Genomic DNA, 534,157 nt, shown 5'->3' with positions numbered 1-534,157 from the left:
TTCTCAAGCTTTTGCTCAAGATGGAAATAACCAGAGAAGATTGACATCGGATGTTTCTCTGACGTTAGTCGATCCTTCGTATAATAAGCAAGTGCTATCATACAGTCAAACCCTTGTTAAGGTGATGGGCGTGGGTAGATTCTTCCGTGTTTAAAGGTTCACCTTGCACAGTCACGAACATTAGCTCATATGAACTGAAAACTGTTTTCATTTCTGTGATACAGACAAGCCATGATGTGGAGATGCCGGCGTTGGACTGGGGTAAACACAGTAAGAAGTCTCACAACACCAGGTTAAAGTCCAACAGGTTTATTTGGTAGCAAAACCCATCAGCTGGTGGCTTTTGCTACCAAATAAACCTATTGGACTTTAACCTGGTATTGTGAGGTTTCTTACAGCTTTTTGCCCGCCCTGCCCCACATTTTGATCTTGGGCGCACAGGCCATCCTGGAACTGACCATGTCACCTGGCTTGTTCATCTCAACCTGGCTAAGAGATTCCATTCTCTTTGGCTTTCCATCCGACTGATTGCCAGTGTGATGCTATAGATAAGTACATATACATAGCGCACCAACGCATCTACTTTCTCAGAAGACTAATGAAATTTGACATGTCAGCTACAACTCTCACTAACTTTTACAGGTGCACCATAGAAAGCATTCTTTCTGGTTGTGTCACAGCTTGGTATGGCTCCTGCTCTGCCCAAGACTGCAAGGAACTATAAAAGGTCATGAATGTAGACAAATCTGTCACGCAAACCAGCCTCCCATTCATTGATGTCTACACTGTCTACTCTTCCGCTGCCTCGGCAAAGCAGCCAGCATAATTAAGGACCACACGCACCCCAGACATTTTCTCTTCCACCTTCTTCCTTTGGGAAAAAGATCCAAAAGTCTGAGGTCAGGTACTAACTGACTCAAGAACAGCTTCTTCCCTGCTGCTGTCAGACTTTTGAGTGGACCTACCTTGTATTAAGTTGATTTGTCTCTACACCCTATCTATGACTGTAACACTACATTGTGCACACTCTCTCGTTTCCTTCTCTATGAACGGTATGTTTTGTCTGTATCGCAGACAAGAAACAATATTTTTCACTGTGTGTTAATACATGTGACAATAATCAAATCAAATTAATGCATATATAATATACAATTTTGTTTTCTTTCGTGCTTAAGGGGAATGCTTAAAATTCAGCCTTATGCTGCAGGCAGTCAGTATGTCTGGTGGGAATACAGCTCAGATGCTGGGAGAGCTGGCTAATACTTGTTTTAGCCATGTAGTGTTTACTTTGGAGAGATTTTTGTTTATAGATGAAACTTGACAGGACTTTTGAATAGGCTGATGGACGGGATCATGTGATTAGGTGATAAGTGAGAGGAGCTGGGTATGTTGTCAAGAAAAAGAACAGCTTTCAGTTCTGGGTGGGGTTTGTTTAAAGACAGAGGTCTGCAAGCTACTCTCTCCACAAAATCTTTCTGAATATTTCAAGGCTGTTTACACTCATTATAGCAAGTGTACTTATGGTTGCTAACTGTATTTAAAGTTATTTTCCAAGTCTGTAAGAAGAATGTTGCTTATTCAGAACTGAAACAGTGGTAAGTTAGAAATTAAAGTTGCCTCCTTTCATTTTTTAAACTATTGTTCAACTGTCAAGAGTTAGGCTCCTTCAGTTTATTAGAGTTGTACTTAAAGGGCATTATTAAATAAAGTTTGTTTTACTATAAAAGGCCCCTGATTTGTCAGTGGCATTGCTCCTGGAATGAAGCATTCTCTCCTCACATTTATGGCAAAATAGAAAAATTGTAGGGGTCGTGTCTGGCCTGCTGATATAATTTAGGTTCTGGTCCAGGGCGCTAACACTAGTCAAGTAGTAGTGCTGTATCCATTCTGCCGCTCATGCATTAATATTCCCATTGATCATGACTGGATCTTGATGATCTCTCTGCCTTTTAATGTACACGGGAAGGATATTTGTTCTCTTGTGTTTTTTTTTTATTTGTCATACTGCCTCAGGCTGTGAATATAAATGTAACTTCAGTCATGCGGAAAAAACAACTGTCTTTATTCAACGCAAGGCCGCCAGGGTATTATTTTTCCACTTTTGATTAATCTTGACACAAATGAAATTGAAAAAAGTGTGAAATTGATACATTAAAAACAGTTTTGACATCTTATTAAAAAAAAATCTGTTCTTTTCGGAATAAGTGAAGACTTTGAACTCCCTCAGTATACCTTAGGTCTGAGTGTTGTGCTGCCGTTGCTCAGAACTTGAGGAGAATGTTACGTCAATGGGTTTCAGCATAACATTTTTTTTACATCAGTGCCTATGGTCAATTTTGGCCCTGGTCGCTCTCTTGGATCAGAAAGTTGTGAGTGCAAGTCAACGAGCAGGATTTTGTGGCCTCCTTCGTCCCAAAGCTGGATCTTTCCATATTCCACCCCTCCCCCACTCAGATTCCCATGAAAGGGGTGGGGGGGGGGTGCGGTAAAAATTCCAGCCAGCATTTCAGTTCTGAGGGAACGCAGCTCTCGGCAAAGGCCGTCATTCAGACTAGAAGTTAACCTGAGGCGTAGTCTGCTCTTACCCTTCGGGTGACACGGTGATTAGCATTTCTGCCTCACAGTGTCAGCTACCTGGGCTCAGTTCCGGCCTCTGATGATTTTCTGTGTGGAGTCTGCACGTTCTCCCAATGTCTGCGTGGGTTTCCTCTGGGTGCTCCAGTTTCCTCTCACAGTCCAAAGATGCACAGGTAGATTGTATTGGTCATACTAAATTACTTCTTTGTGTCCCAAGATATGTAGTTTAGGGGGATTAGCCATGCTAAATTGCCCTTTGATGTCCAAAGATGTGTAGGTTTGGTTCCGTGATGGGGTAAATATATAGAGCTATAGGGATAGGACCTGGTTAGGGTGCTCCGTTGGAGAACCGGTACCAATCCAATGAGCCAAATAACCTCCTTCTGCACTGTACGGGTTCAATGATACAAATGGATGTAAACAATACCGTGACACTCCCAAATAAACCTGTTGGACTTTAACCTGGTGCTGTGGGACTGTGCTTACCCCAGTCCAACACCAGCATCTCCACATTGTGATTAGTCAAGGAGCAGCTGGAAGGTTTCTCTCATTGTCCTGGCCAATATTCATCCCTCAACCAAAATCTAAACTAAGTTGGCTGGAATTGTCTGACTCCACCATGGGAGATTCAACAGACCAGCCAATAAGTCCATTGGCTTTCGGCAGAACTAGGTTACCAATGTGGCAGGAGGGATCTGAAAAATCCCACACATGTGGGCAATGTTGGTTTACAAATTTGCTCTGATGATTCTTAACAAGATAAGCAGCGGCTAGATTTCAAAATATACTTTACTGGCTGTTAAGTGTGTTGGGATATTCCGATGTTGTGAGAGGCACTATATAAATGCAGGCCTTCGCTTCTCCTCATAGCATTGGGAGTCAAGCAGATTCCATCAAGGGTGGTGAATGAAAACAAGGCATTAAAACCTTCCAGCTGCATTTGTTCTCCCTTCCTCCAGTGTAGAAGAACCTCCTGGCACTATCGCAGATCCTAACAGCCACAATGGGGATGAATGAGTCAAGTTCAACATGCGCAAAGTCCATTGTCGCGTCCAATGGAGGGACCATTTCTGCTTTGGGTCCAGTTGGCATTTTGTGGTCCAACTGTGGCAGTTTCCTGGATGATACAGCTTCTTAAGTTTCCGCCATTTGCTTAACTTTGGTGAACTTAAAATCTCCCATGAAGATTTATTGAAATGAAGAAGAAGTTTGGCGGAGACAGGAAGATATAGATGGGTTGGTCAGATGGGCTGACCAGTGGCAAATGGTACTTAACACTGAAAAGTGTGAAGTGACTATTTTAAAATTCATTCGTGGGACATGGGCATCGCTGGCTAGACCAGCATTTATTGCCCATCCCTATTTGCCCTTGAGAAGGTGGTGGTGAACTGTCTTCTTGAGTCGCTGCATGATGTGGGTTGACCCACAATGCCGTTAGGGAGGGAATTCCAGGCATTTGACCCAGCGACTGCGAAGGAACGGTGATATATTCCCAAGTCAGGACGGCGAGTAGCTTGGAGGGGAACTTGCAGACGGTGGTGATCCCATGTATCTGCTGCCCTTGTACTTCGAGATGGACATGGTTGGGGGTTTGGAAGGTGCTGCCTAAGAATCTTTGGTGAATTGCTGTAGTGTATCTTGTAGATAGTACATTCTGCTGCTACTTTTGAAGACAAGGGAGTGTTTTATGAATGGCAGGACACTGGGGAGCCCAGAGGAACAGATGGATCTTGGAGTGATTACTCGCAGATCCCTGAAGGCAGCAGAACAGGTGAATAGGTTAGTTAAGATGGCGTATGGGACACTTGCTTTCACCAGTCGTAGCACGGAGCATAACATGAAGATGGTTATGTTGGAGGTGTGCGGAATGTCAGTTCGGCCAGAGCTGGAGTACCCGGTCACCTCACTATAGGAAGGATGTGATTGCGCAAAAGGAGATTCAGATTCGAGAAAAAGAGGTCAGCCAGATGGTGGTGGGAATCTGGAATGCACTGCCTGGACAGGAGGACGGAAACCTTACAACCTTGCAAAAATATTCAGGTAAGCACTTGAAATATCATGTCAAGGATGTGGGAAAAGTGCTGGAAATTGGGACTAACGCACCTTTTGTGGTAGTTATTGTTGGTGCAGACTCAATGGCTGGAATTTTACTGGCACGCCCACCCCGGAATCGGAGTGGACGAGGCTCGCAGAGCGGAATTCTCCATTGGCCTCGGGCGGGATTTTACTAGCCAAGATCCCAGCCGATGGGCCGAACTGCCTTTTACGCAATGTACGACTCTATGGGCGGGACTTCCCAGCTCTGCTCGCCCCAAGGCTGGAAAAATCCTACCTGAGGTCAATGGACCTTTGAATGATCCGTGTCCTGTCCACTATGATTCCCTTGGCGAGGGGGATGGGAAAATTCCACCCTCTGACTCTTTGGCTAGAATTTTAGCAGCACGCGCACCCCAATTCTAGGGCCGGGCGAGGCTCGGAGAACGGCATTCTCTGTTGGCCTCGGGCGGGATCGTACGAACGTTGGGTGGATGTGCCGGTAAAATTCCACCCTAAGACTCTATGAGTCAGCACAATTGGACAGTGGTTCAGAACATCAGGTTTTTTTTAAATAAGAAATTTGCTTTAAAAGATATCATTCCTTGATGCATCTGAGAGAGAGGACATAGTGCAGGCTTACTAACTCAGCTGAAATGGGTTTAGCCCAAATAAATCATTTTTAATCAGAATGTCTAATCCTGGGCTCACAAGTTACCAAACCGTTACACTAAAAATTATTTTGCATGATATGACAAGGACAGCATTTGGTGCCTGCCCATAATTGCGCTTGAGCTGGATGTCTTCCTGGGTCATTTCAGAGGAGCATTCAAGAGTCAACTGCATTTGCTGGAGGTCTGGATTCACATGTAGGTCAAACTGAGTAAGGGAGATAGATTTCCCTCTCTAAAAGTCATTAAAATCATAGAATTCCTACATCATCAAAGGAGGTCATTCAGGCCATCTAGTCTGCACTGACTCTCCGACAATGCAACTTACCCAGGCCCTATTCCTGCAATCCCACACATTTACCCCGCTCATCCCCCTAACCTATACACCTTGGAGCATCAATGGGCAATTTAGTATGGTCAATCCATCTATTCTGCGCATCTTTGGAGTGTGGGAGGAAACCGGAGCAACCAGAGGAAATCCACGCAGACACAGGGTGAATGTGTAAGTCGACACAGACAGTGACCCAAGGCTGGAGTCGAACCCGGGTCCCTGGCGCTGCGGCAGCTGTGTTACCAATTTTGCCACTGCGCCATCCAGTGAACCAGAAGGGTTTTTATAATGATCAATGATAGCTTCACAGTCACCATTACTGAGACTGGCTTTATATTCTAGATTTAATCATTGTATTTAAATTCCAAAAGCTGTTGTGGTGGAGCTCTGTTCTCAGAACATTAGCCTGGGCCTTTTGATTACTAGTCCAGTAACATTATTACTACACAATGATTTCCCCACTGAAAATTGATATTAAAAAGACTGTACCAGGCTTTTACTCATTTCATTGATGTATACAAGTCATCTTTTTAGTAAAAATATGTATTTAAAATGTACCTACCAGGGCCTCGAGCCTAAAGAATTCTAAATTATAGGAACTTCCCTGAAGAACCACATACTCGGGCAATTAGCAAACACTTGTTATGTGATTTTAAAAAAAATTCATTTGTGGGACACTTATTGCCCATCCCTAGTTGCCCTTGTTCAGAGGGCAGTTAAGAGTCAACCACATTGCTGTGGCTCTGGGGTCACGTGTAGGCCAGACCGGGTAAGGATGGCAGATTTCCTTCCCTAAAGGACATTAGTGAACCAGATGGGTTTTTCCAACGTGGGTTATCAGTAGACTCTTAATTCCAGATTTTTTTTATTGAATTCAAATGAATTCCTAACTGAGGGCATGATCAGGGCTATGGGTGGGGATGGCCACCAACACCACGTCCGATAAGCTAGGGCAAAAAAATAACCAAAACGCCCAATATAATTTGTACTTGAAATGCTTCAACTGCTTCTGGTTAAATTGTGCTAGGCAATTTCAGAATGATCAAGCAGAAAATCTAATTAATATGAAATAACTCCTCAGAGGCCTTGTCCCTTTGCCACGTTTCCTTCATTTACAAAATTATCTCCATTTTCTTAGAGCACTTCAGGTACAAAGTTAGAATCCAGGATGCCAGTAGACCTGAGACTTCCTGTTTGGGCAGGCAATCATTAACTCAATCAGGGAGCTCATACTCCAAGAGGTCAACCTCATAGGCCATGTTGAGATCATTACACATTGACTGCAAGTAAGCTGAGGTGGCCATTTCTCAGTGGAATCCCTGCCAAGTGATACAGAAAGGTTCAAGTTTTTATTAGTCCAGAATGCAATGGACTCAACTTCCATCATCTAAAGCTGCCGAAAGAGGGGGGAACATAGCTTCGGTGTACAACACAGAGCATTCAGTGGCTTTTATCTGGGAAACTCATTGTCAGAGACAGGTTGTGTGCAGGAATGCAGAGATTGCTCTCAATGGCTGAATAGGGTTGCTGGAACAGGCAATAGGGTTGAGAACTCTGTGGCTTGCTCATTTACACAGCAGCACTGCTGTCTATGCATGTTTTTCTCTCTTCCCAGCTACAGCATAAACATAAAACATAGAATCCCTACAGTGCAGAAGGAGGCAATTTGGCTCATCAAGTCTGCACCAAAGGTAACCCCACCTAGGCCCTATCCCCATAACCACACATATTTATCCCTCTCATCCCTCTAACGTATGCATCCCTGGACACTAAGCAGCAATTTAGCACGGCCAATCAATCTAATATCTTTGGCAGTGGGGTCAACTTTTGAGATGTTTGCAAATAGCAGCTTATTGTTATTTACGTCAGACTAAAACAGATCAATGCTTTAAACATTCACTCCCTGGAGGACTGTGGCTACAGTGTGTACTATCTATAAGATGCACTGCAGCAACTCTCCAAGACTCAAGTTTAAGTTTATTCATTAGTTCCACAAGTTGGCTTACATTAACACTGCAATGTGAAAATCCCCTAGTCACCACACTCTGGCACCTGTTTGCCGGAGGGAGAATTTAGCATGGCCAACCCTCCGAAGTAGCACGTCTTTTGGACCGTGGGGAGGAAACCAGAGCAGCCAAAGGAAACCCACACTGACACGGGGAGAACATGCCAACTCCGCACAGACAGTGTCACAAGCCTGGAATCGAACTCTGGTCCCTGGTGCTGTGAGGCAGCAGTGCTAACCACTGTGCCAATTGATCATGGCCAATCAGCCTAACCTGGACACTGGGGGGTGGGTGGAAGCTGGAGCACCCAGAGGAAACCCCACGCAGACGTGCGGGAGGGGGGAGGAACATGCAGACTCTACACAAAGATTCCTTCAGCAGGTGGGGAAATGGTGGCAAGGGGGGAGAGGGAGACAATTCTGAACAGAGAGACACAAGAGAACAATATAATTAATGGGCGGGGAGCAGCCGTGTCTCTGAGCTGATTGACAAAAGGACTGAAGGAAAAAAATTCTTTTTTCTTTGATGCTGTAATTGGAAATTCATTGCCGAAAAGAGAGGTGGAAACAGATCCATGGCAACCTTCAAGAATGAACTAAGTATATGTTTGAAAAGGAAATATTCAACAAGGCGATGGAGAAAGAGCAAGTTGAGCGGGGACTAATTGACTCTCTCTTTCAAACGGGTGTACTGATTTGAATGGTCTCTGGGCTCTTCAATCCTGATATTGGGTCACGTTGAGGGTCTAAAGCTGCTTTGACCAAAATGCCCAGGATTGAAGAAAGTCCATTTGAACATGAATGATTTTGCCCATTATTATCCAGGCTACTGCAGGTTTGCTATTTCCATTTCCAGAGCACAGCTGTGGAGCAGGACGGCAAAAAATAAATCCATACAGTCCAACTAAACCCTTCAGAAATTAAGAAACTATTCAACGTGGAATTGCAGTCATCAACATCACTTCCGCCGTGAACCGAATAGTGCATCCCCTGAACTTATTCTCCTAAGGGAGGTAACACCTGTTGAAACCATCAAGAAGGGAAATTAAAATTATTTTTCCTGGCCTCTGCGGTTAATTAAGTAAAAAAAAACTCGAGTTATTAATCTAATATTGGAATATCAATATCAGATTGAACCCAGAGGCGGTGCGTTGCTCAGATGATATTTCTCCTGTCCCAGAGGTGTTCTTAGGCTACTTTGGCTGGAATTCTCCAGCCGTTTGTGCCCTGCCGCTGCTGCCAGCGAGAGCGGAAAATCGGGCGCTCAGTCAAATCTCCGTTCGCTGCAGCGGGACTGGAAAATCCCAGCTGTGGGCAAGGTCGGAGATTCCCGGCCTTGTACTTAGAGGCGTAGTGGCACAGTGGTTAGTGCTGCTGCCTCACAGTGCCAGGGATCTGGGTTTGATTCCCGGCTTGGGTCGCTGTCTGTGCGGAGTCTGCACATTCTCCCCATGTCTGCATGGGTTTCCTCCAGGTGCTTGGTTTCCTCCCACTGTCCAAAAGATGTGCTGGTTAGGGTGCATTGGTAGTGCTAAATTCTCCCTCAGTGTATCCAAACGGACACCGGAATGTGGCGGCTAGGGGATTTTCACAGTAGCTTCATTGCAGTGTTAATGTAAGCCTAATTGTGACACTAATAAATAAATAAACTTATCTTGATGATCTACCATTCTGTTTTAACCAGTGGTATAACTAAGATTTTTTTTCCAAGCTTCAGCCCTCTCTATCTCTGTTATCTCCTCCAACCCGATAGCCCTCCAAGAGTTCTGTGTTCTTACAGCTCTGGCCTGCTGTGGATCTCCCTCTCTCCTTGGACCACTTCGTTGGTATAGAAGGCAGTGTGTAACGAAAAAGGGTGTGTGGGCTGACCAATGGTTGGAGCGTGAGGGCAACTCATGTGATGAAGCCTCCAGGAATAGATTTAATCAAAGTTGGCAACCCGAATAGTGAGCAATGGAGATACGTTGCATCTTTTAGGGGAAATTTCTGAAGCTGAGGACTTTTGGCAGTGAGCTGGGATTTGTCTTGGTTCATAGACTGGGAGGAGGCCAGTCAACCATTCAAGGTCATTAGATCACGGTTGATATGTATCTTAACTCCGTTGACCTCTCTTGATTCCCTAACTCCTGCTGAACCAGAATCTGCTAGTCTCAATTTTGAAATTTTCAGTTGATCCCAATCGATTGTAGTGTTGACAGAGTTCCCTCAGAGTTCCTGGAGTGTTGGCAACCGCAAAAAGGTTTTATCCTCCAACAGCCCGATGCTGAAGGAGATTCACCTTTGCCTCACTCTAAGGAGACATTAGAGGTGGAACAAACATGAGGAAAACCTGCTACTGAAAGAGGTGCTGTAGGAAGGTAGTGAGTGAGGTTTGGGAGGAGTTCATCAGAGTCCATTTTTGATGGATCAGTGGTGATGTAGGAATGGAGCAACGCTGGAGAAGCCAGTTAATATCTACAGACACACCTCGTGTTCAACAAGCAAGGACTAATAGTAGCTGTTCACCCAGCCACCTCTTGTTGGAGCGGTTGGGTGGAATTAAGTAGGCACTTAGCAGCAGAGGGGAAAGAAATATTGCGGCTCTGCTAATTGCTTTGAGATGTGAATGTTCTCATCATTTACAATGATGCTGAGGTAATTATAAAGAAGTCCTGATGTATTAACATTAAAGTTTATTTATTAGTCACAAGTAAGGCTTACATTAACACTGCAATGAAGTTACTATGAAAATCACGAGTACACTGCAGAGGTCCCAGTCGTGCATCTCATTAAAAACCTGGGGGGGGGGGGGGGTTGCTATTCGCGCCAGAGTCTGATAGTTCTGGAACTCTGCACATGCGCACTGGTCCCGATCTGTCAGTCTCCCCATTTGCTGGCCAGCTCGATCGCTGGCCAATCCGGGACCTCCGCAGTGCCTGCCCTTCTAGCAGCCCCCACCATGACCCAATCACGGACCCCACAACAATTCCCGCACCAGTTCTGCCCCCCCCCATCCTGGAGCATCCCGATGTACGGTCCACCTCCCCCATCAGTGGCGATCACCTCACTTCCCTCATCCTGGAAACCCTCCCCCCTCCCCAGCCCGGCAGACACCCCCTCAGCCTGCACCAATAGCTGATCTCCCTCCATCCCAGACCAATCCCAATGCCAGGTGGCAGCGGGACCCCCACCCTCCACCACCCCCCCCCCCAACGATTGGCCTCTCGGCGTACCCACAATATGCCCCACCCCCTTAGCACTGCCCAATGCCTGATGGGCAGTGCCAAGGTGTCTCCTTGATATGAGCATTTTGCCCCTTGGGCAGTGCTAGGGGACACCACCCTCCAGGTGGCCTGACCCCCCTGGAAAGCCCAGATTGCATCCCCTTCATTCCAGAGGGGCCTCCTGCTAGTTTCCCAAATGTGGGGAGCTAACTCTGAGCCCCATCATAATGAAGTATTCCTGGCAGGGTGGGAGATTCAATTGGGACCTGAAAGATCCCGTTACTTACCTAAAATGCATATTTAAAACATATTTTTTATATGTTTATGTGTGGAGTTTGCACATTCTCCTCATGTCTGCGTGGGTTTCCTCCGGGTGCTCCGGTTTCCTCCCACAGTCCAAAGATGTGTGGCGTAGGTTGATTGGCCATGCTAAATTGCCCGACAGTGTCCTGAGATGCATAGGTTAGAGGGATTATTGGGCAAATATGTAGGGAAATGGGGGTAGGGCCTGGGTGGGATTGTGGTTGGTGCAGACTCGATGGGCCGAAGGGCCTCTTTCTGCACTGTGGGGTTCTATGATTCTTTAAGAAGATTAAAATTACTTACCTGCCAGTTTCCAGCCTGGTCTAACTGGTGACTATTCTCTGGCTCCGGGAGATGCATTCCCGGTGCATCCACAAATCCCTGTTCAAGGCCGGAAACGCACGTTTCCTACTGCGACCTGCCAGAAAAATTGCGGGTCATAATGGGAGAATCGAGGCCAATGTTTCAAGTCTGCATATTGATGCTGGTCCCATTATGGTCAGCATTTTTTCAGCTATATTTTAAAATATCGCTGATAAAAGAGGCATGTCAAAGTTTTTCATCTTGCACTCATCAGGACGTTTGCAAGAATATTGAGTGGTTGGCAAATCTCAATCCCAGCAGTGCTCTCTTCTCATGAAATTTAAATTTTTGCTCCCTTTACATTTTGCACTATTGCAAATACCCTGATGAGTGCAGAATGAAAAATTTCAACATGCCTTCAATGCCAGGGACCCGGGTTCGATGACCAACTTGGGTCACTGTGCAGAGTCTGCACGTTCTCCACTTGTCTCCGTGGGCTTCCTCCGGCTGCTCCCACAGTCGGGAGGACGTGCTGGTTAGATGCCTTGGCCGTGCTAAATTTTCCCTCAGAGTACCCAAACAGGTGCTGCAGCGTGGAGACTGAGGGATTTTCACAGCAACTTCATTGCAGTGTTAACGTAAGCCTATTTGTGACACTAATAAATAAACTTTAACTTTAAAATTCTCTACGACCAATCAACTATTTTTAAAATATGCTTAAACTCCCCCAAGGACGTGTAGGCACCAGACAGTGTAATCTCAAACCATACGGAACAGACAATTGTATATTAGTTGACCATTTTCGTGCCAAATGATGCAGCAACTTATGAAGCACCACAATGTAATAAATTTCCCAAGGCACTGTCAAAAACACTTCACCAAGCTATGTAAAGAGGCAGGTCACCAAATGCATGGGCAAAGAGGTAAATTTTGACAACAACAATTAGCGTGACTATAACAACTTTTAATGTAGTAAAGCATCCCAAGGCATTTTATGTTTTTTAAAATTCTTTTATTTATTCATTTATGGAACATGGGCACATTTAACAAATTGTCCCTAAATTAGTCTTCCCTCAATGTGGAATGCCATAAGCATAGACAAAGGTCATGGGTGGAGAGGGGACTCATAATGTTATGCTCATTGGGCCAAAGGGCCTGTTTCCCGAGTTGTGTTGTTCTTTGTTCTTTGTATCGTGGATCAGCCAGTATTTATTGCCCATCCCTAGTTGCCCTTGTTCAGAGGGCAGTTGAGAGTCAACCATGTGGCTGTGGCTCTGGAGTCACATGTAGGCCAGACCAGTTAAGGACAGCAGATTTCCTTCCCTAAAGGTCATCAGTCCTATTTCCTCATAGAAATCTACAAGATTCTGAGAGGCATGAAAAGAGTGAATAGTCAGAAGTCTTTTCCCAGGGTGGAAGAGTCAATTACTCAGGGGCACAGGTTTAGGGTGCGAGGGATAAGGTTTAAAGAAGATGTACGAGGCAGATTTTTTACAGAGAGAGTAGTGAGTGCCTGGAATCCATTGCTGGGGGGAAGTAGTGGAAGCGGATACAATAGTGACTTTTAAGGGGAGTCTTGACAAATACATGAATAGGATGGGAATGGAGGGATATGGTTGCCGGAAGGGTAGGGGGTTTTAGTTCAGTCGGGCAGCATGGTCGGTGCAGGCTTGGGGGGCCAAAAGGCCTGTTCCTGCGCTGTAATTTTCTTTGTTCAGTGAACCACATGGGATTTTCTGACAATGGTTTCATGGTCATCAGTAGATTCTTAATTTCAGATTTTTCGTTTATTGAATTCAAATTCCACTGCCTGCCGTGGCGGGATTCGAACCCGGGTCCCCCAGAACATTCGCTGAGTTTCATGGATTAAAAGTCCAGCGATAATACCACGAGGCCATCGCTTCCCCACAAAGGCGAACCTTATCCAACAAAATGTGAACAGTCGAGGGGATACCACATATCGAGGAGCGAGCTAACCAAAGTGTTTGAAAAGATTAAACAGTTTAAGCTGAACAGTTCTCCTCAAGGAATATTTCAAGGGAAATTGGGTGACATTGGTTGCTTTGATCTCACTTCTGGAGAAGGATTGATTGGATGGACTTATCATGTCCCCACAATATGTTTTAAGAGATAATTTTGTGTTTCTTTATCTCCATTATTCATACATTTGTTCAATGGATTGTTCGTCATGTGAACATTTTCAAACATCAGTGCGAAACTTGCACTTCACTCAATTTAACAAGTTCTCTTTCATCTTGCAAACACATTTGAACTCTTAGCTATGTTCCACGCTAGTTATCTTTCCTCTTACACATCCATCTAACTCTGACCAGTCAAATCCCTTCAAACCTGAAAAGCTGAATGTTCTCTGATCGTTCCAAGGATCTGTCTTACTTTCTCTCTTTCAGAGGTGTCAGTCACAGCTCAGTTTATGGTAGAGCTCTCAGGCCTGAGTCTCATCTCTGAGTCAGATATCACTTTAGAGACCTGAGTCCATAATCTAGGCTCATAATCCCAGTGTCATATGTAGAAGAACCAAGGTGGCACAGAGGTTAGCACTGCTCTCCTCCAATGCCATGGGACCTGGGTTCAATTCCAGCCTTGGGTGACTGTGTAGAGTTTGCACATTCTCCACTGGTCTGCATGGGTTTCCTCCATGTGCACCAGCCTCCTAGTGCAGGTTAGACAGATTAACCCTGCTAAATTGCCCCTTTGTGTCCCACAATATATAGGTTAAGCGTATTAATGGGGTAAATCGTAGAGTCATGGAATCCCTACAGTGCAGAAGGAGGCCATTCGGCCCATCAAGCCTGCACCGACCACAATCCCCACCCAGATCCTATCTCTGCTCATCCCCCTGACACTGAGAGATAATTTATCATGGCCAATCAACCTAACCTGCACATTTTTGGAGTGTGGGAGGGAACTGGAGCGCCCAGAGGAAACCCACGCAGACACAGGGAGATTGTGCAAACTGCACACAGAGTGACTCGAGGCTGGAATTGAACCTGGGTTGCTGGTGCTGTGAGGTAGTAGTGCTAACCAGTGTGCCACCCTGCTGGCCGTATGTGGGTTATGCCCTGAGTAAGAGTCAATGCCAACTCGATGGGCCAAATGGTCTCCTCCTGCACTGTAGTGAATCCATAAGTAAACCTGCAGCATTGATGGTTAAACCAGGTCCACCAAAAGTCATAGATCATAGAACCCTACAGCTCAGAAAGAGGCCCTTCGGCCCATCGAGTCCGCACCGAAGACAGTCCCACCCAGGCCCTATGTCCCCACATATTATACCCACTAATCCCTCTAACCCACGCATCCCTGGACACTAAGGGGCAATTTCTTAGTATGGCCTATCAACCTAACCCGCACATCTTTGGACTATAGGAGGAAACTGGAGGACCTGGAGGAAACTCACGCAGACACGAGGAGAATGTGCAAACTCCGCACAGACAGTGACCCGAGCTGGGAATCGAACCCAGGATCCTGGAGATGGGAAGCAGTGGTGCTAACCACTGCGCTACCGTGCCACCCGGTACTGTCTGCCAACCTGATTCCCTCCCATCCCGAATGCCAGTCTGTAAATTTTTGCTTTCAGTCAGAGCTGCTCCTAGCCTTATTTATATTGTTGGCACGTTCTGCTATTTTATCATTAGACAATGTTGACCTTTATTCTGTTATTAATACCTGTTTTAGTATTTAATTCTACATCACCATTCTCTTCGCCCTTTGTTCCAAATCTTTACCACTTAATCTCTCCTGACCTCTAACCTCCCCCTGACCTGGTCCATCTGCCCCTCCCCCCAACTTTTTCAAACAGTTTAAAAGACCGTACATTTCAACACCAACCCTCCCCCACCACCACCACCACCACCACCAATCCCCGCTCCCCATTCTCATCAGGTGCTGTTGGGCCTGTTGGGTTTTTCCAGGACTTCCTGATTCTATTTCCTATTTCCAGCATCTGCAGTACTTTGCTGTTATGTTAAGCCTCGGCCTTGCCTGTGCACTCAGTTGGAAGGTGCCATGGGATTATCTCAGAGGAGATCCCGGGAAAGAGTGCCCCCCCCCCCCGGTGATCTGGCCCATCTCTCGGGCAACATCAGTAAAACAGATTGGGTCTTTGCCCTCAATGTTGCTCATGGGAGGTGACCTTCCCACATTGCAACAGTGATGACCTTTCGAAAGTTGCAGTGAAGGACTTTGGAACGTCCTGAGGTTGTAAAGGGTGCTATATAAATGTTACCCTTCTAATTTTACTGCCATACCCAGTCTATACTTCCCGCTGCCTCAGCAGCATAATTAAGGACCCCACGCACACCAGACATTTTCTCTTCTACCTTCTTCCATCAGGAAAAAGATACAAAAATCTGAGGTCACGTACCAACTGACTCAAGAACAGCCTCTTCCCTGCTGCTGTCAGACTTTTGAATGAACTTACCTTGCATTAAGTTGATCTTTCTCTACACCCTAGCTATGATTGTAACACTACATTCGGCACTCTCTCGTTTCCTTCTCTATGAACGGTATGCTTTGTCTGTATAGCGTGCAAGAAACAATACTTTTCACTGTTTGTTAATGCAAGTGACAATAATAAATCAAATCAAAGGAAATCAAATACCCTTTCCCAAATATATCGATGTGGAACTATATTTTTCGGTGTATGAAATATTGTGCATATGAATACAAAGCTTCATTACAAAGTGGGCTCTGTGCAACACTCACTGCGTCAAGGACCCAGGTTCAATTCTGGCCTGGGGTGGACATGTAGAGCTTACATGTTCTCCCGTGCTTGTATGGGTCTCCTTCGGGTGCTCTGGTTTCTTCCCACAGTCCAAAGATGCGCAGGTTAGGAGGGTGGGCCATGCTAAATTGTCACTTAGTGTCCAAAGATGTGCAGGTCAGGTGATTGGCCATGCTAAATTGCCCCTTGGTGTCCAAAGATGTGCAGGTTAGGAGGATGGGCCATGCTAAATTGCCCCTTGGTGTCCAAAGATGTGCAGGTTAGGAGGATGGGCCATACTGAATTGCCCCTTGGTGTCCAAAGATGTGCAGGTTAGGAGGATGGGCCATACTGAATTGCCCCTTGGTGTCCAAAGATGTGCAGGTTAGGAGGATGGGCCATACTGAATTGCCCCTTGGTGTCCAAAGATGTGCAGGTTAGGAGGATGGGCCATACTGAATTGCCCCTTGGTGTCCAAAGATGTGCAGGGTAGGTGGAATGGCCATGCTAAATTTCTCCTCAGTGTCAGGGGGAATAGCAGGGTAATTGTGTGAGGTTACGTGGATAGGGCCTGGGTGAATTGTGGTCGGTACAGGCTTCATGGGCTGAGTGGCTTCTTTCTGCACTGTAGGGACTCTCTGATTTTCTGATTCTATGAATGATAAACAAGTAGCTGAGCATGGTGAATTAGCATTTAACAGTGGACAACCTTTCATTCTAAGTGACTGTGAGGAACTAGCAATTAAGTGCAACAAAGCTATAATATGTCAGCAATAAAACATTAACATTTGTACCATGATTTGCTATAAATAATTACTAAAGGAGAGGCTGGGCTGCTGCGGTAAAAAAAAACGAATAATCCAGACCTTGCAAAACTGCAGCTAGTTTATAAATGTCTAATACCATTAATTTGTAATGAACGCTGGCTATAAAACATTTAAAAACATGTTGATGATACACAGAACTGAAATAAGCTGCTTAATTTTCTGGCGGAGAATATCCAAACAAAATCTGTGTTGTTTCTTCATATAGAATTCACTGCCCAGAGTCAGGGTGTTCATGCCATTGAGTGTGTCTGTCCCTGTCCACTCTCTTCACCCTGCGTAGACAGGTGTTTCCTCTCTCGAGGCTCTGTATTGCTCGAACTTAAGCTAACACAGAGACTCAAAGTTTTTAAGACGTGACTGTATTTAACCAAACGATCGAATGGGAGAATGATATAAAGCAGCCCTGCACTCAAGGTACAGAATGTGGGTACCCATAGAGACATAGAGGCTTCCAGCATGGAAACAGCCCCTTCGGCTCAACTTGTCCATGGCACCCCTTTTTTTAAACCCCTAAGCTAATCCCAATTGCCTGCATTTGGACCATTTCCCTCCATACCCATCTTACCCATGTAACTGTCTAAATACTTTTTAAAAGACAAAATTGTACCCGCCTCTAATACTACCTCTGGCAGCTTGTTCCAGACACTCACCACCCTCTGTGTGAAAAAATTGCCCCTCTGGACCTTTTTGTATCTCTCCCCTCTCGCCTTAAACCAATGCCCTCTAGTTTTAGATTCACCTACTTTTGGGAAAAGATATTGACTATCTAGTTGATCTACGCCCCTCATTATTTTGTACACCTCTATAAGCCTTCTAAGCTCCAGAGAAAAAAAGTCCCAGTCTATCCAGCCTCTCCTTATAACTCAAACCATCAATCCCGGTAGCATCCTAGTAAATCTTTTCTGCACTCTTTCTAGTTTAATAATATCCTTTCTATAATGGAGTGACCAGAACTGAACGCGGTATTCAAAGCGTGGCCTTACCAATGTCTTGTACAACTTCAACAAAATGTCCCAACTTCTGTATTCAATATTCTGACCAATGAAACCAAGCATGCTAAATGCCTTCTTCACCACTCTGTCCGCCAGTGACTCCACTTTCAAGGAGCTGTGAACCTGTACCCCTAGATCTCTTTGTCCTGTAACTCTCTCCAACGCATTACCATTAATTGAGTAAGTCCTGCTCTGGTTCAACCTGCCAAAATGCACCACCTTGCATTTATTGAAATTAAACTCTATCTGCCATTCAGCAGCCCACTGGCCCAATTGATGAAGCTCCCTTTGATTGTCCCACACTCTGAGCCCAATACCACTCCGTGAAGGCAATTATACATTTACTAAATCACATTGCCCACCTTTCTAGTGGACATAATCCAATAATCATTAATAAAAATCAGTCAATAATCATCCTGTCATTAACTCCAACCAATAACAATTCACATCAAGACCCAATGGGATTTCATTTGTCATTAATTACGGATAATATCCTCCTCCTGTTGTCTCATAACATGAGATGCTGGACTTGAAATGAGAGAATGATTCCCACCAAATTACGTTCCCACAGTCCAAGATCATTCATTCTAAAGTTAGGATTGTGCTAGTGTTCCTAAATCTATGGTTAACCTATAATAAATCTACTTATTAACCTATTCTAGCCCTCTACATCGCCCTGTCAGCATGTCCTTTCCTATTTGCTGATCTAGCTTTCGCCCTCAATACATCTCTGTTACTCGATTCCACTACTGTGCAATGCAGCAAGATTTACATCCTGACCACTTCATCACTTGGTAATAAGTATCTCTACACATTCTGGATGCTGGTTTAGCGAATGGAAGTTGGCGCGCAAGTAAGGTGCTTGACTTAAATTTCTTCAGGAGTGAACAACTTATCTGACATAATGAGGCGCGCACAGAGACAAAATCCAGCTTGGTCCCCACTGACCAAGTGTGCGGGGGCCATTCTCCCGAAACAATTTGAAGTGCCGAATGCTATCCATAATTAATAACAAATGAAATCCCAGTCGATCACGATGTGTATTATGAAAACTGGAGTAACTCCGCTGGTTTTGTTTTAGCGAGATTTTCAAAATGAGACTCCTACACACTGAGCACAGCAGAGCGCACAAGAGTTCAGTCCCGAGCCGGCTAATTGAATGTAAATTGGAAATTATATATGGAAATCGGCATGGACTTAATTACGCGAAAACTTTCATCAGGCCTCCACGTGGTTCCCGGATGAAAGTTTTTCACGAGAGCAGCACAGCGGGCTGGGAGAATTTCACCCCCTCCCCCCCCACCTCCCCCCCCCACCCGGAGTTCTTTTCAATGAGATATAAAACTGAAACCCCATCTACCCTCAAATGAAATGTCCCACGATATTATATTGAAAGACAACAAGAGAGTTCACCCTGGTGTTTAGGTCAATAATGACCCCTCATAAGTTCATAAAATATAGGAGTGGAATTAGGCCATTCAGCCCACTGAGCCTGCTCTTCCATTTGATCATGGCTGATGTGCTCCGCATCCCCATTTTCCTGCCTTCTCCCAATAACCCTTCAGCCCCATTACCAATTAAAAATTTGTCTAACTCCTCCTTAATTTACTCACTTTCCCAGCATCCACCACACTTTAGGGCAGCGAATTCCACAGATTCACAACCCTTTGGGAGAAGTAGTTTCTCCTCAACTCTGTTTTAAATTTGCTACCCCTCATCCTAAGGTAATGACCTCTTGTTCTAGAATGCCCCACAAGAGGAAGTATCCGCTCCATGTCTACTTTATCCATATCTTTTATCATCTCAATTTGACCTCCCCTCATTCTTCTAAATTCCAGAGGGTAAACTGTTCAATCTCTCTTCATACGACAAACCCCTTATCTCTGGAATCAATCTAGTGAACTTCCTCTGAACTGCCTCCAGTGTCACTGCATCTTCCCTCAAACAAGGGGACAAAAACTTTCCACAATGCTCCAGGCGCGGCCTCACCAATGCCTTGTATAGTTGCAACAATATTTCCTTCCCTTTATATTCCATTCCTTGTGCTATAAATCCCTCAGCCAAAATCACTAAAACCAGTGAGGCTCATTCTCTGTGATGATTTCCAGGAGTCTGATGTGCACACATTGATTGCCACATTTTCCAATGTTACAGCAGTGGTATCGACACTTCAAAAGTGGACCTCGCAGAGATTTTATGCTGGGGTTCGCAGGGCCTCGGATAGTAAGCCTGCCCTTGCCCCAGTCGAGGCCCTTAAGTGGCCAATTAATAGACATTTAGAGCTGTTTCTCACCTAGCCTCAATCATTAGGCTGGTGGGCAGATGACAATTAGTGGGGGAATTTCAGAAATTAAGAAAGGTCGATCTTAGAGCAGCACGGTGGCACAGTGGTTAGCACGTCCGCTTCACAGCGCCAGGACGTGGGTTCAATTCCAACCTCTGGTCTCTGTCAAAGTGGACCTTGCATGTTCTCCCCGTGTCTGCATTTCCTTCACATGCCCCGGTTTCCTCCCACACTCCAAAGATGTGCGGGTTAGGTTGATTGGCCATGCTAAATTGCCCCTTAGTGTCAGGTTACAGGAATAGGGCCTGGGTGAACTGTTACAGGAATAGGGCCTGGGTGAGGGGCTGCAGGAATAGGGCCTGGGTGAGGGGCTGCAGGAATAGGGCCTGGGTGAGGGGTCACAGGAATAGGGCCTGTGTGAGGGGTTACAGGAATAGAGCTTGATTTGATTGTAGCCAGTGCAGATTTGACAGGCCAAATGGCCTCCTTCTACACTGTAGGGATTCAATGATCCTATATGGGAAGGTGAGTGGGAGGGTACATCCATTAGAAGCCCCTTTCTGACTGGGGCCACCCTCCCTTTAAGACCACCTGATCTCCCTCCTCCATCCGGCCTATTCCCCATCACCCTGAGCGCAACGCTCACAATCCCCAGGCCTTCCTTACCCTTTGAAAATCCAAAATCCAATTGAGTCCAATCCAAGGCCCCCTCAAGAGAGACAAGCCAGATCCAAGCTGACAAGCTAAGGTATTCTACCCATCTTGGGCTTGAACTGATTAGGATCATAGAACCCCGACAGTACAGATGTAGGCCATTCAGCCCATCAAGCCTGCACTGACAACAATCCCACCCAGGCTCTATCCTTTAACCCCATGTATTTGCCCTGCTAACTCCTCTGACACTGAGGGGCAGCTAAACATGGCCAAACAACCTAACCCGTACATCTTTGCACTGCGGGGGGAAACCGGAGCCCCTGGAGGAAACCCACGCAGACATGGGGACAATGTGCAAACTCCACACAAATAGTGATCCGAGGCTGGAATTGAATTAAGGGGCCTGGCACTGTGAGGCAGCAGTGCTAACCATTGTGGCATCATGCAACCCTAGCTTGGATGCAAACTGGGGCTGGACACAGTGCAGCTCTATAGGGTATCAGGTGCTTTGGGATGTCCGATTATGAAAGTATTTGTATGTTTTGCTGTCTATGCCGGGTAGGGCACCTGTGTGGGATTATTACAGGGTAACTGCTGCTGAACGTGTGTCCGTGAAAATGGTGTGACTCCTGGAATGACTGAGGGCCCTTACAGCAGGTACCACGCTGTCAGGCTGCCCTTGCAATCAAACACCGCGTGTGTCTGAACACCTTCTGGGCAAAGTCACTTCCCGTTCAGCCCAGAGTCATCACAGCAGCAAAACAAAATGTAATTTTGCTAATGCTCTAGTGTAAGTAATTACATACACAGACATGCTGAGGTTTTTAGTTTAAGTGCTGTCGTTTCCATGGTCCCTGCTATACTTGAGTTGCCCTGGTGATGAGGAGCCCAGTTAGAGGAGCATGGTTACCATGGTGAGGACATTTACTCTGTTTGTGAAGCTGGAGTCAGAGCTATGACCTGACCAATAATGTTCAGTATAACAGCCACACTGGTATGTCTCCATTCTCCAGCCACACTGGTATGTCTCCATTCTCCAGCCACACTGGTATGTCTCCATTCTCCAGCCACACTGGTATGTCTCCATTCTCCAGCCACACTGGTATGTCCCCATTCTCCAGCCACACTGGTATGTCCCCATTCTCCAGCCACACTGGTATGTCCCCATTCTCCAGCCACACTGGTATGTCCCCATTCTCCAGCCACACTGGTACATTCCCATTCTCCAGCCACACTGGTACATTCCCATTCTCCAGCCACACTGGTATGTCCTCATTCTCCAGCCACACTGGTATGTCCCCATTCTCCAGCCACACTGGTATGTCTCCATTCTCCAGCCACACTGGTACATTCCCATTCTCCAGCCACACTGGTATGTCCTCATTCTCCAGCCACACTGGTATGTCCCCATTCTCCAGCTACACTGGTATGTCCCCATTCTCCAGCCACACTGGTACATTCCCACTCTCCAGCCACACTGGTATGTCCTCATTCTCCAGCCACACTGGTATGTCCCCATTCTCCAGCCACACTGGTACATTCCCATTCTCCAGCCACACTGGTACATTCCCATTCTCCAGCCACACTGGTATGTCCTCATTCTCCAGCCACACTGGTATGTCCCCATTCTCCAGCCACACTGGTACACCTCCACCTCCAGTGAATTGTAGGAGTTTTCTCATAGAATTGTGCAGTGCAGAAGGAGGCCATTCAGCCCATCAAGTCTGTACCGACCACAATTCCACCCAGAGATATTCAAGGAACAGAGACAACAAAGTCCATGGTTCAATCCTGACGTAAATTTATTAATCTAATTCAGGCTCTGCTGAAGGAAAGTAGCTTTAATAAAAAAATAAACTGGGTCCTGCACCTGATCATACTCCTTAAATTAAGGAGGTGGGGGAGGCGATGGCCCAGTGATATTTACCCTGGACTATTTTCCAGAAACTCAGCTAATGTTGATTTTGATCTGATTTTGATTTGATTTATATTCTTAACTTTTAGTCTGTGGAAGAATGAAGCCTTGGTGACTTTTTGATTTGATTTATTATTATCCCATGTATTAGCATACAGTGAAAATATTGTTTTTTGCATGCTATACAGGCAAAGGATGCCTTTCATAGAGAAGGAAATAAAAGAGTGCAGATTGTTGTGTTACAATGATTGCTAAGGTGTAGAGAAAGATCAATTTACTATAAGGTGGGTCCATTCAAAAGTCTGACAGCAGCAGGGAAGAAGCTGTTCTTGAGTCGGTTGGTATGTGACCTCAGACTTTTGTATCTTTTTCCCAACGGAAGAAAGTGGAAGAGAAAATGTCCGGAGTGTGTGGGGTCCTTAATTATGCTGGCTGCTTTGCCAAGGCAGTGAGAGGGTAGACAGAGTCAATTGATGAGAGGTTGGTTTGTGTGATGGATTGGGCTATGTTCACAACTCTTTGTAGTTTCTTGCATACCAAGCTGTGATAATATTGGTATATTGTGATATGAATTACCTGAATGGTTGCTTTGTGTAATTAATTGTGTAATTGGATTAAGAACCTACTGATAACCATGAAACCATTGGCAATTGTCAGAAAAAATCCATCTGGTTCTCTAATGTCCTTTAGGGAAGGGAATCTGCTGCCCTTACCTGCTCTGGGCTGCATGTGTCTCCAGACCCGCCGCAATGTGGTTGACTCTCATCTGTCCTTGGGCAATTGGCGATGGGTGAAAAATGCTGGCCAGCCAGCGATACCCATGTCCCATGAGTGAATTAAAACTGAATTAAAATTAACTTCAAATGAAGGCAGGATCCAGCTGACCAAATAACCTGCTGAACCTTAATACTCAGAATTTCCTTGGGACTTCCCTCAATTGGTTGCCATCAATTTGTTGAAAGATTGGGGGCTATCCCGGATAGATTTATGAAGGGAATTTTCACTCAGTGCCCACAGTAGCCTTGGCAAAACATCCGGAGAACATTCCAATGAAACTATTCTCTCGGGTAACACACATTGAATGGAAACATGGATAGGGAGCTGGGGAGGGTCAGTTTAGCTTAGTTGGCTGGATAGCTGGTTAGTGGTGCTAATAGTGTGGGTTCAATTCCTGGACTGGTTGAGGTTATTCATGAAAGCCTCACCTTTTCAAACTTGCTCCCCACCTGAGATGTGATGCTACTCAAGTTAAATCACCACCAGTCAAATCCTGTGGTTCTCTGGAACAGTTGGGATTTTACCTTTAACCAGAGGTAAAAACAGTAACAAGTCAGCAAGTTGAGGGGGACAGGTGTATAAATTCTGCTAACTGGGGGGAAAATCTAGGTTTGCGTTATGCCTTCAGAGCTGTTTGATGACAGCTCATTTGGGCCCAGATTCAGGATCTTAGGAGGTATGGTTAATAAGTTTGCTGATGACACCAAGATTAGTGGTATAATGGGCAGTGAAGAAAGTTATCTAGGATTGCGACAGGATCTTGATCAATTGGGCCAGTGAGCTGCTGAATGGCAAATGGAGTTTAATTTAGATAAGTGCGAGGTGATGCATTTTGGTAGATCAAACCAGGGCAGGATTTATTCAGTTAATCATAGAAATCCTACAGTGCAGAAGGAGGCCATTCAGCCCATCCAGTCTACACCAACCACAATCCCACCCAGGCCCTATCTCCATATCCATATATATTTACCGACTAATCTCTCTAAACTACGCATCTCAGGACACTAAGGGACAATTTTTAGCATGGCCAATCAACCTAACCTGCACATCTTTGGACTGTGGGAGGAAACCGGAGCACCCGGAGGAAGCCCACACAGACACGAGGAGAATGTGCAAACTCCACACAGACAGTGACCCAAGCTGGGAGTCAAACCCAGGTCCCTGGAGCTGTGAAGCAACAGTGCTAACCATTGTGTTACTGTGCTGCCCAAATGGTAGGGTGTTGGGGGTAGTTATAGAACAAAAAGATTTAGAGGTATAGGTTCATAGCTCTTGAAAGTGGAGTCACAGGTGACAGAGTGGTGAAGAAGGCATTCAGCATTCTTGCCTTCATTGGTCAGAACATTGAATACAGGAGTTTGGATGTCTTGTTGAAGTTGTACAAGACATTGGTAAGGCCACACTTGGAATACTGTGTTCAGTTCTGGTCACCCTATTATAGAAAGGATATTATTAAACTAGAAAGAGTGTAGAATAAATTTACTAGGATGCTACCAAGTCTTGATGGTTTGAGGTATAAGGAGAGGCTGAAGAGACTAGGACTTTTTTTCCCTGGAGCATAGGAGGTTGAGGGCTGACCTTATAGAGGTCTATAAAATAATGAGGGGCATAGATCAGCTAGATACTCAACATCTTTCCCCAAAGGTAGGAGAGTCTAAAACTAGCGGGCATAGGTTTAAGATGAGAGGGGAGAGATACGAAAGGGTCCAGTGGGGCAATTTTTTCACTCAAAGGGTAGTGAGTGTCTGGAACATGCTGCCAGAGGTAATAGTAGAGGTGGGTACAATTTTGTATTTTAAAAAAGCATTTAGACAGTTACATGGGTAAGATGGGTGTAAAGGGATATGGACCAAACATGGACAAATGGGACGAGCTTAGTGGTTAAAAAAAGGGGCAGCATAGACAAATTGGGCCAAAGGGCCTGTTTCCATGCTATAAACCTCTATGGCTTTAACTGGATCTATTCTGATCTCCTCTTGTTCCTTATATTAACAAAGATCCTTCATTTTTGAGACATCCAGCAGTCATGAAAGACACTATGGAATGCAATTATTTATTGTCCTTTTAGTCAATAGGTGGAGAGAAATCCAAGAGGACGTATCGTGCAGAAGCTCTGGATGAAGTGGATTTGGTCACCTGTATGAGTACCATTTCATTCTGGATCTCCTGAGACTTCCGGCACTGAATGGTAAGCAACACAAGTAATAATCCTCCCAGACATAAAAATTCACCTGGTTTGAAGGTTTATCAATAATGAAGCAATGAAGGAAAGAGTGGCAAAAGTGGCAGTGTAATCAAAGACTGGCGATTATACAGCTATTGAACTGGTATATAAATATGGCTACTGTGTTTCTGACATTAAGAATAAAGAAAGAATAATACAGCACAGGAACAGGCCCTTCGGCCCACCAAGCCTGTGCCAATTATGTTGCCCTATCTAGACCAGCCGCCTGTATCACTTAATTCCCCATCTGTTCATGGGCTATCCAGGTAAGAACAAAGAACAAAAGCAGCCCGGGAAACAGGCCCTTCGGCCCAACGAGCCCGCGCCGCCATTTTAACATTACCAGTCCCCCCTCCACCCACGACCCTTATCTATGCTTATGGCATTCCACATTGAGGGAAACTAATTTAGGGACAATTTATTACCTCCAATCAGCCTAATAGCACATCTTTGGGGTGTGGGAGGAAACCGGAGCACCCGGAGAAAACCCACGCAAGCATGGGGAGAATGCGCAAACTCCCACAGACACTGGCCCAATCCATGTGTCTGCACAGCAAACAGTGATAGTCACTGAGCTGTCGTGGTGCCCAGCATCTGGTCCAGTTTAAGCACACACTAACGACATGAAACACTAGGCTACTTTTGAACATCCAACAGCGGCCCTAGTATGACCCATTGCATGTACGCCCCTAGTTGGACAACAAGGCGGACCGACTTAAAACCTGTGAATTAAAAGAGAAAAACATTAGTATAATTCCACATCCTTATACATTACCAGGGACGTCCCAATGTTAATGAACCTTATTTAAAACAATCTCCTATATCCTCCCATCTCCAACCCACTCATGTGCCTGTCTAAGTAACTCTTAAACAACTCCAGCGTACCTGCCTCCACCACCTTACTTGGCAGAGCATTCCATACCCCCACTACCCTCTGTGTGAAAAACCTCCTTCTAATATCCGTGTTATACCTCTCCCCCCTCACCCTAAGCCCGTGGCCCCTCGTACTGTGTGCGTCTAACATAGGAAATAGCTTACCTCTGTTTACTCTATCTATACCCTTCATAATCTTATATACCTCTATCAGATCCCCCCTCAGTCGCCGTCTTTCAGTCTTAAATGCCAGTAACATATCTCACCAACTACCTCACTTGACAGTGCATTCCAGGCTCCCACTACCCTCTGTGTAAAAAACTTCCTCTGCACATCTCTACTGAACCTCTTGCCTTGAACTTGTTGCCCCTTCTAACACCTAACACTTCCTCCCTTGTAACAATGACTTGCTCTAGAAAGTTTACACACCCTTCCATCAATCAATGAGCCCCTCTCAAAGAACAAAGAAAATTACAGCATAGGAACAGGCCCTTCGGACCTCCAAGCCTACACCGTCCATGCTGCCCCACTGAACTAAAGACCCCTACCCTTCAGGGGAGCATATCCCTCTATTCCCATCTTATTCGTGTATTTGTCAAAGTGCCCCTTAAAAGTCACTATCGCATCTGCTTCCACTCCCTCCCCTGGCAGCAAGTTCCGGGCGTAAAAAACTTGCCTTGTCCAACTCCTTTAAACCTTGCGCCTGGCAAACTTTGCCCCTCTCCTTTGCAAATACTGATGCAAAATACTCATTAAAGATCTCACCTCCTTCCTTTGGTGGGATCCATGTTTGATTATGTGTTGATTATTGATGTTCGCCGTGCTTGATTAGTTAAGCCTGGGTGTGGACTCAGAGTAAAGTAAGCAACGCCATAGAAACAGCTGGGAGCTCGAGACAGAAGCAGGGAGTGGACATTTTAAAACATTAGTGGTCTCGCATAAAATATACAGCAGTAACTGTACTTTTAAAATGGTTGTGAAGCAATCTGGGATGACCTGGGGGTCAGGAGAAGGGTGACGTAAATTACATTCCTTTTTTTTTGACTTCTCCTCCCTGGGCTCTCTTTAAGTGACTACCAATATTAGAGGGAGGAAACAGGATAATGGGTGCAGTGACATCTGTGGTCAAGAGTAAGCAACAGCAAATTGCAGAGCAATCATCAGTAAATAATGGAGACTGAGGGAGGAGGAGGCACAGTAATACTTAACACTCGTAATGTGTGCCAGGGTTTTTTTTTTAGGCAATTGCTGTCTAAGTTCACACCACTTCTGCTAATAGCACGGAGATGCCGGTTCTCTGTGCATTCATTTGGCTCATTAGCTCAATCTATCCCGACGGAGATTTGCACCTTTCCTCTCCATTTGAAATTTGGCAGAGAACATTTTCCATCCAAATTAAGAACAGCCGTTCAGGGGGAGCCTGGGATATAAGAGAAGCTGTGGGGTTTGCAGAGCTGCGGCTGTCTAGTAGACTCTGGGGACGTGCAGCCTTTCAGCTATGTGTCTGCATTTATTAAGAAATAAACTCCTACTTTTGAGAGCATCTTTGATGCCCCAAGGTGTCTCAAAGTGTTTCACGGCTGATTAAGTATTCTCTAAAGTGCAGCCACTTTTCTACTATCAGATTCATGGCAACCAATTTACACATAGCAAGTTCCCCCAAACAGGAACGTGATAATGATCAGGTCGCATTTATTTCGGAGGCGGTGGTTGAGTAATACGTATTTGTCTAACATCTCATCTGACAGATGGCGCTTGCCGTGTCAGCCTAGACATAGTGCTCTCAAGTCTGCGGAGAGGGGTGGGGGGGGGAGGGGTCGAGAAGGTGGGGAGAAGAAAGAGGGGGAGAAATGGGGAGCGGGGGGACAAGAAGGAGAGGCGGGAGAAGAAGGGGAGGGGATGGAAGAAGGAGAGAGGGAACAATGAGAAGGTGGGGGAGGGACAGAGGGAGGAGAAAGGCAGCACGGTGGCACAATGGTTAGCAATGATGTCTCATGGCACCAGGGACACGGGCTCAGCCTTGGCTAACTGTGTGGAGTGCATGTTCTCCTCGTGTCTGCATGGGTTTCCTCCAGGCTCTTTGCTTTCCTCCCACATTCCAATGATGTGCGGGTTAGGTGGATTGGCCATTCTAAATTGCCCCTTAGTGCCCCAGGATGTATAGGGCATTAGTGGGGTAAAGATGTGGGGTTACAGGGATAAGGCTCTGTCAGAAAGTTGGTGCAGGCTCAATGGGTCGGATGGCCTCCTTCTGCACTGTAGGGATTTTATGAATTAAGGATTCTATGATGGAAGGAGAGTAGGAGAAGGTTGATGCCTAAAGTGTGGAGAGAAGGAAAGAAAAGGGAACGAGGGGGTGGAAGGGGAGATGGTGGCCGGAATTTTACTGACACGCCCGCCCGATTCTGAGGGCTGGTGAGGCTCAGAGAATGGCATTCCCCGTTAGCCTTGGACGGGATCGTATGAACCTCGAGAAGACATGCCGGTAAAATTCTGCCTGCTGTTTGCTTCTGACACGGTGTCCAGCTTGGGGCAGCAGTGGCACAATGGTTAGCAGTGGGCCAGGGTTCGATTCTCAGCTTGGGTCACTGCCTGTGCAGTATATGCATGTTCTCCCCATGTCTACATGGGATTCTAGTCACAGTCTGAAAGACATGCTGGTTTGGTGCATTAGCCATGTTAATTTTTTCCTCAATGTTCCTAAACAAGCACCGGACTGTGGCTACTCAGGGATTTTCACAAAAACTTCATTGCAGTGTTAATGTAAGCCTACTTGTGACACTAATAAATGAACTAAACTTTAAAAAGCCGGTTCTCAGTTGCTGGGAGATCTCCAATTCAACTTTGACTGTTCTTCAATTTTCTTAAATTTTAGTCTGAGGAAGAATGAATTTTTGATTTGATTTATTATTGTCATATGTATTGGTATACAGTGAAAACTACTGTTTTTTGCACACTACGCAGACAAAGCATACCATTCATAAAGAAGAAAAGGAGAGAGTGCAGAATGTCAGAGCTAGGGTGTAGAAAAAGATCAGCTTAATGTGAGGTAAGTCCATTCAAAAGTCTGACAGCAGCAGGGAAGAAGCTGTTCTTGAGTTAGTTAGTAAATGACCTCAGGCTTTTATATCTTTTCCCTGATTGAAGAAAATGGAAGAAAAATGTCTGGGGTGCGTGGGGTCCTTAATTATGCTGGCTGCTTTCCCGAGGCAGTGGGAAGTGTAGACAGAGTCAATGGATGGGAGGCTGGTTTGTATGTTGGACTGGGCTTCATTCACGAACATTTGTAGTTTCTTGTGATCTTGGGCAGAGCAGGAGACATTCCAAGCTGTGATACAACCAGAGAGGATGCTTTCTATGGTGCATCTGTAAAGGTTGGTGAGAGACAGAGTGGACATACCGAATTTCCTTGGCCTCCTGAAAAGATAGAGGCGTTGGTGACTTTCTTAACTGTAGCACCATTATGGAGGGACCAGGATAGGTTGTTGGTGATCTGGACACTTCATAACTTATTTATTTATTTATTTGTTACCAATAGGGCTTTCATTAACACTGCAATGAAGTTACTGTGAAATTCCTCTAGTCGCCAGACTCTGACACCTGTTCAGGTGCTCTGAGGGCGAATTTAGCATGGCCAATGCACCTAACCAGCATGCCTTTTAGAATGTGAGAGGAAACCGGAGCACCTGGAGGAAACTGATGCACACACTTGGAGGACATGCAAACTCCACACAGACAATGACCTGAGGCTGGAATCGAACCCGGGTCCCTGGCGTGTGAAGCAGCTGTACTAACCACTGTGTAACCATGCCACCCTGCACTTGAAGCTCTCTACCATTTATATATGAATATTTTAATAACTGGTCTCCAAAATCTGGATACTGTACCCTGTAACTACTTCCTGGAGACTTGTATACTCGCAAATAAGGAAGAGGCTGGAATATTTAAAAATGTTGGACAGAGAATTGTAGCCACTTTGCAGTTGGACAGAAAACACACAGATCTCCAACAGGGTGACAGAAGACCAGGTTCCTTTATTGTTCAGAGCTAACTTTTCACTCCTGGACATTTCTGCTGCAGAATGGCAAAATAATTCCCCAGTAACATCTGGAGCAGTGTTATTACCCACCGATATCAAATAAATTGCTGCAATAGCACAGCATGTGTTGTGGATTTTATTAAGAAAGCTATCACTAAATGGATAATATCCCATCCGTTGATGATAGGCAGTGGGGCTACCAATAAGTTCAATATTGCAGCTGGCAAAGGCAATGAGTACAAAACTACAGTAAAACAAATAATTAGGAGATAAGCGTTGATCACAGTGAGGGCACCCTAGTGGTTAGGTGGCAGTAAGGAGCTCACAATTTGCTAAAGCTTTGCACTCAATGTTGATGGGCCAAGCTGAAACATTTGGTACGGTGCAGGATTCTCTGATCTTGTCTGCTCTGGCAGCAGGAGGGTTTGACAATCAGCCCAAACTCCTTTCACTGCAGCGTCTCTGGAGAATCCCAGCTGACGATGAGGTCGGAGCTTTGTGGCAAAGCTTCTTTTGGCCTTTCTCCTCTTTCTCTGTTATTCTCTCGTGCACAGGGTATAGTGCACTGGGTAGCCACAACAGTGAGCTATCATTCATCAAGCATCAGCGTGGCTCTGTAGGCAGAACTCTTGTCTTGATTCGACAGGTTATGGGTTCAAATCCCACACCAGAAAGGCGAGGACCCAATCTAGACTGAATCTGTAGTGATAAATTGAGAGAGTGCCATGCTGAGTGCAGGACAAAGTGCTAAACCAGGACTCTGTCTTCCCTTACTGACCATCTTAAGAACTCTCACACCACCAGGTTAAAGTCCAACAGGTTTATTCGGAATCACGAGCTTTCGGAGCGCTTCTCCTTCATCAGGTGAGTGGAGAGGTGGATTCACAAATACGGCATATATAGACAGAGGCACAATTGCAAGATAATGGTTGGACCATCATCGGTAGATGGGATATTATCCATTTAGTGATAGCTTTCTTAATAAAGTCCACCACACGTGCACATGCTGTGATATTGCAGCAAGTTAATTGATATTAGTGGGTAATAACACAGCTCTAGACATTATCGGGGATTATTATAAGTGATCCCATGGCACTATATTGAAGAAGAGAATAAGGCCGGAATGTTATGGCCATTCACGAAGGTAGGACTTTCCCATCCCTTTGGCTTGTTGCCAAATTCTCTGATCTCCCTGCAGCGGGAGCTTGGCATGAGCGGCCAGTAAGATCGCACCCAAAGAGTTCCAAACAGTGCCCTAGCCAATCATAGGTAAAGGTAAAGTGGGGTGCGGGGGGAGTGGGGGCAGGGGTGTGGTGACTGTTAAGGAAGACAAATATCAAAATGGTCGCTTGGTGGCCCAGGACCTGAATATTGCTGGAAAAAGAGACGTGTTGCCAAAGCTTTTCATCTTGCACTCATCAGGACGTAAGTGAGGATGCCAAATTTCAAACAACCACGACAGGCAAAAGAGAATGTTGATTGGTTATCAAGTTGACTATGGTAAAATCGGGCAACATGTTCCTCGGGCTGTTTGTATTAGGCGGAGTCTAGACCAGGTCCAACCAGCCTGTGTTTGCAAAATCCAAAACAAGATAGCTACAATTAGATTCTGCAATTGGGCAGCAAGTGTTGTCCAATCCTGAGTGTGTTAAAGCTGCACCAATTTAAGATAATTGGTCAGGTTTATAGCATTTGCTTATTTAATCTTGCTGTGACAACATTCAGACACAGGGACCTGTTGACTGCAAGCAAAAGGAATACGTTCAAGTCTTGCACCTTTTTTGAATTACCCCGAAGCTGTAGTTCCCACCATAGAAACCCATTAGCTAATTAGAATCCAATTACCAACCAATTAGCACCCTTTCTGCTGCAGTATAAATTGTTGATGTGGAGATGCTGGTGTTGGACTGGGGTAAACACAGTAAGAAGTCTCACAATACCAGGTCAAAGTCCAACAGGTTTATTTGGTAGCTAATAAGCCACTAGTGGCTTTTGCTACCAAATAAACCTGTTGGACTTTGACCTGGTGTTGTGAGATTTCTTACTGTATAAATTGTTGCCAGCGTTTGGAATTTGGTGTTCTTGCATTTGTCAGAAAGATTGCAAAACAGAAAGTTTCAGCAATGTCTTCTTCGCTCAACAAAACATCAAAGCAGAGTTGTTAAGTTGAATGACCCCAATCTCTTGCTGTGTAATTCTACATAACTTTCCTCCGAAATAAATTGTATGTCTTTGCTCTGTGATGTCTCTTCTCTCGCTAGTGGGGCTTTGATCAATAATAGAAAATTATTTGTAATTACACGATCTTTACTGCAAAGCTTTAAATCTAAGTTACACTGTGTTTCTTTAAGAGTTGGTAAAATCCAGATAGCAGGTTTAATTTCGGCTGAAGGACAAAGCCATTGTACGTTGAAAATAATTACAAAGATCCCTTCCACTGCTCCAGGGCACAAACCTGGCAGAAATCCAACAGCATCAAGTTCAGCGGGTAACTCAATGGCCGGAGACAGTGATTCAGGCCAGGAATTGAACCCAGGCCCCTGGCGCTGTGAGACAGCAGTGCTAACCACTGTGTTTATATTTACTATGAATTAACCGGTTTAATGCAAGTAGGAGAGTGAGTCTACAGTCTGTCGAGGGATGTGAGATCATCCATACCAACAATCAAGAGCTATGCCCAGACTCCACAGATCCTGGTGGCAGTACAAAGCAACCAGATAAGTTGTGATTCATTGCTGTTGAATGAGGGATGAATGTTGTCCAGGACAAGTTTGCTTGTTCTTCTTTAGAAAGTACCTTTTAGGATCTTTTACTAAGTGGGCAGATTGAGCATCAGTGTAAAATGCCAGTCAAAAGGCAGAATCTCTAACAATGCAATGCCTATCTCAGTGTCTGTCCGGATTATGCGTTCATGTCATTGGAGTGGGACTTGAACCCACCATGTTCTGACACAGGAACAACACTGTTCCCAGTAAGCTTCAGCAGACAGACACCAACGTAAGATCTTCCCAAGGAAAAACGTTAATTTGAACAATAATCCTGCCAGCTCAGTTGTCCTTGCCCTCTATGTTGGCTGTCACAGTTTTAGAATTGGGTTGTCTTCATCATGGACTTAACTTAAAGGGGAAGGAATCTCGTGATACAACCTTGACTTACTTTTAAATTCCGACTTGGAAGGAGGGATAGCAGAATTAGAAGCTGGCTGGCCATTGCTTGAATATACACTTTAGATTCTTTTAACAATGGATTCAGGATTGATTGAAGCATTTTTCCTGGCGCTCTGTCTAAGATTCTCATGTTGACGAGAGGATTCCATCTTCTATCAGAATTACCCTTCTTGCACACACACACACACACACACACACACACACACACACTCACATTCAAACTCACGCATGTGTATGTCTGTGTGTGTGTTTGCGTGAGTGTGTGTATGTGCGTTGTGTTGTGTGCGAGTATGTTGTGTGTGCGTGTGCGTGTGTGTGTTTGTGTGTGTGTGTGCATTGTGTTGTGTGTGTGTGTGTGTGTGTGTGTGTGTGTAAGAAGGTTAATTCTGATAGATGAAATCCTCTCGTCAACATGGGCTCCTGTTTTTATCCTAACACACCCTTCTCCCTGATCGACAGTGACCCCTGGCACATCAGTGTCTGATTTTAAAATTCTCACCCTTGTGTTTAAATTCATCCACAGCCTCAACCCCCAACTCCTTATCTCTGTAAACTCCTCCAGCCCACGGTATTCTGAGATCCCCGTATCCCTCTCATTCTGGTCACTGGCGTGTTCCTGAATTTAACCACTCCACCATTGGTGACCATGTCTTCAGCTATTGGGCCCGAAGTTCTAAAATTCTTTCCCCGGGGCCTTTCTCTTACTTGACCCTTTTAGTGGGAGGGCAGTGGCCTAGTGGTATTATGGCTAGACTATTAATCCAGAAATTCAACTAATGTGTTCAAATACCCCCAAGGCAGATGGTGAAATTTGAACTCACTTGAAAGAAAAAAAATTGGAATTAAGAACCTACTGATGTCCAGGAAACCATTGTCAATTGTTGGAAACACCCATCTGGTTCACTGATGTCCTTTAGGGAAGGAAATCTGCTATCCTTACCTGGTCTGGCCTACATGTGACTCCAGAGCCAAACAGCAATGTAGTTGACCCTCAACTGCCCTCAAGCAACTAGGGATGGACAATAAATGCTGGCCAGCCAGCGACGGCCGTGAAATGAATTAAAAGGAGAAACCTACTTTGATCACCTCTTCACATATCTCCTTGTGTGACTCAGTATGAAACTTGGCTTCACACTTGCATAGAGCCTTAGGATGTTTTACTACATTGAAGGCACAAAATGAATGTAAGTTTGCATTGTTGTCATGAGTGCTCGAGCCAGGTTCAGCATCTCCAAGGGGTGCACAATTTGAGATCCAAAAATGTGGCACCAAATGGGAATGAGATCTGAAACTGTTATGGTCTGTATATCTTAACACTGCGTGGGAGATGCTGGCATTGGACTGGGGTAAACACAGTAAGAAGTCTCACAACACCAGGTTAAAGTCCAACAAGTGGAGACTCACCTGACGAAGGGGCAAACCCCTAAAGCTTGTGGGTTTACTATCAAATAAACTTGTTGGACTTTAACCTTGTGTTGTGAGACTTCTTACTATCTTAACACTGCACCAGGCAATGCCATTGGATAAGAATGCAGACCATGAGAGTTTCAGATCTCATCCTCCTCCTACCCTTGTACCCCTCATATTTACTCTGCTAGTCATCCTGACACTAATGGACAATGTAGCATGGCCAATCCACCTAATCTGCACACCTTTGGACTGTAGGAGGAAACTGGAGCACCCGAAGGAAACCCACGCAGACACGGGGAGAACATGCAGGCTCCACACAGACAATGACCTAAAGCCAGAGTTGAACCCGGGTCCCTGGCACTGTGAGGCAGCAGCGCTAACCACTGTGCCATCGTGCCGTGCTGTTGTCACTATAACACACGCGCCATTCATTATCTCAGAGTGAGGATATTTAGCAGCGATATAAAATGAGAAAGAGGATTTGAGAAGTGAAGAAAAGCAGGAGAGGGTGAAGGAGGGAGAGCGAAAGAGAAAGCAAAAACTGAGAAGGACAAAACAGAATTAGAAAGAGTGGAGTCAAAACAAACAGGATGGAGATTTAATTTAATGCACGCCCTCTCCCCTCTCCTTTCCTGAAGATAATGAAGGATGACTCTTACTAACAATATGCAAGCAAAACAGCAGTGTTTTTATCGAATGCAAGTTTAATCTTTCGTTTCAGCTGACAGTTGACATGTAATTTACTCATTAAGTCTTCCCCAATCACATTTTGTCAGTCTCTGTAGTATTGGCTCTCATTTGTCCAATTACAAGGATTGTTAAGCCATCCATGAACCCTGGGTTTATCTGTTCTGCCAGTCACATGCCGAGCAGTTCTGACTGTAATGAACGGCCTATTTTGTGTAGATAAATACACACCATTGTTTCATGACTAATGTAATCAAGCATCAACAGAAAACCTTCAGTCGCCAGTGCTTCATGTCTCAAGTTGTCAAGCACCTAACTGAAACCAGTTTCGGCGAATAATGGATTACCAGATGCTTAAGCCATCGGTCATCATTACTCCATAGTGGCCTCATCTTCCCTGGTACAAATTAATACTCCATCTTGTCATTGAAAATTTCCAACCACTGTTCCCAATAATGTGTAACGGCATGGCTGATTGGGGCTCAATTTACAACTGGAACTGTATTCATTTGACTGCATTGGTCGTAAACATACTGTTATAGATTAGTCAAGCATAATAGGTCATTTCTCATTTGTGACTCACAATGCATCACCGACTCAACAATACTCACGAATAGAACCAGCGAACAGCCAAAATTACTGCGCCTGATAAGAATTTATTGCATTTGTTTTATGATTTGTGAATATGTTTCCTTTAATGAACACTTTGTAAATACAATGGGAGGCTGGTCGTTCGGGATTGACTTCACTGCCATTGTCGCTCAGTCCTGGCAGGAAGCTGAAAATCGAGAACGATTTGGGCTTGGAATCATGCACATCCACCCTTTAGGTTACAGCACATTGACTGACCACCTGCAGCCCCTACACATCCCATCAATAAAGGCATTTCAGTGTTTACTACAGACTTGGAATGGGAATTGCATTAACATTGAATGGAAGATGGTGGCCTAGTGGTATTATCGCTAGACTATTTAATCCAGAAACTCAGCTAATGTTGTGGGGACTTAGGTTCGAATCCTGCCGCAACAGATTAAAAAGTAAAGTTTTATTTATTAGTCACAAGTAATTCACATTAACACTGCAATGAAGTTACTGTGAAATTCCCCGAGTTGCCACACTCCAGCGCCTGTTCGGATCAATGCATCTGATCAGTAAGCCTTTCAGGCTGTGGGAGGAAACTGGAGCACCTGGAAGAAACCCATGCAGACATGGGGAGAATGTGCAAACTCCACATAGGCAGTGACCCAAGCTGGGAATCGACCCTGGTGCTAACCATTGTGCCACTGTGCCACCTGGGCGGCGATGGTGGAATTTAAATTCAAATTAACAAAAGTCTGGAATTAAGAATCTACTGATGACCATCAAACCATTGTCGATTGTCGGAAAAACCCATCTGGTTCACTAATGTTCTCTGGGGAAGGAAATCTGCCATCCTTACCTGGCCTGGCCTACATGTGACTGCAGAATAACAGCAATGTGGTTGACTCTCAACTGCTCTCTGAACTGGCCTAGCAAGCCACTCAGTTCAAGGGCAACTAGGGATGGGCAATAAATGCTGGTCTAGCCAGCGATGCCCATGTCCCATGAGTGAATTAAAAAAATTATCATTTGGGAACCAATGGGAAGATGACAAGAATCAAACCCATATTGATAACAAGAAGGAGATTTGCATTTGTGTAGCGCCTTTCTTGACTCTACAGTTAATGAAATATTTCAGTGCTGTAATGTAAGAAATAGAGCAGCCTAACTACTGCACAGCAAGCTCCCACAAAAGTTAGAGTGATAATGGCCAGGTAATTTATGTCAATCGTGTTAATGAAAGGATAAATATATAGTTCCACTCAGCTTTGACGAAAATAATTCCATGGGACATTTGACATTTAAAAAAATGATTTCATAGGATGTGGGCAATGCCACCATTTGTTGCTCATCCCAAATTGCCCTTGGACTGGTTCACTCGGCCATTTCAGAGTCAACCGCATTGCTGTGGGTCTGGAGTCACATGAAGGCCAGGCTGGGTAAGGATGGCAGATTTCCTTCCCTAAAGGGGCATCAGTGAAACCAAATGGTGTTTTACAGCAACCACTTCACGGTCCTCATTGGACATTTAATTTCCAGATTTTAAGGGGACAGATTATTCAATTCAAATTTCACCATCAGCTGCAGTGAGATTCAGACCCAGGCCCTCAGAGTATTAGCCTGGGTCTCTGGATTACTAGTCCAGTAATAATACTAACACACCACTGCAAGCAAGAGGTGAGGTGCACTATTAGATAAAAACCTGATCTGAAAGACGGCACGTCCAACAGTTGTTAGCCTATATTTTGGGCTCGGGTCCCTGGGGTGGGATTTCTAACTACAACCCTTTGTGAAATAACTCCTCAAAAGCCAATGTCCCTTCACCAAATTTCTTTTAGTTACAAACTCTATTCCACTCCTAGAATGTTTCACATACAACATCATAATGTGAAGTGCCAGTGGACCTGACACTCCCATATTTATATACAAGCGAGACTCTCTGATTAGGCAGGTAATTAAGGTGTTAGTTAGGGAGCTCATTCTCCAAGAGCCCAACCTCATGTCCCTCGTTCAACTCATTACCTTTTGATTCAGGGGCAAGAGAGCCTCTCTTAGTATCAAGACTGCCACTAAATGGAAAGAATATCTCCTCTCTCAACCAACTTCTTTGAACTGAATAGCAGCAAGTGGTGACATTCCTTATGTAGGTTGCAAGTATAACTGGAAATGGATCTGGTGCAGGATTAAACCATTCTCTCAGACTGTGAAAAAGAAACTTTGCTCCGTTCCTTTATAGGGTTATATGTAGGAGTTCAAAATGGCATTAGGTGAACTATGTTCTGCATCTCAACAGTCCATGTCTGATCATAGAATCCCTATAGTGCAAAAGGAGGCCATCAGCCCATCAAGTCTGCACCAACAACAATCCCACCCAGGTCGTATGCCCATAGCTCTGCATATTTAGCCCACTAACCCCTCTAACCTACACATCCCAGGACACTAAGGGGCAATTCATCATGGCCAATCAACCTAACCTCCACATCTGTGGACAGAAACCAGAGCACCCCACACAGACACGGAGAGAACGTGCAGACTCCACACAGACAGTGACCCAAGCCGGGAATTGAACCCAGGTTCCTGGAGCCGTGAGGTAGCAGTGTTAATCACCGTGCCACCATGCCATCTAGGGGAAGATGTTCTCTCAGACTGTGAAGAAGATCCTTTGCTCCGTATCTCTATAGGGTTATATGTAGGACTGCAAGATGACCTGAGAACTATGTTCCGCATCTCAACAATCTATTTCAGTAATGGTTTGAGTTTTCTTAGACCGTAAGACCATAAGACATCAGAGCAGAATTAGGCCACTTGGCCCACCAAGTCTGCTCCGCCATTCAATCTTGGCTGATTTTTTTCTCATCCCCGTTCTCCTGCCTTTTCCCCATAACCCCTGATCCCCTTGTTAATCAAGGACCTATCTATCTCTGTCTTAAAGACACTCAATGACCCGGCCTCCACAGCCTTCTGCGGCAAAGAGTTCCACAGATTCACCACTCTCCGGCTGAAGAAATGCCTCCTCATCTCTGTTTTAAAGGATCGTCCCTTTAGCCTGGGTTGTGCCCTCTGATTCTAGTCACAAAGGTGGTCCTGTTAAAAGGGGGTCCACAGGGGTGGTAGTGGAGAGAGCCAGGGATGTGCTCCCATGGTAAGCAGAGTCTATGGGTGGGTGAGTGAGAGTGATGGTGAGAGTGGGCGGGGGTGGGTGGGGTGGTGGGGCTGGGGGTGGTCAGCTGTGTAGTAATCCAGGTGTTCGACTATATCTCAATCTGTCTAATATTTCTTTGGTGACCATTCTGGAATGTACCACAAAACAGTCTGAAGATTGAAGTTTATACATTAGTCACACGCTGGCTTACATTAACACTGCAGTGAAGTTACTGTGAAAATCCCCTACAACTCTAACTCAGAGTCAGAGATATTTGAGGTGGTACCTGGTCGCAAGGAAGCAACCCATCAGAAATGGAAACTTCCTGGACAATTCCCAAGTAAATCCATGCATCGGGGTCCTGACACTTATCTTCAGTCTGGTGTCCTACAACACAGGGACTAGGAGGTTTGGCCTCATGACTTGAAAGGCATGTATTGGGACATCCCCTCAGTCTTCCCTCTTCCAGAGAGAGGAGCCCCAGCCTGTTCACTGTTTCCTGAAAGATATAACCCTCTGGTACCACGCTTATCAATTAAACCATTGAAAGTAGATTGCAAATCTACTTTGCATGGTGGCACAGTGGTTAGCGGTCACAGTGCCAGGAACCCGTGTTCATTTCCAGCTTTGGGAGACTGTTATGAGTGGAGTTTGCCCGCTCTCCTCGTGTCCACGTGGATTTCCTCCGGGTGCCCCTGTTTCCTCCCACTCGCCAAAGATGGACGGGTTAGGTTGATTGGCCATGTTCAATTGCCCCTCAGTGTCAGGAGGACTAGTCAAGTAAATATGTGGGGTTACAGGAATTGAGATATGTGGCAAGACACAACAGGGCCAAAGGCAGGTCTTTGGAGTTGTATTGCTGGTTGGGATTGTTGTCGGTGCGGGTTAGATGGGCTGAATGGCCTCATTCTGTGGCTGTTTGGATTCTACGACTCAATGATTCAATGTCCTTGTTTGCAACTAACTCAGCTTCGATTTTTCGAAATGAACTGGTGTTCTGTGACAGCTGAGAAAAATCTGGTTGAGTATCTAACCTGATCTGAGACAGATTGATAATTGAGATTTGTGTGAAAAGCCTTGAAGATAAAAATAATTGACGCTCGTCCAGTTATTAATTGTGACTGTCACCCTCACCAAAATGGCAGGTTCACTTCACTGGCAAATATTCAATTTGCTGCGATATTGACAGTCTTAAATTTAGAAAACCAGTGTACCTGCAGAGGCGGGTGTGGGCAGGGGTCTCGAACAATGGGGGGAGGCTTCCATCATCTGGTAATTACATTTTAAGTCCTACTCTGATAAACTCCACTCAGGCGCGAGAATAAAGAGAGAAGCAGGCACATGGTCAATTAAAAATATAATTAATATTGAGAAGTTTTATAATTAAATACTGCACTCAACAGTGCCAAATTAAAATTCAAATTGCATCTTAAATCCAATTGATTTAAGAGCTTAGATGGTGCTGTGACTGGTACAAGGATTCATTTTCGAGGGAAAATGTTTCCGGTGAGTCAATTCACAGTTTCTGTGACTTTTGATTATTTATTTATTATTTGTATTAATTATTTGATTTATTATTGTCACAGGTACTAACTTACAGTGAAAAGTATTGTTTATTGCACCCTATACAGACAAACATAGAGAAGGAAACGAGAGAGTGCAGAATGTAGTGTTACAGTCATAGCAAGGATGCAGAGAAATGCAAGGACTTAATGCAAGGTAAGTCCATTCAAAAGTCTGACAGCAGCAGGGAAGAAGCTGTTCTTGAATCGGTTGGTACGTGACCTCAGACTTTTGTGTCCTTTTTCCGACGGAAGAAGGTGGAAGAGCGAATGTCCGGGGTGAGTGGCTGCTTTGCTGAGGCAGCGAGAAGTGTAGATAGAGTCAATGGATGGGAGGCTGGTTTGCGTGATGGATTGGGCTACATTCACGACCTTTTGTAGCTCCTTGCGGTCTAGGGCAGAGCAGGAACCACACCAAGCTGTGATACAACCAGAAAGAATGCTTTCTGTGGTGCATTTGTAAAAGTTGGGTCAACCAGGCCTATATTCACTGGAGTTTAGAAGAATGAGAGGGGATCTCATCGAAATGTATCGAATTCTGACAGGGCTGGACAGACTGGATGCAGGTATGTTGTTTTCTCCAGTCGGGGAGGATCTAGAACAAGGGGGGGGGTGTCACAGTCTCAGGATAGAGGGTGGACCATTGAGGACTGAGATAAGGAGAAATTTCTTCAACAAGAGAGTGGCGAACTTGTGGAATTCTCTACCACAAAAGATTGTGGAGGGCAAAACAAAGCATGTACTTATAAGAATGGGAGTAGAAGGGGAATCTCACAGTAACTTCATTGCAGTATTAATGTAAGCCTTACTTGTGATTGCTAAATAAACTTTAAGAAGCTTCCTAACATCACTCCTGAACACTCTGGCCCCAATTTTTCGACTGTGCCCCTTAATTCTAGAACCTCCAACCAGTAGAAACAATTTATCTATCCTGTCTTTTCCCATTAGTATCTTCAAGACTTCATTCTGATCACCCCTTAATCTCCAAGTTCTAGAGGAACCTGGTCTAATTTGTATAATCTCTCCTAATAATTAAACCCCCAAAGTCTTTACGACCCTTATAATCCACGTATTTAACTTGATAAACCGCCTGACAGTAGGATCAATTTAGCATGGCCACTCTACCTAACCTATACATCTTTGGCAGGAGGAAACTGGAGCAACCTGCAGGAAATCCACGCAGACAAATACCACCCAGTCAGTGACCCAAAGCCAGAATTGAACCCAGGCAGTTGTGTTAACCACTGTGCCACCTTGCTGCCCTATTGTGCCTGCTTCTGCCATCTCCTCTGGCAGCGCATTGCAGGCACCCACCGCTGTGAAAATCTTCACCCACACATCTCCCTTAAACTTTCCCCCTCTCACTTTGAGCCTGTGCCCCCTTGTAATTGACAATTCCACCCTGGAAAAAACCTCTGACTATCCACCCTGTCTATGCCTCTCATCATTTTGTCGACCTCTATCAGGTCTCCCCTCAGCCTCCGTCTTTCCAGTGGAAACAATCCTAGTTTATTCAACATCTCCTCATAGCCAACACCCTGGAATCCAGGCAACATCCTGGTGAACCATCATTGCACTCTCTCCAAAGTCTCTATGTTCTTCTGGTAGGGATTAATGTTCTGGATTGAAATGTGTGAGATATGAATGAGAAATCTGACACAAGATTTGGTCTTGTAGTTGATAGCAAGGAGGATAGTTGTTGCCTCCAGAATGATATCAGTGGTTTGGTCGTGTAGATAAAGAAGTGGCAAATGGAATTAATTTCAGAAAAGTGGGAGGAAATGCATTTGGAGAGAGCAAGAAATGCAAGAAAACACACAATAAATGGAAGGATTTTGAGAAGGATTGAGGAAGTGAGAGAGCTTGGCGTGCATGTCTACAAGTCCATGAAGGTGGCAGGACAGGTAGATAAAGTGGTGAAGAAAACATATGGAATGTTTTCCTTCATTGCAAGACTGAAAGAGCTCGATTTTGCAGTCATGCGCCCCAAAAATTGGAAAATCCCATCTGAGGTCAACGGATATTTGCATGGTCCACCCCCCTCACCCCATCCTCACCCCCAGCTACAATTGCCCTGGTGGGTGGGATGGGAGAACTCCGCCCATGGAATACTAACCAGAGGTTAGAAACCTAACCTCTTTAACCTGTGATTATCCCTCTCTGCGCTCACGCTGTCTGTACCTGCAACTAAGCAACCAAGATGGTGTACCTGTGGAGGCTTGATTGCCTGTATAGACTCGCATCTCACATTCCAAACATTATCTTACAACTGTGTCTGTATCTTTATCTGTTATGTTTGTGAAACCTACCTCTCCACTCACCTGAGGAATAAGCAGCGGTCCGAAAGCTCATGACTCCGAATAAACCTGTTGGACTTTAGCCTGGTGTTGTAAGACTTCTTACTGTCTACAACCCAGTCCAATGCTGGCATCTGCACACCTTAGAATACTGAAGCAGAGACATAACACTGAAACTATATAAAATACTGGTTAGGCCACAGTTGGAATTTTGTGTACAGTTCTGGTCACCGCATTATAGAAAAGACACAATTCCTCTGGAGAGAGTGTAAAGGAGATTAAGAAGAATGTTGCCAGGGCTTGAAAATTGCAGTTGTGAGGAAAGATTGGGTACACTTAGGACAGCGGAGGCTGAGGGGTGATTTAATTGAGATGCACAAGATCATGAGGGCCCAACAGAATAGACAAGAAAGATATGTTTTCCCTGCCGGAGAGGTCAGTTACCAGGGAGAGCAATTAAGGTAATTGCTCGAAATATTAGAGGGGAAACAAGGAAAACCTTCAATAAAAGCAAAATAATGCAGATGCTGGAAATCTGAAATAGAAACAGAAAATTCTGTAAAAACTCAGCAGGTCTGGCAGCATCTGTGGAGAGAGAAACAGTTAAAGCTTTGAGTCTGTGTGACTCTTCTTCAGAGCTCTTCACAGATGCTGTCAGACCTGCTGAGTTGTCTCAGCAATTACGGACCAAGTAGTGGAAGGTAGCACTTGAATGGGCGTCTAGTTATTTTAATTTTTATTTTTCGGCTGGTGCTGAGATGCTGGGCTGAGTGGCCTCCTTCTGCATTGTAGGATTCTATAATTCTATGAGCCATAGAAGGGTTATGGAACAGAATGAGGCCATTCAGCCCATCGAGCCTGCACCAACCACAGGCCCTATTCTCATAACCCCTTGCATCTACATTAGCTAGTCCCTCTGACAATAAGGGGCAATTTAGCATGGCCAATCTACCTAACCCACACATCTTTGGACTGTGGGAGGAAACTGGAGCACCCAGAGGAAACCCACTCAGACACAGGGAGAATGTGCAAACTCCACACAGGCAGTGACCCAAGCCGGGAATCGAACTCAGGTCACTGGTGCTGTGAGGCAGCAGTGCTAACCACTGTGCCACTGTGTCGCCCCTACAAAGAGGTATTACAAAGCAGCCAGCATAATTAAGGACCTCATGCACCCCGGACCTTCTCTCTTCCACCTTCTTCCATTGGGAAAAAGATACAAAAGTCTGAGGTCATGTACCAACCGACTCAAGAGCAGCTTCTTCCCTGCTGCTGTCAGGCTTTTGAATAGACCTACCTTGCATTAAGTTGATCTTTCTCTACACCTCAGCAATGATTGTAACAGTACATTCTGCGCTTTCTCCTTTCCTATACCTACATTAACTTGACCTTTCTTTACCCTGTGATTGTAATGCTACATTCTGCATCCTCTCCTTTCCTTGTCTCCTATGTACTCTACAGATGGCGCATTTTGCAAAAGAAACAATGCTTTTCACTGTACCCCAATACATGTGCTAATAATAAATCAAATCAAACTCACAGGCAATGCCAGCTTTTGGTCAGGGTTGCAAGTTGATATTTTTTTAAGCCATCTGTTATCCGTCCCGCAGAATTTCTCGGCAGGCCACGCATCCGCCTCATAGTTGTACTGCCTAGAGAAGGTGATGCCTAGTGGTATTATCGCTGGACTATTAATCCAGAAACTCAACTAATGTTTTGGGGACACAGGTTTGAATCCCGCCATTGCAGCTGGTAGAATTTGAATTCGTTAAAAAATATCTGGAATTAAGAATTTACTGATGACCTTGAAACCATTCTTGGAAAAAAAAACCCATCTGGTTCACTAATGTCCTTCAAGGAGGGAAATCTGCCGTCCTGACCTGGTCTGGCCCACACGTGACTCCAGGGTCACAGCAATGTTGTTGAGTATCAATCGCCCTTGTTCAGAGATTGGGCAATAAACGCTGGCCAGCCAGTGATAGGTCTGACAACACCAGGTTTAAGTTCAGACCTCTTACTGTGTTTACCCCAGTCCAACGCTGGCATCTGCACATCAGGCAGTTACGCCCGTGCCCCACGAATGAATAAAAAAAACATGTTTATTCCACAGCTGTACACTGCCTTAACCAGCAGGGTCGTGGACCAGCCGGGGGTCTTGACCCCGTAGTTGACAGCCAGCTGCGCCCTTGGCTCCTGAACCGCTAATCTCCAACCCTTCTTGAGTCATTCGCATTTAAGAGTTGCGAGTGCACAGTTCCCCTATTATCCACTACACTCGAGGTGCGCCCTGTACATCAGATATCCATTTCAGTGTCCTTATTGTTTCCGGGATATTCAACACGCCGACAAAAAGGAAGGATGAAAAATGTACCACTTGATCCTGGGCTTCCTCTTTCTGTTTGCCAATTCCATTGACACCTCTCTTGTGAAAGGAGTGCCCTTCAGTGAAGTTGTCTAAACATTTGAAGCTCCCAAAACATTTAAATTTTAAATGAGCTCGCTGACTTTGCAGGTTCATTAATAATGAGCCAGGAATCAGTTGCAATTAGCGTCGGAATCTGTGCCAGAGAGAATCGAATGGCTGAAGGAGGGAAACAAAAAGCCTGAGATCAGCTTGCTATTATTCTCTGGGATCTTATTCCAATCTCCACTGAGAGCCTAATAATCCATTAGAGCCACATTGTCGGGAATTCTAACTGAGCTCAGAATTATTCTGTAGGTTGTTAAACTCAACCCAAATTAAAGACAAACACAGAAACACAGAAGATAGGAGCAGGAGAAGGCCATTTGGCCCTTCAAACCTGCTCCACCATTCATCACTATCACAGCTGATCATCCAATTCAATAGCCTAATCCTGCTTTCTCCCCACACACAACCTTTGATCCCATTCGTTATATCCAGCCGCCTCTTGAATACATTCAATGTTTTGGCATCAACTACTTCCCTCTGGTAATGAATTTGCCTCTCTTTGGGTGAAGAAATGTCTCCTCACCTCTGCCCTAAATGGTCTAACCTGAATTCTCAGACCGTGACCCCTGGTTTGGGATGATGCAGCCTGAGTTAGAAGGATGCCTATTAGCTTTGCCTCAATCTGAAGCAGGAACTAACTGAACCCTCTCACATTTCTTGGACAAACGCTCATCAAACTCATTGGCCATCAAGAGTTAGCCCTTAACAACATCAGCCACACACAGAGGCAGGGAATGGGTTCGAGGATAGACATTTGGATGCATGGGATTAAGAAGCAATGTGATTGCTTATGTGCTGGACCTAGAATCCATTAGCCCACAAGGTGGACATTACTATCCAGTAAACCCTGCCCATTGTGACCATATACCATCTCATCAGAACCCCCACTGATATAGAGAATAAAGGAGGGAAGAACCAGTGGGAGGTCAAAGGCGTCCCTGACTGAGGGAGTCCTACCATGGAGATGGGAGGGTGCCTGAACTGTGAGTGAGCAGTGGCCACCAGATAAGTCATGGTAGTGACTGCTTCCAAGTGTGAGAGGCCAATGGTTCAGGGAAGCTCTGATATTATCCGGCTGAAATATCAACCAGACTGTCCCACCGTCTCAGACCTCACAGCTATCTCATGGATGAGAGGGGTGTGGAGGGATATGCAGGTCAGTGGGACTAGGCAAAAAATGGTTCGGCCCAGACAAGAAGGGCCAAATGGCCTGTTTCTGAGCTGTAATTTCCTATGGTTCTATCTGGGTGATATCGGCATGGGGACAATGGAGCTGGCTATTCTGCTTATTACTGTGCTGGAGAAGCACAAATCCCAGTTCCAATGTGCAGTGGGAAGTCCCAGCTCCAGGAAGCCAGGAGCCAAGGGCAGGTTCAGGGGCAGAAAGCTGCACTAGCTGTGCAGGGGGCACAAAGGAGACTCAGGCTACAAGGACTTATAAGATTCATGGACAACATGTGTGGAGCTCACCAGATTGTAGCCTATCTGCAACACTCACCCACCTCGGGGAGTGCCTCAGCAATGGTGGATGGTGCGGGTGATAGCTCTGTTGCTTCACCCATGTCCTCTTCCGAGATCTCTTCAGGAGAGAGGCGGCGGGGATCCACTGGGTAATCCTGGAATTCCCTCCCACAGAATATGGACTGCAGCGGTTCAAGAAGGCAGCTCACCGTCACCTTCTCAATGGCAACTAAGGATGGGCATTAAATAGTGGCCAACGAGTGATGCCCATGTCCCACAAATGAATGAAAAAAAATGCTTGTTTTTTTCAAGTCTGGAGGTTTCCATACAGGAAGTCCTGTGGAATGTGACTGTCATCCATCCTGTGGGATATATCCCAGCCAAAACATTGCTTCAGTTTGATGAGTGCTAACAAACTCAAAACGAATTCTTTGAGAGGACTGCCACATTTGTGATTTTGCCAGTTCTCCGCAGGCAGCGAGAATGGAAATTAATGGTCTTCCTGACCCTTCAACCAATATCCTAGAAAAAGAACAGATTATCTGTTCATTGTCCCATTGCTGTTCATGGGAGTCAACTGTGCAAATTGGCTGTCAAGTTCCCGATCTTACAACAGTGACTATATTTCAACAGAATACTCCATTGACAGCAAAGCAATTTGAACTATAGAATCCTGGCAGTGCAGAAGGAAGCTATTCGGCCCATTGATGCTGCACTGACTCTCATCTTATCCAAGCCCGCCCCTTCCCTGAAACCCAATAATCCCCCCCAACCTACACATCTTTGGACACTGAAGGAGAATTGAGCATGGCCAGTGCAACTAATCAGCAAGTCTTTTGGACTGTGGGAGGAAACCAGAGCACCCGGAGGAAACCGCGGATCTGGGGGGAATGTGCAAAGTCCACACAGTCACCCAAAACTGGAATTGAACCCGGGTCCTACAGTACTGAGGGAGGCCATTCAGCCCATTGAGTCTGCATGGACAATATTCCCACCAAGCTCTAAATTTGCCCTCAACGCGAAGGGACAATTTTTTAGTATGGTCAATCCACCAAACCAGCACGCCTTTCGGACTATGGGAGGAAACCTACGCAGACATGGGAAGAATATGCAAACTCCACACAGACAGTCATCGGACGCTGGAATTGAACCCAGGTCCTACAGTACAGAGAGAGGCCACTCGGCCCTTTGAGTCTGCGTGGACAACATTCCCAACCAGGGTCTATCCTCATATTTACCCTGAATGCTAAGGGACAATTTTTTAGCATGGCCAATCCACCTAACCAGCAGGCCTTTCGGGCTGTGGGAAGAAACCAGAGCACTCGGAGGAAACCCATGCAGACACTGGATGAATGTGCAGACTCCGCACAGAGAGTGACCCAAGCTGGGAATCGAACCCAGATCCCTGGCACTGCGAGGCAGCCGTGCTAACCACTGTGCCACCGTGCAGCCCTAGATGAACAGTTTCTTCATCTTGGAATGTAAGATGTGCCATGGTTGCTATGGTTGCTCACTTAACAACTGTAATTTCACAAGGTAATTTCACTCTTTATAAAGCTCTTTGAGACTTTACAGAGAGACATGACAAGGTACACTATACAGGTGTGACAGACAAAAGGCTAAGCCCTACATTCATGTTGTAAAATGTTTCTGGATATATCTTTCGCTCTGATTTCTTCAATGTGACTAATGGTGTCCCAGATTTTGCTACTACAGTCAGCTCATGAATTATAGCCATCGATAACAAGAACAACCAGATTTATTTAGCACCTTTAAAGTCATAAAGCATCACAAGGTGCTTCACAGGTGCGTGATCAGTCAAAGTTGACACTCCAAGCCACAAAAGGAGAAATTAGGACAGGTGACCCAAATCTTGGTCAGAGAGTGACATTTTAAGGAATTATTTGAAGGAAGTCAGAGATGTTTAGAGGTGGAATTCCAAAGCTTAAATTCTAAGTAACTGAAGACAAGACATAGAATCCTACAGTGCAGAAGGAAGCCATTCAGCCCAACAAGTCTGCACCGACCAGAATCCCACCCAGGCACTATCCCCATAGCCCCATGCATTTACCCTAGCTAGTCCCCCTTGACACCAAGGGGCAATTTAGCATGGCCAAAGCATCTAATCCGCACATCTTGGGAGTGTGGGAGGAAACTGGAGCATTCGGAAGAAACCCACACAGACACAGAGACAATGTGCAAACTCCACACAGACAGTGACCCGAGCTGGGAATTGAACCTGGGTCCCTGCACTGTGAGGCAGCAGTGCTAACCACCTAGCCACCATGATAGACAGATGAAAATGAGAATTTCAACTTTGGTGGAGCCCACAGAACTCAGAAATAGTTCCTCCATATTTCCTGGATTTGATTTTTTGGTTTGATTTGATTTATTATTGTCACATATATTGGGATACAGTGAAAAGTATTGCTTCTTGTGTGCTATACAGACAAAGCATACCGTTCATAGAGTACACAGGGGAGCCTCCCGTCCATTGAGTCTGTCTACACTTCCCGCTGCCTCGGAAAAGCAGCCAGCATAATTATGAACCCCACACACCGAGGACATTTTCTCTTCCACCTTCTTCCATCGGGAAAAAGATACAAAAGTCTGAGGTCATGCACCAACCAACTCAAGAACAGCTTCCTCCCTGCTGCTGTCAGACTTTTGAATGGACTTACCTTGCATTATGTTGATCTTTCACTACACCCTAGCTATGACAGTACATTCTGCAGTCTCTCATTTCCTTCTCTATGACCAGTATGCTTTGTCTGTATAGCAGGCAAGAAACAACACTTTTCACTGTAAGCTAATGCATGTGACAATAATAAATCAAATCAGATCAAATCCATTTCTTAAAAGTAAAAAAAAGTAAAGTTTATTTATTAGTCACAAGTAAGGCTTACATTAACACTGCAATGAAGTTACTGTGATATTCCCCTAGTCGTCACACTTTGGCACTTTTTTGGGTCAATGCACCTAACCATGTAATGAGGATGGTTCATTAAGGGATCTTTAAAAGGGTTAAATGCTTCATCAAAAGAGACTTGGTGATCTATGTAATATTGTTAGAAAGCTTAAATAAATTTCCACAACCAGGATGAAAGAACATGTTGGTTTGGCAAGGATTGCTTACTGGGTTAAGCAGCTGGCAAGTATCAGGAGCTTGCATTCATGGTGACCGCTGCACAACCTCAAAGCCAGTAAGAAGTCTCACAACACCAGGTTAGAGTCCAACATGTGGGTTGGACTCTAACCTGGTTGTGAGCCTTCTTACTGTATTTACCCCAGTCTAACGCCGGCATCTCTACATCACCTCAAAACTGGCAGTGCAAGGCAAAGGCTGGTAGCAACAAGAGACTAAGAGGATAGAGGAGACACCGAATTCCTGGAACAGCAAACACCCTGCCTTGCAAATTGTTTAATGTAAAACCTAAACCAGACAATGTTGGAATGTTTTACCTTACCGATTCCTGGGATGGCAGGACTGACGTTTGAGGAGAGATTGATTCAGTTAGGATTATATTCGCTGGAGTTCAGAAAAATGAAGGGGAAAATATCATAGAAGCCTAAAAATTTCCAACAAGAGTAGACAAGATAGATGAAAGAAGGATGTTCCCAATGGTGGGGGTGTCCAGAACCAGTGGTCACTGACTGAGGAGAAGAGATAGACTGTTTAGAACAGAGATGTGGAGAAATTTCTTCAGCCTGTGAAATTCACTACCACAGAAAGTAGTTGAGGCCAAACATTGGGTGTTTTCAAGAAGCAGCTAGATATAACATTGAGGCAAAATAGATCAAAGGATATGGGGGAATGGCAGGATCAGGCTATTGAGTCATATGCTCAATAATGAATGGTGGAGCAGGCTTGAAGGGCCGAATGGCCTCTTCCTGCTCCAATTTTCTATGTTTCTATGTAAGCCATGTCTTGTCTATGTAACTTCCAACGTATAAATATTACATGGTTCTTCAGCTGGGCAGAGTCTGCTTCAGGGGTATTTTGCTAAAGTAGTACTCTGTCAACACATTGGCTAATAAACGATAGTTCTGTACATGAGTCTCCTGAGACTATTTTGTTTGATAATCCACTCCACAACAACACAAGTAGGGTTAACATGGTACAGTGCTGCCCATGCAGTGGAGTAGAAGAACACATGACCCACACCTAGGGGTCAGTTTAGTGTTCAACAGAACCATACATAAGCAAAGATACAGCTCTATACATAGGTCTGGTTGTTAGTAAATACATACTGTTAACCTACTTAAGATTGACTTCATTAAGATCGACTGAATGGTATCCAATACCCATCAACAAAAACCACTATGTTACCATATACCTAAATTAATGTAAATCTCAGTGAAGATGAACTCTACATATAATAGACCTTTCTGCCTTCAAATCCAACTGGAATTGAACAGAAGCCCACTGGTCTAGTGGGTTGTGGATGCTGCATTAAATTTGCCAGTAAAGTAATATTAAAACAATCTTAACAGAATCAGCGAACCAGCGCAACAGAATTTTAAATACATTTATTTTGTTTAAATCTTTCTGGTGTACATCAAGTGGTATTAAACAACTCAGTGCTGATTTTCAGTGATTTTAAATCGAGTTATTCACAGTTGGTGGGGTTGATAGTCCTTTAAACTGTTTATTTTTTGTATTAAACCCATTTTCCGCTGGAGTAATGAAGCTGCACTTGTATTCCATTCTCAAGCAAAGTGGAAAGGAAGCAAAAATAATTGTTAGGTGGATCGGCCAAGCTAAATTACTCCTTACTATCTCAAGATGTGTAGGTTAGGAGGGTGGACGATGCTAAATTATGCCTTAGTGTCCCAAGATGTATAGGTTAGGAGGACTGACCATGCTAAGTTTGCCCCTTAGTGTCCAAAGATGTGCAGATTAGATGGATTGGCCTTGCTAAATTACCCTTAATGTCCCAAGATGTGTAGGTTAGGTGGATAAGTGGGGTAAATGCATGGAGTTAAGGGAATGGAGTGGGGACAGGGCCGAGATAAGATGCTCTGTTGGAGAGTTGATGCAGACTCGATGGCCAGAATTTTATCGTCCACCCACCATGGGAATCGGAGCGGGCAAGGGGCGGACAATGGGAAGGTCCATTGATCTCGGGCGAGATTTTACGGTTTTGGAGTGAGCGAGGCCGTCAAATCCCACCCAGTGGGCTGAATGGCCTCCTTCTGCACTGTTGGGGTGCTGTGATTCTACGTTGATGTTCTGTTGCACTGCACAATCCCAACAGTCCCTGGAAGGTGCAACATTGGTGATTATGCAAAAAGGATTCTGGTGGAGAGACTTGAAGTCCAATCGACCTGACATTGTCCCTTACGCGCACTTTTGCTGCAATTTCCTGCCTGTGTCCAAAGAGAAAAACTCCTCCATTACATTATATCAATTAATCCCCATGGCTGTAAGCTTGGACTGTGGGCTTGATTGAATCAGTTAATGCAGTCAATGAAGATTACTGCAACTTGAGGAAGAAGGCACTTTCTATCCTGATCAATATCCAGCACTTGCTGCTGGCAACTATATGTAATTAGTTTGGAATCACAAATCTAGTCCATCAAAATCTTCAATCGTTCATATTTAGAGAGAAGTTATTGGGTTGCTGGAGCGCAATAGTCACAATAGTCTGCTCACTCAATCAAAGTCTTCGATGTAAAGCCCAGCGAATTAATTTACTTCTCTGTGATACTTTCGCTGGAATGGTTGTTGCATTTTCAATGGGTTCCTTCTTGTCTATCCTTAACTCCACCTGCACCCCCTGCCCTCCCTCCTCCGCACCATCCTTCCCTCTCACCATCACCACCTCAATGTCTGTTGGCCATGGGCTGAGGTGAGAAACTGGCAGTAGACCGGTTTTACATTCTGGTTTATTCGCAGGCAGTGTTGGCAGGCAAGTTTGAGATCGTCGTCTCCCTCCTTCAGAAGGTCCCACTTTGATCCCCTACGTCCTTGCAAACTGCAACCCCGTCACCAAACTACCTTCCCTCTCCAAAGTCATTGGTAGGATCATGGAAACTCTACAGCGCAGAAGCAAGCCATTCAGCCCATTGAGTCTGTACCGATTCTCCTACAGGGCATCCCACTCAGACCCTATCACTGTAACCCCATGTATTTACGCTGCTAATCCCCCCTCCCAACCTTGAACTACTGTAGTCTCCAAAACCTGCGTCATTTTTTCTACAATTCTATACCCTTGCTATAGAGGGTGTACAGAGAAGGTTTACCAGGCTGATTCCTGGGATGACAGGTCTGTCTTTTTTTTAAAGTTTGAGGTTTATTTATTAGTGTCACAAGGAGGCTTACATTAACACCGCAATGAAGTTACTGTGAAAATCATATGACGAGAGACTAAATTAGTTAGGATTGTATGCATTAGAGTTTAGAAGAGTGAGAGAGGATCTTCTAGACACTTACAAAATTCTAACAGGGTTAGACGGGGGGAGTCAGAAAGAATGTTCCCACGGTGGGGGAGTCCAGAACAAGGGGTCATAGTTTGAGGGTAAGGGGTAAACGTTTTAGAAATGAGGTGAGGAGAAATTTCTTCATCCAGAGGGTGGTGAATGTGTGGAATTCACGACTACAGAATGTGGTTAAGGATAAAATATTGTGTGATTTCAAGAATAAATTAGATCTTGCTCTTGGGGCTAAAGGGATCTGGAAGGAAGGAGGGATCAGTGTATTGAATTTGATGATCAGCCATGACCATAATGAATGGCAGAGCAGGCTCGAAGGGCCAAATGGCTTATTCCTGCTTCTAGTTTCTATGTTTGAATCCCTCCAATCAGGTTTCCAGCATTGCTGCTGTATCCAAATCAACCCTGATCAATATCATCATAACTGTGATAAAATATTCCTTTTCATCTTTCTCAACAGCCCTTCACACAGTTGACCATACCATCATCCTCCAGCACTCTCGCTCTTATCCAGCTGGGTGGAACTGCTCTAAGCTGGCTCCATTCTATTGGATCACAGTCAGAACATCACCTGTAATGGTTCGTCTTTCACTCCCCTAAGGATCTAACCTTTGCCTTCTTCCATTTCTCATCTACATGATGATCCTCAACGATATCATTCAAAACCACATCAGGCTCCACACATAAGCTCCTGCACTCAACTCTACCTCACCACCTTCTCTCTGGATTTCCCTGGATTAGTCAGATTGCTTGACTTGAGATGAGTAGAAACATTTTCCAATTACATATGGGGAAATTTTCCAGCCCTTCCCATTAGAGGCATCTTCCAGTCCCACCAATGGCTACACACCCCTTACCCCCCCAACCATGCTGTGTTTTCCAATTGTTGAGGGTGTATGCAATTCCCCCTAGGTATTGGCAGGACCAGAGGATCCCATCACCAGCCAATGGTGGGCTGCCCCCCCACCCTCTCACCTCACTGCCAAAAAGTACGTCATGGGTGGGGGCAGAAAATCCCACCCACAGTCTTTAGACCCTGCCCAAACTTTTTCCCTGGCCACCCTCCCCCTGGCAACTGTCTGCACCTGAGCTAGACTGTTCGCAGTCTTAATGTGTTTGCAACTGAGGTGAATTCCTGATCACATTCACATTACATCACCAAGATTGGTTACTTTTGTTCTCCGTATCAGAGTGCCTCCCTGCCTCCATTCATTATGAGATCCTCATCTCTGCCCTTGTCAACTCTGGATTTGAGTAATCCAATGATATCCTGACTGGCCTTTGTATTCCAACCAACATAAACTTATGCTCATCTGCTTCTGCCACCCATATCTCCAAGCCTCCTTCACCTCTGTGCTTGCTGGTCTACATTGGTGCCTGGTCCAATAAAGCCTCAGTTTTAAAACACTGACCCTCCTTTTCAAATCTCTCCATGGCCTCACCCCCAACTGACCTCTGTAACAGTCGAGATCTTTGCAATCCTCCAGTTCTTGTACATCCCTGATTTCCATTTCTCCACTATTGATGGCCATGCCTTTAGCTGCCTGGGACTCTAAGCTCTGGAATTCCCTCCCTAAACTTCTCTGTCACTCTACCTCCCTCCAGATGCACCTTAGAACCTACTTCTTTGACCAAACTAACTCCTTCTGATTCAGTCTCCAAGATGCTTTGACGGATATTGCTTTTGTCAAGCTGCGCAGGAGACTCTATGAGATTTGATGCACTCTGTCATTGTTAATTGAGATTGTTGTTCATGTAAAATGAAGGAAAAATCCAATCTGAATAAACTTGAGCAAACTTATTCAGAACTGTCTGCACACTGACACTCATATTAAGTTTTAAGTTTATTTATTAGTGTCGCAAGTAGGCTTACATTAAAACTGCATTGAAGATAATGTGAAAATCCTCGAGTTGCCGCGCTCTGGCGCCTGTTCGGGTACACTGAGGGAGAATTAGCACGACCAATGCATATAACCAGCACGTCTTTGGATTGTGGGAATAAACCAGAGCACCCGGAGGAAACCCACGCAGACACAAGGAGAACATGCAGACAGTAACCCAAGCTGGGAATCAAACCAGATCACTGGCGCTGTGAGGCAACAGTGCAAACCGTTTATTCATTAATATTTTGATCTTTCATGCGAGAGGGTAATGTTTGAAAGTCCAGTAATCTGATGGTTCCTTCCCCACCTTCAGCACTTTGCTGTTATGGCTTCAGTAATTGCAATAAATCTGTTGGACACAGCCTGCCTTTCATAATAAACCCACACTGGCGTGGATTTATTGACTTTCATCTTGCTAAATGTTCCAGCTATTTTCTTTATAACAGACTCCAGTATTTCTCTTACTATAGATGTCAAGCTAAGAGACTTAGTGTTCCCAGGATTGTGGTCCTGACCTTTTCTAAAAGACTGCACTCACATCCACCGTATCTTAGCCCTGCGATACTGCCCCGCACAAATCCATTGAGTTTCGTATCATTATCTCCCCATCAAACGCTCTACAAGTCTTGTTTCCTTCCTCTCACAATAAGAGAGATCCAATTCAGTTCCTTAGAAAGTCTGCTGACGACTAAACGCCAAAGATGAACAGTGTTCCCTCCAATGTAACTCGCGGCTGCTTTACGGCATTAGGACTCTGCTCCGAAATGACTTCTTCCTGAGAAAACATCTTGACCTCAGGGATCAGCCAAGACCAGATCTGCTGGCACTAAAACCGCGTGACGGTTGAACTGATGCAACAGGACAGCACAAGTTGAATGTTGAAAGACGCTTTCACCATTGAGGTTTAACAAAAAGAAATTAAATTGGAGTGAATATTGGAGCAGAGCTCCTTTTGAACCATTGAAGTTGGTGTGCAAAAGACTTACCTCAGATTTCCAATGAAAAATAGAGAGAAAAGAACCAAAGAAATCGCAGGTCTTTTCAGACTTGCTCTGAATGCATAACTGTTAGGTGGTTCACATGTGCACTGATTGAGGTCAATCTTACAAATAGCGCCAATGAGAGAAATCAAAACCCATCAAGAAAGTTGTTAATGCAGAGAAATTCCCAGGAAATGACAAAAGAATGGAGTTCTTGGATCAGTCAAACAATTAACCCACACTTAACAGAAACTTGAACAAGTACTCAGGAGCAGCAACGTGCACTTAAGAAGCACTTAAACGTCCAGAGGTGTTATCAAACAAGACCTACACCAAGCCAAATGTGTTAGGCCAGATGATCAAATATTTGGTTAAAGAGAATCTCAAAGGAGGAAAGACAAAGAATTTTAAGGAATTTTGGACCTAGACAGTGGAAGGCATGAGACCGGCATCCAGGGAAAACCGAGAGAAAGGTGGTTAACATTCAGGAACAAAAGATGATTGCAAAGGACAAAGTGATTTTGGGACGCGACCATAATAACCTGTAAATTGTTAAAACTGGCCCCCAGGATTTGTTCTGATTCTGGATGAGATACCCCCCATATTGTTGGAGTGAGGAGGGATGAACTGGCTTCCCTTCTTTATTCAACCCTCTCAGTCAATCGCAACAAGGTTAATTTAAAAGAAATTCTTGCCTCATGGATTCTTTTTCCCAGTTCACTGGCTTCAAAAGGAACCACTTTAACCAGGACTTTAAGGAGGCACCATGGTGGCACAGTGGTTATCACAGCTGCCTTACAGCTCCAGGGACCTGGGTTCAATTCCTGGCTTGGATCATTGTCTGTGTGGAGCCTGCATATTCTGTCCACATCTGCATGGGTTTCCTCTGGGTGCTCTGGTTTCCTCCCATAGTCTGAAAAATACACTGTTAGATGCATTGGCCATGCTAAATTCTCCTTCAGTGTACCTGAACAGGTGCCAGAGTGTGGTAGCTAGCGGATTTTCACAATAACTTCATTGTAGTGTTGATGTAACCCTACTTCTGATTAATAAATAAACTTTAACTTTTCTACAGTGGGTTTCCTCTGGGTGCTCCAGTTTTCTCCCACAGTCTGAAAGATGTGCTGGTTAGGTGCATTGGCCAAGATAAATTCTCCCACAGCGTACCCAAACAAGCGAAGGAGTGTGGAGACTGGGGGGATTTTCACAGTAATTTCATTGCAGTGTTAATGTAAGCCTACTTGTGGCAAAAATAAATAAATCTAAACTTTAAAAACTTTGAGGAAAGAGTGAATTCATTAGTTACTGAAATGCAAGAGGAAATATTAATTAAAGCAACACACAGACTATAAATGAGAAGTGAGTCCAAAAAATAAAAATTAAAAATGAACTGTGGCTCGACCTTGGCTTGTCTGAGGAGTAGATGGTGAAACTTTGTGGCTGTTAAGTTGGGTGATTCCGGTAATGCTGCCTGTGGCAGTTCAGCAGTTGGTTTGGAGATTCTTAGTTTGACAGGTTAGCTGAAAGGAATTGTTCTATCTCCTTTCGACTGTGGCTTTGCTGGCTTGTGACTGGCTTCCAACAATCAGAGAGAGACATTTTTTTTTAAACTGTAAACGTAGGGATGCTGAGTAGATGTTCTTCAGCTGTGACCTTCACAGCACACAATAGCACAATAAAACAAGAACACCAAACAAGCACCCAGAGACCATTAGTTTTTAACCTCTTTCTCTGTGTATTCCTGGAAGGGGAAAAACACAAACATGTCTTTTGCCCGGAACTGCATTCTTTCCATAAGACCACAAAACATCGGAGCAGAATTAGGCCACTCGGCCCGTTGAGTCTGTTCTACCATTCAATCACGGCTGATATTTTTCCCATCCCCGTTCTCCTGCATTTTCCCCATAACTCCCGATCCCCTTATTAATCAAGGACCTATCTATCTCTGTCTTAAAGACCTGGCCTCCACAGCCTTCTGCGGCAAAGAGTTCCACAGATTCAACTCCCATCGTGTCCATACCTGTGATTACTGGGGCAATGTGGTAACACAGTGGTCAGCACTGTTGCCTTATAGCGCCTGAGACCTGGGTTCAATTCCTGGCTTGGGTCACTGTCTGTGTAAAGTTTGCTCACTCTCCCCATGTCTGCGTGGGTTTCCTTTGGGTGCTCCAGTTTCCTCCCACACTCCAAAGATATGAGGGGGAGGTGAATTGGCCATGCTAAATTCCCCCTTAGTGTCTGGGGTGTTAGCTAAGGTAAATGCATGGGCTTATGGGAATAGGACAAGGATTGGATTGTGGTCAGTGCAGACTTGATGGGCCGACTGGTCTCCTTCTACATTGTAGGGGCAGCCACCACAAAGGCACAATGGGGAAAGGCCACACTGTAAGGCCTTTTAACAGAGGCAGACTGAGGGCCCGGGGACTGCAGAATACCCTCGGTCTGCGTAACTGTGTGCCAATCTGAGAAATAATGGCACACAGTAAATTTTGAGGCATGTAAATAGGTTTAAGTTTTGAAATGTAATAGCTGTAATTTGTATAGGACTGCAAAAATGTTTTTATTCTGCACTGTTTGCAATGTATAGACATGTAGGTTTGCAATGGATTACTTGAGATTTTTATGAATAAAGTATATTTTTGAAATAAAAACAAAAGACTGACCAGAGAAGGTCAGTCGCTTCTCGGCTTTTTGGCTAAGATCAAGTGTAGTACGGACATGCTATGCTTGGTTGAAGTCATTAGGGTACATTTCAGCTTCATTTGAGGCAATTTTTAAAAGCGGCATCTCGGCCTTTTGGCTAAGATGCAAATGAGATCGAGCCTTGGAGAAGGAGCTATGCCAACTCCGATCAGCTTGGATCATGGAGATCAAGCCTAAGACAGGAGGTGAGAGCCCTGTCTTGTCAGCTTGGATCGGGAATGTCTCAACTTGTTGAGACTCAGAATTGAACTTGATTGGATTGAATTGGAACAAAAACAAAGAAAAAAGACTGACCAGAGGAGGAAGGAAGGAAGAAGCTGCCATCGAGATTCACCTTCGTGGCAACAGACCGGAGAGACTCAGAGAATTGAGCCTGTAGTTCAACCAAACCATCTCTGCGGACAATATATTTGAATCTGGGGTTCCCTCTTGTTTTATGGGGGGAATTTAAAGGTTAATAGTGTTATTATTAGTAAACTTGTCGAACTTTTACTCGTACTTGTCCTTTCTCCATCTTGCAAGTACGGGCACCGGGGTAAAACATTAGACTAAGCAAACTGGTGGAAAGTATTTGAGAATTAAAAAGTGCAACATCTCTCCCAGTGCACAGTGGAGGCTGGGCCATTCAATATGTTCAACATTGAGTTAGATTCTTGACTGAAAAAGGGGTCAAAGGTTATGCAGGGAAGGCAAGAATGTGGAGTTAAGACCACAGCCAGATCAGTCACGATTGTTATTGTATTGTGGGGCAGATTCGAGAGGCTGGCTGTGGAAGTTAAAATGTTGAGATTGAAGTTTCATAGTTTGGAAGTTAAATTGTGCGGAAGTTAAAGTGCTCAAGTTAAAATTTCACGCTTTCTCTGTGCAGTAACAGAAATTGTTTATCAGCTTACTGACCTTCAAAAAGGGTCAGCATCTGCTATTCAGCATGAACAGGCTAATCTTCATCTGCGTGGGCCCCAGAACTTGCTGTTTTTCAGCTTTCACCGGATGAGCAAGACCAGATTTTTCCATAACAAGTATCAAAGATGAGATATGGGGATGTGCTACGCAAATGGTGGATTAGCAGAAATCAATTTTTCATCAAATGAGAATTTGGACTTAATTGGTGAATCTGTATGCAAATGAAGGATTAGAAAAATTGTTTGTTTCTGATTTGCTGTAATTGACTATAATTACATCAGAAACACTTGGAGGATAATTGCAAGCTGATTTCTCCCTGGGCACAAGTCATTAAAGGCCTCGCACTAATATGCATGGTGTCTGGTGCTGTTTGTGCTCAAGTTGATGAAGATTGCCTACAGTTGCTGGTACCTGGATCTCTGACAGAATAGCCTAATCCCTAGTCCCATTTCTTATGTTCTTAGGATACAACATGGCTGGCCACTAGTGGAGAAGTGACGGAAATGGATGATCATATGCGACCTGAACTGGGGAAGTGCAGAGATTTCAGAGAATTGTCGATCCGGTAGAGGTTACAGATACAAGGAGTGGGCCAGGCCATGGAGGAGCTTGAACACAAGGATGAGAATTTTTAAATTGAGACATTGTTGGCTGGGGAGTCAAAGCAATGCAGCGAACACAAGTGTAACAGTAGACGGACTTGGCATGAGTTAGGCTGCTGATGATGGCATTACATTCAGACATTTTTGATGTCAAATGAAAGGTTATCAATATTGCTCGAGAGGTGATCTGTCTTTTCCATTCCCTTCGTTCTCGGTTGACTGAATGAGTGTCATCATGTGAGTTTTTGATCATTGAATAAGTGCCTTGTCAGGATGACATGAAACTTTACAGCTGAGAAATGGGAAGTAGGAAAGGAAATCATCCTTCAATTGGTTTATAAATCTTAGTGGGTGTAAAGATAACTCGGAGGCACAATCGACATTGTCAGATAGGAAGGGACATTTAGGATGAGTGATTTTGTTTTAAATTTGAAGTGTGCTCACTCATGAGACGTGGGTGCTGCTGGAAAAGCCAACTCTCACTGCCATTCCCTAATTGCCCTTGTAAAAATGTTTGTGAATGCAGAGATCTCAGACGTTGGTGGAATGATTACCGGGTTGTCAATATTTCTACCTTGTCTCTGAGATACCAGCGCTCCTCTAAGACTGGCCTCTTAAGCATCCAAGATTCAATCGTTCCACCATCAGCAACCAATTGCTTATCTCCGAATCTCTGGAATATCCTCAGATTACCCACGATTCCTTCTTCAAGATGTGGAGCAGACCCAGGGGATCAAATGGCCTAGTCCTGGCCACTTCTTATATTTCACTCAACAATCTGTACTGGAAGGTCCACTCTAAGCACAGGATTAAGCTTGGTGACTTTGCCCCCACAGTGTGATAGCCCATTGACATTTATTGTATAGATTAGCTGAGGAAATATAGGGGTTTTTATGTGTGTCACATCTACCACTGTTCCCTTAGATATAGAATCTAATGTTGCTGGGAAAGAGAGAGAAAGGATTTGGATTTCTCTAACAGCTTTCACAGCCTCAAAATATTATACGGCCAGTGAGATATTTGTGAAGTTGTGTCATTGTTAAAACGCTGGAAACACAACAGCCAATTTGTGCACAGCAAGCTCCAACAAACTGCAATGCGATAATGACAACAGATAATCTGACTGCTGTTCCCACCTTTAAAATGTCTTTGAACCTTGCATTTTGACCAATAAGCAAGTTATCTGCCCTAATATTATCGATGTGTCTGGGTATAAAATTTTATTCCATCTCGCTCCTGTGATGTGCTCTGCAGCGTTTTACTACACTGAAACTACGATATAAATACATGCTGTTAATTGTTTGTGTTGTACCGATGGCCTGCTCTGAGTTTCCAGCACGTTCTATTTTTATTTCGGTTTTGCAGTTTTTCACTTTGGTTTTTTTTCCACACATTTACGTTCTATTAATATCTTCTCATTGCGACACTGCAGGAACATTCGCAGCCGGTTTTCAATTTTTGTCAAACTTTTAGCATCCCACGCATTCCCCTTTCCTTCTCCTGACTCCCTCCCCCACCAGCCCCCGCTCCCCCACTTTAGATTTGTTCAGATTCGATGAATAATTCACTTGTTTTCCAACTCGCAGCTCTGACTCGTGGTTCACCCCCAAAACACTAGCCTCTCCATCCTGCTACGCACAAAGAAAAAGACTTGCACACCTATAACGTTTTTCACAGCCTCTCTCGCCTAAAGTATCGCACCTCCAACGGTGCAGCGCGGTGCTACACTGGAGTGTCAGCCAAGAGCTCGGTTCTCTGAAGTGAAATTTAAGCTAACAACCTCCCAGCTTCAAAACAAGAGCTCTACATGCTGAGAGACAGCTAATACAGAATATGTTTTAATATTCATTAGAATATTTGCAGCTGGGTGCATTGTGCAAAAAATCTAAAGCTTTGTTGGTTTTCTGTCTCAGTCACTGATAATTAATTTCAATTGTTCAAAGTGGCTGTTACTTTCAATGAAGATTTGATGGAGATTTTACAGTGAGGGAATGTAAGACTCTGTTTCAGATGCAAACAGCGGATCCAATGTTAAATTACTGGGTAGCTGATTATACTTAGGGCCAGTGCGAATAAATAGAAACCTTCTAGCTCTGTGCGAACCACAGAAAGTTCTTGCATTTACATAACCTGCAATTTTCAAGCCCCACTCTCTTTCGGGGAGTTGGTGCAGACTTGATGGGCTGAATGGCCTCCATCGAGCCCTTTGGTCCACATTTATCGTCCCTACTTCTTACATTGGTGTGTGTCGACCTCAATCTAATTTGTCCTCTTTGCACTACCGATGCTTTATAAGAACATAAGAACTAGGAGCAAGAGTGGGCAATTCAGCTCCTCGAGCCTGCTCTGTCATTTAATGCGTTCAAGACTGATCTCATCTCGGCCGCGCATCTGCTTTCCTGCCCGTTCTCCGCAACCCTTCAACCCATCACTAAATAAAAATCTGTCTATCTCCACAAATTTACCCAACGCCCCAGCACCCACTGCACTCTGAGGTGGACCTGGTCTTATGGTCTTATATGACAGGGGAGCAGAATTAGGCCACTCGGCCCATCAAGTCTGTTCCACCATTCAATCTCATCTCGGTCACGCGTCCGCTTTCCTGCCCATTCTCCACGACCCTTCAACCCATCACTAAATAAAAATTTGTCTATCTCCTCAAATTTACTCAATGCTCTAGCACCCACTGCACTCTGAGGTAGTGAACTCCACTGATTTATAACCCCTTGAGAGAAGTAGCTTCTCCTCATCTCTATTTTAAATTTGCTACCCTTTATTCTCTTGTTCAAGGTTGTCCCACAAGAGGAAGCATCAGGCCTATGTTTACTTTGTCAACACATTTTATCACCTTAAGTACCTCAATTGTATTCCTCTCGTTTTTCTAAACTTCAGAAAGCACAGACCTAACCTGCACAATCTCTTCTGAAGACAAACCCCTCATCTCTGGAATCAACCTTGTAAACCTCCTTTGAACTGCCTCTAACGCCACTACATCCTTCCTCAAATAAGGGGACCAAAACTGTACGTAGATCTCCCGACGTGGTCTCACCAATGCCTTGTGTAGTTGTAGCAACACGTCTTTACTCTTATTCTCCTTATTCCTTCAGCTATAAAGGCCAAAATTCAATTTCCTTTCCTCATTACCTGCTGTACCTGCAGGCCAGTTTTGTGTGACTCATGCATGAGGACACCCAGATCCCTCTGCACTAAAACACCTCGAAGTCCCTCTCCATCTAGATAATAAATTGTCTTTCCATTTTTCTGACCTCAATGCATGACCTCATATTTATCCACGTTAAATTCTATCTGCCACATTTTGGCCCCCTCTCCTAACCTACCTGTATCCATTTTTAAGTTTCTTATTTCCTCATTGCAACACACAATCCCACCTATTTTAGATGCAAGTTTGGCTATCGAACCTATGATCCCTGCATCCAAGTCATGAATTGTAAATAGTTGGGGCCCAACTACTGAACCCTGTGGCACCCCACTAGAAACACTGCTCATCCAGAAAAAAGGTCCATTTATTCCAACTCTCTGCCTTCTGTTGGCTAGCCAGCCTTCTATCCAAGCTAATAAATTATCCCTAACCCTGTGTGATCTTAAAATCTCAGCAGGCCTGTCAGCAGCTGTGGAGGGAGAATAGAGCTAACATTTCAAATCTGAATGAGGGTCACTAAACCTCAAAATGTTATTCCAGATTCCAACATCTGCAGTAATTTGCTTTTACTCTTGTGATCTGACCTTGTTGTATTAACCTTCTGTGCGGCCCCTTATTAAACACCTTCCTGAAGCCCAGATACATTACATCCACAGCATTCCCCATTATGGACCAGTGTCCCAGCCATCAGACAAACAGCAATGCCTGGGTCACAAGGTGGCACAGTGGTTAGCACTGCTGCTTCACAGCACCAAGGACCCCAGTTTGATTACCAGCTTCGGTCACTGTCTGTGTGGAATTTGCACATTCTTCCTGTGTCTGCATGGGTTCTCTCCCTTCTCTTCCCACATTTTGAAGGACGTACTGATTAGGTGCATTGATCTGAACAGGTGCCGTTCTGTGGTGACTGGGGAAATTTCATAGTAACTGCATTGCAGTGTTAATGTAAACCTTACTTGTGACGAATAAATAAAGTTTACTTACATTAAATTTACTCGCAGGATTTGAGCAGGATTGCTGGCAAGGCCATCATTTGTTGCCCATCCCTAACTGCTCTTGGGAAGGTGGTGGAGAGCTGTCTTTTTGAGTCACTGCGGCCCGCGTTACTCTAACCAGACTTCTTCATGGTGGTTCGATACAGCCAGGGCATTTTCAGAGTGTGTCTGGAGCTAAAAGCAAAATTCTGCAGCTGCTGGGAATCTGAAATAAAAACAATAAGTGCTGGAAAAGCTCAGCAGGTCTGGCAGCCACTGTGGAGAGAGAAACAGATTTAATATTTGGAGTTGGATATGACCCTTTTCAGAACTGAAGCATCGTACTGGAAAACATTACTTCTCCACTGAAGCTGAATATTTCCAGCATGTTCTGTTTTTATTTTGGTCTGGAGTAAGCCAGATTGACTATTGATGGCACATTTGCTTCCTCTAATTACATTAGTGATGCAAGTAGGTAGCCATTAATTAAATGATCGTAATTACTGACACTGGCTTTTTTATTCCCGTTTCAGTTAAATCAACTTAAATAGGCCAGAACACTTGTTTCTGGATTATTAGTTCCAGATGTATGGATTAATTCAGGAGCATGAACTCTATGGGGGTAGGCACAGTGGCATAAGGAGCAGGGAACTGGAATTTTGGCCTTGGGCGACCCTGTGGAGTCTGCATGTTCTCCCTGTGTCTGCATGGGTTTCCTCCAGGTTCTCCGATTGCCTTCCACACTCCAAAGATGTGCAGGTTAGATGGACTAGCCATGCCAAATTGTCCCTTAATGTCCCAAGACATGTAGGTTGGGTGGGATTAGCCACAGGGATGTGCCACAGTGGTTAGCACTGCTGTCCCGCAGCGCCAGGGACCCGAGTTCAATTCCTGGCTTGGGTTCACTCTCTGTGTGGATTCTGTACATTCTCCCCATGTCTGCGTGGGTTTCCTCCGGGTGCTCCAGTTCCCTCCCACGCTCCAGAAATGTGCTGGCCAGGTGGATTGGCCATGCTAAAATTCTCCCTCCGTGTACCCAAACAGGAGCCAGAGAGTGGCAACTAGGGGATTTTCACAGTAACTTCACTGCAGTGTTAATGCAAGCCTACTTGTGCCACTAATAAGTAAAGGCCTGGGTAAGAAACTCTGTCAGATGGTCAGTGCAGACTCAATGGGCCGAATGGCCTCTTCCACATTGTAGAATGCTAAGATTCTATGATTCTACACCACTATTCCTATGGATGATGTATATTTGAGTAGCGGGATCTTCCAATGTTCTCAGTGTGCGCTCTTTACCGTAGAATATTGGTACATTTCTGTATTGCTTTTATTTTCAGTGAAATAAAACAGTGGTGTCAGTAGAATTGGTTTAAATCATGCTCCTGAAAGCCTATCGTTTCTCCTCAGTGAACCTGATAACATTAGAGAAAGATGAATTTCAGGGCCAAGGACATTATGCTACAAAGACAGGAACCAATAAATAAATAAGCAAGGAAGAGAAATATTGAGCTTTAAAGAATTATTAAGATTGAAACATATAAGCTTTTAAAGCTCAAGCTTTTCATCACAAGACGGGTAATGTAAAGGCAGGAGCTTGTTGTGATGTAATAGGTAGAACGCTGCTCTGAAAAGCTGCATCAAAGCGAATTCTCAAAGGGAAAGCCCCAAGAGGCAGTAACAGTGCAGCGTGGAAAGGTGTACATGATGGGGTGGCACGGTGGCACAGTGGTTAGCATTGCTGCCTCACAGCGCCAAGGACCAGGGTTCGATTCCCATCTTGGGTGGCTGTCTGTGTGGAGTCGGCACATTCTCCTCGTGTCCGCGTGGGTTTCCCCCGGGTGCTCCGGTTTCATCCCACAGTCTGGAAGATGTGCAGGTTAGGTGGATTGGCCATGCTAAAATTGCCCCTTAGTGTCGGGGGGTGTGGATGGCAGGGTAGATACCTAGGGTTACAGGGATAGGGTCTGGATGGGATTGTGGTCAGTGCAGACTCGATGGGCCGAACAGCCTCCTTCTGCACTGAAGATTCTATGTCTCTCTCACCCCTATCTAGCAATCAGATCAACCAGTTCTATAATCGTAGAGGTTAACAGCATGGAAACAGGTCCTTCGGCCCAACTTGTTCATGCCAACCTTGCTTTTAACCACTAGGCTAGTCACAATTGCCCACATTTGGCCCGTATCCTTCTATACCCAGCCTGGCTATGTAACTGTCTAAATGCTTATTAAAAGACAAAATTGGAGCCGTCTCTACTACTACCTCTTGTTCCAGACACTCACCACCCTCTGTGTGAAAAAATTGCCCCTCTGGACACTTTTGTATCTCTCCCCTCTCACTACACCCTCTAGTTTTAGACCCTCCTACCTTTGGGGAAAGATGTTGACTATCTAGTTAATATTAACTGGTGTGAGACCTAGCGAGCCAAAGACCACAAAAGAAAATGACAGAAAGAGAGACCCTAATATGACTTAGTTAGCAAGAAGGAGGCAATAGCCTAGTAGCATTAACATCAGACTATTAATGAAGAAACTCAGCTAATGTTCTGGGGAGCCAGGTTCGAATCCCCCCCCAAGGCAGATTTATTAAAAAATATCTGGAATTAAGAATCTACTGATGCCCGTGAAACCATTGTCGATTGTTGGAAAAACCCATCTGATTCACTAATGTCCTTTAGGGAAGGAAATCTGTTGTCTTTACTTGGTCTGGGCTCCAGAGCCACAGCAATGTGATTGCCTCTCAACTGCCCTCTGAACAAGGGAAAGTAGGGATAGGTAATAAATTCTGGCCAGGCAGCAACATCCATCTCTCATGAATGAATAAAAAAGCCAGTTGCTGCCGTCTAAGATTGGTTGTAGGTACAGAGTTAAAGCAGCCATCTTCACAGGTATTTATTAATAGCCTGACACATGTGAGTGTGTGTACTGTTGCATCTTTCATTATTTCTCCTTGAATTTTAAAGCGAATAAACTTTTTTTCCCTTTGATTAATGAAAACCCGGCATGATTGGCTTCTTATTAAAAAGTAAATACATTTTGATTGGAAAAGGCATTTATGGGAAAAATAAATTTAAAAGCTATTGTTGCAACCAGCTGAGAAGGCTGAATAAAAAGGAGCCAGTCTCTCTCTCTCTTCAGACAATCGAAACTGTGTGTGTATGTGTGTGTGTGTGTGTGTGTGTTTATGTATGTGTGAGTGTGTGTTTGTGTGTGTGTGTGTATGCATGTGTGTGTGAGTGCATGTGTGTGTGTATGTGTTTGTGTGTGTGTGCATTCATGTGTATGTGAGTGTGTGTGTGTGCATGTGTTTGTGTGAGTGTGTGACTGTGTGTGTGAGTGGGTGTGTGTGTGTGCATGTGAGTGGATGTGTGAGTGTGTTTGTGTATGTGTGTGTGTATGTGTGTGCATGCGTTTGTGTGCACGTCTGTGAGGGTGTGTGCGTATGTTTGTGTGTGAGTGTGTGTTGTGTGTGTTGTGTGTGTGTGCACGTGTGCATGTGCGTGTGCATGTGTTCATGTGAGTGGGTCTGTGTTTGTGTGTGTGTGTATGTGTGAGTGTGTGTGTGTGCTTGTGTGTGTGTTTATGAATGTGTGTTTGAGTGTGTGTGAGTGTGTGTGTGTGTGCGTGCATGTGTTTATGTGTGTGTGTGTATGTGTTTGTGTGTATGTGTGTTTATGAATGTGTGTTTGAGTGTGTGTCTGTGTGTGTGTGTGCGTGTGAATGTGTTTATATGTGTGTGTGAGTGTGTTTATATGTGTGTGCGTTTTTGTGTGTGTGTGTGCATGTGTTCATGTGCATGCGTGTGTGTGTGTGTGTGTGTGTGTTTGTGTGTGAGTGTGTGTGTGTGTGCGTGCATGTGTTTATGTGTGTGTGTGTGTATGTGTTTGTGTGTATGTGTGTTTATGAATGTGTGTTTGAGTGTGTGTCTGTGTGTGTGTGTGTGCGTGTGAATGTGTTTATATGTGTGTGTGAGTGTGTTTATATGTGTGTGCGTTTTTGTGTGTGTGTGTGCATGTGTTCATGTGCATGCGTGTGTGTGTGTGTGTGTGTGTGTGCGCGTGTGTGTTTGTGTGTGAGTGTGTGTGTGTGTATGTGCGCACCTGTGCATGTCCTTTTCTGGTTTATGTCCAACAACAAGATGAGAGTAATTTTTTTTCTCTTACACACTAAATTGCTTTTCCTTTTATTTGGTGTATAATAAATCATCCCACTGCTCTTTTCACTTTATTTATTATTGCCTCACAGGAGTTGCCTTTTTAAAGTGAAATATCTGGAATGCTTTCCATTAGCCTTTCAAGGATGAAGTACGTTAATGGTTTGGAGCTACATCTGTTACAGGATCTCTCATCATATCTATGATTGATTATCTATTTTTTTATAAATTTCACTTTTCGTCATATCCTTTAGATGCCCGGTTCACTTCTCTTTCTAATTTGCCTGTTTTACCCATTCATTGGTGAAAAAATGGGCTGCTGAGAAGTAGCTGTCAACTTCAGCCCTCTCGTATTCCTCCTTTGAACCCTCACCCCCTTTCTTCTCTCCCACTCTCTTTTCTGGTCTCTTGCCAGTCACCAATTTTAACTGTGGGAGGTGATGGACTCGTGGTATTATCACTTGATCATTGTTTCCAAGAAACTCAGCTAAAGTTCTGGGGACCCGAGTTCAGATCCTGCCACGGCAGATTTGGATTCAATAATAAAAAAATCTGGAATTAAAGGGAGAGATACAAAAGGGCCCAGAGGGGCATCTTTTTCACACAGAGGGTGGTGAGTGTCTGGAACAAGCTGCCAGAGGCAGGTCTTTTAAAAAGCATTCAGACAGTTACATGGGCAGGGTAAAGGGACATGGTATAAAGGGATACGGGCCAAAAGTGGGAATTGGGACAAGCTTAGTGGTAAAAACTGGGTGGCATCGATAAGTTGGGCTGAAGGGCCTATTTCCATGCTCTAAATCTCTATTACTCTATGGCTTTAAGAATTAAGAAACTATCATCGATTGTTGGGAAAACCCATCTGGTTCACTAATGTCTTTTAGGGAAGGAAATCTGCTGTCCCTACCTGGTCTGGCCTTTAAGTGACTCCAGAGACACTGCCCTAATGCAACAAGGGATGGGCAATAAATACTGGCCAGCCAGCGACACCCATGTGCCATGAATGAATAATAAAAAAATCATTCCACCTTTGGAAAGACATGTCTTCAACTTCCTGGATCCTAAGCTCTGGAATTCCGTCCCTAAAGCTATCTAACTCTCTCTCCTTCAAGACACTTGTTTAGCTTAGCTTTGGGCCACCTGTCCTGCTATCTTCCACTATGAATCAGTGTCAGTTTGTGTCCTGTGAAGTGCCTTGGGGTATTTTACTGCGCTATATTAATGTAAGTTATTGTTGTTGTTAATCACCATTATGGCTCATTAGCGAGCAAGGTTTAGCGACTCTGAAGATTTGACTGGGAGAATTAATCACCTGAGGAAGTCTCTGAAGCTCACTGAGGATCTGTGTGTCTGCACCTCAGTGTGAGCAAGCCACCTTAGGTAAACAGAGGAAAAACCGGAGGAAAATTGATTGCCTTGTGCTTATAATGAGGCAAAAAGAGGATAATTACCAGCCGGATGTGCAAACAGCGCTTCCACGGGCTGCAGTCTCATCCCCAAAGGAATGGGCCTACCTTAGCTGTGAATACACCCGCACCTTACTGGATTTTGTATAGTAAAATACAGCAGGAGGAGATTTTCTGATTGGACTGGAATTAGACTAACTAGATGCACGTCAAGCCTGAACAGAAGGCTGCAGTATCCAATTCTGGACTTGAAAGAATTCCAAGAATTGTTCCAGGGATAAGGGATTACAGTCACTTAGAAAAATGGGGAATTTGGCACTGCTCTCCTCAGAGCAGAGAAGGCTAAGTGGGGATTTAAGTGGTTTTTCAAAGAAGTGTTTTGATTGAGTAAGTAATTAGAAGCCATTCCCTGTGGCTCAAGTGTTGATAGACGGAGGGCACAACTCTAAGGTGATTAGTAAGAGATGACATAGAATTATAGAATCCCTACAGTGCAATACAAGGCCATTTGGTCCATCAAGCCTGCATCGACAATAGTCCCATCCAGGTCCTATCTTCATAATCCCACTTATTTACCCGGCTAGCCCCCTGACACTAATTGACAATTCGGCATGGCAAATCAACCCAACCTGCACACTTTCTACTGTGGGAGAAAGGAAGAACATAGAGCAGGAATAGGCCATTTGGCCCCTCAAGATTGCCAGTCAATAAGGCCATGGCTGATCTTTTCATTAACTCAGCTCCACTGACCTGCCAGCTCACCATAATCCTTAATTCCTTTACTGTCCAAAAATTTATCTATTCTTGCCTTAAAAACATTCAATGAGGTAGCCTCAACTGCTTCACTTGTTCACAATACTTTGTGTGGAGAAGTTTCTTTTCAACTCAGTCCTAAATCGGCTCCCCCTTATTTTGAGACCATGCCACCTAGTTCTAGTTTCACCTGCCAGTGGGAACAACTTCCCTGCTTCTATCTTATCTACTTCCTTCATAATCTAATATGTTTCTGTAAGATCTCCCCTCATTATTCCGAATTCCATTGAGCATAGCCCCAGCCTACTCAGTCTCTCCTCATAAGCCAACCCTCTCAACTCCAGAATCAACCCAGCGAATCTCCTGTGCACCCCCTCCAGTGCCAGTACATCCTTTCTCAAATAAGGAAACCAAAATTATACATGGTACTCCAGGTGTGGGAGGAAATTGGAGCATCCGGAGTAATCCCACGCAAACATTTGGAGAATGTGCAACCCTTACACAGACAGTGACCTGAGGCCAGAATTGGACCTGGGTCCCTGGAGCTGGGAGGCAGCAGTGCTAACCATCATGCCACCGTGTCAACATAAGGAAGTATGGTTTTTATGCAGTGATTGTTTAGGAATTCGATTTGGAAAGCACTGCCTAGTAGGATGATGGATTCAAGAGCGGCCTTCAAAAGGGAATTGGATAACTGCTCAAAAAAGGAAAAATGGCTGGGATATGGGGAAAGAGAATGGGATTAACTGGCTTGCTCTCAAAAAGAGACAGCACATTCTCAATGGGCCAAATCGCCTCTATATTTTAGATATATAGTCAGAGTTGTGAGGATCTAGATGACGGTCATCACTAATGCCAACACATTTCAGGTCCTCATATTCTGGGGGAGACACGTAGGCAATCGGCAAGTGTTATGTATGTTGGGGCATGCCCCTTGAAGGGAACAGGTCAAGTAACCTGACACTCAAGCTTCACTTGTGCTAGAGAACAGGCATCTTAATAAACTGTTCCAGTTAGTTCATTTCTATTAACCTTGTGGTCTTTTAGTAGTCTTTATATTGGACCTCAAACACAATAGGAAGCACCTCCAGAAAATAATCAAACTTCATGATGGCAAAGATGCGGACCAGAGACTTTTTATTGATTTGATTTGATTTATTATTGTCACATTAACATACAGTGAAAAGTACTGTTTCTTACGCACCATACCATTCATAGAGAAGGAAAGGAGAGGGTGAAGAATGTAGTGTTACAGCCATAGCTAGGGTGTAGAGAAAGATCAACTTAATGCAAGATAAGTCCATTCAAAAATCTGGCAGCAGCAGGGAAGAAGCTGTTCTTGAGACAGTTGGTACATGACCTCAGATTTTTGTAACTTTTTCCTGACAGAAGAAGGCGGTGCGTGGGGTCCTTAATTACGCTGGCTGCTTTGCCAAGGCAGCAGGAAGTGCAGGCAGAGTCAAAGGATGGGAGGTTGATTTATCTGATGGATTGGGCTACATTCAAGATCTTTTGTAGTTTCTTGTGGTCTTGGACAGAGCAGGAAACATACCAAGCTGTGATACAACCAGAAAGAATGCTTCCTATGGTGCGTCTGTAAAAGTTGATCAGAGTCTTAGCCAAATTTCCGTAGTCTTCTAGAAAGTAGGGGCATTGATGGGCTTTCTTAACAATAGTGTCAGCAAGTGCGCAAGCCAAAGATGTCTGAACATCTGGCACTGGCCTTAAAGCTGCCCAAACATCAGCAGGTGTGTTCGGGGGAGCTGAGTTTGTTTGTTGCTTTTCCAATCAACCCTGAACTGGAAGAAACTTTGCAACCTCTACAGTGAATCTGAGACATAGGGTAGCTCCTTCTTCAGCCTCTGATGACTGGATAATGTATCCTCTGTGCTAAGCCACGACTGTGACCAGCCCTATGCAAGAGGTTGAAGTTCAAGGGTTATTTTCAACCTATGCCAGAAAGAAAAAAAATGATCTTGCGTTTATAAAGTCTTTCACAGTGAGAAGGAGGCACTTTACTGCCAATGAAATATTTTTCTGGTGTAATCACCGTTGTAATGCAAGAAATGGGGTAGTACAGTGGTTAGCACTGCTTCCTCACAGTGCCGGGGAGTTGGGTTCAATTCTAGCCTTGGGTGACTATGTGGAGTCTGCACGTTCTCCCCATGTCTATGTGGATTTCCTCCGCGTGCTCCTGTTTCTTCCCACGTTTCAAAGACATGTAAGTTAGGTTGATTGGCAATGATATACTACCCTTCAGTGTCGCAAGATGTGTAGTCATGATGTGGAGATGCCGGCGTTGGACTGGGATGGGCGCAGTAAGAAATCTCACAACACCAGGTTAAAGTCCAACAGGTTTATTTGAAATCGCAAGCTTTCAGAGCGCTGCTCCTTCATCAGGGAGTACTAATATCACTCACCTGATGAAGGAGCAGCGCTCCAAAAACCCGTAATCTCAAATAAACCTGTTGGATTTTAACTTGGTGTTGTGAGACTTCTTACTGTGCCCAGAGTGTGTAAGTTAGAGGGACTAGCGGGATAAATGTATGGGGTTACGGGGATGGGGTGGGGGAGCAGGCTTGGGTAAGTTACTGTGTCAGAGAGGCAGTATAGACTTGATGGGCCGAATGGCCTCTTCTGCACTGTCGGGATTCTATGAATGTGTGTAATATTTTACAGTTGGCGCACAGCAAGCTCCCACAAGCAGGAATGTGATCATGAGCAGAATATCTGTTTTATTGATGCTGGTTGAGGTACAAACAATAGGCCAATACATCCAGGAGAACCTCCCAACCCCACTCCCCATCTTCACTATAATGGCTTTGGGATCTGGTAAATCCACTTGAATTGTGAGAAAGGCTCGCAGTTCAATGTCTTACCTGGAAGGCAGCACCTCTGACAATGCAGCACTCCCTCTATCGCCCATGGTATCTGGAATCGGACACTCTGGCTAAGCATTCTGCTGAGCTGTGGTACAGGTCCAGCAAGTCGACTTCCAGCCCCAATAGGAAAGTAATTATTTCTTATTCTTTGTCTTCATTAAGCAAGTGGAGTGGGCTTTCCACCCACAACATTCTGGCACAGAGGCACATTACACACTGAGCCAGCAGAACAAGCTTTGAAAGAGAAAATTAACTCTTTATTTGAAAGGGAGAACTTCTTTAAAAAGAAAGGCATATGACAAAGAGGAAACCGCTCTGAATGCAAAACCTGCTCTCAGTCAAGGAAGGAGCAGAGTTTCTGTCGCTGAAAGCCTTTCCGAGGGACAGGAGTTATTGATGGGCAGCAGAGCTCGGTTAAATATAGAAAGCTATCACTCACGCCATTGCTATGCGTACGTCAGCACAGCAATATGAACAGCGCAACATCCGATCTCTGATGAATGGGAATCTGTTTGGATCGAATGAACGATGCGACGTGTGCCCCTGTGGACATGACTACATCGGAATTTCAAAGAGCGTTTTTGAAGATCCCATTCAGTTGCAAATCACACATTTCCCACCTCCCTCAAGAGTCCCTGAAAACAAAGGAAAACAGAATCTCCGCACGCATTGAGTTTGATCAGGACAACATGGTAAGCACTGCTGCCTCACAGCGCCAGGGACCCCAGTTTGACTCCTGTCTTGTGTGGAGTTTGTACATTCGCCCCGTGTCTGTGTGGGTTTCCTCCAGGTGCTCCAGTTTCCTCCCAAAATCTAAAGATGTGCAGGTTAGGTGAATAGGCCATGGCAAGTTCTCCCTCAGTGTACCTCAGGCGCCGGAGTGTGGCAACTAGGGGATTTTCACAATGCAGTGTTAATGTAAGACTATTTGTGACTAATCAGTAAATAAAAATAAGATTGAGTGTACACCACAGAAATAGACTGTTTGATCCAATGCTTCCATGCTGATGCACTCCTCTCACTGCCATCCCTCCTTCACCTAATCCTCTTAGTATCTCTCTCTGTTCCTCTCTCTCTGATTTGTTCATCTATCTTTCCCTGAATAATGCATCAATTCTATTCACTGCTCCCAGGATAAAGAAAATTCTCCTGATTTTCCTCTGGGATTTATTGATGACTATCTTTATTCATAGAGTCATAGAATTCCTACAGTGCAGAAGGAGGCCATTTGGCCCATCGAACCTGTACTAACAAAGATCCCACGCAGGCTGTATTGCTGCAACCTAAGTAATTACCTGCTAGGGCTAAAGGGGAACTTAGCTTGGCCAATCCACCTAACCTGAACACCTTTGGACTGTGGGAGGGAATCGGAGCATCCAGAGGAAACCCACACAGACACGGGAAGAACATGCAAACTCCACACAGACAGTGACCCAAACCATGCCCCCCCACCCCGCCCCACACCCCCCCAACAATATTCTCTTTCCTAGGGAAAACAACTCTAACCTGTTCAACCTTTCCTGAGATAGCCTTCCAGTTTCGGTGCCTTTATAAGCTCTCATCAATCCTTTTATAACCTTTGTGGATCGGAATCACAGAATAGAATCTCTACAGTGCGGAAGGAAGCCATTCGGCCCATCGAGACCACACCGGCTCCCCATCAGAGCATCCCACCTGAGCCCACACTCTCCAATATCCCCCACATTTACCTCGCTAATTCCCGGTGGGATTCTTTGCATCGTTTCCTTTAGTTCATGCAAAACCTTCATTTTAAGATATTTCTGCCCAAGTAACTAACTGTGCTGAGCTTTTAAGCTAACTTGGCCACATTTTAAAACTCAGCAGGCATGCTGGGATTAACTTAAAAATTGACAGCATTCTTTGAAAATGCGATGCAAGCAAGGCTTTTTCACAAACAAAGTCCTTATGGTCACAGCTGCAAATTGTTCATGAAAGTTACTGAGACACAGCTTGGACCAAATAATTTCATAACATAGATAATCCGAAAACTATAATTCTCTGTAAAACTATATGTGGGCAGTGTGTGGGGTTTGAGTCAAATCTGTGTCAGGACAGGCTTTTGCTGGTATCTCTCTCTCTCACACTCTCGCTCTCCAGTAAATCAGTTTTTTTGTTGCTTTCTGTAATGTGTTAATTTTAGAATTCTGCTCAATAAAAGAAATCTAACGTGCAAGTGCTGTCTACGTCTATTCTGAGGAATGAATGGACCCCGTGTCCCGCAAACCTACACATCTTGGAAACTAAGGGGCAATTTAGCATGCCCAATCACCTAACCTGCACATCATTCGGACTTTGGGAGAAAACTGGAGCACCCGGAAGAAACCCAAGCAGACACGAGGAGAACGTGCAAACTCCACACAGACAGTGACCTGAGGCCAGAATTGAATCCAGGTCCCTGGCACCATGAGGCAGCAGTGTTAATCACTGTGCTACCAGCTGCCCCAATGGGAACTGTGCTCAATACTCCAGGTATGGTCGAACCAAGATTTAAGAAAAAGCTTAACACCTCTTTGGCATTCAAGAAATTTCAGCCAGGCTCTGCTCCTAAGGGATAGAGAATGAGTTCAGATTCCTGTCCCGATGCTATCCCAAGAGGATTGGGCACAATTCTCCAAAAAATAATTAAGGGTGGAATTTTCCTGTCCCGCCAACCCTGGGAATCATGGCAGGTGGGTCAGGATCATGCAAAAGTCCATTGACTTTGGAATTTTCTTATCTTGGGATGCGTGTGGCCGGAAAATCCTGCCTTAAGTGTTATCCTCATCACGAACAGCAGTGCCATTCCGTCGGATCAGTTGGCGTGATCTGGATCACAATCCTGCCTCACCTAGTATTGTTTTGGGGGAACGGGGTTTGATTTGCACGGTGAAGGGGAGAGCTGTAGCTTAAAGCTGTCAGCAAGGTCTGAACCTCAGCAATTGAGAGCTATTTTTAAAGGGTCTCAGATGAACCTTCAAGGCTCCCCTCCAATCCCCCCCTCCCATTTGCTGGCATCAAAGGCCTCCCTCTCACCCCACATCAGAGTGATAGAGATTTACAACATGGAAACAGGCTCTTCGGCCTAAACTGTCCATGCTGCCCAGCTTTTATCGCTGACCTAGTCCCAATTACCCTCATTTGACCCATATTCCGCTACACCCATCTTACCCATGTAACTGTCTAAACGCTTTTTAAAAGACAAAATTGTACCCGCCTCCACGACTAGCTCTGACAGCTTGTTCCAGACACTCGGTGTAAAAGAATTGCCCCTCTGGACCTTTTTGTATCTCTCCCCTCTGACCTTAAACCAATGCCCTCTAGTTTTAGATTCTCCTATCTTTGGGACAAGATATTGACCATCTAGCTGATCTGTGTCTCTCATCGTTTCATAAACCTCTACAAGATCACCCCTCAGCCTTCTACGCTCCAGGGAAGAAAAGTCCCAGTCTATCCAGCTTCTCCTTATAACTCAAACCATCAAGCCCCGGTAGCATCCTAGGATGTGTGAAACCTTGCTATGGGATGGCCTATAGGTTCTGCCCCCTTCAATCACAGCTCCTTGGCTGTGCTGACCTGGCAGGATTAAGAGGCAGCAAACTACCCAGCCTTCAGGAGAACAGTGACCACAATACCACACAACCCTGCCACAGCAGCCTCTGCAAGACATGCCGGATCATCAACATGGATACCATCATCACACGTGAGAATACCGTCCACCAGGTACATGGTAAATACTCTTGCAACTCGGCCAACATTGTCTACCTGATACGCTGCAAGAAAGGATGTCCCGAAGCATGGTACATTGGGGAGACCATGCAGACGCTACGACAACGGATGAATGAACATCGCTCGACAGTCACCAGGCAAGACTGTTCCCTTCCTGTTGGCGAACACTTCAGTGGTCACGGGCATTCAGCCTCTGACCTTCGGGTAAGCATTCTCCAAGGTGGCCTTCACGACACACGACAGCGCAGAGTCGCTGAACAGAGACTGATAGCCAAGTTCCGCACACATGAGGACGGTCTCAACAGGGATCTTGGGTTCATGTCGCACTATCTGTAACCCCCGTGACTTGCCTGGGTTTGCAAAACCTCACTTACTGTACTGTCTGGAGACAATACACATCTCTTTAAACTGTGATCAGTGCTCCTTCCACTCACATTATCAGCCACTTCAGGTCTTGAACAGCAGGTTAGGTGTAAGGATTCGCATTCTAATCAGTAATCTCTAAACTGTCTGTGCTTTATATGCTCTGTCTGAGGCCAGAACTCTCCATTCACCTGACGAAGGGGCTAACCCGAAAGCTTGCGAGTATATTATCAAATAAATAGGTTGGACTAAAACCTGGTGTTGTCAGACTTTTTTTTTTCAAAAATATACTTTATTCATAAAAATCTCAAGTAATCTATTACAATGTACAGGGCTTCGAGTAGCAAAACAATGCGGAATCAAAACATTTTTGCAGATCTGTCCAAACTACAGTGACTACATTTCACTACTTAAAAAACTATGTCCATGTCTCAATATTTACATATTTGTACTAATTACCATGATTACATTTCAATACTTAAAAACTATATACATGCCTCAAAAGATTACTGTGTGCCGTTAGTGCTCAGATTGGCACACAGTTCCGCAGGTCGAGGGTATTCTGCAGTTCCTGGGCCCTCGGTCTGCCTCCGTTAAAAGGCCTTACAGTGTGGCCTTTCCCCATTGTGCCTTTGCGGCAGCTGCCCCAAGCTTCAGCCCGTCCCTCAGCACGTAGTCCTGGACCTTGGAATGTGCCAGTCTGCAACACTCGGTCGAGGACAGTTCTTTCAGCTGGAAGATCAGCAAGTTTCGGGCGGACCAAAGTGCGTCCTTCACCGAGTTGATGACCTTCCAGCAGCAGTTGATATTTGTCTCGGTGTGCGTCCCCGAAAACAGCCCGTAGAGCACAGAGTCCTGCGTCACCGAGCTGCTCGGGACGAACCTCGACAAATACCACTGCATCTCGCTCCAGACCTTCTTTGCAAAGGCACATTCCAGAAGGAGGTAAATAAAAGTCAGGCAGAGAAAATAAAAGTCAGGCAGAGAAAATAAAAGTCAGGCTTTGTCAGACTTTTTACTGTGTTTACACCAGTCCAACGCCGGCATACCCACATCAGGATTAAGAGGCACAACCAGGGCCCTGTCTAACCGTATCAGGACCCCCCCACAGCTGCAATGGCCTCTGAAAACCCCAGCGCAGTCATCGCATCTCCATTTCGGTGATTGCCACTGGCTTCAGGTCACACCAGTGGGTGAGGCAAATTAAGACGGCTGCAGAATTCAGCTTAAAGCCAATTTTGAATATTTAAATCAATAATTATGTATGCAAATGTGGTTCCACCATCGTAGGACGTGAACCAGATGATGTCGCTGGCAGGGGTGGGGATAGAATTTCAAAATCAAGTTGCCCCATCATAAATCCCGTTGTTCATAGAATCCCAACAGTGCAGAAGGAGGCCATTCGGCCCATCGAGCCTGCACTGACCACAATCCCACCCAGGCCCTATTCCTGTAACTCCACAAACTTACCTTGCTAATCCCTCCAACACTAGAGCCAACCAACCTAACCTGCACATCTTTGGAGTGTGGGAGGAAACCAGAGCACCCGGAGGAAACCCACGCAGACATGGGGAGAACGTGCAAACAGCGCACAGACAGTGACCCAAGCCAGGAATTGAACTCGGGTCTCTGGCGCTGTGAGGCAGCAGCGCTAACCACTGTGTCACCATTCATTTATATATCCCATCAGCTGGAGTTCAGCTGTGGCACTGTGGTCTCTAATAATCATACATTTTCTCGGATTTGAATCTGTCCACTACCTTTCCAGGCAATACACACAGATTGTAATTCTCATTGACAACTTCTCTGCACACCCCCCCCTTCCAAATTTCCTCTTTGTCTTATATCTGTGTCCCCTGATCATTGCTCCCCTGCCAATGGAAGAAGGTATTCCAAATTTATTGTGTCAAAATCACCAGGATGGAACATTAAAGTTATGAAGAGAGGTTGGATAGGCTTGGGTTGTTTTCATTGGAGCAGAGAGGGTGACCTGATCGAGGTGTACAAGGCATGGGCACAATGGATAGGGAGCCTTAGTGAAGGGTCAGTCACGAGGGGACACAGGTTCAAGGTGAGGGGCAGGAGGTTCTGGGGAGATGTGAGGAAAAACATCTTTACCCAGAGGGTCTGGAGTGCTCTGCCTGGGAGGGTGGTGGAGACGAGATGCCTCACATCCTTTAAAAAGTACCTGGATGAGCGCTTGGCACACCATAACATTCAGGGGTATGGGCCAAGTGCTGGTAAATGGGATTAGTTGGGAGTTCAGGTGTTTCTCGTGTCTTGGAGCAGACACAATGGGCTGAAGGGCCTCTTCTGCCACATCTGATTCTACGAAAATGCTTCAGAATTTTGAAAGCTGGGGCTTTTTTTAATTCTCAGGATGTGGCCATTGCAAGAAAGGTCAGCACTTTCTGTGCCCATCCTCAGTGTTGTGCATTGTAAAACAACGCATCGCTGCGCAATTAGTCACACGATGTGCTACGATGTCACCACAGCCATTCTCAGGTTTTTATCTCTCTTCCGTGTCAAAGCCCTTAAGTAAATCTGTGTTGAGTTAGTTCAAAACTCACGCTATCACACCTTAGCTTTTGCCTCATTAGCACTGTCGGTCAAAATATCCAACATAAAATACTCAGCTGCCTTAATGAATCGCTAAAGCCCATTTGTTAGGCAAGGGCTTATGAGATTTTCACCCAGCATTAGGGTGGCACGATGGCACAGTGGTTAGCAATCTCACGGTGCCAGGGACCCGGGTTTGATTCCCGGCTTCACAGAACACTACAGTGCAGAAGAGACCCTGCCCACCCAATCCCACTTGCCAGCACTTGGCCCATAGCCTTGAATGACAGAAGGTCTGGGTCACTGTCTGTGTGGAGCTTGCACACCCTCGCTGTGTCTGGGTGGGTTTCCCCCAGGTGTTCCAGTTTCCTCCCACAGTTTGAAAGACGTGCTGGTTGATGCATTGGCCATGCTAAATTGTCCCTCAGTGTACCCGAACAGGCACCGGAGTGTGGCAACTAGGGGACTTTCACAGTAACTTCATTGCAATGTTAATGCAAGCCTACTTTTGAGACAAATAAATAAAGTTTGAAACTTTAACATAAGGAACAGGGACATATAAGTGTGTGCAAGTAAGGGTGATTTGATTCTTGTAGGGAAACTTGATGATACCATGCCCCAAAAATTTGCACGCAGTAAAGTTCCAAAGCAGCAAAGTGATAATGATTGATAGTTTGGCTTAGTGATGTAAATTGGGGAATTAACATTGTCCAGAGCCTCACAGCACTGTCCCTTCTCGTTCCCACTTAGTCTACCCAATCCAATCCCATATTGTTCTCGCTCCACACCTCCCTTCAATATTCCTCCTCTCTGAGCCACAGGACCCCTTCTGCAAGAATTTATGATTGATTTTGATTGATTTGATTTATTATTGTCACATGTATTAACATACAATGAAAAGTATTATTTCTTGCGCGCTATACAGACAAAGCATACTGTTCATAGAGAAGGAAAAGAGAGCATGCAGAATGTAGTGTTACAGACATAGCCAGGGTGTAGAGAAAGATCAACTTAATGCAAGGTAAATCCATTCAAAAGTCTGTTGATAGCAGGGAAGAAGCTGCTCTTGAGTTAGTTGGCACTTGACCTCTGACTTTTGTAACTTTTTCCTGACGGAAGAAGGTGGAAGAGAGAATGTCCAGGATGCGTGGGGTTCTTAATTATGCTGGCTGCTTTGCCGAAGCAGTGGGAAGCGTAGACAGAGTCAATGGATGGGAGGCTGGTTTGCGTGATGGATTGGGCTACATTCACGACCTTTTGTAGTTCCTTGTGGTCTTGGGCAGAGCAGGAGCCGTGCCAAGCTGTGATACAACCAGAAAGAATGCTTTCTGTGGTGCATCTATAAAAGTTGATGAGAGTCCTAGCTGACATGCCAAATTTCCTTAGTCTTCTGAGAAAGTAGGTGGGTTTTCTTAATTGCGGTGTTACTATATAACTACAGCTATATAGTAACTATGAGTGGTCTGCTCTAACATTTTGTGGTGGAGAATTTTGCATTCTAATGGCGCTCCATGTGCATTTAGTTTTTCCCCAACCTGGAGTCTGATTCTTCTGTTGATTAAGCTAAAATGAGTGCCTTTCCACACATCAGTCATTAGCCACATGTGGCTCGTTGGGAATCTAGATGAGGCTAATTGCATTTTTGATAAGTAAATGAAAACTGAGTAATAGACTCAGTCGTTGATCATATGCCCTCACTGCTTATTTGCATGGCACTTGTGTGTGAGCTTTCACCTTCCTTGTGTGCTTTCAGACGACAAGATCAGACAAAAAAGCAAAGCGCACAAATGATTTTTATTTATTGCGAGCGCTTTATACCCCCTTGGTGATTGAAGAATGATAGATGTTTGTTAACTAACTGTATGCATGTGTAGCATATTTATTTGCACTCTGCGTGAGACAATCAGGCAAAATCTTGACATCCAACCAAGGAAGGAGATATCACAACTAGTTACTGAACACTTAGCCAAGGAGATTGATTTTGAAAAGATCTGCGAGTTAGGTTGATTCTAAATTGCCCCTTAGAGTCAGAAGGATTACCAGGGTAAATATGTGCAATTACGGAGATAGGGCCTGGATGGGATTGATGTTGATGCAGACTCGATAGGCTGGCTATCCTTCTGCAATATTGGGATTCTATGAAAGTTTAAAGTTAATGTATTAGTGTCACAAGTAGGCTCACATTATCACTGCAATGAAGTTACTGTGAAAATCCCCTAGTCGCCACACTCTGTCACTTGTTCTGAAGGAAGAATTTAACATGGCCAATGTACCTAACCAGCACGTCTTTCTGACTGTGGAAGGAAACTGGAGCACCTGGACGAAACCCACGTGGACACGGGAAGAATGTGCAAGCTTCGCACAGACAGTGACCCCAGAGAGGAATTGAACCCGGATCCCTGGCACTGTGAGGCAGCAGTGCTAACCACTGTGCCACTGTTCAGTCCATTGAAGTGCCTCCTAAAGGGAAAAGGAAATGTAATAGATCAAGAGTGACTCAATATGGCTTGAATCAGTAACAGTCTTTATTGCTGAAGAAAGGATAATATATATATAACAAGATCAGACTAAGTTACAATGCGACCATTGCCTCACAGCGCCAGGGATCTGGGTTCGATTCCAGCCTTGGGTGTCTGTCTGAGTGGAGTTTGCACATTCTCCCCACGTGAGTTTCTTCTGGGTGCTCCGGTTTCCTCCCACAATACAAAGATGTATAGATTAGGGGAATTGATGAGTTAAATACATGGGATTTCATGGTTCAGGTTTGAGTAAGATAGTCTATCGAAGGGTCAGTACAGGCCTGATGGGCCGAATGTCTCCTTCTGCACTGTAGGGATTCTATGTTTTCCCGGCTCCAACTGTGAGCCCTTCCTCAGTCCATCCTCCTGCCTATTGGTTCAGCTTCCCGCCATGATAATCCAATCATGCGACCTTGGGAAACACCACCTCCTTAAAGGGCCACGCAACTACAAAAAAGATGGACAGGTGATGAGGTTTAGGAAAGAGCTACCGGAGCCAGGGACCAGGGCTTTTAAAGGCACGGTTGCAAGTGGCGTAGCGAGGGAGGTGGGGGATTGTCTCAAGAGGTCAAATGGAAATGCAGAGAGATTCAACAATTCTGTGTCAATCTTTGTCCAATCATGCTCGTATGAATCATCTGAAGACTTTACTATTTTAAAGGTGTTACATAAATGCAAGTTGTGCATCAGCTGTTCTTGACTAAAATTACAGCTTAGTTGGTCAGTGATTTTGATTGGGTAACACTGCTCTAAATTTGCTCTCTTCCATTCATACTTTCTGTTTTTCAAATCATTTGTGGGACGTGGGCGTCGCTGGCTGGCCTGCGTTTATTGCCCATCCCCAGTTGTCCTTAAGAAGGTGGCGGTGAGCTGCCTTCTTGAATCGCTGCAGTCCATGTGCTGTAAGAGCCACAATGCCGTTAGGGAGGGAATTCCAGGATTTTGACCCAGTGACTATGAAGGAACAGCGGTATACTTCCAAGTCAGGATGGTGAGTGCCTTGGAGGGGAATTTGCGGGTGGTGGTGCTCCCATGTATCTGCTGCCCTTGACCTTCTAGATGGAAGTAGCTGTGAGTTTGGGAGGTGCTGTCTAAGGATCTTTGTTGAATTTCTAAGCAGTCAAAACAATCTCCAACTATGTAACTTGGCGTAAACTCTTCTAATTATGATGACATCTCTGTTAGTCATCTTGTGACTAAGTGGACAGTATGTTGGCACAGTGATTAGCACTGCTGCCTCACAGCACCAGAGACCCAGCTTCAATTCTGGCCTTGGGTGACTGTCTATGTGGAGTTTGCACGTTCTTCCCATGTCTAGCTGGGTTTCCCCCAGTTGCTCTGGTTTCCTTCCAAAGATGTATAAGTTATGTGGATTGGCCATGGTAAATGACCCCTTAGCATCCCATGATGTGTATGTTAGGTGGATTGGCCATGGTAAATGACCCCTTAGCATCCCATGATGTGTATGTTAGGTGGATTGGCCATGGTAAATGACCCCTTAGCATCCCATGATGTGTACGTTAGGTGGATTGGCCATGGTGAATGCGTGTGGTTCTGGGGATAGAGTGGGGCTGCGTAAGATGCTCTCTCGAAGAGCCAGTGCAATCCTGATGGGCTGAATGGCCTCCTTCTGCAATGTAAGGATTGTATGGATCTATGGTAAATCTCTGGAATTGAACTCCACAGAAAGCATTATTTCTGGTTATTTCACAGTTTTGTATGGCTCCTGCTCTGCCCAAGACAGCAAGAAAATACGAAGGGTCATGAATGAAGCCCAGTCCATCACGCAAACCAGCCTCCCATCTATTGACACTGTCTACTTCCTGCTGCCTTGGAAAATCAAACATAATCAATGACACCACTCTCTTCCACCTTCTTCCGTCTGGAAAAAGATACAAAAGTTTGAGGATACGTACCAACCGACTCAAGAACAGCTTCTTCCCTGCTGCCATCAGACTTTTGAATGGGCCTACCTTATATTAAGTTAATCTTTCTCTACACCCTAGCTATGACTGTAATACTACATTCTGCACCCTCTCTTTTCCTTCTCTATATACAGTGCGCTATGTACACGCAAGAACAATACTTTTCACTATGTGCTAATGCATGTGACAATAACAAATCAAATGTCAGGGCTTTATAACTCAGAATCAAAGATGCTACCAACAGATCTGGGATCTACATCCTGCCTATCCATCACCTTAATTATGGGAAATTCCAAAGACTAAATTATCTCCCAAAAAAAACCCATTACATTTCTGCTGAAATAACTCACAGGGAATCTGTAATGACAAGAAAAAAGAACTAGAAATTGTAGCCTTTAATATCCTGCAACTAGTTGGACTTCATACATTGTGGAAATAATGGGAATTATTAAATCCTGTGGAATTCACAAACAACTTCCCCACATGCGGCCCCATTGATGGAGGAGGTCTCCCAGCAGGGTCCTTGTCTTGCTGTGCACATCTGGAGCAATGTGTAATATACTAAGCAGTTGCCCATTAACACCTCTGGAGAGGGCCAAATCCCACTTGGTGGCAATGAGGTGAGCAGTGATTAATCACACTGCTTGCTTAAGCTATCTCAATTACACAACTCCACAATGCCACTTAATTCTCCCCTTACACCACACCGTCCCTTTGGGGTTACAGCAATCGACAGTCCAGCTACCTGTTTCCTGATGACTTTGCCAAAATTAATTTCCATCAAATGGGTAGACTTGCTTCTTCTGTGTGCATGCCATTGGGCATCTAGGTGGCACAGTGGATTGTATGGAGGCACAGTGGATGGCATGGTGGCACCATGGTTAGCACTGCTGCCTCACAGCACCCAGGACCCAGGTTCCATTCCCCGCTTGGGTTGATGTTTGTGCTGAGTTGGCACATTCTCCCCATGTCTGCGTGGGTTTCCTCCGGGAGCTCCATTTCCCTCCCACAGTCCAAAGACATGCTGGTTAGGCACATTGGCCACGCTAAATTCTCCCTCAGTGCACCCGAACAGACGCCGGAGTGTGGCAACTAGAGGATTTTCACAGTAACTTCATTGCAGTGTTAATGTCAGCCCACTTGTGACACTAATAAATAAACTTTTTTTATCCAATTGAATCACCTCTTTCTTGCAGGTTATGTGTAAGATTTTTTTGCCAATTTCGGAAAGGAATTTTGACGTTGAACCTTTTGGTGAAACGTGTGGGTCCGTTCTTGCCCATCATTGTAAAAAGTCTCGCAACAGCAGGTTAAAATCCAGCAGGTTTATTTGGTAGTAAACACCACTAGCTTTCGGGGTTTGCCCCTTCGTCAGGTGACTCACCCCGAAAGCTAGTGGTGTTTACTACCAAGTAAACCTGTTGGACTTTAACCTGGTGTTGTGAGACTTCTTACAGTGTTTACCTCAGTCCAACCCTGGCATCTCCACATCTTGCCCATCACCGTCAGGGCACCCAGTACGTTTGATGAATTCTGGCACCAGATTTATTTTCTCGGCTGTTCTTTTATAACCATAAAGTGATGAGTATTCAAGCAGTCTCCCAGGCTGGCCCTTTTCACGCCTCCTGATATGACAACCTGGCTTATAAAGGACACCGGGGCTTATTTATTTATTCTTTCCCATGAATTTTTGATGATGCTGAACAGTAATTAAAGGGCTTTCGGTGGCTCCTGTGCTGTGTGCATAAGGCTGTTTGGAAACGTTAGTTATACCCAGTACAGGGGAGCCGTGCGGGGAAATAGCTAATGAGAGACAGCAGGTAAGAGTGAGCCTGTAGGACAAAGGGAGATGAAATGGCTTCAGCGTTCCCTCAAAACGGACGATACCGAAACCAAAAGCCCAGTTTTGCGCCCCAACCGATCTGCAGTCAATCAAAAAGAAACGTGACTAAGTTTGAGTGTACGTGTGAGGGGTATAAGAACGTACACCCATATTCTAGTGTGAGAGTATGTTGGTATCTGTAAGAGTGTAGTGGATCGCACAGTGGTTGGCACTGCCGCCTCACAATTCCAGCGACCCGGTTCAACTCCGGCTTTGGTCACTGTCTGTGTGGAGTTTGCATGTTCTCCCCATCTCTGCGTGGGATTCCTCTGGGGGCTCCAGTTTCCTCCCACAGTCCAAAGGAATTGCAGGTTAGGTGGATTGGCCATGCTAACTTGCCCCCTTGCACTGGGGGGGGTGGTTTCGCAGGGTTACGGGGATCGGGCCTGGGTGGGATTGTTGTCAGTGCAGTTTAGATGGGTTGAATGGCCTCATTCTGCACTGTAGGAATTCTACGATATGCGGATGAGAGATTATTGGCGAGTTGGTTTGGTTGTACCAGAGCGATGCCAACAGCTCGGGTTCAGTTCCCGTGCCAGCTGAGGTTATTCATGAAGGCTCCTCCCTTTCAACCTCACCTGAGGTACAGCACAGGAACAGGCCCTTCAGTGTGGAGATCCTCAGGTTAAATGACCACCAGAGACGCCTACTGTCATCTACGACTGTGGTGACTTTTTAGCTATATGAGTAAATTTAAGAGGGGGGTCTGTGAATGTGTAGGCTGTTACTGTGAGGTTCTGCGTGGATTTTTCAGTGAGAGCCTGGGCGTATAATTGAGTGAGAGTCTGAGTGCAACTTTTAATGTGTCTGGCAGGATATTTGAGTGAAACTGGGAACATATTTAAGATCTCTGGAATGTTCTATCATCAAGGAATATGCGAAAGGTGGGACTGAATTACAGAAAATTATAGTTCAATAAAAATGACAAATAAATTTGAAAAGAAAGATTTGCATTTATGTAATTCCTCTCATGACTTCAGAATGAGGAGGCCATTTGACCCATTGTGTCTGTACTGGCTCTCTAAAGGAGCAAATCATTGAGTGCCCACTCCCCTGTAGCTCGGCACATTCTTCCTACTCGGATAACAATCCAATTCCCCCTTGAATGCCTCGATAGAACCGGCCTCCACCACACTCCAAAACCATTGCATGAGAAAGTCTCACTCAAGTGTTCTTCTCAACTCTCACTCAGATATAGTCACTCAACTTTCCTCATTTAATCTCTCACACACACACAACTCCACAAATACTTGCCTGCTTTCTCAGATACCAACACTTACTCATGCAAGAGTGAGCATCAATGTGCATCCTTATACACTTAAACTTACTCAAAATGTATCCTTCTGCCCCATTGTTCTTTTGCCAATTACCTTAAATCTCCCCACAATGAAAGTATAATCACAAAATCACCTGGTGTTTATAGCAGAAAGCACATATCCCCTGGTCTTCACAATGTTCATGTTTCACATGGGATTCATTGCGTGCCTCTTCATCTAATCAGTGGGGTAGCTGTAATGTCATGGGACTAGTAACCCAGTAGGCCCAAACTAACGCTCTGGGGTCAAGAGTTCAAATCCCCCCTCGGCAGCCGATGGAATTTAAATTCAGCAAATGAAATCTAGAATTAAAAACTAGCCCCAAGTAATGGAGATCAGGAAACTATCACTGACTCACCAGTGCCCTTTAGGGAAGGAAATCTGCCATCCTTACCCTGTCTGACCTAGATGGGTTTCCTCTGGGTGCTCCGGTTTCTTCCCGCACTCCAAAGATGTGCAAGTTTAGGTGTATCGGATATGGCGAATTGCCCCTTAATGTCAGAGGATTTATAGGGTGATTACGAGGATAGGGCCTGGCTGGGATTGTTGTTGGTGCAGGCTTGATGGGCCAAATGGCCTCCTTCTGCACTGTAGGGATTGTATGATTCTATGATGTCTGACTCCAAACCCATAGCAATGTGGTTGACTCTGAAGAGGAGGTGAAAACCTTGTGGTATTATCACTAGAATATTAACCCAAAAACTCAGCTAATGTTATGGAGACATGGGTTTGAACCCCACCACAGCAGACGGTGGAATTTGAATTCAATGAATAAAAAATCTGGAATTAAGAATTGACTGATGACCATGAAACCATTTTGATTGTCGGAAAAACCCACCTGGTTCACTAATGTCCTTTAGAGAAGGAAATCTGCTGTCCTTACCTGGTCTGGCCTACATGACTCCAGAGCCACAGCAATGTGGTTGACTCTCAACTGCCCTCGGGCAACTAGGGATGGGCAATAAGTGCTGGCCAGCCAGCAATGCCCATGTCCCACGAATGAATAATGAAAAATGGCCTAGCACGCCACTCAGTGGGATGAGCCAACAAACTTCGCCAGTGATGCCCGCATACTTTATTTATTTATTAGTGTCCCAAGTAAGGCTTACTTTAACACTGCAATGACGTTACTGTGAAAATTCCCCTAGTCGCCACACTCCAACGCCTGTCCGGGTACACTGAGGGAGAATTTAGCATGGCCAATGCGCCTAACCAGCACGTCTTTCAGACTGTGGGAGGAAACAGGAGCACCCGGAGGAAATGCACGCAGACACAGGGAAGAACTCCAGTGCAGATTCCGCACAGACAGTGACCCAAACTGGGAATCGCACCTGGATCACTGGCACTGTGAGACCGCAGTGCTAACCATTGTGCCACCGTGCCTCCTCGACATTGGGTGGCACGGTAGCACAGTGGTTAGCACTGCTGCTTTACAGCTCCAGGGACCTGGGTTCGGTTCCCGGCTTGGGCCACTGTCTGTGTGGAGTTTGCACATTCTCCTCGTGTCTGCGTGGGTTTCCTCCGGGTGCTCCGGTTTCCTCCCACAGTCCAAAGATGTGCGGGTTAGGTTGATTGGCCATGCTAAGTTGACTGTAGTTGCATAGGTTAGAGAGGATTAGTGGGTAAAATATGTACGGATTGGGGGTAGGGCCTGGGTGGGATTGTGGTCAGTGCAGACTCGATGGGCCGAATGGCCTCTTTCTGTACTGTAGGGTTTCTATGATCCTATGGCATAACCTTCTGTTCTCTTCACTCTTACTTACCCAGCCTCCCTTTGATTCACCTCAATCACTTCACCTGGTAGGGAGTCCCGCTGCTGCAATGTGATGGAAAAATGGAGGGGGCAGCCAACTTGCGCACAGCAAGATCCCACAAGCAGCAGACGATCAGATTATCGGTTTGCCGTTCTGCTGCGTCCGCGACAGCCTCGACGCAGGAATGAGCTCGGTGACCCTGGAAAGTTTAGCAGAGTGGGGGAGCTACAGGACAGAGAGGGAACCTAATCCCCAGAACAATCACTTGATCTCAAAGACAGGCACCAGCTCATCGGGCAGAGGGCACAGCAGTGATACCTGCCCCTGGAATAAAGCGCTGATGTTTGAGGACAATCGCAGCGTGTGCCCGGAAGCCACTTGAACCTCAGGTAGTGCGGCTATTCTCAAAACTGCCACTTTATACAAAACATCCCAGTTTTACAGGCTTCACCTCCACTTCCCCCTGAGGGTCAGGGCACTAGAAGAACTCCAGGTCCGAAAGCAAGCCTGTGTTTCATCCGGCTTGCTGAATGATTCTCCATCCTAATGAAGTTGCACCAAGAAAGAACTCACATTTGTATCACACGCTTGGTGACCTCAGGATGTCCCAAAGCACCTGGCAACTGGTGGAGTAATTCTGAAGAGGAGTTGCCTGTTGTGCAAAATGCAGCGGCCTCTCTCTGCACAGCAAGCTCCCACCAAAAACTATTGATTGGATTGCTATTTGGAATAGAAAAGAATAGAATCCCTACAGTCCAGAAGGAGGCCATTCAGCCCATTGGGTCTGTACTGACACACTCCCAAACAGGCCCTTTTCTCGCTATCCCATGCATTTACCTTACTAATCCCCGCTAACGCTAGGGTCAATTTAGCATGGCTAATCAACTGAACCCGCGCATCTTTGGAGTGTGGGAGGAAACCGGAGTACCCGGAGGAAATGCAAGCAGAGAAGGGGAGAATGTGCAAACTCCACGCAGACAGTGACCCAAGGCCAGTCTTAAACCCGGGTCCCTGGCGCTGTGAGGCAGCAGTGCTAACCACTGTGCCACCGTGCTGCCCCAAGTTCATGTTGGTTAAGGGACAAATATTGGTCAGCAGGTCAGAGAGTCATCCCCTGCCCCTTTTGGAATAATACCACATCGATCTTTTGCATCCACCTGACTAGGTCTAGGACTGGGACTAGATCAATCATGGAATCCCTACAGTGCAGAAGGAGGCCATTCGGCCCATCGAGCCTGCGCCAACAACAATCCCACCCAGGACCTAACCTCATTACCCAGACACATTTACCCTGCTAGTCCCCCTGACACTAAGGGGCAATTTAGCATGGCCAATTCACCTAACCCACACATCTTTGGACTGTGGGAGGAATCCGGAGCACCAGGAGGAAACCCACGCAGGCACGGGGAGAACGTGCAAACTCCACACAGACAGCGACCCAAACCGGGAATTGAACCCGGGTGCCTGGCGCTGGGAGGCAGCAGTGCTAACCACGGTGCCACTGTAATGCCCTAACCCTGACACCACATACCAACTGATCCCTCCACCCCCAACGAAGCACCACCCCCTCTCACATCCTTATTTACCTGCTCGTTTCCCTCCTGCCTGCATTGAGAAACATTTTGTCACACATTTAAATGAGCTTCCCTCAGTCAGGGCGACTGCTTGGTCAGTGCAGTTGACCTCACTCCCTGTGGGATAAAGGTCACTGTTGCGTGCTGGGAAATGGAGATGGTTGGAGGTGGGCTGAGGGCAGGATTGAGCTCAGCTGTGATGCTGCTGCAGTCGAATAGCTTGCTGGTGCTCACTTTGTTTAGTTTACTTATTAGTGTCACGCTGCAATGAAGTTACTGTGAAAATCCCCTAGTTCGCCCACACTCCAGCGCCTGCTCGGGTACAATGAGGGAGAATTTAGCGCAGCCAACGCACCCAACCAGCATGTCTTTCGGACTGTGGGAGGAAACCAGACCACTCAGTGGAAACCCACCCAGACACGGGGAGAACTCCACACAGGCAGCAACCCAGCCTGGGAATCGAACAAGCGTCCCTGGCGCTGTGAGGCAGCAGTGCTAACCACCGTGCCACCGTGCACACAAAGCGATGATTTGACTAAGACGTCTTGAGTTGACATCGTCCACCGCGCTGCAGGGGGACGGACAGGAGGGAGGGAAGGTGCAAAGACGGAAGGAATTAAAATTAAAGCGAAGTGTCTGGAAAACATGGGGCGGATCCACGTACCCCGTCTCACATCATGGGGAGTTTCTGAAACCACAATATGAAGACGCACCAATTGCCCTGGAAAATCACTGCAGCGACTTGCATCACATGACACATTTGCAACTCATTAGGTCGCTCAGTAACAGCTTGTTAGTGACAGGCAAGGAGACTGCAATGCATTGGTGTCACACGCACCTACACTGTGCTGTGACATCTCCTCAGGAGCAGAGCTGTCACTTTGTTTGAGAGCACCAAGCCAGATAAATAAAAGATAATTTGTGGGACTGCGGGGAGAACGTGCGCTGAGGCACAAGAGAGGAACGCTCAGTTGTTATATTTAGAATGATAGCAGCACCGTGGTTAGCACTGCTGCCTCACAGCGCCGGGGACCTGGGTTCGATTCCTGGCTCGGGTCACTGCCTGCGTGGACATTCTCCTCGTGTCTGCGGGGGTTTCCTCCGGGTGCTCCAGTTTCCTCCCACAGTCCAAAGATGTGCAGGTTAGGTTGATTGATCATGCTAGATTGACTCTTAGTGTCCCGGGATGCGTAGGTTAGAGGGGTAAATATGTGGGATTATGGGGATAGGGCTTGAGTGGGATTGTTGTCAGTGCAGGCTCGATGGGCCAAATGGCCTCCTTCTGCACCGTATGATTGATTTCTACGATTCTATGGAGGGATTGGCGAGTGATAATGAATTATTTGTTTTCACGCTTGGCATTGGTGGGAGTCCTGGCCACGTGTGGCCCCTCACATGGGCTTGCATGCTTCAATTCCACCTCAGATCTGTCTCTCCACCTCCTGACACAAGCTACGACCCGACCCCAACTAAACTGGATTCAGATGACGCAAACCCTCTCGCTGCGATCTCTGCTGTCGCTCGAGTAGATGTCGTTACAGCCACCGACTGTGAGAAGTAATGTTGAGAGCTTCCCCACTGGCTAATGACATGGTATGGTACGGCATGGTAGCACAGTGGTTAGCACTGCTGCTTCACAGCCCCAGCGACCTGGGTTCGATTCCCGGTTTGGTCACCGTCTGTATAGAGTCTGCACATTCTCCTCGTGCCTGCGTGGGTTTCCTGTGGGTATTCCAGTTTCCTCCCGCAGTCCAAAGATGTGGGGGTTAGGTTGATTGGCCATACTAAAATTGCCCCTTAGTGTCCTGTGATGCGTAAGTTAGAGGGATTAGTGGGTAAATGTGTAAGGATATGGGAGTAGGGCCTGGGTGGGATTGTGGTCGGTGCAGACTTGATGGGCCAAATGGCCTCTTTCTGCACTGTAAGGTTTCTATGATTCTATGACACATGCAGTGTGGTTCCAGGCTGAGATACCTAGTGCAGTACCGAGGGAGAGCCACACTGTCAGAGATGTTGCCTTTCCAATCAGACATTAAGCTGAGGCCTGCTCGGATGAACGTAAACAATCCCAGCGCCACTCACTAATCAAAGAGGGGGAAGGGAGTTCTCGTTTGTGTCCTGCAACCCAAGCCACACAAATTTATTTTTTAAACTTCAAACATTTCCGTTCGTGACTCACAAGTTGGCTGCTGTGTGTGATTTCTACATTGCTCCTCATTTAGGAACCATGTCCATCAATGATGATGGACTTGTGCGATCGCTCTATAATTACGCTTGACAAAGTACGGCAGTGGTTTGCTGTTGTCCTCTGCAGTGTGGCTATCCCAGGAAACTCTCCCAGTCTTACCGCCTGCTATCAGGCATATTGAAAGGGTTTACAGGCTGGCCTGGTTGGCCAAATTACGGACGCAACTTCCGTGACCATAAAGTCCCGGGGGTGAATTTTCCCACTCCGCCTGCCATGGGAATCGTGGCGGGTGAGGGGTGGACCATAGACTGGTCCGATGATCTTGGGATATTCCGTTTTCAGGGCAAGCGTGGCTGGAAAATCCCACTCATGGAGTGGGGCTTGAACCCAGAGTTCCCAATCCAGAGGTAGGAACGCAACCCACTGCACCACAAGACTTCCTTGTGTCCAACATTACAACAACGATTATAGTTGAAAAAAGTATTCCGTTGGCTAGAGCATTCCTGGACCAGCTGGTGGGACCGTGGGACAATTCCCCTGTTTTCCATTTATTTATAATCTGTAATGTTGTGATGTAGCCACTAAGTGCTTTGCAGGTTCCATCATTGAATAAATGTTCAAATAAGTTAGTAAAATATAACATCTCATAGAATACATTGTATACAGTTCCAACTAACCCCCACTCCCTAATTACAAATTGCCTGCATTGGAGACTCAACGTGGCTCCAATACCAAATCTGCCACTTGGAATTCAGACAAAATAAAGGGGAAAGGAGCTATAAACATGTCAGAGGGACAGAACTTGAATGAACGTTGCAGCTCCACCGAAGGTTCAGAGTCCTGAACCATTAACCATGACTTCTCTTCTCTACAGATGTTGCAAAGGCAGCACGGTGGCACAGTGATTAGCCCTGCTGTCTCACAGCGCCAGGGACCTGAGTATGATTCCCGGCTTGGGTCACTGACTGTGCAGGGCCTACACGTTCTCTGCGTGGCTTTCCTCTGGCTTCCTTCCGCAGTGCGAAAGACGTGCTGGTTAGGGTGCATTGGCCATGCTAAATTCTCCCTCAGTGTGCCCGAACAGGTGCCAGAGTGTAGCAACTGGGGGGATTTTCACAGTAACTACTTTGCAGTGTTAATGTAAGCCTACTTGTGGCACTAATAAATAAACTGCAGAATCATCTCGATCTGCCCAGCACCTTTCTATTTTTAACATTATTCTTTCTGTATTTTACTTGTTTCCAGTTTGTTCCTTTCCTGTTAAGCTTGAGGTGCTGTGCTCAGACTTTATTGCTTTTTGGGTTTGGTTTACTTCAGGTTGTGTGAACAGTGCCCTAAGAAATCAGACAGAACTGTTGCTTAGTGTCTTGTAACAGATAATACAGCAAATTTACCACTAGTCAATGAGTAAAACCAAGCCATTAAAATGGATCAATTATTATTTTTTCAACATAAATATGAAATAATTTATAATTAATAAATATGAAATAATACAAGTGCAGAAATTAAAAGGCAGAAGCTATTTCCTCACATTGGACATTGTCTCGTTTCTGTACCCCAACTCCTTCTCACTCCCCAACCATATCCATTCCCCTCACAATATCAACTACACTTGCAGCAGTGCAGCAACAAGTGAAATTGACTGACAGACTGGCTTTAAAAAAGAAAAACTCTTACTTTTTTTGTAAGCTGGTCTGTCATTCCTGAACTCCGAGATTATACGCTGTTCACGACAAAAGTTATGATGCGGAGTTGTCAGCGTTGGACTGGGGTAGGCACAGTAAGTAGTCTCACAACTCCAGGTTAAAGTCCAACCGGTTTATTTGGTAGCACGAGTTTTCGGAGTGCTGAAGGTGAGCCTGGTGTTGTGAGACTGCATACCTTGACAAAAACTACCTCCCGTCCTGAAGGTCAGAGAAGCAAGGACAGCCTTTTGACCTATGTCCCACCTTCTCCAACACCACGCCAGTTGGTGCTGAGGGACTACCAGATGTATGTTACCTTAAAGGCTACGCGCCTCTTGTCGACACTGACTCATGCAGTTCAGCAACACCTGCCTCGCCAATTACGCATCAGCCAACACAGGAACGCTGTCTTGCCTGGAATCAACGTGAGTCCAACTTCGCCGGCCAAACAATCTATGAAAGGCACTAATGAGAGAGAACTGGCAATATCCATCAGCAGCAAAGCATCGCACAGACTGAGCTGCTTCCCAGGGGCATTAGGAAGCTGGCTCCTTCCCTTGCTGTGCAATCTCCACTGCTGAATTTAGATGTTGGAATATTTAAAGACTGTGCTGTCTGCTTAGATTTAATTTAATTTTTTTATGGTCTTCTGCCCGTGAGCATAACCATTCTTTTCAAACTGTTCATGCGTTCTGGCACAGAATGGCCCAGATAAGAACCGTTGCTTTGTTATGTGTGAGGGAGTGTATGGTCTGAATCATTACAGATGCTCCTTAATAGTCCACTTCCCTCCCAGAGGCATTGACTTTACATTTGATTGATCTCAATGTTGTGCAACTCAACTAGGCTCTATGACAAGAGGATGGGCTGTTCACTAATTATCCCATATGGTGAAGGTCAGAGTTTACACTCTGCTCTATATGCCTGTGTTACCCAGGGTCATTGCTGATCTCATGGTCACTTCGTGGTCTGTACTCCCTTTATATAACAATATCAAGTGTGATCCACTTGTGCACGTGCGGTTTAGAGAATTTTGGTTGACTATTTTAAGCCAAGTCGTTCCTCATCTTGTAACATTGATGTAACAAAGTCTTCCATAAAGTATTTGAGAGTTGTGGGTCAACCTCTAGCATAGGCAGCCCAGTGACACAGTAGTTAGCACTGCTGCCTCACAGTGCCAGAGGTCTGGGTTCCATTCCAGCCTTGGCTGACTGTGTGGAGTCTGCACATTCTCTTTGTGTCTGTGTGGGCTTCCTCCAGGTGCTCTGGTTTTCTCCCACAATCCAAAGATGTGTGGGTTCGGTGGATTGGCCATGCTAAATTGCCCCTTAGTGTCCAAAGCTGTGCAGGTTAGGTAGATTGGCCATGCTAAATTGCCCCTTAGTGTCCAAAGATGTGCAAGTTAGGTAGATTGGCCATGCTAAGTTGGCATTTAGTGTCCAAAGGTGTGCAGGTTAGGTAGATTGGCCAGACTAAATTGGCGTTTAGTGTCCAAAGATTTGCGAATTAGGTGGATTGGCCATGCTAAATTGCCCCTTAGTATCCAAAGATGTGCGAGTTAGACGGATTGACTATTAAATTTGTGCCTTTGTGTCCAAAGATGTGTAGGTTATGCGGATTAGCCATGGTAAATATGCAAGGTTATTGGGGGTGGGGGCTTGGGTAAGATGCTGTTTCGGCAAGTTGGTGCAGAATCAATGGGCTAGATGGCTTCCTCCTGTGCTGTAGAGGTTCTATGGTTCCAGAGGATGGAGGCAACAACTGTCAGTGAAATGGTTAGTTTTGGGGAGGATTATAAATGTTCAGAAGGGGGTTTGGAGTTAGAGTTAAAGGATAAACTTTCAGCACATGTCCAGAGAATGAGGCCAATCAATTAGGGGAGGTGCGATCACAAAGGTGGACACAGACTTTGCCATAACATTAGAGCAGCGGGTTGGAGATGGGAAATAAGTAGGAAGAATGTTGCATAGATACGGGTACAAGAGTACTTGAGGACAAGGATGTGGATTTTGAAGTTAATTGGGATAGGGTTGGGTAACCATTGCAAGTTGGCATGGATTGGCATGAGAGGTGAGAAGGCTCTTGTGTGGGTAGCAAAATTATAGACTGGTTTATGCTAGCAGTTGATCTAATTCATTTTTGTGGCTTAAGAACATTTTATTTTAGTTTTTCATGGACTGTGGGCATCGCTGGCATTTGCTGCCCATCTCTAATTGCTCTTGAACCGAGGGTATCACTCAGCTATCTTCTTTTATATTCATTTGTGGGACATGGGTATCGCTGGCTGGCCAGCATTTATTACCTATCCCTGGATGTCCTTGTCCAGAGGGCAGTTGAGAGTCATTGCTATGGCTCTGGAGTCACATGTAGGCCAGACCGGGTAAGGATGGCAGATTTCCTTCCCTAAAGGACATTAGTGAACCAGATTTTTTTTCTTTCAATGACAATCAATGATTGTCTCATGGTCACTGTTACTGAGGCAAGCTTTTAATTCCAGATTTATCAATTGAATTTAAACTAAAATCTTAATAAATGCTGGGAGCTGATTCTGATTCACAGATTCCAGGCAGTTGGAATTCCTTGAGAGGCAATGGTCTTGATGAAGGAGCTGTAGGTCTCTCTGGGATTACGATTTATAATGGCACCAAACGGCCTTCCTCACCCATCGTTCTCTTGTGACCTTGTGAATTCAGTCTAGCTGCAATGGAACAAAGAACCAGAGAAGGAAGTTCCTTTCACGCAGATCTTGACTCATACATTATGGCCATTAGCACATTGCAGCTTCACAGTACAGGAGTTAATTAACTGGAATAATTATCTCTTCACCCAATGACTATCTGGAGGTCAAGTTGCAGATCTGCAAAATTTAGTCATTCCAATTTGTCTACATTAGCCCGTGATTTGGTGTCACTGTCTCCCTGCGCAGGGTAAAATGCATTGCTAATGAGGAGGGGGGGGATTCATCAGTGATCCTTTCCTCACTCCTGTCTCATTTGTTTTAATCATAGAATGCCTACAGTGCAGAAGAAGGCCATTTGGCTCATCGAGTCTGCGCTGTCAACAGTCCTACCAAGGCCTTATCCCCTGAACCCTGTATATTTACCCTGCTAATCCCTCTACACATCCCAAGACAATTAGGGGCAATTTAGCATGGCCAATGCACCTACCCCGCATATCTTCAGAATCTGGGAGGAAACCACAGCACCCAGAGGAAACCCACGCAGACATGGGCAGAACATGCAAACTCCACACAGACAATGACCCAAGCTGGGAATCGAACCCAGGTCCCTGGAGCTGTGAGGCAGCAGTGCTAATCATATGCAATGAGGATCTTATTCAGGTGCCTCATCCTTCTAGCAGCTAGTTCCTCACCTTGGAGGGGCACTCTTGCTGTTTTTGTTACACATTAAATGTTCCTCAAATGATTCGGAGGAAATAACAAGATTAAAACTCAGGACATGCTTCACTGTTGTAACGTGGGCAATGTGGCAGCCAATTTGTGCACAGCAAGCTCCCACAGGCAACAATGCAATAATGACCGGATTATCTGTTTTTGTTCTTTGTTCAATAGAAGGATAAATGGCCACTGGGATTTGATCTTCTTCTCTCCATTGAAATAATTCCAGAACATCATTTTTAGAATTGTGGAATCATAGAGTGGTTACAGCACAGTGGAGGCTATTCAGCCCATTGCTTCCATGCTGGCTTTCTACTGTAAGAGTTTTCACAACACCAGGTTAAAGTCTAACAGGTTTATTTGGAATCACGTGCTTTTGGCGCACTGCTCCTTCATCGGGTGAGTGGAACTTTCTACAAGAACAACTCAGCTAGTTCCACTCTCCCGCCAATCCCCCATCGCCCTGCAATGATTTTTGATTTGTTTTATTATCCAATCCCCTCTTTGAAGCCAAGGTTGAATCTGCCTCCACCATTCTCTCTTGGAGCACATACTCTGACCCAGTGGAAATAGTACCTCAAATCTCTCCACTTTCTCATTAATTCAGTTCATTCAGTCACTGGCTAAGCCTGTATTTATTGCTCATCCATAACAACATTAAGAGTCAACTACATTGCTGTGGATCTGGAGTCACATGTAGGCCAGACCAGGTAAGGACGGCAGATTTCCTTTGCTAAAGAACATTAGTGAACCTGATGGGTTTTTACAATAACTGACAGTGATTTCATATTCAATTTTAATTCCAAATTTTCACTGAATTCAAATTGCACCATCTGTCAAGGTGGGATTCGAACCTGGGTCCCCAGACCATGACCATGAATCTTTGGATTACTAGTTCAGTGACAAAACACCGCCTCCTCTCATGACAATAGTTTCCCATTAGGGCGGCACGTTAGCACATTGATGCCTCACATCTCCAGGGACCTGGGTTCGATTGCCAGCTTTGGCCACTGTCTGTACAGGATCTGCACGTTCTCCCCGTGTCTGCGTGGGTTTCCTTCGGGTGCTCCGGTTTCCTCCCACAATCCAAAGATGGGCAGATTAGGTGCATTGGCCATGTTAATTCTCCCTCAGTGTCCTGGGATGTGTAGGTTAGAGGGATTAGTATGGCAAATATGAGGGGTTACGGGGATAAGGCCCAGCTGGGGTTGTTGTCGGTGCAGACTCAATGGGCCGAATGGCCTCCTTCTGCACGGTAGGGATCCTATGAATCTTTTCCTATCTCTGGCATCGTGTGGGTGAACCTGTGTTCCCTCCTAAAGTGACGCCAGTGAATCTTAACAAACAGATTGCGTGGTCGTTCCTGTTTCTTTGATCTTGCTGTGCACACACGAGGGAAGAATTGCTTTGTATGCCAGGAAAAGGCAAAATTACAATCAGAGCAGGGACCGTTGCAATGGCAAACCACTCTTCGCTTGTTGATGGAAGGCTGATGGGGATGTTCGACAGGAAGGGGCGCAGAAAAGCAGGACAATGAACGCATGTCGTGAATGTCACATGTTGCAAATAGCTTTTCTCCATCAACACTTGGAAAAGGAAGTGAGCTTAAGTAGCAGAAAATATAAAACAATATCAAGAAAAGTACAGGCAAATGAAGATGTGAATACTGCACCCCTCATGCAAATTTCACCAACTTTTCATCTATAAAAACCAATGGGTTCTCTGCCAATGGACTCCGGGAAGGAATCCCCTTTGTGTAACCAAATGTATCAGATGAGAAGTTGGATGCGCTGGTACAAAGCTTTATTATTAGTTTCCCGATTACAATCTTTTCAAACTGCAACAATAGTCACTGACCCTGAAATATCTGCTCAATTGTCCGTCCAATAAATGGGAAGATTCTGCTCTTAACGCCCTGTAGTGGTCTGCCAATTATTTCCGAATTTGTTTGCTATGACCCTTCAAGAATCCCTCACCTGAAGAGACTTCAGAATCCTACTTGCTGCTAACCAGAGTTAATTCATCTCTCTCTCTCTCTGTTTACTCTCTCTCACCCTCTCTACCCCTCCCTCCCTTCATTTCTGAGTTGAGATTGGAATCTTGCCATTGTAAAGCTTCTCATTCACCAGTGATTGCACTAAATAGGTGCAATCATGTAACAAGTCATAAGGATGAGCAGGAACTGGAACTGGAACTGTCAAGTGTCTTGACGGATGGAATAAATGTATTCTGCATTGGCAGTAAGTCTTCTTCAGGAACAGATTCCCCTGCCCAAAAACTGATGCAACAACAGCAATGATCTATTTGCCTTGAGTGTGAGAGATAATTGGGCGGAATTTTATTGCCTCGCTCGTCCTGAAACCATAAAATCCCATTCTATGTCCACGGACCTTTCTCGGGCTTTGATTCCCCTGGTGGACAGGCCAATAAAATTCTGGCCAATCTGTCAAGACCTCTCAGGATTTTGTGTGTCTAATTAGCTACCTCTACTGAGTACACCATCTTATTGGTCCACGCCTGACAGATGCTGTCCAATCAGAGGGTGAGCAGTGCTGCAGTGCCACCCAGTGTGGTGGCCATTGTGAGGTATGGCAGCAGCTCGGGGGCACAGAATCCACAGAATTCCTGCAGTGCAGAAGAAGGCCATTTGGCCCGTTGAACCTGCACCCACTCTCCAAAGGAGCATCTTATCCAGATGCAGCCGCACCCCCCCTCCCCCCACCCAATCCCCATAATCCCACGCATTTACCACAGCTAATCTGCCTCAAGGCAATTTAGCATGGCCAATCCATCAAACCTGCACCTCTCTGGAGTGTGGGAGGAAACCGAAGCACACGGAGGAAACCCACGCAGGCATGGGGGGAATGACCCAAACTCCACACAAACAGGGACCCGAGGCCAGAACTGAACCTGGGTCCCTGACATGGTGAGGCCTCTCACCACGGCGCACTGAGGAGGTAGGACTGGGAAAAGAAAATATGTGCTCAAGTGATGGAGGGGAAACTCCTCCAAGAAAATCTCTGAGGGCCACGGGGGCCTGTCTTCCCCGCTGATTAACCCCTCCGTCCTTCAAAAATCCTTCCTTTCAACATGGGCTGTCACTTGGAGGCCACGCCCAGTCAGCTGGCACCCTCCTCTCAAACGTGAGGTCAAATTAGCAGGGGCAAGATGCCCAAGTCTGGCAAAATGGCCTCTGTTGCACTTTTCCACCCCCCCCCCCTTCTGCCACCCTCAACTTGTCCTATCTCGTGTGGGTTGCTAAAAGCCTACCTCTGGTCTCCCAAGCACAAGAGGAGGAACGTTCAATTCCCCCCCATCCTTTGACCAATATTATTTGTACATTCTCCCCGTGTCTGTGTGCGTTTCCTCTGGCTTCCACAGTCCAAAGATCTGCAGGTTAGGCGGATTGGCCATGCTGAATTGCCCCGTTAGTGTCCCAAGATGTGCGGGTTAGGCGGATTGGCCATGCTGAATTGCCCCGTTAGTGTCCAAAGATGTGTAGGTTGGGTGGATTGGCCATGATAAATTGTGTCGGGGGAACTAACTAAGGTAAATGCATAGGATTATAAGGATAGGGTTTGGGTGGAATTGTGGTCACTGCAGACTTGATGGGCCGAATGGCCTCCTTCTGCACTGAAGGGATTCTATGATGAAGTCATCACCAAATATGAATTGGTCATTTTCCCCCTCCCCCCACTGTGTGGGTAGGATTTTGCTCTTCAAGAAGCGGCTGCCACAAATGCTCTCATCATCGCACGTTAGATTTGTCATTCTCTAAGGTTAGTGAAGGATCTGGCACTGGTATTCTTGCAGAACAGCTGTCAGTGCACATCAAACACTCATTAATATATGAAGTGCTGAGGTGCTTTGACATGGATGATTGGATTCTGTATAAAATGTAAGTTTTATTCAAATCTGCTTGATAGGCGCTGGTTTTTCAGCCTGCAGTTGGGTAAGTGTCTCGCTGTAGCCCTCAATCACAGAATCCCTACGGTGCAGAAGGAGGCTATATGGTCCATCGAGTCTGCACCAACTACAATCCCACTCAGGCCCTATTGCCGTAACCCACATATTTGCCCTGCTTTTCCCTCCAACCTATGCATCCCAGGACACTAAGGGGCAATTTGGCATGGCCAATCTACCAAATCCGCACATCTTTCGGACTGTGGGAGGAAACTGGAGCACCCGGAGGAAACCTACGCAGACACTGGAAGAACGCACAAACTCCACGCAGACAGTGACCCAAGCCGGGAATCGAACCCAGATCGCTGGCACTGTGAGGCAGCAGTTCTAACCACTGTGCCACCATGCCACCCTCAAACTCCACAAATTAATTTTCTTCTGAGTGTCCCTCTTGACTTCCACTGGAGGAAAGGTGGCTGAAAAATAGGAGGGGGGAGCCAGCCAGTAGCGCACGTCCCTACCCTTTCCTGAAGTTTTACAGTTTAAAGTTTTAAAGTTTATTTATTAGTGTCACAAGTAGGCTTACATTAACACTGCAATGAAGTCACTGTGAAAATCCCCTCTTGGCCACACTCCGGCACCTCCTCGGGTATACTGAGGGAGGATTTAGCATGGCAAATGCACCCAACCAACATGTCTGGGAGGAAACCGGAGCATCCGGAGGAAACCCATGCAGACATGGGGAGAACTTGCAAAGTCCACACAGACAGTGTCTCAAGCTAGGAATCAAACCCTGAACCCTGGCACTGTGAGGCAGCAGTGCTAACCACTGTGCCACCACGCTGCCCCAAGGCGTCATTTAGGTGGGGATGGGGTGGGTCCGCAAAGTCTTTTCCCTTCTCATGTAAGACAAGTGATGCCAGTTGGCCCAAGAATGGTGACCTTCTGTGCTGGGAGTCCTGCTTCTCTGGCCCATTCTATGTTGCATATTTGATATACTTGCTTTGTGTCAAAGCAATGCAAAGATGGCACTGGTTTCTAAATGCACAACAGGTTTATTTGTTAGAGTTTTAAAATATCTTTGCAATCACAAAATGTCTGCACTCATGCGTGTCTTAGCTCAGCTTCCAGCAGCTTCCGTGATGTTATTTTACTTTACTCGGACTCCACACCCAGGCTCAATCAATTGAGCACAGAGAGCATAGACCAGTTGCCAGGCTCACACAATCAAACACAAATCAACTAAAACAATGAACACTACAGTTGAATTCCTGTGTGGTAAGACCATAAGACATAGGAGCAGAATTAGGCCACTTGGCTCTTTGAGTCTGCTCCGCCATTCAATCATGGCTGATATTTTTCTCATCCCCACTCTCCTGCCTTTTCCCCCGATCCCCTTATTGATCAAGAACCTATCTATCTCTGTCTTGAAGACACTCAAAGGCCTCACCTCCACAAACTTCGGTGGCAAAGAGTTCCACAGATTCCCCACTCTCTGGCTGAATAAATTCCTCCTCATCTCTGTTTTAAAGGATCGTCCGTTTAGCCTGAGGTTGTGCCCTCTGATTCTAGTTTTTCCTACGAGTGGGAACATCCTCTCCAAGTCCACTCTATCCAGACCTCGCAGTATTCTGTATCAATAAGATACCCCCCTCTTCCTTCCAAACTCCGACGTGTACAGACCCAGAGCCCTCAACCATTCTTCATACGACAAGCTCCTCATTCCAGGGATCATTCTTGTGACCCTCCTCTGGACCCTTTCTAAGGCCAGCTCATCCTTCCTGAGATACGGGGCCCAAAACTGCTCACAATACTGCAAATGCTATGGTGCTGCTATGTTCAGTCTTCTTGTTGTACCATTCCCCCACTCCTACCCCGATGTTGATCTTTTGAGAAGAAAGTCGAGGGGAGCAGGGGGATCCTTTCAAATGAGAACTGGATAAATACTTAAAGCTAGAAAGATATGCAAGGCTAGGGGGAAAGAGGAGAGGTGTAGGGCTAATTAAATCGCTTTTAAATGCTGTATCATTCCCTGATTCAATGATGAATGGGTACCTATAGTGATGCCCATGTAGCAAAGTGGGCACTCACCAATCCCATGCAGCTTAGATGCCTCTCCCTTGACCTGGTAATATCCAGCAGAGCCTGTGGTGGAGGGCACAGATTTGTCATAAGCTACAGGACATTTCCAACCGAAATATCCTTTTTGCTACAATATCCTGAGGAAAGAAACAACTTACATTTAAATAGCGATCCAGTTAATTAGTTTTGAAGTGTAGTCACTGTTAAAGTAGAGGAAATGTTACAGCCAATTTGTGCACAGGAAGCTCCCACAAACAGCAACACAATAATGCTAAGATAATCTGATTTTGTGATATTGATCAGGACACCAGGGAAAATCCTCAGATCTTTTGCTAAGCAACTTCCATGGGATCTTTTATGTCTAATCTGCAAAATCAGACAGAGCCTGACAGGGTTTAACATGGAATTGTAGAATCCCTACAGTGCAGAAAGAGGCCATTCAGCCCACTGAGTTTGCACCAACTCTCTGAAAGAGCGCCCCACCCACACCCTCCTTTCCACCTTATCCCTGTAACCCTGTGTATTTACCACCTAACCTACACACCTTTTGGACACTAAAAGGCCAACTTAGCATGGCCAATCCACCTAACCCGCACATCTTTGGAGGAAACCGGAGCACCCCGAGGAAACCCACACAGACACGGGGAGAATGTGCAAACTCCACACACACAGTCACCCAAGGTTGGAATCAAACCTGGGTCACTGGTGCTGTGAGGCAGTGGTGCTAACCACTGTGCCACTGTGCTGCCTATATATAGTAAAAAGTCTAACAACACCTGGTTTTAGTCCAACCGATTTATTTGATAGTAAACGCACAAGCTTTCGGGTTAGTCCCTTCGTCAGGTGAATGGAGAGTTCTGGCCTCAGACAGAGCTTATAAAGCACAGACAGTTTAGAGATTACTGATTAGAATGCGAATCTTTACACCTAACCTGCTGTTCAAGTCTTGAAGTGGCCAACAATGTGAGTGGAAGGAGCACTGATCACAGGTTAAAGAGATGTGTATTGTCTCCAGACTGTCTGTGCTTTATATGCTCTGTCTGAGGCCAGAACTCTCCATTCACCTGACGAAGGGGCTAACCCGAAAGCTTGTGTGTTTACTATCAAATAAATTGGTTGGACTAAAACCAGGTGTTGTCAGGCTTTTTACTGTGTTTACCCCAGTCCGACGCCGGCACATCCACATCATGACTGCCTATGTATAACAAACTCCTTCAGGTACATTTTATACCTACAGAGATAACACCACTTTCTATATGTGTAGGAAATTGATTTACAGTGCTCAATGCTTCCAGCTTTTCCTACAGTTTAATCATTTTTCTCTGAGTCCACAGCCAGGCTCAATCAATCAAGCACAGTGATAGTAAACAGACTTACATAATCGAATGTAGAACAGTTGTGCTGTTCTGCTTGTCAGAAGCCCTGTGTTCCTGGCCTGACTTTTACTCATCTCCTGGTGAGTATTGGGTTAATAAGTCCTGGCAATTTATTCCTCAGATCTTGGGTGGAAAAAAAGGTCCTTAAAAACCCTCTGTGAATTCAATTGTTCCGCAGGCCTCTTCTGTCATTTTTCTTTTCTCATCCACACTCGAAGGCTCAGCCCCTACTCCTTTCATTTCCTAATCAAACAAACATTTTCTCTGCCCACTTTTTGTCAAGGGCTTTGCTACTCTTTTCTAAGTGAAAGGCATTATGTAAACTCAAGTTGCTGTTGTTGATTTTAAATCCTCTCTTCAGTGAATTACTCGCCTGGATCATCTCTTTGTCAGCTCTGCCCTTCACCCTGAAGGCTTTGACAAGGTCAAGTCCAAGCATCTGCTCTTCACATGAGAACAGAGTCGCCCTTCTTAACTTTCCCTCAGAACATCAACTCCTCATTCTCTTTGTTACGCGGCTTTATCCTCTCCAGCATCTGGGCAGTAAACAAAAACACATTTACATGTGCGTTGTTATGGTAACATGAGGGAGACACTTCCATTAACAAGCTTTGTTTGGCCACTCTCTTCACACTCGTCCTTGAAACTTTCTTTCACACGTTGTTAATGATTAGAGTCAGGATTCAATAAATGAGAAAGTTAAAGAGTTCTTCATGATTCTTGAGGATTACAATGAGGTAAACACTAATTGATTGATATGTTGCGATTAGCAGGAGGCGGGGAGGAGGGTGAGTGGTGGGGGGTTGCCAGTGGGAAGAGGGCACATATTTAAGGTCATCCCAAAAGGCATCAAACATGAATATTGGAGAAGGTAAGTATCTGGAGCCTCTTTGCTGGTGGACGTGAAGGCCATTCCTTGAGAGATAGGATCTTCCAAAAGTGCCGCGCATGAACCTACCACGTGACAAGTTGTTTTGGTGATGGGGTATCTGTTGCTAAGACACTCTGGCGACTGGTGGTGTACACCAGGCCACAGGAGATGTCACCATTTCCCTCTTCCATAGTCATAGAGGTTTACAACTTGGAAACAGGCATTTCGGTCCAACTTGTCCATGCCACCCTTTTCTTTTAACCACTAAGCTAGTCCCAATTGCCCGCGTTTGGCCCATATCCCTCTACACCCATCTTACCCAGGTAACTGTCTCAATGCTTTTTAAATGACAAAATTGTACCTGCCTCGACTACTGACTCTGGCAGCTCTTCCAAACACTCGCTACCCTCTAATTGAAAAAATTGCCCGTCTGGACCCTTTTGTATCTCTTCCCTCTCACCTTAAACATATACCTTCTAGTTTTAGGCTCCCCTACCTTTGGGAAAAGATGGTGATTGGCTGATCTATGCCCCTCATTAATTTATAGATCTCTGTAAGATCATCCCTAAGCCTCCTATGCTCCAGGGAAAAAAAGTTGTAGTCTATCCAGCCTCTCCTTATAACTCATTTGATTCGATTTGATTTATTATTGTCACGTGTATTAACATACAGTGAAAAGTATTGTTCCTTGCGTGCTATACAGACAAAGCATAGAGAAGGAAAGGAGAAAGAGCAGAATGTAGTGTTACAGTCAGATCTAGGGTGTAGAGAAAGATCAAATTAATGCAAGGTAAATCCACTCAAAAGTCTGATGGCAGCAGGGAAGAAGATGTTCTTGAGTCAGTTGGTACGTGACCTCAGACTTTTGTACCTTTTTCGCAAAGGAAGAAGGTGGGAGAGAGAATGTCCGGGGTGTACAGGGTCCTCAGTTATGCTGGTTGCTTTGCCGAGGTGGCGGGAAGTATAGACAGAGTCAGTGGATGGGAGGCTGGTTTGCCTGATGGATATCAAGTGCCGGTAGCATCCTCATAATTTTTTTTCTGTATGGAATAATTTCTGTCTATTAAAATAGATAAATTGGGGTCAAAAGTTTTTTTTAGCTACATGATGGCTGATCTACACCAAGTATTTGAGCAGTACCTCCTTCATCCTCTTTGCACCCAATTCTTAATTGCAAAGTCACTTTAGCACTCCATTAACATTCTTCACAACCAGCCCGTGAACCCACCAAAGCATTCTGTGGTATGAGAGCAATCAGGGACTGGCAATAAATAATGCCAGCCTCGCCAGTGATACTCACATCTTGAAAGTGAATTCGGAAAAGAGAACGTGAATTAGAACGGCCCCAAGATAAAAGCAGCTGAATGGTAAACACTCAAGAGCTATGGAGACAGATTAACTCCTAATTGCTGTTTGTTGTTTCTAATCTCCCTCCCATTAGATCATTAAAGAAAAACTTCCTGAAGGTAAATATCATGACCATTAGCAGAGAGGGCGGAACTCCAGCCACTAAACATGAACAAGAAGCTGGACCTGTAACCTGGGCAATGGGCAGCGACACTGAGATGTAATTCCTCTTCTGATGAAAAGTGGGAAAATGTTTGTTTTAAATCACCCACAAAGCTTTTCATTTATTTATTAGTAAGGCTTACATTAACACTGCGATGAAGTTACTGTGAGATTCCCCTCGTCGCCACACTCCAGCGCCTGTTCGGGTCAATGCACCTAACCAGTACCTCTTTTGGACTGTGGGAGGAAACCGGAGCACCCAGAGGGATCCCACGCAGACACGGGGAGAATGTGCAAACTCCACACAGTGACCCGAGCCGGGATTCAAACCTGCGTCCTTGGTGCTGTGAGGCAGCAGTGCTAACTACTGTGCCACCATGCCGCCAGCCTGTTGCTGCTTTGATAGATACATTGGAGTTTCTCGAACCTTGAGAGAGTTGCTTTTCAGAGCAGTGAGCAAAGATCATTAACACAGGAAGGCGCCACAAGGAATGTTTCTGGAGACGGACACAGATTGTGTAAGGAGCTACTCGGAGACATGACAGTCAAAGGGGTAGAACATGATTAGAGCATAAGAGCTTTAGGAATAGAAGCTGGAGTAGGCCATAGATCCCGCTGATTCACTGCTGCTCTGCCATTCAATCATATCATGATCTTCGACCTCAACTTTTGATTTGATTTATTACTGTCACATGTATTAGTATACAGTGAAAAGTATTGTTTCTTACATGCTATACAGACAAAGCATGCCATACATAGAGAAGGAAAGGAGAGGGTGCAGAATGTCGTGTTACGGTCATAGCTAGGGTGTAGAGAAAGATCAACTTAGTGCAAGGTAGGTCCATTCAAAAGTCTGATGGCAGCGGGGAAGAAGCTGTTCTTGAGTTGGATGGTACGTGACCTCAAACTTTTGTGTCTTTTTCCCAATGGAAGAAGGATGAAGAACTCTACTTTCCTATCTCGCTCTAATTCTTAGTATCCAACACATTATCCAGCTCTGCCTCGAAGACTCGCAAAAGATGAGCATCCACAATCTCTGCCATGTTGTCCCCTTCAACACCATTTTGTGTTTGCATTACAGCGGCTGAGTGATGCAATCTCAAAACCAATTTTGGTCAATTTGTCTGCCAGATCCTAGAGAGAATGGAGCTCGAACAAAACTTATGAACAAATGAATGTTCTGCTCCTAATTTATATATTTTTTTCAATCTCTATTTTCTCCCAACTTTCAAAAGCAGGTGACAAACTGAGCAAAACTGATCTAGAAATTTGATCGAGAATAGAATGTTCCCTCTTGTGGGGAAGACTGTAACAGTATAAGATAGTCACCAAGAAATCCATGATGTGGAGATGCCAGCGTTGGACTAGGGTGGGCACAGTAAGAAGCCTCACAACACCATTTAGAATCCAACGGGTTTATGTGGAATCATGAGCTTTCAGAGCACTGCTCCTTCATCAGGGGACTGAATTACGTGATGAAGTGCTCCGAAAGCTCGTGATTCCAAATAAACCTGTTGGAATTTTCAAGGGATAGACTTCTTACTGCGAGCAAGAAATCCAACAGGGAATTTGGGTAATTGGTGGTAATGCCAATGGTCTAGTAATCCAGAGGCTCAGGATCATGATCTGGAGTCAAGAGTTCAAATCCCATCATGGCAGCTAATGGAATTTGAATTCAATTTCGATCTGGAATTGAAAACTAGACTTAGCAACATTGGCCATGAAGCGATCACCGATTGTCATCCCACCTGGTTCTAATTTAAGGGAGGAGATCTGCCATCCTTAACTAGCCCACATACGACTCCAGATCCACCCTGAAGTGGTTGACTCTTACCTACCCTCTGAAGCGGCTGGCAAACCACTCTTCAGCTCAAGGGCAATTCAAGGATAGACAACAAATGCTGCCCTTCCTGGTGATCCTTCCCACATCCCCTGAAAGCATAACTTTTTTAAAATTCAGAAGAACCCTCTTTACCCAAAGAGCGGTGAGGATATGGAGTTTACGGACACAGAGAGCAGCTGAAGTGAATCGTGTAGATCAGGACTGTCCAACCTCCTCACCTGGGAGCTAGGGGCGCGGGGAGGACACATTTCCAATTTTTGCTCACTCGGGGGCCTGTGAGCAAAGATAAAATTCAGCGCAACATTACACACAAATTTAGCAAAAAAGTGTTACGAGAAGAAAACAAAGAAGAGGGGTATAGGTAAGCCTAGTAGGTAGAGATATGTTCGGTGCAACTTGTGGGCCGAAGAGCCTGTTTGTGCTGTAGTTTTTCTCTGTTCTACAAAAACAACTCGCTGAGGACAAAAAGGGTAATAAAAAAAAGTGTCAGAATGGAATAAGGTGAGAGTGTGTGTCTGTCTCACTGCCAGTCTCAGAGTGCTCACTCACTCACCCTCACCCCCTGAGAGACTGGATAACAGCACATGATGGTGTGTGTGGGTGAGGGTGAATGAACGGCCTGATACAGAGAGAGAGGCAGATTAATGGACATCCGCGCACTCTCCCTCATTCCTCGCCCGCTCTCTCTTAATCCTCTCCCCGTCTCTCCCAATCCCTCTTACCTTCCCCCGTATATCCTCTTCCTCATTCCCTCCCCCTCTCCCTCTCACACCCTCTACCCCTTCCCCTCACACTCTTTCCCTCTCACCCTCACATTCTCTCCCTCATTCTCTCACCCCTTTCTCCCACACCCGCTCCCCTTCTCCCTCATTCCCCCTCTTTCTTTCCCTCTCCCCCTCACATCCTCTCCCTCATTCTCTCACCCCCTCGTCCACACACCCTTTCTCCCACGCCCATTCCCCCTCTCCCTCATTCCCTCCCCCTTTCCCCCCTCCCCCTCACACCCTCTCCCTCTCCCCCTCACACCCCTTCCCTTTCACCCTCACATCCTCTCCCTCACACCCTTGCCCCCCACACCCACTCCATCTCTCCCCACACACTGTCCTTCATTCCCTCATCCTCTCCCTCTCACACCCTTTCTCACTCCCCATCCCATACTGTCTCACTTTCTCCTTTAAACCCATTCCCCCTTGTACCCTCTCCCTTCACACGCTCTCTCCACCTCACGCTCTTTCTTTCCCTGCTCTCACTCTCCTATCCTCTCTCCCTCTTCCCCCTCACACCCTCTTCCTCCTCACAAATTGTCTCTCATCCTCTCACACGCGCTCACACAGTCTCCATTCACTCACCTTCTCAGATGCTGGCAGGGCCAGCTCCCACTGCCTCTTGGTCCACTCTGGATGCCTGAGATCCACTTCCCAGCACCTCCATTCCTGGGTTCCCCGCTCCACGGGGTGTCCGACCCTCAGCTCCCCAAGGTCTCAGATGCATCATGACTGGTGTTAGCTGCTCATCCAATCACCGATTGTTTCCCTCCCATCACTGAGCCTATCAACATTGGCCATGAGAGAGAAACAGCCTGTCATTGGAGGAGGACAAACTCCACTCAATCTTCCCTGTTGACCAGGAGCCTGGGGACCGCAGAGAGGGACTTTGTGGGTCACATCCGGCCTGCAGGCTGTACGTTGGACTAACCCAGGCTACTAGTACAGATTAATCTACAGGGAACTGGACAGGTATTTGAAGCTAGAAGGGACTCGAGTTACGATGACAAGATGAGGAAAGAAAAGAGAAGGCCCAAGTGGAACATGGGTGTCGCTGGCTGGTCAGCATTTATTGCCCAAGCAGCTGAGAGTGAATCACATTGCTGTGGCTCTGGAGACACATGTAGTCCAGACCAGGTAAGGACGGCAGATTTCCTTCCCTGAAGGACATTAGTGAACCAGATCTCCGACAATGGTTTCATGGTCGTCAGTAGATAGTTAATTCCAGATTGTTTTTTTTACTGAATTCAAATTCCACCATCTCCCATGACAGGATTCGAACCCTGGTCCCCAAAACATTAGCTGAGTTTCTGGATTAATAATCTAGCGATAATACCATGAGGCCATTGTGGGACACGTACACCAGCCGGGACTGGTTAGACTGAATTTCAATGCCCTATATCCTATTGTATTTATCTGTCTGAGTCACTCATCTCAGTCCCCTGAAAGTTTAGCCACGTGGTATATTTTTTTTTGCATGCTTTCCTCATAAGCAAATAAGCTGCCTTGTTAACTCTCCTCCGACACCTCAATCTCTGATTTGTGAGATCTTACTGTGCGCAAATTGGCTGTTACATTGCCTGTATGATGCCAGACACACTTCAGAAGTAGCACCTTGGGTGTGAAATATTTGAGAATGCCTTGAAGGTTCTGAAAAGTGTTATTTAGATGTAAGTTGCTTCATCCTCTCTTCATTAGTACAGCTTTCCACGAAAAGTCCGAAGAGATAGGTAGTTAAAATGCCAAAGCTGCCAAACTTGATGTTGTTTCCCCACAGAATATAAGTAATAAGTGATTCATTAGCTTGTCTCAGCTTTTATCCGATACTTTTTATTGATGCTGAAAGAAAAAGACAGCATTCTACCAACCAGGAGGCGATGTTATTTATGAAGTCTGTGTAGTTCAGTTAGTAGAATATTCTCCACTTTGATTTGTTTTAAAACGAGTGGAAAATAAGAAATGGGTGGCACAGAGATTCATAGAATCCTACAGTGCAGAAAGAGGCCCTTCAGCCCATCAGTTCTGCACTGAACACAATCCCACCCAGGCCCTACCCCCATATCCCTACATATTATACCCACTAATCCCTCTAACCTACATATCTCTGGACACTAAGGGGCAATTTCTCAGCTTGGCCAATCAACCTAACCCACACATCTTTGGACTGTGGGAGGTAACCAGAGTACCCAGAATAAACCCACACAGACATGAGGAGAACGTGCAAACTCCACACAGACAGTGACCCAAGCCAGGAATCGAACCCAGGAGCCTGGAGCTGTGAAGCAGCAGTGCTAACCACTATGCTACCGTGCTGCACTGCTGCTTTACAGCACCAGGAATCTGGGTTCGATTCCCAGCTTGGATCACTCTCTGTGTGGAGTCTGCACATTCTCCCCATGTCTGCGTGGGTTTCCTCCAGGTGCTCCAGTTTCATAGAATCATCTCCAGTGCAGAAGGAGGCCATTTGGCCCATCGAGCCTGCGCCGACCACAGTCCCACCCAAACCCCATCCCCGTAACCCTAGGTTTTTACCCTACTAATCCCCCTACCCTACACATCTGGGGACACAAAGGGGCAATTGAGCATGGCCAATCAACCTAACCCGTACATCTTTGGACGGTGGGAGGAAGCTGGAGCACCCGGAGGAAACCCATGCAGACATGGGGAGATCATGCAAACTCCACACAGACAGTTATCCAACCGGAAAATCAAACCCAAGTCGCTGGAGCTGTAAGGCAGCAGTGCTAATCACTGTGCCACTGTACTGCCCTCAGTCCAAAGATATGTTAGTTATGTAGCTTTTCCATGCTAAATTGCCCCTTACTGGCAGGGTAAATACGGGGATAGGGCCTGGGTGAGATTGTTGTCCATGCAGACTCAATGGGCCAAATGGCCTTCTTCCGTACTGTAGTGATTCTATGATGTTAACACTCGTGCTATTGGGTTTAGAAATTGCTTCTCTCCTACGAGCCAGCCGATCAAAAACAAATGTGGGAGGAAACTGATTGGAGGAGAGGCTGCAATTCAAGGTCCCACACTGGGTCCTGAGAATAAAATCGGAGAAGCATCCCCGATGCTTATGGCAAGCGTTAATCCCTCAATCACCATTGTAAAAGTAGATTCTCTGGTGCATTGCAATGGTGATCACACTTCACAAAGTGCTTTGCGACACCAGATAGGTGTGAAAAGTGCGGCATAAGGACAAGTCTTTCTCTCTTCTAATTACAGGGGATGGACCTTTCCTAACCCGCCCATCATGGGAACCATGGCAGCCAGGGAGGGGGTGGATCATGCCAAGGTCCGTTGACCTCGGGCAGGAATTTTCAGCCTTGAGGCAAGTGTGGCCAGAAAATCCCACCTGGGCAACCTCCACGATGTTTGAGTTACAACGAACGGCATTTACAACGGGACTGATGTATGAGGACAGATTGACCAGGTTAGGATTGTTTTCACTGGAGTTCAGACGAATGAGGGGGGAATCTCATAGAGAGTTAAAAGCAGGACAAGACAGGGTAGACGCTGGGAGGATATTCCCGATGATGGAGGGAATCCGGAACCAGGGGTCACAGGCTGAGGATTCAGGGTTGGCCATTTAGGATGGAGCTGAGGAGACATTTCTTCACCCAAAGAGTGGTGAGCCTGTGGAATTCATTCCCACAAGAAGTAGTTGATGACAAAACATTGAATGTATTCAAGAGGTGGCTGGATATAGCACTGAGGGCGAATGGGATCAAAGGTTATGGGGAGAAAGCAGGATTAGGCTATTGAGATGGAAGATCAGCCATGATCGTAATGAATGGCAGAGCAGGCTCGAAGGGCCAAACGGCCTCCTCCTGCTCCTATCTTCTATGTTTCCAAGTGGAGGAACTTGCACTGAGGCACATAGGTGTCAACAGTTGCTTCAGCCATTTGACAGGGTGAGGGTTTAGAGCAATCCCTTTCTACGTGACAAGCTGCTGTATGGTGAGTTTAAATGTTCAATGTGAATGGGTGAATGGATGAAGAGTGAATGGGTAAATGGGTAATAGATAGGGTGCCAGGTAGATGAGATCTTCGGTGGATGGGGGGGGAGGGGGTTGGTGGAGAGGTGGGGGGTGTTGGTTGGGTCAGGCCGTTGTGGGGGGGAGAGTGAGGAGAAGATAATCATGTTGAGGGCTAGTCAAATCAGGATGGGCGCTAATCATTGGTCGGGTGGGGAGGGGTGGGGGGGTTACTCGTCAGATTGAGTCAGATTTGTCCTGAGTTCAAGGGAGGTTAGCCAGGCGTGGTGGGACACTCAGGTTGAGAGATAGTTGGGGGTCAGCAGGTTTGGTTGGTGGGTTGGGGGCTAGTCAGACTCAGGAGGGCGGGGGGGAGTCGGTGTGAGTGAGTTGGGGGGATGGGCGAGCAGTCAGTTCTGGATTTACCCTGGAAGTTGGACTAGAGCTGTTTGTCTAACATTTCCTGGCTAACTATTCAGATAAGTACTGCAGAACTGTCCAATGGCTCCGACTCAGAGGGAGATTCAGGAGGGTCCTGGGGAGCAGAGGAGTTACCCATTGGAGTGAAAACTTCCTGGGAGATCTCCAGCGGAGGCCTTTGGTTGTGAGTGTGGCACCTGACAATCTGGAGATTGAATGATCTGGGCCCACATTGCTCAAACTAAACTACAAGTTAGTTATAAGACATTTGCAACAGGAACAAATAAGTCAACGGAGTGAAATAGCAACACAGCACTTACTGTTCAAGGTATTGCTGATTTATTTATTAAAGGGTTGTGAGTGTTAGTGACAAGGCCATCCTTTAATGCCCATACCATGAATCACCTTCTTGATTATGACTAACAGCCTTGCTGGGCCATTTCAAAAGGCAATATTGTGTATCTGCAGTTACATGTAGGCCAGATCAGGTAAGGACAACACATTTTCTTCTCTAGCAGACATTAGTAGAAGCATAGAACTCCAATAGCGCAGAAGGAGGCCATTTGGCCCATCAAGTCTGCACTAACAACAATCCCACCCAGGCCCTATCCCCGTAACCTCACATATTTACCCTGCTAATCCCCTCTAACCTACTCATCCCAGGACACTAAGGAGCAATTTAGCATGGCCAAAACACCTGACCCACAGATCTTTGGGAGGAAACCAGACCACCCAGAGGAAACCCACGCAGGCATGGGGAGAATGTGCAAACTTCACACAGACAGTGACCCGAGCTGGGAGTCAAACCTGTGTCCCTGGCGCTGTGAGGCAACAGTGCTAACCACTGTGCCTACACCCCAGTGCCCCCATTAGTGAACCAGATGGGTTTTTACAACATCCAATAGTTTCATAGTCACCATAACCGAGAGTAGCTTTTTAAGTTTAATTTATCGAATTTAGATTCCCCTAGCTGCCTGAGATTTGAACCCTTGTCTCCCAATCATCAATCCCAGTCTGCATTACTAGACCAACAACATATTCACAATGTTACCATGTCTTAAATTTAATCTGGTTCAAAGCAGTGGAAATTCTCATTCTATGAAGTTTTCTCCAACTCCTGCAAACATGAAATCATATTCAAAACCTTTACACAAGATATTAATCTTCACCAAGGTTTTTTATATACTAGCCATTGACTTGCATGAAGACTCAGTGAAACTAGATAACGAAGAACTTGCGTTTAAAAAGCATCTTTCATGAATTCAGAATGGTCTACAGGGCTTTCCAGCCTGGCAAATACCTCCTTAAAAGTAGCCACCATTGTAGTAAATATGGTGTCTATGTATGTACAACAAGGTCTCACTGACCAGCAATGAAATCATCTCATTATTTTTAATTTAGCAATGTTGATTATAGGATGAGTATCGGTCTGGACCTGGGGGAGAGAACTGCCCTACTCTTCTCTGCAAAAAGAATCCTGAGTTCTTTTCTATCCACCTGGGAAGTAGACTCTCAGAGTGGGATTTCCCCTCACCTTAGTTCACAAGACATAGGAGCAGAATTAGGCCATTCAGCCCATCGAATCTGCTCCGCCATTCGATCATGGCTGATATGCTCCTCATTCCCAATTTCTTGCCTTCTCCCCATAACCTTGCAACCCATTACCAATTAAAAATCTGTCTAACTCCTCCCAGCATCCACCGCACTTTGGGGTAGTGAATTCCACAGATTCACAACTCTTTGGCAGAAATAGTTTCTCTTCAACTCTGTTTTAAATTTGCTGCCTCTTATCCCAAGGCTATGACCTCTTGTCCTAGCATGTCCCACAAGAGGAAGCATCCACTCCACGTCTACTTTATTCATACCTTTTATCATCTTGTACACCTCAATTTGATCACTCCTCATTCTTCTAAATTCCAGAGAGCATAGGTCTAAACTGTTCAATCCCTCTTCATACAACAAACCCCTCGTCTGTGGAATCAATCTAGTGAACATCCTCTAAACTGCCTCCAAGGCCACCACATATCCCCCCCTCCACCCCCTCTGGTATGCCGAGCTTTGGCTGGGAGGGAGATTTTCCAGTTCTGCTGGTGACAACAGGGTTTCCAGTTGTTCCCATCTTCCTCCTGCACCATGGGGTTCGCCGTCAGCAGGGCTGGAAAATCCCGCCAGTGAGAACGGCCAGGAAGTCCCACCAGCAACTTGATAGTTCATCCACAAGGCAAGGGCTCTTTTCTTCAGAAAAAGAGATGACCTAAGCGAGATCTGAAAGTGTTCTATAAGATCATCAGCGAGAAGATGCTTCCATTTGCAGAGGACCATGACTCACTGAACCGGAAAGGCATCCTTGAATCCAAGGAACTTTCCAAGAAGGAATACATTCAGCAAAATAGATAGCACTACCAACAGGGCAGCACCCACTCCATACAGCACTGCCTGACAACTGTGGTCCAATCTCCTCAGTGGGACTTGAACCCATAACTTTCTAACTGAGAGGTGAGAAACAAGGCTGGCACTCAAGGATGTTAGCCTCTGTAGTGATTTCTCCCTTTCCTTCAATATTATCCATGGTCTTACTGACTATTGAATCACTACAGTGTAGAAGGAGGCCATTAGGCCCATCAAGTCTGCACTGACCACAATCCCACCAAGATCCTATCCCCATAACCCCACTTATTTACCACTAAGAGTCAATTTAGTATGGCCAATCATGCAGATACCGGGAGAACGTGCAAACTCCACACAGACAGTGACCCGAGGCCAGAATCGAACCCGGGTCCCTGGCACTGTGAGGCAGCAGTGCTAACCGCTGCGCCATGCATGCCACCCTCTATGGAGCAGATTGGAGGACTGGATATTCTGCGTCCTGTTCCTTGTGTTCCGAGCTGGCACAATGGGAGATGAACCCTCTTTAGAACGAGAGAGAAAAAGAAACCTTTCCCACTTAACACAACTTCCCACAGCGACTGAAAGGAACTTGTCAACGCTCACAACTTCAACAGATCCTCACCAAAGAACATTTGACTCAAATAAACCTGAATCAGAGTTAGAGTTGTCTTTTGCTGCAGGCTTAAAAAAAATAGGATAATGGAAATTTCCAGATACAGAAGATTGTCTTTCCCTAGTCTCGCTATGAAATTGTATAAAAGTATACAATCTGGATTAAATTCCTGCACCTTGAAACTGGACAGTTCCTGTCCTCCCACAATCATCTACAGTATTGGTTTTGATGATGTATCAAAGGGTTTATTTTATCAGATACTACAAGCCAGTCGAATAACATCGATGATTTTCACATCAGCAACCATTGAGCTCCCGCTATTCAAAAGCCTGCTCCCCCGAATATAATCCGAGAAAGCCTGAGCTGACACGCCAGCACAAGGATGTTGTGATTCTTCTAAGAACTATATTCTATTTTGTAGAAGCCAAGAAAGCTTTCGACGCTACCAGACATTTTTGTGGATCGAATTCTCTTACCCCTGGGGTGTATCCGCAGGTAACTCAGACTGAGTGAGGTACAACCTGTCATGTGGACCCTGGCTCGACAGCTCGTGAGAGGTCACGTGATCCGGCGGCCATCTTTGCTCTCCGTTAAAGTAGATCACAGAATTCAAAACAGCTTTCGAGAAGAACCCCATCAGTGAGAGGGTTTTTCAGGTAAACCCATCGCGGTGCTGCAGCCAGCTAAGTGGCCAAAAGAATTGCCAAGGGCCTGATCAGAAGCCTTGGTGGGATATCGTGGGGGCCCGGGTTCGAATCCTGCGATGGCAGGGGGTGAAATTTAAATTGAATCCAAATCTGGATTTAAAAGTCTAAGGGTGACTCATTGCGAAAAACCATCTGGCTCACCAATGCCCTTCAGGAGCGGAAATCTGCCACCCTTACTCAATCTGGCCTCAGTGTGACCCCAGGTAGAAACGTGGAGAGTAGAAGCAAGAGCAGGCCATTCAGGCCTTCGAGCCTGCCGCACCACTTATTTTGATCATGGCTGGTCATCAAATTCAATGCCTTTCTCCCACCTCCCCTCCCCATATCCTTGATCCCTTTAGCCCCAAGGGCTATACCTAAGTTCTTCTTGAAATCACAACGTTTTGGCCTCAATTACTTTTCCACACATTCACCACCCTCTGGGTGAAGAAATTTCTCCTCACCTTCGTCTCAAAAGCCCTTATCCTCAAACTATGATCTGGACCCCCCCACCACTGGGGATATTCTGAATCTACCAGATCCATGGCAGGGTGGTTGGCTCTTAAATTAGGTATTGGCAATAGAGTGCGATGCCCATATCCCATAAAAGATTTTAAAAACCTATAGTTCTGTTGTATACTATTGACACAGGAAACATGGCACACTCTGTCCTACTGAAAAGCAACAGTGTGAGAATGGCCAGGTCACTCTTTTTGATGTTAGGTGAGAAGCTACTGTTCACCAAAGCCCCGTGAGATCTTTCACATCCCCTCGAGAGGGGAGATGGGTCTCATCTGATGGAAAGCACCTGCAACAGGGAGGCACTCCCTCAGAGCTGGCAATAGAACTGACTCAGAAGTGAGACTGTGAGAAGGGGAGCTGTATTTCCCGAGCCACGGCTGAGACCAGGTAGAAGCAATGTTCTTATTTTGTGGACAGGATGTAACCTGGAGTGAGTAGGAACGTTTAACTGACCCTGAGTGAGAACATAATTGGGTTTCGAATAATGTAAAGAATCCATACAAGTGCAGAAGGAGGTCATTTGGGCGATTGAACCCACACACACAACAATCCCACCCAGGTCCTCACCCTGTAACCTCGCATCATTCATACATACAACCCCTACAGTGCAGAAGGAGGCCATTTGGCCCATTGAGTCTGTACCGACCACCATCCCACCCAAGCCCTATTCCCGTGACCTGCTTACCCCGCCCTGACACTAGAGTCAATTTAGCATGGCCAATCCACTTTACCCCGCACACCTTTGGACTGGGGGAGTAAACCGGAGCACCCGGAGGAAACCCACACAGACACGGGGAGAACGTGCAACCTCCTCACAGAGGGTCACCCGAGGACAGGATTGGACCCTGGTCCCTGGCACCGTGAGACAACAGTGCTAAACACTGTGCCACCGTGCTGTCATCAATATACTGCGAAACAGGGAGGCACTGTGGAGTTTGGCAAGATGGTTGGGGAAGTGATGGGTAAGGGTGATGTGGCATTAGCTGCAGAAGCAAAATCTGTTAAAAAAAAATGCAGGATAACCTGGATTTTAGACACCCAATGGAAAACTGAACACAGACTCTCAACAACTTAAACATGGAAATAGAATTTCTTACCAAGAATGAGGTGTGCAGGAAATTGTTGCTTCACACCCCTGATTCAACCCTGGCTGTTGTGTTTTTTTATTCATTTCAAAAGCAAAATACTGCAGATGCTGCAAATCTGAAATAAAAACAAACTGACTTGAGGTATGCTGCAAGGCAGACAGCGTAATGACTTCAATCAGGCCATTGAGGTTGGCCTATTGGAGTATGAACTCTCTGATTAAGGATCCAATTGATGGGCCAGTCAGGGAGTCTTTGCCCTGTATTTAACCAGGACTGTCAGTTCCTCTGGCACCCTCAGAGGTAAACTGCTGACTGCTTAGCACTCTGTGTACGGCTGTTACAGTTTGGAAATAAAGGGATTTTGGTGAAGAGCCTTCGACCTCCGCAGACTTATTACAGACAGCGTCCAAGGAAGAAAAAGAGTTTCAATTTCAGGTCAATCCATTCATGGGATGTGGGCATTGTTAATGAAGTCAGCATTTACTGCTCATCCCTAATTGCACTTGAGAAGATGGTGGTGAGATGCCTTCTTGAACTTCTGCAGTCCATGTGGTGTAGGTATACCCGCGGTGCTGTTAGTGAAGGAGTGCCACGAATTTGACCCAGCGCCATTGAAGGAACATAGAACATTACAGCGCAGTACAGGCCCTTCGGCCCTCGATGTTGCACCGGCCAGTGGAACCGATCTAATGACCCTCTAACCTAAACTATTCCAATGTTATCCATATGCCTATCCACTCACTATTTGAATGCCCTTAAAGTTGGCGAGTCTGCAACTGCTGCAGGCAGGGCATTCCACACCCTTACTACCCTCTGAGTAAAGAAACGGCGATATATTTCCATGTCTCCCACCATCACGACTTGGAGAGGAACCTCAAGGTGGTGGTGTTCCTTGTCTCTGCTGCTCTTATCCGTCTAGATGTCAGAGGCTACAGGTTTGGAAAGTGTTGCCAAAGGAGCCTTGGTGAGCTGCTGCAACGCCTTTGGTAGATGATATACACTGTGCATGAGTGGTGGAAGGAGTGAATTTTTAATATCGGGGATAGGGTGACAATCACGGGATCTGTGTTGTCCTGAATTGCATCAGGCTCCTTAAATATTTGGAGCTGCACTCATCCAAGCAAATGGAGAGTATTCCATCACACTCCTGGCCATGTGCACAGGTTTTGGGAGTCAGGGGGTGAGTTGCTCAACACACAATTCCCAGCCTCTGACCTGCTCTTGGGAGGAGCTAATCCCCCAGGGGTCACCTGACCCACACTCTTCAAGGGGCAGTACGCAGTCCAAACCCCAACACACATTATACGCATATATTACACTATCTGGAGACTTCTCAGCCCCCTGACCTGCTCTTGTAGCCACTGTATTAATATGGCTGGTCCAGGTCAATATTTGGTCAATGGTTGATGTTGGGATATTCGATCATAGAACATAGAACATTGAACACTACAGTACAAACAGGCCCTTCGGCCCACAAGTTGCGCCGATCACATCTATACCTACCAAGCCATAGAACTATCTGTAACTCCCAATCCCATTAGATCCCATATACTCATCCAGAAGTCTTTTAAAAGGCCCCAGCGAGTTCGCCTCCACCACTGCTGACGGCAACCGATTCCACTCACTCACCACCCTCTGAGTGAAAAACTTACCCCTAACATCTCCTCTGTACTTGCTCCCCAGCACCTTAAACCTGTGTCCTCTCGTAGCGACTATTTCAGCCCGGGGAAATAGCCTCCGAGAATCCACCCTATCTATTCCTCTCAACATTTTATAAACCTCTATCAGGTCACCTCTCAACCTTCGTCTCTCCAGGGAGAAGAGACCTAGCTCCCTCAACAAGAGACCTAGCTCCCTCAATGGTATTTCTGTTGATGATCAAGGGCCTATACTCTCTGGAATTTAGAAGAATGGGGGCAGATTGAATTGAGATATGTAAGATGATGAAAGGTATGGACTAGGTAGACGTGGAGTGGATGCTTCCTCTCGTGGGCATTCTAGGACAAGAGGTCGTAGTCTTAGGATAAGGGGTAGCAAAGTTACAACAGAGTAGAGGAGGAAATATTTCTACCAAAGAGTTGTGAATCTGAGGAATTGGTGCCCCAAAGTGCGGTGGATGCTGAAACAGTGAGTAAATTTATGGAGGAGTTTTTAATTAGAATCATAGAAACTCTACAGTGCAGAAAGAGGCCCTTCGGCCCATCGGGTCTGCACCAAACACAATCCCACCCAGGCTCTACCCCCATATCTCTACATATTTATCCACTAATCCCTCCAACTTATGCATCTCAGGACACTAAGGGGCAATTTTAGCATGGCCAACCCACCTAACCCGCACATCTCTGGACTGTGGGAGGATGGAGAGTTCTGGCCTCAGACAGAGCATATAAAGCTGAGGCCAGAACTCTCCACTCACCTGACAAAGAGGGAAACCTCGAAAGCTAGTGAGTTTACTATCAAATAAATCGGTTGGACTTAAACCGGGTGTTGTCAGACTTTTTACTGCGTTTACCCCAGTCCAACGCCAGCATCTCCACATCTGTGGGAGGAAACCCAAAGCACCCAAAGGAAACCCACACGGACACGAGGAGAATGTGCAAAGTCCACACAGGCAGTGGCCCGAGCCGGGAATCGAACCCAGCTCCCTGGAGCTGTGAGGCAGCAGTGCTAACCACTGTGCTACCGTGCTGCCCCATTGGTAATGGGTTGAAGGGTTATGGGGAGAAGGCAGGAAAATGGGGATGAGGAGCATACCAGGCATGATCGAATGGCAGAATAGACTCGATGGGCTGAATGGCCTAATTCTGCTCCTATATCTTATGAACTTATGAAAGTGAGTAGACTGCTGCCATTGCAGATAGCCTGTGACTGGCATACATGGGGCATGAATGTTTCTTGCTCCTTATCAGCCCAAACTGATGTGCCTGGAATCACGGGCAAGAACTGCTTCATTTTCTGTATTTGGAGTACAAATGGTGATCGTGAGCAGGATTTTACGACTTTGCTCGTCCTAAAACTGTAAAACCCTGCATGAGGATCACGAACCATTCCATTGTCGGCCCCTCGCCCACTCTGGGGACAATAAAATTCCAGCCACAATGTCAAGCTTCCCACAAACAGCCACCTCCCAACCATCACCCCGTCTCTACCTGTCAGGAGAGCTCGGAAGCTGTCTGTATAAATCTGACAATACTCGTGATGAACAAGTTTTATAAACTCAGAGTCAGTGCTTGCCAACACAGACAGCGAATAATAATGAACTAGTTAGAATTCTATTTAAATGTCAGTGGGAATATTCTGCAATAATCATAAAAGATTTGGTAAATTGAGCATTAGTCAACATCTGGGAATTCAAAGCTGAACTCGTGATCAAAAAGCATTCAAACATTCAAATATTAAACGTTCACAAAGGTGAACAGGGGCAGTCTAACATCTAGAAGATAAACCCCAAAAACATGTCTTCAGCAGCACTTTCCAAAAGCAGGAGCTCTGGCCAGGGCCCCCACCCACCATCAGAAGGATAAGAGCAGCAGATGCTTGGGAACGCCGTCACCCGCAAGCTCCCCTCGACGTGGCGACACAGTGGTGAGCACTGCTGCCTCAAGGTGTCAAAGACCCAGGTTCAATTCCGGTCTTGGGTCTGTGCGGCGTCTGCATGTTCTCCCCGTGTCTGCGTGGGCTCCTCTGGTTTCCTCCCACGGTCTGAAAGACGAGCTCATTAAGTGCATTGGCCGTGCTAAATTTTCCCTCAGTGTACTGAACAGACACCGGACTGTGGTGACTAGGAGATTTTCAAAGTAACTTCATTGTAGTGTTAATGTAAGCCTACTTGCGACGCTGATAAATAAACTTAAACTCTGATATGATGCAACCGACCATGTTCTTATTGAATGGCAGGGCTGGCCCAATGGGCCGAGTGGCCTACTCCTGCTCCCTTGCAATGTTCACGGTTCTGCCCCAGCTAAGAATTCTCAATCCAGCTTCTTCTGAAAGTCTGCAGAGACAGTCATCCTGATTCGATCGAGACCCTGGAATTAATCACACAATACCTTCCCATCCCTACAATCTGTTCCCAGCAGATTGTGTGGAATGGTTACAGGACCCACTTAAATCGTAGTCTCAGAATGGATGTGAGGACGTAAAGGATCCCACACGCTGAACCTCGTACCTTCCGGGAGCCCCAGTGCACTCTCAGCATTATCCGTGTTTCTTTCATAAACCCGTGTTAATCTGAAACACCGCGGAAGCCTTGTTAAAAATGAAGTGAGTTATATGTCTGCTTGCTGGAGTCTTGTAACCCCTGCAGGCTACAGGAGTGCTGAGAGGTAGAGGCTGTGCAAGGATAGCTGACATGCAGTGAGTCATTCATCACACACACACACACACACACACACACACACACACACACACACACACACACACACACACACACACACACACACACACACACACACACACACACACACACACACAATCTCTACAGTTACACCTCTCCCAGGGAGCACGACTACACATGAATTCCAGCTCATCTGTCACAGCCTCGGCTCCCACTGCTCACTGACCCCTCTCTCTGCTCACTCTACAGCTCTTTCTCTTCACGGTGTTCCTGAAGGTTTTAATGACTGCCAGTCAGTGGGGGCTCACTGAGACAGATTCTACCCCACACCCCCCCGCCAAAACATCTCCCCTCCTCCGTTCCCCTCCTTCTCTGCATGTCTTCACTCTCCCACAATTCCCTCCACTCCATGTGTCCCGAGCTCCATCTCCCAAATCTCCGTCCCCCCCATTTCTCCAACCTTTGTCCACATTGCCCCATTCCCCACATCTCCTTCCCTCTCCCCCATGTCTTCTATTCTCTTTCCTGTATTTACTCCCTCAAATCTCCCTCTCTCCCACACATCTCCACATCCCCTGTATCACCCTCTCTCCCACATCTCCCCAATCCTATATCTCCTCTCTCCCCACACCTCCCATCCCCCATATATCCCTCTCTCCCCTCTATCTATCTCTATCTCTCTCTCCCACACTTCTCCATTCCTCTCACTCCCCTGTTATCTTCCTCTCTCTCCCCTATATCTCCCCCTCTCTCCCCCATACCTCCCTCTCTCTCTCTCTCCCCCATATCTGCCTCTCTCTCCCCTACATCTCCCTCTCTCCCCCATACCTCCCTCTCTCTCTCTCCCCCATATCTGCCTCTCTCTCCCCTACATCTCCCTCTCTCTCTCTCCCCCATATCTCCCGCTCTCTCTCTCTCTCCCTATATCTCCCCATCTCCTATATCTCCCTCCCTTCTCCACATACTGCTTCCTCTCCACTTTCCCCATTCCTGGCCTCCTGCTTCCTTCCCTTCACCGCACAGCCTTCTTTCCTCCGCATCTCTCCCTCTCTCCTTGCTCTTCCCCTTCCACCTTCTCCTCCCCAAATCTTTTCTCCACCTCTAATTCAGAGTCTACCTCTGCCAGACGCATGGGCAGTGACCCAGAGCCAGACTGAGTCGCAGACTCAGATGGCCCACGTGGGTGGAATTCTCCCGTGCCCCAGCCAATGGGATAGCAGCAGGTGGGGAGAGAGGAATCCAAAGGACGCCAAAAACTCAGTCTCACTCTGGCGTGAATTTACGGCGGGATTTTCCGACGCTGCCTGCCACAGCGGAACAGGAATCCCCGGGAGGCCGGTGTCAAACCAGTTTTGCATCCCATAGATGGGACCAGAATTCTCTCCCCCACAACCGATTCTCTGTAACGCCAGCGGGAAAAGTCACCAGCCCAGAACATACCTGGACCAACATCTGGTCGCAACATCTGGATCTGTGTGTGGGCTGCGTTTGTGCCTCTAGTACAGGGACAATTAGTCAGTGTGCGTCAGAAACACAGAACCAGACGCACACGGACCCAAACGCAGACAGACTATCCCTAAAAACATAGACCCAAACAAATTGTCTCTGTACTAGAAACACAGACCCAGACACTGACAGACTGTTCCTGTATTTGAAACGCAGAACCAGACGTACACATACCCAAACACAGACAAACTATTCCTAAAAACACAGACCCAAACAAATAGGCTCTGCACTAGAAACACAGGCCCAGACACAAACCCAGCCACTGACAGACTGATCCTGTATTAGAAACACAGGACCAGACAAACACACACACACACCCAAACGCAGACAGACTATTCCTAAAAACACAGACCCAGATAAATTGTCTCTGTATTAGAAACACAGACCCAGACACACACAGACACAGACACAGACAAACTATCCCTGTACTAAAAACACAGACACAGGCAGATTGTCTCTGTACTAGAGGCACAGACCCAGACATACATAGACACAGACCCAGACACAGACACAGCAGCACGGTGGCACAGTGGTTAGCACTGCTGCCTCACAGTGTCAGGGACCCAGATTCAATTCCCAGCTTGGGTCACTGTCTGTGTGAAGTCTGCACGTTCTCCCCGTGTCTGCGTGGGTTTCCTCCAGGTGCTCCGTTTTCCTCCCACTGTCCAAAGATGTGCAGGTTAGATTGATTGGCCGTGCTAAATTACCCTTTAGTGTTGGGGGACTAGTTAGGATAAATGCATGGGGTTATGGGAATAAGGCCTGGGTGGGATTGTGAACGGTGCAGACTTGATGGGCTGAATGGTCTCCTTTGGCATTGTAGGCATTCTTTGACTGTTCCTGGATAAGAAACACAGGCCCAGACAGACTGTCCCTGTACTCGAGGCGCAGACACAGACCCAGAGATGCAAAAATCCAGGTGGATTGTCCCTGTATTAGAAACACAGACTCAGACACACACACAGACCCAGACAGAGACTGTCCCTGTATTAGAGACACACACAGACCCAGGACACTATCTAAGATTGACATCTGTCCTGTAGTCATTGCTGGATGTTGACTCTCGCCTGAGGGTCACTGACCAGGACTGACCACTGTACCCTGGCTACTGGCTGCAGCTGATCTGTGTACCGGTGCAGTGGGCAAGAATGACCACAGTATGGGGCCATTGTGCGAGACTGACCCTCCCTCATCAGGAGGATGGAGAATTAGATCCCCTCCTCATCCATGCACAAACGCATTAAAATATATTAAATCACTGCCCCTCCTTATCCGCCGACATTTTAGAAAGGAAGGCGATAAGGAAACAGCTGCAACCAAATCTAATTAATTCAGTGTGACCGTAATATGAAATTAGCAGTAAATGTGTTGACCAATCAGACACTGACTGTACAAGGGGGTTAGTCACTTAGTTTGGGATTCCGATTAGTTCTGTAAAGATTGGGTCTTTGTGCTGTTGCAGTTTTGGCTTCGGTCTGTATTTGTGTGTTTACATAGTGACCCCTGGATGTGTGAACCAGGTTCTGAGCTACCAGAGTGACTCAGAGCTTCATCTCTGCAGCTAAGCGCGGTGTTCTTAGGACGTCTCTGCCACCTTGTGGAAGCCAGAGGTATGGCTGCCACCGAATGCCATCTGGTGGTCCCCAGAAGTACGTCTCACGCCAAGGTACTGACCCAGAGATAGCTGGTAAATGACACTTGCTGTTAATTTATATGGTTGATTGAACAGCAACTTTATTTTGGGAGGGTGATGAGAGAAATACCCCATGGCATCGATGACATTCCTGCATTAAAAGGACGGCAGAGTGGTTACCAGGGACACTGGTTCGATTCCCGCCTTGGGTCACTATGTGTGGAGTCTGCACATTCTCTCCGTGTCTGCACGGGTTTCCTCCGGGTGCTCCGGTTTCCTCCCACAGTCTGAAAGACGTGCAGGTTACATGCATTGGCCATGTTAAGTTCTCCTTCAGTGTAGGGTTCTAGACAATGGAGTTCTTAGATCAGTCATGATGTTTAACAGAAACTGGAACAAGTAAGTTTACAGGAGCAACAACTTGCACTTATGAAGCTCTTCCAATGCGCTTAAATATCTCAAGGTGTTATCAAACAGCACTGACATCAAGCCACATGTATTAGGCCAGATGACCAAATACTTGGTCAAAGAGCATCTTAAACAAGGGGAGGCAAAGAATTTGAAGGAATTTTGTGTCCAAGATGGTTGAGGACATGAGGAAACCGAGAGAAAGGCGCTGAACATTCAAGAATAAAAGATGATTGCAGAGCACTAATGTTGGGACTTTGTGATGTTGGCGGCATGGTGGCACAGTGGTTAGCACTGCGTCTCACAGTGCCAGGGACCAGGATTTGATTCTCGCCTTGGGTCACTGTCTGTGTGGAGTCTGCACATTCTCTCCGTGTCTGTGTGGGTTTACTCCGGGTGCTCCGGTTTTCTCCCACAGTCTGAAAGATGTGCTGGTTAGGTACATTGACCCAAAAAGGCACCGGAATGTGGCCACTAGGGGAATTTCACAGGAGCTTCATTGCAGTGTTAATGTAAGCTTTCTTTGTGACTAATAAATAAACTTTATAAAATGACTTGACTGTAACAAGCTGTAAACTGTTAAAACCTGTCCCCAGGTGAGAATTTGTTCTGATTCTGGATGAGATACCCCTGTATGGTTAAGAACATAAGAAATAGGAGCAGGAGTAGGCCATCTAGCCCTTCGAGCCTGCCCCGCCATTCAATAAGATCATGGCTGATCTGAAGTGGATCAGTTCCACTTTCCCACTTTCTCCCAAAACCCTTAATTCCCCTGTCTGTCAAAAACCTATCTACCCGTGACTTAAATATATTCAGCGAGGTAGCCTCCACCACTTCAATGGGCAGAGAATTCCAGAGATTCACCACCCTTTGAGTGAAGAAGTTCCTCCTCAACTCCAATCTAAACTGTGCCCCCCCCCCCTTATTTTGAGGTTGTGCCCTCTAGTTCTGCTATCCTTTCTAAGCGGGAAGAATCTTTCTACCTCTATCTACCCTATCTATCCCCTTCTTTATCTTATACATCTCTATAAGATCCCCCCTCAGCCTTCTAAACTCCAAAGAGTACAGACCCAGTCTATTCAATCTCTCCCCATAGGCTAACCCCCTCATCTCCGGTATCAGCCTAGTGAACCTCCTCTGGACTCCCTCCAAGGCCAATATATACTTTCGCAAATGCGGCGACCAAAACTGCGCCCAGTACTCCAGTTGCGGCCTCACCAGTACCCTGTACAGTTGCAGCAAGACCTCCCTGCTTTTATATTCTATCCCCCTCGCAATAAAGGCCAACATTCCATTTGCCTTCCTGACCACCTGCTGGTTGCGGTGAGGAGGGATGAACTGGTTGTCCTTCTTTATGCAACCCTCTCGATCAATCGCAACAAGGTTAATTTGAAAGGAATTCTTCCCTCATGGATTCCTTGTCCCAGTCCACAGGCTTCAAAAGGAACCACTTTAACCAGAGCCTTCTAGAGTGGGTTTCCTCCAGGTGCTCCGGTTTCTTCCCACAGTCTGAAAGATGTGCTGGTTCAGTGGATTGGCCCTGCTAAATTCTCCCTCAGTGTACCCGAACAGGCGCCGGAATGTGGTGACTAGAGGATTTTCACAGTAACTTCATTGCAGGGTTAATGTAAGCCTACTTGGGCAACAAGTAAAAAAAATCTTCATACATTAATTGTCAGGTAAACCTTGGGCAGAAAGTTAGGGCAGGAAATTGAGAGTTTGAAGAGCTTTACTAATGATGAGATTTAAGCTTCTGCAATGACACTCACCCTCTCTGCTAAAGGAACACTCAAAACTGTGGAGGCTCATCCTGCAGGTAGTACATTGCCACTAAAGATTTAAATTTGTAATATTCTCCTACATTTCTTTTGTCTTTTTTTTCACTCACTCAATCAAATCTTTCTTTCCTAGTATCATAGTACATGTCAGCACAGAAGGCCATTTGTCCCATCGAGCCTGTGCTAGGTCATTAAAAGAGCTATCCAATAGTCCTACTCTTTCCCCACGGCTGTGTGAGATACTTTCTATAAGATACCATAGAATCCTGACAGTACAGAAGCAGGTTATTCGGCCCATCGCCAAAAGAATATCCCACCTAGACCCACAGCCCTGTTATATCCCTGTAATCTCACGTATCTTACCATTGCCAATCCACCTAACCTGCACATCTTTGGACTGTGGGGGGAAACTGGAGCACCTGGAGGAAACCCACACAGTCACTGGGTGGATGGTTTGAGTTATAAGGAGAGGCTGGATAGACTGAGACTTTTTCCCCTGGAGCATAGGAGTGATCTCATGGAGGTCTGTAAAATTATGAGGGGCACTGATAAGGTAGATAGTCAACATCTTTTCCAAAAGGTAGGGGACTCTGAAACCAGAGGGCATAGGTTTGAGGTGAGAGGGGAGAGATACCATGGGATCCAGAGGGGCAATTTTCTCACACCAAGGATGGTGAATGTCTGGAATGAGCTGCCAGAGACAGTAGCAGTGGTGGGTACAATTTTGTCTTCTAAAAAGCATTTAAACAATTACATGGGTAAGATGGGCATAGAGGGATATGGGCCAAACATGGACAATTGGGACTAGCTTAGTGGTAAAAACTGGGTGGCATGGACAAGTTGGGCCAAGGGACCTGTTTCCATGGCATAAACCTCTATGACTCTGTGGCCCCATAGCATGCAAACGCCACACAGTCAGTCACCCAAGGCCGGAATCGAACCCAGGTCCCTAGCACTGTGAGATAGCAGTGTTAACCACTGTGTTACCATGGTTAGCACCCAATTATCCAATTCTTTTCTGAAAGCTACTGTTGGATCTGCTTTCCTCCCTTCAGGAGCCACCTTCCAGATCAGAACAAGATGCTGTTTATTAAAGGTGTTTCCTCAAGTTGCCTCAGGTGTTTCTGCCAATTGTTCCGGTGTTTAATGTGAGGACATCCCGAATTCCAGAAAGGGAAACTCGGAACTCCAGTTCTTATTTTCGCAATTTGGAAAATAATGCGTGAAATAAGATGAAACCCGGTGAGGAAAGGGTTCAGACGTCTTGTGAGTTATTCAAACAACAAACATTCATTAATGTCATTAGCACGGTGGCACAGTGATTAGTACTGCTGCCTCACAATGTCAGGAACCCGGGTTCAATTCTGGCCTTGGGTGACTGTCTATGTGGAGTATGCACATTCTCCCCGCGTCTGCATGGGTTTTGTCTAGGTGCTCTGGTTTCCTCACACAGTCTGAAAGACGTGCTGGTTAGGTCCATTGGCCATGCTATGGTAAAGAAATCCCACTAATGCCTCTACGTCCTTGGAAGACAAAGGAAATTTAGCATGTCAGCTACGACTCTCACCAACTTTTACATGTGCACCTTAGAAAGTATCCTTTCTGATTATATCACAGCTTGGTATGGCTCCTGCTCTGCCCAAGACCGCAAGGAACTCCAAAAGGTTGTGAATGTAGCCCAATCCATCACACAAACCAGCCTCCCATCCATTGACGCTGTCTACACTTCCCGCTGCCTTGGCAAAGCAGCCAGCATAATCAAGCTCCCCGGACATTCTCTCTTCCACCTTCTTCCGTTGGGAAAAAGATACAAAAGTCCGATGTCATGTGTCAACTGACTCAAGGACAGCTTCTTCCCTGCTGCTATCAAACTTTTGAATGGGCCTATCTCGCACTAAGTTGATCTTTCTCTACATCCTAGCTATGACTGTAACACTACGTTCTGCACTCTCTTATTTCCTTCTCTGTGAACGGTATGCTTTGTCTGTATAGTGAAACAATTCTTTTCACCGTATGTTAATACGTGTGACAATAATAACTCAAATTAAAATCAAATCAAAATCAAATCAAATTCTTTCTCAATGTATCTGAACAGGTGCCAGAATGTAACGCCTAGGGGATTTTCGCAGTGACTTTATTGCAGTGTGAATGTAAGCTTGTGACGCAAGACACACAAAAAGAATGGCAGTAATGAAGAACAACATCCCGTAGGTTTTAACACTATGGGCCAAGTTCAGCAATTAGTTACCACACAGGACATGTTTTGGGAACTGTTCTTCTAGTTTGAGGTAGAACTTACGGGGTCTCACGGGGACAGACTCCTCTTGCTTTTCTTTTTGTACAGCAGCTTGTTTCCCTGAGAGAATTCTCCTTTCCAATTGAGCCTGACCATGATCTGGGTCTCCAGGCTGCTAGTCCCCACTTTGCTTAACAGAGTATCTGTTTCACCCTGCTTCTGGGCTAATCCGCATCTCACAAGTCCTCAGTGCAGCTAAATCCCTATCATTTCATTTCCATCCAATTCTTTACTTCCCATTTCATTCCAGCTTTCCGAAACTTTAAATCTGAAATTATTCTTTTTAAGTATTTACTTTAGTAAAATAATTCCTCATTTTGAACATCTATTGAATTTCCTCTTAATCTTGCCACCTCTCAGGGGTGCAGTCTCAGCCCCTGAGGTGCCTTCACATAGCTGAAGTGGGCGGCACAGTGGCACAGTGGTTAGCACTGCTGCCTCACAACGCCAGGGACCCAGGTTCGATTCCCGGCGAGGGTCACTGTCTGCGAGGAGTCTGTATGTTTTCCCCGTGTCTGCGTGGGCTTCCTTCAGGTGCCTCAGTTTCAAAGATGTCTGGGCTATGTTGATTGGCTGTGCTAAGTTACGCCTTGGCGTCAGGGGAATTGATGTAGAGATGCCGGCGTTGGACTGGGGTAAACACAGTAAGAAGTCTCACAACACCAGGTTAAAGTCCAACAGGTTTAAACTCGATTTACATGAATAATGTTTGGAATGTGAGCCTTTACAGTTAATCAAGTTTTAAAGGTACAGACAATGTGAGTGGAGAGAGAATGTCCTGAGGCATGGTACATTGGGGAGACCATGCAGACGCTACGACAACGGATGAATGAACATCGCTGGACAGTCACCAGGCAAGACTGTCCCCTTTCTGTTGGGGAACACTTCAGTGGTCACGGGCATTCGGCCTCTGATCTTCGGGTAAGCTTTCTCCAAGGCGGCCTTCAAGACACGCGACAGCGCAGAGTCGCTGAGCAGAGACTGATAGCCAAGTTCCGCACACATGAGGACGGCCTCAACCGGGACCTTGGGTTCATGACACACTATCTGTAATCCCCACAACTTGCCTGGACTTGCAAAATTTCACTAACTTTGCTGTTTGGAAACAATGCATGTCTTTTTAACCTGTGCTTAATCCTCTCTCTACTCACATTGTCTGTACCTTTAAGACTTGATTAGCTGTAAAGACTCACATTCCAATCATTATTCATGTAAATTTGTGTCTTTATATGCCCTGTTTGTGATCAGAACTCCCACCCACCTGATGAAGGAACAGCCAGTTCCAAAAGCGAGTGGTGTTTGCTACAAATAAACCTATTGGACTTCAACCTGGTGTTGTGAGATTTCTTACTGTGTCAGGGGAATTAGCAGAGTAAATGTGTGGGGTTACGAGAACAGGACCTGAGTGGGATTGTGGTCAGTACCGACCCAATGGGCCAAATGGCCTCCTTCTGCGTTGTAGGATTCTATGATGTTCCCGATGGCTGGTACCATTCCAGTAAATCCCCTCGGCATCTGGTTGCAATCCCAGCTGATGTTAATTCTGGATGAGATTGACCTCATAATGAAGACTGGCTAGATAGATCCTAACATTCTTACAGAAATTGCAGGGGAAAGTTACTGAAAAAAATTCAGGAGGGTCGCTGATGAACTTTAATAATAATATTTAATAATTAAGTTTTTATTAAAACAAGAAAAATGAACTCTATTACAACAGACAAAATGGTTGTAAAGATCTCAATACAAACACAAGGAGATGATTCGGTTTTCCAATATTCCTTTACCCCATCTTTACAGACACGTTAAACCAGTGAAGAGTTACCATTCATTTGACACAAAGGTCCTTTGGTTGGGACTGGCTCACATGCAAACAGTGAATTTGCTTGATCCTTCTTGTTGAATGAATATCTCTCCATGAGGCACTCAAAAAAAGCCACACTCTGAATAACCACACTCTGAACACACCATTTCAGTAGCAACATTGTTAAACGGATCATGTTACAGAGTCCTATAACTGACCTGTTAAGTACTGTCCCACTGTAGGCTTTTACATTTCCCAGAGGGCTGAAAAACTGCTGTCTGCACTCTCTGAAACGGAACAATTCCCTGGCTGTCTCAGAGTCTCTGTGTTTTTGTCCACTGTTGCTAGGCAACAGCCTAGTCTTTTTTACTTGTGTATTTTTTCCCCAAAATCACTAATTCCCAAAAAACTCCAAACTATTTCTTAACCCACCTCTTCCATATCGGGGGTTGTAAGACCTTATTGATGTGTCTACATAACCCAGCCTCAGGTTCCCAAAACCTTACAGGTATCAGGGCTCATAAAACAACGAAAATTAATGGGTGGGGGTAGCTTTGGGCTAGGGGGTGGGGTGTAGGGGTGGGCAGAGTAGGAGGACTAAAGTTTAAAAGTTTATTTATTAGTCACAAATAAGCTTGCATTAACACTGCAATGAAGTTTCTGTGAAAATCCCCTAGTCGCCACCCTCCGGCGCCTGTTCAGGTACACCGGGGGAGAGATTAGCATGGCCAGTCCAGTTACTCAGCGCATCTTTCGGGCTGTGGGAGGAAATTGGAGGAAACCCATGCAGACACAAGGAGAACATGCAGACTCTGCGCAGACAGTGACCCCAGCCGGGAATCGAACCCGGGTCCCTGGCGCTGTGAGGCTGCGGCGTGATGGAGTGGGGGGGTGGTGGGTGGGAGGGAAGAGTGGGCATTGGGCATTGAGGGGAGATAGGATGGTGGGGGGGGGTGAGGAGGTAGGGAGCGGGGTTAGGAGGGACAGGTGGTAAGAGGTTGGGGGTTGAGGTTAGGGGGAGGTGAGGGGTTGGGGAATGAGGGGGCATTGGATGTGGGGAATCAGCTGGTTAATGGGGGGAGCTTGTTGCTTTGTCAAAAGTGGATACATTTCTGTGACATTGATGTGCAGAGGCCAGCTCAGAATCACTGTTAGCACTGGCACTTCAACCACACTGCAGGAACTTGGTTACATTTCCAACAACTGCAGAGATGTCTTTATTTCTGTCCGTCTGTGTTTAGACAGCCCCGAGGTACACATTGTGAGCACAGCTGAAGCTGTCTTAAAGCTGATTCAGCATCTTGCCACGTTAATTGAATTATGCCAATTAAACGCTTGCAAGCAAAGAAATGCCCACGACTGGTGTGGTTTGACTTAACACTCAAACAGGCAAAAACATGGTGTGGTATCTGAAATCTGAGAGTCTTGTGGGGGGGAGTTGGGGAAGAGGAAAACTCAACAGGTGAGATTCTCCATCCTCCCATCTGTAAGTTTCCTGCCAGCGGGAGGTGGTGGGTTTGTTCACCAGTGGCGGGAGTCTCTGGTCTCGACACTGTGAGTGGGGATTCCCATTGATGTCACCCCATACCGGTGGGAAACCACGCGGTGCGATGTCGGTGGGACTGGAGAATCCCGGACAATAGGTCCTGGCAGCATCTGGGAGGAGAGAAAACACCTGGGAGAAGTGAGGGTTTTGAGTCTGTTTCACTCTTCATCAGAATTAAAGAGCTGGGAAATGTGCTGGACCTGATAGCGTAGCTGGGAGAGATTGCAATAAGATGTAGCAAATGTAAAGATAAGAGATGGTTGGCCCAGTACAATTTAACACTGTAGTGCACAGAATTCCGTTGCTACTTTTACTGCTGTTTGATCCCAAAAAGGTCCATAGTTTTGCTAAAACATTTACATCAACATGCCAACAAAAAAGGGTTGGGTTTCTATCTGTGTGGATTCTTTGAGTCAGAATCTGGCTCTGCTTTCTCAGTGGAGGGTTCAGCTGGCTAATTACATCTTCTAATATCTTAAGTTTATGTCTTAGTGTCTCAAGTAGGCTTACATTAACACTGTAATGAAGGTACCGTGAAAATCCCCCAGTCCCCATACTCCAGTGCTTGTTTGGGTACACGAGGGAGAATTTAGCGCAGCCAATGCACATCCTTCAGACTGTGGGAGGAAACCAGGGCACCTGGAGGAAACCCATGTAGACATGGGGAGAACGTGCAGGCTCCACACAGACAGTGACCCGAGCCAGGAATCGAACTCGGGTCACTGGCACTGTGAGGCAGCAGTGCTAATCATTGTGCCACCATGCCACACCGTAATTCATCTGATATAATTGCTCTGCGCTTCTAGAGCTGAATTCTAATTCTTTTACACTGATTAATAATGCCGTTTTGAATCCACTTACAGATTAAACACGATCTTTCTCTTCATCCTGTCTGTAAGTGTAACACTATGTTCTTATAAGGGTTATGGGGAGAGGGCAGGAAAGTGGAACTGAGCAGCGACAGATCAGCCATGATCTTATTGAATGGCAGGGCAGGCTCGAAGGGCTGGATGGCCTACTCCTGCTCCTATTTCTTATGTTCTTATGTACATTCTGCACCCTACCCTTTTCCTTCTCCCCTATTTACTCTGTGAGCGGTATGCTTTGTCTGCGTCACCTGTGAGAAACAATATTTTTCACTGTATCCCGGTACCTGTGACAATAATAAATCAAATCAAATATAAAAGGTTGGGAACCAATGCTTTATCCAACTTAAAGCCACCATAAAAACATGTACCACCAGAGGGAGTCTGGAGGAAAATGAAAACCAGATCCACAAAGGATTAGATAATGTAGCTGTGACACAGACAAATGACCGTGAACATACTGAGTGCTCTCTTTTGGACACGGTGATGTTGACAGTTAGCACTGGTTGCTTGCACATCGATGCTGTCACAGATGCAGAGCATCTGTCAATGTTGTGGCAGCCAGAAGTTTCAATAAACTTCAGAATTGGCCCATTCTCTGCAAACCAGAGATTACAAAATCTTTCCCTTTCGTTAGGGACAAACCACTGGGAGTTCTCGAGACTTGTAAAAGGCCAGTGTCATTTAAGGACACTGGAATGATTTCTGTACTGTGTGAGCATTGAGGGCGGCACAGTGGTTAGCACTGCCGCCTCACAGTGCCCGGAACCCGGGTTCGATTGCTGGCTTGATTCACCGTCTGCGTGGAGTCTGCACATTCTCCCCGTGCCTGCGTGGGTTCCCTCCGGGTGCTCCGGTTTCCTCCCACAGTCCGAAAGACCTGCTGGTTAGGGTGCATTGACCCGAAGAGGTGCTGGACATTGGCGGCTAGGGGAATTTCACCGTAACTCCATTGCAGTGTTAATGTAAGCCTTCCTTGTGACTGATAAATAAACTTTACTTTATTGGCCGCAAGGGAGGGGTGGGTGGGGAGAATTGGCTACAAAGCTGGGGGGGGGGGTGGTGGTTTGGATTGGGAGACAAGATGGAAGGCGAGGTTGGAGAAGTGGAAAGAGAGAAGCAAGAATGAAAAGTGACAACAGCGGATATACGAGATGGAAAGAAGAAATAAAATAAATAGAAATGGGGGTGAAGGTGGAGGGGGAGAGTTCACGCTCAGAAATTGTTGAACTCAATCTTCAGCCCAGGAGGCTAATAAGTGTCCAATCGGAAGAATGGATTACTTTTGTGGGAAGCACTTCAAAAAAACTGAATTGCAATTAAAGCTTGACTTCAAAAGGTCACCTCGCTCGGTACGTTTTCTTGAGAATTTTGTGTCTTATCAGAGAGAGAGTGCGCATTTTTCTAATTATCTTAACTCCCCCCCCAACCTCCCCACGTCTATTTATCGATAGTGGGAAGAGGGTTAGATTCTGTGACCTATTTCTCCTCCGGTGCTCTGCTGCAAGTTCCTTTCTTGTGGAGAAAGTAACACGAAAACAGACATTTTGTGACCTCAGCATCTTCCCACGCGCTTGACAACCTTTGTGTGAAAAATGAATTCAAATGAATTTGGATGAAAAGAGAGGGTAAGATTCCTGAAAATGTTTCCTGTTTAATCGTCGCAGACCCCCCCCATCACCTCCAGGGGACACTCTCCTACAGGAAATCACAACGTGCAAGCTTAAATCCCAGTATTCCGACTTGCAGTCCAAATTAAACGGCTGAATTAAAACCAGCAATAAATCTGAACACCTCCGGGGTTTCTGCTCATTTGCCTTTTAATTTTATTTAAATGCCGTCCCTAAATTGGACAGAGGCAGAAGCAACCAGGGCCCAAAGCAACAGGGTGGGATTTAATAGCAGAGGCAGACATACATGTCGCGCTGCCTCACACATGCACGTAAGTTGAACAGATGCAGATGTGCACACACTAAATGATCTCACATAAACATGCACAAGCAAAATGCCTGTGTCCAAAGGTGCCATGGTGGCACAGTGGTTGGCACTGGTGCCATACAACTCTTCACTCAGCTGAAGCACATAGAACATAGAACACTACAGCACAAACAGGCCCTTCGGCCCACAAGTTGCGCCGATCATATCCCTACCTACCAGGCTTATCTCTAACCCTCAATCCCATTAAATCCCATGGACTCATCCAGAAGTCTCTTAAAAGACCCCAGCGAGTTCGCCTCTACCACCACCGACGGCAGCCGATTCCACTCACTCACCACCCTCTGAGTGAAAAACTTACTCCTGACATCTCCTCTGTAATCTGAAGAAGGGGCAAGACTCCAAAGGTTTGTGCGACCAAATAAACCTGTTGAACTTTAACCTGGAGTTGTGATACTTCTTACTGTGCCTCACAGCGCCAAGGACCTGGGTTCAATTCCCGGCCTTGGGCCACTGTCTGTATGGAGTTTGCACGTCCCCCCTCCATGTCTGCGTGGGTTTCCTCCGGGTGCTCCAGTTTCTTCCCACGGTCCAAAGATGTGTGGGTTAGGTTGTTTGGCCATGCTAAATTGCCCCTTTAGTGTCAGGGGGTTAATGGATGAATAAGTAGGGTTATGGGCATTGGGCCTAGGTGGGATTGTGGTCAGCATAGACTCAGTGGGCTGAATGGCTTCCTTCTGCACTGTAGGGATTCTATGCTACGTACATGTGCATCCTCACACACACACACACACACACACACACACACACAAAGTTTTCTTTGCAAAATTGTGCGTAAAGGGTTAATTTATAGAATCATACAGTGCAGGAGAGGCCTTTCGGCCCATTGAGTCTACACCAGCACACCTGAATTTCCCACCTAATCCCATTTACCAGCACTTGGCCCATAGCCCTGAATGTTATGGTGTGCCAAGTGCTCATCCAGGTACTTTTTAAAGAATGTGAGGCGACCTGGCTCCACCACCACCTCCCCCACCCCCCAGGCAGCGCATTCCAGACTGTCACCACCCTCTGGGTAAAAACGCTTTTCTCCACATCCCACCGAAACCTCCTGCCCCCTGCAGGATGATGAGAGATTGCATTAACTCGGATCGTGTTTTTTTACATTTAGAGGATTCAGTGGAGGAGGTTGGGGACGGTGGGGAATCTAAAACAATTCGATAGATAGTTTGACACAGAGAAGTTGTTTTCTTCTGGTACGGATTGCAGGACAAAGAGACAACCATAAAATTACAGCCTTGGTCATTAAGAGCCACAAGTAAACGCATTTCTTCAGAGTATCAAGGAATATAACACAAAGGTGGGGGAAATGGAATGGACATCCAGACTAGCAATAACATAACCAAGGTTTGAAAGATCTACTCCGGTTCATACACTATACACTACAGAAGGAGGCCATTCAGCCCATTGAGATCATGCTGGCACTTTGCAAAAGCTAACCACTTAGTTCTATTTATTTTGCAAGCCAATACAATGTCCATTCCATGGGACGACACAGTGGTACAGTGGTCAGCATTGCTAACTCACAGCGCCAGGGATCCAGGTTCGATTCCCGGCTTGGGTCACTGTCTGTGTGGACTTTGCACGTTCTCTCCGTGTCTCTGTGGGATTCCTCCGGGTGCTCCAGTTTCCTCCCGCAGTCCAAAGATGTGCGGGTTAGGTTGGTTGGCCATGCTAAATTGCCCCTTAGTGTCAGGGGGATTAGCAGGGTAAATATATGGCGTTGGGGGAGCAGTGGCTGGGTGGGATTGTGGTTGGTGCAGACTCGATGGGCCAAATGCTGTGGGGGTTCTATGATTCTTGATAATCTGTTTGGCACATTTGTCAGTAGGATATTATAAGATCATTAGAATAGGAGAAGAAGTAGTCCATTCGGTCAATAAGAACATGAGTGATCTAATTGTGACCTCAACTTCAATATCGTACCTGTTGATTAAACTCGTCTGTTGATTAAGGAACTGTGCAACACAGCCTTGGATATATTCAATATTATATTGTCTATTTGACGATTATTGAAGTGTTGATTTCCCATGTTTTCCAATTGAGTTTTCCATCCAATACCGATTGCTTAGGAATCTCCCAGATATTTTTGGTTATTCCCAGGCTATTCCTGGGAACATCCTGGGGGAAAGATCTGGATTAGTTTGCTTAGCATCTATACTGTTGTATCAAGCTCAGAGTAGCTGGTCCTTTCTGTACCCCTGGCTCTATCATTTGTGTTAAATCATTGAAGTAATGTGGGCTTTGCTGGAAAGGCCAATATTTATTGCACATTCTGAAATGCCCTTGAGAAGGTGATGGTGAACTTCCTCCTTCACCTGCTGCAGCCCATAAGGTGTAGGTATACCCACAGCGCTGTTGGAGAGGGGGTTCCAGGATTTTGACCCAGTGACAGTGAACATAAGAACATAAGAACATAAGAACATAAGAAATAGGAGCAGGAGTAGGCCATCTGGCCCTTCGAGCCTGCCCCGCCATTCAATAAGATCATGGCTGATCTGTCGTGGCTCAGTTCCACTTTCCCGCCCTCTCCCCATAACCCTTAATCCCCTCGCTTATCAAAAACCCATCAACCCGCTTCTTAAAAATATTTAGCGAGGTAGCCTCCACCACTTCAACGGGCAGAGAATTCCAGATATTCACCACCCTTTGAGTGAAGAAGTTCCTCCTCAACTCCGTTCTAAACCGCCCCCCCTTTATCTTGAGGCTGTGCCCCCTAGTCCTACTGTCTTTTTTGAGCGGGAAGAGTCTCTCCACCTCTATCCTATCCATCCCATTCATCATCTTATACGTCTCAATGAGATCTCCCCTCATTCTTCTAAACTCCAACGAGTACAAGCCCAGTCTATTCAGCCTCTCCTCATAGCTCAACCCCCTCAACTCCGGTATCAGCCTAGTAAACCTCCTCTGCACTCCCTCCAAGGCCAAAATATCCTTGCGCAGGTGCGGCGCCCAAAACTGCACACAGTACTCCAGCTGCGGCCTCACCAATGCCCATACAGCTGCAGCAAGACCTCCCTACTTTTATATTCAATCCCCCTCGCTATGAAGGCTAGCATCCCATTCGCCTTCCTGACCACCTGCTGCACCTGCAGGCTGGGTTTTTGCGACTCATGCACAAGGACCCCGTGAGGGAATGACCTCTTATCTGAGGAAGGATGCCCTTGCTACAGAGGGAGGACTGCTAAGGTTTACCAGGCTGATTCCTGCGATGGCAGGTCTGTCATATGAGGAGAGATTAAGTCAGATAGGATTATATTCACTGGAGTTTAGAAGAGTGAGAGGGGATCTCATAGAAATTTATAAAATCCTAACAGGGTGGATTCAGAAAGAATGTTCCCAATGGTGGGGGAGTCCAGAACTAAGTTCTATTTATTAGTCACAAGTAAGACTTACATTAACACTGCAATGTAGTTACTGTGAAATTCCCCTAGTCGCCACAGTCTGGTGCTGTTCAGATCAATGCCCCAAACCAGCACGTCTACCAGATTGTGGGAAAAAAACTGGAGCACCCGGACGAAACCCACTCAGACACAGGGAGAATGTGAAACTCCACATAGGCAGTGACCCAAGCCAGGAATTGAACACAGGTCCTTGGCACTGTGAAGCAGCAGTGCTAACCACTGTGCTACCGTGCCACTCTCGGGGTCATAGTTTGTGGATAAGGTGTAAACCTTTTAGAACTGAGGCGAGGGGAAATTTCTTCACCCAGAGGGGTGGTGAATGTGTGGAATTCATTACCACAGAATGTAGTTGAGGCCAAAATGTTGTTCTGATTTCAAGAAGGAATTAGATATTGTTCTTGGGGCTAAAGGAACCAACGGATATGGGAGGAAAGGGGGGGAATCAGAATATTGAATTCAATGATCAGCCATGATCAAGACGAATGATGGAGCAGGCTCGAAGAGCCGAATGGCCTTCTCTGCTTCGAGTTTCTGTGTTTCTATGATATTGTCTGTCTGGCGATTATTGAAGTGTTTATATTCCCATGTTTTCCAGTTGAATTTTCCATCCAATAATGATTGCTCAGGAGTCTCCTAGGTATTTTTGGTTGTTCCCAGGCTATTCCTGGGAACTGCTTGGAGGAAAGATCTGGATTAGTTTGCTTAGCAACTATCACTGTTGTATCGAGCACAGTGTAACTGATCCTTTCTGTATCCCTAGCTCTATCATTTGTGTTTATTCATTGAAGAAATGTGGGCTTTGTTGGTAAGGCCAGTATTTATTTCACATTCCGAAATGCCCTTGGTGATAGTGAGCTCCTTCCTTTCACCGCTGCAGTCCATGAGGTGTAGGTACACCCACAGTACTTATATATTTCCAAATCAGGATAGTAAGTGACTTGGGGTGGGGGTACTTTCCAGTTAATGGTACTCCCATGTTTCTGTTACTCTTATCCTTCTAAATAATGGTGGCCATTGGTTTGGAAGCTGTTGTCTAAGGAGACTAGATGAATTTCTAAAGTACAACTTGTATCTGGTACACATTGCTGCACTGATGGTAGAGGGAGTGAAGTGGTAATAGTCAAGCAAGCTGCTTTATCCTAGATGGTGTTGAATTCCTTGAGTGTTTTTGGAGCTGTGTTCATCCACATGATGGGGAATATTCCATCACACGTTTAAGAACATAAGAACATAAGAAATAGGAGCAGGAGTAGGCCATCTAGCTCTTCAAGCCTGCCCCGCCATTCTTATTGAATGGTGGGGGAGTCCAGAACTAAGTTTTATTTATCAGTCACAAGTAAGACTTACATTAACACTGCAATGAAGTTACTGTGAAATTCCTGTAGTCGCTACAGTCCGGCCCTGCTTTTATATTCTATCCCCCTCACTATAAAGGCCAGCATACCATTCGCCTTCTTGATCACCTGCTGCACCTGCAGACTGGGTTTTTGTGACTCGTGCACAAGGACCCCCAGGTCCCTCTGCATCGTAGCATGCTGCAGCTTTTCGCCCTTTAAATAGTAATCCCTCCTACTATTATTTCTGCCAAAGTGGATAACCTCACACTTGCTAACATTGTACTCCATCTGCCAGGTCCTCGCCCACTTGCTCAGCCTATCTAGATCCCTCTGCAGACTTTCCACACCCTCCGCACAATTTGCTTTTCCACTCACCTTCGTGTCATCAGCAAATTTCGTCATCCTACACTCAGCCCCCTCCTCCAGATCATCTATATAAATGGTAAATAGCTGAGGCCCCAGCACTGATCCCTGGGGCACTCCACTAGTCACCAACTGCCAATCAGAATAGCACCCATTGATACCAACTCTCTGCCTCCTATTAGACAACCAATCTTGTGCCTTGTAGATGGTGAACAGGCTTTTGGAAGTCAGGAAATGAGTTAGTCACCACAGGATTCCCAGCTTTTGACCTGTCTTTACAGCCATGGTATTTATATGGTTTGTCCAGTTCAGCTTCCCGTCAAGGGTAACCCCCAGGATGTTAATAGTGAGGAATTTGGTGATGGTAATGTCATTGAATGTCAAGGAGTGATGGTTAGATCCTTTCTTGTTAAGAGACAGTCATCTTCTGGCACTTGTGTGATTTGAATATTAGTTCTCACTTGTCAGCTAAGGCCTGGATATTGTCCAGGTCTTGCTGCTTTTAGACATCGACTGATTCAGTAGCTGAGGAGTCACAAATGGTGCCGAACAGTATGCAGTCATCAACGAACATCCCCACTTCTCACCTTATGATGGAGGGAATGTGGTTGATGGAGCAGCTGGAGATGGTGGGGCCTAGGGCACAATGCTGCAGGACTCCTGAAAGCTGAGGTGATAGACCTCTCACCACCACAACCATCTTCCTTTGAGCTCAGCATGACTCCGATGAGTGGAGGGTTTTCCCCTGATTCCCCTTGATCTCAGTTTTGCTAGGGCTCCTTGATGCCACACTCTGTCAAATGTGGCCTTCATGTCAAGGGCAGTCACTCTCACCTCCATCGAGCCTGCACTGCCAACAATGCCAACCATGTCCTCTCCCTGCAATCCCACGCATTTAGCCTTATCCATGTTTGAACCAAGGCCCTTAATGAGGTCAATAGCTGAGTGTTCCTGACAGAACCCAAACTGAGCATCAGCAAGTAGGTTATTACTAAGCAAGTGCCGCTTGATAGAACTGTTGGTGACCCCTTTCATCATTATACTGATGATCAAAGGTAGACTAATGGGGCAGTAATTGCCTGGGTTTGATTTGTCTTGTTTTTTCTGGATACGACATAATTGGGCAATTTTCCACATGACTGGGTAGATGCTGGTGCTGTAATTGTGCTGGAACAGCTTGGCTAGTGTTATGGAAGTTCTGGAGCGCAAGTCTTCAATATCTTTGCCAGAATGTTGTTAACCACATTGCTATAGATCTGGCCACATGTAGGCCAGAGAATATAAGGAAGGCAGATTTCCTTCCCCAAAGGACATTGGTGAACCAGATGGGTTTTTACAACAATCATCGTTCGACTTTCAATTACACGGCCAGGATTCTCCCAAAAAATTCTAAGTGCCGAATTCAATCAAAAGCTGGAGTAAATCCCACTCTTTTTTCCAGCGGGATGTTCAAAATGAATCTCCCACACTCTGTGCATCACAGAGTGTCCCACTGTGAGTCACAATCAAAAGAAGGGGGCAGAGCCTATACCTGTTGGAGAGGCTAGCAGCATTACGCTGAGTGGGCCACTGTGCATGGGCTGATCTGTCAGCGCCGAGATTAGTGCATGCGTAGTAGCCCTACACTGCTGGCCTCCCAATCGCTGGCCAGACCCATAACCCCATAACGAGGGGCATACACACGGTGGGTCGTGCGTGGGCTGCTCTTGGATGTTTCGAGAGTAGCCTAGTACTTTGCGTCGTTTGTGTACGCTTAAAACTGGGCCAGCAGATGGGCACCACGACAGCCCAGTGACTATCACTGCTAGCTGTGCAGATACATGGATTTGGGCCGGTGTCTGTGGGAGTTTGCGCATTTTCCCTGTGGTTGCGTGGGTTTCCTCCGGGTGCTCCGGTTTCCTCCCACACCCCAAAGATGCGCTCTTAGGCTGATTAGTGTAACAAATTGTCCCTAATTTACTAATCTGGATTCCAATGGGGGTACCATAAGCATAAACATGGGTCAAGGGTGGAGGAGGAAAAGCACATTGTTAAGATGGCGGCGCGGGCTCGTTGGGCCGAAGGGCCTGTTTCCCGTGCCGTGTGTGTGTTGTTCTTTGTTACTGCTGACCACATCCCCTGATTGCTGGCCTCCCAGACACGTCGAAGGAACAGTGTTCCGAAAGCTTGTGGCGTTCACTATCAAATAAACCTGTTGGACTTTAACCTGGTGTTGTGAGACTTCCTACTGTGTTTACCCCAGTCCAACACCGGCATCTCCACATCATTAATCCCAGACCTGTCCAGGCAACGTGATCACGACCAGATGATTGGTTTTAATGATCCTGGTTTCCGGGTTTAAATATCAGCCAGGGCGCCATGGAGACTTCCCAAGCTCCTCTTCAAATGAAAGCCACGTCAATTTTTACAGCAACTTGATTGGGCAGACAGAGCCCTGGTTTGATATCTTGTCTCAAAGTGGCATGGTGGCACGGTGACACAGCAGTTAGAACTGCTACCTCACTACACCAGGAACCTGGGTTCGATTCCTGGTTTGGGTCACTATCTGTGTGGAATCTGCATGGTTTCCTCCGGGTGCTCCGGTTTCCTCCCACAGTCTGAAAGATGTGCTGGTTAGAAGCATTGACCCGAACAGGAGTTGGATGTGGCGACTAGGGGAATTTCACAGTAACTTCATTGCGGTGTTAACGTAAGCCTGACTTGTGACACATAAATAAACTTTAAAGACAGCGCCTCAGTGTCAGCCGGAGATTGTGTTTAAGATGACCAACACTGAGACACAGCTAACACTCCTGCTAATCTACATTCCTGATTTACAGATATTTCACACAACATGTCATAGGGTGCAGCTAGTTTATGTTCAGACTTCAGGTTGGCAGTTAAGGTGGTTTGATCTGCACCCTATTACCAACTAAAACCTCTACTCTCTTCAAAGTGAAAGTTAATTTATCAGTCAAAAGTAAGGCTTACATTAAAACAGCAACAAAATTCCCCTAGTCGCCACAGTCCGGCACCTGTCCAGGTCAATGCACCTAGCCAGCAAGTCCTTCAGACTGTGGGAGGAAACTGGAACCCCAGCGCACACAGGGAGAACATGCAAACTCCACACAAACAGTGACCCAAGCCAGAAATTGAACCCGGGTCCCTCGCGCTGTGAGACAGCAGTGCTAACCACTGTGCTGCCGTGATTGTAATCGATGCAGACTCGGTGGCCCGGATGGCCTCCCTCTGCGCTGCAGGGATTTTATGATTCTCAGGGGCTGTAGTGGCAGCACGGTGACACAATGGTTAGCACTGCTGCCTCACAGCGCCAGGGACATGGGTTCAATTCCCGCCTTGGGTCACTGTGTGGAGTTTGCACATTCTCCCCATGTCTGCGTGGGTTTCCTCCGGGTGCTCCGGTTTCCTCCCACAGTCCAAAGATGCGCAGGTTAAGTTGATTGGCTAAGCTAAAAAATTGCCCCTTAGTGTCCTGGGATGCGTAGGTTAGAGGGATTAATGTATGTAGGGATATGGGGGTAGGGCCTGGGTGGGATTGTGTTCGGTGCAGACTCGATGGGCCGAAGGGCCTCTTTCTGCACTGTAGGGTTCTATGATTCTATGAGGTGCCATAGAGGCGGCACTGTGACACAGTGGTTAGCACTGTCGCCTCGCAGCGCCAGGTTCAATTCCTGCCTTGGGTCACCGTGTGGAGTTTGCACAGTCTCCCCGTGTCTGCGTGGGTTTCCTTTGGGTGCTCCAGTTTCCTCCCACAGTGCGAAAGACGTGCTGGTTAGGCGCATTGGCCCTAACAGGCGCCGGAGTGTGGCGACTAGGGGAATTTCACAGTGGCTTCATTGCAGTGTTAATGTAAACCTTACTTGTGACTAATAAATAAAAATGAGGGGGTCTTTTTTCCCCTCCCCATGTTAAAGTTAGTCACTCAACCCCTTCCCATGTGTGCGCCTGTGTCCTCAGGAGCTGGTTTGACCTTGGTGTGGGTGCCAGGGGTAACAGACCAGAAGCAGCTAAGAGGTGCTATGGGTTTGCAATGAAGCTTTCGTTCATTGCATGTTCCTGGGATGGGCGTAGGATGAATGAGAATGGGGGCAATGTCTACACACAGTCCTACTGGAACCTCAAGAGCAATGCTGTTCTCGGGGGCGCGCCCCCTCTCCTCCCACTCTGCGCTGGCTGGGAACAGGGGACGCGCATGGACCACCGGGGCCGCGCGTGGGGCGTCGGGGGCGCGCACGCTGATGTGAGTATGTTCTATGGGGTTTTTTTTGCTGTAATGCGGAGTTCCCCTTCCAGTGAAATGCACCTGAAATAGGAGAGGGAGAAGAAGGAGTGAAGAGGCAGAGAGAGGAACTGCCGGGGAGGGGAGGCTGCAGGTGGAGAAGGATGCAGGTAAGAAGCAGGGAGACAGGGAGAGGGACACACACAGCTCTGCAGGAACGGACCCTGCCTCTCTCTCTCTGCGTGTGTGTGTGTGTGTGTGTCTAACTGCGGGGCTAGCGCTGCGCATCCTGCAGCAGCCGCACCGGGACCCCCCCAGCACTGGGGAGGAGGAGGCTGTCCTGTCCCCCCACCCTCTGCAGCTGGGAAGAGCGAGGGGGCTGGGAGACCCTCTGTATTGGGGGGAGGCTGGAGGGATTGGCACTTCATTCACCCTGAGCTCCTCTGAATGGGCAATGGCAGCAGAGAGGGCCTGGTTTGTACAGGGGAGATAGGGATGGATGTGCAGGGATAGAGACTGCTTCAGAGGGAGAATGGGCAACCCCTGGAACAGGGGACAAGAGATACTTTAACATGGGGAGGGGGGAGATACTCATTTTAATATGGGGGGGCAATTTACCATGGGGGGAGAGACCCAGTTTAACATAGGAAGGGGAAGAAATCCAGTTTAACATGGGGAGGGGGAGAAATCCAGTTTAACATGGGGAGAAAATACACATTTTAACATGGGGAGGGGGAGATACTCATTTTAATATGGGGGGAAATTTGACATGGGGGAGAGACCCAGTTTAACACTGGGAGGGGAGAGATCCAGTTTAACATGGGGAGGAAATATTCATTTTAACACGGGGAGGGGGAGATACTCATTTTAACATGGGGGGGGTAAAAGACCCGCTTTAGCATGGGGAGGAGGAGAGATCTACTTTAAACTGGGGGTAAGAGACCCCTTTTAACGTGGGGAGAGGAAAAAACTTGCTATAACATGGGGAGGGGGAGATACTCATTTTAATATGGGGGGCAATTTAACATGGGGGAGAGATCCACTTTAACATGGTGGGGGGGAAGAGACCCAGTTTAACATGGGGGGATAAGATACCCCCTTTAACATGGGGAGGTGGAAGACATACACTTTAGCATGGGTGGGAGATACTCAAATTAACATGGGGGGGGGGAAAGAGAAAGAGACTCCCTGTTCAACATGGGGATATTCCCCAGCCCCACTTGGGGCTAGAGGAATCCTGGCCTATGTCTGTGCTCCCTGCTTTTATAGGAATCGGGATCCCAATATGATTAGAATTGTTTATACAAAGCAATTGGGATCACTTAACATGGGATTAGGACAGCACCCCCCCCCCCCCCCCCCCCCCACACACACACACACACACACACACAGGTAAAGAGGGACTGGGACATTTTGTCAATGATTCTGTAGCATTTTTAGCGACCTCTTCGCAGAGGTTACAGATTCTCCGATCACCCTTCAGAAAAAAAAGCCTTCATTGAGGTTCCAAGGTATTAATGGAAGTGTAAAGGATATGAACACCCCCCCCCTCCCTTCGCCCCTGATATGGGAATCCTGGACCACTTTGGACCAGTATTGGGGTAAAGACCTCCTCCCCAAGTGGGCGAGGTTAGCTGGGGTGAAAGCGGCTCCTGATGATGAGACCTGTTTAAAGCTGAATCCTTCAGTTGAAGGGGAGGGAGGCGGGTGGGTGGGCCACCCTCTTGTGTGGTCTTTAGTTGCGAGATCAGTACAAACCACAGGACCCCGCCCCCCCACCCATCTGTGCCCAGACCCTCAAACTAGTGAGATAAAAGCTAGTCAGCAACATTCAATGTGCAGAGGCCAGCAGAGAGACGCCAGCAGAGGCAGTGTGCTAACTGCTGCCGAATTACAAATTGGATACAGTGATTTCAACTGCAGTTGAGTGAATCAATGTGGATTTGCAGTTGTGAATGGGACAGTCCTGCAGTTTTTTTCACCCTGTGGTTTTTAATGATTATTACTATTTGCTAAGAGGCAGTTACACCCAGAGGAACAGTGTGTTTGTGTTTGAGTCCTTTTGAGTTTCCACACCGTAGAACAAAAGCAGAAATGACATTCTCTAAAAGTCATGCGAAGTGGTTGAAAATAACAATCGGTATTTACAAAAGTGAAGTATTTGGTTGGTTTGCAACCAGTCAGTCTTTGTGCGTGATAACCGTAGAGAGCATATTATTGAACTAGAAAGAGCACAGAAAAGATTTACTTGGATTCTACCGGGACTTGATGGTTTGAGTTATAAGGAGAGCTGGGATTCTTTTATTTATTTATTTGTGGGACTTGGGCATCGCTGGCTGGGCCAGCATTCATTGCCCATCCCTGGTTGCCTGAGGGCAGTTAAGAGTCAACCACATTGCTGTGGCTCTGGAGTCACACATAGGCCAGACTGGGCAAGGATGGCAGATTTCCTTCCCTAAAGGACATTAGTGAACCAAATAGGTTTTTTCCAACAATGGCTTCATGGTCATCAGTAGATTCTTAATTCCAGATTTTTTTTATTGAATTCAAATTCCACCATCTGCCATGGTGGGATTCGAACCAAGGTCCCCCAGAACATTAGCTGAGTTTCTGGATTAATAGCCTAGCGATAATGCCTCCCCTGGGGCTGGGACTTTTTCTCTGGAGCATAGGGGACTTGGGGTGATTTTTTGGGGTCTGTAGAATAATGAGGGGCATAGATCAGTTAGATAGTCAACATCTTGCCCCAAAGGTGGTGGAGTCTAAAACTAGAGGGGATAGGTTTAAGGGGAGAGATACAAAAGGGTCCAGAGGGACAATTTTTTACACAGAGGGTGGTGAGTGTCTGCAACGAGCTGCCAGAGACAGATACAATTTTGTCTTTTAAAAAGCATTTAGATAGTTACATGGGTAAGACGGGTATAGGGCGATATGGGCCAAACTTGGGCAATTGGGACTAGCTTAGTGGTTTAAAAAAAAAGGCATGGACAAATTGGGCTGAAGGGCCTGTTTCCATGGTGTAAACCTCTATGAATCCCTACAGTACAGAAGGAGGCCATTTGGCCCATTATGTCTGCACCAACTCTCCAAAAGATCATCCTACCCAGACCTCCCATTCTGCACTATCCCATGCATCTCTCATCACCACTTCATCTAACCTGCACATCTTTGGACTGTGGAAGGAAACTAGATTACCTCCCACACGGACATGGGGGCCGAAATTCTCCTGCCTCACTCGTTGCGGAGACTGTAGCGGGCGAGGCAGAAAATTTGGCTGGCCATTTAAAGTTCTGTTGAGCTCGGACGGGAATTCCCAGTCTTGGGGCGCAGGCAGCTGGAGAATCGTGTAAGGTGAGAATGTGCAAACTCCACACTGTCACCCAAGGCCAGAATCGAAGCCTGCTCCGTGGCGCTGTGAGGCAGCAGTACCAGCCACTGTGCCACCATTATATTCATTCAATTTACATTCACACATGCAAAACAAATGAATTTCATGCTTCCATATAAGGAAGGGGTTAATTGGTAAGAGTAAGACGCGGGTTGATGGGTTTTTGATAAGAGAGGGGATTAAGGGTTATGGGGATAGGGCGGGAATGTGGAACTGAGCCACGACAGATCAACCATGATCTTATTGAATGGCGGGGCAGGCTTGAAGGGCTAGATGGCCTACTCCTGCTCCTATTTCTTATGTTCTTATGTGTACTTTAATACAGCTACTTGAACAGTAGAGGTTTAACGGAGTGGGTTAGATTCTTGAATCCACCTGAATCTGGTGCCATAGTGTAAGAGGATTTTGGTGACGATGGACTTCCATTGGATTGGCCTATTATTATAGAACATAGAACATTACAGCGTAGTACAGGGCCTTTGGCCCTCGATGTTGCGCCGACCAGTGGAACCAATCTAATGACCCTCTAACCTAAACTGTTCCAATGTTATCCATATGCCTATCCACTGACCATTTGAACGCCCTTAAAGTTGGCGAGTCCACAACTGCTGCAGGCAGGGCATTCCACGACCTTACTACCCTCTGAGTAAAGAACCTACCTCTGACATCCGTCCTATAATTACCACCCCTTAATTTAAAGCTATGTTAGCCATCACCATCCGAGGTAAAAGGCTCTCACTGTCCACCCTATCCAATCCTTTGATCATCTTGTATGCCTCAATTAGGTCACGTCGTAACCTTCTTCTCTCCAATGAAAATAACCTCAAGTCCCTCAGCCTTTCCTCATAAGACCTTCCCACCATACCAGGCAACATCCTGGTAAATCTCCTCTGCACCCTTTCCTCCACATCTTTCTTATAATGCGGCGACCAGAACTGTTCGCAATACTCCAAGTGCGGCCGCACCAGAGTTTTGTACAGTTGTAACATGACTTCACGGCTCCGAAATTCAATCCCTCTACCAATAAAAGCTAACACACCGTACACCTTCTTAACAACCTTATCAACCTGGGTGCCAACTTTCAGGGAGCTATGCACATGTACCCCGAGATCTCTCTGCTCGTCAACACTACTAAGAGTCCTTCCATTAGCCTTATATTCTGTACTCCTGTTACTCTTATGGTTGTGCTGCAGTGGTTTGCCCTTGCTTTCTGCAGTCTCGCTGCCCAGGAATCTATCCTGCCCTTCATCCATTGCTGTCAGATGTCTTGGAAGGATTTATAGGCCGATAGTCATCTTGTTTGGCCAAGTTATGAATGGAGCTTCCATGGCCATCAAGTCCTGAAGTGGGACTTGGAACCCAGAGCTTTTGGTTAGGGGTTAGGGGTGCTAACCACTGCGCTGCAACTCTCACCTTGCCTCGCTTAGGAAAATGGCTGGGAGAGCCAATTATGCCGGAGGGGGCTGGAGAAACACAGCCTAAAGCAACTCGGGTAGTCATTAGTGTCAACTGACATTGTCGCTGGAATTCTATCACTTCATCTACTGCAGAATTGGAGCAGGTGAGAGGCAGACAACGGAAATGTCCATTCACCTGTGATGGGAAATTTTGGTCTTGCTCGAGAGAAGCCGTAAAATCCTGCTCTGTGTATTTCTTATTCACATTGCCCTCAAATATGAGCAATTTACATGAGCCAAGAAGATGGTTTCATCTTGATCAGTAGATTCTTAATTCCCAGATATCTTTTGTCGAATTCAATTTCCGCATCTGCTGTGGCAGGATTCGAACCCAGGTTCCCCAGAACAGTTTCTGGATTAATATTCTAGCGATAATACCACTAGACCATTGCCTCCCAGTTTCCTCTGAGTGCTCCGATTTCCTCCCACAGTCCAAAGATGTGCAGGAGATTGGCCACGCTAAATTATCCTTTAGTGTTTAAAGATGTGTAGGTTAGGGGCATTAGCAGGATAGATATGTGAGGTTACAGGGAAAGAGCAGCGAATCAGTGCAGACTTAATGGGCCAAAGGATCTCCTTCTGCTCTATAGGAATTACATGAAGACCTTACTATTAGTTCAAGATATTCTCATTTCTATCTGTGGCTTGGGGGGTTGGGGTGGGGATGGTGGTTGGATCTGGTGGGAAAATGACCCTCGATCTTGTCCTTCCCCTGATGTCTACACAGATGGATGCAGGGATACAGCTTAGAGCGCGGGCTACTGGCTGGCAAACAGGAAAGAAACCAAGAACAGAAGAAGTAAGAGCAGAAGGCCATGTGGCCCATGACTCATCTTGTACCCCAACTCAATTTTCTTCCCTCACCTCATATCCTTTGATTCCATTAGTCCCACAAATCCATCCATCTCATTCCTGAACATTCTCAATGTACGTTGGGCCCTTTATCCTATGACGTCTATGTTCTAGCCTCCCATCCTGGGAAAATAATCTTCCAGTAGCAAGTTTGACAATTCATCTCAGAATTCAATGCATTTCAATGAGATTGCAGTGTAAGGGTCTGGCACACATAGGGTTAACCTGGGACTGAGTATAGTACTGCCCACACAGTGATGTAAGAGAACATATAACCCACACCTCGGGGTCAGTTGGACAGAGACATGTGTGCCAGGGTATTGTCACTGGGTTAGTGATCCAGGCACCAGGATAATGTTCTGGGGACCCGGGTTCAAATCCCACCACGACAGATGGTGGAATTTGAATTCAATAAAAATCTGGAATTAAAAGTCTAACCGATAACTATGAAACCACCGGCAATTGTTGTTAAAACCCACCTGGTTCACTAATGTTCTTCAGGGAAGGAAGTCTGCTGTCCATACCTGGTCTGGCCTATGTGTGATTCCAAGGCCACAGCAATGGGGTTGACTTTTAAATGCCCTTCAGAAATATCCCAGCAAACCACCCAGTTTGAGGGCATTTAGGGATGGGCAGTAAGCGCTGCCCCAGCCAGCGACACCCACATCCTACATCCCTTGAATGAATAAAACCCAACAATTAATGAGACAGCTCTGAGCTTGACTCCATTGCTGTATAAAAAAGTGGAGGCAATGGCCTCATGGTATTATCGCTAGATTATTAATCCAGAACCTCAGCTAATGTTCTGGGGACCCGGATTCGAATCCTGCCATAGCAGATGGTGGAATTCTAATTCAATAGAATATATCTGGAATTAAGAATCTACTGGCCACCACTAAGCCATTGCCGACTATTGGAAAAACCCATCTGGTTCACTAATGGTTCTTTAGGGAAGGAAATCTAACATCCTCACCCGGTCTGGCCTACAGGTGACTCCAGAGCCACAGCAATGTGGTTGACACTCAACTGCCTTCTGAAATGGCCTAGCAAGTCACTCAGTTCAAAGGCAACGAGGGATGGGCAATAAATGCTGGCCTATCCAGCAACACCCATGTCCCCATGAATGAATGAAATAAAGCAACTGGACAGTTACCACCTCCACTGTCTGAGATGAATGTTTAGGAGCTCCTGGCAGGTAAACGTGCTGGATATGGAAATACGTCAGTCTGCAGGGATCCCCAGCATGTTTGCTCTCTTGAGACAGCGGCAATTCCAATGGCTAGGTTGAGTGGCCTGAATGGATGATGCCCAAAGGCATACTGTATTGCTGTCACCACAAGTCCAACAGGTCACCCACGTGCGACACAAGGATGCCTGCAAACAAGATCTCAAGTTGAACCAGGAACAGGAGTCGATGCGTGGGAGGTCCTTGCAGAATACAATGTGGGATAAGCAATCAGGAGGAGCGTGGACAAAGCACAAAACATAAGAGATGATCAGAGGAATAGGGAGCCCAAGGGGAAGAAAAAAAATTCAGCCCACCTCGGCCCAACTCTATTCCGCTCTGCCAGCTGCAGATGGCATTGCCACTCACGCGCTGGCCTCTGCAGCCAAAACAGATGATGCTTGTACACCCCAGACACAACCCAGCATCCCCAGAGATAGATGAATGCCTAAAGCTGTCTGACTAAGCTCAGTGTATGGTTCAGGAAGGCTCAATATGCAATGTGCTGTGTGTTTGTGATGCGTCAGTCAACTCATTCCAAAAGATCTAGTTAGCTAACTTCCTGATTTTGATCAAGTTATTTTTAAGTTGAACCTGAATGTGTTCAGGGTAAAGGATATAATGTTATTTCTGCTCTTGGTGCTATCGGTCCCCTTGGAAACAGGGCTAGCATTAGTAACAGGGCTAGCATTTTACACGTTTCATCAACAATACAGCACTGAAGAGGTAGGCCATTCAGTCCAATACACTTGTACTAGCTTCTTTTCAGAGCAATCAAATTAACTTCATTCTTCTGCTCTTTTCTGCCCTTGCACATTTTTTTTCCCTTCGAGTCTCATTTGAAAGATGTTGTTGAATCTGATTTGCATGGCAAATCACTGTTTGTTTGAAACAAAATACTGATTCTTTTTCTAAGCACCATAATTCTGTGTACTTTGCTAACTGATCCTTCTGCCAACAGGAACAGTTTTTCCTTATTTACTTTATTGTGGAGTGGCACGATGACCCAGTGATGAGCACTGCTGCCTTGTAGCGCCACAGACCTGGGTTTGATTCCAGCCTTGGGTCACTATCTGTGTGGAGTTTGCACGTTCTCCCCGTGTCTGCATGGGTTTCCTCTGGGTGCTCCAGTTTCCTCCCACCCTCCAAAGATGGGCAGGGTCAGGTGAATTGGCTGCACTGTAAATGAATGGCCCCTTAGTGACAGGGGATTAGCAGGGTAGATTGAATCATGGAAACCCAACAGTGCAGAAGGAGGCCATTCGGCCCATCAAAGCTGCACTGACAACAACCCCACCCCAGGCCCTATCCCCACAACCCCACTCCGCTAACCCCTCTAACCTACACATCCTGGGACACTAAGGGGCAATTTTGCATTGGTCAGCCAACCTAACCTGCATGTCTTTGGACTTTTGAAGTGTGTGGTGTTGCGGGGATAGAGTGTGGGTGGGATCGTCGGTGCAGGCTCAGTGGGCCGAATGGCCTCCTTCTGCACTGTAGGGTTTCTATCAAATCCCATCTCAAGCTTCTCTCCTCAAAGGAAACCAGCCTCAAATCTGCTTATAACTGAATCCAGTTTAACGTTTGAATGGACAGTCCGAATGCTCATGAGCTATCTCACTGTTTCCAAAACGGAAAAGAGACTTCATCAAGCTTTGGAGTAAAAGTCCATTTCTCCTTTTGTTTCCATGTTTCCCGAACTGCGTGATTATTAAGATTTTCAATGATTCCTCCTCAGCAGCAGAGACATTGTCAGGATTGAAGCTGTGATCCCGTCTCTAGATAACTTCCTGTTTCGCCCTTACACACTCCAGTAAAGCTGGAACGTTCTAGTAATGGTGAGCGGTGCAAACTGCTGGAATGATCAAAGACAATTACAGCCACAGGAACAGGCCCTTCGGCCCTCCAAGCCTTGCTGCCTGATTGAACTAAACCCCCCCCCAACCCTTCTGGGGTCCAGATCCCTCTATTCCCGCCTTCTTCATGTATTTGTCAAGACACCCCTTAAAAGTCACTATCGTATCTGCTTCCACTACCTCTCCCGGCAACGAGTTCCAGGCACTCACCACCCTCTGTGTACAAAACGTGCCTCGTACATCTCCTTTAAACCTTGACCCTCAAACCTTAAACCTGTGCCCCCTAGTAATTGATTCACCCACCCTGGAAAAAAAAGCTTCTGACTATCCACTCTGTCGGCTTCCCTCATAGTCTACTCTTCTATCAGGTCGCCCCTTCCGTAGGGAGACAGCATTCTCCAAATTCTGTGGGGAATAAAGGCTGTTTGACGGTGAAGGATTGTCCAGTTAGGTATTGAGTTTCCGAAGCTTTCTGACCCGTGTTGGGTGGTGGCGCATCATGTGGAGGGAGACAGGGGTGAACATTTCAGGCTGATGATCTTTTATTTCATTCAGTTCTGGTGAAATGTCATCAGGCTGAAACAGGAAGGTTACAGACAATTCTTCAGCCCCACTCACAGAGGTTCAAATCTCACTATGGCCGCAGATACTTGCCTAAGGGACCATAACGTGATTTGCACTGGGGAGAACTAATTTGGTTTATCTTATTGTCACGTGCACTGGGATACGGTGAAAAGTATTGTTTCTTGAGCGCTATAAGGGGCTTCGGGACAAAACATGCCATTTGTAGAGTACATAGGGGAGAAGGAAAGGATAGGCTGGAGAATATAATGTTGCAGTTACAGAAAGGGTGAAGAGGAAGATCAGCTTGATGTATGATAGGACCATTCAAAAGTCTGATGGCAGCAGGGAAGAAGCTGTTCTTGAGTCGGTTGGTACGTGTCCTCAGACTTTTGTATCTTTTTCCCAATGGAAGAAGGCGGAAGAGAGAATGTCCAAGGTGCGTGGGGTCCTTAATTATGTTGGCTGCTTTTCCAAGGCGGTGGGAAGTGTAGACAGTGTAGACAATGCATGGGAGGCTGGTTTGCCTGATGAACTGGGCTACGTTCACAACCTTTTTGTAGTTCCTTGTGGTCTTGGGTAGAGCAGGAACTGTACTTGATATATCCAGAAAGAATGTTTTCAATGGGTGCATCTGTAAACATTGGTGAGAATCGTAGCAGATTCCCAAATTTCCTTAGCCTTCTGAGCCAATAGAGGCGTTGGTGGGCTTTCTTAACTAAACTGTCGGCATGGGGGGCGTGGGTGGAGAGGTTGTTAGTGATCTGGACACCTAAAAACTTTTTGTTCCCATTGATGTAGACAGGGACATATCCTCCACTATGCTCCCTGAAGTCAATGACTATCTCCTTCATTTTGTTGACATTGAGGATTATTGTCGCCACACCAATTCACCAGATTCTCTATCTCATTCTCCATCTTGCCATTGTTTGAGATCTGACCCACTACGGTGGTGTCAACACTTGAAAATTGAATTGGTGGGGAATTTGGCCACACAGTCTTAGGTGTATAAGGGGTATAGTAAGGGGCTTGTGCCCCTTGTGGGGCACTGGTGTTGAAGATGATCATGGAAGAGATGTTGTTGCCTATCCTTACTGATTGCGGTCTGTGGGCTAATGGTTCAGGATCCAGTTGCAGAAGGAGGAGCTGAGGCACAGGACACGAAGTTTGTAGATGGGTTTCATAGGAATAATGAAGCCCACTGTCTCTACCAAAATAAAGGACCATTCCACCATTGGAGAGTCGGTCTGGATTTTTTAATTTTGTTTTATTTTTATTCCAATTCAATCCAATCAGGTCCAATTCAGAGTCCCAACAAGTTGGGACATTCCCGATCCAAACTGACAAGACAGGGCTCTCACCTCCTGTCTTGGGCTTGATCTACATGATCCAAGCTGATTGGAGTAGGCATAGCTCCTCCTCCGAGGCTTGATCTCATTTGTATCTTCGCCAAAGGGCCGAGTTTTGCGAAACACTGTAAACTGACCAGGAGTCGGTCTGGATTTTGCCTCTTGCCGTCTCCGCTGGGTCTTGAACCTAAAGTCAAGAATGCAGCCTGCTGAGCTGAGACTGGCACCATCCTCCTTGACGTTGAACTTGCCAGTCGCGGTGAGCATTTGTCTGACACATGCCCACAAGCCCTGGAAACACTTTAGTCCTGTGGAGGCCTCGACTCAGAACTCGTTACAGCTTGTTTTGTTAAAGCAGACTGAGACCTGGAGGCTAAAATCCCATCATCTTTCCGCACTCTGTCCAAAGAGACAATTTATGAGCATTGAGCAAGAAGGGGAATTTTCCTGTGAAGCTTTAAAAAGCATTGACAGGACATTACCGGGAGCCCTGCTTTCTCCAATCACAACTGGAGGCTTCAGAACAGGATTTAACTAACATATCCGTACAGAGCGCCTTCAGAGCCTCATTCTCCATCTGGCTCCATCTGGCTCCGGGGAGGGTGAATGCAGCATTCACTGAGACGTCCTGATGTACAATCGCACAATGTGCTCAGAAAGCTGGTCTCAGCAGAGGATGAGGTGATGGGGGGACTGCGATTTGCTCTGGGGTGTGAAAGGACAAAGAGAATCAACCAGAACACTCACTCTCAATCATTACGTAGTGACTGCTGCTGTGTGAACTTTGCGCGTGGGTAGATTATGATACCCCCATGGTGCAATAGTCATTAGCTCTCAAGGAAGTTTTGAGGTGCAGTGGGCAGCAGCCCTTGACTTTGAGCCTGAGGCCCCGAGTTTGAGTCCAATCCCACGACTTGATGACCAAGGAAGGTGCGTTCATAATGCGGTCAAACAGATTGAGTAACAATTGGCCGGGTGGAGGGGCAAGGGGAATCTCAAAATTCTATTTCTACATCAATAGGAAATGGTCGAGAGTTTCAAGTTTCTAGGTGTTCAGATCACCAATAATCTGTCTTGGTCCCTCCACGCTGACACTAGAGTTAAAAAATCCCACCACCGCCCCTACTTTCTCAAGAGATGAAGGAAATTCAGCCTATCAGCTCCAACTCTCATCAACTTTTACAGATGCACTATAGAAAGCATTCTTTCTGGTAATATCACTGCTTGGTATGGCTCCTGCTCTGTCCAAGACCGCAAGAAACTACAAAAGATCGTGAACAAAGCCCAATCCATCAGTCAAACCAGCCTCTCATCCATTGACTCTGTCTGTACTTCCCATTGCCTCAGAAAAGCAGCCAGCATAAATGAAGACCCCATGCACCAATTTGTATGCCCCTTCCATGGATCTGATTGCATCTCTAATTCCCATTGTATGCGATGGTTTGGCTAGATTTCCTGTTTCACATTTGTGCCAGATAGGAATGAGCAATTGTTGCAGTTTACCCATGCGCTGTTTGAATGGTTGCCATTGCCTATCCACCGAAATCCCTTTAAGTAATGTTTCCCAGTCTAGCCATCTTGTGCCTCAAGCCATCGTAGTTTCCTTCTCAGAAACAATCACGTCGCTCTCCAGCTTGATGGAGAATCGTGTCATGTTAGGGGTCGCTTATCCCCAAGGAATCTTGCACAACTAGATTACAAATTATCCCTTTCTCATTACACAGTACGTTAACATTGTCATGCATCATTACATTGAGATGATAATAATAAAAACAACAATTTGCATTTATATCGCAACCTTAAGGGGCAGCACGGTGGTTAGCACTGCTGCCTCTTAGCGCCAGGGTCCCACTCCTGACTTGGGTGACTGCGCGGAGTCTGCACATTGTCTGCTTGGGTTTCTTCCAGATGTTCCAGTTTCCTCCCACAGTCCAAAAGATGTGCTGGTTCGGTGCATTGATCCGAACAGGTGCCGGAGTGTGGTGACTAGGGAATTTCCACGGTAACTTCACTGCAGTGTTAATGTAAGCCTTAGTTGTGACACTAATAAATAAACTTGAAAACTTTTAGTAGAACATTCCAAGATGATTTATAAGATTATTACGCAGTCACATAAGGAGTATGAGGAAACGTGACCCAAACCTTGGGCAGATAGGTAAGTTTTAAGAAGGAGAGAGAGCTGGAGCAGTGGGGACATTGACAGGGAAATCCAGACCTCACTAGCTGAAGGAATGGACACCAATGGGTTTGCAGAAGAGACTAGATTGGAGGAGCACAGAGATACTGGGGGGTGATGGGGCTGGAGGAGGGTACAGAGATAGAGAGGCATGAGCATTTTAGCATGGAGGGAATGCTGGAACAGCTGGCCAGTGAGCAGGGGGCTGCAGGATGAATGGGACTTGATCCGAGGTCAGATACGGGCAGCAGAGGATTCAGGTAAGTTTGTAAGACAACAGCGTTTGATAGATTCTATGATTGTATGAATCCTATAGTGCAGAAGGAGGCCATTTGGCCCATTGAGCCTGCACCAACCATAATCCCTCCCGGCCCTTGTTCTATCCCCGTAACTCCACACATTTGCCCTCCTGATCCCCCTGACATTCAGAGGGCAATTTAGCATGGCCAATCAATCCAACCCGCACACCTTTGAACTGAGGAAACCAGAGCACCCGGAGGAAACCCATGCAGACATGGGGAGAACGTGCAAACTCCACACAGACAATTACCTGAGGCCGATATTGAACCTGGGTCCTTGGCGCTGTGAGGTAACAGTGCTAACCACTGTGCCACCCCAAACAGGATTAGACAGGATCTGTGCAGAATGAGACCGAAAGGTTTTTCTGCAAATTTCTCTTGCCCTTTACTGTGTGCATCTGGCTGCTGCCGCGATGGTGGGCAGTGATGAACGATTTTGTTGACAAGGTGTCGTGGTGTGAGGCAGAGATTTGTGATCCAGGGTGGCCGGAATTCGTGTTGTGTGGGTGGAATCAATTCTCCAACTCCCACACTCTGTCCGTATTTATTCCAAGTTATTTTTGTGCATATACGTGCAGTGGACCTGTGCGCCTGAGATCCAGTTAAATGATGTGGGGTGTTAGCTGTGCGGGATGTGAAATATGCAGGAGTGGTACTGCCACAAGAGGGAAATGCGGCAACCAATTTGTGCGTAGCAGGATCTCAGAGCAGCATTGTGCAGAGCAGCAAGGTGGCGCAGTGGTTAACACTGCTGCCTCTCACACCAGGGACCTGGGTTTGATTCCCAGCTTGGGTCACTGTCTTTGTTGAGTCTGCATGTTCCCCCTGTGTCTGTGTAAGTTTCCTCTGGGTGCTCTGGTTTCCTTCCACAGTCCAAAGTTCATAGAATCCTATAGTGTAGAAGGAAGCCATTCGGCCCATCGAGTCTGCACCAACCTCAATCTCACCCAGGCCCTATCCCCATTTATCCTAGCTGGTCTCCCTGACACTAAGTGGCCAATCCACCTAACCTGCACACCTTTAGGTAGAGATGTGTTAGCTAGGTGAATTGGCCATGCTAAATTCTTCCTCAGTGTACCCAAACAGGTGCCGGAGTGTGGCCACTGGGGGATTTTCACAGTAACTTTGTTGCAGTGTTAATATAAGCCTACTTGTGACATTACCCACTCATTTTCAAGTTTATTTATTAATCTGTTTTAGTGATGTTCGTTGGGGGATGAATACTGACCAAAGATCCTGGAGAACTCCTTGCTTCTCTTTTGAAGTAGTGAATTGCGAACTTTTACATCTGCCCAAGAGTACAGGCGGTACAGACAGTGTCAGCTTAATGCATCCTTCAAAAGAGGGTTTATTTTATATTCACTAAGTGTTTAATTGTATTCAGGTGGTGGGCATTCCCTTGCTTAGTAAGAACTGTCAGAACCTGTGTTGATTGGGTTTGGAGGGTGCATGCTTGTAACATGTGTCTCTGTAAGTAAAAGATTGTAAATATATAAAGGTTAAGCTCCAGTTTCCCTACATGGTCTAGCAATCTGGAATAGTGCAGAGAGGACACCTCCAACACGGATGTCAGAGGTAGGTTCTTTACTCAGAGGGTAGTAAGGGCCTGGAATGCCCTGCCTACAGCTGTTGTGGACTTGCCAACTTTAAGGGCGTTCAAATAGTCAGTGGATAGGCATATGGATAACATTGGAATAGTTTAGGTTAGAGGGTCATTAGATTGGTTCCACTGGTCGGCGCAACATCGAGGGCCGAAGGGCCTGTACTGCGCTGTAATGTTCTATGTTCCAACATTTCACTCTCAGTGCTGCAGGGATATGTCAGCTAAGGCTGAGGAACACGGTAGCACAGTGGTTAGAGCACTTCCACCTCGCAGCGCCAGGGACCCAGGTTCAATTCCGGCCTCGGGTGACTGTGTGGAGTTTGCACATTCTCCCCGTGTCTGCATGGGCTTCCTCTGGGTGCTCCCGTTTTCTCCCATTGCATGGCCAATGCACCCAACCAACATGTATTTCAGACTGTGAGAGGAAACCGGAGCACCCGGAGGAAACCCACGCAGACACAGGGAGAATGTGCGGACTCCGCAGACAGTGACCCAACCTGGGAATCGAATCCAGATCTCGCTGTGAGGCAGCAGTGCTAACCACTGTGCCGCCATGAATGTTAACATTCTTGTATGTCGTGAACTGTGGTATAAACCCTCCTGTACGATTATATTTTGAAGTACGTAAGAAAGTTATTTAGCTGTGAAAGCCTTTGAAGAATACCGGTGATTTGAAAGCACAGTATGAATGACAATTTTTATTTGTGTCAAAAAGCGCTGAGTTAAGAGAGGAATACAGCATTCAACGATTACAGGTTACGAGTCTCTGTTGGTTCGATGTTTGTGGATTTCATTTGTTCTGTACTGGGGATGATGCCATTGTTCGACATCCCAGTGGCATCTCAGGTCTGCACCAAATCAGATGGAGGTGTGGGGGGAGAGGTAAGATGGCAAGCCTTGCTGTACCAGACTCCTTTATCTCTGACTCAGGGGGCAATTCCAATGGGGAGCCAAAGACCTCTATTTAGTCCACACCAGCACATTTACTTCATTCTTTACTCTGTCTCAGAAAGTATGTTTATGAACTAAACTCCACCCACCCCACTGATTCTCTTATCCTTGAATTGCTGTTTAACAAAGAACAAAGAAAATTACAGCACAGGAACAGGCCCTTCGGCCCTCCAAGCCTGCACCGACTGAACTAAAACTCCACCCTGGGAAAAAGCTTCTGACTATCCGCTCTGTCCATGCCTCTCATAATCTTGTAGACTTCTGTCAGGTCGCCCCTCAACCTCTGTCGTTCCAGTGAGAATAGACCAAGTTTCTCCAAACTCTCCTCATGGCTAGAGCCCTTCATACGAGGAAATATCTTGGTAAATCTTTTCCGTATCCTCTCCAAAGCCTCTACATTCTTCTGGTGACCAGAATTGAACACTATATTCCCAGTGCGGCCTAACTAAGGTTCTGTAAAGCTGCAATATGACTTGCCAATTTTTAAACTCAATGCCTCGGCCGATGAAGGCAAGCATGCCGTATGCCTTCTTGGCTACCTTCTCCACCTGCGTTGCCACTTTCAGTGACCTGTGTACCTGGACACCCAGATCCCACTGCCTATCAATACTTAAGGGTTCTGCTATTTACTGTATACAAACTAGGGGTTGAACTCCACACCAGGCCAGTGCGATTGAATGACACCAGCCAGCACTAGCATTGCAATCAGACAATAATGTGCTGCATGCACAGTCATGGGTTCCCAATAACTTTATTGTAAAGATTCACAGTTCCAGTTGATTTTGATTTGATGTATTACTGTCATATTTATTAACATAGTGAAAAGAATTGTTTCTTGCATGCTATACTGATAAAGCATACCGTTCATGGAGAAGGAAATGAGAGAGAGCAGAATGTAGTGTTATGGTCATAGCTAGGGTGCAGAGAAAGATCAAGTAACGTGAGGTAGGCCTATTCAAAAGCCTGACAGCAGCAGGGAAGAAGCTGTTCTTGAGTAAGTTAGTACGTGACCTCAGACTTTTGTCTCTTTTTCCCAATGGAAGAAGGTGGAAGAGAGAATGTCCGGGGAGCGGGATTGAACCTGGGTTCAATTCCTGAATGTCCAGGGTGCACATTCCTTCTGTTCTCCAAAACCATTACATCTCGTACCTGCGCTGATTCGATTAAATGCCTATTTCACGAAGAGAAGTTCTAACCGTTTGATGAAAATGAAGTCTCAGTAAATTAATTCTCTGCGTTAGCTTTTGGCATTCTGTCAGTTTGAAATTTGTGATGGCTCATTTGCTTTGATGAAGAGCATGTGACATGGCGGGGGAAGTGAGTGACTGGGTGATGACTCTGTCGCTAAGGAGACAAATGAATCCACACTCAGTAGGAACAGCAATGTTTCTGGGTTGGATCCAGGGCTGTTGCTGAATATTATTTCTCCCGGTTTCCGCCCACTTGACTGAAGGTTTTGACGACTTGATGCTCTGCATTCACAGGTGAAGTTCAAGAATCATGGTGGCAGAGTGGTTAGCACCGCTGCCTCACAGCGCCAGGGACCTGGGTTCGATTCCCAGCTCAGGTCACTGTCTGTTCAGAGTCTGCACAATCTCCCCATGTCTGTGTGGGTTTCCTCCTGTTTCTTCCCACAGTCCAAAGATGTGCAGGTTAGGTGGATTGGCCATGCTGAATTGACCTTTAGTGTCAGGGGACTAGCTAGGGTGAATGCATGGGGGTTATGGGCTTATGGCCTGGGTGGGATTGTGGTTGGTGCAGACTCAATGGTCCGAATGCCCTCCTTCTACACCGTAGCACTCTGTGGTCTTAGTCATTGCATCCAACATCTGGTGGGTGAAAGTGGAGGATAAATGGGCTAGAGTAGCTATATAGTGAAGCTACCCTCCACAGCAACTTACATTTATATAGCACCTTTAACATAACGAAACAACCCAAGATGCACCACAGGTGGAACAAAGTTTGACAATGACCCACACAAGGGGACATTTAGGTAAATGACTAACAGCTTGATCATTGAGGTAGGATTTAAGATGATTTTGGGGAATGGAACTGAAAGTCAAGAATTGTTCAATTGGTTAATTCTGAGCATGTTTGCTTTGTAACTGGTGTGGGAAGGTGATGTGATATGATGTGAATGTTGCATTGGGAGTTATCCGATGGGAACAGGTTGTTAGTGGCGGGAAGCTTATGTGACGATATGTCCAGTTACAGTTGGCAACTCTACCTCTCAATGATGCTTAATTACAGCCATTGGAAAACAAACCCTTAGCTATTCCTTTTGTATAATGGCATTTCTATGTTAATCATAAGATATAGAAGCAGAATTTGGCCCATCAAGTTTGCTCCGCCATGGCTAATAAGTTTCTCAACCCCATTCTCCTGCTTCTTCCCCATAATCTTTGATCCTCTTACCACTCAAGAACCTACCTATCTCTGTCTTAAAAACACTCAATGTCCTGGCCTTAAAAGCCTTCTGTGGCAAAGAGTTCCACAGATACGCCACCCTCTGGCTGAAGAAATTCCTCCTCATTTCGGTTCTAAAGGGTGGTCCCTTTACCCTGAGGCTGTGCCCTCAGATCCTAACCTCTCCCACTAATGGAAACATCTTCCTCAATTTCACTCTATCCAGACCTTCCATTATTCCGTAAGTTTCAATGCAATTTCCACCACCCCCCCCCAATTCCTTCTAAACTCCGAGTTCAGACCCAGAGCCCTCAGGCGCTTGTGGGAATCATTCTAGTGAACCACCTCTGGACCCTCTCCAAGGCCTGCAAATCCTTCCTTAGACATGGGGCCTTAAATTGCTTGCAATATTCCAAATGTGGTCTGACCAGAGCCTTGTAAAGCCTCAGAGGTACATCCATTACTGCTGATGTAATGGATCAGCTCTGGTGGGGAGTGTATCTCTCCGGAAGGACAGTGCTGCCTATTTCTTCGGACAAGAGCAATATTATTTTGTGAGGCCTCTTGCTATTTCAATGTTTATTTTATTTTTGTACTGAGTGTGATTGTCAAATAACAGGGTTCCTGCCGTAGCCTTAATGGCCATTTTTCTCCTTCAGATTTTTCTTTTTTGCCATGTGTGCAGTTTGAAAAGAGCAGGCTATTATTATCAGGACATTCATTATTCCCTTGTCGTTACTGAAAGCTTAAATTGTTCCCTTCTCTGCTATGTTGGTCACAGACCCTGAAAGACTTTTATTTTAAGCATTAATGTAATAACCATAGCCAAGAAATGGATTTGTTATAAGTGAGGATTACAATGGTGACTTGGTGTGAGTGGCATGAGTGTGTGTGTGTGTATGTGCTTGTACCAGTTCAGCAGAAGGCCTAGGGGAAGGGTAGATGTCGTGTGGGCCTGTACAAGTCTCTATTCAGTCACATAGCGTTGACTACCAGTGAATACCGTTATCTGGGCACGTGAAGTTTGCATGACACGGAATTTAACAGCAGCAGAATTCCAGATTCTGTCCTGCGAAGGAACATTTCTGAAGGTGCAGCGTTGGAGGCAGGGTCTGTTTTGGTGGTAGAAGCCACTGGAGGCAATTAACACCAGAAGTGATGCTCAACAGCGAAGCTCATTTGTTTAAGCAACACTGATCTCCCAGAGGGAAAATCACAGCATAAATGCCAGAAATTAAGTTTATGAAGAAAAGGACTCGATGCAAAGGCCTTTCATAACCTCAGGGCACGACAGATTACAGTAAACTTTTGAATTTCAGTCACGTCGTAACTTAGGAAACTGAATGATGTATATTTTGAAATCAGAGCTATGCAGAGATGACACTAGTTTTTTGAGATCAGAGCTAGGATCATTATACGAGCTTTGTGGGTTATCAGTTCAGTGCCCTCCAATACCACTAGGAAGGAACCCAGAACTTAAATTTAACCACCTACTGTGGTGAGATTCGAACCTGGAGCCTCACAGCATTGCTCTAGGTTTGTGGTATAGTAGCTCAGTGACTTAAACACTTGGCCATAGATTCCAGTTTGATAAGCGGACTGAATGAGTGCAGTGACCACACTCTGTCTTGTTAACTGATCCTGGCCCCCTCTCTGAGCTATTTAACTAGGATTATGATACTAGGTTGTGGTTTATCAGTTCAGTGCTCTCCTATATCTCTAGGAAGGAACCCAGAACTTAAATTTAACCACCTACTGTGGTGAGATTTGAACCTGGAGCCCCACAGCATTGCTCTAGGTTTGTGGTTTACTAACTCAGTGACATATAACACTCGGCCATAGATTCCAGTTTGACAAGGACTGAGTGAGTGCAGTGACCACACTCTGCCTTGTTAACTGTTCCTTGCCCCCTCTCTGTGCCTCTGCCTCCGTATGAATGCAATCAGTCAGAGACTGCGAGAATAATTGTCTCATTGTCTTGCTGGATGCTGGGGTGTTCCCCTTCCATTCAGCTCCTGCAGGCACCTGGCAGATGAGGACGGAGTCAGAATTCGAGGAAGTGCAGAGTTAATGTATTGAGGGGGAGAAACAAAATTCCTCATTCTGCCAGGGACGGGCACAAGTTACTGTGTCATTGCGCTGTTACCCAGGTGTCACCCTGCATCAGCGGGTAGCTCCCTTGTTTCTGTATAAGACGGTGCTAGGTTCAAGCTCCATTAAGAGACTAGCATACAAAGTTTAGGTGACACTCTTGCAGTGCTGAGGGAGCGCTGCACTGTCAGAGGTGCTGCTTTCTGGTTGATACAAAAGATCCCATGGACCCTGAACAACATCCGGGAAAAGTGTGTGGGAATGGGGGAGAGAGGGATTCTCCAGAGTTCTGGTCAATATTTATCCATCAACTAACATCACAAAGAGAACTATTTGGTAATTATCACATTGTTGTTCGTAGGACCTTGCTGTATGGAACTTACCTGCCACACTTCCCACGTTACAATGCTTCATCTTTAAAAGCCTGCTTTGGGACTTTCTGAAGCCAAGGGGCGCTATTTAAATTCAAGCCCTTCATTCCTTCACCCTGGGTGCCTGCTGAATTGTCTTTCATAAACTTACTTCAGCTGCCAGGGATTGAAGTCCTGGAACCCCCCTCCTCTAGCCTTTTGAGTTATCTACTTGACTCACATCCTGGAATGAAGAATCTACTGATGATCATGAAACCATCATCAATTGTTGGAAAAACTCATCTGGTTCACTGATGTCCTTTAGCGAAGGAAATCTGTTGGCCTTACCCAGCCTGGCCTACATGTGACTCCAGAATAACAGCAATGTGGTTGACTCTCAACTGCGCTCTGAAATGGCCTTGCAAGCCATTCAGTTCAAGGGCAACTAGGGATGGGCAGTAAATGCTGGCCAGCTAGCGATGCCCATATCTCATGAATGAATAAAGAAAAATTATCACTTGAGAACTAATGGAACGTGAGTTTGCATGTTCTCCTGTGCCTTCATGGGTTTCCTTTCACAGTCAGCGATGTGCAGGTTAGGCTGATTGGCCATGTTAAATTGACCCAAGTGTTAGGGGGATTCGTAGGGTAAGTATGAAGAGTTATGGGAATAGGGCTGAATTGTGGTTGGTACAGACTCAATAGGCTGAATGACCTTCTTTGTACGACAGAGATTCTGTGAAATGGGTTTTTACAATAATTGATTATCATTAAACTTTTATTTCCCAGGTTTATATTTGTTGAATTTCACCATCTGCTGTGTAGGGATTTGAACCCAGGTCCCTAGATGTTGTATCTGGATTAGTAGCCCAGTGACAATACCACTACACCACTGCCTCCCCAGCCTTGATCAATAGTTATCCCTCAGCCAATATCACTATAGCAGATCACCTGGTCATTGTTGCTTGTGGGAACTTGCTGTACACAAATTGACTCTGCTGACTCCTACTTCACAACAGCGATTACATTTCAAAGAAAGTTTATTTCGGACATCCTGAGGTCATGACGGGCACTGTAGGGAAAGCAATTATCTTATAGTTATAATGAGTTATCAGTGAGTATTATCAGTGCTGTATCACAAAATCCTCTCTTCCATTAATGTCCATGTCTGCTGCTCCTGATTATTGCATTAACTTGAAAACAGGGGCCGCAGAATGAGAGTGGATTTCATTAAATGGAAGTGTATGTATTTTGTGAAAGCAACATCCCCCCATCAGCAAATTACACTGAGCCAAGATTAAGACGAGGCTCGAATGGTTTATTACAACTAATATCCAAGTCCAGACCCACCACAATATCAGCTTGTCACTCTGCCCAATGTTAGTGATGGTGATGCATATCATATCACTCAGACTGCTTCCTGCTGCACTGTTTAAAATGATTCTATTGCTCTGTTAGTTCATTATTATGTTGCGTGAGAAGGCCATGCTAACAATACACAAATTTCTAAATCTTGACGGTCTTACAAAGTTCATTGTGTGTGTGTGAGCCATCCCGGGCACTGATGCCTTGTTAACCTTGACACCCAGTTAACCTTGGTGGATCAGGGATCTGATCAAGGCCTTTTGGTCTCGGCCTTTGGTGAACGAGAGTGAATGTTTTGCTGACTTTTTGGAAATTGATTTATTCATTGTACAAAGTCATCAACTTCTCACTATGTGGGTTTGGAGTTGTGTTTGCAGTGTCAGTGATACTTGTCTAGGATTCTAGGGTGGCATGGTGGTTAGCACTGCTGCTTCACAGCTCCCGGGGCCCGGGTTCGATCCCCAGCCTTGGGTCACTGTGTGTGTGGAGTTTGCACATTCTCTCTGTGTCTGCGTACATTTCCTCCGGGTGCTCCGGTTCCCTCCCACAGTCCAAAGATGTGCAGGTTAGGTGCATTGGTCATGCTGAATTGACCCTTAGTGTCCTGGGATACGTAGGTTAGAGGGATTAGTGGGGTGAATATGTGGGGCTACGGTTAGGGCCTGGGTGGGACTGTTGTCGGCGCAGACCATGCAAAGGTCCAAAGAAAATCCCACACGTTAAGTCAAGTGATCAAAAGTTTGGTGAAAGAGCATTTAGGAATTCATAAGAACATAAGAACATAAGAAATAGGAGTAGGCCAACTAGCCCTTCGAGCCTGCCCCGCCATTCAATAAGATCATGGCTGATCTGTCTTGGCTCAGTTCCACATTCCCGCCCTCTCCCCATAACACTTAATCCCCTCTCTTATCAAAAACCCATCAACCCGCGTCTTAAATTCTTAATTCCTTAATTCCACGTCTTAATTCCTTAAAGGAGGAAAGCAAACGAGGTAGGAAGATTCATGGAGGGGGCCCTGGAGATTAGGGTCTGGGTAACTGCATGGCGGAACAGTTCATGTGGGGGATTCAGAGGAGACCAGAATTCGAGGAATGCGTACATCTCCGAGAGTTTTGAAGTTGAAGGAGATGACAGAGATTGAGAAGGATGAGGTCATTTAAAAACAAGCATGAGAATTTGTAAAACAAGATGTTGCTAGATGGGAGCCATGTGTTTTCTCGCTAAGTACCCATTTACCCAATTAGGCAGCAGAAAACAGTCGAATGATTCACAGCTGTTTTTGTGTGATTGTGTGACTCAGGACAGAAACTGCTTTTCACTCTTCCCTTCATAGAACATAGAACATAGAACATTACAGCGCAGAACAGGCCCTTCGGCCCACGATGTTGCGCCGACCAGTTTTTTTAAAAAAAAAACACTGACCCACTAATCTAAACCAATCCCTTTTCGTCCATAAACCTATCCACAGATCTCTTAAACGCCCCCAAACTAGGCGCATTTACAACTGCATGCTCTTTCCATCCAGCCCGTTAGCACAAACTTTAATGACCATCCCTGGCCCTCAATTCACTCTTGAAGCCAAACCTGGTTTACTCTTAAAGGGACCTTACATTTCTAACATTGTCAAATGTGAAAATTTGATGTGGAGTTGTCGGCGTTGGATGAGGTTAGGCACAGTAAGAAGTGTGACAACACCAAGTTAAAGTCCAACAGGTTTATTTGGTAGCCCAAGCTTTCAAAGCATTGTCCCTACAGCAGGTGAGTCAAGATGAAGGGGCAGCGTTCCGAAAGCTCATGCTTTCGGATCAACATCAAGAACCCCATATTATGAAGTCAGATTAGAACACAGCAATTTGCTATTTTGGCGTTAGTCTGAAGATGAGATGTTTTATTCCAGGCATGATTCTACAAACAAGTTTTATCAAAACAAACTTTAGTTAACACGGTTTTAACTACAACAAATGAATAATCTTAACCTTTAACAATTGAACAATACATAAACAAAATACAATCCTTAATTGTTAACCTATCACCACAGGTTCCAATTCAAACAATATTCTTCTTATAGACTTAAACCCCCTCTTTAAAATTAGTTAGTAAAACATGGGCATGCTTGCTTGCCTCGGGTTAATAGTTCTAGAGCTTTCAGAATACCTCGGAGAGAGAGATGCAGAGAGAGACACCTGTTGGCATGGTAGCACAGCGGTTAGTACTGCTGCTTTACTGTGCCAGGGGACCTGGGTTCGATTCCTAGCGTGGGTCAATGTCTGTGCGGAGTTTGCACTCTCTCCCTGTGTTTGTGTGGGTTTTCTCCAGGTGTTCCTGTTTCCTCCCACATTCTAAAAGACATCTGAACAGACACCAGAGTGCGGCGACTAGAGGAATTTCACGTAACTTCATTACAGTTTTAGTGTAAGCCTTACTTGTGACTAATAAATAAACTTTACTTTATTCTGGCTGCCCAAGCAGCAACTGCTTAAATTCTTAAAATGAAACTGAAATAGTACTTCTTCCCTGCAAACTTGGGTTCGCCAATTAACCACATGACTTTATACCTAGGCTGAAGTCCCAGGAGAGCTTAAATAAACAAAGGGTCCATTAACTCTACAAAGAATCATGTCCCTAGCTAAAATCAGTTATTGTCCTGCATTCCCAGTGGTTGAGCTGTGTGTTTTTCTAGATGAATCGACTCCTGTAACAAAGCATTGCCTCTTAAAGCAACCCCACCTTAAACCTAAAATATATCAAAATATCACAATATCATCACAGGCGTTATATTGGAAATTCCAGAATATTTATCCAAGATTGATGAATAGCAATATGTGCCCTAATCAGGATGGTGTGGGACTCTGAGATGGTGATGTCCCCATTATCTGGCTCCTCAGAGATCGCAGGGGAAAGGACTGCTGGTGAACTGAACTTGCAATGCATCCTATAAATCATATAGATTATACTTACTGTCTTTTTCTTATTGTTTTAAGGGATATGTGCGATGCTGGTTTGAGTTATAAGGAGAGGCTGGATAGACTAGGGCTTTTTTCCTTGGAAGGTAGAAGGCTTAGAGATGATCTTATAGAGCTCTATAAAATAATGAAGGGCATAGATTAGCTAGATAGTCAACATCTTTTCCCAGAGGTAGGGGAGTCTAAAACTAGGCCATGCCTAATTCTCCCTCTGTGTAGTCCAACAGGCATCAGAATGTGGTGACTAGGGGATTTTCACAGCGCTGTTAAAGTAAGCCTACTTGTGACGCTACTAAATAAATTTTAACTCCAAAAAAATGGCCAACCGTCATCACCACCACTTTCTCTTGGGCCTTTAGAGATGGGCAATGGATGCAGGCCCATGTTCTGGATGTGAATTTACAAAATAACCTGGCTGTGTTCAGTCAGAGGTGAAGCTTTGCCGACTGCGGTTAATGTTTGAGAGTTCAGTCTGAGTATATTGACCACTCTCAGTCAACATGCCCTACACCATAAATACAAAGCACGTACAAAGTGTGTGAGTCAGCATTTAGCGCCGGGGAATAAAATCTCTGAGTCTGAGTCAGCTTATCTTTTCCGGTTAGTTGACATCAATGCTTAATGTTTTAGCGTTAGTGGCACACTGAAGAGCAGGAAGGATCAAACGCTAAGCTGATCAGAGGCTGCGTACATGTGTGATGGACCAGCAGCCCCAGATGTTGCGAGTTCAGATCCCACTCTGGTAAGGTATGTCATTGAAATTTGCTCAGTGGTGGGCTGGAACCAGGGAAGCAAGCAAGCGTGAAAACTGCTGCAAAGATGTAACTGCTTTAGAGCACAGCCCTCCTGCACTGCTCCAAGCTACTCTGGTCTGCCCTGCTTCAGAGCATGGTCCTCTTACCTTGCTCTGGCCTAGTCTGGTCCGGCCTGCTTCAGAGCATCGCCCCCCTGCCCTGCTCCGGCCTAGTCTGGTCCGGCCTGCTCCAGAGCACGGCCTTCCCGCTCTGCTCCAGCCTGCCCTGCTCTGGCCTGCTCCAGAGCATCAACCTTTTGCCGTATTCCAGCCTAATCTGGTCTGGCCTCTTTGTGACTCTAATTCCACACAATGTGGCTGTCTCCACATGCCCCAGCGAGCTGCTACAAACAAATATCAGCTCAATTAAGGGAAAATCTCACCTCCACCTTGGAATCATAGAGTGATACACTTGAGGAGGAGGCCATCCCATCGTGCTGTTTGGATTGTTCCCATTCATTCCTTGAAACCCTATGAATGGAATTTTACAGCCTCACTTGTTCCAAAACCATAAAATCTTGCCCGAGGTCAATGGATCTTTCCATTGTCTGCTCCTCGCCCACTCCAATTCCCATGGCAGTGGGGCAGTAAAATTCCAGCAAGTATCTCCATGCGATGCAGGCTTGTAAAATAACTACCGATAGAATAATCAGAAGGAGACTGTTCGGCCCTGCACTGACAACAATCCCACCCAGGCACTATTCCCGTAATCCCAATATTACCCTGCTAATCTCCCCGCCAACACTCAGGGTCAATTTAGCATGCCCAATCAACCTAACCCACACATCTTTGGAGTGTGGGAGGAAACCGGAGCACCCGGAGGAAACCCACACAGGCACGGGGAGGATGTGCAAACTCCACACAGGCAGTGACCCGAGCCGGGAATCAAACCCGGGTCTCTGGTGCTGCGAGGCAATACGAGGAGGCAGTGCTAACCACTGTGCCACCCTAAAGCATGAGTACTCTGTTGAGGAGAAAGATTATTTGAATATTGCTGAAAAGAGGTACATGCGGCAGAAACTTTCCATCTGGCACTCATCAGGACAAAACACAAGAATGCCAAATTTCAAATAGTCACAATACTACTGGAGGGAAGGATGCTGATTGGTCAGGAAGAGAACTCTGATTGGCTGAGGTGTTGCCATGGAGAAAACAACTGGGAGCAACTTGCTCCCCCAAAAAAATGTGAAAGCTTGAATATACTCCTTTATTTGTAGAGCCCGGGGTCCCTATGTCTGGTTGTGTGCTTTCTCCCCCGAGTGTAAATGAGCCACGTTACGGACTCGACTGATCACCTTAAATTAGTTATTAGCGTAGCTATTTTTTTGGTGACACAAGGGAAGCTATCAGATACCTGAGGCCCAATACGAGGAGGCAACCGCACATCAGCAAAGTATACTCTAGCGAAAGGAACATCTCGTACCGCTGTGCATATCAGCCAGGCAATCTCACACTGTCAGGGCAAGTAGGGACGGGTAGTGCGCCAGCTGTGAGGCTGAGTTGGTAGCACCCTCCCTTCTGAGTCAGAAGGTTGCGGGTTCGAGTCCTGCTGTAGGATTTGAGCAAAAGGCGAGACTAAGGGAGTACTGCACCATGGGAGGTGCTGTTCAGGTCAAAGTTCAAGGTTATCTCTACTCTCTTATTGATGCGTAAGAGATATCAGTACTGTTTTGAGGAAGAGCCAGAGAGCTAGTTATCAACATGACATGAAGAAATTATCTGATCATCATCACATTGCTGTTTGTGGGAGCTTGCTGTGCACAAATTGGCTTCCACCTTTCTCAGTAAGAAGTCTCATGACACCAGGCCCTCAGGGACCTTTCTCAGTAATTGCCCCTTCAATTAATTCACTGGTTGTAAAGCGCTTTGGGATCTTGTGTGATTTTTGTGATTTTCCTTCCCTCAATCTGTCCACTTCAGTGCAATTCACATTCCCAGAACACACAAGTTTAAAAACAAAAACTTTTCCCTGGCTTTTGAGTTGGCAACAGGAATGAAACCCGTACCAGATGAATTAATTTGTAACATTCAGGTGATACCCTGAGTCTGAATGTGTGTTATCTCCAGCGAGTGTAAAGGAGCCACATTACGGACTAGTCGTCCCATTCCTTCCCCGCCTTTTCCATTGATGAATAATCATAGAATCCTACAGTGCCATACGGCCCATCGAGTCCGCACTGACTGCAATCTCACCCAGGCCCTACCCCCATAAACCCATCCATTTGCTGTAGTTAGTCCCCCTGACATTAAAGGTCAATTTAGCGTGGCCAATCCATCTAACCCGCACATCTTTGGACTGTAGGCTCGTGACTCCATGGTCACACACAAGATAAATGAAACTGTATATCTCAAAAGAAAAAAGGTATGGCGAATGTCAGTGCAGGGCAAGTGGATATGTTATTTTCAGTTCTGAGAATATTAGCATTTATTGTGAATCAGATGTTAATTTGGTTTATCACAGTTACAGTTTGAGGTGAGAAAGAATGAATGATTTCATTCTCTGTTCAGTAAAATTATGTACAGTGACTGAACGTCCCTGTTTAATCCAGAGCACAGTAAGAAATCTCACAACACCAGGTTTAAACTGGAGCACCCAGAGGAAACCTACATAGACACAGGGAGAACATGCAAACTCCAGACAGTGGCCCAAGCTGGGATTCGAACCCAGGTCCTTGCCGCTGTGAGGCGGCAGTGCTAACCACTGTGCCACCCATAATAATGTGGTGACTGTCATAAGTTTGTCACGAAACCATCTTTTAGTGTGGTCTTTCAGTGGAGCGACAGTGTTCTTGGGAGAAGCAAGCTTATTCTCTCTGTTATAACTATTTCATGGGGCATTGGTATCACTGAGTAGACTCTCATTTATATTGCTCAGCCCTAATTGGCCTTGAGAAGGTAATGGTGAGCTGTCTTCTTGAACCGTTGCAGTCTGTGTGGTGCTAGGGAGGGAGCTCCAGCATTTTAAGCCAGCGACTGCAGAGGAACAGTGATATATTTCCATGTCAGGATGGTGTGTGGCTTGGAGGGGAACTCAGAGGTGGTGGTTTTCCCATGCAGCTGCTGCCCTTGTCCTCTCGGTGGAAGCCGTGGGTTTGGAAAGTGCTGTTGAGGGAACCTTATTGAGTTGCTGCAATTCACCTTGTAGGTGATACAAATGGTTGTCACTGTGCACTGGTGGTGGAGGGAGTGAATGTGGATGGGGTGCCAATCAAGTGGGCTGCTTTGTTCTACATGGTTTTGAACTTCTTGAGTATTGTTGGAGCTGCATTCATCCAAGCAAGTTTTTTTTCATTCATTTATGGGATGTGGTGTCACTGGCTGGCCAACAATTTATTGCCCATACCCAACTGCCTTCCAATTCAGAGTGCATTTGAGAGTCAACTACATTGCTGTTGTTCTGGAGTCACATGTAGGCATAAGCCTGGCAGATTTCCTTCCCTAAAGGACATTAGTAAATCAGATGGGTTTTTCCAACAATCGACAATGATTTCATGGTCATTATTGGACTGTTAATTCCAGATATTTTTATTGAATTCACATTTCACCTTCTGCCATGGTGGGATTTGAACCCGGGATCTTGCCCGGGATCTCTGGATTACTAATCCAGTGACACTACCACCGTGCCACTGTCTCGCGACTAGTTGAGACTATTCCATCACACTCCTGACTTGAGCCTTGCTGATGATGGATAGACTTTGGGGAGTCAGAAAGTGAGTTACTCGCCCCAGGATTCCAGCCCCTGACCTGCCTTTGCAACCACAGTGTTTATACAGCTGGTTGAGTACAGTTCCTAGCCAACAGTAACCCACCCTGTTGATAGTAGGGGATTCAGTGATGGGTAATGTCATTGAATCTCAAAGTGAAATTGTTGAATTCTCCCTTGCTGGCAATGGGCATTGCTGTGAATGTGTCAGAAATGTTACTTGTCACTGGTCAGCGCGAGCCTTCATGCGTGGTCTTTGTTGCAAATGGGTATGGAGTGTTTCAGTTTCTGAGAAGTTACAAATGATCCTGAATATTGTGCAGTCATCAGTGAACATTCCCCTTCTGACCTTATGATGGAAGGAAGGTCATTGATGAAGATGATTGGGCCTAGGACACTACTCTGATAATCTCCTTCAGCGATGTCCTGGAGATCATTGATCTTCTGATTGTCAGGAAGACACTAGACCATCATTTTTAACGTGTCATTGTTCCTGAATTGCTTGTAATTTCCTTTGTGAAAGAAAGCGTGCCTCCGTGTAATCTACTCGACTGATCATCTCGCTTCCCCCCCAAATGAAAGCTTCCCAAATGTTACACTTGTACCGAAGAATGGGTTTAATCAATAAATAGATGCCTTCTTATTTTGAGTATGGATAAGTTGGGATAAAAACAACACCATTATGTAAAATGATTGAAGAACTGCAGGGCCAAAGGAGTGTGTTAGGACACTGATTTATGGACATGGACTGTGCTGTCAGATTGAACTAATAACACTGGCCCTTGGAGCCACGGAAGATGCACACATTAGTCAGCTCAATGGCCATTCTCGAGCTGCAGGCTTCTTGATGATCGCAGCCTGACATAAACCATAGCAGAGTTTTCCAGATGAAAGATAGTGATCTTGCAGCGTGTGTTGCTCACCCAGACGGGCCATGCAATCTTTCTCATTTCTGGGTAATTTACAGGATGTTGTCTCATGTTTGATGGTCTGGAGTTTGTTGCTGTTGGCATTATCCCATCGTGTTGCGCTGATGTATCATTTGTTTTGATTTCCACACTACTAACTCTCCTTTCCCTCTTCTGGCAATCGTTTTTTTATATAAAACATGTTCCTTTTAAAGGATTTTCTAATCTATTATTCATTCTTGGGATGTGGGCATCATTGGCAAGGTTGACATTTATTGAACGTTCGAGTTGCCCTTGAGAAGGCCTTGCAGATTTGATTTTCTTTTAACATTCGTTCCTGGAATGTGATCTTCAGTGCCGAGGGCAGCATTTATTGTCCATTCCTAACTGGCCTGAAGAAGGTGATGGAGAGCCGCCTTCTTGACCCGCCGCTGTCCACATAGTGTAGGTACACCTCCAGTGCTGTTAGAGAGGGAATTCCAGGATTTTGACCCAGCGGCAGTGAAGGAACTGCAGTATAGCTACAAGTCAGGGTTGCATTTGATTTGGAGTGGAACTTGCAGGTGGAGGTGTTCCCAAGAATCTGCTGTTTTTGTCTCTCTGGATAGAATTTGTGGGGTTGGAAAGTGCTGTTGTAGGAACCTTGACAAATTGCTGGAGTGTGTCTTATGGATACAAAGTCAGTCCAAGATGGCGACAGAGCAAGGTGACATCTTCCAAGCTGTGCCCAGCATACCTTCTAATTCTATCTTTTACTCTGGTTCTATGCTTCTAAAACTTCATTCTAACTCTCTTCTGTGACTGTAACACTGCATTCTGCACTCTCTCGTTTCCTTCTCCATGAACTGTATGCTTTGTATGGCGCGCAAGAAACAATACTTTTCATTGTATGTTAATAGATGTGTGATAATAATAAATCAAATCAAATCAAGGACACTGCAGCCGTTATGAGTCGGTGTGGAGAGAATGAATGTTTAAGATGATTGATAATTTCTCGATTAAGCGGGATGCTCTCTCTGGGTATTGAGTTTCTTGAGTGTCATTGGAACTCATAGAGAACATTCCATCACACTCATGACTTGTGTCTTGTAGATGGTGGGTAGAGAATCAGGAAGTCTCACAGATTTCCTAGTCTCTAATCGAGATTCATGACTTAATTCAGGGGGCAGTTAAGGATCATCTGCGTTGGTGTGGGACTGTAATCATAGATAGATCAGACTAGGAATGATCCTAAAGAACACAGAGCAAACCAGCCCGCTTTCCCGCTTCCTCGGAAAAGCAGCCAGCATAATTAAGGGCCCCACGCACCCCGGATGTACTCTCTTCCACCTTCTTCCATCGGAAGAAAGATACAAAAGTCTGAGGTCTCGTACCAACTGACTCAAGAACAGCTTCTTCCCTGCTACCATCAGACTTTTGTGTGGACTTACCTCACACTAAGTTGATCTTTCTCTACACCCTAGTTATAAATGTAATACTGCGTTCTCCACTCCTTTCCTTCACTATGAACTGTATGCTTTGTTTGTTTGCACTCAAGAAACAACGCTTTTCACTGTATACTAATAAATGTGACCACAATAAATCAAATCAAATCAGTTGGCTTTTTGCAACAATCTACGCTTACTTTTTACTAATTCTAGCTATTTATTGCCAGCTTTTCCAAAACTGACTTCCAGCTCTCAAATGGCCACGGTAGGATTTGAGTTCACATTCTCTTGATCACTAGTTCAGCACCAGGGACCTGGGTTCGATTCCTGTCTCGGGTCACTGTCTGTGTGGAGTTCGCATACTCTCTCCGTGTCTGCGTGGGTTTCCGCTGGGTGCTCCAATTTCCTCCCACAGTCCAGAGATGTGCAGGTTCAGTGGATTGGCCATGCTGAATTGCCACTTAGTGTCCAAAGGTGTGCAGGCTAGGTACAGTATCCATGATAACTGTGTGGGGTTATGGGGATGGCAGGGATGGGATGGTGGGGGTGCGGTGGAGAGGTGGGGGAGTTGGAGTAAGATGCTGTTACGAAGAGTCAGTGCAGGATCAATGGGCCGAATAGCCTCCTGCACTGCAGGGATTATGTGATTCTATGATTGACAAGGCAGTAGGTGCCTGGGAACACCATCACATGCAAATTCCCCTCCAAGTCACTCATCATCCAGACTTGAAAATATACCACCAGGAGCAGCACGGTGGCACGATGGTTAGCATTGCTACCTCACAGTGGCAGAGACGCAGGTTCAATTCCAGCCTGAGGTGACTGTCGGTATGGAGTTGGGACACTCTCCCCATGTCTGTGTGTCTCTGGTTGCTCCAGTTTCCTCCCACAGTTCAATGACGTGCAGGTTAGGCTGGTTGGCCGTGCTAAATTGACCCTTAGTGTCAGGGGGATTAGCAGGGTAAATGTGTAGGGTTATGGGAATAGGGCTTAGATGGGATCGTGATCGGTGCAGACCCGATGGGCCAAATGGCCTCCTTCTGCACAGTCAGGATTCTAATATTCCTTTACGATTGCTGAGTCAAAGTCCTGGAATTCCCTTCCTTACAGCACTGTGGGTGTACCTACGCCACGTGGACTGCAGGGGTTCAAGAAGGTTGTTCACCAATAAGTTTAAGGACAATTAAGGATGGGCAATAAAAATGCTGGCGATATACATGAACCGTGAAAGAATTTTTAAAAAATCGTGTGGGTGGGAATAGAAGGATATGATACGAGGTTTAGTTGAAGAGGTGTATGAGGGGGTTCATGTGCAACTTCAACACGGGCTGTGGTGTGTTGACACTGTGTGTAATTCCGTATAACAGTAAGAAGTCTCACAGCATCAGGTTGAAGTCCAGCAGGTTTATTTGGTGGCACAAGCTTTCACAGCTTGACTCCTTCATCAGGTGAGTGAGGAGTTGTGTTCACAAACAGGGCATACATAGACACAGACTCAGTTTACAAGATAATGATTGGAATGCGAGTCTTTACAGGTAATCAAATCTTTACAAGTACAGACAATATGAGTGGAGAGAGAGTCAAGCACAGGTTAATCATAGAAACCCTACAGTGCAGGAGGATGCCATTCGGCCCATCGAGTCTGCACCGAACACAATCCCACCGAGGCCCTGACCCCACATATATCTGCTAATCCCTCTAACCTACGCATCTCGGGACTCTAAGGGGCAGTTTTTTTTGGCACGGCCAATCAGACTAACCCGCACATCTTTGGACTGTGGGAGGAAACCGGAGTACCCGGAGGAAACCCTCGCAGACACAAGGAGAATGTGCAAACTCCACGCAGACAGTGACCCGAGCCGGGAATCGAACCCAGGTTCCTGGAGCTGTGAAGTAGCAGTGCTAACCACCGTGCTACTGTGCCACCCAAAGAGGTGTGCATTGTCTCCAGAATTCTGTATAACCCAACTGCCTCTGCTTAGAGAATGCTGTCGCCTCCCACAGGGTTTACACCTTTAGCTAGCAACGATGGATCATTTGGCAGATTTATGTAGCATTTTAGTGTTGGAAGATCTTTCTTCTTGCTTTAGTCTGCAAGCTGCTGTTGATAATTCTCCAGTAAGTTCATTGGTGCAAAACTGGGGAAGATCTGTTCTGGTGACAATAGTCTGCTCTTAATTGTAAAAGTGCTTAATTTGATTTTGAAGTGTGCAGTAATGGCTGTGAGTGCGGTTTTACTAATGCTCAAGCTAATGGATAATCCTGTTTTTTTAAGAAGCTGAGAAAGCACTTCCAATTAAAGGAAGTAGCGTCATCAGTAGCAGCATCATCAATTTCCTGGGATGGCTTTGTTATCATGGAGACAGTGGCGTAGTCTTGCTGCAGGGAGGTCTTGCTGCAACTGTACAGGGCACTGGTGAGGCGGCAGCTGGAGTACTGTGTGCAGTTTTGGTCGCCGCACTTGCGCAAGGATATATTGGCCTTGGAGGGAGTGCAGAGGTTCACTAGGCTGATAACGGAGATGAGGGGGTTGGACTATGAAGAGAGACTAAATAGACTGGGTCTGTACTCGTTGGAGTTTAGAAGGATGACGGGAAATCTTATAGAGACGTATAAGATAATGAAGGGGATGGATAGGGTAGAGGTAGAGAGATTCTTCCCGCTTAGAAAGGATAGCAGGACTAGAGGGCACAGCCTCAAGATAAGGGGGGGCAGTTTAGAACGGAATTGAGGAGGAATTTCTTCACTCAAAGGGTGGTGAATCTCTGGAATTCTCTGCCCGTTGAAGTGGTGGAGGCTACCTCGCTGAATATATTTAAGTCACGGGTAGATAGGTTTCTGATAGACAAGGGAATTAAGGGTTATGGGGAGAAAGCGGGAAAGTGGAACTGATCCACTTCAGATCAGCCATGATCTTATTGAATGGCGGAGCAGGCCCGAAGGACTAGATGGCCTACTCCTGCTCCTATTTCTTATGTTCTTATGTAGTGATATAATCGCTGGAGTAGTAATCCAGTAGACCCAGGCTAATGTTTGGGGACCTGGGTTCAAATCCCACAGTAAGAAGTCTCACAAAACCAGGTTAAAGTCCAACAGGTTTGTTTGGACTTTAACCTGGTGTTGTGAGACTTCTTATTATGTTTACCCCAGTCCAACAGTAGCATCTCCACATCATGACTTCAAATCCCACCACAGCAGACAACGAAATTTGACTGATGATCATGGAGCATTTGTTGATTGTTGTAAAAACCCATCTGGGTCACTAATGTCCTTTAGTGAAGGAAATCTTCCCTCCTTACCTGGTCTGGCCTACATGTGACTCCAGGTCCGTAACAATGTGGTTGACTCCTAACCACCTGCAGGGATGGACAGTAAATGTTGGCCCAGTCAGTGACACCTACATCCCATGAAGGATTTTTAAAAAATGCTGTTGTGTTACACAAAGCCACAAGAGAAACTGCATTTATATGATGCCTTTCGCAACCTCAAGATGTCTTACAGTGCTTTATGGCCAATTTTGAAGTATGGTCACTTAGAAAACTGGGCAATTGATATGCACACAAGAAAATTCAATGAACAGCAGCGTAACCAGGCCAAATAATCCGAATTTTATTCAGTAATGTTGACTGTGGCATAAATAATGGCCAGGTCACCGGGCAGAATTCTCTGCTCTTTTGAAATAGCTTTTATGATTTGATTTATTGTCATACATATTGTGATACAATGAAAAGTATTGTTTCTTGCATGCCATACAGACAAAGCATACCATTCATAGAGTACATGGGAAGAAGGAAAGGAGAGGGTGCAGAATGTAGTGTTATAGTCATAGCTAGGGTGTAGAGAAAGAGCAACTTAACGCAAGGTAAGTCCATTCAAATGTCTGACAGCAGCAGGGAAGAGGCTGTTCTTGAGTCAGTTGGTACGTGCTCTCAGACTTTTGTAACCTTTTCTTGATGGAAGAAGGTGGAAGAGAGAATTTCTGGGGTGTGTGGAGTCCTTGATTATGCTGGCTGCTTTTCCGAGGCAGCAGGAAGTGTGGAGAGAGTTGATGGACGGGAGGTTGGTTTACGCAATGGATTAGATTACGTTCATGACCCTTTGTCGTTTCTTATGGTCTTGGGCAGAGTAGGAGCCATACCAAGCTGTGATACATCCGGAAAGAATGCTTTCTATGGTGCACCTGTAAAAATTAATGAAAGCCGTAGCAGACACGCTGAAGTTCCTTAGCTCCTGAGAAAGTAGAGGCATAGTGCCATGTTACAGCCCCTTCAGAGGCAGATGGAACCTCAGTTTAATATCTCATCAGAAAGACAGCTCCTTTGACAGTGTGGAATCTCTTTGGTGCTGCTCTGAATATCAGCACAGATCTCCTGTTTTAAATTGGTGCAGTGGGACTGAGTCCCTAACTTTCTGACTGTCAGCTGCCATGAGGCAATATGTTTCTAGTGAGACAGTGGGGACAACTATTACTGAATTCACTGGGTTGGGAGAAACTCGCAGGAGTGGGTACGATTCTGAGATTAGGCCCTGTCCAACATTGCTGTTCAATGACTTCCAATCGATCACCTTCCTTCTTAATCGCTGCACACACACATCCAGGCAGATGCATATATACATGCACACGCACACACACATGCACATGTGCACGCACACATTTGCATGTGCAGACACGTGCATATGCATGCACTTGCATGCATGTATACACATGTACACATGCATGCACACACGTGCATACATGCATGCACATACACACATATGAAATAAAGTGAAGTTTATTTATTAGTCACGAGTAAGGCTTACATTAAAGCTGCAATGTGAAATTCCCCTCGTCGCCACATGCCTGTTCGGGTCAATGCCCCTAATAGCACTCCGGAACATCTGGAGGAAACCCACGCAGACACGGGCAGAATGTGCAGACTCTACACAGACAGTGACCCAAACCGGGAATTGAACCCGGGTCCCTGGTACTGTGAAGCAGCAGTGCCATTGTGCTGCCCCATTTGCATGTACACACACTTATATGCATGCACTCGCATCCTCAGGCAAAAGGGACGATCCTTTAAAACAGAGATGAGAAGGAATTCCTTCAGCTAGACAGTGGTGTATCTATGGAATTTTTTGCTGCAGAAGGCTGTGAAGGCCAGGCCATTGAGTGTCTTTAAGACAGAGATAGATAGGCCTTGATTAATGAAGGAATCAGGGGTTATGGGGAAAAGGCAGGAGAATGGGGATGAGAAAAATATCAGCCATGACTGAATGGCGGAGCAGACTCAATGGGCCGAGTGGCCTAATTCTGTTCCCATGTCGTATGGTCTTATATGCAGGTTAGGTTGATTGGCCATGCTAAATTAACCCTAGTGTCTGGGGGATTAGCAGTGTAAATATGAGGGGCTACATGAATAGGGTCTGGATGGAATTGTTTTTGGTGCAGACTCAATGGGCTGAATGGCCTCCTTTTGCACTGTAGGGATTCCATTCTATGAAGATTCAGTTGGCTCTTTCATGGGATGAAGGGATTTGTCTCATCTGGAAAGGTTTGGCAGGTTGGACATATTTTTATTTGAGTTTAGAAGAGTGAAAGATGATCTTATTGAAGATTCTGAAGGGGCTTGGTGGGTGGGGGGGCTGAGGAGATGTTTTCCTTCATGGGGAGAATCTAGAACTAGGAGAAACAGCTTCAAAATGAGGGGTCTCCCTTTTGGGACTTAGATGAGGAAGAACTGCTTTACTCAGAGAGTTGTGAACCCGCGGAATTCTCTCCCACAGAAGGCTGTTGGAACCGGTTCATTAGATATGTTCAAGAGGGAGCTGGATGTGGCCCTTGTGGCCAAAGGGTGAGTGTGGAGGGAAAATGGGAGTGGGATGCTGCAAGTGCATGATCAGCCTTGATCATGCTGGGTGATGGTGTGGGCTCGAAGGGCCAAATGGCCTACTCCTGCACCTGTTTTCTATGTGTACACCAGGACACTATCCTCAAGGCATTAAAGGGGATGGAGAATTAAAATAGTCTTGCTAAAACAGTACAAGGCATTAGTTAGGCCACACCTGGAATATTGTGAACAGTTTTGGTCCCCTTATCTAAGGCAAGATACACTAGCATTGGAGGCAGTCCAGAGAACCTTCACAAAAATCGTCCTTGGTATGGAGGGATTTTCTTAAGAGGAAAGGTTGAGTAGGTTGGGCCTATACTCATAATTTAGAAGAATGAGTGACGACCTTATTGAGACATAGAGGATTCTCAAGGCACTTGACAGGATGGATGCTGCTGGGATGTCTTCTCTTATGAGAGAGTCTAGGACCAGAGGGCATAGTCTCAAAGTAAGGGGTGACCCACTGAAACCAGAGATGAGGAAAAATTTCTTCTGGCAGAGGGTAGTAAATCTGTGGAATTCTTTACCGCAGAGGGCTGGAGAGACTGGGTCATTATGTTCAAGGTTGAGGCGGACAGATTTTTAATCAGTAAGGGAATGAAGGGTTATGGGGACAAGGCAGCAAGTGGGAGTTAAGGGTTACATCAGATCAGCCATGATCTCATTGAATGGTGGAGTAGACTTGAAAGGGAGGAGAGAATGGGAGAGGTGTGAAAGAAGAGGAGGAGAGAGAGAGAAAGAGAGAGAAGGGAGGAAAAGAGAGAAGAAGGAAGAACAGAGAGAGTGAAGGGAGGGGAAGAGAGAGAGAAAAGGGGAAGAGTAAGAGAGAAAGAAAGGGAGGGCAGAGACAACAGAATGGGAGGACTGTGGAAAAAAAGAGAGGAGAGAAAGAGAAAAGGGAGGAAAGAGAGAAAAAGGGCAGAATGAAGGGAAGGGAGAGAGAGAAATTGAGCAGAGAGAGGGAGAGAAAGGGAGGAGTGAGAAAGGGGGAGAAGAGGAGAGAGAGAGAATGCTGAGACATACTCTGCTCCCTGGACAGGAGTTGACTTTTTGAGGACTTATAGTAATATGAATGTTGACCACAGGACAAACAACCTGAGCCTGGCCAGATTTATCTCCTGGATGTGCAGACAGAGTAGATTATTCAGCTTTGGGTCTTGTTTTAATTGGGTTTTGAATCCACCACTTGTCAGGATGGATTTGGTCCTTGTCAGGGTCACACTGCAGCAGTCAGGCATGAGGTCTCAGTTTGCTCTCCAAATGTCAGGATGGTAATGAATTCTGCATCTGTGTTCCAGGCCTTTCAACAGGAGGTCAGCTTAATAAATTCAGCCCTGAGTGAGGAGCTGGGAGGGAATTCATTAACATTGTTTATCATTGTTTCTGCTGACAGCAGTGTGTCTCTCATACGTTGGAAACCTTCACATATTATACATTACGGGAGATTGAAGGCAGTGGGGAGCGCATTCCTTTACATTGAAATTACAACGTGGAATAAGCGTTTATGCTCCACATGGACCTTCTCCCACCCTGATCCTAACACGGTGAGTGAAGAATCCATGCCAGTATAATGTGTACAGTGTTATGTTTGAGGTTTGATATTCATAGAATCACTAGGTTGCAGAAGGTGGCCATTCGGTCCATTGAGTACGGACCTACTCATACCCAGGCCCTATCCCTATAACCCCATGTATTTCAGCCCACTCATCTCCCTAACCCATATCTATCTTGGGACACAGGGACAATTTAGCACGCCAGTCCACCTAACCTGCACATCTTGGGGCAACCCATTGGGTCTGCTCCGCCATTCAATCATGGCTGATATTTCTCTCATCCCCATTCTCCTGCCTTTTCCCCATAACCCCTGACCCCCTTATTAATCAAGAACCTATCTATCCCTGTCTTAAAAATACTCAGTGACCCGGCCTCCACAGCCTTCTGCGGCAAAGAGTTCCACAGATTCACCATTCTCTGGCTGAAGAAATTCCTCCTCATCTCTGTTTTAAAGGAGTGTCCCTTCACTCTGAGGTCGTGCCCTAGTCTCTCCCACCAGTGGGAACATCCTCTCCACGTCCACTCTATCCATGCCTCTCAGTATTCTGTAAGTTTCAATTAGATTCCCCCTCGTTCTTCTAAACTCTTTCGAGTATTGACCCAGACCCCTCAACCGCTCCTCATATGACAAACCCTTCATTCCTGGGATCATTCTTGTGAGGCTCCTCTGGACCCCCTCCAAGGCCAGCACACCCTTCCTTAGATATTCATGTGCATAATGCCAGGAGTGGGTCTTTATCCCACAATTTTCTGCCCCTGAGGCTAGTGTGCTACCAACTGAGCCATGGCTGACCCGGGTTCGGTAACAAGAATGCAAGTTGTTGTGTGTCACTGGTCAGCCTCCAGTTTGATTAATGAAAGGTGCCACTGAAATGGATGCAGTCGGATTGCTAACCTGTGGCCCAGTTTCTTGGGTATTGAATTATCTCTGGTATGTGGCTACAAGCAGTCTCTGTAGCAGCACGGTGATTAAGAATGGTTTACAGATCCCTGCACTCTCAGCCACTGTCACTTGATTCACAGTCTCATGTTTCTCATTGTCCTGTTTATCTGCTTTCTATCTGCGCATCTCTCTTATTCATTCCTGTGCATGTTGATGGTTGACTCATTTCCTCCCTCTCTCTATTTTCTTTCTTTTGACATCATTCCCTCTCTGTCAGTTCTCTGACTCTTGATATTTATATTTCATTGTGTATTTCTCATGGTTATGCATGTTTGTCTGCTTGCATGTGTGTCTGTGTATGTTTGAGTGTGTGTTTTTGTGGCTGTATATTTTGATCTGATTTATTATTGTCATATTAGTATACAGGGAAAAGTATTGTTTCTTGCATGCTATACAGAGAAAGCATACCGTTCATAAAGATGGAAAGGAGAGAGTGCAGAATGTCGTGTTACAGATCAGCTTAATACGAAGTAAGTCCATTCAAAAGTCTGACAGCAGCAGAGAAGAAGCTGTTCTTGATTTGGTTGTTACGTGACCTCAGACGTTTGTACCTTCCTCCCGACAGAAGAAGGTAGAAGAGAGTGTGTCCGGGGTGAGTGAGGTCCTTGATTATGCTGGCTGCTTTTCTGAGACATTGGGAAGTGTAGACAGAGTCAATAGACGGGAGGCTGGTTTGCGTGATGGACTGGGCTGTGTTCACGACCCTTTGTAGTTCCTTGTGGTCTTAGACAGAGCAGGGGTCATACCGAGGTGTGATACAACCAGAAAGGATACTTTCTATGGTACAAGTGTAAAAATTGGTGAGAATTGCAGCGGACATGCCAAATTTCCTTCGACTCCTGAGAACGTAGAGGCATTGGTGGCTCTGTATGTTTGTGTGTATCTGTATATGTGTGCATTTCTGTATATATGTGTGCATGTGTACTTTCTTCTCCATAACCAACCACTACCCCACCCCCATTCCCACTCTCCAATCTCTGGGATAAAACCACAAGACATAGGAGCAGAAGTAGGCTGTTGGGCCCATCGAGACTGCGCCATCATTCAATGAGCTCGTGACTGATCTGATATGACAATCCTCAACTCCACTTTCTTGCCTCATCCCTATAACCCTTGATTTCCTTACTGACTAAGCATCTGTCTATCTTGGCCTTGAACAGCTGTGATCTGTGCGCTATAGCCTCTTGCACATCCCCAGTTTGAATTCCTGGTCTTTGGGAACTGTGCCGTTAGTTGCCTGGGCCCTCAGCTTTGGAATTTCTCCTGAAAACCTCCAGCTCTCTACCTCTCCCTGCTCTTCCTTTAAGGCAATCCTTAAAACCAACCTCTCTGACTAATGTTTTGGTTATCTGCTCTAATATCTCTTTACGTGGCTCAATGTCAGACTACGTTTGACGGCCGTTGCTGTGGAGCTCTTTGGGATTTTTAGAATGTTACAGCAAGTCAGGAACCTGTGACCAAATGAGGAATGACACATAGAGAGATAATTCTAAACATTTACTTAAGACCTAATTATTAAAGTGATATATTTTAATGTAAGGCCACAAAGAGACCTTTTGGTAGTGTGCTGGGTGTCCGCTGCACCTTCCAATGTCTTGTTCCATTGGTTTCTATCTCTGAATGAGTTGGCACATTGGCACAGTGGTTAGCACTGCTGCCTCTCAGCGCCAGAGACCTGGTTCGATTCTTGTCACTGTCTGTGTGCAGTCTGCACATTCTTCCTGTGTCTGCGTGGGTTTCCTCTCGTTTCCTCCCACAGTCCATGTTAAGTGGATTGCCCATGCTAAATTGGCCCTTAGTGGGGACTAACAGGGTTATGGAGAGGGCCTGGTGGGGATTGTTGTCAGTACAGGCTTAATGGGCCGAATGGCCTCCTTCTGCACTATAAGGGACTCTCTGAATCCACCCCTTTATTGTGGAATGAGAGTTAGTTCAGGAGCTGGATCGCCAGGAGGGCTAATGTCCCAGGACGTTCCCCATTCCACTACACCATCTCAGTGAAAACCCTCTTCACACCAGGGTTTCCATCAAAGTTACGGCAACAGGAGGAAATTCATCCCCTTGACATCTCACATTTAGCAAGAATCTCAACATTGACAGGGCTCATGGAATATTCAACACAGGAGGAGACCATTCAGCCCATCAAAACAGCACTGATTCTCCCGCAGAGTGATCCGTAAGACCATGAGAATTAGGCCACTCGGCCCATCAAATCTGGTCTGCCATTCTATCATGGCTGATAATTTTCTCATCCCCATGCTCCTGCCTTTTCCCCATAATCCACCTTATTAATCAAGAACCTATCCATCTCTGTCTTATAGACACTCGATGACCTGGCCTCCACAGCCTTCTGCGGCAAAATCCCTTGAGTTCCACCCTTTGTTCTTCTCCCATAGTCCTCCCTTCAAATAATTATTCAATTCATAGAATCATTAGAATCCCTACAGTACGGAAGGAGGCCGTTCGGTCCATTGAGTCTGTACTGAACTCCATTCGCAGCAGCTTGCCATCCTGAGAATGACCCGCTTGCTCCTACTCTCTGTTTTCTGTCTGTCAGCTGGCCCGGGTATGGTACGTTGGCCTTCAGAGCGAGGGCCCTCGAGTACAGGAGCAAGGATGTCTGGCTGCAAATAAACAGGATCTCGGTGAGGCCGCACCTGGAATATTGTGCACCGTTTTGGCCTCTTTGTCTGAGGAAGCACAGCGAAGGTTCACCAGACTGTATCCTGGGATGGCAGGACTGATATATGAAGAGAGATTGAGTCAGTTGGGATTGTATTTGCTGGAGTTCAGAAGAATGAGCAGGAGCGGCGGGGTGGGGGCGGGGGGGTTGGGGGCATCTCCTCGACACCTATAAAATTCTAACTGGACTAGACAAGATAAATGCAAGAAGGATGATCTCGATGGTGTGGGTGCCCAGAGCCAGGGGTCACAGTCAGAGGGTACAGGGCAGACAGCTTAGGGCTGAGATGAGCAGAAATTTTTTCGCCCAGAGAGTGGTGAGCCTACCACATAAAGTAGTTGAGGCTAAAACATTGTCTGCATTCAAGAAACAGATATAGCTCTTGGGGTGAAGGGGATTAAAGGATATGGGGGGAAGGGGAGGGTCAGGATGTTGAATTGGATGATTAGCCATGATCATAATGAACAGAGCAGGTTTGAAGGGCTGAATGGCCTCCTGCTGCTGCTTGCTATATCTCTAAGCTTCTGTAGGCAAAATACAGTCCAGGAAGCTGTGTGGGGTTTTGTGGCACAGTGGATAACAGCGCTGCCTCTGAGTCAGGAGTTCCTTGGCTAGGATTTGATAACCGAGAAAGTTTTGTTCTTAACGCAGAGAAACAGACTGAGTATCAACCTGTAAATCCTGTCAACGTGATCCTGTGGTGGGCGGGAAGAGTGGGAGAGATTCCTGGTCAGTCCTGTGATGGACAGGACGTTGGAATCTCCACCATCACTATCCAGCTCCAGTCTGCAACACGTGTGTGAAGGAGTGGGTTACCACAGCAACTCAAACACCGAACTGTAACACAGCAACACCATTGGCTGGAATATGCTCTAGGGGTGTGTCTGTGTGTGTGTGTGTATCTGTCTGTGTGTCTGAGAGTGTGTGTATTGTTTGTGTGTGATTGTGTTTGCGAGTGTGTATGTGTGTCTGTGTATCTGTATGTGTGAGTGTGTGTGCATGTGTTTGTGTGTGTGTGTGTCTGTGTGACTCTAAGTGTGTGACTGTAAGTGTCTGACTGTAACTGTGTATCCATGTCAGTGTGTCTCTGTTCGAGTGTGTGTGTTTGTGTGTCTGTGTCTGAGTGTGTGAGTATGTGTATCTGTGTGTGTGTGTGTGTGTGTGTGTGTGCATGCCTGTGCCTGGATCGGTGTGTGCCTGTTTGAGTGTGTTTGTGTGTCTGTGTGTGTGTTTGTGTGTCTGTGTCTGAGTGTGTGAGTATGTGTATCTGTGTGTGTGTGTGTGTGTGTGTGTGTGTGTGTGTGTGTGTGTGTGCATGCATGTGCCTGGGTCGGTGTGTGCCTGTTTGAGTGTGTTTGTGTGTCTGTGTGTGTGTTTGTGTGAGTATGTGTATCTGTGTATATGTGTATGTGTGTGTGTCTGTGTGTGTTTGTGTGAGTGTGTGTATTTGTGTGTGTGTGTGTGTGTGCATCTGTGTGTCTGTATATATGTGTGTGTGTGTGGGTGGTATAATCCTGGATGCTTCATCACATGACTTTCTCCCAGTCAAATCGCCTTTTCCCACCATCTCCAAAATTTTGCCCACTCACAAAATAAAGCATTTGAGCAGTTCTAATTTCCTGACGATTACACTCCCAGCTTTCACTTGCAGCAAATGAATCTTTAAGTTTCCAGGGCCACTCCGGGAAGGTTGGCGTCTCTGGAGCAGTGACTGACAGGACAGGAATCGGAAATCTTGTGATCCACGGAGTTCCCAATTAGTTGCAGGATTGGAACAAATGGCATGTGACACCAGCTGGGCCGTCACAATTTGCATACGTGCGCGAGGACTATTTATCGTCGTCTGAATGTTGTATAATTGAGCTTTTTCTCTCTGGCGTCAGTGATCCGTGTTAACTGGCGTGCTAATGTTGTGTGTAGACGAGTATTGATCCTGAAGCAGGTGTGAATGTAGCGGCGATGCAGATGGGATGCTGCCTGTCAAATTGCCGGCAATCCCCCTCTGCACAATCCAGGCTACCAGCTGGTCCTCATCTCATCAGGGTAACAGCAGACGTGTCACCCCGGAGATGGTATGAGCCCGGGTTGTGGGGGTGTGTGTCTGTGGGTGGGGTTGGCGGGGGTGTGTGTCTGTGGGTGGGGAGGGGGGGATGTGTGTCTGTGGGTGGGGAGGAGGGAATGTGTGTCTGTGGGTGGGGTTGGCGGGGGTGTGTGTCTGTGGGTGGGGAGGAGGGGATGTGTGTCTGTGGGTGGGGAGGAGGGGATGTGTGTCTGTGGGTGGGGTTGGCGGGGGTGTGTGTCTGTGGGTGGGGAGGAGGGGATGTGTGTCTGTGGGTGGGGAGGAGGGGATGTGTGCCTGTGGGTGGGGTTGGTGGGGGGGGATGTGTATCTGTGGGTGGGGAAGGGGGGGGTGGGTGGGATGTTTATAGCAGCGCTGAACTCATGCCTATTCACAAACTGGGACTCTCGGATCTCAGCTTCCTGATCTACACCATGGGTTAATGCGGCATCCGATGGTTGCTCTGTCAGCATTGAGTCAGCAGATCTTAGTTCAGTTCTGTCAGTGAATAGGCCACAGTCTGTTGCAAGCCTGGGGAGACAGAAAAGCCAACATTCTACCTCAGGAAGGGAATACTAGCCTCAGCGACGGTGTAACAGAAGCTCATTGCTCCCTGCGCCCTACGAGGTGCCTATATTCTATGGAGTTCAGAGGAATGGGAGCTGATCTCTGTTGTAGGGTATTGGATTTCATTTGGTAGGTCTTAATGAAGTCAAGTTCACGATACGTGTCTATTAACTACTGGAACTATGTACTTTTTTTGTTCATTCGTGGGACATGGCCACCACTGCTCTAGTTGCCCTCAGAGGGCATTTGAGAGTCAACCACATTGCTGTGGCTCTGTAGTCACATGTAGACCAGACCAGGTAAGGATGGCAGATTTCCTTCCCTAAAGGACATTAGTGATGCAGATGGCTTTTTCCGACATTCGACGATGGTTTCATGGTCATCAGCAGATTCTTAATTCCAGATATACTTTATTAGAATTTCACCCCCTGCCGTGGTGGGATTCGAACCTGGGCTCTCAAAGCATTAGCTGAGTTTCTGGATTAATAGGCTAGCGATAATACCACTCGGCCATCGCCTCCCTGCTTTTTTTTATTTATATATATACAGTAATGGATTCAAGCTCAGAGCTGTCTCATTATTCCCTGGGTTCTATTCATTCAAAGGATGTGAGGGCCAGCACTTACTGCCCATCCCTAATTGCCCACAAACTCAGTGATCTGCTGGGCCACTTCTGAAAAGCATTTAAAAGTCAACCCCATTGCTGTGAGTCTGGAGTCCCATGTAAGCCAGACCAGAAAAGATCAGAAGGTTTCCTTCCCTAGAGAACATTAGTGAACCAGGTGGGTTTTTACAACAATTGCCAGTGGTTTCATAGTTATCGATTAGACTTTTAATTCCAGATTTTTATTGAATTCAAATTCCGCCATCTGTCGTGGTGGGATTTGAACCCGGGTCCCCAGAGCATTGTCCTGGGTGCCTGGATTACTAGCCCAGTGACAATACCCCGGCACACATGTCTCTGTCCAACTGACCCCGAGGTGTGGGTTATATGTTCTCTTACATCACTGTGTGGGCGGTACTATACTCAGTCCCAGGTTAACCCTATGTGTGCCAGACCCTTACACTGCAATCTCACTAAAATGCATTGAATTCTGAGTTGAGTTGGCAGACTAGATACTGGAAGGTAATTTTCCCAGGATGGGAGGCTAGAACATAGACGTCACAGGATAAAGGGCCCAACATACATTGAGAATGTTCAGGAATGAGATGGATGGATTTGTGGGACTAATGGAATCAAAGGATATGAGGTGAGGGAAGAAAATTGAGTTGGAGTACAAGATGAGTCATGGAGCACATGGCCTTCTGCTCTTACTTCTTCTGTTCTTGGTTTCTTTCCTGTTTGCCAGCCAGTAGCCCGCGCTCTAAGCTGTGTCCCTGCATCCATCTGTGTAGACATCAGGGGAAGGACAAGATCGAGAATGATTTTCCCACCAGATCCAACCACCATCCCCACCCCAACCCCCCAAGTCACAGATAGAAACGAGAATATCTTGAACTAACAGTAAGGTCTTCATGTAATTCCTATAGAGCAGAAGGAGATCCTTTGGCCCATCGAGTCTGCACCACCTTGCTGCCCTACCCCTGTTACCCCACACATCTATCCCACTAATCTCCACATCTTTAGACACTAAGGGGCAATTTAGCGTGACCGGTCTCCTGCACATCTTTACACAGTGGGAGGAGCTCGGAGTAGCCGAAGGAAATCTGGAGGCGATGATCTAGGGGTATTATCACTGGACTATTAATCCAGAAGCTGTTCTGAGGAACCTGGGATCGAATCCCACCGTGGCAGATGGTGAAAATTGAACTCAACAAAAAATATCTGGCAATTAAGAATCTATTGATGACGGTGAAACCATTGTCGATTGTCGGAAAGACCCATTTGGTTCACTAATGTCCTTCAGGGAAGGAAATCTGCCATCCTTACCTGGTCTGGTCTACATATTACTCCAGAGCCACACAGCAATATGGTTGACTCTCAACTGCCCTCCAAGGGCAGCTAGAGATGGGCAATAAATGCTGGCTAGCCAGCGACACCCACGTCTCATGAATGAATAAAATAAACTCCACGCAGACACTGGGAGAATGTGCAAACAGATAGTGACCCAAGGCTGGAATCGAGCCCGGGTCCCTTGCACTGTGAGGCAGCAGTGGTAATCACTGTGCAGCCCCACAATGACAGAGCTATCAGGTTTCCTCCCCTCAGAATTCATGACTGAACTAGTTTTTAACATCAATTCAATAGGTTCACGGTCACATTTTTTTTTAAAAAGATACGACTTACGGATCTTTACATTGTCGAAATGCTCAACGCGCGATTTGAACTCTCGTTCTCCAGGTTACTAAACAGGAATATAAACATATTACGTGAAGGGGAAGTGATAACGTCAGACACACACAGTGACTCAGACCTGCTGTGTTAGAGGTGCACTTATTTTTATGAATGGGCAACTTTCAAACCCATTGCCTTTTTCTCAGACGTTGAACAGAATGGAGAGGGTGAGGTGGGGGAGGAGGAGGGGAGGGCGAATGGAGGGGGTGATAGGTTACAACATTGGCATTTTTAATTTGCGGAACCATGGCAACCTTCAGTGAGGTTCCTTTCTCCAGGGCCCTCGGAATTCAATTTGCGATCAGCAGACATAGAGGCAGCTCTATTTATAGGATTACTGCACTGCACATCACTTTGGGACCAAGGAGGACATTGTTGAATTTAAGACCTCACTGCTGTAAGTGTCAATCTCTCCAACACAGCGCAGTACTGTTACCGTGACCCCGATTCTTTTATTCATTCCAAATTGGCCATTTCATCAGCAAGACACTGACAAAAAATTGAGTCTTGACAGCTTTTGTCCGGAACCATCGATCTGGAGTTGATCCTGTAAGGCCTCCAGTCCCAATACCCAATTGATAAGGGGAGTAAGGGCCTTAGGCCAGTCAAACTCACGATGCAATCTTGTTAACTCGTTTACAGTTCTTCAGTCCTGAAGGCTTGCGGCATTACCATTCTTCAACCGTAATGTCCAACTGATGTCTTGTTTGCCCTGGTGGGTCAATGGGAAATGTTACATTGAGCAAGGAAGTTCTCGTCCTCCCTCCACTCCCTTCCCCCTTCCACCACTCCCCACCCCCACCCGGTAACCTGAGCAACGTCACCAAAAATAAACACGGATTACCTGATCATGATCCCAGTTTGTGTGTGAGAAAATTAGAATATCATAGAATCCCCACAATGCGGAAGGAGGCCATTTGGCCCATCAGGCCTATGCCCACAACAATCCCACCCAGACCCTATCCCCTCAAACCCACTTATTTACTCTGTCCTTGCCCTCTGGCACTAATGGTCAGTTTTAGCATGGACAATGAGCCTTACCTACATGTCAATGGAGTGTGGGAGGAAACTGGAGCACCCAGAGGAAACCCACACAGACACAGGGAGACCCACACAGTCAGTCACCCGAGGCCAGAATTGAACACAGGGTCCCTGGCACTGTGAGACAGCTCTGCTCACCACTGTGCCTCCGTGCCACCCTTATCAGAAGAGTCAAATGACACTTCAGCCATTGTACCCTTCACTCCAGCACTCTGTTAACTCCCCATTTGAGCTGGTTGGCAATAGGGATTTGGTAGCTGTCTTGCCTCTTCAGCCTTCCTGCATTTTCCCTGCTCGCCTGCCACCTCTACCCACCCCTCCCATCCCCACCCTCCTCTCTTCCCCACCCAAGACGAAATGCCTTTAACTTCCCTTTCCCTTAAATCCTTACAACTCCAAACCACGGACCCAGACCAGGCTTCCATTGCTTACAAATTCATAGCCTTGAATCATATCCTATGGCTTTGCTGTGATCCAATCCTTCACCCCACTTGAGGTCAGAAAGAATGGAGGGAAAATATCACCGTCTGTGTGTGAGGCCCAATCATTAATAAGTGAGAATTTCTACCTGAATCCTTCCAAAATATTTCAAAGATTTGGGCTTTATTTTTAAGAATTTTACCTCAGACAGGTTCCATTCTACTGTGAGAAGGTGACATTTGTTGACATTGATTGTTGGGCTTAGTGTTTGAGAAGGAATGAAGGGGAGATGGTGCCGCAGTAATGTCATTGCACCAGTAATCCAGAGGCCCAGGGTAATGTTCTGGGGACATGGGTTTAAATCCCACCAAGGCAGCTGAATTTACATTCAGTTAAAAAAGATCATTGGACTGAAAGGTAGTCTCAATAATGGTGACCAAGAAACTACCATCGATTGTTGTAAAAAAAACCCATCTGGTTCACTAGAATCCATAGAATCCCTAAAGTGCAGAAGAACAAGGAACAAAATCAGCCCGGGAAACAGGCCCTTCGGCCCAACGAGCCTGCGCCGCCATCTCAACACCACCAGTCCACCTCTCTACCTATGACCCCTATCTAATGTTTTATGGCCATCCAGATTGAGGGAAACTGATTTAGGGACAATTTATTCCTGCCAATCAGCCTAACAGCACATCTTTGGGGTGTGGGAGGAAACCGGAGCACCATTCAACCCATCGAGTCTGCACCGACCACAATCCCACCCAGGCCCCAGTCCCGTAACCCCACATATTTACCCTGCTAATTCCACAGACACTAGGGTCAATTCAGCGTGGCCAATCAACCTAACCCGCACATCTTTGGACTGGCGGAGGAAACCGGAGCACCCAGAGGAAACCCACGCAGACATGGGGAGAATGTGCAAACTCCGCACAGACAGCGACCCGAGGCTGGAATTGAACCTGGGTCCCTGGCACTGTGAGGCAGCAGTGCTAACCCACTGTGCCACCGTGCCGCCCATTCTTGGGCTAATGTCCTTTTTAGGGAAGGAAATTTGCTGTTCTTATCTAGTCTGGCCTACACGTGACTCCAGAGCCACAGCAATGTGGTTGGCTCTCAAATATCCTCTTAGATGGCTGAGTGAGCTACTCAGTTCAAGGGCAATTAAAACTGGGCAAGAAATGTTGGACTCGCTAGTGACACCCACATTCCAACAAAGAATATATTATAAGAAAATGTAAAGAGTGTGAAGGAGAGTGGGAGAGAGATAGAACAGGATATTTTGACCCTTCCCACAGGTGACATTTTTTGTTATCCATTCATGGGATATGGGCATCACTAGCTGGCCAGCATTTATTACCCATCCCTAGTTGCCCAAGGGCAGTTGAGAGTTAATCACATTGCTGTGGTTCTGGAGTCACGTGTAGGCCAGACTGGGTAAGGACAGCAGATTTCCTTCCCTGAAGGATGTTTTTGAACCAGGTGGGTTTTTCCGGCAATGGTTTCATGGTCATCAGTAGATTCTTAATTCCAGATTTTATTATTGAATTCAAATTCCACCATTTGCCATGGCGGGATTCGAACCTGGGTCATTAGCTGAGTGATTAGCAGATTAATAATCTGGTTGAGGGGATTGAGCTATGAGGAGAGGCTGAATAAACTAGGCTTGTACTCGTTAGAGTTTAGAAGAATGAGGGGAGATCTCATTGAGACGTATAAGATGATGAATGGGATGGATAGGATAGAGGTGGAGAGACTCTTCCCGCTCAAAAAAGACAGTAGGACTAGGGGGGCACAGCCTCAAGATAAAGGGGAGGCGGTTTAGAACGGAGTTGAGGAGGAACTTCTTCACTCAAAGGGTGGTGAATCTCTGGAATTCTCTGCCCGTTGAAGTGGTGGAGGCTGCCTCGCTAAATATTTTTAAGACGCGGGTTGATGGGTTTTTGATAAGCGAGGGGATTAAGGGTTATGGGGAGAGGGCGGGAAAGTGGAACTGAGCCACAACAGATCAGCCATGATCTTATTGAATGGCGGGGCAGGCTCGAAGGGCTAGATGGCCTACTCCTGCTCCTATTTCTTATGTTCTTATACCACTGGGCCACCGCCTCTTGTCCATCAAAGTTGACCCCCTGTGGCGTGTCCCGCAGTGGTGGGGCAGGGAGAACCGTGCAAACACTGGTAAATGTTTGCGGGACTTGAAGATCCCGCCAGCAGCCATCGGCGCATTGCATCTGCTGTTGGAAAACCCACCACTGGCGGGGGCGCCGGCTAATCCCGGTCATCGAGAACAAAGAAAATTACAGCACGGGAACAGACCCTTCAGCTCTCCAAGACCATGCTGTCTGACTGAACTAAAATCCCCCAACCTTCTGGGGACCATATCGCTCTATTCCCATCCTATTCATGTATTTGTCAAGACGCCCCTTAAAACTCACTATCGTATCCGCTTCCACTACCTTCCCCAGCAGCGAGTTCCAGGCACCCACCACCCTCTGCGTAAAAAAACTTGCCTCGTACATCTCTTTTAAACCTTGCCCCTCGCACCTTAAACCTGTGCCACCTCGTAATTGATTCCTCCACCCAGGGAAAAAGCTTCTGACTATCCACCCTGTCCATGCCCCTCATAATCTTGTAGACTTCTATCAGGTCGCCCCTCAACCTCCGTCGTTCCAGTGAGAACAGACCAAGTTTCTCCAATCTCTCCTTATAGTTAATGTCCTCCATGCCAGGCAACATCCTGGTAAATCTTTGCTGAGCCCTCTCCAAAGAGACACTGAGATTAGGGAGAGACAGAGAGCGATGAACTGTGAGAGAGATGTATGTTATAAATAAAGAGAGAAAGAGACAGGCAGAGAAGGCAGTGAGAGTGAGACAGAGAGTGATTGAGAAATAGGCAGTGCCCTTTTGCAGTTTGAGTGCGAAAACTGAAGTCTGAAATGATTTGACCTTGCTGCTGCCAAGTTGGTATTTTCTTATGGAGGGGCTTTGAGTTTATAGGCAGGGTGCTGAGGGACCCGTCGCCCCTTTCTGCTGGGACAGAGAATCCGTGTTGTTTTTTTAAAAAATCAAGCCCACACACCTTACTCACAGGAATGCGTTCTGCCTAAAAAATGAATGAAGTGCCTGTGAAGAACTCCTACATTAACTGGCCTCTCCCTCCCCCATCGCAGCTGCATCATAATAACGGCAATGTGTTTGTGTGTGTGTGAGAAAAGGAGACTATCTGGCGGACTGCAACAAAAATAATGCGCAGTTGTCATTATGAGCGCCGTGCTTTAGCTGGAGATGATTACATGTCCCATCCCTCTCTGTTCCCATACCCCCTCCCCCTCCCCATCCCCCCCCACATCTTGTGCCACTCTGTGCTGCCTCCCATAGTTATTGAGTGACTGGCACCCCTCCGAGCTCTTCCAAAGCGCAATCACCTCTTAGAGCTGCCAGCAAGGAAAGTGCCTTAATCAGGCGTTTTCTCTGTGACTGGTGTACCAACCCATTTTGGTACAAGTATTTGATGGGAGCACATGCGACCGTGTTGTACACGGGCACATGTGAGTGTGTTGTACACAGGGGCACATGCGACTGTGTTGTACACGGGCACATGTGAGTGTGTTGTACACAGGGGCACATGCAAGCATGTTGTATGCAGGGACACATACGGGCATGTTCTACATAGGGGCACATGCGGACGTGTTGTACACAGGGGCACATGCGGGCGTATTGTACACAGGGGCACATGCGGGCGTGTTGTACACAGGGGCACATGCAGGTGTGTTGTACGCTGGGGCATGTGCGAGTGTGTTGTAAACACTGCTTGGTATCTTTTTATAATTCTCCCTGATCAGCATCATTTTCGAATGTGAATGAATTGTTAGCTCACAGTAACCTCTTTGTGTTTCTGTTTTTGATGATGGCAAGGTTTTGTTGTTGTTTTGGGATGGGGAGAGGAGGTGGAGGGGGGCGGTGCTGCAATTTAAGTTCCTGCTTGTATATGTCATTCAACACCGTTAATGGCACAGTGGCTAGCACTGCTGCCTCACAACGCCAGGGACCTCGGTTCGATTCCCAGCTTGGGTCACTGTCTGTGCGGAGTCTGCACATTCTCCCCGTGTCTGCGTGAGTTTCCTCCGGGTGCTCCGGTTTCCTCCCACAGTCCACTGGTTAGGTGGATTGGCCATGCTAAATTCTTCCCCAGTGTACCCGAACAGTGTGGCGACGAGGGGATTTTCACAGTAACTTCATTGCAGTTTTAATACAAGCTGACTTGTGTCTAATAAATAAACTTAAAACTTAAAGGAAAGTCAAAATAGCGTGCACAACCTCTTGGGCACCAGTGAGTTAAACACTAAGCTGCATGTTAATAGGGGAAGCTACACAACAGCACAACCTGCCCACCCAGGCACCATCCCATTTGCCATTGGATACCTCGGGCAGGCCTTAGATGGGACTTGAGTAGAGTTGCCAACCCTCCAGGGTTGGCCTGGAGTCTCCAGAACTCTACGCTGGAGAAAAGCAGTCAGGATATTTAAAAGAAAGTACTTTTCTTTATGGCCCTTCTCTTTGAGCATTTCACTTTACCGTGCGTGAAAAAAACACTGAAAATGAGGCTGCTTGGCTAACGGTCAAACTTCATCCCATTGAGTGAGTCTCTTTTTTGCTTTCCAGTTGGTGTAGGAAGCCAGTGCGTCACAAGAGTGGATGTGTTGGTTGAATAATGGCTGGAATGTGGGGGCATGTCATGTGATTAAACTTCCAGAAGTACACAGTTAGCAACCCTAGACACGCATGGTAGTGAGTTTAAATATTGTCCCAGGTCCTCCTTGCATCTTGGGACACTGAACTCTGACGGAGGGTCATCTGGACTCGAAACACTGGCTCTACTCTCTCTCCACGGACGCTGTCAGACCTGCTGAGATTTTCCAGCATATTTATGTTTTTGTTTCAGATTCCAGCATCCGGGGTATTTTGTGTTTATCTTCTCTGAACTGCTTCTAAGGCACTTACACCTTTCCTTAATGTAATAACTCCACGGAGACGAAAGTCCCGTCACCAAGTTACTTTATTGGCACCGTACGTCTGCACACAGCCAGCTCTCCAGTTGCTCCCTGCTGAATGCAGGCTGAGAGTCTGACACACCTGCTTTAAACAGGGAGCATGAAACTCTGTGATTTAACCATCAATTAGGGCTCATCAGGCAGTTCATACTCTAGCAAGCCCACCTCATTAGCCTGGCTGAAGTCAGCACACTTAAATAAGGTGACCAGTACTGTACACAGTACCCCAGACGTGGTCTCACCAATGTCCTGTACAGCTGAAGCATAACCTCTTTACCTTTTGGGGGTAGAATGCAGAGAAAGGGGAACTGAAATTAATTGAAGAGGAAATTGTAAAAGAATACTTCTTTGGAAAAGAAGTGATGTGAGAGTATTTCACATTTCAGTCAGTGTTGTACACAGGGGCACACGCGGGCGTGTTGTACACGGGCATGTGTACACAGGCTGCCTTTAAAAATCTGCTCACTCGCTTTCTATTCATGAGGCCACACCAGACTGCAAGCTGACAATTGGCCTCATGTAGAACAGCTACCGCAGTGCGCTGTTAATCTGAATGGGGTCAACTGAGTGACTGGCTGGGTTACTGAACGGTGACTGGATCAGTGCCCCGCACGTCTGCTGGGAGAGCAGCCTAGTCTCGGGCTTGTCCACATGCAGGAAGGGCTGGAGTGAGGCCTGGCTGTTTCTCTGTCTCACCTGGACAGAGGCCGTGTGGCGTTGTAGAATCTATTGCAATCTACATTTACGATGTGGAGATGCCAGCACTGGACTGGGGTGGGCACAGTGAGAAGTCTGACATTGTCAGGTTAAAGTCCAACAGGTTTATTTGGTAGCACGAGCTTTCAGAGTGCTGCTCCTTCATCAGGTGAGTGGAGAGTTGTGTTGACGTACGCAGCATATATAGACAAAGCAAAAGAGAAAACGCTGGAAAATCTCAGCGGGAATGGCAGCAGGTATTTATATTTTCATTCCCTTCCCCTGCAGTATAGATACCTCCCAATTTCTGTGCCTTTTCGTTTGATAAAGGCTTATCTGGACTCAAAACGTCAGCTCTTTTCTCTCCTTACAGTTGCTACCAGACCTGCTGACAGTCTGACAGTAACCTCAAATCTGAATTCCAGCTACCCCCAATAATCTAACACCACATAGCTTACCAAGAATCCATCCACCTCTGCTTTAGAAATATTCAAATACTCTGCTTCCACAACCTCTTCAGGAAGAGAGTTCCAAAGATTCACGAGGGAAAGAATTTCACCTCATCTCTGTTTTCAATGAATGACCTCATTTTTAAACAGTGACTCCCTAGTTCCAGCTTCTCCCACAAGAGTTTAAAGTTTATTTACTATGGTCACAAGTAGGTTGACATTAACCCTGCAATGAAGTCGCTGTGAAAAATCCCCTGGCTGCCACACTCCAGCACCAACAGGGGGAATCAATGGGCAGGATTTTCCAGCCTCATTTGCCCTGAAACCGGAAAATCCCCCTCAAGGTCAACGGACCTTTCTATGACTTGCCCTCGCCCACTTCGATTCCCGTAGCGGGCGGGATGGTAAAATTCTGGCCATTGTCTCCACATCATAGAATCATAGAACCCTACAGTGCAGAAACAGGCCCTTCGGCCCATCGAGTCTGCACCGACCACAATCCCAATCCCCACATCCCTACACGTTTACCCACTAATCCCTCTAACATACACATCTCAGGACACTAAGGGGCGATTTTAGCACGGCCAATCAACTAACCCGGACATCCACCCTGTTAAGACCCCTCAGGATCTTACATGTTTCAAGGAAGTCGCGTCTAAATCTTCTAAACACCAACGGATGCAAGCCTAGACTGCCCAAGTTTTAACAAGACCACAGATGTATGGGAATAATATCACTGGATCAAAATCTTGGAACATCCTCCCTAATAGCACTGTGGGTGTACCTACAGCACTGGTTCAAGAAGGCAGCTCACCACCACCTTCTCAAAGGCATTTTGGGTTTTTTTTAGTTTATTTATTATTGTCACAAGTAGGCTTAAGCCGCAATGATATTACTTTGAAGATCCCCCAGTTGCCACGCTCCGGCGCCTGTTTGGGTACACTAAGGGAGAATTTAGCATGGCCAATGCACCAGTCAGTTTTGGACTGAGAGAGGGAACCGGAGCACCCGGAGGAAACCCACGCAGACACTGGGAGAACGTGCAAACTCCACATAGACAGTGACCCAGGCCGGGAATCGAACCCAGGACCCTGGTGCTGCGAGGTAGCAGTGCTAACCACTATGTCACCATGCCGCACTTGGGGCTGGGCACTAAAAATGTTGGACCTGCCAGTGACGCCCATGTCCCGTGACAGCAGAAAAAACTTTCAGAGGAATTGATTCTCTTGAAGATCCAAAGAGGTTTCACACAGAATGACTTTATTTTCTGTGGGTTTATATACAGCAATATGGCGCAATGTCACTGAAGGAAGAATTAGTCATATTTTATATCAGTATTAAAAAATAAAATAGTCTGTTTGTGACTCAAATGCCACACCAACACAGCTGGCTAATAACCCTCTTCTGAAATGGACTGACCAACCACTCAGTTGTATCACCACCTTCTCAAGGGGTATCTGTGTAAGATGTTGTATATCCACGAAGAAATTAAGTATGAAATTCAGAACCAATGGGCAGGATTTTGCACCAAAAGAGAAAATGCTGGAAAATTTCAGGTCTGGCGGCATCTATAAGGAGAGAAAAGAACTGACGTTTTGAGTCCAGATGACCCTTTGTCAAAGCAGGATTTTGGGCAGGATTCCACAGCCTTGCTCAGACAAGATAGTAAAATTCCACCCGAGGCCAATGGAGATTTCCGATCTGGGAACCTCGCCTGCCCGGGTTCCAGGGTGAGGTGGCAGAGTTTCGATCAACATCTTCACCCACAGAGTGGTGAGAATGTGGACCTCATCAGCACAGGGAGAAATCATACAGATACATTTAAAAGGAGGTTAGGTAAGAATTCCGGAGAGAAGATAATAAGAGGATTGTCTTAATAAAACCAGATAAGGGAGGATAGGTGGAGGGTCAACTGGAGCATAAATGCCAGCATGAGTTGGTGGAGCTGAATGGCCTGTTTCAGCACCGTGTATCCTATTGTAATTCTATGCAACCACAGCTGGGCAATGCATCAGCTGACCTCAATTGGAGTATCATGTGGGCAAATGTGAAATTGTCCATTTTGACAAGAAGAATAAAAAAGAAGCTTATTGTCTAAATGGTGAGATGTTACAGAGTTTGATGTAGAAGGATCTGGGTGTCCTAGTGTATGGATCGTGGTATACAGATACAGCAAGTAATTGGGAAAGCTAACAGAATGTTATTGTTCAATGTGAGGGGAATTGATTACAAAAGGTAGAGAGGCGATGCTTCAGTTGTAGAGGGCATTGGTGAGACCACGTCTGGAATATTGTGTACAGTACTGGTCTCCTTACTTAGGGAAAGATGCATTAGAAGCAGCTCAGGGAAGGTTTACCAGACTAATACCAGGTATGTGTAGATTGTCTAATGTGGATAGATTCGGCAAGCGGTTAGAAGAGGAGGAGATGACTTGGTTGAAACCTTAAGACCCTGAAAGGAGTGTTGACAAGGTGGGTGTGGAGAGGATATTTCCTCATGTCAGAGAATCTGGAACAAGGGGTCACCTTTGAAAAAGAAGGGCCACTCATTTAAGATGGCAATGAGGAGAAATGTTTTCTGTCAGAGGTGGTGAGTCTCTGGAACTCTCTTCCTCAAAACGGCATTGGAAGCAGAGTCTGAATATGTTTAAGACAGAACTGGATAGATTCTTGATTAACAAGGGAGTAAAAGGTTGCCGGGGGCAGGCAAGAAAGTTTTGATTTGATTCATTGTTGTCACGTGTATTGAAATACTGTGAAAGGTATTTTCTTGCATGCTATACAAACAAAGCATACCATTCATAGAGTACATAGGGGAGAAGGAAAGGAGACGGTGCAGAATATAGTGTTACACTCATAGCTCGGGTGCAGAGAGAGGTCAAGGTGGAAGAGAGAATGCCCAGGGTTCGTAGGGTTCTTGATTATGCTGGCTGCTTTTCCGAGGCAGCAGGAAGTGTGGACGGAGCCAAGGGACGAGAGGTTGCTTTGCATGACAGACTGAGCAACGTTCATAATCCTTTGTCGTTTCTTGCGGTCTTGGTCAGAGCTGGAGCCATACCAAGGTGTGATACAACCAGAGAGAATGCTTTCTATGGTGCATCTGTAAAATTGGTGAGAGTCGTAGCGGACACGCCGAATGTGGGGTTGAAGTTACAGGCAGATCGGTCATGATCTGATTGAATGGCTGAGCAGGTACGAGGGGCTGAATGGCCTCCTCCTGCTCCCAGTTCGTGTGTCCATAAGTTCCACCTCAGAATCACTGCAGTACAGGTTTACACCGACAACAATCCCTCCCAGGCCCTATCCCCATACCCCCAGGTATTTACCCCACTGATCCCTCTAACCTACGCATCCCGGGACACTAAGGGGCAATTTAGCATGACCGACCTGGACTGTGGGGGGGAAACCGGAGCACCCGGAGGAAACCCATGCAGACACGGGGAGAATGTGCAGACCCTGCACAGGCGGTGACCCAAGCTGGGAATCGAACCCGGCTCTCTGGAGCTGTGAGGCAGCTAACCACTGTTAATTGCTAACCACTGTGCCACCGTGCTGCCCACATGCTGAGAAACAGTCTGAAAGACCCAGATAGCCTGGAGGATCAGTCGCCATGTAAGCGGGATTTGTCTAATACTTCCCATTCGGCTGCCCTTGTTCCCCATTTATTCAGACATTGTATTAATCATGTGTTATCCGCAGATAAACATGTCCACTTGTCAGCTTTGCAGAATGAAGGGAACAATCACAGCAGAAAATCCAGTGAATAATGTGAAGCAGAACGGAGATCGCTCTTGTAATTGGGCAAGGGAATCACAGATTAATTTTAATACTGAACGTGTTAATGATCGACCAATAATGTAACATCTGGCACATTGTGAAGAATAAACGTTCGAGCAGGATAGAATTACACATGAAGGCTTTGAGGGGGTCTGACGAATAATAATAGACTCGTTTACTCCATTGTCTTGTTCAAGGTAGAAGCGAACGTTCGCCTTTTCCCAAAACACCCAAAGGCTTTGGATTTGAGGCGGTTGCTAAAAGTATTGAAATAAATGGAAGTTTTCGCGTCAGGGCTTAACGCTGGAATGTTTGACGTTCCCTCAACACTTTGAAGTGTTCGCATTTGCTTTGGGGCTTCGGTGAGGTGTTACTCTAGATCCCACTTGCAAAAACGTATACACGCCGTCCTCCTGTTAATGGGGGGGGGAGGTGGTGGGAATGTGATGCGGGTAATTGGCAGGCTGGAGTCGGTGGGGTGGGGAGAGGAACTGGGTTGGTGATGAGCAGGCGGATGCTATTAATTGGAGACGAACATAGCTGTTTGACGAGGTGGGATCTGTTAATTAGAGGTGGCCTAATTGGAATGAGCATTTTGATAAACGGGGGCTTTTAATTAGTTTGGAATGTGCTTGGGAGCACTGGGGCTGTTAATTACAATTGGTTGGGGTTCTTTGAGTAGGTGGTTGTGGGGGGCACCTCATTATATTTGGTAGGATCTTTATGGTTGGTGTCAGAGGGCCACTAATTTACTATCAGAGAAAGAGAACGGTTTCCCACATTACCACCATGACGATAGTCCTTTGGAAAAAGCACTTCATTGACTGTAAGGTGTCTTGAGTCCTGAAGTTGTGCAAGTCACTGGATAGGAATAATACTTTTTTCTGCTCCTTTTTTCTTCAGGGTAGCGACTGTCTCCTCTCCCAACTCATGGAAGGTAGTTCCCTCAAAGGTCTGTGCGATAATGACCCGATAAAGTGCTGGAGTGATATTGGTTGAGGGGCAAATGTTGGCCAAGACATTGAGGAGAATTTCCTGGCTCTTCATCAACGTAGTTCCTTCAGATCTTTAGTGTCCATTTGAGAGGGGCAGACAGAGGGCAGCCAGGTTCAGTGGTGGGCGGGAGAAGGGAGGGGAGGAGAGTGGCAGGGCTGTAAGAATTCAGCGGGAGACCCCAAAGTTTAGTTTTATTTTCCGTGGGGTATTCTGCTGGTGCCCACCTGCTGGAGACGGGTGTGAAGCTCAATTGAATCCTACTAACAGGATGTGTGATCACCCACGCCGGATTCTGTGCAAATCTAGAACATAGAACATAGAACATTACAGCGCAGAACAGGCCCTTCGGCCCACGATGTTGTGCCGACCAGTTACAAAAACAATGACCCACTAGCCTATACCAATCCCTTTTCGTCCATAAACCTATCCACAGATCTCTTAAACGCCCCCAAACTAGGCGCATTTACAACTGCAGCAGGCAGGGCATTCCAATCCCTCACCACCCGCTGGGTAAAGAACCTACCCCTGACATCCGTCCTGTAGCTACCCCCCTTAATTTAAAGCCATGCCCCCTCGTGCTAGCTTTCTCCATCCGAGGAAAAAGGCTATCACTATCCACCCTATCTAAACCTCTAATCATCTTATATGTTTCAATAAGATCCCCATAACATGGTGTACCAATCTTAGGGCTCACCGTAGCAATGCCTGGGGCTGCCTCAGGAGTTCAGGATGGAGTCCGCTGGCAACTCTGGAATACCACAATAAGAAGTCTCATAACACCAGGTTTAAGTTCAACAGGTTTTGGAACATGCTGTTCCTTCATCAGGTGAGGCAGTGTGTTCCGAAAGCTTGTGGCATTTACTATCAAATAAACCTGTTGGACTTTAACCTGGTGTTGTGAGACTTCTTACTGTGTTTACCCCAGTCCAACACCGGCATCTCCACATCAATATTTATCTTTCAATCAATGTCACAAAGTCTCACAGCGCTAGAGACCTGGGTTTGATTCTGGTCTTGGGTCACTATCTGTGTGGCGTTTGCATGTTCTCCCCATGTCTGTGTGGGTTTCCTCCAGGTGCTCCTGTTTGCTTCCACAGTCCAAAGAAATGCAAGTTAGGTGGATTGGCCATGCTAAATTGCCTCTTAGTGTCCAAAGGTGTGTGAGTTAGGTGGATTAGTCTTGGTAAAATTCAGAGTACGGGGTTAGGACGGAGAGGAGGGCCTAGGGAGGATGCTCTTTCAGAGAGTTAGTGCAGACCCAATGGGCCAAATGGCCTCTTTCTGCATTCTAGGGATTCAATGGATTTGACATGGTCATCATCACATGTGGGAGTTTGATATGTGAAAATTGACTGCTGTGTTTCCTACACTTGACTACCCTTCACTGTGAGCGGTGAGGCACACTGGGACAGGGTTTAAAGAAGCTTTAACACAAATCCTTTACTTTCCCTTACTTTCTCTGTTCTATCATTCCCCCTTTGTATTTGTTAAGGGGATTGCGAGAGTTTAAACCAGCAGCTGATACAGAGTCAATCTGATAGTTTGTAATTGTCACACTTGGAAAGCCCGCAGCATAAGTATCTGATAAATTATGGGCAGTATGCAATAGGTAAGAATCACTCTGTGGTTGTGTATAGTGGGCAAACCTCTGTGGGTCTTTAACTGCCTAAATAAAATGTACATGAAGTAAAGTTTTATTTATTAGTCACAAGTAAGGCTTACATTAACACTGCAATGAAATCACTGTGAAAATCCCCTAGTTGCCACACTCTGGCATCTGCTCAGGTACATTGAGAGAGAACTTAGCATGGCCAATACACCTAACCAGCACATCTTTCGGAAGACATCATTCAGAACCTTTGATGCTTCAACAAGATCATCTCTCCCTCTTCTAAACGCAAATAAAAATATGTCCAACCTGCCAAACCTTTCTTCATGAGACAAATCCCTTCATCCCATGAAAACAGTCTGGCAAATCTTCATAGAATAGAATCCCTACAGTGCAGAAGGAGGCCATTCAGCCCATCGAGTTTGCACCGAACACAATCCCACCCAGACTCTATCCCTGTAACCCCTCATATCTACACTGCTAATCCCCCTGACACTAGGGTTGATTTAGCATGGCCAATCAACCTAACCTGCATTTCTTGGACTGTGGGAAGAAGCACACAGAGGAAACCCACGCAGACACGGGGAGAATGTGCAAACTCCACACAGACAGTGACCCAAGGCGGGGAATCGAACCAGGGTCACTGGCGCTGTGAGGCAGCAGTGCTTACCGCTGTGCCACCGCGCCACACCCATAAGTCAACACACGATATGAAGAGAGGTGGTGAATTTAGCTGGACGGCGTTTCCAGGCCCCTCCCCCTTGCTGAGATGCACTAATTAGTGGAGGCAAGCTGGCAAATGAAATATTCGGTTGCACAAGATGCCAGCATGTCAGCACGTTACGCTTCTGCTTTGTGAAGTTTGATCATCCCTCATGCCGATTGCCTTAATGAGAGGGGTTATTTCTGGAACTGGTGTCACACCTGCAGGGGCTCAACTGCGCGGTAATCATGTCTTCTTTGTTTTTCTCAGGGTGGAATGATAACCATTTCCCTCGAATCTGTTCCAAAATAGGCTTGGCGAGTAATTAGAGCTGGATTAACTTTTGTGCTCTGGTTCTGTTTGATTTCATCAACGTGTAAAATTTAAAGTTTATAGTGTGCGCAGAGTTTTCAGGCGCGCTCCAGTTTAACCTCCAGTCCAAGTCTTTTTCTTTTGTTTGGGGTCATTGGGATGGGTTGGTGGGGGTGCGAGGGGGGGGGAGTTGGGGTGGGTGAGGGGGTTGGTGACGCTCAACTGTCGCTATCACTTCCTGGAATAAGCAGGATTTCTCCTGGTGTGAACACGGATGGGAAAGTTTGAAAGGGATATGGGCCAAACGCAAGCAAATGGGACTAGTTCAGTTCAGGCTGGCATGAATGATTTGGGCCGAAGGGCCTGTTTCAGTGCTGTATATCTCTGTGACGTTACGGGTGGGATCGCTCGATCCGAGACTGGGAAATCCCACCCGAGGTCAATGGACATTCCCACTGTCCGCCCCTTGCCCACTCCAATCCCCTGGTGGGCGAGGCGGTAGAATTCCAGCCCATGACTCCAATTCATTAACAGTTCTTGCCAACTGCACATCACTCCAACTCCGGCCTTTTGCACATTCCCGAGTTTTTTTGTCCCTCTACTGTTGGCCGTGACTTTGACAGTCTGGATCCTAAACTCTGGAATTCCCTCCCTATTTCTCCTTCTTTCAGATACTCCTTAAAACTTAGCTCTTTGCTGACCTGTCCCAGATCTCCTTTCTTGGGCATGGAGTGACGGTGTGGGGAAAGAGAATCAGCAGCAAAAATGTTAAGGGATCTTTAATAGAGACTCCCTTCCCAATGCCAAGTGCCTTGACCAGGAACTGAGGGTCCCACTACCTGGAGCCCACTAGCAAGCCAACCAGAGTTTGCTTCTTGTACTCCGTACTTGTTGAACCTCCCCTACCCACCCACCATTGGATTAGCTCCATTACTAAGTGACCACTTATTATTTGCGTTAATTGCCTGCTTAAAGGCCCCAATTGGCAGTCGTTCGGTGATGCCATTGGGAACTAATCGGTGTTGGAGATACGGTTCCCACTCTCCATCCTCCCCCTTGCCTCAGTCAACGGACATTTGCATGGTCCATGTCCCGCCCGCTATGATTCCTGTCGTGGGCAGGATATGAAAATTCCGCCCTTTCTATGGGAAGTGAATTATTTCAATCCTGGAGTGTTAACCCTGCGGAATTGTGAGCGTTGTGTCTTGCCTGAACTGGCTGCTTTCAGTCTGGCTGTGTGGTTGGTGACCATCCCAATGATACCTCCCATTCCCTACACCATCATTAAAATTCAGCGTTAAAGGAAGACAGAACCTGCATTTGTATAGTGCCTTTTGTTACTGAAGAATCCCAAAACATTTGATAGCCAATGAAGTCCTTCATTTTTGAATTATAGGGCGGGATTTTACGACCCCACTCGGGCGAGGCTAGTAAAATCCCACCCGAGGCTAACGGAGAATTCCGTTCCGCGAGCTTCGCCCGCCATGGAATGCGGTAAAATTCCGGCCATGGTTTCTGTTACAAAGCAGAAACACAGAAGCCAGTTTGCGTTCACCAGGGTCCCGCACGATAAAGACCAGATTAGCAGTTTTTGGTTGGTTGAAGGCTGAATATTGACCAGAACGCCAGGGGGTTTGAACAGTACGCTGGGCCTCATTAATCAGACAGAGTGGCACTCCATCAGTGTCGTACTGGGAGTCTGGGAATAGAATTATGTTCTCGGATCTGAGGTGAAGCCTTTGACTTCAATCAGTAGCGAGTGTGTTATTCAGTGGGCCACTGCCGACACTGAACAAAGCAGCGTTGCGTTCAAACATGGTTTCATTAAAAACGCATTTTGGATTGTTCTCTGATGCAATCAAAAACTTCATAGCTGATTTGCCAGGAGTTATGAAGAGGTGCATTGTCATAGCGACAAAGACATGCTGTTTTATATTTCACCCTGCTGTTTGATGGTACTCTGTCTTTCCCTTCACTAATTAGTATTGATTACTATGAACGTATCTGTCCAATTAATATCCACAGCGTGCTTTGCAGATTAGTGTGAGATTTATTACTGCTTGAGTGGCAGCAATATTCCTTCTGCAGTTGGTGTGTTGGCTTGCAGTTCATCTTCACGTCTAAAGGCATCCTTTTCTTCATCACGTACCGTTAACCCAGGAGGCTAACAACAACAGCAACTTGCACTCAGCACCTTTAATCGTGAAAACTCCCAAGGCAAGAGAGATGTTCAAACACGTTTTGGCACCAACTTACAGAGGGCAACATTCGGCCAGATGACCAAAAGCTTGGTCGAAGACGGCCGCGATCTTACCGCCTCGATCAAGCCACGTTCCCACTGCAGCGAGGTCGGAGAGTTTGACTCCCAGCCGACTCTCCGTTCACTGCGGCGGGATGGGAAAATCCCACTGGCATGAACGGTTGTCAGATTCCAGCCGTAGATTTTAAGGGGCATTTTAAAGGGTTGGGGGGGATAATGTGGTGGCGAGGTTTCAGGAAGGAGTTCTGGAGTTTGGGGCCCAGGCAAACGGAAGGCACAGCTATCGCTGGTGGAGTGATTCATGATGTGGAGATGCCAGCGTTGGACTGGGGTAGACACAGTAAGAAGTCTCACAACACCAGTTTTAAGTCCAACCGATTTATTTGATAGTAAACTCACAAGCTTTACCATTCACGTTCTAATCAGTAATCTGTAAACTGTCTGTGCTGTTATATGCTCTGTCTGAGGCCAGAACTCTCCATTCACCTGATGAAGAGGGAAACCTCAAAAGCTTGAGCGTTTACTAGCAAATAAATCGGTTGGACTTAAACCTGGTGTTGTCAGACTTCTTATTGTGTTGCTCGAATGTAAGCAGAGCAGTGATGGTGTGAGGTTGGAAGAGACTGTGGAAGGTTTATGTTTCCGTCTTTACCTGACAAAGCACAAGAGTGAAGACCTTGAGAAAAGTCAGGAGTTGGATTAAATATCTGTGCGTCTCCAGGACTAGGGAGTCACTGGCTGAGGATACAGCGTAGACCATTTAGGACAGAGTTGAGGAGAAATTTCTTCACTCAGAGAGTGGTCAGCCTATGGAATTCACTACCACAGAGAGTAGTTGAGGCCAACACATTGAATGTTTTCAAGAAAGTTAGATATAGCACTTGGAGCGAAAGGGATCAAAGGATCTGGGGGAGAAATGGGATCAGGTTATTGAGTTGAATGAGCAGCCATGATCATAATGAATGGTGGAGTTGGCTTGAAGGATCAAATGGACTCATCCCGCTTCTATTTTCAATGTTTCTACAGTTAAGTTATTATTGTCACAACTAGACTTATATTAACACTGCAATGAAGTTACTGTGAAAATCCCCCAGTCACCACACTCTGGCAAGTGTTCAGGTGCAGTAAGAATTTAGCATGACCAATGCACCCAACCAGCACGCCTTTCGGACTGTGGGAGGAAACCAGAGTATCCAGAGGAAACCCATGCAGACACGGGGACAATATGCAAACTCCGCACAGACAGTGATCCAAGCTGGGAATCGAACCCGGGTCTCTGGCGCTGTGAGGCAGCAGTGCTAACCATTGTGCCACCATGCCGCCCCAGTGACATGGGACCCAGGTTGTAGGTATTACAGCAAATTCCTCAGGACATAGGCGCACGCGCGGGACGAAAAAACTACCAGCGCAGAGAGGCGGAGCTGCAAGAGGGAAAAGCTGGAGGGGGCAGAGCATGTCAGTCTGCATCCCAGAGCGATAAGATCAGCCAATATTCCAGATCATAACACAGAGGAGGGTAACGCCTAGTTACCGTGTCACACCAGCCTCCTGGTCAGGATGTCTTTGCTGCATCCTTGCATTTTTACCGTGTACATGCAGAGGGACTCCCGCAAGGAGAAAGGTTGCAGTAATTTGTGTGTGCATGGTGTGTGTGTGTGTGCGCGCGCGGGGGGTAGAGGGGTGGTGTGGGTGCCCATGTCCATGCGCTCATAGTGCAGGCACTCAGAGGTAACAGAGACAAGAAACACGAAGGGTAGTTTTTGATATTAAAATACAATTGGATGCGCATGTGCGTTCCGATTATCTGGGGAACAGGTGATCCCCATTGGTCACATGAGTTGCCATGGATAGCGTTTTGCTCGGAATTATGGGTATACGGTACTCCTACAGTCACTGACCTCCCTCCACCACGTCCCTCCGTGCCTCCCCACTCCTCTCCCAATCCCAGGGGATAATTTTCGTTTGAACAGTAAAACCTTCAGGAAGGGAAGAGCTGGGGGATGGTCGTCTTTCCACGCGAGTTTCAAACCCTCTCCCTTCAGTTACCCACAACTCTTTGAGAAAACGCCATGGTAACCAAGGTGGCCTAAATAAGTGCAGAGAAATTGCCCCCCGATCCGATGAGGAGAGAAAAGAAATGAAGACGTTTGACATAGTAAGTTAATTGCGAGGAGAGTGAGCGGTGAAATCAATTATTTTACTAATGGAGCAATCTGAGCGGTAATCAAAAATAAAGTCAGGCATATAGGTAGGCCAGCAAAATCAAGGACCCCACACACCCCAGGCATTCTCTCTTCCACCTCCTTCCATGGGGAAAAAGATGCAAAGATCTGAGATCACGTGCAAAACAAAACATCGAATGTATTCAAGAGGCGGCTGGCTATAGCACCTGGGGCGAAAGCAGGATTAGGCTATTGTGTTGGACGATCGGCCATGATCGTAATGAATGGTGGAGCGGGCTCAAAGGGCTGAATGGACTCCGCCTGCTGCTATCCTCGATATTTCTATGTACCAACCGACTCAAAAACAGCTTCTTCCCTGCTGCCATCGCTTTTGAATGGACCTACCTTATATCAAACTGATCTTTCTCTACACCCTAGCTATGACTGCAACGCTACATTCTGCACTCTCTCCTTTCCTTCTCTCCTATGTACTCTATGAATAGTGTGTTTTGTCTGCATAGTACTCAGGAAACGATACTTTTCTCTGTATCCTAATACATGTGACAATAATAAATCAAATCAAATCAAATAGACCTTGTGTTAAGATGCAGAGAGTCGTGACTGAGAGTTGAAGACAGGTCCCTGCAGCATTGAGGAACCGATATTTCAGTCATTCTCCAGACTGAAGTCAGAATGTCAATCTCACACACGTCAGTCTCAGGATTTTATAGCTCACGGTTCAGCAGGAAGCTGAGCTTGTGAATAGTCAGGTTTATTCTGAGGGAGTAGCTGAGGAGGGGATGTGAGTCAGTGCCAGGGATGTGGAGGTACAGGTTAGGGTGAAAATCTTCCCAACGTTTAGCTGGAGGGGATAGTGACCCATCAAAGACCGAGGGCGGAATTTTACCGGCACGTCCGCCCGAGATTCGTACGATCCCGCCTGAGAATGCTGTTCTCCGTGCCCTGTTGGCCACCGGAAGCAGGGTGGACGTGCTGGTAAAATTCCAGCCAGAATGTTGGACAAGCAATGGCAAATCACTTGCTCAAATAAAACACTTGGTCCCAACACTAATACCATTGTTAATTCACACAATTGGAAAAATAAATCTTTCCACGGTCTGTCCTGGACTCCTGGTGTCTCAGAGTGTTTTCATAAAATCCCTACAATGCGGAAGAGACCATTCGGCCCATTGAGTCTGCGCCAACTCTCCGACACAGTACCACCCCCAGGCCCTCTGCTCCACCCTATCCCTGTAACACCACGCATCTAGCATTGCTAATCCCACCTAACCTACACGTGTTTGGAGTGTGGGAGGAAACCGGAGCACCCGGAGGAAACCCACACAGACACGGGGAGAACATGCAAACCCCACACTGACAGTTACCAGAGACTGTAATCGAACCTGGGCCTCTGAGGCCGCAGTGCTAACCACTGTAGCACCCGTGCCGCCCTAATTACATTCAATTAAACAACATTGAAGTGGTCATGGTTTTGATGTAGGAAGTGTGACAGCCATTTTACACACAGCAAGATTCCACAACCAGAACCAATATATTGACTAGATTTATTAAAGTTGATGCTGGTTAATGGGTGAATATTGACCCGGACTCTGGGGAGAACCCTTCTGCTCCTCTTCTAAATAATGTTGCAAGATCTTTTATGTCTGCTTGAGGGGGCACAGGGTCTCCTATCAGAACTCAATCGTCTCACCCGCCATTGAATCAGAGTGGGTGAGGGTCTGACAACAGAAATCCCCATTGACCTTTAAGATCTCAACAAGACCTTAAAATTGTGCCCTCAGTTTTTACTTTCCGTTGGAATGACAGCACTCAGTGCCTGGGTTATGTACTCAAGTCTGAACCCTCATTCACCTCACACTCGGAGGCGAGTGTGCTGTCAGCTGAAGTACAACTGGCGTTAAAGTTGTGCTAAAGATTACATGCTGTAGATGTTGGCATTTTGAAACAGATTGTGTGCAATCTGTGTCAGAGAGGAATTCTCAACTGGTGATGATTTATCGAGACGGGAATATAGGGAGAGCCTTTTTTGCATGAGTCAGGAGCTTAGGGAGCCTTGAGCTCCCTATTGCTCTCTCCATAGCCTCAGCAAATTCAATGGGCTGAATGGTATAATTCTGCTCCTACATCTTACAGTCTTATAGATAGGTTCTTGATAAGTAAAGGAATCAAGTGTTATAGGGAAAAAGTGGGAGGAGAGTGTTGAAAATTTTATTTGAATGGCAAAGCAGACTCAATGGGCCGAATGGCCCAATTCTGCTCCTATATCATTTGGTCTTACAGTCAGTCAGAGTCACCCATGAGGGTATGGTGATGTAGTGGTATTGTCTCTGGATTAGTAGTCCAGAGATCCAGAGTGACAGCCTGGGTACCCAGGTTCGAATCCCACCATGGCAGATGATGAGATCTGAAGTCAATAAAAATCTGGAATTAAAAAAAATGTCAAATGATGACTATGGAACAATTGTCAATTGTTGCAAAAACCCAAGTGATTCACTCATGTCTTGTAGGGAAGGAAATCTGCCATCCTTACCCAACCTGGCCTACATGTGACTCCAGACCCACGGCAATGTGGTTGGCTCTTAATTGCCCTCGTGAATGGCTGAATGAGACACTTAGTTCAAGGGCAATTAGGGATGGGCAATAAATGCTGGCCCAGCCAGCGACACCCACATCCCATGAATGAACAAAAACAAAACTTGCCAACCTATCAGCACGCTTTCCTCCTATGGTATAAATTGTTGCGATTATTTGAAACTTGACACTCTTGTGTCTTGTGTCCTGATGAGTACAAGATGAAAAACTTCAGCAACTTGTCTTTCTTTTCAGCAGTGTTTGGCGGGGGGGGGGGAGGTGGTCACCAGTAATTCAACCTATCCAGCCTGCTCAGTCACTTTGTCACTATGTCAGCTCCACCTTTGTATCCCAATTTGTGGCTTTTATTTTACCCTTAATCTCCTTAATTCCCAAGTCAGCACTCCAAACACTTTGTAAAAGACCTCAACTAAACCGATGGCTGCTCGTCTCACACAGCCTGGTGACCGAGCTCAAAATTCTGACCTTTTTAGCCAGTTTATTTCACCCGCCTGACATCTTAACACTCCCTGTTTCTGATTCTCACACCAGATAAAAAGAGTAATTCCAATTTTATTTCTGCCAATCCACTTTATCATTCTGAATTTAATCTCGCGTTGACCTGTAACACACTACCGCATTGAGTAGTATTGGTAATTAGCGCAGATGTATTTGATGGGAAGTTAGGAAGTACGTGAGGGTGAAAGGACTCGAAGTATGTGCAGAAAGGAAGCGAATACCATATGAGAACACTCAGGTGGAGCACAAGCAGCAGTATCGACCCATCTGAGCCAAATAGTCTGTTTCTGCATTGTTAATTCTCCATGATTCCATTTGGCGATTTTAGATTTCCATCTTGTTTGTTTTAATAAGATCTTCCTTATTACTGAAAAAGTGGAAAAGTCCAGAACAGTCATCAATGATTAGTGTTGGCTAGGGGCAGTATACATTCGATTACATTTTTTTGTGTAGTGTGGTGTGTCTGTGTGAATGTGTGTACGTGAATGGTGTGTGTGAGGTGTGAGTAAATGCAATTGTTTATTTGGCAAGGTGTGCATGTGTATGTGTGTGTGTTTTTGTGTGTGCATGTGTATATGTGTTTGTGTTTGTGTGCGTATGTTGTGTACGGTGCCTGTGTGTTTGTGTGCGTGGTACATGTTTATATGCGTATGTTATGGTGTGTGTATGTTTTTTGTGTGTAGTGTGTATGTTGTGTTGTACATGATTATGGTGTGTGTGTGAGCGTGTGTTTATGTTGTGTGTATATTGTGCTGCACGAGTACATGTTATAGTGTGCATGTGTATATTATGTGTGGATGTTTATGTTGGGTGTGTGTATGTTGTGGTTGTGCGTATGTTGTGCTATGTATGTCTGTTGTGTCTGTGTATGTTGTGATGTGTGTGTGCATATTGTGTGTGCATGTTGTATGTTGTGGAGTGTATGTTATGGAATATGTGTATGTTGTGGTATGTGTATGTGAAAGAGAGTGTGTGTATGTTAGGATGTGTGTATGTTATGGTGTGCTTACATGTTATGGTGTGTGTATGTTATGGTGTGTGTGTATGCTATGATGTTTGTATGTTGTGGTGCGTGTTATGATGTGTGTGTATGTTGTATGTGTGCATGCGTGTATTTGCATGTTTGTGTGTCAGTATAAACAACTAGAGATGTGTAACATTGAGAGAAAGGGGAATGTTCTGTCATATCTAACACTGTGATTGTCTGGCTTTGTGCAAAACAGCAGCTGAAACCTGAGACCAGGAGAACAGATTCAGGCTAGAGAGGCCTGAATTCATTTGTACCATGTCCTGGATCCATAAAACATCCGTGTAAATACTGCCCATCTCACTCAGCACTGTTTATCACCATCTCTTTCTTGGGAACACGAACATGTAATCTACATGCTAATCAAAGCCTTTCCAGCTTAGACATGCCGACAGTGAATTCATGCATAAAAACTCGCTGCAAATATCGAAGTGTATCCTCTGCATAATTCTACCTCTCCAAGTGATTCTGGGTTTTCTTCACAATATAAAGGAAAAAGAATGAAAACTTGCATTTGTGTAGCACCTTTCGTGACATTAATGATCCTTAAGTGTTTTACAACCATTGACTTTTGAAGTGCATTAAATGTAGGAATGGTGACCACCAATTTGCACGTAGCAAGGTCCCAAAAACAGCGAGGAGTTAATGACCAGATAATCAGTTTTTGTGGCGTGGGTAAATATTGGCCAGAGTGTGGGATAACTCCCCCTGTTCTTCTTTGAGAGGCAGGTGGGGCCTCACATTATGATCCAGTCGGTAAGGTGGCACTTACACCAGTGCGGCATTCCTTCGGAATGGCACTCAAGAGGGTCAGCGTTGGAGTTTGTGTCTCTGGAGTGGGCACAGCTCAGAATTTGAGGAATGGTGTTGGTTTAACTGCTACTGTAAACAGCTAGGTGGCCATCTCATTCAGCGCACACCAACCAAGGCAGCATAGTGCCACAATGCTTAGCACTGCTGCCTCACTGCACCAGGGACTTGGGTTCGATTCCCGGCTTGGGACATTGTACAAAGTCTGCACATTCCCCCTGTAACTGCGTGGGTTTCCTCTGAGTGCTCTGGTTTCGTCCCAAAGTCAGAAAGGCGTACTGGTTAGGTGCATTGGCTGTGCTAAGTTCTCCTTCGGTGTACCCGAACAGGCACCAGAGTGTGACACCTGGGGGATTTTTAAAATCCCACCCATGAAGCCAAGGGCGTCATAATGGCACAGTGGTTAGCACTGCTGCCTCACAGCGCTGGTGACCCAGGTTCGATACTGGTGTGAGTCACAGTCTGTGCAGAGTCTGCATGATCTCCTCATGTCTGCATGGGTTTCTTCTGGGTGCTCTGGTTCCCTTCCACAGTCCAAATGCATGCACTGGCCATGCTAAATTCTCCCTCAGTGTACCCGACCAGGTGCCAGAGTGTGGTGACTAGGGGATTTTCACAGTAACTTCATTACAGTGTTAATTTAAGCCTACTTGTGACACTAATAAATAAACTTTAAACTCTGTAGAATTACTTGGGAAAGGGTGCAGGGTGAGAGAGTTAGTTGCGACCAGCTGCGTACGCCACTGGGAAGTGCAGCAAGGAGTGGAGTTTACAGAATACCACAGTGCAGAAAAGGCCCTTCGGCCCATCGAGCCTGCCCTGACATGCCCACCTAATCCCACTTGCCAGCACTTGGCCCATTGCCTTGAAAGTTATGGCGTGCCAAGTACTGATCCAGATACTTTTTAAAGGATGTGAGACATCACGCCTCCACTATCCTCCCTGGCAGCGCATTCACGACTGTCATCACATTTGGGCGGCACGGTAGCCCAGTGGTTAGCACTGCTGCTTCACAGCTCCAGGGTCCTGGGTTCGATTCCCGGCTCGGGTCACTGTCTGTGTGGAGTTTACACATTCTCCTCGTGTCTGCGTGGGTTTCCTCCTGGTGCCCCGGTTTCCTCCCACAGTCTAAAGATGTGCGGGTTAGGTTGATTGGCCGTGCTAAGAAGTTGTCCCTTAGTGTCCAGGGATGTGTAGGTTGGAGGGATTAGTGGGTATAATATGCAGGGATATGGGGGTAGGGCCTGGGTGGGATTGTGTTCGGTGCAGACTCGATGGGCCGAAGGGCCTCTTTCTGCACTGTAGGGTTCTATGATTCTATGAATCACCTCTGAGTAAAAAGGGCTTTTCATCACATCCCCCCACCCCCCCAAACCCCTCGCCCCTCACTTTTAACTTGTGTGCCCTCGTAACTGACCCTTCAACTAAGGGGAACCAGCTGCTCCCTGTCCACCCTGTCCATACCCCTCATACACCTCCATCAGGTCGCCCTCTCTGCTCCGATGAAAACAACCCAAGCCTGCCCAACCTCTCTTTTCTAACTTAAATGTTCCATCCCAGGCAGCATCCTGGTAAATCTCCTCTGCACTCCCTCCTGCGTGTTCATGTCCTTCCCATAGTGCGGCGACCAGAACTCTACACACTGCTCCAGCTGTGGCCTCTCCAAAGTTCCATACCACATCCATCATGACCTCCCTGCTTTCAGCCCCGTTCTGGCTCGTCACCGACTCCCTGTTTAAAGGGCTGTGTGTACAGCTGAAGGAGCCCTGTCGCCTTGCACGAGTTCCTTTTGTGCAGAGGATTGCGCCTGATGAATTATTCATGCAGCAGCTGAGAGCGAGAGAGAAAAGAGCGAGCAGGGGGAGGGAGGGACTGAGGGTGTAATCGAGGGGACAGCTGTCAATAAATAAAACATGATATTGTCTATCCCTTACCAGTCGGAGCTGGGATGATAATCTGGAGCAGAGATAGACTTGGTGTGGAGGAAGGAGGCAATCAGGTTCTAACAGGAGGGACACCACAGAGGAAGATTTCACAGGACATTGTTTGAAAGACTCTACTGAGACAAGGCTGTAACTATCAGGTACCGTTCTCCTCTGTTTACTGTTCAAAGCCCGCTGACGGTGGTGCATTAATTTTTAATTAATAATTAGTAAAGAAAAATGTTTCAGCATTGCAGTAAGTATTAGGTATCAGAGACTGGAGTGTGGGCTTAGCACTGGCTTCCCTCAGTGCTGCCTAATCCTTGATTACTTCAAGCACTTTGTGTCGACCGTGCCAGTTCTGTCTAAGAATGAATGAAATGGAGATCATTTTGACAGTGTAAATGGAAGCAAGGCCTATCATCACAATGAAGCAACGTTTAAAATCAAATCTCCTGAGTGTCGGCATTGCAAAAAATGTAGGCTCCAATCCAATATCTAATCCAGGGGTACAGCTATTTTTAATGTATTGGATAATGGATACCTGGGAGTGACCTATGGGCTGGAATCTCACGTAAGTGTTTGGATAGTGATATATGGAACAATAGATAACTGGCAATTAGTTACAGACAGAATCAAATTGAAAGATGTATAGGATAGCGATATCTGGGAGTAAGTAACAGGCTGGAATCTAAACAATCTGTTTGGCTAGTAGTGTGTATATAGAATAAAATTATTGGGCTGAAATTTCCCATCCTCATTCGAAACTGGGATTTTCCACTGTGACTGGAAGAGAATGGAGTTTTGTCTGGAACACCAAATTTTCCATTCTCGCTGGCAATGGATCCCACCACGGACAAGACCGGACAATCCCACCCTAGATATCCGGGAGTTAGTTGCAGGCTGGAATCTGATGGATGTGTTTGGATTGGGTGTATAAAGGCAGGACGGTAGCACAGTAGTTAGCACTGCTGCTTCACAGCACCAGGGACCCGGATTCAATTCCTGGCTTGGGTTACTGTCTGTGTGGAACTTGCACATTCTCCCCGTGTCTGCGTGGGTTTCCTTCAGGTGCTCCGGTTTCCTCCCCCATCCTGAAAAACGTGCTGGTTAGATTCATTGACCGGAACGGGACGCAGATTGTGGCGACTAGGGGAATTTCACAGTAACTTCATTGCAGCGTTAATGCAGGCCTTGTGACAAATAAATTAAAAACTACATCTATAGATATTTTCTGTAGAGTAATAGATATTGCTTGGGAGGGATTTCATGCAGAAATCTGAATAACGGGGTTGGATAGATTTCTATATGGACTGATAGGTACCTGGGACTGGGTTGCATGCTGGAAACTGAAGGAGATATTCAGGCGGTTTACACAGAGATTAATGAGAGCCCAGGAATAGATTACAGGCCAAAAACTAATTGAAGGGTTTGGAAGATTGATGGACAGAATAATGGCTACCCTGAAGTTACAAGCTATAATTGAGGTGCCAAGTGACATCATAAATAGCAGAAGAATAGATTGTGTATTTTACAACCACTGTCTAAGGTGCCTTATTAGATTACTGCCACATTACCCTTCCAGCGTCTGTGGTATTGTTTTGATAACCTGTGCTGCAGAGTTTGTCGGTGGTCTTGTTCAGGCTGATCTTGCGTTGTGGGTGGAAACCAGTGTTACAATGTGTTGCTGCTGGTTTTCCCGTCTGGGCCACAGCCCTCCAGGATTATCCTGGATTTCCAGCAATTAAGGATTAATCTCCGGGTCCCCAGTATGGTTAAAATGCTGCACAAAGGTCATAGGAACATGGGAATAAGAAGCAGAATTAGGCACATTCAGCCCTTCGAGCCTGCTCCACCATTCAATCAGATCGTGGCTGATCTCTGTCTAGTCTCAAATCCACCTCTCCACCAGTTTCCCATATCTTTTTTTCCAATTAGAAATACGCCTATCTCCTTCTTGAAACCATTCAATGATTTTGACTCTACCTCGCTGCGGGGCATTGAGTTCCACAAATCCACCACTCACTGCGAGAAGTAGTCCCCTCTCATCTCACTTCTAAATCTCAACCTGTACCTGTGACCAAAAGAGAAAACGCTGGAAAATCTCAGCAGGTCTGGCAGGATCTGTAAGGAGAGAAAAGAGTTTCGAGTCCAGATGGCTCTTTGTCAAAGCTATACTTGTGACTTCTTGTTCTAGACTGCCCCACAAGGGAGAAACATTTGGTCCACATTTACTTTATCAATTCCTTTTAAAATTTTATATACCTCAATCAGAGGAGGCATTTCTTCACCCCAAAGAGTGGTGAGCCTGTGGAATTCACTGCCACAGGAAGTAGTTGATGTCAAAACATTGAACGTATTCAAGAGATCACTGAATGTAGCACTTGGGGCAGTGGGATCAAAGGTTATGAGGAGAAAGCAGGATTGGGCTATTGAGTTGGATGATCAGTCATGATTGTAATGAATGACAGAACAGGCTCGAAGGGCCAAATGGCCTCCTCCTGCTCCTATCTTCTATATATGTTTCTATCTTGCACTAATCAGGACAAACACCAGACTGCCAAATTTCAAAGGGAACAGCGATATATATTGCACAAGAAAGGGATATTGATTGTTTAGCAAGTTGACTCTGGTCGAAGTGTTGCCATGGCAATTGCACCAGGGACTGATTGTCCCCTCACATTCTTGTTTAATTCATTGATTTGTCCTTTTTCTCATTTTCTGGAAAGTCTATGTTTTGAAAAATATTGGAGATGGGGGAGGAAAAGCTGCTTGACTAATAATCAAGGATCATCCAATTGGCTAATGGAGAGCATGTATCCTTTCTTGACAGTATCCGTGGGCAGAGAATAGAGCCAATGTTTCAAGACTGAATGATAACTTGTCAGCTCTGTCGAAGGGTCATCTAAACTTGAAGCGTTGGCTCTATTCTCTCCCTATAGATGCTGTCAGACCTGCTGAGATTTTCCAGCACTTTCTGTTTTTGGTTCGGATTCCAGCATCCGCAGTATTTTGCTTTTATCTTGGTTGCTTTCCATGGGAAACCGACAGCTATGTGATTGACATGTCAAGCAACCAATGGTAGGAGGAAACGGAAGGGAGACAGAGGCCGGAATTTTGCCGTCCCGCCCATCACAGATATTGTACTGGACAGGACACCGACCATGAAAGGATCAGTCGAGCTGAGGCAGGATTTTCTGGCCACACTCACCCCAAATCCAGAAAATCCTGCCTGAGATTGATGGACCTCTTCATGCTCCATGTGGGATTTTTCGGATTTGGGACGGAAAATCCCGCCCAGACAGTCACATGATGAAACCTCCAAGAATACAACCAATCAGAGTTGGCAACTCCAACTGAAAGATGGATGATTTAGAATCATAGAATAGAATCACCGAATCCCTCCATGACAGAAAAACAGCCATTCAGCCCATCGAACATGTACCGAACACAATCCTACCCAGAAACCCTGCACATTTAGCTTGCTAATCCCCCTGACGCTCGGGTCAGTTTAGCATGACCAATCCACCTAACCCGCGCATCTTTGGACTGTGGAAGGAAACCGGGCCACCCGGAGGAAACCCACGCAGACACAGGAAGAATGCGCAAACTCCACATTGATAGTGACCCAAGGCCGGAATCGAATCCAAATCCCTGGTGTTGTGAGTGCTCACCGTTGTGCCACCGTTCCGCCCCAATTGTATCCTTATTCCTGAGTTTCCCTGAGAAGTCATCTGCCATTGGTTAATGTGTGGTCATGTGATCAGTATGTAATTTGTTTGGCTAAGATCAAGTAGAGTATCTTGTCTTGCATCTGGTCTTAGCCAATGAGATTAAACTAAGACTTCACCTGAAGGAATTTCTTTAAAGCCAGCTGGGTCTTTTGGCTAAGACGGAGCTCGGATCAAGCCTGGGAGGGGGTGGAATGCCTCATTCAGTCAGGTTGGATCTTGAATGATTGGGCCCAAGATGGGGGTTTGGATCTGTTTTGTGTCTCGAGCAGACTCTAGTTGGACCAACTTGCATTTTTGATTGGGAATAGAGTATCAAAAGGCCCAAAAAATAATTTGTTTTTATTCATGAGGGTGCTGTGGGCATCACTGACAAGGCCAACATATATTGCCCATCCTTAATTGCCCTTGATAAGGATGTGGTGATGAGCTGTGATCTTGAACCACTGCAGTCCATGTGATGAAGGCGCATCCACCGTGCTTTTATACATTCTCGGAGCACCGGACAGTCTTTTTTCCACCTTCTTCCTTCGGGAAAAAGATACAAAAGTCTGAGGTCATGTACCGACCATCTCGTGAACGGCTTTTGACTTTTGAATGGACTTACTTGTCTTAAGTTGACCTACACCCGAGCAATGACTGTAACACTACATTCTGCACTCTCATGTTTCCTTCTCTATGAACGGTATGCTTTGTCTGCGTAGTGCGCATGAACAATACTTTTCTCTATGTGTTAATATATGTGACAATAATAAATCAAATCAAATCAAGGATGGGAGTTCCGGGATTTTGACTTGGTGGTTGTGAAGGGAGGATGATATATTTTCAAATCTGGATGGTGTGTGACTTGGAGGGGAACTTCCTGCTGCCTTTGTTCTTCTGGGTGGTAAAGATCTTGGGTGCGACCCTACCAGCCATTCATGCCACGCTGTTACCGCAGCAAGATCGGAGATTTGGGCACCCAGCCTAGTCACCCGTTCAATGCAGTGGGATGGAAAAATCCCACTGGTGGAAACATCCTGGTCCTTGAGTTTGAGGGAGCTCTGAAAGGAATCTTGGTGAGGTGCTGCAGTGTGATGGTGCCCACTATTTCCACGGCGTGCCGATAGTGGGGGGAGTGAACGGTTGAGGTAATGGATGAGGTGCCAACCAAGCATGTATTGTGTTGTGTTGTGGTGCGAAGCTAAAAGATTGGAGGATACCACAGCTTTGTACAAAACGCAAGTTGCAGTCACACAAACCAGTGATTGTGTTGTGTCGGAGGGTCCGTGCACTGCTTTTATAGGGCATGAGACAGACTCATTTTGCTGTCGCTGCTGTGGTCTCCTGACCTTTGGACATTCAATGCCTGTCATCAGTAAAATGTAGTGGAGAATGGATAGCGTAAAATGATGTCGGGGACAAAACTGATTAGCTGTGCACGTGCTCTCGGCCCCGTGACATCTGGCAACCCATTCACAGTTGCTGTAGTTTCCTTTGACCCTGTTAATGTTTTACCTGCCGTGAACGTCGACAGCCTGGCAGGGCAGTGGGGTGCGATATAGAGAGAGGACTTTGCTGAGTCGGCATTTGTTGTGCTCCCTTCCCTCACCAGGTCCGACAGAACGTGGGCTGATTCTCCAGACCCAGAGGGGTGCATCGTTACTTGGATCTGGGCCAATTCCCCTCATGGGGAGCCCCTCCCGTCTGGTGGGGTCATCCCATGGAGGTGGAGCAGGAAAATTCAGCCACCGTTGTTACATTTGGACTCTGGATGCCTGGATTATAGAATCCCTGCAGAAGGAGACCGTTCAGCCCATCGAGTCTGCACCGACCACAATCCCATCCACGCCCTATTCCTGTAACCCCTCATACTTACCCCGACACTAAAGGTCAATTTAGCACAGCCAATCAACCTAACCCGCACATCCTTGGACTGTGGGAGGAAACCGGAGCACAACGGAGGAAACCCACGCAGACACGGGGAGAATGTGCAAACTCCACACAATCAGTGACCTGAGGCTGGAATTGAACCCGGGTCCCTGGCACTGTGAGGCAGCAATGCTAACCACTGCGCCACCGTGCCACCCATGGGAGTTGTGGGAGAACATCGACTGGAAGGCACAGGGTGATGGCTAGTCTGTAGCCCTTAACATCACAAAGAAAGAACATGATCATTGGCTGCTGTCAGAATATAAATTAAGGAGATAAAGGCACAAATTGTGTTTAAATGTTACTGTTCAAAACTTGATCTTAAGTGGAAGATGCCATTAGAAAGCTCTCTAAATGTTGACTGTTCAAGAGCATTTGTACTGACAGAAGGAAACTGTTGCTGGATCCCAATTCAATTTGATTTGATTTGATTTATTATTGTCCCATGTATTAACATACAGTGAAATGTATTGTTTCTTGCGCGCTATACAGACAAAGCATACCATTCATAGAGGAGAAAAGAAGAGAGTGCAGAATGTAGTATTACTGTCAGAGTTAGGGTGTAGAGGAAGATCAACTTAATGCGAGGTAGGTCCATTCAAAAGTCTGACAGCAGCAGGGAAGAAGCTGTTCTTGAGTCGGTTGGTACGTGACCTCAGACTTTTGTATCTTTTTTCCAAATGGAAGAAGGTGAAAGAGAGAAAGTCCAGGGTGCATGAGGTCCTTAATTATGCTGGCTGCTTTGCTGAGGCAACAGGAAGTGTAGACAGAGTCAATGGATGGGAGGCTGGTTTGTGTGATGGACTGGGCTGGATGTTCCCAGGCCCTCCCTGATGATGTAATCGGGGGGATTGCGCCTGCATGGCGATGGATGAAGATGGAAGTTGTTGGAGGGGGGGGGGTTAATGGAACTTGATCACCCTGATGCCTGCTTGGCATAGCTGGGGGTGGGGGGACCCGACCTTGAGTAATGGGTGGGGAGAGATTGGCCTATTGTGAATGAGGGTCGGGGGTGTTCTCCTTGCCTGCCGTGGTCCCAATATTCTTGTGGGGGTGAGAGGTGAGGCCTTTAACTTTTCTTTGAGATCAGGACACCCTTTAAAGTGGTGCCTCTATCCCTGTGGAGCTGCTCTTACTCACTCTATCGGGCCCCGTCCTGCCAGAGTGACGGTGTAAAACACACCCTCCTGCTTGTTCTGACAATGTGTCAGAAGATCTGGGCTGGAGTTCTCTGACCTCACCCACGGCTGGGATTCTCCAGTCCCGCTGCAGTGAATGGAATTTGACTGAGCGTCAAATTCTCCGTACTCTCTGGTAGCGATGGTGGGGCATGTGACTTTGGAAACCTGCAGGAGAAACACACCGAAATTCAGTCAGGAGCTGGCACTTTTGCCAACAAAACGTTGTTTCAGCCACATTTGGAATACTGTGTCCGATTCTGGTCACCACACTACCAGAAGGACGTGGAGGCTTTGGAGAGAGTGCAGGATGTTGCCTGGTATGGAGGGTATTAGCTCTGAGGAGGGATTGAATAAACTGGGATTGTTCTCCCTGGAAAGATGGAGAGTGAGGGGCGATCTGATAAAAGTTTATAAAATTATGAGGGGCACAGATGAGGTGAACAGTTGGAAGTTTTTTCCCAGGACAGAAATGACAATTACAAGGGGGCACAAGTTTAAGCTAAGGGGGGAACGGTTCAGTGGAGATGTGTGGGGGAAGGTTTTTTACACAGAGGGTGGTGGTGGCCTGGAATGTATTGCCAAGTGAGGTGGTTGAGGCAGAGACATTAGCGACATTTAAGACTTATCTGAATGGACACATGGACAGACGGGAATTAGAGGAATACCGGTGGTCAGTCTGATAGGACAATGTGATCGGCGCAGGCTTGGCGGGCCAAAGGGCCTGTTCCTGCCCTGTTCTGCTCTTTGTTCTTTGTTGTTCTTCTGATAAATTTCCACCCTGCCTCTTGCATGTGTTTTGTATTTGTTGCTCTGTGTCTGATGTGAATGTAATCAGGTTACTATTCAAGTGACCTTCACACCAACATTTCCCTGAAGAATGAAAGTGTCTTAGAATCGATTGAAAACTCCTACCCACCCCCTCTACTCTCCTATCAATGGATTGTGCTGATTGCACAATTAAATATCCAATTACTTTCTCATGGCAATAACATTCAGACGGTAATTTCACTATTCATCTTGTGATTGTGCTAATGAAAGAACTCTGAGTCTATTTGAGTCCATACATCTTGCAGATAAAATTCGTCAAAGGTTATCACCTTAAGAAAAGGATCCTATAAATGTTAGTTCCTGCATTCTGGTCCATAGAACCCTAGAAGGAGGCCACTTGGCCTATCCGAGCCAGCTCTGACGAAAGGTCATCCAGACTGCAAATATTGGCTTTATTCTATATTCACAGATGCTGTCAGACCCGCTGAGATTTTCCAGCAATTTCCGTTTTTGTTACTTTTTAAAAGAGTTTAGAGTCTCTGCCTCCAATGCAGGCAATGATTCCAGATGCTAATCACCCTCTACATAAAAATGTACCTCCTCATGTCCCCTCTACACCTACTGATAAACCTTCACTGCACTCCCTCTGTAGCAAGGACATCCTTCCTCAGATAAGGGCACCAAAACTACACACAACACTTCAAGTTTGGCCTCACCAACGCCCAATACAATTGCAGCAAATCTTGATACGAGTTTGTACTATTCACTAAAGCAGTTGTCAGAATTTGAAATCTTCCTTTTTGTTAAACTCACTTAAGACTTGAAAGTGGGCAACACGGTGGCACAGTGGTTAGCACTGCTATCTCATAGCGCCAGGGACCCGGGTTCAATTCCAGCCTCAAGTCACTGTCTGTGTGGATTTTGCATGTTCTCCCCGTGTCGGTGTGGGTTTCCTTTGGGTGCTCCGTTCCAAAGAAGCGCGGGTTAGGTGGATTGGCCATGGTAAATTTACCTTAGTATCAGGGGGATTAGCAGGGTAAATATGTGGGGTTATAGGAATAGGGCCTGGGTGGGATTGTGGTCAGTGAAAACTCGATGGGCTGAATGGCCTCCTTCTGCTCTGTAGGGATTCTATGATTCTATCATAAAGCAATTTCTAAAACTAAAAGTTATTCTTGGGAACTGGAGGCAAGGCTGGCCTTATTAAAGAGCAAAGAATAAAGAAAATTACAGCACAGGAACAAGTCCTACAGCCCTCCAAGCCTGCACTGACCACGCTGCCCGACTGAACTAAAACCCCCTACCTCTGCGGGGACCATATCCATCTATTCCCATCCTATTCATGTATTTCTCCAGACGCCCCTTAAAACTCACTATCGTATTTGCTTCCACTAACTTCCCCAGCAGCGAATTGCAGACACCCACCATCCCCTGTGTAAAAAACTTGCCTCGTACATCTCCTTTAAACCACTCACCTTAAACCTAAGCCCCCTTCTAATTGAGTCTTCCACCCTGGGAGAAAGCTTCTGACTATCCACCCTGTCCATACCTCTCATAATCTTGAGATTTATTGTTGCTCTAGCTTAGTTTAAGACAACAGAGTTTGCTTGCGAGGCCACATCAGAGAGCAGATAAACCAGACCAGATGAAGACAGTTACTTGATTGTGACTTGATTTATTATTGTCACATGTATTGGGATACAGTGAAAAGTGTTGTTTCTTGCACGCGGTACAGACAAAAGGTACCATTCATGGAGTACATAAGGGAAAAGGAAAGGAGAGAGTGCAGAATGTAGTGGTACAGTCATAGCTTGGGTGTAGAGATAGATCAACTTAATGAAAGATAAATCCATTCAAAAGTCTGACAGCAGCAGGGAGGAAGGTGTTCTTGAGTCGGTTGCTACGTGATCTCAGTCTTTTATATCTTTTTCCCGACGGAAGAAGGTGGAAGAGAGAATGTCCAGTTAGTTTCCTTCCCGAAAGGACATTAGTCGACCGGTTAGTATTTAAAAAAATAAATGAACGGTCAGAAATAGAAGTGAATTACTGCAGATGCTGGAATGTGAACCCAAAAGGGAAAACGCTGGAAAATCTCAGCATGTCTGGCAGCATCTGTAAGCAGAGAAAAGAGCTGACATTTCGAGTCCAGATGACCCTTTGTCACACAATTTTATGGTCACCTCTATAGATACTCAAATTTTATTTCAATTCCTGAGTTTTACACTGTTTCTAAATACTGTGATTCTGATTGTGGGCGGGTCCAGAACTAAGGGACACTATTTTAAAATTAGGAGTTGCCCTCACAGGGTCCAGATGAGGAGAGTTTTTTTTCTCTCTCAAGGGTTGGAACTTTGGAACTCTCTGCCTCAGAAGGCACTCGAGGCCAAGGAGTCACTGAACATTTTTAAGGTGGAGGTAGATAGATTCTTGTTAGGCAAAGGAATCAAGAGGTTATTGCGGGTAGATGGGAATGTGGAATTCGAAACACCTCTATTGTAGAAAGGACATTATTAAACTGGAAAGGGCGCAGAAAAGATTTACTAGGATGGTTTGAGTTATAAGGAGAGGCTGGATGGAGTGGGACTGTTTTCTCTGGAGCGTAGAAGGCTGAGGGGTGATCCTACAGAGGTCTATAAAATAATGAGGTCTATAAAATAATCAGCTAGGTAGTCAATATCTTTTCCCAAAGGTAGGGAAGTCTAAAACTAGAGGGCATAGGTTTAACCTGAGAGGAGAGAGATACGAAAGTGTCCAGAAAGGCAATTTTTTCACACAGAGGGTGGTGAGTGTCTGGATCTAGCTGCCAGAGGTAGTAGTAGAGGCAGGTATAATTTGTTTTTAAAAGAATTAAGTGGGTAGGATGGTTATAGAGGGATATGGACCAAATGCGGGCAATTGGGACTAGTATAGGAGTTTAAAAAAAGGGGCGGCATGGACAAGTTGGGCCGAAGGGCCTGTTTCTATACTGTAAACCTCTATGACTCTATGACAAATAGATCAGCCATGATCATATTGAACGGTGGAGCAGGCTTAAAGGGCCGAATGGCCTACTCTGCTCTTATATCTTTTGTCCCGAATGTTCATATGAATATGTGATTTTAGGGCTGACCACTAAGTTACGCATTCAATAGAAAAAACGCTGCACTTTCTCTCCCAACTTTCTCACTGATGTTTTTTAAATTGGGCTGTAAATTGTTAAAAAAATAATTGGGTATTGATTAGGCCAGGAACCAATTCTGTATAGGTTATTGATTGGTATGGTTTGCATTGTATCAGGATTGCACTGAGGCTCAGTTTGGACATTATTGATCAGATTACTGCCCAGGGTTCAATATGATAATGATTTAAACAGGATTCCAACTGCCAAAGAAGAGTGATCCATAGAATGAGAGAGTCATCGAGATTTACAGCTTGGAAACAGGCCCTTCAGCCCAACTTGTCCATGACGCCTTTTTTCTCCTACTAAGCTCGTCCCAATTGCCCTCGTTTGGCCCATATCCCCCTTTACCAACCTTACCCATGTAACTGTCTAAATGCTTTTTAAAAGACAAGATTGTCTTTTAAAAGACATCTCTACCACTATCTCTGGCAGCTTGTTCCAGACACTCACCACCCTCTGTGTGAAACAATTGCCCCTCTGGACCCTTTTGTATCTCTCCCCTCTCACCTTAAACCTATGCCCTCTAGTTTTAGACTCCCCTACCTTTGGGAAAAGGTATTGACTATCTAGCTGATCTGTGCCCCTCATTATTTTATAGACCTCTATAAGACCACCCCTATGCCTCCTGCACCCCAGGGGAAAAAGTCCCAGTCAATCCAGCCTCTCCTTATAACACAAACCATCAAGTCCCAGTAGCATCCTAGTAAATCTTTTCTGCACTCTGTCTAGTTTAATAATATCCTTTCTTGCTGCCTTTGGAAATTCAGCCTATCTTCCTAACCTGGAGCCCAATTATAGGGATCATTTATTCAGAGTACCAGCTTACCCAGATGACCTTGTGACACAGTGGGTTAGCATCCCTACATCTGACCCAAAAGCTCTGGGTCCCACCCCAGGACTTGATGGCCAAGGAAGGTCTGGCAATAATGCGGCCAAACATGTTGAGTGTCAACCTGCAAAATCCTTCCAAAACTTGCCAATGGCAGGCTGTAAGAGTGAGAGAGACTCCTAGTCAGCCACACTTGATATGGAGTGGCGCCACTCAAGCTACAAGACCCTGGCCACAGACAAGTGACCTCATCTGGGAATTACTAGCAATGGAAGCAGACGAAAGTCTGTCTTAGTTCACCACTAAGTGCAGGAAGAGAACTGGAATTAGACAAACTCATCCGACAACCACAAGCTCCCAGCATGATTAAGGCAATCCCCATGTACTAGCTCTGCCCCCCTGCCGGTTACCTGCCAGGGCTGGCCAAATGAACACTGGGGAAGCACAAATATACAGGGACATTGTTGGGAATTGGTGTATCGGTGATCTTAGAAAAGGACATTGAGCGACTGTGAAATAACTACTGGGCATTTGTTCTTAGACTCACTGAATGAACAAAGGCCCATCAGTGGGTATACGTGTTACTGTCGTGAGATGAATCACAGAATTGGTTCAATTCTCTTCGTGATCCCACTTAATGGGTAAAAGCAGTTTCAAAAGAAATTATTTCAAAGTGAAAATTGTCGCTGGAACGTACAAACATACAAAAGGCATGATATTGATCCACTAAACTACACCACATCACTATCTGTTCTCCACCTGCCCTCCAAAACAATAACCCCCTTCCCACGCACCCCACCCCCCCCCCCCCCCCCCCACACCGACACCCCCCCAAATAATTATCATGTCAGTCTGTTATCAGTCAGGACAGCTGCCTTTGAAGTGATGTATCCTCTGCCCCAGTCCCCTTGGAGACAATGCAGAGGGTCAGTACCACTGAACCAGTTGACAGTGTATTCCAGACAGTTCTGTGAAAAACAGAACTATCGAACACAATAAACCTTTCAGCATTCGTCAGTTCATGTACTCCTGTCCTACTGCCAAATGTATCAAGGATGGATAGAAGACTAAGTTGCCCTTAGATTTATGTTATCAGGGAATGTGGGACGACACGGTGGCACAGTGGTTAGCACAGCTGCCTCACAGCGCCAGAGATCCCAGTTCGATTCCCAGTTTGGGTCACTGTCCGTGCGGAATCTGCACCTTCTCCCTGTGTCCGCTTGGGTTTCCTCCGGGTGCTCCAGTTTCCTCCAACAGAATCATAGAATCCCTACAGTACAGAAGGAGGCCATTTGGTCCGTCAAGTCTGTACCACCCACAATCCCACCCAGGCCCTATTCCCGTAACCCCTCAGATTTACCCTGCCAATCTCCCTGACACCATTTAGTATCTCCCTTTTAATCTGGCATGGCCAATCAACCTAACCCACGCATCTTTGGACTGTGGGAGGAAACTGGAGCACCCGGAGGAAACCCACGCAGACATGGGGAGAATGTGCAAACTCTACACAGACTGTGACCCAAGGCCGGAATTGAATCCGAGACCCTGGTGCTAGGAGGCAGCTGTGCTAACCACTGTGTCACCACAGTCCAAAAAGTGTGCTGGTATGTGTACATTGTCCATGATAAATTCACCCTCAGTGTACCTGAATAGGCGCTGGACTGTGGCGACTAGGGCATTTTGACAGTAACTTCATTGCAGTGTTAATGTAAGCCTATTTGTGACACTGATAAGTAAATTTTAAAAATTGTTCAGTCCCCACTGACCAGATAACAGTTACATAGACCAAGGGGAGTTATGTGCCAAAACAGAAAGCACTGGAAAATCTCAGCAGGTCTGACAGCACCTGTTATGGCTCTGTTCTCTCGCCACAGATATTGTCAGACCTGCTGAGATTTTACAGCATTTTCTGTTTTTGTTTTGGATTCCAGCATATGCAGTATTTTGATTTTATCTGAGGGGAATTATGTCACCATTCTCTGCCTGGTCCTGAGTAATTGCAATTTAATGTTTGTGAGATTCTCTTTAAATGGTAGAATTATAGAATGGTATAGCACAGAAGCTGGCCATTCAAACCATTATGGAAACACTTGCAAAAGCCGTTTAATTAATTTTACCCCCCTCATCTTCTCCTGTGACTTTTCAAGTATTTATCTAGTTCTCTGTTGAAAGGTACTGTTACTCCCTTAAAGTTTCAAGTTTATTTACGAGCGTCACAAGTAGGCTTACATTAACACTGCAATGAAGTTACCGTGAAAATCCCCTTGTCGCCGCACTCCGGCGCCAGTTCGGGTACACTGAGAGAGAATTTAGCATGGCCAATGCACCTAACCAGCACGTCTTTTGGATTGTGGAAGGAAATCAGAGCGCCTGGAGGAAACCCACGCAGACACGGGGAGAAACATGCAGTCTCCACATGCATGTGGAGTTGGTGACCCAAGCCGGGAATCGAACCCAGGTTCCCAGCACAGTGAGGCAACAATGCTAACCAGTGTGCCACCATACCACCCAGGTGCCACCATACCACCCAGCGCCTGCACGCACTCCACATTGTAGTAAGTCGCTGTTTAAAAAAATCTTATTCCTCGTGTCGCACTGGATACTTTTGCCCATCATCTTAAATCTGTGTCTTCTGGTTGCCAGTGCTTCTGGAACTGGAAAGAGCTTGTCCTTCTTTGCCCTGTCAAAACTGTTTGTGACTCTGAACACATCTACCAAGTGTCTTGTTAACGTTCTGGACCTTAAGGAGAATAATCCCAGTTTCTCGAGTCTCTCCATATAACTGCAATACCCCATCCTGGTACCACACTGGCAAATCTCCATACTGTGTAAGTCCTTGGATATCCTTCCTAAAAAGTGTGATGCTCCAATTAGAACAGAGTACACCAATTGTCGCCTCACCAGTGTTTGCAAACTATGTCATTGCTATCTGGAGCCCACAAACAGCAGTGTCCAGATAATCTGTGTTTTTTTTTAAATGTTGCTAATTGACTAAATTGGCTAAGAGACTAAATAGTCTGGGTCTGAATTTCTCTGAGTTTAGAAAAGTGATGGGTGACCTTATTCAAACATATAAGATCCTTGGTGGGGGGAGGGCTTGACAGGCTAGATTGTGAGATGTTTCCACTTGTGGGACAGTCTCGAACAAGGGAACGGTGCTACAAGATAAAGGGCTGATCATTTAAAACTGGGATGTGTAAAAATTTATCCTTGCAGTGGGTGGTGAACCTCTGGAACTCTCTGCTCCAAAAGGGTAGTGGGGGCTGGGTCAATAGAAGTATTTAAAGTGGAGGTGGATAAATGTTTGATAGATTGAGGAATAGAGCGCTATGGGGAAATGGCACAGACAAGGAGTTGAGGCCAGCTTAGATCAGCAGTAATCATATTGAATAGCAGGGCAGGCTTGAAGGGTCTAGAAACCTCCTCCTGCTTCTATTTCTTGTGTTCTTGTGAATGACTAAGGAAATTTGGCATGTCAGCTACAACTCTCACCAACTTTTACAGATGCACTGTAGAAAGCATTCTTTCTGGTTGTATCACAGCTTAGTATGGCTCCTGCTCTGCCCAAAACCACAAGGAACTACAAAAGGTCTTGAATGTAGCCCAATCCATCACACAAACCAGCTTCCGATCCATTGACTCTGTCTACACTTGCCACTGCCTCAGCAAAGCAGCCAGCACAATTAAGAGCCCCACACACCCCAGACATTCTGTCTTCCACCTTCTTCCGTCAGGAAAAAGATACAGAAGTCTGAGGTCACGTACCCCAACCAATTCAAAGCAGCTTCTTCCCTGCTGCTGTCAGACTTTTGAATGGACCTGCCTCGCATTAAGTTGATCTTTCTCTACACCTTAGCTATTACTGTAACACTACATTCTACAATCTCTCCTTTCCTTCTCTATGAATGGTGTGCTTCGTCTGCATAGCACTCAAGAAATGATACTTTTCACTGTATCCCAATACATGTGACAATAATAAATCAAATCAAATCAAAGGAAAAATATTGGCCTGGTCACCAGGGATAATCCCACCCTTTCCCTATCAAACAATGATGCAAGGGGCAGGATTTTCCTGTCCCACCTGCCACGGGAATCGTAGCGGGTGGGATACAGATCCTGCAAAGATCTGTTGTCTTTGGGTAGGAATTCCTGGTTTCGGAGCAGGCACAGATGGAAAATCCTGCAAGCAGATGGGTCCTTAACTTCCCATCAGACAGTCGGCACCTCTGGCAGTACAGCACTCCCTCAGTACTGCACTGGCGTATCAGCCTTGATGTGTGGGGTGAACCCAGAACCTTGAGAACTCAAGAGGCCAGAGTGCTACCAACTGTGCCACCGTTGACACCCAGTGCTGGGTAAAAATGCCACTGGCATTAACATACTTTTTAATACAAAGTACATATTGGAAATTCAGATGAACGGGTTTATAAAATTTCATCTGTTATTACCAACGAAATAAGCAGCCAGCCTTCACTCTGTCTATTCACACATGAATAATGGATACCTGGTGGATATGCTGTAGGGGTGTTTGCGTCTGTGGAATCATATTTTAACATTAATCAGTGCCACCAGGGGAAAAGAGGAGGAAATTGGAGCAAAACATAACAATTAGGAGTCATCACAATTTCAGGACCGAGGTGCTTTTTATGCAAATGTTTGTTGTTTTTCTCAAGTGTTTTCTGTTTTCACTCAAACCCCTCCTCTGGGTAATTGTAAGTTAGTTGTGGATTAATTCTTCAGTCTGTTCGACTGGACTGCAATTCTCTTCACATTTTAATGATAATAATCTTCACTCCAGTGATGAATCTTTCGATATTTCTAGTTTTCTCTCTCACACACACTCAACCACTGGCGTTTTCTCTCTCACACTCAATTCCTCTTACATTCATTCTCTCCCACACACTTTTCTGTCATTTCCTTTGTTATTGAAAGGTTTAAGTTTATTTATCAGTTTCACAAGTAGGCTTGCATTAACACTGCAGTGAAGTTAGTGTGAAAATCCCCTTGTCACCACGCTCTGGAGCCTGTTCGGGTGCACTGAGGGAGGATTTAGCATGGCTCAATGCGCCTGCAGTAAGAAGTCTCACCTGATGAAGGAGCAGCGCTCCAAAAGCTTGTGGCTTGTGCTACCAACGAAACCGGTTGGACTTTAGCCTGGTGTTGTGAAACTTCTTATTGTTCTTGCCCTAGTCCAATGCCAGCATCTCCACATCAACGTCTTTTGGACTGTGGGAGGAAACCTGAGCCCCTGGTGGAAACCCACGCAGGCACGGGGAGAATGTGCAGACTCCACACAGGCAGTGACCCAAGCTGGGAATTGAACCCGGGTCCCTGCTGGCTGAGGGGTGACATGGTGGCACAGTGGTTAGCATTGCTGCCTCACGGTGCCACGGACCACGGTTCAATCTCAGGCTCGGGTCACTGTCTGCACATTCTTCCATGTCTGTGTGGGTTTCCTCTGGGTGCTCCGATTTCCTCCTCTACTGCAAAAGATGTGCAGGTTAGGTCGATTGGCCGTGCCAAATTGCCAGGGGGATCAGCAGGGTGAATATGTGGGGTTACGGGAATAGGGTCTGGGTGAGGTTGTGGTTGGTGCAGACTCAATGGGCCAAATGGCCTCCTTCTGCACTGTAGTGATGCCATGGCTTCTATGGATAAATATTGACCAGGACATGAAGGAGATCTTCCTGCTCTACATTGAAATAGCGCAGTAACGTCTCCCTTTAATGCGACAGGCCTGAGAGGGCAGGTGCAGCCTTGGTTTAATGTCACATTAAAGGAGTGATAGTTTGGACACCCCCTCATTACTGCCCATGATTGTGAGCTCAGGGCTGTCCACCCTGAACTGGGACATGGACACATCACTTTCTGAATCAGTCGAGAGTGGGATTGCTGAGGTGCAGCTGTCGAGCGTACAAATTTCGATAAAGGTGCAGGTTTATTGATAGTTTCAGGTAGAGGTGTGGGTTTGACTTCAGGTGTATATTTTCAAATATTTGCAGGTGTTCAATTATTGAGGCAAGTCTGAAGCACGGTGCATTTTTGGATAACTTACATACAAAGTAGGAAAATGATGGCACAGTGCTAAGCACTGATGTCTCATGGCGCCACGGACTTGGGTTTGATTCCAGTCTTGGGTCACTGTCTGTGTGGAGTTTGCACATTCTCCCTGTGTCTGCATGGGTTTCCTCCAAGTGCTCCGGTTTCCTCCCATATTCCACAGATTAGGTTGATTGGCCGTGCTAAATTGTCCCTTCATGTCAGGGGGATTAGCAGAGTAAATATGTGGGGTCACAGGGATAGGGCCTGGGTGGGATTGTTATCAGTGCAGGCTCGATGGGCCGAATGACCTCCTTCTTCACTGTAGGGATTCAGTGATGTAAAAATATCCAGTAATGGTTTACTGGCTGCAATGTAATCAAGATGCTTGTCTGGTTTATAGTTTGCAGAATGAATACTAGTTATTGATTTGTTGGCTTGAATCTACTCAACAGGTTCAGATGGTTTCAGTGTTGAATAGTGAATACTTAAAAATAATTGTATTTGGACAATTTGATTTTGATTTGATTTATTATTTTGTCACATGTATTAACATACAGTGAAAAGTATTGTTTCTTGCACGCCATACAGACAAAGCGTACCGTTCATAGAGAAGGAAAGGAGAGGGTGCAGAATGCAATGTTACAATCATAGCTAGGGTGTAGAGCAACTTAATATAAGTTAGATCCATTCAAAAGCCTGACGGCAGCAGGGAAGAAGCTGCTCTTGAGTCGGTTGGTACGTGACCTCAGACTTTTGCATCTTTTTTCCTGACAGAAGGAGATGGATTACCTCTTATGGGGCAATCTCGAGCAAGAGGTATAGGTTGAGAGGCGGTAGTTTTAAAACTGAGAAGAGGGGGAACTACTTCTCGCAGAGGGAGCCGAACTTGTGGAACTCGCTGCCCTATAGCGCGGTGGAGTCTGAATCGCGCAAATGCATGTGATATTGTTTCTTGCACGCTATGCAAAGAATACCGTACGTAGAGAAGAAAAGGAGAGAGTGCAGAATATTTCCATCGGGGAAAAAGATATAAAAGCCTGAGGTTGCGTACCAACCGACTTAAGAACAGCATCATCCCTGCTACTGTCAGACTTTTGACCTTGCACTGAGTTGATGTTTTTCTGCACCCTAGCTAATACACTACATTCTGCACTCTCTCCTTTCCTTTTCTATGTTCTAAAATCAAATCAAATCAAAATTAAATTCATAGTTTTTTTTCCCATTCAAAGACCAATGGTAAAACTCAAGATGCTTTCTGTCATTTGCACCCACCATGTAATGAGATTCCCACCCAGGAATCACTCCCTTGTGTCTCTTATTTCCCCAACATGTCACATTTCACTTTTTAGCTTCTTTTGTACAGTGCTCTGATGATGGATGTTGTGAGAGTGCTGAACCTAGAGGGACGCGTGGTGCTTTCCACGTATCAAAACTAACGATCGGAGTAGAACCGATGCCAGCCTATCGACCGATTAAAGTGAGTGCTCATGAAGTAATGCTAATAACAATTAATGGCACTCCCCTCACCACTCAAATGGTTATGAACGACATTGTTGCTTTGTGCTTTTAATGATCGGGAAGGAGCGGAATAATAGACTCGGAGGAGAGCCTTTAGCGCTGAAGTGGGTAAGCAGGTGATTAACGGCAGACATTTGGCACTCAGCATCACTGTCCCCCTCCCACAGGCATTGTCTGCTACGTGTACCAGACAAAGAGAGCGCGAGGGTTAATTATCACATGAAAACAATGGGCGAATGTTGCTGGGGGAACATCAGTAATGCTGGTAACAGCAGTGGCAATGGAGGAGGAGGGGAGGAGAGAGGGGAGGGGGTGCGCAAGGTGAGCTCGCATGCTGATTCCCGTGGCTTCATCATAAATCTGTCAGACATCTAATTAAACTTGATCTGGAGGGGGAGAGAGAGAGAGAGAAGGCGGCTGTCACTTTTCCCTGGAATGGCAGGAATAAGCTTTATGACATCTACCTTGGGGATCACCACTTATCAAACTGCTGTAAATCTGTAAGCCAAATCTGCAGTCAGATGTACACAGCTCTGAAAGATTGTCTCTGTGGTGTTCTTGTTTTATTTCTAATCAGAGAAAATCACCATAGAATCCCCACAGTGCAGAAAGAGGCCATTCGGCCTATCGAGTCTGCACTGACCATCCAGGCCCTATTCCCGCAACTCCTCATATTTACCCTGCCAATCCCCCTGACACTAATGGGCAATTTTAGCATGGCCAATCAATCTAATCCGCAGGTCTTTGGACCATGGGAGGAAACCGGAGCACCCGGAGGAAACCCACGCAGACACGGGGAGAATGTGCAAACTCCACACAGACAGTGACCCGAGGCTGGGATTGAACCCTCACGCTAGGAGGCAGCAGTGCTAACCACTGTCCCACTGTGCCACCTGTGGGGTGCTGTCCAGGAGGTGGGTGGGACTTTCCACATGGGAGGGTGCTGTCTCCCATGGAAGATCCCACCGGCTGGAAGGGCTGTAAAATCCCACCCATGTTGTTCAAAGTAAAAGCAAGTCCTGTTCGACTTGGCCTATCTCAATCCTACACCCAAAGTTTTGTCAGTTCTGACCTCAAGGAGTGTCTCTCTTTCTCTCTCTTCCTTGAGCCTGTTTGTACCTCTCTGCATTCTTTTACCTTTTGTTTTAAATATATGTAATTCTCAGGATATGAGAGATATCTGATATAGGTATAGAATCCCTACAATGCAGAAGGAGGCCATTCGACCCATCAAGTCTGCACTGACCGCAATCCCACCCTGGCCCTATTCCTGTAACCCCTCATATTTACCCTGCTAGTCCCCTGACACTGGGGTTAATCTAGCGTGGCCAAGTAACCTAAGCTGCATACTTTTGGATTCTGGGAGGAAACCGAAGCACCCAGAGGAAACACACGCCTTATCTTCTGATAAGATAGATATCCACATATGTATTCAGCCAGAATGGCTTGCTTGACCATTTTGGAAGACAGCTAAAGTCAACCACATTGGTGTGGGACTGGAGTCACGTGTAGGCCAGACAGGTTGAGGTTGGCAGATTTCCTTTCCCAGAATTGACTTTTTGAACAACTTTTCTTTGTCACTTTTTTTTTGTCTTCAGAGTTTTAATATGTTTTGGATTGTCAAATATCCGTGGTGGGGTTTGATCTCGAGTTCTCTAAATTAGTCGCCCAGCTGACTGTAGCTCAACTTGCCCTTTTGAGTTAGAAGATTATGGATTCACGTCCCACTCCAAGATTTGAGAACAGCAATCCAAACCCATGCTCCAGTGAAGCAGTGAGGGCATGCTGCATGGTCAGAGGTACCAACTTTTGGATGAGACATTAAAAGGGGCCATATCTCGGCGGGGGGGGGGATGGGGGGGGGATGGGCGGGGTGCAATTTTACTGTTCCGTCTGCCACAGGAATCAGAACAGGTGAGGGGTGGACCATGAAAAAGTCTGTTGGCTAAGGGCAGGATTTTCCAATTTCAGGGCAAGCGAGGCTGAGAAATGGGAATGCCCCCATTCTCTGGGGGAGACTTAAAGGATCACTTGTACTTGTTTTGAAGAAGACTCCTATTAATGACCTAAGAATGATTTATCTCTCCATCAACATCACAAAAGCAGAGTACCTGGTCATTGCTGTTCGCAGGAGTTTGCCGTGAGAAAATTGGCTGCTGCATTCACAACAATTACGTTCTAGACGGGATGTGAAAAAAACACTGGAACCCCATTCCATTCCCTAATGTCCACAATCAGTATGCTTTTCAAAGGGCAGATGTTTCTAAACCCCTGTATGTGGGCAGTTTCAATAACCAGCAGCAATGGATGGGTTTTAGTCAAGAGGATTACTTATTCACGTGCTCACCCCGAAAACCTAATGCTGTGTCGTCCGCTCACCCAATCATACAGGTGAAAGGAAAATACAGTTAAAGAGAATAGTGCACTGTTGGAGGTTATAGATAAAAGAATTGATTCATCGTTTGTGCGATTGGCTCATCTTAGTAAGCACATGTTGCCGGCCTGTGAGAGATGTTTTCACTCCTGAAATGTGGTCCAGATGAAGTCAGTTACCAAAGTCATGTATCCAAGTGTTTGCAGGGTTCTTTCGAAGGGATGGACTTTGTGTAGATGATGAAAGTAGTTGTATGTCACCTCATTACCAGGAGGGTTTTCATTGTACAGGTGAATTCAAAGTCACAAGCTTAAAGACATTCCAAAATTAGTCTCCAGTTCTTTCTTTATTTGCTGCTCTGCGCCTTTCTGTGCATAGTACTTAAATATTAATTAGGGAGTAATGTGATTACCTTACCATGCAATTTCTCACAGTCCCCTTCCAAATATGGTATTGGATTTAAGTTTATTAGCCACAACCTGGATTATTATTTGCATACATAGAATCATACAGTGCAGATGGAGGCCATTCAGCCCATCGAGTCTGCACCAACCACAATACCACCCAGACCCTATCCCCCTACCCCCACGTATTTACCCTAGCTAGTGCCCCAACATTACGGGGCAATGTAGCACGGCCAATCCACCTAACCTGCACATCTTTGGTCAGAGAGAGGAAACCAGAGCACCTGGAGGGAACCCATGCAGTCATGGGGAGAATGTGCAAAATCCACACAGACTGTAATCCAAACCCAGGATTGATCCCTGGCACTGTGAGGCAGCAGTGCTAACCACTGTGCCACCCTTTGTGCCATCGTGCCACCCTCATGTACTATAGGGGTCTCAGAAGAACCCATCCACGTCAGGAAAGACCTTTTGGATGGTCTCAGGAGGTGAGACCCTAATCTGAGTTATTCCAAGGCATGGATGGAATTTTCCCATCATGCCTGCCACAGGAATCATAGTGGATGGGACAGAACATTTTGCAAATCAATCAAAGGTCCGTTGACCTCAGGCAGGAAGTTCCGGTCTTGGAGTACACATGGCCAAAAAACCCCGCCCAGTGTTACAGTTTTGAAGTCACAGGAGAAGTCAGATGACTTCTGGTGGCCATCTTTTGCAGCCTATCATTGTTAAAAAAAAAGCCCATTCCAGAAGATCCCACAAAGATCCGTGGCTGGGATTCTCCAGTCCCGCTGCTATTAATGGGGATTTGAGTGAATACCAAATCCTCCGTTCTCACTGGCAGTGGTGGTGGGGGCATAGGATGCTGGAGAATTCCAACCCATATTTTCAACATTATCAACAGGCCTTCACCAGACATAACAGTAACCATGTTATGTTGCAGCTGTGTGAGGTGCTGGTGAGGCCATGCCTGGAGTACCGTGTACAGTTCTGGTCTCCTTACTTGAGAAAGGATACACTGGCACTGGAGGGGGTGCAGAGGAGATTCACTAGGTTGATTTCGGAGTTGAGAGGGTTGGCTTCTGAGGAGAGACTGTGTAGACTGAGGCTATACTCATTGGAATTCAGAAGAATGAGAGGAGTTCTTGTAGAAACATATAAGATTATAAAGGGGAATAGATAAGATAGAAGCAGGGAAGTTGTTTCCACTGGCGTGTGAAACTAGAACGAGGAGGCACGACCCCAAAATAAGAAGGAGCAGATTTAGGACTGAGTTGAGGAGGAACTTCTTCATCCAAAGGGTTGTGAATCTGTGGAGTTCCCTGCCCAGTGAAGCAGTTGAGGCTACCTCATTGAATGTTTTTAAGGCAAGGATTGATAAGTTTATGAACAGTAAAGGAATTAAGGATTATGGTGAGTGGATGGGTAAATGGAGCTGAGTCCATGAAAAGATCAGCCATGATCTTATTGAGTGGTGGAACAGGCTGGAGGAGCCAGATGGCCCACTCCTGCTCCTAGTTCTTATGTACACTCAACTGTGACACACTTTTGAACATCTAGTGATTGTGAAAGGCACTGAGTAAATGCATAACTTTCTTTTTTAACATAAAAACCACACTATTAAGTCCATCAAAATGCTGATTGTTGGCTTGTGTCCTTGTTTGTACTGAATGGATCTCCTAGGTGACAGTTTGGGTCCCAAGCGTGTTTCTTCTACCATGGCATCCACCTTGCCTGATTTCTTTGCAAACTGCAGTCTTTCCTTTGTTTACAATCTTGACCTTTTACTCTAACTCAATGACTGGGCCCACAGTGGCACTGCTGCCTCGTAGCGCCAGGGACCCGGGTTCGATTCCCAGCTTGGGCCACTGTCTGTGCAGAGTTTGCACGTTCTCCTCGTGTCTGCGTGGGTTTCCTCCCACGGTCTGAAAGACGCGCTGGTTGGGCGCATTGGCCGTGCTAAATTCTCCCTCAGAGCACCCGAACAAGCACCAGAGTGTGGCGACTAGGGGATTTTCACAGTAACTTCACTGCAGTGTTAATGTAAGCCTACCTGTGACACTAATTAATAAACTTTAAAACTTTATTTCTACGGACCACACAGGACCGGACACTCCCAGCTGCGGATGAGATTAGAGAATCCCGGCCATGGATGTACACTTTGTGGAAACTTCTGGAATTGGCAATGATGGGCTATAAAAGATGGCTGCCAGAAGTCACCTGACCTGTCCTGTGAATTCAAAACTGGAACACTGTGGGATTTTCCGGCCACACGCACTCCAAAATCGGAAATTCCTGCCGGAGGTGAACGGATCTTTGATTGGTCTTAAAATTTCCTGTCCCACCCACTATCATTCCCGTGGCAGGGAGGACAGAATAATTCTGCCCACTGTCTTGAAATAACCAAAGGACACATTTCAGAATAAAGTCTCATCTCCTGAGACAATCCAGAAGGCTCACTTGACCTCTTCAATGTTTCTTTTCTTTCAGCTTTCCTTGGTGGTATGGAGTCACTGACTCTTGGTTGTACCCCTCATGCTTCTCTCGAACTTCTGAATAACTTCCGAATAACTGAAGGGCAAGGTAGCAGATGCATGAGGACACCATCATCACCAAATTCCCCATTAGTTACTTCCCAATCCTGATTTAGAAGCAAATCACCGTTTGCCACCAGCTTGTCAAGGGCCACTAGCAATATGTAATAAATGCAGGCCTTATGTCCACATCCATACAACCATAGAATCCTTATGGTGCAGAAAGAGAGAAAGAGGCCATTTGGCCCATCAAGTCTGCACCGACACTTCGAAAGTCCATCCCGCCCCCCTCCCAGGCCTACCCCCTGTCCTATCCCTACAACCCCACGCAGTTACCATGGCCAAGCCGCTTAACCTGCTCATCATGGTACACTGGCCCCTAAGGGGCAATTTATCGTGGCCGATCCACTTAATTAGCACAGCTTTGGACTGTGGGAGGAAACCCATGCAGATACAGGGAGAATGTGCAAACTCCACACAGACAGTGACCCGAGGCTGGAATTGAACCTGAATCTCTGGCTCTGTGAGGCAGCAGTGCTTACTACTGTGCCACTGTGCCGCCCACCATATATTTGAAGAATGCATTGAAGAAAAGCTAACCACAGTGAATGAACCTTTCCAGTAAACATTCCTCCGAGGGACAAATCATTTTGGCAGCCCTTTACCTTTTCTGCTGAAGCCTCTATACGTACGCCTTGTCTTCAGGAATCCCTGAGGCCTCTCTGTTCCTTCATCATCAAACTTCTTTATTGTTGGTCAATTCTTCAGGGACTCCGATCAGCAGCTGTGACAGTACAACCCCTGGCAGCAAGGTTCTGACTGCCCTATTTTCTCCTGTCTTCTGTTACAGATGGAGAGCTAATATCTCTTTGTTTGTCTGTTTATTTTTTGACTTTGTATTTTCTCAGGGGAGCGAAAGAAATTTGTGATGAAATGTCGTTACAGGGGATGAACTGTAAATTGTTGTGGCCCGGTTTGTTTTAAGTCATGTAGTCTCCCTGTTATATTTGACATATCCGGGAGAGGATTTTGTATCTACTCGTTGCTGGGGGCCGGGTTCAAAGCTGCTGTCATCCAGAGCAAGAACAATCCCCAGAAGATGAGAAGATTTGGGAACCAGGAGGAGTAGATGGGTTTCCCAATCCCCCCACAGGAACAGAGGAATTTGGAGTGAAGTAGGCCATACAGCCCTTTTAGGCTGCTCTGCCATTTAACATGACCATGGATGATCTTGTCCTGGTTTCAACTCTACTTTCCAGCCTGCTCTCCCATAGACCATATGACATAGGAGCAGAATTAGGCCATTTGGCCCATTGAGTCCGCTCTGCCATTCAATCTTGGTTGATCTTATCCTGGCCTCAACTCCACTTTCCTGCCTGCTCCCCATCACCGTTTATCCCATTTTTCATCAGAAACATGTCTATCCCTTTCTTGAACCTGTTGAGTGATTCTGCCTCCACTGCACTCTGAGGCAGTGAGTTCCACAGATTCACAACCCTCTGAGAGAAATAGTTTCTTCTCATCTTAGCTTTCAGTCTTCCTCCTCCCATCCTATGGGCTGGATTTTACAGCCTTGCTCAGGTGAGACTGGAAATTCCCACCAGAGATCAATGGAGATTTCGCACCCTCGCCTGCTCCGATTGGGTGGCGGGCAAGGCAGTGGAGTTCCGACCTATATCTCTGACCTCTTATTCTAAACTATCCCAGAAGGGGGAAGATCTGTTCAACATTCACCTTATAAATTCTCTTTAGCACTTTATGTACCTTGATCAGATCCCCCTCTCATTCTTCTGAACTCCAGCAAGTACAAGCCCAATCTATCCAGCTGCTTCTCGTGCACTCTTTCATCCCTGGAGTCAACCTGGTGAACCTTCTTTGAACTGCCTTCAAATAAAGAGACCAAAACTGGACGCAATACTCCAACTGCAGTCTTACCAATGCCTTATACAATTGTAACATCTCTACTTTGCCTTCCCCTTTCCCATCCGTACTTCCTGTCACCTTCACCTATGGCTAATTCACCTGCCCCATCAAGTCTTCATAATGGATCCCACTACCTTCCTCTGCTCACTCTTCCACCTTTGGCCCCTCTCACCTTTGCACAATCTGTGACTTTCCCCTACTCCAGCTGACCCCTCATCCCCTTCATCTCCTTCCTGAGTCCTTCAATCTATGTGTTGGGGGCTGTCCATGTTGTGTTTGCCATGGTCGTTGTGTTATGCACCTGTCTGCCATTGTGATATAAATGTGCTTGACAGAGCAGGAGTTAATATGAGACTGGAGAATAGCACCATGGTATGATGCATAGAGTCGCATGGTCAGAGACTCGGAGAGAACAGAACTTTATAAGTAAATAGCCGATCTGTCTGTATGGAACATCTCCATGAATAGTCATACCTTGGATCTGTGAATAGTTAGAGTCTTAAACAGTTTAAGTTTAAATATACAAGTCTTAAGATGTCCTGTTTCAAACATCTAAAAAACCTATAATACTATATCCAATGGCAACAGACAACAGCCGTATTACAACACTGGTGAACTCTGAAATCTCCTTTTGAATGACAGCGACTTGCCACCGACTTCCTGCCAATTCTGGCTGGGATGTGAATGAATGTAAGAGCTTGTGATTCTACAGTGAGCTTATCGACCTCAGGATATCTCTGACAAAGAATCTTAGATACTCTGCCAGAGAGTTGGTACAGACTCAATGGGCCGAATGACCTCCTTCTGCACTATAGCGATTCTGTGATCTCAAAGTGCTCCGTAGCCAGTGAGATATTTTTAAAATGTAGTCAGTGTTGTGACATAACAAAAGTGGCAAATTGCTTGCACACGTCAAGCTCAATGTGAGAATAATTAGTTCATCCGTTTCAACGATGTTTGTGGAGGGACAAATGTTAGTCAAGGCACCAAGGAGAATTAATTCTTTAGCAAAATACATTTCATTTATAATGTATCTGAAAGAACATTGCAAATATTTCAAAGTGGCTGTCACACAAAGTGCAATGATATTCAGGTTCTTTACATACATTACGTTACATTCTGAGGGGCTTCAATGCAAAGAAATAATACTTGTCAAAATTGTCATTACAAATGGTGAAAAGGTACTTCCTTTCTCTGCTGTTGTGGTTCAGGTCAGAAACTCCACAGTGTTTTATAGTGCCCGCCTGGATCATAAGTTTTGCCTCTTGAATTTGGCTAGGGTAAACAAGATATGTTTTACTTCAGGTATGGTTCAAATGACCCACTAGGGAGCTTTTATCAAACAAAGTTTATTTAAGAATATAGTCAACATGTAAGGAAATTACCATTAACTTTTTTCAATTTACAAATAAAAGACAAACAATCATGATAGTGTATAACCCTTAACTAAGATACCTCATGTGTTCCAATTAAACCAAAATCTTTACCATAGACAAAGCCCTTTAAACAAGTTCAATGCAGCAAAGTCTATTGCTCATGTAATAATGGAGATTGACTCCTTTGGTTGGAGTTTGCGGTTCTCTGGATTCACCCTGAAAATTTTGAAGGCAAGACAGCTTCCCAAAACACCAGAGAGACTCTGGTCCATCCCCCAACAACAACAGGTTTTCACCCTTCAGTAAAACAGGATCTTGTTCTCAGCTAACCAACAGAATTTTCAAGAGCAACAGGAAGAGAGGGAAAACAGGTCTTTTTAGCTTGCTGTCCCTTCTAAAACTAAAAACTCAAACCAGCCGCTCCAAACTGAAAATGAAAGAAAAAAAACTGTTCAAAAACACGTGAGCATCCTCCTAACAATGCAGGATTGTAAAATTAATCCCAGGGTAAATATAAACTACCTCATTTAAACCATTTATTAGCAATAAAAAGACATTTCCAGCCAAACTGGCAACAATGACATCACTGAAGTTGTGAGAGTTGCAGAAATCATGTTTTAAAAAAACCCTTTCTTAAAGGTACACTAACATCACACTGCATGGATCAGGTTGCACTCTGAGTTGCTTCCGTTTACTTCAGGAGAATTTTTTAAAAAGTTACTTCATCCTACAAGGTACAAAGCCAGTGCACTGAATGGATGGGCAAACCCAAATCTATTCCTCGCTTACTCCAAAAACCAAATCTAAATTCCAATAGAATCCAATTCATGGTCCCTGCAAGAGAGACAAACACGACCCAAGCTGACAAGATGAGGCATTGCATCCCGTCTTGGGCTTGACCTGATGTTTGATCTTAGCCGAAGGACCGAGAAGTTATATAGGAGAATTTTTAAAAATATATTCATTCGTGGAACATTGGCATGGCTGTCTGCCCATCCCTAGTTGCCCTTGTTTAGAGGGCAGTTGAGACTCAACCATATTGCTGTGGTTCTGTAGGCCAGACCAGGTAAGGATGGCAGATTTCCTTCCCTAAAGGATATCAAAGTTTAAATTTTAAAGTTTATTTATTAGTGTCACAAATAGGTTTAAATTAACACTGCAATGAAGTTACTGTGAAAATCCTCCAGTTGCCACCCTCTGGCATCTGTTCAGGTGCACTGAAGGAGAATTTAGCATGGCCAATGCACTTAACTAGCATGTCTTTCGGACTGTGGGAGGAAACTGGAGCCCCCAAAGGAAACCCACACACACACAGGGAGAACGTGAGACTCTGCACAGACAGTGACCCAAGCCAGGTATCGAATCTGGGTCCCTGGCGTTGTGAGGCAGCAGTGCTAACTACTGTGTCACCATGCCACCCTGTCGCGAAACGGTTAGGTTTTTCCCGATAAGCGGCAATGGTTTCGACAGCTGGAATTTCACAGTAACTTCATTGCAGTGTTAATGTAAACATTACTAGCGGCTAATAAATAAACTTTAACGGTCATCAGTAGATTCTTAATTCTAGATTTTTTTATTGAATTCAAATTCCACCATCTGCCGTGGTGGGATTCGAACCCGGGTCCCCAGAACAGTCGCTGACTTTCTGGATTTAGTAATAATCTGTGTGGAGTTTGCACATTCTCCTTGTGTCTGCGTGGGTTTCCTCCAGGTGCTCCTCCCACAGTCCGAAGATGTGTGGGTGAGATTGATTGGCCATGTTGAAATTGCCCCTTAGTGTCCTGGGATGCGTAAATTAGAGGGATTAGCGGGTAAATGTGTAGGGATATGGGGGTAGGGATTATGGTCGGTGCAGATGCGATGGGCTGAAGGGCCTCTTTCTGCACTGTAGGGCTCTATGATTCTATAATAATACCAATAGGCCGTTGTCGCCCCTGCACCTCTTGAAAATAGTAGCATTGAATCTTCCGTATCCAGCTGAGAGGTTGGATGTGGTTTCAGTTCCACGTCCCATTTCAATGATGTTACCTCTGGACATCACCCCTCCAAAAATGCTGCACTGGAATGTCAACCTAGGTTTGATACTCAGGAGTGGGATTTGATCCCTCAGCCTTGTGACTCTCAAGGCAAGCGACTCACTAACTATACTGTTTGAGGGACCCTTAGCATTGCTGAATAAACATCTCTTTGCACAACACGATGATTACACATGTCCTCCTGAATAAGTGATAATCGCTTGCTGTTCCACAGCTCAGTAATGTTCGTCCTGTTGAATAAATGACATTTTTAAATATCTTCCCAGGGGGATGGTCAAAAAAGTGGAATTTTCCACTGCCGCCAGGGACCACAGCTGGAATTCTCCAGTCCCGCCCGCCACTGGAATTTTAATGGGTGGGCTGCGGGCAATGTGAAACCCCATTGACAGTTAGGTGGGATTTTCCGGCTTTTAGATCAGCGCAGCCAGAGAATTCCGCCCCACGTTTCCATTCATTTCCATCTCATGAATGCTGAACGAAAAGCCAGCTCACTGGGACCACACTCCCTCTCCAAATGAAGGTACATAATGAGGTTGGTCTGTTTCCCGACTGTATATAGGTGACATGCACCTGACAAGCTTTACTTTATCAATGGTTTTGAGGTATGGAGAGCATTAACAGCAGAGCAATGATACTTCAACAACCCTCAGAAGCTCGAGACGCAATATAGGGGGGAAGGGGGTAGATGGAGGCATGACTGGGTACAGGAGGGGTATCAAGGAACAGAGTAGTGAAAGATTGTCCTAGGAGGAGAGTGCCCAAGGAGGGAGTCAGTAACCATCCTGGGGCTAAAGCCACTGTGTCGACACGACAATCTTCCTCATCCCCCTCATTCCTGATTACCATCACCAACCACCCTCCCAACTGACCACTCAACCCCCCTCCAAAATGACCGCCCAACCTGACCTGTCCACCCCAACTGATCACCACTCCCACCAAACACGAGTTTCGAACACTGACCACCTGCCCCTCTCCACTGACCAGCCAAATTCCCACCACTGACCACCTGACCTCACCCCCCACTGACCATCCAATCGTTACCCCCCCCGACTCCACTGACTATCTGAATCATCCCCCCACTCCCATCAATGACCTCCAAAATTCCCACTTGTTCTGTAATAGAAAACTGTCCATGATTCACTTTGGCCGTAAGCTAAGAGACACCATACAAATCAGAGATTAACACTGCTGCCTCATTGCTCCAGGCACCCAGGCTCGATTCCAGCCATGAGTCTCTGTGTGGAGTTTGCATGTTCTCCCCATGTCTACATGGGTTTCCTTCGGGTGTTCAGGTTTCCTCCCACAGTCCAAAGATGTGCAGGTTAGGTGGATTGGTCATGGGCAATGTGTGGGGTTACAGGGCTAGGACTGGAGAGAGTGCCTGAGGAAGAAAGTTGGTGCAGACTCGATGGACTGAATGGCCTCTTCTGCACTGTGTAGAGGTTCTATTCTATGACATGTGTGATATTGGCCTTTTGGCTAAAATCAAACATTGGATCAAGCCCAGGATGGGGTGCAATGCCTTATCTTGTCAACTTGGATCTTGTTTGTGTCTCTTGTGGGGACCATGAATTGGATTCACTTTGAATTTGGTTTTGGGGGCAAGCATGGAGATGGATTTGTCTTTGCCTGGTCCACTCTGAATACTGGCTTTGTAATTTTAAGAATGAAGGCAGAATGCTTTACATCCAATTGTTCTATATTTGATTAAGTTAGTCTGATAACTGATCTTACTTGATTGCTTGAGCCTGGGTGTTGACTCAGAGATAAGTAAACAGCCTTTCTTGGCATTAATTTGTGGGACATGGGCATTTATTGCCCATCCCTAGTTGCCCTTGAAACTGAATTAGCATGCTAGGCCATTTCAGAGGACAGTTGAGGGTCAACTGTGGCTCTGGAGTCACATGTAGGCCAGACCAGGTAAGGACGGCAGATTAGACTGAAGCAATCGGAAGTTGAGCTATAAGCATGAGTGAAGACATTTTGCGATTGCAGAGATATCTTAAAGCTCTTGTAAATAAACCAATTGCACACTCAAAAACTAGTGTTATCTGTGCATTGCTCTGGGGTGATTCAAGTCTATCTAATATACAAGTGTTTAAAACACATAAAATATTGCCATCACTGTGTGTGTCTGATGCTAACATCCCTGTACCTTGAGAAGGACAAAATTCTCAAAACACATAATAAAAAGGACATGTCTTTCTAAACCTCCACACATGTTCCCAGCCTTTTGTGAGGGCAGTTGATTTAATTATTCATTCACAGGATGTGGGCACTTATTTCCCACTCCTAATTTCCGCTGGGAAGGTGGTGGTGAGCCGCCATCTCGAACCGCTGCAAAAACACTGCGACTTAGCACCGAGAGCACCCGTCATTGGTGTCGTAGCCTCCCAGATGAAGGATAAGGGGCGCTTCCTGATGGCTGAACCGTCAGATTGAGAGGCTTCCCCACAAATACCAAAGGAATGATAAAGCCCATCATTTCCCAGGGCACACATCAGTGATTCCCGACATTCTCAGAATACAAACTAGAAAAGGTCGTGAATGAAGCCCAATCCATCCTGCAAACCAGCCTCCCATCCATTGACCCTGTCTACACTTCCCGCTGCCTCAGAAAAGCAGCCAGCATAATTAAAGACCTCCGCGCACCCCGGACATTCTCTCTTCCACCTTCTTCCATCGGGAAAAAAGATGCAAAAGTCTGAGGTCACGTGCCAACCAACTCAAGAACAGCTTCTTCCCTGCTGCCGTAGATCTTTTGGAAAGATCTACCTTGCGTTTAGTTGATCTTTCTCTACACCCTAGCTATGACTATAATATTACATTCTGCACTCTCTCCTTTCCTTCACTCTGCCTTGTCTGTCTAGTGCGCAAGAAACTACACTTTTCACTGTACACTGATACACGTGACAGCAATAAATCAAATCAAATCAAAATCTAATCAAGCCAGTATAAAAATGTCGCTCTCCTAATCGGAGCTTGTGGAGTAGCCTTATTAATTACTGAAAGCTTGAAGGTTTGTCCTCCCACATCAGATCATTATTTCTCCTTGTCAAGTTAACAAGAACCAACTATCCAATTAGCCTCTCACTCCGCGACTTTGCAAATTTCTCATTTTAACGAATATACACCCTATGGTTGCCGATAAGTTGCTGTTAAATTTGCTTCCACTGCCCTTTCTGGTGTTGTAAATCATAACAACCTTCTGCGTAAAAAAAAAAATCCTTCCCCTTTACCTCTCTGGATGTTTTGTCAAGGATCTTATTTGAGGATAAGGGGTAAACCTTTTAGAACTGAGGTGAAGAAGGCATATGGCATGCCTGCCTTTATAGGGCGGGATACAGAGTGTAAAAGCTGGAGTCTGATGTTGAAGCTGTATAGAACGCTGGTTAGGCCACATTTGAAATACTGTGTCAAGTTGTGGTCGCCACACTACCAGAGGGACGTGGAGGCTTTGGGGAGAGAGCAGAGAAGGTTTACCAGGATGTTGCCTGGTATGGAGGGTCTTAGCTATGAGGAGAGATTGGGTAGACTGGGGTTGTTTTCCCTGGAAAGACGGAGAATGAGGAGAGACCTAATAGAGGTGTATAAAATTATGAAGGGTATAGATAGGGTGAACAGTGGGAAGCTTTTTCCCAGGTCGGAGGTGACAATCACCAGGGGTCACAGGCTCAAGGTGAGAGGGGTGAGGTATAACTCCGAGCGACGTTTTTTACACAGAGGGCGATGGAGACCTGGAATGCGCCGCCAAGTAGGATGGTGGAGGCAGACACGCTGGCATCGTTTAAGAATTACCTGGATAGACACATGAGCAGCCTGGGAATGGAGGGATACAAACGAATGGTCTAGTTGGACCAATGTGCGGCACAGGCTTGGAGGGCCGAAGGGCCTGTTTCCTGTGCTGAACTGTTCTTTCTTTCTTTCTTGAGGAGAAATTTCTTCACCCAGAGGGTGGTGAATGTATGGAATTCACTACCCCATAGAAAGTAGTTGAGGCCAAAACGTTGTCTGATTTCAAGAAAAAGATAGATATAGCTCTGGGGGCTAAAGAGATCAAGGGATATGGGAGGAAGAGGGATCAGGATATTGGATTCGAAGATCAGCCTTCTCCTGCTTCTAGCTTCTATGTTTCTATGATCTTAAATCCGGGTTCTCTAGTTACTGACACTCCTGCCAATGGAAGCATTTGGCAGAACCTTAGGAGTATCTTAAGACAGAGGGATCTGGGTGTACAGATACGCCGGCCAGTGAAAGTGGCAACGCAGGTGGAGAAGGTAGTCAAGAAGGCATACGGCATGCTTGCCTTCATCGGCCAGGGCATTGAATTTAAAAATTGGCAAGTCATGTTGCAGCTTTATAGGATCTTAGTGAGGCCACGCTTAGAATATAGTGTTCAGTTCTGGTCACCACACTACCAGAAGGATGTGGAGGCTTTGGAGAGGGATGTTGCCTGGTATGGAGGGCATTAGCTATGAGGAGAGGTTGGAGAAACTTGGTTTGTTCTAGAAATAGAATAGAATCCCTACAGTACAGAAAGAGGCCATTTAGCCCATCGAGTCTGTACCAACCTCAGTCCCACCCAGGCCCTACCCCCCTTATCCTTATATATTTTACCCACTCACCCCTCTAACCTACACATCTCAGGATGCTAAGGGCCAATTTTAGCATGACCAATCAACCTAACCTGTACACCTTTGGACTGTTGGAGGAAACCAGAGCATCCGGAGGAAACCCATGCAGACACGAGGAGAAAATGCAAACTCCACACGGACAGTTACCCAAGCCGAGAATCGAACCCAGGCCCCTGGAGCTATGAAGTAACAGTGCAGACCACTGGGCTACCGCCTCTCACTGGAATGACAGAGGTTGAGGGGTGACCTGATTGAAGTCTACAAGATTATGAGGGGCATGGACAGAGTGGATAGTCAGAAGCTTTTTCCTAGGATGGAAGAGTGAATTAAAAGGGGGCATAGGTTCAAGGTGTAAGGGGCAAGGTTTAAAGGAGATGTACAAGGCAAGTTTTTTATACAGAGGGTGATGGGTGCCTGGAGCTTGCTGATGGGGCAGATAGTGGAAGCAGATGCAATAGCGATTTTTAAGGGGCGTCTTGGCAAATTTATGAATAGGATAGGAATGGAGGGATATGGTCCTGGGAAGGGTAGGGGGTTTTAGTTCAAATGGACAGCATGGCCAGTGCAGGCTTGGAGGGCTGAAGGGCCTGTTCCTGTGCTGTAGTTTTCTTTGTTCTGTGAAACCATTTCTCCGTGCGTACAGTATAAAATGCCCCGAGTCCTTTTGAACATCAACATTAATTTGCAAGTCCGTGCACAGTTTTACTTCTTTGGCCTGCTTGGGCCAAAGGGCCTGACTCTGAGCTGTATACATCCCGTGGAATCATGCAGAGAATTGCAGAGGGGAAGGGAACGGTCAGAGGAGCCAAACAGAACTGGTTTTCTGTGCAGCTAAAAATGAAAACAGTGCTTTCCCCATCCCACCCCCCCCACCCCGCCCCCCCCCCCCCCTCGTCCCCCCCACCCCAACCGAATTCTTAGAAAAAACATATTCCAAAGACAGGGTCTCTGTTACGACACTGAACATCAACACAGTAGTAACATGCTGTTCTTGTTCTGATACCAAACAAAGCACCATTGTCCGACAAAGCGGTCATCGGAATGTCAGATGGCACTGCTGTCGCGCAATCAGACCCCATTCAGAGCCACCGTGTGGGTGTCCCCTGCCGGCGTGGCGATGCCGATGGCTAGCGCCTGCACCCGTGTTGCATGCAGGGTCGGAAGCACACCCTTTGTGTAAAAAAAAAACTCCCCCCCGCACGTCTCCACTGAATCTCTCTCTCTCACCCACCACCCCCCCTCCTCCAATCTTGAACTTGTAATTGTCATTTCTGCCCTGGGGAAGTAGTTTCCAACTATTCAGCCTATCCATTCCCCTCATAATTGTATAAACTTCGATCAAGTCGCCTCTCAACCTCCATCTTTCCTGGGAGAGCAATTCCAAGGGCGCGGCAGGTCAGAGCCCCCCGGGGTGCCAACTTTGGGATGCACCTATTCCGGGAGGGCACGTCACATGACCTTCTGCCACCGGCGTCTTGTCATTGGCCACTTGACAAGTTCCTGCAGCCGATCGCAAAGCCAAACAGGCACAACTTAGTTCAGGAGACCCTCAATGCATTTTACTTCTGGATTTTGCTCAAAGTAAAATCGTGGAGATTTATTTTCTCTCGCTGGAATAAAGATTAAGTAGGCAAGATGGAAACGTGCTGCTGAATTAGAGACTTTGACTCGGAGTTTGTATCTGCCTGCTCCTCCCCCGCATTTCCAAAGATCGTTGCTGGCATTCTCCGGCCGTTCACACCAGCCGGATTCTCCAGTCTCGCCGACAGCACCACCTGCCTGCAGATTTCCCGCCAGTATGGGGTGTCGTCAGTGGGGATTCCCTCTGACAGCAGCGAGACGCGAGAATCCCACCACTCGCAAACAATGTGCCACCTCCCATCAGCGGGAAACACAGGACTGGGAGGCCAGAGAACCTCTCCCCTTTAGTTCCTCTGGAGAGGAATGAAGGAAAGAAATTGCGTTTATATTAGCACCGTTCTCAACCTCAGGCTGGCCCAAAATGATTTACAGCTGACAAACAATGTTGTGATGCAGGAAACTGCGCAAGGCCGGGTCCCCTGAAGCAATGAGAGAGCGCGGCTGTGGGATTGGGTTTGAGTCGGAGCAAGTAAAGGTGGGTGGTGATCAGCAGAAGGCAGTGATTCACTCTTGACTGTCCAGCTATCATGATGTGGTGGGTACGCTTCCTGAGCAAGCTGGTTAACATGCTGAGCTCATCTACTTTCGCTGTGTAGCACGAGGATTTAATATGCTTGCAGAGTAACATAGGACCTTTCATATCCACCCAAGAGGCCATTGGTTTAACATCTCATTGAAAAGTTGGTGAACCTCACCCCAAAGCTTATTAAACTTCAAAAGCATTTCATTGCCTGAATTGCAATTGCATTGTCAAGAAAACACTATATAAGTGCAAAATCTTTCTTGGTGCATCTGTGCAGAGTCACTGTTCATTCCGGGCAAGGATCACTCATTGTGTAACTGTACAGAGTCACTGTTTATTCAGCAGGGTAAGGATCACTCACTGTGTAACTGTACAGAGTCACTGTTTATTCAGCAGGGCAAGGATCACTCACTGTATAACTGTACAGAGTCACTGTTTATTCAGCAGGGTAAGGATCACTCACTGTGTAACTGTACAGAGTCACTGTTTATTCAGCAGGGTAAGGATCACTCACTGTGTAACTGTACAGAGTCACTGTTTATTCAGCAGGGTAAGGATCACTCACTGTGTAACTGTACAGAGTCACTGTTTATTCAGCAGGATAAGGATCACTCACTGTGTAACTGTACAGAGTCACTGTTTGTTCAGGGTAAGGATCACTCACTGTGTACAGGATTATTATTCATAATGAAAGATAAGAATTACTCATTGCGCTGCTGTCTATTTGGTCAGGAACAGGTTAAGGCATGAGGGAACAATCTGCGATGAACTCTATGAGATGCCTTCTAACTCAGCCTGGGAAACATTTTTCCAAGGCATCAGGGATCGGAGTCTCTTGCTGTCAAATGTTTGTGTGGGAACCGGCTTGCCTTCACATAATCTGGCTATTGTTTAGACAAAATTCCTGTCACAATCTGTGTGTGTGAGAGCCACTGGAGAATAGATTTATGGCAACTGGATGTTGGTGTTGCAATGTGTGTAGCAGATACCGGTACTGAAGTCAAAGCTTTCCAATGCATCCTCCCACTGTCTATCATGTCTGTTGCAAAAACATCAGCTGTGCTATTGGCTGGTGGTGGTGGAAGGGGGTGTCAGGACTTCAAAACCATTGACTATTAGTTTGCTGATCTCTCAGTCTTGAATCTGTCGCTGTAAGTTCATTGTCTGATCTCTTTATAACTGTGAGATAATTTTCAAATTTATTATTATCATATGTATTAGTATACTGTGAAAAGTACTGTTTCTTGCGCGCTATACAGACAAAGTATACTGTACGTAAGGAAGGAAAGGAGAAAGTGCAGAATGTAGTGTTACAGTCATATCTAGGGTGTAGAAGAAGATCAACTTAATGCAAGGCACTCAAAAGTCTGATGACAGCAGGGAAGAAGCTGTTCTTGAGTCAGTTGGTACGTGACCTCAGACTTTTGTATCTTTTTCCCAGTGGAAGAATGCAGAAGGGAGTATGTCCGTGAGGTCCTTGATTACGCTGGCTGCTTTTCTGTGGCAGCGGAAAGTGTAGAGTCAATGGATGTGAGGCTGGTTTGCGTGATGGACTGGGCTCCATTCATGACCCTTTGTAGTTTCTTGCAATCTTGAGCAGAGCAGGAGCCATACCAAGCTGTGATACAGTCAAAAAGAATGCTTTCAATTGTGTATCTGTGAGAGTTGTAGTGGACATGCCAAATTTCCTTAGTTTTTTGAGAAAGTAGAGGCGTTGGTGGACTTTCTTAACTATCGCATCCACGTGGAGGGACCAGGACAAGTTGTTGTGATCTAGACACCTAAAAACTTGAAGCTCGCGACCCTTTCTACTTTGACCCCATTGATGTAGAAAGGGGCATGATGGGTTGGTGAGATGGTAAGGATGCTACTAAGTTTGATTTTGTTATATTTACATAGCACACACACTGTTACAGGAGTAGAGATTGTACAGTCAGTACTTTGTGTCACCCTGCAGCATGTTTAAGCAGCATAATACACTGAAGATAGCTTAGAATGATATGCAGAAGGAGATGTTTTTGAATTAGGGAGTGGGTCCTGAAGCAACGGGTGCCTGGCAACGGGCAGTGGGGCCATGACTGGGCCGGGGGAGGAGTTCTGTACTGGGGGTGTGGAGGGAAATGGGAATACTCTGCATTGGGGGAGCTGTGATTGGGAGTGGTGGGAATCAACTGGGGTGGTGATTGGGAGGGTCATCGATTGGGGGTGGAGATTGGAAGGTGGGGCAGTGGAGTTGGGGTGATCAGGGGGCAACAATCAGGGGTGGAGATTGGAGGGTGGGACTCTGTCCATGGGGTGAGCAGGGAGTTAGATGTCTGGGGAGGCGGTATAAACTTGTACACAGTGCACTGGGAGATTGGGGCCCCTGCACAATGACACCCCTGAAGCTCAGTGGCTGGAATCCGGCGTGAATAGACTCCGCCCACCCCCCCTACTGGTGAACATCATATTTGGGCTTTTTTTTTCTAAGTACCATATGGATTAGCCTAAAAAATGGATGCACTTCTCTTCTGTTTTTATGCTCATTGGTCATGGTGACACAGTGGTTAGCATCGCTGCCTCACAGCACCAGGAACCCGAGTTCAATTCCGGCTTCGGGCAGCTGTCTGTGTGGAGCTTGCACATTCTGCTCGTGTCTGCCTGGGTTTACTCTAGGAGCTCCGGTGGGAGATATAGGAGGGATGTCCGAGGTAGATTCTTTACTCAGAAAGTGGTTGGGGTGTGGAATGCACTGCCTGCTGTGATAGTGGAGTCGGACGCTTTAGGAACTTTCAAGCGGTTATTGGACAGGCACGTGGAATGATAGGGAGTGGGATAGCTTGATCTTGGATTTGGACATAGCTCGGCACAGCATTGAGGGCTGAAGGGCCTGTACTGTGCTGTACTGTTCTATGTTTCTATGAGAACTCAAGTTAACTCTTCACTGAAGTTAGAGAAGTTTCATGTCCACATTTGATGAGTGAGTCAGAATGTATCCGTGCTGTGGGATCTGAGTGCGAGGCTGGGAATTGGGGAACAAATGGGCCAGAACTCACCAATGGTGCAATCAGCGTGGGCGAGGGTCCGACGATGGAAATCTCTGTTGATCTCGAGCGGAAATTTGCAGTTAATATTCCAAGCAAAACTGTAAAACCGTGCTTGTGATTTTGATTTAAATTACATTTTTGTTTTTTGTTTATTTCCACAGTACATTTGAGGCAGAAGAATATTGCGCAGAATAACACCGATCCTGTAATTAGATTCAGACAAAACATTGGCTTTGATTTTTCCAGTTCGGGTAAGTGAGCGACATCACAATGTGTTCAGTCTTAATCGCCAGGGTTTGTTTTTCATTTATTTCAGAAGAGCCAAGACCCCTTGGCCTGGCCACCACCGAGACTGGGTTGATTTGGAAGGGAAACATACTAATCAGGATTAGTAACAGGGTCATATCCAGTTTGGTAAACATGATCTCCAGCAACAAGTAAATTACTGAGAATTCACATCATTCTTTTCAAGCTCCTCTTTCATAGGGTCATCATAGAATCCCTACAGTGTAGAAGGAGGCCATTTGGCCCATCAAGCCTGCACCTACAGCAATCCCACCCAAGCCCTATCCCGCCTAACCCAATGTATTTATCCAGCTTGTCTCCCGGACACTAAGCAGCGCTTTAGCATGGCCAATCCACCCAACCCGCACATCTTTGGAGCACTTGGAGGAAACTCACTCAGACACAAGGAGAATGTGTAAACTCCGCACAATGACTCGAGGCCAGAATTGAACCTGGACCCTTGGCACTGACGTGTGGTGCATGTAATAAGCCTACAGAGGCAGAAGTCCCTTCACGAAAATACCATTGTTTACAAACTCTTAAGAGCATTACACAGAGTTCTGTCAGTCAGCAGCCTATCTCCAGGGGGTGTCAGAGGAACTGACACTCCCAGTTAAGTACAAGGCAAAGATTGGCCCATTAATTGGATCCTTAGCCAGGGAGATCCTCAATCAGAGCAGCATGGCGGCACAGTGCTTAGCACTGCTGCCTTACAGCTCCAGGGACCCGGGTTCGATCCCTGGCTTGGGTCACTGTCTGTGCGGAGTTTGTACGTTCTCCTGTGATTGCGTGTATTTTATCCAGTGCTCCGGTTTCCTCCTGCAGTCCAAAGATGTGCCGGTTAGGGTGGATTGGCCATGCTAAGTTCTCCCTCAGTGTACCTGAACAGGTGCCACAGTGTGGCGACAAGGGGATTTTCCCAGTAACTTCATTGCAGTGTTAATGTGAGCCTTACTTGTGACAACAATAAATAAACTTGAAACAAACTCGAGGGGCTGAACGCTTTCCTCCTCTTTGTGTTCTTATGATGACTCAATTGAGCTCAGCATTACAGTGCGAATGGAAGCCTACTTGTGACTAATAAATAACTTTCACTTCATATTCCAACAGGCCAACCTCAATGGCCTGATGGAAGCCATCACCGTGCACCTTAGGTGAGAGGTGTTAAGAACTATGTTAGAAGAATTGGGAAAGGAATTGTGTACGTAAGGGGACAATTCCGATCTTAGATTTCAGGTGGATCTGGAACTTGTGTTGGAGAGCTTCCCCCATTGGGAGCAATGTTCCCTCTAAACTGTGTTGCTTGCAGAACCCAAACATTGGCTGCACACGAGATAAGTGACCAAATCTATGCGTGGCAGTGTAATCAAAAAATTAAAGGGACCACACACATAAATGGCTCGTGAACTCTTGGGAAATATTTGGGAGGGACTGCATTGTGAGTGGAATCAGGCTGTGCTATTGGGGAACTGCAGCTTCCATGCGCTCACTTGGAGCACGGGGATCGGGAACCTTATCTTCTATTAAATCATTGCGCTTGGCACTAGCAGACTGCTGTCTCTGAATTCCACTACCCCCCCCTTCGCCAGGTCCCATCAGTTCAAGATGGAAAATCCGACAAGAAATATTTGCATACGTTCTAATTGGAGGGGGGGTGGAATTAAAACCGTTCTGCAGTCTGGAGAATGCTCCAAGCCAGTGACAGATGTCAGCATTTGAGGCGCATTAATAACCCATTCCAGCTCGATTCTTACTGGTTGCGAGATTGTCAGAGTCCCTCCGTGTGCTCCAGGCAGTAACACACTGTGCGGTCTAAGTGTTACCGTCTAGTGAACCAGCAGGGTGTTGGCAGAGTCGAAGCAGTGATTTTGCTGCCAACAGCATTAATTAATAAACGCAACTCCTTTTAAGAGCTCGCCTCTAACCAGTTTCTTTCTCTACTGCACACGCCAGTGCTTTCTCTGTACTCCTTAGCCTTACTTGCCAATTGGACAATCCTGCCTGTCTTACATCCTGAGCCAAGCTGTAACAAATACAATTTGTGCTGAGCTCCTTGATGTGCTCTGAACAGGACCCACTTCAGAGCTTAGTGCGAACTTGTGTCTTTGTTTAATATTAAATAGTATTTAAAGCTCTCTTTCAAATCCCTCCACAGCTTTGTCCCATCCTCCCTGCCAGCTTCCATAGGAACATAGCAATTAGGGGCAGAAGTAGGCAAACTCAGCCCTTCGAGCCTGCTCCGCCATTCAGTCAGTTCACGGCTGATCGCTCCCTGGTCTCAAATCCACCTCCCCCTCCACATCCCTGTTTCAATTAGAAATCTATCAACCTCCCTTTTGAAACCATTCAACGATTCAGACTCCACCGTGCTATTGGGGACAGCGAGTTCCACACATTCACCACCCTCTGCGAGAAGTAGTTCCTCCTCACCTTAGTTTTAAATCTACTGCCTCTCAATCTAAACCTGTGACCCCTTGTTCCGTCCAAAAACTCTGCACCCCTCCTATCCTGGGCTCGTGCACATCCCCCGCTTGGTGGCTATGCCTTGAGCTGCCTAGCCTCTGAAATTCCCTCTCCAAATTCTCTGTCTCTCCATCTCATTTCCTTCCCCCGCCCCCCCAACCCTTTAAGGCACCCTTTAAACCCATCTCTCTGCCAAAGTCACCCGTTCAAATATCTCCTCCAATTTCGATCCAAGTCAATGTTCGTCCGATTGTGATTTTGCTTGGGTGGTTTTGCTGTGTTAAAGTCACTGTGTGAAATGCAGGGTGCTGTTGTTGAGATACAGTCTGAGAATTCTGTTAAGCTTGAGGAAAATAGAGTCAAATCGAGCCCTATTTTACCATTTTCATTCTAAGTGCTGGGCGGACTTGAAACTGGGGATGTTTCAGATCCGACTTTTAGACCCATTCTCTGATGCCTCATAAGAACATAAGAAATAGGAGCAGGAGTAGGCCATCTAGCCCTTCGAGCCTGCCCCGCCATTCAATAAGATCATGGCTGATCTGAAGTGGATCAGTTCCACTTTCCCACTCTCTCCCCATAACCCTTAATTCCCTTGTCTAACAGAAACCTATCTACCCGTGACTTAAATATATTCAGCGAGGTAGCCTCCACCACTTCAACGGGCAGAGAATTCCAGAGACTCACCACCCTTTGAGTGCAGAAGTTCCTCCTCAACTCCGATCTAAACTCCCCCCCACCCCTTATCTTGAGGCTGTGCCCTCTAGTCCTTCTATCCTTTCTAAGTGGGAAGAATCTCTCTACCTCTACCCTATCTATCCCCTTCATTATCTTGTATGTCTCTATAAGATCCCCCCTCATCCTTCTAAACTCCTCCATACACAATCTGCCTGAAAAAATATCAGCAATTCCGAATTGCCTGTGGGCGGGGTTTAACGCGCCCAAAACCCTGCAGCTCTGATCGCCACCTCCAACTGTACATGCGCTTTTTAAAAAATGATAGAATAAAGCTCCCTTGCCACATCCCTCCTAAGTGGGATATTGCCTCCCCCGGCTGCCAAGCCATTGCCCCACTCCCACAACATTACTGACCCCCAAATCCCCCCAGCCACCCAGATCAGGCCCTTCCTCCCCACCGAGCTCAGGCAGAGTGGCAGCAGACCCTCCCCTTTTTCCCCACTGATCTCAGACAGAATGGCAGCGGACCCCCCCTTCCCCTCCACCGATTTCAGGCAGAGTAGCAGCGGGTCCCCCTGTTCCCCCCACCGTCGGACACTCAGCACTTACCCCCTCACTGACTGGAAACAGGTGCAATTTCCTGGTATATTTGGGCCCATAGAGTCATAGAGGTTTACAGCATGGAAACAGGCCCTTCGGCCCAACTTATCCATGCTGCCCTTTTGCCCGCGTTTGGCCCATTTCCCTCTATATCCATCTTACCCTTGTAACTTTCCAAATGCTTTTTAAAAGACAAAATTGTAACCGCCTCTACTACTACCTCTGGCAACTTGTTCCAGACACTCACCACCCTCTGCGTGAAAAAATTGCCCCTCAGGGCCCTTCTGTATCTCTCCCCTCTCCCCTTAAACCTATGCCCTCTAGTTTTAGACTCCCCTACCTTTGGGAAAAGATATTGACTATCTAGCTGATCTGTGCCCCTCATTATTTTATAGACCTCTATAAGATCACCCCTACTCATGTGCTCCAGGGAAAAAAGTCCCAGTCTATTCAACTTTCCCTATAACTCAAACCATCAAGCCCCGATAGCATCCTAGTAAATACTTGCTCCACTCTTTCTAATTTAATAATATGCTTTCTATAATAGAACTGTACACAGTTGTGTACAAGGTGGCACAGTGGTCAGCACTGCTGCCTCACAGCGCTAGGGACCCGAGTTCGATTCCCGGCTTAGGTTGCTGTCTGTGTGGAGTTTGCATGTTCTCCTCATGTCTGCATGGGTTTCCTCCGGACGCTCCTGTTTTCTCCCACAATCTGAAAGACGTGCTGGTTCGGTGCGTTGGCCATGCTAAATTCTCCCTCAGTGCCCTCAAACAGGCGCCGGAGTGTGGCGACTCGGGGATTTTCACCGTAACTTCATTGCCGACTTGTAACTAATAAATAAACTTTTTTTAGGTTTGCGTGCAAGGCTGAGGGACTGATTAAAAATCCAAGATGAGGCTAAGATCAAGAAAATTGGGTATAAGACTGGAGTCAAAAATAGCAAGGAGATAAGAGTAAGAAAAAAATATAATGCAACTGGAATACTCTGACATCCAAGTGAGATTTGTTTGTCTCTGTGAGAGAGACAGCTAACCTCAGAAATCAGTGAAGAAGGAGCCCATGTCCTCTTTGATGGAGCAAGGAGATCTAAGTACAAGTTGGTGGCCTCCAGAACTGAATCCTGTAATAGAAGCACTGACATTTACAGCATGGAAACAGGCCCTTCGGCCCAACTTGTCCATGCTGCCATTTTTTTTTAAAGCCTAAACTAATCCCAATTGCCCGCATTTGGCTCATATCCCTCTATACCCATCGTACCCATGTAACTATGGAAAAACTTTTTAAAAAACAAATTTGTACCTGCTTCTATTACTACCTCTGGTAGCTTGTTCCAGACACTCACCACCCTCTGTGTGAAAAAATTTGCATGTCTCTCCTCTCACCTCAAACCTGTGCCCTCTAATTTTAGACTCTCCTCCCCTTGGGAAAAGATATTGACTATCTAGCTGATCTGTGCCCCTCGTTATTTTATAGACCTCTCTATAAGATCACCCCCTCAGCCTTCTACGCTCCAGAGGAAAAAAGTCCCAGTCTATCCAGCCTCTCCTTACAACTCAAACCATCAAGTCCCGGCAGCATCTTAGTAAGATAAAATCCTAGTAAAATAAAGCAAATAAAATCTGTATAATATACCGTTGACAATTAATATTAGCGTCTCCCTCATGTCCCTTTTGTACCTAAAGCTTGTCAGCCCCACAACATGTGATATTTCTCTGCCTACGGACATTGTCAGTTCCGCTGATTTGTTGGCAACACAACTTCAGATTAATTCTACAGAAAGTGACGTGTCTTTAATTGACTCTGCTGAGTAACTCACCCTTTCGCCTGCAGGAAGTGTGGGGTTTTTTTCTTACTCTGGACAAATGAATGCAAACGATAGTTCAAAGTGTTTGATGACAACCCTTCTTTGTATATTTGTGTTCAACGGCCAAAGCACCTAAGCTACACGTCCCCTTCAGCACTTGGAGCCTGTTCCCTGTCGATCTTCTCCGCTTGCCTGGGGTGAGTTTCCCTGGAAGGAGCAAGGCCTGCAGTTAACCTGGTCACCCCTCACTGGAGACTTGAGTGTCCTTCAGTGTCCAATGATGAAGCTACAATGCTCAATTCTGTAGGAAATGGCCATAAGAAAAAGTAAACACATCTTTAGGATGAATTTAGAAGCAGAGAGCTTGAATAATAGAATGGTTAGAGCACAACTTTTGATTTGAATCGATTTATTATTGTCACGTGTGTTGGGATACAGTGAATTGTTTCTTGCACACTATACAGACAAAGCATGCCGTTCATTGAGAGGGAAACGAGAGAGTGCAGAATGTAGTGTTACAGTCATAGCTAGGGTGTAGCGAAAGATCAACTTAATGCGAGGTAGGTCCATTCAAAAGTCTGATGGCAACAGGGAAGAAGCTGTTCTTGGGTTGGTTGGTACGTGACCTCAGACTTCTGTATCTTTTCCTGATAGAAGAGTTAAAGTTGAAGGTAATTTATTAGTTACAAGTAAGGCTTACGTTAACACTGCAATAAAGTTACTGAAATTTCCATAGTTGCCACAGTCCGCCACCTGTTCGGGTCAATGCATCTAATCAGCGCGTCTTTCAGAATGTGGGAGGAAACCAGTGCAGACCCGGAGGAAACCCACGCAGACACAGGGAGAACATGCCAACTCCACACAGACAGTGACCCAAGCCAAGAATCGAACCTAGGTCCCTGGAGCTATGAAACAGCAGTGCTAACCACTGTGCTATCATGCCACCTGAGAAGAAGGTGGAAGAGACTATGTCTGGGTATGTGGGGTTCTTGATTATGCTGGCTGCTTTACCAACGCAGCAGGAATTGTAGATTATGTCAATGGATGGGAGGCTGGTTTGTATGATGGACTGGGCTTCATTCATGACCCTGTGTAGTTTCTTGTGGTCTTCGGCAGAGCAGGAGCCATACCAAGCTGTGATACATTCAGAAAGAATGCTTTCTATGTGGATCTGTAAAGTTGGTGAGAGTCATAGCTGACATGCCAAATTTCCTTAGTCTTCTGAGAAAGTAGAGGTGTTGGTGGGCTTTCTTAATTATAGTGCCGGAGGAGGGGCCAGGACAGGTTGTTGGTGATTTAATCACCAGAAACTTGAAGCTCTCAAATATTTCCATTTCATCCTCTTTGATGGGGCGCACCCTATACTACGTTTCCTGAAGCCAATGACAATCTCTTTCATTTTGTTGACATTGAGGGAGAGCTTATTGTTGCCTCTCCTGTTCACCAGATTCTCTATCTCATTCCTGTACTCTGCCTCATCATTGTTTGAGATCCGACCCACTATGGTGGCGTTAGCAAACTTGAAAATTGAGTTGGAGGGGAGTTTGGCCACACAGTCATGGGTGTATAAGGAGTATAGTAGGGGGCTGAGAGCACAGCTTTGTGGGGCACTGGTATTGGGGATGATCGTGAAGGAGGTGTTGTTGTCTTCTCCTACTGATTGCGGTCTACGGGTTAGGAAGTTTAGGATCAGTCACAGAGGGAGGAGCCGAGCCCCAGGCCAAGGAGTTTGGAGATGAGATTTGTAGGAATAATGTTGAACTGTAATCAATCAGTAAGGAGATTATTCAGCCCATCGAGTCCTTGCCAACTCTCTATAAAAGCTATTCAGTTTATACCATGCTGCTGCCCTTTCCCTGTAACCTTGAAATTTTATTCTCTTTAAGATAATTTCCCAATTCTCTTTTGAAAAGCCATGGTTGAGTCTGCTACCTCCACACACTGAGATAGCCTATTCCTCGATTTGATTTGATTGATTTGCCACATGTATTAGCATACAGTGAAAAATATTGTTTCTTGTGCACTAGACAGACAAAGCATACTGTTCATAGAGAAGAAACGGAGAGGGTGCAGAAGATAGTGTTATAGTCATAGCTAGGGGGTAGAGAAAGATCAACTTAGTGCGAGGTAAGTCCATTCAAAAGTCTGATGGCAGCGGAGAAGAAGCTGTTCTTGAGTCAGTTGGTATGTGACCAAAGACTTTTGTAACTTCTTCCTGACGGAAAAAAATGGAAGAGAGAATGTCCGGGGTGCGTGGGGTCCTTAATTACGCTGGCTGCTTTTCCAAGGCAATGGGAAGTGTAGACAGAGTCAATGGATGGCTGGTTTGCTTGATGGACTGGGCTTCATTCATGACCCTTTGTAGTTTCTTGCGTTCTTTGGCAGAGCAGGAGCCATACCAAGCTGTGATTCAACCAGAAAGAATGCTCTCTATGGTGCATCTGTAAAAGTTGGTGAGTGTCGTAGCAGACATACCAAATTTCCTTAATTTGCTGAGAAAGTAGAGGTGCCTAGCCTTTGGAAAGAAGTTTCTCCTCATGTCACCTCTGACAATTTTGCCATTCACCTTAAATCAATACCTTCTGGTTCTTGATCCTTGCACCAACAGGAGCAGTTTTGCTCCTGATCTGTCTGGACCCCTCATGATTTTGCACACCTCCATCAGATCTCATCCCAATCTTCCCTAAGGAGAACAGCACCAAATCAAAGAGCAAAAAACAAAGAACAACACAGCACAGGAAACAGGCCCTTCGGCCCAACAAGTCCACGCCACCATTTTAACATTCAGTGAATGCCTCATCTACCTTCTTCTACCTCTGACTTTTCTCTACGCCAGCTCCAACCTGTCCTCATAACCGAAGTCCATCATCCTGAAACTATCCTCATTCTTCACATAATATCCCCCCCCAGGATCCCTCTGCTCTGGACGTATTATTGAAAGTGGTTGCTGGTTAAAGTAAAACATCCATGGGCAACAGAGTGATATAGGTGGGCGACACAGTGGCACAGTGATTAGCACCGCTGCCTCACAGCACCCGGGTTCGATTCCCAGCTTGGATCACTGTCTGTGTGCAGTTTGCACATTCTTCCCTGTGTCTGTGTGGGTTTCCTCTGGGTGCTCCAGTTTCCTCCCACAGTCCAAAGATGTGCGGGATAAGTGGATTGGCCATTCTGAGTGTCAGGGGGACTAGCTAGGGTAAACGCATAGGGTTACGGGGATAGGGCCTGGGTGGGACTGTGGTCGTTGCAGACTCGATGGGCTGAATGGCCTCCTTCTGAACTGTAGAGGTTCCACGATCCTTGTTACCATCTTAACATTCCGACTGGATTCAAATCATCAAAGACAACAAATAACTTATTTGAATCGATGGGTATGTTAACCGTTCAGCATTGTCCTATAAGACAACAACTGGATGATTTAACAGTGATCACTGTGTTGCTTGAGGAAGTCAGTGACCAGAACACTGACTAGAATCCTGCTTGCTTTTACAGAGTACATTAGGACCTTTAACAACTGTCAGAACCAGCAGAGATGGAATTCTAGCCTTCTTTACTCAGAGGGTAGTAAGGACGTGGAATGCCCTGCCTGCAGCAGTTGTGGACTCGCCAACTTTAAGGGCATTCAAATGGTCAGTGGATAGGCATATGGATAACATTGGAATAGTTTAGGTTAGAGGGTCATTAGATTGGTTCCACTGGTCGGCGCAACATCGAGGGCCAAAGGGCCTGTACTGCGCTGTAATGTTCTATGAACTTTGGTGCGTTAGATTGGCTGGGCCAATGGCCTGTGACTAATGGGTCGTCATATTCTGTTTGAGCCGGGGAGTGGTGATGATGAAGTCGCAGCCGTGTTTGCTTGATTGACAGGTGGAGCATATGGCTATCTGTGGGCGGTTGAACAGCTTTGAGGTAGCAATGGCAAGGCGAGACAGATGGACAGCTTTACACCAGCAAGGGCAACAAGGAGCGATCAAAGACCTGTGACATCCTCTCCCTGCTGTGCTGTAGAAGAACACTCCCCCCCACCTCCCCATCCAGCTCCTCCAGTTTACGGCTAGACAAATGGATGTATACTTTCTCCCAACCCAATCTCTGCCCCACCTCAAGTTAAGGTACACAGGGGACCTCCCACTGCCATTGTAGCTGTCCAGAGATGGTGCAAAATTGACCAACAGTGTAGGGTTTTGACTCCCTTTACCTTATCTGTGGTCTGCAACTTTTAAATGTAGAAATGCCACCCTCAGAGGCCGGTGTCCCTTCACCTTTATTTATAAAATTATCTTCACTCCTAAGTGTGCATCTGGTACACAGTCAGTATCTGGAGTGTTAGAATACCTGACACTCCCATTTGTCCATGTAGATGAGGGTCCCTAATTGGACTGGGCTTCATTCACGACCCTTTGTAGTTACTTGCGGTCTTGGGCAGAGCAAGACCCATACCAGGCTGTGAAACAACCAGAAAGAATGCTTTATATGGGTGCATCTGTAAAAGTTGGTGAGAGTCGTAGCAGACATACCAGATTTCCTTAGTCCGCTGAGAAAGTAGAGGTGCCTAACCTAATCGCTTTGGAAGGAAGTTTCTCCTCATGTCACCTCTGACAATTTTGCCATTCACCTTAAATCAATACCTTCTGGTTCTCGATCCTTGCACCAACAGGAACAGTTTTGCTCCTGATCTGTCCGCACCCCTCATGATTTTGCACACCTCCATCAGGGCGCTCATACTCCAAGAGGCCAACCCCTTGGGCCTCACTGAAGTCATTACACAACACAGCGTTTGGTCCTTGAAGACAGAACAGGTTGGCCATGGGAGGTGAAAAATCTAGCCAGTTGTCCCTGATCATAGGGACTTGGACACCTCAGGCTGAAGTTTCCCAACACTATGGAAGGGGCCTTCGAGGTGGGGTTGGAGGAGGGATCCATTGATTGGTGTAGGCCAGGGAGGAAGTGAGATTGGCATTGGGATCGCAGCCCGCTCAGAAAAATACATCCATTTTGTGTAAATATGGAACAAATATAGCATCAGCCTCAGTAGGTGCCCTGATGAATTAGAGATAGTTGTTGATGAAGATGGGAAGAGAGAGCGGGAAGAAATGCCAAGCCAGCATTGAAGAGAACCAAAAGAAATCCGACATGGAGGATTTCGATAAATTCAGGGTCTTCAGTGCAGCGAACGCTGAGTGTAGGCTTAGAGTTTGGTGCGTGCGGGAATTTGAAGTGTTAATCTTCTAAAATCTAACCTTGTCTGCAATTAGCAGTAACTGGATAATACTGTTTAAGCAGATTAAGTTCTTTCTTTGCAGCAGTTAATAAAAGGTAAACTCGCTCTCAGCCATGGGAGCTGGGTAGTTAATTCGCTCGTTAGTTTAATTTGGTTACTGTAGTCCCTGGTCTGTTCTCAGTAAATTCAGGCTCTTCAGTGCAGCCAAAGCAAATGGAGTTCAGCAAAGGAGCAGAGTGCAAGCCTGGAGTTTGGTGAGTGGGGGAGTTTAGTGAGTGGAGGGGTTTGGTGAGTGGGGGAGTTTGGTGAGTGAAGGATTTTGGTGAGTGGGAGAGTTTGGTGAGTGGGAGAGTTTGGTGAGTGGGAGAGTTTGGTGAGTGGGGGAGTTTAGTGAGTGGAGGATTTTGGTGAGTGGAGGGGTTTGGTGAGTGGGAGAGTTTGGTGAGTGGGGGAGTTTGGTGAGTGGGGGAGTTTGGTGATTGGGAGAGTTTGGTGAGTGGGAGAGTTTAGTGAGTGGAGGATTTTGGTGAGTGGGGGAGTTTGGTGAGTGGGGGAGTTTGGTGATTGGGGGAGTTTGGTGATTGGGGGAGTTTGGTGAGTGGGGGAGTTTGGTGAGTGGAGGGGTTTGGTGAGTGGAGGGGTTTGGTGAGTGGAGGGGTTTGGTGAGTGGGAGAATTTGGTGAGTGGGGGAGTTTGGTGAGTGGAGGGGTTTGGTGAGTGGAGGGGTTTGGTGAGTGGGAGAGTTTGGTGAGTGGGAGAGTTTGGTGAGTGGGAGAGTTTGGTGAGTGGAGGGGTTTGGTGAGTGGGGGAGTTTGGTGAGTGGAGGGGTTTGGTGAGTGGGGGAGTTTGGTGAGTGGGAGAGTTTGGTGAGTGGGAGAGTTTGGTGAGTGGGAGAGTTTGGTGAGTGGAGGGGTTTGGTGAGTGGGGGAGTTTGGTGAGTGGGAGAGTTTGGTGAGTGGGGGAGTTTGGTGAGTGGGAGAGTTTGGTGAGTGGGGGAGTTTGGTGAGTGGAGGGGTTTGGTGAGTGGGAGAGTTTGGTGAGTGGGGGAGTTTGGTGAGTGGGGGAGTTTGGTGAGTGGGGGAGTTTGGTGAGTGAGAGAGTTTGGTGATTGGGGGATTTTGGTGAGTGGGGGAGTTTGGTGAGTGGGAGAGTTTGGTGAGTGGGCGAGTTTGGTGATTGGGGGATTTTGGTGAGTGGGGGATTTTGGTGAGTGGGAGAGTTTGGTGAGTGGGGGAGTTTGGTGAGTGGGGGAGTTTGCTGAGTGGGGGACTTGGTGGGTGGGGGAGTTTGGTGATTTGGGGGGGTTTGGTGAGTGGGGCTTTTGTTGAGTGAGGGAGTTTAGTGAGTGGGGGAGATTGGTGATTAGGGGAGTTGGGGTGAATAGGGGAGTTGGGCTGCAATGGGGGAGCTGGGGTGAAGTGAGGGGGTTGGGGTGAGTGGTGGAGTTGGGGTGAGAGGAGTTAGGGTGAAGCAGGGGAGTTGGGGTGAGAGGGGGAGCTCGGGGAGTTCGGGGAAGTGGGTAAGCTCGGGAGAGTGGGGTAGTTCGGGGGATTGGGGGAGTTGGGGTGAGGGGGGAGCTTGGGGGAGTTCAGGGGAGTGGGGGAGCTCGGGGGACTGGGGGGGCTCAGGGGAGTGGGAGAGTTGGGGTGAGGGGGGAGCTCGGGGGATTGGGGTCAGAGGGTGTTTGCTTCCCTCGCTTATTCTACCTGAAAGGGCTGACATTTCCTTCCTAACAGAGTTAGCCCTTTGCTCAGAATCTGGAAAGTGGTAAATTCTATTCTACAGCTAAGATTTAAAACGGTGCACGACTTGGTGGTGGAGTTAATAAAATAAATTAAAAAGCACTATGAAACAGTAAACAATGTAATGAAGTAATTGTTTAAAACACACTCAGATTGCGAGGCAGGTGATGTGTCATTGCTGCAGCGTGTGGCAGGTCCGATGATGCAGGGCAGACATGTTGGCAGGAAGCATTTGTGGCTTGAGAGACCTCGGCTCAGAGTCATTGAGCTGGATGGAGACTGAGCTGCAGACACTGCGACACATCGGGGAGGGGGGAAGGTCCTTGGATGCTTTGTCACAAGTCTTTTGATTTGGTCAGTGGTCAGGGACGGGAGGGTATGACTGCGAGTGAGGCAGACAAGGGGATCCAGAGGGTAGGAGTGTACAAGTGTCAGCCTCTGCGTTTGTCTAACAGATTGAAGCTTCTCCCAGCCTGTTTGGGTAGGAGTGGGGGCTGCAGGGTGGATAAGCTGACTGACCCTGGTGCAGGAAGCTGTGGTCCAAAGTCCAAAGATGTGGGGGTTAGGTTGATTGGCCATGAAAAATTGCCGATTGTGTCCTGGGATGTGTAAGTTAGAGGGATTAGTGGGGCAAATGTGTGGGGTTTAATTTTGTTTCTTAGTGTCACAAGTAAGGCTTACATTAACACTGCAATAAAGTTACTGTGAAATTCCCCTCGTCGCCACACTCCAGTGCCCGTGCAGGTGAATGCATCTAACCAGCACGTATTTCAGATTGTAGGAGGAAACCGGAGCACCCGGAGGAAACCCACGCAGACACGGGGAGAACATGCAAACTCCACACAGCAAGTGACCCTCAGCACTGTACCACTGAGAGTGCAGCACTCCCTTAGTGCTGCACCACTGGTGATTGGGGGAGTTTGGTGATTGGGAGAGTTTGGTGAGTGGGAGAGTTTAGTGAGTGGAGGATTTTGGTGAGTGGGGGAGTTTGGTGAGTGGGGGAGTTTGGTGATTGGGGGAGTTTGGTGATTGGGGGAGTTTGGTGAGTGGGGGAGTTTGGTGAGTGGAGGGGTTTGGTGAGTGGAGGGGTTTGGTGAGTGGAGGGGTTTGGTGAGTGGGAGAATTTGGTGAGTGGGGGAGTTTGGTGAGTGGAGGGGTTTGGTGAGTGGAGGGGTTTGGTGAGTGGGAGAGTTTGGTGAGTGGGGGAGTTTGGTGAGTGGAGGGGTTTGGTGAGTGGGGGAGTTTGGTGAGTGGGAGAGTTTGGTGAGTGGGAGAGTTTGGTGAGTGGGAGAGTTTGGTGAGTGGAGGGGTTTGGTGAGTGGGGGAGTTTGGTGAGTGGGAGAGTTTGGTGAGTGGGGGAGTTTGGTGAGTGGGAGAGTTTGGTGAGTGGGGGAGTTTGGTGAGTGGAGGGGTTTGGTGAGTGGGAGAGTTTGGTGAGTGGGGGAGTTTGGTGAGTGGGGGAGTTTGGTGAGTGGGGGAGTTTGGTGAGTGAGAGAGTTTGGTGATTGGGGGATTTTGGTGAGTGGGGGAGTTTGGTGAGTGGGAGAGTTTGGTGAGTGGGCGAGTTTGGTGATTGGGGGATTTTGGTGAGTGGGGGATTTTGGTGAGTGGGAGAGTTTGGTGAGTGGGGGAGTTTGGTGAGTGGGGGAGTTTGCTGAGTGGGGGACTTGGTGGGTGGGGGAGTTTGGTGATTTGGGGGGGTTTGGTGAGTGGGGCTTTTGTTGAGTGAGGGAGTTTAGTGAGTGGGGGAGATTGGTGATTAGGGGAGTTGGGGTGAATAGGGGAGTTGGGCTGCAATGGGGGAGCTGGGGTGAAGTGAGGGGGTTGGGGTGAGTGGTGGAGTTGGGGTGAGAGGAGTTAGGGTGAAGCAGGGGAGTTGGGGTGAGAGGGGGAGCTCGGGGAGTTCGGGGAAGTGGGTAAGCTCGGGAGAGTGGGGTAGTTCGGGGGATTGGGGGAGTTGGGGTGAGGGGGGAGCTTGGGGGAGTTCAGGGGAGTGGGGGAGCTCGGGGGACTGGGGGGGCTCAGGGGAGTGGGAGAGTTGGGGTGAGGGGGGAGCTCGGGGGATTGGGGTCAGAGGGTGTTTGCTTCCCTCGCTTATTCTACCTGAAAGGGCTGACATTTCCTTCCTAACAGAGTTAGCCCTTTGCTCAGAATCTGGAAAGTGGTAAATTCTATTCTACAGCTAAGATTTAAAACGGTGCACGACTTGGTGGTGGAGTTAATAAAATAAATTAAAAAGCACTATGAAACAGTAAACAATGTAATGAAGTAATTGTTTAAAACACACTCAGATTGCGAGGCAGGTGATGTGTCATTGCTGCAGCGTGTGGCAGGTCCGATGATGCAGGGCAGACATGTTGGCAGGAAGCATTTGTGGCTTGAGAGACCTCGGCTCAGAGTCATTGAGCTGGATGGAGACTGAGCTGCAGACACTGCGACACATCGGGGAGGGGGGAAGGTCCTTGGATGCTTTGTCACAAGTCTTTTGATTTGGTCAGTGGTCAGGGACGGGAGGGTATGACTGCGAGTGAGGCAGACAAGGGGATCCAGAGGGTAGGAGTGTACAAGTGTCAGCCTCTGCGTTTGTCTAACAGATTGAAGCTTCTCCCAGCCTGTTTGGGTAGGAGTGGGGGCTGCAGGGTGGATAAGCTGACTGACCCTGGTGCAGGAAGCTGTGGTCCAAAGTCCAAAGATGTGGGGGTTAGGTTGATTGGCCATGAAAAATTGCCGATTGTGTCCTGGGATGTGTAAGTTAGAGGGATTAGTGGGGCAAATGTGTGGGGTTTAATTTTGTTTCTTAGTGTCACAAGTAAGGCTTACATTAACACTGCAATAAAGTTACTGTGAAATTCCCCTCGTCGCCACACTCCAGTGCCCGTGCAGGTGAATGCATCTAACCAGCACGTATTTCAGATTGTAGGAGGAAACCGGAGCACCCGGAGGAAACCCACGCAGACACGGGGAGAACATGCAAACTCCACACAGCAAGTGACCCTCAGCACTGTACCACTGAGAGTGCAGCACTCCCTTAGTGCTGCACCACTGATAGTGCAATGCACTGAACAGCATCACCAACAGTGCAGCACACCCTCAGCAATGCACTGGAAACCGCCACTGACAGTGCAGCACACCCTCAGCAATGCACTGGACACCCTCACCGACAGTGCAGCACACCCTCAGCAATGCACTGGACACCCTCACTGACAGTGCAGCACTCTCTCAGCAATGCACTGGACACCCTCACTGACAGTGCAGCACTCCCTCAGCAATGCACTGGACACCCTCACTGACAGTGCAGCACTCTCTCAGCCCCGCAGTGGACACTATCACTGACAGTGCAGCACTCTCTCAGCACCGCACTGGACACCCTCACTGACAGTGCAGCACACCCTCAGCATTGCACTGTACACCACCGACAGTGCGGCACCCCCTTGGCACTGCACTGAATGGCACCAGTAACAGTCTAGCGCCCCCTTTGGCACTGCAGTGGAGTGTCAGTTTGATTTTTGTGCTGAAGCCCTGGATTAACGTTGGTTTAGCGTTGCCAACTGAGCCAAAGCTAACAAGGGACCAAGATAGGAAATGTGAAGAACGATTCTTAATGGTGGTATTTGCAGAGTTAACCAGCTGTTCTTTTCTGAATGATAATTGTATTTACCAGAGAAGAATGTCTGACGTGGGGAAGATGTTTATGCTTTGCCTGTTGCCGTGGGAGTGATCTGGCTTTACTCACTAACACGTTGGTGTTGATGTGAAGAATGTCAATGATTCGCATGAATCATTTCCTCCTTCTGCTGCATTCAAAATGCTCTTTGAATCCTGACTGCCTTCCAAGCGTCTGCCTTATCCAGGTTTTTGCCTCAGAATAGTTACCGTGCCATTGGCAAAACCTTGATTCTTCAATGTGCTGACGGACATCTGGCTGAGGGATTGAAGAAGGATCTGGAATATTCCTTTAGCCCTGGTCACAGCTTATCCCTGAACCAATATTCTTAACTATACAACAGAGTATCCAGTCGCTACCACATTACGGACTGTGGGAGCTTCCTGCACACAAATTGACTGCCACATTTCCTCCATTACAACATTTTCTTTTATTAATTCATGGGACTTTGGCATCGCCGGCTGGCCAGCATTTATTGCCCATCCCTAGTTGCACTTGTTCAGAGGGCAGTTGAGAGTCAACCACGTTGCTATGGCTCTGGAGTCACATGTAGGCCAGAACAGGTAAGCACGGCAGATTTCCTTCCCTCAGGAACGTTGGTGAACCTTCCAACAAGTGGTTGTAAAATGTTTTGCCCCTGAGGTTTTGAGAGTCACTATATAAATGTAACTTCATGGAAACGTAAAATCCCCCCAGTATAAAGAGAGGCCATTTGGCCCATTGAATCTGTACCAACTACAGCCCCACCCAGGCCCTATACCCGTGACCCCACATGTTTACCCTGCGAATCCCACTGACACTAGGGTCAATTTAGCGTGACCAATCCACCTAACCTGCACATCTTTGGACTGTGGGAGGAAACCGGAGCAGACACAGGGAGAACGTGTAGACTTCGCACAGGCAGGGATCAAAGCTGGGAATCGAACCTGGGATCCCGGTGCTGTGAGGCAGCTGTGCTAATCACAGTGCCATCATGCCGTGTTCCTTCCTCCCTGGTTTCACAAGGCCAGTTCTCATGTTGACCGGGTTTAGGGGGATTAATCTAGGAACCTGGAAACCATTTACCATCTTGGCCACATGGTTCTCCAAGTTTCTGTCCAGTCTTAGGAATTTCCCACGGCCTTACGTCTAGGAGGTGGCGGGCAGGAGCTCTGCAACCACCCCCGCCCCCTCACTCCTCACTCCCTTCCCCTCAAAAGCCCCATAAATCGAATCCCTTTTTCCTGACAATGATACCCAAGCAAAGAAAATGATGCTGGGCATCAGCCCACCCACTAAAGCTTGTCAGTGCCACTTTCATTGGGTAAGTCGAAGACACAAGCGAGCCAGTGGGTGAGGAATGGCAATCAGGGGTGAGAACCCTGGGTCATTATATTTCTATCTTGTTCAGCATCGGGCAAACGGCAGTATAATGGCAACACTCCCAATATAATTCAGGTTAGTTAGACACGTGGGTGGGATTTTGAAGCCACACTCGCCCCGAAACCGGAAAATCCGACCCGAGGTCAATGGACCTTTCTGTCTCTCCCCACCAAGATTCCCAATGGCGAGCGGAAAGGTAAAATTCTGGTCATACAATCAAACCTGGGTCCCACTGACCCTTGTGGTTTATTACTGCACGCCAGCTTAGTGCTGTGATACACACAACCACCGTAAGAGGGAGCAATTCTTTCTTTGCCTCCTAAAAATATAAATATTTCTCGCATATTTCACATTGCAATGAATATGGTCAGACGCAACCACAGGCACCAGTATTCACAATCACAATCGCACTCATAGAATCCCTACAGTACAGGAGGAGGCCATTCAGCCCATCGAGTCTGCACCGACCACAATCCCAGCCAGGCCCTATTCCCATAACCCCACACATTTACCCTGCTAGTCCCCGTGACACTAAGGGGCAATGTAGCATGGCTAATCAACCAAACCCGCACATCTTTGGACAGTGGGAGGAAACCCACGCAGGCACGGGGAGAACGTGCAGCCTCTGCTCAGGCAACGACCCGAGGTCGGAATCAAACCCGGGTCCCTGGCGCTGTGAGGCAGCAGTGCTAACCACTGTGCCACCGTGCAAATTCAGCCACTGTCATAGCCTGAGTCTCGCTCACAGCGTCAATAACAGTATCAGTTTCAATGACATTTCCACATTCTGAACTGAGTTTGAGTTATAAGGAGAGTTTGGATAGACTGGGACTTTTTTCTCTGGAGTGCAGGAGGCTTTGGGGTGATCTTACAGAGATCTGTAAAATAATGAGAGGCAGAGATCAGCTAGATAGTCCACATCTTTTCCCAAAAATAGGGGAGTCCAAAACTAGAGGGCATAGGTTTAAGGTGAGAGGGGAGAGATGCAAAAGGGCCCAGAGGGGCAATTTGTTCACACAGGGGGTGGTGAGTGTCTGGAATGAGCAGCCAGAGGTAGTAGCAGGCAATTTTGTCTTTTAAAAAGCATTTAGACAGTTACATGGGTAAGACGTGTTTAGAGGGATGCGGGCCAAATGTGGGTAATTGGGATTAATTTAGTGGTTCAAAAAAGGGGCAGCATGGATGGGCGAAGGGCCTGTTTCCATGCTGTAAACCTTTATGACTCCAGGCTCAAGAAACTCAGCGTCGAGTTGAAACTGCTCTCAGTCTAAGGCTGCAGAGAGGAGGCTGTGATCACCTCACAATATCAGTCCAAGTTGGATTACACTAACCTCTTAATTGAAATTCTCTCCTGGATTATTACACTTTCTCCTCAGTGCTTCACTCACTGCGGGGGGGAGGGCAGGGTTCGGAGCAGCTAGTCTTATACAAAGGCAATTAGAAAGATCCTGAGCTGCTACATCCACTTGCACTGGAGCCTGGGCAATTAGATCCTTTGTGCTATAGCTCCCTGCTCTCAAACCCCACTCAACCCAACACATTGTCATTCACATTAGTGCTGGTGAAGATGCACTCTGTCAAATGGAGTTATCCTCCAGTTGGGATAAGGGACAGTGATGGAATAGTGGTATGAGCACTAGATTATTAGTGCTGAAACTCAGCTAATTTTCTGGGACACTAAGAAGTCTCACAACACCAGGTTAAGGTTCAACAGGAGTGTTCCCTTTCTGTCAGGGAACACTTTGGCAGTCATGGGCATTCAGCCTCTGATCTTCGGGTAAACGTCCTCCAAGGCGGCCTTCAAGACACACGACAGCACAGAGTCGCTGAGCAGAGACTGATAGCCAAGTTCCGCACACATGAGGACGGCCTCAACCGGGACCTTGGATTCATGTCACGTTACCTGTAACCCCCACGACTTGCCTGGAACAGTGGGAGCTCTTTATTCAAGGTGTGCACTGATTCACAGCCAGGTCTAAGACTGTTCAACTGGGTGCCACACTGGGAGAAACTAATTACTCTGAGGTCCCCCACACAGAAGGGGCAATCCGCATTCCAAACCCCCAACATAGTATGTATAGATATAATATCATATATCTATACACACACACACGTGCGCATATTTATATTTATGTATAGATATATGCACACACATGTATCACAGCTTCAAGCTAGATGTCTCCATGCTCGCTTGTACACATGGTTCTGTCCAACTTCCATGATGTTTGTGTACATGCATGTATGTGTGTGTTTCATGCATGTGTTGTGTGTGTGTGCGTGTGTGTATCTACAGGAACAGAGTCGTACTTAGTGCTGCCTGGGAGAGAATAACCCAGACAGGAGAGACAGTGTGTGTATGTGTGCATGTATGTGTGTATGTGCATCTGTGCATGTGCGTGTGTGCATTTGTGAGTGAGGGTGTGTGTGTGTATGTGTGCATGCATGCGCGCGCGCGCGCGTGTGTGTGTGCGTGTGTGCGTGAAGCCTTGCCCCCAGCCTGGCCTTCTGTGCCAGCTTCTTGGATTGGCACGTAAGCCTGAGTTGCAGCTGCGACAGCTCATGCGCTCCTGGCCTGAACACAAACGCTTGGCATCAGCGCTCCTAACTCCTGTGGTGCCAATTCAGTCATGATCGTCTGGCTCAGGGCATCGTTTCAGAATGAGCGCTCAGGGCCCAGAGCCAGTTTGTGCGCCCGTCCCCCCTGGCTTTGAGGCACTGTTCAAGGGATGTGGGTGTGACGGCTAGGCCAGCCTTTATTGCCCACCCCTCATTGCCCTTGGGAAAGTTGCACCTTTAACCAGCTGCCCAGCCAACTGAGTTAGTGACGCAGAGCGACACCAACATCACGGGTTCAATTCCCGCTGAGGTTATTCATGTAGGCCCCACCTTCCCTACCTTGCCCCTCGTCTAAGGTGTGGTGATCCTCGGCTTGAATCACCAACTGTCAGCTCGCCCTCTCAAAGGGAAGAGCAGTCTATGGTCATCTGGGATTATGGGGTGGCATGATGGCACATAATTAGCACTGCTCTCTCATAGCGCCAGGGACCCGCGTTCGATTCCCAGCTTGGGTCACTATCAGTGTGGAGTTTGCACATTCTCCCCATGTCTGCGTGGGTTTCCTCCGGGTGCTCCAGTTTCTTCTGTAGTCCAAAAATGTGCGGGCTAGGTTGATTGGCCATGCTAAATTGCCCCTTAGTTTCAGGGGGACTGGCAGGGGAAATATGTGGGTTACAGAAATAGGGCTTGGGTGGGATTGTGGCCGGTCAGACTTGATGGGCTGAATGGCCTCCTTCTGCACTGTAGGGATTGTTTGGCAACTTTGCCTTTTTTATAGGAAGAAATATAGGAACAGGAGGTGGATGCCACTCAGACCCCAGGGCTCATTCATCATTCCATTCGATCATGGCTGATCTAAATCATAGAATGATGTTTATTGCATAGGAAGAGGCCACTCGGCCCATCGTGTTTACGCTGGACAGAAACCGAGCCACCCAGCCTAATCCCGCTTTCCAGCATTTGGACCATATGCAAATGAGGGATGTATCCAGACATATGATTTGAAGGTATCTGTCTCAATTACCCTTTCAGGTAGTGAGTTCCAGACCCTGCCCCCAAGCACTTTGAGTCAAAAAACCTTTTCCTCATCTCCCATAAGACCAGGAGACCATCAGACGTAGGAGCAGAATTAGGCCACTCAGCCCATTGAGTCTGCTCCACCATTCAATCATGGCTGATATTTTTCTCATCCCCATTCTCCTGCCTTTTCCCCATAATCCCTGATCCCCTTATTAATCAAGAACCTATCTATCTATCTCTTAAGGACACTCAATGACCTGACTTCCACAGCCTTCTGCGGCAAAGAGTTCCACAGAACCCCCCAACTCTTACCTTTCTACCAATCATGTTAACTCGGAGCTCCACCTGGCTGCCTTTGTTTCCAAAGCCATTCCTAACAAATGTTCGGCGATCTCAGTTTTGAAATGTTTTATTGCTCCTCAGCCCCATTCGTTTTTGGGAGAGCGAGACTCCTAAATTTCCATTCCGCTTTGTGTGAAGAAGTGCTTCATCGCATCATTCCTGAGTGGCCAAATTTTAATCTCTCTTCATCCACTCGAGCGTCATCTTTAAACTTTTTAAATATCTCAGTTCGATCGCGATCTTCTACACTCAAAGGAATCCAAGTCTGGTAAATGCAAACAGTCTTCATAATTTAACCCTGGCATAGTGGTCAAACCATCCCTCAAAGGGCCAGTGTTGATTATCTGATTTCATTCCATTTATTATCGTCACATGCATTGGGATACAGTGAAAAGTATTGTTTCTTGCGCACTATACAAACAAAGCATACCGTCCATAGAGTACATAAGGGAGGAAGAAAGGAGATGTTGCAGAATGTAGTGTTACAGTCATAGCTAGGGTGTAGAGAAAGATCAACTTAATGCGAGGTCGGTCCCGTTAAAAATCTGATGGCTGCAGGGAAGAAGCTGTTCTTGAGTCAGTTGGTACATGGCCTCAGGCTTTTGTATCTTTTCCCTGAAGGAAGAAAGTGGAAGAGAGAATGCCTGGGGTGAGTAGGGTGCTTAATTATGCCGGTTTTTTTGCCAAGGCAGTAGGAAGTGTAGACAGAGTCAATGGACGGGAGGCTGGTTTGCATGATGGATTAGGCTACATTCACAACCCTTTGTAGTTTCTTGTGATCTTGGGCAGAGCAGGAGCCCATACCAAGCTGTGATACAACCAGAAAGGATGCTTTCTATGGTGCATCTGTAAAAGTTGGTGAGAGTCGCAGCTGACATGCCAAATTTCCTTAGTCTTCTGAAAAAGTAGCGGCGTTAGTGGGCTTTCTTGACTATCTGTTGAATATGGAAGTGGTTTGATGCACATCAAAGAAGTGAGGCAAGTTAACATGTGATTTAATAGTTGGAGCAGTCTTGGTCAGCTGTTCTCTGGCAGCTACCACACTATTTCTCCTACTCTTACCACGTGCCAGAGACACATCAGAAGGATTTGCAGCAGTGATTGGTAAACTAGGCTGGTGAGTGGGCTGCATGAGTGACCCTCCACCACTCCTGTGGGCCGTGAGATTGAAAGCAGGCTTGTTCACTCTCCGTGACCCCGTGAATAAGATTGGATGCTCCTAACACGTTGAATATTTCATAACGAGTTATAGAGAAGATGCTTAATCGTTCATATATTTATAGGACTGTCATCAATCTCAAATGCTAAACACAGGAGCAATATCTGCACATTAATTGGATACAGAGGGAGCTCACGGCTCTTAGTCAATGTTAGGAACATAGAAACAGGATGAGACCACTCAGCCCTTCAAGCCTACTTCTCCAATCATTACGATCATGGCTGATATTCAAATTCACTGTCCTGATTCCCCCCTTTCTCCCACATCCCTAATGCAATCAACAAGCATCCCACTTCACATACCCTTGCTTTGTGTGTGAATATATATCGCAATATTTATATATATTGGAAATATATCGGCGTTCCTTCACTGGGTCAAAATCCTGGAATTCCCTCTCTGACGGCATTGTGGGTCAACCCACAGCACATGGACTGCAGCGACTCAACAAGGCCGCTCACCACCACCTTCTCAAGGGCAACTAGGGATGGACAAGAAATGCGGGCCAGCCAGCGATGCCCATGGTCCCACGAATGAATAAAAAACAAGAATCACTTCAGTCGTATCAGTAGGAAAAAAAACTACACGGATGGAGGCCAGCAGAATGTGGCAATACTGCCCGCAGGGTAATGGTCAACAGAGTATTTCGTGGGTCATACTCAGAGCCCTGGTGGGCCCCATGTGGCCCCTAGTGGCCCATCACTATTGATAATCTCCCTGTGTGACCACATCCCACACGCAACTTTATTACCAAGTGACTTATGAAGCTTGGTGTGGCTCCTGCTCCATGCAAGACCACAAGAAACTATAATAGACCGTGAAAGTAGCCCAATCCATCACGCAAACCAGCCTCCCATCCATTGACTCTGTCTACACTTCCTGCTACCTCGGCAAAGCAGCCAGCATAATCAAGGACACCCGGACATTCTCTCTTCCACCTTCTTCCATCGGGAAAAAGATACAAAAGTCTGAGATCACGTAATAACTGACTCAAGAACAGCTTCTTCCCTGCTGCCATCAGACTTTTGAATGGACCTACCTCGCATTAATTTGATCTCTCTCTGCACCCTGGCTATGACTGTAACACTACATTCTGCACTCTTCTTGTTTCCTTCTCTCTGAGCAGTGTGCTTTGTTTTGCACACAAGAAGCAATACTTTTCACTGTATGTTAATACATGTGACAATAATAAGTCAAATCAAATTCTGGGACTCAATCCCTAGATCTTCTGGGTCAGATTGAGGGAGGGGTGATATCCACCGCACCACAGGGCAGCAAACGTGTCTGAAAAATTGTCCTGGAGTCCTGTTACTCTTCAATATAAAAACCCCATCGCTGTCACAGTGTTTAGTACAATCGTGTTAACACAGCCCATTCGCTGTATTATGATTTCTGTTAGACGTAACATGTAAAGGGTTAAAATGATGTTGTACTTTTACCCCATTCTGTGAGGAATCAATGTTTAATTCAGTGCAAAGCACCTCACCGGCAACTGGTTCAGTTTCATTCTCTCTCTCGGTAACAACCTCTATCTCTCTCTCTCTAACCATTCATGGAGACTCCAGCTGCCAGCTGAGGCTACAGTCCCCTGACCAGACCCTCCGTTTATTTTTAGCTTGTCTTAATGTCAAATGCCCCAACTCATTTCCCACCATTTTAATTATTTTCAAGGACGCAACCCTTCCCTCGGACCGAGACTGCGCCGGTGCATTTAGCACCGGGGGGACGTGTGTTACACATTCCGATCGCGGCGCTGTTTGTGGGATATTACTGTGCAGAAACTGGCTGTTGTATTACAGTAAGTGCTAGTCTGCGATGCCACGCAGACGAGGACTGGCCCTTCCCTTTTCGACGCAGCTGCTAAACAGAAGCATTTATGTTCCACCGACACTGGCGTCTCTTCATTTGACCGATTCCACAGTCGAAAGTTCCGGTAGATATGAACTTACTCGATAAAGAGGGATTTACAATTTGTATAGTGCCTTGCACAGCCTTCTAGAACACACAGACAAAAGCAGACCACTCAGCCCAATTAGTTCATGCTGCTGTCTCTGTTGCTTTTGAGCTTCATCCTATCCTTCTTCCTGGGACGGCACAGCAGTTAGCACTGCTGTCTCATAGCTCCAGGGACATGAGTTCCATTTCGTTCTTGAGTGACTGTTTGTGTGGAGTTTGCACATTTTTCCCGTGTCTGCGTGGGTTTCCTCCGGTTTCCTCCCACAGTCCGAAGATGTGCGGATTAGATGGATTGGCCATGCTAACTTGCCCCTTAGGAATTTTCCCATCTCGCCCACCACCGGAACTGTAGGCACCGGGTGGTGGACCGTGCAAAGGTCCACTGACTTTGGGTGGGATTCCTGGCCTTAGGGGTGAGCATAGCCAGAAATTGAGGAAAATTCCCGTGAAGTTAATGTGAGGGATGGTAAATATTGGTAAGGACACAGCGGAAAAACCCCACCACTGTTCTTCAACATAGGGATGGGATCTTTTTTGCAATCGCTTGAGAGGGCAGACGGAACCTTGGTTTAATGACTTGATCAAAGGCAGCACCACTGACAGTGCAGCACCCCATTGATGGTGCACTGAACTATTGGAACAAATCATATACTCAAATCTTGTGGTGGGACTTGAACCCATAGCTATCTGACTCCCAAGGTAAGAATGTTGTCAGAGAGCCACAGGTGACCTTAATGTTAGGCTCCATTGACGCAGAATTGTTGATATCAGGACTATCTACTTCACCGTAGAATCATACAGTGCAGAAGGAGGCCATTTGGCCCATCGAGTCTGCTCTGACCACAATCCTACCCACGTCCTATCCGCATAACCCCATGCATTTACGCTAGTCAGTCTCCATGACACTAAGAGGTAATTTAGCATGGCCAATCCACCTTTGAAAAGAAAACTGGAGCACCTGGACGAAACCCACGCAGACACGGGGAGAATGTGCAGACTCCACACTGACAGTGACCCGAGGCGGGAATTGAACCCGGGTGCCTGGCGCTATGAGCCAACAGTGCTAACCACTGTGCCGCCCCTCCTTACTGTGCCGTGCCTTCCCAGGTATTGTCAGTGCTTGGCACAACCTCAAGCCCTGATATGCAAGAGCCTCAACTGACACGGGCCTGCAAGGTCACCTAGATGCTAACAGGAGTCTTTCCCAACTGTGCTGAGCCTCTCGCAACTTCTAAATGTTGACCCTGAGACACCTGCCTGCGTTGCCTCCATCTGGCCGTGTTTTGCACTGAGGGCCATGGGCCGTGCTGTGCTCGAGCGATAATAGAGGAAGACAGAGAGAAATGAGGAAACAAAAGCCCAGGCTGCGACCTTTCTGAAGAAGCGGTCACAAGAGCCACAGGTCGAGGGTCAATCTATTCAGAGAATTAATGATCGCAGCACCTGGCTCATGGATTAAGGGCGGATCAACTCCCCCGACGCAGCGATTCTGCTGGCGGCTTTAATCAGGGGCCAGGTCTGAAGAAGATATGGGAAAGTCAGAGATAATTAAAAGCCATTCGAGCTATTGATTGTCTCACACACACGATGACTTTAGCATACAGCTGCACACTGAAACTGCCTCCGCGTCGTTTTGCTAATCTATCATTACTCCCTCTTTTAGTACTGGAGATCACTCGCTGATATCTGTGACTGGCTCGCATCACAGTTACCGCTCAGTCATTTAAACGTATCTTTAATTTATTTGTTTTAGGGATCAGAGCCACGGAATCAAGGCCACATTTTTTGCCATTACTTTGTTGCCCCCTCCCCACCAAGTGGAATTCTACTCAGCTCTCTGTCCCGTCTACCCGCTGGGAACTTTACAATCCTCTGATTCTGATCCCGTACACATCTCCCATGCCCTACTCCCCACCGTTGGTCTTCATGCTTTTAGCCATTTCGCTCCCCCGCGCACCCCCCCCCAACTCCCACCTCTGCTCCCCCCCCCTCCCCCACAACCTCCCCTCACCACCACCCACCAAAGGTAAAAACAGTAAAACAGGGAATAAGAATACTGGTCCGAACAGGTCTTGTATTCTATAAAATATAACGCCAGTAAGATGGGGGAATAAGCATATTGGTGTGGACTGGTCTTTTATACTTTAAAATGAAACATCCATAAAATGGGAAATAAGTGTTATTTGTTCCAGAAACTCCAAAACTCTCCACCTAAGTCTCTCCCTCCTTTCAAACTCTCCTTAAAACCTACCACCGTGACCAAGATGTTCATCACCTCTCCCCATGCTTCAGAGTCCATTTCTGTCAGATTACACCCCTCTCTAACACCTCAGGGCTTTTTACTATGTTTATTGATTTGATTTGATTTAATTTATTATTGTCACATGTACTGGTGTACAGTGAAATGTGTTCTTTCTTGCACGCTATACACATAGATCATACTGTTCATAGGGAAGGAAATGAGAATGTTCAGAATGTAGTGTTACATTCATAACTAGGATGTAGAGAAAGATCAACTTAATATAATGATATGGAGATGCTGGTGTTGGGCTGCTGTGGGCACAGTAACAAGTCTCACAAGGTTAGGTTAAAGTCCCACATATTTGGAATCACAAGCTTTCAGAGTGCTGCCCCTTCACCTAATGAAGGACTCACCTGATGAAGGAGCTGCACTCGTGATTCCAAATAAACCAGTTGGACTTTAACCTGGTGTTTTGGGATTTCTAAATTCATGTAAGGTGGGTCCATTCAAAAGCTCTGATGGCAGCAGTGAAGAAGCTGTTCTTGAGTCGGTTGGTACACGATCTCAAATTTATGTATCTTTTTCCCGATGGAAGAGAGAATGTCCGGGGCGTGTGGGGTCCTTAATTATGCTGGCTGCTTTGGTGAGGCAGCAGGAAGTGTAGACAGAGTCAATGAATCATAGAACCCTTTGGCCCATCGAGTCTGCATGGAACACAATCCCACCCAGGCCCTACCCCCATATCATACCCACTAATCCCTCTAACCTACACATCCCTGGACACTAAGGGGCAATTTCTTCTCATGGCCAATCAACGTAACCCGCACATTTTTGGACTGTGGGAGGAAACCAGAGTACCCAGAGGAAACCCACGCAGACACAAGGAGAATGTGCAAACTCCACACAGATAGTGACCCGAGCCGAGAATCAAACCCAAGACCTTGGAGCTGTGAAGCAGCAGTGCTAACCACTGTGCTACCGTGCCGCCCACTGGATGGGAGGCTGGTTTGCGAGACGCATAGGGCTACATTCACAACCCTTTGTAGTTCCTCGCGGTCTTGGTCAGAGTGGGAGCCAAACCAAACTGTGATGCTGCTGCTAAATGCTCGTTATTGTTGCCGGGACAACGGTAAGATATGGATTGAAGGTTTTACAGGAGGATCATTCAGTTATTGGTTGACTTCCACAAAGCAGACAAATCACTGAGTGTCTTTTGCTCATGTTCCGTGCTGCTTGTAACTCCTGTTACTTGTTTGTCAACAGGTGAGAGAGAGAGAGAGCGAGAGCGAGTACTGTAACCAGGGAACAACTGGATTTGATCAGCAGCAGGGGAGTATTTAACAGCTGGAAATGCTGCTACGGGAGAGGACCTTTCTCCACACTGGATTAGTGTTCATCTTGTCACTGTGTCATCCGATTACATCCATCGAAGTCCCCCTCGACCGTAAGTGTTACAAGGCAGCGAGTGTGTCATTGCGGGGGCGACTGTGACGGGAGTGAGGGTTGGGGTGAGACTGAATGTGGGAAAACTCGGCAGACCAATTGCTCACCCAGATTGACTACCAATATTAATCAGTGTGCCACAATAATCAGGATATGTCAACGAGCTGTTTCTACTAATGAGCAGTTGCTGTTAATAATCAATGTGTTATAATTATCAGGGTTCCTTAACAAGCAGTTTATATTAATAAACAGTGTTTTTAATAATTAGTGTGTGTTAAGAAGTGTGTGTAATATGCAGAGGATATTAAGGGTAGTGTCTGTGCATTAACAAATAGGGTTTATTAACAATGTATATTGACGTGAAGAGAATGTTAATAAAGTGTATTAATAAGCAGCGTGCCTCTGTGTAGACATAGTCATAGCTCTTGTCTCTTTCACTAACCTGTTTATTCCCTCATCTCCTATGTTTCCTCAATTTGCCAACAATGGGATAAAAGCAAGCCTTCAGAGAGAGTGTAAGTTCACCGTTTCTCTTTGTGTGTGTAACTATCGGATGTCCTGTTGAGAGCACTCACTGTCCTGCCTGCAGCTCAGGTGATGAGTGAGTGGTTGGGGTTGGCACAGACGCAGTGCTATTGACTTTGGCTCCAAAGGTTTTGAAGTGTCCATCAGGGGGCTGGCGAAATGTGGGACTCAGTGTTAGAACTGGCCCTGGCAGTGTTAGGACTGGCTGGAGACTAACTGCCCTGGCTGGAGACAATACACATCTCTTTGACCTGTGCTTAACTTACTCTCCGCTGCACCTTTAAGACTTGATTACTGTAAAGACGCGCATTCAGATACTGAAATCCCATTCACCAGATGAAAAGTGGCACTCTGAAAGCTAGTGGCTTGTGCTACCAAATAAACCAATTGGACTTTAACCTGGTGTTGTGAGACTTCTTACTGTGTTTAGCCCAGTCCAACACTGGTATCTCCACATCAGTGTTAGGACTGGCCCTGGCCCCCAGCTGAGTCTTCACGGTGAGGGAATGACTTACAGGTGCTTTGCTCTGACTGAACATGAGGAGGGCCCTTTTGGAGGTGGTACAAGGGGCTAAGTTTCTAAAACAATCACATGTCTGGAGAATGCCATCCAACATGGCCCACCAGCATAGATTCTCCACTTCTGGCCAGGACGTCACAATTGTAAACCGGATATCCCTCTCCCCCAGCTCCAGCTAAAGCTCAGAGTAAGGTTTATTTATTATTTTCACAAGTAGGCCTACATTAACACTGCAATGAAGTTACTTGGAAAATCCCCGAGTCGCCACACTCCGGTGCCTGTCGGGTACACTGAGGGAAAATTTAGCATGGCCCAGTGCATCGAACCAGGACTGTGGGAAGAATCCAGAGCACCCGGAGGAGACCCATGCAATCACGGGGAGAATGTGCAGACTCTGCACAGACAGTGACCCAAGACAGGAATCAAACCCGGGTCCCTGGCGCTGTGAGGCAGCAGTGCTAACCATTGTGTCACCGTGCTGCCCCTCTGACCAAGGGTCAACCTGACTCGAAACGCTGGCTCTATTCTCTCTCCACAGATGCTGAGATTCTCCAGTATTTTCTATTTTTGATCCCTATCACCACTCTCGCCTTCAGTTCCTATCTCCACCGTAATCAGTCATGTCTCTCTCCCTGCTTTATTGATACTATGATTGTAATGTCCTAACAATGTTAGGGCTTGTGGGTTTTAAAAAGAAAGAAACAACCTGCTTTGCCCACGTAGGTTCGAAATAACCACAAGTTTGTTGCCGGAGCTGTTGTCTGTGTGCAAAGTAGGAAATGAATCTAAACAAAAACCTGTGCAACACCCTAATGACATCACCATCAAACCATGTGACCTTCTCTTGAGGCGATCATGCAACTATTTAAATATGTAACAATGATCATTACTCCCCGAAATATCCCTCTCAACTCTCTCCTACCTTTCTAATTCTTTCTCTTCCTCCTTTGCCAAGTGCTGTAAACTGAATGCTGCTTGTGACTTCTGCTATTCTTTTTCTCTTTCCCCCCCAGTGGGTCAAAACTTATCACAGATGTTTGCCATCATCCGATAAAATAAAATTCTAAAATAAGGAGCAATTTCTCGACTCAGAGAATGGTCAGAATGCGTAGCCCCGTATCCAGTAGACCAATAGCTTAGATGCTTTGTGGAAAAACATGGAACAGGAAGTTGTGCTGAAAGGCTGAGACGAGGTAGGTAGAATGAGGGGAGGTTTGTGTGGGGCACAGACACCAGCAGAGACTAATTGGACCAAACGGCTGGTTTCAGTGCTGTGTGTTCGGCACTGTGGGTTAGCACTGCTGCCTCACAGTGCCAGGGACCCAAGTTCAATTCCGGCCTTGAGTCACTGTTTGTATGGAGTTTGCACATTCTCCCCGTGTCTGCATGGGTTTCACAGTAAAAAGTCTGACAACACCAGGTTTTAGTCCAACCTATTTACTTGATAATATACTCACAAGCTTTTGAGGGGACTGCCTCTTCGTCAGGTGAATGGAGAGTTCTGGCCTCAGACAGAGCATATAAAGCACAGACAGTTTAGAGATTACTGATTAGAATGCGAATCCTTACACCTAACCTGCTGTTCAAGACCTGAAGTGGCTGATAATGTGAGTGGAAGGAGCACTGATCACAGTTTAAAGAGATGTGTATTGTCTCCAGACAGTACAGTGAGTGAGGTTTTGCAAACCCAGGCAAGTCACGGGGGTTACAGATAGTGCGACATGAACCCAAGATCCCTGTTGAGACCGTCCTCATGTGTGTGGAACTTGGCTTTCCCCAGGGTGCTCCGGTTTCTTCCCACACTCCATAGATGTGCAGGTTAGGTGGATTGGCCATGTTAAATTGCTCCTTACTATCAGGGGGACTAGCTAGGGTAAATGCATGGGGTTATAGGGATAGGACCTGAGGGACCCAGGGACCCAGGTTCGATTCCCAGCTTGGGTCACTCTCTGTGGGATTGTCTGTATTGAGTTTGCATGTTCTCCCTGTGTCTGCGTGGGTTTCTCCAGGTGCTCCGCTTTTCCCCCACAATCCGAAATATATGCTGATTAGGTGCATTGACCATGCTAAATTCTCCCTTGGTGCACCCGAACAGGCACCGAAGTGTGGCAACAAGGGGATTTTCACAGTAACTCCATTGCAGTGTTAACGTAAGCTGACTTGTGACACTGATAAATAAACTTTAAACTTAGCTTGAAGATCACTGAGAACAGCCACCCTGACTTGATACATTTTGGTGGCGTCAACACTGAGGGTCACGGAGTGACATCGCCTAGTAATTTGGGAACTTTGGCCTTGCTACTGTTTGTTCGTAATATCTTCTAGTTTGTGTTACCTTCACTGATGCCCCATCTCCACACAGTATTACATTTTTAAAAGTTTGTTTTATTGCTGCGAAGATAAAATTGGGTCAGTTGCTTAACATCTGAGATTGTAGTCAGGGGAACTGTCGTAGCTGTGCCCCTTGTGGTTGGTCTTTGTGTTGGGTAAGGATTTAACACTTCTCCCCTGTGACTCTGCTCCTCCCCCTCAGTGTTTAATCGGACCCAGGCTGTTTGATCCATCTTGTCTGCTTTCTCTTGTGCTCCATTAGCACCTCTCTGCCAGGCTTATTGTGATCTGTAGAGGGCTAGTTGACATCTGACTGTGTCTGTCTGTCACCTGGGTCTCCTCTCACTCTGTTATTCCATCCGTCTGCCTGCTTACAGCTGGGCCCCCATTCTCACACACAATTCATCTGCGCAATAACTTCGATCTCCTTTCTCTTCAGCTTGCTCCCTCTCTCTGATATCAAGGCCTGTGCTGTTATGTCTGCTTGGAATGTATATCATATCTGATGGAGTGCTTGATCTGAAAAGTTGCTTGTAAAGCCCAGCCTCAGGACCTGTCTCTCTGCACTGCTGCACACACGCTGCTTGGAGTTGGTCTCATTATTCCTCTCTGTTTAAAACTCAGGTTGAGGAGGTGGAGAATTTAATTCACCCTCCTCGCTTTTTTTAATCTCCCCCCCCATCACTTGCTAGACTCCAATCGCCAAGATCTCCCCTCCCTCATTTTCTTCATCCTCCCATATCCTCCCCTGTACCTCAACATATCCGTCCCGCTGTTATCCTCTCCTATACTCCTGAAGGTGCCTACCCTTGCTGGGATAGTGTTTCAGTGGCTCTAGTCACCTTCTGGCACCTTGCTCAAGTGACCATTTCTAAGGTGCGAACATTGAAGGTCAGCATAGCCCTGCTCAGAGCCAACACCTCATATGTACGTCTGGATGGACCAGTCAAAGGTCCGTTGACTTTGGATGAGAATTTACAGCCACAGACTTGCCACCAGGGGCCAGTGACCATAAGCAGGAACACTGGTAAATACCCATAGTTTGTGAGGAGCATTAACATCTCTCTCTGTGAGAAAGAGACAAGTGGCCATATAGCTTGAGGAACATCACTCCACATTAAGTGAGGTGTAAGGCAAGGAGGCAAGCCTCCATGAACTACCACAGCACGTACAGGGATTGAACCTGTGCAGCGTGGTAGCACAGTGGTCAGCACCACTACCTCACAGCGCCAGGAACCCGGGTTTAATTCCGACCTCAGGTCACTGTCTCCGTGGGGTTTGCTCGTTCTTCCTGTGTCGACGTGGGTTTTACCCCGGGTGCTCCGATTTTCTCCCACAGTCCAGAAATGTGCAGGTTAGGTGGATTGGCCAGAGTAAATTGACCCCCGCATCAGGGGGATTAGCAGGGTAAATGTGTAGTGTTGCAGAAATAGGGCCTGGGTGGGATTGTGGTCGGTGCAGGTTCGATGGGCCGAATGGCTTCTTTCTGTGCTGCAGGGATTCTATGATTCAGTGGTATTCTCCTGCACCATACTCAAGCCAACTGTGCTCAGCAAAACACTGGCCAATTCTTAAGATCCTGCAATGAATGAGGAAAATGCGGAATGATAGAGCTTGGCCTGAAACAAGGTTAGAATGAGACGCAGTATTCTTGTTATTTCTTTTCGCAAGCCGAGTAATGCACAAACAGACTTTCATCTGTTTCCATAGTTAGTAATTCCCAGAACAAGTCACTTGTCTGTCACCAGGGGCGTATAGCTTGAAGGGGGCACCGCTCCACATCAAGCATGACTGACTCAGAGTCGCCCCCGCTCTTACCATCAGCCATTGGTGTATTTGGAAGGGTTTTGCAAGGTGATACTCAAACTTTTTTGGCCACGTTATGAATGCACCTTCCTTGGCCATCAAATACTTGGCATTGTGGCACAGCGGTTGGCACTGCTGCCTCACAGCGCCAGGGACTCAGGTTTGATGACTTTACTCAGAGGGTAGTAAGGGCGTGGAATGCCCTGCCTGCAGCAGTAGTGGACTCGCCAACTTTAAGGACATTCAAATGGTCATATGGATAATAGGCATATGGATAATATTGGAATAGTTTAGGTTAGAGGGTCATTAGATTGGTTCCACTGGTTGGTGCAACATCGAGGGCCGAATGGCCTGTACTGCGCTGTAATGTTCTATGTTCTATGATTCCCGGCTTGGGTCACTGTCTGTGTGGAGCCTGTACATTCTCCGCGTGTCTGCATAGGTTTCCTCCCACAGTCCGAAAAACGTGCAGGTTAGGTGCATTGGCCGTGCTAAATTCTCCCTCAGTGTCCCCGAACAGGCACCAGAGTGTGGCAACTAGGGGATTTTCACAGCAACTTCATTGCAGTGTTAATGTAGGTCTACTTGTGACACTAATAAATAAACTTTAAAAAACACCCCTTTTAAAGTATGTTTATTATTGTCACAAGCAGGCTTACGTTAACACTGCAGTGAAGTTGCTGTGAAAATCCTGGTTTAGGACTTGAACCCAGAGCTTCTACCTCAGTGACAGGGACACTACCCCCTGTGCCACAAGATCTCCATGGGACAGAGTGTAATGAGTCTTAATTTCAACTTAGCGCAGAATATTGACAAAACAGCTGGGTGTGAAGGGATGAGAAAGACGGTGGGCCTGCTATTCTGTCTGTCTGTGCTGCTGTTCAGAATATGCTAATAATCATCATTATTTCTTGCTTTAATTTTTTTTTGCAGTGGCCCAGCCTCCCACCATCACCAAGCAGTCTCCAAAAGATTACATCGTAGACCCACGGGATAACATAGTTATCTACTGCGAAGGGAAGGGGAACCCAACTCCTGCGTATGTAATTTTTTTCTTTGCATTATCAACCAGGACCTCAGCATGATGAGGGATGGGGAGGTGGGGGGGGGTGGTTGGTGGTGGAGGGAGTGGCGGGATGGCAATGGTGTAGAATTGGAAGAAATGCCCTCTGCCCTGTAATGCATGGTATCTCCCACTAGTGGCCACTTGTGAGCAATGTGATATTAGCGACCTCTGGTGTTTAGATCCAAGTACTACAGTGCAGTTGGCTCCCGATCCAGTGGTGACATTCTCCGGCAGTGTTTCCCACTGGCAGGAGGCGGTGTGTTGTTTGCTAGCGGTGGGATTCTCTGGTCCAGCCACTGTCAATGAGATTCCCATTGACGTCACCCCATGCCGGAGAACCCAACCCCCCCGGCATGAACGACCGGAGAATTCAAACCCACATCAGGAGTCATCTTCTGTCAATGATATTGGATCATGTTGGTTGATGGAGGGGACTTTCCCTGGGACCTCTCACACTCTGTGGCCAAAGAAGTGTGGGTTAGGTTGATTGGCCATGCTGAAAAAGTTGCCCTTAGTGTCCTGAGATGTGTAGGTTACAGAGGATTAGTGGGTAAAATGTGTAGGAATATGGGGGTAGGGCCTGGGTGGGATTGTGGTCGGTGCAGACTCGATGGACCGAATGCCCTCTTCCTATACTGTAGGGTTTCTATGAGTCTATGATTCCTATGTGTGGGTTAGCTGGATTGGCCTTGCTAAATTGCCCCTTAGTGCCAGGGGGATTAGCAGGGCAAATAATGGGATTATGGGATGCAGTCTGCATGGGATTATTGTCAGTGCAGACTTGATGGGCACAAAGACCTCCTTCTGCACAGATTCCAGATTCTGTTATTATGGTGGAAACCTCAAACCTAAGTACCGGCGCTGGAGGAGGAGATTTCAAGAAAAAATTGACTCTCCCGAATGTATTCCTAGAATCCCTACAGTGCAGAAGATGACCATTCGGCCCATCAAATCTGCCCTCACTCTCTGACAGAGTATCTTACCCTGGCCCACTCCCCTGCCCTGTCCCTGTAACCCCACACATTTACCATGGCCAATCTACCAACCTACGCATCTTTGGACTGTGGGAGGAAACCCGTGCAGACACGGGAAGAACCTGCACGCTCCACACCGACAGTCACCTGAGGCTGGAATTGAACCTGGGTCTCTGGTGCTGTGAGGCAATAGTGCTAACCACTGTGCCACCGTGTCGCCCCCATCTTCAGATCATCTTTGGTTTCAGGCAGTGCGTTCCAGATAAGAAAACGTTGCTGCGTTAAACATCACCGCATCTCCACAATATCGAACCTTTGCCAATTAAAATCTACGTCATCTGCTTACCGACCCTCCTGCTGATGGGAAACAGTTCCTCCTTACCTATTAGAATGATCTGATCATTTTTTAGCACCTCTATGAAATCCCTCCTTAACCTTCTCTCCTCTAAGAAGAGCAGTTACAGCTCCTCTTGTGGCTTCATGTAGCTGAAGTCCCACTTTCCTGTTGCACTGTAATCCTCTTTGGTGTGGTTCTATCCCTCTCACCTTGTCTAGAACCTCATGAAGATTATTGGACCATGGCTTGGTTTATTTTAGTGGTGTGTCTTTCCAGCTAAGGTCCTGTTCGGTGTGTATTCCCAAGCTGGGCAAGCGATGGATGTCTTTCTCCAGCTACAATCCTGCTGCCTTTTCGTAGAGCTTGGAGTCTAATTGTTTTTGTGATTGAATCCTGGTTACTGTGTTGTTAGCTTTCTCTTGGGTAACAGGAATCCAAAGGCACACTTATTCGACTCTTAACACAAACAGTGCTGGACAACATGCAAGGTCTTTAATTATTTGTGCACAAGGAGAACTCTCTACGGCCAACACGGGATGGCCGGAGCTGTTCTGAGGTTGCAGAGAAACAGCTCAGCAGTTATAGTCAATTAGAACAAGTCAGGAACATGAGATTATTCACTTCTTTCATTGACATACATATTTGCCAATTAAACCCTGGCCTTTCGCCCTTTCTCATTCGATAAAAAAATCGACTTCTGCTAATCTTTCATTTGCATAGCATATCCCCATATCTCACCTTTGGTATTTGTTATGGAAAAAGATCTGGTCTTCTTCACCCTCTGGTGAAGAGGAAAACGTTATAGGGGCTTGTGAAGAAATTGTAGAGACTGACTCCTTTTGAAGGTCAATAAGCTGATAGACATTTTCCACGACTGTACAAAGAGGAAACAGAGACACGAGTTTTTGATTTGAACACTTTAACTTCTGCACAATTTAACTTCCAAACTATACAACTTCAATCGGAACTTTTTAATCTCCGCACTGTCAGTTTGACTCATGAATCCAAATGTCAGGCAAAATGGCCGAGTTGGCAATGTTTATTTTTACTTCTGCTGATTTTCATTCTGCAGACTGGATATCTGTGAAACCAGAACAGGTGATGGCCTCGTGGCATTATCACTGGACTTTTAATCTAGAAACTCAGATAAAGTTCTGGAGACCTGCGTTCGAATCCCACCATGGCAGATGGCGGAATTTGAATTCAATTTTAAAAAAAAATCTGGAATTAAGAACCCACTGATGACCATAAAATGATCGTTGGAAATCTGATTCAGTAATGTCCTTGATCTGGCCTACATGTGATTCCAGAGCCTCAGCAATGTGGCTGACTCTCAACTGCCCTCTGGGGATGGGCAATAAAAGCTAGCCAGCCAGCGATGCCTATGTTCCACGAATGAATAAAAAAGTGGTGGTTGTTTAATCTGCTTAGTTTGCCTTTTGGTCCTTTAATGTTTTTGTACAATTTTTTTTATTCCTGATGCTTGCTTTAGCTCAGTGGAGAACACCCTCACTGCTGAATCAGAAGTTTGTGGTTGCATGTCCCACTCTGGAGGTCTACGCAGAAAAGGAAGATACAAACATTCAAACAAGGAGCAGAAATAGGCCATTCGGCCCCTCGAACCTGCTCCACCATTTGATAAGATCGTGGCTGGTCTGACAGTGACCTCAAATATGCATCCCGACTACCCATAATAACCTATCACCCCCTTGCTTACCAGGAATCTATCTACCTCTGCCATAAACATAGATGCCGCTTCCATCACCTTTTCAGGAATTGAATTCCAAAGACTTAATCTGGGTGGCAGAGTGGCCAGCACTGCTGCCTCACAGCGAGAGGGACCCGGGTTCGATTCCCAGCTTGGGGAACTGTCTATGCAGAGCTTGCACATTCTCCCTGCGTCTCCCTGGGCGCTCCGGTTTCCTCCCACAGTCCAAAGATGTGTGGGTTAGCTGGATTGTCCACGCTAAATTGCCCCTTAGTGTCAGGGGTACTAGCTAGGGTAAATGCATGGGGTTGTGGGGATAGGGCCTGGGTGGGATTGTGGCCGGTGCAGGTTCGATGGGTCTCCTTCTACTCTTTAAGGGATTGTATGATTAATACTCTGAGTGAAAAGAACTAGCTGCACCTCTGTTTTTTTAATGGGCGACTCTTTATTTTAAAACCCTGACCCCCCTTGTTCTGGATTCTCCCACAAGAGGAAACATTTGCGGGTAATTGGGACTAGCTTGGCCGTTTAAAAGAAAGGGGCAGCATGGAAATTTGGGCCGAAGGGCCTGTTTCCATTCTGTAAACCTTTATTCTCTCCACGCCGATCCTGTCAAAATCCCTCAAGACCGTCAGGATTCTATAATCTTATGTTTCAATCAACTTGTCTCTTACCCTTTTAAAATCCAGTCAATACAAGCCCAGCCTGTCCAACCTTTCCTCAGAACACAACCCACCCATTCCAGGTATTAGTCTGGTAAACCTTCTCTGAATTGCTTCCAATGCATTTACATCCTTTTTAAATAGGGATACTGTACACAATACTCCAGATGTGGTCTGACCAATGACCTGTACAACATCTTACTTTTGTATTCAGTTCCCCTTGCAATAAACAAGAACATTCTATTGAGTTTCCAAATTACTTACTGTACCTACATACTAACCTTTTGTGATCATGCTCTAGCTCACCCAGATCCCTCTACACTTCAGAGCTCTGCAATCTCTCACTATTTTGATTAACTGCTTTTTTTTTAATTCTGCCTCTAAATTGGACATTTTTCCACATTGCCTGGTTTTTGCCAACACCCACTTTACCCATCCAGTACAGTCTGCCATTGTTTTTCTAGCTGGTCTCAATGATCTGGAGTGGGGTCAATCGAAAGCTTCTCTGTTTCACTATTCAGACTGAAATCCCAAAGAGACTAGCAATGTGGTGAAATTAGGAATCGCGCTATGGATGAGCATTTTTCCTAAATAGACTTGAGGAAGTAGCGTATGCCCCAGACGGGATACAGGGGCGGCACAATGGTCACAGCACCAGGGACCCGGGTTCAATTCCAGCCTCGGGTCACTGTCTGTGTGGAGCTTGCACATTCTCCCTGTGTCAGCGTGGGTTTCCTCCTGTTTCCTCCCACACTCCAAAGACACAGTAAGAAGTCTCACAACACCAGGTTAAAGTCCAACAGGTTTATTTGGTGACACGGGCTTTTGGAGCATTGTCCCTTCATCAGATGCTCATCTCATCTGCTGAAGGGGCAGTGCTCCAAAAGCTCGTGCTACCAAATAAACCTGTTGGACTTTAACCTAGTGATGTGAGACTTCTTACTGTGCCTACCCAGTCCAACGTCTCCCCATCGCACTCCAAAGATGCGCAGGTTTGGTGGATTTGCCATGCTCAATTACCCCTTAGTAAGGTCAATGCAAGCTCGACGGGCTGAATGGCCTCCTTCTGCACTGCAGGGATTCTATGATTCTGTGTCTTTGTTAGTTACTGGAAAGTGACTGGTTGAACCAACAGGGTGGCTATCTCTCCGCAGATTCTCGTGGACTCGCAATGGAAAGTTCTTCAATGTTGCCAAAGATTCCAGAGTATCGATGAGGTCGCGGTCGGGGACCCTGACAATGGACTTCCGCTACAGTGGCCGCGCGGAGGATTACGAGGGCGAATATCAGTGCTCAGCCAGAAATGACCACGGGACAGCACTCTCCCACAAGATAGTCCTTCGGGTCTCCAGTAAGATGGGGCTGAATCTTATTTAGCTTACAGTCCGAGGTGTCTACTGTGTAGGATATGTCGGTGAAGGATACTCTGTTGGTTATGTGACAGGATCCATAATCCAGGGGCCAGGATTGCTAATCAGACTAATCCAAACCTTGGCAGTTTGGCAATTTGAATTCAGTTGAAAAAATGAAGGAGCATTGGTAACGGTGAGGGGAGATTGGTGGAATGGTGGTGATGCCGTTAGAGCAGTGATTTACTGCACCCACCCCACCCCACCCCCCGGCTAATGCTCTGAGGACAGGGGTTCAAATCCCACCATGGCAGAAGGAATGGTGAGCATGAAGTCTCTGGCTGGTTGTTAAAAGTTCAGTTGTTTCCCTAATATCCTTCAGGGAAGGAAGTCTGTCCCAGGTTTGGCCTACATCTAACCCTAGATCCACCTCAATATGGTTGACTTTTAACTGCCCTTTGAAACTCCCGGAGCAAGCCCCTCAATCCAAGGGCCTATTAGGGATGGGCAATAAATGCTGGCCTTGCCCATCGATGCCCTCATCCAATGCAAGAATCAGTGGGCGGGATCTTCTGTTTTGAGGTGGCCCGCTATTGGCCAGTGGCAGGATCTTCCTGCCCCGCTGTTGCCAATGAGATTTCTGTTGCCGGGGAAACCTGCAGTGAGGGTGGTGGGGGGGGGGGGGCATTAATCAGCCATACGGAGGCTCCTCCAGCATTCCGCCTCCACCCTGATTAAGTCTCTGGCAGGAAGGAAGGCTCGCGAAATGGGCCTCATCTCACAGAAGCTAGCCGTGACCCAGGAAAAGGTGGGTGCCTTGTGATGCGAGAGGGGCTCCCTCTTTCAAACGGGCTCCGTAACTAACCGAGGGACTGGACGTTAGAAAGTCGGGGGGGGGGTCAATGAAAGCAAATCCTTCACCCTTGCAGCCAATCGAATCCCCTCTCCTCCCCCCACCTTCCTCTCCACCCCATCCCAAACCAACAACACAAACCCCCACCCCTCAGCTCCCCACCTGCCGTCTTCACTTGTGGCCTGGAATTTAGTGACCATCCTGGGCCTCAGGTGAGTGCAGTGCCAGCAGCAGCTTCTGCCTCCCTAGGGCACTGCCAGGTAATAGGAATCATAAGACCATAAGACATAGGAGCAGAATTAGGCCATTCAGCCGTAAGCGTCTGCTCCGCCATTCAACCATGGCTGATATTTTCCTCATCTCCATTCTCCTGCCTTTTCCCCATAACCCCTGATCTCCTTATTAATTAAGAACCTATCTACCTCTGTCTTAAAGACACTCAATGACCCGGCCTCCACTGCCTTCTGTGGCAATGAGTTCCACAGATTCTCTAGCTGAAACAATTCCTCCTCATCTCCATTTTAAAGGATCATCCCTTTAGCCTGAGGTTGTGCCTTTTGGTTCTAGTTTTTCTGACTCGTAGAAACATCCTCTCCACATCCACTTTATCCAGGTCTCGCAGAATCCTGTAAGTTTCAATAAGATCCCCCTTCATCCTTCTAAATTCTAACGAGTTCAGACGCAGAGTCCCCACCCGTTCCTCAACCGATCCTCCAGCCTCTGATTGGCTAGCATCTCTCAGTGGGCAGGACTGTCGCCCCCACCCCAACCCTCCCTGGGATCCTTGATCCTGGGGAAGACCCATCGCTGTCCAGTTAAATGCCTCCAATGGGATAGACATTCCTGAAAAGAGGCGTAGTGGGCCAATGGGTGAAAATCTCTGTTGTTCCCATTAGCTCCTGACCAATTTCTCCTTCCCCAAACACTGATAGTCATGAAGTACATCCATTTATCTTGATATCTCTTCTGCCTCAGGGTATAGATTTCCCAGATGTTTCTTGTTTGAACTTTTGCCTTTTAGCGTTTTCGCCTTCTTTCCATTATGCCCACGGATATCTGCATAGAGATGATTCAATCCCAATAGCAGTTTGTTTAAGTGCATTGCTATTTGCCCCTCGTGGGGATGTGTCTGAGCTCCCTGTGATACATTATCTCCCTCTCTCTCTCTCTCTCTCTCTCTCTGTCCCCTGGCCTACAGAGGCCCCCCTGTGGAGGAAGGGGGTCCTGGAGCCCTTTGTGGTTCAAGAAGGAGCACCGCTGATTCTTCCATGCCAACCCCCTGCCGGACTCCCCCCTCCCGTCATCTTCTGGATGGACAGCTGTAAGTTTGCCCATGTCAATCCTTGGGCTTTCATATTCTGTTAACTCATTGCTTGTGCCAAAACCCCAGGTACAGAAAAGATTTTACAGGATGTTGCCGGGTATGGAGGGCATTAGCTACGAGGAGAAGTTGGAGAAACTTGGTTTGTTCTCATTGGAACAACGGAGGTTGAGGGGCGACCTGATCAAAGTCCACAAGATGGTCTACAAGAAGTCAACAAGATTACAAGATCTACAAGAGTCCAAAGATGTGCGGGTTAGATGAATTGACCAAGCTAAGTTGTCCCAGGATGTTAGGTTAGAGGGATTAGCAGGTAAATATGTAGGGATACGGGAATAGGCCTGGGTGGGACTGTTGTTGGTGCAGACTCGATGGGCCGAATGGCCTCTTTCTGCACTGTAGGGTTTCTGTGGTTTCTATTTTGAGGGGCATGGATAGACTGGATAGTCAGAAGCTTTTTTCCCAGAGTGTAAGAGTCAATTACTAGGGGGAATAGGTTTAAGGTTCAAGGGGCAAGGTTTAAAGGAGATGTGTACAAGGCAAGTTTTTTACACAGAGGGTGGTGGGCGCCTGGAGCTCAGTGCCGGGGAAGGTAGTGGAAACAGATACGATAGTGAGTCTTAAGGGGTGCCTTGACAAATACATGAATAGGATGGGAATATGGTATGGTTCCCAGAAGGGTAGGAGATTTTAGTTCGGTCGGGCAGCATGTTTGGTACAGGCTTGGAGGGCCGAAGGGCCTGTTCCTGCGCTGTAATTTTCTTTGTTCTTTATTCTTTATCAGCAGGATGGTCGGTGTAGGTTTACTTGGTTAAGTATTCAGTGTGTGGCGGGTTAGGGCAGCTTTCTTCAGCTCTCTCCGTCTCCTTCTCATTTTCTCTTTTGTCATTTTAGAGGTGAGCTTGATCTTTGCCAGTCGTGTGAAGGGGCCCGTACCAAATCCCCAGCCTCCTTCCACACCAGACCCTAACCTTCACCCCCAGTAACAGCAATGCTGCCAATTCTCTCTGACTATGTTTGACTCCAGTGGCAAAGTTCATTTTTTGCCCATCTTCCTTTTTGCTATCCTTACATCTTTGCCATAGTACGAAAAGAATGCTAGTTAGGTGCATTGGCCATCTGTGTGGAGTTTGCACATTCTCCTCATGCCTGCATGGGTTTCCTCCGGGTACTCCGGTTTCCTCCTGCAGTCCGATGACGTGTGGGTTAGGTTGATTGGCCGTGCTAAGAAATTGTCCCTTAGTGTCCAGGGATGTGTAGGTTAGAGGGATTAGTGGGTATAATATGTAGGGATATGGGGTTAGGGCCTGGGTGGGATTGTGTTTGGTGCAGACTCGATGGGCTGAAGGGCCTCTTTCTGTACTGTAGGGTTCTATGATTCTAAATTCTCCCTCAGTGTACCTGAACAGGCACCAGAGTGTGGCGATGAGGGGATTTTCACAGTAACTTCATGCAAGCCGACTTGTGACTGAGAAATAAACTTTTACTTTACTTTTCGTATAGTTTATATGTCTCTGAAAAATTTCAGAGATGGCATGGCGACACAGTGTTTAGCGCCACCGCTTCACAGCACCAGAGACCTGGGTTCAATTCCCGGTTTGGGTCACTGTTTGTGCATGTTCTCCCCATATCTGCATGGCTTTCCTCCTGGTGCTCCTGTTTCCTCCCACAGTCCAAAGATGTGTGGGTTAGGTGGATTGGCCATACCAAATTGACCCTTAGTGCTCCAAGATGTATAGGTTATGTTAACTGACCATGCTGCCCCTTCTCTCACTCTGCCCCTTCTTTGATCGTTTGCTCATTACTTATTTACCACTTCTTTCTTTCTCCCTGTTTCTCCTTTTCCCTGATTCTTCAGCTTTACTCTCTCTTCTCCTTTTCTCTTCCTCTTTCATCTCTTTATTTCTCTTCCTTTCCCTCCTCCTCCCTCCATCTGTCTGCTTCTTTCCCTCATTCCCCCTGGAATGACTATCTCGACGTGAGTCGGCATTCAAGGAGTGGAAAGGAGAAAAGTGAGGAAAATTGGGAAGAGTCAAGTCTACAGATTCAGGGGATATGAAAGCATGTTTCAAGGGGTGTGATTTGCCTTGTGGCATGGATAACGAACCTATCTCTGATTGAGGGTAGATGTCACCCCAGGCACAAGGCAGGAAATTCAGGGTCAGAGTGAGTTCTCAGCCGAGATCCCAGACTAATTCCAATTTTCCAGGTGGATCATCGAGGAATTCCTCGATTCTTTCCTCCCAGGATGAACTGGGTTCCTATCTGTTTTTTTCATCTCTTCCAGGGTATTACATGGTGTTGACCCAGGTGGAGAGTGTTTGCCTGTTGGTATACACAATGAATCACAATCGGGTGGAGAAGGCCAGATAAGCTCAGGGACCTTGAGCTGCCCATCATGTTCGTGTGTAATTCATAAGCAGTACTGTAGTGAGAATGTCAGAGTCTGTGGTGTGGTGAGGGGCTTGAGATAATACAGTGGGGAACGTTGTATTATTGGGGCACAAGGGATATACGGGACCAGTGGACAAGAGCATAAGGAAGGCAGTACAGTGAACAATGAGGAGTATATCTAATAGTGACTCATGTTTCAGTTTTAAGGAACAAAGAAAATTACAACACAGGAACAGGCCCTTCGGCCCCCCCAAGCCTGCATCGACCACGCTTCCCGACTGAAGTAAAACTTCCCACCCTTCTGGGGACCATATCCCTCTATTCCTATCCTATTCATTACTTGTCAAGATGCCCCTTAAGATTCACTATCATATCTGTTTCCACTACTTCTCCCAGCAGCGAGTTCCAAGCAACCACCTCTCTATGTAAAAAATCTGCCTTATACATCTCCTTTAAACCTTGCCCCTCACACCTTAAACCTATGCCCCCTAGTAATTGACTCTTCCACCCTGAGAAAAAGCTCCTGACTATCCACTCTGTCCATGCCCCTCATAATCTTGTAGACTTCTATCAAGTCGCCTTCAACCTCTGTTGTTCTAGTGAGAACAAACCAAGCTTCTCCAACCTCTCCTCATAGCTAATGCCCTCCATACCAGGCAACATCCTGGTAAATCTTTTCTGTACCCTCTCCAATGCCTCCACATCCTTCTGGTAGTATGGCGACCAGAATTGAACACTATTTTCCAAGTGCAGCCTAACTAAGGTTCTATAAAGCTGCAACATGACTTGCCAATTTTTAGGTTACTGAACATCAGGTCAACTCCATACGATAATATTCCATGGGACTTCCAATGGGAAAGAGAGTTTGGGGCAATAGCTCAATTCATTGGGCAGGATTTTCCACACCACCCCAACTGGTGAGAATGGCCAGACAGTTCCAACCAATATGTTTCCGATGGAAGTGTTTGCCATGATGCAGAAATAATAAACATTTAGAATTAATTGGGTGGCAAAAAAAATAAAGAAAATAACATAGATGTGAGGGCATGAGATGTTCTTTCTTGGAGCTATTGAACATTGAATACAGGAGCTGGGACGTCTTGTTGAAGTTGTGCAAGACATTCATAAGGCCACACTTGAAATATTTTGCAATTCTGGTCATCCTATTAGAGAAAGGATATTATTGAAGGGTGCAAAAAAAAAATTTACTAGGATGCTACTGAGACTTGATGGTTTGAGTTATAAGGAGAGGCTGGATAGACTGAGACTTTTTCCCCTGCAGCATAGGAGGCTTAGGGGTGATCTTATAGAGGTCTATAAAATAACGAGGGTCATAGGTCAGTTAGGTAGTCAATATCCTTTCCTGAACATCGCAGAATCTGAAACTAGAGGTCATAGGTTTAAGGTGAGAAGGGAAAGATGCAAAATGGTCCAGGGGGCAATTTTTTTCACACAGAGGGTGGTGAGTGTCTGGAATCAGCTGCCAGGGGTAGTAGTAGAGGCGGGTACAATTTTGACTTATGAAAAGCAGTTAGACAGTTACATGGGTAAGATGGGTATAGAGGAGTATGGGCCAAACGCGGGCAATTGGGACTAGCTTAATGATAAAAATTGGGCAGCGTTGGACAAGTTGGGCCGAAGGGCCTGTTTCCATGCTGTAAACCTCTGGGTTTGTGTGTTGCGGGGATTGTGTCTCTGGGGGGGGGGGGGAGCTGTGTGAGATCGGCTGTGCGAATGATCTCTTGTCTGTTTTAGTGATGGAGTCGATTCCTCAGGATAAGCGGGTGTCTCAGGGCCTGAATGGGGACCTCTACTTCTCCAATGTGATGCGTAGCGACGCTCGCTTTGATTACATCTGTAACGCTCGGTTCCTCTTCACACGCACCATCCAGCAGAAAAACCCCATCACTATCAAGGTGATGACCAGTAAGTATTGAACCTCACTCTCTAACTTCTCCCTCAACAGATTTCATTCCCAGTGCATGTTCACTGTGCACCAATAGGCAGAGGGCTCTGAGGCAATGTTTTCTGATGGATTGGACACACTTTCAAGGGATCAGTTGGACCTGCAGAATATGGTGCCGAGGACCCCATGCCCACCAGTTCCTTGTGGTATAGAATCAGTGCAACCAGGAGTTTATGGAATGGTCATGGCACAGTGGTTAGCACTGCTGCTGCACAGCGTCAGGAGCCCGATTTGATTCCTGGCTTGGGTCACTGTCTGTGTGGAGCTTGTACATTCTCCCCATGTCTGCATGGGTTTCCTCCTGGGGCTCCAGTTTCCCCCCACATTCTGAAAGACGTGCTGGTTCGGTGCATTGACCCGAACAGGTGCTGGACCCTGGCAACTAGGAGAATTTCACAGTAGCTTCATTGCAGTGTTAATGTAAACCTTACTTGTGACAAATAAGTAAACTTTATTTTACTTGGTTAAGTGCATTGTTAAATTCTCCCTCAATGTACCCAAACAGGCGCCGAGTGTGGCAACTATGGAATTTTCACAGTAACTTCATTGCAGTGTGAATGTAAACCTACTTGTGACGCCAATAAATAAACTTTTTATTCATTTAAGGGATTTGAGTATTGCTGAAATGGCCAGCACTTATTGCCCAACCCTAATTGCCCTCGAGAAGGTGGTGGGGAGCTGCTTTCTTGAACTGCTGCAGTCCGTGTAGTGTCAGTACATCCACAGTGCTGTTAGGGAGGGAGTTCCAGGATTCTCACCCAGTGACAGTGAAGGAACAATTGTATAATTCCACGTTAGGGTAAGGCGTGACTTGGAGGGAACTTGGAGACGGTAGTGTTCCCAAGTGCCTGCTGCCCTTGTCCTTCTGGGTGGCAGAGGGTTGGAGGGTGTTGTCAAAAGAATATCATCAGTGGGCAGGAATCCTGACAGCTTTCCATTCAGCAGTCAGTTGCAGCCTTGCCAGGGAATGAATTGCTGCAATCAGAGCATTCCCCGGAAAAGTGCCCAATTATCCTTGAAGAGGATGAAGCCATGAGAGCTCAGAATCCGGGATTGCGTACCTTAGACTGCTACTGTGCTTTAACCACAGTAAGTAATCTCACAACACCAGGTTAAAGTCCAGCAGGTTTATTTGGTAGCACGAGCTTTCGGAACGCTGCCCCTTCATCTTGCACTCACCCGATGAAGGGTCGGCGCTCCGTAAGCCCGTGCTACCAAATAAACCTGTTGGGCTTTAGCCTGGTGCTTTGAGACTACTTACTGTGCCCACCCCCCCCCCCACCCCCCCAGTCCAATGCCACCGACTCCACATCATGCTTTAACCAGTTCGTGCCATCTGTACAGGTGGCATTTACTAAAGTTCACTGGGTCTTTTCCCATTTGACGAAGGCTCAAAGTGGGGAAATTTTCCCGCCCCACTCGCCATGAGAATTGTCACGGACAGGGGAGGGCGGACCATGCACCATTGACCTCAGAATTTTCTGGTTCTGGGGCAAACAGTTGGAAATCTCACCCATAGTGTCCGATATGGTGGAGAGGGTGCAGGCTGGCATTGCAACACTTTGGTATCGGAATCCAAGGAGGTGTTTCTATCTGAAGCAGCCTTTGAAAGGAGCAGCCATCTCCTCTCACCAGAACGGCAACTTCTGTAAATACTTTTACTCAAATGCGAAGTCAAATTTATTTTCCGATTCCGCTAGGGCACTCCTGATTGCCTCACTCCCTGTCCAGGATTCCTTCCTCTCCAACTTTCCCATTGCTTTCTCCCCACCTGATGATCTTCCCTGGGCTCACCGGAGGGATACCGCGGGTGACGGGACAGGATGGTGGTACGATCAATCGCCTTTAGCAACAATGTGCCGACGCGCTAGTGCTTCATAGAAACAAGACCCGGGGCCCAAAGTGACAGGGCCTCAGGCATGGCAAGGGATCATTCCCTGCAGACCAACGTGAACCACGTTCCAGGACTAGAACACGCTACAAAAATTTACAGCTAAAAATTAACAAGTGAGGGAATAACTGATGAATGCTTTTAACGGGTTCATGGTGAAGGGGCAATCCTTTAAAACAGAGACGAGGAGGAATTTCTTCAGCCAGAGAGTGGTGAATCCGTGGGACTCTTTGCCGCAGAAGGCGGTGGAGGCCAGGTCATTGAGTGTCTTTAAGACGGAGAGAGAAAGGTTCTTGATTCATAAGGGAAGAGGCAGGAGAATGGAGATGAGAAAAAGAATTAACCATGATTGAACGGTGGAGCAAACTCGATGGGCTGAGTGGCCTAATTCTGCTCTTAAGACTCATGGCCTTATCATTATTTTCTTTGTTACGCCAATACACAATTGGCAGGGTTAATGGCTTCACTAAATAGGAGGCAAAGGAATGAAAGACTAAAAGGATCGAGGGATATGGGAGGAAGGGGGGGAATCAGGATATTGAACGATGATCAGCCATGATCAAAATGACCAACAGAGCAGGCTTGAAGGGCCTGTTGCTACGTTTCTACTTAAAATAGAATGTTTAACAGAGGGTGCACAGGCAGTTGACTACCTGGAATGAGCAACATTTGGCGCAAGAGAAAAAAACGAGAGGAATTGGGGTTGTTCTTCGAGTAGAGAAGTTCAGGAGAGATTAGAGATTTTGATAACACAGGTAAGAAGAAGCTCTTTTGACTGGCAGAAAGTTTGATAAGTCGAGGAGCCAGAGAGGGAGCTTAGGAGAAAAGTGTTTCACGCAGTGAGATGGCATTATCTGTAGCGTACTGTCACAAAGACTGGTGGAAGCAAATTCACCTAAAACATTTGAAAGAAAATTGAATGAATGCTTGACGACCTCACCCGCAGTTGAGATTCTCCGGTGCCACTGCAGGGAATGGAGTTTTGGCTGAGCTCCAAATTCTCTGTTCTCATTGGCAGCAGAGGTGGCCACGGACGAGATTGGAGCATCCCGCCCAGGAAATTCGCAGAGCCATTAAAGAAAGATCAGTGGCGTGCAACTAATTGGTGGCTCTTTTCAGGAGCCAGCACGGTGACGACGGGTAGAATAGCCTCCATCTCTAGTTGTATCAATTTATGAGGGTACGAACCAGCTGTCTGCAAATCCTCTTCACAATTTCAGTAATCTGAGAGGTTTGCTGAGGACTAGCAGCACGGTGGCGCAGTGGCTAGCACTCCTGCCTCGCAGCGCCAGGGACCCATGTCCGATTCCCGAATTGGGTCACTGTCTGTGCACGTTCTCCCTGTCTCTGCGTGGGTTTCCTCCGAGCGCTCCAGTTTCCTCCCGCATGTCAAAGATGTGCAGGTTAGGTCGACTGGCTAGACTAAATTGCTCCTTAGTGTCCCAAGATGTATAGATTGGGCAGATCAGCCATGGTAAAGGGGAATAGGGGGGGGGGTGGGTGTAGGTCTGGGTAAGATGTTGGTTCAGAGAGCCATTGTAAACACGATGGGCTGAATGGCCTCCTTCCGCACTGTAGCGATTCTCTGAGAACATTTTGATTGGCTGGCATTGTCAACTGGTGGGCACTAATTATGGAGGCTGATACTCGGAGATGTTTGGCCAGAGTTGCTGGAGAACAGTTTGAACCCATGGACATGTACATGAGGGTAGGGCAGATTTGTCAGGAGTAGGAGAGAGCTGGCAGAAATACTTCAATTTTGAACAAAAATACAAATCTCTACACGGCCATTTCTCACTTGATTGAACCCAGCAACAATGTGTTTGTACATTAACAGCACAAAGAGTCTTCCTGTTTCTGACTGGCTCCCCACCGAGTCCATTCTTAGCTACCCAATCCTCGTCGACCTCAATGCCTGTGACCCCAAGCGTGGCGACCTGATGATGAATCTTCCCTCACTGCCCTCAACCAATCCATTGATTGTTTCAGCTCCAAGAAAATGCCAGCTGTCTCCCCAGTGTTGTAACACGATTGGTCAGAAGGCGCTGTTCCATGACACTCGGCAGATACAGGACAAAGTAAGATGGGCTTGCTTGAGATCCTGAGTAACGCTTATCCAATTTATAGAGGAAAGGGAGGCAGTGTAGGCCTCAGCCCTCTCTGGGAGTGAATGCAGCAACCCAGTGATTGGTGAGGGGTTTGAGTGGATCTGGATTTGCCTGGATCTCGTTGGGAATGCATTTTCAGAAGACTCCCAGATCTCTCGATCGCAGTGACTTATTCCAAAGACAATAACCAGCTTTGGCCAGATGGTTGGACTTATTGCGGCCTGTTTGTGCGTGATGCAGTGTCCCTTGCCGTCAGCCTCCATTTCACAGCCAGCAGTGCAAATATCACTTTCAGAAAGTGTCACCGAGGATGCTTTTAAGCTTTCCTAAAGATTCGGAGCTTGATTGTGAGGTGTCATTTGTGTTTGTGGCTTGATGCATTAGCGACCCACAGCCTACATTGCTATTTCGATCAAATTTGACCCCAAGATGAACGTCTGACCTCTCATTGGTGCCATCTCTGAAGACCACATACTTCCATCTCTGTAACATCGCCCAGCTTCAACCCTGTCACATGAGAAATAGAAACAGAAGTGGCCATTTGGCCCTTCAAGCCTGCCCCGTTATTCAATATGATCATGGCTGATCTATTCCGGCCTCAATTCCTGTTCTGTGCATTTCCCCATCGCCCTCTATTCCTCGATCTATCAAATATTTATCCATCGCCACTTAAAATACTTCTATTGATCCAGTCTCCACTGCCCCTTGAGGCAGAGAATTCCAAATGTTTACCACCCTCTGCAAGAAGAAATCTCTGTGTACCTCAGTTTTAAATGACCAGTCCTTTATCTTGTGACGATGTCCCCTCTTCCACTGATGAAAACATCTCAGCTACCTCAACTCATCTGTTGCTGAGACCCACATTCGTCATTTCTAGACCTGAGTACTTGAACCGCTGTCCTCCCCATTCCACAGTCCATAATCCTGAGATCACCCAGAACTCTGTTACCCATATCTTAACTCACAATAAGTCCTTTCCGTCTGACATCTCCCTGCATTAGCTTCTGATTAAGCCAGACTTTCCTTCTCGCCCCGCCGGTGAATGGGCGGGGCAAACCAATAACATCACGCGAGGGAGGAAAAATCAGGCTCCTCTTTCTTTCTCGCCTCTCGCGATTTTAATGGGCCTGGACTTCCGGCAAGATTAGCCTCGTAGAAAAAAGTGTAGGAAAGGATCACCATAATGCGAAGTAGGTCCATTCAAAAGACTGATGGCAGCAGGGAAGAAGCTGCCCTTGAGTCAGTTGGCACGTGTCCTCAGACTTTTGTATCGTTTTCCCGATGGAAGAAGGCGGAAGAGAGAATGTCCGGGACGCGTGAGGTCCTTAATTATGCTGGCTGCTTTTCCAAGGCAGCAGGAAGTGTAGACAGAGTCAATGGATGGGAGGCTGGTTTGCGTGGTGGATTGGGCTTCCTTCATGGTCCTTTGTAGCTTCTTGTGGTCTTGGGCAAAGCACTTTTAGTTAGACTGAGATCTACGTTTATCCAGAGAAGGCAAGAGCGAGTGGAATATTATTTGTTGCAGCAGTGAGGGGTTCACCATGGCAGCAGTGGAAGGGTTTTCTTCAGGTTTCCTCCCACAATTCCCGTCTCCCTTTAGACCTTCCGAAGATAAAGGATTCACTCCACAATCTCCGCCCTGACAGATTGGGCACGTGTGTTACTCTCCAACATTAGATGATGTTCTGTCTGAGTTCTCTGTGGCAGGGCTGCCTTGCTCGATCATGCTGCTATTTTGAGCTGTTAATCACACTGAGATATTGCTGCTGACATGATTTTGTTTTAATATGACACGTGTTTCAATATTTGATATTCTGCCCACTGACCAGTCATGTATCACCTGGGCAGACGCTTTGCCCGAGGCATGGTTTTTTTTCTGAAACCTTGCACATCTCGACCACCGTGGCTTGCCCCACTCCATTTGCATTTTTTATGTGTCTAAGATGCTTTTATTTCCCTCTCCCTGTGTGATCTCCCGCATTTCTGTCTGCCCCTTGTATATTTTGTATCCCTTCTTTCTGTAACTCTATTCAGGCTCTTGCTATCTATTCTCACAGTCCTGTTTTCCTCCGGTGTAGCCTCCGTATCCTCCATACACACAGTTGTCCCCTCCCTTCCCTTGCTGCCTCCCCCTCCTCTCTCCTTAACTCCACAGTTCTCCGGCCTAGTTTTGCACGCTCATGTTGTTTTATCTGTTACAGTGGATACCAGTTATGCCTCAGTGCCAACCTTTCTGAATGAAACTGGTGGTGAGTTATGGCACCTTCTAGAGAACTTTCTGTTTTAACCCACTAATCCTTGACTAAACCTACCCGTGTCTTAACCTCATGTCCCCGAGTGCAGTGCAACCCCCGTGCGCTGCGTTCAGTGGTGAAGGTGTTACAGCAGAGTGTGAGGTGCTTTTGTGTAACGTTCCCCCCAATCCCTGAGTGGATGTGAACTGTACCTGCCCTTAAAACCTGCACTGGATAAGCCTAACTAGCACTGCTGCCTCACAGCACCAGGGACCCAGGTTCGATTCTGGCCTTCGGTCACTGTCTGTGTGGAGTTTGCACATTCTCCCCATGTCTGCGTGGGCTTCCCCCGGCTCTGGTTTCCTCTCGCAGTCCAGAGATGTGGTAGATTGTGTGAATTGGCCATGCTAAATTGCCCCTTAGTGTCAGGGGGACTAGCAGGGTAAATACATAGGCTGACGGGGATAGGGTCTTGGTGGGATTTTTGTTGGCGCAGGCTCGATGGGCTGAATGGCCTCCTTCTGTAGTGTAGATATCCTATGAATCCAAACTTCACCAATCACAACTGGTATTTATACAACGCTGTGACATAGCTTTCTTCCCCCACTGGATCTGCAGACCAACACCAAGCAGTAACAAGAGCAGCGTTATGGAAAGTGACAAAACAAATTAATGAAGACGTGGCTTTTACGGGTCTTTGTCAGAGGGAGAAAAGGTTTGACTAGAGTTTGGGACCAGGCTCTGCCACTCTGGGCAGCATGGTGGCAGAGTGGTTAGCACTGCTGCCTCACAATGCCGGGGGCACAGGTTCGATTCCCAGCTTGGAAGACTGTCAGTGCAGAGTTTGCACGTTCTCCTCTTGGCTGCGTGGGGTGGGTTTGCTCCAGTTTCCTCCCACACTCCAAGGATGTGCAGGTTAGATGGATTAGCCATGCTAAATTGCCCTTTAGTGTCCCAAAATGTATAGGTTAGGGGGACCGGTGGGTAAATATGTGAGGTTACAGGGATGGAGCCGAGGAAAGTCGGTGCAGACCCGATGGGCCAAATGGCCTCCTTCTGCACTGTAGGGATTCTCTGAGAGTAAACACAGAGTCGGGGATGTGAAGGGAATATGTTGGAAGTAAAGTTCAAGGTGCCGGACTATGAGAAGAGGGCAGGGATAAGTTTGAGGGAACGTGGTTCTGTTTATTCCATTTTTACAATGCGGGCAAAGCAGCAATCCACTCCCCAAACCCCATTTTGTCAAGAGCATTTTGAATGACCAGCGCTGTGGGCATACCGACACGGACTGCAGCCCTTCAAGAAAGTGACCCACCATTCTCTTCTCAAGAGAATTTCGGAGTGGGCAAAAATATTGGCCTTCCCAGCAAGACCCACACCCCGTGAAGAAATAAAAAAGATCACTGTTGCATTTCGGCCTCACCAAGTTGGGGGTAACCAAGCCCTACGCCAAAAGGCATCAATTATTACTAACAAAGAAAAATCTGGAATTAAGAATCTACTCACGAAACCATTGTCGATTGTTCGAAAGCCCTGTCTGGTTCACTAATACCCTTTAGGGAGGGAAATCTGCCTTCCTTACCTGGTCTTGTCATCATATTTCTCAAAGCCACAGCAACGTAGTTGAATCCCAACTACCTTTGGGGAGCTAGGGATGGGCAACAAATGCTGGCCAGCCAGCGACGCCCGCGTACCGCAAATGAATAAAAAAACCTCAACATTCTTGCTCTCCTTTATTTTGCTGCCAGCTCTTAAACCGCCTCTCACAATTTCCCAAGGTGGGATTTGAACTCACAGCTGGCGTAGGTGAGAGTAAAGTACAATTCGAGTGACCCAGTAGGAAGCTTTTATCAAACAAAGTTTATTCCGGAGCACAGTTAGAGTATAACAAAAAGAATTAGCATAATTCCAATACTTACATAACAGTATAATCCTTAACAGCTAGCTATCTCTGTTGTTCCAAGTTAAAGACCACCGCACAGACATACACCTTTCTTTAGACACAGCACAAAAAGTAAGTATGCTCACTTGATACTGGATCTTCAGCTTTGTAACACCGACTGTGACTTGGCCCTTTGATCAATTCTCCAAAGCTTTCCAGGCCTGGATCTTTCAGAAAACCTCTGGAAAGAGTGAGAGACAGAGAGGCATTGCCTTCCTTCACCGGCTTCCAGCAGCAACTGTGAAACAAAGCTAAAACTTGAATGCCTTGTGGAAAAAACTGTCCTCAGTCCCGTGACATAATCCATTGGTCAAACAAGCTTTATTCGGCAAGCCCAGAGGACACATTAAAACCACAAAGCACTGCATTAGCCCAGATTAAAATCAAAATGATATCAATTATACTGCCTCACCAGCAATAAAGGACACCAGCTACAGACAACACTGTACCGACAAATTGCCAGACAAATTGCCACACTACCTCAAGGATGTGAGGCTTTGGAGAGGGGACAGAAAAGATTTACCAGGATGTTGCCTGGTATGGAAGATATTAGCTATGAGGAGAGGTTGGAGAAACTTGGTTTGTTCTCACTGGAACGACGGAGGTTGAGGGGCGACCTGATAGAAGTGTGCAAGATAATGAGGGGCATGGACGATCAAAATGAATGGTGGAGCAGGTTCAAAGACCTACTCCTGCTTCTAGTTTCTATGTTCTATATCGTTTAAGCTGAAATGGTAGATTCTGAAAGTGAGCATTATTTTAATCAAATCTAAAATTAGTCTATCCTGTCACTGTCAGCTGTGGCTCAGTTAGGGATAGTCACTTCTTCGTCAGAAAGCTTGGGTTCCAGAAATCTGAGCACAAAAATCTAGGCTGACAGCCCAGTGCTGTACTGATGGGGTGCAGCACTACTGGAGGTGCCGTCTTTCAGATGAGATGTTAAATAAGCCGGTTGTCTAAGAGGTTTGAGGATGACTGGTGCAGGAAATGGGAAGGTGTGAAAGATGTTCTTCAAAGGTTGGTGCTAAGGGACATTATTGGGGCAGACTGCAGGGGGCTTCCCTCTTCCTCAAGTCAACTGGAAGCTGGAAGAGAGTTTAATACCGACAGTGAACAAATCAATGTGAAAATTGCTTTAGGGGTCGACACTATCTGTTATCTTGGCAGGTGTGGAATAAAAGATTAAGGCAAAATACCGTGGATGCGGGAATCTGAAACAAACACAGGGAATGCTGGAAAATCTCAGCAGGTCTGGCAGCATCTGTGGAGAGAAAATAATGATGTGGAGATGCCGGCGTTGGACTGGGGTAAACACAGTAAGAAGTCTCACAACAGCGGGTTAAAGTCCAGCCAGTTCATTTGATAGTAAACACCACAAGCTTCCGTACCTCGAAAGCTTGTGGGTTTACTATCAAATAAACTCGTTGGACTTTAACCTGCTGTTGTGAGACTTCTTACTAAGAGAAAATAAAGCCAACGTCTCACGTTGGGATGACCCTTCGACAGAGCTCTTTTTTGAGCTCCGATGAAGGTTCACCTCGACTCAAAGCGTTGGCTCTATTCTTTCTCCATAGACGCTGTCAGACCTGCTGAGTTTCTCCAGCGTGGATTAAAAAGATCCACGTACAAAAAATCGGCAGTGTACGTCTAAGGCTGGAGGTAAGGTACATTTCTGGTCCAGCGTAGAAGCAGGAAATCTGTCTTCAACTGGCCCTTACTGTGTTTTACATCCTTGTTGCTCCCTCAGCTGTCATTTTTCCTGACCCCCACCCTCAAAGATCCATCAAATGATCCACCTCAAGGCAGTTACTGTTGGGCAGCAAATTTCGGCCTTGTCAGGGATGCTGACATCCCATGACAGGATTTTAAAATCACACAGGATAAGCAGCCATCTTGTTTGCTGGATTTGAGTTGCGGCCTAGTAGAAAGCTGGAGCCTGCAGGATCGGCAATGGGTAAAGGTGACAGATGGGTAAGATGACATGGCCACAAAATTGACTTGCGTCTATTTGGGGACTGTTTAAAGTTTATCTATTAGTGTCACAAGTAGGCTTACATTAATACTGCAATGAAGTGACTCTGAAAATCCCCTAGTCCCACACTCTTGACACCTGTTCAGGTACACTGAGGGGCAATTTAGCATGGCCAATGCACCTAACCAGTACCTGGAGGAAACCCACGCAGACACAGCAGGCCATGCAAGTTCCACACAGACAATGACCGGAGCCAGGAATCGAACCCGGGTCCCTGACGCAGCGAGGCAGTAATGCTAACCACTGTGCCATTATTGAATGTGCAGTTGCATCTTTCAACAGTTATCAATGTTATTGCATTTTCTTTTAAATGCCCCCCTCCCCAACCCAAGGCAATAATATTCAGTTTTCACTTCACCACACAAGATTACAAGCAATTAAGAAGTAATTGGTTTGAGATTTTCAAGATTGTAAGAGAACTTGAGAGGGTTGCCAGGGAAACATTTTTTTCCCTGATTTGATTTATTATTGTCACATGTATTAACATACAGTGAAAAGCATTGTTTCTTGTGCACTTTTCAGACAAAGCATACCGTTCATAGAGAAGGAAAGGAGAGAGTGCAGATTGCAGTATTACAGTCATAGCTAGGGTGTAGAGAAAGATCAACTCAATGCGAGATAGATCCATTCAGAAGTCTGACAGCAGCAGGGAAGAAGTTGTTCTTGAGTCGGTTGGTACACGACCTCAGACTTTTGTATCTTTTTCTCGACGGAAGAAGGTGGAAGAGAGAATGTCCTCGGGTGAGTGGTGTCCTTAATTATGTTGGCTGCTTTTCCAAGACAGTGGGAAATATGTCTAGGTCAATGAGATATAAGGTTAAAATCAGAGCCTAACCATTCAGAAGAGAAGTTTGCAAATTTTCTTCACGCCAAAGTTGGGTTGGAAGTGTGGAATTCTCCCCACCCCCAGAGAAACCCAATTTGCTAATTTAGTCAATAATTATAAATATGAAGTTGTTTTGCTAGACAAGGATATGGAGACAAGGCGGGTGCATGGATTTCAAATACCAATAAGCCATGATCTCATTGAATGGTGGGAGAGATGTGAGGGGCTGAGTGGCCTCCTATCAGTTTCCTGTGCTGATTGCCTTTCCCTCACCTCAGGTCAACACAGATTGAGAGAGACCTTTGGGATTCCGTGCCAATGGTGTGCCCTTGACTTGTCGGGAAGTGATGAAGGAAGGAACATTCGTGACTTTGGCCCATTGGTCTCTGTGGTTGAGGAATATCAGGCAGTGAATCCTGAACCCGTGTAATGCCCGCCATCTTTGACGCAACTGCTCCTCAAAAACTGGTTAATTCCCTCTGCTCATATTGGCTTAGTGTCACGATGGTTTGAGATGGTCAATCGCCTTCGCAACCAAACCTCCAGCTGGATGATGGGTGGTCAACAGAAATGGGGCAGAATTTTAGTGGTTGTGAATCCCGTCACAAATTCTGCCCATTGCCAGTTCTCTGACTTTCATCTGCCAGAACCTAGACCCCCAAGAGATCAGTCTGCGAGACTCAGAAAGACATCGTTTCCAGCTTTATCCCTGTCACCATTTTGGAAGGACTGGACGGACATTTGACATTTTCCCGATCCTACACTAAATGGTTATCCTTCTCCACAAAATTTTCGAAACCCTATGCTCAGAATCTCCACTGTCTTCTCCCCGGGGAGCCTGGGATGTGAATCGTTAGGTCCCGGTGATCTTTACCTTACATTGGAGCAACTCATTCCATTTACATGGACCCACTCCCTGCTCCACGCTCACTTTGGATCCACCTTTAACCCCGATATCCATCCCCTTTGTGAAAACGGTGGGAAAGTATTTGATTCTTTTTTTTTGTGTTTCCCCACCCGCAATCTCATGGGCCACCACGTAGCCAACCTTGTCAAGATGCAAGAGCCAGGATTTTACCATCCTGCCCACTGCAGGAATCGGAACGGGTGAAGGGGGTGACTGTGGGAAGGGCCATTGACCTCGGGAAAGATTTTATGGTTTCCATACCATAGAACCACAGAACCCTACATTGCAGAAAGAGGCCCTTCGGCCCATCGAGTCTGCACCGAACACAATCCCACCCAGGCCCTACCCCCATATCCCTACATACTATACCCACTAATCCCTCTAACCGACGCATCCCTGGACACTAAGGGGCAATTTCTTAGCACGGCCAATCAACCTAACCCGCACATCTTTGGACTGTGGGAGGAAACTGGAGCCCCTGGAAGAAACCCGCGCAGACATGGGGAGAATGTGCAAACTCCACACAGACAGTGACCGAAGCCGGGAATCGAACCCCGGCGTCCCTGGTGCTGTGAGGCAGCAGTGCTAACCACTGTGCCACTCTGAAGTCACGCCTCCAGAGCGTTAGTCCGGGTCTCTAGGTTACTGGTCAGTAACACAACTGTTGCACTACTTTAGCCCAGAAACGTCCCTGGACTTGTCAGAGACAAGTCAGACACAGAAGTGTGATGGCTAATGTATGAACGGAAGTAAATGTGTCTCTAACAGGAAGTTCTGCATGTAAGATTTCTGATATCAGATGTCTCCATTCTAGAATAAATGAGAACTTTTTCATGTACAGCTGGCTTTAAACATCTGACCTGAAGTTTTGGACAATTAAATAACTTTGTTTCCTTGTCCTCCTTCCAGTTAACCACATGTTTTAACAGCGACCTTACCAATCATGATAATAGTTCGCTTTTTCATTCTAAAGTTGTTTCTTTGGGGTTTTGTGTCCATTAATCCGTTGCTGTGTGTATTTGTTGCAGCTCGCCCAGTGACAGAGCAAATCCCCAGGTTCATGTCACCCGCCGGGACATCGAGCAGCAGAATCATTCTGAGAGGAGAAGATCTTTTACTGGAGTGCATCGCATCCGGGGTGTACGTAAAGCCAGAGACCTAACTCATTGGCTAATCATTCTCTGGGTGTCATTGGCAAAGGGGGGGGGGGGGGGGCATCAGTGCCGTCTTTAGCTGCCCTGAGAAGGAGGTACATCATCTTGTGGTGGGCAAAGAATCGCAGATAACTGAAGGCAAAACACTGCGGATGCTGGAATCTGAAACAGAAACAGAAAATGCTGGAAAATCTCAGCAGGCCTGACAGCATCTGTGGAGAGAGAATAGAACTAACGTTTTGAGTCTGGAAGACATGAAACGTTGGCTCTGTTCTCTCTCCATGATGTAGAGATGCCGGTGTTGGACTGGGGTGGACACAGTAAGAAGTCTCTCAAGGCCAGATCAAAGTCCAACAGGTTTATTTGGAATCACGAGCTTTCGGAGCGCCCGATGAAGGAACAATGCTCCAAAAGCTTGTGATTCCAAGTAAACCTGCTGGACTTTAACCTGGTGTTCTGAGACTTCTTACTGTTCTCTCTCCACACATGCTGAGATTTCCCTGCATTTTCTGTTTGAGTTGCAGGTAACTGGTTGATACAACTGACCATCACTTCAGAGGGCGGTTAAAAATGAACTGCACTGTTGTGGAGACTGAACCACATATTGGCCAGACTGGGTAAGGGCACTGTGTGTGTGGGGGGGTGGGGAGCAGGAGTAGGTCACTCAGTCCCTCGCGCCTTCTCAATTTATTAAGATTATCGCCGATCTGACAGTAACCTTAAATCTGCATCCCACTTACACCCAATTACCTTTCATCGCCTTGCTTAGAAAGAACCTATCCACCTCTCCCTTAAAAATAGTCAAAGACTGATTCAACTGCCTGAGTTCCAAAGACTCAGTACCCTCTGAGAGAAAAATGTTTGCCTTATTTCTGTTATAAATGGGAAACCTCTTATTTTTAAACAGTGACCCCTAGTCCTAGATTCTCCCACTGGAGGAAACATCCTCTCCACATTCACCCTGTCAAGACCCCCCTAGGAACTTATATGTTTCAATCAAGTCACCTCTTACTTTTTGAAACTCTGGTGGATAAACCCTAGCCTGACCAGCACACTCATTCTGAGTACTGGTCTGGTAAACCTTCTCAGAACTATTTCCAACACATTTATATCCTTCCTTAAATAAGGAGAACAATCCTGTGCACAGTACTCCAGATGTGGCCTTACTGGTGCCCTGCACAACTGAAGCATAACCTCCCTCCTTTTGTAATCCATTCCCCTCACAGTAAATGCTGCCATTTTGTAAACTTTATTAATTACTTGCTGCACCTGCATACTAGCCTTTTGTGATTTATGCACTAGGACGCCCAGATCCCTCTGAATCTCAGAGCTCTGCAATTTCACAGCATTTAATAATATGTTTCTGTTTAGTTCTTCCTGTCAAAATGGACAATTTCATATTTTCCACATTGTACTCAATTTGTTGGATCTTTGCCCACCCACTTAACCCATCAAGGGGTGGAATTTTACAGCTTCACTCGTCCCGAAACCGTAAAATCCCATTGAGATCAACGGATCTTTCCTCGCTCCAATCCTCACCAGCTCTGATCCCCAAGGTGGGCGGGATGGTAAAATTCCAGCCTACATCTTTTTGTAGCCTCCTTATGTCCCCTTGACAACTTACATTCCTGCCTAGCTTTGTATCTTTAGCAAATTTGGAAACCAACCCATCCAAACCTTAATCCAAATCATTCAAATAAACTGTAAATAGTTGAGGTCCCATCATTGATCCATGTGGAACACCACTCATTACACCTTGCCGACTGAAGAAAAACAATTTATGCCTACTCTCTGTTTCCTGTTAGCCACCAATCTTTTGTCCATGCCAATGTGTAACCCCCACATTTATTTTCCCCAATAACCTTTGATGTGGCATCTTATCAAATGCCTTCTGGAAATCTAAGTACAGTACATCCACTGGTTCCCCTTTTCCACAGCACCTGTTACTTCCTCAAAGAACTCCAATAAGCTGGTTAAACATGATTTCTCTTTCACAAAACCATGTGGACTTTGCCTGATTGCCCTGAACATATCCAAGTGCCCTGCTATTTCATCTTTAATAATGGCTTCTAACATTTTCCATGTGATAAAAAAAAACTGGCCTGTAGCTTCCTGTCTTCTGTCTTCCCTCTCTTTTTGAATAATGGAGTTACATTTACTTTTTTCTTGAACTATGAGGACTGTCCCCAAACCTAAAGAGTTTGGAAAATTGAAACCAATGCATCAACCATCTCACCAGACACTCATCTAAACCCTTAGGATGAAGTGCCTCATAGAAACTAACAGCAGGAGTAGGCATGTAGGCCCCTTGAGCCTGCTTTGCCATTCATTTTGATCATGGCTGATCATCGAACTCAGTATCCCCCCTTCCTCTCATATCCCTTGATCCCTTTAGCCCAAGAGCTATATCTAATTTCTTCTTGAAATCAGACAATGTTTTGGCCTCAACTACATTCTGCGGTAGTGAATTCCACACATTCACCACCCTCTAGATGAAGAAATTTCTCCTCACCTCAGTCCTAAAAGGTTAACCCCTTTTCCTCAAACTATGACCCCTAGTCCTGGTCCCCCACCATTAGGAACATTCTCTCTGAATCTACCCTGTCTAACCCTGTTAGGATTTTATAAGTTTCTATGACATTCTAAACTCCCCTGAATATAATCCTAACCAAGTTAATCCCTCCTCAGTGTTTAGAACTTCTGTGGGTTTAAATGAGGTCAATCCAACGCTTTTCTATCATGTCTCTGAGATAATTCCTCTCATTTTTAGGCCCACGCCAGATATTATTTGGTACAAGAAAGGCGGGGAACTCCCGTGGCCGAAGGTACGAATCGAAAACTACAACAAGACGCTAAGGATCTCGGACGTCTCCGAAGAAAACTCGGGCGAGTATTTTTGCCTGGCTTCAAACAAAATGGGAAGCATAAGGCACACCATCACAGTGAGAGTGAAAGGTAATGGCTCTACCCGTACATTCACCGCGCATACTCCCATTTCCCCACTCTCTGTGTTCCGTCACATTGAATGTTCCTCTTTCATAATTTCAGCTTGAATCAGGGCCTGGAGGGGGCCATATGGCCCCTCGACCCTTCTCTGTCGATTACTAACGTGGCTGATCTACTCTCCCAATTCCACTTTCCCACCAAATCCCTCATTCCCTGAATGTCCAGACATCCAATGTTCTCACGGGGACCATTCCTGATAACCTCGCCAGCTGACCCGGGGGCCATTGAGGCCCTCCCCAGGAGATTGAGGGCAAGCGTGATTGTGTCCCTTGGGGAGTACCGGGGAGTGAGGCATGTGGAGGTGGAGACTATGAGGGGTTCAAGGCCAGAAGGAGGCAGGGCCAGGCTGTCTTGGGCAGAGAAGGGGGACCCGCTGTGACTCTGTGTCATGATCAGTGGGGGAGGGAGGGGAATGATCAGCCTGGACAGTGTGGAGTGGGGTTCGGGGTTGATATTTCTGGGTGTTTTGGGGCTCGCAATTGACCACAGGTCCCTGCGTTAGCTGGTGCGAGGGGGGTAAATTGGACAAAGCCGGCTGCAGCAGCAGAAGCCTTACAAGTCTCCTTCTCAAGCCTGTCAGGCCCCTGTTGGTTGCCATTGCACATGTGCAGCCACAGAGGTCTGCACATGCGCAATAGCACCCTCTGTTGCCACAGCGGGCTGCCTGGTGATTGAAGCCTGGTGATGGCCAATCCAACGAACCGATATAGTTTTGGACATCAAGGGACAATATACCATGGCCAATCCACCTAACCCACACATCTTTGGAGTGTGGGGAGGCAATGGCTAGACTATTAATCTAGAAACTCAGCTACACTGGGGACCAGATTCGAATCTCACTATGGCAGGTGGTGGAATTTGAGTTAATAAAAAATCTCTGGAATTAAGAATCTATTGATGACCATGAAACCATTATTGATTGTCCTTTAAGGAAAGAAATCTGCCATCCTTACCCGGTCTGGCCTACATGTGACTCCAGAGCCACAGCAATGTGGTTGACTTTCAACTGTTCTCTGAACAATGGCAACAAGCGATGAGCAATAAATGCTGGCCAGCCAGTGGCGTCCATGTCCAATGAATGAATATATTTTAAAAATTACAGCACCTGGAGGAAACCCACGCAGACATGTGGAGAATGTGCAAACTCCACACGGACAGTTACCCAAGGCAAGAATTGAACCCAAGTCCCTGGTGCTGTGAGGCAGCAGTGCTAACCACTGTGCCACCATGCCATCCGCCAAGCATGAAGTTCTGCCCCTGGAGTTACAACAGTTACTGAGGGCGCTATTTGCGTTGAAATCTTTATAATGCATTTGGTCATGGTCTGACGGACCATGCAAACTCAGATAAGCTTTCACCCTGGTAATAAACCCTCAGAATAATCTAGAGATGTTTGCATTGACCAGAAATGCAGATTCCATAATCTCGTCGCACATCACTTTGTGTTTATTTTTAATTCTCTCAGCTTCTCCTTATTGGTTGAACGAGCCGCAGAACTTGGTGCTGGCCCCTGGCGAGTATGGCAGGTTGGTGTGTCAAGCCAATGGGAACCCCAAGCCTGACATTCAGTGGTTGGTCAATGGTGAACCTATAGAAAGTGAGTTCATGATTGGAGCTTTGTGGCTTCTGCGTGTCTTTGTGATCGGACTGTACTCTCCAATTCATTCATGTATCTAGGTGAAGAGTGGGTCTTCTGGAAGGGTCGTCAACCTTTTCTGTAAAATGATGCATAATTATTAGCCTTTTACCCCCACCATAAAAACATGGCTCTGAATAATTTTTTTAATAGTTTTCTTTATTTCTGTGTCTGTGTTCACATTTATAGAGTCATAGAGGTTTATAGCATGGAAACAGGCCCTTCGGCCCAACTTGTCCATTTGCCCTTTTTTTTAAACCCTTAAGTAAATCCCAATTGCCCGCATTAGGCCCATATCCTTCAATATCCATCTTACCCATGGAACTGTCTAAATGCTTTTTAAAAAACAAAATTGTATCCGCCTCTACTACTACCTCTGGCAGCTTGTTCCAGACTCTCACTACCCTTTGTGTGAAGAAATTGCCCCTCTGGACACTTTTGTATCTCTCCCCTCTCACCTTAAACCTATGCCCTCTAGTTTTAGACTCCCCCACCTTTGGGAAAAGATATTGACTATCTAGCTGATCTATGCCCCTCATTATTTTATAGACCTCACCCCTCAGACTCCTGTGCTCCAGAGAAAAAAGTCCCTGTCTATCCAGTCTCTCCTTACAACCCAAACCATCAAGTCTGGTAGCATCCTAGTAAATCTTTTCTGCACTCTTTCTAGTTTAATAACATCCTTTCTATAATAGGGTGACCAGAATTGTACACAGTATTCCAAGTGTGGCCTTACCAATGTCTTGTACAACTTCAACAAGACATTCCAACTCCTGTTTTCAATGTTCTGGCCGATGAAACCAAGCATGCCGAATGCCTTCTTCACCACTCTGCCCACCTCTGTGACTCCACTTTCAAGGAGCTATGAACCTGTACCCCTAGATCTCTTTGTTCTCTAACTCTCCCCAACGCCCTACCATTAACTGAGTAAGTCCTGCCCTTGTTCAATCTACCGAAATGCATCACCTCACATTTCTCTAAATTAAACTCATCTGCCATTCGTCAGCTGCTGGCACAATTGATCAAGATCCCGTTGCAATTGGAGATCACTTTCTTCACTGTCCACTATGCCACCAATCTTAGTGTCATCTGCAAACTTACTAACCATGCCTCTTATATTCTCATCCAAATCATTAATATAAATGACAACTAACAGGGGACCCAGCACTGACTCGCTATACACTTCTGTGTGTTCATGTGTGCATGTGTCTATGCACATTTGTGTCTGTGTTTACATGCACGTGTGTGTACATTTGTCTGTGTGCATGCACATGTGTGTGCTCATGCGTGTGTGTGTGTGTGTGCATGAATGTGTGTCTGTGCATGTATGTGTGTACATTTGTATGTGTGCATGTTAGTGTGCATGTGCAAGTGTGCATGCACACGTGTGTGTGTGCATGTGCATACATGTGTGTTGTGTGTGTGTATGTGTGCATTTTGTTTGTGTGTGTTTGTGCATGTGTATGTGTGTGTGCGCACTTGTGTGCGTTGGTCTGTATGTGTGCATGTGTGTGTGTGCATTTGTGTGTGTGTGTGTGTGTGTGTGTGTGTGTGTTTAAATTAAGCAACACTTCATTAAACATCCTTTTCTTTTTCTGAAGGGGTTCGCCAGAGTCCAGGCCGTGAAATTGACGGCGATACGATCATCTTCCGAGAGGCACAGATTGGAAGCAGTGCTGTGTACCAGTGTAACGCCTCCAATGATCATGGATACCTCCTGGCCAATGCGTTTGTCAGCATCCTCGGTATGTTTAGGGGCTGCTGGGGTCTCTGTGCTGGTTGGTGATGCGCTGAGAATGTGGGCGTCCCAGTGAACCCACAGGTCTCAACTTGGTGGCTTACAACCTTGAGTGTAGGTTTTTGACGAGCAAGGGAATTAAGGGTTATGGGGAGAAAGCGGGAAAGTGGAACTGATCCACTTCAAATCAGCCATGATCTTATTGAATGGCAGGGCAGGCTCGAGGGGCGAGATGGCCTACTCCTGCTCCTATTTCTTATGTTCTTATGGACTGGGAGAGCATTCAAAGAGGCACAACCCAGCTGGTAAATAGGATAGCATACTTGAGAATAGAGGTGCTGAGCATTGTGAAAAAGGAAATTTTTAATGATCTTATTGATATATTTAAAACCCAAATTTGATTTGATTTAAAAGGGTTAGAGAATAGTTTTAAAAGCATAGAGTTAGAGTGCAAAATACAATTGGGGTTACGCTGGGGACAATTCGCAAGAAGTCGTCATGTTGTGGCACCGTCTCAATAGTAGATAGGAACAGATAATCTGAATATCAGAGAGAGAGGAGGAGAGAGAGTGTTCCTGTAGGCCAATACATTGATAAATGGTTGGTTCACAATGTGTTACCATCACAAAATGATACGCTCCCTTAATGTGGACGTTTGCGAGACTTCTTTGCTCCTTCAGTCACGAGCGTTGCCGGACACAGTGAATGAAAACTATTGCAGTACAATCATCAGAGACGCCTCAATCAGACCTTGTTAACTCACCATTAATGTAACGTGTCCGATGCAAATTGTCCGATTCCACGGGCTGTCTGGTGGATTACCTGGGAACCATTCTGTGAACCGAGGTGAGACTTTGATGGAATATTATCCATAATTATCCAACGTTCTCTCATGAATATTCCAAATGTTTGAGGAAATCATTTAGATTTCATACCGAGTGGGTTAAAATGCAAGACCAGGAAATGCTGCTTATAATGCAGAAGAAACATTAGAAATAAGGTGACTGCAGGAAAATCTCACAGAATACAGGATGGAAATGGAGGTATTTCAGGTAAATGTTGTCTTTTCAACTTGCTCGATTGGTTCAGGGAGTCGGAAATATGTCTTATCTAGCGTTGACTCGACCTGGGCACCACGTAGCACAGTGGTTAGCACTGCTGCCTCACAGCTCCAGGGACCCAGGTCCAAATCCTGGCTTGAGTCACTGTCTGTACAGAGTCTGCACATTCTCCCCGTGTCTGCGTGGGTTTCCTCCAAACGCTCAAGTTCCCTCCCACACTTCAAAGATGTGCAGGTTAGGTGGACTGGCCGTGTTAAATTGCATCTTAGTGTCCCAGGATGTGCAGATTAGGGGAATTAGTGGGGCAAATATGTGGGGTTACAGAAATCGGGCCTGGGTAAGATGCTCTGTCAGGGAGTTGGTGCGGATTCAATGGATCAAATGGCCTCCTTCTGCATTGTAGGAAGTCTGTGATTCTATGATTTAGACTCGATGGGCTGAATGGCCTCCTTCTACACCGTATGGAGTTTATGATTTTATGATTAACCAGACGAGTATTTGCCTCTTCCAGTAGTTAATATCAAGTGAGGTTGGAATGGGTGGTGCATATGGAAAAGTTGGTGGATCAGAATGAGGGGACTATAGAAAGGGTTAGAATTGCTGGACTGTCTTTACTCTTGTGCTCAGATGAAGATTACAAGGTTAATGTGCCATGAGGCAGTTCAGTGGAGACCTGTGCAACTATTTTCAGTGTTTATCCTTCGCATCAGTTCATTCCTCAGAAAGAAACATATCAGAAACAATCTGAGAATCATCCACAATGGTCAATTTGTAACAAGAACAAAGATTGTTAATGAGAGGGTGAAAGGTTGTTGGGAGTAGGCAGGGGGAATGTGGGGTTAAAGTTACAAGCAAATCACCCACGATCTTATTCAAGTTTTAAGTTTATTAGTTTCACAAGTAGGTTTACACTAACACTGCAATGAAATTACTGTGAAAATCCCCGAGTCGCCACATTCCGGGAGAACTTAACGTGGCCAATGCTCCTATCCAGCACGTCTTTCGGACTTTGGGAGGAATATGGAGCACCTGGAGGAAACCGGGGAAGATCGTGCAGTCTCCTCACAAGCAGTGACCCAAGCCTGGAATCGAACCCGGGTCCTTGGCGCTGTGAGGCAGCAGTGCCTCAACTAGACCATAAGACATAGGGGCAGAATTAGGCCACTCGGCCCATCGAGTCTGTTCCGCCATTCAATCATGGCTGATATTTTTCTCATCCCCACTCTCCTGCCTTTTCCCCATAACCTCTGATCCCCTTACTAATCAAGAACCGATCTAACTCTGTCTTAAAGACACTCAATGATCTAGCCTCCACAGCCTTCTGTGACAAAGAGTTCCACAGATTCACCACTCTCTGCTGAAGAAATTCCTTCTCATCTCTGTTTTAAAGGATTGCCCCTTTAGCCTGAGGTTGTACCCTCTGGTTCTAGATTTTCCTACTAGTGGAAACATCCTCTGTATGTCCACTCTATCCAGGCCTCACAGTATCTTGTAAGTTAAAACAAGATCCCTCCTTCATCCTTCTAAACTTCAATGAATACAGACCCTTTGAGTGGTGGAGCAGGCTCAGTGGGGTTGACTGCTGCTCCTAATTCCTATATTTGTATTCTATTGCTCACCTTTTAGTTACTCCCCTATATAGTAGCCAAATTCTCCATCTGTTCACACCAGTGGGATTCTCCTGTCCCGCTGCTATGCACAGAGATTTGACTGAAAGCCCAATTCTCCATCCTTGTTGCAGCCAAAGCGGGAAGTGAACGGCCGGAGACTCCCGGTTGACGTGTAGAGTGCTCGCACCTCGACAAGTTAGCAAATCCTGAGTGAAGGGGCAGTGGTGACACCAATGATACCACCCCAGTTAACAGGTTGTGATATCAGCTTGAACTCAGTGTGAGCTCCCTTGCCTCTGAGGTCGAAGATAGTGGCCGGAATATTACCACCGTTCACGCTGGTGGGATTTTCCCATCCCGCTGCAGTGAATGGAGACTTGACTGGGCACCAAATTCTCCGACCTGCCTGCAGTCAGACTGGGGCACGAAGGGCTGGTAAGATTGCGTCCAGTGAGTTCCTGGCCCACTCCAGACACTTCAGCATGTAAACTTGGTAGAAACTTTGGTGAGCGTTTTATTGGCAGAGGAAATGTTAAAACGAGCCTGAGGCTTCAGAAGGATCCCTAAAGCAGGCTTTCCAAAGAAATACAGGAAATTGTCCTGATTACAACCAATTCTCAACCAAATAAACTGACCATTAAACTCATGACTGCTTGTAGGATTTTGCTGTGGGCACTTGCCTGCTAAAGATCATAGAATCCCTACTGCGCAGAAGGAGACCATTCGGCCCATCGAGCCTGCACCGACCATAATCCCACCCAGGCCCTATTCCCATGCATTTACCCTAGCTAGTCCCCCTGACACTAAGGGGCAATATAGCATGGCCAATCAACCTAACCTGCACATCTTTGGACTGTGGGAGGAAACCGGAGCACCCGGAGGAAACCCACGCAGACACGGGGAGAATGTGCAAACTCCACACTGATAGTGAGCCAAGCTGGGAATCGAACCTGAGTCCCTGATGCTGTGAGGCAGCAGTGCTAACCACCGTGACGCCCCGATCAATGGTGATATTTCAAAAAGCGATCCAGTGATTGTATCATTGATATCATTGAATGAAGTTCCTCTTGCCTCAGGCGAAAGGGCGGGATTTTTCTCCCTCTCCCGGGTGTGTTCTGTGGCGGTGGGTATTTGCTGATTTAGGGATCTTGTGGTCCTGCGTTTGTCAACAGGGTTTCCAGTTGAACGCATCCCTCATTGCTGGGAAACCAGCGTCAGGGGTTCGCCATTGGTGGGACGGTAAGATCCGGTCGCCAAGAATGGCAGCGAGTTTTCAGCGATTATCTATTTCTTAGTTCTTTTGCAAAGTTTTGGGGCTGATGGAGCTGTTTCTGTTTATAGACGTTCAGCCTAGAATACTATCCCGATGGAACCAAATCGTCAAAGTGATAGAAAATAACCGGACAAAGCTCGAGTGTCGGTTCTTTGGTTCACCAATCCCCACCCTGCGATGGTAAGTTTCTTCAGTCACTGAAATATCAGTTTGTGTCACGGGAGCAGGTCAGTGGCTGGGAGTTCTGTGGCGAGTAACTCCGTGTTCAAGCTGGCAACCTCTCTCCAGGCTCGGAGGGGAGAGAGGTCGGAGATGATGAGAGCCCTCCTGATTGGGCACAGTAGTGGCCCGCACAGAGCATCCCTCTTACGCACCCCTGCAACAAGGGCTGTCCTATTGAAAGGGCCTCCAACTTTTCATTTCACTCATTCTTGGAATGTGGGCATCACTGACTAGGCCAGCATTTACTGCCCATCCGTCGGTGCCCACGAGATGGTGGTAGTGAGCTGCCTTCTTGAATTGCTGCAGTCCCTGTGGTGTAGGTACACTCACGGCGCTGTTAGGGAGAGAGTTCCAGGATTTTGACTCAGCAACAGTGAAGGAACAGCGATATATTTCCAAGGATGGTGAATGACTTGGAAGGGATTTTCCAGCTGGCGGTGTTCCCAAGTGTCTGTTGCCCTTGTCCTTCTAGATGGTAGTGGTTGTGGATTTGTGAGATGTTGCCTAAAGAAACTTGGTGAGTTCCTGCAGTGCATCTTTTAGATGTTTTACACGGCTGCTACTGTTCATCAATGGTGGAGGGATTACATATTTATGGAAGGGATAGCAATCAAGCTGGCTACTTTGTCCTGGATGGTGTTGAGCTATTTGAATGTTACTGCACTCATCCAGGCAAGCTTGCCTTGTAGATAGTGGACAAGCTTTTGGGAATCTGGAACTGCATCGCTCACCTTTGACCTGCTCTGGAGACCATAATATTTCTATGGCTAGTCCAGTTCAATAACTGGTCAACCGTATCCCCAAGGATGTTAATTGTGGGAGATTCTGCGATGGTAATGCTATTGACTGTCACGGGGCGATGGTTAGATCCTGTGTTGTTGGAGATGGTCATTGCATGGTGCTTGTGTGGGGCAAACGTTACTTGCCGCTTGTCAGCCCAAACCTGACCGTTGTCTTGCTGCATTTGAACCTGAACTGCTTCAGTGTTTGAGGGATTGCAAATGATACTGAACATTGTGCAGTCATGGGCGAACACCCCCACTTCTGACCTTATTATAGAAGGACGGTTATTGATGAAGTAGCTAAAGGTGGTTAGGTCTAGGACACTCACCCCGAGGAACTCCTGCTGAGATGTCCTGGAGCTAAAATGATTGATCCGCAACCACAATGACCATCGTCCTTTGTGCCAGGTATGACTCCAACCAGCAGAGGGTTTTCCCCCGATTCCCGTTGAACCCAGTTTTGCTAGGGCTCCGTGATGCCACACTCTGTCAAATGCGGCCTTGATGTCAAGAGCTGTCACTCTCACCTCACCTCATCTCTTTTGTCCATGTTTGAACCAAGTTTGTAAGGAGGAGCTGAGTGACTCTGGTAAACTGAGCGTCACTGAACAAGTTATTGCCGGGTGTCACTTGATTGCACTGTTGATGACCCCTTCCAGCACTTTACTGATGATCGAGAGCAGGCTGATGGAGCAGTAACTGGTTGGATTGGATTTGAACTGTTTCTTGTGTACAGGAAATTCCTGGGCAATTTTCCCCATTATTGGGTAGATGCCAGTGTTGTAGCTGTACTGGAAGAGCTTGGCTAGGAAATGGCAAGTTCTGAAGCACAACTCTTCAGGAGTATTGCTGGAATGTTGTCAGGGCCCATTCTCTTTGCAGTGTCCAGTACCTTCAGCCATTTCTTGATATCACTTGGAGTGAATCGAATTGGCTGAAGGCAGACATCTGTGATGCTGAGGACCTCCAGAGGAGGCCAACTTGGATCATCCACGTGGCACTTCTGGCTCAAGATTGTTGCTTCAGCCTCATATTTGAGGATAGGGATATTTGTGGAGCTTCCTCCACCAGTGAGTTGTACAATTGTCCACCACTATTCAAGGCTGAATGTGGCACAACTGCAGAATGTAGATCTGATCCATTGCTTGTGCAATCGCTTAGCTGTGTCAACTGCTCGCTGCTTATGCTGTTTGGCACACAAGTACTCCTGTGTTGTGGCTTCACCACATTTGTAGGCATGCCTGGAAAACCCTCCTCCACTCTTCATTACCCTCCACAATGAGCAACCCTCCCTCTCTTACCAGAGCCTGGCTAAGTGGCCCTTCCCCCTCTGACTGGAGTACAGCCCACTTATTCAGGACCTTCTCCATAGTAGCTGCTTGAGCCTCAGCTGCAGTCCCAGCTGTGTCCACTGCCCCAAGTGGCGCTGCTGACATTGAAGGGACCTCTACCCTTAAAGGCACAGAAGTCCTGATGACAGGAAGATAGCTACTAGCTTGGTATTGAATTCAATCAGGGCTTTGGAGAATGGCTGCCGTGGGGTTGCCACCAGTTTTCAGTCAGCAGACGAGGCCCCAGCCATGCCCACTAAGTTCGGCCCATGGAGACAAAGCTGTGCACAGTGCTCCAAAAAGGTCTAACCAAGGTTCTACTCAAACCAAGCGTCCAACTTGATGCTCGGTAAAATGGCTTGACATCCCATCATTTTCTGGTGTTTATTTCTTTGTGTCTTGAGGTTCAAGGATGGGCAAGGTAACAATCTTTACGGAGGAAACTACATCATCCATGACAACGGAACGTTAGAATTGCGGCGAGCTCGGAAGAGCGACGAGGGGACCTACACCTGCGTGGCGACCAACGTACTTGGCAAGGCAGAGAACCGAGTGCGACTGGAGGTCAAAGGTAAGATTTGTTACGCTAAGTGACGAGCTTCTAGCTCTCTGCGGACCATTTCCTGGTAACTGGTAATGGATTTGTTTGCCAGTGGGGTCGATTTCCAAAGATGAAAGCAATCATCGGTTTCTCTGGGTCAAATCCAGCTACTCTGTTTCAATTGGAAAAGCTTTTACCGGGCAAATGCAAAATATTGCAGACACTGATAGTCTGAAATCAAATATAACAGGGGCGATTCTCCCAGCCTGCTTTGTTGCTCCAGCAGTGCAATGGGCCAGGAGGCACCAGCGAAGGCCGTTTAGCCTGCTTCCCATTGCTTCTGCACATCTCCGGGGCCTGGATTTCCGTCTTGCCGGAAATTGGTACGGAGCTGACTTAAATATTAAGATCAGCATTTAAATCCCATCCCCCCCCCAAACCCCGGCAAACGACCAGGAGTGGGCTCACTCATGGGGAATAGTTGGAGTGAAGGGAGGCCATGAAGACCCCCCCCCCCCAGGAGGTCAGGGGGTAAGGTGAGGGTGCGCCCCTCCCAGCCATTGTCAGCCTGGCAGTGCCAGCCTGGCCCCCCGGCACTGCCCACGAGGCGAAGTGGCATTGCCCAAGGGACGCCTTGGCACTGCCCACGAGGCATCGGGCAGTTCCAAGGAGTGGTGCCAGGGTGGGGGGGGGGGGGGGGGGCGTTCGGGAATGGGGCCTATTGGGGAGCAGGGCCTATGGGGGTGATTGGTGGGAGTGGGGGATAGGTATCAGTGACAGAGGGAAGGAAGGGGCTGATGGGGAGGGGTGGGCGTCAGAACTGCAGGGGGTGGGGGAGGGGGGAGTGGGAGGGGAGATAGGGACCGCTGGGGTGTGGGGTCGATGCTAGTCCGGAGACGTGCGGGAACCAGTGGTCGGGGAAGGGGAGCTCTGCAAGCCAGTGATAGGGTGTCACGGGGTTGGCTAGCAATGGGGGTGGCCAGTGATTGGGAGACTGGCGGTACGGGGCTACTGTGCGTGCGCTGACCCCCACTATGACAGATCGGCACGTGCGCAGTGGCCCCCTCAGCACTACAGTGCCAAACTCTCTAGTGGGAACAGGCCCTTCCCCCAGATTTTCAACGTGAATCTCCCTGAGGCGCTCTGCAGTGCGCAGAATGTGGGAGACTCACCTTGAAAATCCCGCTTAAGAGAAACATAATGTGGTGTTGTTAGCGTTGGACTGGAGTAGGCACAGTAAGGCGTCTCACTACACCAGGTAAAGACTTGACTACCTGTAAAGACTCGCATTCCAACCATTATCTTGTAATTGAGTTTGTGTCTATATATGCCCTGTTTGTGAAACAAATCTTGCACTCACCTGATGAAGGAGCAGCGCTCCAAAATCTCGTGCTACCAAATAAACTTGTTGGACTTTAGCTTGGTGTTGTGAGACTACTTACTAAAAAAAAATGAGAGTTACTCCAGTTTTTTACACAAATTTGGCACTTTGAATCTTTTTGGGAGAATCCTGGAGAAACTTCTCGGAGTATAGATCGAGCAGCATCTGCGGGGGGGAGAAACAAGAGTTAAGAGCTGAAAATTTACTGCAACATTAAGAGAAAGTTTGGAGATGATGGTGTAGGGCAGGGAAGAAGAAAGTGTCATAAAATGTGTGGCCAGAGGGTGACCAGCTTTTATGAAATAGAGAACTTCAATGCGGGGGTGGGAGGTAGGGGAGGGGGGGGTGGGGCGAGGGCCGGGGAGGGGTCATTGTGGTTTGGGGTGGGTGTGTCAGTGTGGCAGGGGGTGTGGCGAAGATAACCATCGCAGCAAAGATAGTCGGATGTCGGGCGGGGATGGGGTGGTTGTTCTGCCGATCATTGTGCCTCCTGGTGGCCACTGACCGCAGTATTAACTCATGGGGCATGGGAGTCCCTGGCTAAGCCAGCATTTATTGCCCATCCCCAGTTGCCCCTTGTGAAGGTGGTGTTGAGCTGTATTCTTGAAACGCTGCGGTCCACGGGCGGTGGGTCGACCCACGATGCCAATCGGGAAGGGAATTCTGGGATGCTCAGAAAAGAAAAAATGAGGCCAAAGGCAAGAGGCAACTCCCAGACCCAGCCGCCCATTGGCACTCCTGTCCCGGAAAAATGGGATGAAAGGCTTTCCTTAAGAAACGCCACTTTCAAAATCAGGAACCTTAAAATGCAGGACAGATGGTCATCCTGGCCGGAGATCCAATCACTTTGCATTTTACCACCGATTGCAAGCAGGGAGGATGGACATCAGGGCCGGAATTTTACCAGCATGCTTACCCGGAATCAGGGCGCGTGAGTCTCACAGAACGGAATTGCCCGTTGGCCTCAGGCGGGATTTTACAAGCCTCACCCCCAGCGAAGTCACAAAATCCTGGCCCAGATGCGGAAATGGCATATTAATTCAGCTACTTTTCCCTCGATGACTTTAATGGTAACATGATACTCACTTGTCTTTATTCTCTTTGCCACTTATTAAGATCCCACGCGGATTATAAGGGCCCCGGAATCTATAACAGTTAAGAGATCGCTAGCTGCGAAGTTTGAATGTAAAGTGAGACACGACCCAACAATGAGACTGACGGTCACCTGGCTGAAAGACGACAAAATTCTATCCTTACCGTGGAGGTGAGTTGCCGTTGTGTCCACTGCCTCCTCATCCAGTCACGGTGTTCCCTCCCCTCGCTGGGATTGCTTATTATAGACTCATAGAGGTTTACAGCATGAATACAGGTCCTTCGAACCAACTTGTCCATGCCACCCAATTTTTACCACTAAGTTAGTCCCAATTGCCTGCATTTGGCCCACATCCTTCTGTATCCATCTTACCCGTGTAACTGGACGTGCAGTGGACGAGGTATACATGGACTTCAGCAAGGCGTTTGATAAGGTCCCTCATGCAAGACTTCTTGAGAAGGTGAGAGGGCATGGGATCCAAGGGGCTTTGGCCTTGTGGATCCAGAACTGGCTTGCCTGCAGAAGGCAGAGAGTGGTTGTGGATGGGTCTTTTCCTGCATGGAGGTCAGTCACCAGTGGAGTGCCCCAGGGATCTGTTCTAGGACCTTTGCTGTTTGTCATTTTCATAAATGACCTAGATGAGGAAGTGGAGGGATGGGTTAGTAAGTTCGCCGATGACATGAAGGTCGGTGGTGTTGTGGATGGTCTGGAAGGATGTCAGAAGTTGCAGCAGGACATAAATAGGATGCAGGACTGGGCAGAGAAGTGGCAGATGGACTTCAACGCGGATAAATGTGTAGTCGTCCATTTTGGCAGGACCAATGGGATGAACGAGTACACTATCAAGGGCAGGAGTCTTAGTAGTGTTGAAGAGCAGAAGGATCTTGGGGTCCGGGTCCACAGGACTCTTAAATTGGCCTCGCAGGTGGAGGATGTGGTTAAGAAGGCGTATGGTGTACTGGCCGTCATTAATCGAGGGATTGCGTTTCGGAATCAGGAGGTAATGCTGCAACTTTATAAGACCCTTGTCAGGCCTCACTTGGAGTACCGTGCGCAGTTCTGGTCGCCTCACTATAGAAAGGACGTAGAAGCTATTGAAAGGGTACAGAGGAGATTTACAAGGATGTTGCCTGGACTGGGAGGCATGCCTTATGAAGTTAGGTTGAGGGAGCTGGGACTCTTCTCCCTGGAGAGAGGAAGGTTGAGAGGCGACCTGATAGAAGTTTATAAAATGTTGAGAGGAATAGATAGGGTGGATTCTCAGAGGCTATTTCCCCGGGTTGAAATGGTCGCTACGAGAGGACACAGATTTAAGGTGCGGGGAGGAAAGTACAGAAGTGATGTTAGGGGTAAGTTTTTCACTCAGAGGGTGGTGAGTGAATGGAACCGGCTGCCGTCAGTGGTGGTGGAGGCGAACTCGCTGGGGTCTTTTAAAAGACTTCTGGATGAGTATATGGGATTTAATGGGATTGGGGGTTATAGATGGGTCTATGGATTGGTAGGTGTTGATGTGATCGGCGCAACTCGTGGGCCGAAGGGCCTGTTTGTGCTGTAGTGTTCTATGTTCTATGTTCTATGTAACTGTCTAAATACTTTTTAAAAGACAAAATTGTACCTGCCTCAACTACTATCTCTGGCAGCTCATTCCAGACGCTCACCACCCTCTGAAAAAAATCACCCCTCTGGACCCTTTTGTCTCTCTCCCCTCTCACCTTAAAACTATGCCCTCTAGCTTTAGACTCCCCTACCTTTGGGAAAAGATGTTGACTTTTGAATTTACCATTATTTTCTAGACCTCTGTAAGATCACCTCTAAGCCTCCTACACTCCAGGGAAAAATGTCTCCGTCTGTGACTCTATTTGTCGAGACCGTAACAAACAGGATGCTCACTCGTTGCGTACCTTGCTGTGCTGTACAGGGGAAATCCTTTCAGTTCTGCCCCGTGGTCCAAGCAGACGGCGCAGTTGACTTCCAGCCCATAAGCAGCAAAGTCACATCTCAGGCAGGATTTCCAGCCAATATAGGACTGGCTGAAGACTTTGGCTGGGATTGAAGTGAGAAACACGGTGAGATTCAGTAGAGCAGGTTTTCAGATTGCAAGATAGTGGCCAGAAACCTCGTCCACGAAAAATGATGACCGGAAAATTGTCTCTGCATTTCCTTTGATGGACGGACAATTGGAGACAGTTAGGAAAACCTTGCTGGTACAAATGTCGATTTGGAAAATTCAACACAGTGTTCTACTGACACGAGGATAAATGAGCAATTTATGGGAGGGCAACTAGACCCTGAAAGGTCACGGTCTCACCAACGTGGCTCAATACCTTAGCGAGTCAGTACCTCGCTGACATGGGGTCACCAACATGGGTCATCGACACGGGGGTCACAGACATGAGGCATTGACATGGGTTATTGACATGTGTCACTGACATCGGTCACCGACATGGGTCACTGAAGTGGGTCATTAAAATGGATCGTTGACATGGGTCAGTACCTCACCAACAAGGTCACATCAGCATGGGTAGGTCACACTGAATAATGAAGAGAGGGGGAGCAAAAATATGAGAAAAGGGAAAGATGAAATAGAAGTGACTTCAGCCTGCCTTTAATTTCAGGATGAAGAAGGATGATGATTCTTTAACGATTATCAATGTGTCTGAGCGAGATGAGGGGATCTACACGTGTGTCGCCAGTACAGAGCTGGACAGTGACTCAGCCAAGGCACGTCTCACTGTTCTAGGTAAATATAATGATCTTATTGCTTCTCCATTCCGTACATTATGAAAATAAGTGAATTTAATGTCACCATTTTTCTGATGGGACAGGAATTAAACATTTCTCAATTTCTTCTTAAGGTCTATTTTCGTTGCCCCTGTGAAATTAAATAGCGGAGAGACATTTTTCCCACATATTTCTGATTGGAGCGCAGCTTCTCAGGCCCACCTTCAAATAATCCCCAAAACTAGTGACCCTTTGCTAAGGGTCATGGGCCATCTGGCACTCATGTTTTTGACATATTAGACAGGTAGTGGTGTTCAACCTGCGATGGACTGTCTTACTGGCATGGACTGCTGCTCTGTGGTAGCCAGCTTGTCAACTGAATGTGAAACTGTATGTTTTCAAAGTATTCATTTCAGGAGAGTGCCATAATGCCTGAACACTCAAATCCTTATTTAACTTCCCACGTCTAAAGGTGCATGAGGGAGAGAAGTGCACGCTGGCAACTGTTCTTCTAACTTGGAATGGAACAGATTGCTGATCTGAATTCAAAAGCTATAACATCTGCGGGGCCCCACTCCACATCAAGCCAGGAGTCTCTCCCATTCTTATGGTAGACATATTGGAAGGATTTGCAGGTGGGCAATCGGGCCTGTTTGGCTACATTATGAATGGACCTTCCTTGTCCATCAAGTCCTGGAGGGCGACTTGAACCCAGAACCTTCGGCTCAGAGGCAGGAATGCTACTCCTGCATCGTAAGATCTCAAACTCCCATACTGTGAGGTAAAATTGGAGCGTAAGGAAAATTAAGGATGGGAAAAGACCTTTTGACCCATCATATCTCATCCGTTCAGTGTTAACGAAGAATGTTAGGATGTGTTGATCCCAGTAAGGTTGCCATTGGAGGAAGCAGCAAGAAAAGGAGACAGATAGATATGGAGTTTTGCTGAGTTTCAGAATCAGTAGTCTTCAACCAGTGCCAGACAGATCCTTAAACAGGGCGCCACTGTGGCAGAGTAGCTCGCACTGCTGCCTCATAGCGCTCGGGACGTGGGTTCAATTCCAGTGACTGTGTGGAGTTTGCACGTTCTCCCTCTGTCTGCGTGGATTTCTTCCGCTTTCCTCCCACAGTCCAAAGATGTTCACGTTAGGTAGATTGGCTATGCTAAGTTGCCCCTAGTGCCAGAGGAGTAGCAGAGTAAATATGTGGGGTTACAGGAATAGGGTCTGTGTGGAATTGTGATTGATGCAGACACGATGGGCCGAATGGCCTCCTGTAGGAATTCTATGCACGATACTCCTAATTAATGTAAAGTTTAAAGGTGAAAGAATGCTATTTGTGGCCAGGAGCAGGTCATAAAGAGGAAACAGACATTTGAATGACATATTTAATGTGAATTCTAGACACGGATCATTCCAATGCAACAGCTCTGAGACTGGGAAGAGCAAAGCTGAGTGTCTTCATTGGGTTAGCTCTGGATCCCAGAGCAGCTAAATTTGGGAAATGCAACAGGTTTCACAGCTGAAGAGACCCGTCTTTTTCATTTATCCTTTCATGGGATGTGGACATCGCTGGCAAGTCCAACATTCCTTATCCATCCCTGATTGCTGAGTGGCTTATCCACTGGGATTGCCTATTATAGAGCCATAGAGGTTTACAGCATGGAAGCAGGCCCTTCGGCCCAACCTGCCCATGCCGCCCCGCCATTTCAGAGGGCAGCTAAGAGTTGACCACATTGCTATGGGTCTGGAGTCACGCGTAGGCCTGACCTTCCCTGAAGGGCATTCGTGAACCAGATGGGTTTTTACAACAATCTATGATAGTTTCATGACCACCTTCACTGAGACTAGGGGCAGAATTTTCCTGTCCCACCTGCCACGGGAATCGTAGTGGGCAGGACAGGACCATGCAGAGGTCTATTGACCCCGGGCGGGATTTTCCAATCTTGGGATAAACATGGCTGGAAAATCCCACCCTAGTTCTCAATTCCAGATCTTAATTGAATTTAAATTCCATCAGCTGCCACAGTGGGATTTGAACCCAGAGAGTTAGCCCGGGCCTCTGGATTACTAGGCCAGTGATACTCAGCTCCACCACCATCTTCCCCTGTTGGATGGAAGGGAGGAGCTGGTGTTTGCAAGAACAGTCAATGACCTTAGATATTGAGAAATAGCCTTTGGAACCTGTACACATATCGCATTTTGAAACTCAGTTGGGTCGTCGGTTGGGCCAACATTCATTACCTAACTCTAACTTCCCTTGAGTTGGTTGTGGTGAGCTGAGTGATTGAAGTTTGTGCATAAACCACCATTGGCAGTATGGTGGATGCCAAAATCCAAGAGAGCAACCTGAGAAATATGTCTGATTAGTGACTCCAGTCTCCGTGCAGTTTAATGTTCTGCATTATTTACCTGTCGAGAATGAATATGGGTATCACCGTCAACCTGAAGATTCAGATCCTAGGAAAGGAATAGCATGGATGGCCTAGTGGTATTATCGCTAGACTATTAATCTAGAAACTCAACTAATGTTCTGGGGACCTGTGTTCAAAACCCGCCACGGCAAATGGTGGAATTTGAATTCAATACAATATATCTGGAACTACTGATGACCATGAAACCATTGTCGAATGTTGGAAAAACCCATCTGGTTCATTGATGTCCTTTAGAAAAGAAAATCTGCCGTCCTTAGCTGGTTTGGCCTACATTGCTCCCCAGAGCTGCAGCAATGTGGTTGACTCTCAACTGCGCTCTGAATGGCGGAGCGAGACACTCAGTTCAAAGGCAACTAGCCAGCGATACCTGTGTCCCATAAGTGAACACAAGAAAAAAAGCTCAGGAAAGCCCTGATGGTTAACAATGTGTTCCACCAAATATTGTGGGTGTTTTCCAAGGTGGTGACCCTGTCCAGAAAGTATTGCTGTGAAGATGATTGGAGATTGAACGGTGGCGACCAATACCAAATCTTACAGATCATTGACTGCTCGAAAGAAATTATAAATTCTCCTTGTAAGGTGAAATACTTTGAGGCTGGTGGGGCAGAATGTCTGGCGAGAATGCTCCATTCATAATTAGATTGCGTCGTATCTGGGTGCTGCAATTTGATGGGCCCTTTCAGCTGCATGTTAAAACTGAGGAAGAGGAGACTGTGGGTGGGGGTCTCTGGCCATTCGTGCCCCGCCGCTGCTGCTGCCAGCAAGGATGGAGGATTTGGCACTCAGCCAAAACTTCGTTCACTGCGGCGGGAACGGAGAATCCCACCGGCTTGAACAGCCGGTGAATCTCGCCCCGTGAAACTGCAGAAATTGAAATAATGTTGAAGAAAATGTGAATCTAAACACACTCACTTCTGGATGTGACTGAATACAATGGGGATATGAGTCCTAGGCGCTATAACCAAGGGGATAACTGTAACCACTGCACCTACTTTCCTCTGTTCATGTTCATCTTTTCTCTTTTAACTGTTCCTTTTATAAGTCTTAATGTGAAACTAAACTCTCTCAACCTTCCTCTTACCTCCACAGTTGTCCCTTCCACCCAAATTACCCCGCTTGCTGCTGTACTGAAAGGTAATCCATTTACTAACTACTTCAAACCTATTAATATTCCACCCTGGAAATGAAAAGCACAGCAGGCTCTAGCGATCCCGAGAAGAGACCTGGATGGGAATTACCGCCTAACATCTTAACCCCGGCAACCGCTACGTTCTCTACTTTGAAAGGAAAATTTAACCAGTGTACTATCAAAACGGTACCAGAATTATGCAAACTGTTTTCACGTGATATGCTTGGCATAGTCCAGGGGAAGGTGGGACTGGTTAGATTGAGGATACTTTATTTTTTTTTATTGGGAGGTAGACCACACTGGCATCTATCTCCCATCTTTAGTTGCCTTGTGGCAGTGGAGTTGAGCCTTCTTGTTTATGAAGGTGAGTGACTTGCAAAGCGGAACGGGACAAGCATGCAGTCTGGAAAAACAGCAGAGGGAAGCCACAAGAGCTGGAAAACTTCAGCTGTGTGGCGAGTCTGGAGAAGCTGGAACAGAAACCGGAAATGCTGGAAAATCTCAACAGGTTTGACAGCGTGGAAAAGAGAACGGAGCCACTGTTTCGAGTCTGGATGACTCTTTGTCAGATCATCTGATGAAGACCAGACTTGAAGCATTGGCTCTACTCTCTCTCGATGCGGAGATGCTGGCGTTGGACTGGGGTAAACACAATAAGAAGTCTCACAACACCAGGTTAAAGTCCAACCAGTTTATTTGATAGTAAACACCACAAGGTGTGGCTTTCCGAAATCGTTTCCGAAAGCTTGTGGGTTTACTATCAAATAAACTGGTTGGATTTTAACCTGGTGTTGTGAGACTTCTTACTGTGTCTACTCTCTCTCGACAGATGCTGTCAGACTTGCTGAGATTTTCCAGCATTTTCTTTGAGCTCCCCGCATCCGCAATATTTTCCTTTTAACTGGACAAGCGGGGCTTGTTCTCCTTAGAGCAGAGAAGGTTCAGAGGAGATATGATGAAGGTATTTTTACAAAAAAGATTGAATCGTTGACATGAAGTAAATAAAGAGAAATTTTTTCCAGTGGCAGTGGGGCTGATAACAAAGAAAAGCAAAGATTTAAGGTGATTGGCACCGTGGGTAACATGAAGAAAACAATTCTATACAGCAAATTGTTATCCAGAATGTATTATCTGAAAGGAAGTTGTATGGCAACTGTTTTCACTAGAAAGATGGAGGTTGAGGGGAGACCCAATTCAGGTCTCCAAAATTATGAGGAGCGTAGATAGGATGGATCTTCATACTGTACAGAACTCTTATCGTTAAAGTTAACCATTTCAGGCGCGTGAACCTTTGACATTGAAATTGGGAATGCCAAATGGTATAGACAAAGTAACACTTTTCTGAGATTGGACCCAAAAGGGGCTGGGGGGTGGGGAGGGAGTAAAAGCAATTCCAACCTGCATCCAATCTGTGCCACTCATAGGGTGCAGCTGAAGCTAGATGAAAATTTGGAAAGTGGCCCTTTTCCAATACTGACGTTCCTGACACAAGGTTGATTGATGATCCCATAATCTTGGCTTCAAGATAGAAAGAGCGATCAGTTATTCTATTTACTATCCCTGAACTGATTTCACAGATTCTCACTCGATTTCCTCTTGGTCGCCCTCGGCCTTGCACCAACCAAGGGTTTCCAAGGCTTCTTCCAAGATGCAACTCGATAACTTGTAAATAGGGGACTTGGAATGGAGTTTCCCTTCCCTACGTAAGTCCCACTGTGACACATTTGGATCGACTGTAAGGGGAAATGGAAGGGATAAACGTGGCACTCCAAGGAACTGTGGGTGAGATTCTCCGGCCTCCCCAGCCGTGTGTCTCCTGTCAGCAGGATTCTCTGTCTGCCCGCTGTTGATAAGAATTCCCATTGATGCTGCCCCATGCCAATGGGAAGCCCACGGGAAAGGGTGTGCTGTTGAGAATGCCTGGAGAATTTTGGCCAGTATCACTGCATCTCCAACACCCAACCTGAGCATCAAGAGCAGCACCTTGGCGCAATGGTACAGTCACCTGAAGTATATGAAAGAATCTCCCAACCATTTACTAAAGGTTCATTGAAAAGTAAATGTGATTTTTTTTTCCCCCTTCTGTATATATTTCTTTTAAAAAGGATTATATCATTTAAAAATATTACGTTAAGGGCAGCACGGTGGCACAGTGGTTAGCATCGGTGCCTCACAGCACCAGGGACCCGGGTTCAATTCCCGGCTTGGGTCACTGTCTGTGTAGAGTTTGTACATTCTCCCCGTGTCTATGTGCTTTTCCTCCGGCTGCTCCAGTTCCCTCCCACACTCCAAAGATGTGCGGGTTAGGTGGATTGGCCATGCTAAGTTGCCCCTTAGTGTCAGGGGGACTCGCTAGGATAAATGCACGGGGTTATGGGGATCGAGCTTGAGTTGGACTATGGTTGGTGCAGAGTTGATGGGCCGAATGGCCTCCTTCTGCTCTGTAGGGACTCTATGATTCTCAGAGTGCCAAGTCTAACCCAGTCTCCTCAAGTTCATCATGAGAAATAACAGCATCTTACATCATTGGATACTACCCAGATTGAAGAAGTAATGGGGGCATTGGTTGCCTGATGCAGGAAACCACTTACTATCTCGGAACATGCTCAGTCTCTCTGTAGGTCTCCGATTAACAGTAAACCAGTTACACACTGTGTGTTTCTAATAACCTAACACATACGCTAACCACAATAACATTGCCTGATATACTAAGACCTGTGATATAACGTGGTATAAATGCCCTCCTTTCTAATGGACTGTGCCACATCCTCTTCTCACCAGAATTGTTACTACATAGAATTTTTTTTTAGGGAGAAGAAGGGGTTACTCTACGACTTACTCAACAAAACCACTGCTGAGGTGTTGTACATTTAAGAGGGTACATTGAGGGGGGTTGGTTTGGCTCAGTCGGCTGGACAACTGGTTTATGATGCAAAGCCGTGCCAATAGAACACCCGTGCTTTCTCTCAATGACAGTTCCAAATTCTGCCCAGTGCTTTCCACCTTGGCACTAACTAGGCTCAGTGCTCAACAGGACACTGGGTTCAAGGTCCAAGTGACACATCTACTTGGTACATTCAATACCATCCTCAGATATCACTGACAGAGGATCCTCTGTCTCCTTTGCCTTCATAGGGTGCAGATATTTTCAGTGTCAGAATTAGTTCATGGACGTTGTGCCGTGTAGGGGTAAGCTCATGCCTCAGTTTTGAACAGCACATGCATTTAGTACCTTGTCGGAGTCATGAAGCACCCTCCAGCAAAGCTAGTCACACTCCAGTACAAATCTGGTCAGTCCTAATGCACGTGCTTTGCAATTCAACATTGTTTCTCTTCCTTTCTCTCGCATGTCTTCTTTCAATTCAAAGAACAAAGAAAATTACAGCACAGGAACAGGCCCTTCGGCCCTCCAAGCCTGTACTGACCATGCTGCCCAACTGAACTAAATAGAATAGAGGGATCATATCCCTCTATTCCCATCCTATTCACATATTAGTTCAGACACCCCTTAAAACTCACTATCTCATCTGCTTCTATACCTCCACTAATAGCGAGTTTCAGGCAACCACCATCCTCTGTATAAAAAATCTGCCTCATACATCTCCTTTAAACTTTAGCCTCGCACCTTAAACCTATGTCCCACAGTAATTGACTCTTCCATCCACTCTATCCATGCCCCTCATGATCTTGTAGACTTCTATTAGGTCGCCCCTCAACCTCTGTCGTTCCAATGAGAACAAACCAAGTTTCTCCAATCTCTCCTCATAGCTAATGGCCTCCATACCAGGCAACATCCTGCTAAATCTTTTCTGTACCCTCTCCAAAGCCTCCACATCTTTCTGGTAGTGTGGCAACCAGAATTGAACACTATATTCCAAGTGCGGCCTCACTAAGGTTCTATAAAGCTGCAACATGACTTGCCAATTATTAAACTCAGTGCCCCGGCCGATGAAGGCAAGCATGCCGTGTGCCTTCTTGACTACCTTCTCCACCTGCATTGCCAATTTCAGTGACCTGTGTACCTATACACCCAGATCCCTCTGCCTATCAATATTCTTAAGGTTCCTGCCACTTACTGCATTTTTCCTATCTGTATTAGACCTTCCAAAATGCATTACCTCACATTTGTCCAGATTAAACTTCATCTGCCATCTCTCTGCCCAAGTCTCCAACCGATCTATATCCTGCTGTATCCTCTGATGGTCCTCATCGCTTATCTGCAAATCCACCAACCTTTGTGTCGCCCGCAAACTTACGAATCAAACCAGTCACATTTTCTCCCAAATTTTTTATATATTTTACAAACAGCAAAGGTCCGAGCACTGATCCCTGAGGAACGCCACTTGCCACAGCCCTCCATTCAGAAACACACCCTCCCACTGCTACCCTCTTCCTCTTGCTTTTCTTTCCTCCTTCCCCCTTTTCTCTTCCTTACCTGTAGGAATCAGCTAAGTGTGGTTCTTAAATAATTCATACCCATTTTCAAAGTGATCGCATTACTTAGGCCCTGCTAAATAATGAAAAGCACAGACTGTTTTAGATGGAGCGTGAAGACATAGAGTCATAAAGAAGAAATCTTCATAATTCACTGGTTAGGTCAGTCAGAACGGTTTCCAGTTCCCGGCACAAGGCTTTCGGAAAGCTGTCAAAGTGTTGGAGAAGAATGCAGAGGACACAATGGCACAGTAATTAGCACTGCTGCCTCACAGCGCCAGCGACACGGGTTCGATACCCGGCTTGGGTCATTGTCCGCATGCAGTTTGCACATTTAGCGAGGTGAATACGTGGGGTTAGGGGTTATGCCTGGGTATGAGTCGGTGTGAACTCGATGGGCTGAATGGCCTTCTTCTACACTGTGGGGAGCCGCGAAGGTTTAAGTCTTATTTTGGTTTGGGAAGTTTGATTGACTTGTTTTGGCTTTTGGAGAATCGCATCGGTCTGACTTGGTTTGGCTTCAGAGAGCACCTGATTGGCTTTCGGAAGTTGGGTTGATTTAATTGGGCTGATTTTGTTCGGGTTTAGTTTGGAATATTGACGTTGGTGTTCAGATAGAATTGGGGAGAATCGGTTCTGTTACGTTGGCTAAGCCGTTTGACATGATTCATTGTAGATCGTCCTGAACCACCCCGAGATCTGGAACTGACGGACCCAACAGATCGGAGTATAAGGCTGACCTGGATCCCTGGTGATGACAATAACAGCCCAATCACAGGTACAAACCTGGCATCTGTGCTAAGCAAGGCACAACAGTCACTTGAACATTTCTTCTTGTCATTTTGTACACCCAACACGTGTGGTCAGAAAAATTGTGTTGGAACGTAAAAGATAGGAGCAGGAGGAGGCCATTTGGCCCAGAATCAGGGGTCACAGTCTGACGATTCGGGATAGATCATTTAGGACGGAGGTGAGGAGACATTTCTTCACCCCGAGTGGTGAGCCCGTGGAATTCATTACCACGAGAAGTAGTTGATGCCAGAACATTGAATGTAGTCAAGAGGCAGCTGGATACAGCACTTGGGGTGAACAGGATCAAAGATTATGGGGAGAAAGCAAGATTAGGCTATTGAGTTGGACGATCAGCCATGATTGTGATGAATGGCGGAGCAGGCTCGAAGGGCCAAATGGCCTCCTTCTGCTCCTATCTTCTGTGTTTCTGTCTTGCATTCATCAGGACAAATAATAGTAAGGAAGCTAGGGAGCTTTTCTAATAGTAACCATTCCCCCTCTCAAACGCACTCTTGACCAGATCTTTGATCAATGCTGGGCTATCGCTGGAATCCTTGCCAACTATCGCCAACATTGAATCTACAAGGCCACCATGAGAATGGCATTGGTAGAATTCACAAAATAACCAGGAAATTCCCTCAAACGTGCCCCACATCTCCCTGATGAGGTGAGAGTCATTCCTCCTTACCCTGATGTGTGTTTGGCCGATTTCTTTCATGAGTTGAAATCCCTGCAGTTTCAGGTTTCGGCACCAGGTGGCAGAGTTGTGGGGGGAGAGACGAACCCCTCACTGCACCGTACTCCGAATCCCGAGACCTTGTTGAGCTTTGACACAGTAAGGGTCATCTGGACTTGAAATGTCAGCTCTTTTCTCACCTTACAGATGCTGCCAGACCTGCTGAGATTGGGGCAGCACAGTGGTTAGTGCTGCTGCCTCACAGTGCCAGGTCACTGTATGGAGTTTGCACATTCTCCCCATGTCTGCATGGGTTTCCTCCAGATGCTTCAGTTCCCTCTCACAGTCCATAGATGTGTGGGTTAGGTTGATTGGCCATGCTAAATTGACCCTAGTGGCAGGGGATTAGCAAGGGTAAATGTGTGGGGTTACAGGAATAGGACTGGGGTGGGTTTGTGCAGGCTCGATGGGCTGAATGGCCTCCTTCAGCACTGTAGGGATTCTATGGTTTTCCAGCATTTTCTTTTTTGGTTTCAGATTCCGGCATCTGCAATAATTTGCTTTTATCCGAGAGCTTATTTTCTGTCTCAGGCTATTGACTAAGTTGTGATGTGGCGGGTGGCGTGAGGAAGCAAAAGTGTTGAAGAAGGAGAAAATCGCTGTTAATTGCCTGCACTAATAGAGCCAGTGGACGCAGTGTTTGATATTCCTCCCGGAGTTGAGGGGGTTGAGCTATGAGGAGAGGCTGAATAAACTAGGCTTGTACTCGTTAGAGTTTAGAAGAATGAGGGGAGATCTCATTGAAACATACAAGATGATGAATGGGATGGATAGGATAAAGGTGGAGAGACTCTTCCCGCTCAGAAAGGACAGTAGGACTAGGGGGCACAGCCTCAAGATAAAGGGGGGGCGGTTTAGAACGGAGTTGAGGAGGAACTTCTTCACTCAAAGGGTGGTGAATCTCTGGAATTCTCTGCCCGTTGAAGTGGTGGAGGCTACCTCACTAAATATTTTTAAGAAGCGGGTTGATGGGTTCTTGATAAGCGAGGGGATTAAGGGTTATGGGGAGAGGGCGGGAATGTGGAACTGAGCCACGACAGATCAGCCATGATCTTATTGAATGGCGGGGCAGGCTCGAGGGGCTAGATGGCCTACTCCTGCTCCTATTTCTTATGTTCTTATGTTCTCCCTCTTTACAGCCTTCATCGTGCAGTTTGAAGAAAACAAGTTTGAACCGAGAAAGTGGCACAATCTGACCAGAATCCCAGGCAACATCAACTCTGCGGTGTTACAGCTGTCTCCGTACGTTAACTACCAGTTCCGGGTGATCGCGGTGAATGAAGTGGGCGAAGGTGCCCCCAGTGTACCCTCCGAACGCTACCAGACAACTGGAACAGGTAATGGTCCTATCCTGACCTTTCTCTGTCACGGTGTGTGGCTCTAAGTCATTAAAATGTGATGTGCAACCTGTCTTTATGACCTGGGTTTTGCATTGACCATATCCTGGGTGAATCACCAGGTGCACAGTGGCCCACTGATCTCAGCCTCCCAAGCGGGAATAGGACCCACCGCCTTGATTTGTAATGATATTTACGCTGGTGGCCCTGCGGTGCACAGAGTATGAGAGATCCTAGTCTGAACTCTGTAATGACTTCAGTCAGGGTGTGGAGGTGCTGGCGTTGGACTGGGGTGGGCACAGTAAGAAGTCTCACGATACCAGGTTAAAGTCTAACAGGTTGATTTGCAGCACGAGCTTTCGGAGCACTGCTCCTTCATCAGGTGAGTGCTTGTCACTAACCCGATGAAGGGTCAGTGCTCCAAAAGCTCGTCCCACCCAACAAATCTGCTGGACTTTAATCTGGTGTAGTGAGATTTCTTACTGTAAGCTGATGAAGGGGCAGCGCTCCAAAAGCTCGTGCTACCAAATAAACCTGTTGGACTTTAATCTGGTGTTGCGAGACTTCCTACTGGAGTTCAATCAGGCCATTGAGGCTGGCCTATTGGAGTATGAACTCCCTGATTAAGGATCCAATCAGGGAGTCCTTGCCTTGTACTTAACTGGGAGTGTCAGTTCCTCAGGCGCCCCTGGAAGTAGACTACTGACTGCGGACACTCTGTACGGCTGTTAGATTATAAATAAAGGGATTTTGGTGAAACACCTTCTACCTCTGAGGACTCCTTACAAACTCCCACTGAGAAGAACAGCGTGAATTACTCCAGTTTTCCCGCAAATTCAACACTTAAAATTTTTTGGGGGAGAATTTTGGGGAGCAGTGTGTCATTGCTACAATTCTCCGAGCTGAATGGAGGAAGTTCTGACATCACTTCATGTTTCTCAGCTCCTGAGATGAATCCAACTGACGTCAGAGGCGCAGGAATATCCAGGTCCAGCATGGAGATCAGATGGACGGTAGGAACAGCTCACCCTGTTGTTGTACACGTCTCATTAATAAACCCCCAGCTCAACCAGTGACTCAGGTCGGCTGTGGAGGAGATAGTTGAGCGGTTAATTGGGCAGATCTATGAGGGGTGATGGAGCTGTTAACAGGGACGGGGTGGCAAAGTGGCACAGTGGGGTTAGCACTGCTGCCTCACAGCGCCAGGGACCTGGGTTCAACTCCCAGCTTGGGGTCACTATCTGCGCAGAGTCTGCACGTTCTCCCCGTGTCTGCGTGGGTTTCCTCCGGACGCTCCAGTTCTCTCCCACAGTCCGTGCTGGTTGGGTGCATTGGCCGTGCTAAATTCTCCCTCAGTGTACCCAAACAGGCGCCGGAGTGTGGGCGACCAGGGGATTTTCACAGTAACTTCATTGCAGTGTTAATGGAAGCCTATTTCTGACACGGATAAATATACTTTAAACTGTATAAACTTAAAGATCTATAACTGTCCTAAATACAGGTGAGAAGCCTGTGGATTTTTTAACTGTTTCTAAGGGCAGCACAGTGGCACAGTAGTTAGCACTGCAGCCTCACAGCGCCAGTGATCAGAGTTCGATTCAGGGCTTGGGTAACTGTTAGTGCGGGGCCTGCACATTCTGCCCATGTCTGCGTGGGTTTCCTTCGGGTGCTCCAGTTTCCTCCCATGGTCCAAAGATGTGCAGGTTAGGTGGATTGGCCATGTTAAATTTCCCCTTAGTGTCAGGGAGACTAGCTAGGGTAAATTCTGTGTTTTGGGGATAGGGCCTGGGGGGGGATTGTTGTCAGTGCAGTTTCGATGAGCGGAATGACGTCTCTCTGCACTGTCGGTATTTTACTTGCTCAGTGTTAAGGAGCATTTATGATACAGAGGCTAACTTAAGTTGTGGGGGGAGTAGGAGGAAATAAAATAAGAACTACTATCTGAAGTCCCGTTGTTATGTTTTGTTTGCAGTATCCCATATAAACCATTCTGTCTTTTTATTCTGGGCTTTATTTCCTCGCTTGCAGCCACTGAATGGTACACAGATCAGCGGACCCAATCTGAAGTACATCGTCAGCTGGAGGCAAAGGGATGTGGGCGGGGAGTGGTCGACAGCCACGGTCACCAGGCCCAGCTACGTGGTCTCACCCACCCCCTTCTTCACGCCCTATGAGATCAGAGTGCAGGCCGTCAATGATTTTGGAGTGGGCCCTGAGCCGAGAACTATAATCGGATACTCGGGTGAAGACTGTAAGTATGCTGAGTGACGCAGGCCCGGATCCTCGATGTGCTGCCCCATTAGACCCAGAGCGTACCAAAAATAAACTCCAGTGGCAACGTTCTCATCGTCTGCCTTGGGGGGGGGCGGTGGGGGGGGTCGTGGTTTGGAGGGGGGGAGGGTTTGGGAGGGGCGGTGGTGGTGAAGGGATGGTTTTCTGACTTTGGCGAGGCCTTAGCCTCGGATTTAAGGTCATAAGTACAAGTCCTCACTGGGCTGACTTGATCAACCATGACAAGCCCTGAGTGCTTGCTGCGCTGTCAGAGATCCTCAGCTCCTGACAAGGCATTACTTTAGCCCCTTGGCTCAAAGACCCCAGGGGACTGCTGGAAGAAGTAGAAGGCTTCCCTGACCCTGTCAGTACGTTAACTAAAAGCAGATTATCTGGTCATTAATATTAATGCTGTTTGTGGGTCATTGTGTGCAAATTGGCCACTGCATTTCCTCACTGCGAGTTTACATGTGATCAGAGCATCGATGGTTGTAAAGTGCTTGGGGAGGCCCAGAAGCCATAAAAAGAGTTACAGAAATGAAAACCTTACTCTTCCATATGGGTGGCACGGAGCTTAGCAGTTCTGCCTCACAGGGACCCGGGTTCCATTCCGGCCTCAGGTGACTGTCTGCGCAGAGTTTGCACATTCTCCCCATGTTTGCATGGGTTTCCCCTGGGTGCTCCGGTTTCCTCCCAAACTCCGAAACTGTGTAAGTTGGGTGGATTAGCCATGATAAATTGCCGCTTGCTGAAGGTAGGAGGGTAGGAGTGGGGTAAATACATCTGTTCATGAGGGCAAGCGTGGGTCAGATGCTCTTTTGGAAAGTTAGTGGAGACCCAATGAGTCGAATGGCCTCTTTCCACACTGTAGGGATTCTATGATTCCCATCTCTAAGGAAGGATGTGGAAAAGGTCCAGAGGAGGTTCACAAGAATGATCCCTGGAATGAAGAGCTTGTTTTATGAGGAACAAATGAGGACTCTGGATCTGTATTCATTGGAGTTTAGAAGGATGAAGGAGGATCTCATTGAAGCTTACAGGATACTACAATGTCTGGATAGAGTGGACATGGACAGGATGTTTCCACTAGTAGGAAAAACTAGAACCAGAGGGCACAACCCCAGGCTAAAGGGACGATCCTTTAAAACAGAGATGAGGAGGAATTTCTTCAGCCAGAGAGTGGTGAACCTGTGGAACTCTTTGCCGCAGATGATTGCGGAGGCCAGGTCATTGAGTGTCTTTAAGAGAGAGATCGATAGGTTTTTGATTAATAAGGGTATCAGAGGTTATGGGGAAAAGGCAGGAGTTGTGTTTCTGCTTTTTGCAAAGGATGTTTAGTTGAATTTTTTTTTTAACCTTTTCCTTCATTGGGTCAAATGGATTAAACCCTTAACAGCCTGAATTTTGCACAGAGGTATTCAGTTAATCAGCAAAAGAACCCATAAATATTAAGCTCCTTCAGTAATACAAAGCATTTACTTGGTAAGAGATGTCAGTAAGAAGTCTCACAACACCAGGTTTAAGTCCAACCAGTTTATTTGATAGTAATTCCACATTTCCATTCGGAAATGATGTTCCTTCGTCAGGTGTGTGGAAGGTTCTGACCAGAGAAACATTCAAGAACCTTCCACACATCTGATGAAGGAACACTGTTTCTGAAAGCTTGTGGGTTACTATTGTATAAACTGGTTGGACTTAAACCTGGTGTTATGAGACTTCTTACTATGTTTACCTCAGTCCAACGCCAGCATCTCCACATCAAGACATCTCTTGATGTTAGACCAGGTGACCCAAAAGCTTGGTCAAAGAAGTAGGTTTTAAGGGATGTCCTACAGGAGGAAAGGGAGGGAGAGAGGTAAAGAAGAGGGAATTCCAGAGCTCAGCAACTGAATGCATGACCACCAATGATGGAATAATTGGAATGCAAGTTGCAGAAGTGAAAAGACCAGGAGGAACTCTGAGATTTTGCAGGGTCATGGGGCTGGAGGACACTGAGAGGTAAAGCGAAGCGAGCCTATGGTGGGTTTTAAAAGCAAGGATGAGAATTTTCAGATCAAAGCCTTGTCAGATGGGGAGCTGGATTGTTGCAGATGAGCTTTGGTCTCTGAAGTTGAAGTTATTAATGCATTGCCTTTTGCCCAGTAATGAAAAAATAAATTGCTGCCTTAGACCATTCAGTTCTGTGCCTCGTTGTCTGACACTTACTGATCTTTGAACTTTGTTTTGTGATTCTATTTAGATCCCAGTGCAGCACCCACCAGTATTTCTGGAAGAATTGTTAACAGCACTGCCATTCTACTCCAGTGGAGATCGTTGCCACCGGATACGATTCAGGGATATCTCACCGGCTACAGAGTAAGTAACTGCAGGATCCTTAATTCTATTACTCAACACTGTTGCCTGCAAGTTACAGATGTAAATAAAGTGAACACTGCTGGAGATTTCTTGCTGCAAAGCCTGTGTATCAGTGCATGTGTGTGTCTGTGTGTGTGTGTAACCAAGCATGCATGTGTGAGAGTATGTGTGAGCATGTGTGTGAGAGCATGTGTGTGTTTGTGTGTGTGTGAGCATGTGTATATGTGCACAAGCATGTATGAGTGTATGTGTGAGCATGTATGTGTGTGCTTGAGTATGTGTAAGCATGTGTGCACCTGAGTGTGTGTGTGTGTGTGTGTGTGTGTGTTTGTTTCTATGATCTATTTATGTGTATGTCTGTGTATTTCTGCACTTGAGTGTTTTTCTGTGTTTGTTTAAATTCATGTGGTTTGTGTGTTCATATACAATGATACAATGTCCAGGCAAAGTATGTTTTTTTCATTCAATTGTGGGACGTGGGCATCATTGGCTGGCCAGCATTTATTGCCCATCCCTAGTCGCCCTTGGGAAGGTGGTGGTGAGCTGCCCTCTTGAATTGTTGCAGTTCATGTTCTGTGGGTTGACCCACAATGCCATTAGGGAGGGAATTCCAGGATTTTGACCCAGTGACTGCAGAGGAGGGCGATATATTTCCAAGTCAGGATGGTGAGTGGCTTGAAGGGGAACTTGCAGGCATTGGTGTTCCCATGTATCTGCTGCCCTTGTCCTTCTAGATGGAAGTGGTCGTGGGTTTGGAAGGTGCTGCCCAAGGATCTTTAGTGAATTGCTGCAGTGCATCTTATTGACTAATTCCAGCCTCCTATTATCTACATTAGTGTGATGTGCCTGATGGGCATCAAATCAAGAATGAATGTGACAGACGGTGTTATATTATTCCCATCAGCAGTTCCTCGAGGTTCAGTTCCATCCTCACTGCTCTTCCTCGTTTACTGGAACAAAGGATTGAAGCTTGATCACATTTATCTGCCAACATTGCCATTGGTTATAATTCATAAACCCAAATAAAGCAGCAAAATACCTCCGAAACCAGCTAGTTGGTGTAGGGGACTGTGGGCTTTTATTGAAACACACAACATAACAGAGAATGACATTTTCCAATGGACGCCAGCACAATGAGATGCATTGTGGAACAATAACATAGCAAAGAGAATCAGTTACTGAATACACGGTGGCACAGTGGTTAGCACTGCTGTCTCACAGCACCAGGGACCCAGTTCAATTCCAGCCTCGGGCCACTGTCTGTGTGGAGTTTGCATGTTCTCCCCATGTCTACATGGGTTTCCTCCAGGTGCTCTGGTTTCCTCCCACAGTCCAGAAGATGTGCAGGTTAAGTGGATTAACCATGCTAAATTGCTTCTTAGTGTCAGGGCGATGAGCAAAATAAAATGCATGGGGTTATGGGGATAGGGGATGTGGTAGGTACAGACATGATGGGCTAAATGATCTATTTATGAATTGTAGGTTCATAACCCATAAGTTCATAAAACTTTCCGTAACAAATTTCGAGAGGAAAGTGGTAAATGGGCAGCATCACCAGTTGTGAGTCCTCAGAGGGCTGAGGCAGAAAGTCAGCCGCGGAAGGCAGCACAGTGGCTGGTACTGCTGCCTCACACAGCACCAGGGACCCAAGTTCAACTCCAGCCTCGGCTGACTGTGTGGAGTTTGCAAGTTCTCCCCGTGACTGTGTAGGATTCCTCCAGATGCTTCAATTTCCTCCCACACTGCAAAGATGTGCGGGTTAGGTGGATTGGCCATGCTAAATTGTCCCTTAGTGTCAGGGGGATTAGCTGGGGTAAATGTGTGGGGTTGTGGGGATAGGGCCTGGGTGGGATTGTTGGCGGTGCAGGCTCAATGGGCCAAATGGCCTCCTTCTGCACTGTGGGGATTCTATGGACTTGCCTTAACCCCTAGGGGGAACTTTATAACCTTTGAAAAATTTCAGGTGTTGGGACCATCTCTGAATCCTGACCATGATGGGTCAAAGGTGAGCCAACAGGTGGGATCTTTCAGCTGGTGACTCTTTAGCAGGTTGGCATTGCGTTCGCTGCCCAGTTCAGGATGGCAGACTAGTTCCAGGAGAGAGGAGAGTAGGTCACTGCAGAGGCAGGTAGGAGAGCAAAGGTACTCTACAAAATGGTGACTCCCTTGGCTTCGATGGCCAACTGCTCCGGGATTTCCCTCTGTCACCTCCGTTCAATCTCTGAAAGAGCTTACCAACTGATTGAGACCCTTCCTCTGCATAGATTCAGTACTGGAATGAGGGGAGTCTGCTGGGGACTGGCCGATATAGGTCACGCGTTAAGGTCATGGAGTCCCCTGGACAGCGTCCACGTACCATTGTGTGGGGACTGCAGCCGTATCACATGTATAAGCTGCAAGTGGCAGCGGTCAACGGCAGAGGTCGTGGTCCCTGGAGTGAAGAGTTTGCAATAAACACCACCGAAGGAGGTAAGCAGGGAAATCCATCCCGAACCTCTCCCTCGCTTACATGTGTGGCCATGTCCCAGAGTAGAATCCTGGATCGATAGATTGTTTTTTCTTTGTTTAGAGACCTGTATAAACAGGACTGCTGATTGACTTTTAACAAAAGAGTAAAACCTTTATTAAACAAAAAAGATGAACTGTAATAAACTACTGCTTCACCTCACCTATATCTTCATAGATGCACACAGATTTGTAAGGATATCTCAAGTTACAAAATGTATTCCAATTGTTCCAGTCAGTACATAGTCCATGCAAATCAACGGACCAACTGTGGTCACACACACCCAGCTCTAAAACCAAGTGACAGATGACACCCAATCCACTTCTGTGGATTTCTAACTAAATCTCCCCAGATGCTTGTCACACTGTGAGCCAACTGGTCTCGCTGGAACTCTGACTTCCACACGAATGTTTCCAAGTTCCATTCTCGAAGAACACGCTTGGAATCCCCCTGGAAACAAAATTTTCTCTCGGATGCCTTCATCAAGGATCCACCTCCAGGATTTCAGCCTCCCCTTTTGGTATTCCCCTGCTTTGAATTGCCATGTGTGTTCAAGTTTCCACACAATCTCTCAGCTACCCAGCCATGGCAACAGAATGCTACCACTTCACAGGCTGCATTAAAGTGTCATCAAACTTTTGATTTACCTCGGATGCCTGGCTCCTCACCTTGCCAACTTTAAATCTAGTTCTTTCAGCTGACTCTTTAATTCAGAACATTTTCTCTGCCTGATGAATTTGCCTGAACAGGACCTTGTTCTACTTCTTTGTTCCTTTAATTTGGTGACCTTCCTGAGTCATGCTTTTTGTCCCCACTCCCTGTTTTTCGGGACACCCTTGTTCTTTTGGGAAGTCCGCTCCCTGCAGCTCCATGTCCTGTCCAGCTTCTCCTGCCTCTAGCCTACAACTAACTCAAAAGTTTTTTCTGTGTTAGGACGGCCCCTGGTTGCTAAGCTACAACTTAGATTTCCTTTAAGCATTGTTTGCTTTCACATTGTAAACCCTCGTGACCATGCATGCATCTAAACCAAACTGAAGCCGTTAACCCTTTTAAATACAGGACACAAAATTTAGCTCACTTCAGCTACAATCCAATTCTTATCCCCACGAACACAAATACAGATTATGTTAAAGGTATCTTTATTTCCCGACACCTCAACCCAGCCTGAACAATGTTTGTCATGCTGCAGTGTTAACGCAGCCATTCACCTCTGGTATTGAGCCATATATAAGATTCTGAGGCAATTCAAAAGGGGGGATGTGAGAGGATTTTTTTTCCCTCACAGGGGACCAATTACCTGATGATGGAGCAGTGCTCCAAAAGCTCGTGATTCCAAATAAACCTGTTGGACTTTAACCTGGTGTTGTGAGACTTCTTACTTGCCTCGTAGGGGAAGTTTTGAATTATTATTAGGAAATAATAATTCATTATTATTTCCTAATAATGAATTATTAGGAAACATCTCTCTCTTCACTCCCCTGAGGGTGTTTTGTTTGCTTCTTCAGATTTACTTTGGACGGTAACCTTATGTTTTCAAATAGTTTACTGTGCCGCATTTCAAACTTCCGCACTCGTAGTCAATTGAAAGTTGTAACATTATATTTTCAATAATACATTGGGGCACAACCTCGTGACAATGTGGTAAGGGATGAGTTCCCGTTTTTACAAAGGCAAACTGTCCAGTGATTTGTGCACCATCTTTACCTTGCCACATGTCTCTGGGTTATTTTTTACCCAAATAAGGGTGCTATTCCCCAGCAAGTCTGGGCTATTGTGTTTATGATGTGGCGTTGGACTGGGGTAAACACAGAAGTAAGAAGTCTCACAACACCAGGTTAAAGTCCAACCGGTTTATTTGGTAGCACAAGTCACAAGCTTTCAGAGCACTGTTCCTTCATCACCTGATAAAGGGGCAGCACTCTGAAAGCTTGTGACTCGCGCTACCAAATAAACCTGTTGGACTTTAACCTGGTGTTGTGAGACTTCGTACTATTGTGTTTACCCAGTGGGACAAAAATAGAACCCAGCTCATTTCCATTCTGTAACTTCAGCAGAAAATTCACTCCTGCCAATTGTTGCTCCAGCAATGAAGACAAAACCTTACCCCTGGGTGTTTAGACGCCAGCGTTTTTTTTTAACCAATGAGCAGGAACTTGCTGTAAATTTGAGAGGTGAACATGTAACCTGTGCAACTTTGCACAAACTCTGGAATGACCTTCTGATCTCTCACCCACTATGAATTTAGAAACCATGGCCTGAATTTTACCGCCTTCCCCACCCCAGAATCGGGTGAGGCTGGCAGAGGGGCATTCTCCACTTGTCTTGGGTGGGATCTTACAAGCCTCAGGTGGGCGAGGCAGTAAAATTCCAACCCATCTACCTGATGGGTCCCAGAAATAGAAACCAATTTTAGTTATAACAAGTGGTCACCACTTTTTTTTTTAACTGATTTGAATTGTCCAATCAAGGAGACTTGGGTACATTGATGTGGCGATGCTGGCGTTGGACTAGGGTGGACACAGTAAGTAGTCACACAATACAGGTTCAAGTCCAACAGGTTTATTTGGTAGCACGAGCTTTTGGAGTGTTGCCTCTTCATGAGGCGAGTCACCTGATGAAGGGGCAACGCTCCGAAATCTTGTGCTGCCAAATAAACCTGTCGGACTTTAACCTGGTGTTGTGAGACTTCTTACATGGAAACATTAGAATGAAAATACAAAGATTTGACTGATTTTTGTTGCCAGTGTCCGGGACCTTGCGGTAAAGAATTCCTTTTTATGAGTTCCTTTTCGTCTGCCAGAGCTGATTCCTGATTTCCTCTCAAATTTCTCTCCCAGTGCCCGGAAAACCAGGTTCTCTAAGAATCAGGCAGCCTGATCTGGAAAGCATCATGTTGCGATGGACCCCTCCACGTGATCCAAATGGAATCATCACCGGCTACACGATAATGTACCACCCATGTATGTATCACGATGCCTGCCTGATCTGACAGTCAGTGTGTACAAAACAGAATTAGTGTGCAGGAATATTAAAAATAAAGTTCTCCTTGTATTATGGACAGAGCTTTAACGGAGAATTAATTACAAATGTTGTGCACTCTTGAGCGCGAGATGTTTTGATTTGATTTATTATTGTCACATGTATTAACATACAGTGAAAAATAGTTTCTTGCGCGCTATACAGACAAAACATACCATTCATAGAGAAGGAAATGAGAGAGTGCAGAATGTAGTTCTCCAGTCATAGCTAGGGTGTAGAGAAAAGTCGACTTAATGCAAGGTAAGTCCATTCAAAAATTTGATGTAGTAGGAAGGAAGCTGATCTTGAGTCGTTTGGTACGTAACCTCAGACTTTTGTATCTTTTTCCCGATGGAAGCAGGTGGGAGAGAGATGGTCTGGTGTGCGTGAGGTTCGTAATTATGCTGGCTGTGTTTCTGAGGCAGCGGGAAGTGTAGAATGACTTAATGGATGGGAGGCTGGTTTGTGAGATGGATTGGGCTTCATTCACAACCCTTCGTACTTTCCTGTGGTCATGGAGAGAGCAGGATCCGTACCAAGCTGCGATACAACCAGAAAGAATGCTTTCTATGATGCATCTATAGAAGCTGGTGAGAGTTGTAGTGGACGTGCCAAATTTCTTTAGTCTCCTGAGAAAGTAGAGGCGTTGGTGGGCTTTCTTAACTTTGGCACCAGCATGGAGGGACCAGACAGGTTTTTGGAACCTGGACACCTAAAAACTTGAAGATGTCAGGGTTCTTTGGATAGGATGGGATTTGTGTTCAGTGCAGGCTCGATGGGCCGAGTGGCCTCCTCTGCACTGGATGGATTCCCTAATTCTGGGGTCATTTCACAGATTGCAGTGGTCAGATTGTTGGAAACAATGCAAGACACTGTCCCTAAAATAGAGCCCCTTTCTTCTTTATTCCCACCATTGTTAATGTCAGTTTCTGCTAACTTGGGGCCCTGAGGTGGGTTGGGGAGTTGGGAGAGAAGGGAAAGCAGGGGTGAGAGGGATGGAATCCACGTGCGACTTTTATCAACATTGCAGTTTTCTTCTTGATTTAGATGCCTTTGACCTCATTTTGTCAATTACAATGCAGATGATGGGCAGTGTGGTGCAGTGCGGTTAGTGGAATAGAAATGTTAATGAGCGACGGGGGACAAATTTTCCGGTTCTGTCTGCATGGGAATTGTAGCGGGTGAGGGGCGGACCATGGAAAGGCGACCTCGAGTGGGATTGTCCGGTTTCAGGGCAAACACGGCCAGAAAATTCCACCCTTAGACTACGATGCAGCTCTGATATCAGCAGTTCTTTGCTTGATACTGTATTGCAGACAGGGATGTGCCTCCTCTTAAGGACCAGACCAGAAGCTCCAAGGTATATTATGAAGTTAGCCCAGACCCCAGCTTTTCCTTTCAAATTTGGCATTAGAGTACATACTACACTCCAGCTATAGTAACATAGAAGATAGCAGCAGGAGAAGGCCATTCAGCCCTAAGAGCCTGCACCACCATTCATCACGATCATGGCTGATCATCCAACTCAATAGTCATATCCTGCTTTCTCCCCATAACTTTTGATCCCATTCGCCCCAAGTGCTATATCCAGCTGCCTCTTGAATACATCCAATGTTTCGGCATCAACATTTTAGCATCAATGTTTTGGGTGGCACTGTGGTCAGCACTGCTGCCTCACAGCGCTAGGGAGCAAGGTTTGATTGCCGTCTTTGGTCACCGTCAGTGTGGAGTTTGCACATCCCTTGTAGGTTTCCTCCGGGTGCTCCAGTTTCCCCCCACAGTCCAAAAGACGTGCTGGTTAGGTGCATTGGCCATGCTAGATTCTCCCTCAGTGTACCCGAACAGGCACCGGAGTGTGGCAACTAGGGGATTTTCACACTAACTTCAGTGTTAGTGTAAGTCTACTTGTGACGCTAATAAATAAATAAACTTTAAAATAATACGGGTTGTATATGGTGTAAATAAACTCTCTTGAGCAACTTCCTGACGCAGTGCGCAGTCTCTCTTCATGAGATACGTGACTGGGCAGGGCTGCCAAACAGGCTGTCGTGTCACAGTGTCAGTCAGCAGTGATGGATAATTGAGGGATTGTTTACTTCTTCAGAATAAGCTTGAGCACGACTAGTCCAAAGTAAATATTCTTTTATTTAAGCATCTTTCATAAGCATTTAACAGATAGCGAAATAAGGATTGGGCAGCACTGTAGCGCAGTGGTTAGCACTGCTGCTTCACAGCTCCAGGGTCCTGGGTTTGATTCTCGGCTCGGGTCACTGTCTGTGTGGAGTTTGCACATTCTCCTCGTGTCTGCATGGGCTTCCTCCGGGTACTCCGGTTTCCTCCCACAATCCGAAGATGTGCGGGTTAGATTGATTGGCCGTGCTAAGAAACTGCCCCTTAGTGTCCAGGGCTGTGTAGGTTGGAGGGATTAGTGGGTAAGGGATAGGGGGGTAGGGCCTGGGTGGGATTGTGTTCAGTGCAGACTCGATGGGCCGAAGGGCCTCTTTCTGCTCTGTAGGGTTCAATGAAGCTATGGATTACTTAAGAGAGAGAATGAGAGAGAGGGAGAGAGAGCAGCCAAAAGCCAGCGCTGGATCGAACAACTCAAAACATAGCCTGGATCGGACAAACTAAACATCGATCTGTGTCTACAGTATAACTGAACCCTTTTATTATTGCAACGTTGAGTACAAGCAGTCTACAGCTAACATCAACAACTGGCCTCTGTAGTGGGAGAAAACTTCTGTTAACCTTACATTGTACTTCCAGAACATGCAGCTAAATCTCTAGGCGGGATCAGAATTCCAAGCTGATGTGGCCAAATCGGTTGAAGCTTGTATAACACAATTAGTTACAATCGGCAGGAATCCCTTAAAATGAAGCCTTTTAACTGGGCAAACCATACAGAGGATCCCACAGCATTGATGGAGAGGTAACAGTATTGATTCTGTGACGGTGGTGGCACAAGTGGGTTGGAATTGGCAGAGAGCGGACGCCGTTGCCAAACAGGCCGTAAACGGCGACGTCAGAGTGGGCACGGGTAGATTATTAGTGACGGGATTGCGGGAGCTGGCTGTGTGCCGATTGGCTGCTGCGTTTCAAAAGTAGCAGCAGTTCAAATGTTTCTGATTGGCTGGAAAGCACTTTGGGATGTTCTAAGGTTGTGCAAGGCGCTATAGAAATCCATTTGGGAATGAAATGGTGTCAGCGAGCAGTGCAATGAGTATAAGGTTTCCCTCCTTTCTTGCAGTGTGGGTGTCCCTGGCGAGGTCAGTGGAGGGAATACGAAGCCAATTCACTGTGTCTCAAACAGGAAACATTTGTAATTAACACAATAACTTTATAAAATTAATTTACGGGACATGGGTGTTGTTGGCTGGGCCAGCATTTATTGCCCATCCCTAGTTGCTCTTGAACTGAGCAACTGGGTCACCCACTCACTCATCACTCACTCACTCATCACTCACTCGGTCATTTCGAGGGCAGTTGAGAGTCAACCACATTGCTGTGGTTCTGGAGTCACATGTAGGCCAGACCAGATAAGGACGGCAGATTTCCTTCCCTAAAGGACACTAGTGAATCAGACGGGTTATTCCGACAACTGACAATGGTTTCCTGATCATCAGTGGATTCTTAATTCCAGGTTTTTTTTTATTGAATTCAAATTCCACCATCTGCCGTGGCGGGATTCGAACCAGGGTCCCCAGAACACACACTGAGTTTCTGGATTAAGAGTCCAACAATAATACCACTAGGCCATCACCACCCCCATAATATAATAAATATACAATATATCCCTAATATAATAAATATACAAGACAAGGGTCTGACAGAGTGAATACCTCCTCTTCCTGGTTCCAACTGAGGTGCTTCCCCCAACCCAGGCACACGACCTTGCTCCTGATTGGCTCAGCTACCCGCGCAGCTCTCCATAGGGACTGGTCCAATCACCTGGCCCACAAAGGTTCGCCCCCCCTTAAAGGGACCACGTTACCACAGTCAGCAATTGGTGCCTATCCCCTTAAGCAGCTGGTGGTGTGCCACCTATATGATCTATTGCAGTCTACCTGGCGCAGGTGTACCCACAGCACTGTTCAAAAGGGAATTGCAGGACCCTGACTTGGCAACAATGAAGGAACAGCAATATGGTTTTATGTTGCTCAGAGTGGTGTGTGGCTTGGAGGAGAATTTGCGGGTGTTGGTGTTTTCAAGATAGGGTAATGTCTTGCCCTTGGCAGTGAGATGACCAATGAACTGCATTACAGTAGCGCCAGCGCCAGTGAGTTTGGGTATGAGTTGTCTTTCTGAGGTGGATTTTGTCACTCTGAAACAAACTTTCCTCTCTTCATCTCTTTACTTTCTCAGTGACTGGCTCCCGGGCAAGACGCAATTCCACGATTCCCAGGCTTGGCCCAGACGTGACCTCTTACAAGTTGGAGAGGGTGGATGCAAGCACCAGGTACAGGTTTTACGTCTTTGCTCAGACCCGCCAAGGACTCGGAGAAGCGATCGTATTGGACTCGCCCGACTTTGAGAACGAAGGTAAGAGGGCAGAGGGGGAAGGAAAGACCTCCCGGTTAAATGGGCTCCAGGCTAAAAGAGAGAGAGAAACCTTAACGAATGTACTTCTTCAAGAAATGAAGCGGGCTTTGTGTGAATGACAGCAGACTGTTGGAGGAACAGGAGAGAAGAGGGTGCCATGGATGAAACTGATTCTATAACCTTTAATCCAAAGCGTGATAAGTCCTCAGAGGCGTACATCCCTTCACCAAAATCCCTTTATCTACACTTCTGACAACAGCGTACAGAGTGCTTTCTGTTCGCCCTCTACACTCGGAGTGCCAGAGGAACCGACACACCTGGTTAAATGCAAAGCAACAGGCTCCCTGATTGGCCCATCAATTTGGCCCTTAATCAGGGAGTTCATATTCTAACAGGCCCACCTCAATTGCCTGGTTAAAGTCATTACACAAAGCTTATAGACAAGATAAAAGTAGCATGGGGCATCTGTTAAAAAGAAATTGAAGTTTGCTATACATCTCAAACAATGGAGAATATGAACCTTCCAACCCACCCGCAGGTACACCCACATCTACAACTTATACACACTTTCAAACTTCATCCTTGTATACTCTATGCATGTGCATGGTACCTCTTAATCTATAGTTACTAAGTTACTGCTTTGACACCCTCTAATCAAAGTAACAGGTTTTAGGATCACACCGGATAGTTATTGGACAGCCTTCTCCATTTGCGTTTGAGTCCCACTGGCGTGTGCGCGTCAAACCAAGTCTGAAGGCAACGACAACTGAAATCGACAGAGTCAGTATTTCAAACTCCACTGGCCCCGGTCAGCAGATTGACCACGAGCTGCATGGACACAGTGGGTGGGATTTCACAGCCTCGCTCGAGCGAGACTGAAAATTTCCACCCAAGGTCAACAAACATTTCCACTGTCCATCCCCTCGCCCGCTCCGATTCTGTGGGGGGCAAGGCTGTAGACTTCCAGCGAATGTCTAAACTCCAAAGTGGGTAATCATATCTAAGTGACTGGCTTAGAGAATTCACCCTCAGTCAGTCCTCCACAATCTGCACCTTACTCCATCCCTGCTGTTGTAGATTGGGGTACAACAGGGGTTGCCTCTTACTGTGTACACAAAGGGGAATGTGAGCAATTATAGGAGGACCTTTGTGATCCCAAAATCTGATGCACTTAAACCCTTCCTTTTATCCTGATAAAGGTATCTATCCTGCTTTTATTGAGGATCCAGCCCTAACAATGTTAATAAATGACTTTGTGCCAGTTTAAACAAGGTTAAACAGATTTGCCAAGGTGTGTTGGCTGAGATTTGGAATTCCAGTTCAGTTCCTTTTGGTTTTTTTTTTGTTAATTTGGTTTCTGTGAAGTCAAGTGAACAAGGCCCAATAGGAATGGGGAAAAATATCATGGCGTGAAGTAGCGATTGGTTGACGTCCTCTGAGTTTGGTGCCAGTGACTCATTGCGTTGCAAAACCCGGGATGCCATCAATCACTAGGCCGACTCTCTCATTTCTAACCACATCCTCAGGGCCCCATCAGTCAAAGATTCGGAGATTTGTTGAATTATTTACTGGGGCCCGGGAAAAAATCCAGCAAGCAGCAATCTTGTAATTCCATCAGAAATGTGACCACCACTGCTCACCCTGCCAGAGTAGAAAGGGTTAGAACAAAGAACAAAGAAAATTACAGCACAGGGGCAGGCCCTTCAGCCCTACACTGACCGTGCTGCCCGTCTGAATTAAAACCCCATACAATAATGGACCCACTCAGGGGCCTGCTTTATACAGGAATCAGCATACGAGCTCCACCTGGTTAGTTAATTACCAATACCCAGGGAGCTCATATTTGACAAGTCCCGTAGGGAGGTCAATCAGGGATTACCCATGCAAGTCCTGGGGGTTATGACACAAGGGAATTCCCCATGGAGTCTCCACCCGCTCATTAAGGAGATGGATTTCCCAAGCCCCAGGTCTCAGATGACACCCACCATGCAGTTAGGGAGAATGTGTCTGGAGAAACCAAGTGTACAGGTCAAATCAGAGGGCTTGGGGGAGGATGTGTAGAGGTCTGAATGGAAATGGACTTCAACTTGGGTTGGGAATTGGACACAGTTTTTCTTAGTTATTCCAAAGAAGGCCCTTTGCAGAAGAGACCGTAGGGGTTCCAAGTCCCAGACCTCCCCATAACCTCTGCCCTCTACCCAGCACCGATGTCCTGTTCTAAGGCTTTCACCAAAACATCCAGAAGTGCCAGGGAGAAAGTTCACTCAACTCTGTCTCCCGACCCTGGTCAGTCCTGGATTATATCATTGCTTTGTGGGTTTTCGGGGTCTCACTGTTGTGTTTGAAATTGATTCAGAAAGTCACTCTTATGAAGAGCAGAATACTGCGGATACTGGGAATCTGAAATAAAAACAGAAAATGCTGGAAACGCTCAGGTCCACCATTTCTGCTGAGAGAGAAACAGAGTTGACATTTGTAACCCTGATGGTGGGTCATTGACCTGCAACATTGGCCAGGACTTTCCAGCCCCACCGTGGTGGGTTTTCCCACTGTGGATGTGACAACACATTGGCTCCGGGTGGAATATTCCAGACCCGCCAAAGTCTATGGACTTTTGCTTGCCTCACTCGCTCCATCACTGGGGAATCAGCTGTGAGGAGTCAACCTTGGCGGGACTGGAAGATCCTACCAGCAGAAAGGCCTGGAGAATCCATTAACTCTGTTTCTCTCTTCACAGTTGCTGCCTGGGCTGCTGAGTATTTCCAGCACTTTCTGATTTTATTTCTTCTTAACTCTTGCCCAAAGCACTAATCTTTCAATGTATGTTTTCTTTCTCCGAATATTCTTCGCTCCTTTCCCAAAGACAGACACTGTTGCTTGTTTGAGTGGTGCCATATTTGTCTAAAAGAGAGCTTTCTTCAATAGGCAACTGAGAGAGTTGGGTGTTGGCAGCTGATCTGCCCCAGAGGGGAATCACAGCCAGGGTCAATTGTGATCTCAGCATGTTCAGCAGATGTGGAGATGCTGGTGTTGGACTGTGGTGGGCACTGTAAGATGTCTCACAACACTAGGTTAAAGTCCAACAGGTTCATCTGGTAGCACAAGTTTTGGAAACGTTGCCCCATCATCACCTGATGAAGGAGCAGGCACCAAGAGCTTGTGCTACCAAATAAACCTGTCGGACTTCAATCTGGTGTTGTGAGACTTCTAAGTCTGCAGAATCAGGAGCAGGAGCCCTGACCAAATTTGATGGCCTCTTTGTTCACTCTGGGTACAGTGCCCCAACTCCCCAATGAGTAGAATTGATTATATACCTTCACCTGTTGCAGGGGACTGTGACAATGCACGTTGAAATAACTTAGTAACTGAAAATCCCTGAGTCACAATCTAAACTATTACACCAAGCCAGGGATTGCCAACCCTACTGGAGTTTGAGTGGTGAATGGGATGGAATTTCATTTGCATGGGGTCAGCGGGATCGCATACTGGGACCTCCAACCTCTGGCATTTCTGCTGGGAGTCAGGCCCCCCCCCCAGGAGACCCAATTCTCAGTTGAACCCATTTTCCTGGCCTTATCCCCTCCAGAGCGGGTATTATTTGTACCCTTCTGGGGGTCGCCATGCCAGTCTGACTTGTTGTATTGACCTCCCACCTTTGCCCGGTGAAGGATAGAGAGTCTGAGATGCCTAAAGGGCTGGCAGAGGCCATTCAGTGAGTTCAGCCTGTGTGGGATGGAGCCATTCTCTGAGTAGTTGCTGGAATTCAATAGATCCTTAGCGCCCACAGTTATTCCCGGACCGTCCTGGACTGAAAAGGAATCAGGACTGCCAACGTTGAATTGTGGAAATCTGAAATATCAGGGAATCCCTACAGTGCAGAAGAAGGTCATTCGGCCTATCGAGTCTGCACCGACCACAATCTTACCTAGGCCCTATTCCCATTGGTATCATTTTTTGCTTCCTCAGAGCTGGTAGAGGCTTGAGAAATGTTTGGCTCTTGTGTCTAATGCAAACTGTTTTACGGAAAATGTAATCAATATCTGGGAATAAATGAAAGACTGTAAGTGATTCAAGAAATTCAGATAATTTAAATATAGAACGGCAGACACCTATTAGAATCTAATCTAATTTAGTTCATTCATTAATAGAATAAAGGGAGCCTGGAAATGAGATATTGGCTTCAATCTAATCAAGGTTCTTTGGAAAAGCAAAGTATAAAAGCAAAACTTAATCATGATAAAGTCTCCGTCCAGCATGATAAGATGACCGTATACACAGGTTGTTCCTCTAATACATGTTGTGAAGTTTAATAAAAATATAGGAACTAGGAGCAGGAGTTGGCCATCTGGCCCCTCGAGCCTGCTCCGCCATTCAATAAGATCATGGCTGATCTTTCCGTGGACTCAGTTCCACTTACCCGCCCGCTCACCATCACCCTAAATTCCTTTACTGTCCAAAAATCTATCTATCTTTGCCTTAAAAACATTCAACGAGGTAACCTCAACTGCTTCATTGGGCAGGAAATTCTACAGATTCACAACCCTTTGGGTGAAGAAGTTCCTCCTCAACTCAGTCCTAAATCTGCTCCCTCTTATTTTGAGGTCATGCCCTGTAGTTTAAGGTGCAGGCACCAAGCACAGGTTTGTTGCTTGTCGTGCTACTGAGGATTATTGTTGTCCATGTGCACTAAACACTCGGAAACAAACCCTAAAAATGCACATAATATAAATGAAAATGACTGCGGATGCTGGAATCTGAAACAAAAACAGAAAATGCTGGAAAATCTCAGTAGGTCTGACTCAGCATCTGTGGGGAGAGAATAGAGCCAATGTTTCAAGCCTGGATGATTCTTTGTCAAATGTATTAATCAACATTTTCCAATTGATCATGCGAAATAACAGTGAGTGTGTATGTTATGTGACATAGTGGGTGAGCATCACAGAATTTAGTCAGGGTACATTACAAGGCTAATGAGTATTGAGCTATTAACAAGGTGGCAATTCAATCTTAACCTCTTGTTTCGATGGCTGTGTACCTGTTGTCTTTTTTTAACATTTAGTCTTGTTTATTTTCCTCCTTCTTTCTCCCTCTTTGCCTCTCTATCTGAAGCCACCCCCACTCTTGAGATTGCCAAAACAGAAGGAGGTAACGGGGAGACGGGGTGGGAGGAAAGGGGGAGCTTCTTCTGTGTTCATGACCAGAAAAACAGATACTGGAGAAAATGTATACAACCAAAGGCTCTAATCTGAGGGTGTGGGTTTCAGGATAAGAAAGGCTCAGTCGGACTTGTAAATTGCTGAGCCCTTCGTCTTAGATTAGAGCCTTCATCTCGCCTACGAGTATCTGCTATTTTTCTTATAATATATACTGTTGGCAGTCTTTGCTGCATTAGTAATTGACCACCTTTCTGAATCTTGTTGCGGTCCCTCAGAGAAGCTCAGCTGTAGCAAGTTTGCAAGAGAGCGTTTGACATCCCTTACGCTGTTACTGAGCAAAAGCGGACAGTAAATTCCGGAGATTTGTCTGCACAGTATATACTATAAGTGTGCCACACTGACTTTTTTTGTGCACAAGCTGTGTATGTACATCATCGCCACATGCCCCAGCTTTACTATTTACCCTGTCATCGTAACAAAATCGCCATCATTCATAAAATCAATTCAGTGAAATGTCAACAGTCCCGTGGTGTTCCCACGTGGATTTCAGATGGTAGTTTTGGTCTATTTCCATGAGGAATGGGTATATAGTAATGCGGGGTCATTGGGACACCCCTCCAGCACCACCTCTTTGGATAGTTTTCTCGGCAACACAGGGGCCCGGAGTATTTTGGGATGCCGTTGTCACACCATTTTACTGGTGGCAAAAACTCCCCAGGGAGTAGGGTCCACAGCAATTATCGAATGTGGCCAATTGTCAAATAATGTACAAAGGTGGGGAATGCTTGTGGTGTTAAAGGAAGCTTTAGCGTGTCCAAGAGTCACTCTCAACTCTGCCTCCACAATCTCCCTCATGTCCCACCTTAGAAGAACACCTAGAATCACAGAATAGCAAATGACAGAAGGGAGAGGTCATTCGCACCAACCATCTTATGATGTCTCTGAGTGACATTACCAAACGGGTGGCGCGGCGGCACGGTGGTTAGCACTGCTGCATCACAGCGCCAGGGACTCAGGTTCGATTCCCGGCTTGCGGGGGGTTCACTGGCTGTGTGGAGTTTGCACATTCTCCCCATGACTGCGTGGGTTTCCTCCGGGTACCCCCACCCCGGTTTCCTCCCACAGCCCAAAGATGTGCAGGTTAGATGGATTGGCCATGATAAATTGCCCCTTAGTGTCAGGGGACCTAGCTATGGTCACTCTATGGGGTTATGGGGATAGGGACTGGGTGGTGCAGACTCAGTGGGCCAAATAGCCTCTGTAGGATTCTAAATTACGGCAGTGTTGCCTCCATGCCCACTTGGAATTGATTGGCACTTCCCAATGTTGGAGTCCTCCAGCTAGTGGACAAAGGAGTCCTTTAGCTGACTACTCTTAATTTCTGTTGAACAAAAGCAGCAAGGTGTTTGGTTAATTATTTTATTGATTGCCTCCCATTTTAAGAGTTGGTATTGCACAAAGCTACGCACTGAGTGATCTTAGAATACCTCTTCAGCGCAGGTTAAACACCTGTACTCCCAATGCGGGAGGGAACCTGCCAGATTTAATGAAGTGGAGAGAAAATAAGTATCAGATAGGGGTTTCCCCCAACCTGTCAGGAAGTTTTCAGTATTTTGTTTTCCCTTTCTTTAGTGTTTTGGCAGAGCCAATGATAAGACTGGGTTGTGAGCAAACAAGGTTCCGGATTGTTCCAAAATGAGCTGGCTTCGAGTGGAGCCTCTGGTTTGGGATTTTGCCTCATCGAGTTCCTGTTCAATATTCCGGGACCCCTGGGCTGCCTTTCCCATTTGCTTGTACCGACACACTCATCCCACGAGCTGGGGCACTTGAAGCTGGGGCAGAGCACGGTTCTGCGATTCAGTGTCTTTACAAAGGTTGCAACCACAGTATAAGTCATTGGTTAGGAAACGGTGTACTGGTCTCAGAATGATCTGGTTTCTTGGGCCGTCGGTGAATACAAAAGGAGGACGCACCTCATCCTCTGGCAAGAGACAATACGCCAACCTGCTCTCTCCTTTATCCTTTCATGGGATGTAGGCATCACTGGCAAGACCAGCATTTGTTGCCCATCCCTAATTACCCTTGAACTGATTGACTTGCTGGTCCATTAAGTGTCAACCGCATTGCTGTGGGTCTGGAGTCACATGTAGGCCAGACCTGGTAAGGGCAGCAGATTTCCCTCTCCAAAGGACATTTGTGGACCAGATAGATTTTTACCATTGATGAGAGTTGTCATGGTGACCATTAAACTGGAACGAGTGCAGAAGAGATTCATAAGGAATTTGCCAGAACTCAAGGAACTGAGTTGTAGGGAGATATTGGACAGGCTAGGATTTTTTTTTCTTTAGAGCATAAGAGACTGAGGGGAGGATCTTATAGAGGTGTATAAGGTCATGAGAGGCATGGATAGGGTGGGTACACTCAGTCATATTCCCAGAGTTGGGGAATCGAGGATTAGAGGGCATCAGTTTAAGGTAAGAGAGTGGAATAATGGGCGGTACACATATAGAATGAGCTGCCAATGGAAGTGGTTGAGACAGGAAGATTGACAACATTCAAAAGGCATTTGGACAGATACTTGGATAGGAAAGGTTTGGAAGGATATGGGCCAAGTGCAGGGAAATGGGGTTCACGTGGATGGACAGTTTGGTCTGCGTGGACCAATTTGGGCCGAAGGGCCTGTCTCCATGCAGTAGGACCAGCTTCACATTGGCAATATATACGATAGACGTTATTATCAATCAAATTTAAATTCCACCAGCTGCCATGGTGGGCTTTGAACCTTTGACCCCAGAGCATTAGCCTGGGCCTGTTAGTCCAGTGACATCACTATTATCTCCCCTAAGGGAGACTCCTACCCACCCCCCACCTCCCCATTCACACCGCTATCTTACTGACAACGAGGTGTGCAAACTAAACCTGTTAAGGCGGCTATCGTGACTAAGGAACCTGGAGCTTAGTGGTTCTGAAGTTAAAGGCTAAAGTTAAGGGCATAAACACTCGGCTGCACCATCCAGAATAGGAAGAGGGTGAAAATTAGGACTCATTGGTAATAAGGGCTCAGCTCCTGTTAGTGAACAATAGAAGAACAACATTGTTAATCGCCCATTAATAAAACTATAACTTTGGAACCTTCCTCAATAGACCTGTAACTAAGGAGATAGAAGAAATTTTAGCTACAACTTATCTGACTACTGGTTTTTTGGTTTGATTTATTATTGTCACATCTATCAACATACAGTGAAATGTATTGTTTCTTGCACACTATACCGACAAAGCATACCGTTCATAGAGAAGGAAAAGCGAGAGTACAGAATGTAGTGTTACAATTATAGCTGTTGTTGTTCGTCCATCGTCATCGATGAAGATCTCAACACCATTAGTCATTTTGAGGTTGGTTGCGGTGTGTCCGAAGATGACTGATCAGACCAATTCGGGCACAGAATGTCCTGGCACATATTGGACAGACTTGTGTAGATACTGCAGTTACAGTTATAGCTAGGGTGTAGAGAAAGATCAACTTAATGCACGGTAAGTCCATTCAAAAGTCTGATGGCAGCAGGGAAGAAGCTGTTCTTGAGTCAGTTGGTACGTGAGCTCAGACTTTTGTATCTTTTTCCTGATGAAAGAAGGTGGAAGGGAGAATGTCTGGTGTGTGCGCTGTCCTTAATTATGCTGGCTGCTTTGCCGAGGCAGCGGGAAGTGTAGACAGAGTCAATGGATGGGAGGCGAACTTTTGCAGTTTATTGCAGTCTTAGGCAGAGCAGGAGCCATACCAAGCTGTGATATGGTGCATCTGTAGAAGTTGCTGAGAGTTGTAGTGGAGAGTTTTAGAGAGATTTCCTTAGTCTCCTGAGAAAGTAGAGGTGTTAGTGGGCTTTCTTCTATGTGTCAGCATGGAGGGAAGAGGACAGGTTGTTGGTGATCTGGATATCTTTTAAAAGCTTGAAGAAGTTTGCGAATGCCCCCACCAGCTGGTCCATGCAGGACCATGTGCTTGTCAGGGAACCCATCTGGACCGGTTGCTTTCCATGGGTTGACTTTTGAGAAGGCTGCTCTGACGTCGGCAAGGGTGACCTCAGATACAGGTTCATCTGAGGCTTCCAGGGTGGAGGGTGTAATCTTACTGACCTCTTGCTCAAAACAGGCATTGAATGCATTGAGCTCATCGGGGAGGAGTGCATTGGAGCTGATGATTTTACCTGCCTTCATCTTGTAGCCTGTTATATCTTGAAGTCATTGCCATAACTGGTGAAGGTCGGTGTGGCTAGCCTAGGATTCTAGCTTGACCTGGTACTGTTTTTTGACCTCTTTGGTGGATCTCCACAGATCATATCTGGCTTTCTTGTTCTTATTATACAATGTTCTTATTGTAGTTGATGCCGTGTTTGGGAGGAGAACAGCGATATGGGATTGGGACAACTGTTCATGTGGAGGATACACACGAGGAATAAGACCAGGTTGGGGAGTCAAGGACTTGGGGACATTGGATTTTAGACAATGTTTAGTATTTTAGATATTCAGGAGTGAAATGAAGAAACACTTTGCCACACCAGATGCTGCCTGACCTATTTCAGTATCTGACAAGGTGCTGAACACTGTGCAATCACCAGCAAACATCCCACTCAGACCTTGTGATGGAGGGAAGGTCAGTGATGGAGCAGCTGAAGATGGCTGGGGCCTCGGACACTCACCCTGAGGAGCTCCTGTAGTGATGTCCCAGGACTGAAAGGATCGGCTTTGAGATAATTGGCACATTGGGGGAAAGGTTGAAAAGCAGATGATGTTGATTTAAGAACTCCCACTGACCTGATGAAGGAGCAGCGCTCAGAAAGCTAGTGGCTTGTGCTACCAAATAAACCTGTTGGACTTTAACCTGATGTTGTGAGATGTCTTTCTTGTATAGATCAGGGTCACTTGACTTGAACGCTGCAGACCTGGACTCCAGCAAGCAGTGGATATCCCTGTCCATCCATAATTTCCGGTTGGGAAACACACGGATTTGCTTTTTTGGCACACAGTCTTCTGCACACGTACCAATGAAGTCAATTACTATAGTGGCGTACTTGTTCAGACTGGTCACAGAGTTTTTAAATACTGACCAGTCTACTGACTCTAAGCAGTCCTGGAGGAGATCATCCGATTCCTCAGACCAACACTGCACGACTTTCTTTAACGGATTCTCCCGTTTCAGTTTTTGACTGTAAGCCGGGAGCGGGAGCACAGCCTTGTGGTTTGAATTGCCAAAGTGTGGGTGGGTGATAGAGCAGGAGGCATGTTTGATATTTGTGTAGCAGTGGCCTGGGATGTTTGGGCCTCCGGTGGAACAGGAGACGTGTTGGTAGTACAACTCTTGAGCTTGACCTGATTGAAGTCCCTGGCAGATCCCACTAATATTGTGATAGTTGAGGTGTTTCTCCGCTAAGCATTGTCCAAGGACAGGAGTCAGGTGAATGGATGTGGACTTGTAAACATTACTAATTGCCGCACAAAGCCACACATTCACAGCTAACGCAGAGAGAGAAGACAGGACCAGGTTAACTCACAAAGTAGATCCTTGGAATGAATTCAGACCTTACAACTGACTGACGTAACCATCATTCTCCTCAGGACTGTGATGCAGAGCTCACAACCCACAGATGTGTCAAGGCCAAGAGAAATGTACACGGTACAGAGGAGGTGATGGCCTTGTGGTATTATCACCAGACCATTAATCCAGAAACTCAGCTAATGTTCTGGGGACCCGGATTCGAATCCCGCCATGGCAGACAGTGGAATTTGAATTCAGAAGAAATATCTGGAATTAAGAATCTATGACAACAATAAAACCATTGTTGATTGTCAGAAAAACCCATCTGGTTCACTAATGTCCTTTAGCGAAGGAAACCTGCCATCCTTACCTGGTGAGGCCTACATGTAACTCCAGAGCCACAGTAATGTGGTTGACGTTCAACTGAACAACTAGGGATGGACAGTAAATGGGGGCCAGCCAGCGATGCCCATGTCCCACGAATCAATACAAAAAAGTTCTGGATATCTTGGGATCCCACGGGAAACACCAAGGACCACCTCAACAATGAAAATGAGAGCAAAATGCACAACTTAGAATCAGACTGACAAATCAAGAATGAACTAGATAACTGGGAACCCCTGGAATAGTCAAGAGCAGAATAGAAAATGTAGCACCCACTGGGGCAAGCCAAGTTCAAGGTGGAAAATGGAGACAGTGGGTCAGATCTCTAAGAGCTTTCATAATCACATCAGGACCCCATGGGAACACCAAGAATCATGGAAGATGTGCCAAATATAAGCTTGATAATGCAGATCAAGCTTGGAGGTTTTAAAATACAAGTCTGACAGGGGATCTGTGTCTCGCACAGCCTGCAGCATGTGGGGATTCGTAGACGCAGTGCGCAGTCTAGGGGACCAGTTCGGTGCTGGGTCCCTTGCAGTTTGTGGTGTACGCGAATTATCTAGACGTGAAAGTAGGAGGTAACGATTAGTAAGTGTGCAGGAAGTGCCACTGGCTTGAGGGCCAGGCTTTGGAGTTTGAGTGTCGGCTTGAGACGAGGCCGAGAGGTTCGTGGACGTGGTCAGATGTGGTCACCCCGCAGCTTGAGGAAGTGCAGTGAGAGAGGTGACCACCATGTCTGGGTGGAGGGGGGGGTGGGGCAGGTGGTCAGGAAAGTCCCAGACTGCACCTCTCTCAAGAACAGTGTTGGAAAATGGTTGAGAGTGATGGTTCCTTCGGGGAACAGAGTCAGAGCCAGGTTCATGGCACTGTGGGGGGTGGGGAGATGGGTGGGGTGGGGTGGGGGGCGGGGGAGGTTCACCTGCACAAGGAGGAAACAGTAAGAGTGGAAGAGCAGTAGTGATAGGAGATTCCACAGTGCAGACAGGCGTTTCTGTGAGATGCCTTGGTGCCAGGCTCAAAAGTGTGATTGAGGGCATTCTGAAGGAGGAAAAGTAAAAGTTAAAGTTTATTTGTTAGTCACAAGTCACATCAGTCACATAACACTGCAATGAAGTGACTGTGAAAATGCCCTGTGAACGGTCGGAGATTGTGGTTCTCATTGGTACCAACATTAGAAAGAGGCATAAAGTACTGCAACAGGACATTAGGGAGCTAAGTAGTAGATTGAAAAGCAGGACCTCGGAGGTTGTAATCTCTGGATTACTCCCCGTACCACGTGCTAGTCAGTATGGGAATAGGAGGATTGAGTAGATGAATGCATGACTGACGAGAAGGTGGAGGAGGGAGGATTTCATTTCCTGGATCACTGAGCCAGTTTCTGGGGAAGGTGGGACCTGTACCAGTCGGACAGGTTGCACCTGAACCGGAGTGGGACCAACATCCTTGTAGGGGAGGTGGGCTAGTGCTGCCGGGGGCCGGGGGGGTTAAACTAATTTGCTAGGGGGTTGGGTTACATGGAGGTACAGTAGGGGGTGATGCACAGCCAAATACGGAAGAAAAACCCAGTCAGTCTGGAAGGCAGAGCAAATGCAGACACGATAAGGCACAAGGGAATGCAACAAGGCTGGACTGCATTTATCTTAATGCAAGGAGTCTTGTGGGTAAGGCAGATGAACTGAGGCATTGATTAACTAATGGCAGTATGATATTGCCATCACAGCAACATATTGAGGAAGGGGCAAGACCAGCAGCTCAATATTCTGCAGTATTGAATCTTCCGGGGAGATGGGGCAGTGTAAAAGGGGAGGTGGTGTTGCAATATTGATTATGGAGTCAGGTACTGCAGTGAGGAAGGGTAATACCTTAGGTTGCTCAGTTAAGGCCACATGGGTAGAGCTTAAAAATAAAAAAAGGAGGCAGTCACTTTGTTTGGATTGCATTATAGGCCCCAAAGAGTCAGGGAGAGATAGATATGTAGGCAAACTTCAGAGAAGTGTGAAAATAATAGGATAATAAACTAATTTACTGACCCCCCGCCCCCCCGCAACTGAAGTTAGCCTCTGTATCACAAATTCCTCTTAATGCTAAACAAATAGAATCCCTACAGCGCAGAGGGAGGCCATTCAGCCCCTCGAGACTGTACTGATAACAATCTCAACCAGGCCCTATCCACAAAACCCAACATATTTGCCCCACTGATCCCCCAACACTAAGGGAGAATTTGGCACGGCCAATCCACCTAACCAGCACATCTTTCCGACAGTGGGAGGAAATCGGAGCACCCGGAGGAAACCCACGCAGACGTGGGGAGAACCTGCAGACTCCACACGGACAGTGACCCAAGCCGGGAATCGAACCCACGTCCCTGGCACCGTGAGGTAGCAACGCTAACCACAATGTCACCATGTCGCCCACAAAGTAGGGGATTTCAACTCCCCCAGTATTAATTGAGACAGTGAAAGTGTGAAAGGTTTAGAGGGTGCGGATTTCTTAAAGTGCATCCTGGAGAACTATTTGAGCTGCTCAGGGGGGGTTCCCCAAGAGAGTAGGTAATACTGGATCTAATTTTAGGGGACAAAGCCAAGCAAGTCAGAAGGCCAATAGTGAAGATCAGGCCAAAGTGGTCTAGAACCACCTACCTGTAAGAAAATCCATATCAGTGAGGTAGGAGTCTTCAACAAGGAAATAAAGAGAGTACAAAGCCAACATGTTCTCGTAAAGATAAAGGAAGGCACCAACAAATCCAGAGAACACTCGATGTCAAGGTATATTCAGAATTGGAGAAAAGGGAGGCTATGGGGGCTGTGAACAGTGGATGTCATTAGAAGGGTATAGAAAATGCAAGGGGGAGTGGCCCTGAAAAGAGAAATTAGGAGAGCAAAGAGAAGGCATGATAAACATTGGCAGGTAAAATGAAGGAAAATTGTGTGCGTGTATGCATATTATGTGTGTGTGTGTATGTGTATGAATGTGTGCATGCGTGTGTCTACGTATGTATGTAAATGTGTGTGAGTGTGTGCGCGAGTGTGTGTGTGTGCGTGAGTGTGTGTGTATGTATGTGTGCATGCATGTGTGTATGTATGTGTAAGTTTGTGCGAGTATGTGTGTATGCACGCATGTGTAAGTATGCGTGTGAGCGTGTGCATATGAGTGTGTGTGTGCATGTGTGACTGTGCATGTGTGTGCGTGATTGTGTGTGTGTGCTTGATTGCATATGCGTGTGTCAATGTGTGCATGAATATGTGTGCATGTGCATGTATGTGTGTCAATGTGTATGTGTGTTTAGACACACACAACGTGTGTTACATCCCAGTGTGTTACACACACACATACGCAAACACATACTCACACGCACACATGCACTCACACGCACACACATACGCACACACTGTGTGTGTGTGTTTGTGTGTTTGTGTGTGTGTGCATGTGTGTAACAGGATTGAACGTTGACATTGTCCTGTTGTGACAAATCGCAATTGTACAAAGCCAAGCAGTATTTTTTTCTGGAAAGGTACTGACAGATTGCAGTGACAGTGTGGTCCAGTGAAATCAGAAAAAGCTGTGTTCAGAGACTTGTCAATCTGTGAGACAAGCTGGACTTTGTATCCAACAAGTAGTTGTAAGAATTTATATCTGTTGCAAAAGCGTCACAGCATCCCCAAAATAAAGGTCCAGGCAGAGGAACAGGATTTGGGAACCACAACAAAAACTGGATAGATTTATTCTGCCTGTGTCTGAGAAACCAGAAGCTATGTTTGCTCTGGCTTGTGAAAGGTTTGGCTTCTTTGTGTATGTATGTGATGTGTGCACCTGTGCGTATGTTGTGTGTTGTGTGTGTGCACATGTGTGGTGTGTGTGTGTGTGTGTGTATGGTGTATGCATGTGAGTGTGTGTTGTGTGTGCATGTGTGTCTGTTTATGTGTGTTATGTGTGTGTTTGTGTGTTGTATGTGCATGCATGTGTGTTTGTGCATGTGTGCGCGTGGGTGTGTTTATGTGTGTGTTCATGTGTGCAAGTGTGTGCATGTGAATGCACTTGTGCATGTTTCTGTGTTGTGTGTGCATGTATGTGTGTGTGTTGTGTGTGCATGCACATGAGTGTGCATGTGAGTGTGCTGGGTGTGTGTTGTGCATGTGTTTGTGTGAGTGTGTGTTGTGTGTCTTTTGTGTGTGTGTTGTGTGTCTTTTGTGTGTGTGTTGTGTGTTCTGTGCATGTGTTTGTGTGTTGTGTGCGTGTGTGAATATGTGTTGTGTGCCTGTACATGCACAATGGGTCTTGGCGATAGTGCAGGAGCTGGTTGCAATCTGTCCAGTTTTAAAAGACTAACTGGGTGAAATGGCTTGGAGCTGAAGCATGCGGAAACCTGGCTGTGGAATGACCTGGCGTTTTAGGAAAATCTTTATAAACTTTTGCTTGGTTTGCTCAGTACTGCCTCCCACCCCCTGCCTCTCCTCATTCATGTTTGCCTTGTCAGCTGCATGTTCGCCATTTGTAAATTCAGCCACAATGTTACTGGTGGCTGAAGGATCCTGTTTGTAAAATGTGAACAATGTTCTGATGGGATTTGAATAAATGTTGAAGGGACAGTGCATCCTTTGTAAAAGATCCAGAGAGGTAGGTGATCGTTACAACTTTAAACAGAAATGTTTTCAAAATTTGACCAGAGCGGTTAATTTAAAAAGACATGTCTTAGAAGTTGTAAAGTTGATTCTGAAAACGAGAGAAGGGCTTGCTAAATCTTTACGATTTTTATGATTTAAGGTGATGTTTTTCCTCCACTTTACTACCACTGAAACAAGTTCATTTTATATCAAGGTTGAAGCCACTAAATCATGAGCAATCTAATCTATTTGGAGTTTTGCAAAGGATGCTGTCTCTTTAAAAAAAGACTTTTACAGTCTGTGGTTACAGACCATCTGTTTATGAGAAGTTTGTTGATGCATTGATGGTTCTCGACCATCTGGTTCGGTAAACAAATTGGATGGCATGTTGTTCAGATGGAAGTGCTAACACGATGTTTAGGCCAGCGCACGTATTGTAAAAGTGCCTTGCACGCACTTTGAGGCCTCATCCTGTGAACCGGTTCCAGGTCTCTCCCTTAGTCAATGTTATCGTGTGACCCAGGCCCCTCCTGGTACCAGTTTGATTTGCTTCCCTCGCTCTGCCCACCTCAGAATCCCCACACAGGAACACGCAACCATGGTCGCCATCCCTCCGGAATTGCCCTAGAGCCTCCAGGAATTTAATAGTGTAATCCCCGGAAAAGGTTGTGTGCAAGACCTGAGGAGAATCTGTTAGCAACCTTAACAAAACATATTTATCCAGTAAAGAAGTGTTGGAGATGGTTGCGGAGGTGGGGGGTTAACTGGAAGTCAAGATTCATACCAATTGCAATACAAACCTTTCTAATTGGTTGGGGAAAGACATGCATGGACCAATAGCACCAGGGGATGCTTCGAGGTGGAGAATCCTGATCTGAAACCTCTCGGTAGACACCCGGTCAAAGTTGGCAACTCAAACTTCCAGCTGTCATTCTTGAGGTAAGTGAGGCAAGGGCGGCACGGTAGCACAGTGGTTGGCACTGCTGCTTCACAGCTCCAGGGTCCTGGGTTCGACTCCTGGCTCTGGTCACTGTCTGTGTGGAGTTTGCACGTTCTCCTCGTGTCTGCATGGGTTTCATCCGGGTGCTCTGGTTTCCTCCCACAGTCCAAAGGTGTACGGGTTGGGTTGATTGGCCATGCTAAGAAATTGCACCTTAGTGTCCAGGGATGCGTAGGTTAGAGGGATTAGTGGGTAAAATATGTAGGGATATGGGGGTAGGGCCTGGGTGGGATTGTGTTCAGTGCAGACTCGATGGGCCGAAGGGCCTCTTTCTGCACTGTAGGGTTCTATGATTTCTATGATTCTCAGAGTTTGGCCACCAATGTCCCATCTTCGTTCTTTGTGAGTATTATAAGGGCAGCACGGTGGCACAGTGGTTAGCACTGCTGCCTCACAGCACCAGGGACCCAGGTTCTATTCCGGCCTCGGGTCACTGTCTGTGTGGAGTTTGCACATTCTCCCCATGTCTGCGTGGGTTTCCTCCCACAGTCCAAAGATGTGCAGGTTAGGTGGATTGGCCTTGCTAAGATTGCCCCTTAATGCCCCTAGATGTATAGGTTAGGGGAATTAGTGAGATAAACTGGTGGGGCTACAGCAATAGGGCAGGGGGAGAGGGAGAGTCAAATTCTGTGTCAGAGTTGGGCCACATGGCCTGTTCTGCTCTGTAGGGATTCTGTGGCTTCACATTCTGTTTGTGAAAGGAAGAAAATCACCCCCCTCTCCCCCCACCTTGCTGCCCCCAACAAAAGAACATCGTAGATCGCACCAAACACACTGCAGATATGTGGCAATCTGGTCATGGCACCTGTCCTTACCAAAGGGTGGGATCTTCTGGTCTTCGCCCAACCCAAGACTGAGAAATCCCACCCAAGGACAAGGGACTTTTGCATGATCCGCCACCACCCCCCCCCACCCCGCCCGCTACGATTCCTGTGGCAGGCAGGACGGGGAAATTCCGCCCAAAGTGTCCCCCACGTCACATGCAACCGAGCAGCCGACAGAACCAAGGTGCTACAGTAGGAGTCTGGCAAAGCCCTGGAGTAAACCTGGTGCTTATGGTCTCCAATTAATATCACTACCCCACTCCGCCAACCATTACTCCACCCCACACCACCCCCCCCCCCCACAACTTATTAATCACAAGTAGGCTTACACTAACACTGCAATGAAGTTACTGTGAAAATCCCCCTAGTCGCCACACTCTGGAGCCTGTTCAGGAACACTGAGGGAGAATTTAGCACGGCCAATGCACCCTAACCAGCACGTCTTTCGGATTGTGGGAGGAAACCGAAGACCCGAAGGAAATCCACGCAGACACGGGGTGAATGTGCAAACTCCACACAGACAGTGACCCAAGCCGGGAATCAAACCCAGGTCTCTGGCGCTGTGAGGCAGCAGTGCTGGCCACTGTGCCCCCATGCCTCCCAATTGGCACTCCAATCTATTGCAACGCTGAACTGGACAGGCTCTGGTTAAGCCGTCCATATATCTTTGAAGAGGTTGTTAAGAACCATCAGTGCATTGTCAGGGGAGGGATAGAACACTGCAAAGGTTCAGTAGACGGGATTTTACATCCTCGCTCAGGCAAGATCATAAAATCCAGCCCGAGGCCAACGGACATTCCGTTCTGGGAACCTCGCCTGCCCTGGAATCGGGGCGTGCGAGGGTGGTAGGGATTTCGGCCAATGTCTTGTTGCATCCGCCCGGGTTAGGGTGGTTCATTTGTACTGTCTTTTTCTTCCCTCCTCTTAGTCGTGTCGAGATTTGTACCCGTGATAACCACTCCTGCCGCGACCACCACCACCTCAACTACCACCGAAACCATCACCACCGCAACAACCAGCGCCGCTCCCCCAACCGTCACCATCACCGAGTCCGCCCAACCAGCCGTCACAGGCACCCATGTTTATGGTATCCAATCTTTCCTGGTTCTTCTAAGGTTTCTAACTGTGATGAGCGTAAAGAGTCGCCGAGTTCATGGTGCAAAGCAAAACAAGCTGGCTGTCTCTTTTTATGTTAAAGATTTCCCTTCAGTGATATCTACAACCAACTGAAAGGTTATACAGAGATGGAGCAGCATCTGATAGAGCGTTGTACATTGGACGTAGTTCTCTGCTTCGGAAGGTTTTCTATTTTAATGTTACATCAGTAAACTTCTGGAGAATCCCCTTTACGTGCCATCACCAATTTGCTACCATTATTCCCACCGTAGTAACCAACTGTGCCAACCAGTGGTCACAATATTGTAAACCACACAATCCTCTCTCCGGTACCTAACCCCCATTTGGAAGTCTATATTTGTGCGGGTCAGAGTAGGTTTTTGTTTTGTAATTCATCCTTGGAAAGTAGCCACCATCGGAAATTGGAATATTTTGCCCATTCCCAGTTGCCCCTCAGATGACTTCAGCCACGGGGCTGGTATTGGTCTCACAATGGTTTAAACACGAGGATTTTCACTATCTGGGTAAAAACCTGTGTCAAACATTCTGCTTGGGTGTAATCCTCACAATAACATTGCACCACCAGGACAAGGTGAGGTCAAGGTGAGGTCACTGATCTTTAAGCCTATTAAATCTCCTTATTTGTGATCAGCCGTGATTTTCTAGCTTGTGAACGTTCAATTTCGGCGCTCCTGATCGTCACTGCGGCAACTGGAGTGAACTCTCTGGCGGAGCCAAGGGACGTTTCAGCCTTTCCTGGTCTTTTGACTCTTTGGTGGTCCACTTACCCTCCTCCATCTCCCAGGGAAATGTGTGCTTCTTCAGTTGGAGTCCCAGCTGGCTGGTTCTGTGCCCTCCTGGCACAGAATGCCAGGAGTAAAGTTAAATCCTGGAATCCATTCCGTCATAGCCATGCCAACAGGTGGCCATGCCCATGTACCCAAAAGGGGCAGGTTTGGTTTCCTCCCCCCCCCCCCCCCCCACCCCGGAAATGGAACTCAATGATGGCTTCACCACAATTTGCTGTGTATAGTCGATCTGCACCTCCCTTTGACAGCAGACACACTCCACATAGGAGGAGCAGACAAATTGAAAACCTCCCCAGACTTGGCGGTCACCTCGAGGTGCAGGCAGAATGGCCACAGGGCAAGGGAAATGATTTCACCCTCGGTAACGGAGTCACTAGGCAGTGAGTCCACTGCCATGGAGCAAATGAAGGTCTCTCGAGAACCCAACGTTCACTCGTTATGGGAATGCTGTCAAGGTATTTGGTGAGGGCCGGTGTTGCTAACACAAACGGTGGGTAAGAGGAGGTTTCTGCACCCCAAAATCGACAGCCAATTCCCATGTTTGGCGGTGTTTATTCCTCTGTGATTTGAATGGAAACAAGACCCCAAAATACACTTGAGTCCATCACAACTCTGGACCTCCAAAATATAAGGTTTCATTTTCCCTCAGAAATAGAAGTCTTTACGGTCTGTGAGGGGAGATGCTATGGTTCTTCTGTATCTCCATCTCTGCCCGAGTACCTGTACTGGGCAGAGAGTAGAGTTGAGGTGGGAAACTCTCTTTACCGCCGTGCTGTGTGCTATTGTAAATGGAACAGATTACAGTCTGGGCTTCCCAACTGTTCACACACAGTGAAAGCACAGAGATATACCAGGTTGGGATGGTGGGTATAAGAAGGAGGTGAAATAATGTGGTTTTGTGTCCTGTGTTTTCTTTTCCCCGTTAACAAGTAATTCAGACTGCGGCTCCTTCCACTTAACGTTACTCGAAGTTGTTTCTTAAGTGTTGTCCTTTTGTGCTCCAATATGTTATTTACATTTGATCTTAACAACAATGTCTCTAGGGGATGCAATGATCTGTACCGTTTCTGTCCCAGGTTAACTGGGACTTTTCAGCAAAGTTAATGTGCCTTAATTGGGCAAACTGAGGTCAATTGTGGAATCATTAAAAATTGCAAGCTCAGGAGAGAGTCCGTTTGGCCCACTGAAACTTCCTCCGTGCTAGCCCACCTTCCTCTCTTAGCCCCAGTTAGAAAGTCAATCTCTCTATTGAGCCATTCTGTGCTTCGTCTCGCTCGATCACCGGAATTTTACCACCTCGCCCGCCTGAGGCTCATTAGATCCTGCCCGAGGCCAACGGTGAATGCCGTTCTGCGAGCCTCGCCCGCCCCGATTCTGGTGTGCCGGTAGAATTCTGACCGATGTATTTGTCATTCCGTGTGGCCTCAAAGGGACGGCAGTGAACTGGGAATGCGTGTAGATTAAGGAAAACACCAAATCAATTCTTTAAAAGAATTAATTCCTGGGATAGGGGTATGCTTGGTAAGGTTGGCATTTATTGTGCCCCCTTTTAGTTAGCGTGAGGAATGTGGTGGTGAGCTGATTGTCCTGCAGTTGTTTTGGTACAAATTGACTCACTGAAAAACCTCAAGAGGTCAATTAAGAGTCGAACAACGTTAAGAAGCGAGAATGTATTGTGATTGCATTTCTGAAGGCAAAACCGTTGATGTGGGTTCCATCTATCGGACACAGTGATAGCTCAGTTCTTCTTTATGGTTGGACACAATCTTAAATTTAATATTCTTGGTATATGGTCGGAATTTTACCGTCCGCCCACCACGGGAACTGGAGCAGTCAAGGGGCTGACCATGGAAAAGTCCATTGACCTCACGTGGGATTTTACGGTTTTGGGGCAAGCGAGGCCATATAATCTCACCCCATGGTGCTTTACAACACAGAGAGAAGCCCTTCAGCCCATCAGATCTGCACCAGCCATCAAGTACCTATCTATTTTAACCCTATTTTCCAGCATTTGGTCCGTAGCCTTGTCCGCTATGGCATTTCAAGTGTTCATCTGAATGTTTCTTAAATGTTGTGAGGGATCCCCCGCTTCACCACCCTATCAGTCAGTGAGTTCCGGATTCTCACCACCCTCTGGGCGAAGAGGTTTTTCCTCAAATCCCCTCTAAATCTCCTGCCCCCTACCTTAAATCTCTGCCCCCTGGTTATTGACCCCTCCACTAAGGGAAAAAGTTCCTTCCTATCTACTCGACCTATGTCCCTCATAATTTTGTACACCTCAATTATGTTCCCCCCTCAGCCTCCTCTGCTCCGAGGAAAACAACCCCAGCCTGTCCAGCCTCTCTCAAAGCTGAAACGCTCCAGCCCAGGCAGCATCCTAGAACATCTCCTCTGCACCCTCCCCAGTGCAATCACATCCTTCCTATAGTGTAGTGACAGTACTCTAGCTGTGGCCTAACGAGTGTTTTATACAGTTCCATCACAACCTCCCTGCTCTTATATTCTATGCCTTGGCTAATAATAGCAAGTATCCTATATGCCTTCTTAACCATCTAGTCTACCTCTTCTGCTGCTTTCAGGAATCTTTGGACATGCAACCCAAAGTTCCTCTGGTCCCCTGCACTTCCTAGCGTCCTACCGTTCATTGTGTATTCCCTTGCCTTGTTAGTCTTCCCAAAATACATCACCTCATACTTTTCAGTTGTAAATTCCATTTGCCTCTATTCTGCCCTCTGACCAGCCTGTCCATATCATCCTCAATGTTTAGCACACCACCAATTTTCTTGTCATCTGCAAACTTACTGATCATACTCCCCACCCTCGCATCTAGATATTAATGTGCACTAACAGCAAAGGGACCCTGCACTACTACCCACCGAACTCCACTGGACACAGACTTCCAAAACAGCCTTCAACCATCGCCTTGCCTTCTGCCACTAAGTCGATTTTGGATCCAATTAGTCTGGATCCCTCATGTTCTTACCATCCTGAACAATCTCCCATGCGAGACTTTGTCAGAAGCCTTACTGAAGCCCGTATAGACGGCATCAACTGCACTGCCCTCATCTACACACAAAAGTCATCTTCTAGAAACTCAATCAAATTTATTAGACATGATATACCCTTGACAAAGCCATGCTGACGATCGCTGATTAACCCCTGTTCCTCCAAATGGAGATTGATTCTATCCCTCAGAATTGTTTTCCAATATTTCCCCTGCCACTGATATTAGACTCACTGGCCTGTAATTACTTTGTTTTTTCCCTACTACCTTTGTGAATAATGGTACCACATTAACTACCCTCCAGTCCTCTGGGACCTCTCCTGTGGCCAGATAGGTTTTGAAAGTTAGCGTCAGAGCCCCTTCAATCTCCCCCCTTGCCTCACACAGCAGCCTAGGATACATCTCATCTGGGTCTGGGGACTTGTCCACTTTTAATCCCGCTAAAACCACTCAGGCCTCCTCCCTCTCAGTGCTAATCTATTCAATTATATCCCAATCCCTTTCCCTGCTTTTTATACACACATCGCCCTTCTCTACAGTAAACACAGATGCAAAATATTCACTTAGTATCTCAGCCACATATTTAGGCTCCAGATACACATTGCCGCTCTGGTCCCTAATGGGCCCTAGTCTTTCCTGGTTACCTTCTTGGCCTTAATGTACTTACAAAACACATTGGAATTTCCTTTAATTTACTTGCTATTGTTTTATCATGTCCCCACCCCTCTCCTTCTCCTTATTTTTCTTTTCTGCACTTTCTGCGTTCTTCTAGGGCTCCCCCTATGTCTGCCATCATGTCTGTAGTTGCTCTGCCTTCCAGACTGACTTGGGTTTACTTCTATATTTGGCTGTGCATCACCCCCCACTGTGCTTCCACTGTAACCCACCCCACCCCCAAACCAAATTAGTTCAACCCTCTATTCCTACCCCCCTGCAGCAGCACTGGCCAACCTCCCCGCAAGGATGTTGGTCCCATCCCAGTCAGGTGCAACCTCTCCGATTTGTACAGGTCCCACCTTCCCCAGAAACAGGCCCAGTGATCCAGGAAACTAAACCATTTCTCCTGCACCATCTCTTCAGCCATACACTGATTTGCCCAATCCTCCTATTTCCATAATCACTAGCACGTAACACCGGGAGTAATCTGGAGATTACAACCTCCGAGGTTCTGCTTTTCAATCTGCTACTTAGCTTCCTAATGTCTTGCTGCAACACCTCAAGCTCTTGTGTCTTTGACTAATTTTTTTTTTTAATGAGACAGGAAGAAGGAACTGGCCATTTAAATTCGCAGAAAAGTTTCATAGAATCTCTACAGTGCAGAAGGAGGCCATTTGGCCCATCGAGTCTGCACCGACCACAATCCCACCCAGACGCTATTCCCATAATCCCACATATCGACACTGCCAATCACCTAATACTAAGATCAATTTTAACATGGCCAATCTATCTAACCCGCACATCTTTGGTGTGTGGGAGGAAACCGGAGCACCCGGAGGAAACCCGCACAGACACGGAGAGAAAGTGCAAACTCCAGACAGACAGTGACTCAAGGCTGGATTTGAACCCGGGTCCCTGGCGCTGTGAGGCAGCTGTGCTGACCACTGGGCCACCGTGCCGCCCATTTTACCCCATCCAAATCCCAGTTCTTGTCTCTCGCTCCCACTGAATTACACCTCCTTTCACACCTTCCGTTCTTTATGTGAGTTAAGCTGGAATGTTCTGGAGATTGTTAGCCAATGTTATGCTCTCTGCCTCAAAAGCCACTTTCGAAAAAAGATTGTTCTTGGGATCTGAGTATTACTGGCACGGCTACATTTATTATCCATTCCTGAGGGCATTTAAGAATCAACCACATTGCTGTGTGGCTCTGAAGTCACATGTAGGCCAGACCGGATAAGGATGGCAGATTTCCCTCCCTAAAGGACATTAGTGAACCAGATGGGCTTTTACATAATGGTTTCATGGTCATCATTAGACTTTTAATCCCAGATTTTCATTGAATTGAAATTTCACCATCTGCCGTGGTGGGATTCGAACCCACAGAAAGAAAGGAAAGTGAGAAAAGAAGTATAATTCAGTGGGAATGAGAGACAACAGTTGGGATGTTGCTGAAACCTTTCTGTGATTTTAAACTGCTTGTTCCTTTTCTCTTCCCCGCTTAAAAAAAAATATTAATCGAGGACAAAAGAAGGATGAGGTCCAGCAGCAAGACTTCAGGTAACTAAGTAGCAGATTGAAAAGTAAGACATCAAAGGTTGTAATCTCTGGATTGCTCCCAGTGCCTCGTGCTAGTGAGTATAGGAATAGGGGGATTGGGTGGGTAAATGCATGGTTGAATAGATTCAAACGCGGGTCCCAAGAGCATTGCCCTGGGGCTCTGGATTATTAATCCAACGACAATACCATTACCCAACCATCTCCCTACAACTCCATGGATTGCTTGGCCATTTTAAAGGGCAATTAAGAGACCCATGTAGGCCAGACCAGCTAAAGATGGCAGATTTCCTCCCCTGAAGGACATTGGTGAACCAGATGGGTTTTTATGAGGATCTGGTAGTTTAACGGGAAAGAATGCTGTGGAGACAGCAAAGACCCCAGCCATCATCTGGAGCCTGCAGGGCTCCACGTCATTTCTTTTTTTTTGGGGAAGACAGGCACTTAACAAGACAGTCTCTGGCTTTCCTCGGGATCAAGGACCCCAGGACGGAAGCCACGTCTCCACAGAGCTACCAGCCAATCAGCTTCTCTGTACTCAGTGGTGCCATTGGGGAAGCAGTGGCTGATGCTGGTACAGCAACTACCCAAGGCATCATATTGAGGAGGGGCACAGGTGAGTGGTCAAGGGGAAGGAGGGTGGAGGTGGGAGCGGACGTATCCACCACCTGATTAAATGCTCTCTGTCGCCAAACAAGATTGTGCCCATGATTCCAGATGTATCAATGAATTGAACTTAAATCCCCCCCAGGTGCCATGTTGGGATTTGAACGCGTCTCTCCAGAGCATTAATTCAGCTTTGTTGGATGACAAGTCCAGTAACATAACCACGATGCTACCATTTTCCCCTGAGCAGTTCATGTTTTACTAACTGTTTTGTGGGCACTCTTTTCAACCATCAGATCATGTGCAATTGTGGGTAGCACACTTTATGAAGGGTGTCAAATTCTTGGAGAAGGGTGCAGGGCAGATTTATCAGAGTGATACTGGTTATCTGGAAAGACTGGGGCCAAGGAAGGTGTTGCCAAGCAGATAAACAACTGCAAGTCTTTCCAACACGTGCCAATGGCAGATGATGAGATCAGGAGAGATTTCTGGTTAGCCATGTGATGGAAAGAACCTGACCGTCAGAGGGGGTTTTCTCCGAGTGCTCTGGTTTGCCCCCAGTCTCCAAAGATATGTGGGTTAGGTGGATTGGCCATGCTAAATTGCCGCTTAGTGTCCAAAGATGTGTAGATTAGATGAATTGGACATGCTAAATTGCCCTTTAGTGTCCAAAGATGTGTAGGTTAGATGAATTAGCCATGGTAAGTTGCCCCTTAGTGTCCAAAGATGTATAGGTTGGGTGGATTGGCCATGCTAAATTAACCCTTAGTATTCAATGATGTGTAGGTGAGGTAGATTGGCCGGACTAAATTGCCCCTTAGAATCGGGGGATTAGCGGAGTAAATATGTGGGGTTACGGGGGAATAGGGCCTGGATGGGTTTGTTACTAGTGCAATCTCAATGGGCCAAATGGCCTCCTTCTGCACTTGTAGGGAATCTATTACCCATATGATCCTATCCATAACTCCTGACCACAACATGTGTGTAACAGTACGTGTTTCCAGAGCAACATGGACTCGCTGAGTAAACTATAATACACCATCACTTGATGGCCCTTTTAGCATTGGATATGTTTGAATACTTGGGCATGACGAGGTTGCTGTTAGATTGACGATCGTGCCAGCCTATCTCGTCTTGTGTCTGCACAGTAGAATACAATTGAAAAAAGAGTGTGAGAGGGACAGTGACTGAACGATCGTTGCATCCCCTGTGTCTAAACTGAGCCTCCCACTAACTCTGTCTCTGATGCCTGTCTAATAGAAACTCTCGATAGGATATGGAATCTCTCCACATCAGCAGGCAATGACTCCATCAATGTCACATGGAGTCACACCTTCCCGAGTGAACTGGCTGACTTTACGGTTGAATACATTCACAGTAAGCACCGTGCGATGTGGAGTTCTCAGCAGGTCAGGGGAGGGATGAGCTGGGAGGGAGGTGGTGGGAGTGGGACTGAGGTCAGGGGTCAGACGCCGAATGTCCACACAGGGGCTCTGGGATTGTCCACTTGTGTCCGCACCCACCAGCTTGTTGCATTCGTTGCAGTTATTTGAAGTTTAAGGTTCACTTCGAAATAGTCACTGATCTCCACCGCTGTAAGGGGATACAAGGGTTGCTGGGGAGGGGGGAGCGTTTGTGTCAGGAGTGGGGGGGATGGGGTCTTTGAGGAGGTAACAAGGAAGTTAGATAAAGGAGAACCAGTGGACGTGATTTATTTAGATTTCCAGAAGGCCTTTGACAAGGTGCCGCACAGGAGACGGTTAAATAAGTTAAGTGCCCCTGGTAATAAGGGTAAGACCCTGATATAATAGAGGATTGGCAGAAGGCAGAGAGTGGGGATAAAGGGGTCTTTTTCAGGATGGCAGCCGGTGACCAGTGGTGGGCCTCAGGGGTCAGTGCTGGGACCACAACTTTTCACAATTTACATTAACGATTTGGAGGAAGGAACTGAAGGTACTGTTGCGAAGTGTGCAGATGATTCAAAGATAGGGACAGGTAGTATCAGGGAAGCAAGGACTTTGACAGTGTAGGAGAGTTGGCAAAGAAGTGGCAGATGGAATACAATGTGGAAAAGTGTGAGGTTATGCACTTTGGAAGGAGGAATGGAGGCATGGACTATTTTTGAAATGGGAAAATGCTTAGGAAATCAGAAACACAGAGGGAATTATTGTTCAAGGTTCTCTTAAGGTTATCATGCAGGTTCAGTCAGCAGTTAGGAAGACAAATGCAATGTTAGCATTCATGTTCAGAGAACTAGAATACACGAGCAGGGATGTACTTCTGAGGCTGTATAAGGCTCTGATCAGACCCCATTTGGAGCATTGTGAGCAGTTTTGGGCCCTATATCTAAGGAAGGATGTGCTGGCCTTGCAAAAGGTCCAGAGGAGGTTATCAAGAATGATCCCTGGAATGAAGAGCTTGTCGTATGAGAAACAGTTGAGGACTTTGGGTCTGTACTCGTTGGAGTTTAGAAGGATGAGGGGGGATCTTATTGAAGCTTACAGGACACAGTGTGGCCTGGATAGAGTGGACATGGAGAGGATGTTTCCATTAGTAGGAAAAACTAGAGCCAGAGGGCACAACCTCAGGCTAAAGGGACGATCCTTTAAAACTGAGAGGAGGAGGAATTTCTTTAGCCAGAATGTGGTGAATCTGTGGAACTCTTTGCCACAGAAGGCTGTGGAGGCCGGGTCATTGAGTGTCTTTAAGACAGAGATAGATAGGTTCTTGATTAATAAGGGGATCAGGGGTTATGGGGAAAAGGCAGAAGAATGGGGATGAGAAAAGTTTCAGCCATGATTGAATGGTGGAGCAGACTCGATGGGCAGAGTGGCCTAATCCTGCTCCTACATCTTATCGTCTTATGGTGTAAGGAGCAGGGGGCTTGGTGTCAGGAGGGAGGATGTTGGTGACAGGAGGAAGCATGGGAGGGAAAGAGGGGAACATGGGGACAAGGGAACAACGGAGAAAGGGGATGGAGGGGGGTACAGGAGACACTGGGTGAGAGGGGGAAGATACAGAGGGGAGCTGGGGAAAGGCGACACGGAGAGAGGGTTGTTATGCTGGACAGCGAGGGTAATGCTGAGGCAAGGAAGGTTAGTGGTAAGGGTTATTAAAGGGAGGGAGGCTAGGGGAGGATGAGGGTCTGTAGGGAGGAAGTAATGGGAGGGACACTAGGGGAGGGTATAGTGAGGAGTGCAACAGAGTATTAGAAGGTTCTGAAGCTATCTACAAAGCCAACTGCTCCTCCCATTGCACCCGCAGCATTCCTGACACGGAGCACATGGGCCCAACACTCTACAATCCAAGTCCTCCTCCCAGGGGGGGTAAATGCCCAATTTACTCCCTCCCCCACAGTAGGACTTCCAGGTCCTTCAGCCTCATTTGGAATCCACCACCCAAGTATCTGATGGAAGGTCCACACCGAAATGGTCGGGGTGGGAGACCGAGAGTTGTGATGACCAGCACACAAATCTCTGGCTCACACAGATTTCAGTCAAATAATATCTGCCCAAAGCCTCAGTGTTGTTACGTCTCCCAGGCTGAGAAGGATTCCCCCCCACCCCCACATACTCCCCCCTCCATTTGACCACTAGAAGCAGAGGTGGGCCAACATGGCAGGGGTTAGGGCTATCTCACTCCAAATTCCACTGGGCATGAGTTGCCGCACTAATCCTTCCCTCGCTCGGCCCAAACATGGAGGCATTTCTCACTCCCCAGTGTGGGCAGCAGCCATGTCTATTGGGAGTCTAAATAACCTACCTCCTCTCCCACCCCACCCCAACCCTCTTCCCTGTCCAACTGAGGGCACAGGTACAATCTGCCCTCCAAATGGGCAGTGGGAAGACCACAACATGTCTGGTGTTTGGTAAGTTGAACAATGTCACCCTGGCCCAATAGATGTCACTCTCATGGTTTTGGGGCAGTGTAAAGGGAACTTGGTCCTGTCTCCAATCCATCTTATTCTTGACCTGGGCGGGGGGAACGGTTGACATGATGATTAGAGAGCTGGAACAGGTCTGAAACGTTCTAGATGTCCTGGGACTTGATTATTCAGCTCTGCTTAGACCACCTGAGCTTGTCTCCAAAACGTTGACCCAAGTTTCTTGTCTCCCTCGTGCACTCCCAACAGGTAACGGTACGGTGAAACAGACGCACGTAAAGGCGGGTCAGAGCGCTGTCCAGATCCTGGGTCTAACGCCCGGGACACTGTACAAAGTCAGAGTGTTTTCCACCCTGTTCAAAACAATAAGCAGCAACACTACTACCATTGAGACCAGCCCAGGTGAGGCTGGAGAGAACCTCCAGGCGCATGTCTGTATTCGCACTTCTGTCTCTTACCTGCGTCCGCCATTGAGATATACGTACGGTTGAATAGCCAATCTGGCTCGAGACAAACCAGCCACTAGTTTTCAAAGTGTGCATGTGCTTGCATTCTATTGGCTGTGCATGGCTGGTCAGTATTGCTTCTTACAGAAGGGATTATCTGCTATCTTCCAGCTTGATTTGATCGTCTAAAGTCAGGCTCCACTCAATGGGAGCAATGCAGGGGATCCCGCTCCGAGTTCAGCCCCCCCATTTGTGAATCAGTTAGACTTGTGAGTGGGATATCTACAGAGCAATGAACAAGGGACAATGAACAATGAATCTCTGTTTCAGCATCTCCCCCCCTTCCCCCGGAGTGTGGCTGTTAATTTGACTGTGGTGGTATCCTGACCTCTGTGCTTGAGATTCCTGCACGCCCACCCAGCACCTTAACCTCTGCACCTGGAGAGCCAGTTGCGAGTGTGTCCATGAGAGTAGCTCTTGGCATCTGGGCCACTTCAAGGGCATGTCATCTGCTGATAGCTTACCGAGAGACCCAACTCAAGGTGGAATGGGGCCCACCTTCTTTGCAAAGCTCACAAAGTAGACAGAGTTGGCCTTTCTTGGAAACATAGAATGGTTCAAGACAGCACAGGAGCAAGCCCTTCGTCCCTCCAAGCCTGGCACCGACCATGCTGCCCAACTGAACTAAAACCCCCTACCCTTCCAGGCACCATATCCCTCCATTCCCATCCTATTTATGTATTTGTCAAGATGCCCCTTACAACTCACTTCATATCCGCTTCCACTACCTCCCCGGCAGTGAGTTCCAGGCACCCACACACTCTCTGTTAAAAATTGCCTCGTACATCTCCTTTAAACCTTGCCCCTCACACATTAAACCTATGCCCCCTAGTAATTGACTCTTCCACCCTGGGAAAAAGCTTCTGACTATCCACTCTGTCCACGCTCCTCATAACCTTGTAGACTTCAATCAGGTCGTCCCTCAACTTCCATCATTCCAGCGAGAACAAACCAAGTTTCTCCAACCCCTCCTCATAGCCAATGCCCTCCATACCAGGCAACATCCTGGTAAATCTTTTCTGTACCCTCTCCAAAGCCTCCACGTCCTTCTGGCACTGTGATGACCAGAATTGAACACTATATTCCAAGCGTGGCCTCACGAAGGTTCTATAAAGCTGCAACATGAGTTGCCAATTTTTAAATTCAGTGTCCCAGCCCTTGAAGACAAGGATGCCATATGCCTTCTTGGCTACCTTCTCCACCTGGGTTGCCACTTTCAGTGACCTGTACACCCAGATCCTTCTGCCTATCAGTACTCTTAATGATTCTGCCATTTACTGAATGGAACAGAAGGGGGCCATTTGGCCCATCATGCCTGTGAAGTTCCATTGCCTTAAATTTAAAGTTTTAAATTTTAAGTTTTTTATTAGTGTCACAAGTAGGCTTACATTAACACGGTAATGAAATTACTGTGAAAATCCCCTAGTCACCGCACTCTGGCGCCTGTTCGGGTACACTGAGGGAGAATTTAGCATGACCAATCTGCCTAACCAGCACATCTTTCAGACTGTGGGAGGAAACCGGCACACGCGGAGGAAACCCACGCAGTCACGGGGAGAATGTGCAGACTCCACACAGACAGTGACCCAACCTGGGCTCCCCGGCGCTGTGAGGCAGCCGTGCTAACCACTGTGGAATGTGTCTCTTCAGACAATGATCCAATTCTCGTTTCACAGCTACAGTGGAAGCTGCCTCCATCAAACACTCAGGCAGTACGTTCCAGATCCTAACCATTCGCTGCGTAAGAATATTTTCCCCCCTGTTGACCTTGGTTCTTTTGCCAAACAGCTTAAATCAATGCCCTCTGCTTCCCGACTCTTTCTGCTCTAATGTAAAAGCTTTCTCCCTATCCACTCAGTCCAGAGTCCTCATGAGGTTCAGTTCACAAGTCTGCTTCATACAGACTTCAACTGGAACTAATAATCACCATCTATTCAGACCCAAAACTAGTGCGGTGACTTCACTAACAAACCCCGCAATAAACACTGTAAATATTATCCAAAGAAGCTTGGTTTCAGCCAGTTAAATCTGGATGAATATCTCTGCTTCTCAGTGATTGCACAATAGTAACAAAGCAGTCTGCCCCCCCAGACTGGGTTTGGATCGTTGGTCTGTGATCATTGCTTTATGTGGAGCAATGTTAGCGCTTCATGTTTCGTGTGTTATGCATGCGCTGTGAGATTGTGTGGTTACAGGTGGTATGTGCACATGTGTGTGTGTGTGTGTGTGTATGTGCACATGTGAGTGTATGAGTGCATGTGTGTTGAACATATGTGTGCATGTGTATTTGCATGTGTGCACGTCTGTGTGTGTGTTTGTGAGTGCATGTGTGTGAGCATGAGTGAGTGCATGTATGTAAGTCAGTGTAGATTGCGTGTATGGGTATGAGTGCATGTTTGTGTGTCCACACGTGTGTGCATGGCCGTGTGTGTGCATGCAAGTGAGCAAGTGTGTGTGCATGTTTGAGTGCATGCATGCATAATCTGTGTGTGTGTGTATATGTAAGTATGTAGGTATAGATGTGTGCTTGTATGTGGGTGTGAGTGCATGTTTATGTGTGTGCATATCTGTGTGTGCTTCTGAGCATGTGTGTGTACATGTTTGAGTGCGTGCTTGTGCATGTGCAATCTGTGCGTGTGTGTGTGAGTGCGTATGTGTGAGCGTGAGTGTGTATGTAAGTATATGTGTAGGTGTAGGTGTGTGTGCATGTGTGTGGGTGTAAGTGCATGTTTGTGTATGTACAACCGAGTATGTGTGTGTGCATGTTTGAGTGCGTGCATGTGTGTGTGTGCATTCTGTGTGTGTGTGTTTATGAGTGCGTGTGTGTGAGCATGAGTGAGTGCATATATGTGAGTACGCGTGTAGGTGTAGATGTGTGTATATGTTTGAATGCATGTATGTGTGTGTGTGCAGTCCATGCATATGTATGAGTGTGTGTGTGTGTGCTTAATGCCCCTGGAAACTTTTTTTTGGAGTCTTGAGTACACAGTTGATTTGAGGAGCTAATCCTGGAGGGATTCCTCTTGACTCAGTGTCTCTGGGTGGTTAATTAGCCATTTAGAGGTATTTTGTTTTACGATAAACATCTCCCCCTGATGTTGGATCTTTGTATTGCTGGGGTCAATTGTGTTCTGATTTATATGCTTGTTACCCCCATCTGATGGTTCAGATGGGCACTGCAGTTACGTCTTGCGTTCTGTATGTTATTAGCACTCAAGAGATTGAAGCATTTGTAGCATAATTAGGCTGAATTGAGTTAGTGCCTCAATTCGTTTTTGGCCTCTCACGCTATTTTTCCCGGCTCGTTCCTCTGATCGACGAGCGTGGCGAGGTGGAAGGTCGAGCCATGTATGTTTTCCAGAAGCAGTTGAATATAACACTTGGGACAAAGGGGATCAGAGGATACGGAGGGAAAGGTGGGATCAGGCCATTGAGTTGGATGGTCAGCCATGATCATAATGAATGGTGGTGGAGCAGGCTCGAAGGGCCAAATGGCCTTCTCCTGCTCCTATTAAACAATGTTTCTATGCACCGAGTTTTTGCTCGCGTCTCTGGAGAGGGCGTTGCACCTCCCAGCTCAGAAACCAGGCAGCACTGTACCCACGGCTGGGGAAGGTGCTGCGGAGTTGGCGTTAAGATGTGAGCTGGAGTGCGGAGGGACTGATGAATGGGGTTTTATGAAGGCAGATCAGCTGCTGAGACGCAGCAAAATGATTCTGGAAATGAGTGACACGAGACCGAATGGGAGGCAAAGCCAGTGAGCCATTCTCCAGGGATGCTGAAGCATCCGTCACCTTAGCGAAACCCTGTGAACTTCATCAATGAATTTCTACAGCGTGAATTTCCTCAGGCCCTTCCCAGCTCCTCCCATCATTGTTTCGAAGGAAGTTTTGGGGTAGGCGCAGTTTCCATCGACTGTCTGATCAAGTTAGTCCATGCCTGTGATAGTGTTGGATTTCACGCAAGTGAATTCCCTCAATGCTGTGGCTGCGGAGAGGGCGGAGTCCCACAGGAAACTCCCAACCTTTCTGTTTGAGGATTGTACCAACCACACACACAACTCAAAGCCAATTCGCCAACTCACCAACGGTTAAAAGTTCAATTTCTCTTTCGCAGTGATCTAAACCACTCTGGGCGCCGGTTTTTTTGTGTTATGCAGACTAACTGTGACTTGTAGAGTGGATAAATTATCTCAAAGTTACCATGTACCATGTTATAGAAATGAGTGGAATTCAGGACATGTGATTACAGTTACCAGTTGGGTAAGTGATTAAATATCAGGTTTAACTCGGAACCCTGACATCACAATTAATTTAACCAAAACCTTAATGCGGTAACTAATTTAACCTGAGTACTGATACAGTAATTAATTTAACCAGAACACTGACACAGTGACTAATTTAACCTGAACTGTAAAGCAGTAACTATTAATTTGATTTGGATCCAATTCCAACAACCTGTCCAGCCGAACATCTCAATCCAGGAATTGGGTCAGATTAAATTTCCTCTCAACCTTTATATCTTCTCAGCCAATGCTTCAGATTGATATTTATGATATTTGAGGACCTACTTGTAATTAGTCATCAGTGGCAGAAATCCCTTTGGCAAGATTCCTTTATTTACAATTCCAACAGCAGCAGCACACAGAGTGCTATCAGTCATCTTCGGGGGTGCCAGAGGAACTGACACACCCGGTTAAATACAAGGCAAAGACTCCCTGATTGGCACATTAATTGACTCCTTAACCAGGGAGTTCATACTCCAATAGGCCAGCCTCAATAGTCTGCAGTCATTACACTTTTGATTTTGGAGGACCCTCATGGTGTTGGAAGACCCCAAGTTATAGGAGGCACTCAGGCATTAGAGGACCCCTGTGATCTTGGTGGACCCCATGTTGTTGGAGGACCCCCACGGCATTGGAGAACTCCCATGGTGTTGGAGAACTCCCATGGCATTGGAAAACTCCCATGGCGTTGAAAAACTCCCATGGCGTTGGAGAACTCCCATGGCATTGGAGAACTCCCATGGTGTTGGAGGACCCCAGTCATGTTGGAGGACCTCAATTGTGTTGGAGGATCCCAAGGTGTCAGAGGCCCTCCTGGTGCTGATGCACCTTGTGGTGTTCGAGGACTCCATGATAATGGAACAGCTCTTTGGGATTTTGGAGTACAATATAAGTTATAGAGGAAGTTTATCCGCCTGGCAGCATCTACCATGGCAACGTGATACTGTAGATTGCCATTGTCAATTCCTCATCTCCACTTTGCCATGCTATGGGTTGGGGAGGTGGGGGAGTGCACAGAAGTCCTGAAGGTTTCTGGGACAGCGCCCTTGACCTACGTCTCAACATGTCTGACAACCAATTACAGGTCAGCGTGGGGAGTCAGCTGATCAAAATGGCATGGATTGGGAGTGGCCAGGAGAAACCAAAAGGTAGAATCAAATTAATTACAGAGCGGCAGAATGCAAAAGAGCAACAATTAAATAAATAAAAGGAGTATTTAGGTGGGAATTGAAGGAAACAAGACTTTGAAACTCTTTCAAACTCACCCAAGCATGGGGTTACGGGGATAGGGATTGTGGCTGGTGCAGACTCAATGGGCCAAATGGCCTCCTTCTGCACTGTAAGGATTCTAAAGAACAAAGAAGCTTGAGTTAAAAAGAAGAATGCATGTTAGTCTGTTGTTTCTTCAGGTGTTTAACAATGAAGCAGATTCTCCTTTATAAGGATGTCTCGCTATTATTCTCTTGCAGCTTTCACTAATAGTCACGTAGACATTGCGACGCAGGGCTGGTTCATTGGCCTGATGTGTGCTGTGGCACTGCTGGTACTCATTCTCCTGATCGTCTGTTTTATAAAGAGAAGTCGCGGAGGCAAATACCCAGGTAAGAGCTGAGTTTCAAGCTGGGATTGGGGGTGGGGAGGGTGCTGGCATTCCCAGTGGGAGGGAAGCAGACCCCCACTCAGAGTAACCCAAGTCTCTGTCAGCTCGAGTCCAACCCAGTCAGTCTCCCAAGTTTCAAATTTCCTGGGTTTTTAATTTAATCTCTCATGGGATGCGAGCGTCACTGACTGGGTCAACACTTGTTTTCCATCCCTAATTGCCCTTGAATTGAGTGTTTTGCCCACATTTCAGAGGGGCATTTAAGAGACAACCCCGTAGCTGTGGGTCTGGAGTCACATGTAGGCCAGACCGGGTAAGGACGGCAGATTTCCTTCCCCAAAGGACATTAGTGAACCGGTTGGGTTTTTACAACAATTGATATCACGGTCACCATTGACCAGTTTAATATTCCAGATTTTATTCATTGAATTCCCAGCTACGAGGGGAAAGAATTAATGGGAACCCGATGAGCAACTTTTTTACACAGAGGGTGGTATGTGTGTGGAATGAGCTGTGACGTGGAGATGCCGGTGTTGGACTGGGGTAAGCACATTAAGAAGTCTCACAACACCAGGTTAAAGCCCAACAGGTTTATTTGGTAGAAAACGCCACTAGCTTTCGGAGTACTGCTCCTTCATCAGGTGAGTGGGGAGTTCTGATCACAAACGGGACAGCTTACAGAATACTGATTAGAATGCCAGTCTTTACAGCTAATCAAGCCTTAAAGGTGCAGACAACGTGAGTGGAGATAGCATTAAGCACAGGTTAAAGAGATGTGTGTTGTCTCCAGACAGGACAGTAAGTGAGATGTTGCAAGCCCAGGCAAGTCATGGGGGTTACAGATACTGCAACATGAAGTGTCCCGGGATGTGTATGCTAGAAGGATTAGTATGCTAAATATGTGGGCTTTCGGGGATAGGGCCTGGGTGGGATTGATGTCAGTGCAGACCTGTTGGGCTGAATGGCCTCCTTCTGCACTGTAGGGATTCAATGATTCTATGACCCTCAAGTTAAATTACCGCCAGTCAGCTCTCCCCCCTTCAATGGGGAGAGCAGTCCATGGTCTCCTGGAATGATGGCAACTTTACCTTGTTTTCTGTGATGACCCCCAGCATCTACATGGGGTGAGATTGGGGGTGGGCAGGTTTAACGCCTGGTGCATAGCTGAGAGTTTCAATGGGACTGAGTTAAAGAGAGAGTGACGCCCTAAAACCTTTTACCTCATTTGCTTAGGCCTCCGTTTTGGGATTGGATCTCGGAATGATCAGAGAACAGGCAAGCTACAAATGTAAAGACCCACAGAGTGATTGCAGCACAGAAGGATTCCCTTCAGCCCATCACATCCATACTAACTCTCAGTTGTGCAACTCACAGTTGGTCCCCCTGCCCTGTCTTTTCCCCCATACCCTTGCAGTTAGTTTGCCTTCAGATAACAATCCAATTCCCTTTTGAAAACCATGATTGAATCTATCTCCACCACAGTCTCCAGGATCACTAACTTCCGAACCCAAACAGACCGCAATCAAGTAAAAATAGGCAACAACACCTCCTCCACGATCATCCTCAACACTGGTGCCCCACAAGGCTGTATCCTCAGGCCCTTACTATATTCTTTATACACCTATGACTGTGTGGCTAAATTCCCCTCCAACTCGATTTGCTGATGACACCACCGTAGTGCGTCGGACCTCAAACAATGATGAGACAGAGTACAGGAGTGAGATAGAGAATCTGGTGAACTGGTGCGGCAATAATAATCTCTCCCTCAATGTCAACAAAACGAAGGAGATAGTCATCGACTTCCGGGTGCGTAGTGGAGGACATGGTCCTGCCTACATCAATGGGGACGAAGTAGAAATGGTCGAAAGTTTCAAGTGTTTAGGTGTCCACATCACTAAAACCTATCCTGGTTCCTCCATGCTGACACTACAGTTAAGAAAGCCCACCAATACCGCTACTTACTCAGAAGACTGACTTACTCTAGATAGGCTGGGCGAATGGGCCAGGAAATGGCAAATGGAATTTAATGTTGGCAAGTGTGAGGTGGTCCACTTTGGTAGGAAGAATGGTAGGAAGGACTATTACTTACGGGGCGAAAAACTGCAGCAGGCGACGGTGCAGAGGGACCTCGGGGTCCTTGTGCATGAGTCGCAAAAACCCAGCTTGCAGGTGCAGCAGGTGGTCAGGAAGGCGAATGGGATGCTGGCCTTCATAGCGAAAGGGATTGAATATAAAAGTAGGGAGGTCTTGCTGCAGCTGTATAGGGCATTGGTGAGGCCGCAGCTGGAGTACTGTGTGCAGTTTTGGGCGCCACACCTGCGCAAAGATATTTTGGCCTTGGAGGGAGTGCAGAGGAGGTTTACTAGGCTGATACCGGAGTTGAGGGGGTTGAGCTATGAGGAGAGGCTGAATAAACTGGGCTTGTACTCGTTAGAGTTTAGAAGAATGAGGGGAGATCTCATTGAGACGTATAAGATGATGAATGGGATGGATAGGATAGAGGTGGAGAGACTCTTCCCACTCAAAAAAGACAGTAGGACTAGGGGGCACAGCCTCAAGATAAAAGGGGGGTGGTTTAGAACGGAGTTGAGGAGGAACTTCTTCACTCAAAGGGTGGTGAATCTCTGGAATTCTCTGCCCGTTGAAGTGGTGGAGGCTGCCTCGCTAAATATTTTTAAGACGTGGGTTGATGGGTTTTTGATAGGAGAGGGGATTAAGGGTTATGGGGAGAGGGCGGGAAAGTGGAACTGAGCAGCGACAGATCAGCCATGATCTTATTGAATGGCAGGGCAGGCTCGAAGGGCTGGATGGCCTACTCCTGCTCCTATTTCTTATGTTCTTATGTTCTTATTAAGACTAAGGAAATTTAGCGTGTCCATTACTACTCTCACCAACTTTTACAGATGCACTTAGAAAGCATTCTTTCTGGTTGTATCACAGTTTGGTATGGCTCCTACTCTGCCCAAGACTGCAATACACTACAAAGAGTCGTGCACAAAGCCCAGTCCATCACGCAAACCAGCCTCCCATCCATTGACTCTGTCTGTACTTCCTTGGAAAAGCAACCAGTATAATTATAATCACAGTGCCAGGGACCCCAGTTCGATTCCTGACTTGGGTCACTCTCTGTGCGGAGTCTGCACATTCTCCCTGAGTCTGCATGGGTTTCCTCCGGGGGCTTCGGTTTCCTCCACAGTCCCAAAGATATGCAGGTTGGGTGGATTGGCCATGCTAAATTGCCCCCTAGCATCAGGGGGACTGGCTATGGTAAATACATGGGGGCATGGGGATTGGGCCTGAGTGGGATTGTGGCCGGTGCAGACTCGATGGGCTGAATGACCTCCTTCTGCACTGTGGGGTTCTATGAGATAATGGCGGCGTCCCAAGTCCCACATTAAACAGAGTCGTGCAGAGGCTTTGACCAGGGTCCATTTGCCGAGCCCAATGGGGAGGAGAAGTTTTGGACAGGGATAGGGGTTGTGAGCATGAGATTACATAGTCAACAAACCGGTGCATGAAGGACATTGGACACCGGTGTTGGGATCCAGGTGTTCATGGGCAGCAACATCTGTGACCGAGCACCTCTCTTCAGGAGACCCCCTGCTCACCCCAAATGGGGAAGGGGGTAGAGAAAGAGCTCCATTAATAGGCTGTCCCACTCTCTCCTGACTGAGGAAGCACATTCTGTGGGATGGCAGCCAAAGAAATAAAAACTTTTAATTTTTAATAGGGAGACATCTTGCTGAAGCTTTTCATCTTCAGAGAATCCCTACAGTGCAGGAGAGGCCATTTGGCCCATCGAGCCTGCACCGACATCAGTCTCACTCAAGCTCTATCCCCATAATCCCATGTATTTACCCTGTTAATCCCATAAGACATAGGAGCAGTTTAGGCCACTCGGCCCATCGAGTCCGCTCCACCATTCAATCATGGTTGATATTTTTCTCATCCCCATTCTCCTGCCTTTTCCCCATAGCCCCTGATCAATCAAGAGCCGATCTGTCTCTGTCTTAAAGACACTGACATTAAGGAACAATTTACCATGGCCAGTCCACCTAACCCGCACATCTTTGGAGCGTGGGAGGAAACCGGAGCACCCGGAGGAAACCCACGCAGACATGGGGAGAACATGCAAACTCCACACTGACAGTGACCTGAGGCTGGAATTGAACCCTGGCCCCTGGTGCTGTGAGGCAGCAATGCTAACCGCTGTGCCACCGTGTATTGGGATGTCTTAAGATTGTAAGCAGTGCTGTTGAAATGCAACTTTGCCCTTTTCTTTACTATTCATAACATCGTAACCCCTTTTCCTTTTCTCTTCTTCTCGCAGTTAAGACCACAGAAGAAAATCGACCCTCACAGGATGACAACGGATACTTGTAGGTCCTTTCCTTTATTTAATTGTCTTTGTTTATATTGAAAGACTCTGTGGCCTCCTCCTCCTCCCACCACTTCCAGCAGCCTCCGGCATGGGTCTATCGTGCTACCCGGTACTTGCACCTCCCTCTGCGTGCCATGCATGTATCTCATGCGCACATGACAACACGGTCATCATCAAGGCAGCTTCACCAATCCAAAACAACCAGAGTCCATCCCTGTCGACAGGCACCGACCCCCAAGCTCATTTTGTAGGGTTCATTCCAACCCTGTCTGCCCGATCCTCAGAGACTACTCTGCTCGCTTGTCCCTGTGACCTCAGCGCCTCGAATCTGTGCCTCAAAACAATGGAACGCAGGATAAAGGACTTTGGGTGACAGTTGATTCGAGACATCGTAAATTACAGAAGCTACATTCATGTGTCTATCATTACCTTGTCTTACCACAGTCCATGCGATCCGATATAAAATTATTTACAAGTTTTGGAATGTCTCCATTCTGTTATGAGGGAGAGGTGCAGTGCGTGGGATAGCACGCTGCAGACTCACCCAATCACCCAGTTTTATGGACGGAAGCTTTTGTCCAGTCTCGTTCAGAGGTCCGTCTGCAAGCATTGGGTGGTGATTCAGTCACCTTACTGGCTATATCCTAAATCAGAACAGCGAGATCCATCAGTATCAGCCACTTTGTATATCTGCCACTTAACTAAACGTCATCCTTGTACTCATGGTCACTATAAAATGTCCAGCAAAGCATTTGGCAACTCTGAACTAAAAATAAATGAAGCCCCGTCACATTAACAGGGCGTGTAATCGGATTGTTAAAAGTGCCAATCTGTTCATTCTCAAAAAAGTGAAGTATGAATCTTCAAGCTGTTCTTTTGAAACATATTAGGATGTAATGTTTCAATGGACCTTGGGAATCAAGTCTAAATAGCGAGTCCAAGAGGTGTACAAACCTTCATCACTCTTTTCCCTGTAATTCTAACATGTAGCTTGAAACGGCGTGGCCCAGTCCCACATTGTCCACTGAGGGCTAATCTGTGCCTCGCACCATCTGTGAACCTTGACCCACACAGCATCGCAATCATCATAGGATTGTCACGGGGAAGAGGCATGACAGTCAAATAATGACTAAGATGGCACGGGCACTTTGCCCTCCCCCAGTGCTACAACTCTACGATCATGCTGTGGAGATGCCGGTGTTAGACTGGGGTGGGCACAGTAAGAAGTCTCACAACACCAGGTTAAAGTCCAACAGGTTTATTTGGAATTGCGAGCTGGAATCACCTGACGAAGGAGCGGTGCTCCGAAAGCTCGTGATTCCAAATAAACCTGTTGGACTTTAACCTGGTGCTGTGATACTTCTTACTGTGCCCACCCCAGTCCAACACCGGCATCTCCACATCATGATCGTAGAGTTGTAGCACTGGAGGAGGGCAAAGTGCCCATGCCATCTTAATTATTATTTGAGTATCATGCCTTTCTCCCCCTCCACAAATGTTCTCCTGCCCTTACTGCTGATTAGCCTGAGTCTATGTTTGAGACTAGGCTGAGATTGCTGGCTCCGAGCATCCCAACCTTTAACACATCCTGAGGCCAATCCTCACTCATTTTCACTGCCAGCCCCCCCCAGCCCCTGCCCTTTCCACTGCCACCATTTCCCCCTGTTGCCCCCTCCGATCCCCCCACAGGTCATGAACCCTGTATCAGTCACTGGACCTGTACTTATCCATTCATGTCTTCACATGATGGATTAACCATGTTAAATTGTCCCTTAGTGTCCAAAGATATGTAGGTTAGGTGGGTTGGCCATGCTAAATTGTCCCTTAGTGTCCACAGATGTGTGGATTAGTCATGGTAAATGCTTGGGACTATGGGGATAGAGCAGAGGATGGGTGGGCTACGATAAGATGCTCTTTTGGAGAGTTGGTGCAGACTCGATGGGCTAAATGGCCTCCTTCTGCACTGTAAGGATTGTATGTTCGAGATGCTGGATTTCGAGAATTCAAACATTACAACCATCAGGCAGTAGGAAGTACCATGGAAAATGATATCGTCCATTATTGTCCTTTGCCTCATTCCCCGTCTTGTGTCCTTTCTGATCTTTCTCAGATATTTCTCAAAAACTGGAGCTATAGCCAAGCCCCAAAAAATGATAGGAACAGAAAATTCCGTCTTCAAGCCTCCTTACTGGATTTTTCACCTTAGCGCAAACCTTTCCTGTGTTTGTCTTCTGTTTTCACGGAACCAGACAAGGGCCAGGTTTCTGATTCCGCAATCCCGACTCTGAAGAAAATGCCCTGGATGTTGTTGTTTTTGTTCTGGGGTGTGGTGACCGCAGGGATGGGCGTGCCATTGCCTGAAACAGTTAGGGCATAGCCACAGGGGCTGTCGGGTGCCAAGGAGAGCTCTTTAGAATGTCCAGCTTGGTATTGTGGCACATTACCCCAAGTGTAAAGAAAACAATAAATTCAAGAGCGGCTCTCACTCCTCACGGCCCCTCAGCCTCACAATCTCCTCACGCTCCATCGATGCCAACTCATGACACAATGTCCCCCACCTAATCTCTCATGACCTTTCATGTCCTCCATGCTAACCTATAACCCTCTACTTTATGCCCATGGCCTTGTATGCCAACCTATTGTCAACACATAGCAAACCATGATCCCCACCCACTGCCTTTGTAGCCTTGATACCAAACCTCTCACCATGGGCAGATCTCAGGAGCCATGCCAAAATAAAACAAAGTTCTAAGTGTCTATTGATGATTTCACTGTTTTTTAAAAACAATGCCCATTCGTCCAAAGAAAAGTATGTTTAAATTCCTTCAAGTACATAATTCTGTATGAGAACAAAACTTCATTCAAATATTTAATCCCTTATAAAAACAAACATTTGTATTCATAGCCTCCCATTTAAAACTAAATAACCACCTTGGAGCTGACAATCCAACTGTGAATTTACAGACTCCCCACTATGGCTATGATAGATTGTGGAATGAGTCATGCAGCACTAATCTTATAGTGATTGTCATCAGCTTTATGAAAAGCATCAGTACGGTGGAGAATTATATTGTCCATTATTGCCCATTGCCTCATTCCCCGTCTTGTGTCCTTTCTGACACAGAAAGCCACTGTAATTACAATTATCATTTTTTTTTTCACCTGTAGGCTAATCTTTTGAATTAAAGAGCTTGGGGATTTAAATGCCTTGACAGCTTGACAGTCACACTGGGATTATCCACTTTTTACGCACATCCATGTCTACCTTTAACAATCCAAAATGACACATTGGGTGGAATTTTACCGGCTCGTCTGCCCAAGTTTCGCACGATCCCACCCAAGGCCAACGGGCAATGCCGTTCTCCGAGCCGGGGCTGGCATGCCGGTAAAATTCCGGCCATTATCTCTCCAAATAACTCTTCTCTTCAAATGTCTAAAGCCATAGGAGGGATGTTTCCCATCCTACCCATCGCGGGAATCATAAAAGACCTCGGGCTGGGTTTTCCGGTTTTGGGGGGGTGATCGCAGCTGGAAAATGCCATCCAATGTGTCAAGCTTCGTACATCTCACTAACAAAATTGCATCCGTTTAAAGGAAGCTTCACTTTTACATGTGCAGCTGCCTCCGTAATCCACGGAACCACAAGGTTCCCCCATGGCCCCCACCCACTGATGAAAACGATGGATGCCAGGTTCAGGGATAGGACTTTCAGTATCAGGTCTCTGATGTTGTTTTAGCTAAGACGCTGAGATCTGTTATTGCGAAAATTCAAACTCAAGAATTCTGACGATAAATCAAACCTAAATTTCAACGTTATTTTGTCTCATCCCAATGAGGAATGACTCTAAAGCAGTAAACCTACGGACTAACAACCTTAATATGTATTAAACTGCCATCCAGCAAAGCTCCAAAAATATGAAAAGGGTTTGCAGTTATTAGAATTTAAAATCTTAAAAAAGGGTTGTGCAGTAGGATTGCTGTCGGTGCAAGCTCAGTGGGCCGAATGGCCTCCTTCTGCACTGTACAGTTTCTATGACAGAGGAAGAGATAAGACTGAAGACAAATTAAACTCCTCGTTTCCTCTCTCCTCTCCCAATAATCAGTTTTTGCAATAACAAGGCACTGGGCAGAGGGCAATGGATAGCACCGTCACAGCAGAGGTGGGACCAGGACACGCGGCGAGCTTTCGTAAATCCATTGACTCTGGCAAGACCAGAAGATCCCACAGTAAAATTCCGCCCAATCTACTTATTTTTCCAGAAAGGTACCTTCTGGAAAAGGCTAGAAGCCTAGCCTGGGCGGCACAGTGGCACAGTGCTTAGCACTGTTGCCTCACAGTGCCAGGGACCCGGGTTCGATTCCCGGTTTGGGTCACTGTGTCTGTGGAGTCTGCACCTTCTCCCCATTATCTACATGGGTTTCCTCCGGGTGCTCTAGTTTCCTCCCATAGTCCGAAAGACATGCTGGTTAGGGTGCATTGGCCATGCTAAATTCTCCCTCAGTATACCCAGACAGGCGCCAGAGTATGGTGACTGGGGGATTTTCACAGTAACTTCATTGCAGTGTTAATGGAAGCCTACTTGTGACACTAATAAGTAAACTTTAAATTTTAAAGTTGGGTAATTTTTGGGTAATTAAATTCTTGCAAAGTCCAAGCTCTCAAAATCAGAAACCCACATTCTTAAAGACTGTACTAAAGTATAACAATAAAGTCCAGAGCTTCACCCCCCAGCAGAAATCAGCACTGAGATGCCAAGTTGGTGCATTTCTTCTCCATTCCTACTCCCAAACCTGGGCCAATCTTAATATCGTCCTAATAACATCCCAATGGACTCAGCATAAATCAACAGTTGAATATTGAAACATAGAAACTTGAAGCAGGAAGGGGCCATCTAGCCCTTTGAGCCTGCTCCACTGTTGTTTATGATCATGACTGATCATCAAATTCAATTTCCTGATTTCATCCCTCCTCCCCACTCTATATCCCTTGACCCTTTAGCCCCAAGAGCAAACTCTAATTCCTCCTTGAAATCTCACGACGTTTCAGCCTCAACAACTTTCTGTGGTAGTGAATTCCACACAACCCTCTGAGTGAAGTCACCACCCTTTGGGGAATGCAACTCCTTAAGTGGCTCACTCGGTTCACCTATCCATAGACTTGCCGGCACAGATTGGGCCCAGCGGATGGGATTGTGATAGTGACGTTGACGTCAGTTTAGTTTCTGCTTCCCCTTGCCCATCACCAAAGACAAAGAGCTGGTGAGACTTCCACCCCCCCCAACAACTCTTTCATTCAGTTCCCATTTGCATTCCACTCGATATGTTGTGTTCTAGTTCCTGGCATTCGTAATTCCCCGTGTTATTGTCCCAATCTTGTTCTGTTGTGAAAGTGTCTCTGTGCATGTTAACACTCACCAATGTTATGTTTCTTTATTCACCGCTCCCTAGACCCAGACTGGATAAGAGGTATTACTGTGCTCTTCAGAATTATACAAACCAGTTCACTTTTCTGCTCCTAAGCTCCCAATCAGAGGACTTTCACACACACATGGCATATTGTGTGGGTAGCGGTCAATTAGGAAGCGCTTTCATTCATATGTAGGGTGCTCTAAGCGTAGCGTTTGACATTGAGAATACAAGGCTGCACAGTGTTACAATTTTTATTTCGTTTGTGGGACATGGGCATCACTGGTTGGCCAGCATTTATTGCCCATTGCCACTTACCCAGTTGAGATTCAACCACATTGCTGTGGCTCTGGAGTTACATGCAGGCCAGAGCAGGAAAGGACGATAAATTTCCTTCCCTAAAAGACATTAGTGAACCAGATGGATTTTGCCAACAATCGACGATGGTTTCACGGTCATCAGCAGATTCTCAATTCCAGATTTTTTTATTATTGAATTCAAATTCCACCATCTGCCGTGGCGGGATTCGAACCCTGGTCCCCCAGAACATTAGCTGAATTTCTGGATTAATAGTCTAGCGGTAATACTCGTTAGCTATGAGGAGAGATTGAATAAACTGGGATTGTTGTCCCTGGAAAGGTGAAGGGTGTGGGGCAACCTGATAGAAGTTTATAAAATTATGAGGGGCACAGATGAGGTGGACAGTTGGGAGCTTTTTCCCAGGGCAGGAATGACAATTATGAGGGGGCACAAGTTCAAGGTAAGAGGGAAAGGTTCAGTGGAGATGTGCGGGGGAGGTTTTTTACACAGAGACTGTGGGGACCTGGAACGCACTCTAGGTGAGGTAGTTGAGGCAGACACATTAGCGACATTTTTAAGAAGCGGGTTGATGGGTTCTTGATAAGAGAGGGGATTAAGGGTTATGGGGAGAGGGCGGGAAAGTGGAACTGAGCCACGACAGATCAGCCATGATCTTATTGAATGGCGGGGCAGGCTCGAAGGGCTAGATGGCCTACTCCTGCTCCTATTTCTTATGTTCTTATGTTCTTATGTTCTTAACACTTATCTGGATAGACACATGAACAGATGGGGAATAGAGGGATACAAGTGGTTGTTGTACAAAGAACAAAGAACAACCCAGCGCAGTAAACAGGCCCTTCGGCCCAATGAGCCCGCGCCGCCATCTTGTAGATAGGACAATATGATCGGCGCAAGCTCGGTGGACCGAAGGGCCTGTTCCTGTCCTGCATTGTTCTTTGTTTGTGGAGGAGCTCACGAACAAAGGGAAGAACAATCTTAAAAATAAAGTTTAGGCCATTTAGGAGCAATGATAAGGTGCACTTCTTCACACCAGGGGGGGGATGAAAAAACTTCAAACTTTTTCCCTCAAAAGACTTTTGGAGTTGAGAGTCGATTGATCATTTCAAACCTCAAATTGTTTGGAAAAATATGAATGGATATGAAACCAAGACAGGGGAGGTGGAGTTAAGACACAAGTTAGCCATAATCTGATTAAATGGGTGAATGGGCTTAATGGGCTGAATGGCCTGCTCTTGTTTATATGTAAGGATTAGAAAAGGTTTATTGCAATGTATTGATATGGCCATTTTATTGGCAATCGCTTTATAAACACGCTCAGGTTGAATTCTCTACCTTTTGAGAGTGAGCTGCAAAGTAAGGAAAGGAAGGTCTAACGCCTTATAATGCATCCATAACCATCACGTCATTGCCTGAATGTCCTGAGCTTGGGAAATACAACTATTTTATGAAAAGGGGGCGGCATGGTGGGCTAGCACTGCTGCCTCACAGCGCCAGGGTCCCAGGTTCAATTCTGGCCTTGGGTCACTGTCTGTGTGGAGTTTGCACATTCTCCCCATGTCTGCATGGGTTTCCTCCGGGTGCTCTGGTTTCCTCCCAAAGTCCAAAGATGTGCAAGTAAGGTGAATTGGCCATGCTAAATTGTCTGTTAGTGCAGGGGCATTAGCAGGGCGAATATGTGGGGTGACGGGGATAGGGCCTGGCTGGGATTGCGATCGCTGCAGACTCAATGGGCCGAATGGCCTCCTTCTGCACTATTGATTCTATGATTCTATGAAAGGTATGCTGGTTAAGCACATTGGCCATGCTGAATTCTCCCTCAACGTACCAGAACAGGCACCAGAGTGTGGTGACTAGGGGATTTTTACAGTAACCTCATTGCCATTATCATGTAAGCCTACTTGTGACGCGAATAAATAATAGACTGGATGTGAGAGGGGGAGAGCTATTTACTGGTCAGTAACTTTTAAGCATGGATTCCTGATCATGCTGCCACTCCCTCTCTGGGTGGGGTGTTCTGTATTTAGCCAGGCAGAAACTCATTTTAAATAAACAACCTGAAATAGTCTGAAAATCCAGAGCAATATCACACAAGCAAAGGATTTTTTAAAAATTCATTCATGGGACATGGGCATCGCTGGTGGGCCAGTATTTATTGCCCATCCCTAGTTGCCCTTGTTCAGGGGGCAATTAAGAGTGAATCACATTGACTGTGGCTCTGGAGACACATGTAGGCCAGACCGGGTAAGGATGGCAGATTTCCTTCCCTAAAGAACATTAGTGAACCAGACGGGTTTTTTGAACAATAGTTTCATATTCACCAGTAGATAGTTAATTCCAGATTTCTTTTTTATTGTATTCAAATTCCGCCATCTGCGGAATTCGAACCCTGGTGCCTAGAACTGAGTTTCTGGATTAAAAGTCTAGTGTTGATGCCACGAGGCCATCGGCTCCCCGGCTCACCAGCTATCTACTGATGAGTATGAAACTATTGTCCGAAAAACCCATCTGGTTCACTAATGTCCTTTAGGGAAGGAAATCTGCCGTCCTTACCCAGTCTGGCCTACATGTGACTCCAGAGCCACAGTCAATGTGATTCACTCTTAACTGCCTCCCTGAACAAGGGCAACTAGGGATGGGCAATAAATACAGGCCCACCAGCGATGCCCATGTCCCATGAATAAATTTTTAAAAAATGAGATCAGAAAATGTACCTTGGTGAAACTCAGCCCTGAAGAGACGGGAATGTCACGAATGAAGCCCTTCTCTGATCAATCGCTACCCGCACAATATTCCACTCTTGATCTCAAATTTCAGGAAACAATCAATGGCCACAGCACTACCTAAAAATAAAAGCATGTGCGGTCTCCATGGCATTGATCACAAACTAAACTGATCCGGGCCAATGTAAGCTGTGGTTTGGGTGCCCACGAAGGCCAAATGTGGTCTTGTTCCTAGATGTCAGGCACCTCCTGGTGGTCCCAGGTAGTCTTATTACTGCGGTCCCATTCTGTTTAGCTATTGATCATTCCCAAACATTCACCCTCCTCTCCTCAGCCACCCCCTCCGCCCTGTCCCCCCTCACTCTGTTAATCTGTGTCCCGTGCATGAACCATCCCTCTGTTCTCCAGCAAGTGCATGCCATGCGTTGAAACTATCTCGTTACGGTGATGTGATTGGTTTGGATTTCTGAGGGGGAAGTTTTTGGGCCGGAGAAACCAAGTTGATTGGAAAGAATGGTCAAAGATCTCGGAGCCAATAGTGCGGTAACAAAAAGAAAACACGAGATTTTCGTTCTAAAGTTTGAAGAACATCAAACGATGTCTTTCCCCCATCCCTCTCCCTCAGTGGTTGGGTAATCTATACAAAAAGAAAGCTCAACTCTGGGTATAACAATAAATTATATCCAAAATGCATCGCGGACAAAAATAGCTTAAAGGACTTCTGTCTTTTTCTTAAGCTTTTTACAAACTAGTCAGAATTTGACTGTTTTTGCAACAGGATTATTGATCAGTAAGAGAAATCCAAACTCATTTACATTTTTCTTGGCAACCACCGATCTGGAGATATTCTCTGAGCCAGACTTGGTGCATCAGGTTTCTTGTTACATTGCATGAAAACGTTCGTAGGTACAAGTGTAAACGCTGATGGTCGGGAAGTAAGAATTAAGATGGTCTGGTGCCGCAGAGTGGGCTTTCCAACAGGTGAAGGAGCAATTGCCATATATGTGGGAGGCTTTCAGGATATCGTGCGTATAGTTAGCATCAATTGGAAGTTTTTTTTTGCTGTTTGGGAGTCTAGGATCGGAAGGCAGAAACAAAAAGTCAGCTTCACACCAAAGATGGTAGACTTTTGGAACTCTCTTCCACCAATGGGAACTGATGCTCAATCTGTTGTTAATTTTAAATCTGGGATGGGTAGATATTTGTTAGCCAAAGTTATTAAGGGATGTGAGGCAAAGTTGTGGAGTGGGATTCTCTGGCCAAGCTTGCCTGAAAACTGGAGATTTCCGCCACGTTTCAGTGGATCTTGACATGGTCCGCCCTCCGCCCGCTGGAATTCCAGTGGCGGGCAGAATGGGAGAATTCCGGCCATGGAGTTAGGTCACAGATCAGCCACAATCTCAATGAATGGCAGAACATCGAGGGCTACAAGGTCTCCTCCTGTTCCTATGAACCCAAGTGAGGTGCTTAAAGCGGCTGAGGTTCTTTTGTGGTGGATTCGACTTTGTTTTTGAGATCCGTAACAAAGTTGAGCTTTGGCTTGTGATTTGTCCCGAAGATGGTATTTGTCATTAAGCGCCTGTGCACATTTTTATCTTCATTCTCAATTTCTGTTGCCCGATTGAGATTGAAATGCTTTTGTTGAGGACTGAGATTGGATCAAGGATTTGAAAAAGAATGCAATATCGAAATCCTCATTAAGGGACTGGGGAGAGTTGAGGCCTGGAATGTTTTGAGTCAAACTGAAGCCCAGTCTTTCTCTGTAACAGTTTTTGAACGGAAATCTACTCACTTCTGCTTGGGTTTTGGATCAGGTTTGAATGGTTCATCATTGAAATTGGTACTGAATCTGAAACCATTACAATTTGAGTGGACTCTAACCTTTAATGAGCCAGGATTGTGATCAGTGGCCACAGATCATTCCTCCTTTCCCAACTCTGGTCTTCCAAACACTAAAAGAAGGAATTGACTGTAAAATGGATTCTGTGGGATTGAATATCAAAGTCCTAACCAATCTCTTTCTGTTCCATTTGCCTCGTCCACGTCTCCATCATCCATTCCGTTCCTCATTCATTCCACCACTGGGAAACACAGATCTCTAGAAAGGTAAGGAGACCTTTTCGTTTATCAAGTGTTTTCGGAATGATTAGTTTGGTGTTGTGTGTGACGTTTGACTGGTGGATTGGAAAGCCCCCCTTTCGTTGTAAAGTTCAGGGCTGCGTTGCGGATTTAAGTCATGGTGTGGAGATGCCGGCGTTGGACTGGGGTAAACACAGTAAGGAGTCTGACAACAGTTGTGGCCAGACTTCTTATTGTGGACTTAAGCCAGTGGTCAAAACAGGGGTGAGTGTTGAAGAAGGTCCACCAGCTGCGAGTAGACCCTCTAATGTGTGGACATTTTGTTAAAGGCGGATGTTGGAATCTGAAACAGAAAACGCTGGAAAATCTCAGCAGGCCTGACAGATCTCTGAAGAACGAATAGAGCCAATATTTCGAGTCAGTCCGGGACTCACTAGAAACACTGGATCTAGTGTCCCACCACAGATGCTGTCAGAGCTGCTGAGATTTTTCCAGCGTTCAGTGAGATCTTGGCTGGGATTTTATGGCCTCACTCAATCCGTGACTGGAATTTTCTGCCCCATGTTAACAGATATTCCCATTGTCCGCCTCTTGGCCACTCCAATTCTGTAACGGGAGGGGCAGTAGAGTTATAGAACATCGAACACTACAGCACAGACAGGCCCTTCGGCCCACAAGTTGCGCCGATCATGTCCCTACCTACCAGGCTTATCTCCAACCCCCAATCCCATTAAATCCCATGTACTCATCCGGAAGTCTCTTAAAAGACCCCAGCGAGTTCGCCTCCACCACCACCGACGGCAGCCGATTCCACTCACTCACCACCCTCTGAGTGAAAAACTTACCCCTGACATCTCCTCTGTACCTGCTCCCCAGCACCTTAAACCTGTGTCCTCTCGTAGCGACCATTTCAGCCCTGGGAAATAGTTCCAGTAATTCTGTTCACGAATTTACAGGTGGCACGGTGGTTAGCACTGCTGCCTCACTGTGCCAGAGACCCAGGTTCAATGCCAACCACGGGTGATTGTCTGTGTGGAGTTTGCACAGTCTCCTCGTGTCTGCGTGGGGTTTCCTCCGGGTGCTCCAGTTTCCTCCCACAGTCATAAAAGTGTGCAGGTTAGGTGGATTGGCCATGCTAAATTGGCTATTAGTGTCAGGGAGATTAGCAGGGTAAATGTGTGGGGTTACGGGGATAGGGCCTGGGTGGGACTGTTGTCGGTGTTGGCTCGATGGGATGAGTGGCCTCTTTCTGCACTGTAGGGATTCTGTGATACTTAACCCTGCGTCGGGTAAAGTGCACACTGTATGAAAAATGAGCCAGATAGGGAGACTGAGAGTGGTCCTCTTCAATTAGATTGATATTGATGTTGCTCCCTCTTTTGCCTGCCCAGTGACAATGAAGACAGCAAAAAGCCTCAAGGCAGTCAGTCTTCAGTGGACGGGACGGTGAAGCAAGAGGAGAGCGATGACAGCATAGTCATCTACGGCGACGGTGATGGAAATTCCCGTTTCGGTGAGGACGGTTCCTTCATCGGTCAGTACACGGTCAAAAAGGACAAAGAGGAGACCGAGGGTAACGACAGCTCAGAAGCTACGTCTCCGGTCAACCCCGCCTATTCCTTGGCGCAAATGTGAAAAGATGGACGAAACCCAACCTTTGCAGTGTGTGTGGGCACAGGTGCTACCAAGACAGTAACGACATTTGATTTATCCACCAATATCCGTGCGTATGGAAAAACAAATACAAATTGTGATTGTCCAAACTTGAGAGGCCAAACGGGTGAAGAAGACGAGGTGGTATGAGAAGAAATGAGGGAAAAGAAAGAGGCAATGTTGGACGTTTTGTCAGGCTTTGGAGCAAGGTAACTGGAATCTCCCAACACCACCGTGCATTGCTGATGTGCTCAATAACCTATTTCTCAAGAGTTAAGGAAAAAGTCTGGAAATTGCTATTTTTCTCCCCATCTCATTTTAGATTGCAAGTGACACAACTTCTGGGGTAATTTCTAACACTGTGTATAGACGATGCTAATTAGAGCTTCCTCATACTCCAATTGCAGGCTCTACCCCTGTGCTCTAGATATCTCCAGGCCACAACTCGACACTGGACAAACGTGAATAGAAGGTTTTTATCATTATGCTTTGGTTTTTTTTAATCTAAGGTACGGCTTAAGTGAAGATGATGTCAGGAGGGATGTTGACTGCCGCGTCTCTGACCTCCCTTATTTTAGGTTATATACTTTACATTGAAAGTCGGGACTGGCCAACATTGAAGTAACGTTTGGAGTGGAAATTAGTCAGAGCCAAACGAGCTATGCTGCACATGGAGCCGCTTAAGTGTGTTGCATATCGAAATAGATCACCTCTACAGGCACCGTTTGACAAGATCTGGGCCAAAGGTTTTGTGAAACAAATTGCCCTGAACTCCTGGTCCTCATGATTGTTGCACTATTCCATCTGCTGAATAACTAGTTCCATTTCTTGTCCAAATCTCCAGGGCAAAAATATTCTGGTCTCATCATTAGACAAAGCGATAGAACCTCTCGATCGACTGTCCCGATTCAGAATGAAACACGTAGAACGAGGGAGGGCCACCAAAAACCACACAGACGTCTTATACTTGTGAGTGACGTAACAGTTCAGACAAGTGTGACTCTACTTATAGTGACTGCGTTACTTCCCCTCCAGTTACAATGAGCTTATCTGTAGCAGTTCCAAGCGATTTCCTATTGCTTTCCTCCCCATTTCCTTCCCACTCATACTGACAGAGCCTGTAATAAGTCCTCGGAGGCAGAAGTCCCTTCACCAAAATCCCTTTATTTACAAGTCTGACAACAGCGTACAGAGTGCTTTCAGTTCGCCATCTACACCAGGAGTTCCAGAGGAACTGACACGCCTGGTCAAATACAAAGCAAGAGGCTCCCTGATTGGCCCGTCAGTTTGGCCCTCAATCAGGGACATCTTTTTGTGTCCAATCAAATAAACAAAATCAAATTAACTTCGGGTCAACTCAAAAAGGGGCAGCTCCCTAAAAGGAGGGGAACCACCCGAAACAAAAGATTAAAGAAAGCAAACTTAAAACGTCAAATTAAAGTGTGATTACCGGAGTCAATAATACACCCCTGCAGTGCCCAGCGGGCACGGAAGGTGTCAACAATGCCCTCGGGCACTGCATGCTCCCTCTCCAGGGACACCTGGCCGCGAATGTAGCTGCGGTGGAGCGGCTGACAGCCGAGTTGGACAACCCCCTCGATCGCCCGCTGCCTGGATCTGTAGATGGCACCCTTGCCAAGCCCAGGAGCAGGTTCACAAGGAGGTCCTCTTTCCCCACCTCCCTCTGCACCGGATGCCCGTAGATCAGGAGCAGCTCTTAATCAAGGAGCTCATATTCAACAGGCCCCCCTCAGTGGCCTGATTAAAGTTATTACAGAGCCCCTGGTGGAATCTGCATCCTTTAGCTGTTCTCGTTATGGACCCTCACACCCCATCCACTCTAATTATTAATCCTAAATCTTGTACATGCCCAAATTTGAACAATTAATTTTCTCAAATTAATAAAAAACTTTTGTTCCATATACTAATCACCGCCCTCAGTCTGTTCAGAGACGAGCCCCACCTGCTGTAACTCAAGATCTGTATTTACTTTGGTTCAATTTAAATACAGGTGGGAGCAGAAGCTTAAGTCACACTGTAATTCCAACAACTTCTCAAATGAATGAAGCAATAATCATATCAAGACTTAAATCTTCAGACTGTAGGCTTTGGGGAAGTTCTGAATCTCACTTAATGTGGCACCTTCAGAGATTTCAAGAAAAGAATTGTCTCAGCACCAAAATCAGTTGAAAGGCAAAACTATATTTCCTTTTCACAAAAGTGACAATATTTGTATACATGCCATCCTGGCCAGCTGGATAAAAGCAAATTACTGTGGATGCTGGAATCTGAAACCAAAGGAGCTTTCTCCCCGTGTCTGCATGGGTTTCCTCGGGTGCTCTGGTTTCCTCCCACAGTCCGAAACGAGTGATGGTCAGGTGCCTTGGCCATGCTAAATTCTCTCTCAGTGTACCCGAACTGGTGCCCGACTGTGGCAGCCAGGGGATTTTCACAGTAACTTCATTGCAGTGTTAATGTAAGCCTACTTGTGACACTAATAAAAAAAAAGGAGGTACACACCACCATCACCTGGAGGTTTCCCTCCAAGCCACTCACCATCCTGACTTGGAAATATATTGCCAATCCTTCATAGTCGCTGGGTCAAAATCCTGGAACTCCCTTCCTAACAGCACTCCCTACACGTCCAGGACTGCAGTGGTTCAAGAGGCAGCTCACCACCACCTTCCCAAGGACAATTAGGGATGCACAGTAAATGCAATCCATCCAACGAGGCCCACATCCCATGAACGGATAGATAAAACGATCTAATCTTGAATGACCTGGGCTCTGGGGTTGCTCACATGTAAAGGTCCTCCTCGTGCTTGTGGCTCGGACCTTAAAGTGATATTTTTGGGAAATCAAGGGCCCCAGCCGGAATGTTCCGGCCCTTCTCGCGGGCGGGATTTTCCCATCCCACTGCAGTGAACGGAGATTTGGCTGGGTGTCAGGTTCCTCGGCTGCGCTGCAGTGGGAGCGTGGCGCGATCGATCAGCAAGATCGCACCCCTCAGGTTTAAAGAGAACTTAAACATCTTTGTGATCTGAATTTGCGAAGTGTACACTCTGTGTAATTTTCCTTTCTTCTTCTAAATCAGACTATTTACAAAGTTTACCAAATTCCAATTCTCCTCCTCCATTCAGAATTCCACCTCCAGAATTCACCCAAACAGTTTTGGAATTGGGAAAGTGTGGGTGCTGGGGAGTGGGGGGGAGCAGTATGGGTGCTGGGGAGAGTGTGGCTGCTGGGGCGGAGTGTGGGTGCTGGGGAGAGTGTGGGGGAGTGTGGGTGCTGGGGGGGAAGTGTGGGTGCTGGGGAGAGTGTGGGGGAGTGTGGGTGCTGGGGGGGGAGTGTGGGTGCTGGGAGGGAGTGTGGGTGCTGGGAGGGAGTGTGGGTGCTGGGAGGGAGTGTGGGTGCTGGGGCTTGTGGGTGCTGGGAGGGTGCTGGGGGAGTGTGGGTGTTAGGGGGAGTGTGGGTGTTGGGGGGAGTGTGGGTGCTGGGGAGAGTGTGGGTGTTGGGCGGAGTGTGGGTGTTGGGGGGAGTGTGGGTGCTGGGTGTTGTGGGTGCTGGGGAGCTATGGGTGCTGGGGGTGAGTGTGGGTGCTGGGGGAGTGTGGGTGCTGGGGGAGTGTGGGTGTTGGGGGGAGTGTGGGTGTTGGGCGGAGTGTGGGTGCTGGCGGAGTGTGGGTGTTGGGCGGAGTGTGGGTGTTGGGGGGAGTGTGGGTGTTGGGGGGAGTGTGGATGCTGGGGCTGAGTGTGGGTGCTTGGGGGATGAGGATGCTGGGGCGATGTGGGTGCTGTGGGGGTGTGTGTGCTGGCAGAAGTGTGGGTCTGGGGGCAGTGTAGGTGCTTGGGGGATGAGGATGCTGGGAGGATGTGGGTGCTGTGTGATAGGGGGGTGGTGGGTGCTGTGGAGGTGTGTATACTGGGAGGGTGTGTTGTTGGGGGAGTGTGGGTGCTGGGGGTATGTATGTGCTGGGGCAGTATGGGTGCTGTGGGAGTGTGTGTGCTGGGGGTGTGTGACTGCAGGGGGGGAGGAGTGTGTGGGAGGGTGATTGGAGTGGGGTGGATGCCATGATAAAGAAAGTTGACCTCTCCTGTTGAAGTATTAACCTAACTCATTGGAAAAGAGACGTTTGAGACTGTTGAAATGTTCACTTTTTTCCGTGTCCAATGTTATTCTTCACTGACTTCAGTGGATAATAATATTGTGCGCTCCTGACCTCATCAGTCCTCTATCTGGTGGGTTAGCTTAACATGAAGTGCTGAGGACACTCGAACAGGGTTTGGATCGAATGTGGTTGAGATCAGTGGGACAAACTCAATTGTTTGCATAGACAAACAGACCACTAATAGCCTCCACCTCTGCCCACTGAGAGGTTTCCCAAGAAAAGTTACACAGAATAACTATTAATTTGCCCTCCCTTCAAGGGACAATTACCTCCTTCCATCTTAGGTCAGTTAATTTAACATCAAGCATCTTGCCTGAAACCAACTCCAACACTTCAAGGGACTCGCTCAACATATCTTGCCAAATCCCTCCAACTTGCTTCCACCTTTCCAATTTAACTTTGACCTTTTTCCAGAAGGAAATTATTTGCATTAATCATGAGAGAGTAAAAACCATCACGTTAACAAGCTTCCCCCTCCCGTCCCCCTCCGCTCACCTCACTCCTCAGCTCATCACAAGTTCAGGTGACGGCAGATTAAAAAGAATGAATTGATGTTTGTTATTTCCAGTTATGGGCAGTGAGAGATAACAAGGACATGTCCAGAACTGACTAACTGTGGACCGGAACTCATATCACTCAAAGCCATTTGCATCTTTTATATCCAAAGTGTATGTCCTTTATCTAAGTTTAGTGCCAAAACATGACATTCAACAAGCTAATACTAACTCCTTTGTCACTGGAACTGTATTACTCAATGTCATTAGCTCCACATCAAGCAGTATGATTTACTCTCGTCCCAAATGTCACCTTCTCTATGTTCTGAGACAGTTTATCTCGCGCGCACTGACTGAGCAGTAGATATTTACAAGTTGACTGGTGGAAGATATATCCCACAGTCCGGAGCATGTGCCGATTATGTGCATTGGCCATGCTAAATTCTCCCTCAATGTACCCGAACAGGCACCGGAGTGTGGCGACAAAAGGATTTTCCTTGCAACTTCAGTGCGGTGTTAATGTAAGCCTACTTGTGACACTAATAAATAAACTTTAAATTTTAGATTGTAAGTGCAGTCACAACAGGATGAATTGTACCCCATTTGCCCTTGTCTTCACTCCTTTTGTCCTCATCTCCTCCCGCTCTAAGCCATGAAATGTTCTGTGTCAATGGGATAGCCTGTGCGTACTGCGTCTACAGTGGCTGACAACATTAACAAGTGAGTAAAACCAATAGGAAGCTCATTGTACACCTGCGTCCACGTGTATCCGTCAACCATTTTCAGCCTGAAGAAATCTTCCCTTTTTGTATACATTTCCTCAGAGAACTCTTTCCATATTTAAGCGCACACCTCTTATATTTTTTGGTACAGCCTATTGACGAACGCAGTATAATCTGCTATAAGATGTTCACTCGGCAAGTCAAGGAGAATTTGGGGATGGATTATCCACAGGACTCCCAGTGCTGTTCAGAGGCCGGTGTGCAGGGATGGGGGACAGGTAGAGATGTAGAGGAACTCAGCAGTCATTTGCTCACCAGGTCCGGGTAGGAGGAAGGACTGTGCGGTAAATGACGGTTGCCAGGAATAGCCTTACATCCTGCAGTCTTCCTTTCAATTAATTATTTTTCTGCTTACAATCTCAAAGCAAATACTGCAGTTTTTTGAACGTGTCATCCAGAGTTTTCCAAGTACAATCCAGAGGAGCATCCTGTCCACTTCCGCTCCCTATTTCTTTTTCACGGCTGTTACCAAGGTTGAGGTAAATTCTCATCACCAAAGCAACAGATTCTAGCTTGGAAATTAGATAGATCTTTGCTGGCCAAAGGTACAAGATAGAGTGGGCGGATGGAGTTGAGATACAGATCAGCCATGACAGAACATGTTTGAGGGGCTGAGTGGCCTTCTTCTGTTCCTACCAGCTGCAGGGCAAGCCTCAGACCTTCCACCATAATTCTAACCTCCTGTCCCATCTCTATCTCCCCACATTTCCACACGGCAACCTCACCCTGTATCTTACAGCTGGTGCCTCCAATGCAGTGTTCTGTTAATTTTACGGGCACATTGGTTTTTGTAGCCGGCCCCCAGGTTGTGGCCCTGTAGAGTTTTGCCCACTGTAAGTAGGCACGCTCCCCCCCCCCAACAACAGCTACTTGCATTTGTTTAACACCTTTCTTGCAGTTAAGGCATCCTTCACAGGAATGTTAGTGTTCGAACAGACGACCAAAAGCTTTGCCGAAGTTGCAGGTTTTAAAGAAGGAGGTGAGAGAGGTGGGGGAGGTGGAGAGACCTGGGGCAAGGCCACCTGCGCCTGAGGCTAGGAAGCTGAAAGCACGGCCACCGACGGGGGTGATCAAAATAGTGGATGCACAGGAGGAAAATAATTGCAGGGAGCTGAGAGATCGGGAGATTTGTGCGGCTGGTGGAGATTACAGAGTGAGGCCACGGATGAATTTGGAAACAAAGTTGAGAATTTCAAAATCCCAGCCTTGTGAAGCACATGGTTTGGCTCCTGGAGACAATTGGTGACAGTAATCATGGAATCTCTCAGTGCAGAAGAGAACCTTCGGCCCATCGATTCTGCACCGACACACGAGAAACACCTGAGCTCCCACCTAATCCCATTTACCAGCACTTGGCCCATTGCCTTCAATGTTATGCAATGCCAAGTGCTCACCCAGGTACTTCTTAAAGGATGTGAGGCTTCCTGCCTCCACCACCTTCCCAGATTGACATGAGCTCCATGCTATTGGGCTTAACATCGACTGTGAGGATCTCACTAAGGATTCAGGACAATATACAAGTCTGTAAATGTAAACTTTACCAAGGTGTGAACTTTCACGTTGTAAACATACTGCTGAGGCTGTATAAGGCTCTGGTCAGACCCCATTTGCAGCAGTTTTGGACCCCGTGCCAAAGGAAGGATGTGCCGGCCTTGGAGGGGTCCAAAGGAGGTTCACAAGGATGATCCCAGGAATGAAGAGTTTGTCACGTGAGGAGCAGTTGAGGAGTCTGGGTCTGTACTGGATGGAGTTTAGAAGGATGAGGGGGGAATCTAATTGAAAGTTACAGAATGCTGAGCGGCCTAGATACAGTGGACTTGGAGAAGATGTTTCCACTAGTGGGAGAGACTAGAACTCGAGGGCACAACCTCAGAATGAAGAGACACTCCTTTAAAGCTGAGATGAGGAGGAATTTCTTTAGCCAGAGGGTGGTGAATCTACGGAACTCATTACCACAGAGGGCTGTGGTGGCCAGGTCATTGAGTGTCTTTAAGACAGAGGAAGATTCTTGATCAATAAGGGGATCAAGGGTTATGGCCAGAAGGTGGAAGAATGGGGATGAGACTCATATCAGCCATGATTGCATGACGGAGTAGAATCGGTGGGCCGAATGGTCTAATTCTGCTCCTATATCTTATTGTTTAATGGTCTAAATAAAACCAGGACACAGAGACATTCACTTGGTGATTGATTCGTGAGGTGAGAGCCTCTTGTGTTCTTTCACTCTGTGCTGGGTTCCGAAACAGCAAAACTGATGGAAGTCCTGAGGATAGTAATGATTCTGTCCTTGGCGGGTGACAGCAGATTAATGAAATACTCATTAAAGATTTACAAAGGCAATACACGCAGTCCCTCATTGATATGCATTCGCGCTCAAGCTTGCCATCACTTTAACCTAGATGCGTTCTGCAACCTTGTCCGAAAGGTACAATAACCTTGTGTTAAAAACAAGTCAATATTGCAGCAGCCATCCCAGAGAGATCATCAGCCTTGTTTAAAGTGATCTGGCCATTCACCCAAGAGGTAAAGGTGAATGTTGTTCTGCTAGGCTCATTACAGGACAGGCCGTGGAGTATATGAGCGTTAAATTGTACATTATTGTTGTATCTTCTTTTCGCCCTTCGATAAAATGTTTACTGCACTAAAATCCAGGGAAATGGCAATAAACAACATCTTTTTCTTTCAATGGAAATCTTACTGGAAGAGACAGCATCTCCCCTCCTTTCCACTTTACTGCTGGGCACTGCCTCAACCGTAAGTGTGCATGTCAGTAAAGTTTGGTTCAAAAAAAAACCTACCTCTTTAAACCACAGCCACTTAACACACAAACTGTCCCAGTTTCCCAAGGGACGTCCCATCACACATGTTGATCTTGCTCCTTCAGCTGCTGACAGACCAACTGTGTGTACCCAGCATTTAAAATCTCAATCCACCTCATACCTGCCTTTACTTTGCACTTGGTTCGCCGTACGGGTCCATGGCTTGCGTCGGAGATTCTTGAGTTGGCATCATGGATTCCCAAAAAGTGTTGAGGTGTCCGTTATGGCTGGCTGGAGACAAATCCAGGGAATGATGGAAAGGTGAACTTTGTCCTGCTGGATTCTATAATCACTCACAAGGAACAGAGGGGTTGTGGGGGGTGGTGGGGGGAGACAGGGGTGGATACGGCTACACAATGGTTAGCGTTGCTGCCTCACAGAGCCAGAGGTACAGATTCAATTCTGGCCTCGGGTGACTGTGTGTGTGGAGTTTGCACGTTCTCCCCGTGTCTGCGTGGGTTTCCTCTGGGTGCTCTGGTTTCCTCTCACACTCCAAAGATGGGCAGGTTAGATGGATTGCCAATGCTAAATTGCCCCCTTAGTGTCAATGAGATTAGCGGACTAAATGCGTAGGGTTATGGGGATAGGGCTTGGATGGGATTGTTGCTGGTGCGGACTCGATGGGCCAAATGGCCTCCTTCTGCATTGTAGGGATTCTATGATAATTCTGTTCTATGTATGGAGTATGAAGCATCAGTTAACCCATTGCATAACCTGCCTGACTCTTCATTTTCTGGGAGGGGAGGGTTGAGTTGAATTGATTTATCATTGTCACATGTGTTGGCATACAGTGAGAAGTATTGTCTCTTGCGAGCTATGAAGAAAAAGCATACCATTCATAGAGTACATAGGGGTGAAGGAAAGGAGAGGGTGCAGAATGTAGTTTACAGTCATAGCTAAGGTGTGGAGAAAGATCAACTTAATATAAGGTAGGTCCATTCAAAACCAAAAGAGAAAATGCTGGAAAATCTCAGCAGGCCTGGCAGCATCTGTAAGGAGAGAAAAGAACGGATGTTTCCAGTCCAGATGACCCTTTGTCAAAGCTAACCATTTACCTATCAGTAAAGATGATTGCTTATCTACAAGTAAAAGTTTTGACAAAGGGTCATCTGGACTCAAACCATCAGCTCTTTTCTCTCCTTCCAGATGCTGTCAGACCTGCTGAGATTTTCCAGCATTTTCTCTTTTGGTTTCAGATTCCAGCATTCGCAGTAATTTGCTGTTATTAGGTTCATTCAAAAGTTTGATGGCAGCAGGGAAGAAGCTGTTCTTGAGTTAGTTGGTCCGTGACCTCAGAATTTGGTATTTTTTTCCCGGATAAAATTGGATAAGTGTAGACCTCATCATTTTCCTTTCCTGGCACCTTTGCTGCGGAGAATTTTGAAATCCATGTTTGGCCTCGCACAACTTTGCACGGTCTTACCTGACAAAGAGTCAACCAGACTGGAAACATTGGCTCTGTCCTCTCTCCACAAATACTGACAAAGCTGCTGAGATTTTCCAGCATTTTCTGTTTTTGTTGCATTGCACAGTACTTGCCGCACAGAAAGAAACCATCTGGCCCAGCTGGCCTATTATCAGTGTTTATGCTCTGCAAGAGCAGGCAGCACAGCGACACAGTGGTTAGCATTGCTGCCTCACAGCGCCAGGGACCCGAGTTTGATTCCAGCCTTGCATGACTGTCTGTGTGGAGTTTGCACGTTCTTCCCCGTGTCCGTGTGGGTTTCCTCCGGGTGCTCCGGTTTCCTCCCACATTCAGAAATGTGCTGATTAGGTGCATTGGCCATACTAAATCTCCCCTTAGTGGGATTAGTTGGAGTAGATGCAAGGGGTTATGGGGATAGGGGCTGGGTGGGCTTGTGGTCAATGTAGACTTGATGGACTGAATGGCCTCCTTCTGCACTATAGGATTCTATGAGCCTCTTTCTACCTTTATTCAACTCACTCCATTAGCATAACCTTCTATTCTTTTCTCCCTCATGTGTATCTAGCCCCTTCTTAATTGTATCTATGCTATTTATCTCAACTACTCTGAGTGGTAGCAAATTACACTTTTGAATTGTTCTCTGGGAGAAAAGATTTCTCCTGAATTCCTTTTGTGGATTTATTTTGCACATAGGGTCCCTAGTTTTATAAATAAAAAAAGTCTTCACTTCTGAGTGTATTTCCTCTTTGCTTCTACCTATCTCTTGATGGGTGGCACGGTGGCACTGTGGTTAGCACTGCTGCCTCACAACGCCAGAGCCCCAGGTTCGATCCCCGGCTTGGGTCATTGTCTGTGTGGAGTTTGCACGTTCTCCCCACGTCTGCATGGGTTTCCTCTGGATGCTCCATTTTCCTCCCACAATCCAACGATGTGCGAAGTGTACTGGCCATAGTAAATTGTTCCTTAGTGTCCCAAAATATGTAGGTTAGATGAATTAGCCATGCTAAATTTATGGCATTACTGCGATAGGGCAGGATAGAGGGCCTGGGTATGCTACTCTGTCAGAATGTTAGTGCAAACTCAATGGGTCAAATAGCCACCTTCTGCACTGTAGGGATTCTGTGAAAGCTTCCTTTTCACTCTTTAAAAATAAACACGTCATGAATCTATTTGGAGATGATGAAACAGATTGAACAGCATTGCAACTGTCACGTTCCTCGGTGTTTCTGAGCAAGGTGACAGAGGAAGCTCTCAAAGTGAAGACTAGTGTTAAGCACTTGATGTGTTATGTTGAAAATGAGTTCTGTGTTTTGGCACAGCTATGAATGTTCCCCTTCATAGCCGGGGGGGAATATTTGTTGCGATTTGATGGGGCAGCATGGTGGCACAGTGGTTAGCATTGTTGCCTCACAGTGCCAGGGACCCGAGTTCGATTCCTGGCTTGGGTCAATGTCTATGCGGAGACTGCACATTTTCCCGGTATTTGCATGGGTTTCCCCCGGGTGCTCCAGTGTCCTCCTACAGTCCAAAAATGTGCTGATTAGGAGCATTGGCCATGCTAAATTTCCCCTTATCGTCAGGGAGACTGGCTGGGCTAAATGCATGTGGTTATGGGGATAGAGCCTGGGTGGGATTATGAACGATGCAGAATCAATGGGCTGAATGGCCTCCTCCTGCAGTATAGGATTCTATGAGCCTCCTTCTACCTTTATTCATCTCACCCCATTAGCATAATCTTCTATTCCTTTCTCCCTCATGTGTGTATCTAGCTCCCTCTTAATTGTATCTATCTATTTATCTCAAGTACTCTGGGTGGCAGCAAATTAGACTTTCAAATCGCTCTTGGGAGAGATTTCTCCTGAATTCCTTTCGTGGATTTGTTTTGCAAAATTTTTCACTCCTGAATGTATTTCTTCTTTGCTTCTACCTATCTCTTGATTGGGGCGGCACAGTGGTTAGCACTGCTGCCCCACAACGTCAGAAACCCAGGTTCGATTCCAGCCTTGTGTGACTGTCTGTGTGGAGTTTGCACGTTCTCCCTGTGTCTATGTGGGTTTTCTCCGGGTGCTCCAGTTTCCTCCCATAGTCCAAAGATTTGCGACTTAGGTGTACTTGCCATGGTAAATTGGCCCTTAATGTCCCCAAAATATGTAGGTTAGATGAATTGGCCGTGCTAAATTTTTGGCATTACTGAGATAGGGCAGGGTAGAGGGCCTGCGTAAGCTACTCTGTCAGAGAGTTGGTGCAGATTCAATGGGTCGAATGACCTCCTTCTGCACTGTAGGGATTCTATGAAAGCTTCCTTCTCACTCTTTAAAAAAAACACGTCATGAATCTATCCGGAGATGATGAAACAGATTGAACAGCATTGCAACTGCCACGTTCCTTGGTGTTTCTGAGCAAGGTGACAGAGGAAGCTCTCAAAGTGAAGACTAGTGTTAAGTACTTGATGTGTTATGTTGAAAATGAGTTCTGTGTTTTGGCACAGCTATGAATGTTCCCCTTCACAGGAGGGAGGAATATTTGTTGATATTTGCTGGAGCGGCACTGTGGCACAGTTAACACTACTGCCAGGGACCTAGGTTCAATTCCAGCCTTGGGTGACTGTGTAGAATCTGCACATTCTTCCTGTGTCTGCGTGAGTTTCCTCCAGATGCTCCCATTTACTCTCAGAGTCCAAAGATATGCAGGTTAGGTTGATTGGCCATGCTAAATTGCCTCTTAATATCAGGGGTTCTTAGGATAAATAAGTTCGGTTAGAGAAATAGAGCCTGGGTGGAATTGTGGTCAGTGCAGACTTGATGGGCCAAATGGCCTCCTTCTGCGCTGTTGGGATTCTATGATGAGGAATTCTCCTCTGCAAATACAAGGAGAATCAAAAATGGGAACAAAAAAAATTGGAAACTTGCAGCACAGTTTGGAACATAGGGATTTGGAGGATATTGGTTAGTGTACATCACACAAGGCTTTGGGTTAATGGGTGTTGCAAGTGGTGTAATACAACTAATGGGACTGGAACTCCTGTACTGGAGCATTTACGGATGAGCTGGGATTGGGTACAGTGGATGTGAACCAATTACAAAAGCCTGAGGAGGACTAAAGGCTTCAGGGGGACACATTTGCAGATCAGGCAAGACAAATAATGTTTAATGTGGGGAAGTGTGATATTGGGAATAGGAAAGTCATGAAAGAGTGGAAGTGCAGATGAACAAGCGCATAATTGCCTGAAAGCGTGAGTGTGGATTGGCAAGACTGCATAAAGTCAAAAGCATAGGGAGGGCCTGGGTGCGATATTCTTTCAGAGAGTTTGTGCAGACCTGATAGGCTGAATGCCCTCTTTCTGCACTGCAGGTGTTTCAATGGTTCTAGGTATGGCAGCATCATGGAGCGAGAGAACAGAGTTAACGTTTTGAGTCTGTACGACTCTTCTTCAGAGCTAGAGAGAGGGCGAAAGGTGATGGATGATGTATAACAGGGGGCGGAACAGGTGGAACGAAGTAGGTCAATGAAAGCTGGGAGCCGGGAGAGATTGCAGCAAGGGGTGTAGAGGTCACGAGACAGCGTTAATGACAGGAGATACAAGTAGTTGCACAAAGATAAGATATCAGAATGTGTCAACAGGAGAGAAAAAATCAGTGCTCAGTGAAGCTAAATTAAGGAAGAAGTGACAGATTGCTCAGGGTGAGTGAGTGGGGTGGGGGGGCAGGGCAGTTGTGGGATGGGGGGAGGGCAGTTTTGCATTTGGACAAAAAATAATTGGGATGTTTAAAACAAAAGTCAAGTTGAAGGAGGAAGGTCGCCATCCATGATACGGTGAACCCTGATTTTGGGAACATGGAAACTCCATTTCCCCTGTTTGCGGGGGGGTGGTCAGTGTCAAGAGATTTTTTTTAACTAAAGGAGTGAGAAGAGAGGTTGGGAAAAATATCTTTACGCATCATTGTTGGACCATGTTGGGATGCTTTGCCACAGAGACCGGAGGAAGGAGAGCCGCTGAAGGGGAAAGATGGATAAACCTTTGATTCTGAAGAGTTTAGGAGAATGAGAGGCGATCCTATGGAAATAAATAAGATCTTTAGGTGACTTGATAGGGTAGAAACCGAGACAACACTATTGTTCCTGCTTGTGGGAGAAATGAGAACTAGGGGACACAGTTTAAGAAGAAGACTATTTAAGACGGATGTGACGAGAATCTATTTCTTTCAATTTGTGGGATTCTCTTTTCAGAAAGCACTGAAGACTAGGTCATTGAATTTATTCAGTGCTGTGTTAAGACAGGTTTTTGATAGACAAAAGAGTCCAGGGTTACGGAGAGGGGTGGTCAGACAGCTAAATGGAGCAAAAACCGCCACAAAATTAGCCATCGAATGGCGGAGCAGGCTCAAAGGGGCCACGTACCCTACTCCTGCCCCCAACTCCTGTGTTCCCATGCTTGGCTACAATGTGAAAACAGGGCAGTGACATTGATTTTGGAATGCTCCAGCAATGAGCCGCTGAGGGGCCGAATGGCCTCTTTTCGGTGCGGGTGGCCCACCCTATCCTGAGGGGTCCAGGGAGATGGGAACCACAGCGAGTACCACAGAGAAGACAAAAATCATCAAACGCTAATGGATACCAATGAGTGTCACTTCATATCAGGGATGCTGTCTCTCCCTCAGGAGATTTCTTTCTGTGCATTTGGTTTGACTAACCCACGTACGTTAACCAAAAATGCGGTGTCTCTAATGACTTTGATTTGTGTGGCATTGTGCGAACAGTGTAATATGTGGGTAAGTTTGTATTAAATTGCACAATGTTCTTTTCCTGTTTATAAAGATATTAATATATTCCCTGAATAAGATATACCTATTGCTGAGAAAACTGACATTCCCACAGATTGCATCTAAGACAATAATGTAGAGTTAACACAAGATGGTTGTAGAATGTGTAGATGAGGCTAATAAATATGGTTATTTAAACTGACTGCATGGGAGGTCAAAATAGCCAAGCCATCCAGATATACTGTTTCCTCTGGGAAAACTGTAAAATTAAAACTGACTGTTTTTGTATAGAAACAAACTAAACATAAAATAAAAGCATATTGTTCTTCAAACGCATTGCTGATTCGCTTCTTTTGTTATTGTTTCTGACTCTCCGAAGTTTCAGGTTCCTCTCGATTGTTTGAGTCCTTCCACATGCCTGAAGGTTTTGGGGGCAGCTGGAATATTATTGAGAACAACTTACGTATTTTTTTAATGAGTGCGTACCTTCTATAAGGGGTGGCACGGTGGCATGAGAAATTTGTACTGCATGAGAAAAGAGTGATGATTTGCTGGCAGGCGTTCTCTGATTGGTGGTGCTGTTGCCATGGTGAAAGTCGCGAGCAACAGTTAACCCACCAAATTGATTAGCACTGCTGCCTCACAGCGCCAGAGACCCGGGTTCGGTTCCCAGCCTCGGGTCACTGTCTGTGTGGAGTCTGCACGTTCTCCCCGTGCCCTGCGTGGGTTTCCTCCGGGTGCTCCGGTTTCCTCCCACAGTCCGAAAGACGTGCCTGATCGAACAGGCGCTGGAGTGTGACAACTGGGGAGATTTCACAGTAACTTCATTGCAGTGTTAATGCAAGCCTTACTTGTGACTAATAAATAAACTTTCTAACTACTTTAGTTGTGGTTTCACCCGCCAGTGGAAACAAGCCTACCTCCCTGTTTCTATCTTATCTATTCTCTTCATAATTTTATGTTTCTATGAGATCCCCGTTGTGACATGAATAATAAATTTTTAAAAATGCATTGCAGTTACTCACCGAATCTTCTTTGGCAGCCTCTCGTAAACTCACCACCTCTACCACCATCTAAAAGAACAAGGGCAACTGACTCAAGGAACTCCTCTGAAATCATCTGTTATTAACTTATGTCTGCTGTTTCTCTCCCTAACAGCACTGTGGGTGTGCCTACACTGCACAGATGGTTAAGAAAGGCAACTCACCACTGGTACCTCAAGGGAAATTAGGTATACGCAATAAATGTTGGTCTTGGCAGCGATGCCCACAATTGTCGTTTGACAGTACGGAACTTGAGTATTGTTGAAAAAAAAGAGATGTGCTGTCAAAATTTATAGTCTTGCACTCATCAGGATAGTTCACAAAAATTTTCCAACAGTAACAACAATTTAGACTACATGAGAAGAGAATGATGATTTGTTGGCAGGTGTTCTCTGATTGGTGGTGGCATTGCCATGGTGAATGTAGCGCGCAACAGTTAACCTACCAGCTTTGCTCCATTTCAAACCAGGCAAGTCGACTCTGATTGGTCAAGGCATTGCCCTAAGGAATGTACCGGGGAATGGCTGTTCTCTAAGCTTTTGTTTAGTTGGAAAAGATGCAATGTGTGGACCTGCTCCTTCTGTCTGCAAAGGACATAGGGCTGGGTACAATCGGTAGTTTGTCTGTTGTGAACAGTACATCCCATTGGCTGTTCACAACAGGCAAAATACTGACCTGTCCTTCTCTCTAATACAAACTCCATCATTACTACAACCCAATCCTCTCTCTAATGCTTCAATGTGATTTGGATAAAAGTGGGAAAAATGCCATGTAATGTGGATAAATGTGATGTTATCCACTTTAGTAGCGAAAACGGGAAGGCAGGTTATTGCCTGATTAGCTATAGATTGAGAGAGGAGAATGTGCAACAAGACTTTGGTGTCCTTGTACACCAGTCATTGAAAGTAAGCACGCAGGTGCAGCAGGCAGTAAAGAAGGCAGGTAGTATGTTGACCTTTATAGTGAGAGGATTCGAGTAGAGGAGCAGGGATGTCTTGCTGCGTTTATACAGAGCCTTGACGAGACCACACCTGGAGTTTTGTGTGCAGTTTTGGTCTCCTTATCTGATGAAAGATGTTCTTGCTATAGAGGGAGTGCAGAAAATGTTTACCAGACTGACTCCTGGGATGGTAGGACTGATGTATGAGAACAGATTAACTCAGTTAGGATTAACTAAGGGGGGATCCCCTCGAAACAGGACTAGACAGGATAGATAAAGGAAGGCTGTTCCCAATGGATGGGAGTCTAGAACCAGGGGGTCATAGTCTAAGGATATGGGGTAAAGCTTTTAGAACTGAGATGAGGAGAAATTTCTTCACCCAGTGAGTGGTGAGCCTATGGAATTCAGTACCATGGAAAGCAGTTATGTTTTCAAAAAGAAGGTAGATATAGCTCTTGGAGCTAAGGCTTCTATTGGTACCACTGTGCCAATACATTCACTGTGCTGTGTCGAATTGCTTGGTGCATTGATCATCTGGGCCTCATCATCTGACCATAAAGCTTGGTGGACATTTTGTGAATTTAGTCTTGGTGCAAATTGAAATGAGGGGAGACTTGATAGAGGTCTACCAAATTATGAGAGGCACGGACACAGTGGATAGTCTGAGGCTTTTTTCCAGGGTGGAAGTGTATATTACAAGGGGGCACAGGTTCAAGGTGAGAGGGGGAAAGTTTAAGGGAGATACATGAGGACTTTTTTCATGCAAAGAGTGATGGGTGCCTGGAACACGCTGCCAGAGGAGGCAACGGAAGCTGGCATGTTAGCATCTGGATGGGTACTTGAACAGGGAGGGAACAGGGGGATTCGAGTAAGCGCAGAAGGTAGTAGTTAAAGCATCATGATCAGCACAGGCTTGGAGGGCCGAATGGCCTTTTCCTGTAATGTATTTTTCTTTGATATGGAGATGCCGGCATTGGACTGTGGTGGGCACAATAAGATGTCTCACAACACCAGGTTAAAGTCCAACAAATTTATTTGGAATCACGAGCTTTCTGAGCACTGCTTCTTCATCAGTTCATTCACCTGATAAAGGCGCAATACTCTGAAAGCTCATGATTCCAAGTAAACCTGTTGGACTTTAACCTGATGTTGTGAGACTTCTTGCTGTACTTTTCTTTGTTCTTTTGTGCTTTTTGTTGCTTCAATGCTGCCCCTGTACGGCTCTTGCCCGTATCTTCTCATGATGTTGAACCACTTGTTCCAGCTTCTGCTTTCTGCCTTGGTGCTTCTCATGTCCCCTGGTGCCTTGCATGAAGCTGGGCAATGAAAAGCCCCACAACACCAGGTTAAAGTCTAACAGGTTTATTTGGAATCACGAACTTTTGGAGCGCTGCTCCTTCATCAGATGTTGTGAGACTTCTTACTGCGCGCACCCCTGTCCAACGCCTGCATCTCCACATCATATCTCACAATGGAAACCCTCTTTGTTTATTATTTGAAAACAGGAGGCATGAAAGAGTGGGACCCAGTAGGTGAAATTGTCCCAAAGGCAAATATCTCAAATCCCTCCATTGAACCATAAATTCCCTACAGTGCAGAAGGAGGCCATTTGGCCCATCAAGTCTGCACTGATTCTCCAAAAAAAGCATTTCACCCAGACTCCCCTAATCCACACATTCTTGGATACTAAGGGGAAATTTTGCACAGCCAATCTACCTAAGCTGCATCTTTGGACTGTGGGAGGAAACTGGAGCACCCACCCAAAGGAAACCCATGCAGACATGGGGAGAATGTACAAACTCCACACAGACAGTGACCCAAGCTGGGAATTGAACGCAGGTGCCTAGTGCTATTACGCAGCAGTGCTAACCTCTGTGCTGCCGTGCCTCCAATTAAAGTCTGTAACTCAAAAATACATTTGAGGATTTGGCTCACGTGGGCTGACCACTGCCTTGTGCTGCAAACTGATCTGCCCACAAACCCTGGCAGAGGAACATTACCTGCGACGACTGTCAGTGTTTATACAATGTTTCGGTCCTTGTGAGGTTCCCAAGAGGGTATGGATCACGTAACTCAGTCAACAATGTTAACAGGTTACTGACTTGTTATTTCCAATTCAGATCATTCCCCACAGGGGTAGTAAACAGCTTGAGAAACTTTCTTCAATGTGTTTCCTCCCAGCGCACAGCGTACCTCTGGGAGTTGGTTCCAGTATCACTCCCCACCCATAACCTAGCCACACATTTATAGAGCTGCAACATCTTCTGTGCCAATCACTTGTAAAATGGATTAACCCTGTCTCCCAGGCAGGAATGTTCTTGGTCTACCTGCAAGTCTCTACTATATCAGTCAAAGAGAAAAAATATCCAAGTTGACTACAGTCAAGTTTCCAGACTTTTCAAGTTCATTTTTACATGGAAAGACAGGTTTTAACATCTAACATTAAAACCGTTAGGTTTTAAAAGCAAAGTTTCTGCACACACGTCGCCATAAGACATAGGAGCAGAATTAGGCCATTCTGCCCATTCAATCATGGCTGATAAGTTTCTCAACCCCATTCTCCCGCCTTTTCCCCATAGCCTTTAATCCCCTTACCATTCAAAAGCTATCTATCTCTGAGACCATAGGATAACTAAGATTCTAATGAGCTACTTATTGACATCCCTCATAATCTGAAAATAATACAGAATTATTTGCCTGCCAACAGAAAACATCTCCCAACCATTGAATCAGATATTCTCTGCTTTCTATCTGATGGTCAAAGAGGATAATCCAGCAAAGAGACACAGTGTTCTCACCAATTTCTACAGGTGCACCATAGAAAGCATTCTTTCTGGTTGTATCACAGCTTGGTATGGCTCCTGCTCTGCCCAAGACCGCAAGGAACTACAAAGGATCATGAACAAAGCCCAGTTCATCACACAAACCAGCCTCCCATCCAGTGATTCTGTCTACACTTCCCGCTGCCTCAGCAAAGCATCTAGTCTAATTAAAGACCCCATACACCCCATGTCCATTCTTCCATTGGGAAAAAGATACAAAAGTCTGAGGTCATGTACCAACTGACTCAAGAACAGCTTCTTCCCTGCTGCAATCAGGCCTTTGAATGGATCTACCTTATATTAAGTTTATCTTTCTCTACACCCTAGCTATGACTGTAACACTACATTCTGCATGGTCTCCGTTACTTCTCTATGTACAGTATGCTTTGTTTGTATGGCATGTAAGAAACAATACTTTTCATTGTATACTAGGTGGCACGGTGGCACAGTGATGAGCATTGATGCCTCATAGTGCCAGGGACCCAGGCTTGGATCACTGTCTGTGTTGAGTTTGCACATTCTTTCTGTGTCTGCCTGGGTTTCCTCCGGGTGTTCTGGTTTCCTTCTATAGTCCGAAAGACGTGCATTGGCCGTGTTAAATTCTCCTTCAGTGTACCCAAACAGGAATGTGGTGACTGATAACTTCATTGCAGCGTGAATGTAAGCCTACTTGTGACTAATGAACAAACAAAACATGTGACAATTATAAATCAAAATCAAATCGGGTTTTTGAAATATAAAGCTACATGACACTCGGGGCTCTGCAGTAGTTTAAAGAAAGTTAGATTGTGGGAGAGATTAGTTGGAAATGATTCAGTTGAAGTCAAGCATGCCTGCCCACTAATATGAGAAAAAAGTTACACATTTCTTATGTTGTATTATTATATGAAGACAAGTTACTCCAAGTGGCACCTGATTGTAGTTTGCCTGTGTGTTCACTCACTGTGAAATTACCCAGCCTAATGACTCGCATCTGGCCTCGACTCATCAGGTGTTTGTTTCATAATCTGAGGGAGATTGAAGACACACGGGTGCAAAAGTGATGAATATCCATTGGAAGTTGTGAGGTGGATTTTGTTCTCACCCCACGGGGTTACGCTGTTGTGAAATTAGGTTTCAACGGTATAGGTGGGCAGCGAAGCAATTTCCAAAATGGGGCCAGAGCAAGGCGACTTCTTGCAAGCTGTGCCCAGAATACCTTCTAATTCTATCTTTTCCTCTCATTCCATGCTTCTAACGCTTCATCCTAACTTTTCTAAAACTCTCTACAATGCTTTAATTCCACGATTACATTCTGCACTCTCTTGTTTCCTTCTCTATGAACAGCATGCTTTGTATAGCACGCAAGAAACAATATTTTTCACTGTATGTTAATGCACGTGTCAATAATAAATCAAATCAAATCAAATCAAAACCTAAGGTGCTGTCCCAAATTTTCTTGCAACAAGGCACCTCGTGATCTGCATCGCTGGTCTGACATATCCCTACCCGCTTTAGTTTGAAAACATTTTTCTCTGAAAGGTGCTGGAAGTATAAGCTGAGGACGACAAAGCAAGGAGAATTTATATCTGGAACCTCCATGTCTGATGGAATCAAAAAATCCAGTTCTTTTACCAGAGAGATTAAAGATTAAAAAAGATCGGAGCAACAGAAAATGGGGGTGAATTATCGCAATTTGATTTGATTGACTATTATCATCAAATGTATTTCAACGTAGTGAAAAGTATTGTTTCTTGTGTGCTGTTCAGACAAAGCATACCGTTCATAGGGTACATAGGGAGAAGGAAAGAAGAGAGCGCAGAATGTAGTGTTATAGTCATAGCTGGGATGTAGAGAAAGATCAGCTTAATACATAGTATGTCCATTCAAAAGTCTGATGGCAGCAGCTGTTCTTGAGTCGATTGGTATGTGTTCTCAGATTTTCATATCTTTTTTCCCCAATGGAAAAAGGTGGAAGAATGTGCATGGGGTCCTGGCTGCTTTCCCCGAGGCAACTGGAAGTGTAGACAGAGTCAATGATAAGAGGTTGGTTTGTGAGATGGATTGAGCTACGTTCACACAACAGTAGTTTGTAGTTTCTTGCAGTCTTGGTCAGAGCAGGAGCCATACCAAGCTGTGATACATTCAGAAAGAATGCTTTCTGTGGTGCATCTGTAAAAGTTGGTGAGAGTCGTAGCCAAATTTCCTTAGTCTTCTGAGAAAGTAGAGGCGTTGATGGGCTTTCTTAACTCGGGAGTTGAGGGAATTAATGTCAAATCAGATATAGAAGATAAAATAAAAGAGAGAGAAATAAAGATTGGGTTAAAAGAGACAGAGAAAGAAACAATACAGAAATGAAAAGAAGAAAAAAATCAAAAGTAATTTAATATTTAAGAAATTTAAATCACTAAGAATTTACCATGTGCAGGAATAGGCCTCAATTATTTAGAAAATCCCTTTCTGGGTTGTAGAAGGTTTGACAGCAGCAATAATCCTTCCTTTAAAAGGGTACTTACTCTCTTAAATACCAGTTCTAACTTTCTGCGGTGAGTCTGATTCACACTGAATTTTCAAATCCAGCAAAGAAATGGGGGGGTGTAAACTTGCAATGAGAAGTAGATTGTTCAGGGCTGATGTCAGGAAGCCTTTCCTTCCATGTAGGGACACTAAGGGGTAACTTAGCATGGCCAATCCACCTAACCTACACATCTTGGACGAGACCAGTAACCTTTTTTGACAAGAGGAAATCTGAAATCACAGCTGAAAGACTGAAGCTACACTCACAAGACGGTGGCACAGTTGTCAGCACTGCTGCCTCACAGGACCAAGAGACCTGGGTTCGATTCCCGGCTCGGGTCACTGTCTGTGTGGAGTTTTGCACATTCTCCCCGTGTCTGCATGGGTTTCCTCCCATAGCTCAAAAGATGTGCGGGTTAGGTGGATTGGCCATGTTAAATTGCCCCTTTGTGTTAGGGGGACTGAGGGTAGGGTCGGCGTGGGATTGTAGTTGGTGCAGACTTGATGGGCAGAATGGCCTCCTTCTGCACTGTAGGCTTCTATGATTTTAAAATAGGCTAGTTCAGATCTGAAACAGCTATTGAGGTGGGAGGGGGAGGGGTTTTAGACTGATGGATTTTAGTTAGGCGAAGGTTTTTAAGGGTTGTAGAATCAAGGCAAGTAAGTGGAAGTAAGTCATGCCATCATCCTAGTAAATTCTGGGACTGGATCAAGGAGGTGAATGATGGCCTCCTCCTATTCCTAAATCTGACTCCTCATCCCTATCTCGCTCCGAGTTATACAGAAAGGACTTCTTCAACTATCCACTGCCCAGCATTTTCATAACAGTATTACAGGCAGCGTTTGTTAGTGAGTTCGCTCCGTAACTAGCACAGAAGTATGTGCGTTATTTTTCTTTCACAAACAACAGGCTGAGATAAAGAAGATCCATTTTCATCATATCTGGCAGTGTTGGACAGTTTATGAGTCACTCTGTTACCTCAACAAAACATCTGGCTCTGGAACACTGCATCCTTTCATTGAACCTATTGAGTCACAGGCCAACTCTCTGACTCAAATCAACAATTACAGTGATTACTGATGTTTATTTAGCACCTTCAATTGGCCATTGAAGGTTGGCACTTGGCCATTCTAAATTTCCCCTTAGTGCCACGGGGCCTAGCTAGGGTAAATGCATGGGTTTGTGGGGATAGGGCCTGGGTGGGATTGTGGTCGGCATAGACCCGATGGGCCAAATAGAGTATAAAATAAATAGATACCCTACAATGCAGAAGGAGGCCATTTGGCCCATCGAGTCTGCACCGACCACAATCCCACCCAGGCCACACTCCCACACCCATCCACTAATCCCTCTAACCTGCACATCTCAGGACACTAAGGGGCAATTTTTTACCAATCAACCTAACCCGTACATCTTTGGACTGTGGGAGGAAACTAACACCCAGAGGAAACTCACACAGACACAAGGAGAATGTACAAACTCCACACAGACAGTGACCCAAGCCAGGAATCGAACCCAGGTCCCTGGAGCTGTGAAGCAGCAGTGCTAGCCGCAGTGCTACTGTGCCGCCCTCCTTCTGCACTGTAGGATTCTATGAGTCTATAATTCAATGTAAGGAGATATCGCAAGATATTTCACAGGAGCACTATAAAACAAAATATGCCAACTCACATAAGGAGGTACTGGGTCAAGTAAACAAAGGTTTGGTCACAGAGGGTGGTTGTAATTCATGTCTTAAAGAGGGAGGGGGAGGCACAGAGGTTTAGTGGGGGAATTCTAAAGCTGATGCCCAAGGCATCTGAAGGCACCAGTAGGGGAGCGATCACAATCAGGGATCCACCAGAGGCCAGAATCCGACAGCAAGTAACTCATCTCCTGACTCCCCAAAGCCTGTCCACCATCTACAAGGCACAAGTCAGCTGTGTGATGGAATACTCCCCACTTGCCTGGATGGGTGCAGCTCCAACATCACTCAAGAAGCCCAACACCAACGAAGACCGGGCATCCAGCCTGATTGGCACCACATCCACAAATATCCACTCCCTCCACCACCGATGCTCGGTAGCAGCAGTGCGTACTATCTACAAGATGCACTGCAGAAACTCTCCCAAGCTTCCATAGGCAGCACCTTGCTGACCACTTCCATCTAGAAGGACAAGGGCAGCAGATATTTGGGAATGCCATCATCACCGGCAAGTTCCCCTCCACTCATCATCCTGACTTGGAAATATATCGCCGTTCCTTCGCAGTGTCTGGATCAAAATCCTGGAATTCACTCCCTTATAACATTGTGGGTCAACCCATAGCACATGGACTGCAGCATTTCAATAACAGTAAGAAGTCTCACAACACCAGGTTAAAATGCATCAGGTTTATTTGGAATCACGAGCTTTCAGAGCACTGTTCTTTCATCGGGTGGGTGGAGTGGAGTTATCCATTCATCTGATGAAGGAGCGGCACTCTGAAAACTCATGATTCTAAATAAACCTGTTGGTCTTTAACCCAGTGTGTGAGAACTCTTACCGTGCCCAATGCCGGAATCTCCACATCGTGGCCTTTCAAGAGGGCAGCTCACCACCACCTTCTCAAGGGCAATTAGGGATGGGCAATAAATGCTGGCCAGCCAGTGAAACCCCTGTCCCACAAAAATTGGATGAGTGCAGATCTACAGAGTTTTGAGGACAGACTGCTGAAGTTGATGACGCTTACAATGGAGAAAGGCATGTTTAATCTTTGGACCAGGTAATAAAATGCCCAAAGGTGGGGATAACTCACACCGAACATTTAATTAAACTGCCGTTTCAGGACTCGAGCACACAAGGTTCCATCATTGGGTGATGCTGTGAAGATGTATAGGGAGGGATGATTAATTACATCATGGTGCTCTCACTCCCAGTCTAACTGAGATTGTTGTTCTCTTTTAATCCACAGGTGCCTCAGTCCGCCTTGTTGTCCAACAAGGGGCATACACGTGGTGGGTCGTGCGAGGGCCGCTCTTGGATGTTTCGAGAGTGGCCTAGTGCTTCACGTCGTTAGTGTGTGCTTAAACTGGACCAGCTGATGGGCAACACGACAGCTCAGTGACTATCACTGTTTGCTGCGCAGACACGTGGATTTGGGCCAGTGTCTGTGGGAGTTTGCGCATTCTCCCCGTGCTTGCGTGGGTTTCCTCCGGGTGCTCCGGTTTCCTCCCACACCCCAAAGATGTGCTCTTAGGCTGATTGGTGTAACAAATTGTCCCTAAATTAGTCTCCCCTCAATCTGGTTTCCAATGTGGAGTGCCATAAGCGCAGACAAGGGTCGTGGATGGAAGAGGGGACTCACAATGTTGAAATGGTGGCGTGGGCTCATTGGGCCGAAGGGCCTGTTTCCCTGGGCTGTGTTGTCCTTTGTTCTTTGTTTGTTCTTTGAGATTGGCCTTGGAGGGAGTGCAGAGGAGGTTTACTAGGCTGATGCCGGAGTTGAGGGGGTTGAGCTATGAGGAGAGGCTGAATAAACTAGGCTTGTACTCGTTAGAGTTTAGAAGAATGAGGGGAGATCTCATTGAGATGTATAAGATGATGAATGGGATGGATAGGATAGAGGTGGAAAGACTCTTCCCGCTCAAAAAAGACAGTAGGACTAGGGGGCACAGCCTCAAGATAAAGGGGGGGCAGTTCAGAACGGAGTTGAGGAGGAACTTCTTCACTCAAAGGGTGGTGAATCTCTGGAATTCTCTGCCCGTTGAAGTGGTGGAGGCTGCCTCGCTAAATATTTTTAAGAAGCGGGTTGATGGGTATTTGATAAGAGAGGGGATTAAGGGTTATGGGGAGAGGGCGGGAAAGTGGAACTGAGCCACGACAGATCAGCCATGATCTTATTGAATGGCGGGGCAGGCTCGAAGGGCTAGATGGCCTACTCCTGCTCCTATTTCTTATGTTCTTATGTTCTTATGTTCTTATTGACAGCTTCAGTTTTCTCATAATTGAATCATTTTGGTATCCTCAAACTTCTTTTCATTTGCTTAATTGGCTTTGGGGACGGGGAGTTTTGCTGATTATTTTCTCACCTTGCAAGGAGCGAGCTTTATCAGTCACTCCCTGAACGAGAATAAATAAACAAGGTCAAATCCATCATGGTGCAGATTGTATCTAATCCACTGGAAGGGATAGGGCCCACGGGCCTCTTCCCTCTTCTAATTGTGTATCTTTTCTTGCGTGAGGTTTAGCTTTGTGCTTTTTTAATCCCACGGTTGCGGTGTGGTGTCCCTTCCTAGAACATTTCCTCCACAGCCTTCTTCCCATTGAGTCTCAGTGCACGGTGGGTAGAACGACCAAAACATGATGCTAATCTTTGAGGCAGAAGTTTGCCCACAGATGCCCTCCATCTCAGGACCGGGATTGGGAAAACTTTCTCATGGTGTGGAGATGCCAGCGTTGGACTGGAGTAAACACAGTAAGAAGTCTGACAACACCAGGTTTAAGTCCAGCCGATTTATTTGACAGTAAACTCACAAGCTTTCGGGGTTTGTCCCTTCATCAGGTGAATGGAGAGTTCTGGCCTCAGACAGAGCACACAACAGGACAGGCAGTTTACAGATTACTGATTAGAATGCGAGTCTTTACAATTAACCCACTTTTCAAGTCTTAAAGATGCTGCCAATGTGAGTGGAAGGAGCATTAAGCCCAGGTTACAGAGATGTGTATTGTCTCCAGACAGTACAGTAAGTGAGGCTTTGCAACCCAGGCAAGTCATGGGGGTTACAGATAGTGCGACATGAACCCAAGATCCCTGTTGTTTAAGACTTGAATAGCAGGTTAGTTGTAAAGACTCGCATTCTAATCAGTAATCTGTAAACTGTCTGTGCTGTTATCTGCTCTGTCTGAGGCCAGAACTCTCCATTCACCTGATGAAGGGACAAACCCCAAAAGCTTGTGAGTTTACTATCAAGTAAATCGGTTGGACTTAAACCTGGTGTTGTCAGACTCAAAACTTTCTCAACTAGGGGCTGTTGGAGGACACAGAAATTACCAAAGATGAAGGGTGCGACATGCTGGCAAGAGGGTTAGGTGAGCAGTTCAGGAACTTCCATGCGGACTTGATGGGCTGAAGGGCCTCTTCTGCACTCTAGTATTCTGTGATCTTACCAGCCGTTCAGGCTACAATCTCACTGCAAGAAAGTCAGGCAATTTGGCACCCAGCCAAATCTCCATTCACTGCAGCGGGATGGTGCCCGGTGTGAACTGCGGTTACATTCCAGCCAAAGATGTTGGACAGAATTCCCTGGCCACTCATGCCCACCACTGCTGTAAGCGAGGATGGAGAATTTGGTGCTCAGTGAAATCTCCATTCACTGCAGCGGGACTGGAGAATCCGGCCAGCCTGAATGGCCAGTGCTTTCCTTGATCTATGTTTAAGGCCCAGTGCGCAGGATACAGTTTCCAAATTTCCGGGTGACACAGAACTTGGAAATATCGTGAGCTGTGAGGAGGATAGCAATCGATATGGGGCGGAACGGTGGCACAGTGGTTGGCACTGCTGCCTCGGAGAGCCAGCACTGTGAGGCAGCAGTGCTACTGTTCAATGCCTAGCTTGGGTCACTGTCTGAGTGGAGTTTGCACATTCTCCCTGTGTTTGTGTCCTCCGAGCACTCAGGTTTCCTCCCACAGTCTAAAGACGTGCAGGTTAGATTGATTGGCTGTGTTAAATTGTCCTTTAGTGTCCCAAGATGTATACATTAGGGGAATTAATGGGGTAAATATGTGGGGTTACAGGGATAAAATAAGCTGATTTGATTTGATTTATTGTTGTCACATGTATTAACATACAGTGAAAAGTGTTGTTTCTTGTGTGCTATACAGACAAAGCATACCATTCATAAAATAAATAAAATCGTAAAATCCCTACAGAGCAGAAAGAGACCATTCAGTCCATCAAGTCTGCACCGACCACAATCCCACCCAGGCCCTATTCCTGTAACCCTATATATTTACCCTGTTAATCCTCTAACACTAGGGCCAATTTAGCATGGCCACTCAACCTAACCTGCACATCTTTGGATGTGGGAGGAAACCGGAGCACCCAGGGGAATACGCAGACACGGGGAGAATGTACAAACTCCACACAGTGACCCGAGGCTGGAATCGAACCGGGTACCGGGGGCTGTGAGGCAGCAGTGCTAACCAATGTGCTGCCCTTTGGTGACCAATTTATATTCTGCATCACAGACTGCATTCTTTTCGGACAGGAGATCAGTATTTTCAAGCAGAACGTCTAAGTGCCACTGCAGACATTTAAGAAATCGTTTGGTTTTATTAAAAAGGTAATAAATACACTGATTTAATTTAGAAGAAACACACCTCATAGAGAAGGAATGGAGAGACTGCAGGATGTAGTGTTACGGTCATAGCTAGGGTGTAGAGAAAGATCAACTTAATGCAAGGTAGGTCCATTCAAAAGTCTGATGGCAGCAGGGAAGAAGCTGTTCTTGAGTTGGTTGGTACGTGACCTCAGACATTTGTATCTTTTTCCCGATGGAAGAAGGTGGGGGAGAGAATGTCCAGGGTGGGTGGGATCCTGTCGGAGAATCAGTGCCGACCCAATGGGCCAAATGGTCTCCTTCTGCACTGCAGGGTTTCTATGGTTCTCTGCCATCAAGAGGACATAGACGTGCTGATGCAATGGATGGATAATGGCCAATGAAATGTTGTGCAGAGAAGTGTGAGTGAAACATTTTGGTAGGAAGATAAGGAAAGACAGCATACAATAAGGTGTACAATTCTAAAGGGGTTGCGGGAACAGAGGGATGTGGAGGTATATGTGGAAAAATCATTGAAAATAGCTAGGCAGTTTGAGAAAGTAGTTAATAAAGTTTCAGCATCCTGGATTTTATAACTAGCAGCACTGAGTTCAATGCAAAACGTTATAGTGAAATGAAAACAGGAAGTGCTGGAATTACACAGCCAATTAGGCCACATCCATGCAGAGGAACAGGGTTAACATTTCCGGTAGATGGCCTCATCAGAGCCTTCATTTATACTTTCAACTACCTCTAGACCCTGTTATTATCCTCTCCCAGCTGCTCTCTCTTAACTTGCACCAAGTCATAGAATCTACAGTGCAGAAGGAGGCTTTTGCCTCATTAAGTCTGCACCGATAACAATCCCACCCAGACACTATCCCCATAACCCCACGTAACTATCCTGCTGGTCCCCCTGGCACTAAGGGACAGTTTTTCCATGGCCCAGCCACCTAACTCACACATTTTGGAGAGTGGGAGGAAACCGGGGCACCCGAAGAAAACCCACGCAGACATGGGGAGAATGTGCAAACTCCACTCAGACAGCCACCCGAGGCCGGAATCGAACCTGGGTCTCCGACGGTGTGAGGCAGCAGTGCCAGCCACTGTGCCACCGTGTCGCCCCAGAGTCACGTCTGATTCTGAGAAAAGATGATCGCCTTAAATGTTAACTCTGCTCTGTCTCCACAAACGTCACCCCGTTTCTGTGCTGGAACCTCTCGATATGGTTCGAAACCCAGAGGAAGGAGTACAGCAAATGCGACAGTGTCTGTACAGATACCGGTGACAGAGGAGAGCAGCATCATGGATAAATAACTCCATCATCCTGATAAAGTGCCTAAACATGCGTTATTAAAATGCTGGGAATATATCTGTGTATGTGTAGTGGTGTGAGAGTAATGGGAAACAGCACTAGAGGGTGCTAATGCAATATCTACTGGCCCAAAATGTCATTTAGAGACAGTCAGGAATCAGATCAAAAAAATCAGATTCCCGTCCAGTGTCTGTCCAAATGAAGCTAATTCACCCAAATTGCAAAGTGACTCCATCTCTGCCAGGACATGTCCCACAATATCATCTCAGACCAAAGCCCATCAGGTTTACTCACTCCGATAATGAAAGGAATTAAATTCCTCCATCCCCTCGAGGTGAAGATGCTGCTCATCTTCAGCTAATCTTTTTTATTTGAACTTTCCATAGAAAGCATTCTTTCTGGTTGTATCACAGTTCCTGCTCTGCCCAAGGCCAGAAGGGACTACAAAATGTCATGACTGAAGCCCAGTCCATCAGGCAAACCAGCCTCCCATCCATCAACTCTGTCTACACTTCCCGCTGCCTCGGCAAAGCAGCCAGCATAATCAAGGACCCCACGCACTCCGGACATTCTCTCTTCCACCTTCTTCCGTAGGGAAAAAGATACCAAAGTCTGAGGTCACGTATCAACCGACTCAAGAACAGCTTCTTCCCTGCTGCTGTCAGACTTTTGAATGGATCTACCTCCCATTAAGTTGATCTTTCTCTAGCTATAACTGTAACACCACAGTCCGCACTGTCTCATTTCCTTCTCTATGAAAGGTATGCTTTGACTGTATAATGCGCAAGAAGCAATACTTTTCACTGAACGTTAATACATGTGACAATAATAAATCAAATCAAATCAAATTAAATTAAATCTTTCCCATATTCCTGAAAGTGTGGTTTTTGCTGGAGTGCTGGGTCCAGGTGTGGGGAGCTTTCCGCTTGATCACCCAATCTTCGGAGATGAGCTGAGCCAGTGGGTGCTGTTTGACTATTTTCCAATGAAGGGATCCACAGCTGAGCCTGATCCTGCTCCCAACCAACAGAGATGCATTCAGACAGTGGCACGGTGGCACAGTGGTTAGCACTGCTGCCTCACAGTGCCAGGGACCCAGGTTCGACTCCCGTCTTGGGTCGCTGTCCGTGTGAAGTCTGTATGTTCTCCCCGTGTCTGTGTGGGCTTTCTCCGGATGCTCCAGTTTTCTCTCACAGTTCAAAAGACATGCTGGTTAAATGCATTGTCAGTGCTAAATTCTCCGTCAGTGTACCCAAACAGGTGCCAGAACACAGCAACCAAGGCAATTTCACAGGACTTCATTGCAGTGTTAATGTAAATCTACTTCTGACTAATAAGCAAACTTAAAAAAAACTCATGCACACACACACACACACGCACACCCACATACTCACACACAAACATACATTCACAGTCCGACAAGCTTACCGGCACACAACTATGCACAGACATATATACTCACAGACATATGTGTATTGTTAGACACTTAACATGCACATGTGGGGGGTCACTACAGAGATAGCAGAAAGTAATTAAGAGGAATGGTAAAAGAGAAAGGGCCTGACTTTCCACGGGACCTTCCTTAACTTCAGGATATCCCTCAGCATTTAACAGCCAGTGAAGAACTTCCTGAAATGTCGTCGCTGTAGTAGTGTGGGAAACACAGCAACCATCTCAGACAAGCAAGCTTCCACAGACAGCAAGGAGAGAATGACAACGCAAACTGTTGAAGTGATTATGTTGAAAACAAATATGTAACAGCTTTTAACAAAATAACATATCACAGGAGCTTCACAGGAGCATTATAAAACAAAGCATGGCGACATCAACCATACAAAGGACAAAGAACAAAGAAAAGTACAGCACAGGAACAAGCCCTTCAGCCCTCCAAGCCTGCACCGATCATAATGCCCTAACTAAATTACAAATAACCTTTTGCTGTTACTCAGTCCGTATCCCGCTATTTCCTCCCTATTCATGTACCCATCCAGATGCCTCTTAAATGTTGCTAATGTTCCTGCTTCCGTCACCTCTTCTGGTAGCACGTTCCAGGTACCCACCACTCTCTGTGTGAAAAACTTGCCCCACACATCCCCCTTAAACTTTCCCCCCCTCACCTTGAACCTGTGCCCCCTTGTAATTGACATTTCCACCCCAGGAAAAAGCCTCTAACTATCCACCCAGCCTATGCCTCTTATAATTTTGCAGACCTCTATCAGGTCTCCCCAGATCTTCCGTCTTCCCATTGAAAATAATCTTAGTTTGTTCAACCTCTCCTCATTGCCAACACCGTCAAGACCAGACAACATCCTGGTGAACCTTCTTTGCACTCTCTCCAAATCTTCCGCACCCCTTTGATAATATGCCGACCAGAACTGCACGCAACACTAGTTCAGGTGACCAAATTCTTGGTCGTAGAGGAGGAGTTTAAGGAGAAAAGTGCATGGAGAGGTGGACAGATGTAGGGGAGGGATGCTTCATCCTATAGGCAACTAAACGGATAGCTACCAATCGAGGGATAATTATATCAAGGGTGTTCAATGGATCTGAATTAGATGAAAGGAGGTGTCTTGGAGGGTTGTACGACTCGAGGGGTCTGGACAGATAAAGCCAGGGATGGACCTGAAAACAATAAAGAGAGTTTTAAAATCAAGATATCATAGAATTCCTACAGTGCAGAAGGACACCACTCAGCTGATCACACCAGCACCAACTCATACCCAAGCTTACCCCGTAACCCCACGTTAATTTGCCTAATTTACACATCTAAAGCATATCCAATCCACCTAACTCGCACATAGAATCATAGAGCAGTGAAGAAGGAGGCCATTCGACCCATCAGTTCTGCACCAACGGCAATCCCGCCCAGGCCCGATCCCTGTAACCCCACGCATTCACCCCATTGATCCCCCTGACATCAATTTAGCCAATCCACCTAACCTACACACCTTTGGACTGTAGGAGCAAACCGGAGCACCTGGAGGAAACCCACTCAGACACGGGGAGAACACGCAAACTCCACACAGACAGTGATCCAAGGCTGGAATTGAACCCAGTTGTGAGGCAGCAGTGCTAACCACTGTGCCATCCCGGCCTGTATCATAGAACATAGAAAAACTACAGCACAAACAGGCCCTTCGGCCCACAAGTCGCGCCAATGATATCCATACCTACTAGGCTTACCTATAACCCTCAATTCTATTAAGTTCCATGTACTCATCCAGAAGTCTCTTGAAAGATCCTATTGAATTTGCCTCCACCACCACCGACAGCAGCCGATTTCACTCATCCACCACCCTCTGAGTGAAAAACTTACCCCCATATCTCCTCTGTACCTACTCCCCACCACCTTAAACCTGTGTCCTCTCGTAGCAACCATTCCAGCCCTTGGTAAAAGCCTCTGAGAATCCACCGGATCTATACCTCTCAACATCTTATACACTTCTACCAGGTCACCTCTCATCCTTCGTCTCTCTAAGGAGAAAAGACCGAGCTCCCTCAACCTCTCCTTATAAGGCATGCCACCCAATCCAGGCAACATCCTGGTAAATCTCCTCTGCACCCTTTCAATAGCTTCCACATCCTTCCTGTAATGAGGCGACCAGAACTGAGCACAGTATTCCAAGAGGGGTCCGACTAGGGTCTTATAAAGCTGCAACATTATCTCTCGACAACTAATCTCAATCCCTCGATTGATGAAGGCCAGTACACCATACGCCTTCTTAACCGCATCCTCTACCTGTGAGGCCGATTTAAGAGCCCTATGTACCCGGACCCCAAGGTCCTTCTGATCCCCTACACTGCTAAGAGTCTTACCCTTGCTATTATACTCCTTCATCCCATTTGACCTGCCAAAATGGACCACTACACATTTATCCGCGTTTGAAGTCCATCTGCCACTTCTCCGCCCAGCCTTGCATCCTATCCGAGTCACGCTGCAACCTCTGACATCCCCCCAAACTATCTACAACACCGCCAACCTTCGTGTCGTCAGCAAACTTACCAACTTACCAACCCTCCACTCCCTCATCCAGGTCATTTATGAAAATTATAAACAGCAAGGGTCCCAGAACAGATCCCTGGGGCACTCCATTATATCGGCTTGTAACTTCTGGGCTCCAGCACAGTGAGGCTCCCTGAAGCTGTGCTCTCTGGATAATGGCTAAACGTGAGCTGCGCAGGCTGCATATGGGAGTGACGTCCTCTTCATACTGAATGTGCTACACAGAATGATAATTCTGTGAATGATAATTGTGGAATGGAGGAAGAGGCCAGGAGCGGTTTCTTCATGCAGAGATTCGTTAGAGCAGTGAACATTCCAACAGCGACAGTGGTGTGAGCACAAACAATAGCAACCCTCAACAAGCAAGCGGAAACCTATCTGAAAAATGAGAACTGAAAAGGGTCAGGAGAAAGGACAAGGCTGAATGGATTCTGTTTTTCTGTTTTTATATCCTCTGATTCGGTTAATCTGGATTTTGTTCGAGGGGGCTTACATTTGAAGGTCATATGGAAAGGCACATCTGAGGCAGCACATATAAATTTGACAGTCTCCACCAGGCTCCGGGATATCTCCCCGTGAAGAGGAGGTGACACAGCTGCTTAACTGCAATGCATTATTTATTAACAGAAAAAATCCTGTTCCCTCCAGCTTCAGCACACTTCCATTATCAAAGACTCATAGCAAACAAATCTGTTTTGATTTGATTTGATTTATTATTGTCACATGTATTAACATCCAGTGAAAAGCATTGTTTCTTGCGCGCTATACAGCCAAAGCATACCGTTCATAGAGAAGGAAACGAGAGAGTGCAGAATGTAGTGTTGCGGTCATAGTTAGGGAAAGATCAATTTTACGCGAGGTAGATCCATTCAGAAGTCTGACAGCAGCAGAGAAGAAGCTGTTCTTGAGTTGGTTGGTACGTGACCTCAGACGTTTGTGCCTTTGTCCTGTAGGAAGAAGGTGGAAGAGAGAATGTCCGGCGTGTGTGGGGTCCTTAGTTATGCTGGCTGCTTTTCCGATGCAGCAAGAAGTGTAGACGGTGTCAATGGATGGGAGGCTGGTTTGCGCGATGGATTGGGCTACATTCACAACCCTTTGTAGCTCCTTGCAGTTTTGGGCAGAGCAGGAGCCAAATCAAGCTGTGATACAACCAGAAAGAATGCTTTCTACGGTGCACTGTAAAAGTCAGTGAGAGTTGTAGCGGACATGCCAAAATTCCTATTTCCAAATCTATTTCCGATAGGTCTTTTCATGCCATAGAATCATAGAATTCCTACTGTTCAGAAGGAAGCCAATCAACCCATTGACTCTCCAACAGAGCAACTTACCCCTCCAACCGCCATAACCCCACATATTTACCCCATTAATCCATCTAACCTAAAAACCTTTGGGCGGCATTATGACACAATGATTAGCACTGCTGCCTCACAGCGCCAGGAACCTGGGCCTCCGGCCTCGGGTCACTGTCCGTGTGGAGTTTGCACATTCTCCCCGTGTCTGTGTGGGTTTCCTCCAGGTGCTCTGGTTTCCTCCCACAGTCCAAAGATGTGCGGGTTAGGTTGATTAGATACGCTAAATGAACCTAGTGTCGGGGGATTAACAGGGTAAATGTGTGGGTTACGAGGATAGGACCTGGGTGGGATTGTGATTGGTACAGACTCGATGGATCTCCTTATGTACTGTAGGGACTCTATGAGCTTAAGGGACAATTTAGCATAGCCAATCTACCTAACCCACAAATCTTTGGACGCGAAGGAGCAATTTAGCATGGCCAATCCATCTAACCTACAAATCTGTGGACATAAAAGCATAAAGAATGAAAGCAGGAGTAGACCATTCGGCCATTCAGAACTGCTCTGCCATTCATTACGTTGGCTGTTCATCAAATTTAGTATCCTGATCCCGCCTTCTCTCCATATCCCTTGATCCCTATAGAAACACAGAAAATGTGGGGACACTAAGGGGCAATTTAGCATGGCCAATCCATCTAACCTGCACACTTTTGGACATATGGCACAGGTTTGCTGATGGCTGAAGAGGCCAATTGTTGAGAAGAAGTGTCTGTCACAAGTGCCGCACATCAAGCTACCGAGCGTCACTGTGGGCTATTGTTTTGCTGTCGGCGCCTGTTGCCAAGCTGCAGTCACCATGGTGGCACACGCCAGCCCACGGGAGGAGTCACCATTTTCCCCTGTGTAGCCACTGACTTCCAGATGCAATAATTGATGCTTAGGGCCCTCATGCCATGCTAGTAGGCATCCTATGAGCTAGTTTTGGGTATCTTTCCGATTATCAGGATCCAGCTGCCTCTCCACATAGAACATGAGGTTTGCTGTCATTTTAAACAAAAACAGAAAGAGAAAACGTAATAATCTACTGCACTCGCTGATCCCAATGCGGTCCACATTGGAGAGACCAAACGCAGACTGGGTGACCATTTTACAGACCACCTTCAGTCCGTCCGCAAGTAGAACCCAGACCTTCCTGTCGCAACCCATCGAGTCTGTACCAATCACAATCCCACCCAGGTCCTATTCCGCACCTTCACCGCACCATTCTGCTCTCCTATCCACATGGCCATCCTTGGCCTGTTGCAAAGTTCTGTGGAGGTTAAATTGTTAAAATTAGGGCTCCATAAATCTCTGTCAAGCAATGAAAAATGCTTATCAGCATACAGGTCTTCAATGGCGTTCGTGCTTGGGTATTTAGCCGATGAACGGCTAATCTTCATCTGCATAAGCCCCGTAAATGTTCTGTTTTCAGTCTACACCAGAGGATGAGAATTCCAGAGTTTTCCAGAGCAAAATACCAAAGATAAGAAATGGGGACATGCTGTGTAAATGAAGGATTAGCAGGAGACAGTTCTTCATCAAATAAGAAAGGGCAAAAATCTAGGGTATGATTGGCAAATGTGTATGCAAATGAAGGAATAGAATGATTGTTTTGTTTCACATTTAACTATAATTGCCACGTTGTTTGTATGTAATTTCAGGAAGACTCACTGCAAAGGGCTGCAAGCCTGTTTCCTCTTGTGCGCAAGTCACCAGACTTGTAAATCAATTACACATGGTGCCTAGTGCTGTTTGTTCCCAAGTTGACGTGTAGTACCCACAGCTGCTGGTACCCAGGATCTCCGACAGTTCCAGTGAAACCCAACTTCAGCTGGAAGAACCGCATCTTGTCTTCCGATTGGGCGCTTTACAGCCTTCGGGACTGAACTTTGAGTTCAACAACTCCAGGGCGTGAACTCTCCTTTCCTCCTCCACTCCACCTCCATTCATTTTACTTAATTTCATAGAACATAGAAAACTACAGCACAAACAGGCCCTTCGGCCCACATGTTGCGCTGATCATATCCCTACCTACTAGACCTATCTATAACCCTCAATCCCATTAAATCCCATGTACCCATCCAGAAGTCTCTTAAAAGACCCCGACGAGTTCGCCTCCACCACCACCAAGGGCAGCCGATTCCACTCACCCACCACCCTCTGAGTGACAATCTTACCCCTGACATCTCCTCTGTACCTACTCCATGCATTTCTTTTAATCTTATTAATCCGTCTTTATTACTGTATATTCCTCATAATTATTTTTAATTTTAAGTTCTTCCATCATTTCATTTGTTCACTTGTGAATCTCACTTTCCATCTTGTTTTCCCCTTTTCCCTCCTCACTAGGGACATCTGCCACATGTCTCAGGTTGTCATTTGACACTCTGCACTTTTGTTCTGCACAATCCAATCTCTTAAATGGGCTGCTATTAGCACCATTCCCAGCCTTTATCACCACCGTTTACATTCTCTTTATCATGTTGTCGCTGATATCTTGGTCAATTACAGTGCCCCATCCCTCCCCTTCACCCTCACAGTATAAATATTCTATGTTCTATATTCATCCTACGTTCTTCATCTTCAGTTCTGACGAAGGGCCATCCTGACTTGAAATGTTGGCTCTCATTCTCTCACCACAGATACTGCTGAGATTTTTGTTTCAGATTCCAGCATCCGCAGTATTTTGCTTTTATCACCCAGTAATTTTAGCCTGATAAAGTTGAACTAATAATTGACTCCTTTTCCTGTTCGAGGTCAGTTTGTTTATCGATGATTTGATCCCAATGCTTGTCGTTCCATGTTTTCATTTTGCACTGACGGAAGGTAAGGTTGATGCGACAGGACTAGTGTTGTAATAATGTTCTCGTCCCCTGACACCTAACTGTGTTATAATGAGACTGTGTCCTTAGGTTACAGTTAATTGGTGCTCGTGTTAACATCAGCTTCATTGAGAGCTTGAACAGGTTGAGATATTATTTATGAAATTGGGCAGGTTGATGGGAACTTGAGCATACCTCCCCATCCCACGCCCACGTTGCTTCTCACATTCTCGGGTTAGATCTAATACAGAATTGATACAGAGCAAAGCTTCCTCTAACCTTCCCTAGTGGTGTGGTCAGCTTAACCCTGTTGTCGCATGTACCAGTTCAGCATCCATCTTTGTGTCTCCACTTCTCAAGCGTGAAGAAATGATCGTCAAAGTCAACCCTTCAGGAACCGCTCTGAAATGGACCCCAAAACTAGCTTGCCCTGGGGCTGTTACAGATGGGATAGAGAGAAACCTCTTGCCCCAAAAATCAGATTGAATTCAGTCCCAGTACTAAGGATACAGTGAACAAGGAGGAAGGGAAAGATAAATGTGTAAGATGGAATCTTCCCCCATTTTTCAAAGTGTCAGGTTCAGACTGAAAATTGGCAGGAAGCTCTCCAGCTGCACAGGCCAGTTTTCACTACAGCTTAAAGTTATTTGTTAGTACATTAACTAATGCATTGTCAGATTTTACCTGGAGTATTGTGTGCAGTTTTGGTCTGCTTACTTTATTTATCTATTTATGTACTGGTCACAAATATGCTTACATTAACACTGCAATGAAGTTACTGTGAAAATCCCCAATTCGCCACACTCTGGCGCCTGTTTGGGTACATTGAGGCGGAATTTAGCACGGCCAATGCACCTAACCAACACGTCTTTCAGGAGGAAATCGGAGCACCTGGAGGAAACCCACGCAGACATGGGGAGAACGTGCAGACGCTGCACAGATAGTGACCCAAGCCGGGAATCAAACCGGGGTCCAGGGAGCTGTGAGGCAGCGGTGTTAATCACTGTGCCACATATCTTGGACCTCCCTGCATGAAACAGAGGAGTGGGGGATGGTTACACTGTCACTCTGGTGGGATGGGGCCTGACGGAGTGAGGAGGGGCAGGGCCTGGAAGAGTGACAGCGGCGAAGCCTGATAGAGTCTTCGGGGTGGGACCTGATAGAGCCAGCAGGAGTGGGGCTTACCAGAGACAGGAGGGATGAAGCCTGATGGAGTGACAGGGGTGGGGCCTGATAGAGCAGCAAGGCCAGTTCCATATACTCACTGGAATTCTACCACCCCACCCAGTACAGAATCACAGCAGGCGAGGGTGGACAATGGAAATGTCTGTTGACCTCGGGCAGGATTTTCCGGTCTCAGGTCCAGCCAGGCTGTAAAATCCCGCCCACAGTGTTGGCTTTCTCCAACACACTCCACAGAGATCGGGGTGCCATCTTTAAAGGATGCCCCAATTGGCACTGAAGTGGGACTACCCTCCTCCCCTCAACAAGATTGGGGGAACGGCAAATTGTGCGGAGGGTGGGGAGAGTCTGCAGAAGGATCTAGATAGGCTGGGCGAATGGGCCAGGAAATGGCAAATGGAATTTAATGTTGGCAAGTGTGAGGTGGTCCACTTTGGTAGGAAGAATGGTAGGAAGGACTATTACTTACGGGGCGAAAAACTGCAGCAGGCGACGGTGCAGAGGGACCTCGGGGTCCTTGTGCATGAGTCGCAAAAACCCAGCCTGCAGGTGCAGCAGGTGGTCAGGAAGGCGAATGGGATGCTGGCCTTCATAGCGAGGGGGATTGAATATAAAAGTAGGGAGGTCTTGCTGCAGCTGTATAGGGCTTTGGTGAGGCCGCAGCTGGAGTACTGTGTGCAGTTTTGGGCGCCGTACTTACGCAAGGATATTTTAGCCTTGGAGGGAGTGCAGAGGAGGTTTACTAGGCTGATACCGGAGTTGGGGGGGTTGAGCTATGAGGAGAGGCTGAATAGATTAGGCTTGTACTCGTTAGAGTTTAGAAGAATGAGGGGAGATCTCATTGAGGCGTATAAGATGATGAATGGGATGGATAGGATAGAGGTGGAGAGACTCTTCCCGCTCAGAAAGGACAGTAGGGCTAGGGGGCACAGCCTCAAGATAAAGGGGGGGCGGTTTAGAACGGAGTTGAGGAGGAACTTCTTCACTCAAAGGGTGGTGAGTCTCTGGAATTCTCTGCCCGTTGAAGTGGTGGAGGCTGCCTCGCTAAATATTTTTAAGACGCGGGTTGATGGGTTTTTGATGAGAGAGGGGATTAAGGGTTATGGGGAGAGGGCGGGAGTGTGGAACTGAGCCACGACAGATCAGCCATGATCTTATTGAATGGCGGGGCAGGCTCGAAGGGCTGGATGGCCTACTCCTGCTCCTATTTCTTATGTTCTTATGTAACACAAAGGTATCGGGGTGGGGGTGGTGGGGGGGGGGGGGGTTGGAGGGGTGCTGTCTCCACCCCTCCTACCCCCCAAGTGCAGTTGTCAACAGTGTCCATCCCTGGGTGCCTAAACTTTCCCCTCCACTGCACATAACTGGAAACTGTCCCTCCCCCACCCTAATGGACTCTCACCAGGGCTTCCCCAAGGGGGCACTACCCCCTGCCCCTAGGCAGAGGTCAGTGCTGCCAAGTTAGCGTAGTGCCAACCTGTGCCAGGAGACCATGTCAGGGGGCAGTGCCAGGTTTCTGTTCAGGTATGTTCCCCTCCCCTTGGGGGGGGTTATACTTATCTTTGTGCCCCGGAGGGAATCCCTCGACTGAACCCCTGTCTTACAAACCCTCAGTAAGGTGGGATCAGGTGGTGGAGTGAGGATTAAATAATTGAAACATATTCATATCCATTAAAGTGAGCTTCTTGCCCTTTGTAGATGTGAACTTTGATTTGATTTTGATTTTGATTTGATTAATTATTGTCACACATATTAACACAGTATTGTTTCTTGCGCGCTATACAGACAAAACATACTGTTCATAGAGAAGGAAATGAAAGGGTGCAGAATGTAGTGTTACAGTCAGAGCTAGGGTGTAGAGAAAGATCAATTTAATGCAAGGTAGGTCCATTCAAAAGTCTGACAGCGGCAGGGAAGAAGCCCTTAAGTCAGTTGGTACGTAGCCTCAGACTTTTGTATCTTTTTCCCGATGGAAGAAGGTGGAAGAGAGAATGTCCGGGGTGCGTGGAGTCCTTAATCATGCTGGCTGCTTTACCGAGGCAGCAGGAAGTGTCGACAGAGTCAATGGATGGGAGGCTGGATTGTGTGATGGATTGGGCTACATTCATGACCTATTTTAATTCATTTCTTCCTTGGGCGGAGCAGGAGCCATACCAAGCTGTGACACAACCAGAAAGAATGCTTTCTATGGTGCATCTGTAAGAGTTGGTGAGAGTTGTAGCAGACACGCTGAATTTCCTTAGTCTTCTGAGAAAGACGTGATGTCACCGGCGAAGGGTGCATTTCCCGATTCTCTTTAGATTTTCTGCTAGTGATCCCATGGGCCACTGACATAGGCTCAGAATCACCCTCATAATTTCTTTCCAAAACAGCAGAATTGATGGACTTACTCACCAGGTCAATACAAAGTGAAATTCAATAGCCAAAGCTGAGAGAATTCTGAGAGGACACTGGCTGCAGCCAAGTATTTCTCTGTCCGAGAGTCCCTGAAAGATGGGATCAGCTCTGCGGAGGGAACATCCCATCCTCAGCACTCAACAATACGAAACTACGGACAGAGATTTATTTATTCGTGTCACAAGTAAGGCTTACATTAACACTGCAATGAAATTACTGTGAAAATCCTGTCGTCGCCACACTCCGGCACCTGTTCGGGTGCACGGAGCAAAAATTTGGCATGGCCAATGCATCTAACCAGCGTGCCTTTCGGCCTGTGGAGGGAAACCAGAGTACGCGAAGGAAATTCAGGCAGGCACGGGGCGAACGTGCAGACTCTGCACAGATAGTGACCCGAGCCTGGGAATCGAACCCGGCCCCCCGGGTGCTGTGAGGCAGCAGAGTTTCAGTGCCGGGGGCTGGCCCTCGGGAGAGTTCAATGGGGGCAGGCGGGTGTCCCATTATGTCCAGGGGATGGTGGGAATTTGCCCTGGTGCTCGTGGAGTGGGACGGCCTTCTCTTATTTACTGCGGTGGAAAGCCCCAGCGCTGGTGGGAGTAATTTCCCCTGATCAAGGTGGGCACTTGCCCGTTCCTGTGACGGGGGCTGGGGGGGGGTGGTGGGTGGGGAGATTTTTTATGGCCACTCGCTGATTAGGGGGCGACCTTTAAAAACGGTGGGCCAATTTCTGTGGAGCATGAGTTGCCAGCTCTATGAGGCTCTGTCCATATGCCACCACCCAGCTCCCCCCCCACCTCAACCCAGCAGCATGATGGTGTCAGAGACACCTAAAAATTCTTTGTATTCTACGTGCTTGAATAACTGCCTGTAAAGCACTTTGGGACTATGGAATTGCAAATTCTATTTAAACTCATTCATCGCTGTCTCTGGGAGGCATGGTGACACAGCGGTTATCACTGCTGCCTCACAGCGCCAGGGGCCCAGGTTCAATTCTGGCCTCGGGTCACTGCCTGGGTGGAGTTTGCACATTCTCCCCGTGTCTGCGTGGGTTTCCTCCGGGTGCTCCGGTTTCCTCCCACAGCCCAAGGATGTGCGGGTTAGGGGGATTGGCCACGCTAAAATTGCCCCTTAGTGTCACGGGATGTGTGGGTTAGGGGGATTAGGGAGGTAAATGCAGGAGGATACACGGATAGAACATGGGTAAGGTGCTCTGTTGGAGTGTCAGTGCAGAATTAATGGGCTGTATGGTCTCTTTCTGCAATGCTGGGATTCTACGATTGCAACAGAAATAAGAAATCTTGTAATATGCTAATTAGAATAATTAGGCTGACAGAGTGTCCTCCATCAAGTTCAAATTAATTTAAGTGCCCTCTTTTAGATTGGTTCAAATAAAAGACTGCAAATTATAAGCAAAAAATATTAATTAATTTTCACATTAAATCATTTGGCTGTTCGTGGTATGGAATATCCACTCCAATCTCTCTGGTGCCCAGGGGCCAGAAGTTTACGCTCATGGCGTGCCTCTCCCCAGCAGATCAATGAAATTGCAGTGTGCTTCGGTGGGACCCCAAAGTCCTGGCAGGCGGAAGAGACCATCAGATCCTGGCTATGATCTTGGGAAGCCTCCAGGATACCTTTTCCAGATGCGCCCACGCATAGACAAGCTGAAAAGGGGAAATGGACACCTCAGCCAAGAGATCCCTCTGACTGCCCACTGTCGGGACCTCTGGTCAGTAAGGACCAGACCCACCAGGAGGTCCCCCAACTTGCCTGCTCCTCCTCCACTCTACTAGATGCCAAAAAATCCCTTTGAGTACAAGAATAGTGAGGGCTTTCTCCAATTACGTTGCAGCTTTGTTAGATTGCTAGTTTGCACCTGGCATATTGTGAGCAGTTTTGGTCTCCTTGCTTTAGTTATTGGTCACAAGTAGGCTTACATTCACACTGCAATGAAGTTACTGTGAAAATCCCCTAGTCGCCACCGTCCGGTACCTGTTTGGGTACACTGAGGGAGAATTTAGCACAGCCAATCCACCTAACCAGCACGTCTTTCAGGCTGTAGGAGGAGCACCCAGAGGAAACCCACGTAGATACAGGAAAAGAGGCAGACTCCACACAGACTGTGACCCAAACCGGAGATCGAACACAGGTCCCTGGCGCTGTGAGGCAACAGTACAAACCACTGTGTTGCCGAAGCTAGGCTTCTAGCCTTGTCGCCACACTTCAGCGCTTGTTTGGGTCAATGCACCAAACCAGAACATCTTTCAAATTGTGGGAGGAAACCAGAGCATCTGGAGGAAACCCACGCAGAACGGGGAGAACATGCAGACTCTGCGCAGATAGTGACCCAAGCCGGGAATTGAACCTGGGTCCCTGGCATTACGTGGAAGTAGTGCTAACACTGTGCCACCATGCAAGGGTATCATTGCCATTGAGGGAATACAACAAATGTTCAGCAGACATGTTCTGGGGGTTACAGGGCTATCTTATGAAGAGACAGTGAGCAAATTGGGCCTGTATATTCTAGGGTTTCAAGGAATGAGAAGTGATTTGATTTGATTTGAGTTGATTTGATTTATTATTGTCCCATGTATCAACATACAGTAAAAAGTATAGTTTCTTGCGTGCTGTACAGACAAAGTGTACCGTTCATAGAGAAGGAAAGGCGAGAGCGCAGAATGTAGTGTTACATGCATAGCTAAGGTGCGGAGAAAGATCAACTTAATGCAAGGTAAGTCCATTCAAAAGTCTGATAGCAGAGGGAAGAAGCTTCTCTTGAGTCGGTTGGTACGTGACCTCAGGCTTTTGTATCTTTTCCCGATGGAAGAAGGTGGAAGAGAGAATGTCCGGGGTGGTGGGGTCCTTGATTATGATGGCCACTTTTCCGAGGCAGCAGGAAGTGTAGACGGAGTCAATGGATGGGAGGCTGGTTTGAGTGATGGACTGCAAGGCTGTGATCTCATTGAAACCGATGTTAGGTGTTGTAATAACCTATAGATTGTCTCATGGGTAACAAATGCTGCATCATTCACACTGAACTCAACGCACCTCCCCACCCTCTCCCAAGGGTGCTCAACAACCAAACTTGCTGAGCAACGGTATTTTCACAAAATTGGCACATTGAGGTAGATCGTTGGTTCATTATTGAAACTGTTGGATTCTCACGACCATTGAACATAACCAGGAATGTGAATGGGACAAGTAATTGAGGCATCCTATTCATGACTCCTGTTTTACACTCACCGTCAGATTGCTGCTGGTTGGGAGCTTGCTGTGCACAAATTGGCTGCCGCGGTTCCGACATTGCCAGAGTGAGCGCACTTCCAAAGCACTTTGTTGTGTGTGAAGTGCTTTGGGATGGCCTGAGGTTGTGAAAGATGCGATATCAATACGATTTATTCTTTCTTTCAGATCTGACTGACAGCCGTTGTAATCGTGTGGACAATTCTGGCTTTGTCTCTCCCCGACATTTCGTTCCACACTCCGTCCTTCTTTATTTCTTTTGCTTTCTTCAACATTCTGAATGAAGCAATGCCAAAAAGATTTTCCAGCCAGGAACCCAAAGCCGCAGGATATTTTATGTTCAACATATTATCATGTTATATCTGTCTCATATATATTGTGTGTTTAATCTCCTTCACTGTTGGAAAAATCAAAGCTCCGCAGGAGGACTTATTTATCTATTAGTCTCACAAGCAGGCTTACATTAACACTGCAATGAAGTTACTGTGAAAATCTCCTCCTCACCACACTCTGGAGCCCGGTTCGGGTACAGAACTTAGCACGGCCAATGCACCTAACCAGCACGTCTTTTGGGTTGTGGGGGGAAACCCACACAGGCACGGGGAGAATGTACAAACCTCACACAAACAGTGACCCAAGCTGGGAATCAAACCCAGGTCCCTGACGCTGTAAGGCAGCAGTGCTAATCATTGAGCCATCTCACGGTGCGTTCGCAATTTATGAAATGTAAGGAATAAGGACAGACTAAACTTAATCAGCCATAACAGAATGATGTTTGCCTGCTCTCCCCCCCCAATCCCAACAACCTCCCCCTCCTCCAATCCCCCTACTTTATAATGTTATTTGACCCCTACTTCCATGTAATGCTGTTTATTGACATTCAGCTAGCTGCGATCAAAGATTTTGACCTCTTGGCACTTAGTTACCTAATAGCTGTCCGTATCCCAGTGGGTGATGTCTGCTGAGTATTTAGGACCTCAGATGTCCAGTGAATTTATAATTAACCTTTGACTTGACAGATGTAGCTCTTGCCCTCGAGAGCCCCGGTTGTCAAACAGTCAATCCATTTCCTCATCTCCTTTGGGACCTTTATGTTGTCAAAGCAGGAATCAGAGACGGGCACAAAGACCCATTAGGGGAAGGGTAATGGCCTTCAAAATATGCATTATTGGAAAAACTTTTGAATTTGTTGGCATAGGAGGGGGGTTATGGATTATTTGCATTGTTTCAGAACACTGACCACTGAGCCATAATGAGCCCTTTCCTTAGCCGCATGCTTAAGATTGTAAGATGGTTTTTGCAATGTAATTACTGTGGTCAGCTAAGTGCCATTCAGCAGCAGTACGCAGCTGATCACACACACACACACACACACACACACAAACACACGCACATACATACACAAACACACATACAACTACACACTCTCTCACACACTCACAAACACATAAATCAACACACACTCTGTCTCATACACACGCACACACACACATGCACATGCACACACACATCCATACACACACATGCACACACACACACACACATGCACACACACATCCACATACACACACACATCCACACATACATACACACTCTCATGCACACAAACACACTCTCTCGCTCACACATGCACACAAACACACTCTCTCATAAGTTCATAAGATACAGGAACAGAATTACACACATACACAAACACACACTTTCTCTCTCTCTCACACACGCACACACACACACACACATACATACACAAACACACATACAACTACACACTCTCTCACACACTCACAAACACATAAATCAACACACACTCTGTCTCATACACACGCACACACACACATGCACATGCACACACACACATCCACACACACACACACGCACACACATCCACACACACACACACACATCCACATACACACACACACCTCCACATACACACACACATCCACACATACATACACACTCTCATGCACACAAACACACTCTCTCTCTCATAAGTTCATAAGATATAGGAACAGAATTACACACATACACAAACACACACTTTCTCTCTCTCTCACACACACACACATACGCACACATACACACATACATACACAAACACACATACAAATACACACTCTCTAATACTCACAATCACATAAATCAACATACACTGTATCTCATACACATGCACACGCACACACACACATGCACATGCACACACACACACAAATACACACACACACACAAATACACACACACACACACACACACGTGCAGACACACATACTCTTAATTGAAATCAGTACGAAGAGGATTTGTACCCTCTGTTGTTCAATTGCAAGATTTATATGAGGCCCAGTTTGCCCTTAAAGGCACAGTGTTCCATTATCTTAGCAGTTATACAGGACCCAAGTTGCTGTTAAAGGGGCAGTATGTTCCATTAGCTCCATATTATTTATCACTCAAATTGTTTTTAAAGGGCTCGGATGATCCATTATGCCATTAACTATACTCAACCCAACTTACTACTAAACAGGCAGAATGCTATCCTGATTGTACCCGTATTTGCTCAGGACACCTATTGGTATTTGTCAGAATCTTTTGATCTCACTCTGCTCTGACGCAGTATCAGAGGAAATGTTTTGTGTGGAATTCCCACGGGTATTGAAAAAAAGAGCAAAGCTTACATTTCTTCAGCGACTTTCAGGAGCGGCTGTGCTAAAATACATCACAGTAACTGAATTGTTTCCCTCGAATGGCACAGAGAAAGGTCATTCACAGCCCATCGTGTTGACGCTGGCTCTCAGCAAGCACAACTCAGCTTATGCCACTCCCCTGTGGCTTCCCCGTCACCCTGCAAATTCATTTTCCTCTTTCTGAAAGCCGTGACTGAACCTGCCTCCAGCAGACTCTCTCAGGCAGGGCATTCCAGATTCTAACCATTCGCTGCATAATGAAGCACTTCCCCACATTGTGTTTGGGTGGCAGAGCAGCACAGTTGGGTGGCACAGTGGCACAGCACTGCTGCCTGACAGCACCAGGGACCCGGGTTCAATTCCCAGCTTGGCTCACTGTCTGTGTGGAGTCTGCACATTTCTCCCCATGTCTGTGTGGGTTTCCTCTGGTTTCCTCCCACAGTCCGAAAAACATGCTGCATTGGCCGTGCTAAATTGTCCCTCAGTGTATTCGGAAAGTGCCAGAGTGTGGCGACGAGGGGATTTTCCCAGTAACTTCATTGCAGTGTTAATGTAAGCCTACTTGTGACACTAATAAACTTTCAATTGGTGTTATTTTGCATTAACCTTAAATCAGTGACCTCTCTTTCCCAAGTGGCTGCTTTGAAGCGTAGCCTAGGCACATAGAGAAACCAGTTCGCACACAAGGTCCCCACAACAGCTCTGATGAAGGGTATCCAGACTCGAAACATTGGCTTTATTCTCTCTCCACAGATGCTGAGGTTTTCCAGCATATTCTGTTTTTGTCCCATTAATGTGTGATTCATTTTGGTAGGACAAACTTGAATGCGGATTACAGGGTCAATGGCAGGGTTCTGAGGAATGTGAAGGAACAGAGAGATCTTGGGGTTCATATCCACAGATCTCTGAAGGTTGCCACTCAAGTGGATAGAGCCGTGAGCAACGCTTATAGTGTGTTAGCGTTTATTAACAGTGGGTTTGAGTTTAAGAGCAATGGGGTTATGCTGCAACTATACCAGACGTTGTCGAGACCACATTTGGAATCTAGTGTGCAGTTCTGGTCACCTCATTATAATAAGGATGTGGAAGCATTGGGGAGAATGCAGAGGAGATTTACCGGGATGCTGCCTGTTTTGGAGGGTAGGTCTTATGAGGAAAGGTTGAGGGAGCTGGGGCTTTTCTCTTTAGAATGGAGGAGGATGAGAGGCAACTTAATAGAGGTTTATAAGACGATGAGGGGGGTAGAGTGAAAGTGCAGAGGCTTGGGTGGATGTAGCTGTTAGTAGGGGGCATAACTATAAGGGTCATGATGGGACATATAGGAGGGATGTCCGAGGGAGATTCTTTACTCAGAGAGTGGTTGGGTTGTGGAATGCACTGCCTGCTGTGATAGTGGAGTCAGACACTTTAGGAATTTTCAAGCGGTTATTGGATAGGCACATGGAACAGACCAGAATGATAGGGAGTGGGATAGCTTGATCTTGGGTTCGGACATAGCTCAGCACAACATCGAGGGCCGAAGGGCCTGTACTGTGTTGTACTGTTCTATGTTCTAACAGCGTTGACTAACGGATCTGATTTCTGGCAATGTTGTTGAGAAATAAACATTAACCAGGTGGACAATTCCACTGTTCTTCTTTCAATAGCAACTTGGGATTTGTGACATCGCCCTGAGAGGGGTTCAGCCACAAAGGCAGCACCTATAACAATGAAACCCTCCTTTACTGCTGCACTGGAATGTCAACCTGGGTTTGGTATTCAACTGACACCAAGATGATTCCAATGATGGGCAAAGGCTGTGTTTAGCCTCTTGGTGATGTCACTGGAGTGTAACAATTTGGGACCATACATAACGGAGCGCTGGGTAAAATTTAAACGCCCAGGGTGACTCATTTGCTAAACACACTGCTGAACTGAGCCACACAAAGGAGATTCGATTCTCGTTCTCACTCTGCTTAGACCACCTGGTCTAAGACAGCAAACTGAGCACTGGAAGAGTTGGAGGGCAGGAATGACAGGAGCAGGGATGCAATGGGCGGCACGGTGGCACAGTGGTTAGTACTGCTGCCTCACATCGCCAGCAACCTGGGTTCACTTCTGGCCTCAGGTCACAGACTGTGCGGAGTTTGCACATTCTCTCCATGTCTGCGTGGGTTTCCTCCCACATTCCAAAGATGGCAGGTTAGATGGATTGGCCAAGCTAAATTGCCCCTTAGGGGATTAGCAGGGTAAATTTGTGGGATTATGGGGATAGGGGCTAGGTGGGTTTGTTGTCGGTGCAGGCTTGATGGGCTGACTGGCCTCATCCTGCTTGATAGGGGATCTACGATTATTCAGCTACTTCAGTCTGTTACACCATTCAGGTAGATCATAGCAGATCTAAACTTCAGCTCCATGTATGGTGCTTGGCTTCATATTCTTTATTGCACTGTTAGGATAAATTAATTGGTTCAGTTGAAAGAAGGTTGGAGCTAAGAGTAAAGAGCACATGCTAGTTAACAGCTTACACCCCAGGTAAAACTTACACACCCTCATGGACCTGAAACCAGCAAGAACTCTCCAGCAAGGCTTTGATTGTTTACATCAGAGGAAATAGGAGGGAACCGAGTGTAGGGTGTCGAAATTTGCTGATGACACCAAGATTGGGGGAACGGCAAATTGTGCGGAGGGTGGGGAGAGTCTGCAGAAGGATCTAGATAGGCTGGGCGAATGGGCCAGGAAATGGCAAATGGAATTTAATGTTGGCAAGTGTGAGGTGGTCCACTTTGGTAGGAATAATGGTAGGAAGGACTATTACTTACGTGGCGAAAAACTGCAGCAGGCGACGGTGCAGAGGGACCTAGGGGTCCTTGTGCATGAGTCGCAAAAACCCAGCTTGCAGGTGCAGCAGGTGGTCAGGAAGGCGAATGGGATGCTGGCCTTCATAGCGAGGGGGATTGAATATAAAAGTAGGGAGGTCTTGCTGCAGCTGTATAGGGCATTGGTGAGGCCGCAGCTGGAGTACTGTGTGCAGTTTTGGGCGCCGCACCTGCACAAAGATATTTTGGCCTTGGAGGGAGTGCAGAGGAGGTTTACTAGGCTGATACCGGAGTTGAGGGGGTTGAGCTATGAGGAGAGGCTGAATAAACTAGGCTTGTACTCGTTAGAGTTTAGAAGAATGAGGGGAGATCTCATTGAGACGTATAAGATGATGAATGGGATGGATAGGATAGAGGTGGAGAGACTCTTCCCGCTCAGAAAGGACAGTAGGACTAGGGGGCATAGCCTCAAGATAAAGGGGGGGGTGCGGTTTAGAACGGAGTTGAGGAGGAACTTCTTCACTCAAAGGGTGGTGAATCTCTGGAATTCTCTGCCCGTTGAAGTGGTGGAGGCTGCCTTGCTAAGTATTTTTAAGAAGCGGGTTGATGGGTTTTTGATAAGAGAGGGGATTAAGGGTTATGGGGAGAGGGCAGGAAAGTGGAACTGAGCCACGACAGATCAGCCATGATCTTATTGAATGGCGGGGCAGGCTCGAAGGGCCAGATGGCCTACTCCTGCTCCTATTTCTTATGTTCTTATGTTCTTATGCTAGGAGGAGATAACAGCCATGCTCTGGATGAAGGATTAATAATAAACCTATATGGACAAGATTGGAATTTTAAAAACAATGTTCTGTGTTCTGATTAAAAAGAGTGTATCTGTGCCTTAGAGGATCGAGTGCAATTAGAACTGAGAGAGCTGTATTAGAGGAGAGTGCTACTTCAGAGGTTTCTCTGGGGTAGTGCCCTCCATGCTTGGATCATGAATAAATTATTATAATCTGTCTCTGAGTTTCCTGTGGTTTGTTAGAAGAGGTCCACTCTAACAACACTTTCCTAACAAAAATCGATCATGATTTTGCCTTTTTCTATTGACCTCCCAACAGCCTGTTAGGAGGGTCCCAGGCTTCCTCGATGAAGAGTTGCGAGACCACAAGACCATAAGATATAGAAACAGAATTGGGCATTTGGCCCATTGGGTCTGCTCCGCCATTTGATCGTGGCTGATAAGTTTCTCAACACCATTCTCCTACTTTTCCCCCGTAACCTTTGAGCCACTTACCACCCAAGAACTGCGGCACGGTAGCTCAGTGGTTAGCACTACTGCTTCACAGCACCAGGGACACTGGTTCGATTCCCAGCTTGGATCACGTCCGTGTGGAGTTTGCATGTTCTCCCTGTGTCTGCGTGGGTTTCCTCCGGGTGCTCCAGTTTCCTCCCACATGCTGGTTAGGTACATTGACCCGAACAGGCACCAAAGTGTGGCGACTAAGGGAATTCCATTGCAGCGTTAATGTAAGCCCTACTTGTGAAGAATAAAAATCTTTATAACCTGTCTTAACCCTGTGCGTGATCACCCCAGAATAGTCTCACTCTGATATCAAGGTACTTTCTCTTTTATTCTGTTTTATCTCACCTGAGGAAATATTTATCTCCACCTACCCATTAGATTCTCTTATTCATCTTAAAAGGCAACATAAGGGGAATAAGTTCTTATGATCTGGAATGCATTGCCTGAAGGGGCAGTAAAAGCAGATTCAATTCTATGTTCAATTGTAACTTTCAAACAGGGATTAAATGAATAAATCACACACATAGGCTGACTGGGTGTATAAGACAACCAGGATCTTGGGTTCGTGACACACTATCTGTAACCCCCATGTCTTGCCTGGGTTTACAAAACCTCACTCACTGTACTGTCTGGAGACAATACACATCTCTTAAACCTATGCATAATGCTCTTCCCACTCACATCATCGGCATCTTTAAGACTTGAATAACAGGTTAGTTGTAAAGACTTGCATTCTAATCAGTAATCTGTAAACTGTCTGTGCTGTTATATGCTCTGTCTGAGACCAGAACTCTCCGTTCACCTGGCGAAGGGGCAAACCTCGAAAGCTTGTGAGTTTACTATCAAATAAGTTGGTTGGACTTAAACCTGGTGGTGTCAGACTTCTTACTGTGTATAAGACGATCCCATTTTTCTGACCCTGAAGTCTTGCTTTTCCATACACTCCACATATAAGCCAACACCCCTTTCCACCCCTGACCTGCTGTACTTGCATTAGTGGCCAGGGTCATTTTTCACCATACAACAATGCACGTTTTAGTTACTGGTACCTTACAGTTGGGCGCAAGGTATCAAGCAGGAGACGCAGGCTGTTTTTGGAGAGTGTGTGGGAGATTAAGGCATGACCATTCTGTATCAGGTGCCAATGACGTTCCAAACCGGTAATCACCTACACTCACGCCAACCTCAAGCTGTTTTACCCGGCCAATAAGTTGACTCCTATTTGTGGAAGGATTTTTCCAAGGCTTCAAACATCAACCTCTACAGTGCTTGATATGGAATATTTGCAGGGCTATGCGGAAAGAGCAGAGGGGTGGGATGAATTGGAGAACATTTTCAATGCTCCTTCTGTGCTGTATCACTGTATCATGTAGGGGAGGCAGCAGGGCAGCGGGGCAGCGGTGGTGTTACTGGACGAGTAACCCAAAGCCCCAGAACAACATCTGGAGACCTAGGTTCAGCAGATTTGAATTCAAATAAAAATCTAGCTCAATGCCGACAATGAAACCATTTTGTCGTGGAAGTCCTTTAGCGAAAGAAATCTGCCATTCTTACTCGGACGCGCCTACATGCAGAATAATAGAATCCTACAGTACAGAAGGAGGCCATTCGGCCCATCGAGTTTGCACCGGCCATAATCCCATCCAGGCGCTATCCCCCTAATCCCATGCATTTACCCTAACTAGTCCCCCTGACACTAATGGGCAATTTAGCATGGCCAATCCACCTAACCCACACATCTTTGGTCTGTGGGAGAGAGACTCTGGGACTCGAATTCTCAATCCCACCCAGGGGCTATCCCCACAACCCCATACATCCACCCTGCTAATCCCTCTAACCAGAACACTAAGGGACGACTTAGCATGGCCAACACACCTAACTTACACATATCTTTGGAGAATGGGAAGAAACCGAAACATCCGGAGGAAACTCACACGGACATGGGGACAACGTGCAAATTCCACACAGTCACCCAAGCCGGGAATCGAACCCATGTCCCTAGAGCTGTGAGGCAGGAATGCTAACCACTGTGCCACCATGCCGACCAACTCTAGATCAACAGCAAGGACCCTCTAAAACGTAGGGCAGTTAAGGATGGCCAACAAACATCACTCATGTCCAGCGACACTCACATCCCGTAAAATGAATAAATAAAAATTCAATGAAATGAAATTCAGTAATGTCTCTGTTTTAAAATTCTTGTGTTCAAATCCCTCCATTACCTCACCCCTCTCTACCTCTGTAGCCTTCTCCATCTCCACAGCCCCCTCAGTTCTCCACATCCGGCCCCTTTTGAGCCCCCAGTTATCTTTAAAGTCTATTGACAGCCATACCTTCAGCTGTCTCGGCTCTAAGTTCCAAAATCCTCTCCCTGAACCTCACCATCCCCATCTGCTCCTTTGGGATGCCCCATAAATCCTACCTCTTTCATCAAGCTTTATGGTGCCTATCCTACTGTCTCCTGCTTTGGTACTGCGTCAATCTTTGCCTAATTACTCATGCTGTAAAGTGCTTTGATACATCAAAGACACTAAATTGTAGTTGAATGGGCAGATAAAGATTTAATTTTGTTGCAGAACTTAACAATGTGGGAAAGAGGAGCTGCAGTAGGCCGTTTCTGAGCCTGCCTAATCGCTCAAAAAGATCATGTTTGATCTTCAACCTCCACTGCACCTTCCTGCTTATCCATCTTGATTTCCTCAGGCTGGGGTTTTACAGCCCCAAACTCTGGCAGGATTTTCCAGCCCTGCTGAAGTCATTTGGTTTGCTTGCCACATTTTTCAGCTCCGCCCCCACTGTGGCAGGACGTGGAATATTCTGCTCATAGGGCACGGTTTTCCTTCCTTCACTCTGGCGGGATCTTCTGGTCTCACCAATCCAATCCCCTGCCATAGGCTCCCCAGCAGTGAAGGGTACAAACACTGGGAAACCATCTTGGCAGCGGCGGGACTGGAAAACGCCACCACCGGCCAATGGTGGGCTGTTTCCACTGCCGTGGTTCACACCACGGAGGTGGAGGGGTGGAATGGAAACACTGGGAAACCACCTTGGCAGTGGCGGGACTGGAAAACCCCACCACCGGCCAATGGTGGGCTGCTTTCACTGCTGCAGTTCACACCACAGGGGTGGAGGGGGAGGGTGGAATGGAGAATCCCAGCCTGAGGGGCAAATTTTCCCATTCCGCCCACCACAGGATTCCGAGCAGGCGAGGGGCTGACTATGGAAAGGTTTGTTGACCTCGGGTGGGATTTTCCAGTTTCGGAGTGGACGTGAACAGAAAGTCCCGCTCATTGTATCCAGGTAACTATCAGTCCCTGTCTTCTTCAAAAACATAAGCATCACACCCAGATCAGAGAATTCCAACAACGCACAACTCTTAGAATGCAGATGGAGGCCATTCTGCCCATTCAAGTCTGTACCACCTCTCTGACAGAGTATCCTACCACCCAGGCCACATTCCCAGAAGCTCACACATTTACCCCATCTCCATAACCTACACATCTTGGGACATTAAGGGGTCAATTAGACATCTCTCCTCGGCGCTCACCTAAATTGTGAACCAATAATTCCGAAACCCCTTGTTCTAGATTCTCCAGACAGCAGAAACATCCTCTCAGCATCTACCCTATGAAACTGCTTAACAGATTTATTTGTCGTAATGCAATCTGTTGACAAAGCTTCTATGTTCCTGAGGCAAGCCCCAAGTTGAAAAGGGAATGAATTTGAATGAATTTGATTATCGTATTAGTATACAGTGAAAAGTATTGTTCTTTATGTAGACAAAGCATGCCGTTCATAGAGAAGGAAAGAAGAGAGTGCAGTCATAGCTAGGGTGTAGAGAAAGATCGACTTAATGCGAGGTAAGTCCATTCATAAGTCTGATGGCAGCAGGGAAGAAGCTGCTTTTGAGTCAGTTGGTACGTGATCTCAGACTTTCGTATATTTTTCCCGATGGAGACAGGTGGAAAAGAGAATGTCGGGGGTTGGGGGGGGTGTCCTTAATTATGCTGGCTGCTTTTCCGAGGCAGCGGGAAGTGTAGACAGAGTCAATGAATGGGAGGCTGGTTTGAGTGATGGACTTCATTCACGACCCTTTGTTGTTTCTTGTGGGAAACTGAGAAATGGAACTTGAAGTTAAAAATTTAAAGTTTATTTATTAGTCACAAGTGAGGCGTACATTAACACTGCAATGAAGTTACTGTGAAAATCCTCTAGTCGTCACACCTCGGCGCCTGTCCGTGTCAATGCATCTAAAAAGCACGTCTTTCAGACTCTGGGAGGGAACCGGAGCACCCAGAGTAAACCCACGCAGGCATGGGGAGAACATGCAGACTCCGCACAGTTGAGAACTGAACCCAGGTCCCTGGTGCTGGGTTCCTGGCACTGTGAAGCAGCTGTGCTAACCACTGTGTCACCGTGCCGCCCCTTCCAGCGTCCACAGGAACGAAGACCAAAACTCCGATTGGAAACCAAAACTTCTGGTTAAAAGTATAGAAAAGGAAATAGAGCCACCGAGCTGGAAATGCTGCAGGTAGGTTGAACAAACCAAAGGCCTGATTCAGAAGCTGAGTACGGTTGCTGCAGCTCCTGTTATGGTGGGGAGGTGGTTTTGTACGGGTGATGCACTGAACTAGCTAATACTCTGGGGGCATGGTTCGATAAATCTGCATTTAAAATAAAAGTTGATTTTGGTAATGGTGGCCATAAAACTAATTGCTCATTGTTGTAAATAAAACCCCATCTGGTTCACTCATGCCCAGTTAGCTTTTTTGACAAAAGGAAATCCGAAATCCTAGCTGAAAGATTAGAGCTACACCCACAGCATGGTGGTGGTGCAGCGGTTAGCACTGCTGTCTCACAGCACCAGGGACATGGGTTTAATTCCCGGCTGGGGTCACTGGCTGTGTGAAGTCTGCATGTTCTCCCCATGTCTGCATGGATTTTCCTCCACTGGTAGTCATGATGCGGAGATGCTGGCGTTGGATTGGGGTAAACACAGTAAGAAGTCTCACAGCACCAGGTTAAAGTACGAACAGGTCCAACCTGTTGGACTTTAACCTGGTGTTGTGAGACTTAAGAACATAAGAACATAAGAAATAGGAGCAGGAGTAGGCCATCCAGCCCCTCGAGCCTGCCCCGCCATTCAATAAGATCATGGCTGATCTGTCGCTGCTCAGTTCCACTTTCCCGCCCTCTCCCCATAACCCTTAATCCCCTCTCCTATCAAAAACTTCTTACTGGATTTTCCTCCCACAGTCTGGAGATGTGCAGGTCAGGTGGATTGGCCATGCTAAATTGCCCCTTAATGGTCCAAAATGTGCAGGCTTAGGGAATTAGTGGGTTATGTATGTGGGGTTACGGGGATAAGTTCTGGGAAGATATTTTGTCAGAAGGTTGGTGAAGACCTGATGGGCCAAATGGCCTCCTTCTGCACTGGAGGGATTCTATGATCCTGAGACACTAAGGAGCAATTTAATCAACCTAATCTGTGCATCTTTGGAAGAAACTCACGCAGACACGGGGGACAAGTGCAAACTCCACACAGACAGTTACCCAAGGCTGGGAATCGAACCCGGGTCCCAGGTGCCACGAAGACAGCACTGTGTTGCCGTGCTGCCCTTACCCAGTATGGTCAACATGTGGCTCCAGACCCCGTAGTTGATTATTAACTGCCCTCAAAGGGCAATTCAGGAAGGGCACCAGACGCTGACACCCACATCCCACGCATAAATAAAACATGGGAGTAATTTAACGTTGCTGCATCCATTCTATCCAGCCCAGTGTAAGCAGAGTTGAGGATGTTCTGCATGTGCCATTTTTGATGAAGACCGTACCCGCAGACCTGGGGTTGGTTATGTGCTACAGTTATCCCACTGTTCAAAACCCTCGAAGAAGAGGAGTTGAAATTCTTCATGAGGAAGACAGATTTTTGAAGGGAACTTTATGACTGAGATTAGCTGAGTTGATTGCTGAGCGATTTTGTAAGATCTCTCTCAATTGCATCTTTCATTTAATGCAATTTTACAGTTTATAGTTGACTGCAATTTGCCTTTAACTCACGACTAACATAAAGAGCAAAGAACAAAGAAAATTACAGCACAGGAACAGGCCCTTCGGCCCTCCAAGCCTGCACTGACTATACTGCCCACCTGAACTGCAATCCTCTACCCTCCAATATCCCTCTAGTCCCATCCTGTTCTGGTACTTGTCCAGACACCCTTTAGAAGTCACAGTCATATCTATTCTTCATATCAGCATATTCTGATTCTGGGTTTTAGAGAATAGATTAATTAAAACAGTATTTTGCATTTGCCTTTTTTGATTCTAGTATGGTAAAGGTTCTTTTGTTTTAAAACCGTGGAATTTTGTGGTTCCTTTCTTTCGGCAGAGATTTCAAATTTGATCTTGTAAAAAATGGTTACTGGTCTCATCCAAGGTCACAATAATATTTAAATTACTTCTTGTTCTTCTAAACTCTAGGGATATAGGCCAAGTCAGCTTGATCTTTCCTCATAAGACAAATCTCAGGAAGCAACTCAATGAGTAAGTGTGCCTAAATTCTCTTCTGAAGGATAACATTTTAGTCAGTGCAACACTCCCTTGATGTGGCAAATTAGGAGATAGATTAGCCTCAGGAGTGGAGGGAGAAAAGGGATTGATTCAAGGCAATTCCTCATCGCTATCCAATTAATAGACACAGCTTTGAAACAATCTTAGTTTATTTTTTAGTCACAATTAAGGCTTATATTAACACTGCAATGAAGTTACTGTGAAAATCCCCTAGTCGCCACACTCCGGTGCTTCTTTGGGGGAATGCACCTTGTCTTTCAAACTAAAGGAGGAAACCCAGAGGAAACCCACGCAGACACGAGGAGAATGTGCAAACTTTGCACAGACCAGTGAGCTCAGCCGGGAATTGAACTCGGGTCCCGGGCTCTGTGAGGCCGTGGCGGCCTCCAATCTGGGAAAACCAGCCCTATTTGGGTGAGTGAGCGAGTGAGTGCGTTTCAGGACAACAGAAAAGTAAATTCCCGCTGCTCTAATACTGTCGAAGAATGAAGCCACTTTGAACTTGCTTCCCACTGGCTCTGGATTCATGGAACAAATCTACTCGCAATTTGTCCCACTCAAAGGGCAGGTGATTGCGGCTGATGTGCGAAATGGAGATTTCACGCTGGTGCGGTGAGCTTTTCATCTTTCAGTCAGGGCTCAGTTCAAGCAAAGACATCAAATCCCCCCCTTAAACATGAAATGATATGAGAATGTTTGAACATTACACGGCACCATCTTTGGGATGTCGATCAATGAGGAACATAATTACCCAGAAGATGTTACTCTAACAAAGAGCTTATGCTCAATACCACACGTTACATTAGAACAGACAGCTAACATTGCGGCTGTTATTTTTTCTGCAGAAACTCTTTGCTAACATGATTACAACCACCTGATAAATAGGGCTTTCCCTGATAGCTTTCTTTAAGTAGGTAATCCTGAGATGATTTGTTACAAGCAGGCTTTAATGATCCTGGTTGCATTGATACGCTTAAATGAGTTTCCCACAACCCTGAGATTCACGCTGGAAATAGGAGCAGGACTATCCTGATAAAACCCCCTGGGTCTGCTCCACCATTCCATAAGGCCAAGGCTGAGCATCAAACCCAGCTCCATTTTCTGACTCTATCCTCACTGCCCTTGATGCATCTACCGTCCAAAATTCTATCCATCCCACTCAGCGTTCATCGATCTCTGGAGTTGAGGCGGCACAGTGGTTGGCACTGCTTCCTCACAGCACCAGGGACCCGGGTTCAATTCCTGGCTTGGGTCACTGCCTGTGCAAAGTCTGCACGTTCTCCCCTTGTCTGCGTGGGTTTCTACCGGGTGCTCCGGTTTCCTCCCACAGTCTGAAAGATGTGCTTTTTAGGTGCATTGATCCAAACAGGCAGTGGATTGTGACAACTCGGGGATTTTCACAATAATTTCATTGCAGCGTTAATCTAAATCTTACTTGTGACACTAATAAATAAACATTAAAAACTTTAGGGAATGCTGAACAGTCATAATCTTCTGAGAGAAGGAGTTTCTTCATCCTAAGTGGCGGTCTTTATGGTGGCATGGTGGTTAGCACTGCTGCCTCATAGCGCCAGAGACCCAGGTTTGATTCCTGGCTTGGGTCATTGTCTGCACGGAGTCTGCACATTCTCCCCATGTCTGCGTGGGTTTCTTCCGGGTGCTCCGGTTTCCTCCTACAGTCTGAAATTCTCCCTCAGTGTACCCAAACAGGCACCGGAGTGTGGCGACTAGAAGATTTTCACAATAACTTCATTGCTGTGCACTAATAAATAAACTTTAAACTTTTTAAATGGCCAACTCCCTATACTGAGACTGTCCAGTCAGGGGACACAGTTTGTACTAATTTGCCATAATGCCAATTTCACCTTCTCATAAGTCAAGAGACAAACTCTTAAATATTAACAAGTTTGAGGAGGTGGTGTGGTGGTATTGTATCTGGGCTTGTGATTCAGAGACCCAAGGTGACTGGAGTTTGAATCCTGCAATGGTGGGTGGTGAAATTTGAATTTAATTGTAAGTCTAATGGTGACCATGAAACCATTATTGTAAAAACCCATCTGGTTCGCTAATGTCCTTTCGGGAAGGAAATCTGCCACCCTTACCTGGTCTGGTCTACATGTGATTCCAGAACCACAGCAATGTGACTGACTCTTAACTGCCCTCAGGGTGACCCAGTAATGTCCACATCCAATGAACGAATGAAAAAAAGTATAAAAATCACAAGTTGCTTCTTTTTCCGATGCTAAACCAATCTAGGCTGACAGTTGGTTAATAAAATTAATTTAATCTCTAACAGGTCATGTGAAACTACACTTAGTTCTGCAGTTTCAGTTGGAGTTTAAAGTTTATTCATTAGCATCACAAGTAGACTTACATTAACACTGCAATTAAGTTACGATGCAAATCCCCTATCTGCCACACTCCTACGCCTGTTTGGGTACACAGAGGGAAACTTTGGCACGGCCAATGTACCTAACCAGCACATCTTCCGGACTGTGGAAGGGAACTGGAGCACCTGGAGGAAACCCACGCAGACACGGGGAGAACGTGCACCCTCCACACAGACAGTGACCCAAGCCAGGAATTGAACTCAGGTCCCTGGTGCTGCGAGGCAGCAGTGCTAACCACTGTGCCTCCATGCTGCCCATGGTGTTACCCAAAGGCAGACCCAGAGGGCGGTTGTCGAAGACCTTTGATTGCCATTCACCCTTCTTCCCTGTTAATTTCCTGCATGCTTCCATTCCAAATTAAGGGAGATTAACATACCCGCAAGGAAGGAAATGTAGTTGCTTGTTTACATATTTGTTAGTTCTGCAGACTTAGTCAAGGGAAAGTGGATTCTTGTACATTAGTTCCCGTTGTTAACATTATGAAAACCCTCTCACTTACGCTGTCAGCATTGTATTGTTGGAATTCAGTAGAATTTACTCAGATACAGAGCTCACTCTCCCAGCTTGAGACCCACCATTAACATGTTTAATTGTAAATGGAGGCAGCAACAAAGTTCAGGACAATCAGGTCTCTAGTGGAAGTGGGTCTCCAGACTATTGATCACTTATATGAAAGTGCCATTGATGGCACTCCACCCCCATCAATATAAACCACACGAGTAACAGAAAGCCATATCAGCTGACAGCTCGTCTGCTGCTGGGATTTGCATATCAGGCTTAGCCTTGTGACTGATGCAGCGTAAAATTAGATTATTCCAACATCAAAATCCACAGAAACTCCCACGACAGAGGATATTTGAAGAGTTATGGCCTGTAATATTGACACTGAATTGGGCTAGAAACCCAGAAAGCCCTCGTAAATGCTCCTCACATTTATCATTTTTCCCTGAGTGCCCATTTCCTGTTCTGTATCAGCGAGTGCTCCTTATCTCGACAGTATTGCCTGAAACTGTGAAATGCCTCTACTTTCTCAAGAGAAATTTGGCACCCCTACCACGCCTCTCATCATTTTTACAGATGCACCGTAGAAAGCATCCTTTCCAGCCTGGTATGGCTCATGCTCTGTCCAAAACTACAAAGGATTCTATGATCTACGATCTAAGAACAAGAAGCAATTGAAACATTGTCGTGATCTTGGATGAGACCAGTAACCATCTGAAATCCCAGCTGAAAGAAAGAAGCCACAAACTTCCACGGTTTAAAACAAAAGAACATTTACTATACAAGAATCAAAAAAGGCAACGCTAAATATTACTTTAGTTAATCTATGCTCTAAAACCCAGATTCAAAATAGGTTAATCGTGAGCTAACAGGCGAATTGAAGTCAACTATAAACTGTAAATTGCATTAAATGGAAGATGCAATTAAGAGAGGTTTTACAAAATGGCTCGGTAGTCAACTCCGCTATCAGTCACTAATCTGAGTCATAAAGTTCCCTTCGAACATCTGTCTTCCTCATGAAGAATTTCAGCTCCTCTTCTTCGAGGATTTCGAAGCATGGATCATCAGAAGCCCAGTCCATCATGCAAACCATCCATTGACTCCATCCCCACTTCCCGCTGCCTTGGAAAAGCAGCCAGCATAATTAAGGACCCCATGCACCCTGGACATTCTCTTTTCCACCTTCTTTTGTCAGGAAATGATACAAAAGTCTGAGGACATGTACCAACTGACTCAAGAACAGCTACTTCCCTGCTGCCATCAGACTTTTGAGTAAACATACCTTATATTAAGCTGATCTTTCTCTACATCCGAGATATGACTGCATTCTGCACCTTCTCCTTTCCTTCTCCCCTGCTACTCCATGCACGGTATGTTTTGTCTGTATAGCACGCAAGAAACAATACTTTTCACTGTATCCCAATACATATGTCAATACTAAATCAAATCGAAAGGTGGCTTGATTTTCAAATCAAGTTGAATGCACCTTCACCGCATCCTTCTGTGCTCTCCCACTCCCAACAACAGAGAAACTGATTGGCTCCCTCAGAGAAACGTAACTGCATCCAGCAGTTAAATCTCTTCCAATTGGTGGGATGGGGGCTACCTTTGCTGGCAACCAGATACTATCTTCATATTCAACTCATAAACAGGAAATGCAGGCAAATCTCATAAGGTCTGAAAGCATCTGAGGGGAAAGAATAGAACCAATGTTTTGAGTCTAGATGATCCTTCATCAGAACTCTAACGAAGGGTCATCCAGACAGGAAACATTGGCTCTATTCTCTCAGTAAAAAGTCTGACAACACCAGGTTTTAGTCCAACCTATTTATTTGATAATATTCTCACAAGCTTTCGAGGGGACAGCCTCTTCGTCAGGTGAATGGAGAGTTCTGGCCCCACAGATGCTGGCAGACCTGCTGAGACTATCCAGCATTTTTCTATTTTTGTTTCAGATTCCAGCCTCCACAGTATTTTGCTTTTATCTTGCTGTTATCCTCACATTATCTGACAGAAGGGTACCATGGTGAGCTAGATATATATATATAAGGTTGGGTGTTTGTACCCTGTTGCCATTATGTCTTTTATGTAGAAGTGGGATGGAAGGGACTTTATAAACAATTGAGAAATTGTAACACTGAGCTTGTTTATATGATTAGAATGCGACACGCCTTTAATAATAGAACATAAGAACTAGGAGCAGGAGTAGGCCATCTGGCTCTTCGAGCCTGCTCTGCCATTCAATAAGATCATGGCTGATCTTCTCGTGGGCTCAGCTCCACTTACCCGCCCGCTCACCATAACCCTTATTTCCTTTACTGTTCAAAAATTTCCCTTCACAGGGCAGGGAATTCCACAGATTCACAACCCTTTGTGTGAAGAAGTTCCTCCTCAACTCAGTCCTAAATCGGCTCCCCCTTATTTTGAGGCTATGCCCCCTCGTTCTAGTTTCACCTGCCAGTGGAAACAATTTCCCCGCTTGTATCTTATCTATTCCCTTCCTAATCTTATATGTTCCTATAAGATCTCCCCTCATTCTTCTGAACTCCAATGCGTATAGCTCCAGTCTACTCGGTCTCTCCTCATAAGCCAACCCTCTCAACTCTGGAATTAACCTAGTGAATCTCCTCTGCACCCCCCTCCAGTGCCAGTATATCCTTTCTCAAGTAAGGCTGAGTACTTATAAAATGGTGGGTGCTGCTTTCTCTGATATGGCTGTACTCAGTGAAACTTTCAAAGAAGAAGCCAAAAACAACTTTGCTTAAGATCTTTCTGATCTTAAATTAAAACGATGAAAGGTTTTGATAGCGTGGAGTCAGAAACAATAACGAGAGACTCTCAATATAAGACAGTAAGCAGGAAATCCAATAAAAAATTCAGAAGAGACTTTGTTACCCAAGAGTGGAGAGAATGGGGAACCATCAACCCCAAGATCTGCAACGCAACCCTGATGAAGGGTCATCAATACTGGAAATGTTGGCTCTATTCTCTCCCCACAGATGCTGCCAGACCAGCATTTTCTGATTTTGTTTCTGATTCCAGCGTCTGTAGTATTTTGCCTTTATATCAGCAACCACAGGGGGTGGTTGAAGTAAATAGTTTTGACGCACTCAAGGAGAGGCTGGGCAAGAGTTTGAGGGGGGAGGGAATAGAGTGATGGATTTATATGAGGAAAGATGGAAGGAGGCCCAAGGGAAGCATGAACACCAGCATGGATTAGTTGGGCTGAATGGCCTGTTTCCGTGTTGTATATAGCATGTAATCCTGTATAAGCTGCTTTTTGTAAGCAACTCCCCAAGCCCCAGAGTCAGCAACCCAGTTCCAAAGTTTATTTATTAGTGTCTCAAGTAGGCTTACATTAACACTGCAATGAAGTTACTGTGAAAATCCCCGAGTCGCCACACTCTGCCGCCTGTTCAAGTACACTGAGGGAGAATTTAGCACGGCCAATGTGCTAAAACCAGCGTGTCTTTCAGACTGTAGGAGGAAACCGGAGGAAACCCGTGCAGAAATGGGGCGAATGTGTAGACTCCGCAAGACAGTGACCCAAGCCAGGAATCGAACCCGGGTCCCTAGCACTGTGAGACCGCAGTGCTAACCACCGTACCACCACATTCACTGATGAAAAGAACATCACTGAAAAATGCAGAACTGTTGTTCCTTTTCCTTTCAATCCTAACAGATGTTAAGATTCAGCGAGCTTAGTCTCATATCAACCAAATGGATCAAAGAGTTGACCATTTGTAATGGCTGTAACGTGTTTTCCTGGAGTGTAGGAGGCTTGGAGGTGATCTTATAGATGTCTATAAATTAATAAGGGGCATAGATAAGGTAGATAGTCAACATCTTTTCCCAAAGGTGGTAGAGTCTAAAACTAGAGGGCACAGGTTGAAGGTGAGACGAAAGACATACAAAGGATTCAGAGGGGCATTTTTCTCACACAGAGGGTGGCGAGCATCTGGAACAAGCTGCCAGAGACAGTAGTGGAGGCTGGTACAATTTTGTCTTTTGAAAAGCATTCCGACAGTTACGAGAGTAGGTTGGGTATGGAGGGACGCGGGCAATTGGGACTAGCTTAATGGTAAGAACTGAGCAGCATGGACAAGTCGGGTTGAAGGGCCTGATTCCATGCTGTAAACCTCTATGACTCTATGACCCTATAAGCACGCAGCAGCCTGTGAAAAGTCCCTGGGCTTCCGAACCGTCTCACGAGGTCGAACGTAAGGTTTAATTTTACTGAGCATGTCCAGGCTCAGTATCTGTGTAAAGGTTCACACTGACACCAAACATGCACCAGGTAACACAGGGGTTAAAGGCCACACTGACTCTGAAGTGAAGTCTGACTGGGAACTTAGGCTGCATCACAGTTGCAAACTCGGTGAGAGGTGAAACCACTTTGCAGCAAATTAGAGTTAAAAGGAATTTTAAAAGCGCCTGAGAGTTTATTGATTAGTCATTCTGTGAAGCTACATCACAAAGTATCTCACTGAACCATCATCTCCTTTGTACATTCTTGCAGTACACATCATACAACAGGAGCTTTTACCTGGGTTAATGCCTCTCATCCCCTTATATTGGGAGGCAGGTGTGTGGTCCTAATGTCACTGGCTCAGAGACCCAGGGTAACAGGCTGAGGAAGTGGTTCAAATCCCATCATGGCAGGTAATGGAACTTGAATTCAATTAATAAATATGGAATTGAAATTTGGTCTATTGCAGTATAAAAACATCACTTCTTGGCCTTTTGTCCCAGATTAAGCCCAAGATAGGGGTGCAATGCCTTATCTTGCCAGTTTGGATCTTGTTTGTCTCTCTTGGATTCAACAGGAAATCCATGCAGACACGGGGAGAACATGCATTCTCCATACAGAAAGCGACCCAAGCCTGGAATCGAATCTGAGCCACTGGCGCTGTGAGGCAGCAGTACTAACCACTGTGCCACCGAATGGCCCAATCAGTTTAAATGCTTAGGACGGCACGTTGGCACAGTGGTTAGCACTGCTGCTTCACAGTGCCAGGGACCCAGGTTCGATTCCTGGCTTGGGTCACTGTCTGTGGAGTCTGCACATTCTCCTCGTATCTGCGTGGGTTTCCTCCGGGCGCTTCGGTTTCCTCCCACAGTCTGAAAGACGTGCTGGTTAGGGTGCAGTGACCCAAACAGGTGCCAGAACGTGGCGAGTACGGGGATTTCAGAATAACTTCATTGCAGTGTTAATGTAAGCCTTACTTGTGAGTAGTAAATAATCGTAATGTTTGTGATGCTCTTTGAACGTGGAAGATGTTACGTAAGTGCAAATCTTTCATGTTAATTGTTGATGAAGATATTCAAGTCATGTATTAGTCTCTGTCTTGATTTAAATGGAATTCGAGATGATATTAACTTGCACTGATATTGTTGTTGGACATTTTAAGCTTGATTAACTTTTAATATTCTATGTGTTCTGTCATTAAAGGCAGCCACAGATTATTTCCGAATTCACAGTCACCTTCAAGTGAAATGCAACAAAATGATTTGACCATCATTGCCTGTGGGACCAATGTTCCCTCTTTCAATTACTGTGAGGGAACGTCTGCACAGAAAACAAATTAAAGGGGAACGCACAACAAACATTCGAAGAAATGTAGTACGTGGCCACATTTAATTTGATTTATTATTGCCACATGTATTAACATACAGTGTGTGCTCTACAGACAAAGCATACCGTTCTTAGAGAAGGAAAGGAGAGAGTGCAGAATGAAGTGTTACAGTCATAGCTAGGGCGTAGAGAAAGGGCAACTTAATGGGAGGTAGATCCATTCCAAAGTCTGACAGCAACAGGGAAGAAGCTGTTCTTGAGTCGGTTGATACGTGACCTCAGATTTTTGTATCTTTTACCCGTCGGAAGAAGGTAGAAGAGAGAATGTTGGGGTGCGCGGGGTCCTTGATTATGTTGGCTGCTTTTCCAAGGCGGCAGGAAGTGTAGACAGAGTCAATGGGCAGGCGGCTGGTTTGAGTGATGGATTGGGCTTCGCTCACGACACTTTGTAGTTTCTTACGGTCATGGGTAGACCAGGAGCCATGCCAAGCTGTGGAACAACCAGAAAGAATGCTTTCTATATAAGTTAACCAACGTGTCAGCCTGGGGGGATTCAGGACAGGTTTTTGGTGATCTGGACACCTAAAAACTTGACAATATCTCCATTCGTCCCCATTGATGTAGACAGGGGCATGTTCTCCTCTACGTTTCCTGAAGCCGATGCCTATCTCCTTCGTATTTTTGACATTGAGGGAGAGATTATTGTTGTTGCACCAGTTCACCAGATTCTCTATCTCATTCCTTTACTCCATCTCGTCATTGTTTGAGATCTAACCCACTACCGTGGTGTTGTCAGCGAACTTGAAAATCGAGTTGGAGGGGGCTGCAATTCCATCCTAGGATTTAAAAAGTTGCATTTCTATAGCATCATCATGACCTCAGGTGCTTTGCAGCCAGTTGATACTCTTGAATTTATAGTCATAGAATCATAAAGTTTCATATTTTAGAGCGAAGCCCTCGGGCCCATTATGTCTGCACCAGCCATCAAGCACCTTTCTATTTAATCTGATGTTTCAGCACTTGGTCCATCCCCGTGTATGCGATGATGCTTCAAATGCTCATCTAAATGCTTCTTAAATGTCATAAGGATTCCCACCTTTACCACCCTTTCAGGCAATCCAGTGAGTTCCAGATTCCTCTGGGTGAAAAGGTTTTCCCTCAAATCCCCCCTAAATCTCCTGCCCTTTACTTTAAATCCACGTCCCCTGGTTATTGACCCCTCTACTAAGGGGAAAAGTTTCTCCCGAGCTGCCTATCCTCATTATGCTGTGCACCTCAATCTGGTTCCCCTTTAGCCTGCTCTGCTTTAATGAAAACAACCCCAGCTTAACTAACCTTTCTTCGCAGCTGAAACGCTCCAGCCCAGGCAATACCCCAATGAATCTCCTCTGCACCCTCTCCAGCCACCTCCTCCCTGTAGTGTGGCAACCAGATTGTGGTCGGTATTACAATTTCGGAAATGTGGCGGCCAATTTGTGCTCAGCAAACTCTGACAAACAGCAAGGAGGCAATGGCTAGATAATCTGTTGTAGTTGCTGGTAAGTATTGGTCAGAACTCTCCAACTTGTCTGTGGAATAGTGCCATCAACCCCAAGGTGTGGGCAGGGATTCAGCGTGACATCTTACCCGAAAGATAGCACCTCCAACAATGTAGCACATCATAGGGGGTGTCAGCCCAGAGTTTGTGTTCAATACTCTGGAACAGGAATTATTCCAGATCAAAGCACTAATAGCGAGACCCCAGCTTTAATTCCCAAGTGACCCCCACTAATGTTTCACAACTAAGGTGATAGGGCAACAATCAGAGGCCAATGGCATCGCTTGTCCCTCACTCAAGGACACTAAAGTCCACCCAAGTAGAAGTGAAGTAATAAAAATAAAAACCTTGATGTTCAGAATTTACCAGCAAAGCACTCAAAAGGAAGGCTAGCAGACTTGTACCTCACAAATACAGGTTGAAAAAACATTCACAGGATTGTTAAAATCAACTTCTTACTCTTTGATTCTAAAGAACAAAGTTCTTATATTTACATAGCGCCTGTCACAGCTTTGCTAGCTGTCACAAAGGTTTATATATAAATGGTGCGGCAACAATAATCTGTCCCTCAACAAAAGAAAAGAGATTCTCATCGACTTCATAGAATCCCTACAGTGCATAAAGAGGCCATTTGGACCATTGAGTCTGCACTGACCACAATCCTACCCAGGCCCTACCCCCATATCCACCCTCTATCCTATGCATCTCAGGAAACTAAGGGGCAATTTTAGCATGGCCAATCAACCTAATCTTTGGACTGCCGGGGGAAACTGGAGCACCCAGAGGAAACCCACGCAGACATGAGGAGAATGTGCAAACTCCACACAGAGAGTGACCCAAGCCGGGAAGCGAACCCAAGTCCCTGGAGTTGTGAAGCATCAGTGCTAACCACTGTGCTACTGTGCTGCCCTAGGAAGTATAGTGGAGAACATCCGTCGTCAACATCAATGGGGACAAGGTAGAAATGGTCGAGAGCCTTTTAGGTGTCCAGATCACCAACTACCTGTCCTGGTACCCCCATGTTGACACTATAGTTAAAAAAGCTCACCAATGCCTCTACTTTCTCAGGAAACTAAGGAAATTTGGCATGCCCACTACAACTCTCACCAACTTCTACAGATGGTATTGCAGCTTGGTATGGCTCCTGCTCTGTCTAAGACCACAATAAACTACAAAGGGTGGTGAATGAGGCCCAGTCCATCGCGCAAACCAGCCTCCCATCCATTGACTCTGTCTACACTTCCCGCTGCCTCGGCAAAGCAGCCAGCATTATATAAGGACCCCACACACCCCGGACATTCTCTCTTCCACCATCTTCCAACGGGAAAAAGATACAAAAGCCTGAAGTCACGTAGCAGCCGACTCAAGAACAGCTTCTTCCCTGCTGCTGTCAGACTTTTGAATGGACTTACCTCGCATTAAGTTGATCTTTCTCTACGCCCTCGCTGTGACTGTAACACTGCATTCTGCACAGTCTCTCGTTTCCTTCTCTGTGAACGGTATGCTTTAGAACATAGAACATAGAACATAGAACATTACAGCGCAGAACAGGCCCTTCGGCCCACGATGTGCACAAGAAACACCTTTGACTGTGTGTTAGAGCATGTGAGAACAATAAATTCAATCAAAACGTTTCTGGCAAAGATCTGGGACGCGGCCTATCACAGTCAGATGGATCTGAAGCACCCCCGCGGAGTGTGGCCTTTGAAATATTTCAGTCCACTTACGCATTTCCTTACTGCTCGACGCCTGATCTTTCAAGCCCATTATTCCTCTCTGATTACTTAATTAAAAATTCATCCATGTCAAATCTGCCTTTGTTCGAGAATATTTGTTACGGGGAACGCGATGCGCTCTTGTCACAATAGATTTGCCATAAAGACGTGGGTTGCTCACAGATGTGTGGTGGAGCGTGTAAACAGATGAGCAGGTGTTTTTTTTTGTGTGGGTGGGGGGGGAGGGGTGGTGGGGGGGGGGGGGGGGGGGGGCGTTGCGCAGCGTAGGCTGTCGGAAGATAGTCTGCGAATGAAATCCCAGATGTTGTGGCTCCTTTAACAACCATCCATTAGGAAAAAGCTCTCCAGCGCAATCAGACATTACGTTATGGATCGCCAGACTTGGGTTAATGAGCCTGCGAGTCTGAAATGCAGACGCTGTCTAAGTGATAAGCTCAGTGAAGGCACGAGTCACCCCCTGATTCGATAAACCCTGCCTGTGAGGAGGGGGAGGAGCGGTGATGAAGAAATGTCCCATTTTTTTTCTCCATTAGATTTTCAGTTCCTTTATCTCTTAAGAGTGAATTCAAAGACTGGAAGCCTGCGCAGGGACTGGAATCGGAAGGTGGAGGCATGGATCAGGGACAGGGATATACTACACCCAAATGGGATGCTTTAATTTACTTTCGCATGTAAAGATTATTTCTGAGTGTCACAAGTAGGCTTACACTAACATTGTAATGAAGTTACTGTGAAAATCCCCCATACTCCGGCGCCTGTTCGGGTACACTGAGGAAGAATTTAGCACGGCTAAAGCACCTAACCAGCACATCTTTAGGACTGTGGGAGGAAACCAGAGCACCCGGAGGAAACCCACGCAGGCACAGGGAGAATGTGCAAACTCCACGCAGACAGTGACCCAAGCCGGGAATTGAGCCAGTGTCCCTGGCATTGTGAGTCTGCAGCACTGTGCCACCGTGCGATTAACTCAGGCTGCTATTCCCACTGCAGGCAGGCAGGCTATAGAGGGCAGGGGAAAGAGGCAGACAGAGCAGAGATGGCCCGGGATACAGGTTCAGAGAGTGCAGAGGGAGGTGGCTGTTAGAGTATTGAAGGGGTGTGCAACAAGAGGTGTGCGAGGGGACAACGGGGTTTAGACAGAGAAAAGCTGTTTCCATAGGTCGATGTTACAGTGACTCTCAGGATACAGGTTCCAGGTTTGGGCAAAAGGTGCAGTAGGCATAAGAGGGAGGAACAACATTTTAATTCAACAGTGGTAATGACCTGAAACTCGCTTTCCCTGAGGGAGATGGAAGCAGAAAGGGTTATTGTTTTCACAAGGTAGTTGGATACACACTTGAGAGAAACAAAGCAGGGATACAGATATAGAACAGAATGGTATTCAGTGTGGTATTCAGCGTATATTCAATGCGGTATTCAGTGTATATTCTGTGTATATCCAGTATAGTAATCAGTGTATATTCACTGTGGTATTCAGTGTGCTATTCAGTGTATATTCAGCACGGTATTCACGGTGGTATTCAGTGTGGTATTCAGTGTATACTCAGTGTGGTATTCAGTGTGGTATTCAGTGTATATTCAGTGTGGTATTCAGTGTATATTCAGTGTGGTATTCAGTGTGATATTCAGTTTATATTCAGTGTGATATTCAGTGTTGTATTAAGTCTAGTATTCAGTGCTGTATTCAGTGTGATATTCAGTGTATATTCAGTATGGTATTCAGTGCATATTCAGTGCAGTATTCAGTGTATACTCAGTGTATATCCAGTGTTGTATTCGGTGTGATATTCAGTGTATATTCAATGCAGGTATTCAGTGTATATTCAGTGTGGTACTCAGTGTACACTCAGTGTATATTCAGTGTTGTATTTAGTGTGATATTCAGTGTGGTATTCAGTGTATATTCAGTGTGGTATTCAGTGTATATTCAGTGTGGTATTCAGTGTATATTCAGTGCAGTATTCAGTGTGGCATTCAGTGTGCTATTCGGTGTGGTATTCAGTGTGGTATTCAGTGTATATTCAGTGTGGTATTCAGTCTGGTATTCAGTGTATATTCAGTATATATTCAATGCGGGTATTCATTGAGGTATTCAGTGTGATATTCTGTGCTGTATTCACAGTATATTTTGACTTGGAGGATGGGATTTCCTACTGATGCCTGAAGAATATTTTCCTTTGAGGCAAGTCAGCATGAACAGAGTGGCTGCACATTATCTCATTGCAGTTTGTGGGATCTTGCTGTGTGCAAACTAACACAGTAGCACAGTGGTTAACATTGCTGCTTCACAGCTGCAGGGACCTGGGATCGATTCCCGGCTTGGATCACTGACTGTGTGGAGTTTGCACATTCTCCTCGTGTCTGCGTGGGTTTTCTCTGGATGCTCTGGTTTCCTCCTACAGTCCAAACAAGTGCGGGTTAGGTTGATTGGCCATGCTAAAATTGTCCCTTAGTGTCCTGAGATGCCTAGATTGGCGGGTAAAATATGTAGGGGTATGAGGGTAGGGCCTGGGTGGGATTGTGGTTGGTGCAGACTCAATGGGCCGAATGGCCTCTTTCTGTACTGTAGGTTTCTATGATTAGCTGCTCTCTTTTCCTCTCATTCTAACAGAGGCAAAACATCAAAGGGATCCCATTGGCCTGAAACTGTTTGGGACATCCCAAGGAGGAGTAAGGCATTACACAAATGCAAATTACTTCCTTCTCCCCAGCAGAGAATGAAGAATCTTTTGTTGAAAATCACCATTAGTTTCTCACAGCACAACCTAAGTTCTCAAAACGGTGGGTGTTGTGATTGGAATTCCTTCTCCTGATCCAACTCTCACTTTATCTAGACATTCCCGCTCATCCCTGCATTCTTTCTTCAAAATGAACATTCTGCCATCCATCAACATGCCAACCAACCCCCTCCTGCCCGCTGGACCTCCCAAACCCTCCCCATGCCCGCAAACACCAACAGTGGTTATTTGGACAATGAAAGCTACACAAGTGCCAGAACTTGTCCAAAAACAAAAAAACCATTATGCCTCGACATTCAATGGTGTTACCATCGCTGAGTCCCTCCTGGGGGTTGATCAGAAACTCAACTGGACTCGCCAGATAAACACAAGAGCGAGTCATAGACTAGAAATTCTTCAGTGAGTAACTCACCTCCTGACTCCCCAAAGCTTGTCCACTATCCACAAGACACAAGTCAGGAGTGTGATGGAATATTTGCCACTTGCCTGGAATTGTGCAGCTCCAACAACACTCAAGAAGCTCAACACCATCCAGGACAAAGCTGCCTGCTAGACTGGCATCTTCTGTAGCACGATACTCATCACCAACAGATACATGTACAATCTACAAGATGCACCCAGCAACTCAACAAGCCTTGCAAGACAACACATTAAAAACTTGCCAACTCCACCACCAGAAGAACAAGAGCAGCAAATGCAGGTGAATATCATCAAGTGTAGGTTCCCCTCCGAGCCACGCACCATCCTGACTTGAAGACATATCGTCGTTCCTTCACTGTCGCTGGGTCAAAATTCTGGAACTCCCTCCCTAACAGCACTGTGGGTGTATCTACACCACATGGACTGCGGCAAAAAGCAGCTCACCACCACCTTCTCAAGGGCAATTAGGGGTGGGAAACAAATGCTGGCATAGTCTGCACAGCAACACGCATATCCCAATGTTGGAATGGTGGCACAGTGGTTAGCACTGCTGCCTCACAACATGGGAACCTGGGTTCAATTCCTGGCTTGGGTGACTGTCTGTGTGGAGATTGCATATTCCCCCCTATGTCTGTGTGGGTTGGCTCCAGTTTCCTCCCACGGTCTAAAGATGTACAGATTGGGTGGATTGGCCATGCTAAATTGTCCCTAGTGTGACAGGGAGTAACAGGGTAAATATGTGGGGTTACAGGAATAGAGCCTTGGGTGGGATTGTGGTTGGTGCAAACTCGATGGGCTGAATGGCCTCCTTCTACACTGTAGGGATTCAATGAGAAACCACCAAGATGATGAGTTTTGACAGGCTGCCTCACTGCAGGGAACGCTTCACCAGATCCCATCCTTCCCAGGCATTTTCATTTTGATCTTTGAGGTTAACTGGATAGCAAGAAAGATCTGGGTTCTTTCTAACACAGGATATTGAAACATTATCTTACCTTTGAAAGTGGAGTCACAGGTGGACAGGGTGCGGAAGAAGGTATTCAACATGCTTGGTTTCATTGGTCAGAACATTGAATACAGGAGCTGGGACATCTTGTTGAAGTTGTACAAGACATTGGTAAGGCTACACTTGGAATATTGCGTAATGTTCTGGCCACCCCATTATAGAATGGATATTATTAACCTAGAAAGAGAGCAGAAAAGATTTACTAGGATGCTGCTGGGACTTGATAGTTTGAGTTATAAGGAGAGGCTTGGACAGACTGGGACTTTTCTCTCTGGAGCGTAGAAGATTGAGGGGTGATCTTATAGAAGTCTATAAAATAATGAGGGGCACAGATCAGCTAGATAGTCAATATCTTTTCCCAAAGGTAGAGGAGTCTAAAATTAGAGGGCATAGGTTTAAGGTGAGAGAAGAGGGAAGCAAAAGAGGCAATTTTTTCACACGGAGGGTGGTGAGTGTCTGGAACAAGCTGCCAGAGGTAGTAGTAGAGGTGGGCACAATTTTGTCTTTTATAAAGCATTTAGACAGTTACATCGGTAGGTTGGATATGGGCCAAATGCGAGCAATTGGGATTAGCTTAGGGGTTTAAAGAAAAGGGCAACATGGACAAGTTGGGCCGAAGGGCCTATTTCCATGCTATAAACCTCTGTCACTCTATGACTCTTATCCCAGTGTATGTCCTGTCACACTGGCCAAATGGAGCACGGGTTGGGAACTTTTGCTGCTGCCATCTTAACCCACATGGCTCCATTTCCCAACGAAGATTCTGACTGAATCAAACCTCCGCTGTTTAAGTACTAACCGTTCCTATTGACTGATAACAGTTTTCACATATTAATCAGACCACTGGATTAAAAAAAAAATGAAGCAAAGGCCTTTTAACCTAGTTTATTCCAAAAAATGTATTAATAGTAATTAATTAAAAATGAGGTTCAGAGAGGCAGCTGGATATTTCCTTTCGGAATCCCGATGGGTCTTGCGCGCAGATGGGAAAATATCACAAGGTAGACTTTAGCTGACAACTGCATTTCACAATGAAATCTCGCACCCCCCACACCCCCCCACCCCCGCAGGTCAATCTTTCCAACTACCCTTCCCCACCCCCACCCATTCACCTGCAAATACAATTTGTGGCTAATTTTTAATAAAACTCATTTATCCATTAGTGTCACAAGTAGGCTTACATTAACACTGCCATGAAGTTACTGTGAAAATCCCCTAGTAGCCACACTCAGCACCTGTTCGGGTCCACTGAGGGAGAATTTAGCACGGCCAATGCATCTAACCAGCACGTCTTTCGGACTGTGGGAGGCAACCAGAACACCCGGAGGAAACCCATGCAGACACGAGGAGAATGTGCCAATTTGTGCAGACAATCACTCGAGGCTGGAATTAAACCCGGGTCCCTGGAACTTTGAGGCAGCAGTGCTAAAATTTAAAGTTTATTCATTAATGTCACAAGTCGGCTTACATTGACACTGCAATGAAGTTGTGCAAATCTCCTAGTCGCCACACTCTGGTGCCCATTTGGCTACACCGAGGGAGAATTTAGCACGGCCAATGCATCTAACCAGCATGTCTTTTGGACTGTGGGAGGAAACCGACATGGGGAGAAGGTGCAGACTCTGCACAGACACTGCCGCAAGCTGGGAATCAAACCTGTGTCTCCGACGCTGTGAGGCAGCAGCACTAACCCTGTGCCACTGTTAATTGAATGAATGGAATGAGTTCACTCGAGTTTGGAAAGATGAGGGAAAATGAATGAACGGCATAAGCCAGAAGTCATGCAAGCTTTAACTGGTCCTGCGATGTGTTAAGGCCTCTGTGAATCCACTCTCACTTTACCTCATGAAGGGTAGAATTCAGGACACGGCAACATTGGAGCAATACTTACAAACTTACATTTTGTCATCGTAGACCAAGTGGCAGGGTGACACAACTACAAAAACGGTTGTGTGTTTGGAGTCAGGAATTCTCCCTGGGAGTCCAGACAGAGTACAGGAATGGATTAACTGCCCAGCTAGTGTATAAAATATTATTTATCATATGTCCTTGTTGCCAGTGTTTGGGGACCCAACATTTCTACATGGAGTTAATTGAATGAATGGAATAAGTTCACTCAAAGTTGGAAGTATAGCACGAGGACTTTGCTGAATTGATCATCTTGTCCTTGACAAGAACATTGCATACATTTGGGTAAGGATTAAGAAGGGGCGGCATATTCACTGCAGTGCGGCGTTATCTGACAAGACAAAAAAGGCACAAATTTACACCCTACTAAACTTGGCAATGGTTAACACTGTTGCCTTACAGCACCAGTGAGCTGGGTTCAGCTCCAATCTGTGTGGAGTTTGCACATTCTTCTCGAGTATGCGTGGGTTTCCTCCAGGTGTTCCGGTTTCCTCCCACAATTCAAAGATGTGCAGGTTGGGTGGATCGGCCATGCTAAATTGCCCCTTATTGTTAGGAAGATTAGTTGTGTAAATACTTGGGGTTACGGGGATAGGGCCTGGCTGGGATTGTTGTTAGTGCAGACTCGATGGGCTGAATTACCTCATTCTGTGGGGGTTCTACGATCAGCGGATACCGAGGCCTTCGAGATATTCTAGTCATTAGCTTTCCAAATGGAGGAGGAGAAGGAGGACCTTGAAAACATTCTAAAAAATGTTGAGAATATTTGTCTTCTGGTGAAGAATGCAATACTCAACAGGCACATATTTAATTCAACAAACAAAAATGAGTAGAATCAATACTATCTTATATGGCAACCTTGAAAATCTTAGCAAAGAAAGGTACATTTGAGACCCTTACTAATGAGTTAGTTGGGGATTAAATACTCTGCAGGATCCATAAATATCTTGTCTGGGAGCAGTGATTATGAGAAAGATTTAATGTCACAAATAACCATTAGAATTTGCACGTTAGGTGAACAACCAGAAAAGGCAGAAGAAATTTTAGGAAGAAAACAAAGGTCTTTGAGGTATAGGGCATGCTCTGCTCCCAGATGGGGAGGCAATGGCCTAGTGGTATTATCGCTAGGCTATTAATCCAGGAGCTCAACTAATATTCTGGGAATCTGTGCTCGAATCCCGCTCTGGCAGATGATGGAATTTGAATTCAATTAAAAAAAACATACCTGGAATTAAGAATCTCCTGATGACCATTGTGGATTATTGGAAAAACCCATCTGGTTCACTAATGTCCTTTCCTTGTCAATGTCAAGGTTCGGGCTTCCTCATTAGTATAGAGATTAGTATCCCCACCTGTCACGCGGGAGGTGAGGGATTTTCACAGTAACCTCATTGCAGAATTAATATAAGTTCACTTGTGACAATACAGAAATAAATAATCATTCATTGTCATTTATGAAAACAAAAGCAAAATACATTGGAAACTGGGAATCAGAAACAAAAGGAGAAAATGCTGGAAGTTCTCACTGGTCTTGGCAACGACAACGGAGGAAAAAAAAGAGTTGAGGTTTCAGGTACGTTACCTTCCGTCAAAACTGGGGAAAGTTAGAAATGTAATGTCAGGTTTTGAGCCAGTAAATGGGGGCAGGGGGAGGGGATAAAAAAGAAGGAAAGATTGGTGTGAGGTTGGATGAAAAATGCTTTCATGGTGCAAACTTAAAGTGAGTGGTAACAGGCTGAGTGAAGCAACACAATATTACCGCGGAACGGCATTCTCCGTTGGCCTCGGGCGAGCGAGGTGGTAATATTCCAGCATGTGTGCCTAGAGGAGGTGTGAATGGCAGGATTGGGAATAGCAGCCATCAGAAAGAAAATAAGGGAGAGAAAAAATGAAAATTAAAGAGAGAGCAGAGGTTATGGATCTAAAATTTTTGAATTTGCTTTTGAGCCCAAAAGGTCGTTCATTGTTTGCAAACCCTTCTGTGACCTTTTGTCACACTATCTCCGCAACTTTCCCTAAACTCACATCCTAGTCCTTACATCAGGGCTTGGGTTGCATGGTCATCAGTTGTGGCTGCATTAGGTTCACACTCTTGCTTCCAAGTCCAAAGATTGTGGGTTCAAATCTCACTCTAGAGACTCAGCCGCAACCTCCAGGTTGATACTCCAGCACAATACTGAAGGGAGTGATACAGGTGCCGTGTTGTGAGTGAGATGTTAAGCTGTGGACTGTCCGCCCTTTCCAAGTTGGCATTAGATATCGCAAGGTAGTATCAAAGGAGCAGTAGGGAAATCCGGTATGCTGGCTAATATTTATTTCTCAAACATTTCTCAAACCGGATGACTGGGCTTTTCGCAGGTTGCTGTTTGTGGGATATTGTAAACTGGCTCTTGTATTTTCAACATTAAAACAGTGACTGCACTTCCCAACAGATGGAACACCCTGAAGTGTAAAGCAGGATAGAAATGCCAGCTTTCTTCCGTTATCTGTCATTTGTGCTTCTTTACTTCCTCTGTTCCATCTTCAATCCTAGAATTTTCAGCTGGTTTGACCTAGCTTTCCACAACCTCCTCTCTCATCTTTTGTGTTCTGTCACCTTCCCCCCATCTTCAGTCTTTCGCCGCATTTTCAGTCACCACTCTTAATTCTACAAACCACAGCTTGATACCCATGTTTACATCTGTACAATGGCATCTGCTATTCACTATATTGATCGCTGTATAGCAATGTAGATCATTGGCTAGAATATTGAATGTCTCGTTGCCATCAGTTATGGGAAACACACCACAACATGGGTCAGAAAATCATGACCATTGTATTCAAGCACAAAAGTGACATTTGATTTGATTTGGTTTGATTTATTATTGTCACATGTATTAACATACAGTGAAAAGCATTGTTCCTTGCGCACTATACAAATGGAGCACACCATTCATAGAGAAGGAAAGGAGAGAGTGCAGAATGTAGTGTTAAGGTCATAGCTAGGGTGTAGAGAAAGGTAGGTCCATTCAAAAGTCTGACAGCAGCAGGGAAGAAGTTGTTCTTGAGTCAGTTGGTACATCACCTCAGACTTCTGTATCTTTTTCCCACTGGAAGAAGTTTGGGGGGGGGCAGTAAGAGGGGTCTGAGAGGAGGGGGCTCAGGGCTGGGCCTGGGAGTGATTGGGGGAGGCCAGTGATCGGGCCGTGGAGGAGCAGACAGCCAGCATTACGGGGGTCACGAGGCTGGCCAGCAAATCAGGTGGCCAGCAGTGTGGAGCCACTGAGCATACGCTGATCTTGACACTGGCAGATCGGCACATGCGCAATGGCCCACTCAGCGCACTGGTTTCAGCCTGTGGGAATAGTCCCTGCCCCCTGAAATTTAGTAATATTCACACTGGTGGCCTCTGCAGTGCACAAAGTGTGGGAGATTCTTCTCTGAACCCTCACTGAATAAACCAGTGTGAATTACTCCAGTTTTCACGTGAATTCGACACTTAGATTCCTTTGGGACAATTCGGGCCTCAATCAGCCATGAGCTTATTGAATGGCAGAGCAGGCTCAAAGGTCCAGATGGCCTACCCCACGCACCTAGTTCTTATGTTCTTATCTCTTTCCTGTCTCATCATTGTTTGAGATCTGACCCACCACGGTGGTGTCATCTGCAAACTTGAAAATCAAATTGGAAGGGAATTTGGCCACACAGTCATGGGTGTATAAAGAGTACGGTAGCACAGTGGTTAGCGCTTTGCTACTGTGGGCGGCACGGTAGCACAGTGGTTAGCACTGCTGCTTCACAGCTCCAGGGTCCTGGGTTCGATTCTCGGCTTGGGTCACTGTCTGCGCGGAGTTTGCACGTTCTCCTCGTGTCTGCGTGGGTTTCCTCTGGGTGCTCTGGTTTCCTCCCACAGTCCAAAGATGTGCGGGTTAGGTTGATTGGCCGTGCTAAGAAATTGCCCCTTAGTGTCCAGGGATGTGTAGGTTAGAGGGATTAGTGGGTATAATATGTAGGGATATGGGGGTAGGGCCTGGGTGGGATTGTGTTCGGTGCAGACTCGATGGGCCAAAGGGCCTCTTTCTGTACTGTAGGGTCCTATGACCTATGAGTACACACAGTAAGTAGTCTCACAACACCAGGTTAAAGTCCAACAGGTTTATTTGGTAGCACGAGCTTTCGGAGTGCTGCTCCTTCAATAGGTGAGTGCATGTATAGTTACAAACTCATATAAGGAGTATAGTAGGGGGCTGAAGACACAGCCTTGTGGGGCACTGGTGTTGAGGATGATGGTGCAGGAGGTGTTGTTGCCTATCCTTACTGATTGTGGTCTGTGGGTTAGGAATTTCAGGAATCAGACACAGAGGGAGGAGCTGAGGCCCACGCCTTGGACTTTGGAGATGCGTTTCGTAGAAATAATGGTATTGAAGGCTGAGCTGCAGTCAATAAATAGATGCACTCAAAAAAGAAGATTTCATAAAAGCAGAATCTATATTTCTGTATTAAATTCAGAATGTCTCCAATGAAGGATTTTTTGAAGTGTAGCGACTGTTGTAATGTAGGAAATGCAGCTGCCAAGGTGCGCACAGCAAGCTCCCACAAACAGCAGTGCGATAACAATCAAATAATATGTTAGTGACGCCAGTTGAAGGATTTGAACAGGGCAACAGAATACCTCCCCTGCCCCCCTTTGGAATTGTGCCACAAGATCTTTCACAACCACCCGGGAGGATAGACGGGGACCCAGGTTCACACTTCCTCTGAAAATCAGCACCATTAACAACGCAGCACCTTCCCAGCACTGTACTGGGAGGAGGGGGGGGGTGGGGTTGTGGGCAGGCGGCGGGGCGGGGGTGGGGTGGTGGTCTCAGACTACATGTGCTGAAGAAATGTGTTCCGTGTACGAAATTGTAATGAGGTTAGATATTCCACAAAGTTCCAGTTTCTGGTAATGAACAATAATCTGAGAAACTGGCAATAGGTTGGACCTGAGGCCATTTGATACGTGGTTCAAAATAACCTCGGTTCAAACAGGTTCATTGTGATTCTGAACTTGTATTCCAATGCATTCTAAACTGAGCCAAAAGTGACTTGGAGTCTGCCAGCTCTAACAATATAAACAGCTCCTTATTCAAATATCTGCCATCTCCATTTGTACCAGATTCACCACAGAATCCATAGAATCCCTACAGTGCAGAAAGAGGCCATTCAGGCCATCAGGTCTGCACCAACTGTCTGAAAGAGCACCTCATCTAGGCATATCTCCTGCTCTATCCCTGTAACCCTCTGCATTTTGCCATGGCTAATTCCACTTAACCTGCACATCTTTGGACATCAAGGGGCAATTTACCATGGCAAATCCAACTAACCGACACATCTTTGGACAACAAGGGGCAATTTTTCGTGGTCAGCCCACTAACCTACACATCTTTGGACTGATTTGATTTATTGTCACGTGTGTTAGAGTACAGTGAAAAGCATTGATTCTTGCGCACTATACAGACAAGACCATTCATAGAGAAGGAAAGAAGAGAGTGTAGAATGTATTGTTACAGTCATAGCTAGGGTGTAGAGAAAGATCTATTTAATGTGAGGTCGGTCCATTCAAAAGTCTGGTGACAGCAGGGAAGAAGCTGTTCTTGAGTCAGTTGGTACGTGACCTCAGATTTTTGTACCATTTTCCTGATGGAAGAAGGTGGAAGAGAGAATGTCAGGGTGATTGGGGTCCTTAATTATGCTGGCTACTTTGTCGAGGTGTGGGAAGTGTAGACAGAGTCAATGGATGGGAGGTTGGTTTGCGTGATGGACTGGGCTACATTCATGACATTTGTAGTTCCTTGCGGTCTTGGGCAGAGCAGGAGCCAGACCAAGCTCTGATACAACCAGAAAGAATGCTTTCTATGAGTCATCGGTAAAAGTTGGAAACTGGAGCACCTGAAGGAAACCTATGCAGACATGGGAAGAATGTGCAAACTCCACGCGGACATTCGTCTATTCCATCTGTGATTGGGATGAGGCAGCAGCTTTGGGCAATTCAGACAGTAGGGAATCGGCAACTCATTTCACACTCTGCCCACTTTTATTCACCAAACTATCACCATTCTGTGCTCCAGCTTAAAAATCATCCTCCCCCAACCCAGCACCTCCACCATCTGCCTTTAAATCTAGCTGAAACCAAGCCGCATAGAGGTTGCTAACTGATGTATAAAAGTTTTCACTCTGGTGCCCTCTCCGTTACCCCTGGACTAACCTCCGCCGCCATCTCTACAAACAGGCGGGCCATTGTCCCTCGCTCAGGAGATGACCCCGTTTGAGGATCCGGTCATTTTTGGAGGGGAGGTGGTCGAGGAACAAAGCAGCTCTTCTCCACAGATGGAGATTGTCAGAAACAAACCCCCATCACCCCCCACCTCCCTCCACCCCATCTAACAGTCCTTGAGACTGTATAGAGAAAACAGCTCTGTCATTGTCTCTGGGCAGATGGTGAAAGGCTGCTTAACGATAATGGGCAGGCTGATTGAGCCGATTACAACCTCAAAATGGCTCCAGGCATCGAATAATATCATGTACAGCAGAGCTGTTCATAGTGTTAAGACCTTTGTGAGGATGCAGCAACTTTATTTCATTTCCAAGCTCTCTGCTGGCCCTCGGGCAGTTGCTATCATGTTTCCATTGATATGTCATAAAGACAATGCAATTCATTTAAGAGCTCCAGCTTTTTAGTTGGTCCACTTTCAACATAAATTTCAGAGAAAATCTCCTACTCGCGATCCAGAAAAAAATTGGAATTCACTGGGTAAAATTGCTGGGCAAAGAATTCCTGGTGGGGATAAATTCTTGCTTGAGACTGTGCATTACTGAACAGACAAGTAACATGTTCTTCAATAGCCCTGACCCTGAAATTTCCCTCCCCTCTACCAGCCCCAATGCAAGATGGAATCTGTATGGAGTTTGCACATTGTCCCTGTGACTGCGTGGGTTTCCTCCGGGTGCTCCAGTTTCCTCCAACAGTCCAAAGATATGCAGGTTAGGTGGATTGGCCATGCTAAATTGCCCCTTGGTATCCAAAGGTGTGCAGGCTAGGTGGATTGGCCACGCTAAATTGCCCCTTAGTGTCCAAAAATGTACAGGTTAGGTGGATTAGCCACGCTAAATTGTCCCTTAATGTCCAAAGATGTGCAGGTTAGGGGGATTGACCATGCTAAATTGCCTGTTAGTGTTCCAAAGATGTGCTTGTTAGGTGGATTGGCCATGCTAATTGGCCCTTAATGTCCAAGTTGTGTAGGTTAGGTGGATCAGTGGTGTAAAAATGTGGTGTTACGGGGCTAGGGTCTCAGTAGGATATTCTCTCATGGAGAGTCAGTGCAGAATCGAGGGGTCGAACGGCTTGCTTCTGTATTGTAGGGATTCTATTATTCCATGATTCTGTGTTATGTCGTGTGTTTGTACATTCATTCATACATTCATGGAGCACTGGTTGTATTCAAGGGTGGATCTTGAATATTTTTGGTTGAAGAATGGCTTTTTTGATTTTATTTTTGGAAGTTGCCTCCGGCCAAAAAAACTGCCTTTGTGAATTTGCATGAGTAGCAATCACAGAGATCCCTGTGCTCCCACCGCCCCCCAACTGCCCCCTCCCCATCCCCTCCTAAATTGGAAGTTGATATAATATTCATTAATCCAGGGACTCAGTATCTGGGGTTCAAGGTTCAAATCCCACCATGGCAGATGGTGCAATTTTAATTCAATAAAAATCTGGAATTAAAAGACTAATGATGACCATGAAAGGATACAACAGGATATATATATATTTAGATCAGTTGCAGATATGGGCAGAGGTGTGGCAGATGGAGTTTCATCCAGGCAAGTATGAGGTGCTGCACATTGGGAGATCAAATGTTAAGGGTAAGTATCCAGTACATGGCAGGACTCTGAACAGCATTGACCTACAGAGGAATCTTGGGGTTCAGATCCATAGCTCCCTGAAAGTGGCCGCACAAATAGATAGGGTTGTAAAGAAGGTGTATGGCATGCGTGCCTTTATTGATTGAAACATTGGACACAATGGTGAACTGGTGCGGCAACAACAATCTCTCCCTCAATGTCAACAAAATGAAGGAGATTCTCATCAACTTCAGGAAGCGTAATGGAGAACATGCCCCTGTCTACATCAACAGGGACGAAGTAAAAAGGGTCAAAAGCTTCAAGTTTTTAGGTATCCAGATTACCAACAACCTGTCCTGGTCCCCCAAGCCAACACAATAGTTAAGAAAGCCCACCAACGCCTCTACTTTCTCAGACGACCAAGGAAATTTGGCATGTCAGCTATGACTCTCACCAACTTTACAGATGCACCGTAGAAATTATTCTTTCTGATTATATCACAGCTTGGTATGGCTCCTGTTCTGTCCAAGACCACAAGGAGCTATGAAATGTTGTGAATGTAGCCCAATCCATCACACAAACCAGCCTCCAATCCATTGACTCTGTCTACGCTTCCCACTGCCTCACAAAGCAGCCAGCATAATTAAGGACTCCACATACCCAGACATTCTCTCTTTCACCTTCTTCTGTTGGGAAAAAGATACGAAAGTCTGAGGTCATGTACCAATCGACTCAAGAACAGCGTCTTCCCTGCTCCTGTCAGACCTTTGAATGGACTTACTTTGCATTAATTTGATCTTTCTCTACCCTATAGCTATAACTATAACACTACATTTTGTACTGTCTCGTTTCCTTCTCTATGAATGGTATGCTTTTTCTGTATAGCGCGCAAGAACCAATACTTTTCACTGTATATTAATACATGGGGCAATAATAAATCAAACCAAATCAAATCAAAATGAAATCAAGAGTTAAGATGTCATGTTGCAGCTTTATAAAACTTTGGTTAAGCCGCACTTAAGAGTATTGCATTCAATTCTGGACGCCACATTACAGGAAGGATGTGGAGACTTTGGTGAGGGTGTAGAACAGGTTAACCAGGATGCTGCCTGGATTAGAAGGAATGAGCCATAAGGAGAGGCTAGGCTAACTAGGGTTGTTTTCTCTGGAGCGGCGGAGACTGAGGGAAGACCCGATAGAAATCTGTAAAATTATGAGAGACATAAATAGGGCTGACAGTCAGAATCTTTTTCCCAGAGTTAGAATGTCTAATACACGGGTATATGCACTTAAAATGAGAGGGGGAAAGTTCAAAGGAGATGTGAGGGATAAGTTTTTTTACACAGAGAGTGGTAGGTGTCTGCCAGGGGTGCAGGCAGATATGATAGCGGCGTTTAAAGGGCTTTTAGATCAGCACTTGTATGTGCAAGAAATAGAGGGATATGGACCAAGGGCAGACAGAAGGGATTAGTTTAATTTGGCGTCATGTTCGGCACAACATCGTGCGGTGGAAGGTCTGTTCCTGAGTTGTACTGTTCTACGTTTTATGTTCTATAAAACCATTGGCATTTGTTGTAAAAAACATTTAAGAGAAGGAAATCTGCCATCCTTACCTGGTCTGGCCTACATGTGACTCCAGAGCCACATTAATATGGTTGACTCTTAAATACCTTCTGAAATGGCCTAATAAATCAAGTTCAAGGTCAATTAGGGATGGGCAATAAGTGTTGGCTCAGCCAGCGATGCCCACATCTCCTGAAATTTGAAAGAAGCTGCTTGCAGAAGAAGCGACCATGAAACTATTAGGTTTTTGTAACAAGGAACAAATTGATTCAGGAATGACCCTGATGTATGGAAAACTGCCCTCTTTATCTGGTCAGAGCAGTCACAGTTAATTCTTGGCTTCCATCAGAAGTAAGGTCACACTTGGAATACTGTGGACAGTTCTGGTCACCCTATTATTTAAAGGACATTATTAAACTAGAAAGAGTGCAGAAAAGATTTGCTAGGATGTCACCAAGACTTGATGGCTTGAGTTATAAGGAGAGGTTGGATAGACTGGGGCATTTTTCCTTGGAGCGTAGGAGCCTTACGGATGATCTTATAGAGGCCTATAAAATAATAAGCGGCATAGATAAGGTAGATAGTCAACATCTTTTCCCAAAGTTAGGAGAGTCTAAAACTAGAGGGCATGGGTTTAAGGTGAGAGGAGAGAGATATGATAGGGTCCAGAGGGGCAATTTTTTCACACAGAGGGTGGTGAGTGTCTGGAACGAGCTGCCAGAGGTAATAGTAAAGGTGGGTACAATTTTGTCTTTGAAAAGCGTTTAGACAGTAACGTAGGTAAGATGGGTATCGAGGGAAAAGGGCCAAATGTGGGCAATTGGGATTAGCTTAGTGGTTAAAAAAAAGGGGCGACAGCATGGACAAGTTGGGCTGAAGAGCCTGTTTCCATGCTGTAAACCTCTATGACTCTATAAGACTAAGTGGCCAAGAGAATCTTAGTCAAGGCAACTAAGGAAGGACAAAAGTGTTGGCTAAAATTCCAGAGTTTCAGGTCCAGGCAGCTGAAGACACGACTGTCCATGGTGGAGAGATATAAATCGAGGATGCGCACAAGGTCAGAATGGGAGGAATGTAGAGTTCTTGGAGGATTGTAAGACTGGAGAAAGGTACAGAGATAGGGAATGGTGAGGTCATGGAGGAAATTGAACATTTGAAGAATTAATCTTTAAAAGTTAGTGACAAGTCCCTTCATATGAAATCCCTTTCCCTATTTTAATGAAGCCACAACATCCATTAACCTTACTTTATTATCTCTAGGCAAAGGAACTTGATGCGAGCACACAAACAAATTTGTCACTAATACAAAGTGATGGCAGCCAATGGGGTTATATGTTTTTATTCATTTGTTACATGGGCGTCGCTGCCTTGCCAGCATTTATTGCCCATCCCAAGTTGTCCTTGAAATTAGTGACTTGCTTGGCCACGTCAGAAGATAGTTGAAAGTTGACCACATTTCTGTGGCTCTGGGGTCACATGTCGGCTAGACAAGGTAAGGTCGGCAGATTTCCCTCCCTAAATTGAACCAGATGGGTTTTTCCAACAATCGGCAATGGTTTCATTGTCATCAGTAGATTCTTAATTCCAGGTTTTTTTTGTTGAATTCAAATTCCACCTGTAGCCATGGCAGGTTTCAAACCTGGGTCCACAGAACATTAGCTGAGTTGCTACATTAAAAGTCCAGAATGGATAACACCATTAGGTTATCAACTCTCCAAAAATAAATAGCCTCAATGGATACAGAGATTGAATCCACGCTGTTGGCTCAATAAGCTGTCGGACCAGCTGAGCTAAACCTGGGACAAATACTCTATCCCACTGTGCCACCGTGCCACTGGGCAATAATCAGGCAGAGGAAAAACAAGGAAAATCCTGTGTGATATGTGACAGGGTGAACAGGGAAGGCTGGTGAATATTTTACCCAAATCTTCCCATACCTTTATTTACAGAATTACACATTACAAGCATATACCTCCTAACCCTGCAACCAAGTTTCAGCCTGTGTCTATTTAGATGGAGCTCAGGGGGAGGCTCAGTCAATGTCCACCACTTAAATAAAATTAAACAAACTGAATAAATAATTAACCGTGAAGAGACACACTCCTCCTTGCCGTATTTTCTCTTCAGTATTGACAATCATCATTAGCCATTCTTACGCTTCCTCTCCCTGACGCTCAAAACTGTTCCTTCAATAATGGCCCTCTGAATATAAATCGGAAAGAAAACAGGTTTTTTAAAATTCATTTGTGGGGCGTGGGTATCACTGGCTGGCCAGTATTTATTGCCCATCTCTTGTTGCCTTTGAACTGAGTAGCTTGCAAGGCCATTTTAGGCGGCAGATGAAAATCAACCATCTTGCCTTGGCTTTGGAGTCACCTGTAGGCCAGACCAGGTGAGGACAGCAGATTCCCTTCCCTAAAGGACATTAGTGAATGAGAGGAGTTCTTCCTGACAATTGTTTCATGATCATCAGTAGATTCTTAATTCCAGAGTTTTTTTAAACTGAATTCAAACTTCACCATCTGCCATGGTGGGATTCGAACCCGGGTCCCCAGAACTTCAGTTGAGTTTCTGGACCACTAGTCTAGCAATAATACCACAAGGCCATTGCCTCCCCAGGTTGATGTACTGAGAATTCAGTGCTGAGTTCAAATATCTCCAGCTAATAGCCATGCAATTTTGAACCTCACTGGTCAATCCCACCCAACAGAGCTTGTTTATCTTTCATTGAAATAGGATTCTGAACCCCATTTTCATCCTGCATTGTTTAATCACTTCCACATTCGAAATCCTAACCTGTATAGAGGGTCCAATCAGTACCTCAGTGCAATGCTTCCCATCATGTGTGGGTGGACTGAGTAACTGCAGTGTCCAAATAGATTTTTCCATCATCACTGATCTCTGTATCCAACCTTAACTCTAAAATTCTCATCCTTGTGTTTCTCTGTGGCCTCAACCCCAGCTATCCTCTAACCTCCTCCAGCCCTGCAAGATATCTGCACTCCTCCAATACTATGACAGCAAGTATTTTGAGGTGAATAGATCAGTTTAAGTTTATTTATTAGTGTCACAAGTAGGCTTACATTAACACTGCATTGAAGTTACTGTGAAAATCCCTTAGTCGCCACACTTTGGTGCCTGTTCGGGTACACTGAGGGAGAATTTAGCACGGCCAACGCAACTAACCAGCAGGTCTTTCTGACAGTAGGAGGAAACCGGAGCACCCGGAGGAAACCCACGCAGACCCACACAGTGATCCGAGCCAGGAATCGAACCCGGGCCCCTGGTACTGTGAGGCAGCAGTGCTTACCACTGTGCCACCCTCAGGGAGGTCACCAAAACGTTCCGATAGTCTCTGGGAGCGCTACAGACACAGATCAGAAACAGCAACACAGTTAAATGTGCTCAAAAAAACAGAGTGAACGAGACAAAATAATCAAGGCAAAACGACACAGTGAGAGAAAGAGATAGGCAAATGGATACTGACAGATGGAGATAGATGAAGTGAAAGGCAGACATGCAATCACATTGATGGAGACAGAAGCGACACTGAACATGGATTTTTCTTTACATTTTATCTTTCAAGAGTAACAAAACAACTTCTGTAGAAACTCAGTAGAACATTATAAATAGTCAAGTGCTTCAGATTTCTAGGTGTTCAGATCACCAACAACCTGTCCAGGTCCCCCCATGCCGACACTATAGTTAAGAAAGCCCCAACGCCTCTACTTTCTCAGAAGACTAAGGAAATTTGGCATGTCAACTACGACTCTCACCAACTTTTACAGGTGCACCATAGAAAGCATTCTTTCTGGTTGTATCACAGCTTGGTATGGGCTCCTGCTCTGCCCAAGACCGCAAGAAAAGGGTTGTGAACGAAGCCCAGTTCATCACTCAAACCAACCTCCCATCCATTGATTCCGACTACACTTTCCACAGCCTTGGAAAAGCAACCAGTATAATGAAGGACCCCACACACCCTGGACATTCTCTCTTCCATTTTCTTCCACTGGGAAAAAGATACAAAAGTCTGAAGTCACGTACCAACCGACTCAAGAACAGCTTCTTCCCTGCTGCTGTCAGGTTTTTGAATGGACCTACCTCGCATTAAGCTGATGTTTCTCCATACCGTAGCTATGACTGTAACGCTACATTCTGCACTCTCCTTTCCTTCTCTATGAATGGTATGCTCTACCTGTATAGCGCACAAGAAACATATATTTGTAGACAGATCTACAAATATATGTCTACAAATATGTGACAATAATAAGTCAGATCAAAGCAAAACAACTTACATACATATAACAATTTGAACAGAGGAAAATGTAGCATGGGGTGGGGGTCTAGACCCTGGCTCTGCCTTTGCTTCTCCAGCAGCTGTGGAATGAACATGTCCAGAGGCACAGCCTGAGGCTGGGGCACAGCCATGGCCCGGGATCCATCAAATCTCCAACTTTCAGATCCTCGTCTCCACCTGATGTACATCAGATACAGTGTCGTGCTCACCAGATAGTGACCCAGAAGCCTGCCGACTGCAATTGCCTGTGAATGTGTGTTTCTCTGCATTGGTGGGGGGGCTTTGGGTGATAGCCATCTTCTGTGCCCCCCTTTGACATCTCTTCAGGTCGAGGGTTGGTAGTGAAGCATTGCTGGAGGGCGGGCCAGGCTCCTCGGGCGATTTTGCTCCCGGGGAAGGGACATGGTATGAGTACATGGCCAGGACAGATGTCTAGTACAGACATAATGCCCTCGGATTTGGGCAGCTGGATGAAGAGACGTTCCAATTTTCTCCCTCTGGCCCACCTCGCTCTCCACACAGGCCTGCTCCTCCCCTCCAGGAATGGAGTCAGGGCCCGCAACTCAGCCATGCCACTGCACATCTTCGCTCGCTCACGTTGCGAGCAAGCTTAACGTGCAGGGAGACAAATGGGGATGACGCGAACGGGTCACCTGCCAACAAGATGGTGATGAAACCTGGCATGCCTGGGCACAGCGTGTGGGCAGGAATGGAAGGTGAGAAAGGGAGTACAAGGAGAAATGAGGAAGCCTTGGGAAGTCGGCTAGTGAGGCCCTGCTAGTTGGCAGCACGTGGGGTCTATGATATTAGTATACCTTCAAGGAATTTTTTTTAAATCATGTTCTCTGCAACTCTCATAGCATTTCTCATTGCTGTTGGGCTGTCTGTATGAGGAGTCCTTTTGTTGCTACTCCAATGGCTTAAAAGGGGATTTTGTTCATTTTCATAAAAGCAAATTACTGCCGATGCTAGAATCTGAAACCAAAAGAGAAAATGCTAGAAAATCTCAGCAGGTCTGTAAGGAGAGGAAAGAGCGGACATTTTAAGTCCAGATGATCCTTTGTCAAAGCTAAAAGGTACAGAAAGTAGGAAATATTTATACTGTGCGAGAGGGAATAAAAGATGAGTCATAGCCAAAAATCAAGGGGAAAGGCTGCTAATGGCAGCCCATGGAGAGAATAGAAAGTATGAATAGCCAAACGGCAGAGAAACTGAAATCGGGGGTAAACTGGGGCAGATGAGGATGCAGGAGGAAAGGGGAGATGAGTGGGAGAGAGGTAAAATTGAGAAAAAGGGGGAAAAAGGAAGCAAAGAGGAAGAAAAGGTAAGGAAAGGGAGGATAAAACTCCTCACGAGAAAGTTACCGTGTGAAATTTGACACCAAGCCACAAAAGACCATAAGACATAGGAACAGAATTAGGCCACTCAGCCCATTGAGTCTGCTCCACCATTCAGTCATGGCTGATACTTTTCTCATCCCCATTCTCCTGCCTTTTCCCCATAACCCCCGATCCCATTATTAATCAAGAACCTATCTATCTCTGTCTTAAAGGCTCTCAATGACCCGGCCTCCACAGTCTTCTGGTCAAAACAGCTCACAGACTTGAAATGTTGGCTCTATTCTCCCTCCACAGATGTTGTCAGAGCTGCTAAGATTTTCCAGCATTTTTCTGTTTTACTTTGAATTAGGTCGTCAGGACTGCCTGAAAGCAGGAAGGAGAAACACAGAGAGGTTCAGGGAGGTACTTTTAAACTCCAAGTAATGATGGCATGAGTGCCAATGGCTGTAGAAATTAAAATAGGGATTGCACCAGAGACCAGAATTGGTGGAAGGGCAGAGAACTCGGGAGGTGGGCCACCGAATTCAGGGGATGGACAGAGAATTCAGGGTGTGGTCAGGCTGAGGGAGGTTACAGAGAGATGGAGGAGTTTGGTATTTTTACGGATGATTCAAGTATTTGTCCAATTCTATCAGTCAGAGTCCAGAGGCTTCCTGAATTCTTAACATTTCTTTTTCCACCCTATTTGTGCAGGGTTTGGTGAGAACTTTCCAGAACATTGGCCCAAGGTGCAGAAAGGTTCCGTAACTAAGGGGAAAGTGTGTGGAGGTTTAAAGAGACTTTTTTCTAACTCCATTCATAAAGTTACAAAGCTAATGCTCAGAGTGCACTGGGAAAATCCAAAACCATCTATTTCCTTGCTCCAAAAAACAAATGCAAATTGAATCCAATTCACGGTTTCCACAAGATAAACAAGCAAGATCCAAACTGACAAGATGAGGCATCGCATCCCGTCTTCGGCTTGATCTGATGGTAAATCTTAGCCAAAAGGAAAGAGACAAATCAGATGATAAGTGAAAGATCCGAACATCTCATTGGGTTTGGTGAGGCTACTTAAGGAAGAGGAGTTCACTGAGGCATTGCACATCATACAATGCAGAAGGAGGCCATTTGGCCCATCGAGTCTGCATCAACCACAATCCCACCCAGGCCCTATCCCCATAAACCCATTCATTTACCCCAGCCAGTCCCTTCACACTAAGGGGCAATTTAGTATGGCCAATCCACCTAGCCCGCACATCTTTGGACAGTGGGAGGAAACCAGAGCACCTGGAGGAAACCCATGCAGACATGGGGAGAATGTGCAAACTCCACACAGACAGTGACCGGAGGTTGGAATTGAGCCCAGGTCCTTGGAGCTGTGAGGCAGCATTGCTAATCACTGTGTCACCGCGCTGTGCACGAACATGGGGATAAGAATTTTGAATTTTATGTGCTTGGGATTGATGAACTGTAGTATTGGCAGGGACAAATAGGACTGCGAGGTTTACATCATTCTTTAATCATAGAATCCTTACAGTGCAGAAGAAGCCATTTGGCCCATCAAGTCTGCACTGACTCTCAGACAGAGTAGCTTACTCAGGTCCTATCCCCGTAACCATACAATATTTCCCCGCTAATCCCCCTAACCTACGCATCTTGAGGGACAAAGGGGCAATTTAGCATGGCCAATCCAACCTAACCTGTACACCTTTTGGGCTGTGGGAGGAAACCGGACCACCCAGAGGAAACCGAAGCAGGCACGGGGAGAAGGTGAAAACTCCACGAGACAGTGACTCAAGGCTGGAGTCGAACCGGGTCCCTGTCGCTGTGAGGCAGCAGTGCCAACCACTGTGCTACCATGCCACCCCAGAAAGTGCCCACTGTGTACCATGATCATGGTTTGAATGCAGCGCCCTGAAATTTTAATTGGGTTTCCAAAGAGCAATTTTCTTCTGTATTTATAAAGTGCACTTACCAAACATTACTGATGTTGCAATCTTTCCTAAAATATCACTGATCTTGAACTCACTGAAGTTCCCTCCATGATCTAAAATGTACGATTGCTTAGCAACAGAAGATTGTCATCCTTGGACTGGGTGGATTCTGTGGTTGAACTGAGGATGAATGCTTTTATAAAGGTGTAATTAAGAGGTTTGGTAGGAGCATGGGGAGAGATTAAGTGCTCTCAGACTGGAGTTGCTAGTTCCCATTGATCTTGTAAGGTGCGTTCTATTGCCTTTTAAAACCAAGTGAACTATGAAAGATTAGCAATTAGGTTTTCACTGTAAGTGGGCCACAATTTCATTAGAGCTGGAGAGCTATTCCTTTTAGTGACACAGTCAGTGAATTAGAGCACCGCGTCCAGTCGAGGCACTCCTGCTCGTTCTTCTTCGGGGATTCTGCAAGGTGTACCTGACTCCAGCGCTCCTGTCGCTGCCCTCCATTTTCGCTGCCACGAAGCCAAGTTATTGTTGTAATGTTAGGGCACGGGCATGCTTACCCGCAAAGGAGACTCAGTTGTCCACTGCTCCTCAAGGCAAGGGACTTCCTAAGGCTTCGTTGGAATTAATTTACGTATACAAGATGGGCACGATGGGCATGGTGACACAGTGGTTAGCACCGCTGCCTCACAGAGCCAGGGGCCCGGGTTCGATTCCCGCTTGGGTCACTGTCTGTGTGGAATTTGCACATTCTCCCCGTGTCTGCGTGGGTTTCCTCCAGATGCTTTGGCTTCCTCCCACAGTCCGAAAGATGTGCTGGTTATGTGGATTGTTCGTGCTAAATTCTCCGTCAGTGTACCCAAACAGGTGCCGGAGTGCGGCGACTGGGGGATTTTCACAATAACATCATTGCAATGTTAGTATAAGCCTACTTGTGACACTAATAAACAAAAGGCGTAGATAGTTGACTATAACTCCCCAGTAGTGTCAGTTCTGGTAGCTTTTCTACCCTGATACCATATCCCCCGGTGAGGTTTGCATTTCCATCAGAGTTGCTCCCAACCTTCCTAAGCAGGCTGGAAAAAAGAAAAAATACTGCGGATGTGAACATGGAGAATGCTGGAAATATTCAATAGTCATGATATGAAGATGCCAGCGTTGGACTGGGAATACTCAATAGGTCAGGCAGCCTGTGGAAAGGGCGGGATTCCGACCTCGAGGCGTCCAGTCATAATCCCGCAGACGGTGGCCTCGCATCATTGGCCGCTCAGCCAAGCACACGCACCAAATATCTGAATCTGTGGCTCCTCTCGCACTGAGCAGGATTACGATTGCAACAATGCTTTTTAATCGGTGGAAACAGAGTTAATATCCTCTCATTTTCAGAGCAGGCGTTGGTTCTAATGAAAGGTCTTTGGTCTAAAATGCTAACTCTGACTGATCCGTTAAGTGCTGCCAGCATTTTTGGATTTTATCTTGAGTTAAGAGTCAGTGAAATGATCGGTTTGTGTTTTTTGATATGACCTGTGGCTTACCAAATGGGGAGCTGAACTTTGAACAATACTGGATTGTTATTGGCACCAGCAGGACTTGGAATCAGGGCAGAAAAGCTTCCAGAATTGATACTACTGGGGAGTTATCGTCAACTATCTCTGTATTTTATTCATTATTGTCACAAGTGGGGCAGTAGGGTAGCTCAGTAGTTAGCGCTGCTGCTTCACGGCTCCGGGGACCTGGGTTGGAATCCCAGCTCCGGACACTGTGTGGAGTTGTTTGCCCATTCTCCCTGTGCCTGCGTAGGTTTTCTCCAGGGCTCCCATTTCCTCCCACAGTCCAAGGATGTGCGGGCTAGGTTGCTTGGCCATTCTACTGGCCATCCCTTAGTGTCCCGGGATGCATAGGTTAGAGGGATTAGTGGGTAAGTATGTAGGAATATGGGGATCGGGAATGGGTGGGGTTGTGGTTGGTGCAGACTCGATGGGCCAAATGGCCTCTTTCTGCACTGTAGGATTCTATGATTCTAAGTGGGCTTACATTCACACTGCAGTGACAATGCTTTGAAAAACCCTTAGTCACCACATTCCGGTGCTTGTTAGGGTACACTGCGGGAGAATTTAGCATGGTCAATGCACCTATGCCTTCACATTAACATCTTAATTCAGCGTAGTGGAGTCCTTTTTACTTTATTATATTTGTGTATAACCTGTGATCTCATGTTACCTCAGAACATCGACAATTTTAATCAGGAACTACGCCTGTGGCCGTATTCTTTACGTCAGTCCATCACGCACACCCACCCTATTGACTCCGTCCACACTCCCTGCTCTGCCTTGGGAAAGCAGCCAGCATCATCAAGGACCCCACACACTCTGGACATTCTCTCTTCCACTTTCTTTCCTCTGGACTTCCTCTGGGTGCTCCGGTTTCCTCTCACAGTCCAAAGATGTGCGAGTTAGGCTGAATGAGCGAATTCCACACAGACAGTGACCAAGGGCTGGAATTGAACTCGGGTCCCCGGAGTTGTGAGGCAGCAGTGCGAACAGCTCAGTGTCTTCCCTGCATTGCAGCAATCACTTACCTTAAAAACAAAGTTTTGAGGTTTAGACGGAGCTTTATAAATACCAGTCTCCCTTTGTTTTTATCCGGGCGCATCTAAACACACGGTTAAGATTCATCAAAGGACATCAGGTAGATTTTAATATATGAATAATCAATTGGATTGATAAATAATGTATCTGCATTGAATAATAAATCATTGCATTACTCAGACACCAATGATAAATAAATTATCAATTATATGGACAGATGAGTTCTTCAAGTGCAGTTTGAAATATTACATATTCAATAGTTTTCTTAAATGTTATCACCAAAGAAACACTCTTTCTTACTTAACCTTTGAGTGAATATATGAAGCATTAATTACTCAGTTAAATAATTAACTCAAACACACTATACATTGTTTAATCCTTTATAGTAATTCCGATTCACACAGACCACAGAATTAACCATAGAACCATAGAATCCCGACAATAGAGAAAGTGTTTGAATTCAAGCTTACACCGACCCTCCGAAAGAGCATATCGCACCTCCCATCCCTGCAACACTGTGAATTTAGCATGGCTAATCCACCTAACCTACAGATCTTTGCACACTAAAGGGCAATTTACCATTGCCAATCCACCTAACCTGCACATCCTTGCACAATAAGGGGCAATTTACCATGGCCAATCCACCTAACCTGCACATCTTTAGACTGTGGGAGGAAGCCGGAGCACCCAGAGGAAACCCACGCAGCCACGATGAGAATGTGCAAACTCCACCCAGACAGTGACCCAAGCCGGTAATCAAACCTGGGCCCCTGGCGCTGGTGTTGGACTGGGGTAAACACAGTAAGAAGTCTCACAGCACTAAGTTAAAGTCCAACTGGTTTATTTGGTAACAAAATAAACCTTGCTACCAAATAAACCAGTTGGACTTTAACCTGATGTTGTGAGACTTCTAACTGTAAGGCAGCAGGGCTAACTATTGTACCACCATGCCGGCCAATGGTACCCTGGTACTTTTTTATCTTACATCACTTACTGATGCTCATTTAAATTGATGCACAAGGCGGTGAGGGACAAGTCCCTCCCCAATAACATCCACTGACTGAACACTTTCACCACAGGGACCACAGTGGCTCAAGAAGAGATGCCCCCGCCTACCTTCTCCAAAGACAACTAGACTGGGCAATAGATGCCAGCCCTGCTTGTGACATCCAGACTAACATACAAACATCGGGATCAAGTGCAGGAGCAGACCATTCAGCCCCTCAACCCTGCTCCGCCCCTCAACCCTGCTCCGCCATTCAATAAGATCAAGGCTGATCTAAATGTGGCCTCAGCTCCACGTTCCTGACGACCTTGATTCCCTTTTCAGTCAAGAGTCTATCTAGTTCAGCCTTAATTATATTCAATGACCCTACCTCTGGAGAAGAGCGTGCCACAGACTCACAACCCTCTGAGAATCTCTTAGATATAAATGTGCAAACTGGAGCAGGAGAAGGCCATTCAGCCCTTCAAGCCTATTCCACCATTTGATAGGTTCATGGCTGATCTGATTGTGGCCTCAACTCCACTCTTCTGCTTATCCCCATACTCTTTGATTCCTTTGTTAAGAATCTAGAATTAAGAATTAAGAATCTAGGCAGCCTTATAAATATTTGACGATCCAGCCTCCGCCATCACTGTCTGGGGAGGCGAGTTCCAAAGACTCACAACCCTCTGAGAAAAAAGTGTTTCTCCTCATCTTCATCTGAAATGGGAGACCCTTTATTTTTAATTACTGTCCCCCTAGTTCTAGTCTCTCCAGCCCATCTTCTCAAGATCCCTCAGGATCTTATATATTTTCAGAAGATGGCCTCTCATTCCTCTAATCTCTAATGGACACAGACCCAACCTGTCCAGCTTTTCCTCATTGAATAATCCTCTCAGGCCAGGGCGCAATCAAATAATAAATTACAAAGAAAGGCCTCTTACCATTGAGACACAGGATGCATCGTCAAACACACCAGATATCCTGGGTATACTTGTTGAGGTGAAAAATGTAACTCCTTAATTTGATTTGATTTATTATTGTCACATGTATTAACATACTGTGAAATGTATTGTTTCTTGAGCACTACACAGACAAATCATACCATTCATAGAGAAGGAAAGGAAAGAGTGTCGTGTTACAGTCATAGCTAGGGTTGTAAAGAAAGGTCAACTTAATGCAAGGTAAGTCCATTCAAAAGTCTGACAGCAGTAGGGAAGAAGCTGTTCTTGAGTTGGTTGGTATGTGACCTCAGACTTTTGTACCTTTTTCCTGAAGGAAGAAGGTGGAAGAGAGAATGTCTGGGCTGTGTGGGGTGCTTAATTATGTTGGCTGCTTTGCCGAGGCAGTGGGAAATTTAGACAGAGTCAATGGATGGGAAGCTAGTTTGCGTGATGGATTGGGCTACATTCACGACTTTTTGAAGTTTCTTGCGGTCTTGGGCAGAGCAAGAGCCATACCAAGCTATATGATACATCTACGGTGCATCTGTAAAAGTTGGTGAGATTCTAGGCTGACATGCCAAATTTCCTCAGTCTTCTGAGAAAGTAGAGGTGTTGTTTGGCTTTCTTAACTATCGTGTCGGCATGGTGGGGACCAGGGCAAGTTGTTGATGATCTGGACACCTAACAACTTGAAGCTCGCCACCCTTTCTACTTCATCCCCATTGATGTAAACAGAGGCATGTTCTCCTTTATGCTTCCTGAAGTCAATAACAATTTCCTTCATTTTGTTGACATTAAGGGAGAGATTATTGTTGCCGCACCAGTTCACCAGATTCTCCATCTCATTCCCCTGCACTGCCTCAATAAATGTGAATCCAAATAAATCTCAGATAAGGGATCATTGTTGTGCCTGTGTTATTTTCCTTCATCTATGAGGTTTTCGGTAATAATTATCAATTTGGTGCAAATTAATTCCAAATATTTGGTGCCCATTGGTCTGAGGTCATGTACCAACCGACTCAAGAACAGCTTCTTCCCTGCTGCTGTCAGACTTTTGCATAGACTTACCTTGCATTAAGTTGATCTTTCTCTACACCCTAGCTATGACTGTAACTCTATATTCTGTACCATCTCCTTTCCTTCTCGATGAACGGTATGCTTTGTCTGTATAGTGCACAGGAAACAATATTTTTCACTGTATGTTAATGCATGTGACAATAATAAATCAAATCAAATCAGATTGAGAATACCTAAACACATTCCTTAAAGAACACAACTTCTTGCAAGCTATGCCCAGCATACATTCTAACTTTATCTTTTACGCACATTCAATGTTTCCATGACTTTATTCTAACTCTTTTAAACTTTCCAACAATGACACCCTAGCCATAACTGTAACATTACATTCGACACTTTCTCCTTTCCTTCCCTATGTACAGTATGCTTTGTCTGTATTGCACACAAGAAACAATACTTTTCACTTTATGCTAACTAATACATGTGATAATAATAAATCAAAATCAAATCAAAACCTAACGTGGAGACTATAGATGTTCTCCCAGTATGAATGATGCCAGTGTAAAAAACAGGGTGTAATCATGAGGTTGGCCCTCTGGGATATCTACGCTCTAATCCCAGCCTCTGACACATCCCATATTTTATTCACTCCATCATTGGCAGCCGTACCTTCAGCTCCCGAGGCCTTAATATCTGGAATTCACTTCTCAAACCTCTCTGCATCTCTCTCTTCCTTAAAGATGGTTCTTAAAAGTTACTTCCCTGATTGTGTCTTTGATCACCAGTTTCAATATCTCCGGTTGTAGTTTGGTGTCAACTCTTCGTTCATCAACAATTGTCACCCCTTTGTCGATCTGAAGCTGGGTGCAGACGTTTAAGGGGAAGTCTCCCAAACTGCTACACTGTCCACTGTCCCTATTGCAAGATGAAGCCCTCATCAGCACTTTATTTGGATTCATATCCAAGTTCAGGAGATCTGTAGAATCCCTACAGTGCAGAAGGCCATTTGGCCCATTGTGTCTGCACCAACCCACCCAGGCAACCTCACATTCACCCTACCAAATCCATGACACTAATTTAGCATGGCCAATCAACACAACCCGCACATCTTTGGAGTGTGGGAGAAAACCAGAGCACCCAGAGGAAACCCACTCAGACACGGGGAAAATGTGCAAACTCTGCACAGACAATGACCCAAGCTGGGAATCGAACTCGGATCCCTGGTGCTGAAAGGCAGCCGTGCTAATCGCTGTGCCACCGCGCTGCCCAGTGATCTATCAGACTACCAATCCCTGTGAGTAGGGTGAGACTTGTTGACTTAGTCGGGTGTTTCAATCTTGTTAGCGCTCACTAAGGCTGAGATGCTTGGACAGAGGCCAAAACAAACCTTGTTTAATACTGCAATTAAATGTGTGATTAGCACAACCACAAAAAGTCTACACTTCTCCCAAATTGCTGGAACATACTTTGTCACCAATCAAGCTGCTCTGAGAGAATTTCAGGAGCATTATTGTTCTCACACCTACTTTCTTTATCTGTTCTTGAGACGTGGGCATCAGTTTAAAGTTTATTTATTAGTCACAAGTAGGCTTACATTGACACTGCAATGAAATCTCCACACTCTGATACCTGTTCGGGTACACTGAGGGGGAATTTAGCATGGCCAATGCACTCTCACCAGCACGTCTTTTGGAGTGTGGGAGGAAACTGGAGCATCCAGAGGAAACCCATGCAGACACAAGGAGAATGTGCAACTCCACGCAGACAGCGACCCAAGCCTGGAAATCGAACCTGCAACCATAGCGCTGTAAGACAACCGTGCCAACCAATTTACCACCGTATCATGGTCTAGATCAACATTTGCTGCCCATCCTTAATTGCCTTTGCGAAGGTGAGTTGCCTTTTCACCTGCTGCTGTCCATGTGATGTAGGATTGGGGCTGTTAGGTAGGGAGTTCAGGATTTAATCCAGCGAGAGTGAAGGAACAGCTGATATATTTCCAAGTCAGGATGGTGAATGACTTTGGAAGGGAGCTTGCAGGTGTTGGTGTTCCCAAGCTTCTGCTGCCCGTATCCTTCTGGGTGGTAGTGATCACGGGTTTGAAAGGAGATTTGCTGCAGTGCATCTTGTAGGTGGTATACACTGCTGCCACAGTGCATCAGCAGTGGAGGGAATGAATATTTAATATTATGAATGGGGTGCCCATCATATCTTAGATGGCATCAAGCTTCTTGAGTGTTGTTGGAGTTGTACTCACCCAGGCATGAGGGGAGTATTCCATCACACTGCTGATACTCAGAGGGCACGGTGGCACAGTTGTGAGCACTGCTGCCTTACAATGCCAGGGACTCAGGTTCAATTCCTGGCTTGGGTCACTGTCTGTGTGGAGTCTGCACGTTGTCCCCGTGTCTGCGTGGGTTTCTTCCAGGTGCTCCGGTTTCCTCCCACAGTTTGAAACACGTGCTGGTCAGGTTCATTAACCCGAACAGGTGCCGCAGTGTGGTGACGAGGGGATTTTCATTGCAGTGTTAATGTAAGCCTACTTGTGACACTAATAAATAAACTTAAACTTTAAACATGTGCCTTGTGGACAGGCTTGGGGGCAGGGAGCAGAATCAAGAAGTGAGTTGTACATAAGGAGCAGGAGTCGGCCATCTGGCCCCTCGAGCCTGCTCCGCCATTCAATAAGATCACGGCTGATCTTTTTGGGGACTCAGTTCCACTTACCTGCCTGCTCACCATAATCCTTAATTCCTTTATTGTTCAAAAATTTATCTATCCTTGCCTTAAAAACATTCAAAGAGGTAACCTCAACTGCTTCACAGGGCAGGGAATTCCACAGATTCACAACCCTTTGGGTGAAGGAGTTCCTCCTCAACTCAGTCCTCAATCTGCTGCCCCTTATTTTGAGGCCATTCCCCCCTAGTTCTAGTTTCACCCGCCAGTGGAAACAACTTCCCTGCTTCTATCTTTTCTATTCCCTTCACAATCGAAACATTTTTAAAGTTTATTTATTAGTGTCACAAGTAGGCTTACATTAACACCAACACTGCAGTGATGTTACTGTGAAAATCCCCTAGTTGCCACACTCTGGCACCTGTTCGGGTACACTGAGGATGAATTTAACAGAGCCAATGCATCTAACCTGCACATCTTTTGGTCTGTGGGAGGAAACCAGAGCACTGGAGGAAACCCAAGCCTGGAATCGAACCCATGTCCCTGGAATCTTATATGTTTCTATAAGATCTCCTCTTGTTCTTCTGAATTGCAATAAGTATTCAACGCAGGATTCCCAGCCTCTAACCCACTCTTGTAACTATAGTATTTATATGGTTAGTCCTGTTCAGTTTCTGGTCAATGGTAACCCCCAGGGGTGGGGAATTTAGTGATGGTAATCCCATTGGATGTCAAGGGGAGATGGTTGGATTCTCTCTTGTTGGAGAGAACTCTCACACTTAACAGGGACAATTGCCTGTGCGGAGATCAAGGAGGGACAATGAGAACAGATAATGATTTGCAGGAAAATTATAGTTAGGAAAACAACACAAACCAACTTGTTATTATATAGTTGCCGGAAATTTACCACCCTGTCCGCAACAGGAATCAGAGCGGGCAAAGCCACCCTTGGAAAGGCCTGTTGACCTCAGGTGGGATTTTATGACGAGAACAAGCGAGGTCATTTCAGGACAAGCGAGGTCATAAAATCCCGCCCAGTGTCTGCAATGTAGTAAAATATCGGAAGGCACTTTAAGGCAAGGTTTTCAAACAGAAATTGACACCAAGGTCTGGTGGGATGTATTAGAACAGGTGACCGAAAGCTAGGTCGAGAGGTGACCAAATGGCTTGTTTCTGTGCTGTAAATATATCGTGTTGCTTTGTAAACTTTGCTTTCTATTGTACACTATTTGAATTGGGAACTCTACTTAGAGCAACTTCAGGGATTCAGGGCTGAATTAATGGAGCACAATGAGATAGTAACAGCTGTCTTTCTATTGTATTTTGTATACCACATGATTATACATTGTGGCGTTGTGTTGTGTGCAGTGGCAGCAATCCCTTTGCTGAAAGAACTTTAGCGCGGGGAGAATGATAAAGGATGTCATTCCAGCCATCACTCACTCACTCCTCTTTTATCAACCCCTCAGTTTCTTCGCAATTCCATCTATCTCACCCACCTCCCCCCCTCCCACCCCGCCACTGCCCACTCATCCTTCGCCCATCATGTCTAGACTTTAATTTCCCTTTCCCTCTCCGCTCCTGATTTTCCGATTCAGACAGAAGCGCGCATCGTGCATTTGAAGCAAGTCCATCAATCAAGCTTAAACCTAATCCCGATCCACTGTGTACAGGAGAAGCAGCTAATGTCTTCTTCCCGTAGACCTCAAACATGTCAGGGTAGGGGGGGCAGGGAGATTGCAAAACAGAAATCTGTGTCTATAGCAATAACTCTACAAAATATCTAAGTGATCTTTAATCAAATCTGAAGGAGTCATGTCCTTATAAGTAAGGTGTGCCAGGGATAATGTTATCGAGCAAGTCACTTACAGGTCAGTTTGATAGATGCGACTGATTTATTATGTTCGCATTGTGGAGCATCTTTTCTTGATGGTTTTTAAGCGTGATTTATTTGATTGACCTATTGTACACTGTGGAACCAAGCTGTAACAATGACAACAATTTACTTTTAGAAAGCCTCTTTAATATGGTACAAAATGTCCCAAGGCATTTCATGGGAGCACAAATCAATGAAAATGTAGAAACAAAATTTCATCCGAGGAGATATCAGGACAAACAACCAAAAACCCGGTGAGCTTACGCTCTAAGGAGTGGTGTCAGTGGGGCGGAGATGTATAGGAAGGGAGTTCCAGCACAAAGGGCTTACATAGCTCAAGGCATAACCATCAGTGGTGGGAGTCCAGAGCGAGGGGTCATAGTTTGAGGATTAGGGGTAAACCTTTTGGAACTGAGGTGAGGAGAAACTTTTTCACCCAGAGGGTGGTGAATGTGTGGAATTCACTGCCACAGAATGTAGCTGCGGCCAAAACGTATGATTTCAAGAAGAAATTAGATAAAGCTCTTCGGGCTGAGGTGATCAAGGGATACGGGAGGAAGGGTGGATCACGATATTGAATTTGATGATCAGCCATGATCAAGATGAATGGAGCAGCAAGTTCGAAAGGCCGAGTGGCCTACTCCTGCTTCTAATTTCTATGTTTCTATGGGACAAAGATGTGCAAGAGAGTGCAGAGTTCTCAGAGGGTTCGAGCGCAGCAGTGGGTAAAAAATACCTCTTATTACTAAGAGACATCTGGACCTTTGAAATCAGTCACCAAGTACAATCAAGCACTCGGAATGATTATTATGCAACACTTGGATGCTAATCAGCAGCTTAATCTACTCAAGATAGTTCCAACAGAAATTCAACAAACTCAATTCATGGGCATTGGTATGCTTTTATCAGTCAGTTACTGACCCTGCTGTCCATTAATAATCTGACCTGAATAGCAGCTTTTAAAGGCTAGGCTTCTTTTCAATGACCTTTCTGGATTTAAGGTCACAATTATTTTTCTCCAAATATAGGAACAAGAGTAGAGGCTCGCAACTGCAGTTGGCTACTTCCCTGAACCATCCAAATTTGATGGGAGGCCAATCAATTCACTTCCTTCTGAGAAACGATCTTTTTTTTTAGGAGGAGTTAGAAGACTCACAACACTAGGTTTAAGTCCAACAGGATTACTTGGAATCACGAGCTTTTGGAGCACTACTCCTTCATGGGGTGAGTCACCTGACCCCTGATGAAGGAGCAGCGCTCTGAAAGTTTGTGATTCCAGATAAACCTGTTGGACTTTAACCTGGTGTTGTGAGACTTCTTACTCTGCCCACCCCAGTCCAACACTGGCATCTCTACATCATGATTTAGAAAGGCCATGGAAGAATGTAAGTCAAGAAGGGGCCATTTCGTATATTCCAGGCTGAGATGGATAGATTTCACTAAGGAAATAAATAAATGGATTCAGGTGATCTATAATTGGTGGCCATCCAAATTTGAAACATTGGCTCTATTCTCTCTCCACAGATGCTGTCAGATTTGCTGAGATTTTCCATCATTTTCTGTTCAGATTCCAGCATCCGCAGTATTTTGCTTTTATCTTTGGATTATGGTGATAGTATGGGAATGTGGGATTGGAGTTAGAGATCTTTCTGAGTGATAGAACAGGCTTAAAGGTTGAATGGAACTGGTGGCTTCCTACTCATTTCTTTTATATTCATTCATGGAAAGTGGGCGTCATTTATTGTCCGGTAGGCCAGCGATCTGGATGTTCCAGGAAAGGCCAGTGATTGGGAAATGGCGGGAGGGGAGGGAAGGGGTGGAGTGCTGATGCACCGATCTCCATAATGACAGCTTGGCACACACACAGCAACCTGCTCAGCACTATGCTGCCAGCCTCTCTGCTGCCTGTTCGGGTGCACTGAGGGAAGATTTAGCATGACAAACGCACCTAACCAGCACTTTCAGACTGTGGGAGGAAACCGGAGCACCCGGAGAAAACCCACGCAGAAACGGGGAGGACATTGCAAACTCCACACGGACAAGTGACCCAAACCAGGAATCCAACCCAGGTTCCTGGCATTGTGAGGCAGCAGGAGTATAGAAAGAGGCTGAGGACACAGCCTTGTGGGGCACCAGTGTTGAGGATGGTCATGGAGGAAGTGCTGTTACCTATCTTTACTGATTGTAGATTCGGAAGTTCAGGATCCAGTCGCAGAGGGAGAAGCTGATCCCCAGGCCACTTAGTTTGAAGATGAGTTTTGTTGGAATAATGGTGTTGAAGGCTGAGCTGTCGTCGACAAATAGGAACCTGACATAGGTCATCTCCTCTCCTGGACATGTTGAGCCTGACTCACATATCCATGAGTTTCAGGAAGCCTCAAAGTAAGACCATTCTTCAGGGACGAGGTTATAGTAGGAATGCTGACCAGCTCTTTAAGTGAGTGAGGAACTGAAGGAGTTAAGCTGGATTTTGCTCTCTACAGAATCTGCCACAATTTAGCGTGGATATGCAAAATGGCAATTTACATGCTAGTTTTATTTGTTAGCTTTGGGGCATCAACACTCCTGCCCCAACAGTAACCCCACGTCAAAATTTTGAGAGGCAATTCTAAATTTAAACAGATATTTATAAAATATTCAACATTTGTGATGTTTTACATGTAAGTCACACATGGGACATTTCCAACTCCATAGAAAGCAAAACCAAAAATGAGTGACTTTGAATCTGATGCTCAACTTTGATTGGATATAACCCTGGAGGCTTTACTCATGACCTCCAATTCCCTTTGTCCTTCCCCCGACCCCCGACCCAGACACAAAGGTGTTCTTCCGCTGTTGTACACTGCACTCAGTAAGAGAAACACAAGAGGAGGTGGTGGGGTAATGGTGTTGTCACTGGATTAGTAACCCAGAGACCCAGCGGCTAATGCTCTGGAGACACGGGTTCAAATCCCACCATGGCCGCTGCGAAAAATACATCTGGAATTAAAAGCTGGCCTCAACAATCAAGAGAAACCTCACATTGGACACCACAAGAGTTCTTTGTGAAGACAAAGTCCCATAGAACAAAGAACAGTGCAGCACAGTACAGGTCCTTTGACCATCAATGTGCTATGTCCGAACCCAAGATCAAGCTATCCCACTCCCTATCATTCTGGTGTGCTCCATGTACCTATCCAATAACTGCTTGAAAGTTCCTAAAGTGTCCGACTCCACTATCACAGCAGGCAGTGCATTCCACACCCCAACCACTCTCTGAGTAAAGAATCTACCTCGGACATCCCTCCTATATGTCCCACCATGAACCTTATAGTTATGCCCCCTAGTAACAGCTGCATCCACCCGAGGAAATAGTCTCTACACGTCTACTCTATCTATCCACCTCAACATCTGAGAAACCTCCATTAAGCCGCCTCTCATCCTCCTCCGCTCTAAAGAGAAAAGCCCCAGCTCCCTCAACCTTTCCTCATCAGACCTACCCTCCAAACCAGGCAGCATCCTGGTAAATCTCCTCTGCACTGTCTCCAATGCTTCCACATCCTTCTTATAGTGAGGTGACCAGAACTGCACACAATATTCCAAATGTAATCCAGTTCCAATCTTCACACTGAGGGTACCCTCCATTGGTGTTAATACGTTGGGCCATCAGCAACAGCACCGTTATATTTACCCACAATCTGTAACCTCAAGGCCCAGCATATTCCCCACCCTACCATCACCTTCAAACTGGATATCAAACCTGCTTCAATGAAGAGTGCAAGAGGACGTGTCAGGAGCAGTATCAGGCATATCTGAAAATGAGATGTCCACCTGGTGAAGCCACAGGACTACTTACATGCCAAACAGTGAAAACAGCACGCAATAGGCAGAGCGAACTAGTCCCATGACCAACCATTCAGATTTAAGCTCTGCAGTCCTGCCACATCCAATCCTGAATGGTGTTGGATAATTAAATAACTCACAAGAGGAGGAGGAAGCTTTGCAAATATCCCCATCAGCCCAACACATCAGCGGGAATGTGACAAATTGCACTTGCAACAATCTTCAGCCAGACATGCCAAGTGGATGACCCACCTCAGCCTCCTCCTGAGGAGCTCGGTATGTCACATATGTCAGTCTTCAATCAATTCGATTCACTCTACGTGATATCACCAAACAGCCGGAGGCACTGAATTCTGCAAAGACAATAGGCGCTGACAATATTTTGACAATGTGCTGAAGGCCCTTAGCCACATCCCTAGCCAATACAATACTGGCAACTACCCGGCATTATGGAAAATTGCCCAGGTACGTCCTGTCCACAAGAAACAGGGCAAATCCGATCCAGCAACTACCACTCCATCAGTCTATTCTCGATCATCAGTAAAGTGGTGGAAGTTGTTGTCAAAAGCGCTATCAAGTGGACTCACCCGCTCACTGATGCCCTGTTTGGGGTCTGCCAGGGCCTTTCTAGATGGAAGTTGTCGTGAGTTTGGAAGGTGCTGTCTAAGGATCTTTAGTGAGTTGTTGCAGTGCACCTTGTAGATGGTACACACTGCTGCTTCTGAGCGTTGGTGGTGGAGGGAGCGGATGTTTGTGGATGTGTTGCCAATCAAGCGAGCTACTTTATCCTGGATGGTGTCAAGCTTCTTGAGTGTTGTTGGAACTGCACCCATCCAGGCAAGTGGAGAGTATTCTATCACACTCCTGACTTGTGCTTTGTAGATGGTGATTAGGTTTTGGGGAGTCAGGAGGTGAGTCACTCGTTGCAGTATTCCTAGCCTCCGACCTGCTCTTGTGTTTATGCAGCAGTCCAGTTGGGTTGCTGATTGATGGTAACAATAAGGGTGTTGGCAGTGAGGGAAGTGGAACTCAAATCCCATGAAATAATTTTAGAAAAATATGGTCCACTGTAAGCAGCCATTTTTGAATTAATTGTCTTTACACCTTCCTCGAAGAGCAGGAGGACAATTCTTCAATTAGTGTTTACTCAGCCACTTAAGAAAAACTAAGGAAATTTGGCACGTCAGCTACAACTCTCGCCAACTTCCACAGAGGCACCATTGAAAACATTCTTTCTGGTTGTATCAAAACTTGTTATGGTTCCTGCTCTGCCCAAGACCACAAGGAACTACAAGAAGTTATGAATGTAGCCCAATCCATCACGCAAACCAACCTCTCATCCATTGACTCTGTCTACACTTCCTGCTGCCTCTGCAAAGCAGCCAATATAATTAAGGACTCCACGCACCCCAGGCATTCTCTCTTCCACCTTCTTCTGTCGGGAAAAAGAGACAAAAGTCTGAGGTCAGGTACCAACCAATTCAAGAACAGTTTCTTCCCTGCTGCCGTCAGACTTTTGAATGGACCCACCTTGCAATTATTTGATCTTTCTCTACACACTAGCTATGACTGTAACACTACATCCTGCATTCTCTCGTTTCCTTCTCTATCAACGATATGCTTTGTCTGTATAGCGCACAAGAAACAGTAGTTCTCACTGTATATCAACGTGACAATAATAAATCAAATCAAAGTCAGATCAAAAGCAACTTATATTTACATTAAAATGTAAAATGGTTGTTGTACACAATTTCCCAGAATACAATATGACTAAACTAACATTAAAAATGCATGAAAATTTAACCAGTTACATTTTGTTTTTACTGTAATCACAACAAAACAGATAAGCCCGATATGGCCAGAACAATTTACATGTGTTTTTTTTAACTGTATGTGTCCAATGAAACTATCATAAATTGACAAAAAATAATGAAACAAGCAGCATATTTCTCCTTCCTTGTTACAGACTTTCAATTGATTAACTTGGCTTCTGTCTATTTCTGTCTGGGTATCTTTACCCATTTCCGTTAGCTTGACTCTGTCTCTCAACATCTCTGATTGTGTCAAACCTCTTGTAATTTTACTGGCCTTGATCTGGCGGCGCAATCAACCTCGTACCTGGGGCAGCTATGCGGCAGCAATCGGTTGGGGTTGAGGTGATGTGGGGGAGGGTATTGGGGTGCTTTCCAGAGTTGTTGGGGGGACAGACAGATCTCTCTATTCTGTGCAACTACACATGCGTGATGGTGCAATCTGGTGTGAGAAGCCGGCTTTCCGGCTCGAATATACTCCAGCCACTTCCTCTATTGGCATGAATCACACTTTGCCTCTTTTTTGCACTAAGTGCCATATGATTTTTCCTGAAAACTCACTGACAAAATGGGTGCGATTCTCTCATGTTATCACGCTCATTCGGCATTTAGACTTTTTTTTGGTAAGATCACTCCACCCACCCAGCCCCCAAACTCACTTTGCTCGTCTTTCAAACAAATTACCTGTGTTGTACCAACAGAGTTATTCTCCGATCATGACTCGATCTCTGAATACGCCTGATCTCTCTATAACAGCTTCAAACACTTATCTCCTTGTCACCACTGTGATTTTCGACTTCAACCTTCTGACCAGCAATAACTCTCTAAGTTTCATGCCTCAGCCATCGTGACTCAAGTCCACTTTGCCTTCCTTTTCTCTTACATTTCTATTGATGTCAGCCTTAAGCTAGCCAAACCTTGCATGAGGAATGAGTTTGGATACTAACCCTTCAGGAGAGCAATCTATTGTAGACAATGGGTTATTCTGTAAGAGAAGAGAAAGTTGTCTACTTTATTTATTTATTTATCAGTGTCACAAGAAGGCTTACATTAACACTGCAATGAAGTTACTGTGAAAATCCCCCCAGCTGCCACACTCCAGTGCCTGTTCGGGTACACTTAGGAAGAATTTAATACAGCCAATGCACCTAACCAGCACGTGTTTTGGATTTGATTTGATTTATTGTTGTCACGTGTATTGAAAAGTATTGTTTCTTGCACACCATACTTACAGAGCATGCCATTCATAGAGAAGGAAAGAGTGCAGAATGTAGTGCTACAGTCATAGCTAGGGTGTAGAGAAAGATAAACTTAATGCAAGGTAAGTCCATTCAAAAGTCTGACAGCAGCAGGGAAGAAGCTGTTCTTGAGTTGGTTGGTACATGATCTCATCCGTTTATATCTTTTTCCCGATGGAAGAAGGTGGAAGAGAGAATGTCCAGAGTGTGTAGGGTTCTTAATTATGTTGGCTGCTTTGCCGAGGAAACGGGAAGTGTAGACAGAGTCAATGAATGGGAGGCTGCTTTGCATAATGGATAGGGCTACATTCACGACCTTTTGTGGTTTCTTGCGGCCTTGGGCAGAGCGGGAGCCATACCAAGCTGTGACACAACCAGAAAGAATGCTTTCTAAGGACTGTGGGAGGAAACTGGAGTACCCAAAGGAAACCCACGCAGACATGGGGAGAACGTGTAGATTCCACAAAGACAGTGACCCAAGCTGGGAATCAAACCTGGGTCCCTGGCGCTGTGAGGCAGCAGCGCTAACCACTGTGTCACTGTGGCGCTGACTAACTTATATCAAAGAGAAACATGGGAATTATAGCCCACTTTCTTACCTAGCAAATACTTCTGCAAAAACCTCTTCATAATCTGCATACTTCTTTCCACAGCACTATTCGATACTGGGTGCTATGGTGGTACCTATAGTGTGGTAATACCTGGATAGTAGCATGGTGGCACAATGGTTAGCACTGCTGCCTCACAGCACCAGGAACCTGGGTTCAATTCTAGTTTTGGGTCACTATTTGTGTGGAGTTTGCCCATTCTCCTTATGTCTGCATGGGTTTCCTCTCACAATCTAAAGATATCCTGGTTAGATGGATTGGCCGTGCTAAATTGCCCTTATATGTCAGGGGGATTAGGAAAGTAAATACATAGACCCACATATTGACCTTCCTAATCCTGCAGACACTAGCGGGCAATTTAGCCTGGCCAATCACACCTTTGGACAGTGAGAGGAAACCGGAACACCCGGAGGAAACCCGGGTGGTGGGGGGGGCGATATGATGGCACAGTGGTTAGCACTGTTGCCTCACAGCATCAGCGACCTGGGTTCGATTCCCGGCTCAGGTCACTGTCTGTGTGGAGTTTGCACATTCACCCGAACGTCTGCGTGGGTTTCCTGTGGGTGCTCCTGTATCCTCCCACATTCTGGAAGACGTGCTGGTCAGGTGCATTGACCCCCAAGCAGGTACTGGACAGTGGTGACTAGCGGAATTGCACAGTAACTTCATTGCAGTGTTAACGTAAACCTTACTTATGACATCAATAAATAAACTTTAACTCTAAACCTCCACAGACACAGGGAGAATGTGCAAACTCCACACAGTCACCTGAGGCTGGAATTGAACCCGAATCCCTGGCACTGTGAGGCAACAGTGCAAAGAACTGAGCCACTGTGCTATTTCTCATCCTGAGATATTATTGTTGGCTTTTAAATTTATTTCGTATTTGTGTGTTAAGACAGGTGAAACCTGCATTTGGGTTCATTTGGAGGTTTTTGATTTGATTTATTATTGTCACTTGTATTAACATATAGTGAAAAGTATTGTTCCTTGCATGCTACACGACAAAGCATACCCTTCATAGAGAAGGAAACGAGAGAGTGCAGAATGTAGTGTTACAGTCATAGCTACGATGTAGAGAGAGATCAACTTAATGCGAGGTAAGTCCATTCAAAAATCTGACAGCAGCAGGGAAGAAGCTGTTCTTGAGTCAGTTGGTACATGATCTCAGAATTTTGTATATTTTTTCCTGAAGGAAGAAGGTGGAAGAGAGAATTTCCGGAGTGCGTGGGGTCCTTAATTATGCTGGCTGCTTTTCCGAGGCAGCTGGAAGTGTAGACAGAGTCAATGGAGGGGAGGCTGGTTTGTGTGATGGATTGGGCTACAGTCATGTAGTTCTTTGCAGTCATGGGCAGAGCAGAAACCATACTGAACTGTGATACAACCAGAAAGAGTGCTTCCTATGGTGTATCTGTAAAAGTTGTGAGAGTTGTAGCGGACATGCCAAATTTCCTTAGTCTTCTGACAAAGTAGAGACGTTGGCAGGCTTTCTTAACTATAGTGTCGGCATGGGGGACATAAGTTGTTGGTGATCTGGACACCTGAAAACATGAAGCTCTCGACCCTTTCTACTTTATCCCCATTGATGGAGGCAGAGGCATGTCCTCCTTTACGCTTCCTGAAGTCGATGACAATCTCCTTCATTTTGTTGACTTTGAGGGAGAGATTATTGTTGCCGCACCGGTTCACCAGATTCTCCATCTCATTTTTGTGATCTGGGTGCTAGGAGGTTTGGAGCAATATTTGTAATCATGCATTTTCAATAAGGAGTTGCAACAAGCAAAGAGATGGGTTACCAAGAGGTCAGTCTTTTAGTGACATTAAAAAAAACATAAAGTCAAAACAAATTGCCCTGTTGCCTAGCGACTGGAGTTCAGAGATGCGGGGCGAGACAGGGAAACAGAGAAGGGCTGTCAGTGTGTGTAAACCAGAGAATGCAAGAAGAAGGTCTAATCTCATCAACAACAAATCCCGCAAGCCTGCTGGGGAACGGAGTTAGTGCTTGCTTTGAAGTTGAAGCAAAAGTGAGTTCAGATTGCGGGTTTTGGTTATCTCGGCGAGAGATGACGAAAACATCCAGTGAATGCTTGGAGGAAAATACTGGAGGAAAAATATTTGAAACTGATCTACCCCAGACAAGAAACCTTAGTGTTGAGACAGTGGTCAATCTTCACTGGGGTTTTGTGTCTGTTAAGGGTATTGATGGGATTAAAGAAATAGTTTGAGTTGGATCATTTTCTGTATTGAAACCTTTCCAACCATTTTTATCCAGTGTAATATCGTTCAGCTTTCATTGTTTCATAAACATTTTATTCTTTCTTTAAAAATACACTGTCGGATTCTTGTGAATGTGTTCAGTATCTGACCTCCATGATTTATAGTTAAAAAAAAAACAAAGTTAAGATCTACCAAGCCTTGTTTCACTTTGGAATCTGACTTGTCCAGGATTAACATCAGCTGGGAAAGAAAGTGAGAACGAGAGAAAGAATGAGAGAGAGAGAGAGACAGAGTGTGAGAGACAGAGGGAGACAGGGTGTATGAAAGCCTGCATATGGGATAGAGAGATAGGGGGAGTATGAGAGGGGGGGAGTGTATGAGGAAAAGGGGGAAGTGTGCGGCAAAGGGAGCGTATGAGTGAGTTTGTGTATGAGAGAGAGGGAAGTGTGAGAGAGACAGGGAGCATGAGAGTGCGACTATGAGAGTGCACATATGAGCGAGTTTGTGTATGAGAGAGAGAGGGGCCATGAGGGAGAGGGAGGGAGTGTGGGAATGTATATGAGAGATAGTGGCCAAAATTCTCCCAAAAAATGTGTTGAATTTGTGAGAAAACTGGAGTAATTCACATTGCTTTCGGTGGGATCTCAGAGAAGAATCTCCCACATTCTGCGCAGTGCAGAGACCACCAGCATGAATGTCATTATGAAGCAGGTAGCGGGGCCTATCCCCACTGGAGAGGCTGGCACCATTGCGCCGAATGGGCCACGGAGCATGTGCCAATCTGTCAGCACTGGGATTGGCGCATGTGCAGTGGCCCCATGCTAATGGCCTCCTGCCCGTTAGCCAGCTCAACCACCGGACAGCCTCATGACTCCCTCAATGCCAGCACAATTGCTGGCCCTCCCCAGCCATTCCTGGGCTCAGCTACAACGCAACCCCCGCAGCCTGCCCCAATCTCCAGCCCCTGCTCTGCCCCATCTGCCCCACCACTTACCTTCCACCCCTGCAAGTCCAGATCCCCCCAGGGAGTTAACTCCCCCCCATGTCTGATAGGCAGCACCAAGGTAACCCCTGGGCATTGGCACTTTTCCCCTTAGGCAATGCCAAAATCTCAGGATGACATGCCAGGGTGCCAATATCCAGGGGGCACACCCCACCACCCAACCCTCTAGGAGGCCCTCTGCCCCCCTACACTCCAGGGTCCTGGAAATGGGAAACTGGTGGCACAGTGGTTAGCACTGCTGTCTCACAGCACCAGGGAGCTGGGTTCAATTCTGGTCTTGAGTCACTGCCTATGTGGAGCCTGCACACTCTTCCCATGTCTGCATGGGTTTCCTCCGGGTGCTCCAGTTTCCTCCCACAGTCCAACGATGTGTATGGGTGGATTAGCCATTGTAAATGGGCACGGTTACAGAAATAGAGCGGGGTTGGGGGGGGTGTGTGTTCGGGCAGGGGGGCAGAGTAGTGATTTTGGGTGGGATCTTTAGTGGGTTGGTGCCAACTCGATGGGCCAAATGGTCTCCTCCTACACTGTAGGAATTGTACTGTGATCCCTGCTGGAGTGAACCACACTGGCAGGGGCAGGGGAGATGCTAGCGGGCCTGGAGACTTCAGTCCCAGGCCTGCTAACCTCATTTACATTATATTCAAATAAATATTTAAATCATTTCCCAGCGATTTTTGGCGTGGAGCTGATGGTGTTGGTAATCTGGCACCAGGAGACGCTATCATGGCAGGAACACGTGTGTGAACCCTGTGAACCACCCATCGCAAGATTGTCCTGGCCCACTGTGCAAAAAATAGTTCAGTGGGATGGGAGAATCGCAGCCAGTGTATGAGAGAAAGAGGAGAGGGTATGAAAATGAGAGAGTGTGAAAGAGAGGGAATGTGAGAGGAGTGTCTGGGAGAGGGGTGTGAGAGAGAAGGGAGGAGTGTGAGAGAGGAGGGGTGTGAGGGGCTGAATAAACTAGGCTTGTACTCGTTAGAGTTTAGAAGAATGAGGGGAGATCTCATTGAGACGTATAAGATGATGAATGGGATGGATAGGATAGAGGTGGAGAGACTCTTCCCGCTCAGAAAGGATAGTAGGACTAGAGGGCACAGCCTCAAGATAAAGGGGGGGTGGTTTAGAACGGAGTTGAGGAGGAACTTCTTCACTCAAAGGGTGGTGAATCTCTGGAATTCTCTGCCCGTTGAAGTGGTGGAGGCTGCCTCGCTAAATATTTTTAAGACGCGGTTGATGGGTTTTTGATAAGTGAGGGGATTAAGGGTTATGGGGAGAGGGCGGGAATGTGGAACTGAGCCACGACAGATCAGCCATGATCTTATTGAATGGCGGGGCAGGCTCGAAGGGCCAGATGGCCTACTCCTGCTCCTATTTCTTATGTTCTTATGAGTCAGGGAGTTTGTGAGAGAGATGGGGGGTATGGGGGGAGTGTGAGAGAGAGGGAGAGTGTGAGAGAGGGGGAGTGTGGGGGAGCGTGAGAGAGGGGAGTGTGGGGAGAGTGAGAGAGGGGGAGTGTGGGGGAGAGTGAGAGAGGGGGAGTGTGGGGGAGCATGACAGAGAGGGGAGTGTGAGAGAGGAGGAGTATGGGGGAGTGTGAGAGAGAGGGAGAGTGTGAGAGAGGGGGAGTGTGGGGGAGAGTGAGAGAGAGGGGTGGGGGAGCGTGAGAGAGGGGAGTGTGGGGGAGCGTGAGAGAGGGGGAGTGTGGGGGAGCGTGAGAGAGGGGGGAGTGTGGGGGAGCGTGAGAGAGGGGGAGTGTGGGGGAGAGTGAGAGAGGGGGAGTGTGGGGGAGCGTGAGAGAGGGGGAGTGTGGGGGAGCGTGAGAGAGGGGGGAGTGTGGGGGAGAGTGAGAGAGGGGGAGTGTGGGGGAGAGTGAGAGAGGGGGAGTGTGGGGAAGAGTGTGAGAGAGGGGGAGTGTGGGGGAGCATGACAGAGAGGGGAGTGTGAGAGAGGAGGAGTATGGGGGAGTGTGAGAGAGAGGGAGAGTGTGAGAGAGGGGGAGTGTGGGGGAGAGTGAGAGAGAGGGGGAGTGTGGGGGAGCGTGAGAGAGGGGGAGTGTGGGGGAGAGTGAGAGAGAGGGGAGTGTGGGGGAGAGTGAGAGAGGGGAAGTGTGGGGGAGCATGACAGAGAGGGGAGTGTGAGAGAGGGGGAGTATGGGAGAGTGTGAGAGAGAGGGAGAGTGTGAGAGAGGGGGAGTGTGGGGGAGAGTGAGAGAGAGGGGGAGTGTGGGGGAGCGTGAGAGAGGGGGAGTGTGGGGGAGCGTGCGAGAGGGGGAGTGTGAGGGAGCGTGAGAGAGGGGGAGTGTGGGGGAGCGTGAGAGAGGGGGAGTGTGGGGGAGCGTGAGAGAGGGGGAGTGTGGGGGAGCGTGAGAGAGGGGGAGTGTGGGGGAGAGTGAGAGAGGGGGAGTGTGGGGGAGCGTGAGAGAGGGGGAGTGTGGGGGAGCATGACAGAGAGGGGAGTGTGAGAGAGGAGGAGTATGGGAGAGTGTGAGAGAGAGAGGGGTGTGTGGGGGAGTGTGAGAGAGAGAGGGGGAGTGTGGGGGAGCGTGAGAGAGGGGGAGTGTGGGGGAGCGTGAGAGAGGGGGAGTGTGGGGGAGCATGACAGAGAGGGGAGTGTGAGAGAGGAGGAGTATGGGAGAGTGTGAGAAAGGGGGAGTATGGGGGAGTATGAGAGAGGGGGAGTTTGAGAGAGGGGGGGGATTATGAGAGAGTGTGAGAGTGAGGGGAGTGTGAGAGAGGGGGAGTGTGATAGAGAGAGGGACAGTATGGGGGAGTGTGTGAGAGAGGCGTGAGTGTGAGAGAAAAGCGGAAGTGTGAGATAGTGCATTTGAGAGAGAGTGTGAAGGGAGAAGGAAATCGGAGGAAGAGGTTATGAAAATGAGAGAGCACGAAAGAGAGGGGATGTGAGAGTGAGAGAAAGGGTACGTGAGAGAGGGATGTGAGATAGGGGAGC

General features: G+C 46.4%; 1 protein-coding gene across 5 annotated transcripts; it reads left to right on the top strand.

Annotated features, from left to right (window-relative positions):
* Nucleotides 1–148,805: 148,805 nt before the first annotated feature.
* On the top strand, nucleotides 148,806–421,145 carry nfasca (neurofascin homolog (chicken) a). Of its 5 annotated transcripts, XM_080209757.1 has the most exons (34): nucleotides 148,806–148,926; nucleotides 222,848–222,993; nucleotides 262,605–262,694; nucleotides 290,861–291,041; nucleotides 291,538–291,555; nucleotides 297,156–297,261; nucleotides 302,124–302,320; nucleotides 304,370–304,492; nucleotides 308,642–308,812; nucleotides 315,053–315,100; nucleotides 321,821–321,932; nucleotides 324,717–324,901; nucleotides 326,418–326,549; nucleotides 328,190–328,333; nucleotides 332,339–332,450; nucleotides 335,010–335,176; nucleotides 337,644–337,791; nucleotides 340,236–340,360; nucleotides 343,864–343,908; nucleotides 349,014–349,115; nucleotides 351,005–351,202; nucleotides 352,145–352,215; nucleotides 353,231–353,453; nucleotides 355,713–355,828; nucleotides 358,093–358,297; nucleotides 361,172–361,294; nucleotides 365,715–365,891; nucleotides 371,001–371,036; nucleotides 384,315–384,473; nucleotides 392,396–392,512; nucleotides 395,268–395,420; nucleotides 401,279–401,410; nucleotides 405,740–405,788; nucleotides 417,708–421,145. In XM_080209757.1, exons 4-34 carry the CDS (start codon nucleotides 290,948–290,950, stop codon nucleotides 417,949–417,951), a joined length of 4,032 nt encoding a protein of 1,343 aa, XP_080065883.1. In that variant the 5' UTR covers nucleotides 148,806–148,926; nucleotides 222,848–222,993; nucleotides 262,605–262,694; nucleotides 290,861–290,947; the 3' UTR covers nucleotides 417,952–421,145. The 5 variants fall into 5 exon arrangements, with proteins under 5 accessions (XP_080065883.1, XP_080065884.1, XP_080065886.1 ...); XM_080209758.1 differs by lacking the exon at nucleotides 291,538–291,555; XM_080209760.1 differs by lacking the exon at nucleotides 315,053–315,100.
* The last annotated feature ends 113,012 nt before the right edge of the window (nucleotides 421,146–534,157 follow it).

This window comes from Carcharhinus amblyrhynchos, chromosome 22, assembly GCF_965287045.1.
Source record: "Carcharhinus amblyrhynchos chromosome 22, sCarAmb.v2.hapA, whole genome shotgun sequence".
NCBI lineage: Eukaryota > Metazoa > Chordata > Chondrichthyes > Carcharhiniformes > Carcharhinidae > Carcharhinus > Carcharhinus amblyrhynchos.
This window is presented reverse-complemented; position numbering and strand designations above follow the sequence as displayed.

Excerpts from the sequence above, each read along its gene's own strand:
- nfasca (XM_080209757.1), top strand. The coding sequence starts at position 290,948 with ATGCTGCTACGGGAGAGGACCTTTCTCCACACTGGATTAGTGTTCATC. Across the intron at positions 371,037-384,314 it reads GATTGCCAAAACAGAAGGAG|TCGTGTCGAGATTTGTACCC; the intron begins GTAACGGGGAGA and ends CCCTCCTCTTAG. Across the intron at positions 395,421-401,278 it reads TACCATTGAGACCAGCCCAG|CTTTCACTAATAGTCACGTA; the intron begins GTGAGGCTGGAG and ends ATTCTCTTGCAG.